Source organism: Balaenoptera physalus (assembly GCF_965194825.1).
Source record: "Balaenoptera physalus genome assembly, chromosome: 17".
Classification (NCBI taxonomy): domain Eukaryota; kingdom Metazoa; phylum Chordata; class Mammalia; order Artiodactyla; family Balaenopteridae; genus Balaenoptera; species Balaenoptera physalus.
Genome location: NC_138895.1, coordinates 81227020 through 81803735, shown reverse-complemented (window position 1 = coordinate 81803735; position 576716 = coordinate 81227020). Strand labels below are relative to the sequence as shown.

At 48.0% G+C, this 576716-nt stretch overlaps 1 protein-coding gene and 1 pseudogene across 2 annotated transcripts; one reads left to right on the top strand and one right to left on the bottom strand.

Moving 5' to 3' along the window:
- Positions 1-12591: 12591 nt before the first annotated feature.
- On the bottom strand, positions 12592-13035 carry LOC309646979 (large ribosomal subunit protein P1 pseudogene; annotated as a pseudogene). Its single transcript has one exon. The product of its transcript is annotated as a large ribosomal subunit protein P1 pseudogene (transcript).
- A 223368-nt stretch (positions 13036-236403) lies between these two features.
- Positions 236404-479661, top strand: COL22A1 (collagen type XXII alpha 1 chain). Its single transcript, XM_082433767.1, has 62 exons — positions 236404-236549; positions 240930-241496; positions 270169-270243; positions 277484-277595; positions 281711-281834; positions 288408-288683; positions 297793-297873; positions 299089-299205; positions 301665-301709; positions 303668-303730; positions 307994-308032; positions 324969-325022; positions 325851-325904; positions 326973-327026; positions 328942-328986; positions 338095-338148; positions 338819-338863; positions 343828-343872; positions 344147-344176; positions 344454-344507; positions 348261-348314; positions 362613-362666; positions 373188-373241; positions 373892-373945; positions 375203-375256; positions 376197-376250; positions 380383-380424; positions 380983-381027; positions 381485-381538; positions 384663-384704; positions 390451-390504; positions 390785-390838; positions 391616-391669; positions 393438-393491; positions 395095-395148; positions 397766-397870; positions 398632-398676; positions 406305-406382; positions 413579-413614; positions 414519-414572; positions 415825-415869; positions 420232-420279; positions 425913-426026; positions 426410-426463; positions 434193-434246; positions 435848-435901; positions 438693-438746; positions 443140-443193; positions 447533-447586; positions 451840-451893; positions 456654-456698; positions 457514-457567; positions 459334-459387; positions 464617-464670; positions 466158-466229; positions 466390-466425; positions 467136-467180; positions 469609-469788; positions 471430-471496; positions 474009-474191; positions 476219-476296; positions 478460-479661. Exons 1-62 carry the CDS (start codon positions 236459-236461, stop codon positions 478648-478650), a joined length of 4764 nt encoding a protein of 1587 aa, XP_082289893.1. The 5' UTR covers positions 236404-236458; the 3' UTR covers positions 478651-479661.
- Positions 479662-576716: the final 97055 nt, after the last annotated feature.

Below are 576716 nucleotides of genomic sequence, written 5' to 3'. Positions count from 1 at the left end.
ACTGTCTGCAAAAGAAGAGAAACAGGGCCATGGACTTACTTGGGAAATGGCTGTCAAATCAATTATGCCCTGAATTTGATGAGCAGCCCCAGAATTCTCACAGGTGGTGTGTTCATCCTGTATCCCTTACCAGGACCACGTTTCAAAACCCCTGGCACAGGGAGAAGGGACAGGGAACAGGAAGCGGACAAAGGTATCCCATATCTTTGTCTGTGCCATTCCTTACTTGGTCATTCTATAGAGCTTGGAAGTCCTCACCACCAGAGTGCTTTAAAGTTCAGAGGAGAGAGAGTTTTGTGTGCCAGAGTGTTTCTGGAGATACCATGTGGACCTTGAAGGAAAAGAATTGGTGAAGATGGCGTTTTCCATGTTTATGTGTCATGCACCAGTCTCAGCACACTTGTGATTTCTGGGCTGTGGTTTCCCTATCTATTAAAAGAGGGGACTGTCTTCAAGGGCAGGTTACAAATTCAAATGATAAATAGGTTAGTTGGGTTATAGCTATGAGAGAAGCAGCCCTGGATATGGGTGTTAGATATCAAATGACACTCTGGGTTGGGAGGGGGAGGGGAGGTGGCAAATGGGAGGGTCACGTGCCCCTTTTAGAGCGGCAGCAGCTCCAGCCTACGGTGGCCAAGTAGGAAAGTACAAAGAGTGTTCCCAGAGAGTCTTGCTTCTAAAGACAAACTTGGCATCTAGATTCTCCTGAGAAATAGTTTCACCATTAAATATCAGTCACTAAATCAATATATCTTTCAATACCTGGGACAAATGAGACATAAACTGGGAGGCTAGTTTGACCTTCAGGCTGCCAGTTTTCAACTTCTGTCCTAGAGGATGAGAAATGAGGTTCTGCTAAGGTGATAATAAGGACTGCATGCTTTGTCCTCCCAAACCCATATGCTGAAACTCTAACCCCACATGTGATGGTATTTGTAGGTATGACCTTTGGGGGGGTGATTAGGGCATGTGGGTGGGACCCCCATGATGGAATTAGTGCCCTTATATAAAGAGGAAGAGAACTAGCCCTCTCTCTCGACCACACAGGGACACAGCAAGAAAGTGGCCATCTGTAAATGGGAAGAGGGCCCTCACCAGAACCAGACCATGCAAGCACACTGATCATGGGCCTGCAAGCCTCCAGAACTCCAAGAAATATGTGTTTGCTGTTTAAGCTGGCCAGTCTGTGGCATTCTTTTATAGCAGCCTGAACTAAGACAGATGAGTCTGCTTTGGGGCCAGCAGATCCCTCGATGACCCCCACTTGTCCACTCTGCCTGTGGCGAGGGGCTCATCTGTTTTCTGTCTTTGCCCTTCCAGAATGTTGTGAGCAGGGGTGCACATGTGTCTCTATGTATATATAGCCTCCTGAGAGGTCGGTGCACAGACTCAAGCTAAAGAGATTTTGGCTTTTCCCTGTGTTTACCATAAGTGCCACAATTAGTTTCCAAAGAGCTGTTTAATTACTCTTTTGGTCTCTCCAGAGAGCATCTGGGGAGTGGGGGGGTGGGGGGGGCTGACACTAGGAAGGCCTTTAAGGGGGCTACGCACAGGTACCCCCTGCTTTTTGAAAGTTCATTTTACACCATTTCGCTTTTATGAAAGACTTACAGTAGTACCTGTTTTTGCTAACAGAAGAGGATTTTCACTTTTCCGAAAAAAGACGAGAGTGAAAATCACATTCAATGACTGTTTGGCAGGAAGCTAAGCTGTTACAGAGGCAGTGAGTACACAAAGCAGCGAGAGCAGTCCCGCCAAGCTCCCTTCTTTCCCGGGAACCATACTCAGCATCTGATCATTGAGCCGCTGTAAGCTTTGAACCGTGTCTGTGCTTTACCTTGATTTATGTTGTGCATCCATTAGCAAGATGTGTCCTAAGGCAATTGCTTCTTTGCTTTACACCGTTTTGGCTTAGGAAAGATTTCATGGGAACGCTCTGCTTTCAGATAACGGGGGACACCGTGTCCTGAGAGAAGACAGATTTTAATTGTGCTGCTCCAGCTACGTGTATCATCACCCTGGACTCTGTGTGATGTAGGACTGGCACCCAGGAGGGAGTGGGTTAGTTAACAGGGAGCAGATCAGAGGTAAGGGCAGGGGGCAGGGGGAGAGGAGGGGAGGTGGGTGCAGGTAGCCTGACGTGCTTACCACCAACTCCCCTCTCTCTATGGTGATGAGGCTAATAATTCCAGCAGGAATCATACCAATATCTTCGGTGATTGACTGCCTCTGTGTGTCCGTGTTTGACAATGTTATCGGAATAAATCTTCACAACCACCCCCAGAATGACATGGTATAATTTTTTCCCATTTACTGAGGAGTCTACTATTGGCTTGTGCCCACGTGTTAAGCCAAGTGACCCACAAAACAGCTTGGCCACTTTCTTCCTCCAGCAGTGGGCTCTGGGCCGGCCACTCGAGCTCCTGGCTGTGCCTGCAGCCCTGCTCATCTCACCTGGTTCAGAGCAGGGGGTGGGGGTGGGGGAAGGAGGCATGCCATGCATAATGCTGCTTTTATTACACAGCTTACTAATATCTGCTCTTCCAGAGGGTAGGAGAGTTGATGATGTGGATTGTGTAAAGTGCCCCTACACAATAAGTGCCACGATAGGTACATTTTAGGGGACCCCCACCTCAATATTGTCTTAAACAGATGAGTGAACTGTGTGGGTCCACCCTAGGGCCAACGATACGCCTAGAATTGATCACCTGTTGGCACCAGGACTGGGCAAATTGGAGCGCAGTCCTAGAAAGAGACATGCCTCCTGGATGGACCAGGTCAAGGGATACACAAACCTTGACGTCAGAGCACAGAGCAGGGATCTTCTGGCCAGCAAAGTATGCACCTTGATTAGCTTTTTCTTTTTTTTAGGTTCACCTAAAAATAAACATCTAAAACCTCAGTGGCTTCAAGCTGCAAATATTTCTATTTCTCATTTGTAGGGTTGGGGTCAAGTTCAGCTTTGCTCCAGCGTCGTGTTCTCCTGGGACCAGTCTCCTCCCACAGCTGAGTCTGCCCCTTGTGGCGGGAGCATCAAAGGAGCAAAGGAAACAAAGAAAAGGGGCAACTCTGAACGTTTCATGTTGAAATGGGTCGACATCCACTCCTCAGCGTTCCAAAGGCCAAAGTCCGCAAGTCCATAGGAGGGCAAAACTCTTCCCAGGCCAGTGGGCAGTGTTGGCAAGTCACATGACCAAGACCAGGATGCATCACTCTGGTTCGGGGTGGCAGGTGAAAGTCAAGAGCAAGGGCACCTTCCCCAATATCCTAACATGCGAGAAGAACAGACCCACTTTTGAAAGGAGTCCGCTATCGACTCCCTCCCCAACCCCTCTGTTTCCATCCTCCATCTCGCTATCCATCTGGTGGGTCTTCCAGGCAGAAACTGGTATTGGAATATTCCTCTCCCTGGCCCCAGGGTCCAGCATTATCCCTGGGAGAGGCCAGTGTTCTGAGCATTGCAATTATGCCCGCAAACCAGCTGGTTGTACTTGTCTCTTTCTTTTTTTGTTTTTCCCTCCAAACTGTGAGACTATTCCCCTTGATGGCACATATTCTGAATTACCTACTTGAAAGGAAATTTTTCTTGCCCGTATCTATGGATCCTTATATGATACCTAAACCCAAACAAACAAAAGAGCAAAAACCTGCAAAGATGTATTTTTAATGACTTGGCACTCCTTAAAAGAAAGCCCTGGGCGTGTTGCTGCTGCCTGCTCCATGCCTTTGCTATGGACGAGCACCTACAGGAAGTAATAAGTGCGTGATGAAGGCTGTAGCACACAGAGGCAGTGACTCTCAAGGGTGTCATGGCCACTTACTTACCAACTGCTGGAAGCCTCTACCTCCTCATCTATAAAAGGGGAGCAGTGCCTATGATGCTGAATTAAAGGCGGCCCAGCAGCGCGCTGAGAGAGTGGTGCTGGAATCACACATAGAATATGAATCTGGGTGGGCACTTCTATTGCTTCTCCACGCCTCAATTTCCTCATCTAAAAATAGAGGAGAACAGCTCCTAACTCATAAAATTACCCCGAGGACACAATGGCATGAGAGATTTGGAAGGGATTTTGTAAAGCAATGAGTGTGAGGCACTTCTGATAGGGTTTGATGCCATTGGAATAACTGTCCCTACTTATTTTTTAAACCAAACAGTAAACTGTGGTTTGCTGATGTGTGGGGAGTGGTGGGGAATTTATCATTTTTATTGACTCAGCTGCTGGAGCAACCTTGCACCAGGTGGGGACTGCCAAAAAGAGTGTGCTGAAGTCTGCTGGCTTTCAGTCACCCAGCTCAGAGCCTGCTGTCACTTCCCTGTCCTGTGACGCCAGGCTCCTGGGAGCTCCTGGTGTCCCAGTGGGGTAGGTTATAAAAATGGCTGCAAATTCTTCCCTTCCCTGTATCCATGCCTAGCAACGTTCTGATGTACAGAGTCTATTTCTCTGCCCCTAGAGTCTGGGTTGGCTGTGGGACTAGCTTTGGTCGGTGGGATATTAGCAAACATGAAGCAAACAGAGACTCGAGTGCTTGCCCACTGGGGCTCTGCCTTGGAGCCATTGGAATCCTACTGCATGTGACAAGCCTGCTGGATGAAGAGAGACACACCGTCCAGTGTCTCCCACTGCCCTATCTGGCATCCAGCCAACCCCTGAAGTGGAACCACCAGCTGATTGGTATTTGACCACATGAGTGAGCCCAACTGAGAGCAGAACAACAGGCGGGCTGAGACTAACCCAAATTGAAACCTACAAAAGCATGACTACGTAAATAATTGTTGTGTGAGCCACTAAGTTTGGGGTTCTTATACAGTTAAAGCTCACGGACAAAATCCGTACCCCCGGTCCAGACCATGCTCTGTCCATCTTGATATGGCGCCCTCAACATGTGTGCAATATGTTGATAAACAGAGTAGGCTGCTGTATCTGGGTCCCCCCAAGACAACCCTCATGTTCAACGATTCACTAGGAGGACTCACAGAACTCAGAAAAGCTGTTCTACTCATGGTTACAGTTTATTACAGAAAAAGGATGCAGATTGAAATCATCAAATGAAACAAGAAACACACTTCCTGTTGTTCACTCCTGGTGGGGTTGCGTGGACCACAGCTGGTTCTCTGAAAAGCCCTGTATGACAGTGTGCAAATTGCTGCGCCCTATTTAAAGGTAAGAGACCTTTTCTGGCAGAAGAACAACTCAGACAGAAGGGTGAGAAGGTTCGTGGCTCAGATGACGTCAGACCTGTGCTGTGTGTAGAAGCTTAGTGTGGTTGGTGCACAGGTGGCTGTGAATGTCACAGAACGCTGTCATTTACGTGAGAGCTAGAAAATCAGCCTCGGGCACAGTGCTTTTTAAACCTCCCTTGGTCAAGTTTCCTCTCCCTTCGCCCTCAGCCTCCTCCAGTATAGAACGAGCTGGTCCGATGAGATCACCTCCGAGGCCTCATTTAGTTCCATGATGCTCTGACCCTCCAAACTTGAAATGTCACTTGGAGGAGTCAGTGACTTGGGGCCTGGCTTCGAACAGTGTCCTTTAAATGTCAGAGATTGTATATCCTTAGTCATTATTCTAATGATCTGCTTGTCTTGTTCATTCCAGATGGAGATGTAATCTATTTCCAATCCCCAAGATAATCGAGCTTTTAATGTAATTGTGGAAGAAGGATCCCAGAGCATCAATAACTCCACAGCTCTGCCATCCCTTGAAAGTATGAGTGACGTGAACCTTGTGTTGGTTCACTCATTCATTCATTCAGTAAACACATCTTTAGCCCCTGCTGAGCACCGAGCACAGAGCACATAGATGCAGAGATGTGACTACATGGATGGAGCTCAGAGGTCAAGGATGGAGAGTGACAATGAGTGACAGCCACAGTGCAGGGCGATCCGTGCTTTGCTGAAGGAAGCATTTGGTGCTACAAGAGCCCAGATGGGACCACCCACCCACCCAGGTTGGGCCCCCCAGAGAAGGCTCCCTAGAGAAACAAGCTGAGTGTTTAAAATGAACAAGGCTTGCCAGTGATGTGGGTTGGGGGGATGGAGGTGGATGGGAGGGTGCACCAGGCAGAGAGGGCAGCACATGGCAGGGCTAAAGACATCAGTGACATCCACCAAAGTGAATGTAAATTGGGTGCTTACAATGAGCCCTACAACACGCTAGGTTCCTTACTTGCATGAATTTAAACCAGTCAGGAGGCTGGTGCTCTTAAGATCCCCTCTTCATAGAAGCATAAACTGAGCTCAGGGGCATTACGAATAGAGCCCAAAGAAACCAACTCATGTTAGTTAAAAGCAGAACTGGATGCTAAGACTCTCTGTCTCCAAACGAGAGCAGGGGGCATATATGGGGGAGTGCTTCCATGAGGCTAGAGAGAAAGAAGACAAGTGGAACCGTGTGGGTCTAGGGAAACAGCCAAAGGCCCGGGGATTGGGAGGGACTTGTAGGGGAGGCTGAGTCTGGCTTTTATTCATGGACCCAACAATGTGGAGTGATGGGAATGGAGCCATGAGCCCAGCTGATACCTGCTGTGGTGCCCCGGGAGAAGCCAGGGGAGTGAAGTACTCCAGGGGCAGTGGGATGAAGATGTAATAGGCCAGCCGTGTGGTGTGAATTTAGAGTCATTCAGCCTTGGGCTTGATTATGGTTGAATCATGGTCCCAAAGACAAACAGGAGTCCCGAATTCTAGTCACAGCTCAAATGGCCTGGCTCTCTGACCTTGAGAAAGTTACCTGAACTCTTCATGCCTCAATTTCCTCATTGATTAATGAAGCTAAGTAGAATTGACGTTGAGTTTTTGAGGTTTCATCCGTCTAATGTATGCTGAGCAGGAAATCTGTCGGTTAATGCAGGAATAATAGAGGACAGTTGAATGAATTAATAAGTTCAAGAGTGAGTGAAAGAATCAATGAATGAAAAATCTTGAAGGGAAAAGGACCATGGATAGATCCTGTGCCACACCCAGGGACACCTCCCTCTAGGTCCTGGTACATTACTCAACATTCTACTTTTTAAAAAAAATAATAAATTTATTTATTTAATTAATTTATTTTTGGCTGTGTTGGGTCTTTGTTGCTGCGCGTGGGCTTTCTCTAATTGCAGTGAGCGGGGCCTACTCTTCGTTGCGGTGCGTGGGTTTCTCATTGCGGTCGCTTCTCTTGCTGCGGAGCACAGAATTTATGTAAGAGTTATATTCACAAATAGGTACAGGAGAATTAGCAATGTTCTAGCTCCTTTTTTGGGTGGTGGGTTCTGGCTGTTTTTATATTATTATACTCTATAAGTTGAATATATGTATATATATACATACAACCTCTCCTGTGTTTCATGTTATTTTATATTTTTAAAGTTTGGTAAAATACACAGAACATAAAATCTACCATTTTAATCATTTTTAGGTGTACAATTCAATGGCATTAAGTACATTCACATTTTTGTTCCACCATCAACGTCATCTATCCCCAGAACTCTTCTCATCTTCCCAAATTGAAAATCTATACCCATTAAACGATAACTTCCCACTCCTTCCCCCCTGCCACCATCTACTTCTGTTTCTATGAACCTGACTACTCTAGGTAACTCATATAAGTGGAATCATATGGTATTTGTCCTGCTGTGCCTGGCTTCTTTCACTGAGCATAATGTCCTCAAGGTTCATCCATGTTGCCCGTGAGTCAGAATTTCCTTCCTTTTTAAGGCTGAATAATATTCCATTGTAGTAAGTACCACATTTTGTTTATCCATCCATCCGTGGATGGACATTTGGGTTTCTTCCACCTCTTGGCTATTTTGAACAGTGCTGCTATGAAAGTGGGTGTGCAGATATTTTTTGGAGTCCCTGCTTTGAATTCCTTGGGGGTATATACTCAGAAGTGGGATTGCTGGATCATATGGTAGTTCTATTTTAAATTTTGGGGAAAGCTCCATACTGTTTTTTGTAGCTTTCACTGTTTTACATTCCCACCAGCAGTGCACAGGGGTTACAATTTCTCTTGTATATTATTTTGAAAGAAGAGGAAGCCATGGTTGACTGGTGCCATCTGCCATAGACATAGTAGGAGGAATGGCACACGTGGGGTGTGAAGCTCCTGAACTACAGGCGTGTCCCCTCCTCCACTGCAGGGAGAGACCCCACCAGCTGCCGACTCAAGAGCAAAAGCCAACTCCATTCTCAACCTCATGCAGAGTCAGGGAAACGGGAACATATTTAACTGTGAGATAGAACTTCTGACCATCCAACTGACAGAAATTAATAGGATTTATAAAATTCATGGCTGGCAAAGGATTAGAGAAAAAAGTATTTTCAAATATTGTTGATGGGATTATAAATTACTGGGGTCATTTCAGAAAGTAATCTGTTCTATTAAAATTAAAAATGTATCTAACTTTTGACCCAATAATCCACTTTGGGGAATATCTACTACAGAAATAAAATTATCAGCCTGTAAGAACGTACAATGATATCTTTGCCGAATTTTGTGTGGCAGGGTGAAAAATCCTGGAAAAATGCAAGTACAGTATACTTATTATGCTGCAACGTACTTATTTCTCTTGATAGAAAGTAGCTGCAAATATGTAAAAGAAAAAATTTGCATCTCAATATATTGATTATAGGTAGCGGTGTGATTATATGAGTGCAGAGAAAAGTCTAGAAGGTACATACACAGCTGTTAAAACTGAGCACCTGAAAGTAGGGCTCTTGGGCTTGTTGTAATGAGTTTGCTAGATAGTGAGTAAATCTAATATGGATACTGATTCCAGGAACCTCCAGGATACAGTGTGATGAGTGGGGTATAATTCTTGGAAGAAAGACTTGATTCAAATTCTAAGTCAGTTACTCATTAAGATAGGCTGCCTTCTCTGGTGGGAATATCCATCACTGCCTTGCCAACTTGAAAATTCCGTTCATCCTTGGAGCCCCAGCTTGACCGCCTCCTTCCTTGTGAACACCTTCTAATCTTTGTTCCAGGAGGAGATTACTTCCTACAGGAAAGTCTCCCACTGCCTAACGCAGGATTTAGTCATAACACTCGCGGCACTGGATTGCAATTCAGTGCATCTCTCTGAAATGCTTTATTGGACTACGGGCTCCTCAAGGGCAGGAGATGCAATTTCATTCATTCATTTATTCATTCTTTCTTGACACCTATGTCCCCTGCTCCTCCCCAGCCAGGACACAGGCCCTGCAATTAGAGATGAGGGATTGGCAACACTACCCTCCACGGTTATGTAAGTTTATATCATAACGTGGGGTTGGAGACGGGCAAATACTCTTTTATCATTGTAAAGTCAAGGCTATACTTGCAAACAGTAGGAATCTCTTATGTAAGTTTTATGAGTATTTTGGCAAGAAACTAATCCTAGTGGTGCAGGACATATTTTTTTAAAAGACGTTAAAAAAAAAAAAAAGTGAAGCCCAAAGTAGGAATTCATCACCGTCTCCTCTCCTCCATTCCCAAGACTGGGTGTCACTCTCCCCATCCAGCAGCAGAATTGGGGTGGAGGAGGGAGTGTCTTCCACTGAGTCCCAGAGGCTGAACTGTTGACATTGGACAGAGGAGACTTGTGGGGAGGGATGGAGAGGTGGTCCTTGGAGAGAATGGGAAGGGGATAAGGAGGGAACCCTAGGAAGGCTGGTATGCGGGTTTAAGCTCTTGCTTGCAGGGATGTTGAGAGGAGGCAACTGGCCCAGGGGTACAGCACCATCTCCCTCATTGTCAAGGGTTTGCTTTAGCTCTGAAGCCTCCTAGGCAAGAAATTCATACTTCAGGTGAACAGTGGGAAAGGCCATACAGTTGTCTCTTGGTATCTATGGGGGATTAGTCCCAGGATCTCTGCAGAGACCAAAATTCATGAATGCTCCAGCCCCATATATAAAATGGCATAGTATTTACATATAACCTATGCACATCCTCTGTATACTTTTAGTCATCTCTAGATTACTTATAATACCTAATACAATGTAAATTCTGTGTAAACAGTTGTAAATACAATGTTAATGCTACATGAATATTTGCTGACTTACAAGTTTTGCCTTGTGGAACTTTCTGGAATTTAAAAAACATATGTATTTTTGATCCATGTTTGGTTGAATCCACAGATTCAGAACCCATGGATTCCGAGGGTCAACTGTATTTGGAGCAAGGCAGAGGCCATCCACCTCCCCCAGGATCTCCAACGAGCTTCCAAACTCTGATGACGGACTATGGGCAGATAAGTTGCAGACACAGGGAGCTGGTCCCTCCTGGCTAGGCATTCACCTAGGCTCAGACTGAGACACGCCCTGCAGGACACAAGAGGGTAACAAGTGAGTCACATTGAAACAGACATTGTTTCAGTGTTTACTAAGTGCTGGAAAGGGATCCGGGCTGTAGGTAGAAAAGAGAGCTGCTTAGTGAACATTGATCACACCTCCTCCTTGTTTGCAGTACCTGGTGTTAATAGATGCCCCCTTTCCCCTACATTCCTGGGCGCTTAAAGAGATGCTGACCACACTCCCAGCTCCAGGGCAGACACAGGTTATTCAGGCTAAAACCATACATGTTGCTAGTGATTCATTCAGAAAGAAAGGACTCAGCCACAGGTGATGTGATTCCTCTGGTCATAGGATTTGTCTCATCGGGAACAGTCAGCTGTGAGAGAGAGCTTTGGGGGGCATTTAAAAAAGAATTTAAAAAAAAAATTTTTTTTTTTTGGCCGTGCCGCATGGCATGTGGGATCTTAATTACCTGACCAGGGATCGAACCCCGCGCCCCCCTGCATTGGAAGCACAGAGTCTTAACCACTGGACCGCCAGGGAGGTCCCTGAGGGGTACTTTTGAGAAAGGAGCATCCCAGCTCTTAAGAGAGATACCACAGGGACCAAGAGTTGTTTTTTCTTTGGATTGGAGGCCCAGGGCTGCTGCAGCCAACTTCTACCCTCAGGGATAAAGTGTCACCTGGAGGAGGCCAGGGCTGGGGAGAATGACAGAGATTCCAAGCCAGAGCCTTTCCTGACCCAAGCCTGACCACCGAGCTGTCTCTCGGTGCATTCACTTCTGTGGGCCAGTAACTCTCTCTGTGGGATCAGGAAGAGAGAAAAGCACTTAGCAATTAAGGAGGAACAGAACTGAGTTTGTGCAAAGCCAGAGGGATGTGAGTCTTGAAGTCGTTTGAGGGAGGGAGTGAAAAGGGGTGAACCTCGAGAGGCAGACAGACTGGGCACTCAGAGCTTGTGGGAGAAAGGAGCTTTCGGCTAGTGCTTGTCTCGCTGGACCTCAGTTTTCTCATCTGCAAATGGAGATCTAGTCCCTGCTTCATACCACAAGCATGTAAATACCTGGGTCGACCAGGCATGCAGGTGAGCCCTGGGTGGTGGTCATCTACACCTGTGCAAATGGGGCCAGGTGCTTCCAACACCAGTTTCTTTAATCAATATTTTTTTATTGAAGTACAGTTGATTGACAATGTTGTGTTAATTTCTGCAGTACTGCAAAGTGGTTCAGTTATACACATATATACTTTCTTTTTTTAATATTCTTTTCTATTATGGTTTATCATAGGATATTGAATATAGCTCTCTGCGCTATACTGTAGGACCTTGTTGTTTATCCATTCTCTATATAACAGCTTGCATCTGCTGACCCCAGCCTCCCACTCCATCCCTCCCCCAACCCCCTCCCCCTTGGCAACCACCAGTCTGTTCTCTGTGTCCACGGTTCTGTTTCTGTTTCATAGATAGGTTCATTTGTGTCATATGTTAGATTCCACGTATAAGTGATATCATATGTCGACTCCAGTTTCTGGTCTTGGGCAGAAACCAGTAGTTGCAAGCTAAGGCTCCTCTATGGTTTGCATCAGCGGTACGTGTTTAACGACTCTTTAGGGGAAAAAAAAGGCTCAGCTTTCTTGTATTTGCCAATTTCCATGAAGTAAATACTACCACCATGATCAAATGCAAGCTCCCAGCGGGATGCCGTCACTGAGGAACTGGGAAGAGGAGCTCACACGTAGCCCTTATGAGCCATCATAACTGGCTCCAAATCTCCACTGGTTTCTGCAGCCCAGCCCTATTACTATTCATGCTCTGAATGTTAGTCAGGAGTCTTTCCCTCTCCTGGCAAAGGTGGGCCAGTGAGAAGCCAGGCAGGAAATGTGAGCTTTTGCAATTTGTCAGAATGATTGATACTGCCCAGCCAGAGGGCCGGGGCAAAGGATGCTTGTACAGCAGACAGGGAAGGAAGAGTGATACCTATAATACAGAGAGGGGCATGCGATTTAGGAAAGTGGATTTATCTTTTTTCTTAAACAAGAGGGATGGGGAATGCCACTCCATAGCCAGGATGTTATCGCTCTGTCCTCGCTTTTCTAGCTTTTGCTCTAAGACTTGCATCCCAGGAGGGCAGCACTGCAAACAAGTCCGCACTCATCTCCCGGCACCATGCTCCTTACCTCTGACCTGTCCTGCAGGAGGACTCGGTGACCTCTGGGCGGCAATCCTATCCCTGGCAGGCTGGGTGGGACTGAACAAGGCTCTAATCCCCTCGGCTTCACCTGCAGAGTGGGGATCACAACATCTACCCCACATGCTACTCAAATATTTTTTTTTTTTTGTCAGCAAAGAGCTCCGCTCTTTATTGAACGTGTTACTAAAGAGGTTTAGTCAAAAAGACCAAAGCCCATGTCATCATCAGACTCTTCACATTCTTCTTTCTTTGCTTCTACTTTCCTCAGCTGGGGCAGCAGTGGTGGAGGGGGCAGGACCTCCTGCTGGTGCAGGTCCACCAGCCCCCACATTGCAGATGAGGCTCCCAATGTTGACACTGGCCAAAGACTTTGCAAACAAGCCTGGCCAGAAAGGTTCAACATTTACACCAGCTGCTTTAATGAGGGCATTGATTTTATCCTCCGTGACCGTCACCTCATCGTTGTGCAGGATGAGGACGGAGTAGATGCAGGCGAGCTCTAAGACGGAGGCCATGGTGCGGGCGAGTGCTAGGCAGGGGCTGCCCGGCGTGGTTCTAGTCGCCTGATGATGTGAGGGCCTCACCCCAACGCGGCCTTAGCCACCTAAGTGGCAGCTACTCAAATATTTGTTGACACCTATCATGTCGCTTCTTGGGAAACACAGTTATAGAGAGGAAAACATTTGCTGATCTATGGAACATGCCAAGTATGGCGTATGTTCTCCTTACACCGTGGTTTTCTTCCTTTTCTTCTTTGCTGAGATCCACTTTACAAACTGACTTCTCTGTTCTGAAATCCCCATCAGCTTCTTCCCCTGTACTGGAAAAAGCCCACATTCCTTTACTGTTTGGACTCTCACAGTTAAGATGTCCAGGAAAAAAGTTCTATCGAAATTGAAGCTGTTCTTACTCTCTGGCCAAGTAATGTCATTTCTAGGAATTTAGTCTAGAGACGCACAACAGAGCAGTACATACATACATGGAAATTTGTTGCAGTGTTGTTTGTGACAGGAAAAATAAAAGAAAAATATCCATCAATGGAGGAAGAGAAAAATAAACAACAGTATACTCAACTATCTGAGAAAAGCTTTCTAGAGCTTAGCATGGCACCCTGCATGTAATAGGCTCTCAATAAATGTTGAATAAATAAATAAAATGCAGTGTGACCATTTCAACAAAAAAGACAGATCTCAATCAACTAAAATTGACTGATGCTCGAGATGAAGTGAAAAAAGCAAGTTGCAGAACAGCATATACAGGTTTTTTTTTCTATTTTTTAAAACAGATTTATTCTCCTTTGCTCTCTCTGCATCTGAATTTCTTCAAATGCCCAGAAAATATCTGTAAAGCTGTAGAAGAAACACTTTGGCATTAACTTCTAGAGAATGAGACGGGCGACTGGTTGTATAATCTGCATTTTTCATTCAACGATACACATTAGGCAAATTTACATGAAAATCAGCACAGCTCCGCACCACCATTCCTCACGACTGCCTAATATTTCATTACATGGAGTTTTCATCCCTTGTTTGTGTTGCTATTTAGGTTATTGCCAATTTTTCACAATTATAAGTAGTGCCAAGACGAACATTCTTGTGCATACATCTTTGCCCATAGAGACTGTATTAGAAAATATAGAGACTATATTCCTAGGTGCCAGGGGAAAAAAAGTCTTTCATGTTTACATTGAATGCTCTGTTTCTTGATTAATTTTGAAGCCATGACATGGCTCAGCCACTCACCCGCCTCAAGGCCATGAACCAGAAAACCTCTGAATCTCAGTAAATCTCAGTTTCCTCATCTTGAGATAGGAGTTTCCAGCCCCAAGGGGTTGTTACAAGAATAAGATATGATCAATGAATGGAAATTGATCAGCTCGCGTAGGTTCACCGTAAGCTCACAATATTCAGTAAATAGCAGGTATGATTCTTACTTGAGAAGAACTAGGCGATGGGAACAAGCCATGTCTGAGGGAGCTGGGAACTCAAAGGCAGGAAAGAGCGAGGTCAAACACTGCGGCCCGGTCCCCGAGGGGGACATGGACCGGAAAAGGGCAACAGCACAGATGGTGGCCACTCGCTCCTCTCTTCTGAAGAGAACCTTTTCCAAGAGAAAGAGAGTCTCTCTCGATTCTAAAGACACAGGCCCACGAGGATCACGGGGATTCTGTCATCAGCAGCAAAGATTGAATCTCCCCCTCAGTGAAAAACAAAGCCGAGGCAGCCTGACTCGTAGAAGCCGCAGCACAGCCAGACTGGCCCTTATGCGGAAGCCACAGAAGTCTCAAGGTCAGGTCCTCGGCATTGGGTCTGGGGGCCTGTGGAGGCCTGAAGCTGCCTGCCGTGATGGCAAGAGGAGCAGGGTCGATCCATGGACGTGGGTCACCTCCCACCTTCTGAGGATGCCCAGAAATTCTAGAAGAGGGAAGCTTGTTCAAGGGCAGGAGTGGGCAGGGGGCTCAGAGGATTTGAGATTCAGTTATTGAAGCACCTGCTTCTGTCCTCGTTAAAGCCTGGGGAAAGAAACCGAAGCTATGTTTGCCCAGGTGGCTGGATGAGGCACTTTGGGCTCAATTGAATTGAAATTCAAATTGCTGAAGAACTGGCTTCAGTGTCTCCTTTGTCTCCATTGCTCAGGGGTGTGTGAGCAAGACACCCAGCACATGGGATGCGGGTGTGATGATTCTTTTTTTTTTTTCAATATCTTTATTGGAGTATAACTGCTCTACAGTGGTGCATTAGCTTCTGCTGTATAACAAAGTGAATCAGCTATACATATACATATGTCCCCATATCTCTTCCCTCCTGCGTCTCCCTCACGCCCTCCCTATCCCACCCCTCTAGGTGGTCACAAAGCACCGAGCTGATCTCCCTGTGCTATGCGGCTGCTTCCCACCAGCCATCCATTCTACATTTGGTAATGTGTATATATGTCCATGCCACTCTCTCACCTCGTCCCAGCCCACCCCTCCCCCTCCCCATGTCTTCAAGTCCACTCTCCACGTCTGTGTCTTTATTCCTGTCCTGCCCCTAGGTTCTTCAGAACCTTTTTTTTTTTTTTTTTAGATTCCATATATATGTGTTAGCATACGGTATTTGTTTTTCTCTTTCTGACTTACTTCACTCTGTAGGATAGACTCTAGATCCATCCAACCTCACTACAAATAACTCAATTATGTTTCTTTTTATGGCTAATATTCCATTGTATATATGTGCCACATCTTCTTTATCCATTCATCTGTCGATGGACACTTAGGTTGCTTCCATGTCCTGGCTATTGTAAATAGTGCTGCAATGAACACTGTGGTACATGACTCTTTTTGAATCATGGTTTTCTCAGGGTATATGCCCAGTAGTGGGATTGCTGGGTCATATGGTAATTCTATTCTTAGTTTTTTAAGGAACCTCCATACAGTTCTCCATAGTGGCTGCATCAATTTACATTCCCACCCACAGTGCAAGAGGGTTCCCTTTTCTCCACACCCTCTCCGGGCATTTATTGTTTGAAGACTTTTTGATGATGGCCATTCTGACCGTGTGAGGTGATACCTCATTGTAGTTTTGATTTGCATTTCTCTAATGCTTAGTGATGTTGAGCAGGGTGTGATGATTCTTATCGGTTTCTTCCCCCAACGAACCTTGAGACCCTCAGCAGGAGACAGACGTAGGCTGTATGGACTTCATTCATTCCACAAGTGTAATGGTTAGCGCCTTCTAAGTGTCAGGCGCTGTTCTAAGTGCTGGGTGTATGGCGCCTGCTCTCGGGGATTTCATATTTGAGTGGGAGATTTTGATGGTACAGAGCATATTGCAAAGGAGTGATGATTGCTAGTAAGAAAAGACATCCAGGGCTAGGAGATAGGGTGTGATTCCGTTGTTGGCTTAAAAGGGATGGTCAGGGAAGGACTATGGAAGGAGGTGAGTTTGGAGCAGAGACCTGAAGGAAGTGAGGGTGCAGGACGTCTGAAGAAGTGCAGCCTGTGATACCCCGAAGTGGGGGAGCTTTGGATGTTTTGGAAGAACAGCTGGCTGGAGCACATTGAGTGGAAAATGGTTGAAAATGGGCCCTTGGACAAATCGCTAGGAACTCAAAGGACATAGGAAGGACTTGAGATTTGATTTTCTGTGTGAAGAAAAGGCTTTGAAGGCTTTCCAGGAAGTGTGATGCAATTTGATTTATATTTTTAAATGATCCCTCCGGAGGTGGCTGAAGGGAGAAGAGCCTGCGATGGGGGAGGGGGCTGACCCAGAATCTCCTTCAGTAGATCATGCATTCCCAACACCCCACCCCCTCCTCCCAGAGGAAATTAAGACACATGGGCCCTTTTTATTCCATTAAGGTGAAGGCAGAAAAGATTGCCGCCTCAGCTCCATGGGGGAAATCACTTATTCAATTTGCAGTCATGACTGCTTTTGCCCAGACATCATCTGAAGAGGCCCTTGTGCGGGCCCTCCTGTGAAACACTAGCGAGGTTCCCCCAGAGCCAGGCTGGGACGACTTCACCATGGCCGACCCCTGTGTGGTGCCACCCAGGGCCCAGATACGAGCGAGGGCCAGGGCAGGTGAAGGCTGGCATCACACAAGACCAAGGACTCCAGGCAACTGATCATTTGCTTCTAACTGAAGAGTCTGGGTTCCAGGAGCAGAGAGACATTGCGAATCCTACTTTATGTTTTGCTAGACACAGATGTCGTTTCTTAAAAGAGAAGTCTGCAATTTTATGAAAAGGAATAAATGAATTCTAACCCCAAATCTCATCTTTATGTGCAATTTTCTCTACTCTTAAAATGAAAAGAAAATGGAGCAAAGAGGAAGCTGATATTATCAAGTGAAGTATTGAAATAATGGGTCTTTGAAGGCTTAAAAATCCTCCATATCACATCCATTGTTTAAAAGTGAAATTACCTTTGTGGAAGACCCCGTACAAAGATGACCAGGGAAACTGGTGGCCAGTCAAATCTCGGCTTCATATGAGCGTCCCCTCTGGACTGTCTCAGAAAGGGGGCTGTTGACTTGAGGCAAGAGTGAGTCTTACAGTGTTTGGGGCACAGATTGACCAGGATTCATAAATGAGATAAGTAGCTAATCTGTGGTCTTATCTTTAGAATTATGAGCCCAAGCAGAACAATTACTCCTGTCATCTTATTGTGAAACATATGGGAGGGGAGGAGGGGCTACTACAGCAATCTATGCTTTGATGCTTTGTGTTGTGAAAATTCATACATGGATACAGACCCTCTGTCTTGACAGTAAAGGTACAGTTCATTCACAAAGTCTGGTTTTCAGTTCATTTCGCACTATTTTAGGGAGACTTGTTCAAGTTATTTCTTGGTTTTCCTATCTGTAAAACAGGTGTGAAGGATGATTTTCTCTGATAATGAAGAAACTATGCATCCTGATATTCTATAAGTTAGCCAAAGGCAGTCAATTCCAAGCTTTTATGAAACACTTGTGTTTGTGTTTCTTACAAATCTGAACATACTCTTACCATACAATCCAGCACTTATGCTTCATCGTATCTACCCAAATGAGTTGAAAACTTACATCCACACAAAAATCTACACACAGATATTACTACAACTTTATTCATAATTGTCAAAAATTGGAAGCAACTAAGATATCCTTCAGTAGGTGGATGGATAAAAAATTGTGGTCCATCCATATAGTGGAATATTATTCAGTGCTAAAAAGAAGTGAGCTATCAAGCCATGAAAAGACTAAGTCTATGTTACTAAGTAAAAGAAGCCAAACAGAAAAGGCTACACATTCTGATTCCAACTATAGGAGACTTTGGAGAATTAAAACTAGGGAAACAGTAAAATCGTCAATGGTTGTCAGAGGAGTGGAGAGTGAAAGGGATGAAGAGGTGAATCACAGAGGATTTTGAGGGCAGTGAAACTGCTCTGGATGATACTGTAATTGTGGACACATGTCGTTATACATTTGTCCAAAACCAGAGAATGTATAGTGAGTGAACCGTAATATAAAATTTGAATTTGAGTGATAATAATGTGTCTATGTACGGTCATCAACTGTGACAAATGTACCGCTTTGGTGGGGAATGTTGATGGTAGTGCTACGGGGATGAGGTGTGTGGGATCGCTTCATACTTTCCCTTCAATTTTACTCTGAACCTAAAACTGCTCAAAAGAAAAAGTCTATTAATTTAAGAAAGAAAAAGAACTAACCCTGCTTGTTTAAGCCACCTGATATGTGTTCATACTAGGAAGTTTATTTTTTTTTTTACAAAGAATGAGAGAAAAAGAAAGGGGCAAAAAGCAAACATTTTTAAAGTATCAGCTTAACATTAAAAATTATTTAAATGATAAGTGGTTTTAGTTTTCAGAAAGTCTATCAGTAAGGAGACAAATTCTATAAGACCTAAAGTAAAGAAGAAAGCTATTAATCATTTAGGGTTTAGAGCACCAGACAGACAGCCAATCTGAACTTTAAAAGCGTAATCTGCTCAAATATCAAATGAAAAATTCATTCATAAAGCTGAGTAAATGGCTTTTGATGGGGTAGTATTGTTCCTTACATTTTGTAACTAAATCTAAGATGCAAATGTCATTGTTTCATGTTGATATCATAAGCTCAAAATCAAACTAAAAAAAAAAAAAATCAGTGTCCTAATTGAATGTGTATCCACTTCACCACTACAGCTTTTTATAAAATCTATGGCTGCACATTCAGCAACCTATTTATGAAAGGATTTATTATGACCAGAATTTGTGGCTAAATAATAATCACCTGGTGAATAGACAAATTGTGGCAATTCATAGAATAGAATACAACCTGCCAATAAAAATAGATGGAGCTACGGACATACACACTCCAGATGAATTCCAAAACCATTATGTTGAACAAAAGAAGCCAGACACAAAACGATACTGTATGATTCCAACTATAGAAAACTCTAGGAAAAACAAATCGAGCACTGAAGTAACAAAAAGCCATCAGTGGTTGCCTGGGCTGGAAAAAGTGGAGGAGAAACTATACAAGTTATAAGATTTTGTAACTATATCTTGATGGTGTACTTATTTATCAAGACTCTTCAAACTGTACACTAAAATGTACCTCGTAAAGTTTATTTTAAAATAAGTAAAAAACCTCTGAGAGTGATGAATATCATCAGTGACCCCCCACTCCCCACCCCATTCGTTGATTCTGCTGGGGGGTTGCTCTTTTTCTGGGTTTCCTAGACCCTTCTCAACTGTATTCAAAATACACCCGTCCCAACTGGCACCTTTGAAATAAGGGTGACGGGCATTTGGGACAAGGTTGTCTGATCACACTCAATCCCAAAGCATAATATCTCTTAAGGGAAATGAAATGAAAAGCCTTCATGATCACTGGCTCCCCCTCTTGAATGTTTCCCAGTATAAATCCATTTCCATGCTCTTTAGAATGACATAGGAGCTGCTGGATTGTTTCTATTTCTGGCCCAGACGGAAATGTACGAGGGAACCCTGGGAGACAGATGAGGCTATCTTTACCCCGTTCCTACGTTGTTCACTACATACACTTGGTGAATGATGACCAGGCCACAAAGAAGTCTGAGCCAGCTTAGTTCTGTTGCTAATTTGGCTGTAATTTGCAGCATAGTGACAGATTTTATGGCTCAAAAATCCCGTTTTTCTGTTGTGGCTGTTCATTTAAGCCCATCCATCCATCCATCCATCCATTCGCCCATCCAATATGGCTGTAGGCAGTGTGTGCTGAGCACGGGGGTGGAGAAGGGAGCAGAAGCCTTGCCTCACAGGACCTGTCTCGTGGTCTTTCCTCCTGGAGGGACTTTGGTGATTATATGAAGTGACGTGTAGAGTGTCGGCTCATAGCAGGCACCGATTTTTAAAAACATTTTTATTGGAGTATAGTTGTTTTACAATATCATGTTAGTTTTAGGTGTACAGTAAAGTGAATCAGTTATACATATACATATATCCACTCTTTTTTTAGATTCTTTCCCATATAGGTCATTACAGAATATTGAGTAGAATTGACCGATTTTGTCTCTCTGCCCTTCCCCCGTCCCTTCTTGGGGGGCTCAAACCTTAGCTCTGTTGCTAGATAGCTCTGTGACCTTGAACAAATTACTTGCCGTCTCTGAGCATTAGTCTTCTAAGCTATAAAGAAGGGGTGATGCTGGCTGTCTTACTGGATGCCTCCTAAGGGTATTAAACGAGCTTACCTATGTAAACCTCCTGGGGTGCTGAGGACCAGAACCAAGAATTATGAAAAGGATTCTCCACCTGCGCACACCCTGTTCTACTCAGTATTTTATGTGTGTCAAAACACACTGCACTGTACTCTCCACCATAAAAGTCAGTGAAAAATCAGGGAAGGAAAGTGAATGATGGAGAAGAAATGTAAGCTTTCCCTGGTTTGGGGTGAAAGTATAGTGAAAATAACCCAGAGATTCCTTCTGGCTTCTGTTCCTCCTCTTCTTTCCCTCACTGCTTCCAGGCATCCATTGGTATCCTTTATGATAATGTCTCCCAAATCCATCTCCAGCCTAGATTGTTTCTCCTGAAGAACACATGTATGTATTCACCTGCCCTTGGATGGCCTCCCTGGGATGTCCCACAGACACCTGAAAATCAAGGTGTCTGAACCTGAACTCGTTACTGCCCTCCACCTGCTCCAAGCCCGTGTTGCCTTCCCTCAGTAACTGGCACCCAGTCACTCAAGCCGGACTCCTCCCTACACATCTTCCGCAACCTACTTCCCACCACGCCCTGGAGTCTTCTGCTTGAACAGGTGCCTCTCCCCTTTTCTGTGCCTTTTCTAAGACCGCTGCATCAGCCCCCTTCCTGATCCCTCCTCTGTTCTAGCCCGTGCTCTCTAATATTGCTGTGGATCTCTGCCTGGAAGCAAATCAAAGGAAGCCCCCGTGCCTGGAGACTTGCCCTGGTCCCCAGAGATCTACCTGGTAAAGCACGAGCTCCTTCTCTAAGTCACAAAGGAAGGCTCAGGCTGCCTTAGTAGATGCCTTTCTTCAAATGTGAAAGCCTTCTCTCCCCATGAATCCCACCTTACCTCTCCAGCCTGAGCTCTCACCAGCCCATCACCTTCCAATTCTGAGACACTCTGCTTCCCTCTAGAATACGCCACGTGCTCTCGCTCGTCCTGTGAGGGATTTAGGAAGAGGGGAATGTTATTACTGGTGCACAGCCTTGCCCACCTGCCCACTCCCCAGCCATCCTTCTGAGCTCAGTTCAGGCATCGCCTCTTCCAGGAAACTTTTCCTCTTCTCCCTAGACTGGGTTTGATAAGCCTCATCTTGGGCTCCGTACACTGACTCCATCATATTTAATGATCTTTTTCTGCCTCCATCACTGGACTTCAAGCTCAATGCAGGCTGTGCTTTAGACAGCGTGCCCAGCACACAATGAATGCCCAGCCCATAGTTAGCCCATGAATGAATGAGTGACCACAAAAAGGACAATGAAATCCCCAGTACCACCATCTGTGTCCACGGTGTAGCTCAGACTGATATCCTTCTCCATAGTGTTCTGTTATAAATACAAGGACAGCAAACATCACATAATGAATTTCACTTTGTAAAATATCCCCACCTCCATTTATCTCACGTGATCCTTGCAAACTTGTGAGGTAGGGGTTATCGACTGCATTTAACAGGTGAAGAAACTGAGGATTGAAAAATAAGAAAAATATCAGGGAGTGCACACTTAGGGGTGCTGGGCACTGTCTAAGTTCTTGTCACGTGATACCTCATATAATTCCTCTGGCAACCCTATGAAGTCTCTATTGTTAGCTCTGTTTAACAGGTGAGGGAGCTGAGACACAGAGAGGTCCAGTGACTTGCCAAGTACTTGCTTGATTTGCACGTAGAAGGGGCAGTGTGCCCCGGAGCCCGGGACTGGAGAGAGCTTGCACATTTCTGTTCATTCTCTTAGGGGTAGGCCCAGTGGCCGTGTGAACAAACCCTGGACAGTGCTGGAGAAGAGGGACCACAGCGCAGACACCAGCTAATCCAGCTGAAGCCATCGTGGACCGGCCAGCCCCAGGCAAACTGCAACCGCTATAGAGACATGTCTCAGTAGAGCTGAAAACAGAAGGGACACTAGTGGAACCCAACCCAAATTTTAGGATAAATGAACAGTAGTTGTCTTAATCTACTAAGTTTTGAGATAGTTCATTACTGTAGCAAAAATCTACTGACTCATGAAGAGATACCGAACATCATTATTTATTAAGGGAATGAAGATTAAAACCCCAATGATATATGACTTAACACCCACTTGGGTGGCAATAATCAAAAAGACACGTAAAAACAAGTGCTGGTGAAGATATGGGGAGACCAGAATTCTCTTACTCCACGGGTAGAATGTAAAACAGTGCAGCGACTTTGGAAAACAGTTTGACAGTTTCTTAAAAAGCTAAGTGTAGATTTACCATATGACCCAGCAGTTCTGCTCCTGGGTATCTACCCAAGAGGAATTGAGACAGGTCTACACAAAGAGTTAGACAGGAATGTTCATAGCAGCATTATTCCTTGAACCCAAAAGGTGAAAATAATCCGAATGTCCACCAAGGGCTAAATGGATAAAGAAAATGTGGTACATTCATACAATGGCATACTATTCAGCAAGAAAAAGGAATAAAGTGTTGATACGTGCTGCAGGATGAACTTCAAAAACATTATGCCAAGTGAAAGAAGCGATATGCAAAGGCTTATTATATGGTGCTATTCATATGAAATGTCAAAAATCTACAGAGACAGAAAGTAGATTAATATTTGCCTAGGTCTGGGGATGGAAATGAGAAGTGATTACAATTGGTTGTGAAGGATCCTGATGGGCTGATAGAAATGATCTAAAACCGGATGATGGAGAGAGTTGTGCAACTCTGGAAATATAATAAAATCATTTAATTGTGCTTGTAAAACACATGAATTTTATGTTACATAAATTATACCTCAATAAAGCTATTAAATTAAAAAAAACACCTAATGATTCATTGATGTAACATATATGATTCGGGAAAATATTGCAGAAAGAAAACACACACACACACATCGGTAAGCTCCTTGCTTCTGCCCATGGTTTTCATCATCGCAAGGCCCTGGTCCAGGGTAACATGTGGTGTGCGAGCCCCCAGGCTGCAATGTGCTAACTCTCAGTGTGCCTTTGTCATGTATCACTTTGCCTACCTCTCCATCCCCCCAGGATGATTTTGCATGCCTGCCTAATATTCAGTACTTTATCAGAGACCTGTTAGATAGATGAAATTTGCTCTTAACTTAATCCCTTGTCAACCACTTAATATTTTTCTCTTTCTGAAAATCCTCCAAAAAGATTGTAGGTGTATTATAAGATATATTTTAAAGTAAAATAATATTCAGAGATTGTAAATTTTTTCTTTCCCCCAAATTACATTCCTGCCCTTGTGGAAATGTAGGGCTTTGAGATCACTTAAAACATCATTCTCTGAATCTTTCAAATCATTCGGAATGATTCGTGGCTCCGAGCAAGATGCCCTGATTGGAGCTGCAGGTACAGAGACACCCAGGCTGGGACTCCGTCCTCGGGGGCCACTGTGGGTGGCGTAGGTGACAAAGCTTCCCCTCAAACCTCCAGGGAATACCTGGCTCCGGGGTCTCCTCACCTGGAAAGCTTTCCCTGACCACCCGCTTCCACACAAGGGACCCTTGTATGGAAGGGGCCGATAATGCTGTAGAAGCATGTAATGTGCATCAGGCATGTATGTGCTCAGTGAGGTGGACACAGAGAGGGTGGGACACCCTCTGGCTGCTGCTCCTGGGAGGGGAAGGGGACTGTGTCACCATGTCACCATGACACGCGACTTGCTAAGTGCTGTCCTAGTGTTTAAGTGATGACCAGGTGTGGCAAGACTCCAGGGGTGGCTAGCATTTGTGGCTCTGAATTTGCTTCCAGAGAGAGAACTAGGAACCGAGAGATTAACTTCAGCTCAATTCAAAAAGAACTCTCTAACAGCTGGGAGTTGTCAACAAGGACACCCCCAACTTCCTGTCGCTGGAGGGATCCGCTTAGCCACAGGCGTGGACCTTGGGGTTGGCGTGTTTGCCGAGGACTCTCTGCCCGGGGCCGTGAGGTTAAGGGGATGCCATCTAACCCCGTCCACCTCTGGATCTTGTCAGAGATGAGGAAGTCACCACCATCCTCACCTCAGCATCTTCACTCACTCAGGAGACAAGTGGGATTCAGGGGTGTGGGGTAACTACTCAAGGTTGCACAGCCAGCAAGTGAGTGTGAGCTCTAGCTTTCTACGCCTCTCCCGACGTCGGTGGGACCTGCACTGACCATGTGACGCTCCTGGGCTCTCTTGGTGCTCGGGCTTTGGGGCTGTTTGTGATGGTGGTTTGTATCTCTGGACTCCTGGGGTAGTCGGGCCCCATCCTGCCTCCTTGTCAGGAGGTTTCCATGCAGGCGTGTCCCACTCTTACTACTATTATTGTAGCGCCAACGAAGGTCAGAGAAATTACTTGGAGCCCTGTCGCAACAGCTGAACCCTTAAAACTGAACATTCCATATTTTTCTTTTTTTTGCATTGTGGTAGCTGCTATTAAGTGAGAGCCTTCTATGCGTTAGGAACTGTATTAGGAGATTATCTATCTATCTACCTACCTATAGATATCTCTTAGTACATAGATACATACATAGATGTTACATATATACCTATAAAAATATGCAGATTACATATACATAGATTGCACACACATATATATATAACATATATTATATACACACATATTATATATACATATATGTATACATATATTATATACATATACATTATGTATACATCTTATATATACCTAGATTTTACATACCTATATATACATATACTATATATACATTTTTTTTTCTCATTTAATCTTCATACTTGTTTAAGCTAGCTATGGCTGTGTAACAAACCACTTCTACACACAGGGCTTAAAACAAATGGCAAGGGTTTTTGTTTCCCACAGTTCTGTGGGTTGGCGAGGTGTCCCCTCTGTGGTTTTGGCTGTGCTCTCTCACGTGGCTGCCTCAGCTGGGAGGCTGGCTGGCCTGGCACGTCCGGCACCTGGTGCTGGCTGTTGGCTGGGCATCTCATTTCTCCTCCGTGTCGCTGCCCATCCTCCTGTAGGCTAAACTGCCTTCCTTACGAGGTGCTGTCAGGCCGAGTTCCCAAACAGCAAAAGCAAAAAGCTGCAACACCTCTTCCAGCCTACGCTCTGGAAGTTTCATAATATCCTACCCACTGTGTTCCACTGGTCCAGAAAGACAGCCTGATTCGCCATGGGAGAAACCTGCACAAATGGGGGTACTGAGGGAGGCATGGTCATTGGGGCCATTTCCTAAGAATCTGTCACAACGTTAATACTCTGAGATTGTTTCCCCCATTCTCCTGAAGTACAGAGATGTTCAGTAATTTACACAAAGGCACACAGTAAACTGGGTAAGGAACCCAGGGTAAGCCTTCTCCAAGTTCAAACTAGTTCACTTGAACCTCAAAATAAAATACAAAGTCCTCACATTTATGTACCTTTTACAATTTATAACATTTTCTGTTGGTGGTGATGAGGACGACTTTGGCTGGAGCCTTACGGGAGTCTGGACAGTGAAATCTAAGTTATGCCATGGATTTCTCCCTTTATTAGTTTGTGAGGGCTGCCTACCACGAAATGGGTGGCTTAAAAAACAGAAATGTATTATCTCATCGTTCTGAAGGCTGGAAGTCTAAGATCAAGGTGTGGGCCGGGTTGGTTCCTTCTGAGGCTGTGAAGGAACCCTCAGCTTCTCCTGGTTTTGTGGCAATCTTTGGAGTTCCTTGACTTGTAGAAACATTATCCTCAGCTCTGCTTTTCCTTTCACACAGGGTTCTACGTGCATGCATGTCTGTGTCTAAAGTTCCCCTTTTTAATGACATTGGATTAAGGGGCCCCCGACTCCAGTATAACCTCCAGTATACCTCAGCTTAACTTTACTAATTACATCAGCAATAATCCTATTTTCAGTCAAGGTCATATTCTGAGCTACTGGAAGTTAAGCCTTCAACATATCAATTTGGTGGGGATACAATTCCATCTACAATGCCCCCTTTAACATGTGTGCAAAATGAGGTTCAGTATATAGTTTTACAAGCCAACTGAGAGAACCCCACCTTCACACTTGGATACACAGGTGCAGTTTCACACAGTTCTAAGGACTGTCGAAATGGTCGTACTCAAACTTGTACTCACACAGTAGAGGAAATGGAGTCCCAGAGGGATGTGGTGAGTCGTCCAAAGTCACAGGGGCCAGAAGCCAGGACACTTGATGGCTTCTTTTAGAAATGTTTCTGCCACATCACACTTTATTCTCACATACTCACAATTTAGTCCATTCCTGGGCCTTTAGGAGACAATTTTTAAAAGCTACAAAGGGCTCTTTGGTGAGGCCTCCTGAACTCATAAACCCTTTGCAGCCTTAAAACAAATTTGCTGTAGGATTAAAGCCCCCGAGACTGAGCCCTGCCTAGCCCTGGGCCACAATTATCCTGAAGGCGCTGGAGACGCCATTGCCCTCAAGACAAAAGGACAGCCTTCTGTGTCAAGAAGAAAAGCTCCCAAGAAAGATCTCTCGGTCTAACAATTGGGCAAACACACTCAAAATGCTTTTATTCTATTAGTGACCAATTCTGCCAAGGCAGGGATTTCGCTCAGCTCAGTAGCATACAGATTTTGACATGGATTTGAAAGAAATTTAGGAGACTTCCATTAATGACCAGGAGAGCGTAAAAGGGTCCAAATTTATTTTCTACTTTAAACAATTAGAAAACTGAATATATATTTCATTTGGATATATACATATATTATATAAAATAATATACCCCTAATGAGTATACACATGATATATATACATATAATGAGTTTTAGACATTGGAAACATGAAGCACAGGACTGAGTTCCCTGAAGATGTGAATAAAGGAAAGCAAAGTGAGCCCTGCAATTCTGAGTTTATAACCTAATGGCAGCTTCCAGGCTGCAGTGAAGAGAGGGGTGAACCAAGAGGAGCCCAGCAGTTACATTAAGTTGAGAAGATAGGAATAAGAGGTGGTGGGGTGGTCAAGGGGACAGAATTTGTGGAGCAAAATATCAAAAGAGAAGAGAGCTTCAGAGAGAGAACCCTTGAGATCTGCAGAGGAAGCCTCATTAGTCTTTGGCTGGTGACTGATCTGACTTTGTATTGCTCAGGCTTTCGGTAGAGTATACAGGATGGCATTGCTTTAGTAAGGTGGCTAAATCTGCTCTAGTCTAAAGACTGTTAGGACTTGCCCTTACAAAGCTGAAAAGCAAGCCTCAAACGGATGACCGATCTCAAAAACTTAACTGCATGCCAGAACCAAGCCTACACTATTTAAAGAAATACTACAAAATCCAGCACCAATGCAATGTCTGGAATTTGATCAAACCTATCAAGTAGGCAAAGAAGCAGGAAAATACAACTGAGAACCAGAAGAAAAATCAACCAATAGAAAATGACATAGGAATAACAGAGATGATCAGATAAGGCCATTAAAATGCTATTATAAATCTGTGCCATATATTAAGAAGATAGATAATAACAAATATGATAGAGAGAAATGGAAAATATTACAATATCTTAAAAATGCTTCTAGAGATAAAAAGTACAGTATCAGAAATGAAAAATATTGGTTGGAATTAACAACAGAATAGACTTGAAGAAACTATCAGTAAGCTGAACACATAGCAACTGTTCAAAACAAAGCACAAGGAAGAAAAAAGGAGGAAAGTAATGAGTAGAGAATCAGGAGCCGTCTTCATAATATCAATTTATTTAACATACATGCAGTTGCAGTCCTTAGAAGAGAGGCCAAAAATAAGTGTGTAAAATAATGTCTGGAAATTTTCCAAATGGTAAAAACCATAAATCCAAAAAAGAGAGTTCCCAAACAACAAGCAAGAAAAAAAATTAAACTATCAGGACATCTTATAATCAAATTGTTGGAAACCAGTGATAAAAATCTTAAAGCACCCAAAGAAAAAAGGCATATTATACCCTTCACACAAAGGTCCTTATGAAAGGACCATAAATGGTAAATATTTGAGTGAAGATAAGCTATATCTTATTTTCAGTACCTTTCACAGATAACTGAATGTTAAAAGCAAACGTAATTTCAATTTTGGGATTTAAACCAAACATAGCAGTTAAATGTATAAGAACTAGAGCATGAAGGCCAGGAAAGGATATCGGAGGCATACTGTCAGCGTTCTAAAGTTATGTGAAGTGTGAATATATGAAGAGATTTAATATTATTTGAAATCCTAGAATGCCCACTTTAAAAAAGTAAAACTAAGAGGTATAGTTGAGACATTAGTGGAAATAAAATGAAATAAAAAATTGATCCAAAAGAAGGCAGGAAAAGGAAAAAAGTGATAGAAAACAGATGGAACAAATAGAAAATGAATAGCAAGACAGTAGATTTTAACCAAACCATACTGATAAATACTGTAAATGCGTAGTGACAGAAAAGATCAGAGGGATTTCTTGGTGGTGGTGGAAATGTTCTATATCATGACTGTGATGGTAGTTTCATGACTGTGTATATATTGCCAAATCTCACCAAACTGTAGAATTACAAAATTAGTGAACTTTATTTGATGCAAATTATACCTCAATAAAGCTGTTAAGAAATAAAAGCAAAATAGAAAGATGCAGGGGGGAAAGAATGAAGAGTAAAATGGGCCCAAGATCAGATTTCAAAGTCGATACACACACATACACGCATGCATTGTGTGTTCAAAGCTTTGCTGATTTTTCCTTTTTAAAGTTAATAAATTATTCACACAATGTATTTAGAAAATGCCAGATAATACAAAAATATTCTTTATGATCTTATCTTTCTAGATTTGAGCACTATTGTTTCTCAAGCATATTCTTCCAAGCATTATCACATATATGCTTACATAGATACACAAGTATGTTTTTCTTACTAAGAAGATTATCATATTACACATAAGGCTTTCAGTCAACAATATTTTGGAAACATTTTCTCATATTGATAAATATAAATACATTTTTATAGCCACCATTTTAAGAGCTGCCTGGAATTCCACTGTATATGTATATGTGTGTGTGTGCATTTAACCATTCCCATTGCCATATGGATGGTTATTTGGGCTTTTTCATATTTTAACTTTTTGTCCTTAGCAGTATTGTAGTGAATATTCTTATGTCTGCCTTTTTCTTTTTGTTTTCTTTAGTATAAATCATAAGACTTGGAATTGTTCAAAGGGAAAACACCCTTCTCATAAGGACTTTTACAACCTCCCCAAAGATTGTGGCAGCTGACATGCCTTTCTGGTAGAGCATGTGAATACCAGTGTTCTCATATCCTCACTCATCATGAATATCCTTAGACTTTTGATCTTTGCTAATTGTGTATATTACTATATTGTTTCAGTGTGTGTGTGTGTGTGTGTGTGTGTGTGTGTGTGTGTGTGTGTGAGAGAGAGAGAGAGAGCTTTTGCAAGGTGTTTCCAGAGGCTTTCAGCTGCTGTTATGGGTATTATCATGCCCAAGAAAAGGTGAGGCTGGGGCCTCTTCATAACAAACCTTTGATGCCATATCTCTGTGATGTCTTATAACACGCTTTCCAATATTATATAATTTAAAAAATGAATGTGATTATGCCCACCTCACAAGATTGTCGTGTGAGTATTGGGAATAAAGAAGAGAATGCTTTTTAATGTAATGCTCTTTCTTACAGAAGCACTGGAAACCACTTAATTTTCAACACCTAGGAATCAGCTCAATAATGTTGAGCACATCCATGTACTAAAACACCTGTGGTCACAGTAAGGCCATAGTAGAAATGAGTTTACTGAGCTGGGAAAATGGTCATGATAGATTGTTAAGTGGAGAAAAAAGCAGGTTATAAATAGGTATGTACGCTATGATTACGTTCTTTTGGTGAGTAATCATATTCAAGTAGAAAATAATCTGAAATTACACGTATTTTTATATTCGCATTGATTGTTTCTGGATAAGTGGGTGAACTTTTTATCTTGCCTGTTTCTTCAGACTCTTCTGATGGCCAGTGTATTGGTTGTAACAAGAAAAAGCCAATTTCACAAGAACAACCAACACCAACATTATTTAAAGTGCCTAATGGGCGCCCAGTAAATGCTTATTATCCTTTGACATTTTCAGCATCTCTGCCTGCGGGGCCATTATCTTCCCCACGTGTCGTACAACGGCTGGGGAAGCCGAGGTTCCAGGAGAGCAGGTACTTGACCCGGCTAATGCGAGGCAGCGAAGGCACTTAAACTAATTCTCTGACCCCGAAGCGGGTGCCTTTCAGCTTCATTCCTCACTGCACAACACGTTTGTCCTGAATCTTCCTTCTCCTCTGCCTTCCGGTAGCAAAATTCCACTGCAACGTGGTCCTCATCTTACACCTGTCTCTGCCAGCAGGGGCCAAGAGGACCTGGAGAAGTTCCAGCAGGTGGAACTCTTCAGAAAGGACCCAGAGCACCTGCATGAACGGGGCCCTGCGGGGAAAGCCCCTCCCCTCCCCTCCCCTCCCCTCCCCTCCCCTCCCCCACAGCCTGTGAGCCAGGATGCTTCGGGCTCCAGGGAGAAGCCAGATGGTGATGTTCCAAAGAGCACCTCCCGGGCTGGAGTTGCATGGTGTCTGCTGTGACCCCTCCCAAGTGCCATCAGAATGGTGGGTGTAGTAGGGCCCCGAAGGAGCAGCCGCTGAGGGCCCTCGGAGCCCAGATCTGCCCACACCTTCCGCAAGCATCTCAGACTTTATCACCACTCACACGATGCTGTATGCTTGCTGGAAAAGCCTCCCTTTGTGTGACTGTTACTCACCAGCCAGTCACCCGAGGAGGAAATTGCGTAGATATTAGCATAGTACCCACTTCACACAGAGGTCAAATGGCTGAGACACAGCCAACAAGTAGGCCAGGTGGGCTGGAACCCACACTCTCCAGGTTCAAGTCCACGAATGCTCAGTGGAGAAACACTTAGCACAGTGCCTGCCATCAAGGTGCGTCCTCCCTCCTTTGGTCTTTCCTTCCCCGGGAGGCAGAGCCAGGGGACACAGACAGAGGGTTCTGTGTTGCAAGCCTAATTCTATGGCTGTGGTCAGGGGCTTAATCCTCTCTGAGCATCACCTTCTTCTTAAGCAAAACGGGGATGTAACTCATAGGATGGTCAAACCTGGAGACAGTGGGGTATGTGACGCACCTGTTAAAGTACCCAGTGCGTTGTAGGGGAGTAACAGACATCAGTTCATACAGACAGGCCCATGTGTGAGCAGTAGAACTTCTGTTCCCTGGGGCTCAAATGAGCTCAGGCTCCCCAGGGCTCATTGCTGCCCACCGCCCTTCCCAGGGGGGTGTCGTGACTGAGGGTAGAAACAAGCCCCCAACAGTCAGCCAGATCGGCGTTTGAATCCTGTCCCTGCCACCTCCTAGCTGTGTGTCTTGGGTGGGCTGTTAAATCTCTCAGCCTCAGTTTGCCCATCTGTAAAATGAGGGTAATTATACCCACCTGGGGAAGTTGAAAAAATTAAACTAAATCCAGCAGGTGGAAAGTGACCCTCAAGAGGGCAGGGCTTGCTGTCTTCTGTTCGCTGCTCTTTTCCTAGCAGCCAGGAGGAGGGCTGCTTATAGTGGAAGTTGGATAAATATTTTGTGAACAAAGGGATCCAGTGAGGCATGAACCAGCATGGGGTGGGTTTGGGTCTTGTTAAAGAATGGAGAGCAAATGAGCTGATATTTATTATCACCTTAACCATCGCCACATCCCAACGTGAAATGAACATGAACATGAATGTCTAGGGTCCTGATGGGCACCACCTCTGAACCCTGCTGGTCTGTGATTGATACATGGCTGCCACCACCCCTGGCTGTTATCAGAGTGCCCCAAATTCCGCTTAGCGGGATGATTCACGGTGCCCCCCAGAAGCTCGCCCTGACGGTAGCCTCTCAGAAGAGGTGGCCCCTTCCGCCCACATTGGCGTGGGGTTTCTCCTTCTGTATAAACGCTCCACGTGCTGGGAAGATGGGGCTTGGGCATCAGTCAAACACCAGCTCAAATCCTGAGCCCACCAATGCGGAGCTTTGTTACCTTTGGGTGACTCATGAAACCTCACTGAGCCTGTTTTCTCCTTGGAATAATGGAGGTACTTGCTTTGCACATTTGTTGGAGCTAACAATGTCTAATGATCCCCGGGATACACTACGAATCCTGCAAGACCCTCTCCACCATCTGCACCAATGGCGAAGACTTTGTCTCTGGTGACACCTACTGGTTGGTGCCTGGTCCGTGGGGAGGAGGAAACCCTGAGACTTCTGGAATCGCAGGGTGTTGGGAGCTGGAGCTTATGACACCCCAGCATTACAGCTAATAAGGACAGCGCCCCCCACAGCTGCATCGCTCACCCGCCGCTGGGATGGGCTTCTGCTACCACTCGTGCACCCCACGGACCACTCGGCAATTCAGCAGCTGGGAGAATCTCTGAGAAGACAAACAGGAGGTAAAAAGCCTGCTGGCTCAAAGCCTGCCCTTGGTTTCCCTTTAGCTTAGGATGAATCCAAGCTGAGCACCTCGGTGACAAGACCCCACGTGGCCTGGCCTCTGTCAGTGTCCTCTTACCTGGGCCCCTTCCTCCATGCACTCTCTGTTCTGGGACCCATGGAGGCCCTTACTGGTCCTTCTGCCTTGGACACTCTTATCCTGCAGGCTCGTTTACGTCCTAGGGTCTCTGTTCACAAGCCACCTCCCTGCAGGGCTGCCCCAGTGTGTGGCCTCTGCCCCAAGCCCGCCCCTGCATCACTCTCCTTAGTTCCCAACAGCAGCCATCAGCTCAAGAAATGAACAAAGTCATGGGCCGATGGCAGGTCCTAGTTACGTCTGTCTCTCGCACTAGAATGTGAGCCCCATGAGGGCAGGGACCCATTTTTCTGCTCTTGTGTTGACACATAGTGAATGCAGGTTTGCAAACTTAGACTTTCATCACTTAGTCACAGTGAGGGACACAGACAGGAGATGCAGAATCTCCATCCATCCAAGGCCCAGCAGCTACCCAAGTACAGTTTCCTTCTGCCTCTCACCCATTTGGGCGTGTCTGGGAAGAAAGCTGGGAGGGGGGGGTTCCCCCGGGCAGAGAAGCTCCGGCCTCATTTTCTCACCAGCCTCTTACACCCTTCTGTCTAGTCTATTGGTCAAGGATTACTGCCCAGAAGCCACTCCCCGGCCTCATGCGTTCCCTAGATCAGAGGCAAATCCAGCGCACACCCGTCCGCATTTATCAGAACTGCTTTGCGGGATTGTCGTGATGGTTCAATAGTGTAATATGGGTATCGTGTGCGGTCCTGGGTAGCTGGCATGTGTAGCTGATTGACAACTAGAAGCTGATAATCAAGTGCTGCTCGTGGGCTTTCCAAGTCTGAGCCTGCGTGCTAAGGGACCAGAGGGTGGCTTTTAAAATGCGCTCCAGGACGCTCCTTAGAGACTGCGGTGGGCAAGACCATGCCCCTCCCCCTTGTCTGTTCTACACTTTGGACTTTGGAGAAAGGTTTTGTTTAAGGAAAATCTTTCTCTCCCCTGCAATGCCCCTCCCCATCTCCCCATCCAACAAAAAAAAAAGAATGTTTAATTGTGTGCCATCACCTGTGTGGAAAGAGGTCTGCACGTGACTCAGGGGTCCTGGCTCTGATCCCAATTCTGTCTCGTCCGGGGGCTGTGACCATGGCCAACTCGCTTCCATTTTCTGGGCATCAGTTTTCCCCAAACATCAAAAAAAAAACGAATTATTTCATCTCCCTCTCTGGTACGTGGGGATTAAATTCAGTGTCTGCATCATTAGACAACCATTAATTAACCAGACACTTATCAGAAAGGAGCCAGCTCTAAAGCCAGGAGCCTGGTGCAAACACTCCTCTGCTGCTTCAGCTGTGTGATAGTGGATAAATGACTTCACCTCTCTGGGCCTCTCATTTCGTAGGTGGAAGATCACTCAACTTACAGAGCTGCTGTGAAAATCAGTTGAGCCCAGTGGGGGTGGGAGGGCTAAAGCACCTGAATTCGCAGCCGGCGAACCACACCTTGGTACTGAGAAATGTGACTTCTCTTCAGTTTCCCTGTTTCCCAGGCTCCTACCCCAGGCTGCCTGGAGCTTTCTGAGGGCAGCCTGGGATGGCCGCCCAGAGCCCTTGTCATCCAGGGGAATGCTCTGCAACTCTCTTTTCTCTTCCTTCTCTTTTGATTCACATCAAAGGGCTTTGAGAAGCCGAAGGCACATAGTGATAATTTGGGGTCTTGACATTCTCTCTCTCAGCGGGATGGAGTGCCGGGGCTTCATCCACTCACCAGAGAAACGTTTGTTCGTCACGTGTCGTGTGCCTCTGCAGCTGGACCACGCTGTGTACATGGGTGGGAGGAGGCGGAGCTGTCAGCAGGCAGCCCCCGCAGGGCCAGTCCCGGACCCGCTGCCTGGCCCTAACTTCCTCCCATCTCCAGGGTCCTGCTAACAGGTCTGCCACACATGTGGGCAGTGGGACATGTGATGGTCCAGCTGACGGGTTCTCCTCTGTTCCAACACCATGGCGGGGGTGGGACTGTCTGCAAAACGTTTCCCCAAACCCAGGGCTCTGGTATTTGCTGCTGAGAAAATTCTGAGCTAGGATGTGGTCTCTCCTTTCTTAGCAATAGAAAGAAAGGGCATCAGAAAGCGTCTGCAACAAAACCAAGCTCTGTGGCAGATCACCATGTACTTTTCCTTAATTTCCCCCAAATTTGGCAAATTGTGATCATTATGCCCATTTCTTGGGCACTTATACGTGCCAGGTTAGAAACTATGAGTAGTATACTTGTATAAGAGATTTAAGCCTGTGAGCGATGCTTTTTGAGCAAACTTGAGAATGCAGATTAGCAAAAAGAAGGTAAAAAGCACCCCAAGGGCCACCACTGTCGACATCTTCAAGTGTATTCTTCCGGACTTATTTTAGAAGTTCCCTGTAAGTGGAGTGGTGTGGTGATATGAAGGAGAGTTCTGGAACTACACTGAGTTTGAATCCTGTTCCAACCACTTACTATCTGTTGACCTTGAGTAAGCCTCGCTCACAGCCTCAATTTTCTTACCTCAAAATGACAGTGTTAGTACAGTGTATCTCGGAGATATTACGGGTCCACTTCCAGACCACTGCAATAAAGCAAGTCACACAAATTTTTTTGGTTTCCCAGTGCCTATACAAGTTTTGTTTCTATTATATTGCAGTCTATTGAGTGTGCAATAGCATTATTTAAGAAAACAATGTATATACCTCAATCAAAAAATACTTTATTGCTAAAAATGCTGACCATCACCTGAGCCTTCAGTGAGTTGCGGTAGAAGCAAAGATTGCTGATCACAGATCACCAGAACAAATATAATAATGAAAAAGGTTGAACTATTGAAAGAATTCCCAAAATGTGACACAGAAACATGAGGTGAGCAAATGCTATTGGAAAAATGGCACTGGTGGGCTTGCTCGACGCAGGGTTGCCACAGAACTTCAATTTGTAAAACAAAAATGCAACATCTGTGAAGTGCAATAAAACGAGGTGTGCCTGTCTGTCTGCAATATGGGGACCCTGTCAGCAAAGGAAATGGATGATACAGGTAAAGTGCTGGTTAGTGAGAGCTCAGTGAAAGCCCGCACAGATGTGCAGAGATGCATCCATTCAGAATATTGTTTGAGCCACTATTACATGCCAGACATAGTGCTGAAGACTAGGGTGTAGGGTGTGTGTGTGCGTGTGAATTGTTTATCAAATTTGGATTTGACCCTTCACATTACTTGTCATTCTGCAGGTCTACCTGGGTGAGGGAAGCTTGGCCTGAAGAAAAAGGGACTCTTTTAATCCCTGTCAACAACCTTTGTAAGCAAAAGGGGGCAAACTTGCCCTCCCATTCTCAGTGTGGCACCCGATGCCTGGCAAGCATCCAAGAAATGTTTGTTTGGTGAAGAAATGAATGATTGAACAAATGAACAGATTAATTCTGAGAGTAGTATTAGATGAAAAACTCTAAAGGAGTGGGAAGTCAGGTTCAAGTTCTCAAAGATCTTGGTCCACAGCAGAGCTGCCCAAGGGGGGAATGGCAGGCAGACAAACTCGTGTTCAGGGGCTGCCCATGCCCGCTGTGTGACGTCAGGAAGCCCCTGCTTCGGAGCCGTGGAGCCTCTGCTTGCCCATCTGTACTGTACTGTCAGACGGCGATCATCTCTGAGCCCCAGTCCCTGGTAGCCATCGTGTGGCTACTGTGATCATCACTTCTGACCCTCCTGCCAATCCCGGTGTTGGCTGGCTGGCCTCACAGCTGCGGAGGAACTGTGCCGTGAGTCTGCCGGGGGTCTGATTCATCTCTTTCCTCCTCCGCCTCTTCCCCTGCCCACTTGGAATGTCATCATCTCATCTGTGGTGAGCTGCACTCAGCAGCGACTGCCGGGAGGTGATGGATGGGCAGTGATTGTTTCCTGTCTGGTACCCAGCAGGGCCTTCTGGGCATCCTTCCTGAGCTTCTACTGGTCCCGTTGATCCCCTGCCTGGTCTCCAGCCTGCATGTTGAATGCGCCTGAATTTTAAAATATGACTTTCCACTTGGCAGAATTTACCTAATTCTCTACTGTTTAACCTCCAAACTTTTTTTTTTTTTTTTAATTTGTGCAATGAGAAAAGAAATCTACCCCTGTGATGGCTGTTGTCTGGAAAGTACCCATCCCAGTGCTCAGAGGACACCCTCTCAGTGCTGGCACTGCCATGTGACTGTTAGAGGAATATCCAGGCAACTCAGAAACGGGGGCAAAGGACAGACCAGAGGCTGGGTGTGTTTGTCTGCTCTGCAGAAAGACTGTCTAAGGATGACTGAAGGTAGATGGTCTTCAGAGACACCCTGTGCAATGCCGTGCATTCTCCCACCTACACAACATGCACCCTCCCATTTTGCCACCAAGGAAAATGAGTCCCAGGTAAAATGGCTTGCTACAGGTCACACGGTTGATGCCAGATGATGTAGGAGAGCCGTGCTTCACAGCTACAATAGAATTTTCCTCAGAGCAGCAGCTGTGAACAAAAGGTACCTGCCATCTGCTTGATTGCTTCTAGTAAAGGGGAGCTCACCTCTGAGTGGAGGCATCTTTTTCTCCTCTGGGATTCCAGGAGGGTTTTAGTCATACAAGATCCGAGGGAAAATAAAGTAAGTGGGTAGAGAAAACTATGGAAGCTAAAGTAAATGGGTAGAAAACTATGGCCCTAGAAAAGGATGCTTCCTAGTGGCCAAGTTCATGGTAAGCAGATGCCTCCCTTTTATCCCTCATATTCGAAGGAGAAAATTCAACCCACCAAGAACTAATTAGATACAATCCTGAATCCTGATAACTCATCCTTCTCTCGGTAAAAGGATTATTTCTCTGATTGATCCTAAATGATCGCCAGCTGGACCTGAGACTATTGGATGACAACAATATTCTAGTCAGTTCCCTTCTCCTTTACCAGAAAACAAGGCATTTATTTTTACCAGCCTCTCATTAACTGGTTCTAGAAATCTGGGAGGAAAGCCAGCACCCAGATGCAGTCAATGACCTTGGAAGTGAAGGGTCACAAGACCACAAAGCTATTCAACTGCCAGAAACAGACGTCTCAGCTTCAGTGATTTAAGCAAATAGGTACTGGTAGGAAGAAAGAAAGGGATCTATTTTAAGGTATTATAAGGTATTGGCTCACATGATTATGGAGGCTGAGATGTCTCGAGATCGGCTGTCTGCAAGCCGTAGACCCAGGAAAGCCCAGGTGGAAACAGTGTTCAGTACAGAATTAACTCAGCAGGTGTCTGCATCCTGCACTTTCCAAAGTCAGACCTTTGCCTGCCTCCTGGGAGGTCACCTCTAAGCCCTCGGAATGTCTTGCCTAATAAGAACATTTTTGCTTACCTGGGACCCTAGGGCCATACCAGAGAGTCTATGGTAACAATGTGATTTATGGTGGGGCCTTAGCCATGTGATAACATCTTAGTTTCTGGAGGGGCTGGTCAGCCATGCCTACGTCTGAATTGACTCCCCAGTAAAAACCCTGGGCATCAAAGCCAGGGCGAGCTTTGCTGGTGGGTTGTCATGCCTCGCCACTGAGAATTAAATGCTGTCCACACAACTCCACTGGGAGAAGACACCAGGAGACTAGTCCTGGAATCTCCTGGACTCTGCCCTACACGTCTTTTCCACTGCTGCTGATTTTAATCTATATTTTTTCACCGTACCAAATTGTAACTCTGAGTTACAACTGGTAACCGTATTAAATTGTAACTCTGAGTTATAGTAATGGCTTTGCTGAAGTCGGTGAGTCCTTCTAGTGAAACACTGTGACTGAGGGTGGTCTTGGGGACCCCAAAACACAGCTACTCTATGAGCTCCTGGTGGGTAGCCTATTCCCTGTTCATATTTTACCCCCAGAGACGCCACAGTCAATGTTTAGCAAATGCATGGAAAAGGAAGAGGATGGATAAACAGAGGCCCATCAGCTCCCTCTGCCTTTGCTGTAGGAATAGAATGGTCCTCACACCGCATGCTGGGGGTGCCTTTCTCAAGGTGACAGTGAGTGACTTCTGTTCATTGATCTGCCGGTTTCCTCTTACTTTTCCCAGGTACGCTTTCCTCAGCATGTGGGTGGACCTCTTTCAGCATGCTGGTGGAGAAGCCAAGGAAAGCACAGGTAAGAATCGACAATTCACATGTCATTTACCTCTGTATATATTTTTCCTGATTCTGACGTTAATTTTACCTGGATTTAGCATCAATAACCCTTTTCTCATCTTTGCCTTTGTCAGAAGTAATTATAAAACCATAAGTACTTTTCTGTGCGGGCTTTAACTCACTCCAGTGGACCATCTTAGGGTAAGCACAGGTCACATTTTCTGTTCAGAATTCTATAGAAGGTTTTTGTCTTAGGTTGGATTTTCCCAGGTGCCCCTACTCTGCAGGGAGCCTTGATGGTGCTTCAGGCCACTGGTATCGGGGTCAGCGTGGATTCTGTACCCAGAGCGGAGTATGGTCACCAAGCAATTGACCACAGTTCACTTTGGGAAAGGATGGAGAAATCATTACTGCAACTACTTGACCTGGCATTGCAGGACCTTTCTTCATGAGACCTGGCCTCTCCTGTAGTTGATGTGTTTTGGGTCTTTGAATTGTCTCGGGTGTAAAAACTGGGCAAGAGATTTTGACTTTCCATGGGGGTGGCTAACCCCGGTCTTATGATCATCCATCCTTGACCTTTTGTGATAAAATATATTAAACAATAGTTCTGCTAGTGGCCCATCTCTCTGGCCGCCAAGATCATATATCCTTAGAGCCATCTTCATAGCTGCCTGCAGGTTAGGTGGCCTTGTACATTTCCAGCCTCACGGCCCTATAAGGCAATAATGCCCAGCTGACTTCTGAAGGCTGATGCGGCCCCGGCCTCTGCTGCCCTGGGATTCTCTCATCTCTATTGCCACGGGAAGCCTGGCTCTGTACCAGCATCCCCTACTGTCACCCCAGCCCACAGTGGACGGCATCACCCAGGTCTTGAGCTGGGATCCTTCACGTCCCCACTTGCCTTGCTGACGACAGGGGCCTGACCCCCCCTCAGGAAAATTGCCAGCCTGCGGATTTCCAAGTCTCACGGGACCCATCCCTTCCATCATACCCGCTTCTCCGAGCCTTTGATCTTTTCCTCTTCATCCGTCACAGCAGTTTTGGTGTCTCTGCTTCATTTAGGTGGGCTCTTGGTGCCTCCAAGCTTCCCCGTGGCACTCCAGTAGGATATTAGAATCATGTCCCAAGTCCCCCACAAGGGGGTTACATCCTGTGTTGACAAATTCTTTCTTAACTAGCCTTATTATCTGTGCCTCTCCATCCAGCACTCCCAGGCGTGTCTTCAGGGCTCCTGCTGATACGCGAGAGCCACGCTCCGCAGCCCCTTTGGAGTAATGTAATTCTTCTCATCCATCAGCCCTGGTGGGCTGTGCCGTAGGCTCTACCCTAGAGGCGGGTCTGGTGGCTGGGAGCAGTGGTGGGACCAACCTGGAGAGCAAACATCGTCCCACAGGGGCTCTGCCTTCTTTGAGTCTCTGGCACGGTTGGGCCGTTTCTTCGGGGACAGAGTGTTTAGAGGTTCTGGGAACTCAGGGTTTTCAGTACGTCTGCCCAGATGTCCCCACGTCTCAATCTCAACCCTAACCCCTTCCCCATCAGGGCCCCCCGTGGTCATAGAATTGTCTAGGCTGATTATGATGATGACAGAGAGAAGCTTGAATTAAATCCCGTGCCTGAGTATCAGCTCCGTCTGCCCTCCCGCTACAAAGCGATGGATGGGTCTTCAGATGCTGCGAAGAATGCCTCTGACTCTCCCGCTCTGCTTTAAGCTGGTTGTTAACTGACCCAAGCCTGTTCCTTGCTCTTTGATGCCTCCGTTGCTCCCTGAACCAGCCATGCACTTTAACTGTTTCGTTCCTGATTATTTCTCCCAGCCGGTGCACACCTGTCCACCTGCATTCCATCCCATCTCACCACAGGTGAGGCTCTTAGCATCTGTGCCCCTACTGCACAGCATGCCAAGAACCATACTCCTCACTGGCCTGAGGGGTCCTCGTGCCATCTCAGTGGTGGGTGACCCCACTGCCAGAAGCCCATCTCAGTCTGCCTCTTGGGGTCTCTCCTGGTACAGCCATCCTGGGTTTCATCCTCTAGAAGCAGAGCCTGAGATAGAGATTTACGGAGGAAGAGCTCTTTAGAAAACAACTTGTAAACTCTTCGGAAAACAACACATAAGCAGAATATAGAATGGAATGCAGCTGAGCCAGGATATAAAAGTGGGGGATGTATTGATCCCCAGGGAAGAGTCTAGGCTTCTGACTTTTAGAAGACAAAGTCCATCCTGGTGCCCCTCACTGAGCTGGGGAAATACACAAGGACGATGGCATTGGCAAGGTGAAGGAGGTAACCTTAGTTCTGCAGTTTCTCGCCTGCAAAGCTGTTAGACCCTTCGAGCACAGCCCGCCTCCCTACCTTCCTTCTTGCAGACCTGCCACTAGAGTGGTTCTCCTCAAACGCTGATTTATCACAAAGCTCTCTCCTAACTGACCAGACCTCTTACCATCATGCTCATCATGCTTCCCAGCCCAGCAGAAAGGTCCTACCTCTGCTAAAACATCGTGTGTTTGGCAGCAGTGCAACGCCTACAGAGGCCAAAAGGAGTGATACCTGATTTTGTTTATCGTATTCTCTGTGATCTCTGTGTACTTCCTCGCCTTGTCCAGCCGGTGAACTCTTACTCATCCCTCAAAGCCCAGCTCAAATGCCACCCACTTAATAACCCTGATCCCACCATATCATGATTATTCACTTCCCCATCTGTCTCCCCATCCAGCATATAAGATGCTCAAGAGTAGCATCTACTCAGCTACATGCATTCATCTCTGAACTGGAGGCCTGGCCTGCCTGCCCTCCACAGTGAGCCCCGAGGGAACTCAGGATGAGAAAGCACAGGATACTGGCCCCAGATGGCTGAGAGGAATATCAAAGGAATGACTTCAGTGAGCCCAGACTCTTGCATCTTCCCATATATAGAAAAGCCCTAAATACCTTAAATTGAGATACCCGGTTTTCTTTCACAGTAATCTTTTGATGTTCCAACTACCTGGTCTTTGTTGCAGAAACTCCTGAAGATCCTGGCTCCCCGCCTTGCCTATCTAGAGCAATCCCTCAGAGCTCTCTGAGATGCTGGGTCCCGGCTTAAGTCCTCAGCTTTTTCTGCTGAATAAAACATAACTCTCAACTTTTAGGTTGTGCTTTTTTTTTTTTCAGTTGACACTGGTAAGAATGAAATACATAAGCATCTACAAGCTATGCAATATCAATTGTGTCACTTTGGTGATTCTGCCTATGAGTTAAATGCTCTGATACTGGCGTTTAAACCTAGCATCGCACGTTACAAAAAGAGTAAAATTCATGCTAATAGCTTACAGTTTTAGTTTTTATTTACCTGGAATGACATAAAAAGCAAGTAACAAACACCATAACAGGAGGAAACCCAGAGGGGAAAAAAGCTTCATTTTAGTATGTTGATTGGCACTTTTTTCCAGTTTTTTTTTTTTTTTAAAACAAGGGGCCCCATATTTTCTTTTTGTATTGGGCCCTGAAAATGACGTAGCTGGCCCTGCTCCTGGTACAAATAGGAGGTCAGGTTAAAAGATTCCACTCGAACTATTCACAGTTCTATGACTTCTAGTTAGTAAACATCTCACACAACTGGTCTGGAATGCTAATTATTTCAAGTTTAATTACAAATGTATATATGGTGCAAGTCTTAAACTTAACCACACACATCCTGGATCCTTCTTATGCTCAACCCCACATCCCATGGATTCTAATTCATTCTACCCTTTAATCTCTCTCCAAGCCAACTACTTGATACTACTGCCCTGGCCACTGCCCAGGAGAAAGTCACCGTTATTTCACAGGGGCTTCTTCGATGGTCTCCTAATGGTCTGTTTCCAGTCTTGCCTTGCTCACGCCATACCCAGCTGGCAGAATGACATCCTACAATGTGGCTCTGGTCATGCCTCCTGCCCTCCACAAGCTTAAAATCTTCCCATGGCTCCCCACTGCCTGTAGAGGGTGGGAGTCAAACACCCCCATCTGGCCCCGCCTCCACATCATCCCCAGGGGGTTCTTCCAGCCCTTCCACACCTGCCGTGAGTTCTTGCCATCCAGAAACAGCTGCTATTTCCAGAAGGAACCTGACCCACTCAGGCCCTGGGGCCTTTGTTTACACAGCTACGTAGCATTCCCCTTTACCTGATCAGCTTTGACTGATTCTTCCAAATTCAGATCAGGACTTTACTCCTCCTGGAAGCCCTCCTTGATTTCTCAGCTGGGTGAGGAAAATAACCCGTGTGCTCCTATAGCATCTTGGACATCCCCAGCTAATCATTTCCCCATTACACCGAAGTGATGGGTTTATGTATTTGTTTTTCTCTCTAGATATTGAACTCATGGAAAACAGAGATTTTTGTCTTGTTAACTATTGGAATATGAGCGAATACAGGCACACCTCATTTTACTGCACTTCGCTTTATGGTGTTTTGCAATACTGTGGTGTTTTGCGTGTTTTTGTTTTTCATTTTGTTTTTGTTTTGTTTTGTTTTTTACAACTTGAAAGCTTGTGGCAGCCCTGTGCTGAGCAAGTCTGCTGGCCTGATTCTCCCAACAGCATTTGCTCGCTTTGTACCTCTTTGTCCCATTTTGGGAATTCTCACAATATTTCAAACTTTTGCATTATTGTATTTGCGACAGTGATCCGTGAGCAGCGATGTTTGATGTTACTTTTGCAAAAAGATTATGACTCACTGAAGGAACAGAGGATGGTTAGCATTTTTTAGAAATAATGCATTTTTAAACAACACTTCTTTTAGACATAATGCTATTGCACACTTAACAGACTTCAGTATAGAGCAAACATAATTTTTATATGCACCGGGAAACCAAAACATTCATGTGACTCGCTTTTTTTTTTTTTTTTTTTTTTTGTCTGCGTTGGGTCTTCATTGCTACGCGCAGGCTTTCTCCAGTTGTGGTGAGCGGGGGCTACTCTTTGTTGCAGTGCGCAGGCTTCTCATTGCGGTGGCTTCTCTTGCTGTGGAGCACGGGGTCTAGACGACCAGGCTTCAGTAGTTGTGGCTCGTGGGCTCTAGAGCGCAGGCTCGGTAGTTGTGGCGCACAGGCTTAGTTGCTCCGCGGCATGTGGGACCTTCCCGGACCAGGGCTCGAACCCGTGTCCCCTGCATTGGCAGGCGGATTCTTAACCACTGCACCTCCGGGGAAGTCCATGTGACAAGCACTTGTGGTGCTTTGGAACTCGAGCCGAGTTGTCTGCGGTGTGCCCGGAGTAGAAGGCACTAGTGTCGAGCCGAGTTGTCTGCGGTGTGCCCGGAGTAGAAGGCACTAGTGGATGATCACCCACTGGACCCCTTCCTTCTGTCTCCACCTGCTCTCTCTTCTCAATTTTCTTTGAACAAGAGTGCCTGAACAAACGAAAATGTACACTTTTAGGAGCGAATGAAACCCCCTTCCAGCTTACCATCTAGTGAGAGGGAGAGAAATGACCAGTGATGTTTCTGTACACCCTGAGTTGTTACAGATTTGAAGCAACTACCCCTGTGGGGAGTCAGGAAAGACCATCTCCATGAGGACCTTCCAGGATGAGCGGAGAAGCACACGGTGGTGCCGGTCACAGAGGAGATGCTACCCATCAACAAGCAGTTAAACATCCCCCAGCAGGTCTCGAAGCCACGTGATTTGGTGACTTTGGGGCTTGAGTGAGACGCCTTCTCATCGTTTCTGCATTAAACAATTGCCTCTTTATCTCGCGGTGCCTCAAATCAGGAACATTTTTCATTTTCCTTCCTGGCCCTTATTTATTTCAGACAATTCATCTTTCTCTCTGTGCCCTTTGCTGCCACCTCATTAATTGCTTGCTGTTCAAAGTTTTTCATGTTTAAGTTTACTTTTTAATTCGGTATCCAGGAAGCACAGCTTAAAAAAAATTTGTGGTAAGAGATACTAGAAATACAGCTTTTTTTTTTTTAATACCTTTTCTTCTCCTCTCCATGAAAATGTTGAGGGGGAAAAAAAATCAGCCTAAGGTGGGGATTTCTAGTCCATTCACTGGGGTTGTGAAAGGAAGGGGCCCTTGTTTTGTGATTCTAGTGCCCACAGGCAGGGGCCTGGGATGTGTTTACACCCAGATCTGTAAGGAAATTAACTCAGACCCCGTTTTGTTTTGTTTGGGGTCTCTGAAGGTCCCAAAGTTATTTAATGTAATGTAATAAGTTCCATCTGAAAAACGGAAAAATCTGGAAAAAAAAGATTATTTGAAAGGATTCCATATAGTTATTTTCAGAGAATCAGATAATAGACTGGGAGGGGCCCTACAGGCTCCAGTCTGCAATTCACCAGCAGCTTCACATCCCTCTGCCCTGAACCCTCTTCTGGGGACCATCACTTGATCTGTTCCTGAGAGGTTTAGGCCTCTGTCCAAAGCTCCCTCCCCAGTCAGGTCCACCTGACCATCTGATCATTCTCACCTGATCAATCTGCAAACCCTACTCCCACTGACTGATGTGGCTCTTGTCCCTGCTTGAAATTACATATGTATTTTTGTTTGTTTGTTTTTACCATGTTCACTACTGGTCTCCCCCCAGTAAATTCTAAACATTCCATGAAAGCAGGGACTTTGTCCTGCTGCCCACTTCATCTCCACAGTGGGCACTCAGAAATATCTGGTGAATAAGAAAGCAAAAGAATGATGTCTTGGTTGGAATTTAGCATTCGCAAATACTTCCCTATGTGAAAATGACAGTGATATTGAGAATAGTAAAATAATCATTTTTAAACTATGATTTATTGGCTATTAACTAAGTCTCAGGCACTACATAAAGGGATTTGTGTGTGTCATCCGACTTCAGCTTCGTAACAATCCTATGAGTTTCATATCACTATTTCTCCCATTTTCCAGATGAGGAAACTGAGGCTTGGCAGAGCCTGGGGACTCACCTGAGTTAACACAGATATGAAGTAATGGGCACAGACCACAACCCACACCTGACTCCAGTGCCCCATCTTTTCACCCCAACGCTAGACACAGCCGCTGCCGGCCCCCCATTTCTCACACAGAGCGCAACGTGAGCCCTGCGCCTTAGAGCAACCTCCCGGAACTGTCCACCGCAAGGGTGCATTTCACTGTAAAATAATATGTCTCAAAGGTCTCATCAAGTGCCCTCTAAACTACAAATAGCATCAGAAGGGGGTTTCGTGGGGAGGAAGCACTCAGGAGACAAAGCTGAATGAACTTCAGCTTGTTCAAGGGCAGCCTGCCCACCCCCCGCCCTGGGAAGGTCAGGACTGGTCTGGCAGATTTTGCAGCACCATCAGATGTGCAGGGAGTAATGACGATGACAGGAAGGTACAATCATAAGAAAAGCAATGCAGTTTTGACTTGTTGTGTGACGTTATGTGCTTTATGTACCTTATTTCAATGGAATCTCCGGACAGCCCTGGGAGGTAGGCATCCTCAGCCCCACATCGCAATGGTCCAGCCAGCTCGGTTGTGTTGTGTAACCAGGCCACTCCCCCCAGCTAGGAGGAGACAGTGCTTGCATTCAAACTCCTTGCCACCCTCCCCAAAGACTATGCCGCTTCAATTACTCCACTCCCCCAACGCACATCATGTCCTCTGTTAAAATTATTTTTTTAATTACCTTTCATTTTATGCAGAACTGTGAGCACAGTTCTTTCTCCCGGTCCTCTGTTTAATATAAAAGAATGCCTCTTAAACTCTGCCAAATAATAAGAAAAATTCAAATGAATTTAAAAAAAATAGAAAAAGAAAAGGAAAGTGGTAGGAAGGAAAACCACAGATTGTCATTTTGCTCCTATGGCCAATTCTCGTGCGCAAATAAATGTTAACAGGAGACTCCCTGACAGAGTAGCATGGCCTTGACCCTGACCCATGACCTCCACCAGTGGCTGCCCAAAATTTGTTGGCAAGCTCAACTTCTTCATTTCCCCCTCATGGCTTCCTAGAGAGAAATGGAAGTTACGTGGCTTCTTACTGTGTCATTTATTTTTCTCACTGAATGTGCCTTTGAACATGTCTATTTTCTTTATATATTTACAGCGTAATTGATATCTGTAGAACTGCACACATTAAATATGTACAATCTGAGTCTGAGCAAGTATAAATATCCATGATACTGTCATGACAATCAAGGTAATACACATACTAGCACCTCCCCAAGTTTCCTTGCATCCTTTTCTATTGTTTGTTTGGTTGGTTTTTTGGAAGCACACGTAACAGATCTACCCCCTTAATTTTGAGATGCACAGAATTGTGTTATTAACTGCAGGCACTGCGTTGGCAAATCTCTGGAACTTATTTATCTTGCACGAATGAAACTTTATACCCATTGGACAGCAACTCCTCCTGCCCGCAGCCGCTGGTCACCACCATTGTATTCTCTGCTTCTACGACTCTACTTTAGATTCCTCTTATAAGTGGAATCATGCATTTTTGTCCTTGTGTGCCTGGCTTATTTCACACAGCGTCACGTGTTCCAGATTCACCCATGTTGTCACTAATGGCAGGATTTCCTTCTTTTTCAAGGCCGAATTCTTGTAATTGTCAAATTTCAGGTTTATTCTTTTTATTCCGTCTAATTGTCTGGTGAAATCCCCCACCTTGTCGTGTGTTTTCTTACCCATAATGATTACAGTTCCTTTGAAGACCTTGTCCCCGGGGATTCCAACAAAGTCACGAGTCTGTTCCTATTGTCCTTCTTTTCCCTTTTGATGCTGTTTGTTGACACGCCTGGTGATGTTTCACAGTAACTGTCTGCCTGTGCGTACGGAATGTCATGGAGCCTCCGAGGGTGTCACCTTTACCAGGTAGACCAAGTGAGGTCAAATCACCTGAGATTTCTCTCTAGTGCTTGTAAGGCTAGTTCAACCTTAGATTCCTCCTGACTCATGGGTTTCAGCTGATGACCTGGTGATTTTATTAGGACCGATCCTCCATCGTGGGCTGTGAACTCCAAGTTTTGTCTTCTCAGCACCTTGAGATCATGCTTAATGTTATCCCATTTCTTCAGTGGCTTATTCTGCACTTCGTAGACCCTTGCCTGTTCACTTTAAGAACATCAACACTTTTAGAGAAACCAGATGAGTGTTGGGCCCACTGCTCTCTGGATCCTAAGTCCTGGCTGCCTCGACAGCCCCAAATTCCATTTTTTCTTTTGTCTCTCCTGCCCCGTGAGATTTCCCTTTCTGCTGGCTTCTCTGCCTTCTAGCAGCAACCCTCTGCCGGTTCTTGCATATGGGATTCTCATCTGCTCACCCTGAAGTATGAATCAGCAAATACACAGATGGAGAGGCAGGTACAGAAGGTGGGCTTATTTTTCTGCAGTTCCCTGCTTGCAAAAAATCTTGCTCTTCGATCCTGAATGCTGCCGTAGCTGTCTGCCACCTTGGAGCAGATCTTTCAGCATCCTATCTGGATTTTCTATTTGCTCTTGGCTCGTTCACTGCTCTGTTTCCAGCCACTCCTTCATGGCTGGAAGCAGAAGTTCTCAGGAGAGAGTTCAGTACAGCAGGTGGCATTTCTGATGAAGTCCAGAAACAGAGCTGATACAGGCAGGTCACTGGGCAGCTCCACAAAAGGAGCTACAAGAGGTATGTGGAGTAAAAACCGTAAATCAAATAAGGAGAGGAGAAATGGTGAGAACTGAGCTGGGAACAGGATAGTTCAAAATGAATGGGGAAGCTGGTACTTCCCAATGGCACTTGTACGGAGCAGGAAATTACACCGGAGAAGTGGTCCATCTTCCACATTGAAGGACCATGAACAACAAGGCAGCGTCTGGGCTTTTCCCCCATAATCAGAAGCAACCAAAGGAGTTTGACCAAAACTGGAATTTCTGGGAATAGTTCTTTTAGCAGAGAGACCCACTGGGCACTTCACCATCAGAACTGAGATGGGAGAGGCTGGAAGAATTTGAGAAAGTCAGGAGGTTAACACAGGGTTTCGAGAGTTTGCAAAGATGTATTTCAGGGGGCGACAGCAGGACTGGGTAGGAAGGGAGAAGTGGATGGGACCTTGGGGCTCCTATAAGTTTTTCCTGAGCTTCACGCCGCACCATCCGTGAGTCATGTGGGTCTCAGGATGCACGTAACTCCTCCTGCGAGGGAAGGAACTGCCTGGATTTGTGTCCATGGAGTTTATAAAAGGCAGAGGCACACTCAGAAGGCCATTTCTCCTTTCTCATCAATCAGCAATTGCTTTCCTTTGAGACAATGGTTCGAGTCTGAAAGCGACTGCCTGATGAATGTGCATCTTCTCAGGAGAGCCTGGCAGGCAGGAAGCCTTGCGAGGGAGCAGTCACGTGATTAATTCTCCAGCCTCCAGGGACTTGCAGGTTCACAGAGACGGTTTCAACAGCCCACAGGGGCTGTGTTTTGTCTCAGAGGGGCGCTCACATTAGCTAACCGCACAGGAGTGGGTACGTGAACCAAATCCACTTTATTACATTTCAGTGAAAAACAGCCCTTCACACTGGCAGACTCATGTTAGTGTGACAAGCCCATTTTCTCCCTGTAGGCGGAGAGGGAGAAAGCTACCGAAATACCGAGAACCTTTGAACAAATCCATAGAAGTAGAATTATGAATTCAGGAAACAATCAGATACGTGCACACAAATATTTGCAGGCGCAAATGTTTCTTACGGTGTAATTTGTGAGTGAAACTGGAAACCATGAAAATGTCTTGCAGTGGGGGAAGTGGTAAAATTGTGGTCTAACCAAATAGTGGTTATAGCCTGCAATGATTTCAATTTATATTTGGTAAAATAGGTAATGATAGATAAAATGCAGACAATATTTTCATCTTACAAAGCAGACTGGAAAGTCTGTATCAGCATTGAATGTGTGAGGGCGGGCAGGGGAGACAGAGAAACTGGGGGAAAATAACTGAAATTTTTACCATTATTTATCCCAGAGCGATGGTCCTTATATTATTTTAATTTTCTACTTATTCCACAATGAACATATGTTATGTTTATACTTATAGGAAGTATATGTTTATATGTTTATACTTTTATACTTTATAAAATGCATGTTTACACATTTCATATTAAAATATGACAAAAGGATATTGAAAAAATTTGAGACAGCAGAGTATCCTAGAAAAAACACTTAAAACGAGGCAGACCTTGTTTAAATCAACACTCTGCCAATTTCTAACTCTCAGATCTTAGATTTTAAAAGGCAGTTCACCATTGTTTGCGTTCTGTTTATTCAAAAACGGGGAATCATGAGAACTCCCTTACACAATTTTCGTGAGATAAAGTGCAAAAGCCCTTAGCACATCATTAATGCTCAAATAGGGATCTGTTATTACTATTGTTAGAGAACCATGATAATATTCCAGTTTTCTTCTCTGCAGGGACTCATGCGGATGTGACTTGTGACTCATAGCGAAGGATGCTGATTGGTGGCCTGGCCCCAGGGTGTGAGGCTGCTGGGGTCCCAGGGCTTAGGACACCAAGGCCTGGGGCAGCACCCGCTGGTAGGGCCACCGTTGGCCTCTACAGCTCTGCTTTCCCTGTGTGCTCCGTGGACCAGCCTCTCCTGCTCTGAAAGTTCTTTCCTGTGCACGATGATGATGACGATGATGACCTGAGTCGAGATAGGCGGGCATCGTTTCTCCTTCAGCCGGAAGGGTGGTCTCTGTTCTCACCCATTCTCCATTCCTGGGGACAACTCCCCGAGGATCTCAGACCTTACCTTATCACCACATGCAAAACCCAGAAACGCAAACATGGCGCCACCTCTGAAACCCCCGCACAGGAGGCACATATTCTGATCCAGGTCCTGGCAGGACTGGCATTTGGACGCCCTCTGACTTCCAGTCCAGTCCTCAGCAACCCTCTCTCGCAGCTGGGCATCTATTTAAACAACGTTTAGACTCAAGCTCTGCCTAGTCTTCGCTGATGATTTGGGGTGAGTCACTTCCCTGGGCTCGGCCTCTGCCGAGTCTCAGATCTCCCCACCTGGCAGGGCCTTTATGCATCATCTTGTCTAAACTCCTCGTCTCGTCAGGTGAACAGTCACTCTGCCCCCGGCCCCATCGCTCTGCGGCCCCATTGATCAGCCTTGGCCTGCCCTCACCCCTCTGCCAGGGAAGTGGGGGCTGGAGCACCCCAGGCCGGGAGAGGCAGTGGTGACTCATGAGTATGGAGGGGGCCCCCGTTTGCTGAAGAGTCAGAAGTTCTCTCTGCCGAGGAAATTCATCAGCGTGGAGTCTGACTCCCCAAGAAATAATATTTCTGATTTTAGTCTTCTGTTATCAACCTTTGTTTTGCTAAGTCCAGCTATGAGTATCACGTATGGGATCCCCACTCTACGCTAACCAAGGGCAAGGTATGCTACTATTTTTATCTAATTCCTACGTCAATGCTTCAGGAATATTAATGTTATCCTCACTTCAAGGAAGAGGATATTTACTTTAGAGATGGGATTGAGAGATTTAGAGATGGCCAGCTGTCAATGCAGCTAGTAAGTGGGCTGTAAAGTGCAGTTGATGATTATTATTGAAACAAGCTGGAACTCTTTCTAAAGCCCATTTCTTTCCTATTACAAGTGAGGAAACCGAGGTTTCAAGATGGTAAGAGGTCTGAGGGTCTCACATTTGAGACCTGCTCTTCCAGATCCAGGAAGGGCGCTGCCTCTCCTTGGCATCTTGGCATCTTTCATCACGTGCTCCGAGGCTACTGCTTGAGGCCATGTCACTGGGCCTCTGCCCCTCGTTTTAGAAACTAGCCTCCACTATGTTCAGTGGTGTCCACAGGTCTAGGCGTGTCCATCCATCATTACAAGGTTTCGTAGGAGAAATCTGCCTCAATAGCAAGATCAGGGAGTGGTCCCCAAAGAGACCTGCAGCCTGAGCTGGGGATGTGGAAGCAGAGAAGAGGAGGGTGTGGATCCAGGAGGCCTTGGTGAGAGGGAGGAAGCAGAGGCAGGCTGCTTTCCTGAGTACCTGCAAAGCAAGCTCCAGGTGTTTGCTTTGTTTGTTTGTTTTTTCGTATCTTGTTATTACTGGTCACCTCCCTTGCCCTCATCGCCTGTCTGTGGGAGTTACTCTCTGTCTTCTTGGTTCCCGACTAGAGTACTTGGAACAAACTTGGTGTGAGATTCGCCATAGTTCAGATCAGACTCCATGTCAGATTATATTGTCTGTATATTCAGAATAAATGGGCATATAGTAGGTGCTAACAAAAGCAGTACTAAGAGGAAAGTTATAGCCATAAAGGCCTACATTAAGAAATATATCACATAAACAAGCTAACTTTATACCTCAAGGAACTAGAGAAAGAACAAACTAAGCCCAAAGTTAGCAGAAGGAAGAAATAAGATTAGAGCAGAAATAAATGAAATAAAGGCTAGAACAATAGAAGAGATCAATGAAAATAAGAGCTGGTTTTTAAAAAAATGATAAAATCAAGAAAAAACTGATTCACATAAATAAATTTAGAAATGAAAACAGGAGACATTAGAACAGATGCCACAGAAATACAAAGGACGATAAGAGAACACTATGAGAATAGAGTGGTGGGGGGAGGGGGGATTGTTTTTCAATGGGTATAAAGTTTTTGCTATGTGAGATGAATAAATCCTAGAGACCCACTGTACAGCATAGTAACTTTAGTTAACAATACCCACAGGTTAAAAGTAGGTGCACTTTAAAAATACGTCTGCTTTGAAATATGTTTAGAGGAGAGATCTCATATTAAGTGTTCTCATCAGAACAAAACCAAAACGCGCAAAAGAACACAAGGACATCTTTGGAAGTGAGGAACATGTTAGTACTTTGGTCATGGTGAGGGTATCACAGGTGTAACCATACGTCCAAACTCATCAAGATGTACACATTAGATGTACGCAGTTTTTTGTGTATCAGGCATACCTCAATAAAGCAAATAAACAATTTGTTGAATAAATGAGCAAATGAAAAAGAATCCCAACGTCCATATATCCAGATTGTGAGCTGAGGACCAAAAGGCAGCTCCATTCAGTATAAAGACCGCAGATTAGCACCAGACAGACTTGACTTCCAATGCTGGCTTTGACTCATGTTAGTGGCTCAATTCTTTTGAGTTTGTTTCCTTTTCTCTAAAAGAGGATAATAATCGTTCTTATCAATATGATTGTTGGGAAGATAAACGTTAGCTCTTGTGTATGTTATTCTGTGACTAGGATTTTCAGTATCATGACGACAGTGATTAAATCTGGTCAACAGTCCTGGCCTGAGTCAGCTGAGTCTGTCAGAGGGGCTGGGAGAGGGGCCAGGGGCTGCACTGGCCTGCACTAGACCCTCTCCAGATGTCTAGTCTTTGACCTTCAGAAATACAACTGCATAAGCAGAGGCGGACGTTGGTGGAAGCCTGCCTTCTGGGGGCAGCTGACTCATCAGGGTTACAGCGATGTGGAGGGAGGATTCCACCAGGCTATGCAATCTGTGAGTAGACAAGGACGTGGGTGGTTTTGTTGCCTTTTCTAAATTGTGCTATTTCCACTGAGTTCTATTTCAGTGAATCCTGAGAGACCCTCTGCTCTAGAGACCAGAGCCAGACTTGATGGAAGAACGCCGGAGGGGAATGCCCGTGGCTGCTGCTTCCTGGGCATGCAGCGCCCTCTGGTGGCTTAGAGCCCAAGCGTTCACTCCGCTTCCTTTGTGCAGGTGTTGCGGCTGAAGGGAGGCTCCTGAGATTTCCTCCATCCTCTGGCCTGTCTTGCTTCCCTTGGGAGCCTGGAGATCTACGAGGGAAGGAGGACAAGGGGAGCCCTCTCGTTGTACTCAAATGTGGCCTCATGTAATCGATCTGGGCTGTACCATGAACTCGTTGGATGATTGATCCACAATTATTTGCCTAGGCTCTTTGAGTCTCAGTTTCCTCGGAATTGTGTTGTGAGATTAAAGAGGACAGATAATGCGTGTGGAAGCACCCTGAGCAATTCCTAACACCCAGTAGATTCACATCAAACAATTAGTTACCTTGACTTCAACATTTTCCTTTCTCAGCTAGATGAAATTGCTAAAGTCCAGAAAAAAGTCTCAATCTTTCCATAGATGTTAGCTAAGTGCTGAAGAGTGATGGGTTCACAGATCTCTAAAACCTGCCCCCACAGGAGTTCATAAACCTGATGGAGAGAAAGAGCTGTGCAAGAAAATAACTTTGTTTTTAAGATGGTTGCGTGAAAGTTAATCTTAATGTATCGTTAAGCTAGCTAGGCTGAGTTCTCATTATAGTCCCATCCTTGCTTCAGAGATGGAAGAGGAGTCCATAGTTCTAATAACCACACCCGGTCCATAGGATACCTATGGGAGGGAGGTGGCAGCAATAGTCACACGAGCAAAATCCCTTAGGGGTTAACTTGAATCTCCTGCATCTCGAAAAGAACAATTAGGGAATTAAATTAAGTATGCCATGGGCTTTGACCCAGTATTACACTCCCAGGAAATTATTCTAAGCAAATAATTTTGATAAAAATTTTAAAAAGAAATTAAAGTCACATACAGACGATGTCGTTAACAGGACTTGGTAAAGAACACAAAAAGATGGACATAATCTAATGGTGAATAGAATTACATCAGTCAGAGGGACTATTACACAGCCATACAAAGTTAGAATTAGGAAGACACTGAAAGAAATATGTACGCAATTAAATACAAATAAGAGCAGAGTATAAAGTTGCACATATTTACACCTAAAAAGCATGTATATACAAATAAAGAAACTAATATATTAGGATAATGTGATTTGGGACATGGTCTTGTACTAACATTATAAAAAATAAGGATCGTACTTTTATATAAAGATGCATACAAATTTTATGTAAAGATCCTAATCCTAATACAAAGTGAATAATTTAAAACTACAGTTTATTCTCAATTGTGCAAGAGTGAGGACAGAATGTGATCTAACTTCAGAATGGTGACAGACCCCTTCTGGGTTGGGTGGTTTGTGCTGCCATCTCAGAGCTGGTGACACGTTCCCTGAATAATGAAAGTAGAAAAGCTGTAGTCATCCCTGGAGATGGAACAGCCCACGGATTAAGAACATAGGCTTTGGAGCCCAAATGCCTAGATTCAAGTCCACACCTGGTTTGCTGTTCAACTTTCAGCAATACTTAAACCCTTGTGACTCAGCGTCCTTCTTGGTACTGTTAGATCATAATAGGACTTGACTTAAATGGTTCTTGTGAAGCTTACAGAAGTTAATATTATATATGGAAAGAGCTTATTATGTAGAGTTAGCGTTATTTGATGTCTTAGTATCATCACCATAATTTTCTCATCACCATCATCATGTAGTTTGAGTTGAGGGCTAGGAGAGGCTTTACAGACTGAAAAGGCTTGGATATGGGACAGCGTTAGCTTTTAACCAGTCCCAATTTCCATGGAGTAGACAGTAATAGGTGATGTTACAGAGCAGGTCTGGGAGGTGTGTAAGTACCCGAGTGCCTGGATTTTATCCCATAGAGACCTTTGAGATTCACAGGGAAGTTGTGGGGACAGAAGGCAGCATGTCCCCTAGAGACATGCTTATGTAAGCCATCAGAAACTCAGATGTGGCTGGGAGCAGCATTACCAAGAAGCCACTTCTTCAGCATCTTCACTGAACTGCATGGAGCAATAAATAAAACCCCATATGGATTTTATGCTCCAATTTCACGCTTGTGAGGCTGGAAAAAGTTCAGTAAGCAAATAAAAGAAATTCAGCTGAATTTTATTGAGTTAGTTGACTCAGCAACTAACTGAGTTAGTTGGATTGCACATCCCTAAGTTCATTTTCCTTTATAGGACCATAAACATGGCAGGGGATGAGAGTGGGGAAAGGGGAGTCTCCAAGCTGAGACAATAGCCAAGGATGTTCTACGTTCAGAGGCAGCTACTTTCCTATGGCTTTTCCAAATGCTCCAAAACAGAGTCCCAGATGTCTGGTGCATCAGGAGTCAGCATATGTGTGTTCTACAAGCAAGCACCAAGGCCCAGTGCAATGGCTCGCCACACAGGTAAGGGGCTACGTATGGGCTGGCCAAAAAGTTCATTCGGGTTTTCTGTATGATGTCATGGACCAACCTGAACGAACTTTTTGGCCAACCCAATAGATGATCAGGAAAGAGAACCCAAGGCTCTAATTAGGAAGGCTGTGCAAGACATGGATTCACATCCACCAACTGAGCACATGTGGGGCCACCACCGGGGCCTCAGGCAAGTCTGGTTCTAAATCCAGGTCTACCAAGGTCCCTAAAACTGCTTTGTCCATCTCAAGTGTTGCTTCGAAATCTTCAAGTTATGAGAAGCAAAAAAGGATCCCTCCCACACTGTCACCGACTTCGAGGCAGGTGATCTTGCAGAGGTGTGGTGACCCAAGTTCAGCCACTGGTTTAAGTAGAAGCCAGTACCTGAGAGCCTGAACCAGTACCTGCCTCAGCCCGGCCCCAAATCCATGCCCCACAGCAGGGGAGAGTCCTGCAGTTTTCAGGGCACCAGATGTCTTTTTGAACATTGTTTTTCATGCCAAGTAGTTGCAACAGGAAAACAAGTGTTACAATCTTCGGAGTTACAATCTCCAGATGTATCATTGATTGCATGAATATTGTCTACTTGGTGCCAAACCTTTGTTAGATGCTGTGTAGACCAAGGACGGTAAGTTCTATTAACTAGTTGATATGATTAACTCAACACTCTGCACCTGAGGTTAAAAAAAAAAAAAAAGGAAAATGACCTGATCCTAGTTCTTTCCTGGAAGGACCTCCCCATCTATAAGAGGAAACAGTGACCAAGAGCTACAGTTTAATGGATGAAACAGGGTGAGGGCTCTGATAGCCTCAATGGAAGCCCAGAGCAAAAGCACGTACATCCCCTTGGGGAAGTAGAGGCAGGCCCAGATTCTTCCTGGAAGAGGCAACACTTTAGCTCAGTAGAAGTTAAGCTCAGGGTTTCTCAATTTTAACAGTATTGACATTTTCGACTGGATAAATCTTTGTTGCAGGGGGCTGTCCTGTGCATTGTAGGATGTTTAGAGCATCCCTGGCCTCTACCCAGTGGTGAAAACCAAAAATGTCTTTAGACATTGCCCAGTGTCTCCCCTTCCACTGAGAACCACTGATGGAGCTCCATGAAAGCAGGTGGGAAAGTGTCTAGAAAACAGAACTCAGTTTTATTTGTAGGGAGTCCTTGTGAGGTTTTAGAGGTCATCCTGCCATGAGGCTCACCTGGCAGAGGCAGTAGCTAGCGGTGATGTCCCCACTCAACTCAGCATCGAATCAGGCAGGAGGTCTCGGGCCAGTCACTGGTCTGATCCTGCCTGAGGTGGCTTTCCTCCAGAAGAGCCGTAGCGACCCCTGGGGCTTCCTGCAAGTCCCACGTGGCTACATGGCTCTATGACATCAACGTCTCTGATTTCAATGTGACATGGGCTTCCACTTACAGTGTAAACAGCATGTGAGCAAAGGGACTTTGAAAAACAGAAAAATCCAGCTTCTGGTTCAAAGTGAAGTTATGTTTGAAGTTCTGAGATTCAAAGAAGTTTGGGAGCCAGAGGTCGACCGTGGAGGCTATCTGGTCCATTATATGGGTGGGTGGTGGAGGGAAGGGAGGAGCTCAGACAACAGTCTTTTCCTCAAAGACCCTCTGCCCCTCAGCGGTGAATTTGTTTGGGCTCCAGACACCAGAAGAGGCCTTATACTTCCCTGGGTAACAGTACAGGCAAAATAAATGGTATGACAGGGACAAGTGACACATCCTGTTTCACCCATTCTTTCTGAAGGCACACAACGGAGGCATTGGCAACAGCAGGACAAAGACTTGCGGACCATCAAGAATTGGTTGGCCAACACTTTGATGTTACGTGGTAGAAAATAGTGATTTCTTACTTAAAAGGCAGCAGTGCATGGAGACAGTAACTGTCATGGAGCTATTACTACATGACATTCCGACCTGAGCATCAGCAGAGCTTCTCCTGAGCTCCCAACAACTCTAGACAAGATGTGACTTGCCCAAGGCCACACAACTAGCAGGTGACATGAGTGGGACTGTCTTGACCCCAAATCTCCCACCCCTAACCCCTGTGCTAGCCAATACTGTTTCCTCCCATTCCCCAGATATTTTAAGGTCTGGTGAAATTGCTGACATGTGAAGTCAGCATCTGAAATAAAACCGTGACTCTTAGAGCATCAGAATCTCCTGGAGGACTTGGTAAAGCAGACTGCTGGGCTTCCCCACCCCCCACCCCACAGGAAGTTCGCTCCAGGTGATGGCGCTGGTCCAGCCTATTTGATGTGTTATGTGGCATCAGCATCTGAAGATACGGGTGATGTGTTCGGATAAATATCGTAGAAGCCCCACACATACAGTTTACCCCGATCCTGGTTGCTCACGGCTGGCTTTATCGGCGCCCCCGACTCCTATCCTTAGCCTATGCATTAATGTACATTATCCATGGTTATCAAGTTGGATGACTGTGGTTGAGAGCCTTCTATTTTTATCAGAATTAAAGGGTTTAGGGGAAAATAAGTTTAGCTGCTACGTGCCCTCACGTAGCCTTTCAGGGTTGGGGCAAAATGGCTGGGAATTACAGTTTCACGGGTGCCCTAGGCCTGTCCACCGTGATGAAGGCCATGGAGTTTTCAGTTCAGGATCTCACGGCCCCAGGCAGAGGAGGAATAGGACAGTCTGCATTTTTCCTCCAGCTCTGTCTGATGCTCAGGTGCTTTTGCCAAGGGACTGGGGCCAGGCCCCCAGGGGCAGCTGGGCTCCAGGCTTCAGTTTCAAGTGCAGGGCACAGAGGGATGACCCAGAGGTGCCCAGGGCTGAGGCCAGGTCAAGGTCACTGGCCATCACACCCCAGTATGCAGGCCCCTCTGCTTCCCTCGTGGTTGTCACGGTGCTGAACCAGGAGGCACAGCAGGGCAGCCTGAGCCTGTGGACTTTGAACATATTTATCCAAACCCAGCTGTGGAGCCCACGAGACCATAACCCCGTAAGCCTTGCTTTCATCATCTGTAGGTTGGCCATTATAATTGCTCCTGCCTTGGTGTTAATGTGAGGATTAAATAAAGGACTATCCCATATGGAAACACTCAAGATGAGCTCTAGTTGTGCTGACCCTGGAGAACTACTGACATTTATGTACACCTAATGGCATCGTCTGTACCCTCCGAGTCAACGCATTTTATTCCCAGAGGCTGGCCCACAGCTGACCAAGTCCTAGCTCTTAGAGTCACCCTAAGGATTCCTTCTAGTATAATGCCCACAGCTTCTTGAGATGCAGCACAGAGCTTCTCAACGGGCATACAAACTGCACGGGTCTCTCGTTAAGATGCCCTCACTATTCAAGGTACGGGCCACGGGCCAGGAGCCTTGGCATCACCTGGGAGCTTATTAGAAGCGCAGCATCTCAGGATCCACCTCAGATCTATCGAATCAGAATCTGCCTTTTAACTAGTTCCCGCAGGTAATCTGCATGTTCACTAAAGCTTGAGAAATCCCAGTTCGGAAAATCCTGTTAGAAAATATGCTTTACTCGGGGTGTTTTAGAAGCACATCACTCCTTGGCTCATTGTACGTTATGTCTAATCCTCTTTCCTCCACAGTCATTTACTTTACAACTATACTATTAGAAATACTATTTCTATTTCTATACTATTTCTTAGCATTTACTGTCTGATTACATACATATACATATATTCATGACTTTAATCTTCGTACGACTCCAGAAGGTAGATATTGCATTCTACAGATGAGAAAGCTAGGAATTGGTAACTAGGTGACCCGAGGCAAGTAGTATTAGCTCTCCAGATAGTAAGAAAGATCTGGGGTCAGATCCTGACCTGGCTGTCAGTGCTGTGCTGTCAAAGCTTCGTTACCCAGAACTTACCAAGCGGAGGACCTTCACATCTGCACAAATTGCCACTCAAGACTGTTTGTATCTTCTTCCAAACAGATGAAACAGATTCTAGCATAATAATGTAACTGCATACCAATAACAAAGCAATTTCTTCATGAAAATTCAATAATGAAAACTGATAATAAACTGAAAGACACCAAGAAGTCTTCATCTGACTTTTCTAGGTCTTGCCCCTTTGGTGCAGGCAGTCCTTGGACCCCCAGGTGCTGAGAAGTGGGGTGGCTGGTGAATTTCTTCCTTGATGTAAGCCCTCCACAGGGGGAACAGTGGGGGGAATTTTTGGATGGCATCTCAGAACCAGAAGGTGCCTGGAAAGGCCAGGCAATCTCAATGAAGAGGCTATGTGAGCCTCCATTACCCCTGGAATTAATGGAAGTGTTTTCCTATACACTTACCCAACTCTTTAGTTTTCAGAGCATTTCACATTCATTATCTGGTTCCATCCTCTTAACCTCAGTAGTAAGCTACATTCGAAATACTGATTTCTGTTTTACAGAAGAGAAAATGCGGGCCCAGAATCCTCCCCTTAAGAGTGATGCCCAGTGTCACTTATGTCAGTATCCAAAACATTTTCACAAGCAAAATCTGGAAACATCACTAACTCCCTTGTTACAGGTATAAACCTGAGATTTGGGAGGCCGAGTGACTTATTCCACTCACCTAATCTCTTCAGATTCAGAGCAGTTAGGCACTTTTTAAATTAACCACACTGTGAGTCAGTCAGACAACACCGTTAAGTGAAAGGTTTGCGTTCAAAGTATCTGTCTAAGCCACAATCCTTGCTATCAGCCATGACTAACTTGGTCATGCAGCATCCCCCCCCCCCCACCGCCCGAGGCCCTTCCTTCTGCCCCCAGCTGAAGGGGTCTGTTCAGACCCGTTTCCAACAGGGAGGTGGAGCCATGACTCACCCTCTATGGAAACAGCTAACATTTTTACAATGTGCTTTACAGTCCCTAATAATGATCGTTTGAAAACAATGGTAAGCCAAGTTTTATTGAGTCTGAAACTCAGAGACCTTAAGCGACCTGGCCAGGGGCACGGAGGTGGAAGGTTAGAGCTCCAGATTGAACACAGTTGTCCTGAGTGCACGTGTCTCCACCAGGATTTCTCGGATGATAGTCTATAAGCTCATCATCTCCAAAGAATGATTTCAGATGCTTACGAAACTACTGATTCGCTGGTACATACAAGATACTTGAGCATCTCTGGAGTGGAGCCTGGGATCTGCTTTTTAAAAGCTCGCCAGCATCTTCCTGCACTCTCAGTTTTGAGAAGCACCATCAGTTCCATTTAGCGCTTCTGAGTAAATACAGCCCATCACGTCCGGTTTTTCTCAAACGTCCTTCCTCTCAACGCCTTCTCCCTGCAACAACTTTCAGGAAGACCGATGTCCTTTATTCTACTTGATTACTTCCTAGTACTTGCTATGCCACTCATACGCGGCTGGCCTGAGATGACGTGTCACCCTAGTCTCATTTGAGGCATCGGTGTCCCCAATGAACAGAGGTGACAACAAAGGCTTATGAAGATGAAGGAACTCCCACTAGGCGTTACAGCAAGTAAGAGGTGGGCCAAGCCTGAATTCGAATGCAGGAGGATCTGATTTCTAAGTCCAGTGTTTCAGTTAAACTGTCCCAGTGACAGTACAGAAGAGTAATTTAGCACGTGGTGTATGCTCGATGTTTACTGAATGACTGAGTCACTGCATCCCTGGTGAACTCACTTGTTCTCTGAGCGCCCTCATCCCAACGTTAGAACACGGGGAGGATAATACCTGCAGTGGGGCCGGGAGTAGAAAATGCCACATGGTGAGGAGGGTAGTGAAGGGCAGCTGCCCACTAAGTGTTCATTCCCTTTCATCTCCTGGTCAGGGGCTGCATCGGCTGTTTCAAAAGGTGTTTAAGCTGAGCCGAATCGCACTGGAGAGTGACAGAAAAACCTGAAACCTCGGGATACAAGCATCATCTCCTGGAGCCAAGAAGCAGGCCTGGGCAGGCTCTGCCTCCTTTTTTAAGACACTGCCCACCCCCCCGACACACAGGGGAAGCGGGAGGGTGAGGATGTCCGCTTCCCCCACCCCCCACGAGCTCACTGCAGCCGGTGGTGTTCACAGCTCTCCCGCAGAGTCGGCGCCTGCTGGCAGCCCGGCCTGTGGGCACCTGCCCGGGAGGAGCTGTGAGCCACGGCTGTGTCAACTGCTTGTCAGAGCACCTCCCGTGTGTGTGTCTTGCATCCTTGCGTTGCAGGCCAGGAGGGATGCGGGCTCCTGATGTCCTGTACTTAGGTCCCGGGCAGCAGGCTCCAGGCGGAGCTGCTCAAGGCCCTGTTTTGGAGAATAGAGTCAGGGGACACCAGACCAGAGACCAGCGTGAGGAAGGGGGGTGAGGGCCCAGTGGGGCTGAGGCTCCACAGTGGCTCCTGGAAAGAATGTCCGAGAATGTGGAGGAGGGTGTCCGCAGAGCCCAGGCTGGGGCCCAGGGGTGTCTCTGCGGCCGATTTCCCACTGGACGTGGACAAAGTTCTTGACTAACTGTGCCTTGGTTTCCTCAATTCTCAACACAAGCAGACACAGACAAGGCATAGACCAGAAGCTCCCTAAAAGCCTTGGGTAGTAAGAACTGCTGGAAGAATTACATTATTACAAAAGTGACTTTAAAATATATTATTTTCTTATTTCTTAAGGACTAATATTGCTATAAAAGTTTTTATATGGAATTTATGTCAAATGTTGATAAAAGTTTTCTTCAAACCTGATTCAACAATTTTGTACAGAAATAAACATCCTTTGTTTCTTCTGGTTAAAAAAAAAAAAAAAAGCCTTGGGGACCTGAGCTTCCTGGTTACTAGCTCACAGAAACAGCCGGGTGGCCACTGTCACTGCCAGCCCATCACTGAATCCACCGCTAGGCTCTCTAGTGCAGTGTGTGGCTTAGACACGTGTGTGCTGGGTGGCCCTAGTTGTTCGTCGTGTTAACTGATCCAGCCATGCCTTGCGTGAAAGGTTAACTGGAAGTCAAAACAATATTCCGGAAATAGACCTATGTTACCCTTTTGGCCAGCATCAGACAGTGAGAATTCTTCTACCCCACACCAGACACAGGGTCATTGCATTAGTTCTTGAAGGTGCCATAACAAATTGCCACAAACCGGGTGACTCAAAAAATTGAATCACGGTTCTGGAGGCTGGAAGTTGGAAATCAAGGTGTCAGCAGACTTGGCTCCTTCCGGAGGCCCCGAGGAAGGGTCTCTTCCATGCCCCTCTCCCAGCTGCTGGTAGCTGTTGCCGGTCCTTGGCTTTTACATGATTCCCTCCAATCTCTGCAGCCATCTTCACATGGTTTTCGTCCCGATGTATCTCAGGGTCTGTGTCCAAGTTCCCTTCTTCTGAAAGGAAAACGGCCATCGAACTAAAACCCTGAACCCTAGTTCACTGAATCCAACAGGCCCTCATCCTAATGCGATTGCATTTGAAGAGATCTTATTTCCAAATAGGGTTACATTCACAAGTACTAGAGATTAGGATTTGAACATGTATTTTCAGGGCCTTAAATCAACCCTTGACAGTCACTTAGGGATCAAACTTTAGTTGCCCTCCCTAAGGATTCAAGCTAGAGAGTGTTTTAAGTTCTTTAACTGGGCTTGTGCAGCGCGGATAACTATTTAGAACATCTTTGGCTATACATCACGGATCCCACCGATTTCATAAGAGGGTCTGTTTCCCATATCCAACACATTAATTAGAAAAACACTTAGTATTGATAAAAGGTAAAGCTTCCCAAGTACCCACACCTGGAGGTGTTTTCTGATTGGAATGCTTCTCGACCAACTCTGAGATGTGATTTCCTTAAAGCAATCATTTCCCTTCGAATTTCAGTGTAAACTCACCAGTGCACATATTTATGACTGTTTATGATGAAGTATAAGTGAACTAAAGATGCTGTAACATCAACTGACAGTCATATATACATCGCCTGGTTGCCAAGATAAAAATGAAGAAATACATTCTATTATCTCTGGTTAATAAACAGACAACCTGAGGAAGAGAGATGAAGCCACTAATTTAACAAACACACAGTTAATACATTGTAGAGGGGAAGTGAAAATATAGTCTACTCACCCCAATTTCTCACTGAACTTAGGCTCACTTTTCATTCCTTCTTAACTTACTCACTTGAAAGTTGAGTGACCTTGGATGGGTCACTTGCTCTCTCACAGTTGTAGTGTCCCCAGTAGTATAAAGACTGAGAAACTGTTTTCTCTGACAGAATATTTGTAGGTCATTGGAGGTAAAAGTGCTCTGTGGACTCTAAGCTGATAGACATGTACCAGGAGGGTCGTGATGGGAATTTTCTGCTCTCAGAGTGGTCTGCTGTCTTAGCTCTTTTAACAAGCACTGAAACAGGTATGCAAGATCAGGCATCTAGCTCTAAAAATAGCTTCTCGCTATTGCTCAAGGAAATGCAATGGAAGTTACTTTTTTAAACAACTTTCCGGCCGAGTCTTACCACAAGGAGGTTAGGCAGGACTTTTTCTTAGGGACAAATTTTAGCCAAGACATGGGTCTTCCTGCGTAGCTAACGCCAAATCTTCTCTAAGAAGGATGGTCACTGAAATGTCCAGATGTTTCTCCAGGGAGTAAAACCTTCCTCTTATCCCCTTAACTCAGCCATCCCTCAATACGTATTTCTAAATTTAATTACAAGGATTTTTACCATTTTAAAGTAATACAGCTGCACGTCAGATACTTGAAAACCAGAGAATAGCCTACAACATCCTTCCCCTACACCCCCGCCATCACAATGCTTATATTCTTTGCAGTGGCCTCAGGACATTCTTATATATTTCAACTTTTACATAGATAAAATCATACTGTATATTTTTTTATCCCATTTTTTCCTGCTTACATCATGGTACAAGTATCTTTCCATGTTATTTTAGAGTTTTCTTAACTCATTTAAAGGAGCTGAGTGTATATACTATAATTTATATACCTATTTCCCTGTTATTGATTATTTAAGGCTCTTTCTAGTTTCTCCCCATTAAAAATGCCTCAGGGAATATATTTATACATAGATGTTGCTTTCTTTCTCAGACAAGGAATTACATCCTTAGGCTCAGTTCCCAGAGGTGAATTATTGGGTCAAAGAATATGAATATTTCTTTGTGTCTGGAAGTCTTTGCCAAATTGCTTTCCAAAACAGTCATTACAATAAAAGAGGGACAAGGAGAGTTTTACCCTAACTCCAGCAATTTTGTGTTTTATTTTCTCCTTCAGCCACCGATACTTTAACAAGCAGAAAACCCTCCTTGTTTGGATTTGGATTTCTCTGTATGGGAGACCGGCCACCTTTATGTATACATTTGCTTCCTAGTTATCATTCCCGAAGTCCTATGTTCTTCTTTACATGTGGAGACCTCCACGTGGTATCAGGCGTCACTGGAGATTCAGGCACAAGGCAGCCTCGACTGACTGCACAGACGTGGGGTCCAAGTAGTCGGGAAGGGATTCAAGCCTCGTGTTCCGTCGTGACCCGGGTTTGGGGAACCGGTGGGTTACGGAGAGTCAAGAGGAGGGCTGAGATCCAGGGTCTACAGGTGTGGTGCTCAGGTGTGATTCACGTACCAGGTGGAAGAGAAAGGCTGGGAACGAGGAGTTAGATGGCGGCCACCGTCCGAAGGTTCAGGCTCAGCCCCTAGCCTGGTGTGTGTCACCGGGGCCGAATCACTCAGTCTGGGACGTGTCTGCTGAGCACCTGGCCCCGGTGGTCAGTACCCGGTCACGAGTAGCCCCTGTTCCTGAGGCACAAGCCCTGCCATCAGGGCCTAATGACTCAGTGGGAGCAACTGACATCCTCAAAGGAAATGTCACAAACGCTTGTAGGGGCCACGTCTGAAGTCCCCAGAGCTCAGCACAGGGCTTGCCACATGGCAACCCTTGCTAAGTGTCATCATGTTAATAAGCGGGTAACTAACAGTTGAATGGTTAGCACCTGTGCGATGTTTAACATCTTGGAACCAGACCCATATGGCAAGGAGGAGGAACCAAAGGTGTCAGGATTAGGGAAGAGGCCTGTAACGTGACAGACTATTTGGGTTTCAGCAGCTCAAGAAAATCCTGAAGGAGATGACAGCTGAAGGCTTTTGCTGGCAGGATTTCTAGGAGCTGAAGTCACCAGTTCTTCACTGAAGGAACAGCTGGGTGACACCTGCATTTGTCTAGTACATGATGACAGTTCAATATATATTCCTTCTATTTCCCCTCTTGTCCTTCAGCAGGAATTGAGTCTATGCATATATAATTAATTGGCAAAGCCAAAATTTTACCTTGAAGCCACACATCAGAGCACAATAGACCTGATAAGGATGTTAAAGACAATCCAATAAGAATCCCACATTTTAGAGATGGAGGAACTGAAGCCCAGAACGTCCTGCTCGCCTTCTATGGCCAGAGCATGAAGCGTTAGATTGGCCCCAAGGTCATCTGTCCCCTCAGACCCGTGTACCTCCTCTGCCGTCCCCAAATGCACTTGAGAAGCCCAGGATGTTTATTTTCTACATTTGGCCTCAGGCCCCACAGTGGTTCTAGGGAAGCCCAGACTCCCTCCGGGAGTGGGGAAGCCAGGAAATGGGCGCAGTAGAACACCATGCCTGTTTGTGGTCCACTGCGGAGGACCTGGTCAGTGGCCCCGACTGCACGTGGGCATCTCCAGGTTAGGACACTCCCAGCCTGCACCTTGGGCAGCAGGGTTAGGGTGAGACACATCATAGTGACACAGAGCAGGAGCTCTGGCTGCATCAGATCTGCCCACACCCTCAGCTGTGCACTTGGTGTGCCCTGTGATCCAAGGAGAGCCATTCCCCACTCTACCTCAGTTTCCCCATCTGTCAAATGAGGAGAACAGAATAGGGAGGATCTATTTCACGTGTGATTTTCTTGCTCTGAAGAAAAAGTCAGTATTTTTCTTGCATGTGCTTCCTCAAGCGCCTTTAACTCCAAACACTCAACGTGCCAGAGAGACATATTTTGGGATGGCGGGCTCTGAACTCCTACAGCATTTCCAGATGTTTGTAGCAAAGGGAACAGAGCCCAGCTCATGTGTCAGGCTCTTTAAAAAGATGCAGCCCTGGACACAGCTAGAGGGGTAGGGGGTTCTTTGGAACAGATGATCCTGATTTGAGGGACTAGAGCATGGCAGGTGGCCTAGAGGACAATAGACTGCGTCAGCTGATAGACTTGAAATACCGCAAAAGCTAACTTTGTGAATTCAAGTGTGGCTGGTATCACAACGAACAGTCTATTCATTAGTCGGGCGAGAAGTTGTATGCTCAAGTCTCTACTCTGTCTAGGAAAATACGTTCTGTCCAAAATAGTTTTGCTGGTTGGTGAGTAGTCAGTTTTACAAGAAACGAGATTTTCCAAAGTGTTCTGCATCTGACTTGGTGATAGGAAGCTCGGGTAATAGGAATCAGGTTTTGGGAAGTTCCTTCCTATACTTGACAGGAAGTTCCAGGAAAACGCTAAGAGCATTGGCTTTCAAGTCCAAACCTGGCCTCCTGCCTTGACTTTACCGCTTACTAGATCTTAGATTGTTCAAACATTCTTAATATGTCTAGTCTCCCACCTCAAAATTAGGGTGAATACTAACCTCTTAGAGATGTTCTGAGGATTACATAAATGAATGAAAATAACAGTTGGCACCTGGTAGACGCGTCATAAGAATTCAACAAGCAGCAGTCAGGTTTGAAGGGACTGTACTCATGATCTATCCGACCGGTGTGGGGTCACCTGCATCTTTCCCATTTTGATTCTAACTGTCATATCTCGTCAGAAGGGCCTTCACATCCAAACAACAATTCTGAGTCTTGGCAGGGATTTCAAATGAGTCTTAGCTCAATGAGCATTTATTAAGCAACCTTTCCTGGGTGAGGGGCTGGGTGCTGAGGAGACACATTCACTGATCCATTTATTAAATACTTGCTGACCCAGAACCCACCATCGTAAACAATGGGGAGAGTCTAGGGAGATCCCCCCTCTTCAGCTGTGGATTTCACATCTCAAGAACCAAGAGATTATTTACAACTTGAGCTCTCAAATGCCGAGTTGTGAAATTCTGGCTATATATTCATGAAAGATTACTTGTATAAAGTGGCTTGTTTACAACTTCCGCTGAGAATAACAAAGCTTTTCCTATGACACCATGCCATTATTTGGAGGGCGTTGGTCCTGGACATGGATTTTTGGTGACATTTGGAGAGCAAGACTAACCAAGGTAACTTTAGGTAACACAACTACTTCTTCCGAAAGAACCCTTTGGGTTCATCCTTAGACCACCTGGAAAGAGCACAGATTTCTTGTTCTGTAGTGTGGGATTGTAATTGGGTCTGTGTGGGCTCTGCTGATTGAGCTGTCTCTGAGTCATTATTGTAACCCCAGAGAATTCTGAGCAGAACTGTTGCTCAAGCTATGCTTGTGGAATGACAATCCCATAGTTATAATGGAATCAGCCAAAGCAATCCATTTATTTGTTCATCTCCTGAGTGTTCATTGAGCCTTTCCTGTCTGCCAAGCCCTCTGGAGAATCTAAAATTGAATCAAATGAGAATTGTGCTCACAGCCTAAGAGAGAAGGCCAGACATGCCAAGTGCAGGGTAGAGAGAACTGAGACCTGGGGGAAGAACGGATAAAGTTATTGGGTTTTAAGAGAGATTATTTTGGATGAGATGAGAGATAGAATAGGAGATCTGGACCATCTTCATAATGGCAGTTGAATTGGGTTATAATAATTATATATACACACCATGCACTGTTATCTATTACACACCTGGCAATTTTCCTATGGTAGCTTATAAATCCTGACCCCCAAACTCTCAAGTAGCTACACACATGACTCTCATTTTACGAGTAAAAATAGCTCAAGATGTTAGCAGTTTGTCCAATATCACTACGGACCTCATAGAATTTGAAACAAGGTTAATCCGTCCCCACCTCAAACTCTCCTCCCAGTACTGTGCTGCCTACCAGTTATGGCTGGCTGATACTAAAATTGAACATGGACATGGCCAGGCAGGGAGGCAGGATGTGTCTGATGGATGGAGGGCACCGACATCTGATGGAGGCATAGTGGGTGAGGAGGAGAAGGTGTGTACGGAGCCCAAGAGGACCCTCACTGCCAGCTGGAGAGTCTGGACTTTATCTTGTAGGCAGTGGGGAGCCAGTGACTGTAGAATAGGAATAGCTGAAACAGTAGATGGAGAGACCACTGGAGGTAAAGAGACATAGCAGCAATGATTTAAGCTGGATTGTGAGACCTTATAAAGAGAAGGAAGAGGACCAGACGTGCTTTCCTGTGCCATAAAGCCTCAGTTAGGATGAGGGTGAGTGCAGCTGATTTCTGGTGAAGGGGTTCAGAATATGCCACCCCAACATATGCCGCCTTAGCATATTATTTCGAGCTGCAAGCACTTGAGAAATAGCAGATGCAGGAAGGGCTACTGACCTACCCCTTTCTGCCCTAAATGCAGGTCACAAAGCTTTCCGGAGAAAGGTACCTGCACTACAGCAGCAAAAGAACATTCTTATCACCAGAGATAGGGCGACAACACCAAAATGAGCCTATATAAACCAACCTACTAAGATAACCCTCATCTTCCATTTCTTTCCCCTGTATATTTCCTGCCTGTTGCCCACATTTTGCTGCCCTAAGACCAAGCCCCTTTGTCTGCTCACATCCCCACAATCATTCTGTGTGTAAAAAGATGTGAAAGGTTTTTGGACTAACAGCTTCTTCGGGTGTTCATTTTCCTTCTGAAGACTCCCATGTATGTGTAAAGATATTAAATTTGCATGTTTTTCTCCTGTTACTCTGTCTTAGGTTCTAAGAATTAAACTGACATAAGAGGGTAGAAGAAGTTTTTCCCAACCCACAGCGGGGAAGATGTAAGGCATGTCTTCACTAACATGCTGATGGTTGTCAAATTCCCGAGTTTTATTAACACGGGCTTGTATGTGGTAGGGAAGGTGGAGAAACAGGCACACAGACCCCCTCACGCATGATGCTCACGTACAGGCATGACCCTTGCTCGTACACGCACAGGAGGCTCACACGATAGATGTTCAGATCATAGGACGCGTCCCAAATTCAGAAACATGGGAAAAAATGCAGCCATGTGCATCTTGCATGCAGGCACCAAAGCTGATTGCTCCACGTGACCTGTGAGCTCCCTCTACTGAGGGAGTCAAAGATTCAGCCAGCAGACCTACTGGACCTCTGCTGGCGGACAGCACTAGAACCATCACTCATTGGCCTCCAGTCTGAGGCTCAGAAGGGTTAAGAAGTGCGTTCAAGTCCACACAGTTGGGAAGAGGCAGAGCCAGGATCGATCGTTCCAATTCTGTCAGTTTCCTTTTTCTGTAAAAATAGGACTTATTCTTCACAAGATTGCTGTAAGAATTAAATAATGCATGCACACTGCTAGTTTAGGAGCTGGCACCTGGCAGGTGCTCAAGGCACAGGAATTCATTTTAGTTTACTGCACAAATACCGAGCTTCCTATCAATCATAAGATGTTAGAATCAGTGATACCATAGCAATCTTACAACCCAACTTCCTTGCTGTGCAAAGAGGACGCTGAGGCTCAGAGATGGGGGATTGCTCTGGCGGGGCCAGGGACTGACCCAACTAGAGCGAATACTGAGGTCTCCCAACTCTAGGCCAAGAGATCAGCATTTGAATTGATGGAGTAAAGACTTGGCCGATTGACATAAGCCACCCCCTGTCACTGGCCCCCCCATTGCTAACATGAAGAGCACCTGAACCAAATGACCATGGAGACAGGGATGGAAGTTCCGCACTGGCCAAACAGCATGGGCTCCCACTTACCAAGGTTGATTTAACTACTCTGAACCTCTGACAGGGACCAAAGCCGAGGCCCTGGAATAACGCTATTACTCTAGGAGCCCAACTTGGAGGTAAGCGGGCTACGCTGGGCTCCGTCCACCATAGAAGGGGCAGTGACTTATCCTGATAGGCCAACCTCTAATCTATGAAAAAACTAAACTCAGAAAGTAAATTGTTCAGCTAGTAGGTGAGGACCGCAATGGAAGACCAGCTCTGGCTCCATCGGAATGTATACTCCCATCCAATTATTTTTTTGCATACTGAGTGAATGGCTAACTGTTGGCTAATAAGCCTTTGACTGTGCGTAGAATTTTACAAATCATAAATCTGACTCATGGGTTACTTCCTTTGATCCATACAAAAATCCACGAGGCAAGCAAGACTCTTTCAAGCTCACGTTACAAATCAGGAAATGGCAGCGCATTCTCTCCTATTCCTCCTCCACCTCCTGCCAGACTAGGGTTTGAAAAGTGATCGCCCAGGATGTTAACTCTAAAACCCTACTCACTCCTTAGTGAACTCAAGAAAATATTCATACTGTTCATATATTTTAGCACATTTCATTTAAGAGGTAAGTTAATGAATTAGCTACCTAAAGGTTCTGAACCTCGGCTAAGATAACTGCATGTAAAAATCGTTTGCACCCTGTAAAGGACCATGCCAGTGGGTTGACAATGAACACCTGAAAATACAGGGGCATTCGTAAGCATTCTGGAATTCCTAAGTAATCTTGATTTTCAAGAGAACGGGGCAATAAGAAGGTATAATATCGTGCTCAGTATCATAACGGGAATGGGTGGTGAGATGCAGACCTGTGTCTGAGTACAAAAGAATGATTTTCACCCAGGTTCATAGGCACTTTAGGAGAGATTCAGCACCGTAGGTTAGAGGATAGTTTGGAAGATGGAAGGGAACTCGGAGCAGGAAGAATCCAGGTCAACTAAGACAGGTAAGACCAGAGGCACATCACTGTTACTCAGCATCACAATGCAGAGCTCAGGTGAAGGTCACTGCCTGACTCAGACTAATCCCAGCACATCCTGAAAGTAAAGGAAAAAGAAAAGGCTGCTTCTGACACTTTCTGGAAGGAGACAGGATATACGTTATAAATAAATATTGTCTGTACCTGCTGAAAACCACAGCTCAGGACTGAGGACTGAAGGATGTTATCCTCCTAATAAACTCCCTCCCTCCAACTCATCTCTGGGGGAGCAATGCTTCTCTCTCCTGGGTTTCCGTTGCTGTTTTATGTTACTGTTTTTAAAATAGCTCTTAAACCGGAAGACACAGGATATGCCTGCAAACTTGTATCAGGATTATGATGTACTCCACCTATTAACCGACAGGGCAAGGTGGTGGTAAATCCAGACAGGGTTTCACTTGAAGCTAGATTTCCTGTTACTGCTGTTGAGGGTGTGCGCGTGCCTGTGTATTTTGCGCATGTGTCTAAATACAATCTAACCACTTTCCCTCACTTATTTCACATCGCTCCTACTATTTAGGAAACGAATCAATGCATCATAAAAAACGGGCAAGGATGGGAGTGTGGGGTAAGTGAGGCTTATTTTCCTGGGAGAGTTATTAAAATAAGTAGTTTTAGAAATGCTCCTGTTAACTCCTTCTGAGAGAAGGGAAAAATCTTAAAGGCCACAAAATATAGAAAAATGGTAGGCACCTTACAGCCCATCTAGCCAAATCCCCTCCATTTTTACAGGTGAGAAGGCTGAGGCACAGAAGGCCCAGGTGACTGACCCCAGGCTGCCCAGTGGATGACTTCACAGACAAGGGCACAGGACTCAGGTTTCTACCTGGATGAGGTGGGAAGCACAGATCCAAATACTGGGCTGCCCACGATTTTGTGCAGCGTTAGATTACCTCCACAGATACATCTTCATAGTGATCAGTTATCTCCTACATAACGGGAATGAAAGTATTCAAGAAAAAGTATTCTGGCCTCACAACTGACTAGCGATGGGACTTTGAGTAGGTCACTTAGCTTCTCTGCACCTTGGTTTCTTTATCTCCTTATCTCTAAGTAGGAGATCCCATTGCTCCATTCCAGAATCAAGTGAGCTCATCAATGTGTATCGGACTCTTCTCTTTCCCATCCTGGGGGCAGGAAAGCCCCTTTGCAGAAAGCTGAGATGGCCACACAATGGCTAGAGCAAAACTGCCCAAGAGGACGTGACACCCTCCTGAAAGCGAGGGGCCTTTCAACCTCCAGCACAAGTTAGTCACTGGCTATGAGCACCCCAGGGAGATGTAAACTTCCAGGCACTTCTAGCTACCTGTGATATCATCAGAGCAGCCCAGGTAGCCCAGCATTCACGGTGAGGATGCCCACCATCAATATGTAGTGACCCACTTGGCTTTTGAAGAGGTCAATCTGGAGCTGTGATGGACCCAGCAACTCCTCCGTCTCTGAGTGCACCAATCACCTCTTCTATTCCACAGGAGGCTTGGCTAGGAGTGGGGACTATCTTATGCTTTCCATTGGGCCTTTCCTGCTGTGATAGCTTCTAACCCACTGGTCAAGAAACTAGTAAGCATTTGGCCAGTTGCTTTGTTCATCCTGATTATGCATTTAGTAACTGGGGACATGACTAACAGATGGGGCAGTGGACCATTCAACTCTATTACTGGTCAGAGCTGGGTCAGATCCATTCATCCCCTGACCTCCAGAAGTCCTTACTCTCATGGGGGGCTTTGGGACCCCTGGAATCATGTCAGTTCACTCTTACATCCAGAATTCCTAGAAGTAAGTAGGTCTTTCCCCACTATCCAATTATATGGAAAGATTACAGGATCCTCCGAGGAAGAACTGAAAAATCACTATAGGTGATCTCAGGTTTTATTTAACTCCAGCTGTTAACGCATTGCTAGATCCATTCTGAAGGTGAACCTATTTCTCTCTCAATAAATATGTCCTCAGAACTGGCTCGGTTCTGAAAACTGAGGGATCAAGACTTTCCATGGGCCTCAGCTCACTCTCCCGTTCTCTTGATGCACACGTGTGCATTTTCACACATACATATACAATTATTTGTTGGCTGCCTATCTTGTATTATATTTATATATATTTACACACAATTCCTTTGTCAGCTGCTTATTCGTCTTGTCCTAATGAACTCCGTGGCCCGTTGGATTCCTACAGGTAAAGGCCCCCGCTTGTCATTACGATCGTGCCGTCTACTCAATTATCTGATCCTTGATTTTGCTCACTGGTCGCGGTCCCTCCATGGCCTGTGCTCTTCTGTAATCCTATCAGCTTATTGACACTAGGGAACCCAGCATCTCCTAACATCACCCTCCTCTGAGAACGGACAGCACGGTTCAATGGCAGGGCCCTCCTCCAGCACAGTCAACTGAAACCTGTTCTCTGGGAGGGTCCAGAGAATGCTACGGGAGGAGGGGCTCTCTGGTCTCATACAGTAGATTCTCCCTAGTATGCCTTCTTGCCCGAGCCTTTCCATCGCTTCCTGAAGACAGTTTTAGCAACTCTTCATTTGAGAATTTTTTCCTCACAGCTTTCATAATCCCTCCTAGCACGCAGTAGAACTGTCTCCAAGGACCCTTGCCAAGGCATTAAATCCCAAGCCATGGGAGAATGCCCCATGTCGACACTCATTCATCTTTTCACCTTTCTCTTCTCGAGGACCCTGAAGATCTGTTCTCAGGTATACTCTCCCAGTTCCTAACAGTACGTTTGGGTCATATCTTTGTAGCTGCTTTGATAAATAATTCTGCTATTCCTTGAACACTGTCAGCATTACCCCAGTCTGGTCATAACGCAACTGACCCTAGTTAGTTGTTACCGTGTACAACTCATGGCAAACAACTTTATCAACTAGAGCACAGTGCTTACGTACATTTCCTTTTGCCTTTAGCCCTACAGACTCCACTCAGTTACTTAGTTTGGGCTTTTATTCCCCTGCCCCCTCTTAGTGAAATTCATACTTGTGTAATACATTTATATTCTTTCATCACATTCTGAACTGAATTTGATCCTGGGATCTCCCAAACTCCTAAATATTTTTTTCTAAGTCTTGAACTTTAAGGTTTAGTCTTTTATGCATTTGTCAAATGCCCAAAAGAAACGTAAAGCATAATATCTTATATTCACCAGTACATACGATACAGAATAACTGCTATTGCACCATATCCCCAGAGCTTCATCTATTCTGCCTTTCTCTGGTTTTGATATTATCTGGCCAGTAATTCTAGCCTTATAGCATGAATTAAGTGTTACCGCTGCTTCTAATTTCTGGAATAGACTGGTGAATCAATACCATTTCTCCCTGAAATGTTTACAAGAATTCAAAGCAATCTGGGTCTGGTACCCTTAGGTTTTAATTATTGGTTCTATTTAATAGATGTAGGGCTATTCAGGTTATCAATTTTTCCTTTTCTGAGTTTTAGTAGTTTGTCTTTCAAGGAATTTGGTAAACTTCATCTAAGTTACAATAACTGCGGGCCTAGCATTGTTAGTCATTTTTGTATTATTCTTTTAGCGTCTATGGGTTCAGTAGTGATGACCGCTGTTTCATCTGATACTGACAATTTTTGTCTTGTCTTCTTTATTAGTCTGGCTAGAAGTTCACTTTTCAAATAACCTGCTTTGGGTTTGAATTCCTGCTTTCCTAATTTCAATATGTTGATTTTTGCTCTATTATTTTAGTTTTAATTTGATCTTATTCCTCTAGTTTAACGTATAAGTTCAGGTTATTGACTTTAGACTCTTATTCTTTTCTAATATGTTTATTTAATGCTATAAGTTTTCCTCTAAGCATGGCTTTTGCTTCATCCCACGTTGATATGTAGAACTTAGTTCAAGATTTTAAAGCTTATCTTGATACTTCTTTGAACCATGTGTTTAGAAGTATGTTTAATTTGCAAGTGTTTGGAGATTCTCCATGTATCTTTGTTATTGATTTCTAGCTTAATTTTATCATGGTGTGAGAACATTCTTTTATGATTTGTTCTTTTAAATTTAAGGTGTATTCTATACCCAGAATGCGGTCTATTCTGGCGAATGTACCGTGCAAGCTTGAGAAAAGTGTATTCTTTTGCTGTTGGAATATTCCATAGATGTCGATTAGACAAGTTGATTCATAGTGCTGTTCAGGCCAACTTTAAACTTACTGGCTTTCTGCTGCTTTGTTTTTCCTTTCAGTTCCTTGTCTGAGGAATGTCCAGGTTCTCTTCATTAGGCAAATGTATTTAAAATTATGACTTCATGAAGAATTGACCTTTTATCATTGTGTAATGCCCGCTTTTATCCCTGCTAAATTTTTCTTGTTCTGAAATCTGCTTTGACTGAAATATAACTATTCTAGCTTTCTTTTGAGTAGTGTTAGCATGGTTTTTCTTCATCCCTTTACTTTTAGCCTTTCTGTATCTTTATATTTAAAATGTTGGCTTCGTGTAGACCACTTACTTGGACCTTTCTTTAAATCCACTGAAAATTTCTATCTTTTAATTGGTGTCTTTACGGCATTTACATTTAAGTTAATTGATATATCTCAGTGTCTCTTAGTCTGCATAGGCTGCTATATAACAAGATGGTGTACACCGGAGGATGGGAAGTCCAAGTCTAAGCCCAAGGTGCCAGCTGATTTGGTTCTTGGTGAAGGTGCTCTACCTGGCTTGCAGACACCCAAACTTTTCACTGTGTCCTCACGTAAGAGAGCAGAAGTGAGCTCTCTGGTGTCTCTTATAAGAACACAAATCATATGGGATTCGGTCGTATCTCAAGGGTCTTTGTTCTTTATACTATTGTGTTTTTATACTACCCTTATAACCATTCAGGGTGTGTTATTATCCCCCAGTTTATACATGAGAACTGAAGCTGGCTCTTCAATGTTTTAAAGTGTTTAAAAATTTTTAAGTTCCCCCAAAGTTGCCCTGTTTAAATAGAACCTACCTATATAGTATAGGGCCAATAAGAATTAAGGACCCTAACATTTGAGTGTGTCATACTCTGCAAGCTGGTTTTTGTAACATCATCTCATTGACTCCAAGGGTGCTATGAAGTGGGCATTACTGATCCAGCTCTGCTGGCGAGGAGACAGAAGCAGGGAAGTAAAGCGATCGCCCTGTTTCATCTACAATGGGTAAGCGGAGGTGCTGACGTTAAAACTTGGCTCTGCTGGACCGAAAACCTTTCTGCTACGGGCCACCAGCTCCGTTAGAGTGTGTTTCTTGCACACCCAAACTCTAGCTGGAGGGGATCGGCGGTGCTTGGATTCCCTGGAGGGATCTGGGACTGGCTGGTCACTGGCAAGGCCCTGTGGCACCCTAGGTTCATGCTGGTTTCACCTCCACCTCACGCCCCCCTGTGCACTAACAGGGAGAGCCGCCAGGGCTGGTGGCTTCCAGCAGTGGGACCCTCCACACCCAGGGAGGGTCACGGGAGTCTTGCCAGTGGCAGCCTCGGCGGAGATGGTTTCACTTCTTCAGTGTTTTTCCTGCTCCAGACGGTAACAGCGTAGCCTGGAATGTGTAGGTCTGAGGCACTTGGTGATACGGCGCTGGACTTTATGTCAGGGTGCCCCATGAGTCTGCGTGCCTGGATTCTGCTCTAACTAGCGGAACGCAGTGCTTTTTGACTTTTAAAGCATGAAGAACGGGGACCAAGCAAAAGATGAGGCAGCTCAGACCCTCTCGTGCAAGCAATTTGCTAACATGCCCCCTCTCTCGACCACGTGAACTCCCCCGGCTTAGGAGGTGCTGCTTTGAATTTCCAGGCCTCCATTTTCTGCGTGCAGACAGGCTGCTTCTGAACTATCAACTCCATTTAGCACGCCGTCAGGCTGGTATGATAAAGCGTACCCTCATAAGAAGTCACAGATTAAGCTGCTACCCCACAAAATGTTTGGTTAAACAAGAAGAAAAGGCAAGGAATATATTCCTCAGCCTCAAAACAGTTATTTTTGCAAAGCTTGCTTTAAGGAACACGTAACAGATCACCACAGCCAACTCTAGGAATCCAAGGAGACCAAAATTAACACATTCCATCATTAATGTTACGACTTCCACAAGTAGGGTTACCATCCTTACAATTTTTTGTTATGTGCCCAAACAGCTAAACACTTTGCATGCTGTCTTAGCCAGTCTGGGATGCTATAATGAAATGCCACAGCCTGCATGGCTTAAACAGGAATTTCTCACAGCTCCAAGATCAAGGTGCCAGCATGGTCAGGTTCTGGTGAGAGCCCTCTCCTGGCTGGCAGAGGGCCTCTTCCTTGCTGTATCCTCACATGGTGGCTCTTCCTCTTCTAAGGGCACTAATCCCATCATGAGGCCCCACCCTCATGACCTCATCTAAACCTAATCACCTCTCCAAAGGCCCATTCTCCTAACACTATCACATTGGAGGTTAGGGCTTCAATGTGAGTTTGGGGGATGAGGACACAGATATTCAGTCCATAACACACGCATTACCTTTTCATTGACTCTTCACGACAATCCCGTGAGATTAAACTTGTCCCTATCATTCCCATTTTACTGATGAAACTCAAACTTAGAAATTTAAAAATTCATCTCAGTTTATACAAGTAAGAGGCTGACCAGAGTTTCAGATCCAGGTAATGAGTGATACCAAGTCTGTGCTGGGTTACACTACAGGAACCCAAAGGGGCCAAAATAACACTACAATCCTTTCTTTGTCATTATGATGCTCCTTTTCATTGTTGTCTATTTGTATAATCATTTATTATCATTTACAAGTGGCTCTCAGAGCATTTTTCCCTTTATTTCTACTTTTAGAAACAAAGTAATTCCACCTGAATTATAATTCAAAGACTCAGCGAGATTAAGTGGCTTCCTCTTCCTCGTCTCACCAAAATGTCAATCTTGAACTTGCAAACTTGTATTACTCATGTTACACAGGAAAGTAGAGAAGCATGCACTGATAATTGCTTAGGTTTCCATGAAACTCTATAGCCATATAAGCATTTACTCAGAACTTTAAGATTACTGCACCCGATGACTGCACTTTCCTTTCACATCTTCTGGCAAAGAATCTTAAATGTAACTTGTATCGGGACTTGAGCAGACTGATTAACTGATTCCATCTGGCACCACGGACTGAGCATCTCCTTTGTGCCAGGTGTGGGTGGCGTCCTTGGGGAAGAGGGCAGGAAGTGCTCATCCGTCAGGAACTGAGAAGCCAGGGAGAGCACAGGTGCGTACATGTCCACAGAGCAAAGCAGAACGGGGCAGGTCCTGTGGGGCCCCTGAGGACAGGCTATTTCCCCCTGGACAGGCAGGGTGAGGCTTTGGGAGGAACAGAGACCTTGGGGTCAGGCACGCCTGGGTTCAATTCGCCTTGACATCCACAGTGAGGTCTGGGGCACATCACTTAGACACTTTACTGCCTCTCCCGGTGGGTTAATCCCACCATAACCATTTACTCATGTGCCAGGTTTGACACTGGTCTCTAATTTATCTGCGATCTAAGATCACTGTTTCTGCAATCATGCCAATTATCACAGTTACCTGGGGAGATTTAAAATTCGTATCAGCGGTTCCCAACATTTTTGGCTCCAGGGACCAGTTTTGTGGCAGACAATTTTTCCACGGACCAGAGAGGGGGGTATGCTTTCGGGATGATTCAAGTGCATTACATTTATTGTGCACTTTATTTCTATTATTATTACATCAGCTCCACCTCAGATCATCAGGCATTAGATTCCGGAGGTTGGGGACCCCTGCCATAGATCTACATAGCTTCTCACGTCTCATTCCTGGCAGCTCTGACTTCGTGGCACCTGGGAATCAGCAATTTTAGCTTGTTTTGTTACTGAGGCTTCCTGGGAGAGGAACACTCCACTTGGGAAGTAGCGTCATGCAGGAAAATGAATAGGCAAAGCCTCAGCAGCAAAGTTGAAGCAGAGAGACAGAAAGCCGTCACTACAACCCAGGCAAGATAACACGGTGACTTGCGCTGGAAGAGTAGGCAAGGGTCGGAAGTGGTTTGCTTGACAGTGGAAGGGAGGATGTTCTAGAAGGGTTAGGATAGAACCAGCTTCCTAAAACAGGAGTTAGAGCAGGTTATCTGACCAATAAGCGTTTTCCTGGCTCAGTGACTCCCATGACTGAGAGATGCCCAAGGCTGTGTGTGACCACAGCCCCCCACCATCACCCAAACTTTCCTGCCTCATTTTCAGAAACTCTGAATGGGATACAGTTCCTTACATATGCAGACATCTTAGTCCTCTGAGCATCTGCACATGCTGTTCCCACTTTGTGGAACACCCAGAAATCCACATCTAACTAATGTCTTCAGTGATCTAAACATTCAGAGAATTCAGATTCAGAGCTGTAATAGCACATGTTATGGACTGGATGTTTGTGTCCCACTCAAATTCATATGTTGAGAACCAGTGTGGCTGTATTTGGAGATGGGACCTTGAAGGAAGTAATAGGGTTATATTCGGTTATAACGGTGGACCTCTGGTCTGATAAAGTGAGAGTCCCTATAAGAAGGGACACCAGAGAGCTCACTCTGTCATGTGAGGACAGAGTGAGCAGGCGACCATCTGTGAGCCAGGAAGAGTCTTACCAGAAACCAAATTAGCCAGAACCGTGAACTTGGCTTCTAGCCTCTAGAACTGAGAAAATACATTTGTTGTTTAAGCCACCCAATTTGTGGTATTTTGTATGTGGTATTTGGTATTTTGTATGTGGTATTTTTACTCTGAGCAGAGTAATAGAGCACATAAGTCAGGAGGGAGGTAAGGAGTTAGTGCTCTAGGACCCTTACATTCCCACTCATGAAAGAAAATGCTTATATTAGACCTTAGTATTCCAAGAATGCAGGTTATAGTCGTCCTAAGATATTCTTTCACTGTTCAGTGGTTTATCCAACAAGGTAAGAGAGGAGAGGGGAAGAAATGAGTGATATGAATTATTTAGTTAACTCAGAAGAAGAACAAAAGGAACACAAAATATGAGAGTAGAAAGAATACTCCATAAAGCACTAGGAGTAGCAGAAAGATGCCCTGAAGCCAAAGGCATTTTAGGCAGAAGTGGAAAATCCTCAGAAGGCAGCCACACAACAGCATTCTTCAGGGTTCAATATAATCAGTGTATTTCTAGAGACAACTCTTTTCACTTTGGAAACTACTTACATTGCCCCTCGAATAACTAGTTCTGACCCTGGGGTGTGGACCGTCTATTTGGACAGAGGAACCCCCAACACCCTGGTCAACGTAGGATTTGGAAAAGTAGAAGCAGGACACTTCTGTTGGCTGAGAGAGGCCCTGAAATTAATTCCATTGGTTTATGCATGTCCACTCTGGTGGTTAAGCCATAAAAGTATGGCTTAACCACTTTATTGCCATTCACATACCCTGTTTCCAATTCTACAGTTCTGATCTTTGATAGGGGTTGAGGCGGCAGTTAACACCCTTGGGCAGCTTTTATGACAGTCACAATGTAGAATCCATGACAGGGCAGACATTTAGAGATGGCGGCCCTCCAGGCCGTATCAATGAGAAGGGTCCTTTCATTATATTTTCCTGAAGGCAGGTAAGTAGCATGGCACAGTGACAGAGCTTTCAACACCCATGAGTGTCAAGTTCCTGAGCAAATCTCTACTGCACAGCCTGACACCTGGACAGACTCCCAATTTCTAGTGACAAGGCTCCTGGCTACTAAGGCAAGGCACTGAGGTCATAGATTCTCCTTGGAACAGTCAAATAGAAGCCAGAGAAATGCTATGTAGTCTTTCTGCTTGAGCGGGAGACCCTCAGCCATGCCTAGAGTCCCTATTTTTAAGAGGTGCCCTGACATTTTTCCTCTCAATCTTGGTCATGTAGAAAGTTTCACGCCTGGGTCTCCTGTGAACTATGGCTCCTCCTCTAACTATCATCAGGTTGGGATCATCATGGCTGAGGAATATCTTAAAACACCAATTTCCTAACAGCTGGCCTCTGACAGGCAGGGAGGAAAGGGTCCCGTGTTTGCTAGCTGCTCTCCTCTCTTGGGATCATTTCCTTCAGGGAAGCACCTAGCCATGCTGCCACCACCTATGAGAGCATCGTTACCAAAATGTCAAGGTCATCACGTTCAGCCAGGGCTTCCTGATAAAGTCCTGTGGGAACTCACAGGTTGGGAAGAGAGGGGAAATTTTCAAAACGAAGGAAACAGAATATTGTACAACCCCAAACAAATGGAAACAAGTGAACAGCTTTGGTACCTATGAGAGCTCCATCTTTTAGGATGGAATACAGATTTTTAAAAGTTCCTGGAAGGAAGCCCAGGAGAATGACTCTACATTTTGGGAAGAAATAATCATGAATGATCAACTAACAATTTTAAGTCTTGTGCAGAGGAAATGAGGCAAAAGTTAACTTGTCTACGATTGATTCCCTGCAGTCTGGCCTCCCAGAAAGGGAGGTCCCCTGTAAGACTTCATGGAAACCATCCACCTCTCAGCTTAAGGCAATCAATCCTCAAATATAAGTATTATATTCTAGCCCCCCAAAAAGTCACACAGGAGGAGGGGCAGTTTCTTCTCAACCATGACTACTGAGATGGCAATTCCTGCTGTGAGGTTTTACAACTGCGATGGCTAGGTTAGGACCTATCTCCTGGGCACATTTGGGGAAAGTCTAAATGTCCCCTAGCCCATGAATACTTCATAGGCGGGACAGTTTTGAAGATTCTGTGATGAGACTCTGATCACCAGATGAGGGATTCGTTTTCCCCTGATCACATGGCTTAAAATCCCCAAGTCGCAAACAAGGACCCTCCTCCAGAGTCTGTCCATCCTGCCAGACTGCTACACACTACCCCAGAATACAATGGGCACCACATATACGCCTCACAGTGGCAGAGGCCAGGGAGAGCTCTTCTCATTTTCTTACTATGGAAAAACTTCAAGTGATATTTCCAAATTCAGGCGAGTTATGCCAACCTTGTGGTCCAACTGGCAGAGGATGGAGGGTGGGGGGAGTCAAGGCAGCCCTTGGGCGCCTCCAAACCTCGGGCCCCTCTAAAGTGTTATACTCGCTAGGACAGAAGTCCTGGTTAGTCTGCCTTCTGTAGGTGCCCATGTGACTCCAGATTTGAAAGCTGGGAGTTTCCTGAAGCCACTGTGAGGAATAAGTGTGCAATTAAGCTGCAACTCAGTCACCAAAAGCCACAGCTGGGCCCGTATCCTCACTGTCATTTCTTCGGTGAACTCAGGACTTCTAGTGTTCTCCAAGGACTGGTCCAGCTAGAGACCCTTCAGGAGACCCAGTGAAAGGCTGCAGCTGTCGCAAAATCATCAGAAGGGATATAAATGCAGGACCAGACAGGAACCTGCATTCTTCCTAGCACGCTGCTACCCCTCCTGCTGCAGGAATCTGAGCCTAGATGGAGCAAAGACAGGCCAGGCTCTCCTACCCTTAGGCACCTGGAGGGAGAAAGGATGCTAAGCCAGTCCTGACCTCTGTATCTAATCAGAGGCAAGTGAAGGCTGATCACACGGCCAGGACCTCTGATACAGGAAATGCGATAACTTCCACCAGCCACCCTCCCCGTCCTGGGATGGGGATCTTACACCAGCACAACTGTGGTGAAAGGGTCAAATTGGCCACTCAAGATATAACAGGCTTTAAACTAATACTTTATGTGGCTTCGTAGGAGGATCGTAACAAAAGATGCATCTACGATGTCTTCATCTCATTGGGGACCCAAGAGTTTCCCAAGCACGCGGCTTCCTTTGGCCTCACGTGCATGGGACACAGGACTGCGGTGGCGTGCACACCGAGCTCTACACTGAGCTGAACTCTGCAGCTTGGAGAAGCACACTGAGAGCGGGTAGAGTCCAAGGTGTTTTGTGAGGAAGGTCTGGTCAACCCGGACCTGAGGAGTATCTTACCAGAACTTTATATGGAGGAAATCCCATGTTAACGGCTTAAACTTGCAGAGACCTGTCCTGGACAATGGGCGCCACCACTTTTGCGTTTCTTCACGTTACTAGGACTTAGTCCAATGTGCCTGGTTTCCACAAAGGCTGCCGGGCGTCGCCCCTCCCCACGCTCGCCCAGCGGCAGAGCAGCCGGTACACGTTCCTGCTTAGGCAGATGCGACTCCATCATCTCATCCCTTCCTGAAGTTTCTCTCCCCACATTGTCTGCAGTTCCCGCATCCTGGTCCCTGGGTAGTCAGGAAAGGGCCTCTTTGCCCTCCGACCTCATTCTGCCCATCGGGAAGAAGCACATCAGAGTGGAGGGGAGAGCTGGCCCCATATAAGCCCTGAGCCTTTAGACCTGAACATGCAAACCTGAGTGAGCCCTAAAAAGGAAGCGCTGGATTCAACACCCCACTCTTAAAGTGACCACAGAGGATAAACATCCGATTTGTCTAGAGAAAGTGATGTTGTGGGCATCCTTCCTCTGCAACTACAGTTTTAGTCTATGATGTAGTCTCTCTCAGGGAGGCTCGTTCCTCACTCCCGAGGTCTCAGTTCCAGAAAGAAAGCAGATTCTATAGACTTGTGTCGGTGGCCTGCAGTTACATGAACCCCTGCTTGTCTAAGACTGATTGAAAGCACCTTGCTTGTGTTTATGGGCAGAGATTTCCCTCCAGACTTCAATCCTGCTCCTTCTCAATCACAGTTCTGCTCTGCTCGTCTGTCCCTGATCTGTCTGCTAAGCACTGAGATCCCCAGAAACAAAGCAGCATGGAGGCCAGGCCCGGCTGCCCTCTCTGGAACACTCCGGGGGCTACAACTGGTCATGGTGACTATCAGGGAAAGGAAGTGTCTTCCGTCATCCTGGATACCCGAGACCCATCCTCAGCCATCCTGGTTGTCATGGCCTTAAGAAGTTAACAAAATTCATCCCCATTAGAGCAGACATCCAGTGGGTGACTCACCCAAATCCCTTCTGGAAAACTAGACCTTGTTAAGCTGTCCAAGATCTCCGTCCTCCTGTCCCATCACTTTTATTACGTGGCAAAATAGGACCTAGGTGAGAACAAATCATTCCCTCAATCTTGCAAAGAAACCAGGACTCACATGAATAAAACATTCTAGTCAACATTAATAGCTTTTGAAAGTGAAGCCAGGAGCAAAAGCTCACACAGGCTTCTCCACAGGGCATATTCTATAACTCAGAAGTCTTAGAGGCTATGAGAAAATTTAATCGTTTAAGGCGTCATTAATGCATCACCTGTACTTAGCCCAGAGCGTGCCTGCTGTTCTGGAATGAGTCTATGCATGTAGGAGCCGGGGCTTTAGGTAACATGGGGCATGGCTCATGTGCACTGCAGTGTACCCATAGAGCCTGTAGGACAGTTTGCACCCCACAGTGACAAGGACCTGGCTGACCCTCTAGTCACAACACTGTAACAAGAATTCCATAGATGTGCTGAATGTCCAGCACAGCGAGGAAAACCTCAGCCACATCTCAGCTAATTCACCTTCCAGTTGGTGTCATGGGTGAGACAAGGCCCCTGTGCAACAGGCCCATCCTCCAGTGATGGAGTTTGCTCTGCCAGGGAAGAGACTAAGGTGGGAGAGAGTTCTCTTGCCTTCTGGCCTCCAGAACCTCAAATGCTCTCCTACTCAAGACTCACTCCTGCTGACACAACTCAAATGGTAAATCTGCAGCAGAACCCGGTTTTTATGACCCAAAAGAAGCTAAATGTTAATAAGGAAAGGGGAGAAATTCTGGGCCAACCCTCTAGACCGCCATTTCCATAACTCCAGTTTTCGTCTTTTCAAGAAGGTGGTTTGATCAAATCACCTCAAGACCATTAGACATTGACCCCGAGCACAAGCGTTCACTCGTTGAGGACACAAGGTGGGCTCCCCACTGTGGTACCCAGCCTCCCGAGTCCATGAAGTCAGAAAGGCCAAGCTCCATATGGATATAAAACAAGGCTTCCTGTGACTCTCCCCTCCCACTTTTCTTGTCTCATACTCAGACATCCTCAAACAGTCGAGGAAGGTCAAAGGCATGCCAGTGCAGATCACAGAGAACGAGGACAAGATCTGAAGTCTGAAGGTTCTAGAAACCAGTTTACACACATTGTACATGAGAACCAGGGAAGTGGGGCCTATACAACTTGACTAAGATGAAAAACATCATTCACTGTTTCTAAGTGACCAGGAAGGATGACAAAAAAGGCATTCTCTCGAAAGGAACAAAGGCTTCTAGGAGCAGAGACTGCACACTTCTAGACTTTTATACTTTCTGGCTTCAGATCTCCTGACCTGCATGTGTACATGCAACCTCAGTGCCCTGTCCTGTCCTCAGAGCCAGTGAACTTTCTTCTTGACTTTACAATTAGTCCTAGGTGTCTCTAGCCACAGGCCACCTTGCATCTAGACCCTATTTCCAGCTCTTCCTTATTAAAAACTAACAGAGAGCCTGAAATTCTAAGTTAATAGAAAAAGGTATTTGTTTTTCTCTGACTTACTTCATTCTTTATGACAGACTCTAACTCCATCCACCTCACTACAAATAGTTCAATTTCGTTTCTCTTTATGGCTGAGTAATATTCCACTGTGCATGTGCCACATCTTCTTTATCCATTCATCTGTCGATAGACAACTAGGTTGCTTCTATGTCTTGGCTATTGTAAATAGTGCTGCAATGAACATTGTGGTACATGACTCTTTTTGAATTATGGTTTTCTCTGGGTATATGCCCAGTAGTGGGATTGCTGGGTCATATGGTAGTTCTATTTTTAGTTTTATAAGGAACCTCCATATTGTTCTCCATAGTGGCTGTATCAATTTACGTTCCCACCAACAGTGCAAGAGGGTTCCCTTTTCTCCACACCCTCTCCAGCATTTATTGTTTGTAGACTTTTTGATGATGGCCATTCTGACCGGTGTGAGATGATACCTCGTTGTAGTTTTGATTTGCATTTCTCTAATGATTAGTGATGTTGAGCATCCTTTCATGTGTTTGTTGGCAATCTGTACATCTTCTTTGCAGAAATGTCTATTTAGGTCTTCTGCTCATTTTTGGATTGGGTTGTTTGTTTTGATACTGAGCTGCATGAGCTGCTTCTATATTTTGGAGATTAATCCTTTGTCAGTTGCTTCTCTTGCAAATATTTTCTCCCATTCTGAGGGTTGTCTTTTCGCCTTGTTTATGTTTTCCTTTGCTGTGCAAAAGCTTTGAAGTTTCATTAGGTCCCATTTGTTTATTTTTGTTTTTATTTCCATTTCTCTAGGAGGTGGGTCAAAAAGGATCTTGCTGTGATTTATGTCATAGAGTGTTCTGCCTATGTTTTCCTCTAAGAGTTTTATAGTGTCTGACCTTAAATTTAGGTCTCTAATCCATTTTGAGTTTATTTTTGTGTATGGTGTTAGGGAATGTTCTAATTTCATTCTTTTACATGTAGCTGTCCAGCTTTCCCAGCACCACTTATTGAAGAGGCTGTCTTTCCTCCATTTTATATTCTTGCCTCCTTTATCAAAGATAAGGTGACCATATGTGCGTGGGTTTATCTCTGGGCTTTCTATCCTGTTCCATTGATCTATATTTCTATTTTTGTGCCAGGACAATACTGTCTTGATTACTGGAGCTTTGTACTATATAGTCTGAAGTCAGGGAGCCTGATTCCTCCAGCTCCGTTTTTCTTTCTCAAGATTGCTTTGGCTATTCAGGTCTTTTGTGTTTCCATACAAATTGTGAAATTTTTTGTTCTAGTTCTTTGAAAAATGCCATTGGTAGTTTGATAGGGATTGCACTGAATCTGTAGATTGCTTTGGGTAGTATAGTCATTTTCACAATGTTGATTCTTCCAATCCAAGAACATGGTATATCTCTCCATCTGTTTGTATCATCTTTAATTTCTTTCATCAGTGTCTTAGTCTTCTGCATACAGGTCTTTTGTCTCCTTAGGTAGGTTTACTCCTAGGTATTTTATTCTTTTTGTTGCAATGGTAAATTGGAGTGTTTCCTTAATTTCCCTTTCAGTTTTTTCATCACTAGTGTATAGGAATGCAAGAGATTTCTGTGCATTAATTTTGTATCCTGCAACTTTACCAAATTCATTGATTAGCTCTAGTAGATTTCTGGTAGAGTTTTTAGGATTCTCTATGTATAGTATCATTACATCTACAAATAGTGACAGTTTTCTTTTCCGATTTGGATTCCTTTTATTTCTTTTTCTTTGATTGCTGTGGCTAAAACTTCCAAAACTATGTTGAATAGTGCTGAGGGTGGGCATCCTTGTCTTGTTCCTGATTTTAAAGGAAGTGGTTTCAGTTTTTCACCATTGAGAATGATGTTGGCTGTGGGTTTGTCATATATGGCTTTTATTATGTTGAGGTAAGTTCCCTCTATGTCTACTTTCTGGAGAGTTTTTATCATAAATGGGTGTTGACTTTCGTCAAAAGCTTTTTCTGTATTTTCTGCATCTATTGAGATGATCATATGGTTTTTATCCTTCAGTTTGTTAATATGGTGTATCACATTGATCGATTTGTGTATGTTGAAAAATCTTTGCATTCCTGGGATAAACCCCACTTGATCATGGTGTATGATCCTTTTACTGTGCTGTTGGATTCTGTTTGTTAGTATTTTGTTGAGGATTTTTGCATCTATATTCAGTGATATTGGTCTGTAATTTTCTTTTTTTGTGACATCTTTGCCTGGTTTTGGTATCAGGGTGATGGCGGCCTCGTAGAATGAGTTTGGGAGTGTTCCTCCCTCTGCTATCTTTTGGAAGAGTTTGAGAAGAATAGGTGTTAGCTCTTCTCTAAATGTTTAATAGAATATGCCTGTGAAGCCATCTGGTCCTGGGCTTTTGTTTGTTGGAAGATTTTTAATCACAGTTTCAACTTCAGTGCTTGTGATTGGTCTGTTTATATTTTCTATTTCTTCCTGGTTCAGTCTCGGAAGGTTCTGCTTTTCTAAGAATGTGTCCATTTCTTCCAGGTTGTCCATTTTATTGGCACAGAGTTGCTTGTACTAATCTCTCATGATCCTCTGTATTTCTGCAGTGTCAGTTGTTATTTCTCCTTTTTCATTTCTAATTCTGTTGATTTGAGTCTTCTCCCTTTTTTTCTTGATGAGTCTGGCTAGTGGTTTATCAATTTTGTTTATCTTCTCAAAGGACCATCTTTTAGTTTCATTGATCTTTGCTATTGTTTCCTTCATTTCTTTTTCATTTATCTCTGATCTGATCTTTATGATTTCTTTCCTTCTGCTAACTTTGGGGTTTTTTTGTTCATCTTTCTCTAATTGCTTTAGGTGTAAGGTTAGGTTGTCTGAGATTTTTCTTGTTTCTTGAGGTAGGATTGTATTGCTATAAACTTCCCTCTTAGAATTGCTTTTGCTGCATCCCATAGGTTTTGGGTCATCGTGCTCTCATTGTCATTTGTTTCTAGGTATTTTTTGATTACCTCTTTGATTTCTTCAGTGATCTCTTGGTTATTTAGTAGCATATTGTTTAGCCTCCATGTGTTTGCATTTTTTACAGGTTTTTTTTCTGTAATTGATATGTAGTCTCATAGCATTGTGGTCAGAAAAGATACTTGATATGATTTCAATTTTCTTAAATTTACCAAGGCTTGATTTGTGACCCAAGATATGATCTATCCTAGAGAATGTTCCATGAGCAATTGAGAAGTGTATTCTCTTTTGTTTTTGGATGGAATGTCCTATAAATATCAAGTCCATCTTGTTTAATGTGTCATTTAAAGCTTGTGTTTCCTTATTTATTTTCATTTTGGATGATCTGTCCATTGGTGAAAGTGGGGTGTTAAAGTCCCCTACTATGATTGTGTTGCTGTCGATTTCCCCTTTTATGGCTGTTAGCATTTGCCTTATGTATTGAGGTGCTGCTCCTATGTTGGGTGCATAAATATTTACAATTGTTATACCTTCCTCTTGGATTGATCCCTTGATCGTTACATAGTGTCCTTCTTTGTCTCTTGTAATAGTCTTTATTTTAAAGTCTATTTTGTCTGATAAAAGAATTGCTACTCCAGCTTTCTTTTGATTTCCATGTGCATGGAATATCTTTTTCCATCCCCTCACTTTCAGTCTGTATGTATCCCTAGGTCTGAAGTGGGTCTCTTGTAGACAGCATATATACGGGTCTTGTTTTTGTATCCATTCAGCCAGTCTTTGTCTTTTGGATGGAGTCTGTGTCTTTTTAATCCGTTTACATTTAAGGTAACTAAATATTGACATGTATGTTCCTATTTTCTTAATTGTTTTGGGTTTGTTTTTGTAGGTCTTTTTCTTCTCTTGTGTTTCCTGCCTAGGGAAGTTCCTTTAGCATTTGTTGTAAAGCTGGTTTGGTGGTGCTGAATTCTCTTAACTTTTGCTTGTCTGTAAAGGTTTTAATTTCTCGGTCAAATCTGAATGAGATCCTTGCTGGGTAGAGTCATCTTGGTTGGTTTTTCCCTTTCATCACTTTATATATGTCCTGCCACTCCCTTCTGGCTTGCAGAGTTTCTGCTGAAAGATCAGCTGTTAACCTTATGGGAATTCCCTTGTATGTTATTTGTTGCTTTTCCCTTGTTGCTTTTAATATTTTCTTTGTATTTAATTTGATAGTTTGATTAATATGTGTCTTGGCATGTTTCTCCTTGGATTTATCCTGTATGGGAGTCTGTGCTTCCTGGACTTGATTGTCTATTTCCTTTCCCATGTTTGGTAAGTTTTCAACTATAATCTCTTCAAATATTTTCTCAGACCCTTTTTTTCTCTTCTTCTTCTGGGACCCCTATAATTCAAATGTTGGTGCATTTAGTGTTGTTCCAGAGGTCTCTGAGACTGTCCTCAATTCTTTTCATTCTTTTTTCTTTATTCTGGTCTGCGGTAGTTATTTCCCCTATTTTATCTTCCAGGTCACTTATCCATTCTTCTGCCTCAGTTATTCTGCTATTGATTCCTTCTAGAGAATTTTAAATTTCATTTATTGTGTTGTTCATCACTGTTTGTTTGCTCTTTAGTCCTTCTAGGTCCTTGTTAAACGTTTTATTTTCTCCATTCTATTTCCACGATTTTGGATCATCTTTATTATCATTACTCTGAATTCTTTTTCAGGTAGACTGCCTATTTCCTCTTCATTTGTTTGGTCTGGTGGGTTTTTACCTTGCTCCTTTATCTGCTGTATATTTCTCTGTTTTCTCATTTTGCTTAACTTACTGTGTTTGGGGTCTCCTTTGTGCAGCTGCAGGTTCATAGTTTCGATTGTTTTTGGTGTCTTCCCCCAGTGGGTCAAGTTGGTTCAGTGGCTTGTGTAGGCTTCCTGGTGGAGGGGTACCTGTGTTCTGGTTGGTGGGGCTGGATCTTGTCTTTCTGGTGGGCAGAAACTTCATTATCTTTACAGGTTCCCAAGAACTGTGGCCAACGAGATGCTTTCCATGCATCTGTCCTCTAAGATAGAGCCTCCTAAGTAGTTTCTGGCAGCAATAAGTTCACGTCAGGGCTCCAGAGTCCCTAGTTACTTTGCAGATCTTGTGCCATACCTTTATCGGCGGAAGCCCAGTTTCTTGCTCCCTACTTGGTTTGTGGGAAACATCTTGACCACCAATTAGACCTGCAGGGTTTTAGGCAGAACTACTTTCCTGCTTTGCACTCCCAAGACGACTCATGAGCTCCCCTCTGCTGACTCTCCCCTGCTCTATACATGCTGCGGATGTACTGCCCCTGAGGGCTGTTGGTCCTGCAACTTTGTAGCTTTAAGTGTTTAATGGTACTTGGACTTACACCTGCCCCAGTGGCACTCACGAGCTGTTGGGGTGTTATTTCCTCCTAGGGTGTGTGTGTGGATCTGGTCTAGTTTCTGGGGTTCTGCAAGCTTCCAACATCTCCCATCCCTTTGACCTGGCACCACCTTTGTCCTGGAGGTGGGCTGTACCATGTTGCTAGTCAGGATCCAAGAAACTTCCCGCCAACTTACTAACTCAGTGAATTGAATTAAAGCAGGAGATGCAATCAGTGAGGTAAGTGTCAAGAGAAAAACAGAAGATCCAGAAGTAGCATAGGCAATGTGGGATGCAGGTGTGTCTAACCTGCATGCAATTGTGGTTTCAGAAGGAAGAGGTTAGGATAGACGCAATATTCAATGTAACAGCAGCAGTTTCTTGAAGCTAAGATGCATATTAACTTTTGCCTTCAGCAAGAACTATTTGCATTTTACTTTAAATGAAGTCTACTACAAATAAGCCTCATGCCCTGGTCCAGATTCATCATATTCAACCCCAATCAACCAATTCCTAAAAGTATACCTGGTGTTACCAGAAGCCAGGACTTGATATTAAAAGTTTGGCTTCTTCTAAGGTACTGTGATGTAGCCAGGGGAGTTCTGGGGCTCTACTGTGCTCTCGTCTGGCACCAGGTCCAACACAACCCACAGGACTGGAGGACACCCAGTCTTTGTCCATGTCTAGAGAATCTACACCTTTGGGTAGAACAAACTCCTGGGCAGCCAGGCCTCTTGGCATTGAATTGGGACAATATTGCCTGAGGAGATTCGAGTCAGTCCATCTTTTAGAAAGACTGCAGGAGATGACCATTACATTTAAATGCATGCATAAAAAAGTGCACAAGTATAGGTCACCCCAAATCATGCCCTAGAATAATCTGAAGACAGATTTGCAAAACTGAAGATCAATTGTGAGGTTCAATTCCAGACACACGATTCTCAGGAATTTTCTTGGAGGAACCTCATGGTACTGCTGGGAGAAGCAAGTAACTGGAGTTTCAGGAAGAATTCTTAGAACTTGGGATTAAGACAATAGGATAGATGCTTCCAGGAAAGATTATCCCTCAAGATGATACGCCCTGCCACTACCCAGGATGTGTTGTTCCCTTCTCCATCTCTCTTCATCAGAAGCAATTATCTCCTAACCCAACACAGCACGTGGTCGAAAACTTTTTACAGGACTTTACACTCGTAACCATCCTGGTAAACCCCATCACCAACCTCATCCGTCTATCCCTCATTCTCCGCCTGCTAACACATCCCTGTGTGGTGTAGCAGAGAGGGGAGAGCAAGGTTGGACCACTGACCTCAATTCCCTCACTTATTTTTAATGCAAACATGAGCCTTTTCTAACCCTCTGCGATCACGAGATGAGTGAAGACAGTTTCCAGAGTTGGGATACCTCAGATCGTTTGAGTAGACTTAATGCAAGTCAACCTGAGGGCACATTATGGGGTAGGCAGGGTCCGCCTGTTAAAATAAGGCAAGGTGACCTTTTCTAGGACTAATGGAAAGGGCTTATCTCATCCTTAAGGCTTGGATTCATAGTTTGATGACCTGGCTCATCTTTTAAGTCTAGAAAATGAAGACATTTAACATCACATTTCTTCTAACATTTCTTCTAATTGCCATTATCACAAAGACTGGGAAAAGAGGAATGCAGCAAGTTTAGACACCTACCAGGTACTCCCAATGTCTATCTCACTGGGTCTTGGAATTCAGGCTGTCTAGACTTGAGTTCAAATATATGGCCCAGATATCAGAAGGGTCCCACTAGAGATGTAGGTCAGAGGGCAATATGCGATTGCAAGGGGCAGTTGATGCCATGGCAATGGGTACCATGAAGGGCACGAGTTATCCCTGAAAGGGACCGAGGAGACCAGTGAAAGCAGGGCTTATAAAAGATTGTTGATGCAGCCACCTTCTGTTCCCTGCATTTTGCTGCATTTTTATAGGCAAATTACCTTGAGAACATTTTCACATAAGGCAGTCAATGGAAAGTCTGGGAGATAGTATTCAAACTCTACTTTTATACAGAATGTAGGGTAGCTACAAGACAAAATATGTAGAAAGCCTGAAGTCACAATAACCGAGCCCTCCAGTTACAGGACAGGAGAAGCAGCCATATATCTGTAGGTCAGAGTGTGACTCATTGGGATGATTTCTAGGTGAGAACATCTGAGGACTGGACATAGATGACCATCCTCCCAGGGCAAATTCATCCCAAGATTGCAGAGAAAGCCAAATTCTGAGGCCAGAAAGACACACCCTAGGATCTGTGGGGTGAGGGAGATGGGAGACCTTGAAGCTATCCTTTCAATGATTTTAGTACTTCAGGCTGTATACCAGGGGCCTCAGTGATGCTCACCTGGAAGGCCGCCCTTCAGGGGAGCATTAAATAGGATATTCCAGTTACCCTGACCTGCAGGGTCATAAATCCTTCCAGAAAAATCTAGGGAGATGTTTCATAGATGCCAGAGAAGGGGAGAAAATTCCATGTAAGGATATTATGGTGAGTAGAGGGTGCATCTTAGGTGTAGACCGCCCAGCAAGGGGGATGAACCCAGGGAACCCTGAGGAGAGTATTTAGGTCATTCAGGTCCAAAAGGTACAGGGACCACCTTTACTTAAAGCCTAAAGTCAGAAAAGGTGGATTAGGCCTCCAGGAACTACAGGACACTAGCCACCAGAATGGCAGAAAGGATGTCAGGGGAAGCCCCTAAATAAAGGAGTGTAAGAGGTCAAGAAAATTCTATTAGGTCTTTGGAACAAAAAATGTTGGTGGCTTTAGCTACTGAGGCCCCATACCTAGGCTTTTTACATTAAGATGGTGAGAGTCAGCACCCAGAAGGGCACAGGCGAGAAGCCCGCACCGTTGTCCAGCAGGGGAAATACTAGAAGAGCTGGCCCCCGGCGCCCCCCACAGTGGGGCAGCTCGCCTCTGCTGGGCCCACAGAAAGCACAGGCTGAGTCTTTGTCATTGCTCCCTCTGTCCTTTTCCACTCCTTGGCTTTTTTTTCTGGGGTTCCTGTGATTCTGGAGCCCACCCAGATAATCCTGGGTCACCTTCCTAACCTGAAGCCCATAGCTCCCTGCAATAATCATGGTTGTTAGACAGAAAAGGGGGGGTGGGAATCAAGGAGATTTCAAGCTGACCCAGGACAGCCCCATAGGCCCTCTGGACCCCATGACTCAGGGTTGTCACAGGTGCCAAACCAAGTATGTTCACCCCATCCTCAAGTCCAAGTTGTCACAACATTAATTTATCAGCTCAGGTCTAGAGGGGAGCCTTGTCTCCCCTGCCCGGAAGCTCCTGGGCCCTAATCGTCCCTCCGTCAGCAGCCGGACCTCACAGCTTCCCCAGGACCTTGGGGACAGCTGCTCCCCCCTGCAGAGGGAAGCAGGGCGTCAGGGAGAAGCAATGTCCCTCACCCACACAGAGGCCACGGTCCTCACGCAACATGTGCCCCAAATGTAGCGTACTCCACAGTCTCATAGGAGGAAGAAGTGTTACTAAAATTACAGGATGAAATGCTGGCCAACTCTAACATTAAAATGAATTTGGCAGTGGGACTGTGGGAATTTGGGTCCCAGGCTGAGCTGGAGTGACAGTGAATTTACCATTCTTCTTAATGCTTTGTGGAAGACTTTCGTTGCGAGAGTCTGAGGGAACAGCAAACTCTAGACACCACCCACACACCCACAGGTGGCCCTCGGAACTTGCCCCCATTGGTAGTTTGTGTGCTCTCATTTGTAAGGAGATACTTAAGGCACCTGTTTTGAATTAAGGACCACCATCCTCAAAGAACCCTGCAGCTGCCACATTAAAGGCCTGTTCAGTGCTCACAGCGGATTGGCTGCCCCTTTGATGGCTGACCCTCATCTCCCCGGGCCTTATTAATACAAGACTTTGTTAAGGGGTTAGAGAAAGTTCCAGTGCCCAAGCTTTTAATCCTCAACTTCAAACAGGTGTCACTTCAAGACAGACCACACCTGGGTGCTGGGATGGCAACTACCACCTGACCATTTGGAAAAGGAGAACGTGAAGTAAGAGTCTGGTTAAGGAGGTCAGCGTTACTGGTTTCCTTCTAGGTCTAGTTTTTAGGGACAGCCCAGCCCTGCTTGCTTCTTCGCTAAAGAAAAGGAGAGAAGAGCTCCGCCGGAGCGCCCTTCCCTGGAACTCCCCGCACACTTGTTTCACAAGCTCTGGGGCAGCCTTTTGTGCCCCCTCTGCATCCACTATCCCCCCTCCTTTGTTTCCACAGCAAACTGAGGCTTCTGAAGACCTTAGCCTGTTGCCCTAGAAGGTTAGGAGGGATCGGGTCCTCTCTGCCTTGTTCTTTTCTGTAAAGCAACGTAAGCCTCACCCTGGCCCTCTGAGGACGTGCGCTTCTCAAGGTCCTTTTGCTTAAGATAGAGGGGGGCTTCAGAAGAAAGGAGGCTTTCTGTGAGGAGGCCAGCAGCAGACCCTCCAGAACCAGAACCAGGCACCTCGGAGAGGCCAGCGAGAAGCCTCTGCATCACCTCCCCCTTCCCCCCCTTCCCCCCCCCACTACCCAGAGTGAGATGGGAGAGCAAGAGAGTCTTGTAGTGAGAACGGGCTTAGGGAGGAGAGAGGCAGAGAAAGAAGAAAAAGCAAGGACTTTGCCCTAAAGAAAAAGTCCTACCCCCCCCCCCCACCAGCCCCATCTCCCTGGAAACCCATTCAAAGCAAACGCAACCCCAGCAGCAGAGCCCAGCCCAGCCCACATCAGCAACGCAGCCACCCTCACAGCCCTGGACCAGCCAAATGAGTAGGGAGGCGCCTCCCGCTTCCCCTTATGTACCCTCTGCTCCTCCCCCACAATTAACAGTAACAATACCTGCCTGGGCCGGGGCGTGGTCCTCGCCCTCCCTCTGCTGCGGGCAGCGGGGGGCCTTCCAGAAGCTCAGAGGATCTTGCTTCCAGCACCTGGGTCCAGGTGGAGAGGGAGGCGGGGGAACAGGTCTCAATAGTTGAGCAGTTTATCTCAGTATGAAAACCTTGCCATTGGTGGCTCATGTACAGAACCGATGAAGAGAGGGTCATCCTTTGCATAGCACCTGGGGACTAAAAGGGCAAAGAATATCACCTCAATTTCACAGGAAAAACCTTAATTTGTGGAGTTGTGTATGAACTTGACCTCACTGAGCTGACAGCATTTGATGGTGTTATACGGTCACACTCTACAGTGATTAAATTCTCTGAGTGGTCCTAAAACGTCTATCGCCGTTGGAGAATTACCTTTAAAATATGCTCTAACTCTTCAAAACTATTAACAAAATCCTACGCTTTTCAATTCACATCACGTGCACCTTGTTAGTAAAAGAAATATACCCATGAAACTTAAATTTAACAATTTCTTGTGAGAAATTGGCTTGATATGTTTGTGGTTTTGTATAACACCACTGATGATGAATTTTATTTTTAATTTGCTTTTATTAAGGTGTTGAGATTATGCTACTTCTTCATCTTTTACCATAATATTCACTATGTGACAGTTGACATTGAAAGCTGTTTTCTTTGGCTGTATGATTTCACTGATCCAAAGGATTCACTACCCAAGAGCATAGGTCCATCCAGGAAATCGTACGATCACAGGTTACCTACCCTAGAATTCGTTCCTCTACCTGGACACCTAGGATATGCTCCCACTGATACTTCTCACCCCCTGTTGGATGCGTATGTTTGTTCTGTTGAAAGGAGGTGAATGGTCACACCTCATTGGCCATGCCAGTTCTGCTAGTATTTGGCCCCTGAAACACTGCAACCTTACTTCACCCAGATATTACATCTCACATGATCTGTCCTGCTGTCTAGGCTATGAGGAGGGTGTTTTAAGTCTCCACGAGACTTGGAAGACAGAACTGAGGACCCAGAGGACATAACTGCTGGGAGAGGGCTCTGCAGCACCTTCCCTGGGCTGCCATGATGGCCCTGGCATCATCGCAAGACAGGCCACATGTATGTTTAAGGACATAAGACACAACGGAAGAAGCTGCTACCAAAACTCCAGGAAATGTTGCTTCCTGCTCTTGAAAGCCATCACCAAACAGAGTTGATGTGCGTTTAACGTATTCTAGCCTCTATTCCTCCTAACACGTAGGGATGTCTTAAAATTATGAGGGCTTGTCCTCACAATTTAGCCTGAATCCGGTCAGAATAGGATGTGGGCATATGAATCCATTGCTCTCTCAGGAGATTTAGGAATGGATTGAGGGCATCTGTGGAGCACAAGGGACAAACATATATTCCCACAGGAGAGAAGGGTACGCATGTAATTAACGTTTCGGTTGAGAAGGCATCCATAAAGTATCGATCTCAACATGGTTCATAAGCACAGCACCCACTCACGAGCACACTGAGTCCTTGGCTCCAACCTCCAGGTACAGCATGACTCACCTTGGAAACCACAAGCCCAAATAATGGCGTCCACCAGATGCTTTTATTACTGGATGCTCTAGGGCGAATTCCACACTGGACCATTCATCTGAGCCTCACCTCCCAGTGACTGCCCCTTGGACCCCTCTGGCCTTCTTGGTACTTAAGCTAGACAGTCATGTGACCTTCACTATGTTGGTCAGAACCTGCGAGAGAGCAAGAGCGAGAAGTGAGATACAATGGCTCGAGGTTACTTGCATAGTTCAAGTTTCTTCTTTGTTAATTACCATCGTCCATTCTCCTCGTCCTTTTGGATGTACTGTATTTGTCCCAGCTCAAAAATGTATTCTTGTAAAGATGAGTAATTATAGAAGATTACTTTGAGGGCTGTAAGTACATGTCTGTGGAGGGTGATATATAGTACATTTGAAATAATAACAGCTTTGTGGATCTTAATATTCCATACTTTTGTTTAAGCTCATCTGCCTAGTGTCCCCAGAATTTAAAAATGACTCATTCAGAATTTTAAGGGTCACTCTACACTTGGCAAAATGATTTTGTAAAGAAACCTTCAGGGTAATTTAGGTTGAATGTTATGTGGTACATTTTGACCAAAATCATTCATTCAGGAACATTTTGATCTTATTACCCTTCCTTCTGCCCTACACTCCAGTCATACTAAAGTAGCTGAATTTTCATAAGCTGTTTTCCTTTGGGGCATTTGATTCAAGCAGTTTATTCTGGATGGGATATCCTTTCTCTCTAACCTCATACTTATTGACACACATATTTCAAGCCTTTGCTTAACTTGACTTCCTTTACGAAGTTTTCCATGCTTACCAAATCCAGGCTGGAATCTCTGGATTAGCCCATGAGGGTCCTGGATTAAGAAGTGACTTGGAGTGTCAGTTGGAGAAGCTAAAATGTCACAGGGTCTCTGGCTGACAGTGTGAATCCAGTGCAATATAAGAGGAGGTGACTACAGTCCTGGATTGAGAATCAGGAATCACCGATTCTAGTCTTGGCTCCTAGAGTGAGTAGCATTGCATTTTCATAAGTTACTCAGACTCACTGACCTCAGATTCCTCATGCGTAGAATGAAAATCTGGGCTATATGATTTCGAAGGTTCCCTAATTCCTGCTGTTAAATCCTATGAGTATTTGAAATTTCATAATCACAGATGATTAATGTCAATTTCACTATCCTTCATAAATATAAATAAAAAATGAGAGTAATGAGGAATGTTTCTTGCTCATTGTTTGGAAAATGAGGAATTAGTAGGACAGAGGGATTGCCCAGATGAACGATAACCCTAGGTACTAGGACTGTAGACCATATGCTTTATAAAATTGTACATTTTTTGTTTGTTTTAAAGAGCTTTACTGAGATATAATTTACTTACCATAAAGCTCATCTATTTAAAGTGTACAATTTGATGGTTTTTAGTATATTTACAGAATTGTGCAATCATCATCATAATCTAATTTTAGAATATTTTCATCATTCCAAATAGAAACATTGAACTCCCTGGCGGTCCAGTAGTTAAGACTCCCCACTTCCACTACAGGGGGCACAGGTTTGATCCCTGATCAGGGAACTAAGATCCTGCAAGCCGTGCGGCGTGGCCAATAAAAAAATTTTTTTAAAGGGCCAAATAGAAACATTTATTTTTTAAAGAAGGTGAGAAACCCTTACAGATGGGCTACTTGCTTGAAGCATGGGCATTATTTATAGCCCTGCCCAGGCTAGAGACCCAAACATGACTGAGAGGCACATGACCTTGGATGGGGCCCATTCTAACCCCGCCCCTTCCCCAGCTCCTGCTGGGCCAGCTCCTTGTCTTTCTCCCTGCCATCTGGGTCACCCTGCGCTCTGCTCTCCTGATTTCCCACCCCCACGGTTACACCCTTTGTCTTATTGGCTTGCAACTTCCCCAGTGGAGAGGGAAATGCTCTCTTTTGCTAGGAACCCCAGAAGGAACGGCACAGGGAGTAGGTAAGGTTCCAACTGAACCACAGGCACCTCGAAACCAACTGAGAGTGGCCCACTATTTACCTAGTGCCAGCCCGTAGATGGAGCCTTAACTGTGTGGTCTCCGACACCCCTGGGGTATGTAGAGTCATGCGTTGCAGACTGGTAATTGAGAATAATCTTTGAGGCAGTTAGAGCCAGTAGTTTCCTAACTTAAATATTTTTTTCAATAGAACTTTGTTTTTCCCAAATGAAACCTGATGTGGATACACCTACACACTACCTCACTAACTCACATACTTGCATGTGAATTGTAGGTAAACTGCCCATCAATGACTCAGCCTGAGCTAATGGCAAAGTTCCTTGGTGGGAGGTTAATCCCATGCTGTCTTCAGGGAGTTGACTAGTTCACATAGGGAGGGTGGATGGAGGCTTCTGGGGAAAGTTTCTTTTTTTTTTTTTTTTTTTTAATTTATTTATTTTATTTTTGGCTGTGTTGGGTCTTCCTTGCTGCGCACGGGCTTCCTCTAGTTGGGGCGAGCAAGGGCTACTCTTCGTTGCGGTGCGCAGGCTTCTCATTGCGGTGGCTTCTCTTTGCTGTGGAGCACAGGCTGTACACACGCGGGCTTCAGTAGTTGTGGCATGCGGGCTCAGTAGTTGTGGCCCGTGGGCTCTAGAGCGCAGGCAGTAGTTGTGGCACACGGGCTTAGTTGCTCCGCGGCATGTGGGATCTTCCTGGTCCAGGGCTCGAACCCGTGTCCCCTGCACTGACAGGCGGATTCTTAACCACTGTGCCACCAGGGAAGCCCCTGGGGAAAGTTTCTTTCCTTCTAGGAGAGAAACCTAATATGAGGCGCTATCCCTTCTTCCGCTGGACCTAGTGCTCGTATGTGACCCATGGAACTGTTGCAGCAGATTTTCTCTGAGGCTAAGAGTGAAGCCATGGAGCTCATGGCAACGTGAAGAGAGAAAAAAAAAAAAATACACTAGTTTTCTATGATCTCACTGAGTCACAGAATCAAGCAACCATCAAGTCCCACATTACCTTTGGACTTAAAATTATAGTATATACAGTAGTACATTTCTTTGATGTTAAATTTAGGAGTTAGGAGTCTACTTACATGAAATCCAGATCATCCTCACTGAGGAGGAACTCTCTGGGGCACCAGCCTGCTGCTGTCCCTCCTGTGGGCCCCCAAGGCACCTTTGAAGAACATCAGGGCTCCAAGAAATAAAGTTTGAAAGCTTCTGAGATGTTCCAAATCTTCTTATAAATGTAATAAGCTGAAAAAATGTTATTTACAATAATTCATAAATTAGGTGAATTGACCATACACCATCTTCAGTAAGTTATTCTAAAAAAAGAAGCACTGATTAACTTCCGGTTTCTTTATCCTATGATTAGCATAGGTGTGAATATTGCTTAAACTTCTAAGTCATTTAGTTGTGAGTAGTTTTGCCTTGTTTTATCTCTACAGGTTATTTTGTTCCTTTATATTTTATTACTGGTGTTTGATTTAATTCATTGTGAACAGAACCTATAAGCTGTATCTTGGATATTTCAAACTTGTTGAGATTTATTTGTGATCTAGTACCTGGTCAAAATTCCAAACGTTTCATATGCATATAAAAAATAATTTTTAGATTAGGTATACTAATGCACTATCCTTTCTGTATATTTTATTAAGTTATGTCAGTCTGAGAGAAGAATTTAAAACCCTGAATGAGAGGACCTTCAAGATGGCAGAGGAATAAGACGTGGAGATCACCTTCCTCCCCACAAATACATCAAAAATACATCTACATGTGGACAACTCCTACAGAACACCTACTGAACGCTGGCAGAAGACCTCAGACTTCCCAAAAGGCAAGAAAGTCCCCATGTACCTGGCAATGGGGCTGGCAGGGTCTTGGTGCTCTGGCCTGGTGTCAGGCCTGAGCCTCTGAGGTGGGAGAGCCGAGTTCAGGATATTAGACCACCAGAGACCTCCCAGCTCCATGTAATATCAATCAACGAGAGCTCTCCCAGAGATTTCCATCTCAACGCCAAGACCCAGGTCCACCCAATGGCCAGCAAGCTCCAGTGCTGGATGCCCCAGGCCAGTCAACTAGCAAGATAGGAACACAACCCCCCCCATTAGCAGAGAGGCCGCCTAAAATCATACTAAGTTCACAGACACCCCAAAAACACACCACCGGACGTGGATCTGCCCACCAGAAAGACAAGATACAGCCCCACCAACCAGAACACAGGCACCAGTCCCCTCCACCAGGAAGCCTACACAAGCCACTGAACCAACCTCACCCACTGGGGGCAGACACCAAAAACAACAGGAACTACGAACCTGCAGCCTGGAAAAAAGAGACCCCAAACACAGTAAGTTAAACAAAATGAGAAGACAGAGAAATACACAGCAGATGAAGGAGCAAGGTTAAAACCCACCAGACCAAACAAATGAAGAGGAAATAGGCAGCCTACCTGAAAAAGAATTCAGAGTAATGATAGTAAAGATGATGCAAAATTTTGGAAACAGAATGGAGGAAATAACAGAAACATTTAACAAGGACCTAGAAGAACTAAAGAGCAAACAGTGATGAACAACACAATAAATGAAATTTAAAATTCTCTAGAAGGAATCAATAGCAGGATAACTGAGGCAGAAGAACAGATAAGTGACCTGGAAGATAAAATAGGGGAAGTAACTACTGCAGACCAGAATAAAGAAAAAAGAATGAAAAGAATTGAGGACAGTCTCAGAGACCTCTGGAACAACACTAAATGCACCAAAATTCAAATTATAGGGGTCCCAGAAGAAGAAGAGAAAAAGAAAGGGTCTGAGAAAATATTTGAAGAGATTATAGTTGAAAACTTCTCTAACATGTGAAATGAAATAGTCATTCAAGTCCCAGAAGTGCAGAGAGTCCCATACAGGATAAATCCAAGGAGAAACATGCCAAGACATATTAATCAAACTATCAAAAATTAAATACAAAGAAAAAATATTAAAACCAGCAAGGGAAAAGCAACAAATAACATACAAGGGAATCCCCATAAGGTTAACAGCTGATCTTTTTAGCAGAAACTCTGCAAGCCAGAAGGGAGTGGCAAGACATATATAAAGTAATGAAAGGGAAAAACCTACAACCAAGATGACTCTACCCAGCAAGGATCTCATTCAGATTTGACAGAGAAATTAAAACCTTTACAGACAAGCAAAAGTTAAGAGAATTCAGCACCACCAAACCAGCTTTACAACAAATGCTAAAGGAACTTCTCTAGGCAGGAAACACAAGAGAAGGAAAAGACCTACAAAAACAAACCCAAAACAATTAAGAAAATAGTAATAGGAACATACATATCGATATTTAGTTACCTTAAATGTAAACGGATTAAATGCTCCATCCAAAAGACAAAGACTGGCTGAATGGATACAAAATCAAGACCCATATATATGCTGTCTACAAGAGACCCACTTCAGACCTAGGGACACATACAGACTGAAAGTGAGGGGATGGAAAAAGATATTCCATGTAAATGGAAATCAAAAGAAAGCTGCAGTAGCAATTGTCATATCAGACAAAATAGACTTTAAAATAAAGACTATTACAAGAGACAAAGAAGGACACTATGTAACGATCAAGGGATCAATCCAAGAGGAAGGTATAACAATTGTAAATATTTATGCACCCAACATAGGAGCAGCACCTCAATACATAAGGCAAATGCTAACAGCCATAAAAGGGGAAATCGACAGTAACACAATAATAGTTGGGGACTTTAACACCCCACTTTCACCAATGGACAGATCATCCAAAATGAAAATAAATAAGGAAATACAAGCTTTAAATGACACATTAAACAAGATGGACTTGATATTTATAGGACATTCCATCCAAAAACAACAGAATACTCTTCTCAAGTGTTCATGGAACATTCTCTAGGATAGATCATATCTTGGGTCACAAATCAAGCCTCAGTAAATTTAAGAAAATTGAAATCGTATCAAGTATCTTTTCTGACTACAATGCTATGAGACTACATATCAATTACAGGAAAAAAACATGTAAAAAATACAAACACATGGAGGCTAAACAATATGCTACTAAATAACCAAGAGATAACTGAAGAAATCAAGGGGGAAATCAGAAAATACCTAGAAACAAATGATAACGAAAACACAACGACCCAAAACCTATGGGATGCAGCAAGATCAGTTCTAAGAGGGAAGTTTATAGCTAGAAACAAGAAAAATCTCAAATAAACAACCTAACCTTACACCTAAAGCAATTAGAGAAAGAAGAAGAAAAAAACCCCAAAGTTAGCAGAAGGAAAGAAATCACAAAGATCAGATCAGAAATAAATGAAGGAAACAATAGCAAAGATCAATAAAACTAAAAGATGTTTCTTTGAGAAGATAAACAAAATTGATAAACCATTAGCCAGACTCATCAAGAAAAAAAGGGAGAAGACTCAAATCAACAGAATTAGAAATGAAAAAGGAGAAATAACAACTGACACTGCAGAAATACAGAGGATCATGAGAGATTACTACAAGCAACTCTATGCCAATAAAATGGACAACCTGGAAGAAATGGACACATTCTTAGAAAAGCAGAACCTTCCGAGACTGAACCAGGAAGAAATAGAAAATATAAACAGACCAATCACAAGCACTGAAATTGAAACTGTGATTAAAAATCTTCCAACAAACAAAAGCCCAGGACCAGATGGCTTCACAGGCGAATTCTATCAAACATTTAGAGAAGAGTTAACACGTATTCTTCTCAAACTCTTCCAAAATATAGCAGAGGGAAGAACACTCCCAAACTCATTCTACGAGGCCACCATCACCCTGATACCAAAACCAGACAGAGATGTCACAAAAAAAGAAAACTACAGGCCAATATCACTGATGAACATAGATGCAAAATCCTCAACAAAATACTAGCAAACAGAATCCAACAGCACATTAAAAGGATCATACACCATGACCAAGTGGGGTTTATTTCAGGAATGCAAGGATTCCTCAATATACGCAAATCAATCAATGTGATATACCATATTACAAATTAAAGAATAAAAACCATATGATCATCTCAATAGATGCAGAAAAAGTTTTTGACAAAATTCAACACCCATTTTTGATAAAAACTCTCCAGAAAGTAGGCATAGAGGGAACTCACCTCAACATAATAAAGGCCATATATGACAAACCCACAGCCAACATCATTCTCACTGGTGAAAAACTGAAACCATTTCCAGCAAGATCAGGAACAAGACAAGGCTGCCCACTCTCACCACTATTATTCAACATAGTTTTGGAAGTTTTAGCCACAGCAATCAAAGAAAAAGAAATAAAAGGAATCCAAATCAGAAAAGAAGAAGTAAAACAGTCACTGTTTGCAGATGACATGATACTATACATAGAGAATTCTAAAGACTCTACCAGAAAACTACTAGAGCTAATCAATGAATTTGGTAAAGTTGCAGGATACAAAATTAATGCACAGAAATCTCTTGCATTCCTATACACTAAAGATGAAAAATCTGAAAGAGAAATTAAGGAAACACTCCCATTTACCACTGCAACAAAAAGAATAAAGTACCTAGGAATAAACCTACCTAAGGAGACAAAAGACCTATTTACCACTGCAACAAAAAGAATAAAATATCTAGGAATAAACCTACCTAAGAGGACAAAAGACAAAAAAAAGAAAATTATAAGACACTGATGAAAGAAATTAAAGATGATACAAACAGATGGAGAGATATACCATGTTCTTGGATTGGAAGAATCAACATTGTGAAAATGACTCTAGTACCCAAAGCAATCTACAGATTCAATGCAATCCCTATCAAACCACCACTGGCATTTTTCAGAGAACTAGAATAAAAAATTTCACAATTTGTATGGAAACACAAAAGACCCCGAATAGCCAAAGCAATCTTGAGAAAGAAAAACAGAGCTGGAGGAATCAGGCTCCCTGACTTCAGACTCTACTACAAAGCTACAGTAATCAAGACAGAATGGTACTGGTACAGAAACAGAAATATAGATCAATGGAACAGGATAGAAAGTCCAGAGATAAACCCATGCACATAAGGTCACCTTATCTTTGATAAAGGAGGCAAGAATATACAGTGGAGAAAAGACAGCCTCTTCAATAAGTGGTGCTGGGAAAACTGGACAGCTACATGTAAAAGAATGAAATTAGAACACTCCCTAACACCATACACAAAAATAAACTCAAAATGGATTAAAGACCTAAGTGTAAGGTCAGACACTATAAAACTCTTAGAGGGAAACATAGGCAGAACACTATGACATAAATCACAGCAAGATCCTTTTTGACCCAGCTCCTAGAGAAATGGAAATAAAAACAAAAATAAACAAATGGGACCTAATGAAACTTAAAAGCTTTTGCACAGCAAAGGAAACCATAAACAAGACCAAAAGACAACCCTCAGAATGGGAGAAAATATTCGTAAATGAAGCAACTGACAAAGGATTAATCTCCAAAATATACAAGCAGCTCATGCAGCTCAGTGTCAAAAAAACAAATAACCCAATCCAAAAATGGGCAGAAGACCTAAATAAGACATTTCTCCAAAGAAGATATACATATTGCCAACAAACACATGAAAGGATGCTCAACATCACTAATCATTAGGGAAATGCAAATCAAAACTACGATGAGGTATCACCTCACACCAGTCAGAATGGCCATGATCAAAAAATCCACAAACAATAAATGCTGGAGTGGGTGTGGAGAAAAGGGAACCCTCTTGCACTGTTGGTGGGAATGTAAATTGATACAGCCACTCTGGAGAACAGTACGGAGATTCCTTAAAAAACTAAAAATAGAACTACCATATGACCCAGCAATCCCACTACTGGGCATATACCCTGAGAAAACCAATATTCAAAAAGAGACATGTACCACAATGTTTATTGCGGCACTATTTACAATAGCCAGGATATGGAAGCAACCTAGGTGTCCATCGACAGATGAATGGATAAAGAAGACGTAGCATATATATACAGTGGAATATTACTCAGCCATAAAGAGGAACGAAACTGAACTATTTGTAGTGAGATGAATGGATCTAGAGTCTGTCATACAGAGTGAAGTAAGTCAGAAAGAGAAAAACAAATACCATATGCTAACACGTATATATGGAATCTAAAAAAAAAAAAAGGTTCTGATGAACATAGGGGAAGGACAGGAATAAAGATGCAGACGTAGAGAGTGGACTTGAGGACACGGGGAGGGGGAAGGGTAAGCTGGGACGAAGTGAGAGAGTGGCATGGACATATATACACTACCAAATGTAAAACAGCTAGCTAGTGGGAAGCAGCTGCATAGCACAGGGAGATCAGCTCAGTGCTTTGTGACTACCTAGAGGGGTGGGATGGGGAGGGTGGGAGGGAGACACAAGAGGGAGGGGATATGGGGATATATGTATACATATAGCTGATTCACTTTGTTATAAAGCAGAAACTAACACAACATTGTAAAGCAATTATACTCCAGTAAAGATGTTCAAAAAAATTAAAAAGAAAAAAATCCCTGAATGTGTCCTAAAAATGGTCTGCAGTAGCAGAATGCCTAGTCTTTTATTCTGAGTATATATCAAGGGCTTATTTAATGTATTCACTAGTTTAAACAAATTTATGTATTCAACAATATTGCCCAAACCTTTTTATTGTGTGCTCACCCTGTATCAGGTGGTGATGGTCAAAATTGAACAAGAAAAATAACCTGCCAAGAGGGATCTTCCACTGTAGGAGGAAAAACTGAGTCATGAAGAGAAAACCATCACACAACTGATGATCTCAGAGACAGGGAGGAAGTGGGGGCCGTGGGACGGCAGGATGATTCACAAGGTGTTAGAGGAACGTAGAGGAGCAAAGGCAGGGGGATCCATTACTGTCTTATGCCTTGGAGGCGAAAGAGGTCATTGTGGTAGCTTCTGGGAGGAGGTGGCACTGATTTGAATTTAAAGCAGGAGTGGGAGACAGATTCAGAGGAATAGCCAGTTTGAGGAATGAGGGAGAGCAATTAAACTGCAGAGGAGAGCATGGCACTTCAGCCTTACTTCCTTTAGAAAAGTATTTTAATTTCATATATGAAAATTATCAAAGTTCAAAAAAGGAAGATTCATGAAGAAAATTAAAAACCAAGCCACAGTTTGGGAGAAGATAAGCAAACACCCAAGTTAAAAAATAATTGGCAAAGATCTGAACAGACACCTTACCAAAGATGATATACAGATGGCAAATAAGCATATAAAAAAAGATGCTAAATATCATATGTCATTAGGAAATTGCAAAGGAAAACAACGAGATACGACTACAAACGTATCTGAATGGCTAAAATGGAAAAAACTGACAATACCAAATGCTGACAGGGATGCAAAGCAAAAGGAACTCTCATTCACTGTTGGTGGAAATGCAAAACGGTACAGCCATTTTGGAAGACAGTTTGGCAGTTTTTTACAAAGCTAAACAGAGTCTTATGATTCAGCACTTGTTCTCCTAGTTATTTTTCCAAGTGACTTGGATACTTAGGTCCGCACAAAAACCTAAACACAGAGGTTTCAAATCAAATAATAATTAATATTTATTGAGTGCTTTCTACATGCCAGACACTTGGCTCTAATTTCCCTCATTTTTATAGTTAAAGATGACTTCTCAGAGAACTGAACTCACATAACTTGCCCAATATCAACCACGCAGGAAGCAAAGCAAGATGAGAACCACAGGAATCTAACTTCAGATGCCATGTTTTCAGTCACAGTGCATTTCTGTCCCCAACTCTAAAAGAAGGAAAAATATCCTACAATAAAATGCAGCATCGAAATTCATTAATTCCAGGAACATTTTAACTTTTCAGAAGTGGAGTACTGTGAGAATATCTTTGGAGACAGACAGAAGTGGGTCCAAGTTCTGGTTCTAGCATATACCAGCTCTGGAAAAGGTACTGAAACTCCATAAGCTTCTGGTATTTTAGCTCATAGACACTTTATTAGAAATGAAATGTGGTAAGATACATAAAATGTCCAGCACCCCGTGCTAGACATCAAATTTCGCCATTTAATTTTTCATGATGTGGTCTCCCAAGTGGATTTTCCCAGCGTGAGAGAATGAACTGATTATTTTGGCAGCTCCGTCTCCCCATGGAAATGAATAAACTGCTGCTGAATTTCATGTCACGAGCGTGGTCAATATGAGTCATTGTGCAGAGTGAGATAAACTCTTGGAGAACCTGTAAGTTCTGTTCTTTGAATATATACCTCTGTGGACCAGAGTTTGAGTTCACTGAGTCCATTGTCTGAGCCAGCAGTCTACTTCCCCTCTCGTATTAGTAAAGGACATGCAAAATTCCTCTTTGATGACTTTGTTTTTATAGCTTCTATCGATGACAGTGTAATGATCCTAGACTGCTTACCCTGGATGGCACATCAACGATAATTCACGGAGAGAACAAAAACAAGATGTCTCGGTTGGGGAGCTCAGAAGTGCATATCCTGTTGATCTCCGGCTCCTGGACGGCACCTCCTGGGCGCTGTGCCAGACCGGCCTTAGCTCTCCTACCGCTCCCCATGCCATCAGGGCTGAAGTTGCTGTGCCCACTGGATGAGACAGTGTGTGGAGAGCTGTTACTCTGTGCGTGGGACAGGGTGAGAACCCAAGAGTTCTAGAAAGCAAGAGTTATGATTTTACACGCAATGTCCAAAGCTCCTCTTGCTGCTATTAAGGGTGAGATATTCATTTCTCTGTCTTAGCACTTAGGATGCTTGGGACCAGTGTTAGACTGCTTGGTGCAAGTTCTCAGGAAGGAAGATGACAGATACAGGTATCTACTTGAAGAAGGCAGGTTTTCTCTGTCTGTTTATTTCTTAGGGTATCACAAGGGTCTAGAATAGTGCTTGGCAAGAACAGAGCCTCTGCCCTATAAGATATATTCCCGATGCCTGATGTGTCACGGATACTCTGTTACCACGTATTCCAGTACCATCCCCTTCACCATCACTGGAACCATCACTAAAAAGCAACCACAGAACAATGATGCTTAGGGCTGAACCGCTAGCCACACTCACTCCTAATTGGTTCTCCAACCCTGGAATTTTCATTTACGCACACTGTTAAAATATTCTTATTAACTTGCATCATCAATATATCCTTCATCTATTATTCATATTCTTTACTTCTGCAGCCTGGTCTGGAAGAAACAGATACCAAGGGGGTTTATATTACCCAATTGTTGAAAATTGCTTTTTCTGATTCTTTCCCCAACTATCTACCTTCCCTTCGCTTTCTCTCCGTCACTGCGGTGCTAGTTCAGTTTCTCTTTGTCATTGTCATGTACCAGTTCCAAAGCTTCCTCATCGCTTCCACTACTTCTGATTCATTTTCCCCCTAATGAAGGAGAACTTCCTGGTTGCCTTCTAAACACTGTGCCGATCGCACCACTTTTCCTTCCTGGGCTTAGCATCACCTTCCGAATCCAAACTGACCTTCCCATGGGCTCTGAAGGTCCTTCATCATTTGGTTCCCTACCTCGTCTTCCTCTCTCTTCCCTGCCACGACGGCACAACAGCCAATGATTCATCCTTTTTGAGCACCCACGTGCCCCTTTTCACCTTCTTCCCTCGACTGGAGTATCAAATATATTATCCTTAATACAATCATCCTTCAAGACAAAGTTCAGAAATGACCACATACATCAAGAGCGTCTCCATGGCTCCCCCTGGTTATTGAAATGTACCCCACTCTCATAGCTTCTTATACTTTTTAATGCTGCATTTTGTTTATGCATTTTAATATAGGTATTTATGTTCATGGGTGTCTCAGCCTGCTTTCCATTACATTTTGGAAGGTGTAGCATATTGCAGAAACAGCCACAATACTTTTTATCTTTTCCCATCAAAAGCTGAAGCCCAGAACTGTTATGAATACCCAAAGAATGGACGGTGAGCATGGAGGTGTTTAAGTACTTTCTTCTAGCTGTGGAGGAAATAAGCTGGCTACAGTGATTAGCCCAAACTCACTTATGAAGAATAGGATGGGAATTGATATTTGGGTGGATGCTCTGCATCCAATAGTTAGTCAAGGTGCAGGTTACCTGGGGCTGCGGTCTTAGCCTCTTTGAATAGTGACAGATCTTTCTGCACATCAGGCGTATGGTGCTGACCAGAAACTAAGATTCTCAGTTTTATATAGTAAAAAAGAAATATAAGCCCGCTAATTAATACATGGAACGTGCACCATGGTACTGTAAGTGCTGATTACCCAATTTTTAAAAAACTGATGACACAGTGCCTTCACTTCCTGACTGCCACCGCCTGGATCGGAGAAGCGTGTGCCCCCTCCCTAGAGACAGTCCCATACCTGTGCACGTGCTGCCATGTGCTTCCTGTTCTCAGACTCACTGGGTGACGAAGGCATGCATCCCATCAGTCAGCTGTGGCAGAGGCCTGGCTAACAGAAAAGTCCGGGCAAGCACACCGAGCTCGTCCACAAAGCTGAGAGGATTGTTCCTGCAAGTGTGCCCCATGGACAGGCTGCTCTAGGCTTCAGCAGTTCCCGGGAGGTCCAAGGCTGGAGCTGGGGGTCTGGGGTGAGGCCTGGGAATCAGGACGCTCATCAAACACCCCCATTTACTGCAGGCACATCAAATGGGGCCTATGGAACTACTACAGCTACAAAGTTGTAGAGGGAGGCCCTTCCGACCAGCATGTAATGGCTCACTCTTGCCATGGTAGGAAACCCCTTTCTCCATCCTTGCCCCGCACTAACGCAGCTCCCAGCACAGGAAGGGTTGGTTTTTTTTTGGGGGGGGGGGCGGGTGTTGTGTTGAGAATGTGAGTGTAAACTAAATAGCTCAAGGATGCAGGGCTGTGCCCCAGGTAATGTTGGAGAGAGTGGGATCATCTCCAGGAAAAAATACAAAACCAAACCCCAAAACACCTCAATCTCAGTTTGTGCTGAATCAGAACAGTAAAGTATCTGGATCATTTTTCCAGGGCTCCTGTAACAAAGTGCCACAGCTGGTGGGCTTAAAGCAACAGAAAGGCCTTCTCTCACATTCTGGAGGCTAGAAGTCTCAAATCAGAGAGTCAGCAGGGCCACGCTCACTCTGAAAGCTCTCCGGGAGGATCGAATCCTTGTTTTTCCCGTAGTTTCTGGCGTTGTCGCCATCTTTAGTGTCCCTTGCTTGTAGATGCATCACTTCAATCTGCCTTTGTCATCACATCGTATTCTTCTCTTTGTGTCTCTGAGTCTTTTCTCCTGTTCTTATAGGAACACCCATCGATTTGGATTAGGACCCACTCTAACTCAGTGTGAACTCATCTTAACCTGATTATATCTAGAAAGACCACCCCCCTTCCCAAAGAAGTTCATATCCACAGGTACCAAGTGTTGGGAATTCAACATATCTTTTGGGGGGACACAATGCAACCCATAAGAGCATCCCAGAAGCTATGGACAAGAACACACTGTGCAGCCCACCCCACAGTCTGCAACAAAACCTATAGAGCCAGAAAATGAAACTTCCTTGGGGAGTAATTGGGCTACTCTGAGATATCTTCATCTGGTATTTGGAAGTAGATCTGGTATCTTTAGACTGAGGATGTCCTTGAAGTTTTTGGATAAGAATGGAATATGGGATTTTCTGGGATCTGGGTGTGAAAAGGAGAAAAAAGGAGTGACTTTTTATTCCTCAAGCTGTTGGAAGGGGGCCTACAGTTTACCCCATCTGCTTAAGTCCATTTCACAACAATCTTTGAAACATTGTATGTTTCGAATACTTCTCTAAATCCTGGACTCTTCCCAGAGCACCATACACTTATGTATCTTGTACTGATACACAAGGTTAAAATTTATTTCTGAAGCACGTGGTGAGAGGAATAAAACATATGTTAAACAATAAGCATATTTTTTGGTAAGCCTGACTATCCCTGGAACGCAAATGAGCACAAGAAAAACTCTGCCATTTGGTCAGTTCTGCAAAATGTTGGAAAAAGTCTTCTAGCTTATCTTTGAAGATGATTTCTTGACTTCCAGGGCAGAATTTATCCAGCAAATCAGCCAACTGCAAATTAGCCAATTGCCTGGGGCCCTTGCTAAGGAGACTTCGGGTACTTGCACTTGACCTTTGCCACTGGCAGTGACAGCTGGCTTTGCATACTAATGATCCTTCTGCCGAACTCTTAGTGCTTTTCAAATAATTTATCCATCAATAATCCCACCTGTTATAGGGTAGGTCATTATGTCTTCCTTGTATCTTGACTGGACAAATTAGACATTTCAGTCTTGGTCTCTGTATAAGAATTCCTGGGATAAAATCTATGTCTCTATTTACCAGCTACATGACCTTGGGCATGTTAATTAATCTTTCTTTGAATCAAGTTCCTCTGATGTAAAATGGGACTGATAAATCTGATAAGAGAATTACATAAGATAATTCACGAAAAGCACTGACACAGGTCTGCCCCACAGCAAGTTCTTAATAAATGGAAGCTTTTGTTAATACAGGAGACCTCATGATTACACAAATCAGGATGTAACAAAATTAGTCATGGGCTTCCACCTTCCATTGTAGGCTCACTCTTGTCCTTTCACTAACCTTGAAATACAGGTATTTAACTTTTAAAATATATGTGCACTGTTTTGCACTGTTCTCACTTACAGTGATTTAACTATAATGTAGTACTTGTGTAATATTTGAGTGGAATAATATGATTGGAAATAGACATAAACATTGATGTGGTATACACATGAAATTTAACTTTATGATTGGCTACATTTTCTTCACATTAACACTCTGAGATTATATATTCAGTTACTATTCCGACACTGGCATATTTTATTCTTTCTGATTTTTTTAATTGAAGTAGAGTTACTTTACAATGTTGTGTTAGTTTCAAGTATACAGAAAAATGATTCAGTTATATACACATATATATGTGTATACTTTTTCAGATTCTTTTCCATTATAGTTTATTACAAGATATTGAGCATAGTTCCCTATGCTATACATAGCATACCTTGTTGTTTACCTATGTTATATATAGTACTGTGCATATGTTAACCCCAAACTCCTAATTTATCTCTCCCCCACCATCCCCGCTATTCCCTTTGGTAACCACAAGTCTGTTCTCTATATCTGTGACTCTGTTTCTGTTTCATAGATATGTTCATTTGTGTCATATTTTAGATTCCAAGTATAAGTTATATCATATGATATTTGTCTTTCTCTGTCTGACTTACTTCACTTAGTATGATAATCTCTGGGTCCATCCATGTTGCTGCTAATGGCATTATTTCATTCTTTTTTTATGACTGAGTAATATTCCATTTTATACACACACACACACACACACACACACACACACACACACACACACACACACAACATCTTCTTTATCCATTCATCCACTGATGGACACTTAGGTTACTTCCATGTCTTGGCTATTGTAAATAGTGCTGCGATGAACACTGGGGTGCATGTATCTTTTTGAATTAGAGTTTTCTCTGGATACATGCCCAGGAGTGGGATTGCAAAATCATATGGTAACTCTATTTTTAGTTTTTTAAGGAACCTCCACACTGTTCAACATCATTATATTTTAATGATATTATCTAACAATGCAATTCCCCATCATCCTACTTATAGTGGATAGAGCGGTACTCTGCCCTGAATTTTCCTTCAAGCCCGATGTTACCATCCCATAGCTATTGGTTGCTGAAGAGTCAAAGAAGTGTCCCCCACTGGAATTGTCCTCAGCAATAGAGAACTGCCCCAGTTAAAGTGATGCCCTCTGCAATGGTTAATTTTAGGTGTGAATTTGACCAGGCTAAGTGATGCCCAGATAGCTGGTAAAGCATTAATTCTGGGCATTCCGTGAGGGTGTTTGCAGAAGAGACTAGCATTTGATTCAGTAGACTGAGTAAAGATCACCCACCCTTCCCAAGGTGGGTGGGCATCATCCCATCCACTGAGGGCCCGAAATAGAACGAAAACACAGAGGAAGAGTGAATTCTGTCTCTCTCTTCTTGAGTTGGGACTTGCATCTTCTCTGCCCTGAGACACTGGGGCTCCTGGTTCTCAGGCCTTAGGACTCCCGGACTTACACCAGTAGCCCCTAGCTCTCAGGCCGTCAGACTGGGACTGAATTATATCACAGCTTTCCTGGTTCTCCAGCTTGACGGCAGAAGATCGGGGGACTCCTCAGCCTTCATGATCAGATGAGCCAATGCCCCTAATAAGCTTCTCTTGTGTATCTATATGTATCCTATTAGTTCTGTTTCCCTGGAGAACCCTGACTAATATACCTTCCAGGAAGCGGCTAAGACTGATGACTGACTGAGAAATGCAAACACCCAGCTGAGGGGCCGTCCCAGATCCAGAGCTCCCATAGGACTGGCTGAGGCCCATGTCCCGCCTCACTGCCAGTCAGCTTCTTCCTCTGCCCGTCTTGCCTTCTCCTTTCTTCAGTTTACATACTGATTTTCTATCTTAGCTTTGTTTCTACACACTCTGCTTTCAGACACCCACTTTGATATCCCACAGTGGATCCACTGGTCATGTCAACTGATGACATTATTCTACATGTCCCTGCTGAGCAGGTTATAGTGGACACGCTAAGCAATTTAGCAAGGCATATGTGTGTCCAAGGATGGGTGTGAAAACCAGCAGAAGACCAGTGGTCTGCCACATGGGTAAGGTTCCTATGGCCCCATGTTCTGGGGTGTATAAGGATATTCCTTTAAAAAGAGATAGATGCAGTTTGCTATGTTTGCACTTTGCAACCAAGAAAAATATGCAATGCGGTAACTCTCTTTGATTTTTGGTGGTAAGATACACTACCTTTGGGCATGATGTTCTGATACATTTATTGAGTGACCCATATATTGGGAGCCTGTAGCCAGAAAGGGCTCTGCAGCAGATCCAGGTGTTCTGCTGCTTCAGCCTTATGTTCCTGTAGATCTAATGATACTAGAAGCATCTAAGGCAGACAGGGATACTCATGGGTCCTCTGGGAAGTCCTCCACTGATGAATCTCAGCAGAGACATTGAGGACTTTGGAGTAAAACCGTCACCTCTTCTGAGACAGTGATTCTTCTTTTGAAAAGCACCTCTGGTTTCCTGGGCCCTGATAGCTATTGAATGCCTCAGGACACCATGTGAGTCAGCAACTTCAGTTTACTTTTATTGGCTGAATGGTACTTGAGCTGGCAAATCATAAAAAATGGTTGTTTGATTAAATGGAAGTTATTTTCTTAGAGGAAAACATAGGCAGAACACTCTATGACATAAATCACAGCAAGATCCTTTTTGACCCAGCTCCTAGAGAAATGGAAATAAAAACAAAAATAAACAAATGGGACCTAATGAAACTTAAAACCTTTTGCACAGCAAAGGAAACCATAAACAAGACCAAAAGACAACCCTCAGAATGGGAGAAAATATTTGCAAATGAAGCAACTGACAAAGGATTAATCTCCAAAATTTATAAGCAGCTCATGCAGCTCACTAACAAAAAAACAAACAACCCAATCCAAAAATGGGCAGAAGATCTAAATAGACATTTCTCCAAAGAAGATATACAGATTGCCAACAGACACATGAAAGAATGCTCAACATCATTAATCATTAGAGAAATGCAAATCAAAACTACAATGAGATATCATCTCACACCAGTCAGAATGGCCATCATCAAAAAATCTAGAAACAATAAATGCTGGAGAGGGTGTGGAGAAAAGGGAACCCTCTTGCACTGTTGGTGGGAATGCAAATTGATGCAGCCACTATGAAGGACAGTATGGAGGTTCCTTAAAAAACTAAAAACAGAACTACCATACGACCCAGCAATCCCACTACTGGGCATATACCCTGAGAAAACCATAATTCAAAAAGAGTCATGTACCAAAATGTTCATTGCAGCTCTATTTACAATAGCCAGGACATGGAAGCAACCTAAGTGTCCATCATTGGTGAATGGATAAAGAAGATGTGGCACATATGTACAATGGAATATTACTCAGCCATAAAAAGAAACGAAATTGAGTTATTCGTAGTGAGGTGGATGGAGTTAGAGTCTGTCATACAGAGCGAAGTAAGTCAGAAAGAGAAAAACAAATACAGTATGCTAACACATATATATGGAATCTAAGGGAAAAAAAAAAAAAAGGTCATGAAGAACCTAGTGGTAAGACGGGAATAAAGACACAGACCTACTAGAGAATGGACTTGAGGATATGGGGAGGGGTAAGGGTAAGCTGTGACAAAGTGAGAGAGTGGCATGGACATATATACACTACCAAATGTAAAATAGATAGCTAGTGGGAAGCAGCTGCATAGCACAGGGAGATCAGCTCTGTGCTTTGTGACCACCTAGAGGGGTAGGATAGGGAGGGTGGGAGGGAGGGAGACTCAAGAGGGAAGAGATATGGGAACATATGTATATGTATAATTGATTCACTTTGTTATAAAGCAGAAACTAACACACCATTGTAAAGCAATTATAATCCAATAAAGATGTTAAAGAAAAAAAAGGAAGTTATTTAAATGAGACCAAAGCCAATTCAGAGGCACAGGTAACCTGCAGGAGAATGCGGTGCACATTCCAAAGTTACCCTCTCTGACTGTGCTGTACAATGAATTGTGTCTCTCTGAAATTCCCATGTTGAAGCCCTAACCTCCACTGTGACTGTATCTAGAGATAAGGTCTTTGGGAGTTAACGTTAGATAAAGTCATAAGAGTAGAGCCATGATGTGATAGGACTACGGCCTGTGGGCTTATAAGAAGAGGAAACTCTCTCTCTCTCTTGCTCTCACTCTCCTGACCCGCATGCCTTGTGAGGACACAGCAAGAAGGTGACCATCTGCAAGACAGGAAGAGAACTCCCTCTAGGACCTACCCACACCTTCACCCTGACCTTGGACTTCCGGCCTCCAGAACTGTGAGAAAATAAATTTCTGTTGTTTCAGCCACACAATCTATGATATTTTGTTACATCAGCACAAGCTGACTAATACATACTACTATACTACTTCTCCATCAACTCTCACCTACAGAATCATGTGCAGCTCTCTGATGGCAGCCAACACAACGGGAAAGAAGCAAGGGTCTCTTTCAAAATCTGCACAGTGTGCTGTCATCACTGGAAGTGAATGGCAGCTGCAAGAGAGCCCCCCAAGGGTGCCCCGGTGGACGGTTACAAAATAAAGTTATGCAATGAAGAATTTGGGTAGTATTTCTATACGTTCATTATACAATGGAAAACACAGAACCTGTATAGTGATTGCAAATGGATTGGTTGGCAGCTCATATTTTTTTTCCAAAAAATAACTATTGGAAATTAGGTGTCATATAGAGGAGTGATGTGTGGATGGACCTCTTAGAAAGGGCATGGTGAATGAAAACATTTATGATAAAACTAAATAAACACCAGGAGACATAACCCATTTGGAAAACACTCAATAACCAGGTGGACAAGGTGAACATATGTGGACGTCCATCAGCCTCTTTCTCCAGGAAGCCTGGCATTTTCTCTGTGGGCACAAGATTCTGTGGCATCAGGAATGAAGACTATGCATGGGCTCTACAAGCTGGACATCCTTCACCAAGCTGAGCTGGACACTGCTATTGCCAAGTACTGATGGTGTCTTTAGCAGTGACTAATGCTAAGTACCCAGCATGCACAGTAATTGTGCGTTCACTTTTGCCCCTAGAGTCTTGGTTTATCCCTTTTGTCCTGATGTCCCATTAGCTCCTCTTTTCATTCTCAAAAGTGTCCTACTTGAGAAAGTCAATTTTATGGCCACTCATGCTGATACAGCACCACCCCCAAATGCAATCATCCTGCTACCGGGTGGTAGGCGTAGTACTTTTTTTCCTTTCTATAGTGGAGTGGGCAGCAATTTATTCTAACAGAAACACATACATATTCTAGGTGCAGATTTGTCTTCCCTGCAGGAAATACTTCTAACAGAACCATCATCACTCAGTGACTTGTGGAATTCATCACCATAGTATTCCACTTTGCATCGACACTAACTGAGGAAATCATTTTACTGTGAAGGAGAATTTGTAATGAGCTAAAACCTACAAATTAATTTTTCACCCTGTGCCTTATAAAACAAAGTCACTGGCTTGACAAACAGATGGAATGGGCTTCTGAGACTCAGGGCAGATTTGAGGTAACTCCGTGCAAGGCTGGGGTGCTGTCCCACGAAATGAGGTGAGTCCCTTACTCCAACAGCTACTTGTTTCCGTTAGGATCCAAACAGGAGACAGAAACCACGAAGTCCTTTGAAAATGAAACGTTTACTATAAAGAATTCTTCAGGAATTACTAGAATAGGAGATGACCCATCAAGGGACAAAGAGAACTCTAAAGAATACAATGATGGACCTACTGTACAGCACAGGGAACTATCCTCAGTATTTTGTAATGACCTATACGGGAAAAGAATCTGAAAAAGAATATATATATAAAACTCAATAACTGTGCTTTACACCTGAAGTTAACAGCACTGTAAATTATAAAGTTGTAAATTGTAAATTAACAACATTGTAAACTATACTTAAATAAAAACTTTTAAAATAAATAAAATGTAGCTAAAACAATAAAAGTTTAAAAAAAAGAATACAATGATGACAGATCTGTAAGAGCAGGCAGAATCACTAAAACTAAGACAGATCACCCACGGGGGATACAAATCTGTAAGCGCCTTACCCCCTGGCCGGAGCTTAGGACCCCGACCTCACTATGTCCTTTTGTTTCCCACACATGCAGCCTTGCACTCAGAGGGTTCAGATGTCTAGTGCCCAAAGGATGCCTACTGACCAGGCTATACGTAAAATTTTTGTCAAATCAGAATCGGAAACTCCCCCTTAAGCATTTGATCTCCTTATGTCGCGACATCACCACACCAAGAAGAGCTTCTTGTATTTGCTGAGGTGGTTGATTCTGATTACCAAGGGCAAATTCTGTTACTAAAACACCACTGTAAAGAAACACGTTGTCAAGAAAGACAGTGTGTGAAATCCAAGAAAGGCACTGACTATTTCTTAGACATCTTAAGCCCACAAATATCAGTCAATAGGAAATTTTGGCAATCCAATAAGGAAAGATCCAGTAAGGATATGAATCCTGTGGGAATAAAGGCATCCCATGACACCATCAGGAAGAAAATTTCAATTAACTGAGAGGCTGTCAGAGGGAATGGGAAACATGAGATGGGGGTGGTAGAAAAAGGCTTCAATTTATTAAATTATTCCCTCAATTATCTAAAGAAAAGGTAACCAGAACACACGTTTGGTTAATTAATTTAACCCCCTTTTTCTTCCCCCTACTACTTTATATAAAAAAGCACTGGTGGTGCCAACATCTCAAGTTTCAGGTGGGAATTTAATTATATTGACGTTCTTTGGATCACTCACCTTCAAAAACTTTGTAACAACCTACACACTAAGCAGAGTTTGAAAGTACTGTGATGTGTTAGCATGAGTAGCAGCACGATAACCTGAATTATCTGTGGAAGGTTCTTCTAGATAATGCCTAGTCTGTGTGTCATACGGATTTCCCCAAGGACATTGGGTGACCCAGCTACCTCCTACCTCTGTGCCTGGGACAAATCAGTTCACTGAACCTTAGTTTGCCCACCCGTGAAATAAATAAAGATGATAACACACTGCATAGGGTTATTGTGAGGCACACATGATACAATGTCTATAAAGCAATTGGAAAATATTAAAATAGTATAAAATTGTAAATGGTTATTTATTTTTTGTTGACTCTACAAAATTCTTCTATCATGTCAAGGTAGTTAACCAAAAGGTTCTTACAGACCTCTCATCTTGGTATCTATATAAAACAGAATCCTACAAAAAAATAAAACAAAACAAAAAATAAAAAATATATACAGGGCTTCCCTGGTGGCGCAGTGGTTGAGAATCTGCCTGCCAATGCAGGGGACACGGGTTCGAGCCCTGGTCTGGGAAGATCCCACATGCCACGGAGCGACTAGGCCCGTGAGCCACAATTACTGAGCCTGCGCATCTGGAGTCTGTGCTCCACAGCAAGAGAGGCCGCGATAATAAGAGGCCCGCACACCGCGATGAAGACTGGCCCCCACTTGCCGCAACTAGAGAAAGCCCTCGCACAGAAACGAAGATCCAACACAGCCATAAATAAATAAATAAATAAATAAAATTTAAAAAAATTATCTAAAAAAAAAATATATATATATATATATACAACAAAAAACCTAGATAAGAAATAGTAGTCAAAAGAAGAGAGCATGACCTTACTTCAAATACCTGGAAACATGCACTGATATCTTCCATCTGGGTCTACCAGAAGGTTCTTCCTGCACTGTGGCCTGACACACACCCTTCCTTTACCATTATCTGGTTTGAAAGATCCAGGTAGCAGTTTAAACTAGAGTCTAGACCTAAAACAGAGCCTTCTTTTTGTGCAGAGCCCATTTGAAAACTTGCAGCCTATGGGTTACCCTATGGGTAAATGGATTTGAACAATATTCCCAAATGTGGTATATGGTTACCTCCAAAATCCAGAGAGATCCACAAAGTATCCTATCCTGTTCTTCAGAGTGATGTAAGGTGAAGCAAATTCTCTCTACTTTTAAAAGGATTATTTCAACTTGCCCTGCACTCTGGCACCCAGAAAGTTCACTAATGTGGTAGAGCACTTACTCAACTATTAGACAGAGGTAAATCAAAATCTGTCATCTCACTGTCCTAATCCCAAACCGACTAATAGTATTCAGTGATGTTTTGGGTGCCCAGGACTAGAGATAGAGCCTGTATCTAATAGAAGGTCTGGGAATTTCCCTTTTTCTGGTGCATGGTTACCCTGATGAATAGCCATAGGTTTTTTTGTGGCCATTTATGTTTTTAATAATATATAATGATTGTTTTTAGCAATTTTAAATTTCATTAACAAATCGGAAAACACATTTCTCCATAATTTTAAAATTTGTACATTTTAATCTCTGAATCATTATTATAGGCCCCTCCCTTGAAATTACTAATGGTTTTAATCTCAGTTATTTTCTTCTGGAGCCTGGAGGTATTTTTGCATATTTGTTGTCTATATTGCTTATTTGAGTCTATGGAATTTTACCATCTCCATGTTTTTTAGTCCCCAGTGTGACTTTTCCCTTTTTGTCTAACTTCCTTTTCTACTTCATCCTGTTGGCTTTTTGTCTTAGATTTTGCTTACCTTGTGGTTTTCTGCTCCATTTCACAGAGGCTCTGGCTTCTTGAATTTTCGAAAAGCCAAACAGTTTAATCCCACTGAAATGCAATTATACTTCATAGATGAAATAATGTTCTCTTTAGTCATCACTGAGTGATGTGATTTTTTTCTGGATGCACTTTTAGCAGCAGGTAGTGTGGGTACGAAGTGCTTCTCTTGGCGTGCTGAAGCTACCTGCTCTGTGGACCTGACTCAGACCTGCAGCTGGATGTCACATTGATGTGTTGGAAGGAAGTATGCTCTGAGAGAGCTGCCCAGGGAGCTGTATGGGGTACTGAAATGTTTCTCTTTTGACAATCCCTGGGCTCCTTGGATAGTGCACTCCACCTCCACGGTATTTAGAGACCAAGATCTAAATGTAATGTGCGCTAATTGCTACCCTAGTGTTCTTGTCCCCAGTCCCTCTCAGCGGAAACATATGCCTGAACACACACACCTTAAATCTAATTATTTTATACCTATAACTACCTACTCATCTATTTATGGAATAATACATGAGGTGTTACCATAAGTTGTCTTTCCATATTTCTACCTCCCTTCTTGTCACTGAAAAGCTGGCTCCCATTCCCAACATACTTACTTATGTGCTCAAATTCCTGTATGCCAATCTATGCCTCTTTTACCTTGTTCTGATACTGAATTTCAGACTACCATTTCAGTCACCACTGGAATGGCTCTGTGGTCTGTTTCTGATGCCATCCTATAAGATACTGTTACTGATCCACTTTCGTCTTCCCAGTGACTTTTGGACTAAATTAACTGAGGAACGAAGGAAGGAAGGAAGGCAGGCAGGGAGGGAGGGAGGGAGGAAGCAAGGGAAAAAAAAAGAAAGGAAATTTGGTCTATTCAGATCTTACCCAAACTTCAAGGCTCAGCTCAGAGAAATATTCCCTAGTTTTGCAGAATAGTAGCCTTCCAAAGATGCCCGTGCCCTAACCCATAGAACCTATGACTATGTTACCTTGCATGTAGAAAGGATCTTGAAGATAAGATTAAATAGAGGATCTTAGATGGGAAGTTGTTACAGTGGGTCAAAACTAACCACGGGGGTCCTTATAAGTGAAACTGGGAGGCAGGAAAGTCAGAGAGAGACTTGACAATGATACACTACTGGCTGTGAGAATGGAGAAAAGGACCACGGGCCTAGGAATGCAGGTGGTCTCTGGAAGCAGGAAAAGGCAAGGAAATGCGTTCTCCCTTAGAGCCCCCCAGAAGGAACACAGCCCTGCTGACACATCAGCTGCAGTCCAGCGAAAGCCAGGTCTGACTTCTGACCTCCAGAACCGTAGGAAATGAGATGTGTTATAAGCCGCGAAGCTTGTGGTAATTTGTTAGAGCAGCAGTAGGAAGCTCATGCACTGATCTTGGGTGATATTTACTTGAGGATTCTTCTTAGGATATTCACCAGGGTGCAAACTCCACAAAGACAGGGGCCATGTCTTTCGTGCCCATCTTTAGAGCCAGCACATGGTTGTATCCCAGTGAAACGGACCCCTCCAATGGTTTAACTTTCGAGGTTTGACTCTTATTTATTTTAGTGGAGACCTTTAGGCCTTTGTGTGAATTGCAGATAAAGAGAAGTGACCTTGAGAGATTTTCTGAGTTCTCCTTCATTCTGTATTAATCTATGAAACAATCAACATACCAAGGTAAAACAATTCAGTCAAGGTATTATCTTCTAAACATGCCCTGTTTGTGCATTTATTCCTCCATACATTTCCTGTGCTGGTTCCTCTGCCTAGAATGCCTGTCTCTTCTTGCCTTTGGCTCTTACTATTGCCACCCAGAACAAAGATTAGGAATGCATTACTCTCTCTTCTCATGCATTAGAACACATCAGAGACAGTTTCCAGGAAATTGCAAGGCTATAGTCAAGGCTGCATTTAAAGCATTTATTGATGGCTTCAGGAAGCGAGCTCATCAAAGACACGTGCGACTATCAGATATTGGTGTATCTTCAGAGATTGCATAATTCACTCAAATTCCCTGTCATGAATGACTGTCTCCTAATAGGGTAGTAAAAATTATAATGGAAACCTAAAATGCTTATAAGTCTGAGCTAAGGAAAAATATCTGGGCTCATTTAGGGTGAAGAGGAATGCATTTTACATCCCTGCTTTCCTAGTCATTACATTATGTCTTATAAGTTCAACAATCTGAAAGTCAGCTTTTTCTGTCACACTAAGGACCCATCCATGACTTATGGCTTTGCATTATTCAAGGGTTTGTTTAATCAGGATTTGCTTATTAAAAAAAGAAATGATGAAGCAGCTTTGACCTTTAAACTCTTCATGTCTGGTTCCAAATTTGGGTCTGCACTCATCTAGAAGGAAGATTTTGGCACTGAAATCAACTGAAATTTGAAGCTTCTCTTGCATAACAGTTTATATGTTGTCTTCCTCTGAAATGTCTGCGTATCTTCCTCCTGAAGTAAGAAGTCCCTCAACAATGGAGACCTGGGTGAAGTGTCACATCCTCAAAGGGAAGCTAGGTGGGGATGTGAAAGAAGCAAAAACATTCAACAGGCTGACTTCTGCTGTAATCCTGGAACTCCGCAGGTTTGGATTTGCTCAGGGACAATATTATCCTTTATGCTTTTATAAATGTTATAAATAACACTTCACTTATTTTCGTGAAACGTTATGAAATGTTTTATGAAAGGTTATCTTCATGAATGATAGTTATCCAACAATCCTGCAAAGAAATCACTGTTCTTTCCATCCTTTTGAAACATGAGAACTTGAGGCTTATAAAGATGACTCACCAAGGTAACTGCTGGCCATGGCAGTGGGAGGTTCAAGCTGGAAACCACTGATGAAATTCAAGCTCCTCATTTTCCCAACAGCAAGAAGAAGACGAGATTCAGAAAAGAGAAATTTCCAAAAATTACTCCATGACTTAGGATCAAAGAAGTATTAGAATGTAAACTTTTGGCCTCCATCACCAGTATATTTCCCAACACTGAGGTCAAAGAATATAGGTATGCAGAATGAGAAAGAAGCTTAGATGCCATCTCATTCCTATCCTTCACTGTGTCTTTGAGAACACTGAGGCCCCTAAAAGACAGATAGGGACACCATACAGTTAGACAAATTTCCCATAACTGAGCTGCAGTACCAATCATCAACTCCAAACTTCCATTAAACTGAGCAAGCATGAATTCTATTTACTGTTATCAACTTACTAAGGAATCACATCCCCTCCATGTTATACATCCCCTTTTATTTTTCTAATATTTTTCATATTAAAAATTTTCTATATATAATAAAAATGGAAATTATCTTTTTATTTCATACACCCAACCCCAGTTCTCTGAATAAAATTCTTATGAATAATTCATTGTGCATTCTTCCAGATACTGTTTGTATTTTTTTTTTGTATTTATGAACACACACACAGTGTTGGTGCTTTAAAACACAAATGATATCATAATATACAGACATTCTATTAGTTGCTTCTTCCCCATATAATATCATGGTCATCTATGTCAATATCTGCATATTTACTTCATTTTTTTTCAATATTAGGGCATGAACAAAATGCATCAAATACTTACATGTTACAAGACATATTACTTACATATTACTTATAAGGATTTAAGGCCCATATGAAAGGAAATATCCAGTAATTTGCTCATCTTTCCCATACATTAAAATTATGCTTAAAAAAATCTATCCCCTTGTTGTCACCGATTCCTCTCTGCCCTTCTCTAAACTCAATTTAATAAGATTTCAACCTTACTCCACCAAACTGTTCCTGTAAAGTCACCCAGGGCTGCCATGTTGTGAAACCTGATGGACATGTTCCAATCCATACCTAATTTTATCTTTCAGAAGTATTTGAGCAATGGGTCCTCTCTTCTTAACATCTTCTGTGCTTAGCTTCCAGGTTGCCACATGCCTGTTGTCTTTCTCCTAACTACGTCTCAGCCTCCTTTTCTGTATAATCCTCATTCCCCAACTTACAAACACCAGAGTACAACAGAGATCAGTTTCGAGTCTCTCTCCTTCTCTCCATTCACTCCTTGTGTGATCTTACGGAGTCACAGGCTTCAAATATCACATAACACTGGAAGCTCCCCACTTTTTTATCCAGATCATTTTATTTCCAGACCAGACATCCCTCCTGAATAACAGACTTCTATATACAGTGACCTACTCAAAATTTCCAATTCTATATTTACTAGTTAACTCATACATCACAACTCTAAATCTGAACTCCTGATTTCCACCCTAAATACTGGCTTTCCATGTTTTCCCCATCTCAGTTAATGCAAATTCCAATTTTCTGGTTGCTCAGACCAGTAACCTTGGAGTCATTTTAAATTATTTCCTTTCTCTTACACCCCGTGTCTCGTATGGCAGCAAATTCTCTTGGCACCATCTTTAAAATATATCCAGAATCTGACCATTTCTACCACCTCTACTGCTACTCACCAAGCACAGACTCTGTCTCTCCACCTCATTGCAATAGCGTACTATCTACTCTTTATCCTTTTGTCCTTGATCCTTGTTGTCTACTCTCAAAAAGTTGCATGAGTATTGCTAATAAAATATGAAAGACTGTTATTCATCTGTTCAAACTTGCAAATGTTCTGAATAAAAACCCAGGTTCCTTCAATGGTTTAAGATTGCCATAAGAAAGAATGAGATTTTTAAATTGCAATGAAAAAACTTTTTTTCCAACAGAGAGTTAGAGAAGGCTTTATGTAAAAAAGGGAGTACTTAGGGACTTCCCCGAGGTCCAGTGGTTAGGACTCCACGCTTCCAATGCAGAGGGTGCAGGCCCGATCCCTTGTTGGGGAACTAGGATTCCACGTGCTGTGTGGCACGGCCAAAAAAAAAAAAAAAAAAACTTAAAAAAAAGGGAGCCCTTGGCTTTTCTCTTAGCATGGCACATTCTGAGAAAGGCATAAATATTGGAAAGTATGAGCATTCAGGGTAAAAAGTACATACAGAGGCACAAAAAAGAACTATAGTGCTCATGAATTTTTAAGAAAATGACTATTGACTGACGAGTGATTTACCAGGAGATTAAAAACAAAAGGGTAAATTTAAGCTAGATTGTAATAGGACATTAACATATTCTGGACTAATTTTGGTGTGCAATAGGAACCACAGAGACTTTTTTCCCACAGAGGAATTACGTGACCAGAACTGTAAAAAGTAATCTGAGAGCAGAATGTTAGTTGAAATAGCGCGGAGATTCCAGTGAGGGTTCTTCCCCAGCAGTACAGGTAAGGGAGAATGTCCAGTGGTGATGAACATGCAATTGAAAATCCTGTACAAAATGTGAGGAGGAGTCATTGATGACACCAGGAATTTGAGCCTTGGTTATCTACTACGTGGTTGAGAAGCTATTACAATATCTCTGGGAATAGACACTGGTATTCTAAACTAAAGCAGTGGCAGTTGGGGTGCAGAGAAGTAGGTGATTAGATGCGATATCCGGGAATTCTCCCCTCTCTGTTTCTCTGCAAATGAAAATCATTACAACATCTTTAAAATATTTCCTTCTGGCTCACAGACTTAGAGAATGAACTTATGGTTACCGGGGGGGGGGGAGGTGGGCAAGGGTGGGGGGGAGGGAGAGCTAGGGAGTGTGGGATTGACATGTGCACACTGCTATATTTAAAATGGATAACCAACAGGGACCGACTGTATAGCACAGGGAACTCTGCTCAATATTGTGTAACAACCTAATTGGCAAAAGAATTTGAAAAAGAATAGATACATGTAGATGTATAATTGAGTCACTTTCTTGTACGGCTGAGGCTAGCACAGCATTGTTGATCAACTGTACTCCAGTATAAAAGAAAAAGTTTAAAAAAATTTTTTTCCTTCTGGTACCATATTTAGAGATATATTTATAGGGTATTCAGATTCAGGTCAGAAGTTTGTTTTTCTGATTCTGTTGCCATGAAGACACCGTGTCTACACAGTATGAAGTTCCGCTGGAGTCCCTGGTGGTAGAATTGGCAGGATATGAGGGCCGGATGAGTGAGATGGGTCAGAGTGATGGAGGAGTTGAAGATGACTTTTGAGTTTTACAATTCCAACATTTCAGTCCATCTTTTTAGAAAATCCTTCTTTATACTTGGTATAGACAAGCTCTCATCCACAAAATATTATCCAAGAAAACATGACTGGGTACGTACCTAGTGGTTGTCATTAAGAATATCTTGTTAACATGAAACAGATGTGTCATGCAATGAAGAATCCATAACTTTGCTCCAGTCAAGATATATTACACCTGTCATCATCTTCCCATCTCTAAGCCCCATCACCCTGTCACGGAATATTAGACTCATCAGGCAGAAAATTGTTCCTTCAGAAAATCTCTCAGGCTACTGCCTAATTCTCTGTTCTCTTCGGTGGTACCACAGTTTGTTTTCAGTGAGCATTTTGTGACTATGTAAGAGACGAGATATCTGGCTTACAACGAACATAGCTTCTAATTATAGTTGAAAATTTCATTTGGAAAAAATATAGATCAAAACAGTTTCCTGAATTTCAATTAACTACTTGACAAAATAATTTTCAACATGCTAACATTCACTTGCTCTTGACTGCAAAGGGAAGATGCAAAATTCATTGTATGCAATTATTTACAAAGTATTTATCTGTCTTCTAGTGATATTATCAGCTAGGAGCCCCAAAATTCTAAACCTCTGGGAATATCGGATTTCCAGTCTTCATTCCTTCTGCTTAGCTCTGTTAAGGAACACTGTCTTGGGGGCTTCCCTGGTGGCGCAGTGGTTGAGAATCTGCCTGCCAATGCAGGGCACACGGGTTTGAGCCCTGGTCTGGGAAGATCCCACATGCCGCGGAGCAACTGGGCCCGTGAGCCACAATTACTGAGCCTGCGCGTCTGGAGCCTGTGCCCCGCAACAAGAGAGGCCGCGATAGTGAGAGGCCCGCGCACCGCGATGAAGAGTGGCCCCCGCTCGCCGCAACTAGAGAAAGCCCTCGCACAGAAACGAAGACCCAACACAGCCAAAAATAAATTAATTAATTTTAAAAAAAATTGTACAAATGAATACATCAATACCTATGATACAGAAAGCACTGTGCTATGTTCATGACAGGAAAGAGATGGCACTCTCAAATTGGATAATTTGAAACAGGGGACAATTTACAAAAATGTAGGCAGGGTACAGGGAAACCACAAAAACGAGTGCTATACCTTCGAGCTAGTGACTATGGGAGTCCTTTATCGTACCTGTGTCTGCAGGGTTCCAAGGAGAGAGGTAACAAGAACCCGTAAGGAGGAGGTCATGTGTATAGGACCACCTAAAGAGAAAGTGGCGTCACAGGTGGAGGACTGAGCCAGATCACACGATGCCACCCCTACAGGGAGGGAGCCAGGGTACTTCTTAAACATTCTCTTCACAAAATCTTCCCAAGTGAGTTCAGGTTATCTACAGTGTGTGGATCCTGAGTTGATCTCTCCTTATGGCTTCATAATCTTAGATTTTCATTGTTTTGTTTTGTTTTGCATTATCACCAGTTTTTTTTTAACAAGTATTATTTACTGCTCATCTTTGATGGTGCTGGGTGATGGCTGATTTCTTTCCATAGGGATGCTCACAGTCTATCAGGAACACAGACATGTAGAAGATCCAGTAAGAGCTTTAGCAGAGCCATGGATAAATGTAATGACAATGCAAAATGCAAATCAGTTAATTTCTTGGGCAAGAAATAGAAGGCATTGGCCTGATTCTTAAGAGTAAGAAGTTTTCCAAGAGAAGGAGTCATGACAACAACGGAGGAAGCACATGTGCAAAGAATAATTCTCAAAGAGTGTTTCATTTCAAAAACCATAGAGAATTTCAGGCCCATGATGACCTGGTGTGTGTGTGGCAGAGTGGTGAGTTTGACATCAGGTAATCTGAGAACAGATTACACATGACATTGTGCATTGTTAGCTAAGGCACTCAGACTTTGTCCTTCAGACAGGCAGACAGGAATCCATATTCTGAGGGGGTCCATCAGTGTCCCTCTCTGGCATGCCTTCCCGACTCCAACAGCCCTTGATCAGAGGGTCCGCTTGTGCGCCTGTGCCCGAGAGTCTGCGTGGATCCACACCCCGGACCACCTTTCCTTCCACCCCAGTTCTCCACACCTGGCAGACTTCAGGGCCAGCAGAGTAGTGTTCAAGGGCCCTGTCTACTTCAAGCTGGTGGAAACATCCCCTAGAAGGCCATATGCACACTAGCCCCACCCTACTGTGCACGTCCAATTCTATGGCTCTTTGGATCAGATTATACTCATTTGATTATGAGTGTAATTATTTCCTTGGGATTCTCACTAGTCCCCTTCCACATTTAAATCAGTTGAAATATCCACATGTACCATCTCGTCGTGAAGCCTTCATCAGAACCCAGAGGCAAACCAGGAGCTTCTCCTCAAATAAAGAAAAAAGGTTAAGGAAGAAGAGTAAGACTTGATTACCAAACCCACAGGGCTTTTCAGAGGTTAAAGATAGCTTCCGGGCCACAATACTTTCCCAGTAATACTGGGTCTGCTGGGTCATAGGGCCTAAGAGGCAGGGCCTTGTTCACAACAGCCTGGATATGCTACAGTCCATTTCCATAAAATGGGTAATCCCTACTTCTCCTTCAAGACGAAGCTCAAGTATGCTTTTCTCCATGAAGACTTCCTGGTCATCCTGATGCCTGACTTATACAGGCTCTTCTTCATACAATCTTCTACTCCCTTATAGCAGCTTCTACACAGTGTTGTAATCATGCATTCGTTTGTCCGAGAGCTCTTTGAGAGGACAGACTCTGTGTGTGTGTGTGTGTGTGTGTGTGTGTATATCCCCAGTACCTAGCACAGTCTTGGTGCATAAAAGACGTCAATAAATTCTTAGCATATAAATGAAAGAATGATCAAATCTTGTAACTGGGATATTATCTAGTCAAACTCAGGTTGGTTTACTTGTTCATTCGCTGTTTCAGATCAGATGCTTGGACTCAAATTATGTTTTTTGGGCATTTCTTACATTTTCCACGGGTTGTGCCTCACGTCTTAGCTTGGGAAGTATGGTGCATACGTCATCTTATTTACCCCCTACGTGCATCCTGTAGAGTTCACATTAGTGTCCTCATTTTTACAGGTAAAGAAACTGGAACACAAGTTTAAATAACTAACTCTTATTCACCAAGTTAGTAATTGTGGATCCAGGATTCAGACCCGTGCCGTGACTTTATCAAATGCTCCTCTGTCATCCAGGATGTGCAGTGCAGTGGCCTCCCTGTCTCAGAGCCGTTATTTCAACAAACAGGTACTGGATGGCAGCTCCGGGTGCACGCTGTATTAGGCACTAGGGATGGGAGCACAGTCTCTGCTCTCGGGGGCTTACCTTCTAGTGGGATGCACAGACAATTTAACAGTTAGGTGCCATAAATTGGATGACAGTTCTGGGAAAGGAGGTCTGGGGGCTAGGAGAGGACAAAGCAGGAAGACAACCTTAGTTTGGCATCTCCAGGAAGGCGTCCCACAGGAAAGGCAGAGACCTGGAAAACAAGGAGGAGGAAGCCAGGTGCACATAGATAATGGCTAGTATGGAAAATCCAGGTCAGCAAAGAAAGAAAAGCAGTGAGAAGGAGGAGAAAGAGGAGGAAGGAAAGGAGGAGGAAGAGGAAGAAGAGGGGGACAGTTGTGTTGACTGAAATCCCAGCACATAGAGATAACCACTATATTTTTACCCTACTCTCCCCACCATTCTACATGCAAATACAGGACAAATGTATACAAGGCTATTGTGTAAACATAGATTTTAGTAATTCTCCCCCACCCAGCTGTATATAATCATATTATACATCCTGAAACCCAAGCAGAAGTGTCTGCAGGTCCTTGAACAATCCTTAAGGAGCTCAGGTGACCCTGCCTGCCAGCTACCCAACAGTGGCCCGTGGCAGGTTCTCAGCGACGTGACTAAGACGCACCATTAGCAGTCAGGGTGATGCCTGATGGAGTAACTCCTTTCCAGCACAGCTAAAACACACACACACAAAACTCTCTCTCACGTGCCCACACAGACACACAGGCGAATTAGAGCACATGCAGGGCAGCTGTCTCTCCCTTCCTGGGTTCTAACATGTGGCTTGAGTGGGAGCCACATTTCCCGTGTCTAACTGGGAAATTGCCAGAATCCTGGATCCTCTATACACTTCCTCCGATTTTCAGTGACCTGCATGCTGGTGAACAGTTTTCTAAACATCACATCAAAAGAGAAAGCCTGGGGTACTATCTGCTTTCCTTCTCTTTAAAAGTTCTTGGAGTTTTTGTAAAAGGGGAGTAGGTCTATGGAAGTACGTTAACTACGACATCCCTTGTTGGTTTGGGTACAGGTGTGTGTCTCACAAGGGAACAGAATGTGGAATCTTCCCTGGAGCTACCCCAAACCCACGGAGATTGAGCATTAAAGCAGGGCTTGTATGGCCACTGAAAGGACTATGATTCTACAAAAATACAAAATATCTTTTGTCGGTAAGCTGATCTCGTTTTATTTTTTTTTAAAGCAGTTTACTGTTTTTATTTATTTCAATTTTTTTATTTTTTTATTTTTTTATTTTTGGCTGCATTGGGTCTTCGTTAATGCGCGAGGGCTTTCTCTAGTTGCGGCGAGCGGGGGCTACTCTTCGTTGCAGTGAGCGGGCTTCTCATTGCGGTGGCTTCTCCTGTTGCGGAGCACGGGCTCTAGACACGTGGGGTTCAGTAGTTGTGGCACGTGGGCTCAGTAGTTGTGGCTGGCGGGCTCTAGAGCGCAGGCTCAGGAGTTGTGGTCCACGAGCTTAGTTGCTCCGCGGCATGTGGGATCTTCCTGGACCAGGGATTGAACCCATGTTCCCTGAACTGGCAGGCAGATTCTTAACCACTGCGCCACCAGGGAAGTCCTGATCTTGTTTTATAGTTAGTTTGTGTTTTATTTTTTTCTATCCCAGAGTCATTAGGGGAAACTACTAGAACATCATTTACCCTCCAGGCATATGGACAAAGTGGGCCACAAAGAGTGAGGGAACCTCCCCCCTAATTTCTGATTTCCAGTGCAATGTGATAGGTGGGCTTTGGGGTGGAACAGACATGAGCTCAAATCCTGGTTCTGCCACTTGTTGTCTGTGAGATCTGGAATAAGTCATGTCACTTCTATGAGAATGTTTCCCTCCTCTGTTCTATGGGATAAGAAAATAACACTAACTCCTAGGATTGACTGAGATGACGTGAATATGGTAAAGGAATCAATTTCCCTTCCATCTTGCATCTATTCCCACCTTTCCCATGTTCTTCCTTGTTCTGTTACATGGGATCTGGTACCACCACCACTTACCCCTCTCTCCTGGCTTACTTTATAACCCTGTTGTGTAAGCACCTGACAGCTGGATTTTTTGATAGTGGTGCATTAAGTTTTTGATTGCCAAGACATCCACTTCAAAGACACCCATCTCGAAGAAACATACTGCAGCTACACAACTAGATAAAGGGCCAGGTTGCCCCACCCATCAAGTCCCTTTTCTTAGAGAGCTCTGGTTGACTCACATAACTGACCATTTGACCACTTGTTTCTTCCTTCCCGCACTTTAATTCTTGCTCAGATGTTGTTCGCCAATAAAGAGTGAACCTGCAAAACCCTAGGCACCGCACCCTTGATCACAATAAAGACAGAGCCCAGGTCCATGCTCTCTCTACTTGCAACCTCCCTGCCTCAGCCCATCTGGGCACTGTACCCTCCAGGACCTGTGAGTAATAAACCTTGTTCTTTGTTTTTGGTTTTTTCAAAGTTCCCTGATGGTTGATGCTGAGGTGCATCTTGAAATCATAATAACCAGAAGTGCTGGACCAGCCACAGCACTGGCTCTGGTCAGGGAAACGTCTGTGGGGACCACTGCCTTAGTGCTGCTGCTTAGTGGGGCCCAGGTGAGCGCCCACAGGCATTTCTGTACGACAGCATCAGCGTCCATAAGCTGACCCAGAGCTACCGGCTCACGTAACGGGTTCACACTCTAAAGGATCCAAATCATCTCTTGAGCGCGGTGGTTTTCAATCCTGACTACACCCAGAGTCACCAAGGGAGCTTCTTAACCAAAACCTGTACATGGGCAAGTCTACACTGGTCTAGCTTTAGCCAGAGACATCCGTATGATTTCAGAGCTCCTGGGTGATTCTGCCGTGCCTCCAGCATAAGAGCCACTGCCTAAGGATGGCACTTCTGAATGTGTGCCCAGAACACACCTACATCAGGATGGTCCAGAATGTGTGTTCAAAGGCACGGTCTCCAGGGCCGCCAAACCGCTAAGTCGGATTCTCTGAAGCTGGAAACCTTGAACGTGCGCGTTCGTCAAGCTCCTCCAGGGATTCTTATGCTCCAAAAATCTGAGGACCACAGTTCATGTTCAAACCTCTCATTTTTTATACGGGAAACTGAGGCCCTCAAGGTGGAAGGAACTGGCCTATGACACCAGCCAGGACATGGGGTCTCATCTCAGGTATGCTGAGATATAATCCAGCATTCATTCCAATGGGTGATATTCAAAGGGGCAGGAAATTCGAAAGCTCTATTATCCTTTGTGCAGAAAATTAAGCACAAGCTTCTTGAATCAACTATAAAACCAAATAAAATTTATAATAGCAACATAAATAAGACCATGAAGCAAATAAAATTTAAATAAACAACATTAATGAGAAACATAAAACTTGTTTTGCTAGAATAAAAGAAAAGCTTGCTTGAAACATTATATGAACATAGTAACCAGGCCTCTCCATGGCCTCTAACCCGGACAGTTATTTCGATTTTGACATGTTCTACTGCTTTGCACCATATGATTTTATTTCCTCACCACTTTTCTCATTCCTAATATGGAAAAAATAAACACTCATTGATGGTAACTCACCATAACAGTTTTGCTCTACTTGACCAGACACAACACATTGCTTACATATTAAGATTTCCTTTTTAATTTTCTCATTAATCTGAAAAAACTAAGTCAATATAACTGGACATTTCGCCAGTAGTGTCATAAACATACACCTATATCTGGGGCTTATAATGCATGATTGTAATGAATATAAGGTGATCCAGAATGCTCATATATATTTTTTAATTATGGCAATAAATCAGTGTAAACACATTTTCATGTGAAATGTCAAAATCAAATTGGGCAAACCATAGATACAGAAATGCCAATTTTGACCATGTAAACTAAACATATTCTGACTTAGATTTCCAAGGGATAAAAACGATTTTAAAAAAATCAACGGTGCTTTTGTTTTGCCTCTGGATTTATGGGGTAGATATTTCTTTGTGTTTACTAGCTGATTGTCTTTTGATTTCTGGTTTAACTAAATGAAGATTTTTTTTAAAAAGATCAGCTCCTCATAATGAAACAAAATAGGGAATTCAAACATGTAATTAAAATGCACATTTAATCTACCAAGTGTCTATTTTCTGGTCTATCATTTAATAGACCAGAGGATCATTTTTCTTTTTTTTATTATTTATTTATTTGTTTGTTTGTTTATTTGGCTGCGTTGGGTCTTTGTTGCTGCACGCGGGCTTTCTCTAGTTGCGGCGAGCAGGGGCTACTCTTCATTGTGGTGGCTTTTCTTGCTGCAAAGCACAGGCTCTAGGCGCGTGGGCTTCAGTAGTTGTGGCTCGCGGGCTCTAGAGTTTAGGCTCAGTACTTGTGGCGCATGGGCTTAGTTGCTCCGGGGCATGTGGGATCTTCCCGGACCAGGGCTCGAACCCATGTCCCCTGCATTGGCAGGCGGATTCTTAACCACTGTGCCACCAGGGAAGCCCAAGTATCATTTTTCAATCAGTCCTGCAATACCATTAAAGATCTTGATGTGTCATCCTCCAGTCACACTAACTATGCTTATTGGACATGAAGTAAAGACATTTCTTGTTCATAACTTTTCCAATTACTTATTCTACCTCTATAATTATTCATTAGGGAATTTTCTTCATATCATACAAGTAGCTCTGTGTTATTCTGTTAATCACTTACATTGTCATACACATACATATGCATATGCATATATGTGTATATGAAAAACATTTCATTAAGTAAATCCATCCATCTTTTTATTTGCAATTTTCAAATATCTATTCTATTCTTATAAATTTTACTCAAACCTGTTTTTATATGTTTATACTTTCTCGTTATTACCACACTTTTTATAGTCAAGCTTTATTGTCTCTGCAAGTAGTTTTACATGTCAGAGGAGTATATACCTGATTTTTCCCTCAGCCAAATTTCAAAATACTATTTAACAAGTAACCAAATAATCATTTTAACTTCAAATTTGAACCACTACCCTTTCATACATTAGAGTTTAAATAATAGATTATGTCTCTTTCTATTACATCTTCTCTCTCCTATACCAGCACCAGGAGTTAAATTATTTTATGTTTACAGTAAATGTGCCATATAACAGGTGACGGCCCCCTCCACTGGCCTTCTTTTTTTAAATCCTTTTGGATATTATCCTATGTTTATGTTTAGAATTCCTTTAGAATCACTTTGCCAACTAGTATAACATCACATTAAGATTTAGGTAGAACTATGTTTAAGTTATACAACAATTTGGGACAAATTTTAATTTTCAGAAGATTGAGTGAAGCTCTCCAGGAACATGGTATGGCTCTCCATTTATTTTTAAACTTTTATTTGTTTCCAAACAGTGTCTTTGAGTTTATCACTGGGTAGTTCATATGTTTGTTGTTGCTCACATGACACATGTTTTAACGGTGTCAAAGAGAAGAAGTGGAGATACAGTCAAAGTAGACATTCATCAATATATCTGATTTCATTCAAAGCCCTTCTTGAGAATCAGTCTACAGCACACCCACCTTCATCAGTGTAGTTTGTTTTCTTTGTACACATCTGAAAGTAAAAAACATGAACATTTCTAAGGATATCTTGAAAATTTAGAACTTTTACTTGATTCCATAATCAAATCTCCACAACTAGCATCACCGTCCTCAAATGCCAACATCTCACCGACCCAATGTCTCTTCTTCTGGTGTGGAAACTTAAACTATTTGCAGTGGGTCTTGGAGTCCTGCGTTGCACCTTCTGGCTCTTTTGCTGAATTGTCTAGAAATCTGCCAGGGGCCATTCCACAGCCACAGCTGTCACTCGTCCATCTTCTGTGTCCTGCTTGGTCCTTGGCCACAGCCTCTCCTTATGCTCCTTGGCAGGGGACCTGACAGCCCTTTGACAATGATTCAGTATGACGTGGGCCTTGGCAGTGAAGGGACCACAGCCAGGAAATGAAAGAGATGGTGATGGTGCCTCCATTCATTCCTCCCTGGCTCATGCCAGCCAATGTCCATGACCCTGGGAATCCCAGCGCTGCCTGGGGCGCTGCCATTTCCCACGGGGTGCCTGGTTCCTTCCTAGGGACAGACTTTCCTACGTGATTTGTCTCCTCTCTTGATTGTGTGAGAAGCAGACCCAGCTTTCTCCAGCTACTTCTCAGGTCCTCTCTTCCACTTAGCAGATGGCGGTTTGTATTCCACTGCTCCATCAGCTGGCAACCCACAGCCCTCCCCAGGTCTCTCCCAACATGTCTCTGGCTCAGTAGAAGGCAAGCTGTTGGTGACTAATATCCTGTGCATATATTAATAAAAATTTTTTTAAGTTGTACTCATTTCAAATAATGCTTATATATTCTTGAAGGCTGAGCATTCACGGGCCTAGGCGACCTTCGGAGAAGGAACTTGGAATTGTTGTCATAGAAACAATTCATTTGCAACATTGTGGCTCCTCAGCCTTGGGGAGAAAAGGATCAACTGCGACTTCCCCTCTAAGAGCTGGAAAGACTTTCTGATAATTTGGAGGGAATACTTCTTTGATGCTACCTCAAAATTTTGAATGAGGGCTAAGAGATTCAAAGTGAGATCTTCACTTTCATATTGAAAGTGAATTTTTTTATTTTATAGAGTAAGTTTCACCCCCAAGGAATTAAAAAAAAAAAAATCTAACCGGCTCCTTGGGAGGCAATGAGCTTTCTGCCACCTTTGATTTTTCAAGTAGAAATGGGATGGGCACAATATAACTCTTTAAGGAAAGCATTTGTTCATGATTCACCTACGGTGCCACCTTATTGCAATTATCACAATGTTGATCGCTGTAGAAACAGTACAGAAGAGTGTAAATAATTCAGCCATCGAAAGCAGACAAATCTAAATTCTACTTGAATAAGCTCTATCACTTACAAGTAATATAGCTTTAGACAAGGTACTTGCCAAACCTCAAGGTGCTTGTCCATAAAATAGAGGCTACACAGGTGCCCCTCTGCTCTCTTGCTGACATGTGCTGAAGCAGTTTTCACTCCCTGCTAACCTGGAACAGAACTCACCCTCTTAGACGTCCCTGAAATAACCCATCTGCACTGAAGCCTCGGTGAGCAGAGCAGACTTTCCTGAAGTGTCCAAGTGGAGGAGGGTTTACACTGCATCCCCCATACATAAACACCTCACAAAAACGGGCAAACAACCCTCAAACTCCCTTCTCACCCGTGCCTCTAACTGGCTGGTTGGTTGCCTTTATTTTTCCCTTGTTCCTCTTTCCACCTGTCTCCTCATGGATACTGATTCCAGCTCTCCTTTCTTTCCAGATTCCAGCCCCAAACCCATCTTCAAATCCCTCCACGTTAATGAAATTCTACTTCCATTACTGACTCAGCCCATGAGATACTCTTCAAATAAGGGATGTACAGAGGAAACTCCCTCCTTGGAAGGCTTTATCCCAGGACATTTTTGTGATTTCACTTCTACCCCAGGAAACTCATAAAAATATTTCTCCTGAATAAACATAATGCCCTCTTCACAAGAAAAATTTTCTCAGTCTTGATTCAATGAGTTAGTAGTAAAATGCCTCAGATGCCTCATTCATAAAGTGATTCATTATTATGATTGAATGATGTAAAATGTGCGGCACCCAATGTTCAGTGCTGCTTAGAAGAAAGAGATAGAAAAGGAGGATGAGGATAATTAAAATGCCAAAAACAATTTCTAAATGAATGAGTGAGTTCATGAGTGTCATGAGGGAATTTCAAGTCAACCAAGGTGTTAATGGACTGAATTGTACCCACCCCCATTCATTGCTGAAGCCCTAACTCCCAATGTGATGGTATTTGGAGGTGGGGACCTTTGGGAAGGAATTAGGTTTAGATGAGGGTGGGGTCCTCATGATGGGATTAGTGTCCTTATAAGAAGAGGAAGAGACACCAAAGCTCTCTCTCCACCACGTGAGGACATCTCCACCATCTGGTGGCCATCTGCAAGCCAGGAAGAGAACTCAGCCGTGTTTGCTCCCTGATCTTGGACTTTCAACCTCCGGAACTGTGAGAAAAAAAAATGTCTGTTGTTCATTGTAAAACAACTATACTTCAATAATTGTCTTTTAAATGTCTGTTGTTTAAGCCACCCAGTCTATGGTTTTTTGTTACAGCAGCCCAAGCTGACTAATCCATGAGGCATCCTGGGTCCAGAGCTCACACACCTGACCACACACAACACCATCCTACAACAGGACCTGCTCTGGATAGTCTCTGCCCAAAGGTCCGCTGTCCACACTTCACTGCCACCTGCTGGGCTGTGTGAGGCCGAACCCTCATCAATTACATCTGCTGCGCTCCTTGCCCTCTCACTCTTATTTGGGTTTGGCCGTCGGGCAGCACGAGTAGACAACCGGAGGGCAGGATAAAAGACTGACTGGGCCACGGTCCAGCAGTGACCGCCTCTCCCCCCACGTGGCCCTCGCCGAGTGGTTCTCCTCCAAACTGCAACTCCATCTGGGGTCTGATCTCTCTTCATTTCCCCCCTTGCCCCTTCATAGCTAGGGGTGGAAACTGCATCCCAGGGTGGCTTGTCTTGGGCACCCTACATCCTGTCGCAGTTCTCTTAATGCTTCCCTCACTTTTGTAAATATTTCCTTCCTTGCAGGGTATTCAGTTGAACCCTGTAAATGTAATTCAGTTTCCTAAATACAGTGCTGACCCTGACAGGTAGGTGCCTTACCCAAAGCATATTAGAAAAACTTAATGATTGTTTGCTCCTGGATTCCAAATTAGGTGATAAGTTTGTTACATAAAAGTTAAGATGAAGCATAGCTGCCCTGGAGACACAGACTATAAGTAAGAGGTGCTTTAGCCTGAGATCCACAGAAATCAGAGGTAGAAAGAACATGCAGGGGTCACTTTGTCTAATTTTCAGATCACTTTTAACATGCATAATCTAGTGGAAACAGAATGGTCTATGGTGTCCGACAGCTCTTGGTTCAAGTCGCAGCCTGCTTACTTACCAACTGATTTGGGGAAAGTACTTAAACCCTTCTGAGTCTCAGTTTGATCAACTTTAAAATGAGTATAAAGTAGGCAAGCCCAAATCCCTTATCCAAAATCTTTGGGCCCAGAAATGTTTCAGAATTCAGGATATTTTCAAAGTTTAGAAGTTTTATATAATACCATGCCTGTTTCTAACTTTGTGAAAGGGCCAGAAAGGGTCAAGGGCATGACTCTAATAAAACTCATTACTGTTTCTGCGGGGAGACGTGAACATTCATAAGAACAAAATAAATGAAAACTATAAATAATATCACGCCATTTCTAGCCAGGCTTTTCTACCAAATTAGTTTCAAAATCCTTGGACTTTTTACCTACCTTAAGAGTCATTTTGAGATCACATTAATTAATGCATTTCAAGCCAGTAGTACAATAGCTGGAATACAGTCAGTACTCAACAAATGCCATCCTCATCAACATTGGTACAGCGGCCAACAGCGAACAATTACACAGAGCCTTCCTGTAAACTGATCGGACTCAAGGCAAGAAGCTCTCTGGCATCTCCTCCAATTCCCACAGGTGGTCGGCAGGGCACTGGATCTCAAAGAGTAATATTTCCGAGTTTAGATAGTTGGTAGGTAGAGCTGGAATATGAGTTCAGATCTTCCATCTCCAATTCTGGGCTCTTTTTCCTATATTTATCCATCCATTCAAAGACTGAGGAACAATATCTACAGTATAATCCCATGTGTCTAGAAAGAAAAGCATTACCTGAAAAGGTCTAGAAGGAAACACAGTAAGCTGTGCTCAGTGAGTGACCGGCATGGCTGGCTCATGTCAGCCACTAGACGAGGCACCAAGGGACTGACGTGGCCCACAGCTCTGGAAGGGGGTAGATCATTTTGCGAATATGCATTTAATTTCCTGGGGAAAGGCACCTTTATATTCATCACATTTTCAAAAACGTGCACAGAGAGAGATACAGACACTAGAAGTGCTTGTAGGGAGAAGGTGTGCTATTCCAGGGGGCTGACCCCCGTGACATGCTCTCTCCACGTGGGTTTGACTGTGACAGTCCGCAGCTGCTCCTGGGCCCAATAATCGGATTATTGTGGCAGAAGGACATTTCATTGCTAATTAGCACAAAGAGATCTTCCAGGCTTCTTGGGTCAGGGCCTGGCGAAGGATAAAACGCTGGGTCCTGAACGGTGCCCTTTGAGATGTTTAAATGGGTTTGGGAGGGAGCCTGTCACATCTGGTTTCTAGGATAATTAGATTATGAAACAGGGAGGGAGAGAAGGCATCCATCATAATCTGCAAAGTCTCCGGCAGAGCCTGGAGTAGGAAACTGGCCGCGGAGTTGACCTCCAGAGGGTCACATTCAACGTGGGCCCCAGAGCCGGAGTTGGGGGCACCGACTCAAGGAATGTTTGGTGTCTAAGGGCCTGCTGAGGACATCTTGTCAAGTGGCTTCCAAATGCCAGGCACTTGGTGTGTTTGTTTGAAAGTATAGGTTCCCAGGCACTGTCCCTGCAAATTCTAGGTCAGTGGACTTGGGTTTGAACCAGGGGGGAGGGCGGTGTTTTTAGTTCCTGGGTAGCATTTAATGCATACAGTTTAGTAGTCACTGGCCTAGTTCAGTGCTGACCTTTGGCAGACGGAAATGAGGAGACATACTGGAGATGGTGGTGACAACAGCACCCATGTATGTTGTACCGCATTTAGTCTTCCTGGCAGCCCTACAACGGTGGCTGTGTTTGCCCAATTTGACAGATGAGGATACCAAGGCTCTGAGAGGACCAGGGACTTTTCCAGTCACACAGCCAGTAAATGATGAAATGAGACTGCATCAGTGCCTCCCAGGGCATCACTGAAAGCACTTGTCAGAGCCCACAGGCTCAGCATGGTCTGGCCCCTGCATAATCCCGAACATCTCGAAACTCTCCACCTCATTCCTGATGCTCCAACCAATTGGTCTTCTTTCTATTCCTCAAAGAAGTGTGCAAAGCTCTTCTGATCTCAGGGCCTTTGCACATGATGTTCTGACTGGCCAGTGTTCCCCCCACCGCCCCGGTTCCTCACATAATTATCTTCTTTTCACTCATGTTAAAGGCAGAGTAATCATTGTGTCTGAGTGCATGCCCACATACACACAAATACACATGCATACACATAAATACGCACACACACCCCTAAGGAGGTTTAGTACCTCCCAGTGCTCTAAGGTTAACAGCAAAATTCTTTAACAGGACCTGGAAAACCCTGTGTTGCTGGCTCCCCACCTCTCTCCAGCCTCACCTTGCCCCAGGCTTTCCTTTACTCCCCGAGCTTGTAACCCCTGGACCTTTTGGTCCTTGAAGCCTCCACGTGCCTCCCGTGGGACCTTGGCACACCCACGTGCTTTTGCTTTGGTTTTGCTTTGGGTCCCAGAATGCTATTTCTTCCCCTATTCTTTCACTTGATTGCTACCCAGCCGTGAGCCAGACTTTCTCGGGGATCCTGCCCTGACCTCCCAAGTACACTGAACACCCCTTTGTGGATGTTCAGTGTGTCCTGTCGGTGGCCATCGTAACCCTTGTCATTTCAGAGCCTCAGTCTTTAAAATGGATCGTCTCCTTCTTCTACTAAGATACAATGCCTGGTGGTTCTACGTCCCAGCACACAGCACAGAGCCTGGTACACAGCAGGCGCTCCATAAGAACATGCAGGAGGCGACCTCACTGAGCCGTTTGGGTATGTGCTTAAATATCACCTTTGCAGCAAAAAGGGCTTCCCCAACTGCTTCCTAAAGGAGGTGTCTCTGCTGTTGCTTATTTATCTCACTCACAGTCGTAATGACAAATTATAATGATCTGGGTATCTTTTAACTTTCCGCCTTCCCCGTAAGGATGGAAGTTGCCTGACGGCAGGAATGATGTGTGCCTTGCTCACTTCTAGAACGAGGCACTTGTATTTGCTGCTTGATGTTCACTTGAGTGAATTGGTAGAAACCAAACTCCAGATTCTCAGTCCACGAATGTCTCTTCTCAACATGCAGCCTTCCTGCTGGTAGCATTTAGACCCACTCACACCGTGATACTGGGAAAGGGATGCCCGCTTTCTGAACCTTAGTTTTCCTACATAAAGAAAGGAGTGAGGTCAGATGAGCTCTGAGTCTCTTTCCAGAGTGGACATTCAGAAATTCTAGGACCCACTATTTATTACAATAGACAGATGCCATTGTTATAATTTGTTACTTCTGAAGGGCTGCACGGGACTCAATTCAGAGGTTGAACTTTGTTTTTCAGACCAGTGTTTGGCTCATGATGGATGAAGTCAAGTTCAGACACCAATCCCGCAAGTTAACCCAGATTTGTAAGTAAACTATGCTGAGAAATAAATCATCTTAACTTTCCTTAACACCCTGGCAGAAAAGAGATAGCATACATATATTTAAGGAGAATATACATGGGAACGATTTGTAAAAGGAACCATTTCATCCTGTGGGCAGGATTTAGGGGGTCAGGAAGGAAGATCCCATCCGGAATCTGGTGACAACGGTGAGACACGGCACCCCTAAGCCTGCAGGGTTAGTGGAGGTACAGTTACCAGATCCCAGAGGGAGGGGACGCTGTGTGGGGAACAGCATCTAAGATGCACTGTGGTTGTCAAGGACACAGTCAACCTGCAGAGATCTTGCAGAGAGAGTCAAAAGAATCAAGACCCTGACTTTACCACCTCCCTTCCCTCAGATCTCTTGCCAATGCTCCCCTGTGAGCTTGGAGCAAAGTGGAAAGAGTAGAGAGAATGGTGGGTGGGGGGAGGGTGGTGGATAGAAAATGTACAGCACATAATTTGAAGGAGACATCAAAATGCAATCAAGTAGAATTTTACAGAGATAACCTTGAATTGCTCTAAGTTATTTATGAAGTCTATAATTTGCAAACCTCAGCATGTTAACGGTTATTAGTCTCAGATTGCTTGTGGCACGCGTCTAAATCATTTGAGGTACATCAAAGAATCCTCAACTGTGTTTACCAGGGGAAGGGGAGAAAAGATCATTTAACTGGAACATATATGACCTGCTACGTTCCTGACAAACATTTCTAAAATGTAAATATGCCAATTCTAAGAGTATAATTACCTAAAAAATATAATTCACTTGTAGGATCATCTGCATATATTCTCTTAGGTTCTCCTCCCATTATATAACGGGAATGAGAAACATGACATACAACATATATTTACACAATCTGCAACTCAGTGACTCCAAGGGCTTGTTATTCACCAACCATATAAGTGCCTGAGAACAATCGCAACCCTTGTACTATCAGCAAAAGTACCATCGCAGTAACGCATTGTATACGGTCTAGCCTGCCCTGTCTTTACTGAATGGATTGGATCAATGGGGCATAGTGTCCAATTATTCACAGTGCTTCAATCCTATTTCTGTTCTATGCCATTCACTATAGAAAACTGTTCTTCAATTATATTTGCACCTCTGACTGTGAAAAAGTGTTAGGCCAACACTCCTTCCAAGAATAACTAGAAGAGTTTATATATAATTTCACTGCACATCACAATTCTATAAATGTGTAATAAATCACCCAAAATTTGCACACACACACACAGACACATACATATATTCCATGAGTGTATAAAGAACTACCCCCAAATTTAGAGGCCTAATCTAACCAAAATCATTCATTTTCTCGAGCTCCTTCAACTGGGGATGTGGCTGCAGCGGGGGAAGCTCGAAGAGGGCTGGAGGTCCTACTTCCAGGAAGGCTCCCTCCCGCGGCGGGCAAGTTAGCGCGGGCTGTTGGCTGGGACCTTAGCCAAGTCTTCAGTTCCCAGCATGGCCTCTCCAGGTGGCTAGGTTGCACAGCATTGCACCTAGGTTCGAAAAGGAAGCATCCCAAAAGCAAGTTTTCCCGGAGATCAAGCCTCAGTGTCCATGATTTTGCTGTTTCAGGAGCTAAAAGTTAGCCTTGTGGCCAAGCCAGGGCAGCAGTCAATGTGACCGGAGACTACAAAAGTGCGTGTGTTCCAGGAAGCACAGTGCATTGGATATGTGTGTGTATTTGTTTACTTATTGGCATAGATAATCTGTCAAGGAAATTAGAATTTGGGGACAAAAATCTTGGAGAAATTAAAAACAAAATGCGGTGAATCCAAAATCAAATTGGATAGTGCTTTCTTTATCTGAGTCATTTTTATGTAAATACAAATAGCCAAAAACAGCCAAGACAATCTTGAAGAAGTAGAACAAACATGGAGAATTTTCACTACCAAATATTAAGATTTATATAAAGTTAAATAATTAAGACAGTACACTAATAGGTGCAGAAATAGGCAAATAGAGGAATGGAATGGAATAAAAATTTCCGCTAAACACACACCCACATAAATGCAATAAAATAAATGAATTATTCTGGATAAATTGGATATCCATATTTTAAAACTATGAATATTGATTCCTTCTTCATTGGATACATAAAATTCATTCCAGATAGATTATAGATCTAAATTTAAAAGGAAAATTGTTATAAATTCTAAAAGGTAACTTGAAGAATGGCTTAATGCTATGATATAGACACAGATTTTTTTGATATAGGCAGCAGAGATAAATCTCAGAAAGATAATGTTGAATGAGCAAACCCAGACACAGTGAGGTACACACTGTATTGTATATGTGTGTGAGCGTATATGTGTATTGTGTGTGTGTGCATGTGTATTGTGTATGTGCGTGTATGTGCACATTGGGCATGTATGTACGTGTGTGCACGTGTATTTTAAATACAGGAAAAATTCACCTTTGATGGCAGAGACCAGGGTGTGGTTATCTTTGGGGGTAAGTGTTGTGCCTGGAAGGGAATCAGAGGAGCGGTGAGGGGCAATGTTACTGGTTTTATTTTTTTCCTTAACGGGTGGTGGAGACTTGGTCAATTCTTACTTTGTGAAAACTCATCCGGCTGTACATTTTTTATTTGGACACTTTGAGGCCTGAATTTTTGGCTCAAATAAAAGAAAGTTTATTTTTAGAATGCTTTTTAGTTATTAAATGTATGATCATAGAGTGTGGCCGAATGGCAGAGTAGGAAGACCCTGAGTTCCCCTCCTCCCCAGGCACACCAAAATTGCAACGGTTTACAGTCGTAACTACAGAGCAACTATCTATAAGAACAACCCGAAGACTAGCAGAGAAGATTTTCCACAACTGAAGATACACAGAAGGATCCACGAGACAGGCAGGAGACGCAGTATACTCAAGACCCACGTCTTGGGTAGGCGACCCACAAGCAGGAGGACAGTCAAAATTGCAGAGGTTCTCCCCGAGGAGTGAGGGGTCTCAAGCCGCCACACTGGGCTCCCAACCCAGGGGTCCTGAACAAGGAAGATGAGCCCCCAGATAGCCGGCTGTGAAGGCCGGCGGGGTTTGCGTACGAAGACCTGGAGGGCTGCAGCAAACGGAATCTGCTCTTCAAGGGCCTGCACAAAAGCTCACATGCTCTGAGTCCCAGCACAAAAGCAGCAGTTTGAAAGGAGCCTGAGTCAGACCCATCTGCTCATCTTGAGAGCCTCCTGAAGAGGCAGGGGGCTACGGGGGCCGCCCACTGGGGAGCTCACTCTACCACAAGGGCACTGGTGCTGGTAGGTGCCATTTTGGAGTCCCCTCTCTAGCCTATCGGTGCCAGGGGCTCACCTGTCCACCAATGGGCTGCCACCAGCCTCCGGCTCCAAGGGCCCCATGGCCAGCTGCCCTGGGACCTGGCCTTGCCCACCAGTGGGCTGGCAGCCACCGAAAGAGGCAAAGACAGACAGCCAGCTGGCCAGGGGCCAGCCCCACCTACCTGCGCACCCACGGCAGTTGTCCCCGCCGTAACAGAAGGGTCCACATAGCCCACGTCCGGAGGCACCACCAGAGCACACACATGGCTCTGGTGGCCAGAAGGGAGTGTGCTGCTGGGCCCCCTATTTAACACGTGAGCATATAATCTCTCACCAAGGGCAAATGGGACACTGATAAGTGCTGTGTGTAGGGGATTTCCTCTGCAGCCGGCTTGGTGGGTGCACGTAGAGGGCAAGTTGTTGCTTCAGTAATTAATTACTGTATGCCACTTAGGAGCTGAGTTGACAATGCGGATTAGAAATACTGAAACATGGGCTGGCAGCTTCAAAGCCTTGAATTCTCAACTCAGGCTGCAGGTAGAAAATCAAAAGGTGTCTAGGGCAGTTCGAAAGCAGCCCTTATCTCCTGCGGCTGCAGGTGAATGTGGGTCAAACAGAGAGTCTGTAAGGACCACTGAATTATAGTGACCGTTAGATGATAATTCTCTTTGGTCTCTTGTGCCAAGTTAAGGGAACCGGAACTGATGGGGAGAGAGGGGACCCCAAGGGACGGCACATCGGGGCAGGCACATACAAGCTGAGGACCTTGAACTCTCAAATCCCTCTCGTCATTCCTTGCAGTGAAAGCAACCCTCTCTCAAGTGTACAGAAACCCGCCTCTCCCTGCATTTAAAGATATATTTATAAAGAACTCTGTTGGCGTCACACAGGGTGGTTGATTCACAGGGGGCTGTCGACTCTCCTCCAGACTCCGCCCACCCATGGGCACCCTGTGCTTCGGACTGATAACAAGAGTTTTATTCCAGCAAAGCCAAGGTGTGGAAATAGAGGCCTTGCCGCAGGAGGAGGTGTAACACACCAACTGTTGCCGAATCTTTCCAGTGTTTGTTGACACAGCCGAAGCCACATGAATGGCAAAGTGCTCTGAGGGCATTAGATGGTGGAAGGTGAATACAACACTGGATTGTGCCAGCTTGATTGCTATGACCTGAATGTTTGTGTCTCCCCCGCCCCCAAAGTCAGGTGTTGGAACCTAACCCCCAATGCGACGCTGTCAGGAGATGGAGCCTCTGGGAGGTGACTGGGTTATGAGGACACTGCCCTCCTGAACGGGAGGCATGATTTCCACAGTAAGCCAGGGGAAGCAAGATGAGGCCTGATTTTACAGGTGGGACAATGCAATGACGGCGACCTGGTCACAGACATACTTGGACTTAACTACATGTTCAGCCTCTTACACTGCAATATATACAGGAACATTTCAGACCTGGCAGACATATGCTTGATTTGAGATACCAGAGTGGCAGTGGGGGCGTGGGGAGAGGGATGTGTGGCCTTTTGCCAGATTCCCAGGTAGGAGTCAGTTCACAGACCCAGATCCCCTTCACGGAGAGGGAAGTGAGCTCCCTTTGAGAACAGGCTTCACAATGCAGCCATAGGTGTGCACTGCAAATTGTCACCCAGACGGTCTTCCCGGGGAAATGTGTCCCACGGACAGGAACCTGGTCATGGCTGTGCTGTACTGACGAGTTTGCTCTTATCTTGTGGGGGGAAGGAGACCCACTTTAGGATTTTGAACAATTAAGAGATAGACTCCCGTCTCTGTCTTACAACAATGATTCTTGAACCCATTTAGAATGGTGCTGAGATAAAGGCTTTGAGGCTTGAACTGAAGCAAGGATTCTAAACATGGAAAATAGGGATTGGATTAAAGAAACATTTAAAGATGACAATTATCAAGCTATAGTGATTGGCTGCATATGAGAGGCTTAGAAGAGAAGACAGATGAGGGATGAGATCATAAAGTGTGAAGGGCCCTGGATATACTCAGAAGAGCTTGAAATTCAGAGAACAAAAGAGAGGCACCGAAGAATTATAAAGAGGAGAATTAGATAATTAGGAATGTGGTTTTATCCTAAAGATACGTGACAGCTCCTACAAAACACTTCTCCTGGCAGACTCTAACCTAAAGCTCTGTTAGAGCGTTAAGGTCACTGGCATTTATGAGTGATCTATTTGAAATGGTAACATATTTCTGCAAAAAAGAAAAGATGGCTCAATTTCAAAAAATCTAGTAATGAGATTCAACACATTTACATCCTAAAGAAGAGGAAAGCAGTGAGTAACTTAACAGGATTAAGGAACTTAAACATGTATTCCTGCCCAACAACTGTCTCTAAAATACCAGTATATAAGGGGAGGAAAACTCATTTCCCTCCACCCTTCTAGGTTTTCGGCTGAGAATCCCATAAAAGACACACTAACAGGAGAAAAGCAAACAGAAGCTTAGTAACATGTATCCCTCCTACATATTCAATACATGGGAGAGAGGCAGGAAAACTTAGCAACTTGTTAAAATGGCCCATCCACACCTTAACCACCACCTCCAGTGAAATACAAAAGAAGATGTTGCTTAGGGGTGAGGGTTTTGGGGTGTAATTATGGGAGGCTTTCAGGTAAAGCACAGTAAAAGAAGCTACTGTTGTTACGTCTCTGCCTTCTTCATTGATCAGAGTTTCTGGAGATTTGGTCTCTAAGTTCCCCTGCAGCAGGCCCTCACCACCATGCCCGCCCCTCCTACTGGTCTCTCCCCTCCTCCAGCCCGCCCTACGGGCTAACCTGTCAGTGATGCACGATGAAAAAGTTCTAGAGACCTGCTGTGCAACACAGGGCCTGTAGTTAACAACAATGTATGGAGCACTTAAAATAGCTGTCAAGAGTGTGGATCTTGTGTTACACGGTCTTAACATAAAAACAAACAAAAATACCCAAGGGGCACAAAGACACTTTTGGAGGTAATGGATATGCTTATAACCGTGATTGTGGCGATGGTTTCTCGGGTGTATACATACGGGCAAGCTCATCAGACTGTAACATTAAATATGCGCAGTTTATGAATACCAGGTGTACCTCAATAAGGCTGTTTTTAACATTCAAATTCCTAAAGCAGAGCCCTGCCCAGATATCTGTGAAGGTGGGAATTGGACTCAGATCAGCTGGGTTTGAGCCCTTATTAGCTGTGACACCTTAAAGAAGCTGCTTCAACAACCTGCGCTCCATGTTCCTTGTTGCAAAGTGGGGATGATACCCATTTGTAGGGTGATTGCAGGGGAAGAGGAGATGATGCAGATAGAGTGCCTGGAGCAGTGACTGATGGCTTACCATCAATGAACATTAGCTGCTATTACTTTTAGTATGTGTAAGTTTCCTATGTCTACTTATAAACAAATCACAGTGCGATGGGAAGTCCCCCTCACACCTGCCTAGGCTCACCTGCCCTCCCCATACCTGCCGAGTAGCCTTAAACCCTTGAATGGCAGTTCCGATCTCACTTTCCTTCTCTTTTTCAAGTTTATTCTAACCTGACATTCAATCGTTTGTTTGGTCATCTCTCTGGGAGACTCTGATGCCCCCTGGACACAGTCTCCTCTTGTCACTGTCAACTCTCAGACCCCCAGTAACTCCATCCTCACGGGGACGGGGCCCCAGCTGGGTCTGACTGCCCCCCTGGGAGAGCAGGTCCCCCCCCTGAAAACCTGCTCCACGTCTGGCCTCCACCCCACTCCCACCTCACAGCCAGCCTCTTGCCACGTCCTGTGAATGAGACCACAAAAGTCTCTGTAATTACAATAAAGATATTACTAACCGTTAACATTTAATCAGTAGTTAAGCACTTGGCAGACATCACACTAAGCAGTTTAAGTGGATTAATTCATTTAGTAAAAACCGTATGAAGTGAATCCTATCATTCCTCCCATTTTGCACATTAAACAGCAGGCTGGAGCTTAAGCTGCCTGCCCGGCGCTGCACGCGCAATAGGAGGTGAAGACCCTTCCTAATACGCCCCTCCCGGCACCCCCGCCATCGTATTGCCAGAACCTGCCCTGCAGCCGCCACACTGAGCTTCCGAAAACACAGGAGACCTATTGCTTCCCCAGTTGAAACTGTTTAGGAACCCCACATCTTCCGTAGGTGCAAGGCCCACCTGTGCCCTGCCTACCGACCAACCTCGGGCCGAGCTGCCGATGCTGCAGCGCCACCCCGGCAAACTCCCCCGGTGACGCCTTCACAGGCTCTCATCGCGGCCACAGCACGCGGACGGATTTCAACACGGGGAAGCTCTTTGCTGCCCCCTGCCGGCCGTCGGCAGCTATAAGGGAGCCTACAAACCAGCTGTGTACCACCCCGGCCGCGGGATTTCAGCCCAGGGATTCCCAGGATATTGTCTAGCACAGGGTTCTCCTGATGCAGTTTAGTTTACTGTAACGTTTTCCAAACTTGAATCTCAGAATGCCCAGTTGAGGGACCCTAGCATCTGTAACTTTAATAAGTGCCTCTGTTGATTTTTATTATCAGGCCAGTTTAGAGAAATCACGTTCCATACACAATTGGGACCCAGACAAAGGCGCTTCACCTGTCAGCTCTGTCCCTCCTGCAACTGCCATCCTGCCCCATCGTCAATCTGAGCATCTCTCTTAGCGATTAATTACTACTTAATTGAGGAGGGTTTTGTGGAGCTTGATTAAGACAATGTTGGTCAATTAATACAGTCCGTCATCACTCACCATGGTCCTCACTGCAGCTGTTCTAAGGGCCACTGACCTGCCGAGCATCAGGCAACAGCCTCTCAGAGCTCCCCCCCTTCGCACCACACCGACCTGGGTGGTCCCAAATGGCCCAGATTAAATGCTGAAAAAGTGACTTCACCTCGGGTGACACCATCATCGCCTTGAAATGAGAGTGGAATTGGCGAGGGGATGACCTGCGGCTTCCATCTCCAGAACCTCCAAAGCCACGACTGGGTCTCCGCACCTCTCATCACAGGTCCTTGCCCTCAGCCTGGCAGAGGAGGGGCCCCGTCGCAGACTCTACGGCTGCCGGCCCCCAGCACCCACTCTTCTCCCTCCCCTCCCCCTCCTCCACTCTCCCTCCCCGGCTCGCAGTAGGAAAGGGTTGCCCAGTGGGACTAGCTTCTTCCTCAGAGAGGCTGGTGCTGCGTCTTGCTAGGCCCAGGTCCCTGGACCGTCACCTCCACGGGATGTTGGGGATATGTCTGAGCCGGGTTCCAGCCCCAAGCCCTTCCCTCTCCCTCCCCTGTCCTGCAGCACTGGGTAGGTCAGTGGCTTAGGAACCTCACGCCCAGCCCTCACGTGTCGCCTCTGTGCCCTAAGCCTTCCCCCCACGCGGTGCCCAGCTCTGTCCCTCTCCTCACACCCGCGCCCCAGCCAAGGTCTCTCAGCAATGCAGGACCCAGGGCGCCTCCTGTACGGCAGGCTCCCTGCTGCTGGTCCCTGAGTGCCGCCGGCCTCCCCTTCCACCCGGACAGCAGGCTGCCTGCCTCACAGGGGGAAGCGGGCATTACGATTCCAGTCTTGTTTTCATTAGGATTTATTGCCCAGTGTCCCTAACTGGGTTCTTATCCAAGGATGCCAGTTAATGTTGTTGTTATTATTATTTTCTGAAAAGGTTACATAATTTTCATCTGCAAAATGAATGCAATTATAACTCCCTCAAAAGGTTTTAGATCAGGATTTAATAAGTAAATTATATATATATATGTCATATATGAATGATGACACATGACTTGTAAGTTCTTATTATTACAGTTAGAATATGAAACAACTCTGTGTTGTAGAAACCATTTTACATGTGATAAAGGGAAAATTATTCACTAAACACACACACATATACATACATACACACACACAAGGCAGAAACCTCCACTGGCTTGTGATCTGTGACAATCTGAGGCAGTCCCTGCATTTGGGCTTCATCTTCCTACACCGAGGGGTAGAGATCTGGAAACATGAGGACCATAGGGGCCTTCCTGGCCAGCAGCCCTTTGGAGCCAGGTCAGTGGCACAGCCCGGAGATGGAGGAGGAGATAATTTACAATCACTGAGCAGATTTTTCACGAATGTTCCAGAGAGACTTACAAATACACTTGAGCTTTGTTGCCTTGTGCCGTCAGGCAACAAGCCACGGGATGACCAGAGCCAGCACTTTGACCCCTCCAGGCCTCAGTTTCCTCACCTATAGGATGAGAGGGTGGGGAAAGACTCAGGGGTTACAGACCAGGGGCGGAGCCACTGTGACATTCTGCTTGTTTTCTTTTTGATATTAGGCCCCCTGAGACAAGTTGTCTGGCTCAGGAAACTCCAGTAAAGTAAGGCAGGTCTTGTTTCACGCAGTTTCAATATGCATAAATCCATTACCAGCGTTTAGTTAAATAATGCTAGTCTCTGACACGTGGTTCAAATTTCAGTTCACAGTACTTTAACTGTACTGAGTGAAGCCCAGGACACCTGATTCAGGCAGGCTGACCTGATGGGGGGATGTGAGGGGAGGCCTCCTGCAGGACCCCTGCAGGTTGACTCTCAGGGTTTGTAACGAGGGGAACATGCTCTAAGGTCTCAGCTCTGTGACTCTAAGCAAATTACCTAAGCTCTCTGATCTTCAGTTTGCTTAAACGAAAAATTTCAAGGAGGTAATGATGATACTTGTATTTGGAGGTTGCTGTGAACATTGATATTTAGAAAGAACATTAGTGGGAAGTTGAAGTAGCCCATGATTCAATGGGAAAAAGAGGTGCCCATTCTTTGAAAAGTGTAGTGTTGCACACATAGGGCTTCCCATGCAATACTGGATGTTAGTTATTATTATTATTCTCTGGCACTCTTGGGTCCATAGGACAGTGCAGCTTAGATGATGGTGGGGTTTTGACTTAACATTATAGAAAGGAATGCAATTGGCTAAGGGGCCTGGTCCCCTTTGGATGGACGGTGCCAGGTTTCCAAGGCGCCTGCTGGAGGGCCCAGATCATGCCTCCCTGGGCCCACCACTTCCTCTTCCTTCTCCCACTTATTTCCATCCACTCTTTTTTCTTCTCCTCTCACCTTTGTCCCCCTTCTTCCCTTTCTTTTCTATCTCTTTCTATGGAATACCAACCACAGGGCCAGATGTAGGACGAGGCCACATGAGGGAAGGAGACCAGTTTCCTCCCATCTAGAACCTTCCCATTACCTCACGGGGAAGAGACACGAGGAGAAATGACCATCAGAGGAATCAGTGTGTGGCCATCCACAGAGGTCACCCAGCTTCCTCCACCCACCTCGCCCCAGTGAACAACAAACAGCTCCTGGGGTGAAAGGACTCCCACCGTGCCCTAAATCAGACCCAGACATCCGGAATATACACTCATGCATGTAAATACAAAACTTTACTTTTAAAAAAAAAAAAAAAACTTTACTTTTTTTCCCCAAACTATGTTTAAGGTTGTTAATGCAACAGGGTGCCCTTGCTTAGATTGGATTATAAAATTTTGAAGATAGGAGACTGTTCTTTAAAAAATGTAAGTCATTTCTACATCCTAAGAGCAGACCAAATTGATCATTTTTAAGGCAAACTAAACTTTGTTCTAGAAAATCTAGTACATGGTATTGCACTTGTAGAGAATTTCTTATCCTCATGCCTTGGGAAAAAAATTTTAATTCAGCAAAGTAACCCAAATGAGTTCTCTGAGACAAAATGAAAAAGGACATGTTCTGCTTAGTTATAGGAACTAACTGGAAGTGGTAATTGGATGTGGAAGAATTCCTGCAGACTTTGCTGCTTCAGTTGGAGCAAAGGCACTTTTGTCTGCATGGGTTGGACAGCCGTAGGCCTGAACTTACTTCGTGTTCTTACAGGGTTGCATGGCTTCTCACAAAACGAGTTGTGAGGTGAGATCTTGAGGCCCCAGGAAAAAAATCAATATGCTTAAGATTTACCACATCGTGCTGGAGGAGGAATTTAGACAAAGTAACACAAAAGCTCTGTGTGGTGCTTTTTCTGGCCAAGCACCAGAGCAGTGTGCCGGGTGGTGTCTAAGGTCTTAAATCAAGGCATTTAAAATTTTTAATCATGAACTGGCCCTAACCTTAAACCGGACCCCACAAATTAGAGGCACCATAGACTCTAAGTCTCTTAACAGGAACTCAGTGCTCATAACCACCTGGCCCAAAACAATCTTCAAAGCTTTATTTCTGGGACTTCCCTGGTGGCGCAGTGCTTAAGAATCCGCCTGCCAATGCAGGGGACACGGGTTCGAGCCCTGGTCCGGGAAGATCCCACATGCCATGGAGCAACTAAGCCCGTGTACCACAACTACTGAGCTTACGCCCTAGAGCCCCCGAGCCACAACTACTGAGCCTGCGAGCCACAACCACTGAAGCCCGCGTGCCTAAAGCCCGTGCTCCGCAACAAGAGAAGCCACCGCAGTGAGAAGCCCATGCACCACAATGAAGAGTAGCCCCCGCTCGCCGCAATTAGAGAAAGCCTGCGCTCAGCAACAAAGACCCAATGCAGCCAAAAATAAATAAATTTATTAAAAAAAAAAAAAAAGCTTGATTTCCCATCTCAGCCATAATTGTTTCAAATTGTCCCAGTTAGGACCATGGCCCCTCACCGTAGTATATTTCCAGTTGGCTCTGCTGGGAATGACCATCCCCCCACTTCTATTTCTCTTGGATGTCTGAAGTTTAGGTTAAATGCACATGTCCATGATGCTTTTTCAGACTCATCCTGCTCTGTAGAATCGCCTGCCTCCTTGTGTTCCCCCCATCACATACTTCTGTAAGAGCACATCACGTTTTAGAAAACAGCACAGAATGAGGCAGGTGAGCAAAGTGGTTATTAGGTCCCACTCTGGAACAAAAGCGCTAACATTAAAATCCAGATTTCACAACCAGCTAGGAATGTGATTTTGAGCAATTTCCATAATCTCTCTAAATCTCAGCTCCCTCTTCATAAACATGCAGATAGTTATGGTAGCTGTTCTAAGACGTTTGAAGAAAATGCAGCAAGACATGTAAATATCTCAGCACAGTGCCTGGCACAGAAGCTATGCTCAATGCCCAGCCACTGTCATCATCAACATCACCACCATCATTACCAAGACGTCATCATCTCTATCAATAGCAGCAGCACCATGATCACCACCAACAGTATCATTACCATCATCCCCATCATCAGCATGATTAACACCATCAGCAGCAGCAGCAGCAACATCATCGTCATTCTCATGATGGTCATCATCGTATCACCATCACCCTCATTACCGCCATCATCATCCTCATCACCCTCATTACCACCATCATCCTCCTCATCACCCTCATTACCACCATCATCATCCTCATCACCCTCATTTTCAACCCCCTTGTCCTCATAATCATCAACACCATCATCATCATCATCGCCATTACTGTCATTCCCATGATGGTCCTCATCCTCATTGTACCCACCAATCATCCTCATCCTCATCCGCACTATCATCTTCACCAGCACTATCATAACTCCCATGACGGTCCTCATCCCCATTATCATCATCACCGTCGTCAAGATCAACATGACTGCTGTCATCATCTGTGCTCTCAGGTCTAGTTCAGTCCTTAGATTTAGGAACTCCTTGAAAGCAGGCCTATGTTTCATTCACCTTTATGTCTGTAGCAATAACAAAAAATGTCCAGCCATTTAGACTAAAAGTTATCTCATTTGGGGGGATGCAGGGCTACTATAATTTTGTACCATTTTACAGATGAGGGAATTGAGGCCCAGAGGGTGAACAGACTTCCCCAAAGTCCATAGATTATATATCGCAGAGCTGGGCCCAGCATGCACGCCCCTCTCATTACACCATGGTGCCCCTTCAGGCGGTGGTTTAGAAAACAACAGGACGTGATGAAGCCTGGAGCCCCCGCACTTCCAGGAAGACAACTCTTGACAACTGGGTGGCAACACTTCAGTGATGATCAGCTACAATAAAATCGAGGTTCTGGCTTACAGCAGAGACGAAACATACCTATGGACAATGGCCAACCTTACATGACGATGGAGCTCTGTCCCACGACCTTGGCAACATCCGGCTAGGAGGCCACCTCTGCAGAACCCTTCCAAAACAGCCAGGACTTGGTCGATCACCACCAGCTTCTCCATTTTTTGCCCCTACTTCTAACCCAGGACCAACCAGAAAAAGCCAAATACGCACCTAAACCAACCACAAGACACCCATTTCTAGTCGACCTACTAGCTTCCCAGTCCCAGCCACCACCGATCAAGGCTTATAAAGCTTCCCCACTCCTCTGCTCGCCTTTGAGTCTCTGCCACATAGAAGTGAGAGTAGCTGAATCTTTTGCCATCGCAAGTTATGAGTAGATAGCCTCTAATTGTTCTCATTTGGGTGGTCTTTGTTTATTTTTGCATATTTAAGACCAAGAACACTTTTAACAGGGTCAGCTAACGAGGGGACTGATATGAGAGATAATGTAACAGAAACGGCAGGAGTTCATGTAACAAAACCAGTTATCTTCTGCTCGCCCAAAGCTGTGACTCCCAGGGCTTCAGGCCCTCTTACCAAAACCACTGCAAACGGTCTTCTGGACCCCCACCCCGTAGTCCTTGGGGTGGCAGTGTTGTGGGAGGGACCTTAAGCTGGGGGGTCAAGGAAAACCTCTATATAAATTCATGCACTACATACCTAGTGTTTAATACTGTAGCCACTAGCTACATGTGACTACAGAGCACTTGAAATGTTGCTAGTAGAAACTGTAGGAACTGAAACACGTTAGAAAAGACACATGGATTTTAAAGACTTAATTTAAAAAATGTAAAGTATCTCATTAATAATTTTATATTAATTGCATTCTAAATAGGTTCGATAAAATATTAAAATTAATTTCACATTTTCTTATTTTTTAAATATGTCTACAAGAAAATTTAAAATTACCCTGTGGCTCACATTATACTTCTATTGGACAAGGTGATCTAGACCACAGTGAGTGTAAATTCTAAACTTCTCCACTGGCCATCGGACTCGCCGTTCTGTGGGGTGCACGGAACGTGGACGGATCCCACACGTTCAGCCCCTAATTAATCCATATTCTCCACATTTGAAACAGCAATTTCCGGGCTGCAAGCTTGGCCTACAACCAGTGGTTCTCAAAGGCTTCTTCCCAGATCAGCACATCAGCACTTCCTGGGAACATTCCAGAACTGCACATGCTGGGACCCCATCTCAGAGCCACTGAGCCGGCAGCCCCGAGCGGGGCCGGCAGCCTGTGTGTCAGTGCTTCTCCAGGTGTTCTGAACCACGCAGAAGGGCCTCTGTCTGAAGTGCCCTGGGGCAGACGCTGAGTTTGCTTGGCCATTCATGACCACCCTTCACCCTTCCATTCCTGCTAACAAAACTCTTTGTTCCCTCAGGTGACAGTGACCCTGATTTGGGGGGGGGCAGCCGGAGGAGGGGGTCTCACGATTTAGGGAAGTCCCGGCCATGCCATCTCCCTTATCTGACGCTCACAGCCCTCACCTTCCTGGATGCTCACGCCAAGGGGGTCAGGGGATGGCAAGGAAGCCTGTGATGTCTCTTCTGTGACAGCCTTTTCTCTTTGACAAAAGCAAAGCCCCTTTTTTGTCTGACCTACTTCTCTCCTTCTTGAGAAACTTCTGCATGAGGGCAGGTGCTCAGAGCAGCAATGACCTTACAATGTTGAAGAAAAGGTCAAGAGGATGGCAGAGACCCACCCAGAATCCAGGTATGGCCCAGCCTCTGGAGCGAGGCTGGCAATGCCCACCTGCACACTTCTTGTTAAGTGTGGTGATTACACGTCCTCTTCCTTAAGCGCCCGTGAAGTAGATGCTGTTATACCAGCAGCTGAGCACACCCAAAGCTACTTAAACCTGGGGTCTCTAAATCTACTGAAATTCTAACCATCTCTCAAGACCCATGACAGTGTCAGTTAGCTTTCCGTGAGACCAAACTATGTCTCTGTCACTGACAACGGTGAATTTTACCGAGTCTGTGATCCTGGAAAACAGAGACACTTAAAGAATTCACCCTCCCCACCAGCTCCAGGGACCAGCTCACTGCAAGAAACCCCCTCCCCATAAGACTTAGATGAGACCCCTGGCTGCCTGATGCTACCCTCCCAAGGCCAAACACACACCCTCCACGTCCCCATTATTCGCCCCACGATGATTCGCCGAGCTGCTTGTCCGCACAGATCAATGAGAACAAGTCCTCTTTAACCAAAGTTCAGTGCAATTTCTCTCCTTCCCCAGTTCCTGAACTTTGACCCACCCTCAGCTGGAGCCTCCCTTTAGGACCCTCCTGAGGATAAGCTGGCCCTAGGGAAAACCTTCCCAAACACCGGTTCTTCTAGACTCCTTTGCTTTTCCCTATAAAACAAAAACCAAAAACCCTTTTTGTCTGATTTTTGAGATGCTTGCAGCTTTCGTGGTTCACCTCTGTACTGCAACAGTTCTTTCCCTTCTTGCAATAATCCTTAGGGAGAGTCTCTCCCTACCTAAGCTTGGGTTTGTGGTTTTATTCGACACCAGCACTACACACACACACACACACACACACACACACACACACACACACACACACACACACACACACACACACACACACACACACACACACACACACACACACACACACACACACGGCGATAGGCAACCTCTAAGATTCCCTCTCCCTCTCCCCTGCCCCGTGATCTCCTCCTGGTACACACACCCTGTGTAATCCCTCCATGCTGAGTATGGTTGGCTCTAGTGACTCACTTCCAATAAACAGATTACAGCAGAAATGATGGTGCATCTGAGACTAGCTCATACACAGACCGCGGCTTCCATTCGGGCTATTCTCACCCACTCTCCCTCATTCTCCCAGATTACCCACGTGCGGCCAGCCAGCTGCCGTGTCTTGAGGACACTGCATAGTCCACGTGGCCAGTACCTGAGGTCTCAGTCCAACAGCCACGTGAACTTGGAATTTGAGCTGATGGCAGCCGTGGGCTTGAGGGCTACCTCCTGGGGGACCCAGAGCCAGAAGCATGCAGCGAAGCCACGCTGGCCCGAGGAAACCTTGAGATAATTCTTCTTTCTCTCTTTTCCTCAGAGACAAAGGAGCCTGTAATTCCCTTATTCTCTGATGTTTGGAACCTATTGTGCATCTCTTCGTGTAGTAAATACCCTTATTTTAAAATAAATATGTAAATGTATTTTAATTAAATCTCAGTTACTATTAAATATTTCTATGTTCATTCCTATCCTCCTAAGGACATTTGAACATTTCAACTTCTCACTGAACACCCTTCCCCCATCATTGGAGTCACTGTTTTTATTTTTAAACCTAAATTGTAGCGTACAGCATCCTAAATATTCTCATTTAAAATTATTTTTGCACTGTCCCATATAAATAACTAGAATGGGCAATTTTTGTTAATATTATTGATTTTGCTGGCCCTCTCTCTCCGCTTTGGTGAACTTCATTTATTTCTTGTTTGTTGTTTGTGAGATGTTTTGCTAAAGAGATGATTTTGATCCAGTCTAGCTCATTCTACATAAGTCTACAGTGCCTCTGTTTAGTCTTACTAAAAAGTCAACGGAAATATCCTTATCCTCCTATTTGCGGTGGTATATTCCTCTTAGTTATTTAGGATCCTGATCTCGTGGCCCAGCTCCTGCCCTTCTGCTGTGCTTTTCTCTCTCTCTTCCTTATTAGTCCCCCATATTCTTAAGGAAGATTTAAACTCAGAAAATACATTGGCAGCAGTTTCATTCAGCTTAATTCTGTGAGCGCCACAGGAGTGTATATGGGAGTTGAACTTGTCTATCAAAGATGCTTTTGGTGCCCCAGGTGGCTTTTTGCTCAGGCTCTGATTTCAACCACACCTGTAAGACTTGTGAATAGCAACCACCTTGGAGTCTTTTTGTTGTCTGCCTTAGGGCCTTCTCTGAAGCCACGGGAGTTCACTCAGCACTTTTGTTCTGTACAAAAGAGCTGTCAGGAAGTGTCTGTGGTCTGCCTTTTCATCATTGATTTTTTAAATGTTCTTTTATAGTGTGGATTTAAGTCTTTTGTCACACAGGCATTGCAAGACTTTTTTCCCAGTCTGCAGCTTACCTATTAATTTACTTACAGATGTCATTTGATGATCACATTGAAACAACAATCTGTTGAAGCCCAATTTTTCTCTTAACTTTTTTTTTAGGGTTGGTGCTTTTGTGTTCTCAGATATCTATGCCTACATGAAGGTTGCATACATATGATATGTGTTCTTTTACAAGTTTTATGGCTCTAGCTTTTAAAATTTAGTCTATGATTCATTTCAAATTTACACTAAATAGTGTGTCTGTATGACTGAAGCAGAGATTTAGGGGGTTTTTTTTCTTCATATGGATACTCAATCGTTTAGCAAGTTGACCTTGTGAAATTCACTTATCTGTTCTACTTTTCTTTTTTAGAGTCCCTAGAGTTTTAAGTATATACAATCATGTCCTTGAGAATGAAGAGTTTGAATTCCTCCTTTGTAATGTTTGTCTTCTCCCCATCTCTTGCCTATTGCTCTAAGACTTCCAGTTCAAAGTTGCATATAAAAGGTGAGAATGGGTGTCCTTGCCTGATACTCAGTGATGGAAGGAAAGCATTCAATATTTTACTTTTAGGTATAATTGTTGTGATTTTTGCAGATGTCCATTATCAGATTGAACATGTTACCTTCTATTTCTGATTGATGTTGATTGTCATCATGAATAGTTATTAAATTATATAAAATAATTTCCATTCTTGCATTAAAATGGTCATATGATTTTTCTCGTTGATACTCCTCTTTTTTTTTTGGTCACACCATGCGGTTTGCAGTATCTTAGTTCCCCATCCAGGGATAGAACCCGGGCCTGCGTCAGTGAAAGCGCCAAGTCCTAACCTCTGGACCACCAGGGATATCCAGATACTCTTCTTTTAATTGAAGTATAATTGATTGATACTCAATTTGGTGAATTACATTGATTGATTCCCAAATGCTGAACACACCTTACAGTTCTGAGATAAACTTCACTTGGTCATTAGATTCATTTTACTAATATTTTGTTATGAATTTTTGCATATATATTCCATTCCTTCTTTCCTGATTTTGTGCTCTATACTTCACTTACAGATTTTACAAACCACACAATACTTTGTTATTTTTGCTTTCTACAATCATTGTTTTAATGAAAAATGTACAGAATAAGATTTTTCATATATTTATGTACATATTTATAGCGTCTGATATTCTCTTATTTTTCCTGTAGATCTGAATTTCCATTAGGTGTCTTTTCTCTACCTTGTCCGCTAGATTCTTTTCACGTATTTTTCATAGCTACGTTAAAGCCCTGTCTGCTAATTCCAACCTCTGGGCTATCTACAGGTCTGCTTCTATTCAACATTGTGTTACCTGATTTGGGTTGGTTTGACTCCTTATATGTCATAATATTAATTTTTTATTATATGCACACAAACAGTAGGTTAAAAAATAATAATTATCCTCAGAATATATTCAGTTTTTAGGATGCAACTACTGGTAGAACTCCAAAGACCTCTTTATGCTTTTCTACCTATCTGCCAATTTTTTGAGTCAAAGCAGCTTTCTCTCTGATCAAAAAGCTTGGCCACAGACTTTCGAGCCCCTTTTTTCTACCATCCTGCTTCCAGCCTTTTGCTTCTGGGGAGATCCATCTCCATTCTGCTTCTTTGCCCCCAACCTTCAGCCACCTGCTACCTTACACTCAGTGAAAGCCTTACATGCCTGGCGGTAATCTCTCACTCTGCTGCCCCGCCTCCAACCAAAGCAAGCATTTGTATGCGGGAAAGCTTTCGTCTTACCTAGAAGATGTCTCTTGGCTCTCTTACCCGTCTCCAGACTTCCGCATACCGCTATGTGCCCTTGGTGAGAGTTGTGTGGGAAAACAGTGGCAGGGGGCTACCACAAGCTTAGTGATGGGGGCACCTAGGAATTCCAGCCCATCATATCAGCTGACACGTGGCCGTTAAGTGTCCGTTAAAGTTTGTGCTGATTTCTTTTTACCACCTTCCATGTCAGGTCCACTCTTCCTTCTTCCCTACCCGCCGAGGTGAAAACAGGCGGAGACTCTCCTGGGAAGCATTCATCCCTCTCTAGCGTTTATTTCATTCTGCACGGGTAGCTCTCTGATCTTTAAACAACTAAAACCGCTTCGTTTATGCAGCTTGTTCTTGGTTTTTACGCAGTGAGAACTGTCTCTTGAGATTTCCTACCTCCTACCTGGGAGGTGGCCTCAGAGTGGTCACATCCTTGTCTTCCTCTCTTTACCTCCCTTAAATTCAGAAGGAGTGTGTCCTGTCTCCAACCAATAACTTAGGAAGTTAATCTTGGTTACATTTTCAGATATTTAGAAGTGGATGGTCTGAATTTGTCATGTAGGACTTGTTTTATTAAGTCATCAGTAGGAGCATGGGTTGGTAGAACAGAACAGATCCTTCGAGGTCAGCAAGACAACCCCTCCCCCTCAGGTTTTCTTTTTAATTACAAAAAAATTTCTTTTAGGCCGTGTCCTACAGCATGTGGGATCTTAGTTCGACCAGGGATCAAACCAGTGCCCCCTGCACTGGGAGCACGGAGTCTTAACCACTGGGCTACCACTGGAAGTCCCCCCCCCCCCACCCCGCTCATATATTAAAAGTATAGAAAACTGGCTCAGAGGAGACAGAGGACCAGTCCAAGGTTACCCAGTAATTAGTTACAGAGTCAGAACTCCAATTTACCATACATTTATCTTTCTACTTTTGAAGTACCTGCATTTTAGAGATTCAGTTCCCTCATTAGTAAAGTAAGGGAGCTGGATTAGGTTACCAGCGGGTCCCTTCCAGCATCATGATTCTATTTTTTCCTTTCATGTGCCTGTGAAAGCTTTCAAGGATGTCAAGGACATGATCCACATTACATCATCAGAGGACCTTTTCTATTTATGCTTAAAGGTTTATCGGACCATGTCTAGATTACAATTCTGGGGAAAAATAATAGCTTAATGTAAAAAAGAAGTAAAAACCAAAATGAAACATTTAAAAAAAAAATTTATTCTCACCAAATCCAAATGTGTTCATGTGAAATATTTGTTAGGCATTGTCAGGTATAATAAAAACACTATAATTTCCTTCTCCTTCCATTCCCAGAGATAACCACTATAAAGAGTTTAATATATAATTCTCACAATTTTTATGGACTTACATTATATCTGTGCTTTATTCCTTCTGCATATGCTCACTGATGTCCTACTGTGTGCTGGAATACTCTGCTAGATACCAGGATAAGACAACAAGACAGGCAAGGTCTCTCCTTCCATGGACTTTATATCCCAGTGATGAAGGCAGACAAGAAGTAAATGAATGAATCAACAGCAGCATCCAACCCACAGGTAGAGATGGAGGACAGTGCCTGGGAAGAGGGCTGTCCTGGAAAGGGTGATCAGAGCCTGTCTGTCTCAGAAATTGAGATCCAAATAATACAAAAGAATCAGACATTTTAAAGCATGAGGTAAGAGTGAGCTGGGGAGAAAAAGCAAAGGCCCTGAAAAAGATCAAGCTTAGTGCATTCAGCCCCCAAGCAGAGTGGCTGGAGTGTGGAGAGTGGGGACGGGTGGAGTGAGGTATGGGGAACTGGGGTCCAAGTCACACAGAGCCTCAGCCAGTGAATTAGATAACAGTCGAAGTGCAGAAGAAAGTCACTGCAAAGTTTTAAGCAAAAACTTCAGACTCTGATTCATAATTTAAAATATGGTTAAATATAGACTCACACATAACACATGCTTATACTAAAATAGATATATATTCATCCACACATACATTTTATTGCTGATATAATTCCTTCTTGTTTGAGAACAGTAGGATCTTTCTACATATACTGACACATCATTCAGTTAATGGTTTGGACATCTTCACTTCTCAGTGTCTAGAGATCACACACGGTTCTTTTTTTAAAAAAATAAATTTATTTATTTATTTTTTGGCTGCATTGGGTCTTCGTTGCTGTGTGTAGGCTTTCCCTAGTTGTGGCGAGCGGGGGCTACTCTTCGTTGCGGTGCACAGGCTTCTCACTGCGGTGGCTTCTCTTGTTGCAGAACACGGGCTCTAGACGCGCGGGCTTCAGTAGTTGTGGCACACGAGCTCAGTGGTTGTGGCTCGCGGGCTCTAGAGCTCTGGCTCAGTAGTTGCAGTGCACGGGCTTAGTTGCTCCACGGCATGTGGGATCTTCCCGGACCAGGGCTCGAACCCGTGTCCCCTGCGTTGGCTGGCAGATTCTTAACCACTGAGCCACCAGGGAAGTCCCTCACACACACGGTTCTTTTCAACAGCACTGCTTTGTTCTCATTCATCTTTGCAGAGGGATGTTCACTGAAATGACGGTGTGTGTATGAGTTCAATTTGATTATTTCAGTTTTTAATCATTCACTTATTCAGCCATCCAGCAAGCACTGTTTGAGCCACTACAATGCCTAAAACTCTAGGCATTCATAGAAATATGAATCAGTGAAGGGTCCTTGTCCTTAAGAAGCAGCATTCCAGAGAAAGGGTGCGCTGTGCATGACCACGTCCTATCAAGTTTCACGAGGTCGGGAGGGAAGACTGCACAGAGTAACAGAGGAGAACATGTGGGGAGGCGTCCAGTCTCAGATGCTAGGGGTCAGGGACGCCGTGCAGAGTGGCCGACTCCCGGAAGGAGTTCTGAGAGGTTGGTGGGGACGTGCATCAGGCAAAGGGCCGGGCGTGGCCAGAGAGGGCCAACAAGTGGGAAGCACGGGGCAGGATGTAGCCTCACGTGTGACAGGCATTGAGGGGACTCATGGTGAGGAGGAAAAGAACTCACCCTGGTGGTCACGACACCTGGGCTCCCGACTTGCTTTTTCCCCTAATCCCTGTGTCTCCATCGCTAAATCCCTTCCCTTCTCTGTGTCTCAGCCTCCACATCTCAAAGGAGCACTTCGACTTTTACATCCTGTGACTTTAAGTAAAAATCTGACATAAGCAAGACAATTGCGGGAAAAAAGAAAATTCTGTTTTGATTGCTCCTGAGTTCTGAAATGCTGCCAAGTCTTTTTCCCAGAAGACAATATCGAAACAATTAATGGAATGAGAAATACTGATCTCACAGAAGGCATCTTCAACAAAATAAGGGGAATCATTAAATAATACTGTAGTTACAGATTCAGAGTAACAAGGAGGTAATCTGGTCCCACGCCGGCTGACAATTTGATGATCCTCAACAGCGCCACCTAGTGGTCATCCAGCTTTGCCTTGAAGCCCTTTAATGAAGGAAGCTCGCCCTGTGCACGAAACGAAACTTCTCTCCTGAGGGGGTCAAGATTGGCCCCCACTATATTAAAGACCCGTTTGTTCTGGGTGCCTGCCACACCCATAACTTCTGCTGAAGACATCTCAGACTGCAGCTCCGAGCTGGGGTGTTCATAATCTTTACAATGTGACTCCCTACAATGAGTCAAAGCAGCCTCAACCCGGGAAGGGCCCTTCCTCAGGGACATTCAAGCATCAGGCTGGTCGTAGGCAACGGTGCATCTTGGTGGAAGAGCTGCAAACAAGGTGGTGGCGTGTAGCTGAAATAGTCAGAGTCCTTCTTTCATTAGCTGATAGTGAGAGCAGAAGTATAGACATTCACCGTTCAGGACATTGTGTTTGCCATTCCAATTCCCAACCCACTTTGCCATTGGGATCGCAGTGGGGTCGCAAACTCACCCTAAGCTCCAGGGGCATTTAACCAGAAAGATTAATTCTATCCTCTTTGCTGTGTTGATTAGCATAGGCCAGTAGATGCCTGATTTTTCTGCCAGCCACAGAGAGTGGTTTATGAACTCAGGATTTTGCAGGGAATTCTGAGAAACAGGATCCTATTTAGGGTCTAAAAATGCAAAATTTGGAACTTGAACAACTGCCATTGTCTCCCCACTATGAGAAAAGGCAACACAAGAAGAAAGCAGACATGCAGAGATGGGCAGAATAAAGGGAATTGCAGAGACACAGAGGTAGTGCTATTCAACTGGTCCTAAATCCCATTCTCTATTATTGTCTAGGCCAGTTTGATTTGGAATTTGTTACTTATAAAAAATGTATCCTCAAAAAAAAAAGAAAAGAAAAGAAAAAGAATGTGTCCTCTCAAAGATACCAAGGAAGGGTGCATGTGCTATATCACTGTTGGAACCCAGCATCCCGAGTTCTCCCTGCTTGGGGCGTGATGATGTGGATGAGACCTTAGCACTAACTCAGATCCTGGTCATTCTGGACCCAGATATCTGCACGTACCCCAGCTTCCAAGCTGTGTTTGTTCCACAAACTTTTCTGGGTACCTTATTTCACAACATACATCTGATCATATCTCCCATCCTTACTCCTGCTTAAAACCTTTTGTTTGGGTTTTCAGTGATTTTAGGACTCAGAACAACATTTTTCCTGGCCCAGAAGCTCACTCTCAGGTCTTCGTGACCTATGTTACCTCCTTCTCAAAGATAAATGCTCTAGTCCACCTGCATCAGACCCCCCTGTCCCTAATACAACCCCTCACCTGTCACCAGCTCCTGGTGTGTCACATGATTTTGCCAGTGAGCTTGTTGGGGGAGCCCCGTTGGGTACAGACACCAAGTCTGCCTCTGCTCACCATTGCCTTCGGTCTCTGGCACGGAAGAGGTGGGAGGGAATTTAATAGACAGGTGAATAATTTCCTACCATTAACTGAAGGGGTGAGTTCTTGCTAAGCCGAATCTCTGCAATTAACCCTTTCCAGCAAGCCGGACCATGATACAGAACCTCTAGAACTGCCAAATCAGGCTCCATGGTGCTCCCAGATGTTGCGTGCCATCAGAGAATGGCAGGAAGGTGCACCTCTGCAGTGGGCACGAGCAGGGTCAGCTGCTCGGTGATGCCGTGGGAACTGGCAAGCCATGGAGTTATTACTATCAGTTCCACCGGATTTAGGAAAAGATCACAGCTGACACACTCCTCTAGAGTCTAAGAAAAACGTCGAACTGATTTCAGGGGTGGGGTGGGGTAGCTTTTACAAAATTCATTGCCAAACCCTTGAAATATATATATGTATATTTGAAGTGACAAAGTGTGCTGCGCTTCCCGGGGCAGCTCCTACCACCTGCCTGGATGGAGGGAGGTCATGCTGAGGTGCAGGCTGCGTCGGTGGTGCCATCACTGCACCATGCAGTCAAAATCCTGAGTTCTAAACCCAGCCCCACCACTTGGGAGCACAGATTGTCGAAATTTAAACACGCATTAGAAGCTCGCTCGTCTTCCCCTCTCATCTTCTGTAGATGCTGATTCGGGAAATCGGATGACTGGCCGGCTTGGTATTTGGTGAGCATCCTTCCCAGATCACAGTGGAAGGTGTCCTTTCATGCGGCAGATCAGAGCTCGGGCTCTGGTGTCAGACTAGTTTGGAGCCCTGCCTCCACCCCGTGCCTGGGTGTGGCCTTAGGTATCATGCTTCAACTTCCAGCTCTTTCCTGATCTATAACATGGGGCTATGGTGCTGTTGCAGGCATTAAACAAAATGAGTAAAAAGCAGTTAACAAGGCACCACACAGTACGGAGCAAGTGTTGAATGGATCTGCCCTAATGTTTTTCCCAATGAAGTCAAAATCCAGCTCCCTGTCTTGTTACACAGCTCGGAATTCCGCATCCTACACCACGGAGAAGGGGGAGCCCGGAAGACCCACAGCAGGAAACAGCCAAAGGCCGAAGGAGCCGCACACACTGTCATCAGAAGGGAGGAGGGTCCGTCTTGCCCGAGGAAAGGGTTCTGCGGTTTGCTGCCTGTGCTTCTCCACAGACTGAAGGGAGCCCCACGTGTGGAGCCAGGCCCCGCCCCACTTCATGGACCCCATGCACCTCCAAGGCAAGCACTCCAAACCCATTTCCTCTCCCCGAAGTTCAAGCTCGGTGGACACCCCACTGGCTTCTCAATGGAAATGAGAAGGGGCGACAGTACCGCTTAGCTCCCATGAATTGACGTCAGAGAGCTAAAAGCAGAACATTTTGTGAGCTTGGAGAATAGGTTCTTTGTGCTACCTCAATTGCTGAATACTAGAGATGGGAGGGATCTTAAAGAGATTCTTGTGTTTTCCTGAGGCCAGAGAGGGAGAGTAACTTCCTCACACAGTGAGTCGCAGGAATGACGGAACTGGAAAATGCTTATTTTGGCCCTGAGTTCAGATATTTTCCATTATCCCACACTGTCTTTGCTTTTGCCCTCAGATAATGTATATGGCCGCTCTTTCTGAGAACTAAATGTTGGGGAGAACTGCACAAGATTTGCAATGAGAAGACCCCCGCCGTTCTGTGTGACTTGCAGGGGGCCATCAGGGATGCTCAGAGAATCAGGAGGGCTGGCCCCCGCCCCGCCTCTGCCCCTCCCTCACTCTGAGACGCTGGGGGCGTCACTGTGCTTCTCTTGCCCTCTGCATCCTCATCTGTAGATTGACAGAGGTGAACCAGACATTCTGAGGAACCCATTGATTCTGAAATATCTGTGGTCCAATTCCCCAAGTGGTCAGAGACTAAGACGATCAGCTGTCTTCAAAACATCCCAACCCGGACATAGTAAACACTTGAGAGATATTTGAGGATAAATTAACAAAGGAATGAAAGGAACTTGAAAAAAAACTGCACCAAGTGAAAGAAGCCAGTCACAAAGGAACACATAGTGTTTGCTTCCATTTATATAAAACGTCCAGAAAAGAAAAATCCAAAGACAGAAAGTAGAGCAGTAGTTGTCAGAGTTATGCTCAGAGCAACATGAAGTATAAAAGGACTTCCATATATGCCATCTAATGGAAGCCATAGAAGGATGGTGCACAAAGCAAGAATCACCTATGCTTCGCCTCCACAAAACTGAGACCCAGAGATGAGAAATGACTTGAAGGATGACTCACACACCTTGTCAGTGGCAGAAGAGGGAGAGGGACCCCTCCTTGCTCCTCTGTACCTCTCCTTTGCACCACAGCCCCTAATCCCATCCACTCAAACCCATGTACCACCTGCCTAGTGATAAGAGCAATAGGTCCTGCACCAGTGCAGACGACGGTTTCAGCCCGTATCTCACGGGGCCTGCACGCTGCCTCCAGTGCTGCTCCCTCAGCCCCCCGGAAATGCTTGTCCCACCAGCCACTCTTCCCTCCCCATAGTGTCCTCACCCCGCGGCCTCCTGGTCTCCTGGGCAGCCCCCCATCCGCGTCCTGCCCATTGATGACAGGTGCCCTCAGCTCCTGGACTCGCCAGCTTACCCTATGACCCCTCCCAGGGGTATCTCACTCTTCCTCGTGGATTCTTCTTGGACCGTGTCCAGCTTTCTCCCCAGATTCTTCGCCTCTCGTGAGCTCCAGCTGTACCTCTCCACGTGCTTCCTGAATTTCAACAGCCGCGGGTCCCATAGTCACGTCAAACTCAACGTCATCAATAGCTTCTCTGCTAGACCTTCTCTTGGCTCTGATCTTCGAGGCTGCAGAAACCTCACGTGATTGTATCCCTAAGTTCATGACATGCCAACATCGGCACAAAAGTCACTTCAGGCTTGCCCTCGCCTCTCTTCTCTCTTCTCCCTCCCTCTCTCTCTGTGTTCTGATTCTTCCCCCACTCCTTCCTCAATTACACCCCCTTGCCTCCCCAGCAGGTAACTGCTATGTGTGGTGTCATTCCCTGAATATGGGGGTATCCTTGGAAAATGTGTAACGTTGTTTTCTGGGTACGTAGTCTGAATGTGTATCAATGACATCATGCTGAGAGTTCACTCAGCGTTTTTAAGATGGAGCCGTGGGGCGGCATGTTCCTCTGGTTTGCTGCTTCTGACTGCTTCATGTCCCTAGTGCGTTCACACAGCCTGTCTGTCTCTTTCTCCACCGAAGGGCAGCTGGGCTTCTTCTAACGCCTGCTCTCACAGACAAAGCTGAGATGCGCCTCCGTATATCTGTTCCCTGCAGAGCAGCTCCTTGCTGCATCACTGGCTACGCGCCTTTTTATTTCCACTGATTCCGCCTGTATTCCCTCCGGCACGGCTGGACCCGTCCAGCCTGCCCATCCCGGCAGGTCATCAGTACCCCTTGAATTGTACCCCCTGAATTGTACCTCCTTGCCATTGTTGTCAGGATAAAAAGTTGTACCTTTGTTTAAATTAGCATTTTTAAATTACTGAGTCTGAACGTTTTTAATAAACATGTTAGTAATTTTGACTTCCCCATCTGTCAGTGGCCTATTTATAGCCTCAGCTCATATTTCTACTCCATTTAGTGTCTTTTATATTTTATTTTCAGGAATTTTATTCTTTATTACTGATATAAATCATGTGTTCATTTTGGAAGCTGGAAAAAAACTTTTCCTGGCCTGTCATTAATTTAACTTTTTTTAAAAACTAGGAATCATTATTCTTCATGTTATAAGAACAATTCTTGTTCCCTGGAGGTCGGGGCTTCCTGTGGCACCTGTTCTGTCACCCTTCATCCTAGCTGACAGCCCCAGTGCGTCCCGTCTCACCTAAGCCCAGACTGCACGTCCTCCTTGACGGCCTGACCTCCCTCCGCCAGCTGCCCACCACCAGCCCCGCCAGCTGCGTGGTCTGACCGTGACTGACGCCATCTCCTCTCCCCCCAGCATCGCTGCCCTGGTTTGCTGCTCACCGTCTCTCACCTGGACTGTCAACTTGACTGCTCTCCTGCCCCCAGACCCCACCTCTTCCCACTCTGTGCTCCAAACTGCTCAATGAACCGTCATTTCCAACACACGACTCTGTCCTCCTCCTAAAATCCCTCAGTGGATCCCACTGACTCAAGCAGTTTCAAACTGAATGAAAAAAGCTTCACTGGGTGCAGCTTTTTTTTTTCCCCTCTTTAATCAGAATTCTTAGATCCCGACCCAGAATTACAGAATGAGAACACTGGAGGACAGGGCTTGGGGAACTGTATTTTAGTAGATGATTCACGTGCAGGACAAACTGTCTTTTCGCTGCACTCCCTACCCCTTATGCAGTACTTCTGAAAACCCAGTCCTGAGGAAGGCACTGTAGAAAGTAGCACCGGACCGCCAGACTGCCAGGCCAGCTCTCCTGCCACACCTGGCCTCCAAGGCCATTAAAGTAATGCTGAGATATTTGTTCTTTCGTGCACTAAACTAGTTTTTGCTTCTCTGTCTCTGCAAGATTTGTGTCATCCTTTTGGGAATTCTTTCCCTTGCCTTCAACTTATTTTATTTCTTCAAGGTTTTGCTTAGCTGACCTCTTCTTCAGGAAGCTTTCTTTCTGGTCAACTGCCCTCATCCTGATGTTGCCCCTCCTTGGTGTCCCTCCCTATAGCTTGTCCCACCACCATCTGCCATGACCCTGCCATGCCCATGTTGCTTTCTAATGATCCATCTATGTGTGAGTCTGTTTCGTCAGACTCTGAGTTCCCTGAGATAGAATGGTGTTAATTATCATTCAACCTGGGTCAACAGGTCCTAGCATTTCAGACATGAAAAGAAGATGAAATCTGATGAACAAAAATCTTAGGAATATCAGTGGAATTGTAAGGAATTGCAAGCAAGAACATGGCCATTTTCTAGAGGTACCAATGGCATCTTTTATAATATGAATGAGTGTAAGCTTCTGAGCATGGGGCTTAATGCCCACAGTTCCACTGGGCGACAAACCACCCCAAACTCAGTGCAATTTAAAAAACCCAATTTTATTACAACTACTACTACTACCACTTCTTCTTGTGGTCTGGGGGTCGACTGGACTCGGTTAAGGGCTCTCACTCGCGGTCTCTCACCCGGCTGCAGTCAGATGTGGCTGAGACGGAGCCTTGCTGAAGGCTTTCTCACTCCTGTGTCCGTCGGTTGGTGCTGGTTATTGGCTACGATCTTAGCTGGGATTGTCACCAGGGCTCTCCATGTAGCATGGGCTTCCTCAAGGCAAGGTGGCTGGGTTCTAAGAGCAAGTGTCTCAAGAAAGAGTCAGGAAGAAACTTTATTTCCTTTCATGACCCTAAGTCACACGGGGTCACTTCTGCTACACTGCATTGGTCCCAGCAGTCACTGAGATCCACCAGGTTTCAAGGAGAGGGGATATACGCTCCTCCTGATGGGGCAGCGGTGGGTCACATGGTCAGAAGAGCATGTGGACTTTGTTATGACCCACATTTGGAAACTACTGAATACAAGCTGCCCCACCACGAAGCTACTTCACATCTCTGAGCCTCAGTTTTCCCGTCTGTAAAATATGGACACTAGCACAGACTTCACAGACTTTAAATCCAATGACACCTGACTTCTGTTCAGTAAATATTGAGCATCTGCTGAGTGAAAGCAGAAATGGATTGAAAAAGCCTGTGGTTCATGGTTATAACGAGTCTACAATAACTATTAGCTTCAAGTTCTCTGTAGAAAATGACAACACCCAGTGTTCAAAGTTGGAGTCTCCATTTGGGAATGGGCCTTTGTGAAAAATATCAGAGCAGGAAATTGCCTGCCTGTGTAAATCTCCCCTCAGCCACCACTGCTCCCTCTCTTCCCTGTTTTCACCCTTTTTCTGGGCTGCTTTCAACCAGATCTGGGCACATTTCCAGCATCCAACACCCTTAAATATTTTGTCTTCAAATATTTCATTTTGGAAGAAATCCATGTTTAATTAAATAACCAGCCCAGTTTGTGTTAAGGAAAAGACAGAATATTCCCATTTTTACTACAAGAAGGCTTATGTATCTCTCTTCTTTTTATCTTATTATGCCTCTCATATTCACAGATTTCCTCCCATAAATATCACTGTACACATGCACGAATTTTAAGAAATATAGGGCTTAATTTTTTTATCCCTCTCCCCTTTCCCCTTTAGTAACCATAAGTTTGTTTTCTATGCCTGTGGGTCTATTTCTGTTTTGCATATAAGTTCATTTGTATCATTCTTTTTAGATTCCACATATAAGCAATATCCTATGATATTTGTCTTTCTCTGTCTAGCTTACTTCACTTAATATAATAATCTCTAGGCCCATCCATGTTGCTACAAATGGCATTATTCCATTCTATTTTATGGCTGAGTAATATTCCATTGTATAGATGTACCACATCTTCTTTATCCATTCATCTGTCAATGGACATTTATTTTGCTTCACGTCTTGGCTGTGGTAAATATTGCTGCAGTGAACACTGGGGTACATACCTCTTTTCAAATTATGGTTTTCTCCTGGGCTTAATTTTTTATCACGTAATAATTTATACCTAAGACCACTGTCTGATACAATGATTGAATTAATAAATGCATATACAGGTACAAAAATAAGTACAAACAGTGTATGTAATATATGTAAGTGACAAAGCAAAAAGAGAAAATTACCCATGAACCTACTACGCAAGTTACTATAGCACTCAGCCTGGGCGCTACCATCTGTCCCATCCTCCGCCTCCCTGCAAAGGTTAAGTTTCATTCTGAAGTTTAAATTTATTATCCCCTTGCTCTTTTAAAAATATGTTTACTTTATATGTTATATTTTTTCCCCAACAATACTGTGCTTAATTTTGCTTATTTGGGGACTTTTAAAATAACTGCTTTCAGGAGTAAAGTGAATAATTCTGGGATGGAAAGCGGTGAGAAATTACAGAAGAGTAACTATCTTAGAACACTGGAGAGTGAATTATGCCCTTTCTAAAGTGATCCAAAGTCAGTTAAAAGCAACAGCAGCCTCGGCAACACCACAGGTTTTGCATGGAAAACCTCCAGCTTAAAACCCCTGGCTTTGAGGGAAAAGTGTGAACCCTAAGGCCTGGATGCAGGGCTCCCTAAAGTCCATCCACAGCTTGCTTACCAGCCCATTTCACTTGTAATGATAAGGATGTGGAGCAACTACAGTATTCATATTTTGCCAATATACACACAGATTTGCCCAAACACTATGGAAAATTTTTAGTTCTAATTGCTAAAGATGGTATGCCAGTACTCTATGACTGAGCAATTCCATTCAATATACTCAACAGAAATAAATGCATATGTGTATCAAAATATATATACAAAGATGTTTTCTGTAGATTTAGTTATAATACCTAATCTAGAAACAACTCAAATGTACATCAGCAATCATCAATATATATTCCATCCCACATGTTTTTCTTACAGCAAGATGTTAACCCTCTTCCACTGAGAAGTGAGGGGGGTTTCCCCCCCTTTTTTTGATCCTGGGCAAAACTTTGTAGTTGCCTTGACCAACATAATACAGTAAAGGTGATGTTATGTGACTTCAAACTTAGAAGCTAGGTAGTAAAGTTAGGTACAACTTCTGCTTTGCTCTCTTACCCTCTCAGAACCCTCAGTTTTGAAACTCAGACACTGTATTATGAGAAGCCCAACTCACATGGAGACCCCATGTGTAGGAGCTAAGGTCTCAGCTGGCAACTAGAATCCACCCCCAGACAAAAGAATGTAGAAGACTGACTGTCAGCTGAGGCCTCAGGTATAGTGGGGTGTAGACAAGCCCACCATACTGTGCTCTGTCCAAAGTTCTGAACCTAAAAGTACAATAGATGGTTGTTTTATGTTACTGAATTTTGGGATGACTTATTATGCAGCCATAGTAACTGGAATAATTACACAAAAAACATGAATAACTCTCACAAACATAAAAAGTTAAGGTCGGGGGCTTCCCTGGTGGCGCAGTGGTTGACAATCTGCCTGCCAATGCAGGGGACACGGGTTCGAGCCCTGGTCTGGGAAGATCCCACATGCCACGGAGCAACTAGGCCCGTGAGCCACAACTACTGAGCCTGCGCGTCTGGAGCCTGTGCCCCGCAACAAGAGAGGCCACTATAGTGAGATGCCCGCGCACCGCGATGAAGAGTGGCCCCTGCTCGCTGCAACTGGAGAAAGCCCTCACACAGAAACAAAGACCCAACACAGCCATAAGTAAATAAATAAATAAATAAAATAATTTTAAAAAAAAAAAAAAAAGTTAAGGTCGGGCTTCCCTGGTGGTGCAGTGGTTAAGAATCTGCCTGCCAATGCAGGGGACATGGGTTCGAGCCCTGGTCTGGGAAGATCCCACATGCCGCGGAGCAACTAAGCCCGTGCACCACAACTACTGAGCCTGCGCGTCTGGAGCCTGTGCCCCGCAACAAGAGAGGCCGCGACAGTGAGAGGCCCGCGCACCGCGATGAAGAGTGGCCCCCGCTCGCCGCAACTGGAGAAAGCCCTCGCACAGAAACGAAGACCCAACACAGCCATAAATAAATAAATAAATACTTTAAAAAAAAAGAACTAGTGTTGTATGAACACACTTGGAGAAATGACGATGTAGGACAGAATACACATTCCAAAATGCTACCTACTATTATTATTATTACTATTATTATTGCTAACGTAAATATTATTAGGTTATTAATTATTACTTTGCAGCAACAATAATAATGCAAGAGGCCCAAATCTGAAGAAATCCAAGTTACAGTTCAAAATTCATAAAGTATCATTTTCCAAACAAAATTTTGCATGTTGGATTTTGCTCGGTGCATCTCCTCTGAATTATACCAGTTTTAGAATAGACAATGTGGAAACAGACAAATCCCTCTTCCCTTTGCTAATCAGCACGATGGATTGCTGCGATGGGACTGCTCCATCACAGCAGAGATGATGCCGTTGTTTTTAATTAACCGTACAGGGACCTGAATTGAATCAAAAAGAAAGAAAAGTTCGGAACATGCCTGCTCACCTGGGTTAAGGATCAAAGAAGTCAAAGAAATAACAGCTGTGGGCCTACATTTCCTATCGGGTTCCTTATATGAAAACAGATTTATACATACCACTTTGAATATTTATAACTGTGTTTTCATAACAGGGGGCTAATGAGAACGCAGACAGAGAAAAGCAGTGCACTCACATACTTCTGCAGTGCCAGCCTTTTGTCCAGTGCCTTCCTGGATTATGCTATTAATTCCTTGGAAAGTGTGAATCATAGTAGTTGCTAGATGATGAGTGATTTTCCCTTATTCATGAGTGCACTCTTGTATGTAAACAACAGCCTCTATGTGCCAGCATCTGTTTTACTCACTGAGAGGCTCCTGACCCCTGCACTCTGGCTCTAGCCCTCCAGCATCCATAGGTCTCTAGGATGCATGGAAAACCAGACAGAACCTAGGCTTTGGACTCTTCCCCCTGTGGGAATTTGGGCAAGAATCTCTGTCACTCCTCTTCTCTTTCCTGGCAGTAGGCTAAGATGAGCTGGATACCTTCCGATTTCAAGACTGCATGACTCCATGGCTTCAGGTTAACAGGGAAATGAAACCATTGGATTGGATGGAGAATACAGGAGTATTTGCTTTGTCACTGGCCCTATTTTTATAACTATTTAACAGGCCTTTACTGAGCACCTAGGTACTAGGCCATGGGCTGGACACTGGAGAAATAGAGCTCATAATCAAGCTGGGGAGAAAAACATATGCCAATAAAATAATGCGGTGTGGAACACTTGATGCTGATGTGGACATACTACAGAGAGATGACGGAAGGCAGAGTGATCGCAGCAGGCCTCCCGGAAGTCGTTACACTGAAGCAGAGTTCTGACAGTTGCATGTGGGTTTGGCAGCTGGGTAGGGATGGGCGCTCTGGGTAGAGAGAACCGTACATGAAAAAGTGCTGTGAGACTCAATATACAAATGGACAAACGTGTGTGTGTGTGTGTGCACGCGTGCGTGCGGGGGTGTGTGTGTGTTTATGCGCGCATGTGTGTGCGTGTGCATGTGTGTGCGCATGTGGGGGTGCACGTGTGTGCGTGTGTGTGTATATGAAAGGTAACTCCAATCCGCAATTTGCAGCAACCAACCCTGGAAGCCAACCAATAACCCTTATAACAATCAGCTCCAGATGGCCAGGTCTTGGTTAATAACTGACAGCCCCCCTAATTTCTGCCCCCATTTCTAGCTTAGGACCAACTGGAATAAAGATAATATTCACCTCTAAACAGTCACGTGTCCCACTGCAGGTGGTTAGTCCACCTCCAGCTTCTCCAGGCCAACAGCCTCCAATCAGGGCACCCTGGAGGCCTTTGTTTTTTCGACACTATAAAGCTTTCCCACTCCTCTGCCAGCTTTGGATTCTCTGCCAAACGCCCGTGATGGTGGGTGACTCCCTTGCTAGAGCAAGTTCAAAGTAAATAGCCTTTGCTTACTTTCATTTGGGAAATCTTCATTTAATTTCACAGCACAGAGGCGTGAAACCCTGTGTTTTGTGTAAAGAACTAAAAGTGTATAGTTATCGTAGGTGGTTGTGTGTGTGTGTGTTTCTGCGAATGTAAACATGTATAAATTGAGGGGAGGGCAATGGTAGATGGGTTTGGAGAAACAGGCAATAGGTTTTTGTATAATGTATTAGCCAACTACTGCTGTAGAATAATACTATCACAATCTTTGGTGCTTCAAATGACACACACGTATTATCTCCATCCATGTGGGTCAGGGGTCCAGGCATTCTTAGTTCAGATAAGGTCTCAACTGGGGCTGGGCTCATCTGAGGATGGTCTGGGGAAGGGTCTGTTCCTGGTCCATGTGGCTGCTGGCAGCCTTCAGCTTCTTCTGGACTTTGGTCTGAGGGCCTCAGTTCCTTCCTGGCTGGAGGTACTGGAGGAGGCAAAATAATGGCCCCCCAAAGATGTCCATGACGTCATACCTAGAACCTGTGAATATATGCCCTTACATGGAAAAAGAAACTTTGCACATGTGATTACAGCTAAGGACCTTGAGACGGGGGGGTGTGGGGGGCAGGTACCTGGATTAACCAGGCGGGCCCAGTCTAATCATGTGGATCTTTAAAAGCGGGAAACTTCTCCTGGTTATCGTTACAAAGGAATGTGAGAACACACGAGGGGTCAGACTGTGGCTGGGTGTGAAGATGGAGGATAAGGGTCACGAGCAAAGGAGTGCAGGCAGCCTCCAGGAACTGGAAAGGGCAAGACCACATTCTCCCCGAGGGCTTCTGGAAGGAACCCAGCTCCTGATCTGTGCACTGCGCAAAGGTCCCCAACCGGACCAAGCATGTGGCGACTGAAACCCTGCCTATGCTCTGCTCACCAAGCAACACCCTGTCCCAGTGGTGTCCACCCATCGGGGGTCACTTGTCTAATTTGTCCACCTGAAGACGGTGCCATTTCCTGAATCTCTCTAGAAGGAATGTCGTTGTATACTTTGCCCAAAGGTACCAGACAGCAAGTCCTCTGTCTGTTTTCACAAACGCCTCCACAAAGTTTCTGTTACCTGCTCCCTGGAAACGACGCTTAGAAATAAGTGACATTTTGCTCTTAACTCAAAGAGATCTAGGCTCTAATTTTAGTGGAATGTTCTTCCCCCACTGCCGAGCAGTCTTCCTCATTTGTATAATCCCCAGAGCCTATACTGTGAGCCAAGCAGACAGGGCTTGGCGAAAGTCTGTTGCACTGAAATGACTAACTGATTTGCAAAGGGACTTGGATGCTGAGGTTTCCAAATCAAGGCTGCAGTAGGGAACGGTCCACCACAACGGCTCCCATTTATGGAGGCCACCCTAAATGCCAGGGACCGTGCCAGGCAACCTGCCTTCCTACGACCCCAGGCCTCACAACAACCCTACCACATACGACTCGTACTTCCCAATTTCCAAATAAGAAAAAAAATACAAGAGGAGGGTTAATTAACTAGCCCAGGGTCATAGAATCAGTAAGGACAAAGCTGAGATCAAATCCTGGCCTCTGGACACCAACCGATGTGAGTTCCTCTGAGAAGCGCTTCCCATCATAAACTGCCCAAAGGAAAAAGAGAATCAGGATTCACAGAAGGCAGCTTCTGCAAATCTGCTCTTCGAGATTACTTTTCATCTCGGTTGGGGAAGGGGACGGTGTCTAATAATATATATTATTCTTGTAACTAGGCTAAGTTATTCACTGTCCTACAATGCAAATCTTTATTCACACAACGTATCATTATTCACACAAATGACACCCATAACTCAGACAAGAAAACTTGTACAGGAATGTACGTTATGAACACTGTCAAAACTACCTCACAACCCCAAACGCCCATGTTGTTAGGTGACACACTCTTCCCTGTGCACAGAAATTTTAAGAGGATGCACTTCCGAGCTAGACGCTGCTTCAAACAAAGCCCAGTGGGGAAGGGCCACGTGGAAGCACTTTATCTTCAAGGAGGAGGGAGGGTGAGAGATTTACCTGCGGGCTCATCCCGGTCTCCTTTCTCCACCGGATGGAGTACACTCGACAGTTCATTAGGTCCCTCAGTCTCCTGGGATTGTCCTCTAGACCCTGCAGGAAACCCCTGGGAAGCAGGAGCCCCTGGCGGCCCAGTCCCACCCATGCGTACGTGTACGATTTCTCCCTCATCAGGTGACGGTGCACGTCAGGGCTCCCAGGCCTGTGGGAACTTGTACTGTGGCAGCTTTGACGAGACCTTTCCAACAGCACGAAGTACACAAGACATCGCCAGGGCACATTTGCAAGGAAACAAGATGTGTGGCTAAGAGCTGGAAGGAGGGGGGCAGAAGGGGCCAAGCTGATCTAGGGTGAGGTACAGTCCAGGTCCAGTTCAGTCTGAACATCTAAACTGACCAAACGCATAGAGAAACAACGTGTCATTGGTAATATATAGGCACAATACAATGCTCGATACATATGAATATTGCATAAACAAGAAGTTAGAGTAGATAGGTACACAATTACTAAGACTTCTAAGAACTTCAGATAAATAATACTTAGAGTTTATGGAAGCCTGGGCGCCACAGCTACTGAAGCCCGCGGGCCTAGAGCCCGTGCTCCGCAACAAGAGAAGCCACGGCAGTGAGAAGCCCGTGCCCCACAACTAAGACTAGTCCCTGTTCGCCGCAACTAGAGAAAGCCTGCGCACAGCAACGAAGACCCAACGCAGCCAAAAAATAATAAATTAATAAATAAATAAATAAATAAATAAATTTTTTAAGTACATTTAAAATAAATAAAGAAATGAGAGATGGACTTAAAACTGTGAGAAAACAGTAATATACTAGGAACAGAACAGCAGGCAAATAGAACACCCAGAAAGAAAAATGCAGTCATTGAAATTTTAAATAAAGTTAATGAATGGGCAAAAGTGACATTTGAAAAAGATGATGATATAATAAGGTGTTCTAGATATTAGCTGTGATAACACTTCGATATTACTCTAAACATAATCCAGAGAGATAGAGACAGAAAAATATGAAATGTAAATTCACAGGGATCATGGGAAAAGGAGGCATGACATACATCTAATAGGAACAAGATAACAATGGGGTCAATATGTAATGAGGTAATGACCAGAAAAATTGAGAATTTCCCAGAACTGCCGAAGGACATAAACACTCAGACTCAGGAGGCATGCAAGTCCCAACACAGATAAATACACAGAAAATCACATCTGGACCCAATGTCGTGATATTGAGTAATGTCAACAGCAAAGAGAAGATCTAAACAGACAACTCGAGAGAAGAGAGAGTACCTACACTGGAATGACATTTGGACTAAATTACTGAATTTTAGGAAAGGTATTTTAGTCATTATGATATTTGAAGAATATCTTAAGAAGAAAGAAAGAAGGAAAGAAAGGAAAGGAAAGGAAAGGAAGGAAAGAAGGAAGGGAGGGAGGGAGGGAGGAAGACAGGCTGTTATACCCACAGGATAAATGCCATCTCTACCAGACAAGAAGTCCTGTCTGGAGGCAGTTTTGACAAAGACCCTTCTGTGAACTGAAGGAGGTCAGACTACACTGGGCTTTGGTTATCAGCTTAAATTCTTCTTCTCAAGAGCCTCTTTGGCTGCTTATTTCAAAGGTAGTGGGGAGACCATCTACCTGGGCAGGTGGGGCCTCTGTGTGCTCTCAAGTATGACATGGTCGAGTGGAGCAGATCAAGGTCTCTGACCCCGTTTCCTCAGCACCTTTTGCCCCTCAACTTGAACATTCAGATTTCCCTGCATCCACCTCCAGTGTAGCAAGTGACTTGTATAAAAGGCAAATCAGACCATGTGACTCTTCTTCCTAGCTCCCAGCTTCGTTTGCAGCCCCAAGTCCAAATGCCTAAGCCAGACCCTCGTGACGTGCTCCTTCCAACCTGCCCAGCACCTACCACCCTCTCACCCTAAGCTCACTCCTGCTTCAAGCCACTGAGCCCCTGTGCTTCCCGGGATGGTCATGCTCTCTCACTGCCGAGTCTATGCACATGCCATCTCTCTACTCAAGCCACCAAACTAACAACTCCCAAAGTCTAGGTGTGACCTCAGAGCTAAGAACTAGAAGGCAACCCCTGGCATCTGGCCGATGGCCTGGTGTCCTGCTGAATCCAAACATTTCACAGAATATCAACACCAGACAAGGCCACTCTGCCCGTGACGGATCAAGACAAACAAGACCACTGCATAATCATGAACAAGAACTTTATCCAAACCACAAAAATGTTCAAACATCCCCCATCGTGGTTGACGGAGTGACTGCTGCTTCTTTGGAATCACAGCTGTAGCTCTCACCCCTACCTTCCCCTGAGAGCTGAAGGATCCTTGCCTTGATTTATCTCTACGTTTGTTTCAAAAGCACCTGGGGTTGAGACTTCCCTGGTGGTGCAGTGGTAAAGAATCCGCCTTACAATGCAGGAGATGTGGGTTTGATCTCTGGTCAGGGAACCAAGCAAGATCCCACATGCCACAGGGCAACTAAGCCCGCACGCCACAACAACTGAGCTCGCACGCCTCAACTAGAGAGCCTGCGTGCCGCAAACTACAGAGCCCACGTGCCCTGGAGCCTGGGCGCCACAACTAGAGAGAGAAAACCCGCACGCCACAACTAGAGGGAAGCCTGTGTGCCGCAACAAAGAGCCCGCATGCTGCAACTAAGACCCGACACAGCCAAAAATAAATTAAATAAATAAGTAAATAATAAAATAAATCTTTGTTTTTAAAAAAAGCACCTGGGGTTTGACAGAGATGTTTTGCAGCTGTGCTTTAAGAGACATGTGCCTGAACCTACTCCGACCTGACCACAGGAGCCAGCCTACGCAGAAGAGACCTCGAGCTGTCCGGAAGCTACCTTTGCTTCATCATTAGGCTAAGATCTCTGCCCAATGGGGGGATCTGTACTCTGCTAGGCACAATTCGTGCCTTGTGCAGAGAAGCAGGGAAGACTTCGCATGCCCTGGCTGTCCCTGGAAATCTCTGCCCCCTTCCTAGTTCCCTGATGACATGCCTGCCTCCTACCCCTTAAAATTCCCTCACTCCCCTTCCCTCGGGGAGAAGGTGTTTTTAGAGCACGCGCTCTCCCTCCTCCATTCCTTGATCGATGAATAAAGTTTCTGCTCTGCTACACCCAACCCTGTTTAGTTCGACTGACATTTGCAACTCTGGGCAAAGGACCCACTGAGATAACATAGCCTCACTCCAATCTCCCTTCCATAGGGGAGATCTCCCTACAGGTAAGATATAGGTAGGATACCCAAAACTAGGATTACCTGCTTTTTCACTGCATCCAATCCAGAGCAAAGCCCACTTCCTTAACTCCTTCCCATACCACCTAACACAGACCCCAACCCTACGTGAGTCTCTTCCAGCACACTCTGACAGTGACTCCCCCACCGGAAGGTAACCAAGCCCCCTCGTTCAATGCAGGTGCATTCCTGGCGGCGACTGGCTGGCGGGCATGGACCGAGGTCTCATCAGAGACCTTTCCTTCCCCCTCATCCCAGGTGAGCTGTGACTGGCAGGTCAGAGAAGAGTTCTCAGGCTTTTCTCTCTGCGTTCACGGCACCCAGAACAAAGCTCTCCCCACCTCTTCCCACCCTGTGCCACCGGCAAAACCCAGAAGCAATTCAGGGAATAAAAATAGCGTCTGAGTAGTAAAATAAAGTCTAACCTTTTCTTTTCCTTTGCGCTTAGTCTAGTTTCACTCACTCTCAGAAGGGCCGCAGGCAGAGGCCGCGCACTGGACGCTTCAGACTAGAGACCCTGGTGCAACATGGCTGAGGCCACACTTCAGCTCTCCCGCCGTGTGCAGAGACGCTGCACCCGGCCCTCATTCCAAGATGGCAGCGGCGGCAGCGGGCCGTGCGCAGAGGCACCGCACGTGGCACTGCCAGCTGGAGCGGGGAGCCGTGCAGCTGCGCCTGCGCCAGCGCCTGCGCCTGCGCCCGCCCGCGAGAACCCCGCCCCTCCCTTGCCAGATCCCCAGAAGCAGCCCCGCCCACGGCCTGCTGGCGGTGGGAGAGCATGCGCACTAGAGCCCCACCAGTGCCTCTCCCTTTTCTGATCAAAGAACGGAGCTTTCCTTTGCTTCTGAGCCCAACTTGGTCTCGTTCTACTGGCTCCAATGACACCAGGAAGAAGGACCCTTGCTGGGGTTGGTAACACCTGTGTTCCATTTCTTCCTGTATCCACCTTGCTGTGTCCCACTGAACACTAAGAACTTTCGGGGGCACAGGCTTTCCTGGAGGAGAGCCGCCCCCATGCAACCAGCCTCCACGTGGAGGCCCCTCCGTGTTTAAGTTATAAGGGACTTCCCCGGAGGTCCAGTGGTTTAGACTTCACGCTTCCACTGCAGGGGGCATGGATTCGATCCCTGGTCAGGGAACTAAGATCCCACAGTCAGCGCGGCAAGGACAAAAAAAAAAAATGACAGATGTGGTGATAGTTAAGGTCATGGTGAAACAATGTCAGAGGAAGCAAGTGGCAAGCAGGACCATGAGACAGTGAGAGGAACGATTCCTCTTTTATTTTACTTATTTATTCTGCTAACGTGATTATCCGTTATGAGCCAAGGTAGAGGCCTGGTGGTCCTGCACACTGTGTGCCCCTCGCCACTGTCCTCCCCCAGGCTCCGTCCTCTGAACGTAGAAGCTGCTTCTGGTTCTAACTCATTGCATCATGTCTACCTAGAGCAGCGCCTGGCGGATACCGGTGCCCGCACACATGTTTCAGATGATTGATTGGTGGGTGAATTGACCCATGGCTCTCCCAGCTTAACCAGAAAATGTTCTCTTCTCCTTCTTTGCCTTTCTGTCCCCAACTCAATGCATCAGAATTCTCATCCTCCAGGGCCCAATTCAGATGTCATCTCCTCCACAGAGCCTTCTCTGGAATTCACCTTAAGAAGGAATCACTTCTTCCTCTGTATTTCCTGAAGAAGTCAGCAAATCCTTACGGAGAAATGAAGGCGTGGAAATGAGTGAAGACCAAACCCCTGGTATGGAGACACTTCTAAAAGCTCACCTTGATTTTGCCCTTCTATTCCATCTCATGCCACAGATAAAATAATAAATACATGAAAATACCATTTTGTCTTTGGAGTTTGCCCTTTCATGAAGCAGCTCATAAATAGTAAACCTCATTACACAACGCACATTCCAATTAGAAGCTCACAGCCCAGAAGCAGAAGGATGGGTCTGCCCCCTGCCATTGTGAGCAAACGAACCAGTAATAAATCCCCAGTTAGCCAAGAGGAACAGGGCTTGAATATCTCTCCTTACTTTTTTTAGCCCTGCAAACAGGGCTGTGGGGTTGGCATTCAAGAGGAAAAAAATAAAGTCATTTTAAATTTGCCATGATTTATGTCTTGCCAGGTAAGTTATTTAAAGTTGCTCAAGAATAACACTAGGGAAAGTCATTATAAAATCAGAAAGGTTATAGCTATATATCTATATTGACACATATCTGTGACATCATCTTCTTATAGATAATAAATATCGATACAACGAAAAGTTCAAGAATTTTTGATGTTACCAGATCTGGTGTTTTATAATTAATTAATTACAATTACTTTGGCCGATTGCTAGTTGGGTGATATCAATTAGGCTTTTTGAACCTAAATTTTCTCATTCTGTACAGTGGTGACGTTGTATATAAAGCTCTATTTAAAAGTTTTTAGGGCAATTTCGGGACAGTTTCATGCAAGCAATGAAAGTTCCCTTCCTCTCTCCCCCTCTGACAAATAGGCTCTGTTCGACCTCTTGGCCAGGCATCTCAAGCATTTGCTGGTCTGCCCGCTGGTCTGCCCCTAGGATTCTCTCCAACCCTCCAACTCTAAAGAGTTAAACTCTACGAAGGCCTTTCCCGAATATTCCTTTGTTCGTTTATCCATGTCAGTGCTCCCTCCTGGAATACCTCTTCCATTCAGCAGCTGTACAAATTGTCCCCATGCTCCCAGGCCTGGATTAGAGCTCATCCCTGCTGTGGAGCTTTCCTTGACATCTGCAGCCCTTAGCTCTCCCTGCTCTGGGCCCAGAGAGCCCAGTTAGCTGTCATAGAGAATTGACATCAGATCATCTTCTGCCCTCTGGGTTGGCAAAGGCAGAAAAGTAAACAAATGATTACAGTGAACTGTGAAAATGTTCTGAATGGAGATGAAAGGGAGTCATTCTGTCTGTGGTTAATGAAGGGACCACTGAGCCTTGGATCCATTGAGGGGGTGCTGTTTATAAGGAAAATGGAATCTGAGACTCTTGCGTGTTGGATGGTGCTGACCGGGAGAAGACAGACCACCTGGAGGGCATGGGGAGGAACAGAGTGTCAGGTTGGTTCAAAACCCAAGCAAATGTCACCAGTGCTGCAGTGTGACCCTGGCAGCCTGCCCAGGGACGCAAGCAGTGCCTGGCACCCCTGAGCTTTGTGCTGGGAAAGATGACAACAGAGTTTGGTCTGAATACCGCATCATCTAAATGCAGACTGCTGGGAGGGTACAGTCACTGTGGCTGGGCTTTCCACGCCCCCCCCTCCCCCAGGCCTTCTTGCCCTGAGTGGCTTGAGGCAGTGCAGGAGGCCGGTGAGAGCCAGCGGAACAGGCAGCCAAGGTGGCCACCGGGAGCAGGCAGATGTGACCGGCTCTGGGCTCCCACGAGGCCGGACCTTAGCCCCTCTCTAGAACTGACTTCAAAACTTGGCTGGAAGAGCATCACCTGGACTTACGCAATGGCCTGCACGTGGCTTGGACGTCCGGGATGGGGGAGGCAGCGCTGTATCTAGAGCTTTAGAGAAAAACGATTCTAATGAGGACAGTAACAAGAGCAGCGGCACAGGGCCAGCTCCGTGCCAGCCTGTCGGAACTGCCTCTGCTCCCAGCTCCAGATACAGCCGCGAGCTGAATTTCACTCACCCCATTTTACAGATGACAGCACCACCAAAAGTTGTGGGTCATTCAACATCCAAGGGTATCGCACTAAGCGCTAGACAGGTACTACCTCATTTAATACTCACAAGAGCCCCATGAGGAAGGTGCTATCAGGATCTTCATTTCACAGATGAACAAACCGAGGCTCCGGGCTCTCGGTATTTGCACACAATCAACGCATTGTGAGCTGGTTTCAAACCTGCAACTAAGTCACTCCAAACTACCATCAGGAAGTCTCTGGGGAAGGCACCCTGGAGGGCAAGGTGGCAGGAGGGGGAGGGAAAATGCTTCCATAGAGCAGCTTCATTCTGGATCGGTCTGACTGCAGGCCAAGAGTCAGAAGAGCTGCTGCACTTTTCCAGGTGGCCTGGAGCGAAACAGCTCATGTCTTAGGCCTCCCATTTCCAAGGTGGGAACAGTACTCTGGTTATGACGGTGAATTCCCTTCCAAAATCCAGCGCTACGACCTGGATGAACCTTGGAAACATTATGTTAAGTGGAAGAAATCAGCCACAAAAGGTGACACACTCAAGGATGCCACTTATATGAAACACCCAGAGTAGGCAAATCTGTGGGGACAGAAAGGAGATTAGTGGTTGTAGGGGCTAGACGGGGTAGGGGAGGGGAGTGACTGCTGCCGGGGATGGGTTTCTTTTGGGGGTGATGAAACTATTCTGGAATTAGAGAGGGGTGATGTCATACAACTCTGTTCATATCTCAAAACCCTGAAATACACACTTTAAAATGGTGAATTTTATGGTATATGGATTATACGCCAATAAAATAGATCAATTATTTTGATGTTCAGGCTGTGTATTAGGCTTGCTTTATTTATTTTTTGGTCTACCCTGGAGTAGGCACTTATATCTAAGAAGGAAGGAGGAAGGACGTCAAGGTGCTTTGAATCTAGAGTCATGTCAGCACTTTCCCACACATTAAATCATTAAACCTTGGCCTCAGATCTTTGAGCACGTATAGTGGTTCTAATTTTATCTCCAGGAGAGTGAAGCTCAGAGAGGGGCGATTTCAGTGGACGGTGATGTGAAGAGTCGGCACTTTGCAGCCTTAATAAAACAAGCAGCTGTCAGGGGAATGGGGCTGCCCGTGACTATTATTAATAGCAGAAGTCCCGACAGCAGGGTAGTAACGCTGACCCACAGGTGTGCAGAGTGCCGTGTTCCCGGGGCCTTCCAGCCACTCGACATGTGTACCTCCCTTGAGTATCTGAATCGAGGCAAGAGCTATTCTTATCCTTACCTTCTGAGCGAGGCTCAGAGAGGTTACATCACTCACCCAAGGTCACAGGCCCATCGGAAACCTGGAGGCATGGGTAGTGACAGCGTGCTGGGAGGGTCCTGACTTCAAACGGCGATGGGCATCGTGGAGAGCACACACGGCTGGGAAGGAGAAGACTCCGTGGGTGAAACCGCAGAGGATCCGCCCTCTCCAATAGGATGCATCATCTTCTGGCAGCTCAAGTTGTCCCAGCAAGTGAAAGGCTGTCAAGGAAAGTACTGAGTTCTCCGCTACTGGAGGCATCCAAGCCGAAGCCGCCCAGAAAAGGAGGCTGAGGAGCAGGTCCCCAAGGAACAGGTGCAGGTTGAAGCGGATGAACCCCAAGGCCCCTCATCATTCCTGCATCCTGGGATCCTAAGACAATACGCAGACGTCCCTGGGTTTGTCCGAGCCTCCTGGTTCTTACATATCTCAGCAGGCCCTGTCTTCTGCCCGAGTTAAGATTGGAATTCGTCCGCTGTTTATGGTAGTAAAGCCAGCTGTTTTCATAATTTCCTTTTGGAAAACACAAGCATTGCAAAGTCCAGTATGACAAAAAGACACTTTTTCTTAAGGAAACCAGAAACTGTGCTTCACAATGGAACACAAAGCAGAGAACTGGACGGTGAATTTATGGACTGTTCTTTGCAGCTGTGAACATAGGGCCCCCTTTGGTGGCGAGCTTGTTGTGTGCATACATTCTCTGAGTTTTCCCCAGAGGCCGGATAGAAAATTAAACTGTGAGGGTATTTCTACAAACCAAAGGTATGCCGGCAGATCCTGGGAACCAGGGTTTTCTGGCAGCAGCTAAAGCCGTGGTAGATGCCCTGGGACAGTAGAGGAGACAGCATGGCCAGACTGTGCTCAAAGCAAGAGGAAGGGGAGAAATACCCGGCCGCACCTCTTCCAGCTGCCCTCCAGTCTCGCTCTTGGCATCCTGCTGGCCTTCCCCACTGGGAAGTCAGGAACCAGGACGCCTGGGGAATGCAGGTCCCCGCCATGCACGGGAGAGTATGCAGGCGTGGACGGATGCGAGAGCAAACATCACAGTTGTGCCCTGCAGCCACACGCGTGCTCTCACAACCCCGAGGGGAAGGAATCACAGCCCTCACTTCACGCAAGAGGAAACTGAGGCTCAGAGCTGTTGAATGACTCGCTCATTCAACCCCCCAAAGCTGCGCAGAATCATAGCAGAATTGAAATCCTGGGCTCGCTCTTCTACACCGGTCAGCCCCTGAATGGCAGGGTTATGCGTGATTCGTATTGTTATCCCTCCTGGGACCTAGCATAGCATCCAGCATATATGGGGCAATAGTAAATACTCGCAGAATGTAAATGGTAGTGGAGGAGTCATGACTGAGAGGGTAGCAAAGACAGCACGGGGTCTGGGCTTTAGAGACAACAGGGCTATGATGGCCCGAGTGGCTTCTGGACGTGGGATGTAGAATTGGAGCTGGCTCTCCAGGGACACAGTACCACAGAGTCAGAGGTCTCTGGCGTGGGCGGCTGCTCCAGATCCAGCTCAGATGACGACTTGGCAAGACCCTTCCTCACCCTCCCCACCAGGGGCTCATCTTCCTCATCTGACTCAGCAGGGGATGTTTCAAAGCAGATGTTGTAAACGCAATCATACAGGTAGGCCAGATGCTGCCTGAGGACGGAGAGACGGGGGCGGGGGCGCTAACTGTGACAAACCATGACACGCCCCTCCTTCTGAGGGTGGGGGGCCCTCGGCTCCAGGCCGTCCTGCCCTGCGGGCACAGTGTGGCCTCACCGAGAAGCTGCCTACTGGAGCTTGAATGTGAAATTTCGAGATGCGATAATGAATTCAGATTGTTTTTCAGTACCACACAGGTAATAATAATAATAACAACAATGAGAATGAAAATCTTAAAGGTCAAGTCTGACCTGAAGGCCACGAGTTCTGTCCTTCTTCCCTGGAGAAACTGACATGGGCTCCCCGCAAGTGGGCCTGTCCTGACTCTGTACCATTGCATCAGCAGGAGGCACGTACTCAGGTATTTGGTTTTTGCTCATCTATGTCCCTTCCAGGGCACCTTTATCGGGCGCATTTGTAAAGGGCCTTCTCCAGCTCGGCCTTCCCTTTCTGAGAAGGCAGTCATCTCTGGTCCCATCCCCTGGGCAACAGCAAGCCTTGGTCTGAGCTGCTGTCACACACATCTGCTGATCCGGGTGTGGGTCTGTGTGCCGGAGGGTCTGGGGAGCAGGAGATGGAGGGCCAGGTCTGGGGGTGGGAGTGGGGCAGGGCCCCAGCTGGCTGGCGAGGTGCACGGGGAGGGGAGCGGGCCCCGGGGGCAGGCCAGCCCCAGTGCCCAGTGCAGCTGAAGCCCAGGGCTGGGGTGGTAGAATCAGAGCTGCTGAGACCAGCCCCCTCAGGCCAAGGCAGTGTGGGGAGCAGGCCAGGGCGGGGGCCAGGGGGAGAGTGCAGAGGGGCCAGCAGGGTGTGTGTGTGTGTGTTTGTGTGTGTGTGTGTGTGTGTGTGTGTAGCCCAGGGTCACAGACACAAGGTGCAGGGGATTTTGGTGGGTGTGTGGCTGTGCTGCCCTCCTTTTGGGGATCTGAATTCTGAGCCCCCGGCCTCCTGAAACTGAGGGAGCTCACCGGGGGGAGGGAGGGGGAGGAAACGCAACCTGGAGTGGTTTAGCCGATGCTGTCATTTAGCTTTCCACTGGAGAGGAACAGAGACGCAGAGAGAGAGACAGAAGTATAGAGACAGAAAGACAAAGAGACACAGAGAGACAGAAAGAGAGAGACATACACACGGAGATGGAGAGAGACAGAAACACAGAGCGAGACAGAGAGATGGACAGAGACAGAGATAGAGATATAGAGACAGAAAGACAGAGACACAGAGAGAGAGAGACAGACAGACAGACAGAGAGGGAGCGCTCCCTGGGAATTGAGACGGTGTCGCCTGGAGCTCATAAGGTCCTGGCCGTCCCTGTGTTCAACTGGCCTTCACTCTGCGGCTTAGCTGTCACTTGGGTTGGCCCCAGAGAGCGCCTGGCTCTTGGCTCGCTGCCAGTTACAGGTTTTGCACGTGTTCCCTTTGCGCTGCTCAAGCTCAGAAAGGCGGCCTCGGGCTCAGCATGCGGGTGGCCCTGGCGTCCAAGAGGGACTGGGTCTGGAGGAGGAGGCACAGGAGAGCCAGGAGAGGCGGGCTGGAGGAAGGACGTACGGGTGGCGCGGCCTCAGCTGCCAGCTCTCCCCCTTCAGACGACAGTCCCCCGGCTGGCGTGCCCGCCCCATGTCGGGTCCGTAACCACGTTCCCCTCGTCAGTCCTCAGGGCAGCCAGGCAGACCGGGCACTGCCATCTCCGCGCCCGCCCCTATCTTACAGGGGGTGAAATTAAGTGCGGAGAGGCTAATGCTTTGCCCAAGGAAACACAATTTTTAACTAGCAGAGCTGCCAGAACGAGTTACTTCCTTGATGGCTGAGAGAATTGAGAGTCTTGGATAATCTAAGGACACGATGCTGGCCTCTGCATGGCCCTTCCTTCCTGCATCCCCATCCCTGAGGCCTGCCCCCCTCCCACTTGCAGCTCTGCCTCCTTCCAGGCTGCCGAGAGAATCGTGGAGGCAGGAGTGACCCCCATTCCAGCCCCGGGGGGTGTGTGGTCAGCCCTGGCCCTGCCCCTCACTCACTGAGACTTTGTGTGGCCCCTTCTCTCTCTCTTCACCCTTTCTGTAGCTTGTTGATTGTTGCTCTTATTTTTATTTCATTTTTAAAATTGACTTAATATTCAGTTTGCTCTGAGTTTTTGAGTTTCTTAACATGGAAGCCTGGGTTATTGATTTTACAATTTTCCCCTAATATTTGCATTAAAGACGAACGCTTTCCTCTAAGCACCCCTTTAGCTACATACTACAATTTTTTCCTATCTCTGATTTTTAAAAAAAGTTTCCAGTGGTCTTATAAAATAATTTTTAATTTTTTAATGAAAACATTTTTATAGAGGTATAATTGACCTATATCACTGTATTAGTTTCAGGTGTACAACACAGCGGTTTGATATAGGTCTGTATATTGAGAAATGATCACCACCTAAGTCAGTGATGTTTTTCATGTTGTATTTTCCTTAAAACTCTGTGAGAACTCTTTTCTAATTTCCATTGTGATTTCTTTTCACTTCTTTTTTTCACGATGGGCTACTTAGAAAAGCATTGCTTCCTTTCTATACTATGGGTCACAGTTTCTTACCTCTTTTTAAATTTTGTAACTCTTGATTTTACGTCAAACATTGTGTATAGATGAGTAGCAGGGATTTAACTAAAAAATATTCACCCCCAGGAAACAGCGTACTCTTCCCGATAGGCTGCTAAGCTGAGAGGAGGGGTGGGAGGTGGTACCCAGTGAAGTTAATCCATATTTACACCGCGATTTCTGCACTGCCGTTTAGATTTGCTGAACAATTGGCTTCAATTATTTTTAAAAAGGTAAGAAGGCATTTCCTTGAGGTGTGCACTACAAAAACTCTAGTGATCTCTTTATGTTTATAGTATAGCTGCCAGCTTTTTGACTGTGGTAGGTCTCTCTCTGTCTCTCTCTCTTAATCTCTTCCTCACCTCAGATATGAGCTTTTGGGGTCCCTGGGATTTATTTTCTTCCTCCAGTCCCATCCCTGGATTTCTATACCTCAGGGGATCTCCCTCTGCCTTGTGATCCTGACCTCAGCCTTCAGGGAACCCTGCAGTTACCTCACTCAGCAAACGCTTGGGCTACTTCAGAGGGATTTCTATCTGCTCTCTTTCCCTGTATTCTATCTTTGGAGGACCACTGTCCCACTGTCAGCCTTCAGGGGGAGGGGGTCTCTGCAGTGCACTCTGTGAAGGATTCGTATGACTCAAAGGGATTTATCTCTGCTTTCCTGTCCTGCCACTGTGTGGCAGAGAAATCACTAAATTATCACGAGTTTCTAGTGACGTGATGGACTTCTGCAGACGCTGGCACTTGTTCCTTGATGCATCTTTGTACCTATCTCCCTACCCCAACCTCACCATTTAAAGATTCAACTTAGTCTCGAGTAAGCTTTATGGGTACTCGCAGCCTGGATAAAAAGCACCTGCAGGATATTTTCAAATCATCTGATGCTTCTTTTAGCCAATATCTCGACCTTCTACATCTTAATGATCACCGTTCTTCTCTGTCTCTTCTGTATGCTGAGCTTTTTGACGACAGGGACCATGTCTCTTCCTCTGTGTGCCCACAGAGCCTAGAGTAGCGCCCAGCACATAGTAGGTGTTGAGGACGTACCAAAGCCACATCTCCAGGGGGTTGGTGCAAGATGAGCTTATCAAGGGGAGTCAGAGCCTCAGATTTATGGGCACTGCTGAATCACCCTCCCACACTGGCTTAACAAATTGGTTATCTTGAGGGTTTGAAGTCAGATTTAATGCCCATTTCTTACAGCGCAAGAAAGGAAGGGAAATATTATAATAATGACAAAGGAAATCTCAATGAAGTGACATTTAAAGGCCACTGTCAGACATCCAGACCACAAGTCAGAGCCTCCTCGTGTGACATTATCAAGTTTGTAGTTGCCTGGCCTTAGAGGACTAACTAGGGCCTTGACACTGGTTTTATCCAATCTCAGCGCTGAGAGGTAGGCGGAGAAAGCAGCCGAGGGAACCTAGGCCATGAAGCTGGACCACTTACCTCCATGCTCTGAGGGGAAAAGAGCCTTGTCCTTTGGTTTAAGCCTTAGCTGAAGGAAAAGCAGTCAGATGAGGCAATGAGTTTGCAATATTTTCCATAATACTGGAAATCAACCAAAATGCTCAGTAAGTGGAAAATGATTTACTAAGATGATTATATTGTTTACAACCTAAATAATATTTATATTATTCATGTTATGGGACTTGGTACAGGAATTTGAAATAATATTTAGGATGTGTTTGTAATGATGTTGGCCAATACTTATAAAATTAAGTGATCAAACCATGATATAGTTGGACACTTCCTATATATTCTCAATAATGTTCAAAACAACTTTTTCTTAATTTAAGAAAAGTCTCAGAAAATACAACAAATTGTTCATAGTGAATATTTGTGAGGTTAAAGTTTGGGAAGATTTTAATTGTAAACATTTTAGTTGACTACACATTTTCTATGGCATCTGTTTTGTAGGAAGAGAAAAATTAGAAGTGTACACATATGAGAAAACTGAAAGCAAACGTCTTCCTTGAGTCTCCGCAAATTCCTGGATTTCTTCTGGAACTTATATATAAATATACATTTATTTATAAATTATAAATTTATAAATGTATTCATAAATATAAATTCAATAATACACTCCTGAAAAAGACTTAAAAGTAAATATAAGTATGAAATACTTAAATTTCCTAACCACAAAATGGGACTGGTGCCCGAGAGAACTGAGGTAGATTTTGGGACCTGTGTCTCACACTGTGTTGGTCACACAAAATACCTTCTACATTCGGCTTGCTGACTTCCTTTCATTGTCTCTAAGTGACACCTGGTGAATTATCATCAGATTTGACATGTGCAGGAAGCAAGCTATTTTCCTGCAGAAAAACACTCTATAAAGCCACGTGACTGCAGGCACCCAGGGACCTGTGCTAACACTACTCCCCAGGACAGGTGTCCTGACTTACCCTAGGTCACCACTCTACTTCTAACTGGCGCAACTGTGAGAAATTACCCTGGTCATTTATTTACCCATCATTGACTTCTATCATCTTAAGGGAAAGTCCCGTTAGAACACCGCCTAGCAGATAATAGGTGCTCAATGCATACTCGTTGAATGAATTATTCCCCATGGCCCCCTGTGTGCCCAGTCCCCATGTTAGGAGCTGGGGATGAAAAGATAAACACAATCCAAATCCTACCTAGCATGAGGTTGCTCGAGACTCCCAAACTGAGGCATTCAGGTGGCCAGTAGTCAGCAGATCAGTGGGTTCACAGGCAAGTTTGGAACTCAGGTTTTAATTTTATCCCTGGACAAATGACTACACCAACATGACATATGTGTTTGCACACATGCACACATCCACACGCGTGTGAACAGCCCAACTGTCATCCTGGCAGTTGGAAGAGCACAAGAAAACACCATTAATCACAATACTCTGCAAATACATTGCTGAAAACTCAGACTGTGATGGATAAGGAGGAAGGACCAAAGCTTCCCATGCCATATGTAGAGAAAACGCCTCCCCCTGTCTGCCTGAGCCTCCAAATACCACTCTCATACCCATCTTACACAATGATCTTGACAGAGACATTACAAGAAACAATAACAATACAGAGACGTTATGAGAAACAATAACAATGTCCCAAATAACACAACCTATTAAATGTTATCATCATTGGCTTAATAATCCTGTAAAAACCTGAAACTTATATTATAATCATAAAAATTATTTGTTAAATGAAGTTGATTACTAGCAGATTTTATGGAGGAAGAAAAAGGAGAAGAAGGAATATTGTTTTCTCAAAGTTTAGTGACAAAGAAATAGAAGAGACATGTCAGCCGGTGTATTGGTCATGGTTCTCCAAAGAAACAGAGCCGATAGGAAATATATATGTATCATGAGATATATATATTATTTGCATACACACACACACACACACACACACACACACACATATATATATATATAGAGAGAGAGAGAGAGAGAGAGAATATAAAGGAATTGGTTCATGTAAGTGTGGAGGCTGGCAAGTCCAAAGTCTGCAATGTGGTCTTGCAGGCTGGCGAGCCAGGAAGAGCTGATGTTGCAGCTCAAGTCCAAAGACCGTCTGCAGCAGAATTCCCTCTTGCTTGGAGGAGATCAGTCTTTTGTTCTATTCAGGCCTTCGACTGATTATACAAGGCCCACCCATGGGATGGAGGACAATCTGCTTCCCTCAAATTTCCACCAACTTAAATGTAGGTCTCATCCCCAAACACCCTCACAGAAACATTCAGAATGTTTGACCACATATCCGGGCACCGTGATCTAGCCAAGCTGATGCAAAGCTAACCATCACAAGCCAGAAATATAACCAAGTCCATCTCCCCACCCTCTGGCCTCATGCATAGCCCCCTCTCTGTACATGGCTCTTCAGTACTGGTACCAGGAGCCCGTTGCTTAGTCCCTGCTGGGTTCCCGAGAGAGAGAAGCTAATTGGCTGGGTATCTGTGGACCATAGGTCACGGGCATCCTAGGAGTGGCCACAGTCAGTCGAAGTGTCCGTCCTAGGCAGTGAGTGTGGTGTGGGTGGTGCTTATGGTGGGTACTTCCCTCTCAGCATGGCCCATGAGCAGCAACTGTCCCTGAAGGGGGCAGGTGCCAGTAAGAGCACAGAGTCCTGAGTGCCATGGAAACCAGCTGGTGTTGGGAATGCTCAGAAAGAAAGTGACTGCCAGCTCCTAAGGGCACTAATTCACCACTGGCCTCATCCTGTTAAGACAATGTGTCCATCATCAGGAATTATGCTACAAACCCATGTCAAAGGGAATGAGCCATTCACCAGATCTGCTGTTTTGGGGCTGTAGGAGCCCTGAGTCTGAGCATGGCTCAGTCTTTAGCATAAGAACCAGAGCCCAGAGTGGGAGAGGGCAGGACGTCCTCGTGAGCAATGGAGGGGGTGAGGTGGCCTGGGAGTGGAGGGTGGATTTCTGGGAAGCGTTCACTCCAAAGTTCTTGGGATGGGAGTACGTTTGGGTCTTCCAAATATAGCAAATTAACCGCCTCCCCTCCACAGTTCATTCCAGCTTTCCCGCCATTCCTAATAAGGCCTGTGCTTTGGTGTTTAAGACCACACCAGGCAGCCCCAACCAGATGGGACCGGGCCGACTCAGAAAGGGGCCTTAGCCCTAGGTGGGGTCATTACCCCCATAAGCCACCAGGGGGCACACTCCTGTCGGGAATCAGCCCTGGCGGAAGCATTGCTTCCCCCTCGTCCTGCACACGTTCCCTTTAGCTGCCTCTTGGACGGATCTTTCCCCTGCTGCCCCCTCTCTTAGCCCATCCGTCCCCTCTTGCACTGACTTGGCTTCTCTTGTGAGCCCACAGGAAGAGCTCCACTCCAGGGTCCAGACCGGGGTCACAGTCCTAGACTGGCCTGAGTCCCTGAGTGACCAAGTGGGGCCCAGAGGACCCAGCAGGACCCTTTCCCCTGCACTTCCCTTCTCAGTGCTCACCCGCTTTCTTCGGGCAGCTCACTGCATCCAGAAGCAGCTCCATCACATGAATAAACTCTGACCTCAACTGCTTTACCCCTCACAGGTGCTGCGGTCCTGCTTCGGTGCTGTCTGGTTAGTGATGATGGATGAATGGCCGATGATTAGCACAGTAATTGATTGTATCTACATTCTACAGACAAGAACCTGAGGTTTACCTTGTTGAGGAAGTTGCCCTTGGTCACAGGGTTAGGGAAGTGAGAACGCTGCAATTCAGATAGAGATTTGCCAGGATTTGTGCCTTGGCCTGTGTGATACTTTGTTCAGACGCTTCCCTGAGTGTCGGGATTGAACGTGCTTCCCTCTGAGCGGATGCCCTTCTCCCTGCACTTCCAGTCACAGGTTCAAGTTCTCCCCTTGGGAACCAAACCAAAGGGCCCAGGCCAACGTTCTCAATTAGCTCCTTATTTATGTGATGAACCTGCTGGAAGCTGGCTTCCAGCACTTTTGTTTTCTGAGAATCTGAGGCTCACCGAGGGGCAGCAATCTTACTAAATCTCCCCAAGTCCTGGACTTGAATATAGAGCACTGAATTCTCATCCACTGAGCAATTCCCTGGGCTCCAAGGGAGGAAAAGGCAGAGTTTCTTAGAGTCAGTGGGCAAATAACAGTGCTGCCGAGTGACCCGTCACTTTCCTCAGAAGCAACCCTTGTTGGGTTCCTCTTGTCGATAACAGCACCTTCCCAGAGAAATTTGGGGTGGGACAGGTGAGTCATGTGCCCATCCCTAGGAACAAGGAGAGGTTTGGGGAGGCCAGCTGTGGGATGCTGTGGGACTTTGCCCTGGGAGGAGAAGGCATCGGGCTTCTGGAGAAGCAGAGCCAGCCAGGTCTCAGGGGAGGAGCCCGGAGACCTGAGGGGGAGATGTGTCTGGGCTTGGGCGGTGGCGTGTCTGTCAGGCTGGCATGGGAATTAGACGTGGCCCTCCCAGAAATGCTCTACTGCCTCTCGTGTTTGATGTCCTCGCCAGGCTGGCTTCTGTGGAAGGGTAATGACCACCTGCAACCCTGCAGCAATCAGATGCGGCGCCCACACCAGCATCCTGCCCGGAACAGCGGCGTGCACGTCTCTTACCATCCTGCCTTTTTTTTTTCTCATGGTTTCAAAACTCTGGGTCCCTCCAAGGGATGTTCAGAAGGGGCCCCCGCCCCACCCCTGCTCCTCCGCCTGGCGGGCCCAGACGTTCCCCACCAGTGGCTCCAGCCTCACCAGATCTCCGGGGTATTGGAATCGCCTAGCTGTGCTCTGCAAAGCGCTTTCTGGAAAATAGTGCCTGTGCAAATGGGTCTGGGACACGCTGCCGGAGATTCACAAAGCTTGGGGTCTATTAATGATGCTGTGGGTTCTCATATAAAGAATTGGTTGAGGGCTTCCCTGGTGGCGCAGTGGTTGGGAGTCCGCCTGCTAGTGCAGGGGACACGGGTTCGAGCCCTGGTCTGGGAAGATCCCACATGCCGCGGAGCAGCTGGGCCCGTGAGCCACAATTGCTGAGCCTGCGTGTCTGGGGCCTGTGCTCCGCAACGGGAGAGGCCACGATAGTGAGAGGCCCGCGCACCGCAATGAAGAGCGGCCCCCGCTTGCCGCAACTAGAGGAAGCCCTCGCACAGAAACGAAGACCCAACACAGCCAAAATTTAATTAATTAATTAATTTTTTTAAAAAAACCTCAAAAAGAAACAACTAGTAATTAAAAACTTATGTAAATTATTAAAAAAAAAAAAGAATTGGTTGAAATTTGTTTAACTTGGTATTTCCGAAATCATCATGTTGTTTTTGTTGTTACTATTCTTTCTCCTCCCCGCCCCTCCCCCTCCTTTCCCCTTCTCCTTCTTCTCCTTCTCCATCCCCTTCTCCTTCTCCTTCTCCTTCTCCTTCTCCTTCTTCTTCTTCTCCTTCTTCTCCTTCTCCTTCTCCTTCTCCTTCTTATTCTTCTCCTTCTCCTCCTCCACTTCCTCCTCCTCCTCCTTCTTTTTCCTGAAATGTGTATTTGCATCTCAAAGAAGACAGAGAAATATTCCTCTAAGCCAGTCCTGACAGGGACCAGGGCTGGAGAGAGAAACACACTCTCGTCCATAAGGAGTCTCAAAACCAATTACCCCCTCGTGCTTAGTATCCAATGCTCCCTGCGGTGGGGCTGGGGGAGCCTTGGGCATCTGCATCCCAAATCCATGGCCTACAACCTCCATCGGGTCAAGAAACTGCATTTCTGCCTCAGTTTCCTGTCCAGGACCTTAGCTCCTGTCCAGGGCTGGAGGCCAGTCCTGGGATCCAGAGAGCTCGGCTGCGGTCCTGCGAGCCGGTGGTCCCCTTGAACTCCAACAACTCTCTGATCCTGCCCCAGACCAAGTATTTGGGACCACACCTCTGTCCTGCCTGACTCTGCCTGACTCTGAGAACCCCTACAGACCATGGGCCCTTGCTGTTGCTCCCCACACACCTGGGGAGATGCTCTTATTTACAATAATTATTAAAATAGGGCTGCAGTATGTGCCAGATATTTTACATGTGTCGTCTAATTTAATTTAACCCTAATAACAAAAAAGAATGTTTTCCAGATGAGGAAACTGAAGCTTAGAGAGGTTCAGCCACTTGGGAGATTGGGATTGACATATACACGCTACTATATATAGAAATAGATACCTAATAAGAACCTACTGTAGAGCATGGGGAACTCTACTCAATACTCTGTAATGACCTATAGGGGAAGAGAATCTAAAAAAGAGTGGATATATGTATATGCATAATAGATTCACTTTGCTGTACAACACTGGAAATCAACTACACTTCAATAAAAATTAATTTAGAAAAAAGAGAGGTCCAGCCACTTGTGCATGTTCTTCTCACAACTGATGCAATAGTATCAGTATCCCCATCGTACAGATGAGAAGGAAGATGAGGCTCAGAGTGTGAAAGACATTTGCCTAAGGTCTCCCAGCACAAGGTGGATATGTGTGTCTCTGTTTTATCAGCCTGTGTGGAAGGTTCTAATACAAGCAGAGCCAGATAAATCCTCCAGAGGAGTGGCAGTGACTGGCAGCAGTGGCCAGGCCAGCTTCATGCAGGGGACCCGTGTAGACACGTAGGACCCCACACTCAGAAGGACCTCGCAATGGTTAATTTTCTGTATCACCCTAATTGGACTTTGAGACGCCCTGCTGTCTGGTTAAAGGTTATTCTGGGTGTGTCTGGGAGGGTGTTTCTAGAAGACATTAACATCTGAATCGGTGGAGGAAGAGCGCCCTCTCAGAGGAGGGTGAGCATCATTCAATCCACTGAGGGCCTGATTGGAACGAAAAGGTAGAAGATGGGAGAATCCTCTCGTTGCCTGACTCCTGGAGCTGGAGCGTGGGCCTCCTCCTGCCCTTGGACTGGAATTGCACCACTGGGTTTCCTGGGGCGGCATCCAACTTCAGAGAGTAGGTCGTGAGACTTCTCAGCCTCCATAATTGTAAGCCAGTTCCTTGATTGATAGATAGTTTGATGAATAGATATAATTTTTTTGGTTCTGTTTCTCTAGAGAACCCTAAGATGGCCTCATACTTGGTTCGGCCCTGCTGTTGCCATCTTGAAACTTTTTGCAATTTTATCTTTGAACTTGGTTTTGTAAGTGAAGAAGTCTGGTGGGACGATGGAGCACGTGTGTGAACACAGAAGACAAGCACAATGTGCACCCCCAGTCCCACATGCATATCACTCTTCAATGCCCCAGGAGCACAGAATTGCAGAGGACACACAAGCTACTAGAGCTCAATGGACTCCCAGGGAGCATACGGTCCATGTGTTCCATCTATACTGGGTAAGGGGAGACACAGACCCCCACTTCAACGCAGAGGGATGCAGTGGCCATTCTAAGAAACATGAATGAACAGGAGACTATCTCAGCCTTCCTACTCCTGTTACTTCCCTGTTCAAGTCAACCACTAGGCTGAAAGTGAAGGACTAGAAGACACAGAAGAGAGAGGGCAAACCAGAGTTCCTTTTCCTTTAGTCCTTCTTCCTCATCAGTAAGCAGAAGCCAGAGCGTGTTGTAAAACGTGCACATGCCAAGGCGTGAAATAAAAATGGTTAAGTAACTTTTTTTTTATAGTGATTCTTTTTTTTTAAACTTATTTATTTATTTACTTATTTATTTTTGGTGGTGTTGGGTCCTCATTGCTGCACCTGGGCTTTCTCTAGTTGCAGCGAGCGGGGGCTACTCTTCGTTGCGGTGCGCAGGCTTCTCATTGTGGTGGCTTCTCTTGTTGTGGAGCACCAGCTCTAGGCGTGCAGGCTTCAGTAGTTGTGGCATGCGGGCTCAGTAGTTGTGGCTCACAGGCTCTAGAGCACAGGCTCAGTAGTTGTGGCGCACGGGCTTAGTTGTTCTGCGGCATGTGGGATCTTCCGGGACCAGGGCTCAAACCCATGTCTCCTGCATTGGCAGGCAGATTCTTAACCACTGCGCCACCAGGGAAGTCGCCGGTTAAGTTACTTTTGTGCAGCATTTCCATCATCTGGTAAGATCAAAATACATATGCATGTCACAAGCTACGAAATATGAATTGTAATTTCGTTAATTCTGTACATGATTTAAACGCTCTTACATTTGCATTTAAAACTGGCATTGCACAGTATAAAGATGGCTGGTAAAATTCACACTAGCAATATACAATTTTATTTTTCTTTATTTAGGGTGACATTAAATAGCAAATAAAACCCACAAATATAACTCAAGAGAGAGATCATAAAAGAAAGAAAAAAACTTGATAGTCGTACCTTTGACAGCATTTTTTTCCTGCTGTTTGAAAAAGGCACCCTACATTTTCATTTTGAGCTAGATCCTGCATAAAATGTAGCCAATCCTGAACAGCATGTTTTTTGTTTGTTTTTGTTTGTTTGTTTGTTTTTTTAAAGACACAAAGAGCTTTTTAATTTTATTTATTTATTTATTTATTTATTTATTTTTGGCCGTGTTGGGTCTTCGTTTCTGTGCGAGGGCTTTCTCCAGTTGTGGCAAGCGGGGGCCACTCTTCATCGTGGTGCGCGGGCCTCTCACTATCGCGACCTCTCTTGTTGTGGAGCACAGGCTCCCGACGCGCAGGCTCAGTAGTTGTGGCTCACGTGCCTAGCTGCTCCGTGGCATGTGGGATCTTCCCAGACCAGGGCTCGAACCCGTGTCCCCTGCATCGGCAGGCAGATTCTCAACCACTGTGCCACCAGGGAAGCCCTGAACAGCATGTTTTAAAGTTGAAAGGGAATTGGGAGGATTTTCTTCTAACTCTCCTTTTACAGGTGTGGAGACAGAGGCCAGAGCAGTGAGTTGGTGTGAAAGCGAGGATGCAGCTCAGTTCTCCTGCCCCATCCAGCCCCGGCCCCTGGCCCACACAGGCCCTGCTCAGCTTCAGCAGGGCTCACCAACCACCTGGGATACGGGCTCTTCTGGGAAGCTGCCAGGGGCCCCAGCCAGGCTGGCCTTCTCTAAGGGCACAGCCTCCCTGTTGAACTGTTTTCTGAGAAAGTCCCAGAAACCTCTGCCCCCTCCCCAACAGTGTCTTTAGCCACGTGAACCCTGTGCTGTGAGGCCCGTGGCCCACTGAAAACCCCTCATTATGGCCGACACAAAGCATGAGTGCCCTGCCTGGCCTGGAATCCCGGGCTTATTCACTGTATTGTACCCAGAGGAAGAAGGGCGCCTTCAAGTATGGAGAAAAGAGGGGGCACTTCTTGCCTGGAGCATGGAGTCAGTGCCCACCCTCTGGTTCATGGGGCCTCCACTTTCCCACGGCAACTCCCGCCCGGCTTTGGCCTCATCCTACTGGCTTTGAATCTGAAGGTCATTTACCAGGTTGACCTGATCAGGTCATCTTGCATCAGTGGAGAGGAAAGGTGCTTATGTCACGGAGGGGACAGGGCTGTGGGTGTAGAAAGCTGGGCTGGGCTGGGCTTTGGTGGTGGAGCAAGTTGGGGTTGGGAGGGCAGCAGGCCTCGGAAGTGCTCTGAGGGGCCTGGGTTTTGGAGCAGAGCAGCTGACCTGTCATTAGAAAAGTCTTTCCTAACAGCACTTTTCCTCCCAGGTTGGAAGCGTTTCATTGGTTCTACCCCTAAACAAATCTGGTCGTGCCTTAAAATTACACCCCCTGATTCCATGTCCCCATCTCACCAGCCTCCCACTCTTGGCTGTCAGGACAGCAAGGAAGGTCTCCACTGTCACGTCCAGCCACCTGGCTCCAGCCCCTTCAGCTCTCCCTTCCCTGGTCTCTGACCTCCACCTGCAACCTCAACTGAGACCAGGCCCTGAGTCTGCTCCTAACTGGAAACAGGAGGGGTCTTAACACCAGCTGACCCTTCATGCTAACCTTCGTGCCAGAACTCAGTCTTCCTGGCTATTCTGGTGCTGACCTTGGGCCTCACTTACAATATGTGTTTTGTAGCCACTTCTTTTTAAAAGTGAGACTCCTTGCTCAGGAGGCTGGCTGTGTGTGCTGGTCTCCTGATGTGTAAAAGAACTCAGACTCAGGCTCGATTCTGGGCCTGCTATTCTCCAGCTGTGAGAACTGGGGTAAGTGACTCAACCTCTCTGAGCCTCCAGTTTCTCCTAACTCTCAAGGAGGGTGTGAGGATTAAGTGAAGCAGACCTTCTAAATTGGAATTGTGGGAGCTGGGGGCTTTGAATCTCATTTCAATTTTCCCAGGTGATTCTGAAGACCAGATGCCACTGTTAAAAGAAATCCACAGACAAATAGCACAGAAGCTCAAGGGAGGGTCGGGGTGGGGACATAATTCCTTATAATGAGATCTTTGATTCTCAGAAGGCTTCTCTTACAAAAACAGTAGTTATCCAGGAGGAAAAGCCATTTGATCCTTTGTGATCCACTAATGCTGTAAGCAAAGAAGAGATTCCACAGGGGCAAAGAGCAGTGAGGACGGTTGGGTAGGCAGCCTGAAGGATGTGCCAGGGCCACAGAGCTAAGAGAAGGGATGAGGTACTTGGACCGTATCTTTGTTAACTCAGGCTCCGAGCCCTGGGTCCCAGTGTCACCTGCTACCTCCTAGCCCTGTGACCTCAGACAGGGCACTCCCCCTTCCAACATCTGCTTCTGCCTCTATAAAGGCAAGGGATAAACTGGTGCATGGGTCCTCCAAGTGTGGTGGAAGAAATCACCCATGAGATTCATGCAAGGATTTGTCGAAAAGCAGGTGACGGGTTTTACCCCAAATCTTGGAGCCAGAACCTCTGGGGTATGTCAGCCAAATCTGAAGCTCATTAAAATTGGAAAGTGAGTTGCCTAAATTTGCTATGGCCTTTCCTAGGTCTGATATTCCAGAACGGTGTTCTCCAAAAGGCACCCCATTCATGAAGAATGGAGCATATATCTCATTAGTGTATTTTATTTTATAAACTATGTATGGGTGTGTCTCTGATTACTCATGTATTTTAAATATTATAAGACATACCCCCAAATAAAACTTTTAAGGCTGTTATAAAAATAAACTGACCTAAAGTTTATATAGAGAGGCAAAAGACCCAGAAGAGACAACACAATATTGAAGAATAATAAAACTGGAGGATTGACACTACCTAACTTTAAGACTTACTATAAAGCTACAGTAATCAAAACACTGTGGTACTGGTGAAAGAATAGATAAATAGATCACTGGAACAGAATAGAGAGCCCAGAAATAGACCCATAAATATAGTCAACTGATCTTTGACAGAAGACAAGAGAATGGGTCAATCATAGTCTTTTCAATGATTGGTGCTGGAACAACTGGACATTCACATGCAAAAAAAATGAATCTCACACCCCTCATACAAATTAACTCAAAATGGATCATGCACATAAATGTAAACTGCAAAACTATAAAACTCCTAAAAGATAATATAGGGGCAAACCAAGATGATCTTGGGTAGGGTGATGCATTTTTAGATACAACACCAAAGACACGATCCATGAAAGAGATAATTGATAAGCTGGACTTTGTTAAAATTAAAAACTTCTGCTCTGCAAAAGACAATGACAAGAGAATGAGAAGAAAAGCCATAGAGTGGGAGGAAATACTTGCAAAAGATACATCTGATAAAGGACCGTTATCTAAAATATACAAAGAACTCGTAAAACCCAACAGCAAGAAAACAAACAACCTGATTAAAAAATGGGCCAAAGATCTTAACAGACACCTCACCAAAGAAGATATATAGAGGGAAAATAAGCATACGAAAAGATGCTTCACATCATCTGTCATCAGGGAAATGCAAATTAAAACAACAATGAGATACCACTATATACCTATCATACCAGAACCCTGACAACGCTGAATGCTGGTGAGGGTGTGGAGCAACAGGAACTCTCATTCACTGCTGGTGGGAATGCAGAATGGTAAAGCCACTTTGGAAGATAGTTTGGTGGTTTCTTACTAAACTAAATATACTCTTACCGTATGGTCCAACAACTGCACACCTTGGTATTTACCCAAAGGAGCCGAAAGCTTTTGTCCACACAAAAAACTACGCATTAATGTTTATAGTACCTTTATTCATAATTACCAATACTTAGAAGCAACCAAGCTGTCCTTTAGTAGGTGAATGCATAAATAAACTGTGGTCCATCCAGACAATGGAATATTATTCATCACTAAAAAGAAATGAGCTATCAAGCCATGAAAAGGCACGGAGGAAGCTTAAAGGCATATTACTAAGTGAAAGAAGCCAATCTGAAAAGGTTACATACTGTATGATTCCAACTACATGACACTCTGGAAAAGGCATAACCGTGGAGCCAGATAAAAAGATCAGTGGTTGGCAGTAGTGTGGCGGGAGATGAATAGGTGGGACACAGAAGATTCTTAGGGCAGAGAAAACACTGTATGATGTTATAATTACGGATAGACACCATTATACACATATCCAAACTCATAGCACATGCAATACCAAGAGTAAACCCTAATATAAACTGTGGACTTCGGGTGATCTTATATGTCCAAGCAGGTCCATTACTTATAACAAAACACCACTCTGGTGGGGATGTTGGTAATGGGAAGGCTGTGCATGTGTGGGGCAGGAGGTATGTGGGAAATCTCTGTACCTTCCTCTCAATTTTGCTGGGAACCTAAAACTGCTCTTTAAAAAAAAAAAAAAGTCATTAAGAAATAAACAGAAAGTGAAACACAATTAAAAATCTACAGTAAGGAGATAAGTAGGGGCCCCCCCAAATTTGACCACATAAAATATGGGGTCCTGTAAAAGCAAAGTTAAAGAAAAGCAGTGTTTTAAGTGGTCTGAAATGTCACAATAAAGCAAAAATAGATAGTGAAATGTACGTCTTATGCAATTGAATGAGAACAAACAGAGAAATTCTGAAACGCCAAGAGGCAGGCAGTTTCCCAGCGCTCACCTAACTAACCCTGACCCCGCAGAGGGTGAAAATTGCAGGTGCCTCACCTGAGAGCAGGGCCGAGAGTGGGCACCAATCACTGAGTCATGCGTGTTAGCCTGGGGCTGCCTGCATTTCTGCTGTACCCACACGCCTCTCCTCGTTCACTCTCAGCGCTGCCTGAGCCCCACGTGCAGACCACTCTCCTAAGACCACGTGGCTCAACAGAGGACAATGGCTAGCTTCTCTGAGCACCTACTAAGTGCTGGCATTTGTGGCTAATTTCGCAGAAGGGATCTCATTTATGTTAGGAAACTACATTTTAGTCACCCTTGAACTACATCCTTGAACCCACGGTACAGGTACCACAATACAGGACCTAGGGGATGATGGGTGTGTCATCCAGGGTCATGCAGCCAAGTACGTAGCAGAACAGGGGTTCAAAGTGAAGTCTCCCGACTCTGCCCTGTGTCCTTGCCGGGCATGATGCTCGGACTTCAAGGCCTCCCTCCAAGACCATGTGTGGGGCCCCCTCCCCAACCCTTGCAGACAAAAGGGGGCCCCTTCCAACACTTTCCTCATCCAGATAGCCTGAGGGCCGAGCTAATCCATTGTCCAAGCTCCCGCCCAGTTTACTTTCACTCTGTAATCCCGCCCAGTTTACTTTCACTCTGTAAATATTTGTCGGCACCCTTCTCACTCCCAGCGAAGGTGGGTGAGCGCGAAGCCAGGCTGGGCATGTGAACACAGGCAGTTTGTCAGCATAATTGATGCTGCAAAGCCGCAGCCCCAGCACAGTGGACGCTTGCCCAGCAGATGGGGGAGGATGTGTAATCCCTATAATACAAACAGCCGTGTAATTTAGGAAAGTGGATTTGTTTTTCTTGAACAACTGGGACAGATAATGCCATTCCATGCAGCCAGGACTGTCTCTGGAAAGTTCAGACGGGCATTACTCCTCTGTCCTGTGTTTCGAGCTCTCGCTCCACAGGCATCCATCACCAGATGGCAACCCTGTGAGCGGTCCATCCTCACTGGGCTCCTGGCCCTGGTGCCCTCCCCCTCCCAGCTGCCCACGTGTGGATGCAGACTGACCTCTGAGCAGCAGCAAGCACTCCCCGGCAGCGGGGTGTGGAGGAAGTTGTAAACCTGTTTGTTTTCTCATCTTTACAATGGGGATGACAGGACACTCCATATCGTCATTCCTTCATTCACATCAAGCATATTCATGGAGCACCGTGGGCTGGGCACAACCAGCTCTGGAAGTGCTGAGCAGATACTAGACACTCCACACATGCGACTCCCTGACTTTTCCCTCTTTCCTAAAACTCCAGTTTATAAATCAGCCTCCCATCTCCAAAGCCCCCCTGTGGCTCTTGCCCTGTCCAGGGTAAAGTCCATATTTCTTTATTGGGCTCTAACATTTAAGGTATCCAAGAAAAATATATCTATCAGAAAATAAGTTGTACACATCTCTAACCACCTGGGGCCACTTCTAGGACCCCTCCTGCCTAATTCACAAACAGGTAGAGAACAGAATGAGATATACATACAAAGATGTTTATCGCAGCACGCTAAAAGTGAATAAAAAAGTGGGAATAGCCATCTGTCCGTTGCGGTATCATGATGGAAATTACTATCCTTCCATTCATCAAGCTTAGTGAAGCTCTTCCTGGCATAGGATGGGCATCTAATGTGTGTGGAATTAGAGAACAGATGGAAAGCAAGGGGGCCATGAACAGAATAAGGTCGATCTAAAGGAACGGACATTGACAGGTGCCCAAGACACAGTGTTAGGTGCCAAACATCAAGCTACAGAATGGTATGTGTAAGGAGTATGTTCTCATTTTACAGAATAGGATGTGTCTGGGTCTGTACCCGACAGAACATACTCGAATGAACAGAAGATATTGTGAAAGCTACAAAATCATCTCTTCAATACAGATTTTTGGAACGAGAAGCGGGGAGCCCTGCTTTGCTAATCTGCTTTATTTTTTTCCCCATGGAACAGTACAGCGTGGGTGTCTCTACAAGGTAATGAGCATAACTTTATATCACCACTTGGGTGACTTTCCATCATTTGTTTCATCCGATCCCCTAGTGTTGGACATCTTGACTACTGCCAATTCTTTTGTAAACAGCGCTGATCTGAACATTCTTGGGAATATATCTTTGCTGATGAGGAATACATTCCTGGAAGTATAATTGCTGCCATGTTTAATGATATTACTTCTGGTTGTCTTTGATCCACTGCACATCATTTAATTGACTTCACAATCAGGGAATGGTTCAACCTTTACGCGCTCTGAGACAGAACAAGTTAACCTCTGAACCTAGCTTCCCTCACCTGGAAAATAGAAGTATATGGCTTGAGATGCTGCCAACCAAGAAGATGAGGGCCGACGGGGAAGGTCCCTGGACGTGGGCTATCACATCACCCTGGGGTGCTCAGGAATCTTAGGAGGGGACTCCACAGAGGGAAGGAATTATTGATGTTGGTGTAACTGACCCAACTTCTAAAACAGGGAAGCCTGGGGCCTGGGTTCACACCCAGGGCAAGAAACTGACTCAGGAATTGGTTAAGTGGCTTTGGCAGGATCACACCATTAGCTAGTGACACAGTCTTTTTGGCTGAATTACCCTGAATGGAACACAGGGCAAGACCCAGGAGGAAGGAGATTCTGAGTTGCCAGGAAACCAGCATTTGATTTCTCAGCAGACCATTGCAACCCACTTTTCAGAAATTGGAGCATTTTCACACTAAAAAAGAAACTTTTAAAGTCATGTTTCAGGCTGGGATATGTAGAAGAAAACACAAGTTTCTAGAAGAAGACAGACCTAGATTTGAAGTCAGGTGAACAACTCTGGCAAGTTTCTCAACAACCAAGCCTCTGTTTCTGTATTCGCGAGAGGAGACTGAGCCCGTCACCCTGCCAGCTGGGCTCAGAAGTGACACACAAGCGTCTGGAAGTGTATGTAGCCCACGGGTACCTAATCCATGGCCATGGTGACTGACGTCGTTGTTGTTTAGTTATTATTATTATTATTTGCTCTCTCTCCTGGAGAAGTTAGGGTGTCTCAGGAGGAAGCATCGGGCTCATGACTGAGTCCACTCACTGATCAGCTCCTCCCTGCTCTAGGCCCGACGCTGTCCTGAGCACGAAGGATGCAACAGAACTTCCCAGCCTCTTGGATCTTGTTTCTGGTTGAGGAGGCAAAGAGGAAACACACAAACATAAAATACGCTGTCAGAAAGCACTAGGGGCCTTGGAGAATCACAAAACCAAGTGGGGAGCAGAGAGAGATGCGGGGCTGGTTTGGATTTTTTTTTAAGTTTATTATGGTCAGGACACTTAACATGAGATCTACCCTCTTAAACACATGTTTAAGTGTGTAATATTGATACCATATTGTGCACATTGTTATACAGACTCTAAAACTGATTCATCTTGCTTCAGTGAAACTTTATACCCACTGAACAGCACTGCCCATTTCGTCCTCCCCCAGATCATGGCAACCACCATTCTGTGCCCACCTTCTATGTATCTGACTATTCTAGGTACCTCAGATCAGTGGCATCATACAGTGGTTTGTCCTTCTGCAACTTGCCTGTTTCACTGAGCAGAATGTCCTGAAGACCCATCCGTGCTGTCACGTGTGGCGGGATTTCCTTCCTTTTCGAGGCTGAATAATATTCCATCGTATGTAAGTACCACACTGTCTTTATCCATCCATCCATCCATCCATCAGTGGACATTTAGGTTTTTTCTGTGCCTTGGATATCATGCTCAATACTGCAGTAAACATAGATGAGGTGGTGTGATGGTCTCGCTGAGGAGGGGGCCTCTGATCTGAGCCCTCCGTGGACGAGAATGTGACCATTGAGGAGGGCTCTCGTGGGAGGGACAGCCACGAGAAAGTCTTGAATGTGAAGTGGGGCTCCGGCTTGGAGGAAAGGCAGGGAGGCCATTGTGGCTGGAGCTCCGTGGTAAGGGTCCAGAGGTAGAAGGCGGGGAGAACAGGGATCTGGGCAGTGTGTGAAGGACCATGGTGGCCTAGGGTTTCAGAATTGATTCTAAGCATAAGGGGAAGCCCCACAGAAGGGTTTGCAGCAGAGATAAAGACATTGGATTTAATTTTCGAAGGATCCCTCTGGAGGCTGGTGGGTGGAGGGAGGGTTCTGCCCATGAATCCATCCCAAACATGCCCCACTGCCCCCCGGCACCCTCCCAACTACACCAATCTGGCCCCATCACTTTTCCGTGACTTTCATCTTTTTTAACCTTTCAGTCTTGTGCCTCCTAACATGTCAACCGTATCTGATTTAAAACTTACCACCTGGCCCTGTGCGAGTCATTTAGACCATCATTCATTCATTCCTTCACTCATTCATGCATTTCACAAATATCGTTCATACCTGTTATATGCCAAGCACCGTCCTAGACTTGGGGACATGGCAGTGAACAAGAAGATACATTTACTGTCCTCACAGAGATTGGAGTCAAATAAAAATGCAGGAAACAAACAAGTTTTTTTTAAGAGGAAGAAAAAGAATAATTACAAATTTCAGTAAGTGCAGAATTTTGAAAAAAGGGCGTGGTAGGTCAGAACAATGACTCCCAGGAAAATGTCCCTCCCTGACCCCTGGAATGTCAGCATGTGATGAGATATCACTCTAGTGATTGTGTTATGTTATGGGGCCCAATTGACATGAATAAAGGGAGGTTATCTGAGATTATCTGGGGGAGCCTCATCTAATCCCATGAGCTCCTGAAATCATAAGACTTTCTCTGGCTGGTGGCAAAAGAAGGTAGAAAAAGACACGAGAGGGCCGTACTCCATCTGGGCTGGACCAGGAAGAAGCAAACAGCTACCTTGTGAGCTACTGATGGAGAGCGCCAGCCTCCCAGAAGGATGCTGGGGGCCACCCTTGGTGCTGACAGGGAGCGAGAAAACAGGGATCTCCGTGCTACAAGGCAAGGAAGGAACAAAGGCCAACAACCCAAATGAGCTCGGCAGCTGACTCCTACCCAGAAACTTCAGGAGGAAATGTGGCCTTCAGCACCTGGATTGCAGCTTTGGGAAACCCTGAGCAGACGATCCCATGATATTTCCACACAGAAATATGAACTGTGGCTGGCAATGGCCTTAAAGTTATTGTGTATGTTTACCTGTGGCATTAATTATCACCGTGATAAAATGGGTGGTAGAAATGAGAAGAAGTTAAGTCACAGGGGGACATTTTCTAACTCTTTGTCTAATGCATAGCCATATATTTTTGTGTGCATAATGATGTACATATTTTCTATTTCTGTTTAATACATCTCAGAAATGTGAACAATTTCTCATGCTGGCAGAGAAAGAGTCCAGAAGGGGAAGGAGGTGAGACAGAGCACTTTCTGGAATTGTCTTTCCAGAGCCCTCTCCTCACCCCTGCAGCCTCATGGCCTCTCTTTGCAGAGGTGGAGGAACAAAGCGAATCCTAGTGTCCACTTCTTGGAGGCAGAGCATGACCTTGTGAAAACACGGATCCGTTTTCGTGAACAGATTTGGTCTGGAGGAGGGGCTGGAAGGTGGGCCGCTGAGGTGGGCCAGGCTCTGGCCTCTTCTCTGGTCTTTTGGGCGCTCAGGCGAGAAGGGAGAGCTGCAGGGGGAGGCCTCTGGTCTCCAGGGGCTTCTCCAACCCAAGGAGGGTTTTATCACAGTTTCACAGTGACAGCAGCAGAAGGGAAGGTGGGAGGTTGAGGGTTAGGGTGTGGCAGGGAGGACACTGTTCACTGTTGATGCTGAGGACAAATTCAGTCACGGCGAGGCCTGGGGCCTGGAGCAGGGGGAGAGCGCTGGCTGGCAGGACAGCTGCAGGGCAGGGACCCAGAGACATTCCCAGTGGTGCAGGGGGCATTCTGTTCCCGTGGGCCAGACCTCCCTCACTAGGTCTCAAGGGTCGTCAGAGGGGAGAGGCTATTCCAGGGACCCCACTGGGCTGCCCCTCCAGTGTGCAAGCTCGTTTCACTGCGGGGCTTGGCACTTGCTGTTCTAGTGAGCCTACTGTGCTCTCTCTCTCTGAGACCGAATGGTTTCCCAGCTCATCTCCCTGCCACTGCCCATGGGCTCTGTGATGCCCCTCCCACTGGCCATGCCCCTGCCCCCCTAAGCACTTCAGAGACTCCTGGTCATCTGGCTCGAGTCCACGCTCTCCTGCAGGCCACCCCAGTGCCCGTCAATCACCTGTGCCCTGCTCCCCTCTCCAGCCTGGCCCCCGGCCACAAGGGTCCTCAACTCCACGCTTGAGTCCTTCACTCTGCCTGGACGGTCCCCATGTCCCGTGAGCTCTGGGCACCCTGCTAGCCCTGGCCCCCTCCTTCGCACAGGGTGGGGCAGGGGACGCGCCCATCTCTAGTCTCGGCCTCCTCGTGCTGAATCTAGAGTCTGCCCCCCCCCCCATTCATTCTCTGACTCGTCCCTCTTCTCTGTCTCCTTTGCACTTAGAATAACATGGTCAGTCAACGTGATGGTCTGCTTCCCTGTTTTCTGTCTGTCTCCCTGTGAGGATGCGCCTAGGCAACCCCTCCTGGGCTCACCCCGCTACCTGCGCCTGGGCACTCACTGGGCCCGTGATGCCCATGTGTTAAGTGACTGTGCCCTGCAGCCTTCTCACGCAGGTGCGATCACTCTCTTCCCCGCCACCCCACCCTACCTGTGACTCTGATAGCCAGGGCACCTGTCTCAGTGCATTGCCATCCCACAGCAGGGCCTGCCCTCCCCAGCACGCCTCCTGCATTCCATTTAGCTGGCACCTGACACTCTGCCTGGTACCAATTGCGCCCTCAGCAACCATGCGTGGAATGAACTGTCGTGGGGTACTGGGAAATTAGGAGGAGAGGAAGGAAGGGGCCAATGGCTGAGGATTCCCTGGGTCACAGTTGAGCCCCATACTGCCTGTTTATTAAATCCCTGCTACCCAGCAGGCGGCCAAATAAAGACGCCCCAGAGTTTAGGAGCCTGATTGGGAGTGGAAGAGGGGTGAGGGAGGTCATACAAATTAAGCCATGTTCTCATCTAGTTCAAAATACCCATGCCTGGCCCATTTTTAGGAACAGAAGTCAGCAAGAAAAAGTAGAAGAGCCCCCAGGGCCAGCACCTGTTCCTTCTCTGCTTTTGGAGTCTGGGAAGCCCTTTAGGAAGGAAAGTGTTCTCATCAGACCCACCTGGGCCCCCATCCCTGCTCTGCCGAGGGGCCCTGGCAGGTGACAGAGGCTCCCTCTGAACTTTCACAGTCCTCATCTCCGAGTAAGGACATCAATCCACCCCTCCCCCAGGATGTCCTGACAGCCAGTAAAGGGGGCCACCTGCAGGAAGAGACAGGTAGGTGCTGGGACAGGAGTGGGACTCCCTGTGCGGGACAAAAGCAAAGCCCCAAACCTCCGTCCCCCTGCCCCTCCAAACTTTCCAAACTTGCAGGCAGCTGCCCAGGGAGGGGGCTATTTCAGACCCGGCTGTAAGAGGGACCAAAATATCCACTGAAGTCTATAACTGGACGGAGCGTTGTCGGGCTCTGTCCTGGGCTTCCTCTTTACCGCCTGGCGCCCGACGCCGTTCCGGCTCCCCTGACCCCTCCCCAGGGCCCTGCCCCCTGCCCCCTGCCCCCGTCCCCCGCAGGCACGCAGCCTCGCTGCCTCTTCTTTCTTCCGGGAGGCCTCCCGCCCCTCCGGCCCCTCCCGCTCCGGGGGACCAAGCTTCTCCTTCTCCGCTCCCCCCGCCCCCTCGCCCCGCCCATCGCCCCGCCCATCGCCGGGCTCCGCCCTCCGCGCTCCCGGCTGGGGATCCCACCGCTCCGGCCCCTTCGCCCCCGGGGGGGACCGAGCAGCTTTGTTCCTGCGCAGCAGCTGGGCTGGCTGCGGCTGCTGCATTTCTCCCCAAAGAAGTGTCTCCCCTTTCCCTATTTTTCTGTTTCTCACACACTTTCTATTTTATTCTCTGAGTGCCAAGCCTTACCTTTTTACTGTATTTATTTAGTTATCTGTTTGAAAACTAGCTCTCTCTCCGGACCCCTGGCCTGCGGGGGGCCCCCAGACCTATTACAAGTCTTATCTGGAGAGTCAGTTTGCTAGATTTGGGGGAAGGGTCGGGGGGGTCGCTGGCAGGTGACCCTCAGGAGGGGGCTGCCTGGGGCTGGCGTCTTCTCCAGACACTGCTTCCTGTGGATCCGCCGGGACTCGGACCCTAGCTGACATCCCTCTGAGCTTCTCCCCCCGCCAGGTAAGGCCGGCTTCTCGTCTCCGCTGGGGGCTGCAGGAGGTCACGGGGCTTCAGGCTTCCCCCCCGCCATCTCCCCATGACCAGGAGGGGAGAGTCCTGGGGGCGTGCGCCCTGGGGACAGTGCCCTCTCCTAGCTAGGATCTGTTTCCTTCTGGAGCCAGAACACGCTGAGCTCGTCAGGGAGTGAACTCGGTCCTGCGAGGTGGGTCTGTGCTTTGCCTGAGCTTTCTAGTAGAAAGGAGCAAAGTCGGTGAGAAGGCACCTGTTGGATTATAGTTGAGCAGCCCCAGGAGGCAGGAGCCCAGGACTGAGGGCAGCGTGTCAGATGCCGGGCTTGTTTCCAATTGCTGCTTTTAGAGTTGTTGAGATATCCCAGCTTCTTTCAACCTTCCAGTAAGAAATTTGGAGTAAGAGCCAGAAAGATTGAAAAAAACAAAAAACAGGACAAACAAAAAAAGTCACAAAGAGAGTGAAGTGGGGGAAGAATAGCTACCCTTTGGTTTTGTGTTTACTGTCCAGGAACTTTGCATGTTGGTCTAAATTTAAATCTCTTTCCTGTCTGAGCAGTGGATTTCGCCTCTCCCAACATCCTCTGGCCCAGGAAGGTGTTTTTGTTCTTTTTCTGCAAATCCATCCTCTGTAGCAGACCCGGGTTTCTTGTACCAGGTTATAGAGTGTAACTGGAATTAGTCACCTTATTGGAAAATGTGCCCTTCCCTCTCCCCACTCAAGTCCAGACTCAGAGATGACAGACAGGGGACACGCTTATCAGGCATGTCCTGAAGGAGGCAGCCCAACTGGCCTCGTCCTGACGCTCTGTGCCCCGTCTCCCTCCCCAGAACTTCATTACTTGTCATCTTCCAGAACCATGTATGGCACCCCTGTCTCTGTACAGGTCATTCAGGCCCCAGTCTGTCTGTGTCTCATTGAGGATGTACACCCGGCAAAATCCTAGGAGGCCAGATTTGAGCTGTGAGAGCCCCACCCCCACCCCGCCCCGTGATGGGCTGCATCTTCAGGCCCTTTCTAGTTTCGTTCATGAGTTGTTCCGGGAAAGTTCTAAGCTCCAGGGCTTGTGCATTGCTAGAGGCAGGCCGAGTGGGGTGTGCTGGCCAGCTGGCGTAGATGCAGGTGAAGGGCAGGAGCTTTGCTGCTCATCTGGCCTTCTGGTCCTAACTCAGTCGCTTTCTCTGGCTGCCCCGAGCTGGGGGGACTGTACCCAGTGAGCTTCAGTTTCCTCACCTGCCAAGTGGAGGTGACGAAATGACGCAGGAAGAGCTCTGTGAGTGCCTAGGACCTCGCTGGCATGAGGTGCATCTTAGTTTGCTCTGCTTCCCAGATCTGGGGAGGGGATGGCATCAGTGGTTGTGGGGAGGAAACACCCTCACCCCACCCTAGATCTCCTTGTCACGCTGCTACTCGGGGGCCACCTGCGTGACTTTGGGAAATTGTCACCTTGTGTTTGTTGGGCCTCCCAGGTCTGGCAAGAGGCTGGAAGAGATGAGGGTTTCCTTTCCTGGGGATCCAGGAGTGCCTCCGGGGGATCCATGGGGCCTTTCAAATGGGAGCAGAAATTTGTTTGTAACTGTTTTTTTATGGGGCTTCTTCAAAGTTTCATCAGATTCTCAAAAGTTTTTTCATATTAACAAAACGGTTACGGAAGTGGCCCACAGGCTGGTCCAGCCCACAGACAGTTTTAATGCTTCTTAGGTTATTTTACATTTGTTTTAATTACTCGCCAACATAAACTGTTCAGGAGATGTCATGTACGCATCTTAATCTCTGGCTTCTCTTGAAAAATGAGAAGATGGGACAGCTTTTGGCTTGTGTCCCCGGGAGGCCTTCCGAGGAGCCGCCCACTGCAGCCAGGCACGTGCCCTCTGGTCACGCCCGGTTGTCTGTGTGACCTGCAGGGGGTTTGCTGGCTCTGGACTGGATGAGTCAGTTTCTCTCTCTCTCGGTCTGATTCCATTCTAAGAGGGTTACAGATAAGTGAAGGCACTTTCAGAGGAGAGAAAGCAGGATGTCCTGGGAACAGAGGCGTGGCTCACAGGGAAAGGTCAGTGCGACCGTAGGAAAGATGCTGTGGTGTGGAGGAAAGAAAACGCGTGGCCACGGGAATCTGGAGGGACGCTGGGGAGAGGTGGCTGATCGGTTCTCTTGGTCCCCAGAGGGTGGAAGGAGGGCCAGGGGGCGAAGTTTCATTGGACACTGGATTCCAGTCCAGTAGGAAGATTGGGGCAGATCCACCCCCCTGGATCCGCTCACTGGGGGGTGGGCCCCAAGTGCCGGAGGGGTTTAAACTGAGGTTGGATGGCCATTTCGCAGTGCTGATGAGGGGCTAATCTGAACTTTGATGGCCAGGTGAACATTTAAGGTCTTTTCCCAGCTTGAGATCCTACCCTTCCTAAGTGCTTCCTTTCCAGCCCTAGAATTCTGCTGATTCCCTTCTGCCCGCTTCGCTTCTTCAGTGCTGCTGCTGATAGAGGCCAACACAGGTTGTGTGGTCACTTGGGTCAGGATGGTGAACGCTATGTGGATCATTCATATCTCGGTTTTGTGAACAAGGAAACGGAAGGAGAGAGTTCGAATGACTTGCCTGAGGGCAGGTAGAGAGAATACAAGAGTCAGGATTCAAAGCTACGTCTGGGAGATCAAAACCCTTGCCACATCAACAGAAGGAGCCATCATTACTAATGCAGGCCGGCCGGGGAGAACCAGAATGAGAAAGGCCCATGGGGATTTTTTTAGGGTGGGAATTGTCCCTGAGGATATCTAGCCAAACCTCCTGCTCAAGAATTGAAGACATGGCAGGTGGCCTGACAAAAATAACTTTAATTTTTAATAATTTTTATTAAATAAAATAACAAGAATATTTTTGTGAATAAAAAGAAAATAACAAAAAAAATCAAGGAAGAGGGATACGGCAAGATGGGAAAAGTATAATTCCCCCATTTTACAGATGAGGGAATAGAGTCCAGGAGAATGTGAGTGACTCGCCTGCTTTGTAGTTAGAGACAGAGGTGGGTCTCAAACACAGGTCTACCGAGAGGTACCTGGGCATAGAGAGGTTGGCCCTTTGGTCTTCCCGCCCAGGACTCGGCATTGTGGGTGCGTGCATGCATGCCTCTGTGTGTGTGTGTGTGTGTGTGTGTGTGTTGGAGGTGGGGTTGGTGTCTGAGAAGACCAGACCGAGGCCAGGCAGCCACACTGACCTCTCCACCTTGCGCTTTGCAATGAGTAAATGACCACATGAATGCAGAGTTGAATGAATGAATGTTGTGACATGTACCATTCCTCAGCTTTACTATTTAGCAAAATCGGTCACTTTCTCTGTGGTTTTAGTAAGCACCATTTTTTATTGCTTCTTAGAATCTCTTCAAGTGGATGAGCCCTGACGTGCTCACCGTTCTCGCTGGCCACCGCAGCTAGCATCTTTCTGCACGTGACTTCGGCCCCTTTTCGATGCGGTCCGGCAGATTATTCCCAAGGAATAGGATTTCTGGGTCAAAGGGCATGGCCATTTTAATGGCTCTCAGGAGGTTTGGGACTGAGCATTCATGAGAGGCTGAAAGCCGAGTAACATCGTGGCCCAGACAAAGGGAAGTCTTGGCCGAGACCCAGGGAATGCGCGGAGCCACCAGCCCACCGTGGTCGTGGACATTGTCAGAACCCTCGGGGACAAACCCCATCTGATGGTTAAGTTCCCTCCTGCTGCCCACTTGCCTTTGCTTGTACCCTCCCAGTTACTGTATGCTCACTACTTCTAACTAATTCTGTCTACATTCTGGTAGAGATGAGAATATCATTTTCATTTTTTAAAGTTTGGTTCATAATACAATTTTGAGAAAAATATAGCAATTTACACCGTCCTTTGGTTGGAACTCTCTCGAAGGAGAAACCTTTCCTTTAACTGCATCCTGGCAGATCTGAGCCAGTTGGAGCTGGCCTTGACTGCCCAGCAGCCGAGTGGCTGGGGGATTCCCTTTATAGGCTCTTGCATCTGAAGGCTGTAAGATGACCATCACGGCCACCTTGCCCAATCTCCTTATCCAGTGACTGAATCTTGTCCCCCAGCATTTGCCCACCTTCTTCTGTCCAGGGACAGAGGAATCACCACCTCCCAAGGGAGTCCGGTACATCATTAGATACCTCGTTAAGACGAAAGCTCTCTCCCTGCCACCTCCACCTGCCAGCCCTTAATTCATGTTTTTGGAGGTACTTAGAATAATTGAAATCCCCTTTCCCATGACATTTTTTGACATCTGTAGAAACAAAAATAATGTGACCCTGAGCCTGAGATTGGATGCCAGAGGATGCCAGGCTGTGTACTATGCAGTCTCACATCACTTACTCCTGTGACTCGGCTATGCCGCTACCCCCTGTACAGATGGATAGACTGAGGCTTATGGACATTCAGTCCCACAATTAGTAAGCCGCAGAACTGGGATTCAAACCCACGTCTTAGTGCAAAACTCATACCCTGAACCAAAATTCCACATGGCCTTAGTGTATAAGGTAAAGGTATAGAATTTATCCAAAGAGGCAAATACACCATTTAGACCATCTTTGTTCTTTTTAAAAAATATTTCTCATTAGAATGTTTTAGATTATGAAAGTAATGAAAGTGTATTTTTACAAGGGCAACAATGTTGACAACAGCCCTGTGTTCTCATCCCCCCAGCTTACCCAATAGTAACATTCTGGCAAATACCCTTGCAGAATTTTATATCCAAACATACACATCAATCAAAATCCAGCATTTGAACAGTTGGGGGACAATCACAGTGAATACTAAAACATGTTTACCTAGTGCAGTGTCTGGCTCATAGGAAGTACTCTGTTTATAATTGAAAGGTTGAATTTAGGTATGTTTTGCCTGATCTAATGCTTGCTGTGAGGCCACTGGGCAGTGGTGCCATGGTCCCCATTTGCCTTCAGCAAAGCTGATGGGCGGGATGAGACCCTGGATGGGATGTTTCCAGGCCTCTGAAGAAACACCTAATGGCATCCCAACTTTTTCCCTTGCTCCTGAGTTGCTGTGGGCAAGTCAGCGTGGGCTCTCCTTGCATCTTGGGTTGCCTGGCGTGCTTCGCCCCCAGCACCCCATGCTGCGACAGCTCTACATCATCAACTGCTGTAATCCACCGTGGGCTGGTCTGTTTCTGCCACTAGGCAATGAGTTCCTGGAGTTCTTGGGTTTTATATTTCTTATCTCTGAACTACCAGTGTCTGTACAATGCTGGACACAGTAGGAACTCAAGAAATCTTTGTGGAAGGAAGTAATTTCAAAATGGTGATAATCAAGTGCCTGGCATGTAGTATTGGATTAACGAAATTACAACTTGGTTTAAATCACAATAAAATAATGAAATATCAAAATTGGAAAAGCGGTACTGATATTTGCGAGGTCTGGCACAGCATTCCACCTACAGACACGCATGATGGAAGCTTCTCCTTCCCCATCAATAGGGGGGTCTGAGTGATGACCAGGCAGCTCTGGACCTTGGGCATTGTTGGGGGCCCCACTGAGCTCAGGGGGCCTGGATTCACGGACGGGGCCGTGTTGGTGTGTATAAGTCTGGCTTGGGTCTGAATTTGGCCCTTCTTTGGCTAGCTGTGTGGTTCAGTGCCTTTTAGAGCATCTCTGTGCTCGAGTCCAGGAATCACAGGAGAAAACATGATACGGGTCAGTTCAGGGCCTGGGAACCTCTGGTCAGTGAGTTGGTCTGACATCCTTAATGCCTGGTAGGTCAATCTTCTAGGACCTTTCAAAGGTCGTACAGGCCCCAGGATTCCCTGTCAGCCACACCAGACTGTTCCTGCGCTGGAAAAGAAGGTGCCTCGACCCACCTGGTCACCCTCTCCCTCAAGTGATGCACTGGCTGTACACAAATACCTATAATCCCTTGTCTCTCTGGTTGGTCAGTTCCCCCAGGGGTGTATCCGGTCGTCCGTTTAACACGCTCCGAATGCCTGCTGCGGGTCAGGTGTGCTTAGGGAATCGAGGGGCAGACACCCCGCAGCCCAGAGGCCAAGCTGCTCACGGTGCTCAGGTGAGGGCTCAGGTGCTCTGTGCTGCGGAGGACTCCCCAGCCAGCCGCTCGCCGTGCAGCAACACTTAGCAGGATGCAGACCTTGGCCCTGCGTGCTTACACACTCCCCCCAGGTAGCTTTTGCAGCAATCCTACAGGTAGTTAGTAATCACTTCATGTATGAGGAGAGACCTAGAGAGTTAAGTGGCCGGCTAAGGACAGATGGCCAGATAAGCGCAGAAGCCTCTTTCCTCTATGCTTCCTTCCCTTCCCTGTGTCACAGTGCTGTGTGCTAAGGCTGGGCTTTCCCGTAAGGCTTCCTGGAGGGGTAATGCTGAGTCTTGCAGGAAAGCAGAGAATTCCCCACACTATGTTTAAATGCCTTGTTCCTCCTGGGGCCTGTCCAGCTACCGTGTACCGTTCTGAAGGCAGAAACTCTGCCTTGTTTATCTCCATCCCCGCAGCCCCGGCGTAGACCTGGGTGGGAGTGGGGAGGGGTGCCGTGCCTGCGCGTGAGTGTGCATCTGTGTGGGATGAGTGGGTGGGTGCTGAGTCAGGGAGGGAGGGCGTGGGTGCAGAAATGCGCGGCTGCCTGGAGGGACAGGCAGAGAGCAAGTCCCTGGCTGGATAAAGGCATGAGGGCGTTAGCAAGTGTCGATCAGCCGTGTCTGGGTGGTTCTTCAGGTGAAAAGGAAGGAGGATGGGGGTTGCAGTGGCTCTTTCCTCAGACAGAACCTTTCAAGAGGCTTTTCTTCTGTTCCTCCTGTGGAATTCTCCCACCAATAAATGCTCAGATGGGGTTTAGATAACCCGACTTTACTCGATACAGCAAACCACAGAGGGCATGAGCAGAGGTCCCTCCCACAGGGGGCCCCCCTTGATGGGAGAAATTCCTGGAGCTTCCTCTCCCCCTTGGAGAGGGACAGTGACGCCAGAGGCGTAAGCTCCCTGGGGCAGGGAGCTGGGGCCCCGGGTCGAGATGGCTCGTGAATCTCTCTTGTCCCACTGTGCCGGGCACATTTGTGAATCGATTCCTGGGAAGAAAACTCATCCTGCAGGGCCCCCGTTCCTGGTCCCTCCCCACACATCCCTGACCTTCCCGCCTGCTCCTGCCTGCAGAGCGACGGGGTCCTGGTAGGATCTGAGGAGATTTCTTAGAAGAAAAGAAACACCCTTCGTGACTAGGCAGAGGCAGTAACTCCTGTGCTCATCATAACCCACATGCTTCCTCTGTTCTCAGGAAGTAGAAGTTGCAAGATTATTTTTTAAAAATGTTTTTTTAGAAAAAGTAAAAGGGAACGCCCTTTTATTACCTAAGTTAAATATAGAGTTAAGTTAGTTGAGACACTCACCTATTGTTATGCTGATATGAGGAGCGCCTGCTCTGTGCCTATCACTGTTCCAGGCGCTGAGGAAGAGAGACCAGAGACATAACCCCTAAGTCTGAGGAGCTCCGTGGAGAAGACAGACGGATAAGTAGGTCGGTTTTAATATCACTTGTGTGGTGAGAAAAACCGAGGGTCTGTGGGAGCCTGAAGAAGACAGTGGGGAATCAGAGAAGCCTTCACAGGGGAGAAGGCACATACGCTGGGTTTTGAAGAATGAGTAGGAGACTGCCTGGCAAGGAAAAGACATCATCTCAGAGGTAACAACAGAGGCAATGGCTAGGATTTAGGAAAAGAAAATGCTGGGGTGTTGCAGAAAGAGAGGGAAGTCGCTGAGGTTGGAGAATTAGGTTCGTGAGGAGTAGGTGGAGACCATGAACGTGGAAAAGGAGATTGGTACCAGACTGAAAAAGCCCTAAGGAGAAGGCTTTCAGCTGGGAAATGATGTGAACAGACCTGTCTCCTCTGATGACATCTGTGCTCAGGGTGAGCAAGGCCCTTTGCAGACTCACAGAGTATAACACACGGGGTTGACAATCTGGTACAGATGTCAGAGTCTCACCCTCAAAAGGGAAAGTGTCTTCAGGGGTTCTGGGAGGTGCGTGCCCTCAGGGCTGAGCGGGGAGCTTGGATTTGAAACTACAGGGTCTCTTAAGGTAGGGGGTCCAAATGGTCCAGTCGCCGAGGGGGCTGCCTGTGTGAAACTGCTCCGACTGGGAAGGGGAATCCAGGGCCTGAGCCTTCCTTCAGCTTCCTTATCTGAAGACGGTTAACATCTCTCAAGCTCCCTCCTGCTCCAACAGTGTAGAATTCTGAGATACACTTGGCACTTTGCAAAGTTGCCAGCACCTGGTTACTGGGGACACCGAGACCTAAATGAAGGCAGGAGAGGGGCCGAGAGGGGATTCAGGCATGGGGTGATGGAGGAGTTTCGGGGTGGACCACTCTCTCAGATAGAGAGGTCTCTGAACTGGGTTATGTGGTGGTACAGAAAGTACTGCCAGTATGAAATAAATGCCGAAAAGGATTCTCTGGTAGCGATAACTTCCTTTAATTGAGTGCTTGTACCTTTTTAAAGTTTTAAGTCTTTTTACGGCTGCCATTGACTAGGCAGCCAGCCTCTGTGGTAGGGACCCTAATCCTTGCAACCAGCTGGTGAGGCTGGGTTAATCCCCTTGTTACAGACGAGGCGCTGAAGCTCAGAGACAGTAGCTGAGATCCCACAGTGCTGAAGACAGGAGCCAGACTACAGCCCGTCTGGCCCACGGCGCTCCGTCTACTGTCCTGTCTCAGATCTCACGGGGGAGGCGCTGCTTATGGCTCCTTATTATCCTCCCCCAGGAAAAGGGGAGCCTTTCTGGGTCGGCACCTCCCAAATCAGTGTGGGTGCTCTGGCACTATTTATATGCATTGCTTCACCGGAGCAGACGCTACTCAAAATATGTTAAACAGAAATATCTTTCTGTGTCCTCAGGACCCTGTAATCTGAGACTGTCTCTTGTGAAATGAACTGAGACAGTCTGTTTGGGGTCGGGGAGGGGGGAGAAAAGAAAGAAGAACAAAATCAGGAAGAATTCAATACTGGAAATGAAAGAAGTATGAATGGGGTTATGACAGCTCTCAGATGTCTGCATAGACTCATAGAACAATGCAGGGCAATGAGCGTTTTCTGGTGCAGGTGGTGGAGCTGTCTAAAGGGAGGGGGCCCCCCTGTCTGTGCCACCGCCCCCTTGGCCCAGGAAGGGTGCAGGCTTGGGGTATCTGGGTGGATTTTGGAAGTCAGCCCTTGGAAGGGGAGTGGGGGCAGGGTGATTCTGGGAAAGCCAGTCTAAGCTGAGTTGTCAATCAAAGAAGAAAGGAGAGGAAGAGGAGACAAGATACAGAACAAGGAAGGAGAGTAAGGAACCAGGGACCACGTGGGAGAGGCTGGGTGAGCTCCAGAGATGGAGCTGTATCCGCTGAGCCTTGTAAAGTACAAGGCCTACCTGTGGTTTGCAAATGAAAGAATCCCAGCTCAGATTGGCTTAGGTTTAGAAAATGGGGCTGGGGAAATATTTATCCCCAACACAAAAGCTCTGGGTGCTTTCTGGACTTTGGGCAACATGGGGCTAAGGTGCTTGAGTGACAGAGCTTGTCTCGTTCGCCTCAATGGGTGGCCTTCTTCTCCATCAGGATCCCCCCATGTCATGACAAACAGCCTTCCGCATCTCCAAACTTAGCAACTCCCCAGAAATGTACCTCTCTTCCCCGAAACTCCAGCAGAGTTCCCAGGGATGGCCCTAATAGGCCCAGCTTGGATTATATGCTTGTCCCTTGTCAAATTCCAGTATCTAGTAGGGATGTGGAGTCCAAGTTGGCCTGGTCTGGTCTCCTACCACCCACCACCCCACTCGCTGGGCCATGGGGTCCCCTCACGTGAACCACATTGGCCAAGGGTAGGAGAGACCTTCTCACCAAAATAAGATACGGATTCTTCTGCCTGGAGGAGGGAGTCTTGGAAGGCGTAGGCAACAGTGGGACCAGGCAGGAGACTCTTACTGGTGTGCGGGGACTCAGAGGGGACCACACGGACAGGGTCTCCATTTCTGGGATCCACACGGGCCCAAGTCATACGGCCCTTCGCTCCCAACTCCACATGAAGCTCATTAGTCTCCACCTTTGTGGAACTCACATGTGATTCAAAATTGAGGAGTGTTTTGCTACGTGTTACTTGAAGCACAGAACTCAGACCACTGACATTCAAGGGCCCACAGTCTGTCCTAGACTCCTGTTTGCACTTACACCCTGCTTCCCTTTAGGAGGCAGCCAGCAACCCCAGGAGTTGGGTGGCCCAGAAAGTGAATCCAGCCTCTGCCATTTTATTTATTTATTTATTTGGATTTTTTAATTTGAAGTATAGTTGATTTATAGTGTTGTGTTAGTTTCAGGTGTACAGCAAAGTGATTCAGTTATGTATATAACTTGTTGATTATTTTATATGTGGTAGGATGTGTATATGTTAATCCCAACCTCCCAATCTATCCCTCCCCCCCACCCTTCCCCTTTGGGAACCATCAGTTTGTTTTCTATGTCTGTGAGTCCGTTTCTGTTTTGTAATTAGGTTCATTTGTATCATTTTTTAGATTCCACATGTAAGCGATATTATACGGTATTTGTCTTTCTCTGTCCTGCTTACTTCACTTAGCATGATCATCTCTAGGCCCATCCATGTCACTGCAAATCAGCCTCCGTCACTTTATAACCGCGTGGCCTTGCGCGACGCCCTGGCCTCGGGTTTCCAGTCCGTGAAAGGGAGCAGTAACTCTGAGCACATCAGGCCACCGTGGGGATTCCTTGTGGCTGAGAAGATAAATACCCTGACTCCGCACCTGCTGTGTGATTGATGTCTGGTGACTCTGCATTGGATTCACGCACACATCCGTTCTGACTGGGAGGGCCACCAGCCTTGGGTGGATTAGCGGTAGGGAACATGTTTCTTATCCCCCGTCAGGCCTGACGGTCACACGCAGGGGGTGATTAATAGCAGTAATGCTCAGGTAGCCACCCGGACATCTGACGCTCGACAGCTCAGGAGCGTGGAACGGTTTTATGTTTCCCCATCCACGCTTCCAGCCCCGTTAGGTCAACACCCCTTGTCTTGTCCCGTAACCAATCTTGACCAAATCGCACAACTATTTGTTCACTTTCAGGGGCTGCAAGGGCTAGTCCAGTCTGTTCCAGTGTCAGAGTTTCATCCTGTATTCACATTCACAGAGTTTCATCCTGTATTCACGTTCACATTCACATTATGAAATTCACAGAGTTTCACCCTGTATTCACAGTTTCATCCTGTATTCACATCCTGTATTCACATTCACAGAGTTTCATCCTGTATTCACATTAAAGCTCTTTGCCCTCCCGTCACCGCTGAGGCTAAGCATTGTCCTGAGGGACCTGAGTGGGGAAGGGGGCAGTGGGCTCTTTCGCTCCTTCTTCCTCTGTCTCTGGAGGGTCGGGGTGAAGATGAAGGGGGAGGTTGGGGGGCAGCAGGCCCTACTTCAGTGGCTGCAGGGGAGCCCTTTCCTGGCTGTCCTTGCCACCCACGCTTCACTGTGTTTCAGGTACCCAAGCGGTGGTTCTCTAATGGCGCCTCCTCAGCTTGGAGCCCCCCACCCTGGGAGATCTCTCCTCTGCCCCTTCCACGTCTGCCCCGGCAGTGCCCTCTGTGGCTGCGTACCCGCTGGAGTCTCCTTGTGCAAACAGCTCTCTTGGTTGGTTGCCAGCCCAATAACCCAAACCCAGCTTCCTTATGTGATGTTCGTTTGACTCATGGGAAACTCCCTCATCCTCGCCACGTGGCGTCCTGGGAGTGCCCCTCCCCTGCCCCGGCACTCGCAGCTCTCCCACTGTCTTCTCCCCTGTTCACAGAGGGCCAAGCAGACATGCAAGCAGGTGACAGAGGGGAGGCCGGAGAGGTGGGTACCAGCCGGTGCCGGAAGGTCTGTGACGAGGACCCTGCGCTCTGTCACAGGCAGTGAGGGGCCACTGCACCCACGAGGCTAAAGATCACATTTGTGCGTCGGGACCTCATTTGGTTCTTAGGAGGACGTGCAGATGCTGAGGTCAGGGGCCGGCCTGAGGTCTGGAGGCCACTCCCAAGGCTGTTGGTGGCAGAAATCCGAGACTTGATAGAGGCCTTTTCCTCCTCCCCCCACCCGTCTTTCTGAGTGGCCAGCTCCATCTCATTCGTCAGATCTCGGTTCAGATGTCCCCAACTCAGCAGAGACTTTCCTCGTACAAAGTGTAGAAACTGTCCTGCCCACCACGTCCCCTTCTATCCCATAACCCTGTTGTGTTCAAATCAATTATTACTCTCGGAAACCATGTGGGTATTTGTTCGTTTCTTGGTTTAGTTTCTCTCTTCCCTCCCTAGAAAGTCAGCTCCAAGGAGGCAGAGATGTCGCCGCACCCAGTGATTAAAACAACGCCTGCTGTCTAGTCTGGGACTCGATGGATAAATGTTGGATTAGTTAATCAGGCTGTGGGGAAGGGTGAAGGAGCGGGCAATGGCTTCAGGAGGACGATGGGCCTTTCAAGTCCTTTTGGGGACCAGTTTAAGAAATCTCCTTTGTTTCAAGAGGAGATAGGGCTTGAGTTTCATTCACAGATTTTAGCAAGTGGCAGAGAAACACGACTGGCATCTGGCCTCTTCTAAGGGAAAAAGAAGAACTGATAGGAAATATTTCTGAATTCCATAGCATGCAGAAGGAGGTTAGGAAAACACATTTCTCACTCTATTTCCATCTCCTTCAATCAAGTTAATCCTGCGTTTTGGCAGCGCGGGGCTTAAGTTGATTCCATTTGAATCTGTGACGTCTGAATGGAGAGGACGCGAGGGCTGGATGGGTGTTTTTCCTGGTTATTAGGCCCAAAGGCTCCTAAAGGCCTGAGCTCTCTTCTTCCCTCCTCTCCTGTGAGACACCCAAGCAAGTTCTTCCATTCTATACAGGACAGAGACCAGTCCTCTGTGGTTCAGTTGAAAGGACACAGGATTCAGGATGATAGTGGCGTAGGACTAAATTCCAGTTCTATAACTTCCTGGGTGTATGATTTGGGACATGTTTCTTAACCTTCCTGAACTTGAGATTCCTCAGTTGTAATAACCATTTTGTCAGCTTGCTCTGAAGAGAGAAAACCATTCAGATGAAACCACAGCATGGCTCCGGCTCCCATTTATATCATTTGTGCCTTTGTACGTTCACCATATCTGTTACCACACAGCCTGCTGGATCAGCTGCCATTCTGTGGGTTTGGACATGTATTTTCACTGCCCTAAAAACCCTCTGTGCTTTTCCTGTTCATCCCTCCCTCCCCCCAACTCTCCTGGAAGCCACGGATCTTTTTCTTGTCTCCATAGTTTTGCCTTTTCCAGAATGTCATATAGTTGGAATCATACTGTATGTAGCCTTTTCAGATTGGCTTCTTTCGCTTAATAATGTGCATTGAAGGCTCCTCCATGTCTTTTCATGGTTTGATAGCTCATTTCTTTTTAGCACTGAATAATATTCCATTGTATGGAATACATACGTACATACAATGGAATGTGCATTCCATTCCACAGTTTCTTGATTCACCTCCTGAAGAATATCTTGGTTGCTTCTAAGTTTTGGCAATTATGCATAAAGACACTATAAACATCCACGTGCAGGTTTTTTGTGTGGACATAAGTTTTCAACTCCTTTAGATAAATACCAAGGAGCGTGATTGCTGGATCCTATGGTAAGAATATGTTTAGTTTTGTAAGAAAGCACCAAACTATCTTCCAAAGTGGCTGCACCATCCTGCGTTCCCACCAGCAATGAATGAGAGTTCCTGTTGCTCCACACCCTCGCCTGCATTTGGTGTTGTCAGTGTTCTGGATTTTGGCCATTCTCATAGGGGTGTCACGGTATCTCGTTGCTGTTTTAATTTGCGTTTCCCTGATGACAGGTGATGTGGAGCATCTTTTCATATGCTTATTTTCCATCTGTGTATCTTCTTTGGTGAGATGTCTGTTGAGATGATAGGCCCGTTTTAAAAATCAGGTTATTTGTTTTCTTATTGTTGAGTTTTAAGAGTTTATGGTGTATTTTAGATGACAGTTCTTTATCAGCTGTATCTTTTGCAAATGTTTTCTCCTGCTCTGTGGCTTACCGTTTTAATCTTTTGAAGGTTTTGTTTGTTCACTTTTAGCTAAAAGTATACCTCAGAGAATTCTCCACTGTAAAAGTCACAGGAAAACATTGGATCAGGGGAAGAAACCAAAGGTACAGAAGTACTACAGCATGCGCACTTCTATGACTAAGGGGTAGTAATTGAAAGTGAGGCCGACCCCAATATGTCAAGGGGGACCCTTGACTTCTCTCCTTGCCCCGACTCTGGCTACACATTGCTTCCCCTCAGGGCTCTGTCCTCCACTCCCTCTTCACTTTTCCAGGGGGACCTCCAGCCCCAATTTCTCTTAGGAGCTCTAAACCCAGATGTCTGTCCATCTTTGACTTCTCCACCTGGCTCTCTTCCAGGTGTCTCAGACTCACTCACTATGACCTGCCCGAGCTCACCATCCCCACTCCACTCAGTGACTGGCTCCCAGATGCTCAAACTGGAAATCTGGGCTTCCTGCCAGACTCTCTCCTCCCTCTGTCCCTCCGCTTCCTGCCAGTCCCCTGGTGTCACGGAGTCTGCAGCTGGACCACTTGACCTGCTACTGTCTTAGGAAACGTTGTCAGCATCTCTTTCTGGATGTTGCACTAACCTTCTCATTGGTCCCTCTACTCCATCCATCCTTCTCAACAGGGTTTTCTAAATCGCATCAGTATAGGCCACTCCCATGCATGAGGACATCCACTGGTCCCAGGGGCAAAATCTGACCCCTTTTCCTGGGTCACTGTACAAGTCCCTCAACTGCCTTTATTAACATGAATTCCTGCCTTCTGCTCCAGCCTGAATTTTCACCATTCCTTTCACCTCCTTCTCTAAATAATTTATTTTTTGCTCATCCCACAGTGATACTGGAAGGGAGGCAGGCTGCTCCTGGTGAAGGCAACTCTTGTCCCCCAGCCTCCTCTCCACCCATCTTTCCTGGCTCGGATCAGGCGTTCCCTCCTCCAGGAAGCCTTCCCTGATTGTCAGGCCTGAGTCAAGTCCTTCCCTCTATCAGAACACTGACCACATGGAAATGTAAGCATCTACTTGCTTGTCTGTCTCCACCATTAGGTCTCAAGCTCCTTGGACAAAGTGTCCTAGTCCATGTGCCTGGCACTTAGTAAGTACTTGACATGCATTCAGGGCATGATTGAATTAGGGAATAAAACAATGAAGGCCGTGGTACCCCTATGCAGTCAACATCAGCTGAGTTCTCTGAGTAGCTCAAACTGACAATTCTCCCCTTGATGTTGATAATGGCAATAATGGTCAACGTTTTACTTTGTAAAGGATTATCACTCCCATTGCCTCACGTAATCTCTCCCACAGATCTATGAAGTAGGGACTATTGTTCCCATTTTATAGGTGAGGAAACAGAGGATTGGAAAATCACAAAAATAGTATGCCTTAAGACCCGCTGTGATCAGACAGTGTTCTAAGCTTTTTTACATGTAGTGATGTGTTTAATTCTCCCAATAGCCAGTGACATAGATGTTATCCCCACTCGTACATGAAAGGGCTGAGGTCCAGAGAGGTTAAGTGACTTCCCCTGGTTTACACAGCGAGTCACAGGCAGAACTGGACTTTGAACACAGGGGTTCTGATATAGAAGCTTCATCGTTGAGCCAGCCACCCCGGGAGCAGTCAACGTCTGCGCGGGACCTGGGTACAGAAGGTGCTCGGTCTGTTTGGTGACCGAAGAGGGCTTGTTCCAGGTCACACGGGGCAGGGCTTTGAATCCAGGAGGTGGGCTCTGCAGCACTTCCCAGGCAGCTGGGCTCTAGAGCTTCCGTAGAGACAGGAGCTGCCCAGCTCCCTCTGCCCCTCTTGACCAGCAAGTGCAGTTTGCCTTACAGACAGCACAGCAGAGGCTCAGAAGGACCCAGCTCAGTGGCCTGGACACAGCACACCAGGCTTTTATGTCTCCCCCAGATTCCTGCCCAGAGCATCGCCCGTCGCCGCAGCAACACATCAGTGGTGCCTCATTCCACGCAGTCCCCACCCCCAGTGGGCAGCGGCCAGACCCTCTGAAGCAGACAGAGCTCGCACTCTGCCCAGGCTGCCCTCGCAATGTGCCAAATCTCATTTCCTCCCTCTAAATTGCTTTCTGCTCGGTGTCTTTTCTCCCCTACCTCGGAGTCCCTGAATAGGGAAGGCTGGTTACTATGGCGATGGGCCGGCTTGTGGAAGGAGCTCAGCTCAGTAAATTAATTGCTGGACTTTTGGAGACTAATGGCAGAGCCGTGCCTCCAGGGACAGGGTGTGGCCTGCTTCGTGCCAGCTTGGCAGCCAGACCGTGGAAAGAGCTGGTGAGAGAGAAATGGAATCATGGTACCCATGCTTGTTGGGACTGCAGCCTGAGGTGGTTTGGAGTGGGCAGGGAAGCTGACTGACACAGATCTCACACTTGTTGTGCACCTGCTCTGGGCCAGCATCTGCGCTGCATGCTTTGTAGAAGTTATTTCGTGTAACCCTCACGGCATCCCCTATGGGGTAGTGACCCTCCCATCTTATGGGGATGGGATGCTCATTTATGTGGCTAACGAACAGAATTCCATACCAGGCCTGCCTCCTCAGTGGGCATTTTGTTATGAACACTCCAGTTATTCTCTTCTCTACAGTATCTTCCAGAAGGTAGAAACACAGGGAACATTTCCTATCTCATGCTGTGATGCCAGCATCACCCTAATCCCAAATCAAACAAAGGCATTCCGAGAAAAGAAAATGACTGACCAATATCTCTCATGAACAAAAATGCAAAAACCCTCAACAAAATATTAGCGAATCAAATAAGACAATGTGTAAAAAGAATTCTAGGCCACGGCCAAGTAGGAGGGATCCAGGTACGCAAGGCTGGTTCAAAGTTTGAAAATCACTTAATGGAATCCATCACACCAACGGGTGAAGAAGGCCATTCTCTTTCCTCTGGGGGATGCATGGCTTGGGTTTTGACTATATCCTTTGCTTGTTTCCCACGTTGTTTCTGTGCTTAAGAAATAAGTGTTGCTCCAACCAGATTCCCAAGAAGCCATGTTGTTGTTTGATTACAAGTGTGGGCCTGTGATTACCTGGGGCTGAATCCCAGCTACTAGGTGTGAGGTCACAAGCAGTTTCCTAAGCTCTTTGTGCCTCAGTTTCTTACCCTGTAAAATGGGTCTCATGATACCTGTCTTTCAGATTAAATGAGTTATTATGTATAAAGCCCTGGGAATAGCTCCTGGAGCTTCGTTAGCATGCGATATGTGTTAAAGGTTAGTGCTGGAAAGAGCGTGAACTTTGGCGTCATTCAGGCCTGATGGCAGGTCCAGCTCCATCTTTGCTGGCCTGGGTGCCTAGCGGAGATGTCTGTGCTCCCTGATCCCAGGTTCATTTTCAGGAGGGTGGCGCCAGCGGTACTGACTTGCAGAGATGTTGCTAAAAGTTGCCTGGCTCACGGCACACATGTGTTTCCCCAGCCTTTTCTCTGGAGAACCTGACATCAGGACTGTGGATTTTCAACTCCGCAAATATTCACTGGGACAGTGGTGGGCACAGACTGGCCCTAGGGGAGCTTCCAGTTAAGCAGGAGCCCACACCTGCTTTTTCTGGGGGGCAGAAGCTTCCAGTTAAGAATGTTTCTGAGTCCCGTGGATCTACTTTCACACGCAGCTCTGCCCTTCACCAGCAGGGTGTGCTGCGGGCACCTCCCCCCTTCTCGGCCCCAGCTTGCTGGCGGGGTTTTTATAGAGATGGGATGTGTGGCGTCTGCAGCGTGGAGGCCCTCCAATGACGCCGGGTTTTACCCCAGGTACCAGGCACCTTGGGTGGCGGGTGGGCTGAGGAAGCAGGTAGGGGTTGGAGCGCCAGCTCTGGCTCACGTCAGTGATGTGGCCTTAAGGTTGGGCTAAGGCTTTACCTGCAGTTTTATTGATATTATTTAATCTCTACAATGACCCCCTCGCGACAACCCGCTACGGTAGGTTTTGTTATTCTCTCTGCTCCTCAAGTGAGGACGTTAAGGCACAGAGAGATTAGGTGTCTCTCTGAGGTCGCAGAATGAATGAATGAGCTGAATGAATGAGCTGGTGAATGACCGGGATTTGTACCACCAGGCACTCTGGTTTGAGGCTCCACCCTCCTGACCACCCGGCGAGCTCTGCCCCCATCTACACTGGAGACGGAAGCTGCTTCTGTCTTTTTGGCGCTGGTGGGTGATGGAGATGCGAGAGGGCTGAGCGTGCTGTGCTGCCGCCCGGGATGTGGGGTTGGGCCGGCCTCAGCCCAGGTGTGGGGATGCTCCTGGGCTATTACAGAATCCGCTGCCTGTTTCTGCGGTCAGGCCAACCGGTCCGCCTTCAGTAGAGGGAGGAGCTCCTGACATCTCTTCTTCTTCTTTTTTTTGAAAATATTTATTTATTTATTTGGCTGCACCGGCTCTTTAGTTGTGGTATGCGGGCTCTTTTGTGTGACACGCATGTGGGATCTAGTTCCCTGACCAGGGATCGAACCCGGACCCCCTGCATTGGGAGCGTAGAGTCTTAACCACTGGACCACCAGGGAAGTCCCTCTTCTTCTTATAAGGGCACTAATCCCATTACGGGGCCACACTCTCATGACCTCTTCTAAACCTGATCACCTCCCAAAGGCCCCACCACCAAATGCCATCACACTGAGGGATAGGGTTTCAACATATGAATTTGGGGGACATAATTTAGTCCAGAGAAAAGGGCCTGAACGTACATTTGTAGGAGGCAGGCGAAGAGAAGGGGGGGGTGGGTGGGAGATTGCCAGGAGGGACCACTCACCATGCCCCTAGCATCCACTGGGTCCTCCATTCCCCTCAACTCTCATCACCATTCAGTATTCTGTGGATGCTATGACAAATCACCCCAAACTTAGTGGCTTAGAACAACACAGATTCATTATCGTAAAGTTCTCAATTGAATTGAATTCCAAAATGGGTCTCACTGGGCTATAATCAAGGGGTTGGCAGGGTTGTTCCCTTAGAAGTCCATAGGGGAGAATCCCTTTCCTTGCCTTGTCCAGCTTCTAGAAGTCACCTGCATTCCTTAGCTTGTGGTCCCTTCCTCCATCTTCAAAGCCAACAATGGCCAATCCAGTCTTTCTTAGGTTGCTATCACTCTGGTTCTGACCCAGACTCTTCCATTTGTAAGGACCCTTGTGATTACACTGAGCCTGCCCAGATACTCCAAGTTAACCTCCATATTTTAAGGTCAAGTGATTAGTAATGTTAATTCCACCTGTAACTTTAATTCTTCCTTGCCATGTAACATAACATATTCACAGAGATTAGGATATGGACATCTTTTATTGGGTTTATTGTGGTAAAAAGTAAATAACATAAAATTTACCATTTTAAGTGTGTGATTCAGTAGCATTAATTCCATTCAGATGTTGTGTAACCATCAGCACTATTTCCAGAACATTTTCATCACCCCAGACAGAAACTCTGTAATCATTAAGCAATAACAGAAGATGTCTTTCCATGTATTTAGGTCTTCTTTAATTTCTTTCGGCAGTGATTTGCAGTTTTCAGTGTACAAGTCTTACACCTCCTTGGTTCAATTTATTCCTAAGTATTTTATGCTATTTTTTGATGCTATCGTAAGTAGAATTATTCTTCTTAATTCCTCTATGGATTGTTCACTGCTAGTGGACAGAAATGCAATGGATTTTTAAATGTTGATTTTTCATTCTGCAACCTTGCTGAATTCGTTTATTGGTTCTAACAGCTTTTGTAATTTTTAGGGTTTTCTATATATAGGAACATGTCATCTGACCTTCTCCTGAAATGGTCACATGGCAATCCCCCTACTGTCCCCATGCTCCCATAACCCTCCCCATTTCCCTCTACCAGTGTCATTTTATCCTACTTTGCCCTGACCTGTGTCTTACCTGTCTCCCAGGTGTCAGTGAGGGAGGGTTTGGTGTCATTCATCTGCCTGCCCTCAGAACCTGGCACATGAGGGCCACTGGTAAATCTTTGTGAATGAATCAATCAATGGTCAAATCTATAAGCTGTTTCCTTTTCCTGCATCTTGGAGTGAGCAATGACAAACACTTTTTGAAATGGCCATCCACATGAAAATAAAATATACAGGAGGGGAAATAATTTAGCTAATAAACCTCACGGATCAAAGAAGTGCATAGAAAGCAAGAAGCGGTGTCTGTCCAACTGGGTTAGCAAAGATCAAAGGAACGATGCTACTTCTGTGCTGCCAGGTACGTGGTGAGAGGGGCCCCCACACACACTCCCACACTGCTTGAGGCAGCGGAAATGGTACAGCCTTTTTGAAAAGCAGGTTGACAATTCATATCAGGGTCCTTTCAAAACCCATAGGACACCCTAAGTATTTTCCCACAAACCAACTGTAAGAAAATAATTAAATAGGGGCAAAGACTTAGGTACAAAGATGTCCTCTTGTGACATGTTAAACAAATAAAACAGCCTATTAATGTCTAAAAGTAGAAAATATGATCAGAATAATGATGTTACTGTAACAGGCCATAGCCTTAGGGAGCCGATAACGTGGGGCCTGGCAGGTCCTTAACACGAATTTGCTAATGGATGGATGTGGGGGGAGGGATGGATGAATCAGTGACCGGGAGGTAACACTGGGCTTTGCTCTTAGAAAGTCACACCTTTGGCTGTGTGAAGAGTGGAGTCTGAGCAGTGAAGAGGCGGGGGAGGCTGGGTCTGGGGAATTCCTCCCACGTGAGGCCCAGAGGTTACTTCCTGCAGCTTCTCAGCTCAAGGGCCCTCCTCTAAAGGCGTGTCTTTCTCCACACAGGACATGTTCCAGTAGACCCTAACGGCGTCTCTTCCTGGCCCAGAAACGCTTGTTCCCAAGCACGAGAGAGCCATGGGCAGCCTGCAAGGGAGCGTCGTGGCCCATCTCCTCTGGACGCTGCTGCTCTGGAGTGGGGACAGCAGCTGTCAGGCCCAGAGGGCAGGTGGGGCTGGAGGCGGTGCCAGGCTGAAGACAGAGCCGTCTGTGTGCGCGTCCGTGCGTGTGTGGGTGTGGGCCTCGGGGTGGGCTAGCGCCTGTGTGTGAGAGAGTGCGGGTCATCACAGGGGAGGTGTCAGCTGTCCCCCAGCTGGTGTGTGTCATAATCAGTCGTGCAGCTGGGGCGTGTGCATGTGTGCGTGAGTATGTGTGTGACAGTGAACACACGCCTTTTTCTTTTTTTTTTTGAATTTTTATTGGAGTATAGTTGCTTTGCAATGTTGTGCTAGTTTCTGCTGTGCGGCGAAGTGAATCAGCTATACGTATACAAATATCCCCTCTTTTTTAGATTTCCTTCCCATTTAGGTCACCACAGAGCATTGAGTAGAGTTCCCTGTGCTATAAAGTAGCTTCTCATTAGTTATCTATTTTATACACAGTAGTGTGTGTATGTCAATCCCAATCTCCCAATTCATCGCATCCCCCCTCCTTCCCCTCTTGGTATCCTTAAGTCTGTTCTTTATACCTGTGTCTCCATTTCTGCTTTGCAAATTAGTTCATCTGTACCATTTTTCTAGTTTCCACATATAAGTGATATTATATGATGGTTGTTTTTCTCTTTCTGACTTCACTCTGTATGACAGTCTCTAGGTCTATCCACATCTCTGCAAATGGCACTATTTCGTTCCTTTTTATGGCTGAGTAATACTCCACTGTATATATGTACCCCATCTTCTTTATCCATTCCTCTGTTGATGGACATTTAGGTTGCTTCAACACACATCTTGTGTCGATCATAGAATGTGTTGGGGGTATGTCTCTGTTGAGCGCATACAGGGTTTGGGGACGGTGGGCAGGTTAGTGCCCTGCTGCGTTGTCTGGCTCTGTGAGGATGTAGGACCACATCCTGGGGGGCATTGGATGCCCTGGAGTCCAGCCGGAAGAGGCGGCTGGGACAGTGAGTGGACGGGAAGTGGGGAAGTTACTGTAGCAGAGAAGGCCCGGGCGGGAGGGGGTGAGAAGTGACAGGAGGGTTTGCCCACCTGTCTGAGGGCCTCCTGGGAGGAGTCACTGTCAGTGGGGGACACGGGGAAGGAGTCAGGGACCTGAGCTGGTCTGGTCTGTATCACAGCACCCAGCCCAGAGCCCGCGCACTGCGTCCACGGCACACAGCTGGACCAGGTCTCAGGGAGAGCGCCTGTCACTATAGGGCTGGGTGTAAAATGCTGCCCCCGTTTTACAGATGAGGAACTGAGGTAACAGATGCCCACTGCTGTATATAGAATAGATAAACAACAAGGACCTACTTATAGCACAGGGAACTGTATTCGATATCTTGTAATAATCTATAATGGAAAAGAATTTTAAAAAAGGATATAGATATATACATCTATATGCATAACCGGATCACTTTGCTATACACCTGAAACTAACACAATATTGTAAGTGGACTATACTTCAATTTAAAAAAGTGTTGGAAAAAAAAGAGAGAGGCTCCTATCCCCTTACCCCCATCCCCGTGAGGCTGGGGGACACAAGAAGTGCTGGGCCAGAGCCAAGCCCTTTATCCGGGGCCTCCAAAGAAGACGAAAAACAAACAACAGACCCCAGAGGCTTGCGTTTCTCCATCGTTTTACAACGTTCTGCTTTGCCTGAGCCTCACAAAGCCCGGCTGTCTAGAAGGACAGTGATGAGTGTGGGCGTCCTGGTTTTCATGGGAGGAATGTGGGGCTTCCTAGGAGCTTTCTGTGTCCCCTGGGATGACCCCACGTGCCCAGGCGATACCCAGGATTATCAAATTCAGAAGTGGAAAGGCCCAAGGACCTTCTGTCCGTGCCCTCATTTCACAGAGTGGCGGCCCAGGGGAAGCAGTCGCCTGCCGGGTCACAGGGCCCTTGCCTGTGGCAGAGCCGAGGCCAGAAGCCAGGACCGTTCCCACCACATCTCTCTTCATTCTCACCTACCCAGGACCCAGCCTGTTCCCTGGCCTCCAGGAGAAAGTGGCCCCTTGGCGAGGCCTCTTGCACATATGAACCTTCTGCAGCCTAGAGGATTACAGCCGCAGGGCGGGCGCTCCCTGGCCCGTAGCAACAATTATTCTGATCAGGCTGGGACATCATTGTCCCAAAGACAAAAGGATGACCTTTTGTGTCAAGGAGAAACACTCCCCAGGAATTATCTCTGAGTCCACACATCTGGGCGGACACACTTCTAAAGCTCTAATCCTGTTAGGGGATCAATCCTGCGAAGGCAGGGATTCATCTCAGCTCCTCTGCGGATCGGACTTGGATTTTAAAAACTAGAGGGGAAGGTAGATGTGGAAAATTCAAGGGAGGCACTGGCTCAGGGCAGGATAAGAAGTATTTGTGTGTGTGTGTATAAATATACCTAGCTGTATTGTTTTTCTGTTTTTTGAACATAACGCATTGCTTGTAAACACAAAATCAGAAGTACAAAAGAATACAATTCACTCACGGTTCTACTTGCCAGAAATAAGCCATGTTTCTTTTTGTAGCTTCTCTCCTGAATACACAGTGGTACACAGAGACACACATGCTTTTCATGCCCAACAACAGAGTGGAAAATGTATCCACATTGGTAAATAAGGGCTCCTGTAGGGCCCGGCCATGGCTGTGGTGGCTTCCTGGCATCCCACTGAATGAGCGCAGGAGGAGTATTATTTAAGTAGTTCCCTGTGGATGATCATGGAGGTGGTCTCCAGAATTTTGCTTGGCAGTGCTGCCATGAACTTCCTTATACATCTTTATTTTTTTCCCCTTCCATTTATCTGCTAGTTTGCTTCAGTTAAATCACTGAATCTGGAATTGGTGGATCCAAAGATACCCTCTTCTGCAAAAGGCTTTCAGGACCCTGACAATGGGGTGACAAACCCCATAGCCACTTCTTGAGCCCACAAAGGCACTCTCCTTATGCTCTAACTGGCTACCACGGTCTTTCTGACTTTTGCCAGTTGGACAGTTTAACAAAGTGGGACTCTTTTTCTTCTTTTGGTTTGTTTTTATTTTATTTTCACTAATCAGATGCTTGTGCCAGGTGTTCCCAAAGCCTGATCAGCTGCTGCTGTTGGCATGGCCAAGACTCAGATTCCAGAAAACTCGAGACAAGGGCATTTTGATGGTTCTCCTGTATATTTGTGCAGCACTTTGGAGTTTAGAAGACACTTTTCCTCATATTATCTAACTGTGAAATGGGGACGAGCAAGCTCTCTGCATAGGGCTGCCCTGAGGATCAGAAATAAATTATATAGTGCTGCATTTTGTTTAATCAGAAGCATCACATAGCTTATATAAAATTTATATTTGTAAAAATATAAGCATATTTTTTATAGAGCACTATAGAGCTTCTAAAATATATGAATGCAGTCTATCTTATATGATTTCTAATAGTGAAATACTTGGAACTGTTTAACTATCTGACAAGAGAGGACTGGCTATAAGTAAATTATGCTCATCCCTGCAGTGGAATCTCTGCAGCCATAGAAACCGGCATTATCACACTGGAAATGGGCTCCCAGAGCATCGCTGGATGCGGTAAAACCAGCTTATATATCAGTGCGTGTGGTACAGGCCCACTTCCATTGATAACTATATGGAAACAGAACATAAATAAATACACCATGGACTAGCAGTAGTTATCTCTGAGCAGATGGAAATACGAGCGTTTAAAGATTTTTTGATTGCCTTTTCTGCTCTTTCTGAAATGGGCGTGCATTATTTATAGTAGGTTTGAAAGATAACGAAGTCACTTTCGAACGAAAATAATGGGAATAAAGAAACGGGTACGGTAGTGTTCCATGATTGTTACTCACTTATATAAATATATAAACTATATATAGTTATATATATTTATATAACGTCTATATAATATGTAATATATAATTATATATGTATTATTCACTTATATACATATAATTATATATAATTATGTATATGATATATTTTATATATCATTACATAGTATATGATATATAATTGTATATGTTATTCACTTTTAGAAATATATATAAACTATATAATTATATAGTTCTATATTAGTATATTTTATATTATATACAATTATATATGGTATCCACTTGTATAAATATATGTATTAGCTATATATATATAAATATATATGTTAACTATATCTATAGGCAGCTGAACCTCACAGCCGCCTCGGGGAGACTTCTGGTCACGTGACCTTTAGGGACCAGAGGTTGGGGCTTTAAGGCAGCAGTCGAGGCCCCGCCCCCGACCCCGCGCGAGGCCGAGTGGGCGGGTCCTGGAGGCAGGTCTGCGAGACCCGGATGACCACGCCTCCCGCCCCCAAGGACCGTGCCCTTCCCGCGACCCAGCGGCCCTCGTCGCCCTTCTTGTCGCCCCTGCAGGTTGCAAAAGCGTCCACTACGACCTGGTCTTCCTCCTGGACGCCTCCTCGAGCGTGGGCAAGGAGAACTTCGAGAAGGTCCGGCAGTGGGTGGCCAACCTGGTGGACACGTTCGAGGTGGGCCCGGACCGCACCCGCGTGGGCGTCGTGCACTACAGCGACCGGCCGACCACTGCCTTCGAGCTGGGCCGCTTCGGCTCACGGGCCGAGGTCAAGGCGGCGGCGCGGCAGCTGGCCTACCACGGCGGCCACACGCACACGGGCGACGCGCTGCGCTACGTCACGCGGCACAGCTTTGCGCCGTGGGCCGGCGGCCGCCCCGGGGACCGCGCCTTCAAGCAGGTGGCCATCCTGCTGACCGACGGCCGCAGCCAGGACCTGGTGCTGCCCGCCGCCGCTGCCGCGCACCGCGCGGGCATCCGCATCTTCGCCGTGGGCGTGGGCGAGGCGCTGCGGGAGGAGCTGGAGGAGATCGCTTCCGAGCCCAGGGCCGCGCACGTCTTCCACGTGTCGGACTTCGATGCCATCGACAAGATCTGGGGCAAGCTGCGGCGCCGCCTGTGCGAGAGTGAGTAGGGACCCGCGCGCGGGGCGGGGCGGGGCGGGGCGGGACCCGGCTGCACCGCAGAGGGGGGCCCGAGGCCACCCGGCCAGCTCAGTAACTGAGAATTCCCCACCCCCAGTCCGGGCCCATCACCCAGGGCCCTGCCCCGTGGGCCCCGCGTCCAGGGAGGCAGAGGTGGAAAGAAAATTAAAGAGAGCTGGGTTCTGAACCCCGCCCAGTCTGAGATACTCGGAGACTGGTTATGTCTCTTGAGTTGCAGCTTCATGTCTGCAATGGGGACCATCCACTGGCCTCCCAGGGCTGTTAAGTCAGAGCAGGTGCCTGCAGAGGCCTCGCCAGAATATCTGCACGCAGAGCTGAGAGATGTCGGGTCCTGCTTCTCTCCTGAGGGGTCGCAGTGAGAGGTCATGGAAGAACGGGGTCACAGACCGCCTTTGGGAACTGCCCGAGTCAGTCTGGGCAGGGCGTGACATGGTCAGATCTTTGTGCAGAATGGAATGCCGGCAGGACAGCGGAGTCCGAGGAGCCCACTGCTGGTCCCAGAGGCCAAGGGCTCTTGACCTGGTGCCCCCTGAGATCACCCGAGGCCTCCGAGTTATTTGCCTGGAATCCTGACTGTGGCTGGGGATGGAGGATGGGAGAGGAAGGAGTATGTGGGCGGAGGGGGCAGACAACGGGCAGAGATCCAGTGGCCCCTGGGGCTCTGACCTGGACGGCTGACCTCCAGGACCCTAGTGGGGTCATTCTGAGGCCAGCCCCCTCTCCAGGACAGGAGGGGTGAAGTGAGTTTCTCTTGTGCCAGCCTTTCTGCAGGTTCAGCCTCTGCCTGCTTCACTGGGGTGATATTTCCTCCTTGCCGGGTAACTTCTGCCTCCAGGGCCCAGGCTGGGGCAGGGAGCAGAGTGTCAGCCTCTGTCTTGCTGACTTCTCTGGGGGACTGCGCCCTGGGTGGGGCAGCCCAGAGGGTCGCACCTGGGCAGGGGCAGGGGCCTGGGGCAGTGGAGGAAGGACGGGCAGTGAGAGCAGCTGGCCAGAGAGGCAGGGGCCTTGTCCCAGGGCTGGGCCGGGCTTGCAGCTGACTCAAATCTGAGACTGGATGCCCTCGGTTTCTTTACCGCTCTGCGGCTTTTTCTCTGCTTACTTATTCATAGATACTTACTGGGGGTCTAATGTTTGTGTGGCCTCGTGCTGACTTCTGAGCCTATAGAAAAAGATATGACACAGCACCTGCCCTAAAGCTTTCCTAGTCTAGATGGTGGAAAAGACAGCAAAAAAGGAATGTGATGGGTGGGGTCCTGCTGTGGTTTTGGTGGATGGTGACCCTGAGAAGAGGGAGAGCTTCCTGGAGGAGGTGACACTTAGACGGTCTAGAAGACAGAGCGCGACCTTCAGGATGAGGTGGCTGCACTTAGTCAATGAACTGGAAATGGCCAGAGGAAAGGAGCAGAGTGGAGGATGGTGGCTTTGTGTGATTGTCAAGGCCTAGATAAAGGAGGACCTTGTGTGCAAGGCGAGGCATTGGAGGGTTCTTTGCAGGGCGTGACATGGTGAGATCATTATGCAGAATGGAATGCTGGCAGGACAGCAAGCAAAAGGGAGCCCCTTCACAAGACTGCTGGGGAAATTCAGAGAATGGTGGTGGGGTGGATGGCACATTGATGCCGAGGCCCATTTTACAGATGAGGAAATTGATGCCCAGAGGACTGAGAGACAGTCACCTACTCCACAGTGTGCAATTCATTGGCCATAGACTTCCTTAGTGACTTCATTTGACCCTCATTACAACCTCCTAAGATACAGATGCCCTTCTTTTTGCTGCTGAGGGCATTTAGAATGCTGAGATCATGGGCTTCTGGGCCCTCAGCGGTAGGCTGGAGAGGGATGGGGCCACACTGGGCAAGAGGAGGAAGGCAGAAGGAACAGCCCAGGCAGGGCCAGGCGAAGGCTGGATCTAGGTGCATATGCTCAAGAAATCCGGGCTGACAAGGGCGTGACTAGGTCACGGGCCTAGCCAAGGGGCAGACATCCAACGTGGTGGCTCAGGGTCCATGAGCGCCCAGCTGCCATCCCAGAGCCTTGATCCAGGGACCTAGGAAGCAAGGCTGCTTCTAGACCCTACCCTCTGGCATTTCGTCATCCTGCCAGCCTGGGTTCAAACTGGTTCTGCATCTTGGCAGAGCAGAATCTAGATTTTGAAGAACTTCTGTGCCCAGGGGATGGTTTTGGGACTGGTTCCGACAACCCTGGAGAGGTCAGGTCACTGGGTCACGTTGCCCGGTTAATACAACGGCGGGGCTGGGCACAGGGTCCGGGCCTTCAGCCTCCGCATGCTGGCCTCATCCCCCTGTGCCCCCAGAACACAGATTTCAGCACCACTGACCTTGGGTCTGAGTCAGGGACGATGATCACAGGTAACAGAAAACCCCACTCTAACTTGCTTAAAGCGTAAAGCAAACTGATGTCACACAGGATGAAGAGGCCAGAGGTCAGGCAGCCTCGCACGGTGAGACCGGGCCCTCTCACTCTCCCTGTTGCTCGGCTCTTCTTTCTTGGTGTTAATTCTCATCTTAGCTGATGTGTGTGTCGGGGTCCCGGCAGTGACCAGTGTTGACTGAAGAGATGCTGATGGGGGTTCTGTTTAGGGAAGACTGAGGTCACCGAGGGATGCCGAGGCACCGGGAACCAGCAGCAGGAGAAGCCAGCTGGTAGCAGGGGTGGAAATGATGCTGGGGCCCGTGGGTGGGGAGGGGCTGCCTGTCACGAGCGGTAGTCTCCTCACCTCAGGGAGGAGCACGGCTGCCCACTCAACCATGACCCAGAGGGAGCGGGAAAGGAGCCCCTGCCTCACTCCCTGCCCGCTTGGCTGGCACTTCCCGTTTGCCTGACCTCATCCGACACCGGTCAGCAAAGGGGCCAGGTGATACGGTGACAGGGGCCAGCCTCCTGGGCTCAGAGCAAGACAGAGAAGGAGAGCAGGGGTGTGGGAGGGAAAAGGAGCTGCCAGCACAAGACAGCTCTGAGTGACCTCGGAGTCGCGAGAGTCCTTGGACCCAGGAGAGGAGAGGGTGACCCACAGGCCCGGGTTCAGTCTGACTGGAACGCCTGTAGGCCCTGCGACTGTTCCCAGCCCATCGCTGTGGCCTCCGAGTGGAAACAGGCTGACTATCTGGGGCCTAAACCACAGGACCCAGTTTGACGCTGGGGAGTGGAGTTAATTACCACCTCTCCTCCCGCAAGGAAAGGGGTCTGACCCAGGCAGAAACACCGGGGGCTGTACCCACGGGGAAAGGGCTGCAAGCCCACCCAGCCCGCCACACATCCACCGTGATAACATTAGGAGAAACCCACGATTCTCTCTAGACAGGCTTCTCCGAATGCCTGAATAGATGGAAGATTCAAGTTATTCTTAGTCATCTAAAGGGAATCCGTTTTGTAAATACAGCTGTAGGCTGAGAGGGTCTGCTCTGTTCTGGGGACAGACGAAGCAAAATCTCTGCACAACTGCTTCAATTAGAAACAAAGCAAAACAAATAAAAGAGCTAACAGTAACGTAGTGGAAAGCACGTAGCAGATTAAATCAAGGAGCGTCACAGCATCCAAACAGCTAGAAATCTCTTGGCACAGGGAGGGTACCTATGGGTGACCTCACGGCCTGAATCAGAGCTGTTCTGACAGGGGCTTCACGCTGATGATCTGGGAAATCGTAGACTAACAATGTGGGGTTTTGGTGTCATGATCAGTCCACCCAACCCCCTCATTCGTTCATTCAACAGCCATAGTGGATTCACGCTAATCCGTTCATTCAACTTCAACCCAACCACGTGTTGTAAGCATTGGTTCAGTTCAGTCCATCCATCCATTCGTTCGTTCGCTCATTCATTCAGCAATCACACATGAGTGAGTCCTCTGCTGGGCACACGCCAGGTGCCCAGGATGCAGTGATGGATCTGATCTTCTTTTGTCCTTGAGAAGCCTTTATCTACTGGAGGCAGTAGGAAAGTGACAGATTATTACACCATGGACTGTGCATGCTGGTTACCACCTGCCACTGGAAGTTTCTGTTAGTTTATCTGCCTAGGAGCTGCCTTCACATATAAGAATATAAGCTTCACGAGGGAAAGTCTGTTTTTTGCGGTGCCAGTGCCTGAAACAGAGCCTGGTATGTAGGAGGAGCTGCCTAAATATTGTTTAAAAGAAATCAAGAGCAGCGGCCTGGCAGTTAGTTCTGTGCTTGCTATTGTACTTGTTGTGCTGTGCACATCAGAAGCACTCACGCAATGATCTACTGCCTCCCAAATGCAAAGAATAAGAGTATTCAGCAAATCTGAACTCATAGCCAGCAATAACTGAGTGTTTCACTTTTGCGTATTTTGGTAAGCAGAGACAAACGGTTGGATTTTTTTTTTCCCCTTTAAAAACAAAACCTTTATTTTATTTTTTTAAACATCTTTATTGGAATATAATTGTTTTACAATGGTGTGTTAGTTTCTGCTTTATAAGAAAGTGAATCAGCTATACATATACATATATCCCCATATCTCCTCTCTCTTGCGTCTCCCTCCCACCCTCCCTATCCCACCCCTCTAGGTGGTCACAAAGCACCAAGCTGATCTCCCTGTGCTTTGTGGCTGCTTCCCACTAGCTATCTGTTTTACATTTGGTAGTGTATATATGTCCATGCCACTCTCTCACTTCGTCCCAGCTTACCCTTCCCCCTCCCCATGTCCTCAAGTCCATTCTCTGCGTCTGCGTCTTTATTCCTGTCCTGCAATGGTTCTTCAGAACCTTTTTTTTTTTTTTTTTTTAGATTCCGTATATATGTGTTAGCATACATATTTCTTTTTCTCTTTCTGACTTACTTCACTCTGTATGACAGACTCTAGGTCCGTCCACCTCACTACAAATAACTCGATTTCATTTCTTTTTATGGCTGAGTAATATTCCACTGTATATATGTGCCACATCTTCTTTATCCATTCATCTGTCGATGGACACTTAGGTTGCTTCCATGTCCTGGCTATTGTAAATAGTGCTGCAATGAACACTGTGGTACATGACTCTTTTTGAATTATGGTTTTCTCAGGATATATGCCTAGTAGTGGGATTGCTGGGTTTTATGGTAGTTCTATTTTTAGTTTTTTAAGGAACCTCCATACTGTTCTCCATAGTGGCTGTATCAATTTACATTCCCACTAACAGGGCAAGAGGGTTCCCTTTTCTCCACACCCTCTTCAGCATTTATTGTTTGTAGCTTTTTTGATGATGACCATTCTGACTGGTGTGAGGTGATGCCTCGTTGTAGTTTTTTTTTTTTTTTTTTTAAACTGTAGGACTGTATTTGTGATCAATTGTTTTGTTTGTTTGTTTGTTTGTTTTTGGGTTTTTAAAATTTATTTATTTATTTATTTATTTTTGGCTGTGTTGGGTCTTCGTTTCTGTGTGAGGGCTTTCTCTAGTTGCGGCGAGCGGGGGCCACTCTTCATCGCGGTGCACGGACCTCTCACTATCACGGCCTCTCTTGTTGGGGAGCACAGGCTCCAGACGCACAGGCTCAGTAATGTGGCTCACGGGCCCAGTTGCTCCGCGGCATGTGGGATCTTCCCAGACCAGGGCTCGAACCTGTGTCCCCTGAATTGGCAGGCGGATTCTCAACCACTGCACCACCAGGGAAGCCCCTCGTTGTAGTTTTGACTTGCATTTCTCTAATGATTAGTGATGTTGAGCATCCTTTCATGTGTGTGTTGGCAATCTGTACATCTTCTTTGGAGAAATGTCTGTTTGGATTTTGAAGGCTGGTGAGGGTCTGGAGGAGGCAGGCCGGGATGAGCTGAATCTTCCCATGACAGGACAAATGCGGAGGAAGAGGGCCCTGACCCGGCTCCCTGGGCGGTAAACAGCACTGAGAGAGTCTGCTGTTCTCTGGGCACCAAAGGCTCTGAAGGCTGATGAGGGTCTTTGCGTTACACTCTCGCTCTGTCCCCACCCAGCCCGGTTGGCGGGGCCAGGGGGCGGGTGTCCCTGCTGGCGTTTTGCACGTGGGGAAGCCACCAGTGCTCTAGACCCGTGCCGGCCATCGCATGTGGGCACTGACCAATCTGGGGCTGGTCTGAACTGAGAAGTGCTGTGAGTGACATACACGCCAGATTTTGTGGGCGTGGCATGAAAAAGAGAGTAAAGCATCTCATGCATATTTTTTATATATATTGATTACATATTTAAATGATAATATTTTGGAAATTTAGGGTTTATACAATATATTCCTAAAATCAATCTCACCTGGTTCTTTCTACTTTTTAAAAATTGCGGCTCCTAGAAGATCTAACTTTACGTATGACGCTTACCTGTGAGGCTCTTCTCCTCTTCTGCTTCCTCCTCCTTTTCCCTTTTTCTTCTTCTGTGATGCTGGTGCTGCAGACGGAAAACTGAGGTTTGATTGCTTCTAGAGCCCATGCTTTCCAGCCAGCCTGGCTACAGAAGGGGGGAAGGGCAGTTCTGGGGGACAGAGGGGAAGCTGAGTCCCAGGTCAGTGCACAGGAAGCGAGGGGCCAGTGCGGCGGCCCCGCTCCTGAGGCAGCACAGGCTGGGGTCTGGAGGCAGTGGCTGGTCTGGCCTGGAAGCCCAGCTGGGAGTGACAGTGTGAGCAGCGGAGGGGTGACGTGGGGACAGGACCAGGCCTGGGATTGGGCAGCGCTTCTTCAGGGTGGCCATTGCGGAAGCTTCTCTTTGTCCACATTGCTCCTGGACCACCCGCGGACCTGAGCTGTCCTTTTTCTCAGGCCTCAGGGTGCCGTCGTTCACCACTGCTTAGAGCAGAATTCCTGGGCATAGCCTGCTTCCTAAGTCGTAGCTGCAAATAGGATAGCTTAGTGCTACCAGTCGATTTTTCTCTAACACATTTATGGCTTTCCCTGTGTGTCCATCCGTTCTCAGAAGTAATGTGCACAACACTTACGTTGGCGTTGATACCTTAGCCTCTCCTGATTGGTCGGTGAGGTGGCTGCTTAGGATCCCTCCCCGAGGAGGCCCCGCCGGCCGGGAGCAGAGCTGGGAGTTTAACCCCGTTCTGTTTGAGCGCAGGGCCTGAGTTCTTTCTGGTCACCGTGGGTGTTTAGGAAGCACGTTTAAATCCACCACGGCATTGAAGCCTCACCCCAGCCCCGTACACCAGTTTTCTGCTTTTTCCTCTTCTGTTGCTGATGGCACTGAGGGGCTGAGTGGCTTCTCCGGGATCACAGGGAACCAGGCTTCCAGCTCTTCACATAGCTCAGAATCTGCTGCCTGCGAGTCTGAGTTTTTTCAAGCTATCCTTCCGTAATCCTATTGGATGTCTAATTATTGAGCCCTCCCAGTGCCTGGCCCAGGCCTGGCTCACGCACGGTGACCAGTGTCTGTTTGTTGAAATGACAAATGAAGCTCACCGTACTTGAAGAAATCATCATCCCTGTTCCATAAACGAAAGATCACGTGCACACCTAGGAGTGGAATAGTGACAGCAGCAGCAGCGGTCACGCAAGGCAGTGTCATCAGAGATGCGTTTTCTAGCGTCGCGACTCCCGTGGCCTCACCCAGTGACCTCCCCTGAGATCTGCTCCGGCCCGTGGCTCGCTGTCCCCCTGGCCTTGGGCTCATCCAGGGAAGCACCTCCGTGTCACGGCATCAGTTCCTGCCCCTCTGTGACCTGATGAGGTTCCCAGGGGACTGGACCTCAGCCTGGCTTCCCGCAGAGCGTGGGGCGGAGGCCCAGCCCCAGAGCCTCATCTGTAATTAAGAGCTTTCTCTCCCCCAGGCTCAGTCGCGGCCACGAAACAACCTTTATATAGCCGGTGGTGTGGCTGTCAGTGAGCTTGTGGCATGCCAGTGGCCGCAGCTGGGGGAGCCTCTGCCTACTTCTATTTTGGGGACACTGTTTGTGGCCCTGACTCCCCTCTGCCTGCCCTTTAGCCCTGGGGTGTTAGTGTGGATGAGGGCACAGAAGCGGCCCCTTGTGCCTCTGGTTCATGACACAAAGCCTCCCTCTCTCTCTGTGTTGTGTGTCCATGTGCTGTTCCAGTGAGTTTTGTCTACTGGATGCAATACTTTCCACGACGACACGAGAGAGAGAGAGAGAGAGGGAGAGAGAGAGAGGGAGAGAGAGAGAGGGAGAGAGAGAGGCTTGTTCGGTGTGAGGTGGGGATGGATTTTATTGTTCTCCTGCAGTTCACACTGGAAAAACGTCGGCATCTCTACCCCAGCCGCGCATATTGAGAGTGCGTGACTCTGCGTGTGTCCCCCGCCACTCCGAGGAGAGTCTCAGCTTCCTGTACTGGTTAGACCCGCTCACAGATTCAGCCACTGTGATCGTAAGTGAGGTCCGTCTGCGGGCGGGTGCCGAGATTCCTTGAGAGGCTCTTTCTTGCTTTTGACCGTGGCTGTCACAGACCACTGCACCTTCAGATGAGGGAATCGTTAGGTTCGCTTGAAAATTTGTTCTATGCTTTTTTCTTCTTGTAGCAGAAAACAGTTTGAGTAAATAACCCAACTTATTTGTGTCACTGGGACCAGGCTAGATAGACCTTGCAGGACACCAGCTCACAGCGGTTCAGGTCTCAGGGGTCTTTACTGCACTGTTGGCTTTTTCTTCAGCACAGATTGTTTGTTCCCCTCTTATCTCCCAGACATTGTTGTGAGGCGAGGGGATCACGATGGTGAATGATTCACCTGCGATCCTGCTTTTAGGGCAATACTTTCCAGAAAGGAAGGGAGATGGAGAAAAAAAAAAATCAAGTAAGCGGGAAGGTGATTTCATAGCGTGGTAAGTGCTTTGAAGGGAGTAGAGCAGGGCCATGTGACAAAGGGTCTCAGGTGGGAGGTTTAGGAAGGCCTGAGTTGATCCAGGAAAAGATCCATGGGCCCAGAGTTCCAGGGAGAGGCAAGTGCCAGAGCCAAGGGCCTGCAGGAGGCCTGGTCCTGATGCTGGAGGAGCAGGTGCCGGGGGCCAGGCTGGCGGCAGGGGCAGTCACAGTGCCCACGAGGGCAGCGTTGTTACCACCCCCACTGTCGGGGGCACATGTCGAGGGCTTAGCTCTGCAGCTCAACTCTCCCAAGTCCACATGCCAGGAGGAGGCCAGGAACCAGCCAGAAGCAGAGCGCACCTCAACCCCCTGGGATAGGCTGTCCCCTCGACGGCCCAGAGGTAACACCCACGGGGAGCCTGGGGCTGGCTGTTGCCATGTCTGGGTGGCGTGTCCAGCCTGGGAGTTTCTTTGGGTCCGTCTCCCTCAGGACCTGAGTCTCGTAGTCATCAGAGAGGGGACAGCCCTGCTGGTGGCCTTGTCCCCAGTGACCAAGTCCTCCTGTCCCCACCCCTGTCTCCATCCCCACGTCCCTCTGCGTGGCCTGGAGACTCAGAGGTGAACTCAGCACACACGTACGTGCGTACGTGCCTATGCACATACACCACACATACACCCCCCCCCATAAATCGTACATACCCTCTCACACACACACATGTATCTGGGAGCACGTGTTCCCACGAGGCGACCCACCCAGCTCGTCCTCTGGGTGGGCCTGAAGGCCGGGCAGAATCAGCGGCCGCCTCAGCTGTGGGTTAGGAGCTGCCACGCGGATGCCTGTGGCCTGGCTCTCGGGGCCACACCAGCCTCAGGAAGCAGGAATGGGGCCCCGCCCTCGGCCCAGAGGTCACTGGGAGCGCCTCCCGGGTAAACTTGTCATGACTGAGGTCACCCCCTGGAAATAGTCATCGGGTTACTTAATTCTGATTATGTGCTGGGGAATTTTATTAGAAAATTACTGAAAGTGATGGAAAACTAAACCCCATCCATCGTTAATTTTTCATTTGTGTGCATCAAGGAAGAAGAAATAGTCTCCCAGCTCTGCCCGGCCAGGCCCAAGCCTGACGAGGCCCCTGCCTGACTCCTTTCTCGGCTGCATCTGTGTGACCCCCTGTAAAAACCCCAGCTCTTCTGCCTCCAGCCTCCGCTGGTCCAGGGGACGCGGCTCATCTCGTCCACACTTTCTAACCCGTGTGTCCCGCTCCACGTGAGGGGCAGGCACCCTCGTGTCCTGAGTTCTCCCCAGCCTGCCCGCCGCTCTCTCTGCTTCTGGGTTCTGGTTTCTCATGGCGGCAGCACTTTTAGTACTGAGCTGCGTGTGGATTTGTCCCGGCAGGTGCATTCCCAGAGGAGGTTTGCACGTGCACCGTGATTCCCACAGTGCAGCCCGTGGGCTGGCGGCGGAGGCCGTGGCGCATGCTGGTTCAGCCCCAGCGCCTGCAGCGGCCCAGCCCCGCCTCCTCTCCCTGGGTGAAGCTTCAGGCCAGTTCCCTAACCTCTTTCTGCCTTGCATGTTCATTGGTACAAAGAGGATGATGGTGACATTTCCACCTTGTAGAGTGTTGTGAAGATCGAAGGGTTGGGACGTGGAAAATGCTTAGCACAGTGGTGGCCCTGAGCACACGCTCTACAACTGTCTGCTCTTACCATGTACCTTTGTGGTGTGTATGATTTTTATGTATGTCTATATTTTCATCTGTCTCTATCTGTATGTGTACATGTGTATGTATATATTACTTTTCAGAAAGGTGACTGAGCTTATACGCTTCACTTAAGGCAGTATTTCTCGACCTCCTTTTGAGGGAACCTATACAGTAAGTCTCCTGCACACAAACAGGTTCCGTTCCGAGAGCGCGTTCGTAAGTCCAGTTTGTTCGTTAAGTCCAACGAAGTTGGGCTAGGTACCCAACTAACACAATCGGCTATTCAGTACTGTACTGTAATAGGTTTATAATACTTTTCACACAAATAATACATAAAAACAAACAAACACAAAAGATAAAACATTGTTAATCTTACAGTACAGTACCTGGAAAAGTACAGTAGTCCAGTACAGCAGCTGGCATACGGGGGCTGGCATCGAGTGAACAGGCCAGAAGAGTTACTGACTGGAGGAGGGAGAGGAGGTAGGAGATGGTAGAGCTGAAGGATCGTCAGCGATAGGAGGTGGAGGGCAAGCTACCATTTCACTCACGCATGACGCTCATGGCACAGGTTCTGGCTCCTTGCTGGAACCAGATGCGCATTTGCATCTTTGGAAGTTCGCAACTTGAAGGTTTACTGTAGGGGACTTGCTGTATAAGTGTTTTTTTTCCTCTAATTGCCTCCTTTTCTGGAATTGTAATACCACACCTAACTGTCAATCTGTTTATGCTGTTGGGTAAGGTTGAACTTTGGAGAGCTGCAGACCGTTGAAATCGCTGAGGTTTTTTTTTACCCGCTCCCTCAAAGCCAGTTTTACCTCCTTGGAGGCAATATTACCCCCTTTGAGAATGCATAATTTCGGGCATGTGAGAGGATTACAGGATGAGAGTTCAGGGAAGGCCTGAGTTCATATCCTGCCCTCTGTCCCTCGGGAGCTGTGATGATGGAGCCTCAGGGTTCAGCGGATGGGCTGAGGTCTAAAAGCCCCAGTTAAATACAGGTTTCCCTGTTTGACAGATTACTTTTTTAAGCTTTAGTTTTCCCTGTAAATGAAGACAGTAATATGACTGCCTGCTTTCTAGAGCCAAGAGAACACGCACATAAAAGGCTCCCTTTGTAGCCTGGCACAGAGTTAGTGCCCATCATAATTCAGGCGCAGCACTGCCAGGACCTCTCATCTGTGGCACGGGGGCTGGATGGAATCCCAGCTCTGCCATCTGCCAGCTGGGGGTCCCTGGGCTGGAGTGTGCACCTGCCTGAGCCTTGGTCTCCTTATCTGTAAAATTTTGGTATTTACCAATCTGGTGAATAATTTACTGTGGTTCTTACTCTTTTTATTGTGCTGTTATTATCATACTTAATATTTTTATGGCAAATCTGTATAAAAAATGTCAAAAACCAAAGTTCCCAGACATGACATGACTGGATCTGAGCTCCCCGTCACAGGAGGGAATCAAGCAGAGTCTAGAAGTTCATCTGCTGTGAGTTCTGTAAAGGAAACTGGCCTGTCCAGGAAGGCGAGACTGTCCTTGATCTAGCGCACGGGGTGCCAAACCCCTCCCCACAGGCCACATCCCACCAGGCAGAACGTTTTACACACTGAGTTTTATTGGAAGATGTACTTCACGTCAGCTTCTTTACACGTTGTCTGTGGCTCTGTCGGCACAACCGCCAGCTGAGTAGTTGTGACAGAGACCACGTGGCCCACGAGATCTGAAGTATCTACCGTCTGGCTCTTGAGAGAAGATTGCCGACCCCTGATAGTGGGTTCTGACGTGATGGCTGGGAATCTGAAGTCACTGCCACTAACTCCTGGGGTGACCCTGGAGAGAGTGTCCCATGGAGTGCCGAGTGGGGTGGGTGGGGACCCTCCTGGAGGCCCCTTCCCTTCTGTGTCTCCATCACCGTCCTGCGTAATCCCCTCCGCTGTCCGTGTGCCATTGCATTGCGGGTGCCTTCTCATCTTGTCAGTTTTAGGGGCGACCCATGTATCCTAGAAAGTCCTCCTACCATCCCAGGTCTTGGACGAGGATTCATGCGCCGAGTGGGACTAGAAAGGACTTTGAAGGTCAGCTGTGAACATGTGTCTTCCCTTTGCCACTGCCCGGCTGTGGGGCCGGTGCCAGCCACGGCGCTCTTTGTGCCTGGTAGCATCCCAGGCAGAGAATGCATCCACGTAGGCGTGACCGTCTCGTTTACTGGTATCATCATGCCAGGAATTCCAGCTCAGGGAGGTTCGACTGTGCATTTCCCACAGTGGCTTTCGTTTTGAGTTGATAAAGGGATAAAATATAGTGGCCACAGTGAAATTGGCACTTGCAAAATGTATACACGCGTATACACAGTCTGTATATAAATATACATCTGTATAGTTAAATACATGGAGAAATTCTGCATTTCTGAGTGTCTCTCACATCCTGCGGTGAACCTTGTCATGGCCGAACTGGTTCACACTTGCGAGAGGGCGAGTGGGGCACGGGGCTTACACGATGTCTGGGGCTTTCCAAGAAGTGTGGCTGATTAATTGCAATGCTTCTGATAACAGCCTCACGCTGCGTGGAAGCCTGAAGGAAAACAGTTGTCAAAGCAGTGTGTTCTCCGTGACTTGTTCTGCTGTAAAATGTGTCTGTCTTTGTCCTTTTAATTACACAGACTCTGGTTTCTTTGCGTTTATCCATATACAGACACAAGCAGAAACACACACAAAGTCACGCACACACAGGCACACAGACACAGTCACCCATGCCCACTCATACATACACATGGGTGTACACATGTGCCCCCTCCCCCCCATACACACACACACACACACACACGTGAACCTAGGCGGGGCAGTCAGCACAGCAAAAACCCCTCCCTCCTGCCCCTCACCTTGGAACAGGCTACATGCAGCTGCTTAGAAAAATACAGCTGTATTAAAAATCAGTGCCTTTTGAGTGTCTGTCTGCACTTGTGAAATACCTACTCTTATTTTCTGGAAGTAGCCAATTTTGCTTGATCTAGTAATGGACACATAGTGCGTTTTTGTTTGCTTGTTTTCAGTAAAGACTCCTGTTCCTTGCATCAGGTGTAAGGATAAGTGACCAAAGAGGGGACAGTGATAACTGGTGCTCTTGGAGGGTCCCTGAGGGGGCCAGGCCGGTGGGGACGCCAGCTCCCCTGCAGGGCGGGCCCGGCGTCCCTCAGCGCGTGCTCGGCCTGGGTGTTTCCTGCTGCACCTGCGTCTGCCTTGGGCCCCAGATTCTGCCCTGTGCTCGGGCTGGGCTGCCCACGAGGCACCCATGGGCCAGAGCAGCCTGTGCTGGCGGAGGGAGTGGAACCCTCAGTTACAGGAGGTCGGGATGCAGGGCTGATCACCTCCAGTGACCTCTGCTCGCCTTGACGGAACCCTGCGCGGCACGGGCGCGGCGCTGACCCGTGAGCCTGGGGCAGGAGAGCAAAAGGAAGCCTGCCTGCTGTGCAGTCTGTGTTTATAAGTCACCCATCAAGTGTAAAAACTGTCCTGGGAAACACGTCCCATCCCCCTAGCGTGGGCCTGGGAGACGGGTGGTACCTCCCCTTCCAGTGGCATCCAGGACACGGCGGCCTGGGAGGGTCACACCCTGGCCCCAGTCCACCCAGCCCCCTTCTCTTCACACGTCCTGTTCACTTGGGCCTGACTCATGGGGGCCTCATGGGGGCAAGGACACCCCAGGATACGAGGTCAAGCTCTGTCCACATACCCCACATGCGGTTGCCCCTCACAGCCCCTGGGCCCGGGGATTGCGTGACCCACTCGGGAGAGCAGGTGGGCAACCGCTGTACCTCTGGAAGTGGAAGTGGGCTGCTTGGGCGAGAAAGTCCAGAGTGGCTTAGAAGAGGAGCATGGGGTCTGAGTGGGTGTGGTCCCTTGGCCTGTCCTCCCCCTCTGTTTTCTCTTTGTCTCCTTTTTGTCAGGGAGGCAACAAAATGGGGTTGAAAGAATATGCTTTCTGAGATACAGCAGGCCTGGGTTGTAAACCCAGCTCTGCTGTCCACCGGCTGTGTGGATGTGGGCAGGACACATCTCCCCCATGGGCACGTGGCAAAGAGTCCGCAACTGTCTGTGGATCCTGAGACCCGAGTTAAGTCTAGGCCCGGTCCCCACGTGCCCCACTTCAGAGAGGCCTCGGCCAGAGCCCAGAGAAAGCAAAGCCGCCTTTTGGAGTCCAGCCCAGCGAGCCCCGGTGCCCACTCCCACGGTCTCACACCTCCTCCCTGTCCCGGATGCAAAAATCTTGGCCTAGAAAGTGAAAATAACCAGTTCAGCACTGTTTCTTTGCACACTGGAACTTAGAGGTAAGATGGACTGCAGTGACCTTGATCCGTTGAGACCAGGCCCCAGACACCAGCGCTGAAGAGGTGCTGGGGTCACAGGGAGAGCGGCCCAGGCCGGCTGGGGTCTGGATCGACGCCCGGAGTCCGCTTCTCCCCCTCCTCCTTGCTCTGCATGAACTTGACGCCGTAGCCCACCTTCAGGGAGGGATGACCAGAAACGTCTGATTAGGATCCCTGGCTCAGCAACTGAGGATTCCAGTGTCAAACAGTCAGCCTCTGCAGCATTTTCCGTTGTCACCGGGCGGATGAGCAGGGCCTGGCCAGTGGTGTCCAGCATGATGTCCATGAGACTGTTGTTGGTTGGAGGCCCCAAAGGGCCTTGAGCATAAAAAAAAAAAAAAAGGAGCCAGTAAATCTGTAGTGAACGTGCAGATCTTTTAAAATTCTGAGCTATAGAGAATTTTCTTCCTCCTTCCCTCCCTTCCTCCCTCCCTCCCTCTCCCTCTCTTTTTTTTTTTCTCTTTTTTCATCTCGACTTCTGAGGCCCAGCAGTTTGTATCATAGGTCAATGCTCGGATGTTTAGGCTGAGGGACCTTGGCTTGAAGTCCTGCGTTTGCCATTTTCATCTCTTTACCTGCTACTTCTGTGCTTGGCTTCCTCATCTGTAGAATGGGTGCACCAGTCCCACCTTCTCCCATGAAAATTAAATATGTTAAAGTACGAAAGTGCTTCCAGCAGCGCCTGGTACAGAGCAGGTGCCGGGCACTTGTCCTTGAGGAAGCACCTGGGTGCTCTGACTCTGTGTCCTTGTCTGAAACACGGGGATGAGAAAACCCACTTGGTGGCCTTGTTACAGCACTTTACTCGTGGGTCCAGGAAATTTTTTTTTTTTTTTTTTTGGTCCAGGAAATCTTGATGAAATGCTGTCTGTGAGCTGGAAACTGTGACTGCGGGTCAGGGGCGTCTGGGAGTTCGTGGGATAAACATACCCTCTATCTCAGGGGAGAACAAAACCATAGAAGAAACACTGAAACATAAGTGAAAATTCTAGCAGGAAATTTTAGTAAGTGCCCTGTCAGACATAACCAGGGAGGCTAAGAACAAACAAGAAAGAGGGGAATTTGCTGTAGGTCTGGTGGTTTGGGGGCCCTCTGAGGACACACCAGGAAAAAGGCCCGGAAAGAGAATTCCAGGCAGAGGAAACTTTCTATAAAGGAACGGGATCGGGGTTACATAAAGGAACCGAGAAACCAGGGAGCCTGCGCCCTGGAGCAGGTCGGGGAGGGACAGGATGAGACTGGGGGCAGAGGCCAGCTCCTGGATGGAGTCGTGTGTCTGTGGGAGGTGTTGGGAGTTTTATTCTGAGTTGAATGCCAAGCCGTTGAAGACTTTGTTTCATTTTACATTTAATAGTGAGACATAGGCAACCTTTCGAAAGGCGTATCTGAAGTGTCCAGCTTGGTGAATGTTGACACACGGCATGCGCCCTTCTGTCCAGAGCACGGTGCTATCTGTTCATGAGTTCCATTCACGGGAGCTGTTGGGGGGAGGACGGATGCAACGAGGGGACAGAGAAAGCAGGGGCAGTGGGAGGAGTCTAGGGTGACCTGGGGCAGAATTTAGATTCTCGTCCTGGGCGCTGCATCCCAGGGCTGCAGGAGTGTGGGGAAGGGGAGGAGGGAGGCTCGGGAGGGGAGGGGCTGGTGCATTACTGAGGTGCCAGCGGCTGCACCCGACCCAGAGCTTGGGGTGAGTCAGGGAGGATGTTGGCAGAAAGGCCCTTGTGGAATCTGCACCCTCAGAATAGTTGACGGGGCGGGGAGGGGTGGAGAATTCATTTGCTGGCTCTTGCCTGTCTCTGCTGGTGAAATTTCATCCCCAGGGCGTTCACTCCTCTGAGTTCTGTGTGGTGGGGAAGCCAGATCCCAGGTCCCGAGAGCCTCGTCTGAGGCGGAAGTGGGAAGCGGAGGCCTCACCTCCCAGGTCAGGCTGCTGTCCCAGCAGGGGTGATGGACACCCTGAGGAGGAGCAGGAGGGACTGGGGGTCTCCGCCGAACAGGCAGTGCCGGGGGTGGGCCGGCAGCTGAGCTGGGGGAGCCCGAGGGTGCTTCAGGTGTGTCTGGCCCAGGAGGCGTCCTGCAGGGGGGCCACCAGCGGTGACGGGCGGGGCCCAGGGGCAGGCAGTGGGGATGGAGGGAAGTTCCCAGAAGGGGCTACCTTTAGAGAAAGAGCACAGGGCTGTGGGCCGAAGGGAGGAGATTCAGAGCTATTTCCCGGGCATGTGGCCGGGCAGGCACTTAGGGAGTCGGGGACACTGATGGAGCAGTGGGACGGCGGGAGCAAGTGTGTCCTTGTTTTGAGCTCGTCGTATTTTCAGTGGCTTCGAGGTCATAAATGTAGAAAATCCAGAGAAAGAGCTGGAGACCCAGAGAAACAGGGTGGGATGCGGATGAGGCCGGTGAGGCTCCGGGTTTAAGGAGACTCGCTCTCGAGGTCCTGGCCCTCCAGCCGGGCAGCTGGGGTGCGGCTCGATAGGCGTGGGCCCCGGGCCCTTGCTGGCCTTGTCCTCTTCCCAGCCCTGCCGCAGAGCGGAGGTTGAGGTGACGCCGCCTTACGCCCCAGAACGGATGACCGCCACCAGGATCAAGGTGGAGAGGGAACGTGAGCTGGAGCCGCAGCCCAGGGCCCGGGCAGGTGGGGCGGGCGTCCCCGAGAAAGGGGTCTGAGGGCCGGCGTGGGGTGGGTGGGAGGGAGGCTGGAAGTTAGGGGCAAGTGAGTGGAGTTGAACGGAGGGCCCGGCGCGCAGTGCTGCTCTTGTGAGGAGCGGGGCCTGGTGGGCTGGGCAGCCGCGGAGGCCAGCTGGGAGGGGAGGGAGCACAGCAGCTTCACTCTCCAGGCGTGGCGTCGGCAGGGGAAGCAGAGCCCGGGCCGCGGGTGGGGATCCACAGCCGGGGACCCCCAGAGGAGGCGGCCGTGTGCCGTGGGCGCCGGGGGTGGGGATGGGAGAGCGCGTGGGCGGTGCCCCGTCTGGAGTGTGTGCGCTGGACGTCCCCACCCTTGCCCCAGGCCTCAGCCCCGTCTCCAGTTACAGCTCTGCCTTCACCGCTGGACTTGCGGGGGGGGGGGGGGGGGGGGCGGGGGGAGCCAGGCCACACCGCTGCCCCGTGTTGCCGTCTGGCCGTGATGTCCCAGCAGCCTCCCCCGGGTCCCCGCAGGAACGCAGCCAGTGGCCGTCCCAGGAGCCCACCTTCACCAGCCCTCGGGCAGAGGGACCAGGAGCAAAGGAGCATCAGGACTGGCTAGTTCCATCCCTGTCCAGTGGCCTGGGACCTGGTGAAGAGGGTCCCCGCCTTGCTGTCTGCTCCCACAGGCGTTCAGGGGCCTGACGGAGGACGGCTGAGCTCGGCCCCGCTGCCTCTGGGGGCTCCTGTCCCTGTGGCCTGCCTCGGTCACCGGAGCTCTGATTCTGAGGACACGACCCTGAGTCCGGGCACGGTCTGACCCAGGCCACATGCTGATGGAGAGGACGTGGCCGCAAGTACACAGAGTAAATAGCGCCACATGTTGTTTGCCCGTCTCCCGTGAGAAGCACAGACACCACAGGGGCCGGGGATGTGCCTGTGCGGAGACGTGGGGCTCCCTTGGCCAGTCCTGTGCTTTCCTGAGACGGAGGGGAGAGGTGGTCAGTCCTGGTCACACGCAGGTCAGCGCTGCCCCCGGAGCCGGGGCTCCTGAGGCCTCTTCCCGCCGTGGGCTCCCCTTCTCCCCGCGCCTTCCCTACCGAAGGCCTCAGCTCCTCTCCACGGGCCACAGGGAAGTCTCGTCAACCCTTCCGTGCGTTCATGTGATAAATTCCCATTTTGCCACTTATTTGGTTTTATATTTCTCCACCTACTCCGAACCCACGTAGGAGGAGGGAGGGCGTTGCTTTGCCTTGTTTCTCTTCCCTGCTCAGCAGCCCGCTCCCTCGGGACCCTGCGCCATGGGAGAAAGCCTTGGGGATGCCCCTCCCGCCTCTGGTCCAGCGGGAGGTCCGGGTTCCTGGGAAGGATGGCAGGCTGGGTTCAGGTGATGCTTCACTCAGCACCCGGGTCCTGGGGTGAGTGGTCAGGAGGAGGAGGACATGAGTGGGTGAGATCACGGCGGCCTTGGCACCGAGTCTGGCGCTTCGTGTGCTTTCTCTTGTCCAGTGCCTGTCAGGACCCTGAAGGGTTGATACTGAGAGTGCGGATTCAGTTCTAGAATGGAGCAAACAAGCCTCAGAGGGTTGGAAAAGACGGTGCCACGCACAGAAAGCACAGGTTCACCCCCACGAGGCCTTTCCTCCTTGGCCGTCCACACGGCAGCTGCTGTAGTGCAAAGCGGGGTGATGCTGGAGTGAGATGCGCCTGGGCTTGAGCTCTGGGTCCCTGGTTATGAACTCTGTTACTCGGCGGGCCGGTCTCTTAATCCTGTAACCTGAAAGGCTCCCTCCTCTGGACCTCCGGGCCTCCTCTTTTCCCCTCCTGCCCCACCAGCGTCCCCTTCTCAGCCTCCTTTGCTGGTCAGTTCTCATGTCCCAACGTGTAAAGCTGGAGGCCGGGACCTACCCTGGGACCTCTTCTCTCCTCTGTCTCCATCTCTGAACCATCTCTTCCACTCCCAGCGCTTTAAAGCCTGTCTACAAAGGAGCAACTCCCAAATCAAAAGCCAGGAGCTTTGTTTTGGAGGCTGAAGGCCAGGCTCACAGATCCGGTTGCTTGCTAGGTGTCTAAGAGACATCTCAGACTTGAAGCGTCGGAAACTGGACTTGTGTTTTCTGGTTCCAAATGGGTTCTTCCTGCAGGGTTCCAGGTGCTCAGGACAGAACATTCTTTCTTTCTGGGACACTCCTCACCCATTCGGCCACCAGCCTGCCCGCTCTGCTTTCCAGAGAGACGGGGGTCTAAGCACCCCTCCCTGCTTCGCCCCCGCCGCACGGCTCGAAGCCGCCAGTGTCCACTGCGCTAGCCTCCTCACCCGTCCGTCCACCTCCACCCCTGCCCGCCAGCGTCAGGCCCCCAGGCAGAGGGGCACCTCCTGCCAGGACCCATCACCCCCCGCCCCTCCCGGCCCCGCCCCCTGCTCCACCTCGTCTCCCTGCGTGCCATTCTGGCCATGGTGTCCATGCTCCGCGACCCTCGGGCCCGGGCCTGCACCCCCGATGGGTCACCCTCCTCCCGCTCTCACCTACTCGCCTCTGACTCATCCCTCAAATCTCAGTGGAGACACCCTTTGATCCCACTGTTCTCATCCCCCCACTGGCCTCAGTACCTTTCAGGGGTTATAATCACAGAGGTCTTGGAGACATCAGGGCCTTACTTGACCAGTTTCCATCTTGTCTTCTGGATGGCAGCTCCCTGAGCTCCGTGGGCCCCTTAGCGTGTGCCCTGGCTCGGCTCAGCGCCAGGTGCGTGGCGGGCACTCGTCGGACGTGGTGCGAAGGGAAGGAGGTTTGCATTTAGGTGCTTCTCAGACACCAGGCGCTAAAGGTCACTGCTAGGCTGAGCTGGGCCCTGGCACCTGTTCAGGCTGGCCGAGGGCTCTGCCTACCTCCTGCCGTCCCACTGCCCCAGGCTCCTCTTGCCAGTCCTACAGGAGGTCCTCGCAGTCTCTGGTGACACCTACTGGTGCTCTGCCCACGGGACAGTCCCCAGGAGGGAAAGAGGTCCAAGTAGCCGGGGACAGTCGAAACCACGCCCTCTTCGCAGGAGTCTCACTGCCCCTGGCCTGGATCACGGCCCCCTTGTATCTGGGCAGAGCCATCTCTTCCCTGCCTGGGGTTGTGAGGCTTCCCCTGACCCACCTCTCCTGTCTCCACGCCCTGGGCTGTGCTGCAGGGCTCGGTCCCCTCCCACCTCTGGGCCCGAGAGCCCCTTCCTCCTCAGGGCTCTGCCCTCGCTGGGACGTTCTTCCCTTTGCTCGTCCGTGGCTGCTCACGCCCTTCTTAGCTCTCAGCCCGGAGCTCACCCAGCCAGGAGGTCTTCCCAGGCTGGCGCACCCCACGTGCATCCTGGCCCCCACGTCACCGACGTGTCCCCAGTGGCACTGATCACTCGTGGCAGCTGGCTCGCTTCCCTGTGTCTGTCTCTGCGTTTCCTCTCTGCCCTCTCCTCTGTCTGGCTCGTCCCTCCAACAGGGCGGGGCCCCCTCGTCTGCGTGTGTACACGTTTGCTCCTTATGGCAGGACGTGTGGGTCGGGCGCTGTGCAGATACGTGTTGGCTGAATGAGTGAAGGAACGAACAAGCTCGTATTGGGTGCCAGGCATCAGGCCGTGAACTCCGCATCCACTGGTCCATTTAGTCTTCAGGATGACCTTGGATGGGGAAAAATCCCACAAACTTTTACGCCTGTTTCTGGGTCTGGAAACAGACACAGGAGGAGAAACTGACGTGGATGGTGGGTGTCTGCAGGCTCCAGACCTTGCCCCTCCCCAGCCTTGGGGAGCACTTCCCCCTCTGGCCCCATCCCCGCTTCACTGTACCCCAGCAAGCAGGCGTGTGCTCGAGAGGGCGCCTGGTAGCCTCTCCTCACCATTCTCTCGCTGTACGTGCTCTTCCTGAGACAGAGGATGGGTGGCCCTGGTCTCCCGGACCTGGTGATCCTGCTGTCAGCAGGCCGGGGGTGGGCGTTTCTTTCTAGCAGTACTTTGTCTCTTACCACCAGGCTGCCTCTAAAACACTTAGCCTTCATTCCCCCATAGACTGGGCACCCTGACCACACCCTCCCTCCAGCCTAAGGGACCTGGGAGGTGGGCATCAATGAGCGAGGGGATCTGGGGCCTCTGGGGACCAATTCACTTTGACCTAGAAGGGAAATGCAGGCCGGGAATCTCCAGAAAGTTCTAGAATAGGAGGTGGAGGTGGAACCTGGACCCTGGGTTGTCCTCTTTGCTCCTCACACGGTCCACACCATGGCCCTGGGATGCAGCTAATAACAATCTTTAGGTGTTTTTTTTTGTTTTTTGTTGGTTTTTTGTGTGTTTTTTTTTAAAAATGGGGAAAGCTCCTTGTTCACCTGTAAAGAACGGATGCTAATATCTGCCCTGTGAGAGCATTGGATGAGACCCTGTGTGTGACCTCGAGGCAGTGGAGCTATCCGATGACTGGCTGGTTGTTATTATACTCATACCCAGGGTGCTTTCTAAGGCTCAGATGTGTGTGTAGAATAGTGGTCCAGCGCTCGATGTCCAAGCCTCACTACCTGGCTTGATTCCTGCCTCTGCCACTTGCTGGCTGTGTGATGTTGGATAAGTTACTTAACATCTCTGAGCTTTGGCTTCCCCATGCATCAGCATGCCCATATTGCAGGGTTGCTGTGAAATCAGAGCACATAACTGTCTAAAGTAACTGGTAGGTGGTGCACAGGGCAGGTCCAGCACTTCCCTTTTCTTCCTCACCATTTCGCAAATGGGTGGAGGGAGGCCCCGGCCTGCCCTTGCTGAGAGCTGCAGGGAGCTCATGACATGCGCCAGGATTTTAGTGACTCCAAAGAACGTGCTCGTTGCTGGTTAGGGTGTCCCTGTGTCCTCAGCCCCCACCAGTGAACCCTCCCAGCATCTGCAGGTATTTGCTGGCCGTGGCACAGAGCTCTCTCTCATCTGTCCTGCTGTCTGTCTGTCTGTCTCCACGGTGGCTCCCTTGACCGGCGGCTCTTGCATCCAGAAGTGCATATTGAGCCTCACAAGGCCCCTGCCATCCCCCAGACCTCCTGGGGATGTCTGCACCAGCTGTCCTCCGGGGCTCCAGTTCACCTCTGGAAACAGCCCTCATGGCTGCCTGCCCGTCCCTGGCCATCCCGCTGCCCCCTCCCCTAGAGCCTCCTGCTGCCTCAGCAATGAGGGCCCCAGGGCAAGGCTTAGGCCTACTATTAAAAAAAAAGAATGACACTGATAACCTACAAACACTGTACTAGTGAATCATGTTCAGACCTTTAAAACAAATTTGAAAATGCAGAAAGGGAAAAAGGAAATAAAAACCACTTCAAGTTCTGCCCCCCAGAGGGGTAAGCACAGTTAGTTTAAGTGTCATATATGTTCTTCCAGACCCCTGTGTATATACGTCAGTTTGTCGTAGCAAGTACGAGAGTGCTGGAGTCCTACTGAGTTTTAATTCTGTTTCCACCACTAACTAGGGGTGTGCTTTGAGCAGGTCATCTAAGCTCTCTTAGACTCAGTATTCTCATCTGAAAAATGGGCATGATAACTACACGGACGTGTGTCAGGATGCTGAACAGTGGCATCTGTCAGCGGGAACACGCCTTGGCCGTGCCCTCGGGAGCTGTGGGTCTACAGTGCGTGTGCGCTTAGATTCCTAACTGCCCCCGTTGGGATCTTATTCTTTCCGCTCTTTCTCCTCCGGGTGAGGGAGCTGCCAGGGAGCCAGGGATGCTCAGCGGGAGAAGATTGGAGAGAGGAGGACGCTGACTGTCTTGAAACATCTAACCGGCTTTTGTGAGAGACACGGGACCTGTTCTGGATTTGGTGCCAGCAGAGGACACACTCAAGGGCAGGGTCTTGCCGTCTGCCCACCCCAGGTTCCCCAGTGCCCTGCCCAGAGCCAGGTGTAAGTGGGCACAAGCAGACGGACCCGATGGGCAGAACTCGGAGAGCACGTGAAACCTCTGGGTGCAGAAGCCCCTTGTACGTGTCAGGGGTGTCCCGAGGCAGAAGGGCTGCCTCAGGAAGTAGCATGCTGGCTGGCTGTCCCTGCGGGCTTTGGAGACAGACTTGGGCGCCTTTGTGCTGGGTGGCCTTGGGCAGGTGACCTTGGAGAGCCTGCATGCTGTAGTGGTCCAGAGCCAGAGGCTGGGGCCAGCATGCTGACTTTGCCATTTGCTAGCTCTGTGACCTTGGACGTCTTGCTGACTTCTGTGTGCCTTTCTTTCCACATCTGCAAACGGCAGCACCTGTCCCGTAAAGCTGTAGGGGGAGCTCAGTCAACGTGCTGATGGATTCGACATGCCTAGCACAAGGTCTGTGCAGAGCAAGCCCTCTACATCTGTCTCCTGACCACGGGGATAACTCCATCCCCCGGCAGAGGAGAAACTGTCCACATCGTGCACCCAGCACAGTACCTGGACGTGTGGGCACGCAGTCTTGGAAGCCCTTACGATTCTAATTATTCGTATCGACCCTGGGACCTTGGGGCCTGGCTCCCCACAGTGGGGGTGTGTGGACGATTTCCTGGCTGGCCTCAGAGCCGCTGAGGAACTGTGCCGTGAGTCTGCCGGGGGTCTGATTCATCTCTCTCCTCCTCTGCCTCTCCCCCTGCCCACTTGGAATGTCATCATCCCATCTGTGGTGAGCTGCACTCAGCAGCGACTGCCGGGAGGTGATGGATGGGCCGTGATTGCTTCCTCCCGCGGCGCTCTGCTCCTTGCTTCTCCTGGTGCTGCTCAGCTAGGCCGGGGAACCGTCTCCCCTCCGACATTCTAGACACAGGTAGACCTTCATTCAAACCCAGATACTCCTCCTATCTGGTGAGTTTCTTAGCCTCAGTTCTTAACATCCGTGTAACGGAAACAAAGTCTACCTCCTCGAATGGTTGTTGTGGGTAAAATTTCCAGGTGGGTGAATGGCACACAGTAGGCACTCAATAATTGCCAGCACCCTTTTTTTCCCAACTGGAGAAACTCTTGGCTGAGAGCCAGGGGACAGGGAGCCAGGGGACAGCATGGCACATCTTCTCTAGACAGAACCATGGGTGTTCAGCACGAAGCAGAAGGACGGCAGAGACCACCTTGTGCAAACCCTCCTCCCCTGATGCTCAGACACACTCTCCCCTTTTGCCATTTGGTAGACTGAGGGCAACTTGAAGCGTTTTTCCCGGGAAACTGCAGTGAATTCATGGTGTGTCCCCCTGGGAGCAGCAGCCCTGATCAACCAAGACTTGGCCTCTGTTGAAGGCTTCTGGTGAAAAAGATCTCATACTGTGGAAAGAGATCTTGTTGCTCTCCAGAAGTCTAGAATGTTCTGCCTTCCTGAAAGCTGAGGGAATACGAATGGCAGTGGGTGACAGTAAATGAACTCCAGGGGAACAGGGGCTTTGTAATCAGCCATGTCTATTCTGTGTTTTCACACTTTCAAGAAGGAAAATCAACCAACTAACCAAGAGCTAATTAAACACACGTTTTGATTCCTGAGAACTTACCCTTATCCTTAATTCCAGAACTACTTTTTATGTTGATCCTGAATGATTACCTATAAATCTGTATTGATTGGTTAAGTGAAGGTAATCCAGTTTGTCAGTAGCTTCTTTACTGGGAAAATGAGTTTCTTTTTCTTACGCTTTTCACCTAGGCTTGGGGGTAGCTGGAGTTCCTCTCTCCTCAATTCTAGACAGTCCTGCAGATGTTATGTCCCACGTTTGAAGGAGGAAGAAGGGAAAGTACACCTGCCAATCCCTTCTACCTATCTGTCCCCTTACATTGGGAAAACCAAAGCTTTTTAAGACACCACCCCTCCTCAACCAAGCACGCTTCTGGTATTTATGTCCTTGGCCAGAACTGGGTCACAGGTCCATCCCTCGCTGGAAGGGCGGCTGGAAAGGTGGGGAACAGAATCACCATAATTGGCTTAGACCGACCAGCCACAGCTTTTCTCCATAGGCTGAAAATGCTGCCATTCTGCATAAAAGTGACACTCTTTCAGCAAGGAAGGAGTGGGGAACGGGTATTCGGGTGGCAGCTGACAGTGTGTGCGACACCTCAGTGGCAGGAGCCCTGGAGCCTGTGCGATCTTCTCACCGGATTGTCAACATCATGATGCAGCCCATGCCCGAGAGGCGTCCAGGCCGCCACTCAGCCTTTACTTCTTGGCTCAGGCGTCACTGGTCGTTCTGTTCAGCACAGACTCGAGGCCTGTTCTGTGCCTGGAGCCGTGAAGGCAGTGGACCTACAGCTGGACTGAGACTCAGCCGGGTGTCCAGACTCCCCGGGGAGACAGCCATGCCAGTCAGTGCCTTCAGCATGGTGCCATCAGCTCTAGGACACGGGGCCCTGCCGAGGGCTCCTTACCCAGGCTAGGGCGAGTGGAAGCAAGGGTTGAGGAGGAGGAGCCCGTGAAGCAGGGGGACACAGGACGCCACGGCAGCGCTGACGCTTCCTTGAGCTTACCTGTCCCCAGTCCTCGTCACAGCCCACGAGCGCCCTGAAGATAGGGGCGGTGTCTTATCTATTATCCCACTTATGTGTCCCTGGAGCTAGCTCAGTGCCTGGAATGTGTCTGGAGCTCTGTAAGTATTTCAGTTCGAATAAATGAGTTAACGTGGAAATAAATAGATCATTATCCAAGATGTGGGCGTATCTTGGCCAAAGGGATGTAGTTACGGGCTGAGAGGGACTTTAGATGCTAACTCCCCTCCCTGCCAAGAGGTGAACCTCTGGGGCCCCCCCTTCCCTGGGGAGCCTGGCTGCAGGGGGTATTTTGGGGGCCATTTGTCCTGACTTACTAAGTCAGCTATAAATTCCCCCTCGAGGCTTTGGAGTGTATGAGGCTTAGTGATGGCCCCAAAAGGGGATTGGCAGGTGGTTTGGGGACTGATTTCTTGAAGCAGTTTGGGCAAGCTCTAATGTCTTTGAAACGTTTCAATCTTTTCTGTGGTCATGGCTTTCGGACTATCTTTCACCATCCCGGTTTGGGAATCAGGGCGTCCCCTTGGGATATTTGCAAAGACAAGGCTCAGTAGCTTTGCCTGCCCTGAGCTCCAGCCGTCAGCCTCCAGAGGTTTGCTCATAATCAAGGCTACAACCTTCTGAGTCAATTCATTTTAAATGACGCACGGTCCCAGCCAGCCCCTCTGGCGGCCTGCCAACCTTAAAGCAATTGGCCGTCACCCGCAGCTGCCGCTGTCCGGGGCGGCACCATCTAAATACTGTGCACTGCTGACATCCTTTTGCATATCTGGTTCTAGACAGACAACTCCGTGCTGTTTCCAAAATAACTCCTTCCTTGGGGCTTGTCAGACCTCTGGTGCCTTTGGGATAAACACTAAAAATACCTCCTCCCAAATCAGGGAGGATCTCATTCTTTCCCCTCACTGCTGATTGGAAAAGGGGCCTCAAACTGGTCCCGCAGTGAAACATTTGTGAAAACGTATGAAAAGAGATTATTGCACATGGAATTGATGGGATGACAGGACTGCCTAATAACGTGTGATTATTATAGTAATGTATATAGTAACCAGATTGCTTCAAGGGCAGTATTTGTACTAAGTTGCCTCCGGTGCCGCATTGAAGTCCTGTTACGACTTGATCTTGCTCCGCCCTCCAAGCAGCCCTGCAACAAGTGTGTATTTTGTAAGGTGTCCCATGTCACACATACTGACACCGACAGAGAGATGAGGAGACTTGCAGTGGAGCCAACACTTGGGCCTGGAACCTTAACGCTGGCAGTTGGTGCTCTTTCTGGGATTCTTAAAAATTGAAGTATAATTGATTTACAATGTTGTGTTAGTTTCAGGTGTACAGCAAAGTGATTAAGCTACACACACACGCACACACACACACACATATTCTTTTTTTTTTTTAAGTTTAATTAATTAATTATTTATTTATTTATTTTTGGCTGTGTTGGGTCTTCGTTTCTGTGCGAGGGCTTTCTCTAGTTGCGGCAAGCGGGGGCCACTCTTCATCGCGGTGCGCGGGCCTCTCACTATCGCGGCCTCTCTTGTTGCGGAGCACAGGCTCCAGACGCGCAGGCTCAGCAATTGTGGCCCACGGGCCCAGTTGCTCCGTGGCATGTGGGATCCTCCCAGACCAGGGCCCGAGCCCGTGTCCCCTGCACCGGCAGGCAGACTCTCAACCACTGCGCCACCAGGGGAGCCCCCACACATATTCTTTTTCAGATTCTTTTCCGTGATAGGTTATTATAAGATATTGAATATAGTTCCCTGTGCTATACAGTAGGTCCTTGTTGTTTATCTATTTTATATATAGTAGTTTGTATCTGCTAATCCCAAACTCCTAATTTATCCCTCCCCTACCCGTTCCCCTTTGAAAGAAACCGTAAGTTTCTTTCTGGGAATTTTAGGGCAACTTAAAGAATCCCTTTTCCTTCCAACTTTTTTTTTAAAGTGAGAAATCATGAAGACATTCAGATTAAACTTTTATGTAATATCATATAGTAAGACATTTATGTAATATCATATAATAAGACATTTATGTAATATCGTATAATGAAGTATTTTTCACTGTGTGACTGACTCCATTGCCTTTGTGTAACTGAGCAGTCTTGCTCCTTCTGGGATTATGCCTGCTTCTGGAATTGCACCTAAAGCTCCCTGGGGCGGCATAACAGACACCTTGCAAGTGGGCCCCCAGCACGTTTCCTGTTTCATTGACACCCTGCTGGCTTGGGATTTTCATCTATAAGTTCCTGCCTTTATGTATGAAGTTCCCTCTGCCTGTATCGCCTTTTGGTCTTTTGTCCATCTGGCTGAGTCTTACTGTTCCTTTAAGGGAAACCTCAAACATCACCTTTCCAGGAAAGCTTCCCCGACCTCCCCAGGCTGGGCTAGGTGTTGGATCTGTGTCCTGAGTGCCTTAGCAACCCAGACCCATTTCTGTCACTTACGACCCCATTGATCATGTGGATTTCCGTGTCTGACTCCCTCTGATGGACGACTGTGAGCTCCTTGTGGGTGGGGACCATGCCTGTTCTTATCTCATCCCTGTATGAGCACAGTATTGGCAGAGCCGATGCTTAACAAGTACATTTGGGAGTAAATGAAACACTCCGTCAGTGTGGCGCTGCCTCTGCATCTGCCCCATGCTGGACGTCCTGCATGCAGGGGGTTGGCGCGGGGTCCCGATGACGTCACGTGCCATGGAGGAACCGTGGGCTGCGTTTGCTCATCAGTCTCTGTTTCCTCTTGCTTTTCTCAGACGTGCTCTGCCCCAGCGTTCGTGTAGAAGGAGATCGCTTTAAGCACGCCAATGGCGAAAGCAAGGAAATCACAGGTAAGAGAGTAACAGCCACCCTGCACGGCTTGCTTTGCTGTGCGTTTTGCTGGACTTGACCATGACCCTCCTTGATTCAAGGGTAGCCTTGCTGGTGCTGTCCTCATTCCTGTCCTTCACCACAGTCCTAGTAGGATGGTCTGAACTGTGCAGGTCGCAGCTCCCGTCAACGAACCGTCCAACAGGGAAGACGGTTCACGTGTTCCCTCCGGGCGCGGGTGGTGATGTTGTAGGGTCGGTAGAGAATGCAGTGGAGTGAGCGACATGGTGAGTGAGTGATTGGCAGCCGGGCAAAGGGTGAATAAATAAATGCATTTGGGAGTGAATCAGAGTCCTAAATACATGAGTGAATCAATGGATGAGGGAACACAGAGACACACGACTGCGGAGCCAGCAGCAGAAGTGAACTCCGCAGAGGCTGTCTCTGTACACGACCACGACGGGGTAGCTGGGGTGAGTGGGGGATGGCTGAGCCGGCTTCCTCCTCGCCCTGATGGCGATGAGCATCCGCTGACTACTCCCTGTGGCCAGGCGTCCAGCTGAACACTTCAAGTGCAGTATCTCAGGGAAGTTTTCCTCCCCCTCCAGGACAGCAGCCCTGCTCTCCTCACCAACGCCGGCCGGGTCAGGAGCCCCGTGTCTCCACCCCAAAGCATCTCGGGTCCATGTCTAAGCAGTGCAGTCTGTCTCCCATCCAAGGCAGTGAGCCCCGGGCCATCAGAACCCCGTGTCTTATAGGTGCTGCAGTGCCCTGCCCTTCCCCAGGCACCTTGCCCGGGTTTGCCTGCCCATGCGAACACGCCAGCATCTGCACCCTGGCGCCTGAGGGATGTTTCTAGAACAGCAGAAGGCTATGCTCCCTGTGTGCACGGCAGGTGAAATGTGCCAGGGGGTTAACACTCCTCGGGAGTGACCCAGCCCTCAACCAGTGAGCGTCGGTAAAGAAACACCCGGCTGCTTGACCCACTTCCCAGCACGTCCCGCGGGGGCAGCCGGCTTGGTGCCGCTCTCCTCGTCAGCTGCCGTGCCTCCCTCCCTGCTGTCCCTTCTCCTCGATCGAGCGTCTCCCAGATGAGCCAGCACCTCGGGGGGCGCCTGGGCTGCAGTCAGTGCTCAGTGAGGTGCTCGCTCTATCAGGATGTCTTTGTCCAACTCGGGAGCGCAAGACGACTTCCTTCCTAGTCACTGCATTAATGCAGCTACCTTGAGGTGAAAATATTTATAGCTGAGTCACCGTCCAAAGGGCAAAACTGCTGGGAACACAAATGTCCCCACTGATTGCCTCGGTAATACCCAGCGGAGCTCTGGCTCTGGCTCTGGATAATCTATTCTCCATCCCTCGAGCCTGGCTGGGCCTGCCGGTTCTGCCCCGGGGTAACTTCCTCTGAAGTCACTGGAAAGCAGATCTTTGCCTTGCTGCATTATCCATATCGGGCTTCCTGAGCGATGAATCCTTTGTAACGGTATCTCCCCTAAATAATTCATTATCCAGCGTGTCTGTTCATAGAAGGGAAGTTATGACAGTAATACCGTTAATAACAGAAATAGTAATGATTGATGCTTACCAGCACTTACGTGCTTACGTGCTTACCACGTCCTTGCACGCCAAGGGATTTGCACTTATTTTCTCAGTTAACCCTTACAGTGTAGGAGACCAGCACCATTGTGTCTTTTGTAGCTGGGGAAACAGGTACAGACACATTAAGTAATTTGCCTGAGTTTGTGGCGGAGTCAGGGCTCACATCCAGCCCATGGGAAGGAAGAGAGGGAGGGAGGGAGGAGGCACAAATGAACACCATTTCATCTGCCTTATCGTCTGTAAATCAGGATGAGCTTTCCTCTCGTTCTACGGACTGAAGAGCCCCCAGTATTTTTTTCCACTGAAGAATAACTGATTCTGGCTGGGAAGATTCAGAATGTGTGTGTGTGCGCGTGCGTGTGCGTGCGTGCATGTCTGTGTGCGCACATGTGTGCTTATGCAAGCTGGGAACAAATCCCTTGGCTGGGGCGTGTGAGGACCTCGCTGAGGAGTCCTGTGGCGACTGGATAGAAACGGGACCCTCTGTGCGGAATCCGCCGTGTGGACCTGCTGCCAGTGGAGCCGGGAACCTCGCCTCCCCTTGGTGGGCTCCGAGGCCCCCGGCAGTAAATCACAGTGCCCGGTGGGCATCCACCAGCACGCGGTGCAGGTGCCCTGCTTGTGCAGCTCTGAGAGCAGAGAGCCTGCGGGATCTATCGTCTCCTCTAATTATAACCAGACCAGAAAAAAGGCTCCTGCCAGCTGGAGCTGAGACCGGAGTTAGGGAGAGATGGCACCGCATACTTGCCAACTTAAACGCAGTCGGGTAATCGGAGCAGCTTTTGTAAAAAATGCAGTTCCCCAAAGCCTCACCTCCAGGCGGTTCCTTAAATGACTCCGGCTATTTTTAGGGCTTATCTGGGCTGGAACAGTGAGGACGGGGAACAGAACAGACAAAGCAGTTTGGAGGCGTGGGTCTGGCCCTGCTGCTCCCCAGCCAGGCGGCCTGGGTCCACCACCCAACTCTCTGAGATTCAGTTTCCCCACTTACGCAACAATACATCCAACATGATCTCTCTGAGGACCCCTCCCGGCTCTAAAAACGGAATGTTCTGCAAATTCTAGTGACTAAAGGTGTTATACGGCATTCCTGGGGGGTCAGCTATTTCAGGCTGCAAGAGAGTGCTGGCCACGGTCCAGCTCTGAGATTTGGCCACAGACATCCTAACGTCTCTCTCCTCCTACCTGGCTTCCGACCTCCAGAGAACCGTCGCCACGTCGCGAGCATCTCAGATGGTCTCAGCTCTGTGCTCCTTCCCTCCCTCCCCCCCCGGCCTGTGTTTCCGAGTCTGGTCCTCACCAGTCTCCCGGATCCTCCATCCCCACTGCCAGAATGGTCTTTGAGCGTAGAAACAGGATTGTGTTTCTCCCTTGCTTTACAGCCCTTCCGAGGCTCCCCACTGCCTGTAGAAAGAAACTCAAACCGCCTCGCGTGGCCGACAGAGCCCAGCCTGATCTGCCCCTGCCTAGCTCACTCCCCTAACCATGGCTCCTGACATCCCGAAATAGTGGGATTCTCAGAAAGAACCTCGGTGACTCAGGTCCGGGGACCTTTGCACATCCAGTTACCTTGGATGCCCTTCCCCCCATCTGTGTCTGCCCAGATTTTATTTGTTCTTTAAATTCAGGCCAGGCCTTGCCTCCTCTGGGAAGCCTTCCCTGATTGCTCCTGAGCTGGGCAGGGAAAATATTCCATGTGCTGTTATACAAGCCCAGCCATTCCCCCTCCTTCTCATTTACCCATGATACCAACACGGCTTCTCTCTGTGCCTGTTTCCCTGTAGACACTAAACTTTTGGGGGTTAGGGCTGGGATTTTGTCCTGTTGATCATTGGAGCAGCCAACAGGGCATCTAAGGTGGAGGAGGCCCTTAATGGTTTAGTGAATTCCTTTCTTCTCTCCTTCCCTCTTTCCACTGACGGTGCCTCAGTTAAGAACGACAACCAGAGCTCTTACTTTTTTAGGGATGGAAACATGAATCAGATCAGGTCCCATCCTTCAAATTGCTCACCTTCTCCTGGGGACACATAAACCGTGTGCACCTCGGCCAGACCCACGAAAGACCCGGGAGTAACTTCCGTGCCTGGGGGTCCGGCAAAGCTTTGTCTATCACGGACCTTTGAAGGACTCTGGGCGATCGTCACGGTGTCCCCGATACCACCTGGTTCAGCTGAGTCCGTGACTTCGGGGAGGTGCATCCTTGCAGCTTCTACATTAAACAATCGCCGCTTTATCTCGCGGTGCCTCGCTCGCATCAGGGTCCATTTACCTCGGGAACATTTTTCATTTTCCTTCCCGGCCTTTATTTATTGCAGGCAATTCATCTTTCTCTCAATGCCCTTTGCTGCTTCCTAGTTAATTGCTTGTTGTTCAGAGTTTTGTGGTGTTTAAGTCTTTGTTTTTATCCATGGAAGCCAATGAAAGTGGAACTAGAAAGTAGAGCATATGTTTGCTTTTTTAAAACTATTTTTTATTCTCCCACATATAACTGCTACAAGGAAGCCCAGCTTAAGGTGGCGGTTTCCAGTGACAGGGATGGAGCTGTGAAGTGGGGGAGCAGGCCTCTTTGCCGTTCTGCCTGACACCTTACTGGGCGGCATCGGGCCCGTGCCCGCCGGATCTTGAGCCCGCTCTCTGAGTCAGAGCCAGCACTCAGTGGGAGCCCCCGGGGCCCGCGCACCCCTGTGGACCTTGGGCAGCCCCGTGAAGTGGGAGTTTGCAGGGGCTGAGTAGTTGCACCAGAGTCGTGGAGCTGCAGAGTCTAAGAGCAGGGAGGGCCCAGGTGTGTCTCACTGAGACGCTCTCCGGTCCCCATTTTCCCTCCTTAAATGGAAGTGGCTGCTTCCCTGGAGCGACAGCCCACCCCATGTCCAGGCAGTTACCGCTCCAGGGGTTTTGCTCCCAGGCCGCTGAGAGCCTCTGAGTGCTGACAAACGGGAGAGCCTGCCGGGACCCAGTTGCTCCCGCAGGGGGAGATGTCAGGGACACCTGGAGGCCCGGAGGCGGCGAGCCTGCAAGTCGGGCCCTTACCCTTGCGTCGTTGCTGAAGGAGACGCGAGGATGGGGGCTGTGCCCCAGCTGGCGCTGGCCGGCTTTCACACCCAGGGTAGAGTGGCTCCAATACCTGCGCCCACCTCTTCTGCCTTTCCTGGGAACAGAATCTGAGCCTAAACGAGCCTTTTACCTCTTGGTGTCCCTTCCATGGAACCCTTGTGGGCCAGTCACCCCATTCCCAGGCACCAGCCCCTCCCACTGTCCTCTGCTTCCCAGCCCCGCGGGTCACTTCCAGGTCCAGGGCCCCATGCACGGGCGGCCCTTTGGATCTTCACGAGATCCCTCCTTGTGTGGCCCAGTGCGGTCCACCAGCTGATCCCGCTGGACCTGCCGGGCTCTGTGAGGCCTTAAACCCAGAGCTGCCAGTGATGACATTGGGGGTGCCTGCCCCTTGGGGGGGCCCCACCATCTCTGGGGAGGCTAGATCGTTTGCCTCAGTGTGCACACTGTTCCAAGGTATGCCGTCTTCATCCATGAGGGAGCTTCTGGGCACATGTTTTCTACCTTAAGGACCAAGTCTCATTTAATGTTGTGCCGAGAATTCTGTTAATTCGCTGGTGTGTGAGATGCTGTTTAGAAATGGCCTGATGGCAACTCTTAGTCGTTTTCTGAGAACTAGGCAACCTCAGAATGGCAGGGGCTGGGGAGGGGGGCCGGTGCCTAAAGTCCCCCAGGGCCTCAATCTCAGCACAGCCTCGCTCTGCGTGCAATCCCTTCCCAGACCATCTCAGGCCCTGCCCCAGGCCTGGAACAGCCCCTGCTCAGGTGGCCCGCCCCCTGAGGCCTGCCCGGTCACCCCTGCGCACCTCCCATCAAATCCTGTTTAATTATTCCTCACTGCCTGAAATTGTCCTTTACATTTGTGCTGGACATGTGCTTATTATTGGTCTCCCACTAGGGCACCAGTTCTCCCAGCTGCGTCTCCAGTGCTCATACATGCTTGGCACAGAGCAGGATCTCAAAAAATATGTATTGAATGTGTAAATGATATCCATGGATAGAATCTAGTGGGAGAAGAGGCTGTAATCATTGTAAAGGGAAATAATTAATACGAAAATTATTTTGTGGGTCTTCCGCTCTATGTCAGGCTCTGTACAAAGAGCTTTGTATCATATTCAAGCTTCACCACAATCCTATGAGGTGCAAAGACAATACCCTTTTTACAGATGAAGAAATTGGTGCTCAGAGACGTCAGGCAACCTGCCTAAGGTCACACAGCTAGGACCTGGTGGTCAGGAACACAGCCCAGGCCTGTCTGACTCTGCTGCTGAAACTCTCAGTTGATGCTAATTCCTTTCTGTCCTTGCAGCATCTTACACTGGGCTTGGAACAGAGAGGCTCTCAAAATACAAGTTGAATGACTAAATCATCTCTTAGGACAGAATCTAGCTAGAAGATGTTTGAATCATCCTAATGTGAGCCCTGCAAGTTCGTTTCCCGTTTTCCATGGCAGCATCTCAGAATGTTGGAGACAGCAAGAACCTTCCTGAAGTCTCGTGGCTTAGGTGCCACTGACGCCGAGTGGTGTGTTAGCCCGGGGATGCGGAGACAAGTGAGGCCTGGTGCCCCCCCGCAGGCGGCTTCCTCTCACCTGCCGCGAGGTTCCCCTTCCCCAGGGACGCAGTGTCAGGCCGGTACCTCCCACCGTTGCCTCCGCGTGGGCGTCGTGGTCGGGCTCCTCTGAGGACCCCAGCTGCAGGACTCAAGGCAGCGCCCCCAGACCGGTCCAGGTGGTTTTGTAGGGGGTCATGGATAAGTATGTGCTGTTGATGGTGGGGAATCCTGAGTGAATAACTGACCTGCTGAGTCGGTTTCCTACCACGGCTGAGCGACCGCCCTGGGATTCTCTTGACAGCCAAGGTGGCGGGTGTCAAGCCTTCTGTCACAACCGAGTACTGAGGCTCTTGCGGGTTCAGTAACCCGCTCAGCATCACACAAATGTGTGACTGAGCTGGATGACGCCCTGTCCCGCCAGCTGTCCTGAGCCCGAAGTTCGTGTCTTTTCCATTACTTCGTGTGGCCAGTGAGCAAGGTCCTCTCTCAGAGCCAAAACAAAACGAAATACGCCTTTCCGTTAATGCAGTATCACGAACGGTCTTCTTCTCTCTGATGTTTCGCGCTTTAAAATCATGCAATTTAAATGCTGCTAAATTATAACTCAAGCAAAGTCCAAATGAATTGCGGAAATGTGGCTGCAAGAAGGAAAGCCGAAGTTGCCACTTGGCCTGCAGAGCCAGCCTGTGTGAGCCGGGGGTCCCCACATGGGCTCCCTGAATGCCAGTCACACGGCCAGAATGGTGGCCGACTGCTTACTTCAAGCTTGCCTGTGATCCAGGACTTTCACGAAGGCTCATGTTTCATCGGAAACCCCAGCGTCTCTGCCTGTTTCCTGCAATTGGCCATGGACACAGAAGCTGTCCATCTCCTCCCTCTGTTGTTTCTGTTTTCACCTGGGAGATGTATTTGCACAGTTCCCTCCGCTTAAACCCCACACCCGCTCCCCCAGGGCAGGCCGGGCTGGCCACCTTCCCAGAGAGCAGATGTGCTTTTCCTCTGTCTCCCGGGCTCCTCTGGCCAAACTCACTCCTGGCTCTTCTCTCTGGACAGGTTTTGACCTGATGGATTTGTTCAGTGTGAAGGCGACCTTGGGAGAGAGAGAGAACGGGGCGCAGAGTTCCTACGTCCGGATGGGATCCTTCCCTGTGGTGCAAAGGACTGAGTGAGTGGTTGCTTCTCCTTCTAGACCTGCCCGGGACGCCTCTGCAAGGGTGGGAAGGCGCTGCTCAGCACGGTTGCTCACTGAGCCCTGGGCAGGGATTTCGCCCACAGAGTGCCTGGTGAGGTCGCCCTGAAAGGAAGCAGCCGAATCGCTGACCCGGGAATTCAGCCTGTTTCTTAGCCATGTATCACCGTTGACGCTATTGGTCCCCTGGCCCTTCTACACTCACCTGTCCGTACAGGTGTGCTGTTCATCCTCCATCCATTCATGCCTGCATTTTTCTATTAGTTCAGTAAACAACAGACGTTTATCATTTATGGCTTAGATCCACGGCACCTACTGTGGACCAGCCACTGCATGACACGCAGGCAGAGCACCACCCAGAGTCGTGTAGTCGTTTCGGCCAGTGGAGACCCAGTTCAGTGTTTGCTGGGTGCCTGGCCTTACACAAGTCATTGGAGGTCCCTGTGCCCCAGTCATGGCATCTGTTTCACCTGAGATGAATGTGTCCGCCTTGCAACATCGTTTGAGAGGCTCATGATGCAAAGATTAGTCCAGGGTCTGACACCTGTGGGGTCTCCGGTCAAGGGCTAACGATGACACCACAATAAATGTTCCATTCTGCTCCTCTCAGGCAGAATGATCTTTTGAAAATGAAAAGTGGTATTTTATCTTGACATTATCCTTCATCTTAAAACTCTTTAATTACTTCTGAGCGTTCTTAAGCCAAGGGCCTGGGAAGACCCTGTGTGTGATCTAGCCCCGTGCTGCCTTTCTGGTGTCAGGTTCGCCCTGGCCTGTCACTGTCCGCACTGCCCTCTACCTGGGACCCTGCTTGTCCTTCAGAGTACAGCTCGTCTGTCCTGCTTTCGAGGATGCCTCCCCCTAACTCTGAGGTTAAGCCAGGCCTCCCCTTATTCTCTCTCCTCACAACCTGTCCTCCTGCATAAAATGCAGCAACATTGAAGCCAGCGACTCGATTGTGCAATGAGTCATTTGCAGACTGTCTCCCCAGCTCTGGGAGAAGCTCCTGGAAGGGCCTGAGTCTGGTCTGCCTGCCTAAAGGAGGGGATGAATCAGTCCACGATCAGTGAGAAGCCTCCGTTAGATACTAGCCTGGCAAAGGTGGGCTTGGCACATCGGGCCTCAGAGCTTGCATTTTGCAGGCATGCAATTGTTTCTCCAGCTCGGTGGGTGTTCTCTGAGTGCCAGCCTTGCACCAGGACTGTATCGGGCCCTAACGTCCTCCACGGCTCACAGTGCCAGCATCCCGGGAGAGTGCTGGTTCAGAAGAGGAAATGCCGGGTCAGTTTCTCTCTCTGGGTCCCGTTTCCTCACCCTGCGATGGAGACCATTATCACAGTGAGCAGACCCTTAAGGGAGGCGTGCCTTCCTGACTGTGGGTGTTGTTCTGTCCACACAGGGGCTGAGATACAGATGCTGGGTGATCTTAATCACCTGGTCCCATGCTCATTTGGGGGCCACACAGGGATGAACCGAATCCAGGTTCCATTTCCCACTTAACTCCCCTTACTTCTTTGGCCTAACTTGTGCAATTCATCCATACCACTTAGAAACAGAAAAAAAAAAAATCACAGGCAACTTCACTTTAAAGCAAACGTACAAGGGGTTTCCTTGGCAGTTCGGACTCCACACTCCCACCACAGGGGGCCCAGGTTCGATTCCTGGTGGGGGAACTAAGATTCTGCAAGCTGCACGGTGTGGCCAAAAATGATAATAATAATAATAATAATAATAAAGCAAACGTGTAATAGAGAAAGGGCAAAACAGAGAGAGGAAAGCACACGTTATGCAAACATGGTGGGGAGCCCAGCAGAGGCCTCCCACTTGCTGAGGATGCCATCTTTCCATCAGGACATTTGGAGCAAACAGCACAATGGCTTTGGACTCTGCTCTCTGGACGTGGGGCTGAAGTGTTTCTGGGAAATGGATTTGGGCTCATGTTATGCTGAGTCGTCCTGAGAAGGAATTTCTACATGGTTTCAAGTTTGTTTTAATGGCAAAACACCAGAAACAGAAACCGACAGAGCTCTGATGTGTTGAGTGAGAATAGCATCCCTTTCATTTCTAATGCAATTTACTCAGATACATACATACACGTATAATTTTTAATGTACGGGTTAATTTTGTTCATAATGAAAAGGGGTGTCACTTTCAATTTTGTATTTTTCTTACTTGCTAAACGTTTAAAGGGCACTTTACACACCTTATCTAACTTATTTCTCACCACAGTAAAATGGGGGGAGCAAGGCTTGTATTATTCTCAGCATTTATCTGGTGCGACATTTGAGGCTCAAAATGGGACAGTGACCTGTTCAAAATCTCATAGTTCCTGGGAAGCAGAGGTTGGCCTCAAACTCAGGTTCTTCAGCTCCAATCCCTTTACCCTCTCCTGTATATCTGTATATATACACAGCCTAAGAAAAAGTATTCGTCTCTCGATAGAGAGAGAGAGAGATAGAGGCACACCCCGGAGATGTTGCGGGTTTGGTTCCAGACTACTGCAGTAAAGCGAATATCAAAACGAAGAGAGTCACATTTTTTGGTTTCCCAGTGTGTATAAAAGTTATGTTTACACCATACTGTGGTCTTTTAAGTTTGCAACAGCATTACGTCTTAAAAAACAGTGTACATATCATTGGCACTGATAGACTTGCTTGGTGCAGGGTTGCCACAAACCTTCAATTTTTTTAAAAAACACAGTATCTGTGAAGCACAGTAAAGCTAAAGCACAACAAAACAAGGTGTGCCTGTAGATAGAGATAGAAATATAAATATAGTTATCAGTATATAGATATGGTGTGTTTAGATACATAGCATATTTGTATATTATACATACATGTGCGTTGAGAAGTGTGTCTAGAAAAGAACAATGGTATAGTTGGCCTCATTAAAACAATAATAAGGAAAAAAAAGTTGAAGGGCAATGTCCATCTGAGGCTTCACAGCCTGTGTCCGTGCAGAGGGGTGGGGAAGCCCCGTGTCCCTCCCGTGTGGCAGTGACCTAGGACGTCCCTGAATCCTGGAAAGGCCCGAGGGAGTAAAGGGCACTGCTCCCAGTGCCTGGATGTGATCCTGGGTGAAATCCCAGCTCAGAGAACGACTCTGAACGGCTGGGCCAACTCCCGGCTCGGATCTGTGCACCGAGATCACAGAGGGAGGACCAGTCTTGGCTCACAGGTTCTACAGCCAAACGTAGTGTCCCTGAGGGTCCATGAGTCTGAGAACCAGAAACCCACACGCCTCCTCATTTCCCTTCCTGGCTCTCTGGCCAGACAGTTTCCGCCTCCTCCAGTGCAGAAGGCAGCGCCTTGCATTCTTTGCCCCCAGAGCAGGGTTTGGCCCGCCGTGAGCAGTGTGCCGGGCAACAGCTGGCGGTTAAGAGGAGAGCTCTGGAGACCCGCCGCTGTCTGCAGGGGAGCCTCTGCTTGACCGCTGAGCAGTGGGGTGCAGGAGTCACCCCGTGAGAGCCTGGCCGCCCTCAGCTAGGGCGGGGGCATCACAACACGGTACACCCGTAGCTTCTGTCGCGGAACAACGTGCATGCTGAATTTGTAGGGGGAAGGGCAGTGCAGGGCTGTCTGGGCTGGAGCTGCAGGGGTCGAGGGATTTCCCCCATTTGAGGGGCTGGTCCCCCGAGCTCAGGAAAGCAGTGCTCTGTGGAGACGGAGGATGTCCTGGCACGTGGGGCAGGGACCAAGCGGGCTAAGATGTGACAGTGTGGCCTTGCTGAGGGGCAGCAGGCAGGGAGAGGTGAGGGCTGCAGCACTCAGCCGCATTTGACCCCGCGGCGGGGTGGCAGTTTAGCATTTATCATTGATCTTGGAGAGATGGAAGCAGACGAGCACTGCAGGGGTGGATTTGACGGGGCTGAGGGTGGGTGCAGCGGGACAGTGAAGGGGCCACAGCGAGGGTCAGCAGAGGGTTGAATGTGGAGGCCCTGATTGAAGGAAGAGGCAGTAAAGGCAGGTGAGCAGGTGGACTTTAGAACCCTAGGAGGTCAGAGTGGCAGGACTTCGTGACCCCGGGGTGCGTGGGCTTCCTTTGCAGCCTCTTCTCTCAGCCCGGCGCCATCTGTCTCTGTCTCCCTCCAGGGATGTGTTCCCGCAAGGCTTGCCTGATGAGTACGCCTTTGTCACCACCTTCCGGCTCCGGAAGATGTCTCGGAAAGAAGACTGGTATATCTGGCAGGTCATCGACCAGTACGGCATCCCGCAGGTGTGAGCAGCACGCCTTGTCTCAGTGCAGATTTCTTTCTCCTTCTCGTGGGCTTGGCATCAACCACCGTGTTTTCTCCTGGGGTCTCTGTCCTGGGCCTGGGAGATGGAGGGTCTGGTGTGCATAGAGGCGCAGGGCAGCTGCAGGGGCTGGCAGACCGCCAGAGGGCTGCACTTGTCCCTGGACGGTCAAGCGCCCATCACCTGGTGGGGCAGAACGCCCAGTTCCTGTCTCAGGGACCCTCAGCCCAGCCAGGGAGGTGGCAGCCAGTGCTGCTGTCCTATGGCACATGCTCTTTTAGCAGCACGTTCATGATGTAGTGGAGGAAACTGGCTCAGAGTCAGCACGACCTGGGTTCAGACCTCGTGTCTAGTCCTTTCTTGGTGTGGGCTCTGAGACACATTCACTTTGTTCTTTTTTTTTTTTTTAATTTTATTTATTTACTTTTTATACAGCAGGTTCTTATTAGTTATCTATTTTATACCCATCAGTGTATACATGTCAATCCCAATCCCCCAATTCATCACACCACCACCGCCCACCCCCCTACTTTCCCCCCTTGGTGTCCATACATTTGTTCTCTACATCTGTGTCTCTATTTCTGCCCTGCAAACCGGTCCATCTGTACCATTTTTCTAGATTCCACATATATGCATTAATATACAATATTTGTTTTTCTCTTTCTGACTTACTTCGCTCTGTATGACAGTCTCTAGGTCCATCCATGTCTCTAAAAATGACCCAATTTCATTAATTTTTATGGCTGAGTAATATTCCATTGTATATATGTACCATATCTTCTTTATCCATTCGTCTGTTGATGGGCATTTAGGTTGCCTCCATGACCTGGCTATTGTAAATAGTGCTGCAGTGAATATTGGGGTGCGTGTGTCTTTTTGAATTATGGTTTTCTCTGGGTGTATACCCAGTAGTGGGATTGCTGGGTCATATGGTAGTTCTATTTTTAGTTTTTTAAGGAACTTCCATAATGTTCTCCATAGCAGCTGTATCAATTTACATTCCCACCAACAGTGCAGGAGGGTTCCCTTTTCTCCACACCCTCTCCAGCATTTGTAGTTTGTAGATTTTCTGATGATGCCCATTCTGACCAGTGTGAGGTGATACCTCATTGTAGTTTTGAGTTGCATTTCTCTAATAATTAGTGAGGTTGAGCAGCTTTTCATGTGCCTCTTGGTCATCTGTATGTCTTCTTTGGAGAAATGTCTAATTAGGTCTTCTGCCCATTTTTTAATTGGGTTTGTTTTTTTAATATTGAGCTGCATGAGCTGTTTATATATTTTGGAGATTAATCCTTTGTCCATTGATTCGTTTACAAATATTTTCTCCCATTCTGAGGGTTGTGTTTTCATCTTGTTTATAGTTTCCTTTGCTGTGCAAAAGCTTTTAAGTTTCATTAGGTCCCATTTGTTTATTTTTGTTTTTATTTCCATTACTCTAGGAGGTGGGTCAAAAAAGATCTTGCTGTGATTTATGTCGAAGAGTGTTCTTCCTATGTTTTCCTCTAAGCGTTTTATAGTGTCCAGTCTTACATTTAGGTCTTTAATCCATTTTGAGTTTATTTTTGTGTATGGTGTTAGGGAATGTTCTAATTTCATTCTTTTACATGTAGCTGTCCAGTTTTCCCAGCACCACTTATTGAAGAGACTGTCTTTTCTCCATTGTATATCCTTGCCTCTTTTGTCATAGATTTGTTGACCATACGTGCGTGGGTTTATCTCTGGACTTTCTATCCTGTTCCATTGATCTATATTTCTGTTTTTGTGTCCGTACCATATTGTCTTGATTACTGTAGCTTTGTAGTATAGTCCGAAGTCAGGGAGTCTGATTCCTCCAGCTCCGTTTTTTTCCCTCAAGATTGCTTTGGCTATTCAGGGTCTTTTGTGTCTCCATACAAATTTTAAGACTTTTTGTTCTAGTTCTGTAAAAACTGCCATTGGTGATTTGATAGGGATTGCATTGAATCTGTGGATTGCTTTGGGTATTACAGTCATTTTCACAATATTGATTCTTCCAATCCGAGAACATGGTATATCTCTCCGTCTGTTTGTGTCATCTTTGATTTCTTTCATCAGTGTCATATAGTTTTCTGAGTACAGGTCTCTGACCTCCTTAGGTAGGTTTATTCCTAGGTATTTTATTCTTCTTGTTGCAATGGTGAATGGGATTGTTTCCTTAATTTCTCTTTCTGATCTTTCGTTGTTAGTGTATAGGAATGCAAGAGATTTCTGTGCATTAATTTTGTATCCTGCAACTTTACCAAATTCATTGATTAGCTCTAGTAGTTTTCTGGTGACATCTTTAGGATTATCTATGTATAGTATGTCATCTGTAAACAGTGACAGTTTTACTTCTCTTCTGATTTGGATTCCTTTTATTTCTTTTTCTTCTCTGGTTGTTGTGGCTAGGACTTCCAAAACTATGTTGAATAATAGTGGTGAGAGTGGACATCCTTGTCTTTTTCCTGATCTTAGAGGAAATGCTTTCAGTTTTTCACCATTGAGAATGATGTTTGCTGTCGGTTTGTCATATATGGCCTTTATTATGTGGAGGTAGGTTCCCTCTGTGCCCACTTTCTGGAGAGTTTTTATCATAAATAGGTGTTGAATTTTGTCAAAAGCTTTTTTTGCATCTATTGAAATGATCATATGGTTTTTATTCTTCAGTTTGTTAATATGGTGTATCACATTGATTTATTTGCGTATATTGAAGAATCCTTGCATCCCTGGCATAAATCCCACTTGATCATGGTGTATGATCCTTTTAATGTGTTGTTGGGTCCTGTTTGCTAGTATTTTGTTGAGGATTTTTGCATCTCAATATTCATCAGTGATATTGGTCGGTAATTTTCTTTTTTTGTAGTATCTTTGGTTTTGGTATCAGGGTGATGGTGACCTCATAGAATGAGTTTGGGACTGTTCCTTCCTCTGCAGTTTTTTGGAAGAGTTTGAGAAGGATGGGTGTTAGCTCTTCTCTAAATGTTTGATAGAATTCACCTGTGAAGCCATCTGGTCCTGGACTTCTGTTTGCTGGAAGATTTTTAATCACAGTTTCAATTTCATTACTTGTGATTGGTCTGTTCATATTTTCTATTTCTTCCAGGTTCAGTCTTGGAAGATTATACCTTTCTAAGAATTTGTCCATTTCTTCCAGGTTGTCCATTTTATTGTCATAGAGTTGCTTGTAGTAGTCTGTTATGATGCTTTGTATTTCTGCGGTGTCTGTTGTAACTTCTCCTTTTTCATTTCTGATTTTATTGATTTGAGTCCTCTCCCTCTTTTTCTTGATGAGTCTGGCTAACAGTTTATCAGTTTTGTTTATCTTCTGAAAGAACCAGCTTTTAGTTTTATTTATCTTTGCTACTGTTTTCTTTGTTTCTATTTCATTTATTTCTGCTCTCGTCTTTATGATTTTTTTGCTTCTACTAACTTTGGGTTTTGTTTGTTCTTTCTCTAGTTCCTTTAGGTGTAAGGTTAGATTGTTTATTTGAGGTTTTTCTTGTTTCTTGAGGTAGGATTGTATTGCTATAAACTTCCCTCTTAGAACTGCTTTTGCTGCATCCCATAGGTTTTGGATCATCATGTTTTCATTGTCATTTGTCTCTAGGTATTTCTTATTTCCTCTATGATTTCTTCAGTGATCTCTTGTTTATTTAGTATTGTTTAGCCTCTGTGTGTTTGTGTTTTTTACGTTTTTTTCCCTGTAATTGATTTCTGATCTCATAGCGTTGTGGTTGGAAAAGATGCTTGATATGATTTCAGTTTTCTTAAATTAACCGAGGCTTGCTTTTTGACCCAAGATGATACTGAGACCAAGTAGTCGTAGGGAACTGGGGAGAAGTGATGGGATTCTGGATATGTAGTTTGAAAATAGAACCAACAGGGTTTGCTGATGGATCTGAGCCGTGGAGTGCCCCCCTGAGGCCCCCCCAGCTTGGACTCGGGCCTTCCTCTGCTCTGTACGGTGCTGGGAGAAATAGAAACATCAGAGAAAAACCCATGTCCTCATGAAGCTCCCCAGGTGGCTCAGGGGTACGGGGCTCAAACAGGTGAAACTAATTTCAAGAAAGAGACCAGGTTTAATCATGATTATTAGATTATGCTTACGAGAAGTTTCAGGTTATTATTCAGGGGTTCATAGTTTTGTTTTTCACCCTAACCGTAACATACCAGCAGACAATGCAGTTAAAAATAAATTTTAGGTTCCCCTTGGCTGTGCTGAAGCCATGTGGGGGACCCGAGACAGAGAAACCAGAACACCTGGGTGGTGTCATAAACACTGTGGCTGGTTCCCTGCAGGGCAGTGGGCTCCTTCCTTTAACCTCGGGGCTCTCATTCATTCATTCATTCGTTCATTCCCTTTCTGGTGAGTCCTGCTATATGGCGTGTGTTGTCCTAGCCACTGGGGTTAAAGAGATGAGCAGTAGAGACAGGGTGCCTGCTTAAAAGGACGGGGCGGGGCAGGCAAGAAACGGGTGGATGAAATAAATGACCCAAAATGCTTTCATACACTGACCCGAAATGCTATGAAAAAGTAAATAAATCCACATGCCTGAGGATGTGAGAGCAAATGACCAGGTTAGAATCCAGTTATATGTGTGTGTCAGAGAAGGCTTCACTGCGGTGATGTCTTTGAACTTGCTTCATTTATTATAGATAACATTTAGAACAGTACCTGATGTATAAGGACTATGTAAGTGTTTTACATATCTATAAATTCATTTAATTCTCATAACAACTCTATCGAGTAGGTACTATCATCAGTGCCATTTTACAAATGAGGAAACAGCACAGAGAGGTTAAAAAACCTGCCTGAGGTCACACAGCTTAAAAGTGACTTGCCAATTTGGGTGTGGGCAAGCACTAGACAGCCCAAAGTTTTGAAGAGTGTTTTAGTAAAGTGTCTCGGGGTAAGGGAGCTGATGAGGTTAAGGGTCAGGGTTAAGGAAACCAGTGAAAGATATTGTGGTGTCCTGGGATTAGCAACAGCAGGAAGCTCCTGCCCGGGGCCTGGATGGCCTGGGCAGGGAGAGGTTGGTGGTTAGCGGATACGTTGTGTTCTGGAGTCGTGGAGGAGGGAGAGCTCCCAAAGGGCCCTGGCGCGTGGAGGAACATGGCCGTCTGGAGCCGCAGGGAAGCTGGGAGGGCGGGAGAGTCAATACCAGACCCCTCTCTCTTCCTGCTCTTGGATTTCCACTCCCGTGGGCCAGACTAACCGGAAGCCAAAGGGCATCGGAGCCCAGGTCAGGAAGTCAAAGGTCAGAGTCTGGGAGTCCAGATGCAGGTAGAGAGAGGTGGAGCGTGGATATCAGGGCAGGTGGAGACTAACCCCATGGAGACTGGACGAGAATATACCCATCCATCCGTTCGCTCAGTGAATACCTGTTTTCTGTGCCACGTTATGTCCCCCACCTCCGTGCGCTGAGGCAGTGTTGATCTTGCCCACTCCTGCACTCCTGACACCTAGCGGGTTGCTTGCCTGTCACAGAGGATGTTCAGCGAGTATCGTGCAAGGGATGAAAAAATAAGCACGTGGATGAGCATGCATTCATTCATTACTTCATTCATTCATTCATTTTTTAAAAAATTTATTTATTTAATTTATTTTACTTTTTGGCTGCGTTGGGTCTTCACTGCTGCGTGCAGGCTTTCTCTAGTTGCGGCAAGCGGGGGCTACTCTTCGTTGCGGTGTGCGGGCTTCTCATTGCGGTGGCTTCTCTTGTTGCGAAGCACAGGCTCTAGGCGCGCGGGCTCAGTAGTTGTGGCTCACAGGCACTAGAGCGCAGGCTCAGTAGTTGTGGCTCGTGGGCTTAGTTGCTCCGCGGCATGTGGGATCTTCCCGGACCAGGGCTCAAACCCGTGTCCCCTGCATTGGCAGGCGGATTCTTAACCACTGCACCACCAGGGAAGCCCCTCATTCATTCTTAAAACGCAGAGGAGAGTAAAACTTTCTTCCAGAGTTTTCAAGGCATTTTGCAGAGGGCTGGAGGGTAACCCAGTGACCAAGACAGCCAAGGTCCCTGCCACCGAATTGCTTTATTCTACCAGGGCTTCAATTTTATCTTCCAGGTGAGAGAGAGTTTGGGTTAGTGGATGGGGTCTCAGACTGGCACCTGGTATCTAGACACAGACGGATTCTGTTTTGCCGCCTGCAGTTTTAAAAGAAGCTGAAACCAGTCAGGGTTTCTGGTTGGTCTCACAGATCAAGACCCTCCTCACCAGTCCCCTTGTAGTTTCACAAAGGTGCTCTTACCTGCATGGCCCCTCAGGTACTTGAGATTTTGACCCCTGGATTAACGTGTGAGCTCAGATCTTCCATTTAATACAGGGTTTAGAACAGCCTGTAAGGTAGATGTCGGTAACACCATTGTAGTGAGGAGGACACCAGGGCTTAGGGATGGGAAGTGCTTTGCCCAAGGCTGACCAGCTGGTGAGGGTCACGGCCAGGATCCGACTCAGGTTTGTCGGGTCTGACTCTGCGATCTCCCCTCCCCAGTTGCCCTCTCCTCCCTTGGTCCCATGCAGCTCAAGGGGCCTCTGGTCCTCTCCTCCCCAGGTGTCCATCCGGCTGGACGGCGAGAACAAGGCCGTGGAGTACAACGCTGTGGGTGCCATGACGGATGCCGTCAGGGTGGTCTTCCGAGGTCCGCGGGTCCATGACCTTTTCAACCGCGACTGGCACAAGTTGGCCCTGAGCGTCCAGGCCCAGAACGTCTCCCTGTACATAGACTGTGCGCTGGTGCAGACACTGCCCATCGAGGAGAGGGAGAACATCGACATCCAGGGGAAGACCGTGATTGGCAAGCGCCTCTATGACAGCGTGCCCATCGACGTGAGTACTGGCGGGCCTTCCGCAGCCAGGTCCTGGGGTCACCAGGGAGAAGCCTCGGGAGCCAGGTGCTCCTGACGTCCCCTACACCTGCCTGTATCATTTGTCAACTCATCACCTCGCACTGTCTTAGGAGGGAGGACCCTGACTCAGAAAACTGCCGTATCACCATCACTCATTCATTCACTCATTCATCTAATTATTTAGACACTTAATCATTTACCATATATATATTGAGCACCTGCTGTGTGCCAGGCACTGTGCTCTGCACTGGGGGCACGGGACGTATATCTACATGTATATGTAGACAAACTGATGGGCAGAGAAATAGAGTTACACAGTTCCCTGTAAATTTAGACTCTTTTCCCTTCTTCTCTGATTGTAAAAAAATTGGAAAATATAGGACAGTGTATGGAAAGTAAGTACAAATCATCCTCATCTCACCAACCAGGGGAATTAACTGGGGGAGACTCAGTGGTTGGTAATAGCTGTCCTTCCATCACCGTTCCATCCATCAGTGTTCCTTCCTTCTTTGTGCTTTCTTTCCCTCCTGAATTCTTTTTTCTTTTCTTTCACTCTCCTGTAATGTATCTTTCTTTCCTCTACAAATGCATTCCCACATCTATACACACAGACACACACACCATGAATGTGTACACACAGACACACACACCATGAATGTGCACACACGTAGCACATGTACACTCACGTGCTGTCTTCAGGCTGAAGTCAGCTTGATCCTTCCGACTGGGAGCGTCCCCTGCTTCTCGAGAAGTAACCAAATCATGATCTGGGACAGCTCTTTCCAAAACCATTTCTTTTATTATTTACACATATATGTATTTCTGTTATCAAATACAGGATTGTTGGATGTGTGCTGGGTATTTTGAAATTTATGTAAATAATGTGCAGCATGTATAGTCACGTCTTGCTTCTTTTCTCTCAAAATTATGTGTCTAAGCTTTTATTTCTTTTAGCTGCTGCATAATACTTCATTTTATTGTACATTTTGCTTATTTGTTCTCCTGTTAGTGAATATTTAGATTGTTTTGATGTTTCACCATCATAACCAGCAAGTCTTGGGTCTTGAACGTGCTGGCACATCTCCAGATGTGCTTTCCTCATGAAGAAAATAGGGTAACACGTGCCTTTGAGGCTGGAGATATATACCAGTTGGGAGAGTTTCTCTGGGGCATTCAATGATTAGATTGTAGGGTAAACAATTTTTGACTTTCCAGCATATTTTAACTTCTCAACAAAGTGACAGAACATTTATGTGTCTACCAGCAACGTATGAAAGACCCATTTTCTTAGATCCTCACCAACACATTGATAGACTTTTTTTTTTAACGTTTTTGTTGTTGTTTTGCTAATCTGACGGGCATATGATGGCATTTTATCGTGGTTCTATCTGCAGTTCCCTGATTACCACTGAGCTCAGAAATACTTCTGTGTGTTTCTTGATCGCCTACTTGATTTCCACTTTGGTGAATGCCAGTTCATAGCATCTGCCTGTTTTTACAATGATGCTGTTTTTCTTTCTTTCTTTTTTTTAGATTTTTTTTTTTTAATGTGGACCATTTTTTTTTAAGTCTTTACTGAATTTGTTACAATATTGCTTCTGTTTTATGTTTTGGTTTTTTGGCTGTGAGGCATGTGGGATCTTAGCTCCCCGACCAGGGATCAAACTCGCGCCCCCTGCATTGGAAGGTGAAGTCTTAACCACTGGACCACCAGGGAAGTCCCAATGCTGTCTTTCTTTTCTTAATTATTTCTAGATAATCCTTATATACTCTGGATACTAATTGCATATTTATTATATGTTTTGCAAATATTGTTTCCTGATCTGTTAAGGACAAGCCGTAAACTAAAAAAAATGAGTAAGTTTGACTACATCAAGATTCAAGAAATGGTATTATGATATTGCAAGTTTTCAGTAAGAGTTAGTCATCATCAGGAACATGGTCACCACCGTCACCATTACGCTATCTTGGTGGTACTGGGATCTTTTCTAAGCAGGAAAGTGATGAGATTGCACACCCTCTAAGGCACCCATCTGTATTATATAGCTGAGTGCTAAACAGGGGATCAGGGATCAGACTTGGGTTCCTTGTAAACACCGTCTCTCACCACACACTTAGCCCTGGTAGGAGAAGTGGTCATCGCCCCACCTACACCCCCCAGGCCAGACACAGCGCTGCCCACACCAAGCAGCTATCCACACCCCAGGAGCAGCCCTCAGCCAAGGGCTGGTGGCAGTTGGGGTATCAATACCCCAGCTCCCACACCTCTCAGCACCCTAAGTTGCATTTTCTCCATTGGCTCCCTCAGAGCTCCCCGGCAGGTCTAAATTGCACTTGCCCACAGTGGTAGTGTCCTTGATAACAACCCTTTGCTGGCTAACTCACTTCCCAACTCTGCTACGCTACTAGTACTTCCCAAATAAATAAACAAAACAAACATACTACTTTCACTTGAATAAAGGTCTCTGGGTCTGCTAAACCAAACGAAACTAAAACATCTGGGCCAGTGACTGCAGCTGTCTGTGCCTCTGTTTTCTCTTCTGTAGGATGGAGACCGTGACTCACCCCTGTCGATGTGTTTGTGAGGACTGTGTACGATAACTAATGCATAGAGAGCAGCTAATGGTGCCTGGCACGTGGGAAGTTCTCAGGCCTGTTAAAGGCAATAGAGCCCAGGGATGAGGAAGGTGGGCTCTGGAGCCAGCCTGCCTGGGCTCAGATCCTTGTTCTGTGTCTGTGTATCCCTGGAGATGTTATTTACATGTCAAACCCTCAGGTTTTGTGGTGGTGGTGGTTTTGTAACCAGGATTGCATTGCAGCTTGTGTGCATGAGTGTAGTTATGCTGGTTGCTAAAATACTGAAATAGTCTCATGCTGGTTGGTAAATAGCAGCTGCCCAAGCCCCCCACACACACCCGGTACCCCATCTCCATCTCAGCTGCTGGCGCTTATCCTTCCCTGGGGCGCCCCAGGTGGCCCATTCTCTAGCAAGTGAAGGGTAAGGAAGGGCCTGAAGCAGGCAGCGTCAGGGCCCTTCTGATTGCAGGGCCTGTGCTTTCTGGTTGTTAAAGATGCTGAGTATCTCCCTGACTCTTACGGGATGATGGCCATCCTGCAAGCAGTGATGGCACCCGGTGACGTGGAGGCTGTGAGGATGGGACGGAGTGATCCTCGGCAGGAGCTCAGCCCGGTGTCGGCACATGTTAAGCCTGTGAAGAGTACCAGCTATTCGGAAAGTGAGGGTGAAGAGGTGGCCTGTGCTTCAGAGATCATACGGTCTAGGGGTGGGCGAGAGAGGGTGGCCGAGGGCACAGGTGCCCACGCAGGCAGCACTGGGGCTGCTGTGCTCTGGGTTCCTCTGCAGAGCCCCGTGACCCGGCCCTTTCCCCCCAACTCCGCCTCCTGCTGGTCCCCCTGATGCGGAGCTCGGCCCCTCTCACCTGCTCTCTGCAGCTTCTGTGCCGAGTCTTCTTCTGACCTTGGTCTGGACCCGCCACGGGTCATTTTGTTCTGGTTTGCTCGGCATCCGGTGGATTGCGTGCTCTGTGCCTTGGAGTCTCAGTTATTGTGTGGAAGCGATGTTCCCCTGAAACTTTTTCCAGGAAGACAACGTGGGCTTAGACAGTCAAGTGCCTGCACCTGGGGGCATGCAGAACGGAGGAGAGTTGAGTGCAGGGGCTTCACAGTTCGGGATAGAGGGTTTTCCTGGGAGGGCGACTCACTAGACCTGGCCTTGTTTTGGGTGAATTAATGCACAGAGATCAGCTCATCCTGAGCTGGGGGTGACCTCTGAGAAACTGGCTGGGGGGAGGGAGGGGATGAATGAGTGCAGGGCAGGGGATCTGAGTGTCTGTTCTGTGGTCAGCCAGGCTCATGGGCTGGGTGACCTTGGCAAGGGCGGAGCCTGGGAGTTTCAGTCTCCTGTCTGTGAAATGTTACTGCTTAGAGGAAATTTATTATTAAGAGGATTAAGAGATATAGGAAGAGTAAAACATTTCAAATAGCCCATATGCACAATAAGTACTTAATAAATGTTAGTAAGTAGTATTACTATTGTATTTTAGTTATGCATATTTAATTATAGAATAACACTGTTCATTATATTAATTATATGCACACCTACTGTGGTCCAGGTACTAAAAATAGAACCTAATTTGATTCTCATAACACCCGTGAAATTTGTAGACTGTTCCTATTTTTAAATAAGCTTTGGTTCAGTGAGGCTAAATTAATTCACTCAATAAACACATATTTTATTTTATTCTTTATTGAGGCCTAATCATATATAGTGAAATGCACAGATCTTAAGTACGTATTTTGATGAGTTCTGTCACATGTATATGCCAGGGATGGAAAGCGGTAAATGCGCACCTGCTGCCCCAAACCTGCGGCCTGGCCCTTCCGGTCCGTGTGGGCAGCGTCAGTGGGACTCATGCTAGTGCCTCGTGTTGTGCTGTGGGGTTCATGTGATCAAGCAGGTGCTGTCTGAGTGTCCCGGGTGGATAGGGGCGCCCCAGTGGGTGCTGACTGCTCTTTCCATCTTGTGTCTCAACACTATGTTTAATGAATAGAGAAAGACTTTAAGACTCTGACTTTAAGCCACTTATGGTCTCATATAAAAGGAAAGGATCACATTGAGATCTTTCCGGTCTCTTTGAATTACTTTTTTGATAACAGTAAGCATCAGATATTGTGGGACCCAGAGGAAAGGCATCCGACCTAGACGGACAGGGTAGGCGGATGGGGGAAGACAGGAGGGGGTGGGCAGGGGTGGCTTCCTGGAGGCAAGTGACTTCTGGCATGAGCCTGGAAGGATGAACTGGATTTGTCTGTGCGCACGCAGGATGGGAGGTGGCGGGAGATGAAGCATGGTGGGGGGGCGGGCGGGGCAGGGCAGGAGGCAGGGCCAGGCCTTTCTAGTGCACAGGGCCTGGGATCCACCTGTAGGTGAAGGGGCAGCAAAGGTTGAGGAGGGTGGGGAGAGCTCAGGGCTGTACTGGAGGACGTTCCCTGGGGCTGCAGAGAGCAGGGTGGATGGAGGGAGAAGGCGGGTGAGCCCTGTTAGGGAAGGAGGTGAGAGGCCAGGGCCTGGGCTGGGAAAGGGGGCAGGGCTGGGGGCTGGCCTGGGGATCCTGGCTCCCGGGTGGCTCTCTGCTGAGGAATGTGCAAGAGAAATGGCCAGGCAAGTCAATGGGCATCTAGGCTGGTGGGCAGGGAGCCCGTCTCCGAGCTGCGGGGAGAGGAGACTCAAACCCTTGGGACCCGGGGCCGGGAAGGGGTGCTCCTGGGCTCTGGGGGTCAAGCTGGTCTGGGACCTGCCGTGCTGGGACCCCTCCCGCGTGACTCCCCGGAGGCCCTGCCAACCTTCCCTCCGTTTCCCGCTCCTGTGTCCCAGGCCTGCCCAGCTCCAAATCCCAGGGGACGGAGCTGGTCGCTGAGAAGCCGTAACCCCTCTCAGGAACCAGAGGGGTTAATTTCTGATGCCCTCCAGCTCTCTGGGTTCATTGCGTGGCTGGTTCTCGCGCTCGGGACCAGCCCCCGCTCTCTCGCTTTGAGCAGCACAAACCCAGAGCGGCGCCCCTTCCACTGCTCAGTGCCCTGGAGCTGGTGGGCTGCCTGCTTCGCTGCTCTGCACCAGCCCCAAAGCCGCGATTCAGTTTTGGGTAAAGAAGAGTCCTCCGGAGACAAGAGCATTCAGGCTCGACTGGGCAGAAGGGGGCTGGGGCCGCGTTTGCCCTCCTTCCGCCCCGGTAGTGGCGGGGGGCAGGCGCAGAGCCCACCCAGAGTCTGAGCAGGGGCGCCGGTGGGTGTCAGAGCCGCAGGCGCCAACCAGCCCCTTGCTCTGTGCCACCCACCGTGTTCCCAGAAGTTCTCACGGGCTGACTAGTTCCTCCACGTTGCAGGCTGTGACCTCACTCACCGCATTGTCCCCATTCTGTAAGGACGTTCAGCACAGAGATTGAATCACTCCCTCAAAGTGGCAGAATTAGCAGGCGGGGTTGCAGACCTCACCGTCTGCTTGGAAGTTCTGCCTTTACTGTGAGTCTGGGCCTCCAGGTCCTGTCCCGCGCTGCCTCTCAGATTCGATGGTCACATTGGGCCCTTCACTGGGCCCTTTTAACTCACAGTGTGGAGTCTGGGGTCTGGGCTGGCTCCCACTATCTCCTCCTCTGGTCCGTTGCCATTAGCTGAGTGTCCACGTTGTACCCAGTGCCAGGGAATCGCAGAACCTGACGTTTGTCAGAGGAATACTGTGGCCCCTTCCTGTTTCGTGCTGGGTTTCTAGGTTAAAAATGAATCCTGATGAACTACATGGAGGGAGGATCAATGAACCCCGCACTCCTTCGTAAACCTTCCAGAAGCGTAGGCTGGGGCACTTGTGACCACGTAGCTCAGGCTTGAACACGGTGGGGAGAGACCACGGCACCCTGCAGCTCCACCTGCCGTGGACGCCTGTGTCTGGCCTCACCTGGTCTTCACGGTGCCCTAGGAGTCATGTCAGCATCTCCGTCTGACAGAAGAGGAAACCGAGGCTCAGGGGATTGGGTGCCTTGACCAGCCGCTCTGAGAGAAGAGCAGGGCTGAGGCTCAGACCCGGGCCCAGCTGATCTCAGATCCTAAGCTCTCTGCACCCTGATTGGTTTCCACACTGTAGCCAGGAAAGGGTCACCAAGCTGCACATGGTGGACACGGAGGGAAACTGGGGCTGGAGAGAGGACCCTGCAGTAGTTCAGCCTGGAATTGCTGAGGTTGTAAACGGGAGCAGAGATCCCAGGGGGTGGGGGCAGAGGGGCATCAGGAGGTGGGCTCCCTGACATGGTGGAGGGAGGGGAGAGGGAGGAAGGTGGGACAGGGAATGGTGGGATTCCAGGCAGTTGGAAGGGACCCCTCCTGGCTCCCAGGCCCTGCCGCCCACCGAGTGCACTTGTGCAGGCCCCAGGCCACCTGTGCTCCTCCCTGACCCTGACCTTGCCTTCCTTCTCCACCTCTGTCCCTGCGGCCTTGCCAGACAGACCCAGCCGCTGAGCATGTACGCTTGCTAATGTAGAAAGCAGGACCCTCTCTTTAAAATAGGCCTTGTTCCAAAGCATGATTTTGTGTTTTGTCATTTTCTCCTGTCTGTGGGCTGGTGTCTCTACAGGAAATACAACAGACAGACAACTGGAATTGTTACTGTTTCTGCTGAGTTGAGTCTGTGGGGTGAGGGCTTACACCTGCCGGGGCCTGTCCCAAAGCCAGGAGGGTGAGGTCGAGCTGCCTGGCCAGCTTGCTCAGGGCCTTCGAATGCAGCACAGACCGCAGAAGGGCACAGGGGAGGTGCAAGGCTGGGAGTATTCAACGTTGGTGTTAATAAAATAAGCATCCGTTGATTTAGCTCAATTTCCATTCGATAAATGTTTGTCCATGCATGGTGCATGCATGTATCCACTGAACCATTCATTCTATGCCTCGGGACATCTGCTATGTCAGGAAGTGCTCTGGGGCTGGGGGTACAGAGAAACACAAGAGATAGGAGAGGCCTGCCTCACAGAACTGCTGTTCTAATTGGAGAAACACAGTTTAAAAAGTAAACTGAGAAATGCACACGAAGGAGGCATTGTAGTCATTGCTTTTATGAGGATGTACAGGATGACAAGTGACAGGGAGGGCCTGGGCTCTGATGGGTGGTTACAGAGGTGAAAGGTGGGAGGAGCCAGCCTTGTGAGGAGCTGGAGGGAAAAGCAGCTGGGAAAAGAGAGCTCAGTGTGTTTGAGGGCTGTGGGTCAGGATGGTGAGCCCAGGGGGAAGATGGACACACAAATGTATAATTACCATGCAGTCTGGTATATTCAGTATTAGCTGTATGTACAAGGAGCCAAGTGGTGGAGAAGAGACCCCGTGAACTCTTCTTGACAGTAGAGGATGTGTATCAGTTATCAGTTGCTGCATAACAAATATCCCCCCACCCCCACCCAGAAAAGAGGGATGAAAACAACAGACACTTATTGTCTCATAGTTTCTGTGGTTCAGGAATCTGGGAGGGGCTGAGCTGGGGGGGTCTTGCTCAGGGTTTCTCATAACGTTGCTGTCAAGCTGTTGGCTATTGCTGTGATCTTGAAGTTGGAACAGGGCTGAAAGACCACCTCCAAGCTCATGCAGGTGGTTGCTGGCAGCCTCCCGTGGGCTGTTGGACTGAGGGCCTCAGTTCCTTGCTGTTGGGTTGCTGACAGTGGCCCTGGTTCCTTCCTGTGAGGGCAGCTCCCTGCGTGCCAGCTGGTGACCCCCAGGCTGGGTGATGTGAGAGAGAGAGAGAGACTGTGCGCGCACACACAAAGAAGCCAGTCTTTCTATAACTGATCTCAAAGTGACACGCCATCACTTCTGCCATGTTCTGTTCCTTAGAAGCCAGCGACCAGGTCCCTGCTACACTCGGGGGTGGGGAGGGGAATGAAGCTCCACCTCTTGGAGGAGCATCAAAAGATCTGTGGGTGTATTTTTACGACAACTCCTGAGGTGATGCCTCAGCGCGGTTGCTAGTTTTCAGGGGTTTTCCTAGAAGAGAGACCACGTGCAGAGGCATGGACGTGGCAATCCGTGGTTTCATTTGCTGTGCAAAAGCATATAAGTTTAATTAGGTCCCATTTGTTTATTTTTGCTTTTATTTGATAGAAGCAACTTTTTAATATAAAAAAGTTCACTTAAGCCACCACGTGGACATGAGAGAGTTGAAAACAGGGATACTCTGAACCTTTGGAGACTGTTGGTGGCAGCACCATGGCAGGGGCTTTAGTGAACGCAGTGGCCACAGATTGTGGACGGGAGGAGGCGTGTGAGGGGCCTGAGCTGTAGCACATTCAGAGCAGGAGAAAACGCCGCCCCCAGTCTGTGCTGACTCACCTTGCGCTTGGGGCTCGCACTTGTAGAGGGAGAGGGACGGGCTGTCTGTAGATGAGACTTAGGCTCCCTCTGAAGTTCAGCTCAGGGTCAGACCACACAGGACCCTGAGGAGGAAGTGGGCCTGATCCCTGAGCAGGGCCTACCTGAAACCTGGGAGGATCTGGGTTCCAAAGCCCCCAAAACTCACTCTCTGTCCTCGCTTTCCCTCCCAGTTTGACCTACAGCGGATCGTGATTTACTGTGACTCCCGACACTCGGAACTGGAGACGTGCTGTGACATCCCCTCGGGCCCGGTGAGCAGAGACTCTGCATGGAGGGATTGGTTAGGGGGGAATGGGTCCTTGGCTTCCCGAGGGAGGGGACGTCCTGGGTCCCGGGGTGGGATCAGGGGACACCCGCCATCACAGTGCGCCCTGGGAGGGAGCCCGGTGGTCATCACTAGGGTTCCATTTCCTGGTCTGGCGGGTGTGGGTTGGGGGAGCGGGTCATGCAGGTCTGTCCCAGCCTCGGTCTGCAGCCCCCGGGGCTGCAGCTGAGCGATGAGGCCCAGCTCGGGGGAGCACGGGGCAGAGGCTGGCAGGAGGGAATGGCATCCCTGCTGCCGGCGCTCAGAGCGGGGAGGCCGCCGTGCTCTGCGCTGCTCAGCAAGACAGGAGGAGGCAGCACGGGGTCAGGAACGGCGGGCAGAGGCTCCTGGGCCCCCGGCGCAGTTCTGCCTCTCCCAGGGCCTCCCCAGCTCCGCCTCGGTCCAGGTCCCTCTCTCTCCGTTTACCAAATACCAGTTCCAAGGGTGCTTCCATAGTCCTGCCGCCCAGAGTTGAAGGCTGAAATCCATGGACTCGGCGGGCGCGGGCCCCGGACGCAGTGAGCACTCGGTCAGCGTGTCCTGTGTCAGGACGAGGCGGGGGCACAGGCACCCAGGGTGGTCGTTACCAGGGCTGGGGCTGCGGAGTCAGCTGAGCCTGACTGTTGAGAGAGAGGAGAGAAAGGAAAGGGAGGGAGACGGGTAAGAGCAGGAGAGAATAAAGGGAAAGAAGGGCGGGGCGGGGGGGGGGGGAGAGGAAGGGAAGAAAGAAGGGAGGGAGGGAGGGAGGGAGGGAGGGGGCTGGCGAAGGTAAGGAAATAAGTCATTACGGGCACACCTGCTGGGTTCCTGCGTGCCAGACTCTGAACTGGATGCTTTCTTCCCGTCCCACTAACTCCTCCTCACTGCATTTTGATGGAAATGCCCTTGTCCCCATTCTGCAGAGGTTGGCACCGAGGCTCAGGGGGGTTAAGTGGTTCCCACAGGCTGCTGAGAGGCCAGTGAATTGGCTGAGACTGTTGGCCCACGCCAGTCTGACTCCAGGGCCTCAGGGTGCCAGGACCCGTGGTCAGACGCTACTTGCCCTCCCTGCTCAGGCTCCAGTGTCCTCAGGGTTCCTGGCTCCCCTTTGCCTGCGCAGGGAAGCTCCAGGGAGCGGTGCTGGGCAAGAAGCCAGGTTCTGACCACTGTGCTTTCCTTCCAGTGCCAGGTGACCGTGCTGACGGAGCCCTCACCCCCGCCCCAGCCGCCTCCCACCTCCGGCAGTGAACAGATCGGGTTTTTGAAGACTATCAACTGCTCCTGCCCAGCTGGAGAAAAGGTACCATCCACAGTCCACCTCAGCCGCCAGCCCAGGGCCCCAGGGCTGAGTGGGGCAGCGTGGTCGGCAGAACCAGCAGTGGAGGTGGGAATTTCCCATCATGCACATGGGCTGCCAGGGCAGGGTGGCCCCAGGCTCCAGGTGACTCTCTGGTCAGGGGACTGTCCTTGCTCCTTGGGCTTCTCCCTTCTTGACTTCTGTGCACGTTGGGAGGGGAGCTGCTCAGACCCAGCTGTGATGAACATCTTCCTGAAGTTCATAATGTCTTCCCAAGGCGCTTCTGGCTCCTCCCGGTCTCCTCTTCACTCGTGTGCGACTAAAGCAGCCAGATTTGCTTCGAGAATAAGACTCTGCGTAGGCAGCGGCTGAGGGTTTAGGTGTGCTCTGCAGGACACACCCTCATCCCTTTCTTCTCAATGTTCCCTGTAATCAGCTGGACTGTATAATCTAAATGCGTATATGAGTACACTTTAATGCCTCTTGTTTCTAATGTTAAAACCCAGTATGTTTCTGACTGCCACCACCGCCCTTTAGCCTAGATGAAATGTCTCCTCGAGTGCCTGAGGCCTTCATCTGTTTTTCTGTGGACGAACAGCCCTCTTAACAAGAAACAAGTTTCCACTGTTTGAGCAGAATAAACAGATATGTGAGGATGACGAAATCGAGATGGTCTCCGTGAAGATCTGCTCGAGTGGTAGCCCCAGGGCCCTCGGTCTACAGCATTCAGTGTATCCATCGCTCTGCCTGCCCCTCCCAGCTCAGGGCCGGCACGCAGGAGGTGCTCCCCAGCTTTGCAAGGGCCTTGGGAGAGACAGACAAAGATACGAAATCGTGGTTCACGTTCATTGGGGTGGACACACTTTAAGAATTTCCTAACAGTTTTGTGTCAATAAGCCGCCTGTCCTGGCAGCCTCTCCTCCCTCCCTTCTTCCCTCTCCTCTGTTCTCCTTCACACGCTCCTTTCTTCTTTCCACCCAGAGACCCCCTCCCAAGGAGCTCTCAGTCAAGTGGGGTTGTCCAACCATGGCCCAGCTGGCTGGGAGGCCACGAGGAGCCAGCTCGGTCATGCCGCGAGCTGAGGCTTTGTCTGGGGCGTCGGTGAAGTTAGGGGCTTCCGGCCTGGTGCTGGGTTAGGACTGGGAGAAGCCAGAGAGGGAGCCAGGGTGGGTGCCCCCAGGGCGCTGGGCAGGGATCCTCGTCCGCGCCCCTGGCAGGCTCAGGCGGTCCACAGACAACGTGTAGATCCGGTCTCACCCATCAATGTCATAACGAAAGCAACTGTCCAAACCCAAATCCTTTTGAATTCTTGTTTTCCATTGAAAACCCCAAACGGAAAGGGTAACTGCAGCAGCGTGGGGCTTGGCCCACTAGCCTGCAGACTGTGCCAGGGAGGGCGGCCGACGCTAGCTCTGCCCAGTTCATGGTTTCCCCGGAGCCCTGCCCTGGCGGGGCCCCTCAGGAGGAAGTCTGGGGTCAAGCAGGCCTCCTTCCTCTCTTCCCGCCCACCTTCTCACTCTCCAGCTCACAAACACCTGCTGGGTCGCCACCGACCCTCCTGAGCTTGGCTCACAGATCCCCTCCCCCACCTGTCCCCACTCTGTGTGGCCCCCGGTGGGTCCTAGTTGCCCTTCTACCCTCATCTCACTCCCCTTTCCCCTCCCAGTTTCTAGGCGGGCAGGAAGGTCCGGAAGGTCGTGTTCCTCTGCGAGGTCATGATCTTTCTTGCCTTCTGGAATTTGCATATGTAGCATCTTCTGCCTAGAACATCTTTTCCCTCCCGCCACCCCTTTTAATCTGCTAATGCCTGTTCTTCTTTCAAGACACCCCCAAAGAATCCTTTTCTGATCCCATTATCATTGTCTGTATGATCTCCCTCCTCCCTTCCTCCCTGCCTGCCTTCCTTCCTTTCCATTCTTCACATCCATCCATTCAGTATCTACTCATTTAGCCCGTGCTATTTGGGACATTATGACCCTTTCTTTCCCTCTTCTTCCATCGACCATAACAATTATCACATTGGATTAAAACTGCCTACTTGTCTTTACTTCCATAAGCTCATAAATTCCAGATGGCAAAGACTGAATCTTTCCATGTCTGTATTTTCAGCCACTATATGAAATAGTGGTTGAATTGATGGATAAGTGGACCCAGGGTATGAAGGATGGATGGGATGGCTTATTGGGTGATGCCACCCAGAGTTTGAGGCTGGCATTTGTAAATTGACGGATGATCTTTCCGCCAATGGCTGTATTTGGAGGCCACGTTCGAGTTCCCCATGTAGGTTGGCAGTTTGAGAACGGGTGTTCAGCTCCAGTGAACTTTGTTCAACTTATTGATCGGCACGTGGCTTACTAAGGGACTGGCTTATGAGCAGGTGGAGGGGATAACCAACTAGTAAAGAGAGAAAGGGGGAAATTAAAACAGAACCTTACTTGTTTCTTTTGTTTTTCTTCCTTTAGGGTGAAAAGGGCTTTGATGGCCCAGTGGGACTCCCCGGCCCAAAGGTCAGTACCGGAGCCGGCAGAGAAGCCCTTTAGAGCGTGAGGTCCTTTGATTTGCTCTCTTTGTAAGAAGGAGGAAAAAAACTCCCAAACAATGGTGTGTTAGATTACTGTCCTGCGGGGTTTTGCTTCTGAGCTTGTTGAGATGGAAGGCTAGAGCAAGTGGCATAAAGTCCGTAACCTCTGAGTCCCTTCACGGTTCAGAGCGTCCATTTCTCAGCCTGAGCGGGTGATCAAGAAGGAGAACACGCATGCCCGGGCTCAGGTGCTGTTCGCTCCAACAGGCTCGGCCCTCCGTGGTCAGCTAACTGCATCAATCCTTTCAGGCCTCTATATTCCAGAAACTTTGGGGGTTGAGCTTTAAAGAGTCTGTTTGTTCAGGACGCACGATCTGTTTGCTTGACGCGCGTGAAATTCGTTTTGTACACGTTTTCCAAACTCACGAATTGCTCAAGGCCAGGTGCCTCCTTGTGGGCCCCTCCCTCCTCAGCCGTGGACCAGCCTCTTCTCTGTCCACCATTGCCCAGGTTTATGGCATTTACGGAGCTGGACAGGGCTGTCGTCTCGCATCATTGTTTCGGTCTCGGGAGGCTGAGACCCAGAGAGGTGTGCATTGCCCGGGGTCACACAGAGGCTCAGGGAAGAGGTCAGCGTTGCCCAGTGGCCATGACCTGGTCTGGTGTTCGAAAGGGGCTGAGTGTGATGGTGCAGACACCTAGCGATGACTGCATCCCCTTCCCTTCCCTCCCCCCCTCCTCCCCCTCCCCCTGCCTCTGTCCCGCCCTCTCTCCCTCTTTCTCCCCCTCCCTCTCACCTGTATTACTTATGTTCACATTCATTCAGTGCATCACCATTGAACATCTCCTAAGGTCCCTTTTGTCTTCTCCCTTTTTCCTTCCTCTGTGTGTACCTTCTTCATCTTCCCCTTCTCTTGCCCTTCTCCTCTCTGTCCCCAGTGTGCTAGGATGGGGAGAATAGACATACAGACACACGCACACACACACAGGAGGTCCAGGGTGCCAGGTGTTCGCTGCGAGAAAGAGAGCAGGGGCTTCTGCCTTGCTGAGCAGCCCCTGGGCTGTAACCTCAGCTCCTGGGCTGTCAGATGTAAGAAGAGAGCAAAGCTGTTTTAGGGGTTTGTGAACCTCCTAAGTAGAAAACGTTTGTCTGAAGCAGTGGCCGTTCACGGAGCGACCGAGCTGTGCTGTGGTCGGACAGATCTGGGGTTGTGCGGACGGCAGAGCCCAACCCCTGACCCTGGGAGAGAAGATGAGGTGGGAGGGAGGGGATTCTAGGGAGGGAAACAAGTCCCACCACCTGCAGATAAGCCTGGCTGCCCCGTGGCTGATTGGCAGTCCTGGCCCTTTAGCCAGTGTCCCAGCCCGTCCGTGGTTAAGATGCTGTGTAAACACCTTGATTCCAGCGGCTCCGTTTACCTAGAGGTAGCTCAGGTCATATCCATAGCCATGGCCTGGTGGATCCTGGGTGCCCAGGCCTGTTCTGGATGCAGGGACATACCAGGGAGCCATGTCCCCAGACTCAGAGCCAGCAGGAAGAGGCATGACAGGGGGTGGGACGCTGGGTTGGGGGGAGCGGGGCTGGGAGGGGGGGCCTCCGGGAAGCTTTCTAGGGAGGCTCCAGGATGCCTGAGGGCCCCGCCCTGGCTGGGTCCAGTAGGATGCATAGGGGCTGCCGTTCCCGTTCCCAGGGTCAAGCGTGCGATGCTGTCACCCACTTGCTTTCTCCAGGTGTCCTTCGTTCCGGGATTTAGGAGTTTGAGAAAATTATTCAGATGCTCCTTCCCTCTCCGGGGGTGGGAGGCTTGGCCTCATGGTGCAGTTGGCAATGACAAAATCGGCTGCTGCCAGAAAACTGGGGCAAGGTGGGCCACGGGAAGCTGGTGTGGGAGAGGTTGGTCGGAGGACCCGACCCAACGCTTGTCTCTGGTTTCCACCCCTCAGGGGGACATGGGAGCCCCTGGGCCGGCTGGAGCTCCTGGACCCAAGGGAGAGAAAGGAGATACGGTGAGTGAAGGCCCCTCCGCGTGGCCAGCGTGGGGGACCCGTCTGCACGGGCACAGGAGGCCTGCCGGCCGCTCCAGCCTCGCCCTGCACCACCCCGCCCTCACCCCCCGAATTCTGTGCTCCAGGTTGGCAGTGGTGACTCCCCCAGCTGGTCATATCTCACCCTGGCCGTTGCACATGGTTTTTCCTCTGCCGGGAATCGTTTTGCCCTCTGTCCACCCCCGTCTGCCCCTCACCTCCCCTTCCTGCCTGGCTCGCGTTTTCGCACCTTTCAGACTCAACCGGGCATAGTTCTCCAGGGTGTCTTTGCGACCCCAGGTCTGGCTCACACACCCTCTCGGTGCTCCCACATCCCTGGTGCCTGTCAGTCCCCGCATCAGCTGACTCCCTGATACCTCGGTTTGCGGTTTGTCGGTCCAGCATCCCCGGCATCTGGCCCAGCACAAACTGTGTTCATGGATCCTTCGGTTGATGAGCGAGTACAGTGGATGGTGGGTCAGGGAAGAATTACAGAGATAAAGGATTCATGGTGCAGAGCAGGGCTTAGGAGCCACATGGCTGGGAAGCAAAGGCTGGCTCCACCAAGATACTTAACCTTTCTGTCCTCAGTTTCCTAATCTGTAAAGTGGGGAGGATAAAATTAACTGTCGAGTTGCATGATGAGGATTAAACGAGTTAACGCATGTAAACAGTTTGTAACAGTGCGGAAGCAAAGTAAGTGCTATTGTTCCTCTATTGTTACCTGGCCTGGTGGAAGCACTAAACCCATCCTTCAAACTGCATCTTGTAGCACCAATAGCACAAGTTCGGAGTCAGGTGGACCTCAGTAATCGTCCCTGGCTCCAATCTTCATTAGCTGTGTGACTGTGAGCAGGTTTCTTAACCTCTCTGAAAACCTCATTTGCTCCATTAGCAGAAAAAAGAAAAGAACAACTTTGTCTATAAAATGCGTGGCCCGTGGTAGGAGGTCAGTGAATGAGAGTGAGTATAATCAGTTCCTTTTAGGTTCTCAGTGCTTGGGGGAAACCCGACGACAAGACGGAGCCGCTCCCCTAGAAGAGTTAGCCTGGCAGATACCCCCGTGCCATCATCTGAGAGCTCATGATTGTAGCTACACCGCCTGCCCTTCTTCACACGGGCTTCATGTGGGTCCCTCCTTACTCCTTAGAACAGCTTCTTAAACTTAGGCTCATCACTCACAGATAGGAAGGATACAGAATTTTCAGACTTGCGTGGTGCACTCGTGATCACATCAGATGCTCTGCCTGTGTGTGGCAGAGGCAGGATTTGAATCTATTTTCATCTGAGTCTTGTGCTCACTTGCTGAGCTACACCTTTCACCCACACCATACACACCTGCCTCCTGTGCAGAGGTAGGAAGCACCTGCTCTGTGCAAAATAACATGGAAATAGGAAGAGAGGCTGATATTTAACAGCATTCATGGTGTGCCGGGATCTGTGCTATATGTTTTACAGATTTCTGGCTCATTTAACCCTCAGATCAATGTTGTGAGGTGAGGGCTAGTGAAACACCCATTTTACTGATACACAGGAAAAAACCAGGCTACAGAAACTGCCTGTGAGAGGGCACAGATGTCGGATCTCACAGACAAAGCCTGCAAAGTAGCCATTGTAATTATATCCAGAGGACTAAAGGAAGCGATTCGGAAGGAAATAGAGGGGAGTATCGTGACATTATCTCATCAAGTATAGAACATAAAGAGGTAGAAATTGTTAAAAAGAACCAAATGGAAATTCTAGAACTAAATGGAAATTTTAAAGTACAGTCACTGACATGAAAAGGAAAATCACTCGAGAGGCATGACGGTAGGTTTGAACTGGCTGAAGAAAGAGCCAGCATTCTTGAAAACAGATCAGTAGCGATCATGTAATCTGAAGATCAGAGAGAAACCATAATGAAGTAATATGAGCAGAGCCTCAGAGAAGTGTGAGGGCCCGTGAAGTGCATCAGTGTGCACATAACGGGGGTACCAGGAGCGGAGAGAAAGGAGCAGAAAAAGTATTCAGAGAGATCATGGCTGAAGACATCCTGACTTTGATGAAGAGCAGTAATCTACACGTTCAAGAAGCCTCAGGAAGTCCAATCAAGAAAAACAAAAGGAGGTCCATCCTTAGAAAAATCATAGTAAAAAATGCTAACAGACAAAGCAAAAAAATCGAAAGCAGAAAAAGAAAAATGATTCCTGATGTACAAGGAAAACCCAATAAGATTATCAGCTGACTCATCACCAAAAATAATTGAGGCCAGAATGCAGTGGAGTGACAAGTTCAAAGTAATAATTATGACAGTGTATCATTGGGTATTTAAGAAATATTTGTAACAACAATAGCACAAAAATGGGGAAGAAGGAATAGATCACGTAGGAGTATGTTTCTAAATCTCACTGGAAGCAAGTTAGGGTAAATCTTAAGTAGATCCTGATAAGATGTATATGGTAAACCTCAAGCAACCTCCAAGAAAATAATTCAAAACTATATGGTGAAAATATCCTTAAAGAGGTTAAAATGTTGCACGAAAAAGAACTCATGTGATGCAAAAAAGAGCAGTAAAGGAGGAATAAAGGAACAGAAAAAGTCAGGAGAGATAGAAAACAAAAAGTTAAATGGCATATGTAAATCTACCTACATCAAAAATAGCATTGCCTGTAAATGTATTAAACAAACCAGTTGAACAGTAGAGATTTTCAGCCTGGACATAAAAACAAGATCCAACTGTATTGTGTCTACAGGAGACACACTTTAGATTCAAATATATAAATAGGTTGAAAGTAAAAGACAGACAATACACTTTCTACAAATAGAAAACATTAGAAATTGGAGTGACTGTAACAATATCACACAAAACAGGCTTTAAAAAAAGTTAATAGAAATAAAGAGGAACATTTTATAATGATAAAGTGTCAATCCTCTAAAAATACGTAACAATTATAAACATATGTGCACCTAACAACAGAGCCCCCAGATATATGAAGCAAACACTGAGAATTGAAATGAGAGACTTAACACCCCACTTTAATAATGTGTAGAACAACTAGGAATGTGGAGCAATCGTAACTCATACATTGCTGGTGTAAAATGCTGCAGCTGCTTTGAAAAACAGTCTGGTGGTCCTTAGAGGGTTAAACACAGAATTATATGACCCAGCAATTCCACTCCTAGGTGTATAACCAAAAGAAATGAAAACACATGTTCATACAAAAACTTGTCCATGGATGTTCATAGCAGCATTATTCTTAATAATGGAAAAGTAGAAGCAACCTAAATGTTCATCACGTGATGAATGGATAAATAAAATGTGTGTCATAGCCATGCGATGGCATAGTATTCTGTAATAAAATGAGGTATTGATACATGCTGCAAGGTGGGTGAACCTTGAAAACACTTTGCTAAGAAAACACGGGCTATGAAGCCAGTCATAAAAGCCCACATATATGATTTCATATATATAAAATGTCTAGAATAGGTGAATTTATAGAAACAGAAAACCGATTAATGTTTGCCCAGAGCAGGGGGTGGGGGGAAAAGGGGAGTGACCACAATGGGTTTGGGGTTCTTTTGGGGTGATGAAAACATTCTAAAGTTGATTGTGGTGGTGTTGCACCACCACATTTAGTACATTTAGTAACTGTACTAAAAAGCCATTGAATTGTACACTTTATTTTTAGTTATTTAATTAATTAATTTATCTTTGGCTGCGTTGGGTCTTCTTTGCTGCGCGGGCTTTCTCTAGTTGCGGCGAGCAGGGGCTACTCTTCGTTGCTGTGTGCAGGCTTATCATTGCAGCGGCTTCTCTTGTTGTGGAGCGCAGACCCTAGGTGCACGGGCTTCAGTAGTTGTGGCTCACGGGCTTAGTTGCTCCGCGGCATGTGGGATCTTCCCAGACCAGGGCTCGAACCCGCGTCCCCTGCATTGGCAGGCGGATTGTTAACCACTGCACGACCAGGGAAGTCCTACACTTTAAATTATGAATTAGGTGAATTATGTGCTCTATAGATTATATCTCGATAAAGCTGATGTGGAAGAAAGAATAGTACCATAATACTGAGTTGCTGGGAAAATTAAATGAGATAAAACTGACGAGAATCTACCCTCAGTAAATGATAGTGTCTTTTAGAGGCTCCTTGGCAGGGCTTATGAGAAAGCAGCCCACCATTTTGAATCCCAGGGCACATCTGCCATGTGTGAGGTCATGCCGTGGAGATACTTCGTAGAAAACCTTTGCCTTCTGCTTTGCTTTTCCAGGGCGGAGGACCTTTTGTCCAAGGAGAAAAGGGTGAAAAGGTAAGCACCTCCCTGCTGTCTCACTCCTCCAAGGGCCGTGGATGTGGCCCGGGAACAGGATGGGGGACCTGGGTTCGGGAGAGTTGTGTGCTGCCGTGGTGCTGCCTGGTAAGAATTTGGGTGGGAGGGGAAGAGGTTTCCTGGGCTGAGTGCCTCAGTGTGTGAAGTGGGAGGGAAGGAAGGGCTTGTTTAGGACGTGGATGGTTCACAGTGCTTAGAGCAGAGGGTACTTAATGGCGCTCATGGAAATTGGGATGCAGAGCTGCAGACGTGGTTTGAGGACCAACATGCGGGGCATTCAATATCAAAATGTGTTCAGGCCTTGTTTGCAGTGATGGGAAGGCCTTGGACGGTCTGTACGTGATCAGACATGCTGAGAAGGTTCGGATAGCAGGTGCCGATAGACGTGAGAGCGGGGCAGACCAGAGGAACTTGGGGAATAGTCGGGAGATTGCTGCAGAAGTACGAAGGCAAGATGATGAGGGACAGAGTCATGGGTGGCCGCAGGACTAGACAGGCAGAGGAATGGAGGCCTATTCACATTCTCCCTGGATATGAATGTTGCACCTTCTTTAGCCTTCATCAATCGTGATGATGATGTACAAGCTCGACAGATCCTGGGAAAGAGGGGATTCCTTCTAAAGAGGAAAGCTTTCTTAAGGTGTCAGCCTAGAAGGAGAAATAAAAAGCAGTCACTAAAAATGCCATTTTCCACTCACACCAGCGATTAAAACTACATCTCCCATTTCCCAGGAGAGACAGCCACAGTACTTTGTAACGTACATTTATGTTGGTTATTTTGCCGGAGTCTAGGCACTTGTAGACTCAGAATGCAGGGCATCGGACCTCAGAAGTATATCGTTACTCAGAGGGGGGCTCACGTCAACCCCTTGCGTAGGGCTGATGGTATAAAGCAGGTGCCACTCTGTCAAGTTACTATGGAAACAGAGCTTTCATGTGCCCCGCTTGTTCTCTCCGTGTAGCACCTTTTATTTAGTCCGTTCATGTCTAGAGATTTACTCTAAGGAGATAAATCAAGGCTGTGCACAAGTACATACCCACACGTTTCGTAATTACAGCGTGATTTATAAGCCAGCCTGGAAACAACTGTAATGCTCTGCAGTGGGCAAAAGGTAACATGAGTTATTGTACAGCTAAGTAATACAGTGGCATTTAGGGACACAAAATCACGTTTAGAAGGATGATTAATGACCCAGAAAATGAAGATAGCATTTTGTTAATTTTGAATTAAAACACATTGCAAAATATCTATACAGTATGACCCCGGTTGTGTTTATGGTGTGTGTGTGAGACTCAGAGAGGGAGGCTGATTCTGGGGGCAGACCCCCATTGTTAACCACTGGTTGTCTGTGGGTGGCAAAACTATGAGAGTATTTATTTTTTCCCTTACTTTTCTTTGTGTCTTCCTTTATTCCACAATGAACTTTTCTTTTTTAACCTCTGTTAAAAGCACAGGCACACACACAGACACGTAATAACTACTGCACAGGAATACAAAGCCGTTTGAGAGACAGTGTGACACACAGCGTAACACGAGCTTTGCACCAGGCAGACCTGGGTCAGTCGAGGCTGTTCCCAAGCTCTGCCATCAGAGTCTGGGTCTCCCGCTGCCTCCAGCAGGACTGGCGCCACCATCTTCCACGATTCCTGTGTGGTCTCAAAGCACAGCACCTGGAACCTAGGCGCTCAGCTTTGATAGTTGCCATCATGTTCGGTTCCTAAGAGCCCAGAACCCGGGCACAGGGTATTAACAGGACACCCACATGTTCCTTGGGTTCAGGACTGGGGCTGCCAGAGCCCTTGAAGTCAGGGCGCTCAGCCTGGGTCGTGCTTCCCAGGCAAGACCAACGTGCAGCTCCTGGGCCGGCTCGTCCTCTGAGTGACGTGCTGTCCTTCTCACGTGCTGGCGCCACCAGGAGAAACTGACAGGCCCCCTTTCTCCCATGAGCAGCAGCTGCATCTCTGCCCCGTCTGTTCTGGTTGAGCTCAGGACAGGCAGCCTTCTGCTTCTGGAGGCACCTCCCCGGTGCCCCAAAGCCCAGGCTGCAGCGCTACGCTCAGGACCTGAAGCTGCTGGGCCACAGTCCCAGCCGGGAGACCCCCTCACACATCCGGTGCTGGCAGGAGAGATGCGTAGCTGAATAGACTCTGGCACTCCTGTCTCTGTCTTTGGTTGACATTCTCCTGCGGTTGAGCATTTTTAGCAAAGTCTGAGTCTAGATTGTGCCACATCTGAGCTATGTGATTCGGGATGAGTCACCTCCGTCTCTGGGTCTCTGCTCCCTCATCTGTAGAAACGCAGGGGTGGGATGTGATGACGCATAAGGGACCTTGCAGGTGGCAGTTCTGAGACTTGGTCATCAGCCTGAGTCCCTGGGGCTGTCTTCCGTAACTTGGAGTCTCTGCTTCCCCTCCACGATGCAGCGAGGCCAGGGAGAGTCAAGGGGACAACAGGATCTACAGAAGGGAGAAGGCCACTGGTGACTCACGCACTTGGACAGAGCTTAACAAACCGGCTTTTTTGCTTGAACGTTCTCTCGAAAGCAGTCGCAGAGTACCAAGGGGACTGGACGGACTGGAGCCCGATGTGTCCAGAAATCGTGTGACGCTGAATCTTGCTGTGGTTTGTTTTGGTTTTTTTTTAAATTTTTGGTGATGTAATCAGCCACTGTGACAATGTGCATTGGCCTATCTGAGGACCAGGCACCGTGTAAGCTGTGTTCCATGCTTTATGTCTCATTATTAAGACAGTGCTTCAGGGAAGGCACGGCTATGCCCTTTTCACAGATGAGAGAACATAGCTTAGAGGTCAAGTGACCTGCCCAAGGTCACAGTTAGTACGATGGCTAGAAAACACAATCACCTGTGAAGGGAAGCTGGAAGGCCGATTGAATTACTCCTTTTTCTGCAGCTGAGGAAACTGAGGCTCAGAGAAGGTGAGTGACTGGCCCAGTGTCACACAGCTGAAACACTGCCAGAGCTCTTGGCCTCCTGACTTTGCCAGCGCCCCCCACCAAGTGCCCAAGACCATTGTGTGGTGCTTTGTTCCTGGGCTGCCTCTGCCCCTCGTTTTGGAAGCCAGCCTTCTCTCTGGTTCCTGTTCCACCCCACATGCACCACGGGCTCTTGGGACAAAGCTCCCTCGGTGTTTTAATATGTATGAAATCGGGCTCAGGGAAAGGGGGAAGCAGGCTTTTAGGGGCCGCCTGAAAAGATCTGCGCATAGCCCAGGTGTTGGGGGCACGGAAGGAGAGAGAGATAGGCATGGACCCTCCTTCACAGCGTCTGGAAGACGGCTGGCACTAAATAAATGCTTGCCTAAGGAGTGAATGGATGGATGGAGTGTGGACCTCCGTCATCCAGGACCAAGAGCGAGTAGAATGGTCACAGACTCTGCAGTCAGAAAGGTTCAGCTTCAAATTCTGGCCCCACTTCATGTGGAGCCTCAGGTTCCTTTTCTGTAAGAGTGAGAAAGGGAATGATAGTAGTTCCTACCATGTGAGGTTGCTGGGAAGGTTAACCCAGTGCCCCACACAGCAAGCCCTCATGACGGGTGGTGCTGCTGTTCTTGTCGCCCCATCGTCGTTGGCAGTGCTGTCTTGGTGATGAGGATGATGATGGAGGGGGAGGGGGAGGAGTGGGAGGAGGAGAGGGTATCATCATCAGCATCATCATGGTTTGGGCCAATGCTGATGGGCTGGTTTGGACCAATGCTGATGGGCTGGTTTGGACCAGTTTTGGGGGGAGTCAGGGGGAGCAGGGAGGGGTGATGACTTCTGTGTCCTTCCCACCCTTGGTCCTTCCATGTTGACAAAGTAAATTAATAAGCACAGTGAAGATGTTGGTATAAGGTTTCCTATGGCTGGACACTGAGTCTTTTCCATGGAGATGTGGTCCATGAGCCCCGCGGTAGAAAAAAATTCAGAAACGACAAAAGCAAGGCCAAAGTGCGTGGTGTCCAGTGAGCTTCCTTTCGCATCCCGAGGGTCCTTCTCTGGGGGACCAGAGCCTTCAGGGCAGGAACCCCACAGAGAGGCTGCGTTGTCGTCCCTTCCTGGACCCACAGCGCCCTCTGGTGTCTGGAAGCCAGAGCATCGCTCCAGTTTTCCTCTGCAGGGGTCCGCGTGATACTGGGGAGATCTCTGCCCTTTGGGGGTGTTCCTCTTTCCCTTAGGAATCTAGCACCTGGGGGAACGAGGGCAAAGAGAGCTTTCGTTTTGTGCTCAAATGTGGGCTCAGGTGATGGAAAGAAAGCAGGTTCGGGGAGTTGGGCAGACCTGGTTTGGATCCCAGCTCTGCAGTGGCTGGGTGAGCGTTGGGTGGTGTCTCTCTGAGCCTCAGCTTCCTCATCTGTAAAGTGGGGCCATTGATGCCCACCCCTTAGGGCTGTTGTGGGGCTTATAGGAGGTGGGCAGTGCCTGTGACAGCACCTGGCTTAGTCCCTGGGACGTGGTAGCGCATGTAAAACTCTGTCCCTTATCTTTATTCCGTTCTTTTGTCTGCTAGAAGCTATTGCTAAAATCCATAAAAGAGTGACAGATATGCTTCTTCAGTAAACAGCATTCAAGTACCTAGTACGTGGGAGAGTGGTGGGTTCACAGAGCTCTAAAACATGGCTTGGGCCTCCCCCAAAGGCTCACTCACCAATTCAGCAGAGGAGACATGCACACACATTCTGGCACGTGGTTATCTAATCATGAGTGTTTCTTCTTTTTCCTGGTCCTTAATCGAGTCTGTTGTGCCACCTCCATCCTCCACCCTGTTACACACTCAGAGGGTGACGACACTGTCAGGAGACCCTGCCTAGGACACCGGTCACATCAGCACTGCACCTTGAGGGTTTCCCAGGATACTCGGTGTTGTACTGCTGGGGGTGCTTAGAGAATGAAACTAAAAAATATCTAGGAAATTATCGTAAGCATAGTTCCAATGAAGGGAAAAACAGAAACAAAACGATCTCAAGCTGACTCTGTTCTTTATAAGTACTCTTAACAATGACCAACCGCAGCAAAAAATGGAAACAACCTGATGGAAAATTGCATTTCTTCAACCAGAAGGACATAAGTGAAAATTAGGAAGCCCTTATATATGTAGATGTGCATGCAACATGGCGTAAATGAAATAGTAGAATAGGAAGCCATATGCGCTCACACACAAAATGCGTGTGCAGCGAGAATAGCCAGTGCACTGGGGTAGTGGGATTTGGGATATTTCATGCCTTGTTAGTTGCTTTTTATGTTGCTATAACATTAGTACTTTTGCTAAACAAACATTTAACTAACAACTAGAGCTTAAACTTAATATGATGAAACATTTTAAAATAATAGTATATTTACAGTTGTTCATGCATGAAATCCAAAAGCAGTATTATTTTGGAGGGACGAGCCCTCTCTCCCAGCATGGGGCATTTGCTGAATCCTGGACACTGTGACAGCTGGTCCCAGATGACAGAACATAGCAGCGGGTGAGGGTCAGGCTTTGGGAACCTGGCACTGCCCGTGTCCTGCTGTGTGACCTTGGAAAGGTCATTACAGTTCTCGGTGCCTGTTTTCTCATATGTACACTGAGGAGAATAGTAACAATAATAGGCTCTTGTAAGACTGAAGTGAGGGTTAAGTGATTGCATCCACGGCAAGAACTTAGCAGAGCACCTGGCAGATGAGAAAGCATTAGCGGGAATCAGGTCTAAGCCACCCGGGCACTGGATTTACTCGGAGCGTGATGGTCAATTCGGACACATTATCTACATTAGTCCAAACAGAACGACAGACTCAGTACTTTCACTGAGAAGCCCGGGGACGGTGTTCTTTCCCCCAGGGCCTGGGGCTGTGCGGTGAGAGCCCGGATATCCCTGCAGCCGTGCAGTGAGCCAGGTGGGTAGGGCAGAGGTGACACACACAGGCTGGGCCCAGCGTGGACCCTTGTAGGTGACGTTGCAGGGCGGAGTCGAGGCTCCCCGAAGCCAGCGTCGCCCACTGCTGGACACACAGGGCAATGCATTTCCTACCGGGGCTCTTTGCTTTCTTTACGAGCAGCTGCTGGTATTAACATTTGAATTAGAGTTGGGATAGGATGTAGAAGGCGGCCCTCAGATAGAGACCAGCCTACACCTGGTGCTGAGGAGACTGCCCCGCCCCCCGTTTCCCTCGAGTGGAGAGTAACAGAGGACAGGGCAGGGAGAGGGCTTGCAGCCCCTCATCAAGTCTGGCTCACACCTTGTAGATGGTGGGGGCCCTTGGGAGCCACAGGGGATGGGATTGTGGCAAAGTGTCCCGTAAAGCCATGCTTGGGTCAGCAGCTGTGTACTCAGCACTTGGTAGAGGGTGGGGGGGAAGAAACCAGAACAACAACCACCAAAAAGTCCTTTCTTCAGCATTTTCACAGAAATCCGTATGGCAGTATATAAAACTCTGTATGGATTTTGTGCTCGGATTTCACAGTGCGGTGCCCCAGAAAAACTATGCGAGCAAATAGAAGGAACTCAGCTGAATTTTATTGGGCTGGTTGACTCAGTAGCAGACAGAATTTTAGGTCACGCAAATATCGGTTCCTTGTCTTTTATGGCTTTCTTCCATTTTTATGGGGACCATAAACCTGACGGGGAAAGAGGAATCTGAGCCAGACAAATAGCAGAGGCTGTTCTGACTTCCTGGGATGCTGTCTCTAGAAACTTCAGCCAAATGCCCTGCAGCGGATGCCGGAGCCGAGTGCAGGTCATCATGGGGGAAGTCCTTATGGGTTGGTTCACCATGAAGTTAAACAAATAAGGTGCCGATTGGAAAACCGAGGAAAGAGGCCATGGCCATCTTGATGGAACTAAGGAGGGTTGTTAGAAGGCCAGGTTCGGAGCTGTCTGCTGAGGTGGGCTGGTCCCCGGGTCTGAGAAAAGTAGGTTCCCCACATGCGTATTCCAAACCAGGCCCCCGAGAAGCCCGGTGCCTCGTGTTCTCTGGTGATTTGAAATTGGACAAAGCAGTCTCCCCGGCATTGCTGTGGACCTGAAGGTCCAGCCTCTCAGGCAAGGCAGTGGCTTGAGGAGCGCTGGGGGCTCACGTGCCCCGTGGTGGGGCGGGGCGCCTGGGGTCCCTCAGCTCCGGATGGCTTCCTTGGCTCATTCTTGCTGTCCTATTTGAAACATGCAAATGCACGTGAATTTGCGTTTGATTTTCAAACGCTGCTGTGGTCACAACATTCCCTACAGACCCCCGCTCAGCGGCTCTGTGGTACTTGGAGGATCAAGTCCCCTGCGTGTTGGCCCCGAGCGACCCTGCCCCGTCTCCGTCTCCTGCCAGTTCTGGGTCCATCTCTGGGTCCGTGTTTCCACCTCCCCGGCCTTGATTCCTCCTCCTCGCACGTCCACCGCTCCCTTCTCCTGTGGAATCCTGGAGAGGCTTCTGATGCAGTAACCTTCGGGGCGTCAAGCCCGGAGCCAGGTGGTTCCACAGTCACTGTCTTAACTCAGTCCTCCCAGTGAGAGCAGGTGGAGGGTATCACCATCATCATGTCATGGAAAAGGGCGCTGAGACTTAGGAAAATGCTCCTACACATCGATGTTTTCACTGTAGAAGCTATAGGAAGAGGACGAAGTAGTTTATAGGGAGCTCTGGTTTGTTCAAAAGTGTAACACCTACCCAGTTTAGATCTAGTCCTGTGCTGGAGGGCTGGAGAAGGACAGCAGAACGACGGACATGAACTTTGGAGTGGGATTAATCCAGCCATCTGCACTGAGAGTCAAGGCGGGTGGAGGGGTGGAGGGTGAAGAGTGTCTAGAAAAATACCTGCATCACTGCAGAGCTCACAGGGCAGAGAGGTGGGTGGCGGGGACGCTCCCGCTCCCGTGGTCCTGATTAGCCCGCCGCCTGAGGTCTGAGCTGGCTGAGAGCCCTTCCTGTGAAGCACCACCGCAGTGCACGTCCCACTTCATGGGACAGTCAGACCTGCTCTCACAGTGACACTTCTCTGATCTCAACGTGACAGACGCACCTTGTGCCATCCACAGTGTGAAAGACTGAGTCCTTCCCACCTGAGTGAGTTCTTTCTTTGGTGTCTTTCAACGGCAGGCTGTACTTGAAATTGCGAGATGAGAGGATTTCGTGGAGGTGGAGATGGACCGTACAGGTGGGTGGGGAGTGAAGCGCGGGGTCTGCTACGTACAGATTTTCTTCCCAGTGCCTCCCTTCCAGAGCAGTGACCAAGAAACGCCCTCAGAAAGCGTAAGGTGCTTCTACATAGCACGGGGTTCTGGTGTAGGTGAGACGTGTGCCGTTGCAGGGGATGATGGAGACACTTACTTCTCAGATTCTGTCTGAAGGGATGGGTGAGGGCGTTAGCAGTGGCAGCCATGGAGAACTCAGTGGCCAGCACTTGGTGATTTTGTCTGCAACAGTCGAGCGACTTTGTCTCAAAGAAGGTGCCTTGTAGTGGAAAGAATCATGACATCAGCCTTTTACTGACCACTTGATATCTGCCAGCTGTTGACTTTATGAGTATCAGCCTCCTGCAGCTCCTTGAAGGAGTCTGGAGCATGCCCAAGGGCACAGAGTGGGGGGTGAGGGGCTGAGGTTGTGTCTGTCCGACCCTACACCCCCCATTCCTAACCACTGCACTGGACAATGCCGGTTCCCTGCCCTCCCCCAAAAGGGATGCTTTTATCTGAGAATTCTTGACCCTCAAAACCCATGTACCTTGTAGGAATCGACTTATTTTATGCAGTGACTACATTATAGAGCCTCTTAGCCATAAAGTATAAATTATATGTGTGAAACCTCTAAGATGAATTTATGCCATTTGCCTCTGGCTCTGGGTCTCATTCTCTTTTTTCACAGCTGGCTTAATCAGCGCCCCCGACTCCTATTCTTAGCCTGTGCCTTAATGTGCATTATTCATGGTTATCGACTTGGATAACTGTGGTCGAGTGCCTTCTATTTTTATCATAATTAAAGGGTTTAGGGGAAAATAGGTTCAGCTGCTTATGTGCCCTCAAATAGCCTTGTAGGTTGGGGCAAAATGCTGGGAGTTAGAATAAAGATGCCGCAGACCCTGTCCGTGGTGCTGCAGGACACGTTGGGGAAGTTTTGAGTTCACGGGTTCTCACGGCCCCAGGCAGAGCTGGAATAGGAAAGTCTGCACTTTTTCCAGCCCCGCCTGACACTCAGGCTCTTGCCAAGTTTCATGGCCCAGCCACAGGGCCAAGGGCTTCATACAGCAGGGGAGAGCATTTATGGGAGGGTAAATGCTGGACTGCTAGGCAGCTGGGCTGGGAGGGCAGGGGAGGCCACGGGCATGCACCCTAGACACCGACCGGCTGGACTCAGATCCCAGCTCGGCCACTTAGCAGCTGTGGACACTGGGCAAGTCAGTTACTCAACCCCTGCAACCCGTGCTTTCCTCACCTATAAATTGGCGACTATAATTCTACTGGCCTCAGAGGGTTACAACGAGGATGAAATGAACTAATGAAAATAAATGACTTACATTTGTAAGAAGTGCTCATAAATGTTAAGTATAATTACCGTGATACCAGCATAGTTTTCCACCTTTTACACCAAGTGACATCTTCTGCGTCCTCTGCATCCATGAGGTCTTATCCCCAGGGCCGGCTGACAGCTGGGAAATGCCAGTGTTCCCTGCCTCCCCCAAGGAGGACTTCTGTAACTCCCAAAGCCTCAGGGAGCCTGGGGAGTGTTATTAGAAAGCGTGTTCCAGGTGGGCTGCCGTAGAGGTGTAAGGTGTCTTTTCCTTTCTTCAGTTCATCCAAAATAATTTGCAGAGCATCTAAGAATAATAATGGTCCCCCATATTTACAACTGCTACTGTCTGCCGGGACTGACTCACACACAAGCTACTCAGTTTTGGGGTAGAGATGGTTGTCCTCGTTTTACAGGCCTATTAACCGTGTGACCAGGTGCAAGTGACTTTCTCTCTCTGTGTGGCCAAGCCAGGAAGTGAGCTCATGTATTCTGACATCACAGAGAAGTGGTTCTCAAACTTGACCAGGCGCCCAAACCCCCTTGAGGGCTTGTTAAACCACTGTGCCAGGCCCCGCTCCCGGTCGGTCTGACTCAGTGGGGCTGTGGTGAGGCCAGAGAATCTGCCCTTCTGACAAGGCACAGGTGATGCTGATGTTTCTGGCCCGGGAACCACACCCAGAGGACCACTGCCCGGAGGACTCCTCAGCCCCACCCTAGGGCCTGCTCCGGCTCTACCAGTGGAAGGAGAGGGGTACTAACATGGCACCTCTCGCAGCGAAGCAACGTCTTCGTCAGTATTTCGGGGGAAAGCTCTGATATTTAATTAATCGAAAGAACAGGGGAAATATCTGTTCTCTCTTGTCTATTTTGCCCAGTGAAGTAACCAGGTAATTCCTAGAGCTCTGGTTCTGACACGTGGGCATATGGGTGGATAATTTCCTGCCACGTGGTACCCACCGGGGGCTCCCAGTGAGATTACTGAGGCAGTGTGTGTGTGCATGAGGGGGTGGCCAGAAGAGAGGTCAGAGCCTTGGCTTGGAATCAGGGCCCCGATTTTGAGTCACAGCTGCCAGTGTGAACTGGGGGAAAGCCTCTCTTCCCCGAGCCCTGGTTTTCATCTGTAATGGGTTTCACATGCACTATCTATGGTCATTTTCTTTTTTTTAAGTTTTTCATCCAGATTTTATTAATTCAATTCCATAATGACTGTGACATATCATAAAGATGAAACAAAATGTATTTTGTTTATTTAAAAAAATTTTTTATTGAAGTGTAGTTGATTTACAACCTTGTGTTAATTTCTACTGTACAGCAAAGGGACTTAGTTATACACATATATACATTCTTTTTTATGTTCTTTTCCATTATGGTTTATCCCAGGATATTGAACATAGTTCCCTGTGCTGTGCAGTAGGACCTTGTTGTTTGTCCATTCTATATGTAATAGTTTGCGTCTGCTAACCTCAAACTCCCACTCCATCCCTCCCCCACCACCCCCTCCTTTGGTAACTACCAGTCTGTTCTCTAGGTCTGTGAGTCTGTTTCTGTTTCGTAGATAGGCTCATTGGTGTCATATTTTAGATTCCACATATAAGTGATATCATATGGTATTTGTCTTTCTCTTTCTTACTTCATTTAGTATGATAATCTCTAGTTGCATCCACATTGCTGCAAATGGCATTATTTTGTTATTTTTTATGGCTGAGTAGTGTTCCATCGTATATGTGTATATGGTCATCTTCTTAAGCTGAGTGATTTCCTTTTTACAGGTGAAGAAAAGAGGTTCCAGATAGTTTACTCCAACTAACAGAACTTGATGCTTCTTTCAAATTTCCCTGTGTACAAAGCATTTTCCAAAGCATTGTCTCAAGGCATCTTACAAACCACCTTGGGCCAGAGGTACTATTACTCCTTGCATCACCCTGTTTACAGACGATGAAGCTGAGACCCAGGAGGGGAAGTCACTTGTTCTGCTCAGCTAACGGGCAGCAGAGGCTTCATGCGAATCCAGACCCTCCTCTCCAGTCTGCTCCTTCCCTCTCCTCTCCTCTCCTCCCCCTCTCTCTCATCTTTCTCTTTCTCTCTTCCCTCCCTCCCTCCCTCCTTTCTTTCCTCCCTTCCTTCCTTTTTTTCCTTCCTACCTACCTACCTTGCTCCCTCCCTCCCTCCACTTTTCCTGTTTTTTTGTACTTTACTGTGGATCCTGAGCTACACATATTCCCTTTAAAGATCTCCCTGTGACGGACCTTTCCAGTTCCAGGGCAACCTCCAGTCTGTTCCCCACTTCTTTCTTTGACCCACCTTATGGACTTGCGAAAGTGTTCTTAGTTCTCAACAGAATATAAACAACGGGCATTTTAATAATATTTTATAGTCTACCACGTTATATCCACATTCATTTTCCCGTCTGGAAGCAGCATGAACCTCTATCTTAGGAAAGATGAAACTGAGGTTCAGAGTGGCAGCATGACTTTCCTGCTGGGATGTCAGCGGACGGCTTAGGGCTGTAACTCTCTCTCTTCAGAACATCTGCAGGCAGCTGAGTCCAGGTAGAGGACTCTGGAAAGTGTGTCATGGGGGCATGGTGGTATTCTGTGATGTTAAGAGGAGGTGACACTGAAACATGAAATATGCGGGTCATGTTCACTTTTCCTTGGGGACACAGTTTTCAATGGCAGGAACCCATCTAAAGAAATGCCTGGACTGCATCATGACTTGAAAGTGGAAATTTCTCAGAATGTGTCTGTTTGCAGTGCCAGCTTGGTTATCCTAACCATGATTCAAATAAGATTAAAAAAAAAAAAAAAGATGTTACCTTCTCAGACAAAGAAAATATTCATCTCTAAAGAGTCTCAGTTTCGGGCTTCCCTGTTGGCGCAGTGGTTGAGAATCTGCCTGCCAATGCAGGGGACACGGGTTCGAGCCCTGGTCTGGGAAGATCCCACATGCCGCGGAGCAGCTGGGCCCGTGAGCCACAACTACTGAGCCTGCACGTCTGGAGCCTGTGCTCCGCAACAGGAGAGGCCGCGATAGTGAGAGGCCCGTGCACCGCGATGAAGAGTGGCCCCCGCTTGCCACAACTAGAGAAAGCCCTCGCACAGAAACGAAGACCCAACACAGCCATAAATTAATTAATTAATTAATTAATTTAAAAAAAAAAAAAAAAAAAGAAAGAAAAGAAACACCTGGGAATCTTTCGTAAAATGCAAAAAAAAAAAAAAAAAAAAAAAAAAAAAGAGTCTCAGTTTCTTTGACTACCAGTGCTCTAAAGCCAACTTGCCAAGCTGTCCCTGTCCTTGGGAAGCACAAATCCTGCAGGAAGTTTATGACGCCTACTTACAGATGTAAACTGAGACTCACGGTGTTTCGCTAACTTGACCCAGGCCATTAGTACTGAGTGACGGAACAGGATTTGAAGCTGCAACTTACTGGCTCTTGAGACTGTTGTTTTCCTGTAACAGTTTGCTGTTCCCTTTGTCCCTGGGGGTTTCATACCCCCAGGGCTCATTCCCACAGGGCTCTGGGGAAGGAGTTAGAGCACAGGGAACACTTGTGGGGCCTGGGGCCACGTGGGCGCGGCTCACACGGAGGTGACGGAGCCCTGATTCCCATCTCGTGGAGCTCCCGTCTTGTGATGACACAGACTCACACAGATACTTGTTGGGCCTCTACTGGAAAGTGCCAACAGAGCTGGACATGTGACAACTGTGGGCACAGGGGAGGTTCCAGAACTCTCTGGAGTTCCCTCTGGCATTGTCTCTGGTCTTCTCCCTGGCTTCCTTTATAAGATGGTCCTGGAAACTCCGTGCCCTGCTGCTCTCCCCGCTGTATTCCTGAGGCAGGAGCCCACCTAGACCCCCCTTCCCTGCCTGCAGCCGCGGGACCCCCCACCTGCAGCAGCCAGAAGACGGGCTGGCCTTTCAAGGACTGGGTAACCCACCCCTGGGGCCAGCTCCGCACCGTGTCACCCCAGGAGGGCTGATCCTAGAGGGGGGCACTATGGGAAGCGTCTCCTTTTGGGAAGTTGTGAATTTATCCCTAGTGTTGTAAGGAAGCAGAGTTAAGTAGGCTGGTCCCTGCCATCTGGAAGCACACAGCCTTTTGCGAAGATCAGAGCAGGATGGGGCAGGAGATAAAACGTGGCCTTGGAGACAGGGCGTCTGGGGAGCTGAGCCCACCCTGTCGTTGACCCCCAGCATCCTGGCTTGGGGCAGAGCTCCTGCCTCCTGCGAGGCCTTTGGGGACGCTCTGATGCTTTCCCAGGGAAGGACGGCTGGCTGAAGCTGAGTGGGGCTGACCTTGATCCCTGGGGAGGGAGAGCAAGGCTGGGCGCCCCGGCCTCAGCCGCCCCAAGCTGCTCACCAGGCCATGGAACTGCTGGGTAGCCACTAGAGAGTCAGGGTCCCTCTGTGCTCACGGGCTGCATGTGAAGACAGCATGGAACGCTTAGCCCACAGGGTGGCCGAGCATCCGAGCGGGGCCGTGCGTGCAAGTGCCAAGTGCTGTGCAGACGACGAGGCAGACTCGGGGCCCTCAAGTCTGATCTCCCACTACACGCGCTGTAACTTTGCAGAGTACTGAATCCCTGTGTCTCCATGTCGTAAACTCTGAAATGTAGGTAGCAGTTGCATCTCCCTGTGGAATTGTTGTGAGGACGGGTCGAGCACACCGATGAGGGTAAAGAGCTCAGAACCTGGCAGGTCGTGAACGTGCAGCGAAGACTGGCTGCCAGCAGCACGTCTGTAATATTTCCTTAACGTTATCTTTAGTATCCCGTTAATATTACTGCTGGTTCTGCCATTAGCGCTAACGATAGCGATGCTGGTTGGTGTCTGGTTGTCACTCTGCATTGCAGAAATCACTTGCATCTGTACTGGTTGCCTCTTTCATCCTCGGTTGAGTTTCACAATAGTCAGATAGAGGCACAGGCAGGCAGGGCATTCATGCCTGCTGTGTGGGTGTGGAAACAGAGGCTGAGAAATCTCCGGCCACAGCTGCCCCGCCCTTACAGGGACAGTGGAGACAGTTGGACCCCAGAAAGCACCTCATCAGCTCCCACCTGTCCTGAGGAAACAGCCACTGCAGAGAACCCTGGGCCCTCGATATCGAACAATCCTTCCTCTGTGAAAATACCCAGACTGTTCGCCTGCCTTTGTGTCCAGCCAGGGAGAGTCAGACGTTCCCTAAGACCAACGAGAAAGTCTCTCCGCTTCGGAAATCCCACCTGAGTACAAGGCTTGCCAATCAGAGACTGTCTCCGTCTTTCTTCTTCTTACTCAATAACTAACTCCCTTTTAACGCTTTTGAACCCCTGCTGATGGCAGCCTGGTCCCCTGGACGCACGTGGGTGAAGGACTCGGTTTTGCCCCCGAGGAGGTGCAGGGTCCCCGCACGCGCCCCAGGGGCAGGTCAGGCGGGCAAGGACACTGCAGAACCGCCATCCACAGAGCAAGTTTAAGGCTTCGAGACAACCTGCCGTGAAGGAGCCTGTTCAACTTTATTTAACTGCACTTCACAAGCTTATTTGACCCAAGAACCCGGCAGTCTTCCCCCCACCCCGTCACACACTAACTACAAATCAAACAGGTATCGTCCAGACCAGCTTTGGAAATGTTATACGAACCCCCGCGGAGACACTTCATACTGACGCAAGCTCCACGGTGTCTGTAGTTGTTTCCGTTTTTACAGAAAGCGAGACCGAGACTCTGAGACCAAGTAATTTGTCCAAACTGGCCCACCCTCCTCTAAGGGATGGTTGCAGGAGCACCAAGGTTACACTCAGCCTGCCAAGTCCCTGAAGTCCCGCCCCCCAGGCTACCTTGCCTGCGACATCCCCTCTGGAAGGTTCCACTCAGATTAACTGATCTCCTTAGTGTCCAGGACTAGACCCTCCCGGCCCCAAGCTGAAGAACCAGAAACCACTTCCCAGCAAATCAGTGTTTCGTGGGAGCACAGGGGCCCTGTGGGCACCGTTAAATTGCTGGGTGACGGCAGGAGAGGGCACCTCGTGTGGCCATGATGACAGCGTGCTGGGGGTAGAGGTGTCCCTCCAGCAGGGGGTGTGCTTTACTGCCCCAGCCCCCTCATCCTCCCAGCGACCCTGCTGGTGTCACCCTCCACGCTTGGACGAGGGGCGAGCGCCACACAACCTTTCAGAGTGGCTGCCTTTGGGGTCACGCAGCTAGAAAGGTGCAGAGCTGGGCCAGAGATGTCTGTCTGTCTGTTTTTCTCTCCAATATCACAACAACTTAGAATGTTGAGACCATGGAAGGCACTTTGTAGAAGTTTTAAAAGTGTGTGTGTTTGTGTGTGTGTGTGTGTGTGTGTGTGTGTGTGTGTGTACATAGATACATACATGGTTGCATCTTAATTTATAGATAAAAACTAGAAATGTATAATGTGTGTTGTGTCTTTCAGAAAATAAGACCTGTCTCAAGGGCTTATTATGAGTACTAAATAGCGCAATATATGAAGACATCCTACAGGGTCCAGCCCTTGGTGTTTTCTAAATATAGATTTATCAGTTCAGTCATTCATTGAATGTCCAGCATCGTCATTTCACAGATGGAAAAGCCCAGAAAGAGGCACTGACTTGCTCTGTGTCCCCCGGAAAATTGATGGGGAGGGGGCAGCTGGGATGAAGGTCTTGGTGGAATCCTTCGATTTGAATCAGGTGGTGCGGGAGCTGGACAGGCGCGGAGGGCTCCTGGATTTCCCTGTTGTTGAGTTGCCCCCAGTCCATCTCCAGGAGGCATGGTTGGGGGGGACGAGCGGGTCCCCACAACTGTTCCATGAGCGTGCCTGTCACATGCTTCTGCACAGTTCATTAGAATGGAGTTTGCCCCAGCTTAAGAAACATTTTTAATACCTGGTCTAGCCCAGTGGTTCTCAACTGGTGTGATTTTTTACCTCCCGGGGACGTTTGGCAATATCTGGAGGCATTTTGGGCTGTCACACCTGGGGAGTGCTACTGGCACCTCAGGATGCTGCAGGACATCCTGCAACGCCCAAGGCAGCCTCCCCACCCCCGAACGAAGAATCATCAGCCCAGTGCTGATGGGGCCCAGCTCAAGAACCCTGCTCCGGCCTGCTGCTGTGCTGACATGTGTGACCCTGGTCCTGGAGGGGGTCAGCCACACGGCGAGTTAGGGGAGGGCGGGGCAGGGCGTCTCACTCCCACTGTCAGGTGCGTACGTACCCCCTGGGGGGTCTTGTTAAAACATGGACCCTGATACAACAGGCCTCCTGTGAAGCCTGAGAATCTGCATTTCTCACCCTCTCCCAGGAGGCGCCCAGGCTGCAGGTCTGTGAATTGCCCTCTGAGTAGTGGTGTCTTGGCCACAGGTCGTGTCTGGCGCTTTCTCCGCTGCACCAGCATCCTGAGAACCTGTCTCCAGTGCTGTCCTCACCGTGTCCTAATTGCTGTTCTCTTTCTCTCGTCCTAGGGTTCCCTGGGCCTGCCGGGTCCCCCTGGGAGAGACGGCAGCAAAGGCATGCGGGTACGTCTGTTCCCACGGGGCAGCACCGGGCTGGGGACCTCCTGATCAGAGGCCCCTGTCCTCGAGTGGGGTGGCCTTTGCCAGGGCCAGGCCCGAGCTGGGGCTTGTTTGTACCAGGATCTTCCCAGGTCCCTGGAGGCCAGCCTGAAAATTATAACATCACCAGCAGCAGCCGTTGCCACCAGGCATCACCCGTGTGTCCCTGGGAGCTGTTTTCTCACTTAGTTGACAAGCAGTCCTGCATGGGAGGTCTTGTCCAGTGCCTAGACCTGGAACCAAGTCGAGGTCCAAGCTGAGGGACTCGGTTCCCAAGTCCCCAGTTCACAGCTCAAGGAGTCGGTGAGACCCCAGCAGCAGCCTGAATGGCCAGCCGGCCTCCCTCTGGGGGGCACCCCGACTCCACCTCTGCACCCGCAGCCTCTGAGTTGGAACACACTCTAGGACCCCAGGCAAAAAGTGATCTCAACTCAGGCGGGTCAGTCTGATCCAGGATAAAGGGGTCCTCTTCTCCAGCAAGAACCCAAATGGAAGTCGGCTCGGGTTCTTGGCGGCGCCTGATGGGCACGCGAGCCGCTATGCTTGCTCCACTGTTCTGTCTCAGCTGAGTTTTGTTGGACCAGCAGCAGGAGTGGATGGGGGTTGAGGTGATGAACACCCGCAGTGAAGATCAGCTCCTTTGCTTGTAGAAAGAGTCTCTGGGGGAGCCGGGTCTCCGCTCACCGGTGGTTACATCGTTTCCGTGCCGAGTTTTAGTTCCAGGAAGAGATGCCCCGGGTGCCTGGGCCTGTGTCCCCCGGGTTGTGACCACATGTTATTCTGTGTGTGCAGGGGGAGCCGGGAGAGCCAGGAGAGCCGGGGCTGCCCGGGGAGGTGGGCATGCGGGTAAGTGTTGCTTCGAGTTATTCCTCTCATGTTCCTGGTGCACTGATCTCGATGCAAAACGAACTTTGTGGGTAACATCTCCTTAGGTGTAGAGGTGATGCCCAAATGGGTTCCCTACCTACGCTCCTCATGCACCACACCCGGGCTCATGCGTGTATGTCCACACATCCATGATGTTTCCTAAAGTCTTACAGAAAATGAATCGTACCGTACTCTGCCATTTATCTTTTTAACAAGAGACATATCCTTCCACACCAGTACGGATCGATACCACCTATTCTCTTAATCAGTGCATATTATTCCATGATATGGATGTGTCGTAATTTACATAACTTTTCCTCTGTGTGTGGCCCTCAGGGTTATTTCTAATTTCATCTGTTTTTCACTAAAATCAGTAAATGTACACACATGTGTGTGCACGTGCACGCACTTCTCTTACGTATACTGTATTTTTATTTCAGTAGGCTAGATGACAAAAATTGGGATACCTTTGGTTGAGGAAAAGAACATTTTAATTTTAATAGATTTTAACACGTATTGCCCATTTAGTAGCCTAGAAACCATAGCAGCCCATGGTCCAGGCAGCAGAGGGGCCTCCAGGCCCTGCAGGCTCCTGTCGGGCTTTGTCAGGACTCGTCCAGGCTGTGCCGGCCCCACGGCGAAGTGTGAGTGATGCGCTGAGGGAGTCAGTCATGTGACCGGGAGCCGTGCACACGTCCTGGCCGGATCGTGGCATGGCCGCGGGCCGCGGGGCACGTGGAAGCGAGACGGCCGCACTGGCCTTACGATGGCTCAGAGGCAGCACACTGTTTCCTGTTCCTCGAAGTCGAGCAGAGTTGCGTGTGAATCCTGGCTCCACCAGGCAGGGGATGGCACGAGCTCTGCGTGGGGCGGGCAGCAGCGGAGGTGGAGGGGTCTCTCGGGGAGGCCTTGTGTGGGCGGCACGGTGGCGCGTGGTGGGTGAGAAGCAGCCCTCTCAGCCCTGAGCATGGTTGCTGACCGTTGTGGCCTCTGCTCCTGCCTCCTCTTGCCATTCCCAACCTTTTCTGTGTGAACGCTCTTCTGCAGGGATCCCAAGGACCTCCTGGACTTCCCGGACCTCCCGGCCCCGTCGGAGCTCCTGTAAGTAGAGGCAGCTGTGCGGAAGCGGCTCTGTCGCCTCTTCCAGGGACTGGGACCCAGACTCTGACAGGTCCCCATCCCACATCTGTACACGGAGGATGCGGCAGTGAAGCATGGGTGACTCTTCTTAGACCAGAAATGCTTACACGTCATGGTACTTAAAGGATCTCTTGGAGATCACGTTTAAATGCACGTTCCCAGGGCCCCATTCCCAGCTAAAGCAACAGGTTTGTGTGGAGCCCAGGACTCTGCATTTTTACCCAGCAGTCCAGGTATTTCTGACACTTGACCTAAAGAAGCCATTTTTACCAACCTGTCTAGTCAGCCGCTCCAGAAGGGGGTGGAGTCTTTATTATAAATTCCCAGCCCCTAGAACAGTGCCAGACACATGGGATGTTTAGTGACCAAGTGCCCCATGAATAAAGCGATGAAGAAGTAGATATGGTATATTGGAACAAGTGTCTGCTTGGGCCTCTAACCTTGTTCTTGGTTCTTGTTAAGAAAGATTTGAGATGATCTCCAAATGAAAGAAGCAGTGTTAAAGGTCGTTTTCAAACAAGACAGCCTGCATTGCCTCAGGGGCATTCAGAACCTCTGATCTCTGTGTATCTGGCCAAAATATTTGGATGGAGTTAGAATGGCCTGTATATCCAGCTGCCCCCGAAGGCCTAAGTGGTCCGCAGACCGTCTGCCTTCTGGGAGAGCGTCCTGCGCTCTGGCCCTGTGCCTCTTCTCCAGGCACCAAAGATGTAGGTATCATTCCTGGAATCCACAGGCAGGCCTGGGCAGTCTCTTCCCCCTTTAACATCTTTTTCATAGAGCGTCCAAGGGTCCCTTCTCCAGGAAGGGAGTGGAGAGAGAGGGGACGCAGGACATTCACCTAGTAACGCAGGACATACTCAGGCCTCTCCAGCAGGGCCATGCACCAAGCTGCATTCCTGCCCGGGAGAAGCCGTGCTTCCACCAGCTGGGGTCCTGGTGACCCTGCAGCTCACTGCACACCCTGCACGTCTCAGAGCAGCAGACACACGTGCATTCTGATCTCTGCCCTGTAATGTGGGGCGGTAGCCTTCAGGTAGAACTTCTGCAAGAGTCTTGTGCAAACCAAGGGATTGATGTAGCCATTTATTGGCTCACTTATTCGACAAGTGTTTACGGACATCAAGCGGCAGCTGCCCTTCCGGAGCGTGGGGCACGGTATTGAAGGAAAGGAGGCACCGCCCTCGTGGGGCTGGCATTCTGCTTGGGGGAGACCAAAGATGTGTCCTGTGGGGCTGAGTGCTTGAGGAAAGTGAAGCCTGGTGAAGAGGATGGACGGTAGGTGGGCGGGGCAGGGACTGTAATTTGAATCCTGTGGTCAGAGAAGCCAACCCCTTGGCTGGCGTTTCCATCACGTCTGCTCACAGAGGGGAGGGAGTCCTTAGTGCAGGTTCCAGGTGTTGCTCCTGAGGATGGTGGGGTGGATGCAGGGAGGGGCAGCGGCCCTGTCCCTGGGGGAGGTGGAGGAATGTGGCTCAAAGGGGCCCAGAGTCTCAGGTTCAGTGTTGGGCTGCTCCGCCATTCCATGATCAGACGGAATCACAGGCCCTGGGTGGCAGTGGGGACTGACTCCAAGGCCACCTTCCTGCGCTTGACCAGACGAGCTCAGGGACCAGGGTGGGTTCGAGTCTCAGCAGGGAGGGCCTGGATGATCCAGGCGGGGGGACCAGCCCCGGGAGCTCACGTCTCACGCGGGGGGGCACCCGGCTCGCCGCCCAGGCCTGAGGGGGGAGTGCAGGCCGCGGTGCGCACTGAGGCTGCACGGGAGACAGACCGTCTCCGCCTTCCCAGGCAGGCAGGCTGCCCACGGGCCTCAGACTCAGCCCAGAGAAGCTGGACGGGGCTGTCCTGTTACTCGTCTTCCCCTCTTCCCCAGGGTCTCCATGGAGAACGAGGTGAAAAGGGAGCCCGAGGAGAAAAGGTATGTCCAATCTGCTTCAGTCAGTCAGTGCAGCTTTCCATAGACAACGTGTGTGTGCACGTGTGTGTGCGTGCGTGCGTGTGCGCGTGTGTGTGCGTGCGTGCGCGCGCTGGCAGGTGAAGGCCGGTGCAGAGGAGGCATTAGTTTCCAGCCTTCTGAATGTAAGCTCTGGGCCCAGAAGGCTGTGGGCTCGGTACCTGCGGGGGCTGCAGTCCCCTCGCAGAGACAGGGTTTCGGGTTTCCTGGCCAGAGAGATTTAGAAAGAGCCTTTGGATCCGGACTCAGTTCCGGTTGCTGCCGTGGACTCACATCCCTCGGCAAGTTGCACGAGTTCTCCACACCTCGATTACCTGACTCTCCCACGGAGGGAGGGAGCGTGGCGACAGTCGTGGCCTTGGGGACCCACGTTTAGCCTCATGCATCAAGTGGTGTGACCTGACCTCAGCTGAGACTCATAAATGCATGTTGCCACCAAGGTGACGTGGTCAGGGCGGGCTGAGGCTGGCTGTGCCTTCGTAGCGAGGCTGCCGGGTCACAAGTAATCCTCAGACCAGATCCTTCTATGGGTGCTAAGGCCGTAGAGGCTCGGGGTTCTGCTGGGTGGGGGTAAGGACCGCATATCCCCCCTGACCTCGCCAGACAGCAGCTGGCGTCGAATTCTCAGGAACCCCAGGCCCATCTGTTCATGGGGCTCCTTCAGATCAAGAGCTAGAAATTGGCCATGTTCCATTTTCAGCAGCTACCCTGTTCCATCTTCCTAGAGTACATGTTACTCTAGTTTTATAGGGAATGTCTGAATTATTAAGGAACTTAATTTTATTTCAGTATATTTGGAAAATAGGGAAAAACCAGCCTCTATTTCCACCATCCTGCTACGACTGCGGTGGCCACTTTGGCACGTTCCCTGTAGGACTTGTTCTTGTGTGTCCCGTGTCTTCCTGTGTAGTCACACGTGACATGTTCTGCTTTGCATCCCGTCTTGTCTCTTGTTCCCGCATGGAGCCTCTCCCCCCTTGCTGCTGTAGACTTTTATGATTTATCTTAAATGGCTGCACAGCGTTCCATTGTGTGACTAGACCGTGATTTATGTGCCTGTTCCCCTATTATTGATCACTTAGGGTTCTTTCCAGTTTTTCGTGATTAAAAACACTGCTTTGGTGACCATTTTTGCACCGATAGCTTTATTTATTTATTTTTCAAATTTAGAATGGTTTCCTTAGGCTGCTCCCCCAGAAGGGAGGCTCCAGTCAAAGGAAACGAATGTGTTGTGTGGCTCTGGAAACGTGTGGCCTCGTGGCTTCCCAGAAGGCTCCAGAAGGAAGGAGGGGGCAGAGGCCAGCACAACGCCCCACCTCAGCTCCAAAGCATGGTTTCTGTTTGTTTGGATATTAAATTTTAATCACTGTAGCTTAAAAAGTGAAATACCTTACTTACCCCGTGGTCATTATGAGTTGCGTCTCTTGGTTCTTTCGAGAGATTTCATGTGGCTCCGTGTATTTGGTTACAGGTAGAGCGCCTCTCTGTGGCCTCTGCTCCTTCCCTTTATAAGGTAGAGTCTTGAAAGTGACACTTGGGGTAACTGAGGATCCAGGCACAGGGCTTGATGGGCAGCTCTGGTGCACGAGGGAACAGGGGTCTCGTTTGAAAGCCCCCGTGGGAGCAGGCAGGGTTTGGGGAACGGACCCGGCGGTAGGGCTGAGCTCCAGACCAGCAAGAGGGACCCTGAGACTCTGTGGCCAAAGGCCCAGGTGTGCGGACATCCCCCTGGCTGTCACCTGTGGGCACGATCAGAGACCCAGGCCCGTGCCCTGGCCTCCAGGCCTTCAGTGTCCCGCCAGCCGCTACTGAGTGCCCAGTGCCTCACGTCCTGTGCTGACAGTGGCAGTGCCAGCGAAGACTAAGGACAGGCCCTGCTTTCGAGGCCCCAGGAGTTCAGTGGGCCACACGGATTCACAGGGTCAACTCGCTTTGTGGTCGTGTGAGGTGCGCAGTGCCCAATGTACAGCCTGGAGCGTGGATAGCCCTCTGTAGGCCTTGGCCAGACCAGTCAGTGAATAACAGGTGAGTCCTGTGTCCTCAGACCAGACCGCCCCATAAGAAGGATGACTGGTGAATCGAAGGTGTGGGAACCGAAGCAAAGGACAGTAGCGTGGACACGGCTGGTCGTGTAAGGACAGGAAGTGGGTGCAGCCCCCCGGTAGCTCCGGGACCTTGGCCATCAGATCCAGGTGCAGTACTGACACAGCACTGCAGGGCGCGGACACCCAACGCTTGATCCCCTGGGGAGGGCTCCCCACACGGAGGGGTCAAAGCTGTGGCTTTGCCACTTGCCTGAGGCCTGGGGCTGGGCCAGGCCTGCAGTCACGGCATCTGAGGGCCCACGGGCAGGAGCTCGTGAGGGTCCCCCGCCCACAGAGGACTCTGCTTTGCTTCACGTGGGGACCACGTGCCACCAAACGCCCTGGGGTCCGGGAGATGTGGGCTCAAGCCGCACAGCACTGATCCGGAGTGTGCAAAAGGAAATTAGGAAAGGAAAGACGCCTCCTTACTGGGCCTCAGTCCCCTGCATTGTAAAATCGCGGTGGGATCTGGATTGAGGCAGAAGCCGGTGAGGCGCCTGGCCCCAGCCCTTGCCCATCATCTGGTTCACACGCAGCGCCTGGGGTTTCCGGACGCACCTCCCACAAGTGTCTTCTGCCTCATGAAAGAATATGGAAGGAATCCTCCCAGTTGAATCTATGTTTTAAGTGCTTTTTTTTTTTTTTTAATGTGCTGGAAAGAACCCCAAAAAGTAAAAGCATAACTTCAGTCCTTAAGAAGCCTGCAGTCGGACTGGGAGCTTGTGAAAAGTTAAGTTGATTCATCCATTTGTTTATTCATCCATTCATTCCCCAGTCATGTACCCACCCCCCAGCACCCAGCTACAAATATTTTAAATATTTGTGTGACCTTCTTCCACTCTCTGCTCAAGCGCCACTTCCTCAGAAGTCTTCCTCGGTCCCCAGCCCTGTCCCAGAGCTTGCACGTCGGTGCCCCTGGAGCCCCTGTGGTTTTCACCCTCATGGGTCACGTGCATCACATTTGTTTGCCTTTCACCCCCAGCCCCGCACACACACCTGTAGCCCCCTGGCAACTTGAGCACGCCGCTCACACCCTGTTCACCATACACACCTCTGGGGCCTCACGCCCTGGGGTAGTACCTGACACGGAGCACCTGGCCAGGCCTCATCTACTGATGCACTGGGCACCAGGTGAGGAGTGATGCAGGAGCCAAGATCGGACTCAGATTACAGGGGACCTTCAGTAACAGGTGTGTGAACTTGGACTTTTTTAGAGATGCGTAGGATGGATTTAGAAGATGCATCTTAGCACTTAGGCTTAGGTGAAGCCTCCGGAGTGGATGAAATGGTGAACAGGAAGCTGCATGGACCACGTCGTGGAAGCCAGGAAATGTCACCGACAGAAAGCAGAGCAGGAGCACGGCACCGCCGAAAGACGGTCTCCTAAGCTCCCTGGTTGCGGCGGTCTAAGCTGAGCTGCTGAGGAGTTTGCATTTCCCAGGGTTTCAGCCGAGACTGAAGTACAGAGCGGAGGACCCTTCGCGGGCCCAGGGGGAGCCAGCTCTGCCCCAGAGGAGCTGGGCCGGCCCCTTGCTGTACCAGAGCCTCAGGTTCTCGTCTGCGGAGTGGAAACATGCACAGCCTCCCTGAATCTTGTTGGAGCCTTGGATAAGACCACAGAATCAAAGTGTCCAGCACATAACTGACACATCCACAGACATCCGTGTCCTTTCCCACCTGTGTTTCTGGGGGGAAACTCAGTCTGCACACTCAGTGCTTAGTTCTTCCCAAAGTCCTGTTTTGAAGTAACAGCCTTTTCCCGTATAATGCTGGGTGGCTCGTCCATTAAGCTTTTGGAGTCTTAACACTTTTTTTCCAGCCAAGAAACGCTGCATTCCTGTCAAAATTCTAAATTATCAGATCTAGAAAGGACCATAGGTAACCCTGGAGATCTCCCGTTATTGTCCAGAGGGGGAAACTGAGCCCAGAGGCGATGCGTTTCCTGATGCGGCCCGTTGTAAGGAGAGCAGGTGCTGGAAACGTCTCGCTCCCCATCTGGGCTTTCCCCGCAGGACACACGGGCTGAACAGTCAACATTCCCCCGGGACTGTTTCTTCAGACGGGCCACAGCCCTGCCCCCTGCAGGCGCCACCTTGCAGGGAAGCTCAGGGAGTGGGGGGCCACCTGCAGGGGAGCCCCAGGAGAGGAAGTCCAGCCGGTGACCCATCAGCCTCAGTCTCCCCAGGCTGCACCAGGCAGCAGCATCGTGGCATAGAGGGAGCCCCGCACAGAGATTCTGGAGCCAGCCTGCCTGCGTTTTCAGTCCTAGTTCTGGGATCTGCAAGCAGTGTGACCTTTGGAGAGTTTAGTTAACCTCTGAGTCTCAGGTTTCCTCAGTGCTGAGAGTAACTATCTATTACGTAAGGTTACCGTGAGGATTAAATGAGTATCTGTAAAATGCTTAGAGCAGTGCCGGGCAACATATGCCATATTTATGGAGGGTGGGGAGTAAGAGAGAGAGATGGAGAGAGAGTATAGAAACAGCAGGACAGAGAAAGATGGGGGCATGCATAACCTGAGCCCTGTGAGCTCAGCTTTGGGTCTGAGCTCCGGCTCCCTTGCCGACTTTTCTCGGTGACTCTGGGGAGAGCTGTTTCCTTCTCTGCACCTCTGTTTTCCCATCTGTCAAACAAGAAGCCTGGGCTGCATGATCTCTTAGGCTCCTTTCCAGTTCTTATATCTGATGAGTACTTAAAACAGCTTATTTTCTCGTGAACCTCTCAGATTTCTGAAATCAGCAAGAAGGAAGTTTCCATTTCCCCTTGAGACAGGCGCATCCCGCTGCCTGGCTTGGCCAGACGTGGAGCTGGGCCAGAGAGAGCCAGTGGCCGTGCATCACTGAGGCCACCTCCGCCAGCCACCTGGCAGGGCCTTCTCTGGGAGGCGGGGGCCGGGAGTTAGCCCTTGCCTCAAGCATCTTCCGGAAGGTGCCTTGCAGGTGCAGCGACGTGTGGAGGCTCTGTAGGCACAAGGACCTCCTAGTGATTGAGGGGCAGTGAGGCCCGAATGGGTTGTCCGGGGGCTTTTGGGCTCGGGACAGTCGGCGAATGGTACAGTGTATCTAGTTAGTCACAAAGAGAGGAGTCCACTCCCTAGGGGCCAGAAGTTGGACGCGGCGGCCCCGGCTCTTCTATCTGGAAAACCGTGCTCCCGACACAACTTCGGGTGGGTGTGGCTGTCGAGCTCCGGAGGCCCCAGGGAGGACGCTCCAGGGGTCCTGGCCGCCCTGGTTTGGGACTAGGGAAGCCCAGGCCTTGGGGCTGGAGTGAAACGGTCAGAGCACCAGCTTTGGAATCAGCAGGACCAGAGTCTTACCCTGGCCCTGCCTCTGTCAGCCCTGGGACCTCACACCAGCTTCTAGTCTCTCTGACCTGTGTCCTTATCTAACATCTAGAGGTAACACCATCTGTCTCAGGAAGTGGCCCTGAGGATCCGATGAAATTAGTTGTGAAAGCGGCTACAGGACTTCGCACCCGGTAGGCACCCCCTGGACGTTTAACGAAAGGAAGTGGGAGTTTTGAAGGGGCTGTGGCCATGGTGCATCCCGCCCACACCAGCCCCCAACTCTGTCTTACGCTGAGTCGTCAGTAAGACCATGGCCTTCAATCCACGTGGCTCTGGAAGGGCTGGCAGCGTTGCCCACCAGGTGTTACTGGGATGAGTATTTGTTGACTTTCTCCTGTGTGCTGGGTGCGTGTGGTTAAATCTTTATGAAGCAAGTGCCCAGTGGAAGAAGCACACCACACACCCCTCCCGCATTAAATGTGCACAGGGACACGGAGATTTCAGGGTCCTCAAGACTAGGCAGCCTAGGTGGCAGGGGCTGTGGGCGGGTTTTGTGCTTTAAGTGGGTTGCGTGTGCCCTCTGCTGTCGGAGACCTAGAACAGCAAGTGGACCTGGCCTGGGAGAGCCCCCCCCTGCCCCCTGGCCTTCACCGCAAGCCCCCAGGATTGAGACAGTGAATACCAGATCTTCTTTCTTGGAGCTGTGTGAGCCAGGATGGCACACTTAATCTCTGAGACTCAGTTTCCTTTGCTGAAAGCAGGGACAGTGTGTCATAGGATTGATGTGAATTTTAAATGGGATAGTGTGTGTTCAGCTCCTGGTACCCAGAAGATGCTGCAGATGCGGATTGAGTCTGCTTTGATTTGCATATTCCAGGCTTCTGGTGGGCCGTGCTCGCACTAGTTTGGACGCTGACCCCATTCTTCCCTGTGACTTCCACCCCGCCTCCTGTCCCAGCAGGGCTCGGAAGGTGTTGCAGTTAAAGGCCCGCTCTCAGAACCCTGTCTTCTGTCTTCCGGCTCTGTCCCTGTCCACATCTCTCTGCCTCCTTGTCCCTGTCTCTGCTGTCCCTCGGCTCATCTCTGTCCCTCATCCGTCCTCTCCTGCTCATTCCCTCCCTCTCTCATCCCCTGCTCATGGAGACACACACCTATCAGCACCCCAGTCACGTCCCTCCTGCCCCACTCTCTGTGTGCTGACCAGGGAGAGAGACCGCTGGTGCCACGTCCAGCTGAGCCCGAGCCCTGCACCCTGCAGCTGTCCTGAGTGGCAGCTGGGAGAAGTCTTCCTTCTGGGCTCCACTGACCTTGATGAGTAAGTGCAAGGCTGTTAAGAAATAGGGACTTGGGCTGCGAGGTAGGACTTGTGGTCAACACTCCTTTCTTTGCTGAGCCCTGTGGAAGTGCCCCGGGGGACGTTCAGTAGGCTGGCCTGCCACGAGGAGAGCTCTGGAATGGAAGTCAGGAGACCTTGACTTCAGTCCTGGCTCCATCGCTAAGTTCCTGTGTGACCTTGGACAAGCTATACCTCCTAAGGTTGTCAGTTTCCTCACCTGTAAAATGAGGGGGTTGGCGTTCTTGCCAGATCACCTGCTCTGGGAACCAATGGAAGAGATGCTTGTGGTCCTCCAGGGGCCTCTGCTCAGACCCCCCGGGGTGGTAGACGTAGAAGACTGAGGGTCAGGAGAATCCGGGTGCTGGTGCCAATGCAGTCACACCTCGCTGGGGTGAGTGGCTTACATCAGGGCCTCCGTCTCCTCACCAGGGTCATCCTCAAACCTGCCAGCCCCATAGCGTTCGGAGGAAAAGAAGATGCAGTAGCACACGTGGAATCACTTGGCAGAGAGAGAAGCTGCAGGCAGCTCTCCTCTCTGTTCAGCCCGAACTTCATGTGACGGAAAGACTTTCAAAGAGTTAATATATGAGTGCTTGGAAATAGAAACGCGTACATCATTGTTCCAGGGTTTTAAAATCATCTCTGAAGGATAGGAAATATACATGGTTCAGTTTACGTAGATGCAAAGTGGAAACTGCAGTGCAGCCTGCGGAGCGGGGAGAGGCGCTGGGACGATCCGAAGTCTAAGCCAGTGGACGTGGGGAGCCAAGGGATCCGGGGACGGTTGCCAGTGATTCACTGAGGCCCCGCCCTTAGAGCAGCAGAGCTGGGCATCTCCTCCCCTGACCTCTGCTTGAACTGTCCAGTGGGGAGCACCAGTTTTTGCCCCCAGATTGAGAGAAAGAAGCCCCCCCCCTTACCCTGCAGTCACCAGGGGTGGGCCGGGTACACCGAGTCAGCATCCGCAGGCAGGCACCCCGGACTGGCAGAGCTAAGATGCGCAGAAAACCAAGAATCCTCAGTTATGCAAAGGAAGACACCATCCTGGAAGACACACCAACCGTAAAACGACAAAGAAGGAAAGAAAGAACTTAAGAAAGAAAGTTACAGGGAAGTAGAAGGAGAGCTCAGAATCCTTCTCTTGTGCCGTGCTGCAGCCATTCAGTAGTGTCAGCTGGGGCCACACTGTGCATCTCCAGGCGGGGCTCCGGGGACACAACAACGAAAAGAGTGAACCCAGCCCGGTCCTCCAGGGGGAGGGGAGAGAAGGGTGGTCACGTGGAGAATAAATGCAAGTTGGATTCAGAGCTGTGAGGGGGACACATATGAGACCATGCTGGGGAAGAACAGGACATCGAATCCGGACTAAAAGGCCAAAGAGGTGACATTTACATGAGCCCTGAGGGCACCGAGGAGCCAGCAGAGAGAACAGCAAGCATAGCCCTTGGAAACGAGAGAAGTTGCTGTAATTGAGGCACTCAAAGAAGGAGCCTGGGCTGCTGGAAGCTGTGTCACAGGCTGTTGATAGCAGCATGAGCCCACCTTTTGGAGTGATCTCTCGCCATCAGCCGAGCTCTTAGGGCCCAGCTGGGAGAAGGACACCGGCAGGGAGCGCTGGACCCGAGGAGTCAGCCACGCGGGCATCACGCCAGCATCACGGGCGTGGCTTGGGGGAGAACACTGGTGTTTATCCACTGGCTGTCATAAGCAGGTGTTTTAGATAAGCCATCTCATTCCTTAGCCATCCGTATCTTTCAAAGAAGGGATAATGTTCATCCCCAGGAAACACAGTCAACAGAAGCATCTCAGAGAGGTGAAGCAACTTGCCCAAGATTCCAGAGCTAATAAGAGAGTCGCACCTGTGTGAACATAAGCTGATGGGTGGAGGTTGTGTGGATGGTAGCCCACTGTGATCCAGCAGTTAACTCTTAGGTCTGTACCGTGCGCTGAGAACAGTGGACGTTTATACGTACTTCCTGGGTGGATGAATGATGTGTAAAATGTGTCCACAGTTTTATGAGCTACATTACGAGCCCCATGCATTTATTATTGTTTTTGACCCCCATGTAGACCCATGAGATAAGGAGTCTGTGTGGCTCCAAGAGGCTGTGTGGTCTTCACTTGGTCACAGATTTAGATGAGAAGCAGAGATGGGAATGTGGTTTCCCTGACCTTTAACTTATGCTCCTTGACCCCCAATACACATAAACTCTAGGCTGCTGTGTGTGTGTTTGGCTCTCCTGGTGCCTCGTGGAGAACAGAGCATGCTCGGGAACTAAGGGCCTTTGCTGGCCTTTCCTTTTCTATGACATTGACCCCGGGGATGCCCCTCTGTTCTTCATTTCTTCTCTTTCCTTCTTTTGCCAGGGGGAGAGAGGCCTGGATGGACTCCCCGGGAAGCATGGGGACACTGGAAAGCAGGTAGGCAGGCATTGGCTCCGGGGGCCGGACGGGGCTGGGGCCTGTGCGGAGCTTGTAGGGCCTGGGGGCTGTGGCCTTTGTCCTGCTCGGCTGGGGGTTCCAGGAGGGTTAGCGACCAGCCCCCAGCTTACGGCCACACGTGGGCTCCTCCACGCCAGAGTGGAGGGATTCCAGAGAACACACCACGTTAAATCCATTCTCACCTCAGCAGTACGACACGTGATCATTAACGTAAAGGCCATGGGCGACGCGCACGTGTTCAAAGTGCTGTATTCATTGCAGTCCTGTCCCCGAGAGTAAAAGATTACTAACAGCCCTAATGCTCATCGATAGATACAGGAGAATAATATAAAATTAATGTGGAAATTAACAGAGCTTCTAATGTCCTGATATGATATTCTCTGAGATACGCTGTTAAGTGGAAAATAAAGGCAAGTGTAGGATGGTGTGGGAAGATGCATCTATGAGTCCAAAGGGGACCACATGGAGATGTGGCATTGGGTTAGTTGAGGAAGAACTTTCTAGCAATAAGTGCAGTCTGGGAAGCCTTGTCGAAGGGGACCGGTGCCTTCTGGGGAAAAGGCCAGGTACAGATTTGGAGGCGCATTGCCTCGGCCTCTTCCTTCTCCTCTGCTGCCCCTGACGGCCTTCCTTTCCTTCTTTCCTCCAGGGAAGACCCGGCCCTCCTGGCGTGCCAGGGCCCCAGGGAGAAAAGGTAAGCCAGGCCCTGGGGTGACAGATGGCTCTTGACAAGCGGGTGTGAGCTGAACAAATCAGAGCCTGGGGTGTGTGTGTTGGAGGGCCCAGGCTGGAGTTCTGGGAACAAAGTGCAGACAAAGGTGGTGAGTCAGGCATTAGAACTCAGCCTACAAGAAATTTCTGGTTATTGTACTTCAACCTTTTTTTCTACTTTTAGGAATAAAAATCTATTTAAAAAACAAACAAAAATCCCTATTATATAACATCCGGACATATTAAAATATTGTGCTGCCCTTAAATGGCTTTTTGGACTAACGCAGAATATGAACAAATGCAAAAAAAAATCCTCACAGACGCCTTTTCCTCTTTCTCCTTTTCTCCTTCTCTCTCCTCTGCAACATTTAGTTGTTTTTTCTTTTTTAACCAGAATTATACTCCTGAAAATGTGCTAGATATTTCATAAATAAAATAAGGTTTTATCTCATCCTGCTGGTCATCTATTCTAGAACATTTTCACAACAAGGCTTAACTCAGTGAATTTGCTGCTTAGGATTTATTTATCTCAACAGAAAGAACTGCATGTGAAATTTCTTTGTAAACTGTGAAGTGCTATGAAACTGTATGAAGATAATAACCTTCCCAGGCATTCAGGGTCACAGAGGGAAACTAAGAAGGTGTGCTGCGTTCTGGATTATAGTGGGAGGAGTGATGAAATACAGCCCTGCATTTGAGTACAAGAGAAAGATTTTCTTCCAGATCTTAGGCCCTTAGGAAATACATCAGACTTTGGGTCTGAGAACAGCTAGGAGAGAGATGGGCAGCGGGAGGAATCCAGCTAAACCAAGGAGGGTGAGACCAGGGATGCAGCATTTCTCAGTGTCACACTGCAGAGTTCAGGTGAATGTCACTGCCCGATCCAGACGAGTTCTCAGCACATGCTGAAAATAAAGGAAAAGAAAAAGGCTGCTCTGACTCTTTACCGAAGCAGACAGCGTATAGTTATAAATAAATAAAAAGATATACAAGCTAAACAAGCCTCTGTTTAGGAAAGGTGGCTGGAGAATATTGATCTCTTCCAAACTTGCTCACTTGGGCTTCAATTCTAGCTGAGTTAATTATTCTCTCTCGAAGTATTTTTAGAGTTGAGATTTACATTGTTATGTTATCCTAGTGTCAGGGTTTTAATGTATTCTTGCAGTTCCTTGAGAAGGGATGCTAAATCCTAAAATAAATAGTTTATTTCAAGTCCTGAAGAGAGAATGTGTCTTAAAGTTTGGATCTAGGTGACAACTCTTTCCCAATACTGTGTGTGTGTGTGTGTGTGTCTGTGTGTGTTATAAATTCCAACCTTCCACTTCATTTATAGAGGTGTTTGGCCCCTCCTGATTGGTAAGCAGCTGAGTTGTACATTGCTTATTATGATGAATGCAGCAGAAATGGGAAGACACGGTCAAGGGTCATGGTATGATATGGGGCATTCATTGGAAGAGTCGAGAAACCAGTGGTTCTCAGGTGATAGAATGTGTCTCAGCTCATTCTGAGAGAACATCACTGGGACAAAGCTTAGCTGCTTTACAATTTGAGAAAGTCATTGGAACCATAGAGCTGATCTTCTAAACCCCCTAACTTTACAGATGAGAAAACAGAGGCCCAGAGAAGTAGGGTGTCTTGTTCAAGACGCCACAGTGGCTACAGACCAAGGTGTATAGATCTACCTGCCCATACGATGATGCACCACAGACCTCAGTATCAGGGGATGCTCTACCTTTTCTGTATTAAGAGTTTTAATGGATTGACTCCATGGTTATATTAGTTATCTTCTGCTGCATAACAAATCATCCTGAACCTGAGAAGTGTGGTCTCGCCCAGTTTCTGAGGGCCAGGAATCTAGGAGCGGCACGGCTGGGCTACTCTGGCTCGGGGTCTCCCAGGAGGCCGAGCTGTCGCCAGGGTGTAGTTATGTCATCTGAAGAATCCACTTCCAAGCTCACTCACAGGGTGGTTGGAAGCCTCGGTTCCTTGGTGGCCATTGGCCTCATTACACGGGCCTCTCCCTGGGGCTGCTCACAGAAGTGGAAATCACTTCCCTAGAGTGCGTTGTGAGCGCTCTGAGATTGGGGTCTGGCAGAGGGAACCCACAGTCATGTCTTATAACCTCATCCTGCAGCAGTACCTCTGACTTCTGCTGTGTGTTACTGGCCACATAGATGAGCAGTGGTGCAGTGTGGTCCTGCGCAGGATGTGAATCAGGAGGCGGGGGCCGTCTTGGAGGCTGACTCCCCCAAGGGATGAAATAGATCTTTGAAAAACATGGCACCCACGTGGTGGAAAGAAAGTGATTCAAGGACAGATGAGCTTTTCTGACCTTGAACATCTCTGTGCTTCAGCGTCCTCATCTCTAAGGTAGGGTAGTATCTGAGAGGACAAGATTTACTTCATGTCAAGTCCTTGGAACAAGGCCAGGCGTTTAAAAAGGATCCGATATCTATTAGCTATACATACACAATTCTTATGGATGGACTGTAGGATCTTAGTTTTCCTTAATAATGGTTTAATACATTTGATCTCATAGTCTGTAACATTACCTATGCAAGTGAGAAAACATGTGTTGATTAATTGATTTCATAACTATCATTGAAATTCACTTTTCTGGTGTAATGATGAGAAATGCAACAATGAAGACAATAAAAATAAATGTAATAATGAGGCAGCGTGTAAATAAAAGAAGAAAGATACAGTATGAACCTCAAAAGATTCATTATTCAGCCACATAAAGCTCTCTCTCTCTCTCATTTATATATAATATATATTTATGTATATATTTTATATATATCAATATTTATATATATTATATTTTTGTACATTTAAGACAGCCACACAAAAGTATTACAGTATAGTTCAGAATGTCTTCTAACAATCATATTGGCAAAATATTAATAAGGTTTGGGGGCGTGTAGGGAAAAAAGACTTCTGCTTGGGAGAGTTGAAGAAGGCTCATGGGGGAATGGAGAAGACACACCCGAGCTGGGTTCTGATTGCTTGCAGCTGGGCTTGCGTCCAGGTCGTGGAAGTGTGTGGAGAGGATATAGGGTGATAAAGAGTGCCGTGTGTGAGCATGTGTGTGCACCTGTGTGTATGTGGGTGGTGGTGTCATGGAAAGGAAAAGTGAGAATGGAAACACGTTTCTGAGGCAGGACTCGGTTATTGCACGTGAGAGACAGAAAGGCAGGTACAGCAAGGCAAATCGACACTCCTCATTAACTCTGTACTTGCCACGCAACTTTGCTGTGTGGCTAAAAACTGCTCTAAAAATAGTCTGTTTTAAAAAGACATTCTTAATTGAGATTTTAGAAAAACACCTGATGCTACGTAAAGAGATGTGATTTTTTCCAAGTCTTAGAAAGCAGTGGGACCATCAGAATTGTAACTGCACCAGTCAGAGAAAACAGGTCCTGTCCATAAGATAGAACCTCAAATGCAATGAAGGGTGACAGACGTGCCCTGAGTCCTTCATTCTTACTCCTCGGCCTTAGGATTTAATAGATGCTTTCCTATTTATCCAGCAACTCATTTACTCTTTGCCAACTTATTCAACAGTAGTTTTTCAAGGCTTCCTGTGCTCCCTGAGTGAGCCTCTAGGGAAAATGCAGTCATATCTCCAAGCTACATGTGGGAACATTGGCTACAAGCAGTGTCCTCGTTTTAGCTATAGGGCACTAGGGTAGTAACAGTGAAGATTTTTCTGTCGACAGATATGCCCCATGTAGAACCAAGATGTAGCCCACGCTCTGGAAAACCTGACCTAGCCACAGCCATCAGAGCCTGGCGGTAAGGCAGAAGGAGGCAGAAAATAAAACTTCTGTACATCATGATCTGGTGACAATGGACAGGCCTCATCACAGCATCTGTGGTAGCTGTCACTTGCTAAGTATTTACTGCGCGCTGACCACGTGCTGAACCCGTGACTGGGCGCAGAGGACGCGCCATAGGGTGTGATCACTCTCTTGATGTGCGTAGTGCGGAGCCTGCTGCGAGCAGGTGCTCACTGAACAGTGGAGCAAGGGGTGCTCTTGAGCGGGAAAGTGGCGGGAAGAGCGCCAGCCAGGTGTAGGCACTGGGTACCTAAGCGAGAGCAAGGCTCCTGCAACCTTGATGCAGAGGTACGAATGAGGCAGGACACTTGAGATTGTTAAGTCAGTCAGCCCACATGATGGCGTGTGTGCTGGAGCGCAGAGAAGGAGGTGGTCCTGAGGACGTGCGTGGGTGAGCGGGGCCTTGGGGGTGTGGGGACCAGCAGGAGCAGGTGGCAGAAAGTACCCTCTGTTAATGTGATCCTCTCTGGGTCCATCCGTGTTCTGCCGACGGCATTATTTCATTCTCTTTATGGCTGAGTCACGTTCCACTGTATGTATGTGCCACATCTTCCTTATCCATTCATCTGTCGATGGGCACTTAGGTTGCTTCCACGTCTTGGCTGTTATAAATAGTGCTGCTGTGAACATTGGGGTGCGTGTATCTTTTTGGATTAGAGTTTTGTCTGGATACATGCCCAGGAGTGGGATTGCTGGAGATTATCATATTAAGTGAAGTAAGTCAGCGAGAGAAAGACAGATATCATATGATACCACACATTTGTGGAATCTAAAGAAAATGATACAAATGAACTTATTTACAAAACAGAAATTGACTCACGGATACAGGAAACAAACTTAAGGTTACCAAAGGGGAAAAGGGGGAGAGATAAATTAGGAGTTTGGGCTTAACAGGTACACACTACTATCTATAAAATAGGTAAACAACAGGGCCTACTGTATAGTACAGGGAACTATACTCAATATCTTGTAATAACCCATAATGGAAAAGAATCTGAAAAAGAAAGTGTATATATATATATACGTACACACACACGTGTGTGTGTGTATGTATATGCACAAAGGGAACAAAGTACCCTCTGTTGGAACGTTTGTCATTTCTCCGCAGGGTGCCGTGGGGCCGGCAGGACCTCCCGGGGTACCGGGCTCGGTGGTAAGTGATGCAGTCACCCGTGGTTGGAATCACGGACTCAGACACTGATAGGATTGTGTAGCTGGGAGAGTCGTTGCCTCTGAGAATGAGGCGGAACTGTTCTGATGACACGAGCTGGATACAAGGCTTTGCCCACTGAAAATGGGGTAAAATCAGAGACAAGTCAGAAACTGCTGCCTTCCGGCAGGCTGTGTGCCTATGCGCCATGAAGTGGAGTGAGGGTGACTATTAAGAAAGTGCCACCAGCTTTGTTGACATCTGGTTTGTCCCTCAGGTGCAGAGAGAGGGCCTGAAGGGCGAGCAGGTAAGAGGGATGTGGGTCCTCTCATCGTGGGGCTTTAGGTGGTGGCAGAAATAGGAAGGCCACTGGCGTGGGGTGGCACTGCTTGCTGAGCTCAGGTGGAGCCCTTCAGAGACAGGTCAAGTTGACTCTGCCAAGAATGCAGATTCCCACCCTGTGTCGCTGGGTCCCCTTTGGGAACTTGGGAAGAAGACTCTGAGTCAGCAAAGGGTCATGGGTGGTGGCCCGGGGCATAAGGACGGGGAGTCATGGCTAATTTTAGTTTGACTTGTGTTACCAGGGAACCCCGGGACCACGAGGTCACCAGGGCCCTCCTGGGCCACCAGGCGCTCCGGTAAGTCATCCCTCCCCAGCCCGGGGTCCACACCCCTAGGTCTGGAAAATCATAGCCATTCTCGCTTCCGAGCTCTGCGTTATTTCAGAAGCTCATCCCGTCACCCTGAGTGACAGGGGTTGTTGTCAGCATCTAGCACAGGAGGAAACTGGGCGTTGAAGACTGAAGTCACTGGGCACGGATCATGCAGTTAGCAAGTGTGGAACTGGACTTGAAGCCCAGGCAGCCTGCCTTCAGAGCCCCCAGTCCCAAACATGCCAGGATTGGGGTTTCTGGTGTTCAGTCTGCTGTTTTAGTTTCCTTTCAGATAAACTGGAATAAAAACATTGGACACTTCAACGCCAGTTGAATCATTTCCAGTGCACATTTGCTTTTCGCATGTTTCTGATTAATACCGACTTTGCAGTGGTTTGGAACACTTCAGCCTTCGGTTTCTCCCTCTGTTAAGAATTTAATGATGTGTAAATAACCATTTGGGAAGAGGCCATTCAAAGGGACTCTGTGATCATTTTTGATGTGAGTTCAGATACTAAGGATAATTAATAAGAATACAGTAAATTCCACAGGTCAGTGATTGAACCTTGCTCCTCCTGGTAACATGCTGTTGCTTCTTTCAAGTGACTGTTTTACTGAAGGAAATAAAACAACTCTTATCCTGAAATGTCCATAAATCAGATTTATAATTGGATTTATAATAAGGCCCATTCCTCATTAGGATAAATGTGTATGTTTTTGCTGGGACAAAACTAGAAGAAACTTAGAAGATGTTTTTAATGCCAGTATAATTAGAACAATTTCATATCGAAAAGTTCAGGTCAGAAAAGCTCCCTTCTGTCTCTATAACCTTAGATACCTTGCTTAACCTTTCCAAGGCTTGGTTTCCAGAGCTCTCCACCATTGTTATAACTGTTGAGAGATTTAAAGTAGATAATGCAGGTAATGCAGTATGCTCTCAGTATTTAGCTCTCTGTGCATATATGCACATATATTTCAGGTCATAATTGGCAAGTACTGACCATCTGTACTGTAGTATATTTTACATGCAAACATATGCATATTAAGTTTGCAAGGGTGAAGTTGTTATTTTTCTACTTTTACCAATGAGGACATTGGTACAGAGATACTAAGTAGCTTGCACAAAGTTATACAGCTAAGAAGCAGAACTGAGCTTTGAACCCAGACCTGTCTGACAGACTGGTCCATGCTCTTTTCATTCCTGAGTGCACAATGCAACAGTATATCCTCTGAGATGCACAGAGGAGAATTACTTTACTTCGTGGCTCCCACGAAGGGCTAAGAAGCTAGGAGTGCTCAGCCCTGCTTACTTCATGAGGCAGCCTTCTTGATCTCTCACTCTGGGATCTGGGATGTAATAATGGGCAGTCCTTCCCCCTCATGTAAACTTTGTTATGGTAAATGAGGGAGGGAGAGAAGGAAGAAAGAAACCTCAAACACTTGTGGTCTCGTACTTTATTTTATATCAATCGAAATATTAAGGCTGGAGATACAGGGAGGAAAGCACATGGACTGATCCATGTGAAAGGAGTGTGAAAAAGAAATAATTGTGAGTAAACACTTGCAATCTCTAGATGATTAATGAGAATTCTCTGCATGTGTCATTCCTGTGACCCATTGTATAGGACAAGGAGAGGCTCCTGAACCCTCAGTACTTGCAAACACCAGACTACCTCAACCCTGCAGCCCCGTGGAGCTGTCCAGGGTTCTGAAGAGGTCCTCTGGGGTAGATACTCTTGATAGAATGGGATTGAGTACAATGCATGATGTTGGTGATGAAATTCCCTTGGAAGGAGTTCAGAAACCCAACAGCCTACCTAAAGACCTTGTGAAAAGTGGGGAACAGTGATGAGAGACCAGGAGTGGGAGGTTCTTAAGGCCACAGCCAATATCTCTCCTGTCTCTAAATCCACATGTTTATCACATGGTGGGAACTTAATACATGCTTATGATGGAGTGACCCCCCTGACAGATATTCAAGAGGGACATCAGACTGGGGCCTGATTGCAGTCTGAGCTCATAAGGAGCAATGTGGCCATGGAAGGCACTTGGGGTTAGGAGCCAGAGCATCTGGTTCCATGTCCCAATTCATCCACCAAGTAGCTTTGGGTTTTTGAACTCTACCCCTCTTATCCTCTTCTGCTTTCCTAAGTTGGAAATCATCGTCATCGACATCATTTCCTACATAAATGTGCTGTGAGGGTTAAATGAGTTAATGTAAGAAGCACTGTTCTGTGAAGCCTTATTAAGCCCAATACTGATATCAATTGTTATTTCTGTCTTTTTTGAATCCCCAGCAGCACCTAGCCCAGGGCCTTCCTCACAGCAGTTGCTCCCTAAATATTCTTTGGATTGAATCAAATCGAGAACCTGGCTTCAGTGACTTCTGCTGAGAATGGAAAATTTTGAGTTTGTGTTTAGCAATCCCAGAAACAGGAAAATGTACCCCATTCTCTAAATGGAAACAGTGTGTGGCATTCTCCATCCTTGTTGAGGAGGCTTGCATCTTTGATTCTTTCCCCAAGATGAAACAGTTCTGGTAGTTTTAGCAATGTTTGGTTAAGTGTAATAAAGAAGGGCCAGCTGGGCAGACCAAATGTGAGACATCTCTTCTGCAGGGTCTTCCTTCCCTTGATGTGTGCCCTGAGCTCACTGCAGTAATCCTTGTGAGGAAGGGAGATTTAAACCTTTAATTACTACGGTTTGTCCATTCATGTATTCATTTTTATGGTGTTATTAAGGGAAAAGACCTTAGACCTAAATACAATTCCATCACTTAATAGTTATGCAAAATGTGGCAATAGTAGCTGTTTGCATGATAATCATATTATTGAAGATGAGGAAATTGAAGCACAGAGAGGGAATTTCTGGCCCAAATTCACCCGTAAAGTTGGTGATAAGAGTCACAGTTAGAGCTGAAGTTTTCATTTTCCCATTCACATTTCATGCCGTATTCTACGTGACCTCATTATACATTTGGGTATAAATCAGGGTGCTGTCAGGAGGTGCTTTGTCAGGGCTTTTGTACCCATCCTTCATGTGGTCCTAACAACCACTCGGTAGGAAAGTTTATTATCCTCACGTTGGAGATGCGCTAACTGAGGTCCACAGATGCCCAGTGACTTGTCTGAGGTCAGGCAGCAGGTACCTAGTGAGGTGTTAGGGGGCAGGATTTTACTTAGGTCAGTATGACCTCTTCCTGCACCAGTTTGTTTTTTGTTTTTTGTTTGTTTGTGTTTTTTTGCTTTGTGGAAATTGATCTTTCTCAGGTGATTTCATTTATTTATCCAGACTGTCATTTTGCATATCGCAGTTGATGGAGAGTCAGATAACTCAAGCCAGTTATTGCTGAACTAGCAAGATACAGGGGCAAAGGCACCAGGCTTAGAGCTAAAGACACTTGGATTCCAGGCACCTCTTTTGTGCGCACTTTTTACAAAGCACTGATGCAAGGCCTTTGGTCCTTATTGTACTCATCTTTAAAGTGTGAATGATGGTGCCTACATCTTGGTTGTTAATCACACTTAATTACATCAGATAGGTGCACATATTTTAAGTGTTATAGATTTGAGGGAATAGGATGTTTTCTTCCCTTCTGACCTCCCAGTTTCCCCACTGGAATGGGATGGTATTTTCCTATCCAATGAGAGTGACAGGGCGAAGTATATCCTGTGGTCTTTTCTCTGTATTTACCATGGTCTGTCTCTCTTGTTTTTTCCCCTTTCTCCTCCTTTAAAGGGTCTGATGGGTCCAGAAGGCAAGGATGGACCTCCTGGTTTGCCAGGTCTCCGAGTAAGTAAACTGTCTTTCCTTTCTGGTGCCCCAACTCAGCCGCACTGCCCCCACCCCTCATTTTTGCTGCTCAGACAGAGGAGATGGCCCCAGTCTTGGGAGCTTGGAATGAATACTGGAAGCAGATTGAAGGGTTAGATTGAGTTCATCAACAGTAGTTGAGGATGGGCTACATGTTCAGCCTTGAGTTGGGTCCTGGGTCATCTCATGCAGATGAGTCTGTGGTCTGCCATGAGTCATGTGTATAGAAACTCACATCCCTGTGTGGTCAGAGCCCCAGTAGAAGGACGCCCAGTACTGAGAGAACACAGGGAAGGGGCAACTGACCCAACCTGGGGGCCAGCCAGGGCTTCCTGAAAGTGGTAATGTTCGAGCTAAGTCTTAAGGAAAGAATAAGAAAAAATAGCAGTGAAAGAATAGAGGTCTGCCAGTAGGCTGTTAGCTACTCCAATCTAAACATCTACATTATTTTTGAATACCATATCATAATTTCTTGTGGTATTTCATTTCATTTCATTTCATTTAGCCCTTGTCTTTTTATCCAGACGGTGCACACCTTATGGGTTTGAATCCACCAGTAAGCACAGCTCCTGACACTGTGTTTTAAGGTAGAGGGCGTGGCATCTCTCTGCTCAGTGCCCTCACGGCAAACTGGGACTGACCTCAGCTCTGTCCTCAGTTCCCAGCAGGTGCCTGGCACAGAGTAAGGACTCAACTCACATTTCCTGACCTCGAGCCCTTAAGCTTGTAACATATTTTTTTAGTTTGTTTTATTCACGTATAGTTGATATACAACGTTAATTTTTGCAGTACAACAAAGTGATTCAGTTATCCATATATATACATTCTTTTTCATTTTCTTGTCCATTATGGTTTATCACAGAATACTGAATATAATTCCCTGTGCTCTACAGTAGGACCTTGTTGTTATCCACTCTATATATACTAGTTTGCATGTGCTAACCCCAAACTCCCACTCCATCCCCTCCCCGCCCTCCTCCCCCTTGGCAACCGCAGTCTGTTCTCTGTGTCTGTGGGTCTGTTTCGTAGATAAGTTCATTTGTGTCATATTTTATTTTATTTATTTTTTTAATAAATTTATTTTATTTATTTATTTTTGGCTGCATTGGGTCTCGGTTGCTGTGCGGGGGCTTTCTCTAGTCGCAGCGAGCGGGGGCTACTCCTCATTGCAGTGCGCGGGCTTCTCACTGCAGTGACTTCTCTTGTGCAGAGCACGGGCTCTACGCGCATGGGCTTCAGTAGTTGTGGCACATGGGCTCAGTAGTTGTGGCTCACGGGCTCTAGAGCACAGGCTCAGTAGTTGTGGTGCACAGGCTTAGTTGCTCTGGGGCATGTGGGATCTTCCTAGACCAGGGCTCAAACCCGTGTCCCCTGCATTGGCAGGTGGATTCCTAACCACTGTGCCACCAGGGAAGCCCCTTGTGTCATATTTTAGATTCCACATATAAGTGCTATCATATGATATTTGTACTTCTCTTTCTGACTCACTTCACTTAGTATGATAATCTCTAGGTCCATCCATGTTGCTGCAAATGGCATTATTTCATTCTTTTTTATGGCTGAGTAATATTCCATTGTATGTATACACCACATCTTTATCCGTTTGTCCGTCGATGGAGATTTAGGTTGTTTCCATGTCTTAGCTATTATGAATAGTGAAGCTTGTAGCATCTTTTACTGGTTCACTTAAGAAAACAGCCCCAGGGCACAAGCATCCAGAGACCGTGAAGGCAGCCCCTGGTGGTAGTGAGCTCATTGCCCTTGGAGGTTTTAGTTCAGAGGCCGGGTGACCTGACAGATGGGTGGAAATGAGGGTCCTGGCACCTGGCAGAGGCTGCCGCAGTCCCGTGTATGGCTTCACATATGGCCTGGAGATGCCGTAGCTCAGTGAAGCGGATGGTGTCACAGATGTGCTGGGATTCACTCTGTCTAAGGCAGTTGGGCCCACTGACCACACTGTGCCTCCTCAGTTCTGAAGTGGGCTGACCTGTTCCTGTGACTCAGCACAGACTCCAGCCGGTCCTTACCCACCCGTGAACTTCCTCTTTTGGTTTCCAAGCACCTCTGCATCCTATAACAATCTTGAAATCTCAAGATTCTAAGGGAAGCTTATTGTGAAGGCTAGCTCTGAAGCATGGCAGGGTGTCATGAAGGTAGGGCGGGTGGGAGAATTCACTTATCCTACTAGAAGACCTTGGATATGTCACCTCCCACTCAACATCACCAGCCCTGGCCTCCGTTTCACTGTCAGTCAGATGGGTCAAAGCTGGGTTGCCTTTGCCTCTGTATGGAGTGAGGATCTTGGACTTTGCAGCAAGACGCGCCTGGGTTTGAAGCTCAGCTCTACTTCTCAGCAGCTGTGTGACCCTTTAAGACACCCAACCTCTCTGAGCCTGTTTACTTTGTTATGGTGGGAAGGCAACCCAGCCGGCTGAGTTGTTGTGAGAAATAGTGCCCAGCCTGGGGCCCTTTGTGGGCAGCAGGATGTGGCAGCAGTCACGGCGCTCGTTCTCCTGACACACTCGTGCACAGTCTTAGGAGAAAACAGCAATCCTGTGCCTTCTGTGACTGACGTTTAGATGACCCTTATCTCATCTTACCTTCAACTGCTCCAGGTGTTACTTTTCCTAATACAGTGTTAGACGGTGAGTGGAACTCTTGATGCAAGCATGACTGCAAAGGTTGTTTGTTTTTTTTTTTAATCTATATCTTTATTTAATTGGCTCTTATTAAGGGGAGGGGGGACAAATCTTGCCTGGGCTTGCTTGTCTAGGCCGCGCTTCCTTGGCCATGACTTCCTGGCACCCCAGAAAGTGTTCGTGTGCTGCCCAGGGACGGTTGCTGTCCTTCCCAGAAACACCTCTAACCCCTGAGAGTAATAGTACCAGCTGCCCGTGCAGCGGGGGCAGGGCCTGGTCCAAATCTAACACCGGCCAGGGGCCTTGGGGATTGGACGTGTGCCCCAAGAGTGGGGATCTGAGGAGTAAAAGAGGGGGACCCAGAAAAACAGTCAGGGTAGGACGGGGGTAGGGGCGCACATGCTGAGTCGCTGAGCTCCGTCTAAGAGAAGCAGTCAGGGTAGGACGGGGGTAGGGGCGCACGTGCTGAGTCGCTGAGCTCCGTCTAAGAGAAACAGTCAGGGTAGGACGGGGTAGGGGCGCACATACTGAGTCGCTGAGCTCCGTCTAAGAGAAGCAGTCAGGGTAGGACGGGGGTAGGGGCGCACGTGCTGAGTCGCTGAGCTCCGTCTAAGAGAAGCAGTCAGGGTAGGACGGGGGTAGGGGCGCACGTGCTGAGTCGCTGAGCTCCGTCTAAGAGAAGCAGTCAGGGTAGGACGGGGGTAGGGGCGCACGTGCTGAGTCGCTGAGCTCCGTCTAAGAGAAGCAGTCAGGGTAGGACGGGGGTAGGGGCGCACGTGCTGAGTCGCTGAGCTCCGTCTAAGCACCAGGCCTCCTGACACTGCTGGGGAAGGGCTGCCGTCCCTCTGTCCACGGACGAACAGCAGGCCCAGCCACCAGTGCCTCTCAGGGACGCACACACGGGACCGTGTGTCTCTAGGGCCTTCTTCTCCTTTCCTCCCTTCTTCCCTTCCATGCATCAGTCAGCCAGCAAAGCCCACGAGTGCCCTGACCAAGCACAGGTGCTGTGCTAAATGCTCTGGGGTCCCTGAAGAGATTATGGTCTCCTCCCCCGGGAGCTCACCGCCTGTGGGACTTGAGACCCATGAACAGGGAAGCCAGATGCCTCCGTGGGGACCAATAAGGACTATTAAGTGTAGAGAGGACAGAGGGAGCTCAGTGGAGAGAGGCCATGGGGCTGGGAACAGGGAGCGTGGTATTTGAGGCAGCCTCGCAGGAGTGAGCGGATTTCAGCAGGAACAGATGGGGATACTGAAGAGAGTGATTCAGACACGGAGTCCCCCCCCCCCCCCGCCCGAGAGGACGTCCTGCCTCTGGACACTGGCTCGTGTCCATCTGCTTTTACTCGGGCTCCCTGGTCTCCAGCTCCTAAGCGCATCTGTAAGTAAAAGGGCCACGGACGTGGCTTTTACTTCAACCTCTGCCAGCATCCTTCGAGGACCCTGGACTGATTTCTCTTCTCTTTCTGTTTCTCTTGTCCTTTCCCATCTCTGCCATTTTTCTTCTACTAGCCCTTCTCCCATCCCTGCATCTTCTTTGCTCCCTTTTCCTTCCTTCCACAAATTCATTCATTCAGCAAATATGTCTTCATCATTTACTGGGTGATGGGCATTGTTCTAGGCAAGTGGGATCCTTCAGTGAAGAATAAAGATCCCTGCCTTCAAGATGCTTACATTCTGGTAGGCAAGGAAAAGAATCATACTAATTAGCATTTAAATAAACAGTGCTGGAAGACCCGCGGAGAAAGTCCTGTTTTGGCGGGTTCCCAGGAGGTGAGGGAGTTGGCTGTACGGGTAGCTGGGGGGAGAGCAGAGCAGGCAGAGGAAACAGCTAGAGCTAAGGCCCTGGGGCAGGCGGCTGCGTGTGTGTCAGCACAGAGACCTATGTGGCCGGAGCGAGCAAGGGCCCAGCATGGAGGAGGCGAAGTCCTAAAACTGGGAGCAGGTCCATTTCAGGCCTCGTGGGCCATCGTGAGGATCTTAGCTTTTACCGTGAGCGACGTGGGGCTATTGAGTGTGTTCAAAAATGTTTTATTATGAAAAAAATTAAACATATACAAAAATAGAAAGAAAAGTGAAGTAAACCCCCTTATCCCCCAAGCCCATTTCAGCACTTACCAAGTCACTGGCCAGTGGGTGACTCACCCACCTCACCCACCTCCACCCACTGCTGGGTTAGTCTGAAGCAATTTCAAACAGCATCACATTGTGTCTCTAAATATTTCAGCACGTACGTAAAAGAAACAAAACCTTAATACCGTCATCCCACCTAAATCTATGAAAAAGCTTCTTCGTGTATTCATTTTGGGTTCACCGTTTCCTGGACTGTCTCATACATTTCTGGTTGCAATTTGTTCATTCAGGATTTGGGGTGCAGGCGTGCCGTGGCGCAGGTTACATTCTAAACGCATCCATCTGGCCGCTGTGTTGAGAACAGACTGCAGCCGGAGGAGACCGATTGGGGGGAGATGATGGCAGTGACCAAAAGAGCAAGGGGAAAGGGCATGGCCCAGACGGGGTGGGGGGCTGTGGGCGTGGCTGGGAGGAGCACCTGTCCTGGGCCAGGTGGTCTGCCAGGCAGGGGGGACGCTGGAACAGAGGCAGAGCCCGTGGCCTGAGAGACCCAGTGTCTAGCAGGGGAGGGTGAGCCGAGAGTCGCAAGGCGGGGTGGGGGGGGTGAGGGTGTTAACAGAGGGTGTGCCGGGGCAGAGGAGGGCTCCTCCCGCGTCCTGCATCCTCCAGCGAATGGGGTACGATGGCCAGGCGTGTCCTTGGGGACCCCGTCCCTCCCGTGTCCTTGGTGATCCCCTGACGTGAGCTGCGCCATGCCCGGGGTGTTTCTCCTCCGTGGCTTTACCTGTGGACAGACGACGACAAATGGTGATGGTGGCGTGGGCTGGGGGCAGCTTCCTGTTCAGTCAGCCTGCGGCTGAGTCAGGAAGGCCTGAGACAGGGTGACTGACTCAAAACAGGATCCCCCTCCTTCCCACACGGTGACCTGCCGCTTCCTGCTTCAATTGAAACGTCACTCTGAGAGCTGCTAATGGCAGCGCTCAGGCTGTGACAAGAGAAGAGACAGTGACAAGCCACAGGGACCTGGGAATTGAGATACTGAGACTAAAGCACGGGGTGGGGAAAGGGGTCCGGGCCCTTTATTTTAGAGATTAGCAACCGGCAGACAGTATAATCTCTGGCGAGGTGAACGCATTCATTCTGGACAAAGCTGGTATTTGTCGACAATGACGTAGTGAAAGGGGAGAGTCAGGAGCCAGGCACTCTCTTCCCCATCCCCACCCCCTCCCCCACCCCCTTCCCCATCCCCACCCCCTTCCCCATCCCCACCCCCATCCCCATCCCCACCCCCTCCCCCACCCCCATCCCCACCCCCTTCCCCATCCCCACCCCCATCCCCACCCCCTCCCCCACCCCCACCCCATCCCCACCCCCATCCCCATCCCCACCCCCTTCCCCATCCCCACCCCCTCCCCCACCCCCATCCCCATCCCCTCCCCCACCCCCATCCCCATCCCCATCCTCATCCCCATCCTGCAGAGCCCATAGCCCTGGGAGATGGTTGCTTCCCCCTGAGGGGGATGTTATAGGCACTCATTGCCCGGCTGCTTCCTGCTTTTGACAGAGGTAGAGAAGGTACTCAAGCCTTTCTGAGGTTCAGATTTCCTCCTGCTTGTCTGAGCGGGGCGTTGGGGTCCGGGAGTGCTGTCTCTTGGCTGGGGCGGGCACTGCTACAAGTGCATCTGAACCCTGAATGGTCCAAAGCAGAACCAGCCTGGCTCCAGGCCACTGAGGCGCTTGGACACTCAAAAGCTTGCACGAGGTTGATTTTTCAAAAAAAAAAAAACTCTTGTGCCCTAATCATCCACCCCAAAATAGACATCCTGTCAGTCTCACACCAGCCTATTTTAATTTTCTGTAGAGGACATATTTTTCTTATTTGAGAATTTGTTTATTTTTGTTATCACCACTAAAATGTTAAGTCTGTGAGAACATTATTTTTGTATTTGCAGCACTTAGAGGAGTGCCTTACATTTATAAAAACATATGTTTTTATACATGATTAAAATAAATATGAAAATATGTGTAAGCATATAAAATATGCATAAAGGTGTAGTGTCGTTCATGAGCATCAGATACAATGAGGGTGCAAGAATGAATGGATCACACCTGAGTCTGCTCTCTGGGGGCTGACACACTGGGGTGGTGTGGGGAGAACAGGACCCAGGACTGGACATCTGGCCACCTGGGTTCTGACCTGCGACAGAGAATGTCCAACTTGTTTTTTTAACGTTTTCACCACCTTTACCCATTTCATCCACCTCCTACCCCTGTCTCCTCTGTCAACCACCAATCTCTTCTCTCTACCTATGAGTTCAGTTTTTTTTAGATCCCATATCATAAATGAGATTATACGGTATGTGTCTTTCTCTGTCTGACGTATTGCACTTAGCATGATGCCCTCGAGGTTCATCCTTGTGGCATATGGCACAGTTTCCTTCTTTTTATAGCTGTCTACTATTCTCTTGTATGTGTACCATTATTTCTTTATCCATTGTTGCATCCCGGGGCACTTAGGGGCCTTCCATGGCTTGGCTATTGTAAATAATGCTGCAGTGAACATGGGGGTGCATGTGTCTTTTCAAGGTAGTGTTTTCATTTCCCTTGGGTAAATACCCAGCATTGGGGTTGCTGGATCATGTGGTAGTTCCTTTTTTTTTTTTTTTGACCAACCTCCATACTGTTCTGCATCGTGGCTGCACTAATTTACATTCCCCCCAGCGGTGCACAGGGCTTCCCTCTTCTCCACACCCTTTCCAGCGCTTGTTATTCCTTGTCTTTTGGTAATAGCCACTCTAACACGTGTGAGGTTACATCTAATTGTGGTTTTGATTTGCATCTCCCTGATGATTGGGGATGTTGAGCATCTCTTCATGTACCTGTTGGTCATCTGGACATCTAGAATGCTCAGTTCTAAAGAAGAAAACTTGGTTTCTTCTGTACCTTTCCTTTTACTTGGCCTTTATCTTGCTCTGTGGTCCTAGGCACACCTAAAATAGCCTAGATATCTTCTTTCCTCTCTGGACAAAAAGGAGGGGGGAAAAAAAGTTTTGCTTAAGAGAATTCCGTGTTGTCAGACATTTAAACAGTGTAAAATTTGGAACGTTTAAGCTAGAGAATCGTCATGGTGGAAGGAATCTCTGAGATCGACAGTGAGAAATTTAATGTCCAGAAATATTAAATGACCTAACTGCTCAAGGTTGCTCCGGGCTTTGTCACCGCCCCTCCCAAAAGCTGGGGAAAGTCTCATTGGTTCCTGTGATCATTTTCTTAGTATCTTCTGCCTTCTCTTCTCTCTTATCAAGAGGTGAGAACCGAAGAAGTGACACTATCAAATATGCTGCTCCTCTTCTTCCTAGAGAGAGAGTGATCCCCAAATGTCTCTTGGTGAACCCGATGGTGTCAGTTGCTTTAAAAACATACGTTAAAAACAGAACCTCTACACGTGTAGAACTAATATAAGGTAGGAAGGAAATACTATTGGTTGAATTGTCATTGCATAGCAGGCACTTAGGTGTTTTCTTTTGTTTTTTTGGGGTTTTTTTGCACACATGTTTCTCACGTAATTCTCGCAAGGATCCTATGAAGTCTGGCGGTTTTAATCCCATTCTGCAAATGAGGAAACCAAGACTTGAAGGTATAAATCAGATTATCCAGCGTCACACAGATTATAAATGGTGAGGCAGGGATTAGAACTCAGGTTGTCCTGGCTCCAAACCTTTCCTGTTTTTGCTTTAGAATGGTGTGTGTGTGTCCACTTACACACCAGAATTCTAAACTGGACACTAGCAGTCCTTTCGGCAGGAGCCTTGGAGAGGTCTCGGACCCCTTGTAACTGCCAGTGCCTGTTCTGAAGGATGCCCTGAACGCCTGTCGCTTTAATCTCTGGCTTCTGCCTTTGGAGCCGAGGGTCTCACATGGCTGAAAGCGATCAGGCCCATCAGCCCTGATTTCTAGTAGATTTGAGAGAGGGAAACACTAGCGGTCTTTTGTAAGTGGCAGCCTGGGTTGAATTTGTTTTACTTTTCAACGTGTAAAGCCTTTTTTCTCGCCTTCCTCTGCTCTGCCAGATGGTGATGGCATCATCTGGATCGCAGGCCACTGTTGGATGCCTTCCGTGGCGTGCAGCCAGGCTTATTTCAGGACCCTCTAGGTTTTCTCTGAGCACCTGGTTTCAGCTCTAACCGGTAGAAGATAATCACGTTTGACATTTGGAGGCACGGAGAACAGGGACTGAGCAAAAGGACCATACGGCTCATATTAGAACCACTTGCACAAGCAGTCCTTTCATCGGACGATGGCCCCTCACATGGCTGTGTTAACTCGTCCTGGCTGGGAGGGAATTGCTCCTCTGAATTTATAGGTTCCCCTCTTCTCCACAGACAGACAGGCAGCCTCAGAAATACTGGTCTTGCTCAGCATCCTGGCATCCAGAATGGCTTGAAAAAGCTGCCCTCGTGATAAATTACAAACGTTTATCCAGACATTGTGTTGGGTAGCAATTTAAAAGAGAAGAAAAGGAAAATGACAAGGAACAGACTTATTGTTAATAAACAGTTCTTTTTTTTTTTTTAATTATTTATTTATTTACTTATTTTTGGCTGTGTTGGGTCTTCGTTTCTGTGCGAGGGCTTCCTCCAGTTGCGGCAAGCAGGGGCCACTCTTCATCGCGGTGCGCGGGCCTCTCACTATTGCGGCCTCTCGTTGCGGAGCACAGGCTCCAGACGCGCAGGCTCAGCTGTTGTGGCTCACGGGCCTAGTTGCTCCGCGGCATGCGGGATCCTCCCAGACCAGGGACCGAACCCGTGTCCCCCGCACTAGCAGGCAGACTCTCAACCACTGCGCCACCAGGGAAGCCCAACAGTTCTTTATTGCTGCAGAACTTGGCGCTGGCCAGCACATCTCAAATCCCCACACCCAAGTATAGGTGCAAATGCAGAGGGTACATAGCTGCTGCTACATCCACCAGTAACTTTACCATCACCACCAGTAACGCTATCATCATCACCACCATCACCATTACCATCAGCACCACCAGCACCTGCACCATCACCACCACCAGCACCTGCACCATCACCACCATAATCACCACCATCAACACATCAACACCTCCACCATCACTACCACCATCACTATCACCTCCACTGCCACCATCACCTCTACCTCCGTCACCATCACCACCATCAACTCCACCATCACCTGCACCATCACCACTGTAATCACCACCATCAACACATCAACACCTCCACCATCACTACCACCATCACTATCACCTCCACTGCCACCATCACCTCTACCTCCATCACCATCAGCACCATCAACAACTCCACCATCACCACCACCAGCACCTGCACCATCACCACCATAATCACCACCATCAACACATCAACACCTCCACCATCACTACCACCATCACTATCACCTCCACCGCCACCATTACCTCTACCACCACCATCAGCACCATCACCACTACGTGTTTCTTAATGTCACATCCTGTGCTAAGCACTTTGTGGACATTATCTTATTTAATCTCCATGGCACTGCTGGGAGGTAGTGGTTTTGAAACCAACTCTGCTTGACATGCGGTCTCTCACCCACGCCAGGAACTCAGAAGAGCCAGAATTCTGCTATTACCATTTCTTCTTCATCAGAGTCTCCATCATCTTCCTTCTCATTCTCATAACTATCTATTACATTTGCATGATGCTTTGTTATGCTTTTTAAATCACTTCCTCAAATATTGAATTATTTCTTCTGCTACTGTCTTTTCAGATAATTACAATGATTATAATTTTCCACATGAGGAAACTAAGATTCAGCAAGTTTTAAATGGCTTGCCTGTCCTCCTCCACCTCAGATTTAGAACTCTTTTTCTTATAATATTGTAGAGGAAAGGGGTTGGGAAAAGAACATAGAGAATCCCTTTGATCACAATGAGTGGCCAAGTCCTTGCAACTACTGACTTAGAGCTTTATGCCCCATCCCTGGCGATTCTAACTCATGAGCTCTTGGGTGACACCAGGGAATGCGTCTCAAATATGCTTTTGCCCTATTTTGCCATTAGTTCTCATCCTTGCTGGGACTTCATGGAGGAGGTGGCACTGGGCTGGGCTAGGACTTTGACAAGGTGAGATGGAGCATGCGTCCTGCAGACAGGTGGCTTGGTGGGCCAAGCTCCAGAGGCCAGCAGTCCTTGGGGTCCTTGGGGCCACAGGCTAAGCAGCCCACGTGAGCTGCTGCTTAGGGCTGGGAGCATGGCCACTGGATGCTAGACTGAAAAGGCATGTCAGAATCACGTGGTCTGTCAATTTCCAAATAAAACGCAGACGTTACGTCTTTTAGACAAGGAGGTGGCAAGTAACTTGGACAGAGCTTCTTTCCTCCTTGTGGAAGAGTAACCTGCCAGCACAGGTTGGCCCAGAAAAGTCTGGAGGGAAGGGGCAGGGCACGTGGATGGGGTCAGCTCTCGTGGCTGTGGCTGCAGGAGGGGAGGGAGGAGAGCTTTGAGAGGCACCGGGGCGGCTCCGGAGACTGTGGGTAGAGGAGACGTGAACGCAGGTGCTGGAGCCGGACGGAGCCGTTACCATGGTACTTCTCTGGGTGATGCCCCTTTATGGATGGTCCACGAGCCATATGCCTTTCTTGGGGGAGAGGCTGCCTTGTGACACTGCTGCGATCACAAATCTCTGATGCTTTTTTCTTCCCCTGGCCTCTTGCCATCATCTTGCTTTTTTCCTTCTTGCTGAAAATCTAACACTCGGGATGTCTGCTCCTCTGGATGCACTGCTTTGCATTTCTGTGTCTCCTACCACACTTCTCCAACCCACCCGTAATTCTCCTTTTTCAGGTCAGTTTTACTGACTTCCCTGGCATTGGAGAACCTCCTGACTCCATGCCCTCTGCACATTTCCTTATCGTCTTCGGTGTTCATCTTCTGAGCATTAGTGTGTCACTGCATACAATCCCCACGCTCCAGCAGAGCGAGGAGCTGCTGAGAACTCACATACCCCTCGAACAGCGGTGGAGGCTCTGGAAGAGGGAAACTGAGGCTGCATCCCCAAGCAAACTGGCATCGTAGTTAGTAATCCTGCTCAGTCACAGCCCAGACCTTCTCATCCCTTCCTCTTCCATCTGATCCTTGCTTATCAACCTTTAAATGTTCTAGCCCTTCATTTCTTTCAGCCTTTCCTCCAAACGTCTCTGGCCTGGGTTCTGAATTCTGATGACTATTCACCAGGCCGTTCTGCTGACCTCGAAGGGATGTGGTTTATCCATCTTGTAAATAACGCTGTGGCATAACTTGGAAGCAAGTGGAGGGGGTGTCTGTCTAGATAGAAAATTGAAGATGCCTGGTTTCCATTCCCTGAGGAAGGGGAGCCAGCCATTCTCAGCTCTCTCATGGTCAGCTCCGTGATGTTTTCAGTAATCAGAGCAGGACGGATGCACAGACTGGACTCCTGCCAGGCTCAGCTCCCCTCTGAAGGTATCTGTGACCACATTTTGAATTTTACCTGACAAGTGTCGAGGAACTCATTCTGACCTAGACCTGATCGCACCTTCCAGGCTGATGTGCTCCAGCTCAAGGCGTGCAGATCCAGGGGCCTCTAAATCAGACCACCTCTCTCTCTCTGCAAGTCTGCCAACGGCTTTCCTCCCTAACAGCCCGTCTCTCTACCCTCTCATTGCTGTTCCCACTGCCACTGTCCTGGCTCAGGACCACATCAGTCCCGAAGGGACAAGTTAGGTATCCAGCCCGCGAATGTTTATTGAGTGTCCGCCATGCGGCAGGCCTCGTTCTGGGCCCGTGGATATAGCACTGAAGACAAGCAGAGCCAGTCCTCGTTTTCAGATGAGCGTCCCAGTGGGTGGACGGGCAGTTGGTAGATACGAATCTCAACAGTGTATGTGGTGGTGATAGAAACAAAGGGAAATACAGCGGGGCGAGGAGAGAGGGTGGGATGGGGACCGCGGTCAGAGAAGGCATTCGGGTGAGGGGGACGTCTGGCAGAGACCAGATGGAATTGAGGGATGGAGCCATGTGGGGCACCTGGGAACCAGCATTCCAGGCAGAAGCACCTGGAAGGGGCCTCTTGGGGCAGGTTGTGGGTGGAGGTGCCCCCGGACCGCTCCCTGGGCTCAGCACCGACTACGTGCTCCCGAAACGTGGTGGCGGGGAGGGGAGGGAGAAAGATGGGATCCACGGGACCCCAGAGGGCTGGGCTGGCACAGTCCAAGGTCGTAAAGACACCTTTCCTCTGAAGGTGGGGGAGCACACGGGGACAAACCAGAGTGTCCAGTGGCAGAGACAGGAGAGGGCCAGGGTTTCAGAAAGAGAGAAGAAGCTGACGTCGTCCAGCTCCTATAATCTAGCAGTCTAGACTATTAGAGATATTCTGTAGAACTTATATCCTTTAGTCATCTTCAGAGCCCTGGGAAACAAGAGTCCCATGTGCAGGCTCCAGCACACACAGATCTGGGGCTGAATCTTAACCCCGTCACATTCTAGCTGTGTCACGTGAGAGACTTGACGCTGAACCTCAGTTTCCACACCTCCCAGTGGGACTGAGAACACCTGCATCACAGGGGCGTCCTGCAGAGTAAAGACGTAAGGAAAATGTGGGAAACCCCAAAAGAGGGTTTGACACAAAACAGGTACTCAAGGAATGCGATTCTTATTCAGAGTCTTGTTTTACTTTTCCTTTCTGATTGCAATGCTTTGACCTCATGAGAACAGCTGTGAGCAAGAAAGCAAACAGACGGGCCTTGCATCATTCACACACCCCTGTAATATAACGTACGCCGCGTGCTGTGTAGCTGACCAGCACACACCTCACCCCTGTTCGAAGGGGTAGACTCTGAGGCTTAGTGGGACAGGTCACTCCCACAGGATGACCCGCTGGGGTCCTGCACAGCAGTGTGGAGTCTAGCAGCAGAAGAGCAGAAATGGTCCAAATGACCTACCTGCCCAGAGTTGAAATGTGTCACGTTTCATCCTTACGGTGAAAACTGTGTAGCTGTGGAAAAGAATGGAGTGGCTCTCCACATGCTGATACAGGATGCGTCCAGGTTAAATTGTTAAGTGAAAAAAAGCCAAGTTTATCAGTAGATTGAATGATATGCTACAGTTTGTAAAGACAAAAAGGAGGAGAGGGAGAGAATGTGTGTGTGTGTGTGTGTGTGTGTGTGTGTGTGTGTGTGTGTGTGTGTGTGCAAAGCTTACCTAAACATAAAATGCCTCTGGAAAGATTAGCCAACATCTGGTAGGATTAGTTGCTTTCAAGGAAAGGGACTGAGTGGCAGGGGACAGGGTAAGGACATTTTTCTCAGGTAAACCTTGCTGTACTTTTTGAATTTTGGGCCATGTGTTACCAAAATCATCCAAGTTACAGAGCCGGCATCCAAAGGGGAACCTCCGTGACTCCAGACTTCTTCCCAAGCCCACTCTGCTTCCCCGTGGGGCATCCCGAGGGGGACGGGCTGTTATCGGGGAGTCTGCCCTAGACGTGCTATTAGACGGGCTCGGGCGCCGCCTGCCTGTTAATTTTGGCTGCTGCTTTTGTCCTCAGGGAAAGAAAGGTGAGACCGGCCCTCCTGGAATCCCTGGGTTGCTGGGACAGCAGGTAACTACTACCCTTAAATCCTCTTCCATAGCAACACTGCTTGCTCTGTTTAAATGAATGATGGGGTAACGATGCTCAGGTTGTAACCAGAATCTTGCATGGTCACCACATCAGAGCATTAAAAAGAATGTTCGGTGGGACACTCGCCCTCCCTCTGTCCCTTGCTCCCCCTGCCTCCCATCTCAGGTGCTGGGAGAATGGCCATTTGGTCTCCTGGAGGGGTTTAGGCCTGGAGGAGGACAGACCCTCATCTCCTCCCCCTCCCCCTCCTCGCCTTCCTCCCCCTCCGCTTTCAGACTCAGCTCTGGTGTAACGTCCTCTGGCCCCAGGCTTGGTCCAGCTCCCCACTCCCACACAGCCTCACGTGTGCTGTGCCTGTGGCCCCCTGTGGACCTCCACAGCCGCCCCGCCAGGTGGGCAGGCTCGGGGTCACCATCCTCATCTCACAGACGAGGGGTGAGCCTCCCAGATGCCCAGAGACTCGCTCAGGGCCACGCGCCGCTCAGCAGACACCTCCCTCCCTCCCTCCCTCCCAGGCCCCCTTATCTGTGAGTGTGTGTCACTGTGAGCCCCTTCTGCCCCCAACACACACCTTAGTGTGGACAGAGCAAGGCGCCCGGCACTGGAGGGTGTCCAGAGCTCCCTTCATTCTCCCTTTGCCCCCTGCACCAAAGCTCGCCACCCGGTCCCCAGCCCCAGCCTCCCCTGGAGCAGGGTCGGTAAATTCCTGGGGAGGCAGTGTGCTGGGGGGGAGCAGTGTGCTGGGGGGAGCAGTGTGCTGGGGGGAGCGGTGTGCTGGGGGGGGAGCCCAGTTGGGGGGAGGTTAGGAGGTTAGAGTTCCGGCCCTCGGCCCCTTTCCGTCTGTGGCATCTCGGACAAGTCACTTTACCTTCTCAACTCAGCCTCATCATTTGTCACAAATACCAAGAAAAGTAAAAGGGGAGGGCGATTCGGAGAGAAGATGAGGGGATGTGACCGGCTGATGGGGGGTCCCGGAGGCACAGAGAGCACCGGGCGGGGTGCTGTCCTGTCCTCCTGGGTGTGGCGGCCGCAGGCAGGCAGGCAGGTGGGATCACTCAGGGCTCGTCCACGGGCGCCCCCTGCGCCGCGGTAAATGGTCGGCTCTGGCGCCCGCCTGTCCCGGGCCGTCTCCACCTCCACGCCCGAGTCCCGTGGTGTTGACCGCACTGTCCTTTGGCATTGTCGGGGAGGCACCCCCCAGAGGGCACTGCTCACTGCACTTGCAAAACTCGCTTTTCCCACGCTGCCATAGGCGGTGTGATGGGCGCCCCGCACGCGATCTCGGGCTTCATTTCAGTCCCTCGCGTTGGGGTCAGGCTACAGCCCGGGGTGAGGGGCTGTAAGATCAGCCGTTGTTCACGGTCTTCTGAAGAGTCCACATTCGCTGTGGCATTTTGATGTTCATAGTGAAAGAGTGTTTTTGCATTTGTTCTATGACCTTGCTTTCCAGTGAGCAAAGCTTGTGTGTTTCAAAAATTCACGATAAACCCAGCTCCATCAAATCGCTTTAAGTTACAGATTTTTTCCCTATAACTTTTTGTTGACTACTTTGGAAAATATATTCCTTTCTTTCTTTTTTAATTTTGAGACCATTTTCCTTCAGCAAATCTTTGTTGAATGCCAGGCATTGAGCTGGGTGCTGTGGATGAAAACGCGATCAGCTTTCCCACAGCAGGGGTTTTGCCAGAAATAGGGCGCCCAGTGTATTCGGGGATCTCAGTGGTTCAGAACCAACGTAGAGTATATAGTATGTCCTACCTGGCACCCCGCATTGGATCACCACCCAAGGGACACAGAGCTGCACTTAAGCCCACCACGCCCGCACTGAGAGCAGTGTCTCCCTGGTGGGTCACTGCCCATCGCTGTGATTCACCCTTCCTGACACATCTGAACACTCACCTTCCCTGGGCCTGGCCACGGTTTTCTCGTGCTTGCCATCCGTGCATTTGTCCATTTGTTCATCGGTTCACTCATTCAGCAGGTATGTACTGAATACCCACTGTGCGCAGATGCAGCTCTGGCGATGGGAAACCTGGCAGCCGCTGTCCGTGCCCAGAGGAGCCAGATGTAATGGGGCAGAAAGAGATGCACACAGAGTCTGACAGTCCTCTGAGCTGAGTCCTGGGAGAGGGGTATTCAGAGCTCTGGTTCTGGGGGAGAGGTCGTCAGCCTCTCTCGGGCCCAGAGGAGGGTCCCTACGCTGATCTGGAAAATCAAGGTTGGCTCTGTTGCAGCAGAAACTTAAGCCACATGGTTTCCTGCTCTGATGAGAAGAGGGCAGAGGGCATATATGTTTAGTTTCTGCTCCTGTCAAACACTCTCCTTGGTGTTCGTCTATAATCGTGTATATAACCACCTGTAATAACCACCTGTGAGAAAGCAATGCTTAGCCCATTTACAATCTAAAGAAATTGAGCTCAGAGTTTAATTAGCTTTGCTTGTAAGGGGAAGAGCCAGCACTGCAGCCTCAGAGTGAGCCAAGCCCCAGGACGGCTGGCATTCTAGAAGATGCTTTTTGTGCCTCTTTTTCAAGATGGAAATTCTCACCCGCTGGAAAGTTTTAGACTCAGTATACACGTTCCACGTGGTGGCTTCTGTATCCTGGCAGCCTCTTAGGAAAAGTGGAAATCTGTGTCTGGTCTGGGCAACTGTTTATGCAAAGACAGTGCTGCAGTCAGGATGGCAGGAAGCCTCTTGAGTTGGTGGGAACACAGCCAGGGAAGGGGCCAACCCCAGAAGGCGGAGTGGGTTCGAGGTCCTGGGCCTCTACACAGGAACCCTCCTGAGGGGGGCAGTCATTGTGCCCCTGGAGTTACATACTGAGAGGAGGACTCACAATTAGGAACAACTTCCGAAAAAAGCCGACATTACCATGTCACGCAGGGAGTGCGATTGCCGTGCTAATTTATGCAAGTAATTTTCATTCATCTTCAAATTCCATCCAGTTTTATAAGTCTGCTCCAGTTGGAACTTGGTGGTTATTAGGAATAGTTATTTGCCATTCCATTATTAATAATGATAATTGGGTTAATTGGTTATTTATACATCATCACTGTAATCACTGAGCACATTAAGTAGCTGTTTAGTCACCATCGTATTAAGAAGGATCAAACATTCTATTAATAATAGTTAGACTTATTGGTTAATTGATAGAGTCATTACTTAGTTTTTTTATTAGTAATAATTAAAGCAGTTATTTTGTTGTTAACATTTAGATCTATTGGCTCATTTGTCACTCTCTTTCATAATTAGATGAATGGGTTATTTAGGTATTTTTATTGATGATAAAAAGAGAAGAGGGTGAAAACCTCCCATGAGCTGAGCTGGTGTCACACACACCTTCGTTAATCCAGCCACACGAGGCCACCCCTCCTTTTTTATCACTCTCTCCCGTCTGCGTTTAATTCTGCAGCAGCCCTTCCCCGAGCTCCAGCCCCTGGGCAGCTCCACCTGGTGCCTCAGACACTCGCATCGAGCACTCAGCCTTCTTCAGCAGGACGGCTGGTGCCCACCCTGTCCAGGTGCACTACCCCCAGCAGTGTCCCCGCCTCGGCAAGGGGCCCAATCACCTATCGAATCCTTCAGGGTCGTCCTCGCCCCTTCGCTCCACACACCCGACCTGCCGTGAAGTCTTGTGCACTTCTCCTACAAGTCAGACTGGCTCTCGCTGTCCCGATTCTGAAGCCGAGGTCCCAGCCATCCTGGCCCCCAGCCCTGAAGCAGCGCACCCACCTCCCAGCTGCCCCCTCCCACCGCAGCACCCCACCACCTTCCCCGGGGCCCTGTCCCCGGCCCCTGCTCACTTCACTCCTTCACACTGACCCCGTCACTCCTGCCAACGCACGGCGGTCCGTCCAGTCTCAGGCCCCTGAACCCACTGTTCTCCCTTCCCTGGACTCCCTGGCCACTCAGTTCTCAGCTTCAGCGTGGCCCCTTCTGCGGGGCTTGCCTTGACTAGCCCCAGCTAGGACGGCCCCTCAGTTACAGTCACGGTGACCTCATCCCTAGGACTTCCGGTCCCCAAAGTTGTGCCTTCGCTTGCTTCCACACTTGTTCTCTCTGTCATCCCAGCCCCCTCACCAGCTTCGAACGCCTCCAGGGCCCGACAAGCCACACCCTGCATCCTGGCTTGTGGGAGCGCCCTGCCCAGAGCGGGCAGTGGCCCAGGACTTGAGGATCCCCCCTGCCCCCCGCCATCTCCCTCCTCCTCGTTTCTGCCTCCGCTCCTAATACTCTTCCCTCAGTAAACGGTGATTGAACATCGTCCCTGTGCCCTGGGAATAAAACGGTGAACGAAACCAGACACGGTCTTTGCCCTCCTGGGCCTTAAAATCCAGTGGGAAAATGCTAGACGCTCCCTGTTTCTGTTTTTTGAAGTTATTTCCCACTCTTTGTACTTTATGAAGTATCCCTAAAGCTTGGAAGAAAATTTAGCAGTCAGGTTGTCCAATTTTTACAGCTGCTCTTTAAAAATAAAAACCACACGTATGAACGAGACAAATGCAAAGCTCCCCTGGTTGACATAAAGGTGGGAGCTCGGGAGAGTCTCCCTCAAAACACGCACACAGGACGTGCCTCCGAACGCCAGTCCCTGGAACCCTGGTTTCCGCCTGGTCCGCGCACAACATCCGCGTCAGTGACGAGGGGAGGGTGACTTGCCTCTGGCTCCTCGGAGAGTCCCTGGCCACACGGAGACTTGCCTTTCAGTCTTGACTTTCCTTTAGCCACGTTTCTTTCCTGAAACCCTAGTATCCTCGCCAATGAAAGAGTCATAATGGTGCAGAGAGTCTTTGGCTTTCAAGCAGCTTTTTAAAAAATTTTATTTGATTGAAGTAGAGTTGATTTACAATGTTGTGTTAATTTCTGCTGTACAGCAAAGGGACTCAGTTATGTGTATACACATTCTTTTTCATATTCTTTTCCATTATGGTTTATCCCAGGCTACTGACTATAGCTCCCTGTGCTCTGCAGTAGGACCTTATTGTTTATCCATCCTATACGTAATAGTTTGCATCTGCTCACCCCAAACTCCCACTGCATCCTCCCCCCACCTTGGCAACTACACGTCTGTTTTCCACGTCTGTGAGTCTGTTTCTGTTTTGTAAATAAGTTCATTCGTATCATTTTTTTTTAGATTCCACACGTAAGTGATATCATATATTTGTCTTTGTCTGACTTACTTCATTTAGTATGATAATTTCTAGGTCCATCCATGTTGCTGCAAATGGTATTATTTCATTCTTTTTCATGGCTGAGTAGTATTCCACTGTATGTATGTACCACATCTTCATTATCCATTCATCTGTTGACGGACATTTAGGTTGTTTCCATGTCATGGCTGTTGTGAATAGTGAAGCTTGTAGCAAGCAGGGTTTTTTGTTTTTGTTTTTGTTTTGTTTTGTTTTGTTTTGGTGGGAGGAAGGCAGCTTCTTTGTGCCTAAAAATCCCAATGCCAGTATGTGCAGAACAAAATAGAAAATTCATAAATTGATTTAGTAATGAGCCAGCTAGTTTCATTTGGAAACTTACCAACTAAGTGACTCAAATGGCCTTTGTGTTTGGGGTTTTGTTTAACTTATTTTCAGGAGAAAGAGAAGATAAAGTGAGGGTACTAATTAAAGTCAACCAGAAGTCTGGGCGGGGGGATTAGTCCAATCTCAACAGTAGTTGTTGCCCGTCACTGGTAAGGTCCCCAAGGCCACTGGAAGATTCTGAAGTGCCATATGCACCATCCAGGACAGCTGATGTTACGCTCAGCTCTGTGTGGAGTGCGCTAGGATCCAGGAGATGTAAACGCCTCACCAGAGCCTTCCACCAGTGGCGTCACTGGGTTCCGGCACTCTCTTCACGCCCCCAGCTACCCCATGGGAATCTCTCTCTAGTTGAGGCTCTGAAGGGCCTGTAACTCACATCCCAGACTAACCCGTCCCCCCCACCCCAACCCCACATCTCTTCCTTCCCCTGCAGAGTCGATTTCCTGGAAAAGCCTCTCCTCCTTTTAGTGTCTCAGGTAGCATCCAACCCCCGCCAGATGCTCACCTGTCACCGCTGAACTGCCGTGCAGACCATCCCCTGGTCTGCATCCCTCCCGGCCACCCACTTACACGGGGCCCAGCCTCACTGGCGTCTTGCCTGCGCCCTGGTTTCACTGTCTCCTGGTCTGTCTCTTCCAGGATTCCTTCTCCCTAGTGATCCTAAGGACAGCAGAATAGCTTCCTAAGCACAGACCTGACTGTGTCTGTCTTCTAGAACACCTCTGTTATTTTGAGCTGCCTCAAAGACAAAGCCGGACTTTTCAGACCCCAGACTTGCTGCCTCGTTTTAGGGGCCTCTGCTTCCTGTTCTTACTGGGCACCCCAGTCATGCCAAGCTGCCTGCTCCCGTTTATCCTGCTCCGTCCACATGTGGTGCCCGCCCTCTTCGACCCCACTTCGTTTGCCAAGGCCCCACTTGGCCCTTCAAGACCAAACTCACCCTACCCTCTGAGATGCATCCGCGATTTCCCCACTATGCCTTCACTTGATTTCTGTGCATTTAGAGCATCTTTCTTCTTTGTTGTCATTTTCTATATTTTTAATTAGATTCAACAAATATCTCATGAGTTCTTCCATGTGCCAGGACCCAGGGGTTTGCTACAAAAACTATGAAAAGAAAGTATTATTGTACCTACTACTCTGTATGTTTAGAAACCAGGCTTTGGATAAACCAGATACTTTGCCTCGAGTCAAACAGCTGCTCGGAATTTAACCATCTGCCTTTGATGCCAAGCCCACGGCTTTCCCAGGAGGTCACGGGCTTGCATTTTATTTACTCTGCAAGACTGCAGTCTTCTGGAAGGGAGGGCTGGGTCACCTGGAGATCCGGAGGGAACACGGAAGGTGCCCGGTACGTGTAGACTGGAGGGAGGACCTTCACCCCTGCCATCCTGGTCTCCAGGAGCCGCTTCTCCAGAGGCCCCAGAACTTTGCAGAGGCCTCTGATGTAAGGACCGAAGCTTCTGCCTGCTCGCTCCCCGCTCCCCTCCATGGCATCAGCGGGCGCTGCCAGCATCCCGTCACCCACCCACACCTCATCTTCCACCCGGGGCTCCTGTGCCCCCAGACTCCATGATGCTTCTCACTCATGAACACGCTGCACTTTGGCTGGTGGTGACAGATGCGAGGTTTCCTTGCCTCTGAAGCCTCCTGGGGGAGGGGGAACGTTCTCTAGAACATTCTCACATGCAGGCCGTGAGAGGACGGAGGCTGCCACGTGGCCTGGGACAATTGGGGTGCACCTCATGGGGCATGCACCCCACCGCTCTGTTCCCTCAGCGACCAGGCCCGGACCTCTTGTCCTGCTGCATCGTCATGTTCAATCTTGGGGCTGTAGGATTCCTACCCCCGTTGCAGAGCCCGGGGAAGTGGACCTCCGCAAGGCCAGGAGCTCGCCACGTGGATAGGAGGCAGCAGACCTGGGGTTCCACTCGCGTCCTTGACCATCAGCTGCGGCAGGACCCTGAGCGCCGGGGCTCACAGCCAAGGAGTCGGGGACCACCGAGGTCATGGCGCCCCGTGTGTGGAGACCTCGGAGAAGGCCGAGCGTGTGGCAGGCGCCCTAAAAGTCACATTTGCTCCCTCCCGGCTGAGGGCGCCAGGTGCAGATGGCTGATGGGCCTGTGCACCCACGTCCTCCCAGCGCTCCCTGCCCCCGGCTGGCAGAGGCGGTGGTATCAGAAGCACACGGAGTTTCGCTGGAGCTGAGTCCCCTCTGACCTGGCGGGGCTGGACGCAGCCTTCCTGGGAGGCGGCCGCTCCGTGTCCCTGTGTGGCCGTCACACGGCACAGTGTGGCCCCGGGGCAGCGTCCACAGGGCAGGCTGGCTGGAATTGAGTCCTGACTGCTGTCCACCCCTCACCCCAACACTTCCCGCTGGGACTTGCAGGGCGCCCCCGGCCGGCTGGAAAGGAAGCCGCAGGCCACTGGCCGGCCCCTCGTGCGGCCGCGTCTGGAGCGGCTGTCTCGCCCCCCCAGCTCCTCCTCTTTGTAAGGCCCTTGCGGTGGTTATTTAATGAGCGTGTGGGATTCTGCTCTCGGTCCTGAGCTGGTAGCATCAAACAGGCAGATCGTTATTAACCCGCACCGCATGCAGAGAAACGACCCAGGTGCTGTGGTCCTGCGAAGGTGGTGGACTCGGAGATCACAGAGCTGGGCTTGAAAGCCCCAGGTTCATTTAATGCGCAGACAGTCTTTCAGGAGGTCAGGCTGCTTAAGGGTGGATTGGCTGTGACGGGCGGGGAGCTTGGCAGACACTTCACAAGGGAGGGGCTGAAGGACCAGGGACATTGTGCTGGATGCCACCGTGTCTAATGCCGGTTCACTTTCCTCCAGGTTCCAGTTCCTCATCTTCAAAACGGGATGAACAGGGCCCGCCTGAAAGGATTAGCGTGAGGATTAAGATGAGGTGAAATGCACGTAGCTCAGGGCAGAGTGAACCCTAAGTGGAGGGTGCCGCCCCCTCGGCCTTCTCCTACATCTGTGTTTCCTGCTCCCTCCTTTCAGGGGTCCCTGCTGGAACCCTGGGCTTGTAGTATTGCCAGCAGAGAGGATGGTAGTTAGGGTGCTGCATGGGGTTGGTCCAGGCAGGTAATTCCCGGACCTGGCTGCTCTCCACAGGTACCTGGGGAGTGTTCCGAAGTCACAGGCCCCTCAAATTTGTCCCAGACCTGTGCCTTCGAGTCCAGTCAAGGGGCCTGTTTACCTGTATTTATGACGAGCTTTCCAGGTGGTTCTGCAGCAGCTGGACTGCTCAGGATCCACTAGAGACAATGGCTGTGTGACCTCAGATGGGGCCCTTACCCTCTCTGAGCCTCAGTTTTCTTTATTGTTAAACAAGGAGGTTTAATTTCCAGTAGAGGATCCCTGAAGATCTGTCTACCCTAACGTGCTATGAGAGTGAAACAAGCAAACAGCAGCAGCCCGCAGGGACGTTTGCAGGAGACGGAGGAGGAAGGGGAAACAAGGTCAGAGTAATGAGCAGGTCAGGAGGCCAGCTTCCTGGAATGATCACTTTAAAAGTGGCCAGCGCATTCCAGGGGCCATGAGCATCACGGGGAACGTAAGGAGGGACAAAAGCTAAGTGTGTCCCATTTGCTGTCAGAGAGAGAGAGCTGCATGAGGTGAGAAGGGGCCTTGGATGAGTTCCGTGGGGTTGAGGTTGCTGTGAGAGCCTCAGAGGTCAGGGTGATGTAAAAAGGTCACCTGGAACATGCCTTATAGAGGGGTGGGTCCTGGGAGTGCCACCTGCAGGGCTCCTGCTTTGCCGGGAGGTGAGCGGAGCTGAGCCGGAGCAGATGCGGGTGGAGTGGGACTGAGCCACGATAGGGGTGAGGTCACCAGCCTTCTTTGGTGCCCTCCCCCACCTCCATCCTCATCCATTAGGGGGACCCTGCATCGGTACCCACCCAGGCCACTGTCCAGCTCTGCCTGGCCATTCAGTTGCTCCAGCTCCAAGCAGATGTCTCCTAATAAAAGTAGACGTTATCCCTAAAGGCTCTCCAGCACTGAGTGAGCTACGTAGAAAACTAGGTCCAGGTGCCACCGAAAAGTTCTCTTTTGTAAACGTCGCCTTTCTCTGCCCTTTGTTGACTCACCAGCGCCCCCAGAGGGAGAAAAGGGAACTGTCCACAAAGGTGGCAACCTTGGCCATTTTTTAGCATTTATCGCCCTCCAGTGGCAATGTGATGTTCTCTCGGAATGCACAGCGCTCTCCTCAGCTGTGTTCAACGCAGTTGACTTCTTCAAACACTTAATGAGCACCTGCTCTTTTCCAAGCCCTGGGCTTGTTGCTGTGCGAGATGAGATGCGGGGGGGTGCCAGAGGGGGGCTCTGCCTTCGGGGGCTCGGGGGTCAGATGAGAACTGTTAACACTGGCCTTCGGCTTGGGGGAGGGAGCAATTAATTCTGCCTGGGGAATTGCCAAAAATTTCACAAAGGTGGAGACATCCATCCGAGCAGGGAGACAGGGGAGGGAGGGCATATTTGGAGAGACACCTGGACAGGCAAAGGCCAGAGGTGCATCTCCTAGAACGTGTGTAGTGGAGAGAGGGTTTGAACAGATCTCTTGATTGACCCCAGGTGATTCGATGCTGAATAATGCTTGGGAACCACTGTTCTAGATGATTTTTGTTAACGGGTTAACCCATCGTGTGTATGTGTGTTCATGCGTGTACGTATTTATTTTAAATGCTCAAATATTTTAAATATATATTGGAATAGATAATATAACAGACAGTTGTATTATCCCACCACCCAGATAGTACACATGTTACCATTTTGCAAATTTTACTTCAGACCTTTTCTTTTTGCTCTTGTTCCTTTTTGTTGAAAAAATACAGTATTTCAAGTAAAGCGGCAGCGCCCCCCTTCACTGGTCCCCATCCCTCTCCGCTCTCAGAGGACAGTGTCACCAGGAGGCTGTTCCACGCGTGTTTGTAACCCAGGCTGTGCTCTTTCTCTGCAGGGCCCCCCAGGACCACCTGGCGTCCCAGGCCCCCCTGGACCCGGAGGCCCCCCGGTGAGATTGGTTTTGATTTTCCCTCCCCAGGGCACTTAGATGGAGGGTTCGAGGCCCTGGGAGCCAGGGACATCGTGGTGCAGAGCCACGTGTTCGCTCTTTGTCCGAGAGCAGAGCAGAGGCGTGAGCAAGGAGGGCCCCACCGGCAGCCGGCCCTGGAGCCCCTTCGATTGGAAGTAGCATCTGAGCTCACACAGCGCATCGTTGGCTGCTCCTAGAGATGCAGGGGGAGAGGCACACTGGGCTGGGGTCGTCCTTTTGAGGTCTTTCAGGAGCCTGTGGTTTGTCTCCCCTCCCGCATTTCAGGAGCCCTCTGGGAAAGTTCCCTGTAGGCCGAGCAGAGGGGTGGGGTCCCGCTGGGTGGGGCAGAGGGAGGCGTTTCCACCCATCCCGCCAGACGGGAATGAAGGTGCCGGGGGCCCCGACTGCAGACCAGACGAGCCCTGCGCCGGCCAGCCTTGGAGGTGTGACGATTCCACGTCTCACCGTGGCCCACACCAAGGACAGCCAGATGCCCCCGAGGGGTATCCACCCCTGGGTGCCCTTGTCAGAGCTGGAGACCCGGGCTCCTGCCAGGAAAGGTGCTGGGAGAAGGGAGCTGATGCTTGGAAGAGGTCAGACTGAAGGTTCCCCTCTGGTTCCCTTTTCAGGGTTTGCCTGGAGAGATCGGCTTCCCAGGAAAACCCGGGCACCCTGGGCAGGCGGTGAGTGACCAGAGCGTCCCTCCCTGCACTGTCCCGTCTCTCCCATCCTCTGTGGCCGGGCCCTTTCAGCTGCCACCTGGGCCGCTTTCCAGCGGGTGACACTCCATGCCCTTTCCTCCCTGTCGGCGGGGACCAAGGCCCTGGTACCCAGCCTGCCTTCTTCCTTCCGTGGTGCCTGTCACGTGTGTGCTCTGTCTCCTGGGGCCGCTCCCCCGTGGCCCCAGCCGGAATGCAGACTGGCGCACCCTCTCCCTAGGCCACCGCCTGTGCTCTTGTAACTCAAAGGGACATTCGAAAGTCCTTTGCTGTTTAAAGTGTGGCTTCTCGTCCGTAGGGACACTGACAGAGGGTCACAGAAGTGATGGAGAAGGAGACGTGAGACGTGGTCCAGGATGTGGCAGAGCTCTTCCCGTCACTATGCTGATTGTGTTTCTTCTTTCCCAACCAAAAAGATCCTAGGGATCTGGGCCTTCTCATTCCTTCTAAGTCCTGAGGGTAGAGCTCATTGAACCTTAACGTCTCCACACAAGGAAGCGGGTGCAGATTGAAGCTGGGTGTCTCCTGCCGTTTTGGCCTGTAGCTCTTCAGGGCAGGATGGTAGGGGTGGCCTTGAGCTTCCAATACCATGTGACCATGATGGGCCGTCACAGCCCTGGTGACGGCCCTCAGGAAGCTTCTGCTCGTCCGGAAGGGATTTCCTTACTGCTGGTTCTCTGATGGGGCCAGCAGAGGAGGGGAAGGCTGTGGATACAGAAAGCCTGTGCGACCCACAGAGCTGACGGGGGTCAGGACGCTGGAGAAAGGGTGACAGAGGGAAATCCGACGGTGCAGCACACAGTGGTTGTCCCCTTGTCACTGGACCACAGATCCATTGGTGGCTGTCGATGAGGGGACGTGATTGCTGGATGCCAGCACGCTCGGCCCTGTTGAGCTCCAGGTACCAGGCCTAAGGCTCTCGACATAAATTCAGGGCCATGACGTCCACTCTCAGGCGAACGGGTCCAAACCTGGAACGCGTGGTTAACTGTCACCCACAGACGTTGCTGAACACGTGGTCCACACAGTTTCACCCAGAAACACTTTACAGCAGCGAGAGCGCCGCCGGAGAGCTGGAACACAGGACCAGCCCTGCGTGTCTCGCCCACCGTGCCGACCAGCTTCTGGCTGCAGAAGCCGCTCCTGGCTGGCAGCAACTCAGTGCAGCGCTTTCCTAACCGTGCCTTTCATGTTGGTCTCTTTTTTTCCCTCTTGGCCCAGGGACCTCCTGGAAAGGATGGGCTGAACGGACCCCCAGGCCTGCCAGGACCCAAGGTTGGTGTGAGTTTGGGAACCCAAAACACAGAAGCCAAAGAGATTTTTGATTGTTGGTTGCCTGGGCCTTGGATCACGTTTGGATTCCGAGTCATGCCAGGCTCAGAAATGTTTGAATTTCCAAGGTCAGATATGGGCGAGCCCCTTATTCCTACTTAGGTAACTGGGGAAGGATTTGGAGGCCTAGGACTTTAAAATTATTCTGTTAGAAATATGTATGTATTTTATTTGCAAAGAGAAGAACCTTTCAGATACTCTTACATATTAAGAGACTTCAGTTTAAAAAATACTCTGGTGGGGCTCATTACAGTAAGATCATTAAGAAAAGAGTCAGAGGTTAACTATCATAAAATTGGGAAGCAAGTTCACAGTTTACCCACTTAAGATGGACAATTAAAAAACCATACAGTCAAACTTTTAACAAGTGAACTTCACCTTTTCATAACAGACATTGAGCTCAAGGGTGAATGTCAACAGCCCTCGAAAGGCAACTTTTGGATATTATAGGAAAATTCATCATCCTTTTCCATAAGCAGACTTAGAAGCTTAACTTTTTCATGACAAGATATAGAATAAGTATGGATTCAACTTAATTTTATGGGTATTTTATGTAAATATTCTCCATCCTCCTCTCTCATCTTTCAAGACAAAAGATAAGGGCTAACCAAGTATTTTGTAGTCTCAAAAACACTTAGGCAATATCTTCCCTACTCTACATCCCTCATTTCCATTCACTCACGTCTTTATAAATCAAAAGCAGAGCCGTTGAATATGGCATCTAGGAGGTGGTTTGAGCTGCTGTTTCTGGTCACACAGAATTGAAGAGGTTCAGTAACACTTAAGTCCCAGCAGTTCTCTTCCTTCCAGCCTGGACCTAGTCCTGAGGCTGCTTCCTCCAAGCCCAGCCCCTCCTGTTTACTCCTGTTTGTGTTCCTTACAGGGAGACCGGGGAGACAGAGGGGCGGACGGTTTGCCCGGACAGCCTGGCCCGCAGGTAGGGACTCCTTCCCCATCACGTCTGTCATTCTAAACGGTGTGTTTGGGGCTGTGTGTGAACCTCAGCTGTCAGGGCCCAGCGTCTGTATGAGCTGGGGTGTGGCAGGAAACAGCCGGGGTCATTGCAGAGGGGCTGTTTGAAAGGCTGAGGGCGGGGTCAGGGGGTCCGTGGTGGCACACCCTGGACTGGCGACAACGGATGCCACCCCTGGGGCAGAGGAGCAAAGGGGACAGTGCGTTCCTGGAGCCCGGGAGCCGTGCAGCTGGAGGAGAGAGCCCCCGAGAGAGCGGGAGCCTTGGGAAGAAGGCCAGCATCGCTGTCTGGCTCGTCCTGGGAGGGAAGGGGCGAGGGGGTCAGTACCCCCTCCTCTCTCTCTCCTGTCCCCTAAGCTTTTCCCTCCCTCCGATGCTCCCTGACCCCTGACCCCTACAGAAGCAAGGAAGCCCGGCTGGGCTCATCTGTAGAGTTCAGCATCTCAGATGTGGCCTGGGCTCAGAGTGCAGCGGGTACAGAAGAGAGAGGGCTGGACTCTGCGCGCGTGTGTATGTATGTGCGTGTGCGTGTATCTGTATGTATATGTGTGGTGTGGCGTGTGTGTATCTGTATGTATATGTGTGGTGTGGCGTGTGTGTATCTGTATGTATATGTGTGGTGTGGCGTGTGTGTATCTGTATGTATATGTGGTGTGGCGTGTGTGTATCTGTATGTATGTGGTGTGGCGTGTGTGTATCTGTATGTATATGTGGTGTGGCGTGTGTGTATCTGTATGTATATGTGTGGTGTGGCGTGTGTGTATCTGTATGTATATGTGTGGTGTGGCGTGTGTGTATCTGTATGTATATGTGTGGTGTGGCGTGTGTGTATCTGTATGTATATGTGTGGTGTGGCGTGTGTGTATCTGTATGTATATGTGTGGTGTGGCGTGTGTGTATCTGTATGTATATGTGTGGTGTGGCGTGTGTATCTGTATGTATATGTGTGGTGTGGCGTGTGTGTATCTGTATGTATATGTGTGGTGTGGCGTGTGTGTATCTGTATGTATATGTGTGGTGTGGCGTGTGTGTATCTGTATGTATATGTGTGGTGTGGCGTGTGTGTATCTGTATGTATATGTGTGGTGTGGCGTGTGTGTATCTGTATGTATATGTGTGGTGTGGCGTGTGTGTATCTGTATGTATATGTGTGGTGTGGCGTGTGTGTATCTGTATGTATATGTGTGGTGTGGCTTGTGTGTATCTGTATGTATATGTGGTGTGGCGTGTGTGCATATCTGTATGTATATGGGGTGTGTGTGCGTGTGTGGTGTGGGTGTGTACACGGTGTGTGCGTGTGCACAGCACCTTGCTTCCGGAGAGGCGTGTGTCCACACAGGAGAGCGCATGGGGAGCCCTCTCCCTCCCGTCACAGGGCCTGCGAGTCTACTGGGTTAAGCACTAGCTAAGGCGGTGACCCGCTCGCGGCCACCAGCTCCCACCCCCGGCCCACGGGCAGGCACCTGGTGGGCTCTCGGCGAGGGCTCACTGGACGGAGGGTGGGTCACAAACCGCCCAGCGAGGGCACAGCTGTGGCCTGGACTCACCTCGCTGGCCAGTGAAGGGCCGATTGACAAATCCTGGGACCCTGGGTTCCCTGCTGCCTCGCTTTTTCAAGGAGCGAGCGTTCCTCAGACCAGATGGAAACCACAGGTTATAATGCACCGCAGCTGTCTCAAGGACGCCCGCCGGCAGGACTCAGTGTGCAAAGAGTGCCCACCAGGAGCCTCCCGCCCGCCCTGGACCCCAGATTCTGATTATTGGCCCCTGCCCCCATCGGCACACAGCGAGCCGCCCCTGCCACCTGCGAGCACAGCGGCCCTTCGTGTTTTAAGACTCAACGTTCGTGCTTTAAAAAAACATGTATAATGATCCCCAGTGATTGAAATGTAATGATGTGTGACTTGCTGTGTTTTGTCACAGCATGGACCAAACATGCATGCCCTGCCCTGAGGTGCCGGTTAGGGGTGAATCACGTGGTCTTATAAGCAGCAAGGCCACCTTCTAGGGTCTGAGTGATTGGCTGAAATTCAGACATTTCCCAGAATAACTTGCAGCTTTTGCATCGCTCCCTGTTACTCTCCTTTTCGGACTCCGTGGGTTTTATGGAGTCACCCGTACCTTAGAGCTGTGTTTCCTCAAACCTCTGAGTTGCCACACCCTTCTGGGCTTACACCGTGTGAATTTCCACGTTCTGTTCAATAGTCTTCAGAAGAATCTGTTCCCGTCGAGTTCCCTGTGCACGATTCTGTGGATGAAGGTGATCAGTCAGAAGTATTGGGGTGAAACTGAGGTGCCCTCGGGGGTTTCTTTCGTCTTTCCTTCTCCATGTTTTGTATTTATGTTCACCCCTCATGGCTGAAAGGTTCAGAGAGGTCTGTTACTACAGCTCACGTGTCATTTTTGTACGATTTCTAGTGCGATACTTTAAAAAAATTTCTCTAGAAAGTTCAAAATTGTGAATTTCTGCGGTTATGATGCTTGTAGAGCATACTTTGTAGCTTCAAAGAAGACCTGGCCGGAGTCCTAGTTACTTTATCTTGACAACATGCCAGCTAAAGATAAATATCTTCGAAGAAGATTATGGCTACGTCCTGGACGGCGGATCTTGAGTCTGCCCAGAGAAAGGACTGGTTGTGGGTTGAGCGGATGCATCACCTCTTTGGCTCGTGTCAAGAATTCCGGACGCTGCCCGGCTCTCCATGGGCTGTGCTTTGGCTTAGGATTCAGGAAGCACTTCAGATGGCCTTCAAAACGCTTTCTACCCAAACTCAGCCCCCCAGCGCCTTTCCCACTGCAAAGGTGTGACCGTCCTAGCAGATTTAAAGTGACAATTTCTATAGCAAGTATTTGCACAATTCCGGTTAGAGCAATTCTTACTAATTGTGCTTGTAAACACTGGGAATTGATGGGAAAACTGGAGTGCGTCTAGAATTTCTATTTGCACTGACTCCAGACACCAGTTACCCCGGTGGCACCAGAGCTACAGGATAGAATGTGTGCTTAATGCTAAACAGTGCTTTTAGTTTCTTTGCTTTCTTTTCTTTTTTTTTTCCTCTCTGATATGTGGTACAGCCTTCACTACCAGTGGAATCTGGCATAGCTGCAGGGATAATCTTTATGTGTGTACATACCCGTTCATTCATTCATTCATTCGTTCATGTGTCCATTTACTTACCAGAAAACCACATTTCCTTATGGAAACCCACATAAAGGTTTCGCTGAGTACCATAATAATGTTAGGAAGACACTGTCATTCAAGAAGATAGTGTTTCTTAAGACACATGGCTGGTTAGAAGTTGCAGGCCCTCCACCCACCCACCCAACAGCCGCCTCTTCACACCAGTGACTTACAGGACCTGGTAAGCACAGCAGCCTGGTGCCGTGGAGTCAGGGAACAGGCCTCTCTGGTCCTGCACCCTCCTCCTTTAACGTGACCACAAAATGCTCGTCGGGAACGAAACTTCATCCAAGCTACTGGAACCAGTGTATCCCTGCTGGGGGCTTGCTTTCGATATAAGTTTGCATGTTTAACAGCATTTCACCCAAGACTGGCCTTCACTGTAACACACCATGCGTGAGGGAAATAGACCTCGCACCTGCCCACGGGCTCCTCCTCGGGCGCCTCTGTTTACCAGTGAGTCTGCACGACAGCCTCGGAACGGCCCGTCAGCTCGGACAGGTTCATCAACGGCTTCTCCATCACTGGACCCGGCCTGGGGTCTGGGTTTCCCTGAAGGGCCACAGAATTCAGAGTTGGGGGGGGCTCTGGGACTCACAGATTTCGGCTCCTCGTTGTTTTGAACTGTGAGTGTTTAGATTCAGGACGAGTGGATTCAACCTGTTGAAATGCTGTCAGGGCAACTCCACAAGCTGTTTCTTTTGAGGGAAGCAAAAGACAATGTGCGGGAGTGTGGACGCCCTCTCTGCAGAAATGCTAACCACTCGGGTCTTCAGAGCCTGTGACGCTTGTGCTGCTCGTGTGAGAGTCAAGGGTTGTGGCTGACGGGGCTCTGGGGGTGTGGGACCAGCTGGGACGACAGCCACCTCTGTAATGCGAGTGGAAAATGATGGGGTGTCTGTTATTTTATCTCCAGGGAGCTGGGGAGCAGGGCCTGGCCGGCCGACCTGGAGACAAGGTCTGTTCTACCTCCATTCATGCAGTGCGTTCGTTTGTTAGTATGCGCTACGCCTTGTGTCAGTCAGTTGTCTCCCTGGAGCTCACGACATTCCCGTCGTGCACTCATGTACTTACCCCGTGACGGTCGGCATGTCCTACGCATCTGTCGCTGTGGTGGGTACTGGGGTCACCACCACTGGCCAAGAGCAGTTGAACAGGTGCAGCGAGTGGTGCCGTGCAGGTGAGGGGGGCAGAGGAGTCCTCTCGCTCAGACTTGGGGAATGTCGGGAGAGGTGGCCAGGAGGTGACATCGTGGCTGATCCAGAGGAATGAGGAGTCAGACAGCAAGAGAGGCGAAACAAGGGCCCCCGGGAGAGAGAGTAGCAAAGTGCGGACCACGTGGGGACTCCCCATGAGCAGACTCTCTAGAACCTGCTTTCCACGTTACCCCCACTAAGCCGAGGTGTCTGGGGGGCCGGACGGCAGGCAGTAGAGAGCACAATTCCCTCACCCTGGACCACGGGAGAGCCCCCTTGCTGAGACCCCGCTGAACAGGGACGCTGTGTTCTTTCCACAGGGAGAGGCAGGGCTCCCAGGCGTGAGGGGAGAGAAAGGAGAACAGGTGAGTGGCGGCAGTGTCTTCCCACAGGGCCACGTGCCTGTGCCCGAGGAGGGAAGCCCCCTTTGCAGTCTTCGACCCTTGGGGGATGGGTGGTGATTCAGGCTGGGATTAGAGCGTATTTCCTCAGTGTTTATGGAAGAGAAAAGGAAGGGGATCGGGCCGCTCTAGTCCGTGGGCTGGAACAAAGGGACAGTGGCTGCGGGATCTCTCTGAAAAGGGTGGAGCAGCTTCAGATGAAATTTATGGGAACGGTTGGGGCTGTTATCTGTCAGGTGCAGAATTCGGTGCTTCACACGCAACTGACAGGCTGTCCCTTGAACTTGGTCTTCACCATGGCAGGGCAGGTTGGAAAGAAAGAAACAATACTTTTCCCAAGGTCCCCTTGCTCTCACCTGGAAGAGGTGGCCATTACCCTCAGGTGAGTGCTAATGTTTCCTAATTTTATCTTTCTCTGTAGGGAGAGAAAGGGGAACTGGGACTCCCGGGACCGAAAGGTGACCGAGGTGCACAGGTAGGAGCTTCTGCTGTTGTCCTGGTCATCCGGTCCCTGAGTCGCAGAACCTCCCTCTGTCGTTGATGTGCGTCGCCTGCAGTTCAGTGGAGAGGGCAACTCCTTGGAGTCAGAGTGGTGGCCTGGCTTCAGTCCTGGTTCTACCCGGTGTGTGGTTCTGAGCATCTTATCCGACCTCCTTGTGCCTCCCTTGCCGCCTCCCTTGTGTGATGCTGACACAAGCCGAATCCGCGGGCAGGTGGTACCAGGAGCCCTCACGGATACCGAAATCGGTGGATGCTCGAGTCTGTTCTGTGAAATGGTGGAGAGTAATGAATACAGTCAGCCTTCAGGACCCGCGGGGGTCGGGGCCCGCTGTGCACCAGGATCGTGGGAAGCACTGCACGTGTAGTGACTTAGGTGACACTCGTGACAACCGGAGAGGGGTCATGTTATCAGCAACACCCCCAGTTTATAAAGGAGGAAACTGAGGCACAGAAAGGCCAAGCCGCTTTCCCAGGGCTGCGTGAATGGAGGGCGGTGGAGTCAAGACCTGACCTCAGTCTGGGCCCTGCGTCCTGGCTCTGACCAGGTCCACACCTCACACCAGCCTGGCCCGAGGGGAACCTGAGGAGTGGCCACGACCCCCCCAGGGGGCCCTGGTGCCCCTCTCCGGCACGGTGCTGTCACCTTGTTCTCCCAAGTTTGCACGCTCTTCCCCTCCAAGGTCCTGCTATCGACCTTTCTCAACTCCCATCCCCCTCTCTCGGGCTGAAGGCTGAGGGCTTTGTTCTGGACAGACCTGCGATCTATAAATAGAGATCCTGGAATGGAAAGAGCTTTGGTGGGTAAGCCATTCAGGCCTGCTGCTCTCCTGGATTTTTCAGAAGTGCAGTTTTTATTTGAGAAACTCATTTCCAGGATGCGGAGGACTCAGCGAGACTATTAAGCCCGTTTTATTGATTTGGCAGAATTGTCAGAGCCACAGCAGAATCACGTTCAAGCTTCCGAACAATCTGGCCTGCTTTTCTTTTCCCCTAGAGAAATATGTAATAATAGACAATTCTGGTCAAAAAAAAATCTAAAATAAGACATTCAGGCAACATTGCCCCCTTCTGACTGTGCCTTGAGCATCCCTGCCTCAGTTCTCTGGTCCACTTTCTCCCCACCAGCCACTGTGAGAGTTTTGACCCCAGGGCATCTCGGAAAGTAGGGTGATAATTCCTCTGTGTCAGCTAGGGCTCAGCTGGGGTGGGAACCCAGGCCGGTCACATCAACTACAGAACTCAAAGACCCTTCTCCAGCCAAGCATCTTCCTCTAAGTCAGAGAGCTGCCTGGGCTCTACCCCACTGGTCCACTGGCCCTTCCTTCACCCTGCAACCCTGGGGGTGGGGGAGGCTTTTCCAGAAAGGTGGCCTTGAGGCTCTCGGGGTTAGAGACGCCCTCCAACCCTCTTCTTGTTTATGTCTATTCATACGTTCCACTGGGACACGCTCAGCTTTGGTCATTTGGACTTTTTAATGGAGGGTAAATTGGTTTGGATGAGATTGGTTTTGGAGCACGAGGTCGACAGTGTCAAGAAGAGAATCGGGTAAACTCGGATAATGCAAATAGCGCTGAGAAAGGGTTTTTCTCTCTGAAGCTTCTGGAACTTTAGTCAGGGAAATGCTGCACAGTGAGTAGTTCAGGGCTTGGATTCTGAGTTTAAAACCAGCCTGAGCCGTCTGCTGGCTGCGTGACTTTGGGCAGGTGAACGAGTGTGGTTGCTTCCGTGGAATGGGAATACGGAAGCATCTCTGTCACAGGCATTTGGGCGGAGATTAGAGGCGTTAATGCCTGTAGAAAAGTAAGTCGTACCTGCAGTTAAATCCTATATAACCATAGAAATAATCATAGAAGACAGTATAACTACGTTTTATTATCATATTATTGTTGTTATTAAGAGCAGCCTTGCCTCTCTCTAAGCCAACTTTATTCATTCATTTGTCCGCTAATAACCGTGAGTGGACCCAGGCCTGCCACAGGCCTGACCCTGGGCTGCTCGGAACACACCTGGGCCTCGACATCCATGTCCTGACACCATCGTGGCTCACGTGGAATGATGGGCTTTGGGGACCACACCTCCTGGTGGAGTAGCCAGTGACCTCTTTTCCTCGGGGCAAGTGTAATAACAATTTCCTCCTCAGTGGGCGCTCGCTGACGATCTCAGTCAGCCCCCAGATGATACTGTGAGCTGGATGTACTATTGTCATTATTTTGCACAGAGGAAGACGAGCCGACAGAAGTAAAATAACATACATGAAATGGTAGAGTTAGGTTTCAAGCTCAGGTGATCCAACTCCCAAGCCTGTGCTGTTTACAGGAATGTTATAGTCACCCGTCAGGCCCCTGAAAAGAGCCTGTCCCCTTCGAAGAGGGTGGGGCAGGGCCCAGGGGAGTTTCTAAGGGCGCTCAAGCCCTTGGGCTCCAGCGCACAGTGTGGAGAGGTTTGCTGCAGCACGGTTATGGCTGCAGCAGGTGGGAGATCACGTAAATGTCGTCAACAGGAAGATGGATCGTGTCCATTCTATTACCTTCACTGGTTTATTGGTTCTGTCTCTCCTTTGTTTTATTTTAGTGATTGCTTTAAAGTTTATAGTAGACATCTTAAACTTACCACAATTAAATCTTTAAGTGCTATTATACCACTTCATATATAAATATATGAACCATATAACAGTATATCTTCATTTCTCCCTTTTAGCTTTTGTGCCATTGTTGTCATACATTTTACTTCTACCTGTGTTTTAACACCTATAGTACATTGTTATTGTTTTTGCTTTAAACAATCGGTTATCTGTTAAAGGTTTAAATAAAAAAGAAGTATTTTATACTTTAAAAAAAAGACGGATCATGGATCACTTTACTTCCATGTGCACCATGGAATAGTATATAGTGATATAAACGATCTACAGCTACACATACCAGCATAGATACTCCTCAAAATAAAGTTCTGATATGTCTGAAGTATTTTATAATTTGGCATCTATCTATCTATCGAGGTAGATGTGGGGTGGGTGATTCTGTTGTCTTGGGAAAGGTATCCCAGGATAGGCAGAGTTGGCAGCGGGCTAATGGTAATTTATTTTCCGTTTCTTCACCTAGGGTGAAACGGGTCCAGCAGGCCCCCCGGGATTACCTGGAACTGTAAGTTACTCTGCTTCTAACCCTTTCTCCTTCTGCACACATACCACTTAGTTATAAATATCTTTTTAAGGGAGTTTGTCAATAACCAGACCTATCCCTAGGTCCTGTAATCCAAAAATGCATAAGCTTCACTAGGAACCACCTTGTGCTTATTGATTTATTTTACTCAGCAAGCACAGTCACTGTTTATTAGAACACCGGCTAGACACTGAGCATCCGTGCCCACCTCTTGCCTGTGGGGAAACAGAGGTCCAGAGACAAGAAGCAGTGTGTCCAGGGTAAGACTACAGCACAGATATACAGCCGTGACTCATGCCTCCACCCTTCGCATGTCTGAGGGTGGGCGTTGTGAGTTCGGGATGAGTAGTGAGTAACAGCGTGGGCTTTGGAGCCAGAAAAAAAGTGGGTTTGAATGCTGGCTGTGCCATTCACCAGCACTGCAGTCTTAGACACGTTATTTAATGTCAAAAAGACTTGATCTTCTCAGCTGTTAAGAAAAAATGTTATACCTAGCTATCTTGTACGTTTGTAGTGAAAATTAACTGAAATAATACAAGGTACATTGCACAGTTTCTGGTACATAATAAATACTAAATAAAAAAAAAGAAGGCTATATAAATATGCAAATATAGTTTGCATTTTTTTTTTCATGTGAATGTTTCTTCCCAGCCTTGATATTCTGTGCTTTGATCGGATGCTTTCGGGGGAGGTGAACATGGCTCCAGATGCTGGCCATGGCAGGGCGCGTAGGGATTGGCCAGTTAGTAGCTACAGCAGGGGACTGCCTCATATGGAGGGCAGGAGATGAGAGAGCCTGAACTCCCAGAAATCCCATTTGCAGTGTGACAAAGATGCGTCCTCCGTGGTCTTCTGTATGTTACATCATGATGCTACCACCGTTTTCTCCCCACACACACACATGCCCCTCAAAATGAGACGCAGCAAGTATTTCAGAATCAAATTTAGAGTCAGAACTGGCCGTGTAAAATTGTTGTTTAACACTGGTAATATTTAATGTAGGCAGGTTTGCAGGGAATGAGCACTGCCTTTTGGTGGGAGGCATATCGGTAACACTTATTTGAGAGGTTACTTGGTATTAACATATCATAAAGTGTCCGTCTAACCATTAGATTAGAGATTCCATTCCTAGGCATCTAGCCTGAAGAATTATTTGCATTGTGTGTATTTAAAAAATCACGTACAAGGATTTACATTGTGGTGTTGCTTATAATGAAAAATTACAGGCAACCTACATGACCAGAAGCAGAGAATTAACTAAACCACGGAATATGTGTATCATGGAATCCTACTTCATAAAAATTAAACACACACACATGCACTACGCATATGGCTTTAAAAAGATGCCCATATTCAAGAAAAGTTAGGTAGAAAAACTAATTTATGAATTACAGCGTGTGTGAAGGCTAACACGGACTCCGCAGCCCACCTACGTGATGTCCGGCATTCACTGGCTGTGTGAACTTCATTAAGATGTTTCTTTCTCTGTCCTTCAATCTTCTTACGTATAAAAGCAGGGCAAAAACAGATAAAACTGCTTCTTTTACTGTGAGGAATATATGAGTTAATACATATCAACAACCATAAATAACAATGCTTGCTGTTCTTATTTGTATAACTCTCATGCAAAGTTATGCATTCCTATACGTTCATAATTGCAATTGGAAATAGATACAAATGGGTCTAAAATATGCTAAACTGAAAAACAGTGGTTTTTTTGGGGGACGAGACTGGGATTTGGAGACATGGAGGGCACGGTGTAGGAAATCTCCTTTTTTTCCTTCCTTGTTGAATTCATTGCATTTTTGGACTAGCGTCCACGATGTCCTTTTGTCCACTCACTTATATTTGAGCACCTGCTGTGAGCCAGACGTTGGCAGAGTTTGGCTGCTGTGGAGCGTAAACTGCCTCGTCAGGGAGATAAACTCTAGTCACATGGTGGCCCAGACACACAGATCCTGCAGATCGTAGTAAATGCTGTCAAGGCAAAGAGCAGGGTGCATAGCAAGGGGGCCTCATTTATATTTGAGTGGTGGAGGGGGAGGGAGATCTTTGAAGACAGGACGTTCAAACACGAGCTCTGAAGGGTGGGCTTGGTCAGTCAGGTAAAGGAGGAGGGAAGCGCCTTCCAGGCCGGGGCAGCAGCGGGTGCGGCGGCTTTGAGATGGGAGAAAGCAGGCCGCCTGGGAAGTATTCATGCAACGCAGAGGGACGGCCATGCGGGGGCCAGTCCGTGGGGTCCTCAGCTTCTGGGACAGAGAGTTTGCATCAGCTGGGCTCCCTGGGCCCAGAGCCGCGTCCCGCAGCCTGGCTTCCTTGTCGCCTGCGTCACTGCCAGTAGCCGCTGGTGGTGAGGAGCGGAGTCTGCCGGAGGGACCCAGCGGTCCAGGCACGGCTCTGATTACTCGCATGGATTCTTCCGTTTCGGCCCCGCCGTACCCTGAGAGGAGAACGTGTCAGCCCATTTCACCGATGAGAGCAGAGAGGCTGGCGGGTGTCCGAGGTCACACAGTTTAAGGTGGAGGTGACAGGCTTTGAGCTCAGGCTGCGGGACTCCAGCGCGCCCACAGCTAACCACTGTGCTTTCCGGACTTAATACCCGCTCGGGGACTTGAAAGGAGCGTGGGATCCTAACTGTCAAAACTAGTCATCGTCATGGTTAAAGGAGCCCTCGGGGCTGTATTCTCTTGCTCGGTGAATCTGTCAGAGGCAGGTTGTTAACGTCGATGCACGTCCTTGTCATTTCTGTGGTTTCCTTGTCAGACGTCCCTGTTCACACCGCACCCAGGGATGCCAGTAAGTGGCAGCGACCCCTCGGTGCTGCACGGTGTCCCCCAGCCTGGCTCGCGATGTCCCGGGGGCTCTGGGAGCTGGGCCCGGGCTGTGTCCTAACTCTCAGCCCCTGCGTCCCGGTTGCTGCCAGGCATCTGGGCTTCCCGACCTTGTCCTGGCAGCCAGTGGGGACAGACCCTGCGAGGAACCAGCTCCAGGGTCGGACAGGAGGTTCCAGGGGCCTGGAGGCTGCCTGCCAGTAGCCAAGGGCGAAGGCCAGCCCCCTCTTTGGGTAAAGTTACCTCCTCACTACACAGGGAGTGGCCGGTGGTTCTGAGCAGGACAGAGTCATGTGGGCTGGCAGAAGACCAAAGGGCAGAGCAGGCAGTTCAGTGGGTGTCCGCAGTGAGGGGCCCCGGGCCTGGAGGGCCTCGAAGGGACAGGTTGAGAGGGGGCAGTTCGGAGGGCAGAGGGGACCCGGCCTGCGTGGAGGTGTGGCTGGGGGAGGGACAGCTTGTGGCTTCTTGTGAAGATGGAAACACTTGACCGAAAAGGATGCTCGCCGTGGCCGCAGCCTCCAGGAACCTTTCCCTCCTCTTTCCACGAGCAGCCCCCGTGGAAATAAGCGTGTTCAGGGTCTCTTCCTGCCCTGAGGTCAGCAAACGGCCTCCTCTGGTTGCTTTGCTCTCAGGGACGTGGTTCTCCCGCTGTTAGGACTTGAGCCGCTGCACCGCGCGCGGCGGCGGAGGGGTTTGTGTGGAGGACCCACCTCCCTGTTTCCGCTCTGAAGTAGCTGTGACTTAAGAAGCTCAAAAGGACCCTGTATCTGATGGAAAAGAACAGAGGAGAGAGAGAGAGGCTGAGTCGGCGCCGGAATCATTGCGGAAGGAGGAGGAGGATTTTGAGCTGCTTTGGAGGAGGAACGGGGAGGAAGCGAGGGCGGGAGGGCTGTCACAGGGCAGTGCGGGCTGCAGAAGTGCTGGGAGACGCGGGGGAAGAGCAGGCTGGGCCTCCGCCTGGGTCCTCTCCTCTCTCAAAGGAAGGGCTCGAGCCTCAAACGCGGCAGGTGCAATGCAGGCATCGCTGTGACCATCCCTGTGCCCAGGGATGGCCGGTGGCTCAGAGGAGTGAAGCACCTTGCAAAGGGCCTTCCTGGACTTAGCAATTGAGACTTGGTGGTCAGCCATGAGGCCCTGGCCGAGCCCCACCGTCTTCCTCTTCCAGGACCACATCCACCTACCCGATACCTCTGGGTCTCCCTCCCTCACGCCCACCCTGAGTCCCCAAATCTTGAGGCAGAACTGCACATCCAGCCTCTGCTTAAAGGAACTGCTCCATAAAAGATGATTTCCAAGGTGCTCCCATGGGAAGGGACTGAGAGAGAGCCAGAGGTCTGCCCAGCCTCCTCTTTGAATCCCAGTGGTGCCACCTTCCTGCAGGGTCTGAGCTGTGCAGAAACCAGGAAGTCACTTTCAGATGCAAAGCAAGGAATCTGTGTCCATGAAAAAAAAAAAAAAAAGATTCATTGTGTATTGTTGCATGAATCCCTCTGGGGCTGCCTCATTGCCATGGTAACCGTGTTGTATTGATGGTTTTGAAAGATGTTCTTCTGTTTGATTTCTCCTTGCTCTCAGCTGTGTGCACATGGGGAGGGGCCGCGAAATTCGGAGGGGCGGCAGAGTTTGCAGCGTGATTAAGAAGGGGAATAAAGAGGGGGAGGAGGGCTGGAAGGAAAGCCCCTCTTCCTTCTGCTCCAGGATTGAGAAACCTTCTGGGGATGTCAGGGACCCCAGCTGGGGAGGCCTCGAGGTAACGTGGTGATGGCAGTTTGTGGAGAACAGAGCAGGGGCTGTTAGATGGTGAGCAGGTCTGGAGATGTCAGAGAGGAGAAGGGAACCCATTCCTTAGCTGGAGGAGGGAGGGCCAGGCAGCCTCAGGCTTGGAGACATTGCCGTTAAGAACTTAAGTGAGGCTTTGTAACTGGTTTAGAAGCAGCCGCCTCCGGAAGGCAGCCTGACTCCACCCCCTCAGCCTGCAAAGGATTCCCAGACGCCCAGCCAGTGCCCTGCGTTTGCTGAGCCCAGAGAGGGGATTTGGTTTGGCTGACATCACCAAGGGGGCATTTGGGGGAAAACGACGCTCCTACATTCAGCATTCAGCAGCTATTGATGGGCACCTGGTGTGCACCCCTGCAGTGAAGACTCTGCCTCCTGGCTCTCAGGCCCGGGGTAGAAATGCCTTGAGCATCTTGCCTGTGAGTCCCCAGGGTCTCTCTGTCCTGGCCTGACCACTCCCGGTTCCTGAGCCCGCTTCCTGCCACCCACTGTTCCTTCCCCCAGCTGGCAGAAAGCGTGTGCAGACTCCTTCCCTGTGCGTCACCCGAATCCATCCCGTAAGCCCTTTCATCTTTGCAGATTGTATCTCCAGTGACCTGTGGACCAGACAAAAGAATTTTGCAAATCCCCCAGCCCCCCACGGGAAATTTTCTAGGAGGAAACCATGCTAGAAATAAGGGTACTGTTGTCCAGTGACTGGAGCCAGAGTGCATTTTTCTGAGCTGGTGGGAAATGGAGATTCTGGAAGGAATGAGCTTGCATCTGTTGAAAACCTCGTTGCAAGAGCAACCTCATTTAATCCAGGCTCTCCGAGGTGTACTGTGCCGATTCCACTCAACAGCTGATGCAGAGGGAGTGGCGCCCCCAGCCCAGGGCCGTGCAGACACTAACTCGGGGATCAGTGATGAGCCTGGGGGAGGGCAGGCAGGAGCCTCGGGGGCACGGTCTCCAAAATCTGCCCACGCGTGAGTAGAAAGCAGCGTGGCACCTGCAAAGGGCAGTTGCTGGCTGTGCTGACTTCTCCTCCAACGAAAGGGGCGTGTGCAGGACAGGCAGGTCAGTGCGGTCTGACCTGAGGGTGGGCTGAGCGTGTCTGCTGTACTCTGCTTCTCCACCGACAGGGAGGACAAGGGCCCAAAGGAGAGAAGGGCAATCCCGGCGCGCCTGGGGAAGCGGTGAGTGCCCTGGGCTCTGCGCCCTGCGCCCTTGCCCCTCGCCCCTCGCCCCTCACTCTGGGCGGCTGGTTAGACGGGACGTCTGAGGGCTGAGCGGCTGCAGCTCTGGACTGCGCACAGGAGCCCCCTGAACTGAATGTGGCCCCTTCCTCCTCCCTTAGGGGTCCAAGGACACCCCCTCCGTGGATCTCAAATTATGCCCATTGCACATGCCCACACCTCCCCCATCTGCCCGGAGCAGGGGTGTGACCTAGTCCCTTGATAGGTTGTTTCATTTCAGGGATCACAGGGTCATCCTGGAGAACTGGGGCCTCGGGGACCCATCGGACCACCGGTAAGAAAGCTGTCTGTCCACCTGTTGGCTCCTAGACCCGAAAGCCCCGCCAGCGCCTCCGTCCCTCGCTGGCCCCTCTCACCTGGCATTCCGGCAGTGTCCACCAGGGGGCACTGCCACAGTGCCCTGGGGCAGAGAGGACCTCACAAAGCGCCCCAAAATGCAGCCTCCGGGGGTGGGCCCCGCCTCTGGGGCCCAGGATGTCGCTGCTCTGTGGCTGAAGTGTCGGTGTCAGTGAGCTGGGCTCCCGCCACGCTCTCCCTCCCCGACTCTGTGCAGCCGGCAGCCCTGCTCGGGACCAGGGGTCCCCGAGGCTTTTCAGCTGCGGAGGTCCCCTCCTCCCTCCCAGCCCCGATTGGCGGCTCCAGTTTACATGACACCTGTTGTGTTGTAGCATTTTGATCGCATTTCCCTCAGTTTCGGCTTCTTAACTGGCTCTCTGTTGGGCAGTTGTCTGTGTTCTCTGAGAGTTCCGTGGGAGCGGCCTGTCTGGGCTCAGATGCCACGGGCCGCGGCTGGCTGTGTGCCCTGGGCTGGCCTGTCCCTCTGAACGTTGTTCGCGTCAAGATAAAGGGTGGGTGCTGCTGTCCCGGGGTGGTGAGGACGGGGTACGATGGCGGAGGCCAGGAGCTGCGATCTCTGCACCTTTAGACCCGCTCCCGGTCCTTCAGTTCAGATCACCTAATTCTGAGGACAAAGGTGCCCTGACATCCCCGCATGGGGCCGAGGACGGCGTTGCCTGTGGCTTCTCACCTCCCCGTTTTGTTTCCCATGCAGGGTGCCAAGGGGCAGGAAGGCGCGCAGGGGCCGCCCGGAGCAGCTGGGAGCCCTGTGAGTCCTCCCGGGCCCCATAGGAGGGGGTCTGGGCGGGCTCCCAGCTCTCGGCAGAGTGTGGGGAGGGGGCCGGGAAAGCGCCGTCCACGCTGCGGGGCTGGCCGGGGCTGGAGCCGCTTGAGCAGCCAGGACTGGAGACGTGCCGGCCTCTGCCACGTCCCCAGCATCCCAGGGCTTCGTCCACGTGCCAGCCCCGACAGGACTCTCCTTCTGCACACACATGGGTGGCGCACACATGGACACACGCAGACGAGTTTGTCACTCTGAGAAGCACACCCACGTGCACATCCACATCCACACGTTTGGAAAGCGAGATGCACACGCACCGCGATGCGCACACACGTATGCACACCCATATAAGGCCGTGCACACGTGTAAATGCAGCTCCAGCAGCTCCAGGAAGACAAGCACACGTGTACCCTCACGCGCTCGCTGCTCCTGACTCGCCTCCCTCAGGCCCAGAATCTCCGTGGGTCGGCACTCGTGGCCCTGAGCTCTGACCAGCGTTGTGTCTACCGGAGCGGAGCCCCGAGCCCAGGCTTCTCCGGGGAGCTGGCGGGACGCAGGACGAGGCTGAGTCCCGCGGGGACTCCCAGGAGAGGCGGTGGCCTCAGAGCAGCAGCAGTGCCAGGCAGGCAGGACCGCAGGCCCCACGTGCCCGGCTGTAGTCTGCTCGCCCAGCCCGCCGCGCGTGTGACTTAGCGGGAACGGGGTCGGCCCCGTACTGGCGGCGTGGATGTCGCAGAGACGGGGCTCGCGGTCAGTCCTCCTTGCTCCTGGAGGGAGACCCGGCCCGAGCGCAGCCTGGGGGGAGGGAGGCCGAGTGTCGGGGCGCGGGCGGCAGAAGGAGCGTGGGGAGGCTCCAGTACTGGGAGTCCCCGGGTCCCCGTCTCCCGGGTGGTGCCCCGGCTGGAGTGTCCTCACCCACCTCTCCCGCCATGCACTCGTCCAGCCTTCGGTGTTCAAATCCACTTCCTCCGGGAAACATGCCTGATTGGCCAGTCAGATCCAACACCGGCACACACACGCACGCACACACACACGCAGGCTTCCCCCCTCGGTGCCCCTGTTCCGTGAACAGCACCGGCCCCTTCAGAGGGAGCCAGACCGAGAGCAGCGTGGCCGAGGCCCGCTCAGGCTTCTGCCACCGTCCGCACCGCGAACTCCCCCTCGGCCCTCCACCAGCGGCCGGTCGCCAAGCCCAGGTCGTCCCTCCTGGCACCTTCTCCAGGGATGCCTCTTCCTGTCCAACCCACGGCTGCCTCACGTGTCCTCTGTCTGGTCCCCGAGGCTTGCTCACGCCCTTACGGTCGGCCTGCGTTACACCAGAGCATGTTTCTCGGCAACGCAGGTCTGAAGAGTTTGTCCCATTTTCGGGGTTCCCTTTCCCCCAGGCTCTGAGGATAGAGGCCAAACCCCACCCGAGACACGTGCATGTTTGGACCTGGCCTTCCTTTCTGCCCGCCCCGCCCCGCCCAGCACACTCCACCTCTGCCGCCTCCGTGCCGTGGTCTCAAGGAAGGTCCTAGGCTGCTTCTGTCCTCCTGTCTCCCACCTCTGTGCCGCAGTCCCACTCATTGGAGGCTTGGCGAGTTGGGGTGCACCCGGACGGGAGGTTCATCTTATCTGTGCAGGGAGTTTCAGGTTACAAACATTTCCAGCAAATCAGGGAGAATTGAGTAGAAGGCAGGTTTGGAGGGAAACTGGGAGAGCTGCTTATAATCAATACCTTGGGCCTTTCTAACCTTCTTCCATCTCTGAATAGGGCACTCCTGGACCTGTAGGTCCCCCTGGTTCCCGTGGCCCCCCAGGAAGTGCGGTGAGTAATTGGGGTGGGGGGAGAGGGCAGGGACACCAACACTGGTTGTGGCTCCACAGTGCCCACCTCCCGAGTTAACTCACTTACCCTCGACGAAACTCGGGCGTAGGCATCCTTACTCCCATTCACAGATGGAAGAACTTGATGTCCTGACAAAGTCACCTAGAAAGTTACCAACCTGAGGTTCTCGGTAACTCGTGAGGTCTCCGGGGTGTGAATGACGCTGTTGTAACTGCAGAAAGCCGTGAGCATCACTGATGTTGGAGTCAGCCTCAGAGTTTGCCTTAGAAGAAACAAAATGAACCTACAGAAGTGGAGGAGGCCCTGACTTTTGGGCTGCCCGGGGTCTGGCCACAGCTTTGCCACTAACCGGCTGTCAGGCCTCTGTGAGGGGCTCCTGGAGGCCTCCGCTTTTTCATCTTCAAGATGGAGAGCGCGGGCTGTGCAGGTTCACCCTTAACCTCCTGCTGCACTTGACTTAGGGAGACAGCCTCCCCCGTGGGGGCCCCATGGGTCTGCTTTAAGGACCCCAGCTTTAAGGTCCAGCTGAACGTTGCTTTCAGCTGCAATGTGTGCAGTGAAACACCCAATGGCATCTAGTCAAGGGTAACAGAGAACTGTTACAGTTACTTGACTAACTGTTACTGTTATAGCTTGAGGCCAGTCCCATTCAGTCACCAACCTTTCTGTTAATAATCATAGCGGTTCAGAGGACAAATGCGGGCATATATGTGTGCCAGGCACTGTTGTAAGTGCTTTACACGAGTTCGCTCATTGACTCCTCGGGACCCTGGGAGGTGGATAGTAGTATTGCCCCCATTTTATGCAGGAGGAGACTGAGGCACAGGGAGACTGAGTCATGTGGTCAGTGGTTGCCATGGATACCGCTGGACCCTTGCCTGTATCATGTCACCCTCTCCACTGCAGTGCCAGCCACAGACTTCCAGGAGCCAACCTTGCATTCCTTTGCCTGAGGGTTTTCTGTGGCTTTTAGAGACCTCGCTGTGCAGCCACATGACACATGGCCAGCAGCACCACCACCAGCAGAAGCGTCCCTGGCTGATGGGTGTATAAATGGCCCAGCTTCTCCACTCCTGGTGGAGTCACTCCGAATGTGTGTCCTGCGTTGGCCCCCAGAGCCCCCAGCAGGACCGAGCTCCTGTTACACGAACGTGTCACTACCTGCCTATCCTCCTCTTTCTCACGTCCCTACTGGTGCCTCCGTGGAGCACCTGCGCCTGAGCCTTGTCTCAAAAAGTCAACCTCTGGGGGACTCTGAAGACACAGCTGGAGCAGGTCAATGATGCCAAGGCTGTGTTCTTAGGTCACCCTCGTCCTCCCCGAGGTCCCCTCTGAGAGCTGCAGCCCAAGGCGGGCAGGGCATCAGGAGACACATGCCTCTCGTGTTCAGGGCTGAGTGACAGACCAGGGGAGGAGCAGCTAAGGCAGGCGGCGGGGGGAGATGGCGGCAAGGAATTTAAGTCAGGGGGGGAATGAGTGGGGACAGAGCGGTAATCATTAACTGAAAGGGGGCTGATCGCCCTTCTCTGGGGGCGGCGGGCCCTCTTGAACTTCACCTTGTCAATAACCCCTCTTTCTTCAGGGCCCCCCGGGCACCAGAGGCCCCCCTGGGAAACATGGGGAGCGCGGTGAGAAGGTAAGATGCAGTGTGATCTCTCTGCACACAGCAGCTGTTCTCAGCTTCTTAAGAAGCAGGGAAGCAGGAACCCGCTCTGCTCAGACCTGGTTTAGGACCCAGGGTCAGAAAGGCTTCTGAACAGAGGGGCGGGAGGAGCCCTGAAGTTGTCTCATTGAACCCTCACGGCGGACCCGTAGAGGAGGTGGATCCCCATTTGACAGAGGTGGGGACCGAGGCTCTGAGAGATTAATTCAGCTCTCCTACATCCCGTAGCTGGTGAGCCACAGAGCTGGTCGGTCTGACTCTAGGTCCATTTTCTCTCAGTTCAGCGCACCAACTTAGCCCTCCCACACCTTTGTGTGCACAGTTAAACCTTCCTGAGTTAGGAGAAAGAGCTTTGTTTATTAGGAAGAAGAGAGACACGGTGTCCCCCCAAAACGCCAACACCCCGGGGGCAGAGAAGGAGGTCCCATGGACGTTCGAGATCCCACGCCACGTTTCCTGACCTCGCGTTTTAGGAAGCATCTCCGAGGTGTACTCCTGGCTTCTGCCGTACTGGGGAGACCAGGGATTCTGCTAAACTGTCGCAGGACAGCACCCCCTTCTCAACACAGATCACCCGCCCCGAATGTCAGCAGCGCCGGAGCTGAGAAGCCCGGACTGCAGGCACCGTCTGGCACCTGCGTGTTCTCGTCTGTAAAATGGAGACGAGCCTACGCTGACCGCAGGCGGTGAGGAGAAGCCGAAGCACTGATGCGGCAGAGCCGGCGAGGAGGGCTGACGGCGCTTCGCTGCGCCGAGCCGACACGTGAGGCTTCTCGTGTCTCAGCGTCTCCCCGGCTCCCGATGCCACCTCCGCAGAGGCCCCGTCCCGGCCCTCCAGTGTCTGAACTTGATGCAAGTCCCTTCACGTCCACTCCGCCTGGGACCTTTGAAAGGAGTGATCGTATTATCTTTTCTATTTTGGCAAAATGTAACAAGGATAAGTAACAAACTTTTACACTTTGGTGGGAAGGCTCGGTTTTAAAATACGTACTTCAGAGAGGAAAATGATTTATTGCAGAGAAAGATGATCCACCCACCTGTGGAAAATATCCTTAAGCGAGGGAAAACAGCCTGGCCCGTCGGGTTTTCCTTGATTACAACACGTCTGAAGGATTAGGCTCTATTCGGGGACATAAGTGGGGCACTGACAACGTAGAAGGAGCTTAGAAGGGGGTTAGAAGAGGTTTCTGAGGACCATTTGAGCAAAGATGAGAAAAGCTGTGAGCTGTTGGCTCATTCAGCCTCAAGGGGGAGCCAAACACTTCTGCTTGTCTGAGCAGAAGCCCGGGCTGAGGTCCAAGACCCAGGGCTGCATTTGGAAGGGGACTTCCCTCCGGTGCTCTGCAAAGTGGTAAAAATCCCGGACAGCAGGATGTGCTTTCTCTCTCTCACTGTCCAGTGGCTGGCCTGAGGCTTGCGGAAGCTGATCCCGCCCTGGGCCTGGAGACAGGTCCTCTCCATCCCTTGCTTTGCCCCTCCTTGGGACATCGTACGTCACCTCACCTCTGCATCAAATGTCGGAGGCAGTCAGATTGCAGCCTAGGCCCGAGAGAGCCTTGCCTGGGAAAGGGAATTCATGCCGCTCATGTGGTTCCCCCTCAGCGTTCCACAGCCGGGGCTGCTTCGGGGCTCCTGGCTTTGTGGTCAGAGAGGGTGAGCAAACTCCAAGCGCAGCTCCCTCATTAGATCCTGGCTGTCTGTCTCTCTCTCTTCCCACTTTGGAGCCCCGGGCTGTGTTCACATCGCTGAAAGTCTGTCATGTGAAGAGGGATTCGATTTCGTCTGTAGAGCTCCAAGGTTGAATGCCAAACATCTGGAAGATTTCAGAGAGGGTTGGCTGAATATAAAGGCACACTATGTAATGGAACTGCCCAATAAAGGGATGAACAGCCTGAGAAGGTGGTGAGCTCCCTGCTCTCAAAGGAGTGCAAACAGAAATGGGAGGACTGCCTGGAAGAGGCACACGTGATGGTTTCCTGCAGTGGGAGAAAAGTTGGACTAGAAGACTACTATCCTACCTATTCCCATGTTCCACGTTGTACAGTTTGATAAGGCCGCTGGAACAGCGTATCACGAACTGGGTGCCTTAAACAGCAGAAACTTAACCGTCTCGCCATTCTCACCATGGCAGGAAGTCCTAAATCAAGGTGTCAGCAGGGTTGGCTCCTGCTGGGGGCTGTGAGGGAAGGATCTCTTCCAGGCCCCTCTCCTTGGATTACTGATGGCTCTTTTCTCCCCGCATCTTCACGTTGACTTCCCTCTCCACATGTCTGTGTCCAAATGTCCCCTTCTCGTGAGGACACCAGTTCGTACTGGATCAGGGTCCGTGCTACCCTAGTATGACTGCATCTTAACTAACTACATCTGCAAAGACTCTATTTCTAAATTGAGGTACTGGGGTTAGGGCTTCAGCATATGAATTTTGGGGGACACATTATACAGCCCGTCTTTCTATGCCCTCAGAAGGGGTGGGCTTTCTGAAGCAGGGCATCACCAGGAAGCCCACCAACCCCCTTCAGGTTGGCTCACCACTGAAAAGCTTACTCTCCGCATGTCACTGATCCTGGACACTGTCCACTTTTCCTTCCAGGGAGCAGTGGGAGAAGAAGGAAGGCCAGGGCCAGGTGGCCCCAGGGGCGATCCTGGTGCCCCTGGGCTCCCGGGGCCGCCCGCAAGAGGGAAAGATGGAGAACCGGTAAGTGTCGGGTCCAGGGTTTCTGTGCCCATGACGATCAGGCTGGAATTAGAAGAGAAAAAAAAAAAGAAAAGGCTCACTGGTCAAGCTTTGCAGCAGCGGAGTCATAGCCAGTGAAAGCAGGTGGGCTGGGGAAGAGGTCTTGGGCGGGGGAAGCGCCTTGCTCCTGCCCACTTCAGGCCAGTGCAGCAGAGTCCCCCGGGGACTGCTGGCCGCGTACCAGGCTCCAGGCCGGACGCTGGGGACACGGAGGTGGGTTCACGCCTGTGCTGTTGAGGTGCTCATGAGACAGCCGGGCAAACATAACCATAGCTCAGGCAATCCTGGAGTGCACATCCTGGAGAAGGGCTTCTTGGTCTGTGTAAGTCTGGGGAAACCTTGCACAGGAAGTGGCATTTGTGCGAAATGTGAAAGTTGAAAGAAATTATTTTTTAGGCAGAACAGCACAGAGAGGGTATTCCAGACAGGTAAACTGTATGTGGAAACGCATGAGGGCGTTGTGTGCATGGGGACTTGCAAACATGTTAGTGTCACGGACATGAAGTGAGATGTATTAGTAAATTTTGCTGCAGTAATGAAGAACCCCGAAATCTCAGTGGCTTTCAGCCCTTAGCACTACACGAGGACGCAGGGACCTTTCCTTTGTACAAGACAGGTCACAATGAGAGTCCCGTCCACCTGTGGCCCCCCACAGCACAGGGTAGATGGGTAAATGCTCACTCATGGTCCCATGGTTATCTTTGTGCCATTCATTTTCCCAGGGACTTCCTGGACCACCTGGGCCACCTGGACCTCCAGGAACTAAGGTAGGTTTATCTAGCGAACTGTGGATGCCATGGGTTGCACTTAGGGGCCAAACAGAATTTAATTGTCAGCATCTCTGGTCACCTCAGTTTACTTGCATGTTCATCACTTTCCACTTAACTAAAGGCTCTGTGACTCTGAACTGTGACATTAACGTAGTTGCCACATAATTGTTGCTTAGTAAATGTTTGCAGTGAAATCAAGTTGCAAAAGATGCTTTCAACCGGCAGAGCAACAGATCTGTCTTGTATTATTAGTTTAGTTGGGGACACAAACGATCCCCAAATTTCAGATGATGAACACAGTAAAAGTGTATTCCTCACTCACAGCGAGCGTGCTGGGGGCCGTGGGGGGTGAGGAGTCCTTGTCCACACAGCCGTCCAGGGACCCACGTTCCTCCAGGCCAGCGCCATCCCTTCCTCTGGGACTTCAGTGTCTTCTCCCAGAGCCTCCGTATGCGGTGGCAAATGAGGGAAGAGACGGTAGAGGATCTTGTGGAAGGATTCTGTGGGCCAGGCCTGGAGGTGATCACTCATTTCCACCAAACTCCTGACAGTACAGGGGAGGGGCGGTTGTCCTCTAGCTGGGCCCTGGGAGGGAAGGCAGACACTTTGGCAAACAGCAGGCGTCTCTTGTTCAGTGCACTTGCAGCCACAGCTCAGAAAAGATGACTTTGCCCATCAGGGAGTGTTCTTAAGAGAACTTTCCTGAGTGATTAGGGAAGTTTTCCTGGAGTTATTTTCACACTGAAGCAGTCGTTCATTGAGTCAAATGCATCAATTAACAATACACTTCTTATTTCATCCATTGCATATCCACTGAGCCTCTGCCGTGTGTCAGACCTGGAGGTGGGCTGTGGGGTGACAGGGATGGTGTCACGTGTTCCCAGCCCTCTAACAGCTCAGGAGCCGGGGGAGAAGCAGACTCACAAGTGCTGGGACAGAGGGAGGCTGAGGCACAAGTGAGCTCAGAGGAGGCTCCCGACCCAGCCTCGTTTGACTGTGGAAGGCTTCTTGGAGGAGGTGATGTTTCTCCTGACTTTAAAGTGCGTGTAGCCACTGGAAGGGAGAGATGAGGAGGGAGTTCTCTGCAGGGTACTAACGTGGGAGAAGGCCATGGGAGCGTGAAATAGAATGTGTTCAGAGTAGAGCGTGTGCTGTAAATGCACCCGCAGCCAATGAGCAGTCATTTGACCAGCTCAAATGCATAAACTTAAGAATGCGTGTGACAGGGCTCGCTTCGGCAGCACATATACTAAAACTGGGATGATACAGAGAAGATTAGTGTGGCCCCTGCGCAAGGATGACACACAAATTCGTGAAGCGTTCCATGTTTTTTGGCTAAGTGATTCTGTAAATAGTTAAATAAAATTTAATAAGTAAGAAATTAAATAAAATACAGTAAAGTTTAGAATTTATGTACAAAAAGAATGTGTGTGACATAGTCAACAATAGACATTAGAATGCTTATTTTTTGCTTTAGTTTAACATATATTCAAAATCACATAAATTAAAGAATTACTGTATAATTATGATATTTTTATCCACTTACCTATGTTTATGAAAACAAAGTTTTAAAAATTCTTTTCATGCGCCTTTGGTGTCATGGCCTAGCATCCCTAGACCCGCCTTCTGAGTCAGCTAGCACTTTCCTAAATGACGTCCCCATCCATCCCAGTCAACTTATTGAAGATATAACACATTGGGAACCCATATATGCTGCTCTTACTGGAAGTTTTATCTCAAGGCCCAGATACCCATTCTTTTTTTTTTTTTCCTTTTATTCTATAGTTGTGTCTTTGGGATCTGAGGAACATAACCACAGAGTATGTTGTATTTATTATATGTAAGAGGCTTGTTTACAGTAATAACCAGGACATGGAATTTGAGGCCTCAGGAATAATTGCGGTGTCTACGTTAAACTTTCTTGCTTCGTGATTTTTCTGCTATTCAGGCAGGTGACCTCTGTAATTGTACTAAGCTTGCACTGATTGAGGTCATAGTAGGCTAATGTGCATTCCCCTAATAGTGAGTTTGTAGTTCATGATCAAAGGGGAAAAAACGAGAGAGTTCTTTGAGTGATCTGAGCAAATATTTGGCAACTCCCCAGTTTCTGAAGAAAAATAAAAGTTGGAAACAACTTTGCCTGAATTTGAGGGCATATAAGGCAGTTCCTTGTGCCTGGAGCAATGGGAGTGTGCGGAAAGGAGCAGGAAGCAGGACCAGACTCTGGACGCCCCGTGAATTAACAGCCAACCGGAGGCGTGTGTCTGAGGTTCCGCCGTGATGCTGTGAGCCCAGCGTCTGACTGGCAGCGCTCCTGTGCTCTCAATTCCCCCCCTAGAGGAGGACCTTCAGGACCTGGAAGAAATTGATTGCCTCTTGGAAGGAAGGCAAGGGCACCGGAAAGGGCACCAGAAATGGGAGATGGGGAAAATGGCTTAAAATGTCCTTTTCTCTGTGGTATTTATGAGGTTGATAAAATCTGTGATATTTATGAGGTTGATAAAATCTGTGATATTTCTGAGGTTGATAAAATCTATCTCCCAGGCAGTTTGGGGAAAAATGATATAATGCAAATAAAAATAGTTGTCTACCTCTGCTTGTCACAGGTACATGCTCTATAGATGTTAGTGACTCTTATCATTAGATTGCCCTGTGGAGTCTGCTTCAGGGTTGCAGCACGAAGGCGGGGGACCTGTAGGCAGGTTGCTGCAGAGAGAGCCCGAGTGGAAGTGGGAGAGGCAGCAGTGAGGAGTAGAGAGGAGGGCTGAGACCCCGGGGCGTGAGGAATGCAGGGCGCCTTGCCCTGGGGCCCGGTTGACCAGCCAGTTTCAACTCCATGGGACCCATGGTAAGTCGCGCTGTCCCTTTGGCCAAACACATCCTTCTGATTCAAATGTGAGATGCGTAAACAGATGACCCTTTCAGTGTTAATATTGTATAATATATGTTTGTAAGTTAGAATGTAGTTTAGAATGAAGGTTTCCCTAGACAGCTGGGAAGGTAAGTTGGAATTCAGAGAGGTCTTTAGTTGTAGAATGGGGGGCCCATGGGGAAGACGAGGAGGGAGGAAGGGGACACAGAGAGAGAGAGAGAGGGAGCAGGGAGTGTTCAGCCCTGTGCCTTGCCCAGGCGCTGTCCCTGGTTCCTGGTGCTGACTGAAAACCCCTGGGGATTTAAGGGTGGGTGCTGTAGTGTATAAGGGTTTTCCTGGGCACCTCCTCCGCCCTTTCTCATTACTTAACAACTGCAGGAAGACTCTTAAAGATGCCTTTCCCTCTCTTGGGTGGACTTATTTCTAGCAAAATGAACAGACTTTGCCTTCATACAGAACTGGGTTAGGATCCCAGCTTAGCTACTTGCAAGATAGATGACTTAAGGGCAAGTGGCTTATTCTTTCAGAGACTCTCTTCCTTTTCTGTATAAAGGAGTAAAGCATCGTTAACCCCCAAAGGGCTCCTGTGCATAAGTGATCTCACAGCACATAGATGTTCAGTAAATGTCATTCTCCTTCCATGACCTCACACATTTCTTCCCTGAACACTGTTGAACTGGCCCAGAATGTTTTGCAGCCAAAAAAGATACTCCAGTCAGTATTACAGATTATAGCTCACATGCCCCTTTTTTCTCAATCAGGAGCCTTCTTGCTTTTGCTGACCGAGCTTTAAGGTCTTCTGCCCTTTCCTTGAAGCTACTTTCTCAAAGTTTCAGTCCATTAAGCTGTGATGTGTAGTTGCTTGGGGTAAATGTTAGCATCACAAAGGGCCATAAACATACCAGGGCCAGGCCTGGCTACCCTGCAGCAGAGGTCAATCAGTGACTCAGATTCTGGGCTGGGCTGGGAGAGGTCTTTCATCATGTTCCCTCCTGGGTAAAAAGTTGATTTTGGTCAAAAGCAAAATTTAGTACCTGACAAAATGTGAGTGATGAGAGATTCATTCATTCGGGCATTCAGGAATTTGCTGTTAAAGGGCTATTCCAGGCCTGGGCATTGTGGATGCGAAAGTGTGTAGATATTGTACCCAACATAGGGTCTGACTCATTTTTTGCACTTTACAAATATTTGTTGGATTAATGGTTAAAGGAATGAATGGATAGTTTTCTTCTTCCTTTAAGACACACAGAGGTCAGAGGGTCAGACAGACAAAATGGGAGAGCAGTGTGTTAAGATTAATGAAGATATATTCAAATATCTTCCAGAAGGCAGAGAGGAGGGCAGGCAGAGGTGGGTTTATGGAAATGGAATGATTGGGCTGAGTCTTAATTGGTGGGTGTTTGGAAGCTTAGAACCTGGATCAAACAACATCCCCACGAGGGGAACAGCTGGTGCAAGAAGCAGGGGTGTGAACAGACAGCATGGAAAAATACAAATTCCACCGTTGGTGTGATTTAGCTTTCAGTGGTTAGGGTTTTGTGCTGCACATGACATAGAGCCTTGGGAAGAAGAGGGAAGCCACGATAAAACAAAGTAATAGGAAGAAGATCTACATTAACCACTTTAAAGAGAAACTGGGGTGCAAAACAACATGGATTTTTCTGACATTTATGTGTGCTTAGTTTATTTTCTGTCTTCTGATTCGGCTGATAAAATATACTTATATATATATATAATACTCGATGTTATATAGTTTCTTACCTTGTAAACGAGTCTACGGAAGATACATGGGAATTTGGTAGAATGTTCTTTTTTTTCCTAATTGATGAGGGTCTTAAGGTGCCAGAGAGGTTATGGGATTTATGCAAAGTCACAGGACCAGATTGACATTGTTCTGTTACGAACGGAGCTTGGGTGCACTTGCCTGATTCGCGGCAAAGCCTATCTACAGACACCGGGTTGCGGTGAAGGAAAGTAGTGTTTGTTGCCGGGCCAAGCAAAGAGGATGGGCGGCTAGTGAGACCTGAACCCCTGATGGCTTTCAGACAAGGGTTTAAAAGCAAAGGTAAGGTGAGGGTCATAGGGTGTGTGATCAGCTTGCGGACATGTTTCTGATTGGCTGGTGGTGAGGTGACAGGGTGATGTTTGGGAATCTCAGGCATCGCCCTTCTGGTTCCAACCAGTCTGGGGTCTACATGCCTGTGGTCAGCACCCTCTAGTGGGTGGGGGTCTTCATTTCTGCAGAACAGCTCGAAGGTACGTGTCAGATTGTTACATATATCCCTTGAGGAGGAACTAGGAGTCCTGAGACTCTGTTTTATTGCTCAGCTATGGTATAGGTTACCATAACTTTTCTTGCTTAACTGCTCTTCCTTTGTGTCTGCTTTCCCTCTCTTGCCTAATTGGTAACTGCTTGAGTCTGCTCTTTGGAACTCGGTGAAGGCCAAAGAAACGAGGACACGACCTGGAGGGGGTTGTACCGGGGAAGGTACGGGGTCCTGTTCAGTTTCAGTCCCGCCTTTTCTTTGATACTCTTCAGTCCTGAGAGGAACAGGGGCAGGGCAAGAACGGGAATAAAGTTTTGGATAGAGAGGTTAGCCATCAACTCACAGGGGAACTAGATTTTAGGGGAGCTCGGTTTCAGTCCTAAGACTGGACTTGTCATCACCTGACGGCCAGTTTGGCCTCTTCTGCCTCATCCTCTCACTGTTACAATGTGCTGGTGAGGGACACGGCACTGATCATATTCATTCTTAGTTCATTACACTTTTCCCATATTTGCCTTATTTCTTGACGTCCTCCCTTCCCCGCCTTCCCCATGCATACAAATCAGATCTCCTGGCAGTCCCAAGCACCTTGTACTTCCCAGAATTAGCCATATCATATTATTCTAAAGAAACAGAATGCACCGTCTGGGGCGCTGAAGAGGATTTCTTGGGGACCGTTTACAGAAGTGAGGGCGGGACAGGAGGATGCCGCGGCTCTCAGGACACGTCGCCACCGTCCACCTGGAGGGAGGAGGGAAAGAGACAGTGTTAGCAGAGTTTAGTGAGAGGTTTGGATTGTGGTTCATCTCTTTTGTGAGAACTTCACAAGCCCTGTTTAGATTTCTCTTCTGAATTTAACACAGAGTATTGAAAATGGGCTCATGATTGAGTCATCTTTGGTCTTGGAGTCTGGACTGCGGTTTGCAATGAATAAACAACCAACATTAGTTGAACGAGTATATAACTTATATACTCATCCAAGGAACAGTCATACTGCAAGAAAAACAAATCATCTTGAAGCGTGACTTTTCTTAAAGGTCCGAAATGTAAAGTTTTCAAATTGAGATGGTGGTTACAGGATAAGCTGATGATTAATAGGATTTTCCTTTAATGCTTAAAAACATAAACCTTAATAAAGCAGTGTTGCCTAGCAACGCCAGGTTCTACCTGAAATAAATGTGCTGCACATTATCTCATCGGCTCTTCGTAATGACCTCCTAAGGCTGTTTCCATTTGTCATACAAGTTAACTCATCCTGGAGATGTTAAGTGGTTTCAACGGGGTCACCCCCCATTTCAGTATCAGGCTTGGCTGCCGTCTGCTGACCTAACAGAGGTGCACAGTCTCTTACACAAAATCCTGGGGGCACTGTGTGCTTTGGATTGAATTTATTTTGGAATTTAGAAAGGTAATAATTTGCAAGCAACATATGTTGCATTTACTGTGGTGTGTGGGGCAGCTTTCCTCATCAGACTCATTAATATTGATGTAACAGAAGTGTGTGAGCATCCATGCAAAACGAGATGTCTAAAGCCTGTAAATAGCCTGTGTCAGTACAAGTCAGCTTTGGCTGCCATCTGAGTTAGGATAAGCGCTTGTCTTCAGAGGTGGAGCATTTTGAAATTATGCAGAAGAAGGCATGACTGTCTTAGCGTCCTTCTACGGAAAGTGGCCAGCAGAACTTCTTCCCTCTTCTTCTTTCCTTCCCCTTCGACTCTTCCGATCCGCGTCCAGAATGACAGGCACCTGAGAACAGCAGCGACCACGGCAGCTAACGTGCACTGACTGCTGTACCAGGCACCCTGCAGGCACGATCTCCTGATAGGCACGGCATCTGCAGGCCTGGCAGCTCCCGCTATTACCTGCCCTTCGTAAATGAAGGACTAAAGCTCAGGAAACGTGTCGCCCTCTTAAGCAAGCAGTGACTAAGTGCTGAAGGCAGAACTTAAACATACACTATATTAACCACCGTGCATGAAGGCAAAGGTTATATCTCAGTCATTCTCCCCGCTCCCACCCCCTGGAAAAGTGACCCACAAAATGTAGGTAGTTGGCAAATTATTGGTGAAATGATGGATTAATGTATTGGTGATGTGGGGATTAAGCTGAAATGTGGGTACATGGTCATGTGTCCAGGATGGGGGCAAGGTGAAGTCTGGAGAAAGCACCGTAAAACTTGGAATTGTGGTCACGTTGTGGTGGGGGGGTGTCATATTGTTACAATCACATCTGGAGCCATGGTCAGGGTTGGGGCATGGTCAGCCCTGAAAGGGGCATGGTCACGGTCAGTGGCTGTGGTCCACGTGTGTTGGACTGGGTGGGATGATGGCAGCTTGGATGAACTTCGGGGGGCACTCGGAATCCGGGTTGGGGCACAAGTGCTGGCTGGAGAGTGTGATCGGACAGTGGGAGGAGCATAATTCCCCTGCACCCTGGCTCTCTCTGGCCCAGAGCTGACCTCTTGACCTTGTGTTTTCTCTTTCCAGGGGGACCGTGGTGCACCTGGGATCCCCGGCCCTCCTGGCAACCACGGAGACCCGGGCGTTGGGGTCACTGGCCCTCCTGTGAGTCCTCATCCACCCAGCACACCCCTGCTCCCTGGCACGCAGCCGGCCCCTGCTGGCTCCCAGGGGACTGTGCGGCTCAGGCCCTGCAGCAGGGACACGCCTTTCCCGGCTAACCTGGTAGTGGCTCGTGGACGCCTGGGCCAGCCAGGCTGTAGGTCTGTCCGCCGTGACTGACACTGTTTCTAACACTTGGTGTATTTCTTATAGGAATAAGGCTTTTCTGGGGAGACCAAGACTTGTCTCATTCAAAGAGGAGTGAGAGAACAAAACTCACTAAAAAATAAAAAGGAAAAAAAAGTGCTCACTGGCCAAACTTTGCAAAAACTGAGGTATAGCCAGTGAACGTGAATCGGTTGGGAAAAGGGTGTGATGTGGGAGAAACAGCATGCTTTCATGTATTTCAGGAAAAATGGGTTCATTACCCCTCTTCCTCCAATTAACATACAGGTGAGAACGTAAGTGGAATCAAGAAGGTTTTTATCTCCAAAATAAAATCTAGGAAGTGGTCTTTGGATTGGTGGTTTTGGTGAATCATTCGCATCAGTCTCCGGGTGTGAGCTGGCAGGCTCCCTGGAGGTGGTAACTGTAAGAGCTGTGAAACCTTAGAGCTGTGAGAGCTCATGAGGATCCGTGACCCCCAGGCCCCATCCAAGTTGGGGATTGCTGTGAGCGTCTTCAGCCGGCACACCCTGGAGACCTCCAGAAGTAGAAGACGCTTCTTTCAAAGCTAGTACATGTGGATTTGATACTTGGACAGTTATTTCTGTAGAGAATAGACATTTTTTAGGAATTTCTTTCCAGAGAGTATAAGATTATGGTTGTCTGTATCTTCTACCGTTGCTTCTAATTCTTCCCTTTGTACCACAAAGAGCCCACCTCCTCCCTCCATCCGCACCCCTTTTACTGAATGATGACTTTCAGAACTTAAGACCAGTTTTCAATCCTGGGGTTTTATCTTCTGTTTAGTCCCTTCTTTGCTAAAGACACAGTACCTTATTCATGCGCCTTAAAATTGCATTTACTGGTGTTCTTTTGGGGTTTTTTTGTTTTTTTTTAATTAATTAATTAATTTATTTTTATTTTTGGCTGTGTTGGGTCTTCGTTTCTGTGCGAGGGCTTTCTCTAGTTGCAGCAAGCGGGGGCCACTTTTCATTGCGGTGCGCGGGCCTCTTCACTATCGCGGCCTCTTTTGTTGCGGAGCACAAGCTCCAGACGCGCAGGCTCAGTAGTTGTGGCTCACGGGCCCAGTTGCTCCGTGGCCTGTGGGATCTTCCCAGACCAGGGCTCGAACCCGTGTCCCCGGCATTGGCAGGCAGATTCTCAACCACTGCGCCACCAGGGAAGCCCCCATTTACTGGTTTTTTGGCAGCCATGTTGTCTTCGTCTGTTTGGGCTGCTGTAACAAAAATTCCTTAGACTGGGTGGCTTAAAAACAACAGAAATTTACTTTTCACAGTACTAGAGGCTAAGAAGTCCAAGATCAAGGTGCTGGCAGATTCAGTGTCTGGTGAGGGCCTGCTTTCTGGTTCATAGATGGCTATTTTTGGTATGTCCTCATGTGGTGGGTGGAAGGGGTCAGGGGGCTTTCTGAGGTTTCTTTAGAAAGACTAATTCCATTCATAAGGGCTTCACCCTCATGACCTAATCACCCCAAACGCCTATTTCCAAATACCATCGCATTGGGGGTTAAGGTTTCTATGTATGAATTTTGGGGAGACACAAACATGCAGTCTGTAGCACTTGTCTTACTGTTACTTAAAGGAAGCTCCAATACCCAGCGGTTTTCAGACACTGTTGCTAAGCCTCTTAATATCCAAACTGCCCATGTATCATTGTGGATATTATTGTTATCATTATTATCTTAACCCAGAAGCACAGTCTAACTTCACCCCCATTAAATGTAATCTGAATATAAACTGGAGCAGTACATGACCCAGTCTCTGCTTGGTTTTGCATTCAAGAAATAAAGTAATCCCATTCATTCCTCATTTGTCTCTCAAAGAATTTGAGAGGAAATCCAGTGTATTACCCACAATACCACTTTTAAATTAAAACCCCCTTTTCTCCCCCCGGTGGTGCTCTTACACCCCAGGGCTGGTCTTGGGCCTCTCACTTTGTCCCTGAAATTCCCCGGGGCACTCTCTGCTCTGACCACCCCCCTCCCAAGTGTGCCTCGTACCAGAAATGACCACCTCACTTCCACTCCACCCCCCAGCAACAGGGCTACCTTCAAGGTGGTAGGAAGACCAATGGCCTTGTGTCTTCCTAAAGGTCCCCGGAAACCAGGGAGAAGGCAGGTGGTATCCTCTTGGAAATGTCCAGTTTTAGTCTGTTTTTCTTAGAAGAGATTCTCCGCTAAAATTTCTGATGAACAAAACCCTCTATTACATCAGTTTTATCTTTTGTCTTTGGCTATTTTTTTTCATCTGCTGGTGACCAGAAGGAACAACATGGCAAAAGATGTATTGAAGAAACATAGCAGTTCAGGCTTTCTTATTTCTGCAATCCTGCTTTTCACAGGGCCTGCTGTGTTAAGAGTTAGGATTCTGAATCATGCAGGAATTAGCCCCTTCGGAGAGAAACGGACTGAAAGAGGAACTGCAGGGCTGTAACCTGGGTGGTTCCTCCGTCATTTCACGGGTCTCTCCATGCCCCGTCCACTCCCCAGGGTTCATCATATCAAGCCCTTAATCAGAAAGCCAGGCAGCAGAGGCGGGCACTCTTCGCCCCACCTCCCGCTTCAGAGCCATGAAATCACCCAGGAACTCGTTACTACCCAAGTGATTCCACCTGAAAAGTAATTGGCTGCTTCCAGCCAAGAGGCCGAAAATCAACTATTCAGTGCCCTCCCTCCACTTGACTTATTAAAAGCTTCCGTGGTGGGTGAAACGTTACTGAATTTTCATAAATGCTGTCTTCGGCTGACGCTCCTTCCTGATGGCCTGGCTGTCTGTGATGAGGGTTCAGGGCTGTGTTGAGAGCGGGTGAGCGGAGAGGGTGGAGAAGGGGTGCTGACAGGCTGCGAGTTCACCCCTCACACGCCTGTGCTTTACAGGAGCCCTGCCGCTGGCCGAGTGGTCCATGTCTGGTCCTGGGCTGAGTCCAGAAGCGGCCACATCCTCAGCCCTTGAGTCCCGTGAAAGCTGGTTTATCCCTTGGTGAAGGCTGGGATCCTGCAGAAGCATCTCCTGAGAGCAGGATTCAAGGGCAAGGAGTTTATTTGGGAAACTGTCTCGGAAATCACCCCTTAGGGAGTGGCAGCCTCCACTGACAAGCCCTCGGAGGCCATGGGGTACGGGGTGTTTGCAGACCGACTCCTGTTGGGCCCTGGTGGAAGGCTGCTCCCGGGGGGGCTGCCCTGCCCTCGGGCCGAGCATCCCCGTATGGCTACAGACGCACCCGGGGCAGGCACCTGCAGCGAGGAGCGGCCAGGTGGGTGCGTGCCCAGGGGGCTTGGAGAGGGGCCCTGAAGGTGCCTGCTTCGTCAGTGCTTTCCAGGTAATCCGTCTGAGGCTCAGGAGGTGAGGTGACTTGGCCAATATCACGCAGCTAGGCCGGGGCCAGGGCCAGGGTGCAGATCACTGCCACATCCTCCAAAGCCATTTCTCTTCCTCGGCTTCAGCTCTCCTGTGGCTTTGGCAGGGTGGGCAAGGTTGTTCGCTTCCATTACGTGCTCACGTGAAGGCTGGATTCCTCTCGTCCTTCCTTCCGTGGCACTGAGCTCCAAGGCCTTTGGCGTCCAGGAGCAGCACCAGGCTCCGGTGGGAGGCCCTTTACGTGCACTACCCTCCTCAGTCTTTGTAGTGGTTCTGGGAGCCTGAACTATGATTGTTCCCAGCTTACAGATGAGGAAACTGAGGCTTAGAGAGCTTCAGACAGTGTGCCTGGCTCACCGGGCTGATGAAAGGCAAGCCCAGCACCTAGCCTGGTACCCATGAGCCCTTCAGATAAAAGATGATGGAGAATAAAATGTGCTGTGTTTTCAAATAGATATCTGTGGGAGGAGGGAGGGAGAGGGGATCAAATTTCAAATTTATATAAATATAAATGGCAGTATTTTAATTGATGAGACAAGGTTTATTGTTTGGTCTCAGAACTTCCCACCGTCTGGACTTTGCTCATAGAACAGTTTAGCACTGCTCCATCCCTGTGTTTCCTATACACCCGTACTTGGGCGTCAAGGCTGGAGCAGATTCAGGTTTGATCTTTCTGGCAAGACTTCACAGGTGGTGTGTGCTGCCATCAGGAGGCATGTGATGCCCAGTGGTGTCTTGCTGTGACATTCACACCCTTTGATAGCCAAGGTGTAGATCAGTTAGCACATCAGGGCTTGCAAATTGGTGCTATTCTGGTTCAGTCAGTCCTTTTTTATGTGTTAGCTAGAATACTTCTGTATGGAGAGATGTTCCCTCATTTACAATTCGGATACCCGGTGGAAGAGCTCACATGGAAGGCAGGATATAAATGCTTTCCCTTTAATCATTTTCAAATACAACTTGGTTCCCTAGCACCTTGCAGAGATGATCAATGAGGTGTTTTTGTTTTTTATCAATAATTTTGAACCCATGGATTTAAACACATTTGACTTGTTTTAATGTATTGCAGTTATTCCTTTCGCTGTTCAAATGGTCTTATTTTATGCAAATAGGAGACTATTCAAGTTGACCCTGCAGTCTTTGGTAGTTTCCTTGCTCTTTGGAATGACAGGATGTTCCAGATTTGTACATACTCCTTACCCAGATCTGGGGTCAGTCATTTCTCCAAGGAGCTGGAGTTTCTTTTAGTGGAAAAATGGTGTCAAAGGCCAAAATATGTATTTTGGGTAAAGTGACTCTTAAACAAACCCATCAGAGGGCATAATCTCGGAAAAGAGGGTCATTGTTGAACACGTTTAGGCTTCAGATTTAGGAATGACATTGGGAAGTCATGATACAATCCCTCCTCCACAACACGCTTTTCTGTTTCTTAAAAGTATACTAGCGGGCTTCCCTGGTGGCGCAGTGGTTGAGAATCTGCCTGCCAATGCAGGGGACACGGGTTCGAGCCCTGGTCTGGGAAGATCCCACATGCCGTGGAGCAATTAGGCCCGTGAGCCACAATTACTGAGCCTGCGTGTCTGGAGCTTGTGCTCCGCAACAGGAGAGGCCGCAATAATGAGAGGCCCGCGCACCGTGATGAAGAGTAGCCCCCACTTGCTGCAACTAGAGAAAGCCCTCACACAGAAACGAAGACCCAACACAGCCATAAATAAATAAATAAATAAATAAATAACATACAGCAGTGTTAAATAAAAAAAAAAAAGTATACTAGCAAGATAGCATGGGAATGCCTGTTCTGGGCCAGGCACCGGTCTGGTTCTCTACTTAGAGGATCTTCTTCTGTTTCTGATCACACAAGGCAAGGTGATCACCTAGCTTTGTATTTGTGTTGAGTCTGAAGCTCAGAGAAACTAAGTAACATGCTCAAGGTCAAACGACTAATAATTGATAAAGCTGAGATTTGAAATGAAGACCTTTTTGAGGACAAAAATCCATGCTTCACATGTAGATTTCATATTAAATGATGGAAGAGAGGAATTCGGAGCTTAGTCTAGTGGACAAGTCAAATGCTTGAGGTGGATCATGGAGTTTAATTTGGAAACAAAAGGTGCCTCTAAAATCTGACAGCATTCCCCAGGCCAGTAATAAACTGTCCCTAAGCCCTTTCCTTGAAGAATAAGTGTGCAGTCTCAGTAAGGAACTACTTTGAAAGGAACGAAACTTGGATGTGTATATATTGGTCCACGTGTGTACCATTGACCTACAGCTTGACAGAGCAGTGAGAGCTAATGAAGGGAGAATGACCTGTGAGTCAGGTAGACCCCAGGTAGGATTTTGAGTCCATTGTCTTACCTGCTCCACTTGCCTGCTCGGCTTAGGCCTCTGGAGATTTCCCCTACTTCCTTTAGTGCTCAATTCTGCACTTAAAAGGATGCTTACTTTATTTTATCAGGCAGTTCTGGGACATATTTGGTGGGCAGGCTTTTAGGTCCCCTGGTCTGTCATACTGCCAGAAACCTATGCCTCTGAGTGAAGTCTCTTCTCCCTCTTGGGATGTCTCAGAAGTTCTCATGGGCACTGCTGCAGGGGTGCACAGGTGCACGGGACCGAGAACAGGCGGTAGGACTCAACCCACCTGGCGAGTGACTCCTGATGTGGCTTGGGCTGGTTCTTTGTCTCTCCTGGGCCTTAGTTTGATCGTCAGTGAAAAGGATGATAACACAGGATTTTCCAGTTCTCCTCATACCGCAAAACGTTCATTTTAGCAGAGTGCCGTGTGCTGTGTTCTGCTGTGTCCTGACCACGCCCGGGGCCGTGCTGAGCGCTGGCGAGAGCGTGCCAAGCGCCCCCAAGACAGCACGCGGTCCTTTCAGTAGAGGACAGACGGGCCCCGAAGCGATGACGGCACTAGGCCACACGTCTGAGACGGGATGCACCCAGGGGCTGGGGACCACTTCTAACAAGCCTCCTGGGAGAAGCCAGGGAAGGTTTCCAAGGGTGCTGACATCTAAACTGAGAACCAGCGTATGGCAAGAATATGTCCAGGCAGAAAAGCAGGGCAGAGTCTTCTCAGGGCTGAGGGACAGTTCTGCTCACTGCAGGACCTGAAAGTTGACACTAATGCCTCAAGCAAGGGACGCATCTTCAGTGCAACATGGGAAGGCAGATTCTAGGCTGGTCAGACTTGCAGGATGGCAGACCCGTGTGTGTGTGTGTGCACGCACACCCACCTGTAGGCGTGAGGAGGGACACCACTGCAACATCAGCCAAGCAGGCCACTCCGGGGATTCTGGCTGTGGATGTACCCGCCCCCGCAAGGCCTGTGCTGCCCGAGCAGGAAGGGGGCGCAGCACGAGAACGCTGGGTTGCTGGCTCCACTCCACACCGGAGCTAGAGATGGGCTCAAGTGTCAGACATGCAGTGGGTGCCAGGATGGGGTGGCACTAGTTCAGGGGCAAATGGAGAAGGTTCCAGGAAGATTCCCACGTGCAACGAGAGTGGTGGTGTGAGAGGGTGAGACACTATGTCTTAAAGATGGGGGAAGTCAGCTTCTCCTTTCAGGACAGTTAAAGACCTAGCTTAGAAATAAACACCACAGCATGTTTAAATAAACATTTCACTTCTCATTAGCTTATTTGTTTGTTTGTTTCTTAGGGCCCCTCTGGACCACCAGGAGAAAAAGGGCCTCAGGTACAGTATGATTTAAATAAAGGTCTGGGTTTTGATGGGAGAAATTATGCAATCAAAGCAATTTCAAATTGCAGGGACGAGAAAATAAAATAGTTTCAAAAAATCTTTAATGTTAAACAGTGCAGACTCTCCAAGATATAAGCACTGACCTATGGAATGGTGGAGTAGGAGGGGGTGGGGCGTTGTCCGGTGCAGTGAGCACGGGTGATTGTTGGGCAGACTGACGCCGCCTTTGCTTTCTGCTATCTCTGCTTCCCAGAAGGACAGCCGTGGTTTAACAAATTTAATCAAATTGCCAGAGGAACTAATTTTGAATCCTGGCTTCACACCCCCGGCCACATAGCCCTGAGCGAGTGAGGGCTCTCTCTTAATCTGTAAGATGGGTGGAAGACACAGGAAAATTCCTACAGGAAGTGAGATCCATCTTGAGAGATGATTTGTGCTGATTCCTGATACTGTCTAGGAATTTTCAGCAGAATGGGAATGACTTTCCAATAACAAATAGTAACGGTCACCTGAGTGCTGGGCTCTGAGCTGGGCCTGTCATAGGGCGATCTACCCAGCCGGCCGGCACCCGGGACTGGCTATCCACACGGCACCCGGGGTGAGCTTAGGCCCGTCTCACTGCAGGAGCTGCCTTGTCCGCTCAAGAAAGGGGCCTGCGAGGGGGGCCTGGGCAGTCAGGCTCACGGGGAAGATTTTCCGAGCATCCTTTCTGTATTTAATGCATCCACCTCCACGAGCGCAGTGAAACGCGTAAGCTCTGAGCAGGCGGTTCTCGGGCACCCACGTTCCATCAGCGTCCTCAGAGCACCGGGCCTTTTATACAAGGAGAACCGACCCCAGGAAAGGGGGGCCTTATTTTGCTTAAACTGTGGGCGGGATGTCTTTTCTTTTTTTTCAGGGGTCTCAAGGCCCACCTGGATTCCCCGGTCCCCAGGGACCAGCTGGCCAAGACGTAAGTAAAGGCAAAGGGTGCCGGCTCTGTCTCCCGACCCCTTCTCCAGCCTCTCCCGGCCTCCCTTGACCAGGATGCCCCCATGGGAGCTGGTCATCTTCACTAGCCCCCCCCTCCCCCATGAACATTTTTAACGTTTTTTGCTCCTCTATTCCCTGTGCCCTGTAAGCTTGCATTGTCTAGTTTCACTTCTTTTGCTTTTGTGTGATGCTTTCAGAAACTTGTAAGCTCCTGGTTATCCCACACAATGCCTCCTGTTGTTCTGTCAGTTTTCTTCTGTACCCAGCTGGTCAGTTCTGCTCCAATCAGGCATCATCTTGTCCATGGACTTGTTCCTCACTCATCCGTGTAATGGCTTGCTCCCTTCAAGGGAATTCTACAGACTTACCTAATACTCTTTGAGGCTGTATCTCTTCCCACTTTGTGACAGTGATAATCGTCTCTTATCTCTGTGATCTGACTTTCGTTCAGATAGATCTGAGCTCCAAGAAGGTAGGAACCATGTGTCTTATGCACCTCTAGGTCCTTGATGCCTAACAGGGTGACAGGCACATAGATGTTACTCGATACAGACTTACTGACCAAATGGATAAAAGACAACCATGAGTTCTTGGAGCAGAGGTCTAGCACCATTAACCAGTAGTGCTAGATTTATTGCTTAGACCTGCATCTTTCCATGTCTATAGTTTTGGTTCACTATAAGCAGGAACAATAAATCACCCTCCCCTTCCCTTCCTTGGGTTCTGTTTCAGAGAAGAAAATTACCCTCTAATTCCTGTCTCCAAATACTTGAATTTATTGTATCTGCTCCAGTCTCAATATTACATCCTTAAAGTCAGTTCAGTAGAAGAGCCTTCCTCTTTTTCAAAGCTGGTCCTTCCGCCTCTGTTTGGAAAAGGATGGCAGAAATTTAAGATAGGGGTGTGGGTGTGTGTGTGTACACGTGCACACACACGTACACACTTTGCATGCATGAGTGGTTTTCGGTTTTGTGTTTTGGAAAGGAGTTATAGGAGAGGTAGTTTACTGTTTTGAACATTTGTCACAGTTGAATATTTCCTGAGACGCTTCGGGTATTCAGCTGAGATTGGAAACCATGAATTTTCATTGGTGCCAGTCTTACGGTTGGGTGATTTTTTTTTTTCTACTGAGTTACACTTGGCAGATTGTAGAGGCTGGGGGAGAGGGTGTGCAGGGCAGATCGGGATTGTGTGCTTAGCAGAACTAATGTTTTCCTTCTCTCTGCTCTTAGGGTGTACCTGGAAACCCAGGAGAAAGGGGGCCTCCTGGCAAACCAGTATGTCATCTAACTGTTCTGGATGAATCTTGATCATCAGTCAGGGGTTCGGGCAGAATAAAATGCAACTCATATGGTTCGAGAGACTTTAAGAAGGGGCTTTTTACCAAGCTGTGGGCAGAGGGAACTAAGCAGAGATGCTGTGCCACCCAGAGATAAAGCACAGAGGGAAGCCAGTACCACCTTGTGCTTCTCCTCAGAGCCAAGAGAAAGCGAGGCTGGTGGGGAAGATGGGGGCTGTCATTGTGGGTTCAAAGCCACTGCCAGGAAGCCTGGCCAGAGGCAAGGAGGGAGCAGTGCCTCCGCCCCCCACTCCAGTTTCCTAATGTGCCTCCTGTTGGTCCAGCTCACCCGAGAGCCGGCAGGCAGGTGAGTCCCCCCGACACATCCCCAGGGTGCAGCCTCCTGGGCCTGGAGCAGGACAGAGAAGGATGAATGGTGATGTGGGGGTGAGCAAACGCACAAGAGCCGCATTCACGGCAAGTTCCTCACTGGCCCGTGTCCTGCCCTTGTGTTCAGTAACGTCAGTACCTCCTGGCTTCCCCCTTTTAGGAGTAGAAGAAACTTTATTTCCTCTCGCACAGCGAGAGCAGGTTGAGCAGAAATGGACAGTCCTGAGCGTCTGGTCCTGGGCTGTGTATCCGCACTCTAGCCCAAGGCTCCTGCAGGCTTCCTTCATGGGCTGTATATTCACCTTCTGGCGAACCCCCTCCCAATTAAGTTACCAATGCCAGAGAAGCCCCAAAGCCTTAGCCAATTAACCAGGCCACGAGTGGGCCCTCCAGGGAAGGAGCAGTGAAGATGAGCAGGTCTGGGTGAGTGGGGCAACAGCTGTGAAGATGCAGGAGAAATTAGTCCATCGAAAGATACTACCCAAGATGGAAGAACCAGTGGCAGCTGCAATCTCAGGCCTCAGGGCTGGTGTCAGACACCAGTAAGCTCCCCTGGGCAGGAGCTGCCCCTCAGGATGGGTCGGAGAGGCCATCTTTCTCCTCTGTGAGCCTGACCTGCTACAAGTGTCAGGCAGGGACCCGAGGCCTGGAGGCCCCTGAGGGCGTGGACCTCTGTCCCTGACGAATCCGGGCTGCTGGGCACAGCAGAGATCTGGAGGGGCACCTGGTCTGCCTAGAGGGTCCAGGAACTTTCACGGAAGCCCTGCCAGTGGGATGAGTGAAGAGTCTTGCTGGAGGTTAGAGGGGGGGCTTATTCACTAGCTCCTCCTCCTCCATGGAGTCACATTTTCAGCAGCCAAATAAACCTCACAGAAGCCACCCCGGTACCCAGGTGCAAGTCCCAGGTGAAGTGGGTGAAAGAGTACGGTTCCGGCCAGAGGCTGAAGGGGGTTCAGATGACCTCTCCCAAATCCAGACCTTGACACGTCTGCAGAGAAAATTACGTCAGCAGAGTCCAGCTGACAAGGTGGACTGACTGTGATGTCCACGGCTGGTCAGCGGCAGAGCAGAGGGACTGAGAGAGGATGGGTCTCTTTTTGACTGCCTTTAAATTCACCGAACACCCCCGCCCCAGGTGGTCCCAGGTACCGCTGGGTAGCTGTCGGTCTCTGTGATCTCGCTCATCAGATGAGTCATGTTTTCAGGGGTCCCCAAGACTCCCCTCTGGTTCAGTGACTCACCAGAAGGACTCCCAGAACTCGGGAAAGCTGTTAGGCTCACGGTGATTGATGGTTTATTACAGGGAAGGATACAGATTAAGAGCAGCGCAGGGAGGAGACGCACAGGGCAGGGTCCCTGAGAGACGAGGCTCGGGATTCCAGATGTCCCCTCCCAGCACTCGGTGTTCCCAGCAGTCGTGTGTGATCAGAGGGCACGTGGGTGACCACGCGGTGTTGCCACTGAGGGACGCTCAGGCAAACCTTGGTGTCCAGGCCTTGTAGGTGTGGTGCGCCTCCCAGGCTGGTCTTGGTTACTCCACCATCTCCAGCCCTCCCACGTGGCCCAAGGACCCCACCATAGATCACATGGTTAGCATAAGTTATCTGCATGGCCCAAGACCCTAGGTCAACAAAGGCACTCTTACCAGGCAGGGCATTGCAAGGACTTAGAAGTTATCTCCCAGGAGCCAGCCGGGGCCGGCCCTTTGGAATGTGCAGGCTTTGGACAACCCAGGCCTGCTGAGCTAAGCCTTTCCTACAGCCATCATCCCTCGGCGGGTGGAGAGCGGGGCCTGCAGTGTTTCTCCAGCGCTGCACCCCCAGAATCCCTGTCCTGGGAATCCCTCTGTCTAGCCTTGGGTTCTCTGGAAGCAGAGCCTCTGGTGAGGATTCTTGTGCCAACTGATTGAGGCGAAACCTGCCAGGATTGAAGAAAGCAGGGCGTGGTGGGGAAAAGGCAGTCAAAGTTGTGGGCTCAGCTGGAATCTAGGCTCATTCTGATCCTACGGGGAGCAAGCAACGCCGCAGAGCTGGCCCGTCTTGAGTCAGGAGGCCGCACTTACTCACCTCCATGTCAGCTCATCATTGACTGTGTAACGTCTCTGTGCGACCTTCCAGCCAGCGTCCCGGCGGCTGGTGGTTGGGCACACCAGGAGGGAAGGAGGGTCTAAGCAGGGCACAGACTATGTCTCCTATATCCCAGCACTTCCCACTCCTGTTCTCTTATCCCATCAACAACCAATTCCTCCAGAGCGAACATGGCAATCTCTGATGCGTCCTGTGTCCACCTTCAGAAGGCCACCACCCCACAACGGCCTTGCTCCTGTGTATTCAGACCTATCTTGTGAGACCCACAGAAATGGGCCACAACAGGACATTAACTGAATTATCCCCAAGGCCACGCTGTACCTAGACAGAAAACTCACTCCTTGTTCTCTCTCCTTTTCTAACTGATGCCCAGCCATGCTGTCTAATAGAGCTCATTCTAACTCTACAAGGGGCTCAAATGACAGCAGAAAAATATTCCAAAGAGTACAAGGCCAGCAGTGTGAAAATGTCCCAATTTGAACAATAGGAATCTTAGGTTATTAACTTCCCAGGGGAAAATACAAGGCATCAAAATAAAACCCCTCTCCCCCTTTTAAAGCTTTAATTAACGTGGCACAAGTTGGCCTTCCTCCTGAGGGTCGGTCTCAGGAAACTAAGGACGTTCTTGGCTTTGTTCAGCAGATGCAACCCACGTGAGCTCTCCCTGCGGGCTAGTAGTTCCTTCAAAACCTCCAAATCTGAGTCATTCCAACCCCAATCTCTCTCGGGTGTCCTCTTGAAATAGACCAGAGCATTGATAGAATACTTGAGCATTTCAACTCAGAAAACACAGGCATACGCCCAGCCACTGCCAAGATTATCCTATGCAAACGTATATGATGCTACTGTCACATGGCTTTCTGTAGCCACAGGATGTGGCAGAAACCCCATGGGGCCAGGGAGAGGGTGTGGTAACCAGGGAAATTGTCTCATTGAGAGGCTAGACTGGATTCGTAATTCATAAACCCAAAGTCAAACTTAATCAGAAGGAATCAGCCACCACAAGTCCGATTGTGGCCACAGAGGAAAATCTGTAGAAAATCTAGAGGAAAATCTGCCACCTTCCCTCTGGAGAGTGGATTCTCTGGTACTCCTTTTCCACTGCAAAATTTAGAAGTTTGCAAAGTAGCACACCAGTCTCCCAATTCTTTCCTAAGAATCCCTTCCTCACTTTGGTGTCTGCCTTTGAGCTTCCGTTTCCTTCCCAGCTTCATGTCCCTTGAACCCCAGTGTGAACCCCGCCTCTGCTCCACTTGGGCTCCGGGCTGACCACGATCATCACATGCCATGTTCCAACTCACCATGGGTTTGAATGTGAAGTCAGTGACCCACAGACTCCTACACACCTTCAGAGGCTTCATAATTACTCCCGATTTCTGAAATCTCCTTCCTGAAGTTAGACTTCCAACTCATAATGACGAATGAGGTTTAAAATGCTATTTCACCTACGAAAGCTGAGGAAATTGCTTTAAAATCATGCTAGATTGTGAATGACTGATAGCGACTGCTACTACCCATCTGGGGAGTAAAGGGCCGTCCGCCCCTTTGTCTTCCACAGTACCCATAGGACCTATTGGTTTTGATGGAAGTGGGGAGGAGAGGCCACCAGGAGAAGAGAAAAGGCCAGAAGAAGGAGACCGGGGACCAGAAAGGCTGATGTCAGTCAGACTCAGGACTGACAGCCCGTGCACTTGGGCTGCCAAGTCTTTCTATGGCTCCGGAGTGTGGGGCGTAGGCAGGGCGCCTGGCATCCTGTGCCTGGCGCAGCTTCGTCCTGTGTTACAGCTTACATTTTGAAGGCTGCGTGCTGCCTAAAGAAGCATGGAGTATGCAGTGTGCATGCATGTGTGTATGTCTGTATTTATTGATTTTTATTTTGACAGGGCCTCTCTCCACTACTGTCTCCAGGGGACATAAATCTCTTGGTTAAGGTAAGAGCATAAAATAAATGTGCATGCGTTTTGAAAATGGTGATGGGGGGATTAGAGATCTCAATAATACGTGCTTTTCTTTTTGTCTGAACAACTATGTTATAGTATTAACAATGATAGCAACATTTGCTGAGAACTCGCTGTGTGCCAGCAGTGTGCTGAAATCCGCTGTCCAGTATGGCAGCCACTGGCCACGTGTGTCAATTTAAATGTAAGTTAATTAAAATTAAATGCAATTAGCAATTGCGGTCCTTGGTCACACTAGCCACATTCCAGGTACTTACTCGCCACCCGTGGCTGGTGGCTATCTTATTGGACAGTGAGATCCATCACCACAGGAAATCCTCCCAGGCAGTGCTATGCGAAATGCTTCCCGCGTGTCTCTTGTTTTATATCCACGATCGCTCTCTGATGTTGGTACTATTTATGTTCTTGTTTTGCTTGCTAGAAACCTGAGTCACTGTGAGGGTCAGTGACTTTATGGGACTAGAGTCCACGCCTCACTGATTCCAGAGGCTGACCTCTGACCCCACACAGGAGTGCATCCTGGAGTTCTGAGAGGACGCATGGGCAGAGTCAGGCCGGGTGGGGTTTCTCCTGGTGCGAGGTCCAGAGTGCAGGTGCAGGGAGGTGGAGACGGCTGCCGGGCCCTCAGCCAGGCTGAGCAGATTGGAGCGCTGGCTGCGCTCCTGGTCCGAACCGCGCGCGCCTTCTCCACGCGCGGCAGAAGACGCGAGTTCAGCACAGCTGTGCCGAGATAGGGCACGGAAAGCTGGATGCCCAGGAGCCTGGCCAGGGACCTCGGCTCCTACAAAGAAGAACTGGGGAAGGCTGTGAGCAAGACAGAGGCAGGATAAGATTTGTGTTTCAGGAAGAGCAGTCCTGCGGCCGTGCGTGTGGAGGACCCTTTGCTGCCTCTGTTCCAAGCTTTTGTCTTAACTTCGGGTGAAGCTTGGCCTTGGATTTTGTGTGTGACCACCCTCTCCCTCACTTCCTGTATTCTAAAAACCACTTGGGAGGTGTCGGAAAATACCTGGTTTTTGCATGAGAGCGAGGGAGGAGAACAAAAGGGAAAAGAAATCCTTCTCAGAAGCCTGGGCCTTTTCATCTCTTTATACATTGAGATGCCTTGATGGAAAATTATACATTTTATTGGAAAATGAGTAGTAATAGAGCAATCTTTCCTGATTTTCATTGACAAGAGGGAATTTTGTTTTGTTTTTTTTTTTTACAACAAGGACGTGGCAAGAATTCATTATCTATTGATTCCAGCCTTGTTTGTTACAGGCATTTACGTTCTCGATCATTTTTTCCTAACTGCGTCCCGCTGGAAGGCCCGGGGTTTGCATCGACCCCTGTCTTCCCCACCCCACAGCCCCACCAAGGATTTCAACCTCAAGGTGTCCCAGTCCTGATGGCAGTGATAATAGGGGTGAATGCCGCATGGGTTAATGCTTTACGGCTACAGCATTAAGACAGGTATTTAGTCAAATCGATACTTCTTACCTGCTAAAGGATGCAGCTGTGTTCCTCAGAGCAGCCAGGAGCCGCAGAGAGAATGTGAGCACCTACATTCAGGGCAGCACCTGAGACTCCCAGGCCCTACAGAGCTGTTCTTTGCCTGGAAACCCTGTGGACAAGAGCCTGGGCTCTGTGGGCTTGCCCAGGTCTGTGAAGTCAGCTATCCTAGCTCCCTGTTTTATAATCACCTGCTGCCATCTTGATGATGATCTGGTCCAGGTGGGCCGGTGGCAGGACCCTCTCTTGCTAAGAAGGTATCTTTTATTATAGAAAATTTGCCTCATTCTGCTAGTTGGAAAACTGCCTGGTTAGAAAGTTTGTCTTCTAAGAGTTCCTGTTTAATGAACTTCCATAGTTGGATCTGTGCCCGGGGAGGTCATCCTCAGGGCCTCTCCATTAGATGATTCCCTGGGATAAATATTATTTCATCCTATCCTCACCAGCAACCCAGCGAGTGGGTACTATTATGTGCTGCATTTTACGGAGCAGGAGGTTGGGCACAGAGGGGTCAGTCACTTGTTCAAGGCAACAGAGCTGGATGGCGGCAGAGCGAAGACTCAAACCCAGTGTGACCAATTCCACGTCCTTGTACTCTTAACCCCTCTGCTCTCCGACTTCCTCTTTGCATGCGTCCGAGCCTCCTGACAGCTACCTGACGAAGGACAGGCTGGTAGTGAGTTTCTTGCCTGTCACCTAGAGGTTTGAAATGTAGGCTCCACAACCCTGTGGCAGGAATATGCAGTGAAGATTCAGGAATCCAGCAAGGACTCGCATGAGATGATCTGGAGGTGATTCCTATGCCTGGCAGAGACTACAGCATTCCTCCAGTTGTACACATTTGATTGAGCACTTGCTTGATATGCTGTCCCACACCAAATACAGTGACACAGCCCGCCGGGTTTGCTGAAAATGTCTCAGGAAAAAGGAAGGGGATGGAGGTGAGAGGGAGTCTGTATTTACAGATTGGAACCCTGCAACGTGCTAGATGCTTCACATGTGTTATTTCAGTTTCACATCCCTCTCCTAAGGTAGGAGAGCGATCCTTGTTAACAGATAATGGAAATAGACTCAAAGGGACTAAGTGACTTGCCTGAGATGACTCAGTTAAGTGGAAAAGTTGGGAGTCAGTATTGATGATCAGGGGCATCTGATCTGCCAGTGGGACAAAGCAACAGATTTCGGGAGGAAAATAACAGCTGAAACCCCAGTGACACAGGTAGCAGCTGGAATCCCTGTGCCGTCACTGTGTGCCAGGCATGGCATCGGGCATTTTCCATTCATTATCTCATGTATTTCTCCCCAGACTCTGAGGTTCTCATCTCACAGATAAGAGACTGAGGCTCGGAGAGGTGAAGCCGTGATCCCAAGTGGGCAGAGGCTTTGGTGTGGTCTGGGCAAGCCCGTCTAGCCGGAAGCAGAACCCTGGCTAGTGAAGGGGAGGGAGAAATTTCCCCCTATAATCCCTCTCGAGTTCTTGTGGCCAGACTAATAATAAAATTGACACACGACATTAACAGAAGAAAAATAAATACATTTTAATTTGTGCACATGGAGGTCTCATAGAAATGGGACCTAAGATGTGGCCAAAACAGGCAGCTTTTATACTTTTTGGGTAAAGAAGCAATACATTTGTGAGGAATTGACAGGGCAAAGAAACTTAGGCTTTGGGTCCTAAATTAGTGAAGAATCTAAACAGAGCTTGGACTTAGGGTAGTAAATTTAAAAAGGTTTGTTTATACAGGCTTCTCTGCCTTGAAATCCCTGTTTCTGGGGATAAAGTTTCTTCTGCCTCCAAATGCAGGGAAGGTACTTTTCACATTAGAGGTTTATTTCTTGCTTTCAGGGAGACAGACAGAAGGGCCAGTGTCCCTCTTGCACTGACCATTTCTTACATATCTTTAGTTCAAAATTATATGCTATTGAGACATTTTGGGGCAGCCCACCCTGGGCCCCAGCACTAGTGTCAAGGCATTTCCAGTAGCCCAGGTCAGCAGGGGCTGGGAGCCCCAGGAGCACAGGAGCCAAAGTGAGCATTGTTAGGACCGCAGGTGGGGGGCTGGTCTTGCCCTGTGCTCACTAGATTCCAGGACCTGGAATTCCTTGTACAGTGGAAGGGGCTGCTGGGGGCTGCTCTGGTCATCAGGGAACAATCCTACACAGAATGTGCGACTAAGACACACCCAGGCTGAGTTACCCATGCCACAAATGGAAAAGAAATTGGAAAGTAGTGACATTTTGTATTGCTCAGATACAATTTCTTTATGCTGTGGATCCCACTGCGAAGAATGGTTCCGAATCACTCTTGCACCCACCAAGTCCAAAAAATCTCATCCTTTGTTGCCATGTTTGATGGCTGTATCTCATTTTAACGAACTATAGAGAAGGTCTAGGAATAGATGAGATAGATGAGTTCCTCCCAAGTCTGCCACTCTTCCAAACAACAGCAACTGGAAACAGTATCCTTCAGCTTCTCTCATCTGCCATCTCTTCATGTAGCCCAACATTTGGTACTCCTCATCCTCCAAAAACATTCAACCAGCATCTGAAACCACCACTAAAGGAAGATGACACTGGGTGCCAGAAGGTCAGTGGCCAGTTGGTTGGTGGTTGGTCAGGTCGGCTGGTTCCCTCATTTATGGAACTCATGCTCTGCGGAAGGTTATTTGCTACAAAGTGGACATCCAAAGATAAAGCAACTCTACCTCTGTTCTCGGAGAGCTAACGCTTTTTTGCTTGGTGGGGAGGGCTTGGAGCTATAAACAGATCTCCTCAATAGTGAGACAGGTGCTTCCATAGCAGGGATTCCTGGGTCCGTGGGAGCAGGAACATATCCCCAGTGTGAAGCCATCAGGAAGGCTTCCTGGAGTAGGACACTTGTAAAGAATCTTCAAATGTTGGGTAGGAGTAAGTACCTAAAAGGAAGGTGGACTGCTCAGAGTTGCTTTTTTGATGACGAAAGCCCTTCCATCCTGAATTAGAGACCGATTTGAATGCCAAGCCACCTGAAGCATCACCTCATTGAATATGAACAAGTCTTTGCCGATCTCTCCAGTGGAGCATCCCAGAAGCCCTAGTTAATGCGTGCGTTTGTGTCAGTTGGTACATGGAACCATGAGCCCTTCAAGACGTGTGCTTGCTGTGGTCTCAAAGCAGAAAAGCACAGTGCCTGACAGCAAGGGAGCTGCTGGGTAGATATATGAATTCATAACAGCCAAAAGCACTGGGGATGATCTGCCACTCTTCTGAGAGACCTCTTTGTTTTATCTCATTTAACCCTTAGAGCAGGAGAGAATAGGGGAGGAAGAGAGTGAGGGTTAGGGAGAAGGGCGTGGAAGGAGCAACTCAAGACCCTGGGGTGTGACGTGGACGAGAGTGTGGTCAAGCCTGTGAGTTTTATTCGGTGTTCACTGTGCTCCAAAATGTAAGCTCTGGGGAGGACGCAGACAAGCTAGAGAACCTGTTCTCTGGGCCGAGAACTTTACATTCACGCCAGGGACAGCACTTACCTGCCTCAAAGGAGTGGAGCAAAGCTCCATGCTGGGGAACCGTTATTAAATGCCTACTTTGAACAAAGAATAATGCCAGGCATGGTGAGATTTGGTGTGTGTCACAGCAAGAGAGTCCCAAGGGTGGGTGCCTGTTGCTTTCTTTTTTTTTTTTTGCTGCTTTGTTCAGAAACCTCTTGGGCAAACCCACCAGACAGAGAATGCAGTTCCCAGCTCTGTCTTGTCTCTGGTCTTAGGGACAGAGCATGCTATCTTTAACAGTACTAAATGTTTGCCTTAAATCTGTACTGTGAATGTTTTTAGACGCTCACAGACATTGGTACATCTTCGCTTTCGACATCTTCATCTTGGGCTACATTTCAGCAGTCTGGTCAGAAGTAGGGAGAAATGCGGTAATAATCCAGATATATCAGATGTATCAGTGCTGAAATCTAATTTAAGACCAAGAGAGAAAAATGCAAAGTTTGACACAAGCTATGTGGGTAGTGACTCAATCCACCTGTTTCCTTTTCATCATTTGCTGGCTTCTTCCTGTCTGGAAAGGTAGGAGCCATGGGCCACCTTTTGTTTTATAAGTAACTGTACTGTTTTTGCTCTTTTTCTCAGGATGTGTGCAGTGACTGTCCCCCAGGTCCCCCAGGCCTCCCTGGTCTGCCAGGTTTTAAAGGGGACAAAGGTCTCCCGGGAAAGCCAGGGAGAGAAGGCACAGAAGGCAAAAAGGTAAGGAGAAAAGGGGAAACTTAGTTTTTGTCACTGTAATGGAATACATCACCTGGGAGACCTCAGCACCGCGTCTCGGGGACACAAGGGGGGATTCTACGCAAGGGCAAAGAAGCGGGAGGTAGGGCCATGGGGGCCCTTGGGGACTGGCTCTCATACCAGCTGCCACACTGGTGGTGGGTGACGGCCATGAATGCACAGCTGCCCACCTACACCCTTTGCTCAGACACGCAGTAGGGTGGGCAGGGGACAGGGAAGCCGGTGGGAAGTCAGTGAGTGCATGTGTAAGAGGATGGCTTGCCCATGGCTCTGGGCATGGGCTCCAGACACTCATTCTTGCTGTTTTGTTTTGTTTTGTTTTTTCCCTGTTATTCCTGCTGCAGGGAGATGCTGGGCCCAGAGGCCTCCCAGGGCCCCCAGGAAAAGATGGACCACAGGTCAGTGAGCTTTCATAAAAATCATGTGCGTTTATTCTCATCTCACTGGTGAACCGATGTTTGAGGAAGGGTGACGTCCAGTGGAAAGGAGCAATGATTTTAAAATCAGAAAATCCAAGTTCAGGTTTTCTCCTTAGCACTGACTGTCTCAGTGACCATGGGAAGGGGCCCTTGAACTTGTTGAGTCTCAGATTGCTCATAGACAACTACTTGAGTGGCTGAAAGTATAGATGAGCTACCAGATACGAATGTGTAGTGCTGGTTAAGACATGAGCTTTCGGGTCAGACAGCTCCCACCCCTGAGTTGAGTCTCACCCCTGAGTTGAGTCTTTGGAGCTGTGTGACCTTAGGCAAAATTCTTGACCTCTCTGGGCCTCAATTTCTCCACCCACTAACGATGTGAATAAAAACAACTTCAGAGAGAGGGAAGAGTTGCACAATATCATACATAAAAAGAACTTGGCACTCAATAAAAATATTAGGAAGGAGCTCTACAAACGCAAGTGAGTATCATTAACTCTCACATGAATGACAAGACAGCCATCTAAAACGGGCAGGACAGCTTGTAGTTTCACAAAGCCAGGGAGACTGGCCTGGGAGGAAGGAGCTGGGATCACAGCTGTAGAACAGGCTGCAAAGCTCTAGCTGCCAGAACAAGTGTCTGGGCTGTGGCTGTTTGGGCTCTGGGTGGTGACAGTATTTACCTCTAAGGGGAAGAGAGTGTGTGAGTGCAGCGTACAGGCAGGGAGCGGGTGAGCTCTGACCTTTCCAGCCTTATTCCACTTCCCCTGACATCGATGCTGCCCTGGGGGCTCTCTCCGACCCCCTTGTCACCTCTGTGCTGCTGGAAACTCTACGCCCTGCTCTGCCCCAGCATTCAGGGACACGTGTCACTGTGTCTCTTCTTGTGGCCTGGCTGGGACACGGTGTGGCTCATCTGATGGGGGATGCAGCAGGAAATTGTCAGTAGGAGAGAGACCACAGGAGCAAGCCCTTTGGGGTTGGAATCCAGTCTCAGCAGTGACCTTGGGCTAGCTTCTTACCTCTCTGCCCTTCCCTTTCCTCCTGGTACCCTAGGGAGTGTGAGAGCAGAGACCTTACAGGCTCTGGCCCTGACGGCCGCTCATGAGATGACCCCACCAGAGCCTGTCCCATTGTAAGCCCTCTGTCACTCTTAGCCCTCATGCTCTGTCAGCCCCTGGGCCAGGATTGGGGTGAGGACCTGGGTGGAAAACGTAAGGGGAGGCCAAAATCCTCCGTAACCAAGATAAATGAGACTCTAATGCGGTATTATGAAATGTTTAAAATGAGTGCAGTAGATACATAAGGAACAAAATATCAAAATGTTAAATAAAGACGAGACCCAGGGCTTCCCTGGTGGCACAGTGGTTAAGAATCCACCTGCCAGTGCAGAGGACACGGGTTCAAGCCTTGGGCCGGGAAGATCCCACATGCTGCAGAGCAACTAAGCCTGTGCGCCACAACTACTGAAGCCCATGTGCCACAACTACTGAAGCCTGGGTGTCTAGAGCCCGTGCTCCATAACAAGAGAAGCCACCGCAATGAGAAGCCCGCGCACTGCAACAAAGAGTAGCCCCTGCTCGCCGCAACTAGAGAAAGCCTGCGCACAGCAACGAAGACCCAATGTAGCCAAAAATAAATAAATAAATTTATATATTAAAAGAAAGATGAGACCCAACCTACACATGAATCCCTCACTTTCCTTGCCTTCCCCTAATCCTTGCCCCTTTGGAGCCCTGTATTTATTTACATGTTCATATTTTGTTCATCTTGGATTATTTTGCATTAATTTTGACTTATAAAAATATAGCCCTAAAATATTCTTTATCTTGGATCCTGAGGTTTCCCGGGGCCCCTTACATTTTGCCCCCCAGGTGAGTGCTCACTTTCCTCACCCTAGGCACAGCCCTGGAAAATGGGGTTGGAGGTATTATTATTACCATTAAAAGGCAAGGAAGCAAACAGAAATATGGTGGTGTGACAACAAAGCCAGGGGCCTGTGGGGTATCAGGATGGAAAACAGCCAGATCTCCCAGGCCCTGGCTGGCAGGTTAGACATCTAGTTGTTATCCAGAGACACTGAAGTTTTAGAGGGTTTTGACAAACCTAAGACTCCTGCTTCAGGGACTATAGATGTCAGGTCTCAGTCTGCCCGGGGGCAGCGTTAGGTTAAGAGACACCAGCACAACCTAGCATCCTCTGCGCTATTTGCTGAGGATTACCCTTCTTTTCTGGGGTCATAAACAGTGGCTAACCTCGTCGCCTGGAGGATTCTGTGGTGGGTAGTTTCAGCTGGTCCTCACTATGCAGCCCTTGTTGTCATCTTGCCACTGCTGGGTGCTGCCTCTGCCATGGAATGACCAGAGAAACAAAAGCCAATCAATTAAACAGACAGGAGTTCCCTCCACCGAGTAGGAACTGTTTTCTCTATCAGCCCAGCTGCTCCTGAAGTGTTGGTGTCTTGGGACAAGTGCTCTGCCTTTGTTCTTTTATAATTCCCTTCACGGGAGGGTTGGTTCCTTTACAGAGTCAGAGAAAGCCAAAGAAAGCTTCCACCCAGAAAAAGGACAGAAATTAGTGCTGCCTCTGAAAGACGGGGTGTTTTTTTTCCCCCCTTGGAAGTCCATGGTGACTGTGAGAAATTCTCAGGGTCCACACTACAGAATGAGCTACTCCCAGGAACTGCAGGAGACAGTGTACCTGGTGTGTTAAGGGCCAAGAGCCAGTTTACCCGCTTTACAATATTGTCTCCTGCGATGGTGAGCGTCGTCCTAGGAAGTAGAGATGTTGTTCCACTTCACAGAGTAGGAAACTAAGATTGAGCAAGATTAAATGCCAGTATTACAAAACTAGTAGGTGGTATAACCAAGGTGAATCCCTGCTCGTCCAGCTCCAGGACCCGCACTAGTTAGTATGCCATTATACCCCCAGTAATGCTACCACCACCGGCAGCACCAAGGACAGCTCCCCACGGGGGAGCCTAGCTTCTACCTACACTGTCTCCGGTACAGCCCCTGTCATAGCTTCCCCCTGCCACCACCTACTGCTGGGAAGCTGAGTTGCAGAGGATTTACATACCTCATCTGAGGACTCACAGGCTTGCCCTGGTTCTTGGCTTCAAATTCAAGCCTGTCTCTGTGCTCTTCATCCCACGCCACTCTCCAGAAAACAGAACAGAGAGGATTGCTTCATTTCCTTTCTGTTGAGCCTCAGTTATCAAACAGGATCTCTGCCAGACCTGCGGACACCAGGATGAATTTGTAAATTGAAAATGCTGCCCACAGTGGAGCATTTCTGGTCATTGTTAGCGTCCTTCTGTAACCGCAGGCCCTGGGTGTTCACTGGTCACGTGCGTCGTCAAGAAGCTTTGATTTGCTTCATTGCGTGCGATGGTGATCCAGCGTCTGGGAAATCAGCCTCCCCAGGATCTTTCTCGCAGATTTGCAGCTGCTCTCTTCGGCTGCTGGGTCCGGGGGGTTTAATGACACCGTCAAATCCAGAGCTTCACTGTAGAGCTTTCGAACTGCCTAAGACACTGACTCTAAGGGGTAGGGTCTGGAGATACAGTGGCTGTTGTTACGATTACAGCCCATGTAGAGGAAGAAGGAGCAAGACGGTAATCAGAACATGATTTTCTGGAAACGCGGTTTTCTGCAGAGTCAGATGCAATAGCGCCTTCCAGTTTGGAAGTGCCGCTTATTCTATCCTTTGTGAAAAACGTGGCTTTCTTCTCGTCCGCGTGTCCACCAATCATGTAATGGGAACTGCAGGGATTGGAGATGCTAAGTGAGCAGAAGCCGCCCACCCCCATCCCCCCACTGCCTTGGAGGTTCTGGACGATTCTGGGAGCAGGGATAATACCTCCTCTGCTGTTACTAGAGCTGCCAGAAAAGGCCCTGGAATCCCATGCTTCCCAGAAGGCGACCCAGAGCCATTTAGTCCCTGCTGTCTTCAGGAGAGGTCTCTTTTCACCCACAGCTGCCTCAATCCTGAAAGATTCTCACCACGCACGCCCTTAAACAGCTCCCTTCCGAGTCAGGAGGAAGAGGTAGGTCAGAAATGGGCCATGCCTTCTAAGGCCTGATGTGTTGGAGAAGAAAGATCTACAAGGTCATGACTCTTAGAAAAATCAGACTGGGGCCGAGGCCACCGAGAGCAGTGAGAGGTCAGGGGTTCTCCAACCCAGTTCTGCCTCTTAGTAGCTGAGTGAATTGCGCTTACTAATGGTAAGACTTGGGCAACTTGGACTCTTCTGAACCTGGGGTCCCTCATCTGTAAAAGAACTACGTGGCTCATCTCACAGAGAGGGTGTGACCATTAAAACAAGGAAACATCTACAAAGCACCAACCAGGCATGGTGCCCAGCATGTAGGAAATGTGAGATGGTGTAACTGTGTGAGGTCCTCATAATTGTTCCTCCATCTGAGTTAATAACAACTATAACAAATTTCCAGGAGAAGAGTTAAATGATTTTAAGGAAAATAATGCCGTGGGGCAGAGGTCACCTGTGAAGGCCACCTGCAGCGGGAGGTGGAATTTTAGTTGCATTGGAAAGTTAGGCAGTGCTTTGCCAGGCATTCTTGGGGAAGAGTTTTCTAGGCAGAGAAACAGCAGGCAAAATTTCAGGGACAGGGCTTATTCTGAGAGTAGCAGAGACTTACTAATTTGAGAAAGTTTAGGCCCTGCTCTCAACAGTTTGTAAACTCCTGGAGAGAATTACCTGTTTGAGGGATTCACAAAAGCCAGCATCCTTAGAGCAGCCTCTGCTAGGAACATAACCTCTAAATAATTGTTACATTACGCACTTAACAAATGATGGTGTTGAGGAACTATAATTAAAAACTAAACAGAATCTTCTCCCAAACCAGAAAACCTGTCCACAAAGAAAAGAAGGGAAATAATTTTATTTTTGTACAAGCATTAAGCCAGAGTACTATAAGGCATCACTGGCAATTTTGCTAAGAGATTGTAAAGACAAAGAAATCTCACCCTTTTCTATGGCCAAGCAGCTATGACCCATGATGTGTGCGTCCTCAGGATGAGCAATAGCTAGTTCTAGTGTAAGAGGACCAAGTAGCACCATTTGTCATGTTCATCCTAACTCACCCGGTGATCGGAGTGATCTTCTGCTTTAGTGAATTAGTTTTGTACAAAAGAAAATCAAACTTCTCTTTGCAGCTTGGAACAAGGGACCGCGAAGTTAGACTCCTACTTTCCTTTAGAACCTGGGAGATGGGGCTTTATTTTCCTTGTTGATTACATTTCAAAGAGATGTTCCCAGGTCCTTGAGAAAGACTTTCCTGGGTCCTAGAGCTGGCAAAAGGCTTATTCAGCTTTGAAAAGGACTTACATACATTTCAGAGAGACAGAGAAAGAACTCACAGTGTCAAGTTTTCTGAAGTAAATGCTCTAATAAAAGGGGTTGTGGTGGGAGTTTCTTCTCTTCTTTTCAACAGAAAATGAAGCCCTTCCATTGGACCCTCAATAAACACGTACTGAAGAGAGCTGAGCTAGCAAAGTAGTAAACTCGCAATGTCCCTGGAATGTAAACTCCAGGTGGGCAGGTGGTTTTTTTGGTTTTGTTTTGTTTCTAATCTGTTTTTTTGATTGCTGTATTCTCGGTGCATAGAAAGGTTCCCAGAACATGGTCAGCAAGGTCAGTCGGGCTTCTAGACTATAAATCTAGTGTTCTTGACATTATAAAACCAATGGGACAAGGCAACACGACCTAGGAAAATAACCAGGAAAGTAACTTGGTCAGGAGGAGGCAGTTTGGATACAGACAGATCTGGATTAGATGCCAAATCTTGTTTCTTATTACCTGTGTGACCTCAGGCAAATCACTTCACCTCTCTGGTCTCCAGATTTCTTATCTCTACGCTCTGGTAATAACCCCTACCTCACTGAGTAGTTTTCCTGGCTAAATTAGATAATGTAGACATATTAAATACTGTTTTGCATCAGCTCAGGATATACGCAAAGAAATGCATGAAGTGGGATCTCATGTGGACGCCCTGGAAGAGCACCGGCAGAGTAGAGGCTCTGTAAATGTCAGTCCTCTTTCCTGGAAGAAAGTGAGTCAGGCTTGGGGGTGGCTGTGTTTGCTTTGATCCCCAGCTGCGGCGGAGAAGGAGACAAGGACAACTGTGGAGATCCTTGAGCTGCTGCCATTTAGTTGCTGTGAGATGAGGGTTGAAACCATTCTAAGCCCAGACTGAGGACTGGAAATTGAAAGGAAACCATTTACTTTTAAGGCAGTCGTCCTAAATGTCGGAGAAGCGGTGTGCTATTCTGTCACTTCTTTTCACTGAGGTTATAAAGTGGCCTGCAGACAGTGCTGGCTTTATAGATTTTAAAACAGTAGATAGACATAATTACATGCAAAAATGTTGGAACAAATGCTCTTCCCCTCTGAACCTATTTTGTTTTTCCTCTACACAAAAGCATTTGGCACTTTACAGGCATTAGATCACCTAACCCTCCCAATATACCCAAGGGAGGCAGCCAGGGTGTTATTAGGTAGTTATTGTCATCAATGAACTGCTGCTGTGGTACAACAGTCTGGATAGGAAGATGACTGGGCGTGATGTTCCAGTGAGAGAGTTGTAGGGTTCTGGACCTGGACCCTCGTAGATTGACCTGCCCCCTCGCATCCTTCATTTACTGAATGAATAAACAGAGCAAAGAAGGGACATGATCTTCTGAAAGATGCAAAGATAAGAGAGGACAGGCCTGGAAACACAGCCAAGATTGACTAATTGCCAACGACTTCTTTTACTGCATAATACATTCTTCTAAAGGAACTGAAATGTTTTTGTTTAATAATATTGTACTGGAATATACTTGTTAACATACTAAACACAGGGCCAAAGAGGTGACAGTTAAGAGAGATTGGAACCTTTGAATGTTACTTTCAGGATTAGTTTGTAAAACTATATTTTTGGTAGGTCGCAGGCTATGTCTTGATGAGCATGATAATGAAGATGATGGTGATGTGAGGGAGGAGGAGGAGGAGAATGTTAGAGGTGCCAGGAGTGAATGTTGCAGTGACGGTGGTGATGATGATGATTGATATGAGGAGAGGATAGTGGTTGTGATGGTGATGATGTCATAATGACAGCAACAGTGATGGTGACAGTGGTGATGATGGTGATAACAATCATAGTGATAATTGCGATGAGAATGACGATAGCTGATGTTTATTGAGAGCTAACACTGAACCCATCGCTAGTCTACTTGGTAGATTTCAGTTCATGTAATCCTCACAACAACCCCATGAGTCTGCTGTTATCATTCTCGTTTTAGAAGTAGGAAACAGAGAGTTGAAACAACTTGCCCAACGACACACAATTAGTAAATGACAAAGCCAGGATTCAAATACAAAATAGTAAAAAATAATAATTATATTTATTGCACTCTTACTATATCCTGAGCTCTATGCTAAGTGTTTTCCATGTATTATTTGATTTTATCCTCCCAACATTTCATGAGGGGGCAATCATTACTCTATTTTGTAGATTAAAAAAACTACAACTCGGAGTTTAAATGACCTGCTCAAGGTCCCACAGCTAGTTTGGGCCTACAGCACAAACTTGATAAGAAATTGATGAAGAATGAGAGAATGAATGCATTGCAAAATTTTTCTTTTGCAACGTAACGCTAGCAAAATTTCCAGTAATTTTCTTTTTTTTTTTTTTTTTCTCCTAAGGGAAATAAAGGAGAACGTGGTGCAGATGGTGAGACTGGACAGAAAGGTGATCAGGTAAAAACTTATTTTGCAGTGAAACATTCGCCCTGAAGAAACATCACTATTTTTCCTAGGTAACTGTCATTCCACTGTTTCTGCAGTCATTTCTTGTCTCTTCTTTGCCTTCGGTAGGATTTTCTTCTACATCATGTTTCCATGGTTTCCACATGGGTTCATTGCCACACTCCCCTTCCCCAATTATCCAAGGAGCCTACCTTTTCTTCTCTTTAAAAACACATATTTTAAAATTTTGTACTCGTTTACTTTTAGTACTTCTTGCTCACTGAACTGGTAGTCATTCATTACAAAATGCAAAACGCCCCCTCCTTTCTTCCTGCCCACCCACCACTTCTGTTGTATGACTCTCACTGTGTGAGCTAAAATGCTTCATAGACACCCCTTCTCTGCTCAGGGCCCATCCAGCCCTGCTGGGCCACTGCTCCGAGTGCACTGTAAGAGTGTTCCCGTGTGGATCTGAACGCTGTCTCCCATTCGTCTCCTATCCAGGGCTACCAGCTCGCCCTGCACTCTCAAGTCCTCAGCCTCGAACAGCCTTTAAGCCATTTAAACTGGCTATTCTGCTTGTGCCTTGCTGCTGTCACTCTTCTCCCTCTTTTCCTGTTTTCTCTCCCTCCTGCCCTTCCCCTTTCCTTCTAAGTCTTCTGTCCGTCTCTCGGTCGGTACTCATCATAAACCAGCTCCGTGCCAGGCCCCGCACCAGACTCTGCGATACAGGATGAGTGATGGGCAGATCCCTAACCTCGCAGGGCTTTTCATTCAGCGACAGGGTGAGGCATGTGAGCAACGAATCCAGAGGCGGTGAGATAAGAGCTATACTGAAGGTCTGAATGACATACTCAGCGAAAATTCCACTTGTATCTTGAAAGACAAGATTTTTTTGGATTATTCTTATGAGTTGTGAACGGCAGTGATCTCTGCACCGAATGTTACAGTTTGTGTTTTCCTGTGGAAGGAGGTGAAGGAGGAGGGCAGGGAGATCATTTCTTTCGTGGTAGTTTGTTTGGTTTGATAACATTGCTGTACTAAATAAATGCTGATGCAATACACTTCGCAGCATAACCGGTTTAGCTCATTCTATAATACACATGGACTCCTTGCCACATGGGGACATGAATCTCTTTCTTAAAATAACTGTAATACTGTCATAGATGCCATAATTCAGCTAATCTAGCTATTTCCACTGTGGGTCTAAATTGTGTGTATATGTATTTATTTGTTTTTAAATTTTTATTATGGGATACTTCAAACATACATGAAAATAAGAGCATATAATAAAAATTACCCCATTGTATTTATCACCTGGTCATAATATCTTCCAGCTATTTGGCCACTCTTGTTTTCATCTATATCCTTCTTCCTTCACATTATTTTGAAGCAAATCCAGTTACAGGATAGATTTGTTTTTGTAAATATTATTAGATACTCCCTCAACCACCTATTTATATATATATACATATGTTCATATATGTATATCTATAGCCAGAATTTTTATCTGAGTTAGAAGATGGATTCTAGCTTGTTGTCTGAAATTCGGTAGTTGCACGAAGTGCAACTTTTTGGGAATCCTTTAAAATAATTGCCTTGTGTTTTCCTAGGGTCATCCAGGAGTTCCAGGTTTCATGGGGCCCCCAGGGAACCCTGGGCCACCGGTAAGTAATTACTTTGAATCTCCTCCTCTTCTGGCCTTGTCATTTGTGCATACTTCCCTACTCCCTGGAGGTGGTATCACATGGACAGACCTCTTATTTTAAAGAGTGGGCTGACACCTGAAAGGTGTCTGGGGTGAAGTGAAAGTGCAGGTCGCGGCGGCGTCTGGGGTGAGCTCAGAGGGGCTTGGCTACGTTGAGGGACAGTGTAGTCAGAATGCTCTTGGGACAGGGGCCATTGGCAGGGATGCACAGGCTCCACGTAGCATTTTTCATCCAGCTCGGGTTGGGGGAAGCCTGGGATAATTCCAAGGTTAGGCTCTTAAGTAAGAAATGCATTATAGAAGCAACTTTCCCTCTTCCGTAGGAAACTGTCCCATGGTGAGAGGCTCAGGGAATCACAGAGTGTCGTGCAAACCCAGACTTTCTTGGATTTACTGTAATCGATAACAATAATAATAACTGCAAGTTATTACTATGTATTATTACTGTTTTCGACAGTTCATTCGTTCTCATTCTAAGGCACTTGTTATCGGTCTAGCTATAGCAACAGCCTTTACTATCATCCCATTTATTCCCATTGACCCTCCTCCCCCTCCAAACAGATGTTCTCCTTGCTCTTCCGGTAGCTGTGGTGCTAACATTGACTGATGCTCTTCTTGGCAAACTTACCTCCCTTTGGTCTAGGTTGCTTGTCTGTCTCCAGCTGATCCGTGAGTTTATTCAGCATCATGCAGGTGTTTGTTGAGCCTCCACTTTGTGCCGTGGCTTGGACTGTTACTTTCCTTTGGGAATGGATGCTGAGTCAGCTGCCCATTCAGGTTTAGGGGCCGGTCATGCAGAAGAAACTCAAGAGCAGGCAGCCGACCCTCCTGGTCCATCATGCATTGTTTCTTGAGTGTTCATGATGTTACATACAGACACCAAGAAGACAGAGCTCTTTACTTTCACAGTTTATTTTCTGGTGCTCTGTTAGCATTCTTCTTCCCGTAAAACCCTTACCCTGTTCCCAACCTGCTAGCTTAGCTAGATTCCAGAGTCTAGGATGCCAAAAGCTTTCGGCAAAGTTATGTAGAAGAATCCAAATTTGGAGTAGAAACGCAGTCATTCTGTTAGGTGTGTAGTTTTCCCCTGCAGCAGCCCAGATGCAGGGGAGCATGAACCTTAGGCTGTTCATCTAAATATTATCAACATCTTTTTATTTCGTGAACATTTACGGGGCCCTCACCTGGTGAAAGACGTGGAGACAAATCAGACTGCAGCTTGTCTCCAGGATTTGTCTTACACGGAAAATAAGACACACCTTCTACAACTGTGTCAGGTTTCCTTGAGGTCCAAGACCGTGGTGTGGCCATTTCTGTATCCCTAAAACTTTGCCAGCACCTGGTACAACATAGGCACCCAATAAATGTATGCAAAAGGACTAAATAAAGACTGCTGGAAAGGTGTCAGTAAAGTACTGCGAGACCTTGCTTATCTGTTATCCCATGCTTAGTTATTACCTGCAGTGCTCCTGGCCTTGGGTTGGCCAACAGACACGCACAGAAGAAGACCACTGTCATCAGACTTCTGATAACAGAGAGCCCTTTATGGAGATCTCTTAGTGTGTACCTGGTGCTGGCTGGCTAACTCTTTATGTGTATCACCTTACTCAGTTCTCTCAACAACTCAAGTTAAGTCAGTGCTGTCTTCTTTTTTTTCCTTTTTCTCCATTTTACAAGGGAACTGACAAGCAGAGAGGTAAAGTAACTTCCCATACAGCTAGTCAGTGGGGACCCAGGACATGGACCCAGGAACTCTGGCTCTGAGAGGGTGCACTCCTAACTGGTACCCTCAGTTCTGTGCTGAGCACATTGTAAACATTGCCTCGTTTACTCCCCACCTCCCTATGGCATGGGCAGGATCACCTTCTGCCTTCTGTGGATAAGGAAACTGAAGCATCAAAGCCAGTAAGAAGCAGTGCATCGATTAGTCTAAAGAACCTCTACCTTTATCACCCAGCCAGCCCAGCTCCTAATTCATTCATTTATTCAAGAACTATTGCGTGTCTACTATCTCCAAGGCACTGTTTTAGTTCCCAGTAAACAAGGTGATAAACACTAAGATGTCAGATGGACGCAAAGGCTGGAGAAAAATAAAAACAGAAAAGGGGTGGTGAGGAGCAGGGACTTGCAATTTTGGATCTGGTAGGCTGAAAATGTCTCACTGAGAAGCTGATACCTGAGCCAAGGTGTGGAGGAGGGCAGGTTATGAGCTCTGACACATGGGGGTTTAGACTGCAGGCGGAAGGAACAGCACGTGCAGTAACCCTAGGGCAGAAGCCTGTCTGGGGCTCACTCTGCACCACTTACCTGTGTACAACTCCCCTTCCCTTTATCCATCTATGCATCTCTTCATCCTTGGATTGTCGATACAGGCAATTGCATTCCTTAGCTCTCTGGAAGATAAATCCAATTGTTTATTTCTTGTCTTCTGTCCTGAAATGTTCCCTGATGTTAGCTGAAAATGTCCACTCTGAAGTGAGACCATTTACTCTCATCTTATGGATAATTAGCTGGTGAATGCTTTGGCCTCTCCTGAAATGCGGCTGCTGTCCTCCCGACATCTTTGTATTCCCAGAGGCTATCCCAGCCTGATGGGGAAGGCAGAAACACCTCTGAAACACTTACAGTTCAGACAGCTGGGAAGGGGCACAGGATCTAAGGTCTGTGCATTGCCTCATGCACGAAGAGGAGGTGCTGATGACCTCTGTTCAGATACACAGCAAACTGGCTTTCTGCTTTACCACCCTTAGGGGGCAGGTGGAATTGCCGGAGCTGCGGGACCGCCAGGAATCCAAGGATCCCCGGTAAGTTCCTCGTTGGAGAGGATGTGCCTTCAGTTTGTGTTTGGACTTTCCCAGAACCCCAAGTGTTTGCCAGCCCTGCCCTGGTCCTCCTTAACTCCTGTGGCTCACATTCCAAAGGTCTGTTCACTACTGGTCGACCACAGGAGGAATTGCTTTATGTTAGAACTCTGGTTACCTCGCCTCTAAATTAAAGGTTTGGATGAAATGACCTGGCAATCTGTGATTCCAGAATTCAGCTTACAACCAATTCAAACTAGTTCAAGGTTTAGCCCCATCTCTCTATTCCTTTTCGGCTTGGTTTCTATTTGGAAGAGGCACAGGGGAGGAGAAAGCCTTGGAGCTACCCCGTCCTGAGCCTGTGGTATGAGCCAGGTGGTATGTCAGGCAGGAGGTAGCTACTGTTATCCAGTTGTTCAAAAAGCAGAGTGAAATTAAGAAAGTGGAAGTCACAGGTCAAGGTCCTAAAACTACACAGGTGGAGGTAGTTGGAATCCAAGACTTTTGTCTCAAACACCAGCATTATATTCATTGCATGAAGCTGCCGGGACCATTCTTGGTTTCAACGCCATAAAGCAAAGGTGAACCTCAGTTTAGCAGACACTGTGCTCGTAGTCATTACATGTATATTCACTTAAAGGAAATTACGGTCCCTTGATATCCCTTATCTCATCTGACTGCCCTATCAATAGGAATCATTGTCTCCATTTTATAAGTAAGGAAAGTGGGCATAAGAGAGGTAAAACTACCAGTTCAGGGTCACATGGTGAGGAAATGTCAGGGCTGGGTGCAAACCCCACTCTACAGAAATCTCAGTGTCATGTTCCAGGTAGGGCTATTGCTAGCAAGCAGGTCAACCCTGCCCTGGTACCTCTGGACGCTGGTGCCAGGAGCACTTCCTCCTCAGATGAGGAAGACAAAGCCCAGTGGGGTGATGTCACTCATCCAAGGTCATACAGGAAATTAATGTCCAAGTTGGGAGTTAAGTCAGTTTGAAAATCCCATTTCAGCACTCTTTCTATTACTCCACGCTGACCCACTGTGCGGGGTGGTCGGGGTAGGGGCAGGAGGGGTGTCGAGATTGAAAAATAACAGCCACATGGTTCTTTTTATGATCATCATCTAGCTAATCCTTTTGAAGCAGCCCACCGAGAAGTCCCAGGATGAATAAAATATGAACCATACTGCAGGCAGCTTTTTATTGATTCTCAGACAGAAAAAGATTTCCCCCATAAAAACTAATGGACTGTTTGCCTGAGGAGAATAAGATGTGGGTCCCAGATGTAAATCCTAGGAATTAAACTACATTAAATGAGATATTGATTCTGTCCTGGCAAGTTATACCTGTGCTTGAAGTTGCCCGTGGTCTTGGTATTTCCACATAAACGTCAAACCAGAAAACAGCTGAAGTTTTCTTAGCACAAATAATGAGTATTGGTAGTTAAAAAACAGAAATAAAGAAAGTTAAATAGGGAATAGTTAAAAATATATATATACACACAGAGAAATCTAAAACATTTCTATTGCATTTTGAGTTAAAACATATAAACCATTTGCCAATCTTTTTGACATGGGATGAAGGCCCTCGTTTTTATTTCTGTTCCCCTGAATAGAGTCTCTTGTCATTATATTATAGGAAGAACATCCACCCATTTACTATTTGTTGCCTTTTTAAAAAGTGGTTTGAGGGACTTCCCTGTTAAGAATCCACCTGCCAATGCAGGGGATACGGGTTTGAGCCCTGGTCTGGGAAGATCCCACACGCCGCAGAGCAACTAAGCCCGTGCGCCACAACTACTGAGCCTGTGCTCTAGAGCCCACGAGCCACAACTACTGAGCCCACGTGCTGCAACTACTGAAGCCCGTGCGCCTAGAGCCCGTGCACTTCAGCAAGAGAAGCCACCGCAATGAGAAGCCCGTGCACCGCAACGAAGAGTAGCCCCCGCTTGCCGCAACTAGAGAAAGCCTGCACACAGCAACGAAGACCCAATGCCGCCAAAAATAAATAAATAAAAAATAAATAAATTTATTTTTTAAAAAGTGGTTTGGGTGTATAACAACACCTGTGAAGCAATTTGAATGTAGGATCCTAGTTTGTTAGGATTTTTTGCAAATCTTTTATAGCTATCTTGTGGTACAGCTATCAGCTATATATTTAGACAGTGAATGTCTCATCTTTATCAAATATTTTCAACATTTTAATTTGCGAAAAAGATCATTCTTTTTCTTTTTCCACCTAAATTTCATTGGGTAACCTAATGAACAATTAAATTGTGTAATTTCCATAGCAAACAACAAGTGGTGAAAACAGGCTTGGGAACAACCATACTGACTCCTTACTGAGTCTTCGACTCACCTGATTGGAGCAGAAAGACCCTAAATAGTAGATATTTTAGTCTTGAGGGCCATACGGTCTCTGTTGCAAATCCTCAACTCTGCCGCGTTCAGGTCAGGTGAGATCAGCCACAGACATTATGTACACTAGCGGTGAGACTGCGTTCGGATGAGACTTTATTTGCAGCAACAAGCAGAGGGCGGGAGCTTGCTGACTCCTGTCCTAGATCACTAGTGCTTTCATAGCAGGGTCTTGGGAATAATAAGCGTCCAAGAAGGGATCCAGGAAGCTCTGTTATCAATATGTAAAAATACCTAACTAGGGTGAATATTTGGCCCAAGTTGACCAAAAAACCCACTTTATTTGTTAATGTTTGTAGGTGTTGTGATATGGGGAGGGGGTGAATGTTTTTTTTGTTTTATTGTTATTATTTTGCATTGGTGTAAGTGGTGATATGTCCAAACAGTCTAAAATATCACGCAACGTAAGTTTACAGAGATGCAGGTCATGCCAAATTGTTATCAATGCAAATGTGTAAACATAGCATTTCATTTTTTAAGAGCTAAGAGTAACCTCCCATCATGAATAGGTAGAGTGTAGATACTTTTTTTTTTTTGGAGTGTAGATACTTTCGAGAATAGGTTTTAACAAACCAGTAGTGAACCTAAAACATTGTTCATTCTTCACTAGTTCCCAAAGGTCTAGGAAAAAATATTCTCAATATCTTTTTTTTTTAATAAATTTATTTATTTATTTTATTTTTGGCTGTGTTGGGGCTTCGTTGCTGCACGCAGCCTTTCTCTAGTTGCGGCGAGTAGGGGGCTACTCTTCGTTGTGGTGTGCAGGCTCAGTAGCTGTGGCTCGTGGGCTCTAGAGCACAGGCTCAGTAGTTGTGGCGCACGGGCTTAGTTGCTCCGCGGCAAGTGGGATCTTCCCAGACCAGGGCTCGAACCTGTGTCCCCTGCATTGGCAGGCAGATTCTTAACCACTGCATCACCAGGGAAGTCCCTCAGTATCTTAATGATGTGACACTGGTATCTTTCATTTTCTTCAGATTTGGAAATGAAAGTCAGTTATTGAGTTTTTATTCAGTTTAACTAGTACTTACTAAAGAAAGTGTGCTTTGGTCCCCTCATTGAACACTTTACATGACAGTATATTAAATCTCTATGAATCTGAAATAAATATCAAAATATTTTTGCTTTTGCTTTTCTTCCAAGGGGATAACATCACAACCTTTAAGAATATTTCATTTTGTGTGGAATGTGGATCAGAGTGTAAAGCCAGACATCAGTGTTTTATTGCAAAGGAAACACTAGCAGGAAATTATAAAGTTATCAGGACTTTCAAAGTACTCATGGTAGAGATGCAGGATGATATAAATATGCACATTAGAATAAAAATGATAACACCGATTACCTCATCTGATTTAGAAACTCTAGTTGACAGTCATGTGTATTTTTGCTGAGTAAAATGAGAAAGGAAGTATTAATGCACCTTGGTAAACACAATCTTTCAAGGTCTGTTTCATGGGGGAAAGGGATACTAAAAGCAAGCACTGATGGTAAAGAGTTGAGGGACCTCTGGATAAGACGGTGGCAGTAACAAAACCATCTGTTACCTGTGCCCCTGGTCAGCTGGTCAGTTCTTTACTTGTCTTGAGTGCTGTATGCAGAAGCCCTGCTGGTGCTATGGTCTGTGCTTTGAGGCGGTCTGGGGACAAAGTGCAGAGTTGGATCTGGACCCAGGTCTTGTGGACCCCTAAACTTCTTCCCAGTACGCCTTCCAAGCACTAATTCCCCGAGTCTATGTAATAAGGCCAAAATGAGTTCCGGTCTGCACACCAACCTGCATGACTGTGCTCTGTCCAGGGCCCCTCCGTGCGCTGCAGGGAAGCAGCGCCTGGAAAGGAACCAGGGGGATGAGGCAGGTGCAGAGGCATCCATTGCTCCTCGCTGAAGACTCCTTCCAACCCACGAAGGCAATTCTGGGTGAGATCATTTACCTCCAGAAAAGCCAATCCGAGAAATTTAATGGTGTTTCGTGTCTTGGATCTTTTAGGGGAAAGAAGGTCCTCCTGGCCCCCAAGGCCCATCTGGATTACCCGGAATCCCAGTAAGTGACATTTTTTTAAAAATCTAGTTTCTCTATGACAAAAATAAGCAAAGAAAACTATATTCCACCATTGTTGACACAAAGCATGTTTACTAGGGAAATTTTTGGCATTATAGAAAATTAGAAGAAAAAGAACACTAACCAAAGCCAATTTTAGTCTCATTCTTCCTTTATGTATTTGTTGTTGTTTACTTATGTAAATAAAATTTTCATCTCTCTCTCTCTCCACACACACATCAATCAACAGACACATACATACATAACTGTGATAATTGTGATAATATAAACATTTTCTATTTTCCACACTGGTATTAAATGCTCATAAATTTTACATACATTCTACCCACTAAATGTACCATAATATATATGATTATTCTTCTATTGCCTCATAACTCTTATAGCTATTTTAAAAATCTACAATAGATTATTTTACATTAGGTTATTATTTTACATTAGATTACTGTTTTACATTAGATTATCATTTTATTTCTATAGGATGGTGCCCAAAAGTGGAGTCTACTGGTCAGAGCACAATAATATCTAAAGTTCTTGATACATACTGCAAAATTACTTTCCACAAATGTTGTTCCGGACTTTTCAATTTAATACACTTCTCAATAGGGTCAGACTCTCCGGTATGTCAGTAATAAGGCTGGTCCAGAGAGGCCACATGCTGCCTTCTTCATTGAGAATAAATCCTTGTGTGGCTCCCCGTCTGGTGTGTGCCTGCAGCTGGGACCTCTCCTGGACACAGCCCCACCCCTGCCCTCCACGGGGCATCCTTTTGTTCCAGCCATACTGGCTTCCTTTTGGTTTCTAGAACACTCTGCACCCTCTCCTCTCTAGGCCACAGGGCCTTTGCACATGCCTTTCTGTCCACCCAGAATGCCCTCTTGTCACTCTTTCACTATTTGATGCCTTTGATCTTTTCCAGCTCATCCCAGGCATCACTTCCTAGAAGTTTCCTCTGCCCCCCAGGCTAGGATAGGCTCTCTTAATCTCTTTTTCTTTTCTTCCTAAGTGCCTGTCTCAGCTGGTAGTCACATGTTTATTTGCATAATGTTTTGATTAGTGACCACCTCCACCATTGTTCACTAATTGATTTGCTCATTCAGCGCACACTGATGAGGCACCTACTGGGTGCTGGATCTGGGGACCTAACAGAAGAGTGCCTGGTAATCATGGGCTTATGTTCTGGGTTGTGGGTTCTATGGGACGAGGCTTTTGTTCCCCACACGTGGTGGGCACACGGCAAATATTACTTAAATAAATATGTGGATGCGTGAATTGTTTTCCCAGAGCCCTTCCTCCTTGAGTGTCTGATAAGTGCTACTGTGGGTCAAGCAGGCATTTCTGGGGCATCACCAGTAGCCGTCACTGCAACCACACAACCCCGGAGGTTAAGTTACCTGTCCAGGGTGCACAGATCTTAAAAGACAGGCTGGGATGTGAAACCCCGGTTGGTATAAACTGCAGCGCTGTAGCCTAGTGTGTCATAGCAGCTAGGAAATACTTGATTTAATTCCAGGAATAATAAAGCTAAGGAGAGAAAATTCCAGTTTGAATTTTCTGCCAAACCCTTATGATCAAAGTCCTAGGGTACTGGAGAAGAGAGAAATGACCTGAGATACGAGTGTGTGATTTTCTTAGTAGTATCCCTCCTCTGTCCCACCTTCCCTCTTTCCTTCCTTCTTTCCCTCCAGTGCAAACCCCTGCTCCCTCTTATCCTCAGAGGAAAGCCGAGACATCGACCTCCCTGGCACCTCGTGGACTCACCCTGTTTTCCTCTCTGTCTCTGTCTCAGCCCTGTCCCTGTACACTCCAGCCTTGCTGCACACCCCTTCCTCCCAGCCACTCTAAACAGCTTTGCCTTCCTCCAAGTCATCCCTATGTAGAAAACTCTTCCTCTCCCTCTGCCGGGGCAATAGGAGTCACCATAGCTTTCATGCGCATTGCGCTAACCGCAGGGCGGGCTCAGTGCAGAGAGCTTTCCACGTGTTCATATGCATAATCCTCGCCACACCCCGCTCCTCTGTTCACCCCGAGGTCTCGGCTAGACATCATCTTCTCCAGGGAGACGTCCTTGAACCTGCCCAGTGGGGTTAGGCGGGAATCAGAGCTGTGCTCTAAGAGCACTTCCTTCATAACCTCTTGCAGCACTTGGGATTTACAGTCATAAATACCTGTTGGTTTTCTGTCCACCTCCACCCAGCCCCTCCCCCATCACAGAGGCAAGTCGGTGTTTCCTAAACCTGGGCTGAGCGCAGGGCAGGAGGAGGGAGGGATCCGTGAATGAACAGCACGCTCCTGACCTGTGTGTGCCGGCGTTCGAGGAACCGGATGTACCCAACCAGTGCGGAGTGGTTTTTTTTTTTGGCAGGGGAAGGGTCTCACGGAGAAGCCAAACAAAAAAGGAAGAAACCATTGACACAGAGCGTGATGCATAGTGCGATAGATAAATGGGAAAGCCAGGCCTGGAAGGGTGCCTGGGGTAGGTGACACTCAGATGAGTATTCAAGGTCAAGTTATCCAGGCAGAGGAAGTTGAGTGGGGTCACAAAGAAGGTATTTCAGGTAGAAGGAGCAACCTGCAAAAAGACATGCGTCTGTTTACTTACACTGACCGACTGTAAGACACGTTAAAATGGGAAGTGGCTTCCATGTCCGGTAGGGGCTGTGAGGGATACAGTGTAACCTTTCACTAACACTCTTTGAGCACCGACATTGGACTTCCATGAAATAAAATTATAAAACTTCCCGTGATTAAGGGCCAGCTCTGTGCCGTGCACTGCAAGAAAGACCCTTCATATATGCCTTACAGCTCCTCCGCCTGCAGTGTAGGTGTCAACATCCCTTTAATTTATTAAAGGTGAAGAAATGAGGCTCTGAGAAGTGCACGGATTGCTCAGCAATGCAGTCAGCAAGAGCAGTCTTTCTCTCTTGGAAGCCACATTTCCTTCTCAGATGATTCAATAGGTCCCACTCAGCCCTCTTGGGCGTTGTCTGAAGTGGCGCTCCTGCTGCTTCCCGGAACCAGGTGTCTGCCCCAGGGGTCCCCTGAGGTCTCCTGCCAGCCTCCGGCCTCTCCTTCCTGTGTATGTCTCACCTGGGTACGTTGGCTTTCTCTTCTGTGCGTGGGTCTCTTGGCCCTCCCCCCGCTGCTCCGTGCATGGGAGAAACGGTTTCTGGAGTTAAACTCTTAATTGAAAAGAGGATCAGTACTGCGGGGCCTCCGAGTCAGCCAAGCCGGCGTACCTGGCGTTACCATGGTTATGCCAGGAGCAGGGTCTTAACGAGTTACGGGCGCACGTGGAGCATCGGCTAGCGGCCCGGATGGTCAGTAAACTTAGACGACTGTCCTCAGTGCTTCCTGCCAGCGCCCGGGCGCTGACGTTGAAGGCACTGGTGAGGAACGACGCACCATCTCGTGCGCGCCGGCCGCAGCGGGAGCAGCCACGCTGCTGGCGCCGGTTACCGACGCCTGGTTTGCTAAACGTTGCAGGGGGTGGCGTTGCTTCTGAGCCCCCTCGTGACTCTGCCAGACAGGTGTGTCATCCTTGTTTAGGAGAGGGGCCGCTGCGAGCTGAGAATGTCAATAACTCACCCAGGATCATAGGCGTAGTTGGTGCAAGTGGGATTCAAACCTTGCCCGGTGTGACTCAGGTTCCCCTCTGCCTTGCTGCCTGGTGCTTGCTTTCCCCGGAACCCGCCCAGCCCAGGTGACCCAGGATTGGAACCTGAGTCTGTGTGATGCTGTAATCATTGTCCTGATCTGCAGAGATTCCTGAAGAAGAATGGTCTCTTAGATGAAACATGAGGCTTATAGTGTCTCACTGAGAGCAGGAGGTGGGGAGCAGGTGGGGGATTGTAGCTTGATTTCATGGAAAGAAACGTGACGTGTTCGTGGCCTTCCTGTAGCCCGGACATGGCCCTGGCTGTCGTTCACCTCGCCCGCTTGTGTTGCAGGAGCTAGGTGCTCCGCTGCAGGCCCCTCGGGGTCCTTGTCACCTTCCTCAGATGCTGTCTCCTCGCCTCCTCCTCGCCAGGAGGCCCAGAGATGAGCCCATATTGTCCGAAGTTTGACTTGATGAAAATGTCCAGTAGGGACTTCTTTCAATCTATAGCAATGATAATGCAATTTATTGCTTTTGCACTGTGTGCCAGGCACTGCCAACCAGAGATCCAAGCCAGAAGCGTGGTGTTGGGGGAGAAACCATGAAAAATGAAGCCAGTTCTGCCTGGTGTGTGTGAACGTAGCTGTACACCGGGAGGAAAGGCGTCTGTCCTTCCCTCCCTCTTAGCATCTTCACCCAGATAACCAATTTGAGTTTATCTTGCAGGGAGAAGAAGGCAAAGAAGGCAGAGATGGAAAACCAGGGCCCCCTGGAGAGCCGGTAAGGGACTCTAAGGTTCTTATCATTTACACGCCAGATCAGCCATTTCTCAGAAGCAACTACTCTGTGTCCAGAGCTCCTGTGAACCGGGCACAGTGAGAGTTATTTGTTGTGCATTTCTTCATTTACTTCTCCTGAGACCCCTGCAAGGTAAACACCACTGTCCCCATTTTACAGCTGAGGAAACTGAGTCTCGAGGAGTGAACTCTATCCTGGGGCTCCTGTCCCTCCCTTTCTGCTTTTTTTTTTTTTTTTTTTTTAACTGCCTCTGCAGCCTCCATCCTATTGATGTGGAAGGAAGGGAACTGGGCAGGTGAGCATTGGCTGGAGTAGAAACCTGACGTCCGAAAAGCCTGTTAAACCCCTGAAAGCCTGAGCTTCACCTGCCATCTCTAGGGGATGTGAGTTTGCCCTTTCTTCGACATTGGCATAGAGGTTTTTTTTTTTTTCCTTTATCTTTAATGTCAGCTGCCGGGCCACACAGTGAGATGGGCTGTGTGCTGCTGAGGACGTCCGTCTCTGTGGCCCCAGCAGCTATTGGCTGGAAGTGTGCAGTGATTTCTTCAGACCCGCCTCCCTGACCTCGGAGTTGTCCTTCCTTAGGACGGTCAGCCCCTCTTGAGTGTGGCTCTGGGCTCAGTGATGATGCTGAAGCTTCATTTCCTAGCAGCAGTTTTGTCTTCACAAAGCCCTTCCCCAGCCTCAACACCGAGGGGAAGACGGCAGGTGGCCCCTGGGGCCTAGAGACCTGGTTCTCCCGACGCCCACCAGCAGGAGACAGTTAATGATGGGGATGGGGTGCACCCAGTAAATACCAAGCAGCTGTGCAGAAGACTGCGGATGTTTTCTAGATACTGACATGGGACTTCTCCAAGATACATTGTTGAGTAAAAACGCAAGGGTGCAGAACAGTGTGTTTAGCCTGCCCTATTTTGTATGAAAATGGGTCTGTGTATATTTATCTAGCATTTACATAAAGGGACTCTGGGAGACTCCAGAAACACCAAGAGAAGTAGTTTCCATCCATGGAGGGAAGTGAGGACGGGTGATTCTGAGCAGAAGGGACAGAGGGATGGGACGTCAATTTTTGGTCCGTAGTATGTTATTTTATTATCTTTTTAATTTTTGGAGCCGTGTGTGCGGTACTTATTGATAAAATTAAATTAAAATATTTTATGCCAAAATTACAACCACAACCAGAAGAAGAAACTGGCTTCGGATGCTGGCTTCACTCCCTACAGGCTTTGCGACCTGGCTTGAGTCAAAGAGCATCTCCCGGCTTCAGTTTCATTTCAAATAGAATGAGAATAATAGTAGCAACTTGCTGGAGTTGCTGGAGAATCAGATGCGGTGAGAAATTGGTTAAATGCATCAGGCTTCTCTAACTGTTAATTAATTCAGTAAGTTACTTTTCCAACTGCTCTAGTTTTAACTCCTGGTGAGGTTAGAACCTCAGAGCCTTTAGAACCAGTAAGTGGAATTACGTAACAGTCTCCAGAGCAAGGCTTGTGCTCCATTTAATTTGTGCGGCCGTAACTGTTATGACTCATTCTGCGTCTTATGCAACCTGCCAGAAGTACCTTCTTTATCACTTTTCACTGCTTGCCAGATGCTGAGACCAGGACTCACTGCTGAGGGGAAAGTAAGAGCTTAGGGCAGCGAGCAAAGTAAACAACTCATCTGAGCTGCTGAAGGCTGACGTCCGGCAGCGCAGCCCTGGTGGGCAAGCGGCGGTTAGCCAGGCTGAGGACGTGGCAAGGGAGCGAGAAGGACAGGTATCGCCACCGTGGCTGACAGCTGCCGTGTGCACACCGAGGGGGTACTGAGCGCCTCATTACATTTTCCGGTGTAAGCCCCAGGAAACCCCTGTGGGGTGTGGGTATCATTATTGGCCCAGATGAGGAAACTAAGGCACAGAGAGGTTAGATAGGCTGGCCGAGGTCACACCGCTGGTAAATGAAGCATCCGGGACCCGCACCCTGAAGGCTGACCCCAGAGCTCAGTCAACGCAGAGCAGGCAATCAGCTTTTTTGCAGGAAGTGTATTTTCCTGAGAGGCTGTCACTGGCAGTACAGGATAACTGAGGCCCTTGGTCTTCACTCAGTCTGTTTGTGGAATGCCTTTTCCAGATAGGCCTGTGCCAGGAGCTGGGTGTGGACGGATGGAAGGCCAGGTCTGCCCCGGGTAAGCAGTGGCTAAGTCAGTGCATGGAAGGAAAGGCCGGTTCTGCTGGAAGCACAGGGGGCTCGGCAGCTCTCCCCAGCACGTGGTCCAGAGCTCACCTGTCAGTTCGTTCTGGGGTCTCAGCGTGTGGCCATCCTGACCTTTATCACTCTGAGCTGCTTGGGAGGAGATTGGCGGAGGAATGGGGGCACCAGAGGTCCCCTGAGAGCAGACCTGGAGACCAGGATGGGGGGCGGGTGGGGTATTTGGAGGAGATCCCAGGAGCACGGACAGAGTGAGGAAATGGAACGAGGAAGGAAGGAAAGCTGCTGGCAGGCCAGTGGGCAGACGTTCCAGTGGGCACCTCGGGTCCGCTCCCCCGGAGACCAGCTGAGAGTGTGTGAGGAGCTCACGTGGCTTCCCTGGTCCCACCCGTGCCGGGGAGCAGGGGGCTGGGGTATTCTTATTCTGCATCAACTTCAGCCTTTCTGCCTGGGGGTTGCTTGTTGGGGCGTGAACTCCCACACACTCGGGCCTTCAACACCTCGGAGTCAAGTGCCCCAAAGGCTGTTCTGGGCACGGCCTTCTGCCTGAGCGGGGGCTGATCAACAGAGTGGCAGGAGCCCTCCCGGGGAGCCAGGGGGCGTGGCTGGGAAACAGCAGCACTGGCTACTGGCAGTGGGTGGTTAATTTCCACTTTGACTTATTCCTTCAAGTCCCTATACATTGGGGACATGGATGGACAGACAGACAGTAGACAGACAGATGCCGGATGCGTGGATAGATACACAGATAGATGGGTAGATACGCCGCTTTTAGAGTTGCCCGTTTCGTCATTTTTAATAGGAGGCATTGGAGTATTAGTTACAGTGTAGGGTGAAGTACAGAGGCTCTGGAGCCAAAACGCCTGCACTAGAACCCCAGCTGTGTGACCTTGAGCAGGTCGCTTAACCTCTCTGTGCCTTGGAGTTTTGCCTGGGGCAGAACCAAAGTGCCTCCCTCATGGGTTAGAGTGAGGACTCGACACCGTTGTGTGAAGCGCTGGCGTTGTGCCTGGCGCACGGAAAACCCTCAGCAGTGGCTGGTGGTTACCCTTTGCCTGCTGGCAGCTTGGGCCAGTGACGGCTGCCCCACTTGACTGTGGGGCAGGAGCCAGGCTCGTTCACAGAGACCTACGTCAGGGAGGCTGTCCTGAATTTACAGCTGAGAAACAGATCCAGGGAAGGGTAATGACCCCCAAGGTCACACGGCTAGACTTAGACGAGCTGGGACAGAAGAAGAAACAAACTCGGAAGTCAGAGCTTGGTGCCCCATCCTCCTTCCCCTGTAAGTTTCACTCTGAATCCACGGATGCCCTTCTCCCTCTCCCATGCCCCACCATGGACCCCTTCTGGCCCTCCAGGTTTATAAGCTGTGAAAATGAAGGGAGACTTGGGGGAGTAGGCCCTCCTGTTACCATGGAGGCAGGGCCAGCATGCTGCCCATCTCCCCATCAAGCACACGTGCCCCTTCACCCACTTTCCCGGCTCACCCTAACCCTCCCTCACCTCTCACCACTTTATCTGGACTTCAGCAGTAAACTGCAGGCCCCCTGTCAGCAGGCACTGCTGCCAGGCTCAGGAGAGCCTCCTTTCGGGTGTTGCTGGGGTCCAGTCTGGCTTGGCTGTTTGTTAACTCAATGAAACCATAACTTCTTTCAGCCTCAGGTCCCCATTTGTACCATGCAATCGTTACTAGCTGCCTCGGGGTGGTTTTGTGAGTAGGTATAAAGCGGTTTCTAACTTGGGCGTCTACATAATTTCTCATCCAGACCAGAACACTTCCAAGGATAAGAAGGAGCACTGTGAATGGGTGTTTCAAAGGTGAAACCTGTGTAACCAGCACCGTCCCAGGAAAGCCAAGAACATAATAGGCAGGGCTACACAGTGCAGATTTCTATGGACTAAAATGGACCACAGTACCAGAGGGTAGGGTTGGCAGGGGGCAGAGACTGGCTGGTGGAAATACGATGCTATGAAGCTCCGGCAGCTGAGAATAGGAAGATCCTGCAAATGTTGTCCTCAAGTTCTTCTTTTCTTCTTTATCCTCAGGGCAAAGCAGGAGAGCCAGGTCTGCCAGGACCGGAGGGTGCCCGCGGTCCCCCTGTAAGTGCTGAGTGTGTGTGTGTGTGTGTGTGTGTGTGTGTGTGTGTGTGTGTGTGTGTGTGTGTGTGTTGTCCACAGAAGAATAAAACCATCAGTCACTTGGCTGTGACACCGTGGGTAGGGTTCTCTGAGACTGCCTGGCCGTGGATTCCAGAAGTACTTCTCTTCCAAGACCTTGGTACTTCTGTGCAGTAAATCCAGGCCTTTCACATGCCATTGCTGTAAAATTTATTTTCAAATTGCACCCATTGTTACTTGTTGTTCTAAGTTTTCTTTGTTCTTATCCTATTTATTATAATTTTAATGGACTTCCTCTGGATGATAGAACCTAAAAATGAGTCTCAATTTTAATTCTGAACCCTTTTCACAGCTAAAGCGTTTTTCCCCAGTTATAACAGTAACTCATTCTCATTGCATAACAATAACAAATGATGATGGTAATAAAAGAGAAAGAATAAGAAAAGTAATGTTATAGAGAAGAAAATAGAGTTACTTATAATTCTACAACACAGAAGTAAAGCTCTTTTAATGTTCTAGTATGTTTTTTTAGTCTTTTTTTCTATGTATGAAATCCAACATTTATATATCTAAATCTACATCTATCATTTATATATCTAAATCTGTATCTAGCTGTCGAGCTATTTATTATACATATATACAGACACCTTTTGTTTTTTAAGATCCACCATTTCATCTTTTTATTATATAAAATTTCAAACATACACCAAGTAAACGAATAGTGAAATGAACTCCCATGTGCCAGTCACTCAGCTCCAATCATCATTATTCTGCTTCATATCTACCTCTACTCATTTCCTATACCCTACTCAATACTTTTCAAGTTTTTTGATATAAAATTTACATACATCAAAAAATCTTAACTATATCATTTGGACAAATAGATATACACATGTAACCCACATCATCATTTCATTTTAAGCCCCATGGTTTTCTACAGGGTTCTAAAACAAGACTCAACAACTTGGATCCCATTTTAATGTCAGGATGGCCAGCCCAATGCCAATGGCTTAGATTGCATGATCAGTTAGCAGTGGATATGTTGAAGGGATGTCGAGGTAGGGCGGGGTATACTGTTATGTATATATATGCATAAAAGATCCACAACAGAGCAGAATAGGAAAGAAACGTACCTTGCAAGTAAAGGAGTTCGACTTTGATCTATGATAGAAGATAAGCAAGCCCACAAGAGAGAGAAGAGACTTCATAACTTTATAAACTCCATGAGAAAAAGAAGAGACTTCCTACTTTTTAGCTTTTAGATGGCAATTAGAGGAATCCCAAAACAGGGCCTAAGAGGTTGCCTTGATCGTCAGTGTTTTAAAGCTTCTCCACAGCCTGTTGAAAAGGCTCGTGCTTGACAGAACCTTCAGTGCATGTCTTCACTCTCTCCTACCTATAAAAATGAACTCTATGTATTTTGGGGTTGTTGGTTTTTTTTCGCTAAATGCTTTACTCCTTTATAATTTCAAAATTGTTTACAAAATTCCTTAAATTTTCTTTGGAAACTAATATGATGTTCAATGAAAATCTTATAATCCAATTATCTGGCAAGAAGTAGGAGATCAAAATGCTAGTTCTATTTCCTTAATGTGTTTTCCTGTTAAAAAAAAAAATCAATAACTCACCTGGCTAGTATTCAATAAGGAGGAAATAAAACACAAAAAATACTTTCCTTTTTCCCAACTATCCTTGCTTTTCACCTGCTTGCATCAGGAGAAGAAACCTAAGGATGGGGACTACCACCTCTTACGGGGATTAAAACACAGAATTAGTGATTTTTTTTTTAAGGTCGTTTCTGGTTTATTGGAGGGAGGGTTTTTTTTTTTTTCTTTTTTCAGCCGCGGAGATCCATTTGCTGGTAAGTGTGCTGGGGCAAGAGCCACCTCTCAACAGAGAGTTGTAAGGAATCTTCCTTCAGTGCAGGGACAGAGGTTAGAGACCCAGGCAGTTGAAAGAACACCACCTCCTCTGGCTGGCACGGCGTGAGCTTAGAAATAAGACAGACCTGGGCTCAGCTTTCACTTTGTCATTTATTAACTTTGTGACCTGGGTCAGGGGACCGTTCTGAACCTCTGTTTCTTCTTTTATGAAATGGGCATCAGAATAGCTCCCACTTCTATAGGGTGGTTGTGAGTACTGAAGGAGAAGATAAAACATGGAAAATTCCCAGCCAAGTGTCTGGGACGTTGTGTGTGGCTCCCTTAGCTGGTGCTTTTGTCCATGATTATTTGGGAGGAGAGCAACCAGGGTCCCTGCCTCTGCGCTGGCTGGATTTGGGGAAGATGCTGGGCCCCAGGAGGCCCTGTCCTTCCCCAGGGAAAGGGAACTGGCCTATTCTGAACAGTGGAGAGCACTGTTTATCTCTTCTTCAATCCTTACGGCAACTCTGCAGAAGCGGGTTCTACCCTCACTTTACAGATGTGGAAACTGACTCCCAGTGAGGAGAAGTAAAGCACCCAAGACCCACAGCTAGAAAGTGGGGAGCCATGGTTCAGTTCCAGGCCTGACCCCAAAGTCAGCCCTGCTCCATCATACTTAATAGCATGGAAAGCCCCTTTCCATAGATTAATCCTGCAAAGCTCTGCCAGGTGGGTATTTTTATTATCCTCATTTCATAGATGGTGATGTTAGGACTCCAAGGGGTAGGTTGACTTTTCCGAGGTCACAGTGGTTCAATCTGGAGTCACATCTAGGCGACTTCATCTCCTCCTCCCAGGCTCTGAGAGCTTCCCTTTGTGTTGCACCGCCCTGTGGCCTGGGAAGTGACCTTCAGAGCCTCCCTCCTAAGGCCACTGATTCTTATCCCCCAAGTGGTGAGGAACAGGAAAGAGAAAGCGTTGCCAGGGTAACAAGCACACCCACACAGCAGGGGGGCTGCTAGGCCGTAGCTCTCATCAGATGGCCAGGCCAGAGGGCTGTCTTCTCCCCAGTAGCGTCTTCACTTGCTTTTTGAAACCAGGAGATAAACTCAGGAGATAAGGTCTGAGAAGGGCCCCGGTGGCGTCAGCTGGAGGCATTTGGCCTTGGCTCCAGAGGGCCCTATTTGGCCACACACTGCTGCCTCCCAGAGTTGAGTGTGGCACTGGAGAGGCTTTGAATCATGCAGTTTGAATCATGGCTCTACCGCTTACTCTCTGTGTGATAGATCGGCCTGAGCTTCTTTTCTATAAAGTGGGGACAATAAATCCCATCTTACAGGACTTCATTGCACTGAAATGGGAGCGTGTCCCAGGGCTGCAGCACGTACGCAGTAGGGGCTCTGCAGATGGGGTTCTCCTCTCTTTCCCCTGCTGCATTCCTGCTCCTCTCGCCCCGCCTCGTTCCTTCCTTACGGCGAGTGAGAGGCTAGGACAGGACCTCACCGCTCACTGCTCAGAGAAGGGCACGATTTCCTGTGCTGTGCAGCCCCTGTCTGTGGGGCTTGTGTTGACAAGTGAAATTAAATTCAAGACCCCGTCCCAGGTGCTCCCCAGACCCTCTGACCTTGACCTCTGTGCACAGGCATCAGCCCTCGTACAAGGGCATCGCTCTGAGTCAGCCACTGGCTGGGGACTCAGTCGAGCAGGACACTCAGAGCAGTGCTCTGGCAGCGATGACGTGAGGAGGTGACGCACAGAGAGAAAGGCGCCAGGAAGACGGTAGATGGTGACAGCGGGAGGGGCGGGTGAGATGCTGGAGTTGGGATGGGAGGCTGGCCGAGAGCAAGGCCTGTAACCGGGGGGGATTTATCCGACGGGCAAGTGCGCACCAGCAGGAGGGAACGGCAGTGAACACGTGAGGCCGACCGCAGGAGCCACGGGTGGGGCGGGACGTGCAGCAGGACAGGGCCCCGGGACCTGGACGTGGTCCGCCGGTGCGGGGAGGGTGGGCAGGGGCTGCTCAGGTGCGGGATCAGTGTCCCGTGAATGCCTGGGTCTCAGCAGGTGGGCAAGCACCCTGATGCCCGGGCTGCGGAGATGCTGTTCCAGGTGGTCAGAAGCAGAGCCTGGGGCAGGACAGTGGGAAGTGGGAGGGCTTTGGGGCTGCGCAGGCCTGCCTGGATCCAAATCCGATTCCTTTCTAGCTGTGGGGCTTTGGGCAGGTGTTCTACCTCTCTGAGACTCAGCTTCCTCATCTGTGAAGTGGGGATTATTACACAATCAGGGTGGCCTGACTGTTAACAGATGATAGCGTCAGCTCCGCTAACGGCTTCCTCTTTGCTCAGAGGGCTTGTGCTTCAGGGAGAATATCTCAAGCTGCTCTTCTGCGCAGGGAGGGCCCAGACCCATGGCCCAGTATGAGGCTTCCGGGCTGGCTCTACTCACAGGTGCTGGGGGGGGACCAGCGATGGCTACAGGAACGAGGAAGGTGCCCAGGCCCTAACTTGGGGTGAAGGCAGTGTTGTCGCAAAGGGAACCGCCTACCCCAGTATCCCGGCGGAGGGGGTCCAAACCACGTGGTATCAGATGAGGAAGAAGCGGGAGTTCAGGAGCCACGTGGGGAGACCCCACCACCCTCCAGGACATTTGTGGGACGGGGCCCTGCAGCCCTGCCCTCGCTGCAGAGTGACCAGGAGGAAGGGCCTGGCCACCCAGTCAGGCATCAGGGACCTGGCCCATGCCTGGCAACTGGTCAGGAACGAGGGGCATCGGGTGAGACAGAGAGGGGTCAGGGTGCGCTGGACCGTCTCCCTGGAGTCCGCCCTGCCTCGCGTTGCCAGCCTGCTCCTTGGTGGGATAACTTCATTCTCTTTCTTCTAGGGCTTCAAGGGACACACAGGCGACTCTGGCCACCCTGGCCCCCGGGTAAGTGGACATGTCGCCATCAGGTCGTCCCAGCGCACCTGAGCCGGCACTTCTAGGCGGAGGGCTCCCGGGCCCTGCGGGCGGGGCAGTGCCGTGCCACCTGAGAGGGGACAGTGGCAGCATTGGAAGCATCATCCCTCCTCGGTCAGGTGTTTCTAGACATTTCTTCGGGGGGCCAGACGCTGATGTACAACCAGTTTGACCAAGACAGCCTGAAGTCAGGTGTGGTCACTGCCGGCTGTGCCACCCACAGACTGTGCTGTCCTGGGTCCGGGGAGGCGAGTGCTGTCGTTAGGTCTACTTTCCAGGGGAGGGAACTGAGGCCCAGAGGGTGTGGGTGGCTCTTCCGAGGTCCCAGAGCTAATGTGTGGAAAGCTTCGGCTTAGCCCAGATGGAAGACCCTGGGCCCTGTCTTCCTATCCTTTACCTTCCCCCATCTCTTCCAAGTGCCCCAAACAGAAGGACCCTCAGGGGGCCACCAGTTAACCCCACTGCTCTGTACAGCAAGGAGAAAGCTGAGGTGCAGAGAGGGTCCGCTGGGTCCGCAGGTGAGGAGACAGGATCCCCAGCGGTTTGCCCGATCTGTCAGGAGGTGCTTCCCTGCAGCTCAGAGTGGCAGAGCAGGCCCAGGACTCAAAGCTGGCCTTGAGGACACTGCAGACCCCACTTGGGGCCAGGACTCAGTAGGGTGCTTGCGGGTGGGCCGTCCTCCTCTCCCCCCTCCCAGATGCTCCGAGACCACTGCAGCTGGGACAGCAGGCATTCTGCATCTCTCTCCCTAACGGCAGCTATTTTGTTTCTGCTTCCCCTTCTAGGGAGAGCCTGGGGCCATGGGGCCCGCTGGCCGGGAAGGGTCACCGGGAAAAGATGTGAGTGTGGGTGTCCTCCTGTGGGGCCTGGGCCTGTGGGAGGAGGAGGTGTAGAGGACGTGCATCACTGAAGGACCAAGAGATGCTCAGGAACTGGACTGGGGGGCTGGTGCCACTGTGGAGAGAGTCACGGGCGAATTCCAGGAATCTGCTGGTGATGCCTCACCTTCCAGCACCACGGGCTGCATGAGTTCTCCTTGGGGTCCCGAGGAGGCCCCGGGTCTGGGCTTCCGGCTAAAAGGGTTGGTGCCCATGCCATATGACAGATAAGGAGACTCTGCTGAATCCGTCACGATTTGTCTGTTGACCTCAGTGATGCGCGAGTTGGATCTGGCCTTACGTGGACTCACGTGGCGTTTCAGAGTCTCCCCAGATTATTTCTCCATCTCCAGTGTTCTGTAGCTTCATGGATCCATCACGGCACCGCTGTGTACCCCTCACCTGCTCTCACCGACTCGGGGTCAAGTCAGGGTGGGACGAACCATCTTTTACCCCAGTCATACGAATAAAAAAACTAAGACCCAGAGAGGTCAGGAGACTTCCTCATGGTCACGCAGAGTCAGAGGCAGGAGGAAGCAGTGTGGAGTCCAGATCTGCCAGCTCCGCATCCCCACAGGGCACTGGCCTTGGGACGTGACAGCCTGCAGGGCCATCTGACACGTGCGGGCACAGCTTGGCCTCCCGGGAGTGGGTGCTGGGCCAGGAGCACGGGCACACGGTCCTCAGGTCCAAGGCGGCCCCATGCCCGCCCCCTGGCATCCTTCAGGACCTGCCTTTAACCCCTGGCGAAGTGCCCTCTGCCCCCTGGTTCTTGTCCTGTGTTGTCTCCTTGGCTGATCTGTTGCATGAGACGATGGAGCAGGAAAGGGTCTTAGCAGAAATCCGATCTCGTTCTTGTGCTTTTCCTGAGCAGGGGGACCCATGTCACCAACCCCAGCCTAGTGTGAGCAGGCCCTGCACTGAGTTCAAAGCAGAAGCGCTGCACTGAGCCCAAGCGAGGCCTCGCCCCAGCCTGTCCCCCAAAGGTGCCTCTCAGGTGCTGAAGGGCAGCTTGAACATCCTGGTCTTGCCAACCCCGCTCACTTCAGTTTACAGTACAGGGCACGAGGGGAGCTCCCCAGGCAGGGGGGTGGTTGGGATTCAGCTCGCCCAGCAGGTCAGGCTGCAGCTGGGACAGGAGCCCAGGATGCCAGCCCGTGGTGCACATGCCTTCTTCCCCCCTTCTCAGCTCTCTGACTTGTAATTTAAAAACTCCATCTTCTGGGGTGTTCTACAGTCTAATTTGCGTAGGAGCATGGCCAAGCTTCTGTTTTTTTCATTCATTACACGGGGAGAATTACAGCCCTGTCAGGAGTGTGCCTGGAAGACCACGTAGGTGGTGGCGGCGAATCCCCACTGCTCGGCGCCCTGGAAGGTTCTCTACACCTTCCAGGTGGAGTTTTTCTTACTGTGAGGACTGAGGCAGGAGTGGCCCCAGGTGACTGTCCAGTGACTCAGGGAGAGGACACCAAGAGAAGTTCTCTTCCCTGTTACCTGCCTTAGTTCCAGATGGAGCCCCCCGAAATCCCCGTGGGGACAGGGATTTATTCAGCTGCAGGAAGTGAGTTTGTCCGTATTCAGAATAACTGGTGACTGATGATGAGACGGCTTGGGCACCATTTGTTGGTCCTCTTGGGTAACTGGGAGAAGTTTGGTCCACATTTGAAACTGTGTCTCTGTCGTCTTCACGCGGCGACTCTGGATAATGTGATCTCTCTCTGTTCCAGGGTGACATTGGACCCACAGGGCCACAGGGTCCCCGAGGACTGAGGGGCTTACCGGTGAGTTCTGCTTTGAGACTAACCTGCTCCATGCTTTGGCAGGGCCTGCTACCATGGTAATACTTGGTTGGTTCATCCTGGTACAGCCCTATGTGTTGTTAAAAAAAATGACAGAATGTCTTAGCAGTTGGTAAATAGCCACTGCCCTAAGCCCCCCGAGTGGCCTAGGACACACTCTCCAGGCTCTTTTCTGGGACCGCCTACCCACAACCCGGAAACTTAAAAGGTGCCACTCGGCACGGCAGGAGCGCTGTAGGACTTCCCCTCCAATCATGCTCTAGCTTTAGGGCATTCTGACGTTCAGGGCATGCTCTGTATGAGTTCACTAGAGCTGTCATTGCAAAGAACCACAAGCGCAGTGGCTTAAACAACGGAAATTTATCGTCTCTCAGATATGGAGGCTAGAAATCCAAGACACTTATTGTCTCACTGTTCTGTAAGCTAGGAGTCCAAGATCAAGGTGCCAGCAGAATCGGTTCCTTCTGAGGGCTGTGAGGGAGAATCGTCCCTCAGAAGGCCTCTCTTAGCCTCTGGTGGTTTGCAAGCATTCTCTGGCATCCTTGGCTCGTGGAAGCATCACCCCAGCCTCTGCCCTCATCTTCACATGGTATTCTCCCTGAGGACGTGTCTCTGGTCCAAATGTCCCCTTTTTATAAAGACACCAGTCATATTGCATAAGGGGCCCATCCTACTCCAGTATGACCTCATCTTAATTAATTACGCATGCAAGGAGCCTATTTCCAAATTAGTTGAGGTTCTGACATACTGAGGATTAGGACTTCAACACATGGATTGGCGGTGGGAGGACACAATTTAACTCATAACACGCCATGTGGTTAATAAATATTTTGAATATTATCTCTGCGCATACATGTACTTAAGTGAATCTTTCTCTTATCCAAGAGCAGCCTGAGCGAATATGGGAGAGGGATGTAGAAGATAGATACTTACATTCCCGGTTCTGTGCCAAAAGAAGCACCTGCCTTACCCCATTTAACCCAGGGCCCTTATCATAGGGGCTGCTCTAGTGTATAATATGTGCCCGTATATACGAGCATAAATGTGACCCATGATAATGGTGCGAGGATTCATACACGATGGAATGTTACAAAGTAAGGAGAAAACTCCCTCTTTATCCCCTCATCCCACATCCAGAGGGGCCACTGTTAACAGCATTTTGTGTATCTTTGAAAATATTTTCAATACACCTACTAGCATAGACAGAATGCACACTTGTTACACACTTCATCTTTGCAACTTGCTTATTTTGCGTAGCTTGTGCGCACATGCGTATATTTTGAATGAGTAATGGAATCAATGAATGAGTGAGTAAACCTGTAAGGCAGATAGATATATGGGCTTCCTGGGTCTAGGTTACGCAGCTGGCAAGAGCTTCCGGGGGGGATTTAAACCCAGGACTTTCTGACATCATATCCGATGTTCTCCACCTCTCGTGGCCGTGGCCATGAGCTTTGTCTTCAGGCTCCTACGGAAGGAACGTGGGGGGCAGGTCACATGTGTTTGACTCACCAGGTGGAGCCCCACTCTTCCCTGATGGGGCCACAATGACTCACATCCAGCCCCCCATCCTGAGTCGGCGGCCTGTGAGGGTTCAGGGTGCCCTCCGTGCCCGCGGTCTGTGATCCCCAGGGGCCAGAGGACGGGCACGGACAGCCTTCTGATCAGGGCGCGGGGCCTGTGCTGCCCGGTGGCCCTGTGCTGTCCTGGGCCTCCCGTCCTCTGGGCAGGCGACCCGCCTGTGGTCTGCATAGTGATGGAAGCCGAGTGCACTGGGGGCCTGGCCGCTTCTCCGTCGTCTCAGGGTAGCGTCCCTGCTCAGGGGTGCCCACCCGCTTGGCTTCATACTTTCTACTCTCCAGCAGCAGCTCCCTGTCTGACATGCCCTGTGCTCTTCCTAGGAAGTGGTGTTTGTGCATTCAGCGAGCAGGCAGTGGGTTCAGCGCAGAGCGAGGAGCTGGCCGGTGCCCTGTATGCATTCTCCCGCTGAGTGAGGTCAACCCGGGGACCCCCTGGGGGCATCACGCCATCCCCGTAGGCACACGCAGGACACCGGCCCCCAGCTGGGCCCCTCGGCCGTGACAAAGACCCCAAAGCCCAGGCCCTCTGGGGTGTGCGTCCCCAGTGTGGGTGCTTTTGCCCCAAGGGGGAAAATGTTGGTTTTTGGGGTGCCAAAAGCTCCTACTTTTTAGTATCAAGCACAGATATGCATATGGAACAAAAGTAGATACACGGTATAGCGGTGGCATTAAATTCAAATGGAGCAGGTAGGGAAGAGCTGTGAGTGGGCACCTGGGCGGGAGCGCTGACGACAGAAAGGTGGAGAAGCCCCGCTCCGGAGCCCCACCAGGGAGCAGCGTCCACATCTGGGCTCTGGCTGGAGTGAAGCCCCCTGGGCTCGGTTCCTGGCTGTCCTCCTGCTTGTCACGTGCACTGGGTGTTTCTTCACCTCTCCAGGCCTCAGTTTCCTCATCTGTGAAGTGGGGGAAGTTGTGAGCACCGGCAAGTTAATCCAGTGAAGCGACAGGACCGTGTCCAGCACTCAAGAGTGTGCCCGGGAGGTGACCATCACCGGGCCTCGCGCGGCCCTCTTCCTGGAGGGGGCGTCTGGCTCTTGGCTCTGGCCTCCCTCCGAGAGGGCGCAGAGTAAACCCCGATGAATGCAGATGCGTGCGAGGGCACAGGGAGGGGGAGGGGAGCGGCGTTTGGGAACAGTGAGCGCGGCAGGACAGGAGGCCGGTCGCAGCCCAGGTGAGGCCGCGGACAGCCTCGGGCACAGCCTGCAGGAGGCGGGCTTGGCCCTGAAGGCCTGAGGCCCCCAAAGGCAGGTTTGTGGTTTTCTAACTTGCTCCCCTCAATCCTGAGGAACCTCCCAAGGCATCCGTAACCAGCAGTCAGCTGCTGAAGTTTCCCAAATGCGTGTGTTCTTGGACACGTACGACCAGGTTCCAGGTTATTTCCCTGACAGTCACTCTCACTCACCTGGAGCCGACATGCTTCCCTGAGGGAAGAGAAGGTTCCCGGCCACCTCGGCCAGCTCACACGGCCTTGAACCAGACCCTGAGTGCGTGTGGAGGGCCTCCAGGAGGTGTGGGCGGAGCCCAGTCCATTGACATAACTCACTGCCTGAGCTCCCCAGACCCTGGGCCAGGCACTCTGACCGTCCTGCCCACAGAGGAGAGAAGGAGGCGCAGGGAGGTCGAGTGCCTTCCCAAGGCCACACAGCAGGTGAGCGACAGAGCCAGCATTTGGACTCAGCAGTCTGGTCCAAGAGCCTGCAGCTTGAGCCCGCCTGGCCCGTGTGTGCTAGAGTCCCTTGGCAGGAAGGTCACCTGGTGGGAAGGAGTGGGCGGGAGTTTGGAGCTCAGGGCCGTTGGGGAGGGAAAGCTGTGGCCTCCATTTCTGAGTGGCACAGACACCGAAGGGGCTTCATGAGGACAAATGGGACGTGAGGAGGCCTGTGGCCCAGGAGGGAGCAGGTCTCAGCCCCAGTCGGCCTCTAGCAAACTGACAGGTGACAGTTGGCTGCCCAGAGCCGCCCCTCCCTCTGTGCACGGCCGCCTGTGTTGGCACCGTGTGTTGATGTGTCTTGGCCCTTATTCTCTAGGCGAACGGAGGACCAGAGGGAGGAGGAGGAGAGAGATAATTGCCATCGGGATGAGCCAGAGCGCATATTTTTAGCGGGACGCAGATGGGCTGCTGGGTGGGTGCGGGGAGGTGCAGGGCAGCGCCACTGTGCCTGGACGGACGTCACAGGCGGTCACAGACACCGACTGGCCTCTCCGATTTCAGCACTCCCTAGCCCTGCGATCCCAGGCAGGTCCTGTGCTTTCTCCGACCCTCGGTTTCCTCACCTGTGATATAAAGGCATCCGTGCACGCTGCACGGTTCCTGCAGGGTCTGGTGAGATGAGGCACGCGAATCACCCACGATCACACGTGCACGTTTTAGGCACAAGGCGGAAGCCCTGTTTATGGTCACTGTTTATGATCCCCAGCAAGCCATACCTTTAATGAACATGGGGTGGGGGCGGTGCCGCCAGGGTTCAAACCTCAGCCCCTTCCTTTCTATCTCAGGACGGTTGTTCAGCATTTCTGTGCCTCAGTTTCCCCATTTGTAAAATGGCGACGTCTGCTCTGTCGTGAGCAGTGAGTGAGTTAATGCGTGTGGAGCCTGGCACGTAGGAAGCGCCCGGCAGTGTTAGCGACTTTTTACTGTCACGTGTTTCCAGGAAGCCAGCTCATCTGTAAACATGTGCTTCACAGATTATAGGACGTTGGCGCCTGGTGGTTCAGGGATCAATGCAGCGTGGTCTCCTGTGACGCTCTTGGTTCATTCATCTAGCAGAGCTCCCGCCTCCTGTGTGTGGGTGACACGTGCCAGATGCTGGGCGTGGACACAGACAAGGCAGGGAAGAGAACCAGCGAAAGACACAGCCGTCTGGTGGGGAAGGTCCTGAGCGGGAGGAAAGTGAGGGTGGGGGCGTGACCAGCTCGGCTGAAGCTGCCCTGTGGGTTTTGGGCTTACTGGGAATTTGTCTGTAGCTTAGGAGCATTCTCGAACTTTCTGATTTTTATGCTACCAAGGATCTTACTGGTTAAATGTATTTATTCAAATTACAAATGGGCGCAAAATACCCATCAAGTTAGAGAGTGTTATGGATGTGAGTCTGTCCTGCAATCTGGAGTGAGTGGACCTTCCACCCGGTAGCCGTGTGATTCTGCACCAGCCACTTTTCTGTGTCTCGATATCTTCATCTGTTCAACCCAGTGGTGACCATCATGGAGGAGGAGGATGGGATAAGGGTAGGGGCGTGCATCCCAAGCTGAGAACAGCCCACGGTGATGTAAGCACTTTTGTTTGTTCCTTAAGTCAGCATCTGAGTGGGGAGGATGAACGGGTAAGTGAACTATGTGGTCATGATTCTTTACTGTGCCTGGGCTCTGGACATCAATCACCCGCCCAGGATTTTTCATGCACACGAACTCATTTAATTACTTATTATTTATTACGAGTTAAATATCCCAAGCTCCTTTTACAAGCCGAGAAACATCCTCTAAGTAATGGCTTGGAGCCACGCTGCTCTGAGTAACAGCTCTATGTGTGAAAGCAGGCCCTCCGCACCCAGCAGTCTCGCTGTTCCACTGTCCTGCTCTGTGAGGTCCTGGCAGAGCATCCTGGCAGAATCCTGTCTTCTGTTTCTTCCACCAGGGTAAGAACGGATCGCCTGGATCTCCAGGAGACCACGGCACTCCAGGCCAGCCCGTGAGTACTGTCCCACTGCTGTGATGGAATCAGGGCAGGCTTTGAAGGGGTATGTGGTGTACATCACAGACTGTCTGGTCCCTGTTTCCAGAAGCCTCGGTGGGAAAATACGGTGTTTGGCTGGCAGGAATAGGCTGGAGGCAAGAGGAACCGTGAAGGATGTCTCTCAGAGTTTAAAATACACATGATTATGCACTTGGCTCTCTGTTGTCTACAACCATAGACATCCAACAGGGCAAAACTATTGGAAGACTAAAAAACAAATGTGTAATAAGGTTGCATGGTAGTTGATTGATGTTTTTAGATGATGGAAGGACAAGGTCAGGCTGACCGACCCTTAGCATCTCAGACAGGGTAAGGGTGCATCGTGGGGACGCGTGTAACACAGGTTTGGCGGAAGAGGGTCCTCCTGCTGGTGAGGAGGTGATAGCGAGAGCTAACGACGGGTAGGTAGTAGAAAGAGGGAGGCATGAGTAATCAGCAGAGTCCTGATCACTGGGTAGCAGGTTCGGGATTTGGGGTTCAGGTCTGGTAGATGGGGAGACGTGGTGGGGAAGATTGGTCCTTGATGGGGTCTAGGGGTGGATAAGAGAAAGCCTGTCCGCTAGTCTCCTCCCAGCCCGGCCTCACCGTATATTTATTTGGTAAAATTGGCAGCCCTGTTGAGAAGGCCACCTTTATGGTGTGTTGTTCAAGCGACAGATGCGTGGGGTAATGGGCAGAACAGTCTGGCCAGCTGACTGTTGTCACTGTGGAAATGAGGGTGACCAGTCAGTCTTGATTTCCCAGGAAGCTTCCTGGTTGTAGCACTGAAAATCCTGCATCCTGGGAAACCCATCATTCCCAGGCAAACAGGGCCTGGTGGTCCTGATAGAACCCCATCTTCCTGTTGGACCAGGGATAGCTGTGTTAAGGCATCTAACTCCTCAGCACACGTAGTGACGTTCCTTAGGAACCACTGTGGGAGTCTTGTCACCTCTGCTGAGACGTCACAGGCAGGACGGGATTGGGTCCTGAGGCTGATCCGTCCCCAGTGCAGAGCTGACCCCAGAAGAGCTGACCCGCATATGGTGGCTGCCGAGAAAGGTTAAAACTAAAATTCCTGAGAACGCCTTTCCCCAGAAGCGAGCCTGCCGGACCGTAGGACTTGCCGGCCGATGGGGAAGAGGGACACTGCCTCTTCAGGAGGTTACTTGGAGGGGCCGCATACACAGCAAGGTGTTTTGTTTAATGTTTGTCCCATTTTGTTTCTGTCGCTTTGAATGGGAGAGCCGTTGACTGTTTACAGGAGATTCTCCCGCACCCCATGGGGTATTCACAGTACCCCCTGTCTCTCCCTAACCCAGCCCCTCCATTACAGGAAAGGGGTCGTCTTCTGTTTTGTTCACGTGCCAGGCCTTCAGAGTACAGAGGGGTTACGAGGTTTCTGAATCTTCTTGAGTTGGCACTTGACCTTGAAGAATTAATGACCTGCTTTCCCTCTGCAGGGCCAGAAGGGAACCAGAGGAGAAGCCGGCAGCCCAGGGCTCCCTGGCTTCCTGGGTCCCAGTGGGCCGCAGGTGAGCATAGAACCCTGTTGGGGCATATCCCTGGCTGGCCCATTGATCGCTGTCTCTGCTGGAGCGTGACTTGGGTGAAAATGTCTGTTTTAAAGACAGTCGTGTTATCTGCAACGTGCCGATGCAGCAGAGCTCACTGATATTTTGTTCTGTGTCGTAGGGTGAGCCGGGAGAGAAGGGAGTCCCAGGCAAGGAGGCAAGTACCATGCATCCCTCTTCTCCTCTTGGTGACCTTTCCTGTGGGAGACACAGGCTCACTTCATGGGCGGGCGACACGTGCTGTCTCACGGGGCCCTGGGCCTAGCAGGGCTTCCACACTTGCTTCTGTGTTCTACTGTTGCCGTCTGGAAATCCTAATGCTTTCTGAACTAGGGTCCACGTTTTCACTTTGCGTAGGGCCCACCAGTTAGGGAGCTGGTCCAGGGGTGCCATCGTGTTACGACCCAGACCGTCATCATCTCTCACCTGGACGTTTGCAGTGACCTCCTAACTGGCTTCCTTGTGTCCGGCCTGCCCCCCGCCCCACTCCTTCCCCACTCACCAGCCACAGTGGCCTTCGTAGGACAAACGTGAGATCATGTCAGTTTCTAGTTCAAGCCTCGGCTCTGTCCTCCCCTGGCTCTGTCAACAGAGATGCTCCGGCCCTGGTCACTTCCAGCCCTCAGGATGAGCGGGAGCAGGCGTGGGAAGGCACGTTTCAGGAGCCACAAGGCCAGGGTGACCGGCGTGTGGTCAGCGGGAGGGCGTGACCAGGGCCGGAGCAGGACTCTTGGAGGACCTGCCTTCTCCAGGACACCTTGCCCTCAGCACACAGGATCCGAGAAGAACCGAGAAGGGCGGAGAGAGATGCCCGCGCAGATGGGATGGCCCTGGTTGAGTAACCACCCTCCTTTGGTTTCATTGCAGGGGGCCCCTGGGAAGCCGGGAGAGCCGGGACCCAGAGGAGAAAGGGTAAGTGGGGCAGGGGGACTGTGTCCAAGGCTTTAGGAAGCAGCCTGGCCTGGGGAGCAGCTCCTGTGGTGGCTTCTCTGTTCTCTCTCCCCCCCCCCGGAAATTTGTGAACCCCCAGCGGGAGGCTTTTCCCCGAGGTTGTAGTCAGTGATGTTGGCTTTTGTCATGGTTTTTTGGTTGTTATTTTAAGGAGTAAAGTCATCGCAATTACGAATTCAAAGGCAAGCATGCCCAGACTTTGACAGATTTCCGTCTCTCCTCTCCGTGTGCGAACGCCTGTGTGTGACACGCTTGGAGCCCAAAGTGCCAATTTGCCAGGAGCCAGATTTGTTCCTGGAGGTGACAAGGGAACAGATTTTCCCATAATGAATCGCCTTGGCGCTGCGCTCAGAAAGCCTTTCTTTACATTGCATTCCTCCAAAAAACAACAGGAAAAAAAAAAAAAAATCCCTTTTTTTTTGGAAAAAACGCCGGTGAGGGGGCGTTCTCTCACCGCTGACAACTGCTGTTCCCTCCAGGGAAATTAGACATCTCGTCTGCCCGGAGTCCTGCACTTGGTCAGCCGTCACTCCGTCCCACTGTTGCCCGACACAGACGGCACCGCCACCCCACTCCGACCCTCCGTTTGTTTCTCGTGGTCCTGCAAAGAATTTCTCTCTGCTTTCCTTGCACGTTGGATGGGTTAGGAGCTGGCTTTGCCTGCAGACCGGAGCAAAATGGAAGCAGAGAGTGTCAGGGATTCTCACCCCCCCAGATCTCTCTCCCTCCTCCCTTCCCAGTGACTTTCCTTCCCATGGCTGCTGGTTCCTGAGCGTGGAGCCAGGGGAGGGGCTGTAGCTGGGAAGGCACTGAGGGTCTTGCCACCCAGCAGCTGGCCAGCTCTCCCCTGGGAGCTGCTGCGTGCGGGGCGTGGCTGGGGTTTTGGTTGGGAGCCGGGGAATTCAGACGGCAAGTATGAATCTTCTGGAATACGGAATCAGTACATAGAATCTTCTCGAATACTGAGTCAATAATGGCGAGTTGCCTTCCCCAGTTAAGTTGCCTTCCCCTGTTTCGTGGAACGTTGCCAGATAGCGGTCAGGTTCCCCATGCCTTGGACTCCAGAGAACATTTGAAATGTGGGACAAGTCCTCCCACGGCAAAGGGATGTTGAGACATTTAAAGGATAGGAAATGCCGTACCACAGGCCTTGGCATTGAGGTGCACGAAGCACCAGGACTCTCCTAGACCCCTAAACTTGAGATCACCCACGGATGGCAGTGTCCCCATGAAATGCATCACCTTCGAGAAATTTAGGTGACCTCCTCAAATCTGGCTAAATGCCTTTTTTAATTCACTGCCCTTTCTGTTATTGTTGAAAAAGCAATACAGACACGTAGTTAAACAATACAAATTGCAGAAAAGTGGCTGCAGTGAAGACTAGGTGCCCTTCCACCAGGCCCTCTGGTCCCCGTCCCCTCCCCAGGTCGGTCGCTGTACACGTCCTCTGTATCTTGCCCTAGTCCGTGCGTGCAGAACCACGTGGGGTGTGCGTGTCAACATGCGTATTACTAGATCCCCGGCAACGTATCAGACTTTTTCCACTGTTTTGCTCTGTTCGTTTTTCATTTTTCGTGCGTGTATGCGGCAGATGGTCTCATAACTGCACCGTCTTCCTTTTCCGTGGCTCTAGGTCACGCCCATAGCCGTGTCCCATGTCTGGTTACCATCTGTGGCTCGTCTTTTTCTTGCTGTTTCCCCCCATCTGCTGCCTCCAAGCGGTGGAGTTTTTACACCCTGAGGCCGTTAGCGTGGCCGCCGTATTTTCAGACTCTCCGACCACTGAGGCTTGCTGGTCAGACACCCAGTAGCAGATAGGGCAGAGGACTGGACCATCCCGTGGTTGCCATGGCTCCCAGATCATTGATCCAGGACTTCAGTCCTCAGGCCAGCGATGGGGAGAAAGCGGTCCCAGGCAGTGTCATCCTCTGCGGGCCCCCTAGGGCTGAGAGGAGGGGGCAGATTCCCTGCGGGTGAGACACCTCTGGCTGACGAGTGCCACCATCCCTCCAGCTGACGGAGAACAAAACTGGGCCTGAAGTGGGCCAGCAGCTCCGGCAGTCGGGCTCAGCGGCTGGCCTTCCCTAGCCAGGCAGGTGGAGCTGCGCTACGGGGACGGAGCACGGGATTGGGATTTGGAAATCAGAGCTCGTGTCTTGTCCTCTGCAGACCACCAGTGTGATGTGGGCAGGTAGCTTTGTCTCTCTGGGCCCTCGTGTCCTGGTCTGTGCCATCAGACTTGAGTCATGGGCCTGCCAGGGCCGAGGTCTCCTTTCCACCGCTGAGGAGGCAAAGGGCCGGGAGAGTCCCTCCTGCAGCCGCATGTCTTGTCTGGCCTGGGGGCACCTCCTAGGCCTTTGCTCACTGAAGCGCTTCTTTCCTCCCCTAGGGAGATCCTGGCATCAAAGGTGACAAAGGACCCCCCGGTGGGAAGGGCCAGCCTGGAGACCCTGGGATCCCAGGCCACAAAGGTCACACAGGCCTAATGGGCCCCCAGGGACTACCTGGGGAGAACGGGCCGGCCGGGCCGCCGGGGCCCCCGGGCCAGCCAGGATTTCCAGGACTGAGGGTAAGGATATTGGCGATGCCTCAGACTTGGGGCTCCTTGGGGCTGAAGGGGAAGCCCGCGAGGTGTGTGGGCTTCAGAGGGACCAGGTTACAGATCCCAGGAACCTGCGTGACCCGGGGCAGGTTACTTCTCCTCCCTGAGCCTGCCCTTCCACATCTGCCGAAAGGGGAGAGGAGAACCTCCCTCCCGACGGTCCGCTGTGTTGGTTGAAGGAGATAACGCGCATGGCTTACGAAGGGCTCCAGAGTAGTCCCTCTCTCTCTGTGTGCTGCATCCCCGAGGCTCCACTCCTCGGGCTGTCGCGCCCTTCTGCCCCAGGACCCGGTGCCGCAGGCCACTGAGAAGATGCAGCCAGATCTCAGTGACCAGAGCTTCCCGCGGGGACGGCTGGCAGTCCATCCCGTGCCCGGCTCTGCCTCTCTCCTGTCTGCCTGTCTGGGGTACTCGTTCTTCCCTTTGGGTCTAGCTTTTCCCAAATGTAAAAGGAAAGGCTTGTTTAGAGCAGTTTTTTTTTTCTTTGAACATACTGTATTCTCGTGGCAGACCTCTGATTTTTCACAGACTTGTAGCATCGGCACACGCTGGCTGTAGAGAGATAACGGCAGAGCTTGGTGGACGTGTCAGTGGGGGCTGGTTGCCGGGTCCCCGTGACCTCCCCAACCCGCCTCTGCAGCCCGTGTGGCCCTCGGGGGACCCTCCGGTTCCTCAGAGCACAGGCTTACATGGTCTTCAGTGCCCCCGCCTGCTCTGAGGTTCTGTGTCACACTGTCCCTGCCAGGGCGCCTGTGGCCAGCCTGAGCTTCCACCACCGTGAAAGAGGCCAGGCAGCCAGATCCTGTCCCTCGGGCAAGTGTGGGTGCTGGCGGACTCTGTGGGCTTCCAGAAGCCCCCCCACCCCTCCTCCGAGTCTTTGCCAAGTTCTCCTGCTGCTGTGGGTAGTGGTGGACATTCTGGGACTAACCTAAAAGATTATTGTCCAGAAAGGCAAACAAGAGAATAAGGGCACGGAGCCCATCTCACGCTGTGCCAGACGCTGGGGCTGCGGAGATGAGCACAGTAAAGCCCCCAGCCTTGGGGGTGGATACCGCCCCGAAGGGCTCTGATGACGAGGAGGGAGCCCACTGCGGCAGCAGGTCTGCTCGTGGATCCGTCTAAGAATCGCACGTCGCCGTGGGCGCCTGGAGGTGGCGCCCGCCTTCTCTGACCCCTGACCCATCGGTTTCTGTGACCAGAGCAGGGCAAGCCAGACCCTGGGGACCAGAGCAGCCAAGTGACCAGTGGGAGGAAATCAAACACGATTTCACGCAGGAGGCAGCCTGTGAGCGGGTCCTGCAGGAAGATGGCGCTTTGGCAGGGAGAGATTCAGAGCAGACCTCCCGGGTCCAGAGCTGGGGAAGGGGTTTGTGCAGGAAGGAGGGGGAGCGGGGGCCTCAGAGAGAAAGGGGTCCAGGTCGCCGTACATGACGGGATAATGCCGCCTGCACGGCGGGGAGCGGGGAGGTGGTTCTGGGTGTAAAAGGGATTGAACTAGGGAGCTGTGGTGGAGGGAGCTGTGACCGTCGTGGCTTCCCGAGCCATCGGAGGTCTCAGGAGGCGAGGGTTCCTGGGAAGATGAACAACTCCGCCTTCCCTCCCTCCTAGGGGGAGTCTCCATCCATGGACATCCTGCGGCGGCTCATCCGAGAAGAAGTGGAGAAGCAGCTGGAAAGTGAGTACCTGGGCTTTATCATAGCCCTGTAGGTCGGGTCCTGGGTGCTTTTAAGAGCCCCAGGAAGCAGTCCTTCAGGACTTCTGCAGCCTGGTTGGAAAAGGCAGCCCAAGAGCGGCTCCAGTAGCAATCAGGGTCGAGGCGCACCTTGCAGGCTCCAGCCAGCCTCATCTGGCACAGATCCTGCTCCAAGCTTCTCTTCAGGGAAGCTTGAATTGCCGCTGCTTGATTACCTCTAGGAAGCTCACCATCTACAAAACAAGCTTCTCATGATCATTTCTTCTGTGCACTCAGTTGTTTATCTAATGAGGAAGCAGCTTCGACAGGCCTGCAATGGGCCTCTTAGAACTCACAGCCTGGGGAAGAGACAGAGACATAAACAGACAAGGCGGCTTCAGTACAGTGAGAAATTCCTGTGGTTCAATTTGGCACAGGGGGTGTTGAAGAGGACGAATGAAAGTACCTAGGATAGCTCAGGGGGCGGATAGGTGAGGAAGGGCTTCCTGGAGGAGGGGCCATGTGAGCTGAAAGCGGGGACAAGATCCCAGGCCTTTGGAACAGCATGTGCAGAGACCCTGAGGGGGGCCTGAACACACAGTGCTTTCGAGGAACTAGAATCCTCTTAATCCTACCGCACTGGATTTACTGCGAAATCCCAGTCTTGCCTGAGCCCCACACACAGCAGGTGCTCAGGAAGGGAGAGAGATGGGAAGGTAAGAGTACCAACCCCAGCGTGCAGGGCCGGCTCTGTGTCGGGTGGAGTCCTCAGCACTCACACGTGTCAACTCGTGGAAGCCTCGGTGAGCCTGCGAGGCGTGTATGACCGTTAGGATCGGAGAGGCTAAGGAACTTAACCGAGGCCCAAGAGCTGGGAAGTGCCTGACCAGGGTTTGCATGCAGGCAGCCGAGCTGCAGAATCCAGGCTCTTAGCCGTCACGTTCTCTCGACCAGTGACCATCCCCGCTGCCCTCTGTGTGGGAAACCGTTAGGGGAAGAAAGTCACAGACAGCTCTGTAGTAAGGAAGATCGGAAACCCACTGCTATTCCCAGGCACGGATGGACAAACGGGAAGGACGTGTTTATTCATGGGGTGGTGTCTCAGACAGTTATTCTGCACCTGGCACATGCCAGACTCTAAGTGGGGTAGGGGACGCAGCACCGAACAAGATGACCCTCTTCCCTGCCCTCTTGGCGTGTCCAGGTGAGCATGGCCTGTCTCCCTACGCAGGAGAACCAAAGACGATGCCCCGCAGTGGACAGCACAGAGCTGGGGTTGGTGGAAAGGAAACCGAAGGCTGGCACGGTGACTCCCACCCGGCGGGGTGGGTCCTGAGGGCTCCCGCGTGGCGGTCCCCACGTTCTGCCTTCCGAGGGTTGGATTAATCGGTGACAGGAAGGGCCTCCGCCCGTGAGGAGTTTCCAGCCCTTGGGCAGAGACAAGCCCTGTTTTGAACTAGTTTAACTGGAGCGTCTACTGGGCTGAGTCCTTTCTTCCAAATAATCTTTTGAGGAGGAAACATCAGCTCCACTCTGAAGATGAGAGAATCAAGGCTCCGAGAAGTGAAGCGTGAGGCCAGCTCTCAGCGCTAGAGCACAACCCTCCCGCGCCCGTGCGTGAGACGCCGGGGAGGGGCTGCCGTGGGAAGCCAGCCCAGCGGGCTGTCAGAAGCCCCCCAACCCTGCCTTGGTTCTGCCACCAAGGTACCGGGAGGGTGTCAGCATGCCTCTCTGGGCTGGGTCACACGCCCTGCAAGATGAAGGGCTTGGCCTGACTGTCTGGACCGTATGGCCAACAAAGCAGAAGCCCTTGGTGGCCCTCGGGTGGGCTCTGTATGCCCAGTGCAGAAGAAGGGTGTGGCGGCCGGCAGTTGGACCTCTGGGGGTTTTGAATCAATTCTGTAATCTTCACGTTTCAGACGCCTAAAGATCATTAGTGATGTCATACCCAGCCCCTCATTTATAGATGAGGAACTCAACGCTTAGAGAGGAGTAGTCCCTAAGCTGCTCTGTGTAAGCCACTTACATCCCACCCACCCCCACCGGCCTCAGTTTCCCCAAACTGACAATTTCAACAACAGCTGCTGCTATTACTGCCGTCAGTGGCACCTCGATCACAGCCGCAATGTCCACGCAGCACTTAGCTTGTTCCAGGAGCAGTTTCAACGCCTTCTCTCATCTGCTCCATCCTCACACCAGCCCAGTGGGGTAGCGGTTATTTCATTGCATCCATTTTGCAGAAGAGACAACGAAGGCTAAGAGAGGTCAAGTAGCTCGCCCAGGGCCACGCAGCCAGCAGTGGCTGCCTTGGGACCCCGGCCCAGGCTGCCTGGCTCCAGAGGCCGTGGCTGTATGTACAGGTGCCGTGCAGTGCGCTCTTGATGTAGTTTCTCTTGCTCTTGCTTTGCAGCTGTTACTGTCTCCCCGGGGCTGAGCTTGGCAGTGAGCTGCCATCCTGTCTTTGGTCCTTTATCCCTCCTTCATGAAATGTCTCTCTGTTTTTCCTACTCCACAGCCAAACTCGCCTACCTCCTGGCCCAGATGCCCTCAGCGCACACCAAGGCCTCTCAAGGCAGACCTGGGCCCCCAGGGCCCCCTGGAAAAGATGGGCTTCCAGGTCGGGCAGGCCCCATGGGGGAGCCAGGACGGCCTGGGCAGGGGGGTCTGGAGGGACCCTCTGGGCCCATAGGTCCCAAAGGTGAGTGAGGACCCAGGAAGGTGTGCTTTGTACACGACACGAGGGCTGAGAAGGAACCAGGGTGCGTGGCATGCGTGCCACTGAATATGCATGAATCAGCCTGTTCTTCTCCCCTGCAGCCTGCCGACACCCTGCATTGTGGCATCACGTAATTTCTTCATATGCAGAAGAGGGTCTCATACTTGACATTTTTGCAAAATGATGCTTCTGCCGGGAGGATTGAGTCTGTTTCCTCCTACTGTCTTTTCTCTCTCCATCTCCACTGCTCAAGTGCCAGGGAGTAGCACAAAATGCCCTCTTTTTCCCCTTTCGAGCTGGGAAGTCAGTGAGGAATGAGATATTTAATCTACAGGCAAATGGGCGTTAAACACCAGCTCTACATGTGAATCAAGTGGTTTGAGCTGAAGCTGGACATGGCTGCCAGCTCTCCTGCCCTCAGAGAGGTGCCTCACCTGGACGCAGCTGCTGCCGGCAGCAGGGAGTCTCGCCTTCAAGGGGCAGCGCCTGCCCCACTTAACACAGCGCACTGTGGAAGCAGGTCGGAAGGCACTCTCTTTGCAGGCAGACAGATGTGAAAGGGCAGGAAAGGGCATGAGCCCAAAGTCACCAACCTGATCATTCAGCCTTTCTCTCTGGCAAGGAATAAGCATGGGGTGGGGAAGAAGCGGTGCTGTGATCTCAGCTGCCACTTGGTGACTGAGGTGCTGTGATCTCAGCTGCCACTTGGTGACTGAGGTGGGGGGAATGCATGCCCCTAACATCTTCCTCTTTCAATCTTCCATTCCTCAATTCTTTTTTTTTTTTTTTTTGGTTGCTGCAAGGTTTGCAGGATCTTAGTTCCCCGACCAGGGATTGAACCCACGCCCTAGGCAGTGAAAGCTCAGAGTCCTAACCACTGGACCACCAGGGAATTCCCTCTTAATTCTTTATTCATTGATTTATTCCTTGTAATGTTTCTCCTACTGAACTTTTTGTTAAGTGTGTGTCCAAGTCCTACTTCTTTTGGTTCGTAAAACAAAATACATGAAATCAATGTCAACAAGAAAACATAAAGCATAGAAAACATCAGACTATGACAAAAGACTGACCAAATGTAGTAATCATAACAATAAATAAGAGTGGCCTAAAATCTCCATGAACTAGCAAAATTTCAATTTGGATTACAAAAGAAAATAATCGTATGTTGCATACAGGAAATATTCTGGAAGCAACATAGCAAAAAAGGAATGATGAAAAAAAGTTGAGAGAGACAGTTTAATCAAGTTTGTGTAGTATTAACCCAAATATAATCTCAAATATCCTCCCGGGGGAATGGACCCTCTTTCTTCTGAACATCTATTAGGATTTTAAATTCCTGTGATTATTAGGACTTATCTGACTCTGCTTCACATTAGAATGTTCTTTGTGCCCTGCTTCATCTGTCTTATTAGAATTCAAGCTTCTTGAGAGTAGAGCTGTGTCTTATGTACATGCAGGTTTGTTTATCACCCAGCTCCTCCTTGATAAAGATTCGAGTAAAATGCTTTTAGAACATGGTGAAGAGTAGGCATATGTGAGTGGATGTGTATGGAAATATGTGTTTGTATACAAGAGAGTGTGGGTGTGAACATTTGGGTGCCTGTGTTTGATGTGTTTATCAGTGTATGCATATTTTTGCTAAAATATGTGCGAATGTACGTACGCGTATGTGTAATTGGGTAGTTACGCACTTGAGTGAAGGTTCACGTGTATATATGCGTATTTGAGCAAATGTTTAGAGGGAGTGTCCAATTATTTTGTTCACATGGGTGTCTTTCTGAATGCAAGTGTGTGCTTGAGTGTGCGTGTGAGTGTGTGAACGGGAGCTAGGGGTGTGAGAGTGTGCTTGAGTGTGTGTGTGAACGGGAGCTAGGGGTCCGAGCGTGAGGGGCGTGCGAGCCGTGGAAAGCACACCAGCAGTGCTGGCCCTGCCCCCCGCATGGCGGGGCTCCCTCTCTCTGCCACCGTCCTGGGTCTCTACCATCAAAGATGCATGTTTCTCTCACCAGGTGAGCGAGGAGCCAAAGGTGACCCAGGTGAACCTGGAGTTGGCCTCCGAGGCCAGGTGGGACCTGCCGGGATCCCAGGTAGGAGCGGGCGCTGGGCTCTCAGGTTGGGGAGGGCCCTCCAGCAGGGAGTGAGCCGCACGGGGCAGCCCTCCCCCCTGCATCGCCAGGGGCCTTGGGAGCGGCTGGGAGAAAGGGCTGGCTTAACTACTGACGAGGCGGAACCCAGATTTGTTTTATTACATCTTTCTAAAACGTCAGCTTCTTGGCTCACTGTGCAAACTGTAGTATATCCCATGAGTTCTTGAGGTGTATCCCGTGAATTAAAAGTCCTGTGAAATGGTCCTGAAGAAAACTGATTTGGCCTTAAATAAGTCAGGACAGTGCTGGGAACCGTGCTTCTCTTTCACACGTTCCTAGTACAAATTAACTTCTTTGGTGCAGTGCTAAGGGACCTTGCATAAAAAAATAATGTTTATTTCAGTTAAACCAACATTTTGCAAGCTCACTTGAATGTAGAATGCTTTTTCTTTCACTATGTAATTTAATACCCTGTTACTGTTCTCAGAACACATTTTGGAGAATGCTGGCCACGTGGCAGGGTGGCCAGCCGTCCTGGCCTTTCTGGAGCTATGGGGTTCCTGGGACATGGCCCTTTGAGCTTTAAAACCTGAACAAGCTGGCCACCCTATCTAATGGCTGTATGGGACTAACTCTAGAACACAGCAGTATCGCATGCCAAGATGAGGTGTGGAAGAACTCAGACTGAATTGTTATCAAACTCCACCTCATTGAGCCTTCTATTTTTATTTAATTTTACTTTATATGATTCCCCGTGGTCATTTCTGAATATTAGGTCTGCAGGTCATTTTATTTTTAGTACTTATATTTTCTTGATTTTCCAAATTTCCTATGGTGGAAATGTATTGTTATTCTCATGAGAGAAGATAACAAGACATACATTATACATATCTGTGATAGCTTGCCTACTTTTCAATAGCTTAAAATATTAAGAATATTTTAAAAATAAGGCAATTCCAAATAAAGATTACAAGGCCGAACAGAGAGCATTGTGATGGGGGAGATAATTGTACCAGCGTGAGGCTGAGATGATGACTAGATTTCAGTGGTTCCCACCTGAAGGAATGAGCAACACTGCTGGCTAAAAACTCAGTCGAGGCAGGAATACAATAGATTAAATAACTGCTACTAAAGCATGAACAGAATTCATGCAATGTCCAAAGATCATTTAAAGGGAAAAGTTTACTTTTTGTTTATTTTATGGAGGGACTCAGATTTTCTAACAAGGTGATTACTAAGACTTAAGGAAGAATATCACTGTTAAGGTTAACTACGACACTTAGCACTGAGCTTCCCAGTTGCCAAAGCAAAAAGGGAGATTGATTACCTATGACATTATGATGCTTAATAAATGGAGGCATGGAAGTTTGTTTCAAGTAAACAACCTAAATGGGAAAAGAATTTTAAAAAGGATACATGTATATGTATAACTGAATCACTTTGCTGTATACCTGAAACTAACACAACATTGTTAATCAACTGTACTCCAATATAAAATTAAAAGTTAAAGAAAAAAAAAGATTTAACCAACAAAAAAAAGAAAGTTTGTCTTAGGTAGTATTTTCTGGATCTAAATTTTGGGCTGTCAGTTACTTACTTCCTACTTACATTGTCTTTGACTCTGATTTGCAGAGTAGTTTAATGTAGTCCATGTATGTGGTTCAAATTTAACATATAGATAAAGCCTAGAAACTACAGAATAAATGGGACCATTGAGATACTGGCTAATGGAATGTGGCTAGGATCTCCAAGGATACATGAACTGCGGCTGATGGTTAATGGGGAGGACTTGGTGTCCCAACTCAGATGCGTCTCCTAGAACCAGACACAGACGGTCTGGTTTCTCTTTTCCTTGTAACGGAGGATGCGTTCCCTACCTGGCCTCGCTCTCCCCTTGTTTATTTCTCTCCTCTGGCACCCTGATTACTGTCCTAATCCAAACCGTTAAGGCAACCCTTTTCCTGCAAAGCAAGGTGTCCACATTTCCTGCTACCTGGTGTCCGTGTGGACTATTCTGATCTCTCCAGGCAGGGCGCCCAGACCATGGGGTGTTCTGAGGTTGTTGAGTCTTCAGTTCATACTGAATGGAAGTAGCGAGATCAGGGCTCGTTTGCTGCAGAACGAACTTGAACCATCTTCTGTCTCTTTTGCTCCTTGGGCCAGGTCAACCTGGGGAACCTGGCTATGCTAAAGATGGGCTGCCCGGGGGTCCCGGTCCTCAAGGGGAGACAGGACCAGCTGGACACCCTGGCCCCCCAGGACCCCCCGGCCCCCCTGGCCAGTGTGACCCCTCCCAGTGTGCCTACTTCGCCAGCCTCGCTGCTGCTCGACCTGGTAATGTGAAGGGCCCCTAGAAGAGTCCCGAATGCCAGGAGACGGCGGTGGATTTCTGAAACTTGAACGCAGAGCCCGATGGGAAGCAGAGGTCTTGAGACATTTCAGCCTTGTGTTTTTTTTCTTTCTTTCTTTTGTCATTTGTTTTTGTCTTATTTTCTTGAGAGACCTCAACATTATTAAAACCAACAGATGCTGCCGGTCGGTCAGATTATTATTATTATTGTTGTTGTTGTTAATTATTATTATTATTTCATATGGTAATGCTTTTCGAGTTTTTCCCCTCTCCTCTCAAGTTGGGAAAACTTGATTCGTGGGGCAGGGGATTGTTTGTTTCTCGTTCTTCTGACAGCCCCCATTTGAAGCGTAGCTGCCAGTTTTAAGGAAACTCTCGGTGCTATAAACCCCGACCAGACGCTTGCCAAACTTACCTCTTTCCTCAAAAGGAAACTTTAAGAAAATGAGGCAATGGGCTTCTATTCTTGATTGTGCCCAGAGGTCGCCCAGGGAGAAATTATCCACCAGTCGCCACTTCCCAGGAGAGATAAGTAAAGCAGGAAGAGGAGTTTGCAGACACGACGAACATTCTCTCCTCCTGATGGAAAGTGCACACAGAAGAGCACAGAATCCCTCCTCTGGGAGCCAACTCAGCGCCTCAGTGTTTCAAACCTGCGGAAGTGAAACACTGTCGCGTGGCTGGCAGCAGCTTCCTGGAATCCCACGTCTGCACCAAAAATGCGGGAGCCGGTGTGGAAAGAGTAGGCCCTGTGTGTTAAGTTGGCTTCTGAGCCGTGGACAGAACTCCTCCCTGCCCCTCACTGTTGGTTTCACTCTAATTTTGAAATAAGGGGGTCCAGAGACCACTCCCGTGTGTTTTCCTGATGGTGGGCAATTGGCCAGGGTGCTGGCCAGAGCTGGGAAATGTGTGCCTCCAGCTTCTGGCTCTGAAATAAATGGCATCGAGTGTGTGTGTGTAAATGACATGCCCAGCTTGAACAGGTGCTCAATAAATCCAAGTTTCCTTCTCTTCAGTTGCCCGTGACGATTCCTTTCTTATCGCCAGCATCTGCCCCCGCGTAAAGCCCTCGAGGCCGGGGTTGCATCGTTTTCCCCGGGGGGCCCAGCCCAGAGCCACGGTCCAGTCCCCGTGCTGAATGCACACGTGGGTGAGCTAGTGCGCGAGACCGCGCCGGTTCCTGGGCAGCGTACTTATCCAGCACCTCCTTTTTATCACCTGTGTGCTAGATGCCTCTAATCAATTTAGGAACCCGGAGTACAGACATCCAAAGATGTTGGAAGGTTCCATACATAGAGAAATATTATTGCCACAATTTAAAAATAGGATCCAAGACCTACTTCTCTCATCCAGTTGGTTGGAGCTGAATCTGGGGGTCAGTGGGTGTCAGGGTCCACGGGAAGCAATGCCTGTCGGTGCAGGATGAGACGACCTCCTTCCTGTCTTTGCACGTCTACCGTCTCAGTTTATTCACACGACCGTAAAAGACACAAGGGCGTTATTATAATATCCTTTTCTGTTTGAAGAAACAATCCCAAAGACCTTAGATATCCTCTGATCCAGTGAGTTAAAAAAAATTTGACCATGACCCACAGCGAGAATACGATTTCTTTGTGCGTCAGTGTATGCATACCTAAATATAAAACTAGGAGAGCTTAGTGATAGCGATATTTATGCTGACCACAAGGCCCTCCAACGTTTACTATTCTATTTCATTACAAAGACGCTCATCACAACCTACTGAGTTGATGCCATGAGCCACCAGTGCGTTGCAACCTACAGTCAGAAGAACAGTGCTCTGGTCTAGAGGGAAACTGAGGCACAGAGAGAGCCTGTCTTGGGCGCAAAGCCTTGTGTAGAACCCAGTTCTCTGATGCCCTGAGCATCTTTTTTCTCTTCACAGTTCATTTTGCTTCTGTATTTTAAGCCGTCCATCATCTGGACCAAGAAGAAGGGTTTTATACAACAGAAGGAATGATCTGGGTGAGTCCACAGACTTCTTTGATTATGGGGTTCTCAGACGCTCGGGTGGGGTATTGAGAGGGGCCGGGGCGCTCCTTCCCTGAGGATCCTGGAGTCATCCAGCTCCCCGTGTGGCTTGGGAGTGGCCGCGTTTGTGGGCAGCTGGGGGAATTCGTGGACTGTACTGAGTCCTTTCCAGGCACAGAGCTTGATGGGTTTCTGGAAATAAAGACAACTACCTCAGGAGCACTGAGTATTTTGGTAATTTCCAGCTTAAAATACATGAAAATAATAGGCAGGGAGGTGCAGGGGTGTGGGGTGGGAGTGGACCAAGAGGACAGCGTGCTGTGGTTTCCATCTGCCTTGACAGGGCAGCTCCTTCTCCAGGGCAGCGCCTCCAAGACCGCGGCCTGGTTCCGGCGGGGCTCTGAGGGTGGATGTGTTGGTCACGCGGATGATGCTGATAGCGTCTGGCCCGAGAACTAGAGAAAGTCAGTCACAGGTTGAAAGAAACATCACAGCAGTGTTTTTAAACCACCGAGAGCCCTAGGGGGGTTCTGGAGGGGCCCTGCCTGTAACCAGGAGGAGATGGGGTGCAAACGGGTGGGCTCCAGTGCCCCCCAGCCAGAGAAGTTCAGACTGCTCCTGTTGTGCGGTGGTCACTTAGCATATGCTTTCCATGCCCGCCCTGCATTTCTTCGGCACTTCCCTGGAGTGGGCAGTCCTGTGTGTGGGGGTAGGGGTGCACCTTGAGCATCCCTCGAGGAGTTTCTCTGCTCTTTGGCCTCGTGGCTCTCTCCAACGCCCTAGAGGGCTTTTTGCCCAGAGGTGCAGGGGACTTAACGCCCCCTCGGGGTGGCGCTCAGCCAGTGGGGTATGGGAACCGCAGGAGAAAGGCTCTGTCCTCCCTTGCTTTGGCGAGAACATTCTGAAGTGCAACCTGCATGGCTGCTCAGACCGTGCGCAGGGGGACGGGCTCGGTGATGCGACGGTATGGCCGTCCCCGCTCCCGGCTCAGACGCCCAAACAGCCTGTGCCCGCGGCCCAGGATCAGGCTCCGCTTCAGGGAAACCCCACCGCGACGGGTCTCCGCAGACGGGCCCTCGCGAACACGGGATTCAGAGCCAGTGCAGGTGTTCTGGGGACAAGGACCCTGGGGCCTCAAGGGGGACAGGCCTGCCCCACGTGCTCGCAGCAAACGTGGGAGGGGCATGAAGGATCCCTGTCTACAGCTCTGGCTGGGGGCTCCTCAGCGGGCCATTTCCAGGTACCTGAGGACCACCAGGGTAGGGGCGCCCTCACCTGCCCTCAGCTGTTACCAGGTTGGGGCTGGTTCACGTGAAAGCTGCTTGCCCAGCCTGCAGGGTAGGGAGCCGCCCCCGGAGCCGGTTCTTACCTCACACCTGCACCTGACCACCTTGCGGAGCATCACGTAAGGTCACGGCGCTGGGATCCGGGCATCCCACACAGGCAGCTGTCATCCTGGGCAGCTCAGGTGAGAAAGTGGGGGGGGGGGGGTGGTCTACACAGCAGGGCATCCCTTTCTCCCCACCCCACCATCCTCCAGGACACTCTGCCAGGTCTCTGCTTTGGAGATCGGAACTCCCTTTTCAAGTCGAGAATGTTTGTTTCTTCCTCTTTCTCGCGGCCTGTTGAGAATTTGTCAGCAGGTGGCAGCGGGCACCCGTCTGGTCTCCTCCCCCAGCCTCTTCAGGGGCGGTTACTGCTGCATTTTGGTTGTACTGTTTCCCGAAATATAAAACCCAGAAGCCACAGTAGGGGGGGGGGCATCCCTCAGCAGGGTGACTGCGTGGGGCTCTGGTGTCCGTGCCGCCCACGGGAGTGGCCGAGGTCAGGTTGGGTTCAGGGTCTCTGAGTTGACGGTCCACGCCCAGCCCGCCTCCTGGGTCCTCGGATGCTGAAGGCGTCGTTGGGGCCAGGCCGCATGCGGCGAGTGTGACGTATTAGGTGTCGGGGTGCAGAGCTCCGTGATAGGGCCCGACAGCACCACTGGGCTTTTCTCCCTTCGGCGCGGCCCTGAGAGCCCCTTGGCTTCGGTTTCACCTAACGTGTGGAAGAAGCCCCAGCGCGTGAGTGAAGGGGAAGACCGAAGTCACTCCCGTTAACGTTAAACTGAGACGGTCGAATAGAAACCCCAGCGTGGGTGGAGAGTGGGACGGAGGGTTCCAGATCATAGAAACACCAGCAGATTCAGGGAACTTCCAGTGCATCTCTGTTGCAGTTCCTGCCCCCAGGAACTATCATCTGGCCACAGAGGCGGACACCGCAGCACAAGGGGCCACGGACAAGCTCCTCAGTAGGCTTCTGGATGGGATCAGTAGCTCTGGTCTCCCAGATGGGAGCTGCCTGGGGCCACGGGGTGTGGCAGGGAGGGCTCTGGTCCCGGAGAGAGTGGACTTTAAGCCTGTCTGGGGCATTTTGAAACACAGAGGGCAGTGGTGTTCCAGTGTGAGGGAGCATTGCAAACAAGGACCTGGAGCATCCTCAGAAAGTCAAGCCCGGGGGTTCCCACTGCTGGTCCAGGACAAGGTATTCTCTGGTCCAGGCTCTGTGGGTCCGAGGCTTAGGGGTGAACGGGGCAGAAGGGCAAACCCAAAACGTCACATTTGAAGGATGATCCTTCATTCTGAGACTGAGGTCTGGCTAATTTTTTTAGGGTTTAAAATGTCTCATGCTGTGAGAGAAGGAGTGTGTGTGTGTGTCAGGGGGAGTAATACTTATTTGTGTATTTGTTTCTTTATAATCCGACTTGTCAAAATTAAGATCTGGTCTAATATCTTCATATTGGTTCCCAAGATTTGTTTTTTCAACTACCAGTTCATAATTCCCACATGTGGGAACCCCTGGTGTAGCCCAAACCTTGATTTATTTTTCACAAACAGGAAAATGAGACTCAGAAAGATACAGTGATATCCCCAAGATCATAAACTATGGGGCCCAGTGTTTGGGTGCAAAGGCTCACCTCACTTCTTCAGTGAGTTCCCTTTAGGCTCCGTGATCAAATTTTACAGGGAAACTTTGCTTTTAACCTGATAGATTCTTGGGTCTGGTCCGGAATTACTGAATCAGGATCTCTGGGGGATGGTATTAACATGTTTTGAAAAGCTGTCCCGCAGGAATCTCTGCCCTACCCTCATACCATCCTTGGCTTCCTCGTTCAGGCTGAGCAGCCCGGTTGCCTTATGCTTCCCTTTTTCCCGAGAATAATATCTATTTCAACCCAAGCCCAGGAGCTCAGAGTTGAGGCAAACCCAGAATTTGGCCAGACTCCGACGCCTCTGCAGATTTTAAGACCTGCAAAGATGAGATGCGTCCTCCTTAGAGTCTGAGGATGCTGCAGCGTGTTTGAAAGGGACAGATAGTGTGCATAAGTGGCCCAGAGAATTGGGCTTCAACCTGCTGTCTCTGGCATTTTCCAGCCAACTCTTGTTTTCTGCCTGCCAACGGCTACAGCCCGAGGACCCATCTCTGTAAGCTTCTGTTCTTTTCCTGGATGCCCCGAGGGCGGTGCAGGAGAGTTGGTTCTGGGCCCCAGAAGGAGAAGGCCTGGTCCTGGCACAGATGCTCTGGACACTCACAGTAGATGCTCGCTAAACAATGACTGAGACCACGGGCTTCCCAGAGACTCCGGGCTGTGTCGGAGAACCTGGGCTTCTCCTGTGTGGGACCAGTAATAAAAACTCACCTCTCTTCCAGCCAGCGGCCGGGGAAGGAGTGACTTATGCTGTACTGGTCTTGGCTTAGAATCATTCTGTCCTCCACTCGGGGCACAACTCTGGTTTATACTGAAGGCAGGTTGGAGGCTCCTTGATCAGCAGCCCTCAACCCCTGGCTTCTGTGAGCCAGGATTTGCAAGAACTTCCCCGGATTGAGTTCGGCGCAGCTGCAGGGCTGAGCTGCCCCTGGTCAGCTGTTAATTAGCCTCCTTCACTTCTGGTCCCTAATGAGCTATCCAGGTGAGAAGGGCCCCTGCTGCCCTCTGCACTGCAGCTGTGCCAGCCTGAGGATGTCAGCTGAATAACTGAATAACCTACGTTTCCGTTTCCTCCTTTGTGAAGTGGAATTAACATGTACTTCACAGGATTTGTATGAGGATCATTTTTTTCTTCCAGCTTTATTGAGATATAATTGACATATAAAACGGTATGATTTTACGTGTACAACAGAATGGTTTTTTTTTTAAAGGAATTCCTTTATTTTTATTTATTTATTTATTTATTTATTTATTTTTGGCTGTGTTGGGTCTTCGTTTCTGTGCGAGGGCTTTCTCTAGTTGCAGCAAGCGGGGGCCACTCTTCATTGCGGTGCGCGGGCCTCTCACTATCGCGGCCTCTCTTGTTGCGGAGCACAGGCTCCAGACGCGCAGGCTCAGTAGTTGTGGCTCACGGGCCCAGTTGCTCCGCGGCATGTGGGATCTTCCCAGACCAGGGCTCAAACCCGTGTCCCCTGCATTGGCAGGCAGATTCTCAACCACTGTGCCACCAGGGAAGCCCCAACAGAATGGTTTGATGCATGTATATGTTGTGAAATGATGACCTGAAAAAGGTGAGTTAATACCTAAATGCAGGGCACACGGATTCATCCTTTCCAACATCTCTGTCATCCTTTAAGTGCGATTGAGTCCACTTTGCTTATTTGTTTACTCTAATCCAAGTAGAGAAACCCTTCCTTTCAAACCAAATATTTGCTTTACATGTTTTTCAAAGCATGTTCCCTTAGGTTTTGTCATTTATTCCTTGTTACACACCTGTGAGGGGCGGGGCACAGTTCTTTGTCCCCATGGTAATTCGGAAACTGTGGCAGAGGGTTGAGCCCACCTGCCCCACGTCACACACACAGCTCACGTCCCCAGCTCACTGCGGGATCCCACCAAGGCGTCCAGGGAGCTGGCAAACAGCAGCCTCGGTCTGGGTCGCCTTGTCTGCTTCCCATGGTGCTTTCTCATGAGTAACTGCTTTCTCCTGGCTCTAGGCAGAGGTGAGCTCCAAATGTGCATTTAAAAAACACTTCCGTGAGGGAAAGGAGATGCCACTTGTTCAATTATTAGGAGACGGGTGACATTTCTGGCTCATCTTGTTGTGGTTGGGGAGGTGCTATTTCAGGGCAATCACTTTGTTTCTCTACTTTTCTTTTCCACTGGGAACATCTATCTTCAGTTTCCTTTTGTGGTGCTCTTTTATGAAGCCAGAGTGTGTGCCTATATATAGTAAGTTATTAAAGCCACTGAAAACCATGGATCTGGCTGGGAGGTTCACCTGGGAAGGGAAAGAGAGCGTGAAGCGAGGGGTGTTTCTGTCGTCAAGACATTGGAGACCTGGAAAGTGCATAAAACAAGGCAATTCCAGACACAGATGGCTGCCAGGCCGATTTCGCGTTTCGACAACCTTTCCTCCTGAGGCATCATTGGCTCCTGTCCTCACCTCTTATGACCTTGAGGTTCGGGAGAGGGAGTGAACGAGGAGGCCAGCCCAGTTCTGAAAGGCACAGTGGCAAGGAGGCCTTGACCTTTGACCACATAATGAACCAAGATCCTTTGTGTGTAACAGGAATGTTGCTGTTGCCATGGAGACATCGGTAAGGTGGTCTGTCCCAGTCTCACCTTGGTTCCCTTCTGGCATGTTCCCTGTAGTCGGGGAAGAATGGAGAACTTGGCAGGAATTACTGAGCCAGCTGCCACTCAGCACAGGCCTCCAATGGTCTGAGCGGGTGGGAACCCAACAGACAAAGGACGTGGCAGAGACGGGGCTGGAGGACCAGTGTCCAGTCTCAGAGGGATGCTGGCTTGTTTAAGCGAGCAGACGTGTTGCCAGGCGCTGGGGACGGCAAGCCGAACAGGACACGGGCCCATCTCACGGATGGAGGTCACAGTCTAGAGAGATTTAATATAATTATATGTAATCATATGTATATAAATAACTCCACGACACTATTTCTGGGCAACACATAGGGAGACAGACACACATGAAACAGAGCCTTACAATTTAATCTGATCCGTGCTATGGAAGAGAAATCTGTAGATGTTGTGGAAGGCTCCACAATAAAAATAAAACTAGTATCATCTGCCAATAATCCTGCCCACCATGCGCCTGGAGCCTTGCACACCTTATCTCACAACCATTTCGGGGCAGGTGTTCCTAGCCTCGTTTTACAGGTGAGAACACAGTGACAAGGGAGGTGTGGTGACTGTCTCCAGGTCACACGGCAGCAGGCAGGCAGGTCCTGATACGAAGATGGGCTCTGTGGCGTCCCTGTCCCTTCACCGGCCACCCCAAGGGACGAGACGTGCAGCGAGCCTGGGCCCCTGGAGATTCCTCTTCATCCTCACTCTTTCTCTCAGCCAGCGGGCACTTCTTCCTGAGCCACACTGGGGACCCTTGGGTTCTACTTTTCATCACATTTCAGGAAACAAGCGTCTGGTTTTCCCACTTCCCCCTGCCTCTCTCCCCTCTGAGCCCCAGCCCCCGCCCCTCCCTTCACCCCTGCTCTCATTCTGAAGCTCCTCCAGGGCTGCCCCTCTTGGAAGCGTCCAGCTTCCGGGCCCTGTTTCCACTCCTGGATGCTTGGCGTGCAAGCCAAACAGCCTCAGCTCTCTGGGCAGCGGTGGCGATGGCCCCGGGGGCTTATTCAGCGGTGGGGGAAGGGCTTTCCCAGCCCGAGGCAGAGGCTCTCCTCTGGGGAGGAGTGTGGAGTCCCCTGAGCCCTCCACACCTGGCCTGCCCCACGGCCTCTTGTTCATCGCCCGAGGATGTGAGATTCATAATACATCCCTTTCCAGCCTGCGGCTGCACAATTGGCTTTTCCCCCTGAAGTCTGAGCTAGTTCTGCTGCGGAGTTAGGCGAGTGCTTCTTTGCCCTCTAGTCAAAAAGCGGGGCTCTTGCCTTTGATTGAGTGCATGCTTGTCACGGGCTTTTCTCTGTTTAGAATCCATTTGTTAGCGCTTCTGCTCAGGGAGGCTCGCAAAGCTGGTCATTAACAGACACATTTTCTGCGTCTGGAATTTTAACGGACTTGATTTTCTTCTCCAAGCACTTTAGGACTGAGGGACGCAGATGGGGCTTCCTCCCCATCTTGAGTGGGTCCAGCCTCCTCCCCTCTGAGGCCACCCTGTCCCCCAGTGAGGAGGTCTGTCCTCCTGAGGTCTGTCTTGCAGCAACTCCCAGCCTCCTTGTCCGGAATTTTCTGAGCACACTCCCAGATTCTGAAGCTGCAGGGCTTCTTCCACTCGTGCGGCCATCTGGTCTCCTCTGGATGGCGTGGCAGGCGGTCGAGGTCTGGCCTCCGCTGCCTCCCTGACCCCAACTCCGAGGATTACAGACTTCCACGCCTTCCCCAGTAGCCACACCCAAGACCTTCGAGACCCAAGTGCCCTGCTGCTGCCGGCAAAGGGTGCCCCTCTGCCAGGACACCCTGGCATCGCCCACTCCATTCTCCCCCCCACCCCGAGGTCCCCCCAGCCTGTCCTCAGGGTCCACACAGGCTTCATTGGTGCCTGGAGCCTCCACTGGAGTGCCATGGAGTCGGCCACACCCTCAGGGGCGCTGGGAGAGGCTGGAAGCTCAGGCCGGCAGGGGTTGCTGACCCCACGGCGAGGCGGGCTCTCCCACCGCGGATGCACACGGACTCCAGTCCCTCCCCGCTTCCCACGTGTGCAGCTGCCGCAAGTCTCAGAAACATCCTCCGCTTTGGTTTCCTCCTCCCTATGATGGGATCGAGCACAGCGCCTCCCTGATAAGACCCTGAAGGGATTTAATTACATTATTCTATGAAAAGTACTTGTAATAATATCTGGCCTATATTAAGGATGCAAAAACCACGAGCTGGTGTCATCATCAGTAGCATTATTAATATCACGAGAGCTTTTCTGTGTCCCCTGCCCTCCCTGCTTCCTCCTGAGGCCAGCTAGCTGTCAGCATGTAACAGGAGGCTGCAAGGAGCCGGCCGCCTACCTTCCCCGCCCCCCCGTCATGACAGGTGCTGGCGATGCGCTGTGGGGCGTGGGTCAGAGGGTGTGTGCTTGGCTGCTCTGTGGACCCCAGTCCTCAGGCCAGAGCACCTTTCCCTGGAGGCTCCCCTTGGTCCCTCCACCAGGACCCACAGGGCCTCCCTTCCCTCCACCCAGCAGCGAGGCTGGGAGGAGTGACAGCTGGCGGACAACTGACTCCAGGAGCCCAGCAAGGAGGAGAGGGGACCAGAGGAGGGGCAGGGGTGAGGTGGGTGTGGATGGAGCTGAGGGGAGCCGCAGGGGGAGAGGTGGGCGAGCGAGAGTCTGGGAGTGGCCTCTGCCCACCAGGGCCCTGGCCCCATGTCCCCTTCTAAGTCAGGGGAGATTCGGGCCAAGTCAGGCTCAGGTTAAATACATCGGGGAGGCGACCCTAAATCCCCACTGCACCGTGGGACCCCTGGGCATTGAGCGGTATCGTTTACCATGGCGGAGAGTGATTCGTCATGCCGTGCTGCATCTGTACTGATTTGTTATACATCTGCAGATCGAAGGCGACTTCCAACCCGTCCGCCAGCTCCAATCCAGCACCACCCAGTTCTTTCTAGTTTTCTCTTTCCACACCTGTAACTCTCTCCTCCAGCACTGAGGAGTGGGACCCTCGTCCCTAATGTATCTATTTACTCATTTGATCAGCCCCCTGTGTGTTCTCAATCCCACTGCTGTCAAGTCCCCGACCTCGCCGGGGCGCTGACGCTCCGTCCCTCGGAGCCCCCTACTGAGGGTCCCCACGCACCTCGGCTTTGACCTCCCGAGCCAGCTGCCCTCTCCCTCACCCCCTACGTGGTTGCCCTCCTCACCCGCTGGGGCTCTGACCGCCCTGGGCATTCCCCCTCACCCTGCCTGCCATCTCTGCTTGCCTATTTTCAAGACCCTTTCTCATTTACCCCAGCAGGGTGCTTATTCCTTGAGGATCCCAATAGACCCATCGTAAAGCACCACCAGTGAGTGCACTCAGACAGTGGCCTTTCTGTGCCCACGAAGCCGCCTGACCGCCCAGATTCTGATGGAGACCCACCCTGGGAGGGCTGGTGAAAATCTATCTCTACTCTGTCTCCCTGAAGCTCTGCCCTCCCCGCAGGGTCTCCTGCTTGAATTCCACTCCCCTCCCCAAGCCTGGGAGCTGGGAGCGTGCCATTCCCAACCTCTGCCCACAGTGAAGTGCGTTCCTCTTCAGGACTTCCTGAAACTCCTGGGAGAAGAGAACATTTCCAGGCACCACTTGACCAAACACCAAGGGACCAAGAGGAACCAGAAACAGAAGATGCAAGTGGATCAAAGATGGGATCTTCCCACTGAGGTCCTTTCTCTTCAGATCAGTTACACCGCAGACCCTGACGGCTTGTCTGGCTTTTTCTGCCCCTTCCTCTCACCACCAGTTGGGGTCTGCCTGTGATGGTCATCTCCTGGACACATTGTCCTCCTTGGAAATGTGGAAACATCTGAGGTACTAGAATAAAGACACCTCTCCCATCCTCCTCCTCCATCCATCCCAAACCTCTGCTCTGCACAGTGTTGGTTATCTCCTGCCAACATGGGCACCGGCGTCATCTCTCTGGTCTCCCCGCCCCAGCCGTCCTCCCCTCCCTCCTCCAGAGTGCTCATCCTGAAGACATGATGCTGGAGAATCCACTCCCGGGAACAGTACTTCCTAACAACCCTCTGTGACCTGCACCCTCCAGGCACCAACCTTCTCCCAGCCCCTGCATTTGCCCAACTCTGCTGGAGTCTTTCACGAACACTCTTCATTTAATTCTTCCAGCCACACTGTGAGCTGCTTTTACAATAAACTCGTACAGGATGGAGATGCTGAAAAGGTGAGATGACTTGCCGAGGATGCAGCAAACACTGCATAGAAGGAGCTGGAACAGATCCAAGCGTCTGGCTCTGGTCCAGAGCTTTCTGTTAGGACCCAGTGGAGGGAGGGCGGCCCCTACTCCTGGGAAGGTGCCTACCCGCCCGGTGTGTCACATCACCAGCTCTGCCTCTGCCTTGTAGAAACAGGCCGTTTCCCTAAGGTGATGCGGACTGATTTTAAGACAGATGAAAATAAGGAGATAAGCCAGGGGGAAATTTCTCTCTCCACTTTTCCCTCTGTGGATCAATGAGCTCCATCTCCCCGCCCAGCTCTGAGCCATGCCCCAGAGAATCTCAGACTGTGTCTCTGCTGTAGAGGATCTAGCAGTCCAGGCGAGGACAGACGATGAAGCCACCCCAAGTGGCCTCTCTAGGTTGGGCTGTGTGATTCCACCTCCACGGGAAGGTCTGAGCGGCACGTCCCTCTGCAGCCACGTGTGTGCTTGGCCACTAGCAGCACAGTTGTTTGCTAAAGGGCTGCACCGCCCACCCTTCCCACGGTCACACTAGGGACACTGTTACACTGTCCCTTCCACGAGGGCCACACGTAGACTGTGCAGAAGAGGAAGCCGGAACGCGGTGGAGCTGGGGTTTAATGCACACGTGCCTGGCTCCTCCGGGCCGGCCACCTCCCTGGCTGGGGTAGTCCTTTACTTTCAGTCCTTCGGATCTCTGAGGGCCATGATCAGGTGGGGCCCCCCGAAGCCTTCTCTTCTCCAGACCACACATCCACCTCCCCAAGGTGTAGGCCAGAGAAGGGCTTTCTTCCGTGGTGGGTTTTGGGAGTTGTTAGGAGCAGAGAGTGGAGCAGTAGAGGGTGAAACTTCCTTTGAAACAAGCTCTGAGCTGTGTTCTGCTGCCTGACCGTCTCCTGGAAGCGCCCTCTGGGGAAAAGGACACAAAGGGGGTGGCAGAGGGGCGGGGCTTTCTTACAGGGTCAGTGTCCTGGGTCCTCCTAGTTCAAGACCAAAGAGAGGAACCTCACGTCTTTCAGAGGACAAGTGAAGGCAAGAGACAATCACGCCTGCGACTGAACCACATACATGCATATAATTTTCATAGGCAAGCCCCAGGGTAGATGTGCTTGCTACCCCGTTTTACAGATGGCAACACTGGGGCTCAGAGATGTTAGATGTTCAAGAAGAAAGGACTTGACCCATTTTCACAGGGCCAGTCAGCAGAGGATTCAAATGGAGGCGGAATGACTTTTCTCTGCAGGCAATGTGTTGCTCTTAAATTTAGTTTTCATTTATTTCCCAACCTTTGATGGTGACTGAAAATCATTTAACCACTCACACTTGACGGTAGCACAGAAAGAGGATACATTACTTTATGGATCTGTGGTTACTGCTGAACATATATTTGGGCTGTGAGTTTTTCCAGCTGGCTTTGTGGGTTACAGCCAGGCGTGATGTCCTGGGGCTGCAGCTCCGTCTATATATTTACGGTCTATAACTTACCAAAGAGCAGTTGGTAACTTCACAAGGCACCATTTTAGGCACAAGAGATACAGGAGTTAAAGGGTAATTATTCCTGCCTTTCAGAAAGATTTATTCTAGTGGGGATAGAGAGAGACAACGTCACTCTGAAGGACACACACAGCCACACACATACACGCTATACAAAGATATTGAAAAGAACCACAGATAAGATAGAAGGAGTGATATGGTAGAGTACCTGTCTCAGGGAGATTGGAGGGGAAATCTCCAAAAAGACTACATTTGAGCTGAAAGGAGGCAACTGAGCATAGGTCTGGGATGGAGGAGAGGGAATCCCAAGCTGAAGGTATGTGCAAATGTCCTGTGGCAGGAAGCAGGATGTCACGTTTGAGAGATTCTGAATGGAGGGTCTGTGGAGGAGAATGAAGAGCTGGGATCAGAGAGAGAGGAAGGAACCTGCTCAGTAAGACCTGCAGGGACGGGATAGAGGGCTTGGCTTTTACTCTAAGAGTGATGAAAAACCAAGGGTCCTCGGAAATGTCACTTTGGCAAATTTAGGGGAGGAACATGGGGGTTGGGAGGGATCAGGTAGGAGGTGTTGCAATAGTCCAGGTGAGGAGGATGGGCTGGGAGCATGGTGGCAGCTGTAGAGGTGGTGGAACCGGAGCTATTTGGGGAATGTTTTGGAGGCACTGCTGAAGGACATCACTGATGCAAGGTGTGAGTGAGGGAGGGGATACACATACCTTGGTTCAAGTGTTGGCTGGTGAAAGAGACATTGGCTGAAACGAAGCTATCATGAGTGTGGGAGAATTTGGGAAGCGATCCAGTGGGGGGACCAATGGTTCTGTTTTACAAAGGTTAACTTGGGATGCCTGAAGACTCCTGAAAGAGACAGCAGTGGTCCTGGATTATGAACCTGGATTTCAGAGAGGAGATGCAGCTAAAGACACAACTTTGAGAGTCGTTAGTGTAGAGACGGTATCTCCAACTATAGCAATGAACACGCCCTCTTCTCCATGTGCATTTCCCTCCAGGAAAAGACAGCTGAGTCCAGCGTATTGAGACTCCTAGAGTTTCTAGAGAAGAAGGGGTCCAAGGAAAGCTTGAGGAAGAGGCAGTAAAGTAGGCAAAAGCCAGCCTGGTTCGTGTCAAGAAAGCCCAGAGCATAGAAGTTTTCATAAAGAAGTGGGGGTCAGCCATGCCCACTGCTGCTGAAAGGCCAGGTAAAGTGGGGACAGAGGATGGGCTCTTGGCTGGAGTCAGGTGGAAGTGACTCGTAGAGTTGTTCAGGTCAATTTCAGAGTAGTGATGGGTCTGAGTGCCTAACCCAGTCGGTTGGGGACACATCAGCAGTGAGGGTGTAGAGACGTCAGTACAGAGAGCTCCTTGAGCAATTTTGCCGGGAAGAAGAGCAGAGAGGGATGTGGCCTGGATGAATCTGTATCTGTATCTATACCTGTACCTATAAGTATACATCCAAATATACCTGTCTAAATTATATACATTTAAATTATATTTATCTGTATCTAAATTATATCTATCTAAATTATATTTGTAAATTTATATGTATAAATTTAAATATATTGGGTTGGCCAAAAAGTTCATTCCGGTTTTTGTAAAATCCTGCGAAAAACCCGAACAAACTTTTTGGCCAGTGCAGTATTTATATCTAAGATCTAGGAGCCCAATTTCACTTCCTTCAGTGCTTCCAGCCTTACTTTTTCCCCAAGGTGTGGTGCCTCTCCCTCCGTTTGTTTTTGTTGTTTTTTTTAATTTTTATTTATTTTTATTTTTTTTTTAATTTATGGCTGTGTTGGGTCTTCGTTTCTGTGTGAGGGCTTTCTCTAGTTGCGGCAAGTGGGGACCACTCTTCATCGCGGTGCGCGGGCCTCTCATTATCGCGGCCTCTCTTGTTGCGGAGCACAGGCTCCAGATGCGCAGGCTCAGTAATTGTGGCTCATGGGCCCAGTTGCTCGGCGGCATGTGGGGTCTTCCCAGAACAGGGCTCGAACCCGTGTCCCCTGCATTGGCAGGCAGATTCTCAACCACTGCGCCACCAGAGAAGCCCTGTCCCTCCGTTTTGCTCTTACCAGTGAGGGTGAATGAGGGCTTCCTATATTTGCAGGACCTGTCACACGCCCATGCCCTGGTCCGTGCGCCACGGCAAAATGAAGAAGGGGGTGAGTGGACGATGCACAGAGTTTAGGTCTCTTGAAAAGCGAGGCCACGAGGGGCTCCTCACAGGTAAATGGGGGCTGATCACGGAGCATCTTGATACAGGTCGGTATGAGGTTTTTATTCTGCAGGTAAAAAGGAACCAGTAAACATTTTTTAGTTTTAAAAAATGATGAGTGATATGATTTGGCCTGGGTTTTAGAAAATTGGTTGCTCATTATATGTTAGGTCCACGTACCACTGCTTAAATGAGAGGGAGAGATTGAGTTTTTTTGTTTTTTTTTTTTTAGTAAGGAAATAAAACCCCGAGAGATGGGAAAGGGGAAAAAAGGCGGGGTGAGCAGGCCATTCTGACAGCAGCCTGGGGGCGGGATGGAGGGGAGAGGACTGTTGGGAGGCTCCTGAGAGCAGGAAGAGGGGCCTGAGTTGGAGATGTGGGAGCTGGGGAGGCGGGCGCGTGCTGGGGGGACCCAGGGGAAAGAGCCGCCTTTGCCACTGGGAAGACGCCTCTCTGGCTTCACCATCCCCGATCACCCAGGACTTCTTGCTGTCCCTCGCTTGCTGGAGTGACTTTTGTCCCCAACCTTCTCAAGCATTGAATTATCATAGTTCCCCAGTTGAGAGAATTTTGTAAGAAGATAAATAGCATAATTACCTACGTGTCAATCCACATGACGTGATTGCACTGAGCAAACATTAACTTGAGCTGCTGCTGCTAAAACAAGATGAAAATCTAATCAGGATGTTCAAGAACTACTTGTCCTACCTTCAGGCTGAGGCATGAATCATGGTTAATGTTTCCTTTTTTTCCCACCCAGCGCTCATTATAACCTATGGCGTTCGCTTCAGAAATGCAATCATCCGCTACACCAGCCCCGGTTGTAAAGACCAAGTGATATTTCACATCCATGTGAGTGGAGGGGTTACATGGCTTTTTCTAGTCCCTGCTGAGAAACCGGGCCGGGAACTGTCCTTGGTCCAGCCGAGGGGATGTTCTCTAGCAGGGTGAGCAAGGAGAGGACAGCCAATGGAAATTCCTGAGCGCCCTATCATCCAGAGCTCTTGGTTCAAAACCAATAAAAGAACATCTGCACCAGGACCAAGGCGGGGGAAGAGATTTGAAGCAGGAGACAGATAGAATGCCAGACCCCTGCAGGGCAGCCTATCAGAGAAGCCCAGAGTTTAGAGTCAAGAGCCATACATCAGCCCAGAGCTCAGAGCTTTATTATCTAGACTCAGAAAAGACGCCAAACCCTAAGAAATCCTTTAAAGGTCAGGTACTGCAATAACTCCATCCCAGTCACCGCTGTCTTGCCTTCTCATTCAGATTAAAAATCTGATTCGTTAAATGAATTGTAGAACCCTACATCATCCACACTAGCCCTCCCCAACTCCATCCTTGCTCCCTGCTCCTCCCCACCTCCCCAGCTACTTCCCCCAACTCTGGCTCACTCTGCTTCCACATTAGTTCCTTAATGGGCCTCAGATATACAAGGCAGGCTGCTGCCCCAGGACCTTTGCACATGCAGTCTCCTTTGTAAACCTCTTGCCATGGGTAGCTCAATGACCCTGTATCATTTTCTCTGGTCTTTACATAAATGTCAACTTGTCTTGTGCCTTTCCATGAGAATCTTATGCAAATGACCCTCTTTCCTGATTTCAGATTCCTATTTACCTTATTATTATTATTATTATTTTTGGTCTCCGTAGCAGTTAATAACACAAGTGTTGTCTGTCTCCCTTCTCTAGAATGTAAACTCCATGGGGCAGAACTTTGTCTATTGAGATCACTGCGTAATCTTCAGGGCCTCTAACATTTTCTGGAGCACATGTGGGCTCAGCAAATATTCATAGGATGAACATATAACTTAGTGATTGCCTATATGCTGGTTAACAAGTCCTCAATCAGTCGGGAAATACTGCAGCAGAGTCAGGAATTCTTCATTATCTAACACGACTAATGAGTAACGAGAACAGGTATTGTTCCAAACATCTAAAACTTGACACGCATTCATTAACTTAATCTTCATGAAAAACCTCTGAGTTAGGTTTCACTAAGTTAATGTCTTTTTTGCTTTTGTTTTTTTTTTACTAATAAAAGAGTAAACAAAGGCAGAGAAAAATTAAGCAACTTGCCTCAAATTCCACAACTCATGAACGGAAGAGCCTGATTTCAGAGTCTATATCCTTAACCATGGTGGGCGGTCATAACTGCTGTCACTAAAGACTTCAGATTTTTCTTCATTTTGAACACAGGTTATAATTTTTTGAAATTCCTTGAAGTTAAGGATTCTCTTTGGCCAAAGGAATATAAACAGGATCACCTCGTGTTACTCCTGGGGTGGTATTTTCAGTGTTTTAATGGCCTCTTGGTACCCCGTTGGTAACAAGGGGTCCCCACCCTAGAGGTCTGGGGATGACCATACGCACAGCACGCGACACCAGACAGATGAGATCAACGGCAGTTCATCAGTTACAGCTGTCCGCCCCCCGGGGGGCTGAGGACACCGCACGCCATGCAGGAACATGGGGGGCTGTAACCAAAAGTGGGGTCCGGCTGCCCGCTGCTCGAAAGCCAATAAAGAGGCAAGGCTGGTGGAAAGGAAAGTTTGCTCTATTTTGGATGCCGGCAACCGAGGGGGAGGGTGGACTCCTGTCGAAAGGGAGCCCCCGACCATCAGTGGAGAAGAGCTTTTATAGGTGAAGGGAGGGGGCTACAGGCAGAAAGAGCACAGGCACCTCTGACAGTCATCTTGAAATTGTTCACACAATGGTCTGATCAGCACCACCTTGATTGTTTTAGGTACAGTTAGTCTTCAGTTCCAGGGTCAGTTTGTTCCCATTTCTTTGAGGCCTATTCTTGGAATCGCAGCAGCGTATGTCATGGCTACAGTCTGGTCATCATGAGTTAACTTCTTTCACCTGGTGGCGGTTTCAGTATCTACAAGACAGGTTACAGGATAGTGTTCAGGATATGATCTATAGCCCTTGAGGAGGAACTAAAGGTCCTTCGCTATGCTTAAGGACTAAATTATTAGTATTATTTAGTCTTGTTGGACTGTCTTCCTTTGTTTCTGCATTTTCTCACTTCTCTGATTAAATTTATTCTTTGGCTAGTTTTTCCACAGACAGAAGGCAGGTGGAGGACATGGGGGTCGGGGGAGGACCACAGGGCCCTGCTCCATTTCAGGGTTGCACTTGGGAACAGAGTGAACAAGGAGATACTCTAGGAGGCCAACTTTGTCGTGTCAAGAAGGCGGGGTGTCTCCTTGGTTCCTGTGGGAAGATGCGGTTGCCTTATTTGAATACTTCCGCAAACTGCCAGGGGACCAAACCCTGCTACTCGGGGATAAGCAGGAACTGCACGTGGACCCCCTGATAAGGAGACCTTACCCACAGCTGGGGGCACTCGCGGTGAGCTTGCTCAAGGCCTGCCCAGCTTCACCAGGTGTCGAGGCCACATGCGATGCTGAGCTTTAATTTTAGTCCTGATGCCACAGAGGGGATGTGAGGTGAGCCTTGCTGACGCCCCCTTCTTGGGGTGATCGCAGAGGGACGTATGGAGGCGGAGCATCTGCAGCCTGGGTCCCTGGCTGACTATGACGTGCAGAGCAGCCTCACTGACCCACAACCAGCCCGTAAAGCGAGAGAGAACTCTACCTGCCATCATATACTTACCCCAAGATTCCTGCCCCCGGTGTACACACCTCCTCCCACTTACTCAATCAAACAATGGTGTAAAGCCTGCTGTGAAGGGATTTTGCAGATGTGACTGAAGTCCCAGGTCAGTTTGAGTTAATAAAAGGAGAGATTATCCTTGTTGGGCCTGACCTAATCAGGTGAGCCCTCAAATGGGACTGGACCCTTCCTGAAGGGAATGATTCGAAGCATGAGAGGGTGTATGGGGGGAAGCCACATGACAAGGACCAGAGAGTGGCCTCTGGAAGCTGAGAGTAGGCTTGGCTGACAGCCAGCAAGAAAGTGTGGACCCCAGTCCTACAACCACAGGACATCAATTCTGCCAACAACCTGACAGATCTTCCCAGTCAAGCCTCCAGATGAGGACATGACTCCAGATGACACCTCAGTTACAGCCTGTGAGACCTTGAACAGAGGTGTCAGCTAAAGCATGCTGACTCCTGGCCCACAGACTCAGTGTGGTGATACATTAGTATTGCTTTAAACTGTTAGTCTGTGGTATTTCACAGCACAGCAATACACAACTATTATAGTTACGTTACTTGTGTTATGTTGAAATAGGGTTGTTGTTATTGGTGGTGGTACTACAATGTCATCTACCCCTTTTGACTGGTCAAACCATCATGGACAGCCGCCTACTTTGTGGCACTTTACAGACTCATAATTATCGAATTATTCATTTCCTCAACCAAATTATGTGCTCCAGGACTTGGGGAAGATCGTGTCCATTTTATTCACTTTTGTACCCTCGGTCCTTCTCTGTGAATCTGCCACATGGTGGACACTGGATGAATGTTTGAAGTGAACACACAAAAGAAGATGAGAAAGTCATGTTCAGTGATGGTGCCAAGGAGAGAGATCAGATCGGCCTGGGTAAAGGAAACCTTCAGGAAGGTGATGAGGTAAGAGAAGGTAGGCGAGGTAGGGAGGTATTCTAGGCATAAGTGACAATATTTAAGGATATTTAAAGAGGAGGCTGGTGACAGCATGGCCCAAGGGAGCCTCCGCCAGGAGCTAGTGGGGCTGCAGGACGTGGAACTGGTGAGGTGGGAAATTAAAGCGCAAGGCTATGTAAATCCATCTGTGGTCCCTGAGAACGTCGGCATCTTTAAAATGTCTCACCTCGTCTTTCCATGACAAACTCAGAATTCCAATCCAAGCAGTGAAAGCTGTCAGAAGGTAGCAAACAGTAATAAGCAAGTGTGAAATGACAGGGCTTTTTTTTTTCTCAATAAAAATATAAAACTAGAGCTTGACAAATCATGTGGAGCCAAGATTTTTAAAAAACACATATTTTAAAGCTGAAATCCTGGTGAAGATTATTTTGGTCTGACAATTGTCTGTGATGTGAGGCTCAAATCATTCTGGCTGCCAGGACACAAATATATATTCTTTTGCAGTAGGGTTGCTGCTTCTCTTTATCTAAGACTCCATACTAAAAACTTGACCCCAGTCATGTGTTTCAGGCTGCGCCCCGGGACTTGAAGCTTAAAGAAAACAGTGGCTTCTAATTCTCTAGCTCCTACTATGTGCCAAGGGTTTTGCATGCGTTGCCTCATGACATTTACTGGATCCTGGTTTACGGTGGGGGAAATGAAGGAGCAGGAAGCTGATTTTCCCAGGGTCACAGAGGTGCATGCCATACACAGAGGTTTGGACCCAGGACTGAGAGATTTGAGAGTCCATGTCCTTCCCACAATGGCAAACTCCTCTAGAATTGCTTCTATTTAAAAAGTAAGTTTGGATGTATGAAGCCTATCTATTTTCTCTTGTGTTTCCTATAAACATTTTGGGATAGCTAGAACCTTTTAAAGATGAAGAAATGAATAATTACTGAAACTAAACTCTATTCCCAGTTTTCTTTCCTCCCTCCCTCCTCTCTTCTCTTCCTCTCTCCCTCCCTCCTTTCCTCCCTCCCTTCCTTCCTTCCGTCCATCCTTCCTTCCCATGTTTAACGATCATCTAAAATGGATTAATCATTGTAGATGACAACGAAACAAATGAAGAAATACAAAATAGTATCTCTGCACTCAAGGGGCTCAAAATCAGTGGTAAAGTCTGATTTAGAAATTCAGATAGTGACAAACACTGTGATAAAAGAATGTGAAATATTAAATGAGAGCACTGGAGTGGGAATAGATAACTGAGTCGTGATATTGGTGAAGGTTTCATAGGCTGGTGGGTGAGTTATGATGGATGAGTGGCTAAGACCCACAGGGGCGTGTTCCAAGGAGAGAAAAAGGTGTGCTCAGAAGCAAAGATTCTTCATTTACTTAGTGGTAATTTGTTGGCAACTTTTTGTATGTCAGACACTGTGTGAGGTCCTGGGGCCAGTGGTGTCCTAAAGGGATGTGACCTCTCTACCCTCGTGAAGTTTAACATATAGTCAGGAAAAAAGACTGTATTAGTCCAGGTCCTCTCAAAGGCAAACATCAGTGTTAGACTAAGCATATAAGGTAATTAGGGCATTGCTTGTTTGAATAAAAGCAAGAGAGGGAGCCAGAAGGGGTTGGAAAGTAGTCAGAATGTGATGCAAGAATGAACTTGAGCGAAAGGGAAAGGGAGAGATGGCTGTAGAAGCTTCCCAGAAGGCCATGTAGTCTAAGGCACGTTTCTCAAAACCAACTGGGGATGTATGTATACATATAGCTGATTCACTTTGTTATACAGCAGAAACTAACACAACATTGTAAAGCAATTATACTCCAATAAAGATGTTAAAAAAAAAACAAACCGACTAGGAATCCTGCAGCCAAACTTGGCTGTCCAAGGAGAACCCGGTCTCTGGGAAACAAGTCTGCTTTGGTGTCCCTGCTGCGCTCGTTCACTGGCTGGTAGTGGCCCATGGGAGGAGCGGCCTTATTGCAAACACAAGGATGGAGGTCAAAGCCCAGGACCTGGGACCCCCTGTCAGTTCCGTTCCCTGTCGTTAGAGGATGGTGATGTGCATGGCCGTGGCCACCACAGGGACATTCACTAAGGAACCACATAAAAAACGTGCAACCTGCATCAAGTGCTGAGAAGACACGGGCTTCTACAGGAGCAGTGGATGGTGAGAGTTGAATGAGTCAGGAGGACAGAAAGGGCTCCCCGGGAGGTGATGGACGGGTATAAAGGATTAGGGCAGGCGTTAAAGGAGAGGAGAAGAATTACAGTCAGAGAACACAGATGCACAATGGACCTATAGAGGATGGAGCACATTGGAGGAGCTTAACCTATGCCTGGAGGGAGCAGAGAAGGCAGAGGTGAGATCCGTGCTGAGACTGACAAGCTAAGCAAAGTCCAGCCATGGGAGGCGCTGCTTAGATTTTTAGATTTCATTCTAAAACAGTGAGAAACCATTAGAAAGTTTTACAGGGGATCAAATTTGCATTCCACAGAGTTGGCTCTGGCTGCTGCTAGAAGAATGGATTGGGCAGAGACTAAGACTGAAGCTGGGAGAACAGAGAAGGGAGAACAGTGTGTTTCAGTAACACAGGCTTCAAGGGGAAGGAAATTAGACCAGCGTGGTGGAGGTCGGTGGCAGTTCATGGAAAGTGGACACGAGAGAGATTTAGGAGGCAAAATCCCCTGAACTTGTGGTGGATTGGAACCCCACGTCCTGGGGCGCTGCCCAGAGGGGATGGACACAAAGATAGTGGGAGAGGGCGTGGACAAGACTTGGTGACCTATCATCTTATTTCCCAAGAGCCAGCATCCTTCCTGGACCTCCAAGTTTCAGCTCTGGACTAACCCTCACCATGCAGTCCACATCCAGGGGATCGGGGCATCTGCCCCAGACCTGCCTTCCCATCATCTATGCCGAGTTGTAACCTCAGCAAATAATATTATGAAAGCACGATCTTGCTGGGAGACAAACCCTCAAACATCGCTCCATCGCAACTGGGCCTGCTGTTGGAAAGCCTGAAAAATCGCTGCTCTACCTCATCAGAGGTGTAGACGTCCCTGACACATGATGTGAAATAGAGATGCCCTTCCACTTATGGGCTTACCGTGACCTGAGCCAAAGCTTGGGCATTTCTATTAACAGAGAAATGAAGAGCAAACACTGGAGATGGTTTAGTGGTCTTAATCTCGAAGACTTGTTTTACAATGACATCCAAAGTTGCAGCTTTTGACGCACATTGGCTCCGCATGCCAACTTACAGAAATAAACTTCTCTTTCACAAAGAGATATGGTCGAGCTCGTTTTTCTCAAAATCCAAGGACCTGGAGGTCCATCTTTCGATTTCTCCCTTGGTTTGGTTTGAATCAGATGGAGAAAAACATATCTGTATTATAAGGAAAGCATCCCTTCAAAGACAATGACAAATACGAAGAGACAGCCCCTGGTCAGGGATGTAGTGGGGGGAGAGGGTGGTGGCCTGTGGAGGCCATCGTCAACCAGAAGCAGATGAGTAGCAAGTAGAAGGGTCAGATTGCCCACCATCTTTTTGTTTGTGTGTTTGTTTTTAGAAAATCAAGGCCTTCATGTGTATGTTTCTGATTTCTGATCAAAAGCTTTGCAAAATGCTTGTGGGTCAAACAAAGATATGGCCTATGAGCACCTGTTTTTGACCTCGGGTTTTAACTTAACAACTCCTCTGCCGTCTTTCATGCAGACAGAGGCCAAGAAGAGAGAGGCTTGGCTCAGGTCTACTGGTGGTGAGACAGCACATAGTTTCTCTAAACGTGTTCCCCAGGAGATGAAAGCTGTGCTCACTGCCAAGGGAGAACACGTAACTGGTGCAGAAGGAGACACCTCGGGTCATAGAACCTGTTTTATGTCTTCATTTATCCTGAATCCAGGTGCATCAAGCTCAGATTTGCCTTCAACTTCTCAGAGACCAATTTTCACATAATTAGACCTTGCTATTTATCCCAGAGGGAACTGGCTAAATAATAGAAATAATAACTTTAATGAGGATGATGGTGACGACAGTTGTGAGAACATCCAGGAAAGAGCTCACATTCTCCTGACACTTTGGGCATCCCACACCCTTCTAAATACCTCCTAATATCTTATTGACTCCTCACGACAGGATAATTACTGTTATTTGCCCCACTTCATATGGGATGAATCTGAGTCTCGGAGAATTTAAAGGCATTTGCCCAACGTCAAAAGCAAACGGTAGAAGCAGTTCTGGTTCTCAAGCCAATTTTTGACCACTGCATGTAGAGTTTCTCAAATTAGGATTATAGATTCTGGGTTCGAGAAGTTCTCTACAAGATGTTTAAAGTGTTTTATTTCAAATTTAATTTAAAAATAACAGGAACATATTCTGAGCCACCTGGGTTTAGGAAATAACACCCATCATTTTCTGAGATTGCATTTGTGTTTGTATTCATGTTTATATGGATTTGCCTAAATCTTAGCATTTAGCTTCTAAGGCAGTATTTTCCCATTAGGGTCTGGGAATCTCTGGACATAAGCAGATGTCTTCTGATGGGTCTGAGAGATCTCAAATTTGAGCAAGACTGCACCAACTTTTTCTCTCTTAAAAGCCAAACCTCTTCACCATTGGAAGGAGGAAGTGGAACTGCAGCTGTTTGCATGCTCTGAAGGGCGGCAGGGGCACCAGTCTCCTGGGCAGCTTGTTCACATCCAAAGATTTCTAGAGGCAGAACCTAGGCCCATAACTTCCTCAGATCCCCCCAGAGCTCCCCTTCAGCTCCTCTGCATCTTCGGCCAGGTGTGCGTGCACCTCTTTGGCAAAGCTCTCCTGCAGGTCATTAGATCATCAAACTTGGACAGGATGTCCTCATAGATTCAGTCTGTCCCTATTCTGTCCTACTTCAGGCCTAGTCTTCATCTCCAACTATTGGCCCGAGTGAGCTATAGTGACGGTCATTGAGACAACAGCCCTGCATGAACTTGTCCACCAGCACCACTCAGTCTAAGGTCTAATCTCTGCAACGAATCCCTATTATCTATTACTTACTGGCGTTCTGCTTCTCTGGCCAAATCTTGAATGACACAAAGTCCCTGATTCAGAAGTGTTAAAAAACAAAACCAAATAAATTACTACATTCTAGCTGTAAGACTGTCATTTACACCATGCCTAGATCCATGAACTTATAAAAAGGTAAAGTTGACTAAATAATTAATATACTTTATACATACGTGCATAGTTAGTTCTGCTAGAATGCACTATAAAAATCACTGAGCTATTTACAACCATGGAACAAAACCCAACAGGCTTATGGGAAAATGGAGCTGGGGCACAGCACTCAAAAAAGTCATCAGTGACACATTAAAAAAACAAAACAAAACAGTAGCATTCTTTTATACCTGCAAAATTGTTAAGAAACACATAACTTATTTTTTTAGTGAAGTATAGTTGATTTACAATGTTGTGTTAGTTTCTGGTGTACAGCAAAGTGATTCAGTTATATATATATATATATATATATATATACACACACATATATACATATACATATATATATGTACATATATATTCTTTTTCATATTCTTTTCCATTATGGCTTATTATAATATTTTTGAATATAGTTCCCTGTGATATACAGTAGGACCTTGCTGTTTGTCTATTTTACACATAGTAGTGTGTAATATTAATCCCAAACTCCTAATTTATCTCTTTCATCTTTGGTGGCCAAAAGTTTGTTTTCTGTGTCTCAGAGTCTGCTTCTGTTTTCTAAATAAGTTCATTTGTATCATATTTTAGATTCCACATATAAGTGATATCATACGATATTTGTCTTTCTCTGTCTGACTTACTGCACTTAGTATGATTATCTATAGGTATACAATGGAATACTACTCAGCCATAAAAAAGAATGAAATAATACCTAACTACTAAAATAAATATGGTGCTTTACATTGAAAAAATCGTGGGGTTTGTTTGTGAACACAGGCATCAGAAGGGTTGCAGCTTGTGAATTATTGGGGAGGGGTCGAGGGAAGGTTATCTAATAGGAGATGAAGGGCTGTAATACCACCTGTGGATGCCTGTGGCCCCTAATGCATCCAGTGACAGAAGGCAGCTGCTGGAGGTTTGAGGTTTGAGGTGTATGTATTTTGTGCACTCCTACATGGCCGGCTTCCGCTGGGAGCAGTTTTCTACACTCACCTCGTGTCTCTCCCAAACAAAATCACACATGAGCAAATGCAAAATCCACATTATGCTCAATAGTTCCCTACTATAGCAATCATGCCAAATATATATGTATATGTTGTGATTCATATCAAATATATAGATGAGTTAGAGATGATTACAGAATTGATTCATTCAACAAATATCGAATTAATTAGTTACTTTGATACATGACTATTCACTATTAATTCTCTGCCAGGCACAGGTTTAAGCCCATAGGAAACTTGGTCTCTTATGCAGCTTCTCAATCAGTGGATTCCGGAGCTTAACAGTACTTGATTTTGAAAAGAGGTCCTCAGACTTGAAAAAATTAGGAAGCATTTGTTTAGGAAGCAGAGTGATTGAAGAGCTGGGAATACTAATTAACCATCTAAATGATGCTTCAAAGGACATTGGGAAGAATGTGATGGACTTCTTGTTGACCATGAGGATTGAATTTGTGAGTTTATTTCTGTTCCTTCCAGAAGCCCCACTAATATGATAACAAAGAAATAAAAGAGAAAGAAACCCACAAAGACACACACACACACACACACACACACACACACACAATAATTCCTTTAGTGTGAACTATTTCTATCGTATTGGCAGCATGTACTTTGATTAATGAATTTTAAAGTTGGTCAGCTGAACGTTTCTTGTGCTCCTAGAAGCATAACATCTTGGTTTTGTTGTTGGTAGATAGCTATTATCCACATAGACAGTTTAGATCTGCTTTCCTCATATTCCACTAATTTCAATCAATTTTCTTTGAGACTTGTACAACTGGGGGCACGAAGAACAGGGTCCATGCTCCTGAAAAACTTGTAATCTAGTGAAGAAAGGACAAATTCTCTAGAATTGCTCTGAGTAAAAGGGAAAGGAATCTCATGATTTTGTTCATACATTCAAAAAATTTATTGAGCAACTACTATGTGCTAGGGTACATAGTAGGCAATGGGGAAGGGAGTATGTTGGTGAGAAAAATAAAGATCCCTGCCCTTATAGAGTTTATAATAGGAGAGAAAGAAAGGAAACTGTTTAATGTCAAGGGGTGAAACATTCTATAAAGCAGAACAAAGTATCTCAGGGGATGGAATCAAGGGTTGGCTTCTGAGCAGAAACCTGAATGAATGGGGTGAGGAGGGAAGCACCGTGCAGGGGAGGAGCATTCCAGGAACGGAAAACTAGCAGTGCCAAGACTCTGATGGGGCTGGTGCACCCCCTGTTTTCCAGCAACAGTGAAGGGACCTTTGTGGCTGGAGACGGGGAGGACACTAGCCAGAGGGGCAGCTGGAGGCCACTTCCACGGGGCCCTGAAGGCCATGGGAAGGAGTCTGGATTTCGTTGTAATGAGATGCAAGGCTACTGCAGGCCTGAGACACGGCAGTGATGTGTTCTGGTTTGCATTTTACAGGAATCCCCCCTCTGTTTGTGTATATAAAATAGACTCCAGGGAGGTCAAGGACATGAGTGGGGAGACCAGAAAGGAGGTCATTGTCATAACCCAGCTAGGAGATGGGGGCATGTGTTCATTCCAGGGTGGTGACCTGGAGACAGAGAGAAGTGAGGGCTTGTGGACGCATTTGATAGTGGAACCAACAGCATTTGTTGATGGAACGGATAAGGGCGTAGGATAAAAGTCAGAGTTGTAGGGGCTTCCCTGGTGGCGCAGTGGTTGAGAATCTGCCTGCTAATGCAGGGGACACGGGTTCGAGCCCTGGTCTGGGAGGATCCCGCATGCCTCGGAGCAACTAGGCCCGTGAGCCACAACTACTGAGCCTGCGCGTCTGGAGCCTGTGCTCCGCAACAAGAGAGGCCGCGATAGTGAGAGGCCCGCGCACCGCCATGAAGAGTGGCTCCCGCTTGCCGCAACTAGAGAAAGCCCTCGCACAGAAACGAAGACCCAACACAGCCAAATAAATAAATAATAATTAAAGATGCTAATAATTAAAAAAAAAAAAAACTTAAAAAAAAAAAAGTCAGAGTTGTAGATAATGTGAATAACAGGAAGGAGTTAAGGATTTTAAGGGAGCTTGGCATTAGCTTAAAATCTAGCACAGGACTTCCCTGGTGGTGCAGTAGTTAAGAATCCTCCTGCCAACGCAGGGGACACGGGTTCAAGCCCTGGTCCAGGAAGATCCCACATGCTGCAGAGCAACTAAGCCCGTGCACCACAACTACTGAGCCCACGTGCCACAACTACTGAAGCCTGGGTGCCTAGAGCCTGTGCTCTGCAACAAGAGAAGCCACCGCAATAAGAAGCCCGTGCACCACAACGAAGAGTAGCTAGCTCCTGCTCGCCGCAACTAGAGAAAGCCCGCACACAGCAACAAAGACCCAACACAGCCATAAATAAATAAATAAATTTTTAAAATTTAAAAAATAAAATAAATAAATAAAATCTAGCACAGCTCACTATGTTCAGAAGGGTAGACGGACTTGGGGTATAAACTCTGCTCTAGGGGGTGTCATGCCCCAAAGGTGACAGACAGGCCCTGGAGGCAGATGGATCTGGTCTTGCATTATCCTGGCTCTGCCACCCTCTGGCTCGGTGATCTCGGACCACTTATTTTATCTCCGTGAGAGTCTCAGCTGTAAAATAGTTTACGATAATCTCTATCACAAATGCTTTTGACAATGATCAAATGAAATACTGCAACAAAGCACAAAGTACAATGTCTCACACATAGAAAAAAAAAAAACACATTGTGATGATTAAGACTAAAAAAAATTTCACATTTTGTTCAGATTATATCTTGGGACACAAAGTTTGACTGGGGGCATCAGACCAGGAATCAGGAAAATGGGATTCCAGCCCCCATTCTGTCCTTGAACAACTCAATTTGTTTCTGTGGACCTCGGCTGCATTTATCTACAGATGGCCTGCTCATTTCTATCTCAAGGGTTTGGGTGAGCATGAAATAAAGACAACCCACGTTCAAGTGTCCAGCTCCATGCCTGGCATAGAGCGCTCAGCGGGTATTAACTGACTCTCAAATTGAGTGACTACCTTTTGTGTGGTTTAATGAGGGGAACATCTTGAAACAGGATTTAAAAATCTGTTCGTTGTGAACCTTTTCCAAATGACCAGAGTTCATAATTGCTAATAACTCTGCCCTGGCATCCTCCAGCGTCACAGCCCTGCCAGGGTGGAAAGAAATAATATTAAGAAAGATTGACCTTTAGACGTTAATATATTTATTTTGCGAAGTCTTCAGGGTGCCTAGCAACCATTGACGTTTCTATCCTATTTTTTTATCCCCTCAAATACTACCCAGTCACTAAAACACACATTCCATCCTGCTTGAGGAAAAGGGAGGGTTTAGTGGTTCAGGACCTTGATCTCACTGTCCCTCTTTCCAGCTTTCATTAGGGAAGCAAATCCTGCCGCAGCCACTGTTACTGATCAGCAAGTCTCTCTCTGGTTGAGTTTATTTCATCTCTGCAATGTGTGCTCTTCCTGCGTTGATGATTCTGCTTCCTAAAGTGTTCAGTGAATGGCCCTGAGGGAAGAATGAATAATACGTCCGGTGGAAGAGTAAAGGAAAGCACAACTCCATAAGGTCACACCCCATCCAAGTCAACTTACGGAGAGTAGGTATTCCCAGTGTATTTCCTTGACTCACACAAACTGAGCCTCAGAGAGGGGAGGGCTCATGCCTGGCACACTCAGGGACCCAGTGCCAGAGTCGAGGTCAGCATTCAGGCCCTTTGGCTTCTCATTCAATGACGTCCCTGTGACCCATGCTCTCCCTTGCCATGTGCACAGCATTTGGAGGAGCTGAGTCTTGGAGATTCTTGACCATGAAAACTCAATGTGCACATAAGGGTCAGATATGACCAGATCATAAACTGTTCAAGGTCAGGAACCATATCGCATTCACCTTTATTCATCCAGATATTAGACGGAGCATCTCTGCAGTTTTCCTGGTGAAACTGACTTGGTGTTTCAAATTCCACAGCCCATGGAAATCCAAAAATCTCCCCCAAATTTATGAAAGACATTCATTTCTTTTATCTCATGTTTCCCTGGGTTCTGCTTCCTTGCATTCGGTCTTGATTCTTCACCACGTTGATTCAGATGTGACTCTAATCCCTTCATCTGTCTCCTCAAGGAAACAAAAATACACAAAATTCAAACACACAATAAACTTTATCAGAGGAATTGACTTTACTGACTATATGAGGTGGGGAGGTTTATAGTGATGACAGGAAAGGCCTACATTGTTTGATACATCATAAAAAGTCAAAGTAGGTATTTAAGTTCTAAAATATTATCTTTGAGCATCTTTCATCCAGAAATTCTTCTTTGGTTCATCCTTCCCCCAGTACAAATATTTCTGGGTGCCATTGAAGGCCAGACACTGGACTGGGAGATGAGTATTCAGTAAAGAACGAAATAGGCAAGTTTCCTGTTCTCTCGAAATTGACAATGCATTTTAGGGGATGGATAAAATTTTACATAAATAATAATATAATTGCAAACTGTTACTTAAGTGCTGGGGAGAATTCCAAGAGTAAACAAGAGTGCAAGCAGTCTCTTAAGGTCAAGGCTCAGAAGTAGCACATCATTTCCACCTCATTCTGTTGGTCGAAGCAAGTTGCCAGATCTGCCCTCATTGAAGGGGTGGGGCAGTAACCACCATCTCCAGATGGGGGGCGTCCACTGCAAAGTCTTATTGTAAAGGGTATGGCTGTAGCATGGAGGACCTAGAGAAGTTTCTTCTTCACCTAAACCAAAGGATGGAGGTCGCCAAAGAGCCGCTCATAAAACTACGGATAAATCGGGAAGTTCTGTAAGAGGAGGAGCCTATATTATTCCCTAGTCGGGTGTCCTTTATTCATTGGGCTTGCTGACCTGGCTCATCTTCTTGGAGCAGGCAACAGAGCTTTGGAGAAGGTGAGTCTGGTAACACGTTCATGCAGAAAAAGGAGACCATATTCCTCATGTTTCCATTCCCAAGAGTTATAAAAATAGACCCTCTCCATGCACAGGTCCCAGAGTTTGTGTTCACAGTGGTGTGAGATTGGGAGACTCTGGCTGGCCGAGGACCCGCACACATGGAGCTAAGACGTTCTTGCAGCAGAAGAATGAAGTACAGTACATCATGAGGGTCAGCCTTGAGAGGTCAGCAGGAAGGCATGGCCCAACGGAGGGGGAGTGCCTCGCAAAGGGGGCATGGTGATCCCATCCATCGTCATCAACCTTATCAAAGGCAGTCACTTCCGGAGCTCCCTTCTCTGTGTTATTTTCCCCCCAAATCAGGGGGTAGGGCTGGGAAGAAGGAGGTGAGAGGAGAACACCACATCCTCTGCTCACTTCGTCAGGTCTCTAGGGCCACTGATTAAGCACCAATTAGCTCGCACAAGTATTGGGATGGTAGAGTCAGGATGAAGGGAACCTTGAGTTGGGTATGGAACAGAAGTATGAAAATGACCGCATGAGCCTTAGTAACTTAAGCAAGATAGCTTCAAAAATGGAAGATAACTAAACATACCATTGGGTCAGACTTAGATGTTAAAGAAAACCGCTCTCCAACGGGGAGGGAGATTTTCACAGATCACAGCTGGTGATCATTATTGGAAAAGTAAAACAGTTTTCTGTTTCTGTCTCCACCCTCCACCATATTTAGGCCTAAAATAAAGACGTAATGATTATGATATTGATTATGATAAAAATGATCAAGGGGCTCTGCTTGGTAATATCGATCTCTTACCTTTTCCTTTTTTTTTTTTTTTTTTTTTTGGTGCAGGGTCATAACCACTTGATAGCCAGGGAATTCCCTTTACTTTTTCCTTTTGAAAGCATCCCTAAGTTTATTCTCTTCAAATGTCTATGGTTGTAGACTATGGGGAATGGCTGTGGGCTTTTGAGACGGAGTTTTATTCTTTTTCTTATAGATTTTCTGCTGGTTTTAGGCTATCACACAGCATGAGTCTTAAAATGTCTTTTCTTCTATTTACTCTAATATTAAACGTGAGATCCCTGATTTTTTTTTTTTTCTGGAGAGAAGAGGAGGAAAGGTATTATTTTACCAGCAGAAGAAGAAATGAATGGAAAAAGTTGATGAATGTCAAGGGGAAGATTAGTTCTCCTGGAAACAGAAAAAATATTAGAACACAGACACAGATGAAAAGCAATGCAGGCTCTTGGAAACTTTCATCTGGTTCTCACAAAGGAATAAAACCAAAATAGAGTGAAGAGCGAGGGCATTCTTAATGAATTCTTTGCTTTCTGTACCTTAAAAATTTAAAGTTGATAAATACCAGATAAAGTAATAAGTGAAACTCATTATGTATGATAAACTGCTACTTGATGCGTAGTGAATCTGGCTTGTGCTGATTTTCTATAAATACCAAAATTTAGTGGTTGTCCCTGAGCTATTCATTAAACTTCAAAGTCAATGAATAATGAATAGGAAATCCATTTGTTCATTAACTTGAGAAATGAAAAATACCTCCCTCCCCTGTTATGTTTCTGATTAATTTGGCTCTGAAACAAGTTAGCAGGTCTATAAACATCCCCCAGGGCTATATCTGGCTCAGGAACCAGCACTTTTCTCAAAAGGGATGCAAGCCTGTCTGCACTCAATCTGTTAGAACCTGCCCCCGGTGAAGGCGGGCTGGCTGGGGCTTCCTTCAGGTGAGTTTTGCTCCAGTGAGGAGGTGGGGATCATTTTATAGCACAAAACTCAGAATGTGCCCCTTGGATAGTGTACTGGAGGCTGACCACTTTTCCAGAAGGCATTCGCTGTCTTTAAAGCACTTCAGTAGGAGAAATACCCACAGAGGCAAGTAGCAGGAGTGTATGCCAGCTACAGCTACCAGAATTCCAATCGGGGTCATCTCTGTGGGCTCCTTTTATATTTACTGCTCCAATACATGTTCCCAGGACTCTGACCTGATTTCGTTTTATTAAAAATCCCTCCATTTATCCATCTAGTTATTGGCCCATCCATTCATCTATTCATCCGCTTAATAAACTCAAATAATTGTGGAGCACCTCTCCTGCCAAGACCCCACTCGAGGGCTGTGAGTGGAACCTTGAAGCAGGGAGGCAAGATCTTTGCCCCAGGGAACTTGCATTCTGATGGGGACCAGTCACCAAAGAAATAAGCCAGACGATTCACATGGCGGTAAGTGCAATGGAGAACACACGCAGTGAGCTGGGGTAGAAGGAGTAGACTGTCTTCAGACTTCAGTGTATCCTCTGAAAGAGCCAGGACACCAGAAATGAAAACATTTTCAGCCAGGAATAAGTCCTTCCCCCAGCCCCCACCGCCCTGCAAACTGAAGGGAGGTAGGAAAAGGGAGCGGGGAGAGAATAGAAGAGTAAAAGAGTGAGAAGTCACTGGGAGAGTGTAACGAAAGGAAGGGAGATCAGGGAAGAGAAGCAGACAGTCATGGAAAGTTTTTTATGATTAAGCATTAGCGCATTCTTTCCTTCAATTATTACAAATGGGGGAAGAGGAAATCGAATCTCAGAGAAAGAAGGTGGTTGCTCCAGGCCAGATGTTGGAAGGAACTTAAGTGGGATGTGCCTTTCACAGGGAGGGAAAGAGGTCGGGGGAAGGGAGAGAGAAGTGAGACGAGAAGGGGGTGAGGAGCCGGACAAGGATTAGGAGAGGGTCAGGAGAAGTGAGGCGAGAGCTGGGAGGAGAGCGAAGGGGAGATTGTCGGTTGTACTGCGTGACATCATTCTATGGGCGATCCAAAAATAATACAGATGAATGCATGTGCCAAACAGAACAGGCTCAGACACAGACGTCGAAATCAGACTGGTGGTTTCCAAAAGAGAAAGGAAAGGGAGGAGGGACAAACTGGGGTATGGGATTAAGAGATGCAGACTGCTATGTATAAAAGAGATAAGCAACAAGGATGTATTCTACAGCACAGGGAATTATAGCCATTATCTTGTAGTAATTTTTAATGGGGTGTAATCTGTAAAAAAAAAAAACAACTGAATCACTATGCTGTACACCTGAGACTAATATGATATTGTAAATCGACTACACTTCAGTTAAAAAATAGAGGTAGCAAAGGAGGCATGAGGAATGAGGTGATGAAGTAAGAAAGTAAGGGAGAGTGGGGCGTAGAGGAAGAGGGCAACGAGAACCAGAGATACTGAGAGCCAGGGAGAGCAAAGCCAGGGAGGACACAGGGGGTGATGGTCTTCGTTAGACTTTCCTGGGGAAGTTGGGGCCACTTTCCTGCCTCTGCCTCTGCTTCTTTTCTCTCCTCTCCCGAGGTTCTTCATGGGCACCCTCTCTCAGCCTGCCCTTTGCCCCCAAGCACCACCCCGCTTGCCTCCTTGGCATCTGGGTTAGGCTGCGTCTCCAGGCAACCTCTTGCCCAACAAACTCCACACAGCTGCCGTGAGGTGGAAATGGGCAAAGCACCCGGAAACTTAGAGCTCCGGTAAGATAGGAGCCTCTCCCATGGGGGGAAACCTTTCCTCCCCCGGGAATGATTCACCATCTACACCCGTGGGTCCCTTCTCCAGCCCCAAGGCTCACCCAGCCTTTTTTCTTACTGTTTCAGTGATTGTCTTTCCCCATCTCCCAGGATTTGATTTTGTCTGCTGTTTGTTCACTGCTGCATCTTTAGCATGAAGAGCAGCTCCAGGATCAGGAGGCCTTAGTAACCATGTGTGGAATGAACCAGAAGCCATTCCTTCTACCTCTTTGGACTACAGTTTCCTCACTTATAAAGGAAGTGAGTTGGATGAGACGGTCACTAGAGTGACTTTCTGCTTGAATATCCCATCCCATCCGTACCACTCCATTTGTGGTAGGCAGAATTCCCATCCCCAAGGCCACCCTAAGACCCATGGCCTTGTGCAATCCCCTCCCCTTGAATGCAGAGGGGGTCTACAACTTGATTCTAACCCATAGAATATGGCAAAGGTGATGAGATAACATGGCCATGACTGTGTCACATTCTTGGTAAAAGGAAAGGGGTTTCACAGATGAGATTACAGTCCCTAATCAGTTAGCTTTAAGTGAATCGAAAAGGAGATAATCCTGAGTGCACATGACCCAATCGAGTAAGACCTTTAGAGGAAGGTCTAGATGTTAGAGACTTGCTCTCTTGTTAGTCTCGAAGAAGCAAGCCTCCGTGACTTCTGCAGCTGCAAAGAAATGGATTCTCCCGACAACCTGAGGGATGTGGAAGTGGATGATTCCAGATGAGAAGGCAGCCCAGCTGACACCTTGACTTCAGTCTTATGGGATATGAGCTCTGCCCATTCTACTCACCCATGAGCTAGGAGGTGATTAATGAGTGTGATTTTAAGCCTCGAAGTTTTTGGTAGTTTTCTATGCATCAGTAGAAAAGTAATACGCCATCCCGTTGCAGTCCTTCCATTGTGGAGGAGAAAAGGAGGAGCTTATTTCCCAGAGCAGGTTAGAAGGAGGGGGCCATAATAACTAGACCTTTCAAAGAAAGATATTGGCCTTTGGTGACAGCAGCTGCACTACACATCTAGAAATGTACAGGTTCCTAAAAATGTGATTTAAGCCAGTACCAGGAAGCAAGTTTGTGCCCAATAATCATTTTGTGCCCTTAGAGACTGATTTAAAAATCACAGTCTTTGCTTGGTTATAGTTGATAGATCATGAATAAAACATTCATTTTCCTGATTTTCAGTTTCCTCCTTTGTTATAAACAGAAAGAAAAGGAAAAATAATAGTGTATTTTTTTCCATGGCTGCCATGCCCAATGACCTCAGATTTAGGAGCTTAAAACAACACATGTCTATCATCTCACATTTCTGTAGGTTAGAAGTCCGACACAGGTCTTGCTGGGCTTAACTCTAGGTGTGGGCAGGCTGTGTTTTTTCTATTTTTTTTCTGGAGGCTCTAAAAGAAAATCCATTTTCTTGCCTTTTCCAGCTTTTAGAGGCTGCCAACATTCCTTGGCTCAGGGCCCCTTCCGACAACTTCAAAGCCAGCAACTGCAGGTGGAGTCTTTCTTACATCAGATCACTCTGACCTTGGGTCCATGGTGATGTCTCTTTCTCTGACTCCTTCACTTTTAAGAACTCTCGTGCTTACTTTGGGCCTACCTGGAAAATCTTCCTATTTTAAGGTCAGCTGATTAACAACCATAATTCCATGTGCAACTTTATTTCCCCATCGGCTGTGTAATCTTAACATATTCACAGGTTCAAGGGGTTAGGATGTGACCATCTTTGGGGGGAACCATTATTTTATCTACCACATCTTCCAGGATTGCTATGAGAACCAAACGAGATGTTGAGGGTAACATGTCTTGCACAGTGTCTGGTGCAAATGAAGGGATTAACACATTGTTGTAGTCATTGCTGTTTGTTGTTTCAAAATCTGATCTTCACAATGAACCTGGGAAGCAGGCTAGACAGGTGTTATCACCCCCATTTTACAGAAGAGGAAAATGAAGCTCAGCGAGGTGGGGAATCCTTGCCGGCAGGCACGTGGGGAAGAGGGCTCTTTTGCAAATCTGCCTCCATAAATTTTGCCTTAGAATTCTGGGGCGGACCAAAGGAATGTTTTGAATGACAAAGCAGTTTCTGGCTTTTAAGAAATGACAGCAAAGCCCCCAATCGCGCTTCTCTGCTGGGCTGAGCCAAAGCTCTAATGGAAGACATTAGTCAAATTGGAAACAGGCTGTTCTCATTAACCACAGAAAAAAACTCCATTTCACGCCCAGATGGAAAGCATCCCACTGTTCTCATCAAACCCCGCTCCCCTTGTCTGCAGCCTCGCTTGAATTGGTCCCCACCCTCACCTCCTGGGGCGTTCACTGCTGACCCCACGAGGGCACACAGCTTGAGTCTGGGAAGCACTCTGGAACTCGCGGCGGGGCTAAGTGCCATCCCCCCAGTGTACTACCCAGTGGTGAGAGCAAAGTCAAAGTCTTGGAAAGGTGACATGCTCACAGCTAGGCTTAGGAAATGGGGTTTGCTGACAGATGAATGGGGCACCCTCATTATAATAGATACATGGGAAGGTGAAAAGAAGACAAAATCATTAAGTTTTCCATTAGACATCTCTTGAATGCCGTCTTGGGAGCTGAGCACCGGGGACCTAGAGAGGTGAGGACCACACGCTGGCGTTTATTGAGCTCTCAGAGTCCAGGGGGCTGACAGCTATGCATATGGGAACCCAAGGCTACGCTGCTGGCCCCGCAGTAAAGGCAAAGGACCAGCCATCACTTCTCCTTGTATAGGTTAAGGGTGGAGGGGTGGGAAGGCAGGAAAGCACTCTGGACCTACCTCCAGAACAATCCATTTTAGTATCATTCTGCCACAGACAAGTTATGCCAGCTGAACCTCCAAGTTCCTCATACCCTAAAACGGCAATAGTGGTTAGTGCCTGCGACACTGGGTTCACGTAGTGGCTGGTGGGCTGCTGTCCACAGTCTCTCTAGAATCTGCCACCATCTTGCTCTACGCTGAATCTCCTTGTCCTTAGAACAGTGCCAAGCAAGTGGTAGAGGCTCAATAAATATTTCTCAAATGATGGGTAAAATGAACCACCTTTGCAACCAATAAAATGTTGATCAAATGCAAAGGATTTTCTAAAGTTTAAAAAGAAAACTTTACATGCGAAGATGTTCACCCCATCATTACTGAGGGCAATAAAGAGTGGAAACCATTTAACTGGGAAGATTGAGAAGAATGGGCATATACGTTTGAGATCTTTTGCTGGCAGTAACGATTGTATTCACAAACCTAAGCAAAGATGGAGAGAAGGTTTATCTTATAAAGAAAAGTGAAGAAAATATAAAATGCTAAATCTTGTATCCTCTGTTTTCGCTGCTGGGTTAAAAAATAAATTCTCTGAAGTTTCTTGTTAAAATCTGTAAAGAGGAAAAATCCAAGGTAAAAGGAAACATATTACAATGTTAATAGAGTGTGTCTCTAGCTGGTAGGTGAGTAATTTTATTTTCTTCTTCCTGCTTTAATATAATTTCCAAATCCTTTTAAATGAGTATATATTGCTTTTGGAATGGAACAAATAATAAGCCCATTGAAATCCCTGCAAGATTTCTTATTATGATGTATACAGCAAATATTTTCTGCACGATCCTCTAGCTTGGTGTTCTTAGGCTGACTCATTGAAGATTGTACCTCCTTTACCAAGAAAATAAATCCCCTTCCTGCCACAGATTCATCATCACTCAGAGCTAGAATTCTAATCACTAGCATTTGTCACTGAATAATAGATGTTCTTCATCTTATCTCGTTTGAGTCACACTGTCCCTGTGGAGTTAACCTTCTTTTAATACCATAGTAACTACCTTATTTGGAGTCTTTCTCATGTCCCAGGGTCTATGCCAAGCGTTATCTTTAAAGACTTCCTCCGATTCTACAACAAACACGTGTATAGAGAACAGACCTGCGTTCACGGGAGTCAAGTGACAGAGTCACGTAGCTAATTGGAAGTTGCGGGATGAGAATTTGAATCCAGACGTTTGTCTTATTTCATTCATGTATTCATTCTTTCATTCATTTATCCATCCATCATTCTTTCATGTATAATGATGCATTTTCCCCTGTTGTAAAGGGTTGAATGCTTAGCACGTTGGCAGCTGTGTGAATGGCATGACACAGTCGAGGGAAGTGCTCTGTGAAGCGTGAGCCAGTCTTGGTGGCTTGGCTCAGACACCTGTCTTGACACAGGCTGGGAGTGTCTACCTTCCACAGGCAGTAGACCAGGGCACTGCTGACTAGCACTGTGGTCCCTGTCCTTGGAGACTTTCACTGTTCAAAGGTACCTTTAGTAAATATCAAGGTCACACATGGGAATGACCTTGAGCCTCACAAGGAAGTGCATCACTGCAAGCTCAGCATAACCCACGCTTAGGGGTCCGTGGTGTGGGTCCCCTGGGACTCCTGGAGCTCCCTTAAAGCTGAGAACTAGGTTCACTTAGCAGGATGTTCACATGCTCTACAAGAAGGTCCTCCCATGCCTGCGGTGGGCGAGGTATGAAGCCAACGCTTTACACCCACTCTTTTACTGTGTCAACAGCCCTGCAAAATAGGCATCATCCCCATTTTATAGATGAAGCAATCAAGGCTGAGAGAGGCAAAGTGACCTGTTCAGTGTCACGTGGCCCTTAAGGGGGAGAGTTGTTACCAGAGCCCAAATCTGCCAGTTGCAAAGCCGCTGCACTTTCCTCCGTGCCAGGTGGCTCAGCCACACTCACTCGCCAGGGTCCTGTGACCACCGACCCACAGGCCAAGACTGATGTGAGCCTCTCTGGAGGCAGCCTAGGGCAGCCTTCACTTTGATTCCACATTTCTGATCTGCCTGAGATTCAACCCTGCTATAATAAGAGCTACCGCTCTCCAGGCTTGTTCTCGTCAGTGTGGTTTTAATTGTCGTTTGTTTGTTTGCTTCCTGAGGGAATGTGACCGCTGGTCTTACATGTGAAGCTTTTAAATGCGATCTTGGTTGTTTTTGATGGGGTCCTTGCCTACATCTGCCAAGAACTGACTCGGTTACACAGCACGTCGCCACCGAATCCTCCACATTGATATCCATCCCGCTACAGCCCCGGACAAAGACCTGGGAAGGGTCTAGGCACTGAAAATGTGACACTGCTTCACATGGCATTAAAATAGAAACAGTAATACGCCATCAAATTAATGGAAAGAAGTCCCATGTGTTCTCATTCTGCTGCTATTTTAGAGCGTTCACATAGAAAATCTTTCCAAAAGAGCTTTTAAAAAAATTATTTTTAATGTCTCGCCTGGTATCCCAAGCACGAGGCTAGTGCTATTATAATATTGAGTAATTCAACCCAGGTGAATCCCAAACTTTTCAGTATAATTCCTCAATTTATTGTTTTCCTTGTTGACTAAAAAAGTAGCTCAGTCCATACACACACTCTCTCTCTCTCTCTCTCTCACTCACACATACAACCCATTCACACATACAACCTACATACTCTCACACACACAACTTACACACACACACACACACGCACATTGGCCAGAGCTTGTCTCCAAGGCCTCATTAAGACCCAGAATGTTAGGTCGCCTGCCCACTGTGCACCCTCTAGAGATCCTATAGAGGAAGGAAGGAAGTGAGGTCAGTCTGTGAAGACTTACTCTGGGGAATCCTAACACTGTCTGTTCTTTGAACATATGCTATGTGCCAGTCCGGGTGCTAGAAACTTCAGACTCCTCAGCTCATGTAATCCTCATAACTTGCATTAAAAGCTGTTTTTCTGGGACTTTCCTGGTGGCGCAGTGGTTAAGAATCTGCCTGCCAATGCAGGGGACACAGGTTTGAGCCCTAGTCCGGGAAGATCCCACATGCTGTGAAGCAACTAAGCCCATGCACCACAACTACTGAGCCTGCGTTCTAGAGCCCATGACCACAACAACTGAAGCCCCTGTGCACCACAACTACTGAAGCCCGTGAGCCTAGAGCCCGTGCTCCGCTACAAGAGAAGCCACCGCAATGAGAAGCCCATGCACCGCAACGAAGGGTAGCCCCCGCTCACCACAACTAGAGAAAGACCTTGTGCAACAACGAAGACCCAAAGCAGCCAAAAATAAATAAATAAAATAAATTAAAGAAAAAGAAAAAAAGATGTTTTTCTGATGCCTTCTTATAAGTGAGAAAGTTGTGACTTGGAGAGGCACAGGAAACTGCCACCTACAAAGCAAATGTACTGGCAAACAGGGCACTTTGTAGGGCTTTCCTGACCCCAGGACCACCCTCTTCCCCTTCAGTGAACTCCTTCTGGCTCCCCAGATTATAGTCCTCCTCTAGGTCCTTAACCTGCATCTCTTTGGTGATTTGTTCTATAGCACCAACCAGGGATATCCCCGGGTGGCCTTCTTCTCTGTCTTCTACTGTATAAGAGGTTGGTGAACTGTTTCTTCAGAGTCAGAGGGTAAATCCGTAAGGCTCTGTGGGCCACACAGCCTCTGTTGTAACTACTCAACACTGTCACTGTAGCCAAAGCAGCCATAGGCAATCCATGAAGGAATGAGGGTTGCCAGGTTCGAATAAAACTTTATTTCTAAGAACAAGCCGCCAGCCTACCTATGTTTGACAGCTCCTCTCTGGATGTGATCGTGCAGTAAAACTCCAGCTGACGAGATTGTGGAAATCATGGTGTCAGGTTCCATTCCAAAGGCCACCCTCTTGACCACGTGGACAACACCACACCTTAGCCAAGGTGGAACGTGAGCTGGGAGGAGGCTGGATCCCTGAGGTCTTTGTGGAGCAGAGCAGGACTGCAGCCCTGGAATGCTTCCCTCACAACCGCGTGAAGTCAAGAAGGAAATAATCTTGGCGGTCATAACCCACTGCCGTTTTGGATTTTCCTTCACTCACAGCTGAAACTAATCCTAACACACAAGTGAGGCCAGGCTCACAGCATATGTTTTGTAGAATCTGCCTCTTCAGACGTTTTACAAATCAAAATGATATTTCATCTACCTCTGCCCTTTAGACATTCCTCTTTTTCATGATTTTCCAGATATCAGCTCAGCAACTGCATTTGCATTTTTTCTTAATACTTTATAATATCCCTTCTTTCCTTACTTCCACTCTTGAACAAGTATTTATAGAATATCACTGCGTAGGCTTTGGGGACATAATTATGAACAAGAAAGGCAAGATCTACAGTCTTGTGGAGCTGTATCCCAGCAAGGTTAAGAGCGGACTCACTTCATCTCTACCCCTCTTGGACTTGTCTTTATTTATTTTATTCATTCATTCATATATTTATTTAATTTTATTTTCTCTTCTCTCCTTTTCAGTTTTTTCTTTTTATTTATTTATTTTTTCTGTTTCCCCTTTTGAAATTGCTTTGCCCTCTGACCTGGGTTTGGCTCTAACTCCCTGTGCTGCCCAAGGATAGTCTCTTTATCCCACTCGGACTCACTTTTCATACCTGTGCTCCTTATAAAAAATAAACCAGACCATGTCACTCACCTGCTCAAAATCTTCCAAGGACTTCCTGTGACACTAAGAATAAAATTCTCAAATCTCACACCACAGCCCATAAATACTGTGGAGGGTTGGGAGAGCACAGTGTCTGATACATAAGAGATGCTCATTAAACATCTACCAAATGTTGGGGGGGGAATAATGAGCTTAAACAAGATTACTTCCAGATCTGATATTGGAGATTCTACAGTTTTCTCTTTTTACTTCCCCATTCCCAGCTTGTGTTCCTGTGCGTGAAGAGGAGGACATAACTGAATGGAAAGATATCTTTTGGCCGAGACACTCATTCCTCAGGCAGTTCAGATGTAGGGCAGTAATAGTAGCAAGATTCAGAACCTTGGGGCCACAGAGACAGATTCTACCCTTAGTGTCTGGGTGCCTTGGGCAGGCACTCACATTCCCTGAGACTAGTTTCCTCATCTGTTAATGGGTATGGTGAGATCTACTTCCACTGGATGCTGGAGGAGTTAAGGAGGTCTTGTGTGTGTGTCACTTAGCACGTTGTAGCAAGAGTAGGTCTTCAACACATGTCCCTTTGTGCCTCTCTTGGTTCCATTCCTGTCCTTTCCTAGCCCTTTGACGCCAAGACACAGCTACCCAATCTTTCTCCAAAATACAGCTGCAGAGAGAACTCCTTTCCAGCTCACCAGGTCCTGAGGGCTTGCAAAGGCCCACCTCACTCACTGTAGAGTCTGCCGTGAGTCAGGTCAGCCCGAGAGAGAATTGGGTGCAGGAAGTATCAAGTGAAGCACAGGGCTGCAGGAGTCTGCAAAGGCTAATCACCCCTTCTGGGTGTGAGGTTTCGCCTCCAGGTTTCCTGGAAGCTCATTAAGCAACGTAGCCAACAGCCGATCAGGAGCTCTGACTGTCCTATGAATACAGGCACATGGAGCAAATCAGGCCACTTGTCTTCAAGATAGGTCTGGGGTGCAGTTTACTTTTAGGGCAAGAAGGATTCTAACCACTTCCTGAAGAAGTTAAGGCTGTTGCTCCGGGGGTGCCGAGAGTCTAACGGGGAGAAATATCACCTTGTATTCGCTGTTTCCTTTCTTCATGATGAGCTCACTGCACCAACCTCCAGGCTGAATTGTTTACATGCTTTGTAGTATCTTCTCTCAACCTCTATGTGAGCTGGAAACAGTTTTCACTTTAGAGATGAGAAGAGCTAAATGATAACTTGGTGGTGAATAACGCACCTGTGTGCCTCTCAAGGCGCTCAAGGTCTCCACAATGGTGGAGAGGGTCCACTGGCCTTCCGCTTACTCTAGGCTGCATATCCCATCTCTAAGACCAGGCTGGGCATGCATAAGATCTAGAAGCTCAAGAATTAGTTGGTGTGACACACACATAGACAACTAGCTCTTTGAGTCCCTGGGACAGGAACTGTTTGTTACCCATCTTTGCATCCCTAGTTCCTAGCACAGCATTGATGTTGGTGCCAAGATTTCCATGAAGGGTCATGGAAGTTGAAGGCCACTCAGCTCCAACAGTTGCCACTCATTATTACAGGCCGAGTAAAATGTGTCCCCCAGAGCTGGGCAAGTCATGACCTCTGTGGCCATAGGCAGCATCCCTGAGTAGATGAGAGCTCTTGTCGGTGCTGTCTTGCTGTTAACAATTGCTGACACTGCCTCGGGTATTGGGGGTGGTGGAGTGGACCTAGAACTTGGGGTTCCTAGGTTTGGCTGGGGTGTCAATGTTGATGCCATGACCTATTGTGACCCTGGTCAGTTTTGTCCTCCACTTAATTGAATCTGGTCTCAGCGGACCTTTTCCTAAGAGAACGTCTACTGTCCATCTTAATGGCTTTTAGCTGGGGTCAGAGGAGTGTGTGAGCTTATGTATTAGTTTCCTATTGCTGTTGTAACAAATTATCACAAACTCAGTGGCTGAAGGCAACACCAATCCATTCTCCGGAAGTCATTCCATAGTTCTGGAAGCCGGAGTCCAAAATGAGTCAGCAGAGCTGTGTTCCTTTTGGAGGCTCCAGGGAAGAATCTATTTCCTTGCTTTTTCTAGCCAATAAAGATCAGCTGCATTTTTTAGCTCATGATCCCACGTCAATCTGACCTCTCCTTCCATCACAACATCTTCTCTGGCTCTGATCATCCTGCTACCTCCTTCTAGGGACCCTTAGATTACATGGGTACCACGTGGATTATTTGGAATAATCCCCCCATCCTTAATTTAATCATGTTTGCGATGTCCCTTTTGCCATCAGTGGTAACCTATCCACAGGTTCTGGGTTTTAGGGTGTGGACATCTGTGTGAGGGGCATTATTCTATCCACCACAGCACATATATTCCAAAGGAAACTCTCATTCATTCTCTGACTCAAACCAGAGAGCTCCACTTCATCTGTTTCCCATATTCTACTTCCAGTTTAGATTTGTTTGAAGAAAGAGTCCTGCAATGGAAACAAATAAGGTTGTTTGAAATGTCAATTGTCCAGGTTACCTACAGCTCTGAGATTATAAAAGTCTCTTTAATTCAGAGACTGAATAGTATCTCTTCCACGAAGTATTCTGTAGACTGGGCATCCCCTCAGCTCCAGCCTCTCCTCTGGAGAATCTAATTCAGTGGGTCTGGGGTGGAGCTCGTTCACATTTTTGACAAGTACTCATAGGGTTTCTTAGCGCCAGGAGAGTTTGGACACTTCTGACCATACTCTGCACCCATATCCTACCCTCTCTGACCCCATCTTCCTGCAACACAACCTCCTAGAAGAGGAAGAGACAGGGATGTGGGGATGCATTTACTGGGGACCTTCTGGATGTTGGACAACATGCCACACATAGACAGTTTTATCTACTCCTCATGGTAACCTGGAATGTCAACTTTGTTACCTCCATTGGACGGAGCAGGGAGAGGAGGTACAGACATCTGCCCTCGTGACATCTCTAGTAAAGAATGAAGCTGGAGATTTCCCTGCTGGTCCAGTGGTAAAGAATCTGCCTTCCAATGCAGGGTATGCGGGTTTGATCCCTGGTCAGGGAACTAAGATCCCACATGCTACGGGGCATTTAAGCCTGCAAGCCTCAACGAGAGAGCCCACACACCCTGGAGCCCACGCACCACAGCTAGAGAGAAGCCCACGCGCTGCAACGAACACCCGCGTGCCACAACGAAAGATCCTCAACAAAGATCCCGTATGCCGCAACTAAGACCTGATGCAGCCAAAAAAAAAAAAAAGGAAAATAAATAAATAAAATAAATAAATATTTTAAAAGAGTGGAACTGGGGTTACAACTGGGTCTGTCCAAATTGAGTCACATTCTCTTTCACTCCACAGATAATATGGCAAAGATTTCACCAGAATCTATTCATGAGCAAATAGATATCACACTGACTCACATGTCATGTACAATAAACTCTCTATGAAACCCACTAGAGAGAATCCATAAAATAAATCATTAGGAGGTTGAATTTGACTAATAAGTCTAGCCCATTTGTATCATGTCTGCTGCAAGATGCCTTGCTTCCCACTCAATTATTGTTTTCCTTTTAGCTCAAATGATTGGGATAACTGGGTCAATTTTCCACTTTCTTCATTGTGTTTAAACATAGCCACGGCTTGCTGTTGTTCTCAAAAGAAATTTGGGCAACAGACAACCAAGCAAAGATTGGACCAGCCATTATTCAGAGAAATAGAGGGGCTGGTGAGTGATGTAATTTCATCCAAACCAGGGGCTTCTATTTTCATTCACACAGTGAAGCAGCTTAATTGAAAAGCATTCTCTGCAAATGGACAAAAAGGGAGTATGAGGTAGGAGTCTGATTAGAAATAATGGCAGGGAGTTGAGTTTCCTAGCCATGCATTCTAAATTTACTTGTAGTTTCTTAGAAAATTAAGGGAACACATGGCAGCATAATGTACCTTTAAAGTTAGCAGTTACAACCTTCTGGATAGACTTCAAAGGAAGTCCTGGCATAATAAAATGCTATTAATTCAAGCTCATCCAAACCAGAGTAATATTAAGAAAACAATTTTCCAATACTTAGAAATAAGCAAAGAATGATGGCACATCTTTTTTTTTTTTAATTTATTTTTTATTTATTTATTTTTGGCTGCGTTGGGTCTTCCTTGCTGCATGCAGGCTTTCTCTAGTTGCATCGAGCGGGGGCTGTGCGGGCTTCTCATTGCAGTGGCTTCTCTTGTTGCCGACCACGGGCTCTAGGCACGCGGGCTTCAGTAGTTGTGGCTTGCGGGCTTCAGTAGTTGTGGCTCGCAGGCTCTAGAGCGCAGGCTCAGTAGTTGTGGCACATGGGCTTAGTTGCTCTGCAGAATGTGGGAATCTTCCTGGACCAGGGCTTGAACCAGTGTCCCCTGCATTGGCAGGCGGATTCTTAACCACTGCGCTACCAGGGAAGTCCCACGTCTTTTCAATATCACACTGGAAAGTTGCCTATCAGGCACCACCAAGGATGTTTTCTTTGACTTACTATTCACTACCAATTAAAGTCTAGACTCTAAAGTTGAATATTAATTTGTAGGTTTTTGTCCAGAAGAAATGTAAATTATTTCTTCCTAGAAAGGAAAATAACCACAAAGCTTAAGATTTGATTGACCTGTACGACATTGAACAATATTTGAAAGCATTATTTCTAGTATTGGAATAAGCTAGGAAAAAGTAAATAAAGGTTATTGACACAATAGTACAAAATCTTATTTTTCTACATTGAATAATTTCTTCTATCATTACATTTTATTGTTTTTGACTTCTCTGTTGGAACATTATATTTGATTAGACAAACATACCCAAAACTTGAAAATAAGACCAAGAGAGCAGGGAATCTGTATGATGTCACAGTGGGGCTTTGTTTAACACGTACATTCAAGAATTATTTAATTATCTAGGGGAATTTCCCTCTGTTTCATTTTGAAACTTGACATTTCTGTGCGACGTTTCCCGTTCACTTCTCAGCTTTCTCTAGTGATGACGCAAATTCTTTCTGCCCAGTAGAGAAGATAACCTCAAGGGCTGTGGGTTTAGTACCCTGTAGAACACTAACCAGTTTCATTTCTATTGCAGACAATTTATTTCAGGCTGGACTTCCTGGGGATCATTTTGCCCAGCACATGGGGAAAGTTTCTCTGATGAATGTGGTGAAGTAGCGACAAACAGAACAAAACCAGAATTAAGTTTTATCTGGGATTGGCTGTATATGGGACTTCCCAGTTACATGGGCCAATACCTCCCAGTTGATTTATTTGCAGTGTTATTTTAAAAAATTTTTTTTCAATTATTTTAAGTTGGGCACTTGGAATAATGACTTTTGACTCTTACAGAAGATGTCAAGTATGCTAAGTATGGCAGGTTCTTTTAGTGTTTTGCTTTTTTTTTTTGAGGTTGGGGCATTGTTTATTGGCAAGTCTGAATTTTCCTGGATACTCTGAGGGAGGGGACTTATGAGGAGCCTATTGTGTTTTTTAAGGTAAGTCATCAGTGACTTCCCAACAAGAGTCAGACATCTTGTTGATGAATCAGATCTTCATCATGCTGCAAAAAATCTCTGGAATGTTCTCTTCTAGTCACAGAAATACGAAGAGAGTAGTTGGCTTCTGCTGCAAGAGAAAGAGAAGGGGTATTATTACCTGTGGAAGGAGTACAGGTAATTTGTGTCCCATCAGTGACAATGCGTGGAGCGCACAGGAGATTCCTGAAGTAAAGCAACACTTAAAGTGCCCACCATGGACTTCCCTGGTGGCACGGTGGTTGAGAGTCTGCCTGCTAATGCAGGGGACACGGGTTCGTGCCCTGGTCTGGGAAGATCCCACATGCCGCGGAGCAACTGGGCCCGTGAGCCACAGCTACTGAGCCTGCGCATCTGGAGCCTGTGCTCCGCAACAAGAGAGGCCGCGATAGTGAGAGGCCCGCCCACCGCGATGAAGAGTGGCCCCCGCTTGCCACAACTAGAGAAAGCGCTTGCACAGAAACGAAGACCCAACACAGCCAAAAATAAATAAATTAATTAATTAAACCCATGAAGAAAAAAAAACAAAAAGCAAAAAAACAAAGAAAACTTTAAAAAAAAAAGAATTCTGTGCCCATTGGAAAGGAGACCTGCTCTTGATTTCTGGATCTTTGAGCTTTGCGTTTCGGTGTCTCTTGGTTTGTGGCTAATACTGGAATTCAAAGCTCTCAGTCCCTGTATGTCTTTATTCAAAAAGGCCTTTAACTATTATTATGCGAGTGGCTGATATTTTCTGACGTGCAGATGGTATTAAAAAACTAGGTAATAAAGTCTCAAATTAAAGGTACTCTGTTCTGATTGATTTATTAAGGTATAAAAATGCTTACATAAATGCAAGTATTGACTATTCCTAAAATTCCCAGAAAATGAGAAAGTTGAACTTCTAATACATTAAGTGCCTGATGGGGTTCAGAGCAGGACACCCCACAATGTGCCACTCTGCATATTAATTATTTTGAATTAAAGTTACTTGAGAAACAGCTTGTACAAGAAGAACACTCTGACTCTCCTCTGTCACCCTGAAAGCAGGGACTAAATCTCCCACGTGGAAGGTACCCTCCCTGAATCAAGACTAGAGAGATGTCCTTATCACCGAAAACAGGGAATTCATGGCCCAAAAGACTGTGTAAACACACTCTGCTTAGTTTCCTCCTTAATTATTACCCAAACCTAAGTTTCTCTGTCTTGTCAGTTTTTCGCAAATTTATTGTTTCTTTGTCTACAAGGTATACAAACAGTTTGCTTTGGTCACATCTTGGCTCTCATATCTATGGGACCTCTGTATGTATGAAATTATTTTTTTTCTCTTGTTAATCTGCCTTGTGCCAATTTAATGATTAGACCAGTCCAAAGAACCCAGAAGTGCAAGGGAAATCTTTTCCCTCCCCAACATACCCTAGGATTAAAAAAAAATCGTACTGAAGCTAACTCAGGAATGTTTTAAGACTGCAAAGAGAAGATACAGTTTAGCATGAATTGCAATCTGCATTAAAAGCTCAGTTTGCGTCTACAAATATTCCTCCAGCCAACAGTGTTTTCTTATCATTTTGCCACAATCTAGAACTTATCCTTTATCAGTAGGAATATTAATACTTTCTTAAAGTACATAAATGGAATTAATTTGTATTTTAAGTAACCATGGTGTTTGCTTTTTTATTATTTTCCAATATCTGAAGCCGTTTCCGCCTTCAAAATCAAACTCAAATTGTAACAAGAAAGAGCCAAATCTGACTACATGTTGCATCTGTTTCTTTTACTTTAACCTTTGCTTCTCGTTGCTTTTGTTCACTAAAAGGATACTGTGTATACATAATGGCCTGCCTCGGGGAACCCTGCCCCTCTGCCAGAATGTTAAACCAAAGTGCCTTTGTTCAGGGAAACATCCGGACCCTGTTCACCTGTGGATGGCTGCAGGAAAGAAGAAATTAACACATCCCCTCCCCGAGGCTGGCCATTCCAGGGGATATTTGCAAAACTTATGGCCTTTTTACTTTACTTCCTCATCTCCTACCCCTCTCTGTGCTGTAAAAGAAACTGGCATCCAAACCCCGGGAAGATGCTTTTTCGGAGACACTAGTCTGCGGTCTTCTCGGTCTGCTGGCTTTCCCAATAAAGTCATATTCCCTGCTTCAACACCTCGTCTCCGCCTCATTGGCCTGTCGTGTGGCTAGCAGAGCGATCTTGGACTCGGTAACAAAATGGAGACGTCCCACCTTATAAACATCGGTGATACAGATCCTAATAGTGAGCTAACAACTTCTCTATAAAAGGATCACACGTTTTAATAGGGTTTGGTTACTGGTTTTCTCTAAACTATAGCTTTTAGCTGGTTTATTAAGTAGCAAAGGCAACACTGAGCATTTGAGAAATTAGTGTAAGATGTCACCCAGCATGGGAGCTGTTTAATTACTAGTGATGAAGCCGCTAACCAAACTGGTTTAAGCAAAAAGCAGCCTCCGTTGGTGAATGAGATGGGTGAGTCCAGGGGCAGATCTGGCTTCACACGTAGAGCAGATGTTTGAACTATGTCACCAGACCTGCCTTTGCTCTCAGGTGTGATTCTCTGGATGACTGCAGAACGCTCCGGGGGCTTTAGGCTTTTGCAATTCTGGGGGTTCCAGATCTCAGAGAAGGGGTAAGAGCCTGGGCTGATTGCTCTTGCAAGAGACACAAGGGGACTCTGATGGCCCAGCCCTGGGAACAAGAGGAGCCCCAAGCAAACCTCATGGACCAAGTGGGATTAAGGATGGGGGAGGGGTGGTTTCCTCTAAGAAGGAACCCTGGGCAGATTTAAATTTCGAAAGCTTCTGTCTAGCACATCTCATTCCTTCTTCAGGACGCAGCCAAATGCCTTCCTCTGTGAAGAACTTGCTCCTTCCTCTGGGCTCTGAAAATATGGTATCACTTGCTCACTACTTCGTGATTATGAGATCATGTCTCTTTCTCTGTGATGAGAAAATGAGGATGAGGTCAGGGAGAGGAAGCTGGCTTTTCGCGAGTATTACTTTGTGCTTACATCATTTAAATGAATCCTTACGCCAACCTTCCTGGATGCACTGTTAACACCCATTTTCCAGATGAGGAAACTGAGGATCAATGGAACATCGATCGGCTTGTAAGTGGCAAAGCCAGCGTTTGAAACCCAGTGTCTGAAACCCAGTGTGCCAGCCTACTATAACTCACTCATCTTATAACTGCAGTTCACAGTGCCCGGCACATCCGAGGAAGTCGATACATACTTGTTGAATGGGAGGAAGAGAAGGCAACACCAGGATAAAAGGAAATTGACTTCTCCTTTCCAGAGTTTTGGTGTCTGTGTCCTTCTTTGAAGACAACTCAAGTGATTACACGGTGTTTTTGTCCCTTTCTTGACTCCCGCTCTCCTCCACGCCTGCCCTCTCTTTGGTATTTCTCACGGGTCCGTGGCAGACACTCAGATTCTGGAAAGAGCCCTTAGTGATTGTGCAAACTGGCTGCAAGGTACTCTATTGAGGGTCTGCGCAGCACCCCCGGAGCCCCCGCTGCAGACCAGCCAGCTGCAGCTGGCGTGGGCCTCGATTCCGCAGGGCTGGGGGCCTGTTCTGTAGGGAGACCGACTAGGACCCTTAGGGTGTGTGTTCTTCTGGGCGGGATGAACTGATAAAAGGCAGGATGCCCAGTTACGTGTGAATTTCAGACACCTTTTTAGTAGAAGTGTTTCCCATGCCCTACTTGAGACATCCTTTTACTCAAAAATTATTTGTTGTTTACCTGAAATTCACATTTAACTGGACATCCTTCTTTTCATTTGCTGGATCTGGCAACCTTACACTGGGGAGAAGGCTGGATCCTGGGGTTTCTTCGGAGTCCCTTTGATGTTCTCTTCTCCTTTAACTGCCATCGGCTACATCCTCCTCGGGACTTCAGAGCTCCCTGCCCCAAAGGTGCATGCTATCCAAGGCTTGCTCTATAACCTGCTTCCCAGCCACCTTTGAGGCATCTCTATATGTACTAACCCATGCGGGGATCTCACCTCATGCTCACGGCCTCCACGGGGACTACCCTTTACCCCTATCCCATTGCCCTTGTCCCTTTTCAGTCCCCTTGGAATGCCTCTTGCTCGGGGGAGCCTTTAACAATGCCCTGGCACTCTGAGGTTGCTCCTACTTGGAATCTTTTTTTTTTTCTTGTAAATTTATTTATTTTATTTATTTATTTTTGGCTGCGTTCGGTCTTTGTTGCTGCGCACGGGCTTTCTCTAGTTGTGGCGAGCGGGGGCTACTCTTCATTGTGGTGTGCAGGCTTTAGGCACGCAGGCTCAGTAGTTGTGGTGCACGGGCTTAGTTGTTCCGTGGCACGTGGGATCTTCCCGGACCAGGGATAGAACCCACATCCCCTGCGTTGGCAGGTGGATTCTTAACCACTGTGCCACCAGGGAAGCCCTATATATATGTATGTTCTTTTTCATATTCTTTTCCATTATGGTTTATCATGGGATATTGAATATAGTTCCTTGCACTATACAGTAGGACCTTGTTGCTTATCCACTCTATATATAATAGAGCTTGCTTCTGCTAATCCCAGTAATCTCATTTTTGAGTTTCACAATGGGGGGGGCGTGATACCTTCCTGAAAAATGTAAACTTTGCAACAGTCCCTCTTTGCACACAGCAGGTGCTTAATAAGTGACGGCAGATTTGAGTCTGCTATTTCCTTATACCCTGGGCTGAATAGCAGGCCTCTTGTTTTCTAAATGAAGAATTGGAACAATCGGTCACGTGGTTTCAAATCTGTTCCACACACTCCACAGGGGCTGCAATGATGTGTCAGTTAAACGGTTGATTATGCAACGAATATATAATTTTCATATTCATAAAGCAATCATCTATTATTAAGATTGCTTCTCCATTTAAATGAAAAGAATCCTTTGTGTAGGAAGTAAGTCAATTACTTTTGCATCAGAAGGGATGGTATGCGTTTTCTTTTAGACATCAAAATCTTATTTGGAGTCTTTAGAGCTTCCAAAGATGCATTTATGTGAAAACTGTTATTTGTGGAATGGTTTGGGTTTCTGCAAACTGAAGTGGGCAAGCATGAAACCTGCTTGAATACTGAAAATCTCAGGTCACACATGTAGGGAGTGGAAGCTTTGAATGGGCTTCCACATCTGTGAGTCCTTTTGTTGCTAAAAATAACCCAGAAATGCAGGCCATGCTGAGGCCACTGCCCCACTTACAGTTGCTGTAACTGAAGACAGGTTTTGAGCAATTCCCTGGAGGTCACAGAGCCAGTGAGTAAGAACTAACATGTATCAAGCCCTTTCCAAGTCTGTCCCTTTTTTTCCTAGGGTGGATGGATGGAAGGAAAGATGAATGGATGGATGGATGGATGGATGGATGGATGGGCAACTATTAAAAATACGCAAAAGTCTAAAATTCAAAATTTTGTGTTGTTTGAATCCAAGTGATTAAAACAACTAAACCATGGGACTTCCCTGCAGGGGGCGCAGGTTTGATCCCTGGTTGGGGAACTAAGATCCCGCATGCCATGCAGGGTGGCCAAAAAAAAAACCCCAAACCAAAAAGACAATTAAACCACACTTATTTTTGCCTGATGACATAAACAATTATTTCTTATAGGATATTTAGAAAATGTAGCAAAACACAGTGGAGAGAATTACGATCACCTGCACTCCCAACTCCCAGAGCCCATCTTGGTTTTACACACTTTCAGGGTGTTATTTTTTCTTATTAGTTTTGTACAAAAAATGGAATCACAACATAAAACATATAAAATTGATTTTTCCAAGTAATAGGACATTTTCCTTTATTTTAAAATAAGGCATCACTTTAATGATTGATTAATAGCTTATTATCTTTTATTTTATTCCACCAGTCCCCACCATTGTTAGCCATTCAAATGTTTTCCCCAGTTTGTGTTAATGCAAACAACGCAGGGATGGACATCCTTGTATTGCAGGAGAAAGGTTATCTACGAGTTCACTACATTTTGCTTCACTCTGATTGAGAATTCACAGGTCGGCTCAGGAAAAGAAGACCTCAGCTAGAGCTCTTTCACACCCGCTGGGTTATCAGAATCTGGGGACATCTTGAGAAGGGGACTGAAGGTTGTTTAATGAATTTGGTCTTTCCTGACTTATCTTGAGATCAAACAATTTGCCCAGGAGAGAATAGCTAATGGTACTTAGTTTGTGTCTATGTGCATGTGTGTATGCATGTGTGTGTGGGGGGGGATGATGTGAGATTTTAATTCTGATAAATAAGCAATTGTCTGTCAAACAGCAAGCAGGAAGGGAGCAAAGGCATGAACGCATGACAAGATGCAGATGATTTGAGAAATGTCAAGTTGCACCATGTATCTGGAGCATTGACTACATTGCAGGGGCGGCATAACATGAGTCAGAGTTTTAGCCACCTTGGCTGTCATACTAAGTAATTTGAACTTGATCATGTCCCAGGGCAATCACCTTCCTAATATAATTAGCATTTGTAAAGCAATCCGCAGCTCATAGAGCTCTTCCTTAACTCTCATGATTCTCCCAGCCGTGCTGTGTGAAGGACTTGTTGAGGGTTACAACCTAATAAATGACCAAAGCCCCCTCATTCTGAAACACAGGCCCGGTGAGTTGCCCTCAGGTGGGTTTCCTGTAGTGTTCGATTGATGATCTGTACACGGGTTGGTGGTGTCTCTGAGATGCTGAGGTCTCCTGTGTTCTCAGAGTCGACCACAGTGCAGAGGCCAGAGCATAGCTGTTTGATACAGGGATAAACAAATGCATGGATGTGGTATTTCCTCCTGCGTTCTTTAAGCTGAAATGCACACTCCCACGCACACTCACTGAAATCAACCCGTCAAATCCCTCTCCATCCATCATCCCCAGTCTCTCTCCCTGCAGAGGCAGAGACCAGAGTTGCCTTCTGAGGCTTTGATTCTGCTATAGTGTGAGGGAAGAAGGGACCGCCAGAGGTGCACGTACCCCAGAAGATGACGGGATCATATATTGCATCACAGGTCATAAGAGCTGGGAAAGACCTTAACACAGAGTTTATGCAATCCCCTCGTTCATAGGAACACCCAGTGTTACAAAGTCCCTGGTCCTAGAAAGGGGACCACAGATGCTTCTGGTATTGAAGAGGAACTCCAGCTCCTCACACCTAGCCCATTTTCTCAGGATTGAATGAAATATCTGTAATTCTATTTTCGCTATGAGTAAGAAGGGCACTTCATGGAAAGAGCATGGTTGGCTTGGGAAAAAGAGGGTGAAGAAAGATCTTGAAAATGACAGAGGGGATAAAAAGACTCTGTATCTAAGGAAAGGATTGTGAATTATAAACTCAAGAGAAGACAAATAAAGCAAAGTTTCAGAGGAGCTCTCTCTCTCTATTTCTCTTTTTACATGCAGTGGGTACAGATGAGATCAAACTCAATTCTGGTTTGTTTGTCTAGTTGTCCCCAAGGAGAAGTTTCCTAGCCACCAAACTGTATAATATTTACCGTTGGCTGGAGTACCAGCCCATACCACAGACACTGAGGGTCAGTGTTCACAGGCCCATCCGTGGTTGCATTGAACTTGCACTGATGTCTGACCGAGGTCCGGTGAGCAGGAAGGTAGGGCTTAATCCACTCAGGGCTCACGGGCTCCAGCCAAAGCAACTCTATGCAGAGAAAGTTGCATGAGTTCTTCCTCAGAAGGGTCCTGTGGGCACACAGCAGCCTCCTGGAACGGTGTGAACTCCTCTGGGGGGCAAATACAAAGGGCTGTTTGAGGGGCCTTTCTATGGACATCACACATTTTCAACGTGGGAATTTCATCAAACTCTGGAGATAAGGCACAGTAGTAACCATGCCGTGAAAATAACACTTAATATTTCCTGCGCAACTTTTCTCTGTCCGAATCTGTAATCGGCATCTATTATGGGTTGAATGTCGCCTTTCCAAAATCCATGTGTTGAAGTCCTAATCCCCCCTCCCCCCCGAGCCTCAGAATGTGACTATACTTGGAGAAAAGGTCTTTAAAGAAGCAACGGAGTTAAAATGAGATCACTGGAATGGGTCCATATCCCATATTCCTTATAAGAAGAGGAGATTAGGACACAGACACACAAAGAGGGAAGACCCTATGAAGACACAGGGAGAAAACAGCCATCTACAAGCCAAAGAGAAGCTTTATAAGAAGTCAACCCCATGAACACCTTGATCTAGGACTTCTGGCTTCCAGAATGGAGAGAAAATAAATTTCTGTTGTTTAAACCACCAAGTCTGAGGCACTTTGTTATGGCAGCCCTAGCTGACGGAAATGGTACTTTGCCCATATTAGCCCAATTCATCCTCGTAAGGGAAGAAGGATGCTGAGGTTAAAAAAACAAAACAAAACAGAATTGTGGCTTCTGGCTCAGTGTGGGAACTTGGAAGTTCTCTTGCATTCTCTGGGCCTCAGTTTTCATATGTGTTTAAATAACAATAATAATCATCATCATTAATATTATAGGAAACCGTTATAGAATGCTTATATTTGAGGATCGTTTGTCACCATCCTCTATCGTAGGACTATTGCTGTGAGCTTTGAAAAATGGAGATACTGAGGTACAGAGATGTTCAGACCCTACTCAAGAGCGCACGGCTAGTAAGTGGCTAAACTAGAAATTAACGCAGATAATTCAACCCTGGAGCTGGGCCAACTGATCAGCATCTAGGATGAGGGGCCTCGGCACTCACTCCCCTGACCTGTGCTCTGACTTCTGCAGAATGCTTTGGTGGTCCCTCAGTTGTCCCTTAAAGACCAGATGATTGGACAAGGGAGCTTTAATGAGTGCCAGGCTCAGCAAGGTCTTCAGGGAGCCCTGAGCCAAACTGAAGAAATTCACCAGGCATTTGAGTCTGGAGCATTGGCCCTTTGTCTCTGATTCTGGAAGAAGTACCATGATCCTCTTGCAAAGATCACGGGAGAGGAAGACAAAAGAGGCTAGGGCTTAGTCCCGGCAGCAGCGTTCATGGGTTACGAGACTTGGACGGAGAAGCACTCCTTCTCTGCCAGTGGGGAGCACAGGACTTGTCTCCTCCAGGAGATCTTGGCAAGAACAAAAATCAAGAGGAGAACATGGGTACAAAATCATACAGTAAATGATTTGTTTTTTCAAAAAGCTCTGCAATTGCAAGGGACGTTTGTACCAAGCCAAATTGCAATCTCTGTGCTTCAATTTTGTTGTTTGTTAATCGGGGATGATAACGTGTAACTCCCAGGGTGGCACTAGGGGTCAAGAAAGATGCTAAGTGTGAAATGCCTCACTCGGTTCTCTTGCCAATTTTGGGAAGTAGGTGGCACCAAGGGTCAGAGCAGGAGGCTTGTTTGTTTTGGAGAAAGGAAGAATAGGGAAGGGGAGGGGAGACTCTTAAATTGTATTTGTGTAACTGTGCAAATCAAGATTGTCTTCATAGACCACAAATGCCACTATGCCTTGCACGGTGTCCATAAACATTGCAAAGCCCCAGGAACCCCCAGTTTTGATGGATGAGAAGGCGTAGGACCCGGGGTTCCTCATTTTCCCACCCTTCACCTCTCCTCACTCTGGCGTTTGTTGACTCAAAAGCTCTCTCCACCAAAAGTCCTGCTATTACTGTGAGATTTTATTTCCCAGGAATAACTCATCCCACTTCTTGGCCTCTTTAACAGTGTTGGATATCCGCTAAATGTAAAGATTTTTGGATTAGAAAGACCTTCATTTAAATGCCATCTGAGGAATGTCCTAATTGAGCATCAGCTTTTCATCTGCAAATTGGAGATAGTATCAGGACTCCCCTTATTAGCTGTGTGAGGATTAAATTACATGAAGTTATGTAAATTCCTTAACACTCTGCAGCGAATGGTAAGGGCAGAATAAAGGAAGACTATCACTGCAGTTGGTCTTTCAGCCCTGGCTCCGTTGTCTCTTACCTGGAAGTCCCCTTCCATTTCCCTCCCATCGTGTCATGAGGATTGTCTTTGGGTTGATCCTTAACCCAACCCCAAACCCGGAAACGCCAACTTGACCAGCATAAATTCTGACCTGTCCTTTTGTTTTTGGCCGTGCCACGTGGCACGCGGGATCTTAGTTCCCCGACCAGGGATCGAACCTGGGCCTCCTGCAATGGGAGCGCAGAGTCTTAACCACTGGACCACCAGGGAAGTCCTCTGACCCATCCTTTCTGATCACAGCATCTGTCTTTCTGCTTCCTCTTTCTCTCCCATTCTTCTACTACACTTCTTTTTTCTTTTTTAACTTCACAGACATCCACTCCCCAGTTCTCTTGTTCTCTTTCAGTCTATCATGACCCATCTCTTCAACCAACTTCATGTAATTGCTCTTAATTCACAGCCCCTGAGCTCCCTTTGTTCCTGCTATAGACCCAGGAATTCAAGCTCCAGCCCAGTGACTTGCCCTTCTCACATCACATGAAGCCAACACCTGTCCCTCCTCACCTGTTCTTCTCCTCCACTGATCCATGTCTCTATTTTCCTCAAGCCCTAATTCCAACTCTTCCTCTCTAGGCAGGAAAGCCTACTTTCTACTTCCCAAAGAAAATAAAGCCCACCAGACCAGTATTCCTTCTGCTTCAGCCCTTTCTCACCTTCAGATGTATCCCACTGTCTTTTATTTCCATCCTGTCTCTTAAGAGCAGAGCTGGCTCCACTGGCCTGCCCAAGCCCCCAGTTAGATTGGAATTACCTACTCTTGTCTCTCATGGGTCTCCCTCTACTTCCATCCCTTCCTAACAGTTGCAGATTGTTATCTGCAATCTCCCCCATGATGGTTCTTTCCTCTCAGTTTATAAACAGGCTCAATCCCGAACAAACATTCCTCCTCCATCCCTAGTAACTCTATTTTCCATCTAGTAACTGAATCAATAATTGAAACTCTTCCCACAAAGAGAACGTTAGACCCACGATGATTTTACAGTTGAGTTAAATGCTCAAGAAACTGATTATTGCTAATATTACATAAATTTTTTCAAAGAAGTGAAAAACAGAGGCTACCATACAACTTATTTTAAGAGGGTGGAGTCACCTTGATTCTACCACCAAACAAGGTTTGATAGAGTAAAGGAAAGGAAAATTATATGCAAATCTCATTAATGAGCATAATGAAACAATTCTAAATAAAATATTGGCAGTCTGAAGAGGAGCGTATATACAGAAAGATGGTACATTGTGAGCAACTGGGGTTTATTCCAGGAATGCAAATTCACATCAACATGATAGAACACATTAATGTAATCTACTCTATTCACAGAAGTGAAGAGAAACATCACCTTATCTTAATAGACATAGAAAAGAATAGTTGATAAAATTTTAATAACTGTTTATTATAGTAAAAGTTTAGTATATACGAGTAAAAAGAACTTATTTAAACTGGTGACTAATGAGTATCTACAGATAAAAGAATGGAACGATGTATACAATATTGAATTGTTATAAAGCACTCTCTTAAAAAAAAGATCAAGGCAAGATCGCTCACTATTGCTTCTTCTAGTCTATCTTCTTCAGGAGAGCTCAGCCAGGGAACTATGACATGAAAGAGAAATAATTTGTATAAAATATGAAAAGTAAAAGTTACAACTCTCATTATCCATAGATAACACAAGTTCTTCTACATAAGAAACCAAAAGAATCTATAGACACATTATTAGAATTAGCAAGCAATTAGAGGGATCTCTCCAGCAAACAATGCTGTAGTCAATTGCATTTCTAGCTACCCATGGTTAGAAAAGCAACTTTCAAAGGGATACATTTAAACTAGTAACACTTACATAAATGGTACCTAGGTCTAAATCTAACAAAATATATGTAAGCAGTTCAAGTAGGAAATTATAACATTTTATTGCACTAGAAGACTGAAATACATGTATACTCCTTTTCATAAATGTCAGTTTGCTCTATGGATTCAGAGAAAAACCTAAATGTCATGAAACTTAACAAAACCTTCTCTAAAATGTAAATAAAGAAACTTTAGTCCCATTCCTTCCAAACTCCTACAGTCTCGTGTTGCAAAGAATAGCTGAGATGTACCTGAAGAAGTACCAGGTGTGTGGCATTAACCTACTGGAGAGAAAAATTCATTGTAAAACTAGAACATGATACACAGTGGCATATTGTTGATAAAAGAGGAAAAAAAACCCTCTATTAATGGAGCAAAATAGAGAATCCAGAGCCAGTCCCCTCCATGGATGACAGCCTCATCTGTGTGACAGAGTTGGTGCTGAAGATTACTGGGGGAAGGGTGCTCTGGACAATGAAGAGTGGGAGGGAATTGGTCGAAAGACTTAAAGGTAAAAAGCGAAGACTTACAATTTAAGAAATAATAGTATAGCAGAGGATCTTAATGTCCTCAAGATAAAGAAGTGGTCCTAAATATGTCGCATCAGCAGAGAGCGAAGATAAAGAGAAAAGTGGGGGGGCTTCCCTGGTGGCGCAGTGGTTGAGAATCCGCCTGCCAATGCAGGGGACACGGGTTCGAGCCCTGGTCCGGGAAGATCCCACATGCCGCGGAGCAACTAAGCCCGTGCGCCACAACTGCTGAGCCTGCGCTCTAGAGCCGGTGAGCCACGACTACTGAGCCCGCATGCCACGACTACTGAGCCCGCATGCCACAACTACTGAAGCCCGTGCACCTAGAGCCTGTGCTCAGCAACAAGAGAGGCCACGGCAGTGAGAAGCCCCCGCACCGCAACGAAGAGTAGCCCCCGCTCACTGCAACTAGAGAAAAACCCGCAGGCAGCAACGAAGACCCAATGCAGCCAAAAATAAATAAATAAATAAATTTATTTTTTAAAAAAAGAGAAAAGTGGGTAAAATTGACATTAATACAAAGAAGTTTACTCCTCAAAAGACACCACAGACATGGATAAACAACACCTGCAAGCTGTGAGATAATATCTGAACACACAAACCTAAGAAATGGTATAAACATATGAAAGATTCATACAAACCCGTAGGAAACAGATAAATTATCCAATAATAAAAATCAGCCAAACAACAAGCATTTTCAGGGAACAGGAAACGTGAATGTCAGTAAACATATAGAGAGATTTGAGCGTTATTAGTCATCAGAAATGTGCAAATTAAAACCTGTTCTGAATGAGATGCCATTTCCAATCCATCACATGGGCAAAATCAAAGTCTGATCTTCCAGGTGTTGGAAAGATATACAGCTATGGAAACACATGTTCCCTGTTGGTACAAGTTTGAAGTGATGTGCTGGTTTTGGAAAATAATGTGGTGCTACCCAGTAAATTGGAACACATGTACTGTATAACTCAGCAATTGTCCTTCTAAATAGAAAGAAAAACTGGCACAGGTGTACCAGAAGGTGCATACCTGAATATTCATGGCTATTCATGGGTAGATGAATATTCATAGCATCCTTATTAGCAACAGTGAACACATACACACAGAAGAAATGGTCCAAATATCCCTTAATAGTAGAATTCCTTTCATGAGTTCCACTGTATTCTTAAATGGAATATTATGCAGGAATAGAAATGAATGAATTTACACCTACCTGAGTTAACATGACTAACTCTCAAAAACATGTGAGGGAAAAAAAAGAGGTCTCAGAAGAATACATGCAATTTAATTCCTTTTACCCAAATAACTAAACAATGCATCTTTCTATTAATATAAAAAGAAAGCATGGGGCTTAATAACACAAAATTCACAATAATGCCAACCAGTGGGAAAACGCCAAGAGAATGGAATCAGATTTAGAGAAGGACACACATATATGATAATTTCAATAGATGCAGAAAAACTTTCGACAAATTTCAACACCCATCCAGAAAGTAGGCATAGCGGGAACCTACCTCAACATAATAAAGGCCATATATGACAAACCCACAGCCAACATCGTTCTCAATGGTGAAAAACTGAAACCATTTCCTCTAAGATGCTGGAGAGGGTGTGGAGAAAAGGGAACCCTCTTGCCCTGTTGGTGGGAATGTAAATTGATACAGCCACTATGGAGAACAATATGGAGGTTCCTTATAAAACTAAAAATAGAACTACCATATGACCCAGCAATCCCACTACTGGGCATATACCCTGAGAAAACCATAATTCAAAAAGAGTCATGTACCACAATGTTCATTGCAGCTCTATTTACAATAGCCAGGACATGGAAGCAACCTAACTGTCCATCGACAGATGAATGGATAAAGATGTGGCACATATATACAATGGAATATTACTCAGCCATAAAAAGAAACGAAATTGAGTTATTTGTAGTGAGGTGGATGGACCTAGAGTCTGTCATACAGAGTGAAGTAAGTCGGAAAGAGAAAAACAAATACCGTATGCTAACACATATATATGGAATCTAAAAAAAAAACAGTTGGTTCTGACGAACCTAGGGGCAGAACAGGAATAAAGATGCAGACATAGAGAATGGACTTGAGGAGATGGGGAGGGGGAAGGGTATGCTGGGACGAAGTAAGAGAGTAGCATGGACATATATACACTACCAAATGTAAAATAGATAGCTAGTGGGAAGCAGCCGTATAGCACACGGAGATCAGCTCGGTGCTTTGTGACCACCTAGAGGGGTGGGATAGGGAGGGTCAGAGGGAGACGCAAGAGGGAGGGGATTTGGGGATATATGTATACATATAGCTGATGAACTTTGTTATACAGCAGAAACTAACACACCATTGTAAAGCAATTGTACTCCAATAAAGATGTTAAAAAAAAAAGGACACACGTGACAAATCAGAGGTGTGGATATGGTCTTCTCCTTAAACTGAATTGATTGCACCTAGTTTTAAAAAAAATATTTTTAACGAACATGTACGAGTATGTTCACTCTCTATGTGTGTATAATAAATATGTATAAACATATTACTTTATCTGTTTCATCTATTTCATAATGAAAAAACCTTAAGACAATAGGAAATACATTCAGTTAAGGGAGAAAACACTGATATCAAATAAAGTAATGCATTGAGATGAGCTTCATGTTGAACTGGTACTTTGTCACACGAGCCATTAGAGGCATAGAGGGAATGGAGGGCAGGTCTGGAGACCCACAACTGTCAAATTAGGAGGGACCTTAGTGCTCTTCTTGTAAATCCTGTCCATTATAAAGATGAGGAAACTGAGGCTCAAAGTGTCAAAGTAACTTTCCCAAGGTCACTGAGCTGGTTACTAGCAGATTCTAGTACTAGAAGCAAGGCTCATGGCTCCCTGGCTATATTATTCTTAGGAGGTTATCATGTGGTCACTGAGTCTTTTCCATCCCTTACAGGGCATCTGAGAATGAAGGTGAGCTGCAAGTCCTAGCGTCTGGGAAGGCAACACAAGAGTGCAAAGGGGTCAGGGAGGAATGGGCCTAAGACGTACTGGGGGCCCCTTAGGTGTCAGATCCATGCTGGGGTCCTTCAATCCCCAGGACCATCCCACAAGGGGTAGCGTTCATATCCGACTTCATAGAGACAGGCTCATGTTAAATTCTTCCCCTTTATAACTCACCAAGGGAAGGCCTTGGAACAGGGCCTGGGGTTTCTGCAGACAGGAACGATACTGACGTCCCAGACACTTCGATTATGAGAAGTGAGAAGGTCCTGGCCACCTCTCAAGGCTGTGTCCTTTCTAAAAGGAAGAATTTGTCCCCAGAGTACTACTGTAGTCATTTAATTTAATGATTCACCAACTTAAAAAAAAAAAAAAATATATATATATATATAAAACACAAATATCCTTTATTTGTCACGGAAGGCAAGTTCGTGTGCCCGATGCACAATGCGGGCAGACAAACCAAAATGTCAGAGTTGGGAGCAGAGAAAGGTTTATTGCAGGTGAGGGGGAGGGGTGTCCCAGGATTTGTGATCAGCTCGTGCACAATTCTCTGATTGGTTGGTGGTGATCAATCCTTACGCGCCAGAAGGTCTCAGGGCTACATGCTCAAGATCATCAAGTAGTTAATTTCTTCCATTTGGTGGTGGTTTTAGCATCTGAAAAACACAGGAAATATGCATGAGATACTATTATCTAGGTACTTTAGAGAGGCGCTAAAGCAGAGGATATGGGGGAGGGGGGTTCTGCTCGGTTACATATTGAGTTGAAAAACGGGGTCCTTACAATTTAGTAGGAGTGTTTATTTGTTAATGTCATCATCCTAACTATCAACTCAGTAGTCTCCCCCTCCTTTCTTTCAAAGTTGCTGATTTCTGAAAGATACTAATGATTTGTTACCAACTAACTTTTTTTTTTGGTAGTGAATCTAGCTTTCCACAGCAGTAAAGTAATGAACGTCATTAAAATGTGATAAGTAAACATCAATCGTGCCTGGCAGTCCATCAGTCATTCATCGCACAAACCTTTCTTGAGATGTCCCAGAGTTTGTTGCAGGAGGTCACGGAGAAGACATGATTGCCAGTTGATCCCAGAGCTGACCAGGGCAATCGGAGGCTCCTCAACCCCTCCCTGTCCTTGGAATATAAGCTCCACCCACTTTTCCTACAGTGGGAGCCCTTTCCAAGGACTCAGCCTTCAGAACGCAACAGTAGTTGGGACCATCTGGATGGTTATATGTGACTGAACCCCATTAAGGCCTCTCTATAAACTTTGGAGATCCGGGCTGGCGTGTTCGGAGAATTACTTGTCTCCTGGCTGCTCAAGTCAAGCCTCCGAGGTAAGTCCCCTGCTTATTTAAACCTGCCACCTACCCATCTGGAGTGGCCTTTTTCTTTGGTCTCTCCTTATCTTCCGGGAGCCAATTTCAGATTTCACCCCAGGAAGCTCCCCAGGTTTCGAACCAACAGAGTAGAAGCCCTGTGTGTAGACCCTAGAACCGTTTCATCAGGGTCAAACCTTGGCTCTGCTGCTTTCTAGCTCGGAGAAGTCCTGTTAGCTCTGAGGATGGAAAAATGTTGCCTGTCTTATCAGCAAACAAAGGATGCTTCTGCCATCAAACCATCACCCTAACGATGAGCCCTGAGGGATCTCAGGATGGAGACAGACAAGCTCTCAGTCACTGCGGTGCACCCCGAGGGGACTCAGGGTGGGAAAGAACAGGATACTGGCCTTAGATGGTTAAGGAATGATTTCAGTGAGCCCAGACTCTTGCATCTTCCCATTTCTAGAAATGCGCTAAATTCATTAACTCGAGATACTTGGTTTTCTTTAATAAACGGTAATTTTCTAATGTACCTACTACCTGGTTTTGTTTTGTTTTGGCCACACCGCATGGCTTGCGGGATCTTAGTTCCACCACCAGGGGTTGAATCCCGGCCTCGGCAGTGAAAGCGCGGAGTCCTAACCACTGGCCAGCAGGGAACTCCACCATCTGATTTTTATATATCCTGGCTCCTCTCTTACCTCTTCGGAGTGGTCCCTCAGAGCGACCTGAAAGACTGTCTTCCATCCTCAGAAAATCCAAGTAAAACATAATTTTCAACTTTGAGGTTGTGCGTTTTTTTTTCAGTTGACAGCTACCTGTGCCTAGTTTCCTAATCTGGGAAAAAATTGGGCAGTAATAGCACTCATCTCCTGGTGTGGCCATGTGAACTGTTGGTGTGGTTTTTGAGGTGATTATCTAGTGGTCTGGAAATCCGTGTTTCTCTACTCGTGTTAGCCAACGTTGGCTACTCAATGCTACATAAGCAGATTAACTCTGAAATCTCAGTGATGTACATAAGTTAATTTTTGCCCCATCACAGTCTGATGCAGGTCAGGCCACCACCATCAGGAGCTTCAGAGGCAACCTTTGATCTGTCTCCATTTTGAAATTGGCCATTTTCTTGTTTGGGCTTATTCATTTTTTTGTTTTTTGTTTTTTTTTTCAGTTGCACAGATAGAAGAAAGGTTATGTGAATGTGTGTGTGTGTGTAACTCATACCCACTCTTTTTCCTCCCGCAGGAAGTCATATCACTTCTGCTCATCTGACTTGGTGAGGTCCCCATCAGCTACGAGGAGGGCTGACAAATGCAGCTTGGTGGTTGCAAAGAATCAGAATGAACTAGAATGGCTACCATAACTGGCCAGAGGTTAGAGCCTGTTCCTATATGTATTAGATACATGCAAACCTGCAGAAGAGGGAACTGATGATCGGGCAGATTCTGTCCTATGCACCAAGTCACACAGGTGGGAAGTGGCGGAAGTTGGGGTCACACTGGATCTCTTTGATTCTAATGGGTCCCTAATTGATACTTTAAAAAACTGCAGATCTCCAGGTCGGGAGAGGGCAGGTGCAAGATGATCCACTTTTTAGAATGTACAGCCAGAATATATCGAAGTGTTCATCTACATTGAACTCTGTCTTTAAAAAATGATTGTTTCATTAATGTTAAATATGAGGATGGATGAGGATGCCCTCAGTCCACGTGTTGCTGGGCACCTGCCTTGCACTATTCTGAAGGAGGGTTCCGAGGACCACATGGCAAGTAGTACTTGACAGTGGTCCCTTCCATTCAGTGTAATGGGAAACGCTACTGCCTATTGGTGCTTAGTTAATTGAATTATGATCATATAAGTGTTTTAACTAAGCTGGTCCTCACAAACTGCTCAAGTGACTTGAAAAGACCCCTTTGAAATACATGCACATGGATTAAAGATAGAGGTGCTTATAATGGAAATATGAGAGAACAAGAAGAAAAGGTCAAGCAAGCACCTTGACCAGAAGAAAGCTTTGGCCAGCCCAATCTTTGAGTAAAAACAAAGCTGATCTGATCATACCTAACAAATAATGGCCTAGTTTTTAAAAATATCAGTAATTTTATTTGAAATTGGGTTTACATTCATTATCATTTGTTATAAAATTTACCCTAAGTCTATTTTTGGATCAGTGGTTCTCAATATAGGATAATTTTGTCTCCACTCTCCCCCCAGCCCAGGGACATTTGTCAATGTCTGGAGATCATTTGGTTTGTCAAAATTGAGGGTGTTGGTAGGGGGCAGGGCGCTACTGGCATCTAATGGGCAGGGGTCAGGGAAGGTACTGAACATCCTATAATGCACAGAACAGCCCTCATGACAAACACCTGGCCCCAAATATCAATAATGCCAAGTTGAGAACCTTGCATTAGATGATGATGCAGGATCCCTATATAATTTACAGATATAAATGACAGATAATGTAAACCATGGTCATAGCAGAGCATATAGTCAGTGTTGCCTAGTCATAAGGAGCTGGAATTGACCATTCAAACCCAGGCTTAGCCCCCTTTAGTTGTGTGATTTCAGTGAAGTTCTGCAACTTTGCCTCCGTTTCCTCCTAAGAGGGTTATCATGGGGTTGTTGTGAAAATAAAATGAGTTTAGAATAGTGCCTGGTGCCTAGTAAGAACACAACTGCGTATGGGTTTGCTGCAATCACAGTTACATGTGCTCCAAAAACGCAATGCGAGGAGAATGAGAAGATAAAAACGTGAAGCTCTGTGGGTTGAACTGCTGTGCTGCTGAGAAGTCGTTCCCTTGAAGACCCATCCCAAGGCATAACAAGGTTGGCCTTCTCCTGAGGACCCTCCCACCCCAGTGCCAATCGATCTGGCTCTTAGGTGAACATTACTTCCCCTGTGAGTCAAACTGGACATAGTAATTGAGCACCTATCATAAGTGCAAAGATGTTTAAAGCAAACTTTCGATTTTTGGTTGGCAGGACAAGATAAGACAAATACATGAGAAGAAAATCAACCCCAAATCTATTCAAATAAATTTTAAAGATGTATCAAACATCTCTATGTTCCAGATGTTGTGCTATGGGTTGGGTAGAGAAAGATAGATGTAGACCCTTTCTTAAGAATTTTCTTCAAAGACTTCTCCTTTGTCATAGATAAATTGTCCATGTAGGTTTGAGTTCATTTCTGGGCTCTCTATTCTGTTCTATTTATCTATATGCCTGTTTGCTTTTGTTTTTTGTGGCAGCACCATAATGTTTTGATTACTGTTGCTTTGTAGTACAGTTTGATATGAGGGAGCATGATTCCTCCAGTTTTGCTCTTCTTTCTCAAGATTGTTTTTGCTATTCAGGGGAAAAAAGGAGAACTTTCTTCAAAGACTCCTCAGTCTAGTGTGGGAAATGCATTGTGATGTAAATAATTATACCACAAAACTTTGAGTGTTTTTTCCCAAGTATGTGTGGGGTTCAGAGGCAGCTCAGAGGAGGAGGTGATGAACTCTAAGTTAGATCTTAGCAGGCTTCATATGGCAGCAATATGTAGACACAGGTTTGAAGGATGAGGACACATTCATGGATGTACTTGACATTCTGGAGCTTTCTGGGAAGTACAGGTGGTTGGTATTGCTTGGGCCAAATGGAGCCAGGATTCATGATGAACAGGAATCAGACGTTAGCTGGCCTGAATGCCAGGCCATGGAGCTTGAAACTCATTCTGAGAGTCTAGAACCACTCCTGAAGGATCTTAAGAGGCAGGGTTATAGGCTCAAGTTACATTTTTAGAAGATCGATATGCCACGTACAGCAGATGGGGTAAGGAGGACGGAACTGGAATTGGGGAGATCAGTTAAGAAATTACTCTGGTATTTAAGAAATTACTCTGGTATTTTAGATAAGAAACAGGATGATCTGGGCACAGGTGGTGGATAGAAAAGAGAGTATGCCTGATAAACACGGCATCCCAAGCACCTTTCCTATTTCCCCAACTCACTCCAACATTTAAAAAATAATAATAGCAGGGACTTCCCTGGTGGCGCAGTGGTTAAGAATCCGCCTGCCAATACAGGGGACACGGGTTCGATCCCTGGTCTGGGAAGATCCCACGGTAGCAACTAAGCCTGTGCACCACAGCTACTGAGCCTGTGTGCCACAACTACTGAGGGTGTGTGCCTAGAGCCCGTGCTCCGCAACAAGAAGCCCACGCACTGCAACAAATAGTAGCTTCTGCTCTCTGCAACTAGAGAAAGCCTGCGCGCAGCAACCAAGACCCAACACAGCCAAAAATAAATAGATAAATAAATAAATTTTAAAAAAAATTAGCTCACAGGTACATAGCCCTGACTCTGCACGAGGTCCAAGCTTTAATCCATTTAAAGCCATCTAAATTTTAATCCACTTAATCCTCGCCAAAAAAACCCATATGAGATACATTTATTATCATTTCTGTTTTACAGAAAAGAACTGGAGATACAATTAGGTCAAGTTACATCTTAAAGGACACACATTAAAGAGAGCAGCAAAGCCAGATTTCAAGGCCAGGCAAGCTGCCCCAGTCTGTGTTCTTCTATTAGCAAAGGTCTCCCCCGCCCCAAACTGTCCTAAAACAATGGGGTTGATACAGTCAAAAGGGAAGGCTATTCCAGCTCCCCAACTTCCTCCCCATCCCGTGGAGTGCATGGAGTCCGATAAGCATTTCATGACTGTTGCTTCTTCTGTTTTTTTTTTTAAATTATAGTTGATATATAATATTATATTAGTTTTACGTGTACCACATAGCGATCCAACATTTTTACAGGTTATACTCCATTTAAAGTTATTACTAGATAATGGCTATATTTCCCGTGCTGTACAATACATCCTTGTTGCTTATCTATTTTATACATAATAGTTTGTTTCTCTTAACCCCATACTCCTATCTTGCCCCTCCCACTTCCCTCTCCCCACTGGTAACCACTAGCTTGTTCTCTGTATCTGTGAGTCTGTTTCTGTTTTGTTACATTCATTCGTTTTATTTTTTAGATTCCACATACAAGTGATGTCATACAGTATTTGTCTTTCTCTATCTGCCTGATTTCACTTAGCATAATACTCTCTAGGTCCATCCATGGTGTTGCAAATAGCAGAATTTCATTCTTTGTTATGGCTGAGTAGTATTCATTGTGTGTGTGTGTGTGTGTGTGTGTACACCACATTTAATTTATCCATCCATCTGTTGATGGACGCTGGTTGTTTCCATGTCTTGGCTATTGTAAATAAGGCTGCTATGAACATTGCGGTGCATGTATCTTTTCAAATTAGTGTTTTCGTTTTTTTCTGGATATATACCCAGGAGTGGAACTGCTGGATCATATGGTAGTTCTATTTTTAGTTTTTTGAGGAACCTCCATACTGTTTTCTATAGTGGCTGCACCAATCTACATTCCCACCAACAGTGCACAAGGGTTCCCTTTTCTCCACACCCTCTCCAGCATTTATTGTTTGTAGATTTTTTGATGATGGCCATTCTGACCCGTGTGAGGTGATACCTCACTGTAGTTTTTATTTGCATTTCTCAAAGGAAACTGTTGTCCAAATGAAGACAACCTACTGAATGGGAGAAAATATTTGCAAACGATATGACCGATAAGGGGTTAATATTCAGAATATATAAACAGCTCATACAACTCAATAATAATAATAAAAAACACTGGATTAAAAAATGCGCAGAGGATCTGAACACACAGAAGATCTTCCTTTTCCAAGGAAGACACAGAGATGACCAACAGGCACATGGAAAGACAGTTGCTTCTTCATGCCACAGGATGTCACCATTGAAAACCTGCTTTCTGCAGCCAAGTGAGAAAATGCCAGTCCACTCGGCTGTGATTCTTTGCTCCTTCTGAAGGGGCTCGAGCCCCTGTGGCCCTGTGAGGAAGGGCGACCTCCTTCCCCCAGAGCCAGACTCAGCCAGGAGCACCCCATGCTGAGCTGTATCTCTCAGCTCTTCCGCGTAGGGTGTCACCTTCCCGCTGGGGCTGGATCAGGCTCTGCCTCTGTCCCAGAACCAATGTCCTCCTGTCCTCTCTGGAGCGGATCACCTCAAAACATAAAGCTAAGATTACACCCATTTCTCTAGACACCATCACTCACAGCCTCTTGCTGAAGGACTTTAAAAAAAAAATCTCCTGGGGAGCCCCTGCTATTGACAACTTGGAGAGCTGTTTACCTGGTGGAATTGACCAACATTAGTATTTAAGTAGATGTGTGTGGGATGAGGGGGGTAGAGAGAAGGAGGCAGGGAGCCCAGGAGCCCAGGATGATGTTAGGTCTGTGTGATTTGATGGATGGTGGGTCATTCTCTGGCTGGGGGGATAACAGTGGAGGATTATTTCTGCTTTTCAGTCGGTTCCACCTAAGCCCACCCTGGGCAGTGGTCAGGGCTTTCCTTGCAGATCTCCTGCAGTCCCCTGGCTGTTCAGAGCTTCACCCAGTGGGGCACCCAATGCCTGTCCACAGGAGGGCATTGGGTGAGGGAACCTCTGGGCCCAGAGAGCATCACTCCAGCTGCCTGATTTTGGGGTGCCATGTTGGCCACCAGGGACCAGTGATTGTTGTCTAGGGGGAGACCCCTGGGTCCTGACACATGGGTCATGTCCAGCTGCCTACTCCTGGCCTCCCGGGGGCCTCAGTTTCTATGTCTGTGCTTCCTATTCTCTCCTTATCTCCAATCCATGAGCAGAGCAGGGATTGACAAGGAAGACTTCACAGTAATAAGTCATAATGCTATTTTGCCACATAGGGAATTGGGGGTGGGTGGGAAGAGTAGGTCTTGGGGCACATTCATTTGGGACTTGTTGTATCTTGCATGAAAGGTTATCTCAAGGTTCATGAAGATTCTAGTCACAGATGGTAATACATTATATAGATCATGTGCATATATATTATATATATGTTTCATATATATACACATACAGGTGTATGTAATTTATTTTTGATTCAAAAATCAAAAAGTTTTATAAAAGTGCATTGAAAGTCTCACTGCCACTCAGCCTTTGTCCCCCAGTTCTCCACCCAACCCCACCCCATAGCTAATATCCACTTCTACAAGTTTCTTACATAGCTTTCCAGTATATTTTATACCAATATAAGCAAATACAAATATACCCTTGTGTCTCCTCTCTTTTTCACGGGAGTTATTATGAACACTATTCTGCACTTTGCTCTTTCACTTCACAGTATATCCCGGGGATCTTCTATCAGGGCAATGGAAACACATCCCAGTACAAGAAAACCCTGTGCTAGTGGGACGTCTTCACTGCTGGGGACTCAAGAGGAAATAGTGGAGACTCGCACTGCCTTTCACAATTAAGACTGCATAAAAATGGAATGTTCGTAGCAAAAGGATGTCACGTGATTTTAACCACATTTTAAGAACCAAAATTGTGAAAGACAGGTACCCCTTTTCTCAATGGAGAACTAAGCATTCATGTATTTGCCATTCAGCAGACGTTGAGAACATGCACTGTCCGGGGCTTGGCTGGGTGCTGTGGGGAGAACAAACGGCAGGAGAATGCGTCCTTCCTCTGCCCTGGCCAGGCTGCAGCAACACGCAACTCGCGACACTCCTTCTTGTAGCCTCAGTACCCACCTTACCCCGCCACGTACCCTTTAACAACAGAGAATGTCCCAACACGATGACCCAGCCTTTCCCCCTGCTTAATTTCCTGCAATGGCTCCTTACTGTCCTTAGGGTCAAATTCCAACCCCCTCTCTTGGGTTCCAAGGCCCTGGATGTGCAGCTCCTGCCCTTGCAACCTCATTACTTGCTTCCGCTGTCCTGGCACACTCTGTTTCAGCTCTACTGGATCCCTAGTGGGGATCAAAACCCAGTCCTGGCTGTCTTGCCTCCAGGCCTTTGCATACTTGGTCTTCTCATTCTGCAAGGAACATTCTACCCCCTTCTCCTCCCCTCCCTTTGCCTCTTCTTTCAGATGCCTTTCCCTGATTGCCTCCCCTCCCACCCTCCCTAACTAGTTAGATGCTAGTCACCCCGGTTGTAATTGCTGGGTTACAATCCACATCTCTTCTTGGACCGTGAGTCAGTGCAGCCCAGTGTAGCGGAGGAAGCACTGGTCTCCTAAGTCTCAATTTTGGCTTTTGTCTCTGAGGCTCTCAACTTCATCGTGAGTGCCAGGGGCCCTCCCTAACATAGTGGTGGCGAGAATTAGACCTCTCCGTGTGTAGTGCCTGGTGAAGGATGCTCAGTAGATGGGGGTCGGTTTAACCCGCCACAATCTTCTCCCCTCGTCCACGGACCGAATCTTAGACATCTCTGAACCCTCAGTGTCCAGCATGAAGTAGGTGACTAGCAAATGATGCGTTAGTCCGTTCGCTGACAGCCACGGCTGACCATACTGAAGATATTGATTGCTTAGGGCATTAACCCTTTCTCAGGCATCTACTGTGTTGCCTCTGGATCCCTCTTCAAAGTTTACCGCCACCGACCCCCCTCATCCCCGGTCATCTGTCCCCCCTCCTTGGGGGTAAGGTCTGGAGAGGACCTTTTTATTTCTCCTGCATCCCCGTCTTCCAATTCGGGAGGGCCCCTCCGACGCGGAGACTGAGCATGCTCGCGGCCAGGACTGGCTGGCGAGGGCCGGTGGGCGTCGGGTCGGGCTGCTGGCGCCCCCGCAGGCCGGGCGGGCGAGCGGGCGGGGCTTGGCCCCCGGGCTCCCGCCGCCGCCGCCGACTCGCCGCGGGGAGGGCTGAGGCTGGGGGAGCGGGCGCCGCGCCTCCCAGCCGGACGCGCAGCCTCGGGGCGCTGCGCAGGGCTGCGGGGAGCCGGGCCAGCCGGCGGCGGCAGGAAGCGCTCTGCAGGCCGCGAGGGCGCGCTGCGCGCCGTGCGCCGTGCGCCGGGCTCCGGCCGCGTCCCGGCGAGGGAAGGAGACGAGCAAGGGCGCGGAGGTGAGCGGAGCCAGCGGGCGCGAGCTGAGAGGCGCGGGCGCAGGCACTCGGTCTTCTCCCTTTCTCAGGGGTGGCGGTGAGTCCCTCTCACCGTGTTGACAGCCTTGCCACCCGGCCCGCTTCGCTGGGGCTGCCCAGAGGAGGCCGCGGCCGGGCAGCTGTTGCGCCGAGAGGGGGCAGCTGCGGAGTTCCATAACCATAGCAACCTCGTCGGCACCACCGCGGCGGCGGCGGCGGCGGCGCGGGCAGCATCCTCTCGCTCCTCCTCCAGGCAGCCTTGCTGCGGGGACCCGAGACCCAGCTCGCAGGTGCCCGGACTCCGCGGTCCGCCCGCTGCCGCTGCAAGTGTTGGCGGCTGGAGAAGGCAGAAAAGAGCAGAGTGAGGGACCCAGGAGCAGTGGCCCAGGAGGAGAGAGGGGAGCTCTGCAGTGGGAGACAGGTAGGTGAGAGCACTCCGGGGTCGGCAGCTGCAAAACTCTCTCCTCTGTGGCAGTGACGTTTCTGGAAGCGTGGTTGCTAGTTGGATGGCTTTCTATTACTTAACAGGGATTCTGCCGCGAAATGTGGTTTATTTCCTTCTGTCTCCCCCAGTCTCTCTGTCCTCTAGTCTCAAGGCACATCTGGGCACGTCTTGAGAGGACGAGAAGGGAAATCTGATGTGATTGGTGGGGAGACGCTGGGTTAATGAGGTGGTCCCTGCAGAAGTCCCAGATGGAGGCTGAGAGGGCACATCCAGACCCTTCTGCAAGCAGGTTCTCTGAGCCCTTGACCCAGAGCAGGCTGGGGAGAAGACCATGTTGGGGTGAAATGGGGCAGTGGTAGCGATTCTCTGTGGTCCAGGCTGACCCTGTGGCTTGGCTGGGGACAAGGGAGGGGGTTATTTGACATGGAAAGGGACCAGAGCACACAGCGTGTTTTGCTTTGTAAAGTCAGCTTTAAACCCAGCAACTGGAAGGGATATTTAGACCAGGGGAGTAGTAACTATCACCATTTTTGGACCCAGGGGTATCCCTCAAGTTTATCACATTACTGCCTTTGGCTATAGGGGGTGGAGTGAGAATAGACATAAAATTATAAACTAAGAATCAAAAATCCCCCGTCTTTATTTCCTTAACTCACTTCTAGCCACCCCCCAACTATTGTCAGCAAAACAAAACTTTCATGCATTATAACAACACTCTTTGTCCCTTTGGCCAAAGGGGATGCCAGCCATTGGCAGACTATCCCACTTTCAAACAGCCAGAAAATTCAGCTTCAGTTCCCTTTTTGAACTAGGGAGGCATTGTTTTTCCATCAGGTTCTGAGGTTCCTGATATTAAGGGATGTGTCAGAGCTGAGAGGCACCAGTGCTGTTCCCACAGAGTGATGGACTGTTAACCTCGTCTACAGGCCAGAAAGAGGGGCAAAGGTTTGGGCATGACTCCAAACCCAGCTCGGCAGGGGCCAGGGCTCCAGAAGACCGTACAGGAGGGAGATAAGTTAGGTGAATAATTTGGGTCTAAAGTGTCTTGCATATGGGTAAGTGGGTCTCTGGGTAATATCCGAGCTGGGCAGCCATTGACTTTTATAGGCCCTCTCTTTATACTATGGCCTCAGGGAACAGTGATAACCTCTAGTTAAGAGGCCATGTTCTTTAATTGAGTTTTTAATTTATGCTGTAGTTGTGTTGCCTGAGGGGATGTGATTTGACCAGCATTTCATTAGGGATTTGTGTCATAATGAGGATGATATTATTGTATTCCAGGCAGATGGTAAGGGGTAGAGAAAGGAGAACATGATTTGGGAGTCAAACATGGATGTGAGCTCTGATTCCTTCATACACTTGCTGTGTGACCTTGAGTTCCCCCACCTCACTGAGACACCCTTCTCTCATCTGTAGAATGGGATGGTAACAATTCTTGCAGCTTGCCAGGGCATGATGGGGAGGATGGATGGGAAGGGACTTTTCAAAATCTAACGTCTAGTGCAAATAAAAGGAATTATCGTCATTTTTTAAAGAAAACCCCTTCCTCAGATCAGCAGGTCATTCAATGGGCATCAGCTATGAAAAGGGAGTAGAAATATTGGTCAGTGACTCATAGCTGAAATGCTGTAGTCTGGTCCAAGATACACTCAGGGAAATATAAAGAGGGCTTTATTGGAGGAAACACAGCATGTCATCCTTGCTTACAGATGTTGAAGGTCAGGGGCTTTGATATCAAATGCGGTACTGATCTAGTTTGGGGACACTGAGGTCTGCTTACCATGGAGCTGGACTAAGCGTTTTAAGGTGTAAAAAGGAATTTGCACATGGAGGGGACTCATTTAAATGTTGGTTAAATGGATACATGAGACACATTGTGAGCTCCTTGGGGCAAAATTCACCTTCATCCAACTGTGCTCTGTAATTCCAAGTGTTTACCAAATTTTTGCCCGATGTGACCGAAGGCTTACAGCTTGATGGGATGGCTGCACTGTCTTATACTCTTCCCTGCTCTTTTCTACCCCTGATACTGCTCACGCTGGCCTCTGCCTAGAATGACCATTTCTCACTTCCTTTTTCCCTTCCTGACCCAATTCAAATGCCCCTTCCTACGGGAAGCCTTCCTGGGCTCTCCCCTGTGCTCCCACAGCACTTTGGACCTGCTCCGTGACACTTTGTGCTGGGTCATGTTGTCGTCGCTCGCATACATGCTGCCCCCTCTGTAGATTTCATGCTTCCTGAGGACAGGAACTTGGTTTTATTCTACTGCGATTGTGGCCCCTGCACCTGGCCTAGTGATTGCCATGATGGGTGGTTGTCGAATGTGTGCCCAAGCCTTACCTGCAGCATAACCACCGGCACTGGAAGAGGCCCGCACAAAGGCTGGCTGAGCTGCCTTCCCCCATCTCAGCCTGCGCAGGAAGCCTGAAGGACGCTTGCTGGGTGGTTGTGTGTTATTTAGGGTCAAGCCACTGAAGCAGAGAGAAGGAGAACAAAAACACCTATTTTGCCTTAAAAATGCTCATCTTGTTTCAAGTGGGTACTTTAGAATGATGGTAATCTGGTGTTGAATGGCCTTCATATAACATTTGCTGGAAACATCTGATGGAGTATTTTAAACTGAAAATGTATTTCTCTCCCTTCCATTTTTTCCCTGGTTTTCAGCTCCGATGTAGTGGAAAAACACGTAGACTGGACTGAGAAATCCTGGCTCTAAGAGGACCTAGGACTAGGCCCCTTGGTCTTCCTGTGCCGCAGTTTTCTCATTTCTTAAACGTGGATGGTGGTCCCCATCTCCCAGAGGTGCCAAGTGCTTGGAGTGAATGGAAAACTGTGCAGTAAAAGCAATTCATAAACTGTGAATTACCCTACCCAGGACATTATTGCTTTCAATTTTTTTTTTTGTCCTGGAAAATGAGCAAAATCTCTACGTCTAATTACACAGCATCAGACAAGATGAGCTGGTAGTACTGGCCCCTCCACTTACTAGCTCTGTGGGACCTTCAGTGCATCCTTTTGCCCCCTCAGCCATTTGCCGTCTTTGCGTACCATTATCATGACAGCTAATTTTCAAGATGACTTGGGAAGACATATGTTAAGAAAAGTGTCATGCCCGGCACATAATACATTATATCTGTAATTTCCAAATGACAGATATAATTGCCCATAATAGAAATTTCCAACTTTTTTGGGAAATGTCCCAAAATGCATTGTCTCTCTTTATCTCTCTATTTCACTTACCTTTTTGAGGAAGGGAGGGAGAGGGAGGGAAGGAGGGAAGAAGAGAAAGAGAGAGAGAAATTACTAATAAGAAGATAGTGGTAGTTTCCGAGAGCCCTCTTTCCACGTGCGATACCAGGAAAAAGTAGAAGAAGCTCAAGGTTTAGATTCTGGGGCTGAGTCCTCACTCCAGCTCTGAACCTAACCGCTCACAGGACTGTTGACCTGGCCTCCTCACCTTTATGGGTCTCAGTTTCTTCATCAGTAAACTGTCTGGGTGATTCCAGTGGCCCCATCTCACTCTGTTCTCAGTGCTTCCATCTGCTAATTAATGTTTCTCCTCGCCAGGGTTACCTCTGTGGCCTTACACGTTGTCCTTTTGGTCAAAACTCATCACTTGTCTAAACGTTACATTTCAATGCACTATATACCCATATCCTCCCCACCGTATTTCTCCTCTTTTAGAATTGTCCCCAGTCTAGAAGGCTAGAGTCCCCAAGATGACCCTGGGACTTCGGCAGGTGTTGAATACACCCTGCTGTCTCTCCTTGTCTCACCCCACTTCTTTTTTTAAACCAAATGATTTATTATTTTTTAACACATATTTATTATTATTATTATTTTTTTAATTAATTTATTTATTTTTATTTTATGGCTGTGTTGCGTCTTCGTTTCTGTGCGAGGGCTTTCTCTAGTTGCGGCAAGCGGGGGCCACTCTTCATCGCGGTGCGCGGGCCTCTCACTGTCGCGGCCTCTCTTGTTGCGGAGCACAGGCTCCAGACGCGCAGGCTCAGTAATCGTGGCTCATGGGCCCAGTTACTCCGCGGCATGTGGGATCTTCCCAGACCAGGGCTCAAACCCGTGTGCCCTGCATTGGCAGGCAGATTCTCAACCACTGCGCCACCAGGGAAGCCCTTAAATTTTTTAATAAGTTTATTTATTTATTTATTTGGCTGTGTTGGGTCTTTGTTGCTGCGCGCAGGCTTTTCTCTGGTTGCAGCAAGCGGGGCTTCTCTTGTTACGGAGCACGGGCTCTAGGCGCGTGGGCTCAGTAGTTGTGGCGCACAGGCTTAGTTGCTCCGCGGCATGTGGGATCTTCCCAGACCAGGGCTCGAACCCGCGTCCCCTGCATAGGCAGGCAGATTCTCAACCACTGCGCCACCAGGGAAGCCCTCACCCCACTTCTTAACTGACCTCAGGCGAGAGGTTGTGCTGCTCTGTCCATCCTGGAAGATCTCTTTCATTCAAAATAGAAGAAACTGTACGGCAGAAACCCTGTCTTACCTGCGAGAGCTGGAGGGGGTCCACGGATATCTCTCATATCCCCTGAGCTGCCCAGACGCTGGGTGTTCAGCAGCGTCCAGTGTTTCTGTTCAAACACGAATCATTTCTAGATGGCTGCACACTGACCTCAGGAGCGATTCCTGAGGGAGGTTTTAGCATCACAGAGGAAATGAGAGCTCTGTGGACCAGGGCTCTTTCCCGTGGCCGTCCACCTCTGGTGTGGATGGAGAAGCACTGTGTGTGCCCAGGACTGGAAATCTGAATCGGTGGCCTGCCGTGTGTCACTCATGGCACCAGGGCAGGGAATTCAGCTGTGAACAAGGCAAAGCCCTGCCCCCTGTAGTAGAGGGATCAGGCATGGAAACAGAAGAGTGAATCAGGCAAGGCAGGGTTCTGGAGAGCAAAGCGAAGAGACGTTTGATACATTTCCTAGGAGGGGCTGTCAAGGAAGGCTTCACAGAAAAGAGAGAGGGCCTAAAAGAAATCTGCAGGAATTTCCAAGTGGAGGGAAGGGCACTGAGCAGGAGGAAGTAACATGCAAAAGCCCTGGACTCAGGAGGTAACAAAGAAGGGACGTGAATGGGCAGGGCTGGAACACAAAAAGTGAAGTGACGTCTCTTGAGGCTGGGGAGGTTAATAGGGGCCGCATCTTTGAGAGTCTTTTGAGGCAGACTAAGTAGCTTGTCCTCTAACCTGAAGGTCTTGGGAACCATGGAAAGATTTAGAGTTGGACAGAACACTGTCCCTCGCTTCAGAATAGACGTTGGATTTGAGAAGATAGGTCAAGCACTAAATATGATGGCCTCTCAGGAGACTTTTCAAATAAGAGTCTTGAATTCAAGAAGGAGAGTTGAGATGAAGAGAAATGATGCACAGGAAGTAGTAACAGAAGGAATGCTAAGGTGGGAGAGATGGAGAAGTGTCAGATAAATGATCAAACTGCATCCTTTATCAGAAGAATATCAGTGGAACACTCTAGGGACTTTTGACTGTGGATGTAGGTTAAGAGGAGGGAGGAGTCATGGGTGACACTCAGGGGTTTCTTTCCAGCTTGACCACACTCACTCTGGTTTCAGCGCCTTCATCTACCTGAACTAGCACACTAGGCTCTGAATGGACATCCCTGCCTCATCTGTGCTTCTTTACGCAGGGCAGCTAGAGAGATCTTGGTAAAACTAAAATCACACATGATGAGAACACTTAGGATCTACCCTCTTAGCAAATTTCAAGTATGCAATACAGTACTGTTACCTATAGTCACCATTCTATGCATTAGCTCTCCAGAACTTTCTCATCTTGCAGAACTGAAACTTTGTACCCTTTGCCCCCTTGTGTCCCTCTTTGCCCCTCCCCCAGCCTCTGGTAACCACTATTCTACTCTTTGCTTCTATGAGTTTGGCTCTCTTTGATTTCACATTTAAGTGAGATCATACAATATTTGAATTTCTGTGTCTGGCCTATATTGCTTAGCATTATATTCTCCAGGTCCTTTCATATTGTCACAAATGACAGGATTTCCTTACTTTTTTTTTTTTAAGACTGAGTAATAGTCCATTGGATGTATATACCACATTTTCTTTAGTCATTCATCCATAGCTGGGCATTTAGGTTATTTCTGTATCTTGGCTATTGTGAATAATGCTGCAGTGAACATGGGATTGCAGGTATCTCTTTGAGATCCTGATTTCAATTCTTTTGGACCTATACCCAGAAATGGGATTGCTGAGTCATATGGTAGTTCTACTTTAAATTTTTTTTAGAAACTTTCATGCTGTTTTCCATAATGACTGTACTGATTTACCTTCCCACCAACAGTGCACCAGAGTTCCCTTTGCTCCACGTCCTTGCCAACACTTATTTTTATTTTATTTTATTTTTTTGCTATTGAGTTGTATGAGTTCCTTATATATTTTGGATATTAACCCCTTATAAGATGTATGGCTTCCAAATATTTTCTTCTATTTCGTATGTTGCCTTTTTACCCTTGTTGATTGTTTCCTTTGCTGTGCAGAGCCTTTTAGTTCGATGTAGTCTCATTTATTTAATTTTTGCTTTTGTTGCCTGTGCTTTTGGTGTCATATCTAAAAAGTCATTGCCAAGACTAATGTCAAAGAGCTTTTCCCCCTGTGTATTCTTCCAGGAGGTTTTTGGTTTCAGATCTTATGTTTAAGTCATTTTTCCATTTTGAGTTATTTTTGTGCATGGTGTAAGATAAGGGTTCAGTTTTACTTATTTGCATGTGGGTATCCAGTTTTCCCAGCACCATTTATTGAAGAGACTATCCTTTTCTCATTGTGTATTCTTGACACCCTTGTCAAAGATTAGTTGACTATATATGTGTGAGTTTATTTCTATTCCGTTATTCTGTGTGTCTGTTTTTATGTCAGTACCATGCTGTTTTAATTACTATAGCTTTGTAATATAATTCGAAATCAGCAAATGTGATGCCTCCAGCTTTGTTCAGCAGTGGGAGGATATTAAAGTGGGAAATGACAGATACAGATAGGCATTTTGGATTCTGGCTGCACTAGAGAGGATGCATGGGAGGGGAGCAAGCCCAAAAGCATGGAGACATGATAGGAGGCTACTGCAGGAAACCCAGGCTGTATGGAGGTAGTGATAGTCCCAACCAAGGTTAAGGTAACAGGGATGAAGAAAGGAGAACAAACTTGAGACATTAAGGCAATTGAGCAGTGGGAAGTGTGGATGACTTAACATGCAGTATCTAAAAGTGCAGAAACATCAAGGATGACTCTTAGTTTTCTGACCTGGTCTGATGGATTGGCCTTGTTGCCGTTCATTGGCCTGGGGAGACAAGGAAAAGAACAGATTTTGAGGGGGAAATGATGACTTCTATTTTGAATAAGTAGATTTTTAGGTCTCTGAGGAAATCCATGTACATTTTAGGCAATTAGAGATATCAGTCAAGCTCGGAAAGGAATTCTTGACTGAATCTGAACTTAGAAAATCATCAGCACATAGATGCTAATTGAGAGCATGGGAGTAGATGTGATCACCCCCAGGGGAATATATAGAATGAGGAAATAAAAATGTTCTTTTAGACTCACAAGGTCGATAGCACTGCCCATTCAACCCATTCAAAAAATACAACAAACAATACAAAAACACACACTCTATAGCTTCCTCTTTCCATAAGGGCTTTTTGCTTTGTTTTCACACTGCTGGCTAGGAAAGTCACCCCTTGATATTTCCATGGCTCCCTCCCTCCCCTCATGCAAGTCTTTTCTTTGTAGAGGTCTCCCTGGGCTACCCTAGTCAAATAGCCCCTTCTGGTCTCCAGCCTCAGAGCTTGCTTTCTTTTTCTCCATAGCATTCATCACTATATAACTGTTTGAATATTATTACGGATGTATCGGTTTACTTTTTAAAAAAAAAAAATAATTCTCTCCTTTCCAAGATGGTAAGCTCCATGGTGCAGGGACTTTGTCATGTTGATAGCTGCACAAGTACTTAGAAGATTTCCTGGCACTCAATGAGCATGCAACCAATATTTATCAAAGCACATACAGAAGAGTTAATGCCAGGAATCTTCAATAATAGAATAACATTTTTCAGTTAAAACAAATAACCACAATCCTGTTTAAGCACCATTTAGAGCTCCTGGTCAGCAGGTTGGTGTCCCGTTTAGGGACGTGCTGGGGCGTGCTTCTTTGTCCCTGCTATAGCCGCTCCCTGAGACCACCTCCCCTTCCTGTCTCCTCAGCCAACCCTGACAAATATCTTTCAAGTTTCAGTTTAGATAAAAAAAAGAAAATTTCCTCCCAGGACTAGGATGAGAACAGCCTGAGGATTGAGGTAGATGTCTTCTACCCACTACGCTCTGGTGAATGCAGAGGTGGGTGTTCGGCCATTGAACTGGGAAACAGCTCTGCTTGAGAACGGTTAAGCATGAGACAGAAGTACAGCACCCCACTGTTCAACTTCATCCGGAAATAAAAGCTATGTGTTCTTGGACGATGGTTCTTAACCTTAATTATGTCGAGGATCACATTGAGCATCTGATGAAATCTACAGTCATTTTCAAGAAAAAAAAAAAGGAAAAGAAAGAACAACCCTATGAGAGGGGTTATAGATGACCTGAAGCCCTCCCATGGACCCCAACTAAGAATACAATTTCTAGGAGAGGGATGGGGCTGCCTCAGAGCCTACAGACATCCCTTTGTGGGCACCGTGTGGTGATGTATTTTCTGGTGGTGCCTGAGCTAGCAGGTGCCCAGGTTATACATGAGGCAACACTCATGTAAATGAAAGAGCACTGTCTAGAGAAAGATGCCATTCAGAATGTGACAGACTTGGGTTTGTTTTTATTGTTGTTGTTTTGTTTTTGTTTTTGTTTTTTTGGCCACACCGTGTGGCTTGTGGGATTTTAGTTCCCTGATTAGGGATTGAACCCAGGCTCTCAGCAGTGAAAGCGTGGAGTCCTAACCACGGGACCACCAGGTAATTCCGCAGACTTGGGTTTGAATCCCAGTTCTGAGTAGAGTGAGCAACTTCTCTCTTTTTTTCCTGGGACTGTTCCAGTTTGAAAACGAAGAGTCTTCTCAGACTGAACCCCCTCAGTCCCAGACAAACCAGGTTGGTTGGTTATCCTAGTTCTGATATTTATTAGTCAAGTGACCCTGGACAGTTAATTGGCCCCGTGGAGTGGTCCTACCTGCTTCCTGTCTCAGGTTCTGCGATGTAGACCTACCTCTTACATCCTGAGATGGCTCTTGTACAGGTGATTGACTGAGAGGGCGCTTTCAATTGAAACCTCAGAGGGAGTGAGGAGAGCAGAAATAGACAGGGAAGAAGACAGGCATAGGTACAGGTGTGGGTGCAGCCTCATCTAATCTCAGCCTGATCACACAGGGAGCTCTAGGGAACACGTGTTTTTTCCACCTTGAAGCAAGGCCGTTTCTGTGGCTCCAACTCTGAGAGGTATATCCACGCAAGTATTTCTGGGCAAAGCAGCTCCTGTCAGCTGAGAACAGAGAAATGATGGGTTCTTATCAGCCAACACAGCAGCTCAGCGATGGGCACACCAGCCTGATAGAGGGGAGCAGGGTGAAGCGCCAGTAGCATCCACTACGTTCTAATTGATATTTCCACTTATTTTGATTAGAGCCCCCTCCAAGTCTTCCTTTAAGACAAACAAATTTCTCCACAGCTGCTTCTTGGGGGCTTATGACATTCAGCCGTACAACCCTTTGATCCTCTGAGAATGTCTGTTCCCATAAGGGAGTCATGAAAACATACTATAGAAGGATCTTCCCAAACTTTGTAATGCTTAGAACCCAAGGAGCCCTGCTGTGGATCCACTTCCCCATTTAGCCACACCTTCTCCTGCTTATCTCTTAAAAGCATCACTGGTCAGGGAAAATTGCAATGGGGTGCCAGCTACACTGGTACCTACCGGCCTGACCGGTCATGTACTGGTCTTTTGCCCACACACTGCTCTCCAGGCACTGGTCATTCTGGTACCTGGGTCTTGTTTTCCTCCGCACCCCAAGTCCTGCCATTATCTTGGATGCCTTCCAAGCCCAGCTAAATGACCCCTACAGCACCTTGGCTTTCACCTTCTCAGCTGGGATAGCTTTTCCTCTTCTCTGCTCAGCCATACATTCATTCACGCAACACACTTGTTATATATGCACCAAATAATCTATTGAACCCAGCTTCCTCTCTTAAGCTTGCTTGCTAGATTTTCCTATTAATGCCATTCTTTGACTTCACAGAAATCTCTGGCCAATGATCTCTCCTTTTTTAATCCATTTGCCCTCTTTTTTAAATTGGAGTATAGTTGATTTACAATGTTGTGTTAGTTTCTGGTGTACAGCAAAGTGATTCAGATATACATATTCTTTTTAATATTCTTTTCCATTACAGTTTATCACAGGATATTGAATATATTTCCCTGTGCTCTGCAGTAGGACTTTGTTGTTTATCCATCCTATACATCGTAGTTTGCATCTGCTAATCCCAACCTCCCGCTCTATCCCTACCCTGCCCCCCTCCCTCTTGGCGACCACAAGTCTGTTCTCTATGTCTGTGAGTCTGTTTCGTAGACAAGTTCATTTGTGTCATATTTTAGATTCCTCATATAAATGATATCATGTGGTATTTGTCTTCCTTTTTCTGACTTACTTCCCTTAGTATGATCATCTCTAGGTCCATCAATTAGCCCTCTTTTTCTGTAACTCCCCTCCTAACTCCACGTGGGGTCTGTGGTATACAATTTCAGCAACACTTTTCTGATAACCCTGTCATAATCTCAACTTCTCTCTAGGATATAGTATGTTACTTTACCTGTATTGATCTTAGTTTAACTCTGAAACAACGATCATAGGCAACCCATAAGAAAATTGTAATGAAAATTAAATGAAAAAATAAAAAGAAAGAAAATTCAACACAATCTATTATAATACTTGCCACATACTAGGTGATTAGTTTATTCTGATTAAAGACTCATCTGTGTACTTTAATGTCAACTAAGAGGATGGTGAGATTGACATTCTACTATGAAAACTGAAGAACCTGAATGAGACTCTCCTTTGAATGGAACCTCTCTATGGGGTGGACCAAGGGATATCCATTAGGTGGAGCCTTTGGATCCTGAGTGAAGGAACTTGGAGTTGTTCAGGCTTCAGGGGTCTTTGAGAGCATCAAGGCAGAATAGCACTAAGCAATAACTTATGTTCAGAAGTGTGACAGTGAGTCATCAAGGAAGAACTAAATTACAGTCTGTAAACTCTGCTGAAAGAAGGCATGGGAGTATAATTTCTAAAATGAGTTACATCAAAATTGCTAAAATTAAATATAACAGTATTTGGTATTTAAAGGTTTTGGTATAAGTTATCTCAAAAATTAATTTCTGAGCACACACCATCATAACTGAGGTATTACTACAGGGAAAGAGGGGATGACTGAACGGTGGTTTTTGTGAAACCTTATTGACTTTAAATCAGAATATAAAATGCCGTGAAGAATAAATGGCCTTTTTTAGTTTGCTTAGAGGAAATGTTTAAAGATAAGATTATCTTTGGAATCTCGTGCCCAAGGTAGAATTCATCAAGCGCTATATTTTAACATGCTGGCTGGTGTGAGCCATTTGGGAGAATAAAATGAATATTAATGTAATTGCTTCTGAATATCAGAATGAGATTTCCTTGCTTTCCTCTTTTCCTCCTTCTTTCCAAAAGCATGCATTTATTGTAAACAAAAAATGATCATAAGTCCTTTTGAAGTGACAGGCAGGGATTGAATTATGTGTAGTACAGATGAGAGGGAAAGGAAACACTTTCTAAGTACCTACTATGTGCTGGTGACTGCAGTAAGTACTTTCCCTGGTGATACTTTGATTTAACCTTCGCGCAGGAGGTGTTACCAGTGGTCTTTAAAGCTGAGGAGACCCAGGCACAGAGAGGGGAAATAATTTGCTCACAGTTCCACAGACAGCAAGAGAGGAAGACTGAACTTGACCCTCACATTGGTCTGATCCCAAAGCTTATTCCTTCTCAGCCACCCTGTAGGGGTCCCTTTTGGAGGGCATTTAAAATTCAGCTAGAGATGATAAAAACAAAACAAAATATAAGACTAAAAATAAAGTCAAAAACTCTACTCAGTCAAAATATTTGGCTTTTAACCACTCAGCTGTTTAAACTTGGGAAATGGGATTGAGCTTCTGTTTGACTTGGGAGTATGAAGGGAGTGAGGAGAGGGTTTGTTTGATGACCCTTAATATCAGGTCTGCTTCCAACATCTTTTGATTCTGGATTAAGCGTGAAAGACTGCAGCGTGTTTACTTCGAAAGACACTTTATGGAATTAGGAGGCCTAAAAAAAAAAGAAAGTAAGAAAGAAAGAAAAAAAAAAAAGAAATCCAGGGCAATCTATGTCTTCCCTAGTTGTTCAGGTAAGCAGTCCAAATTTCAAGTGTTTGCCTTTCCACTTTGTACTTTATTGCCTATCTCCAACCAAAGTGAAAGAAAAAACACTTACTGAAATAGCAGATCTGTCTTTTCTTCTTTGCTTGTGTGGTTTAATCGCATGCCCCCTGGATATTCTCATTCGAAATTCAGTGATTAACGTACGTGTCAAAACTTCTGGGATGTTAATATAATGTATACATCTAAACTTAAAATCAATATGTTGCTTTAAGATGCTTCTCATTTCAAGTTAAAGCTGAGGCTGAGTTGGCTCCCAGTGGCATATAATGTGAGTCATGGCAGGAATGAAGTGTGCATTGTGCTTGAGGTTTCCTTTGCAGGAAATCTTGGGGTCCTGATTGTGGTTGCCAGAGAGATGGAGAGTGAGGTGTCCCCAAAGAGGGGGCTGGCTGGTTGCTCCACTGCCCCTTCCAAACACACACACACACACACACACACACACACACCCACACCCACCCACCCACACACACACCACCCCCCCCCCCTCCCCCCACCGACACAACCTCATCTGGGCGGCAGCTTCCTTGATTCAGATTCACCTCAGTCATCATCTCTTTGGAAAAGCCTTGCGCCACTCCTCTGAATGTTGAATCCATCATCTTCTCTGGCCTCCCACATCAGCCTGACTTATTTTGACCATAGCATCAAACCCTACAAGGCTGTTCAGTATGACAGTGACGCTCTGTTCAAAGCCTGGCTCTGCTACTGCTGAGCTGTGTGCCCATGGGCATATTACTCATCCTCTCTGCAGTTCGATTTATGCATTTATAAAATCAGGATTAAAAAATAGTACATCTGGGCTTCCCTGGTGGTCCAGAGGTTTACTCCACGCTTCCACTGCAGGGGGCTTGGGTTCGATCCCTGGTCCAGAAACTAAGGTCCCACGTGCTGAGCGGCGTGGCCAAAGAAAAATAATAAAATAGTACTTCTTTCAGGTTTTTGTGAGGATTAAAGAACAAATAAAAGTAAAGTGTTTAGAATGGTATCTGGCATATTGCAAGACTCAATAACGTTACTGTCTGCATTTCAAACATTAAGTCCTTCTCTGTCTCTTTCTTGGGACAGAATATGTTTCTTCATCTGTCAAATAGGGGTAGTAAGGCCACTTTTCTTATAGGTGGCCTGGACTATTAAATGATATACCCACTACAGGCATAGGACTTAGAAAAATGCCTGACGCAGAGCAAAAGAATTGAGAAAGAAGAGCTATTTTATTAGTAAAAGAAGTTTAATCAAGTACATATTATGTGCCAAGCATCATGCTGGGATCCTGTTCAGAGCATGACACACTTGGTCTTTCTCTCCTGGGACTTATATTTTTCCAGTGGGTAGAGTAGGAGACGCCAGACCCACCAGGCAGTAGTTTCTTTTTTTATTCTCCTCCTTCTTCCAGACCGTTCACTTAAACACTCATTCATTCATTTATTCATGCATGCATGCCTTCAACAAGTATGTGAACGCTTTCCCTGAACCAGTCACTGCACGTGGATTTTCTCGTGGAATCTTCACAACAGTTTTATGATCTAAAAGGATTCTTTCTAGGCCATTTTCACAAATGAAGTTTCTGAAGCTCAGAGAGATGGGGTAGCTTGCCCAAAATTACACAGATGATCAGACTCAGAACGCAAAGTCCAACTTAGGGGGCTTTGACTCCAGGTTCTTTCCTGAGGCTGAGTTACAAAATAGAAATGCAGGTAGAGTACTCACAGAGCTATGTGAACAAGAACAAATTGACTTGCTTCTCTTAGACTCAACTTCCCCATTTTTTATTGGGGAAATTTTATTTTATTCAAACAAACAATTTTTTATTGAAGTATAGCTGATTTACAATGTTGTATTAGTTTCAGGTGTACAGCAAAGTGATTCAGTTATATATATATATATATATATATTCTTTTTCAGGTTCTTTTCCATTATGGGTTATTGCAAGATATTGAGTAGAGTTCCCTGTGCTATACAGTAGGTCCTTGTTTATCTACTTTATATACAGTAGTGTGTATCTGTTAATCCCAAGCTCCTGATTTATTCCTTCCCCCCCCCCTTCCCCTTTGGTAACCATAAGTTTGTTTTCTATGTCTGTGGGTCTATTTCTGTTGTGTAAATAAGTTCATTTGTATCATTTTTTTGGATTCCACATATAAGTGATATCACAGGATATTTGTCTTTCTCTGTCTGACTTCACTCAGTATGATAATCTCTAGGTCCCTCCATGTTGCTGCAAATGGCAATATTTCATTCTTTTTTATGGCTGAGTAAGTAATATTCCATTGTATGTATATACCACATCTTCTTTGTTCATCTATCCATGGACATTTAGGTTGCTTCCATGTCTTGGCTATTGTAAATAGTGCTGCTATGAATATTGGGGTGCATGTATCTTTTTGAGTTCTCATCTTTTCTGGATATGTGCCCAGGAGGGGGATCACTGGATCATATGGTAACTATTTTTAGCTTTGTAAGGAACTTCCATACTGTTCTCCATAGTGGCTGCAGTTTCCCTATTTTTAAAGTAAGAAGGGATGAAGAGATTATTCCCAGTGTTATTTCTGTCGGACTTTCTTCCACTCAGATAATTTCAAGTTTCCTTTAAATTTGTTCCTTCTCGGACCCTCTCTTGTTTTTTCCCCTTATTTCTTTCATATATGCTTTATTTTTCTTTTAGTAGAGGCATTTGCATACATGATTTTCTTTCCCATTAGACTGTGCGCAGCGTGAAGACTGAATCTATTTCATAGTCCATCTCTCTCCTCAATGCTTTCATACCATAGGTATATACTAAATGCTTATATCATTTAATCATTCAATTAGGATTTTATTGTACAACCTAGTGCAATAACCCACAGAAATAGCATGATCTTATGATGTCAAGGTGCAAATGTTTTGGAACAAGTTGGATCAGAATTACGGAAGCTCTGAGGTTCCCTCTGAGCCACCAGCACAGGCTGAGAGCTTCTCACCCAGCCAGTCTCCCCTGAGCTCGGCACTGACTGTGAATGGCCATTCACTTCTCTCCAGCCCTCACTTGTCTGGAGAGCCCCCATGGAAGTTGCACAGGAAGATTAAATTCTCAAGAACGGTAGATCCAGAGCCAAACTCCCAGAGGCCCAAGGACGTCCAGTTCCAACGACCAGCCACATTGTTTAGCCTTGTTTATTGTTATCGCGGTCCTTCCAGCACAATTGATTCCACCGAGAGCCTCCTCAGAAAGTTCCTGCCCCACGGTCTCGCTGTGCTTGGGAACAGACTGTCTCAGGCAGGCACTGAGTCTGCCTAATGGGGTAAGCTCCAGAGGATAAATATCAGGATATATTTTGGTGGGAAATATTAGATACCAAGGGATACCATTATGATTTTTGTATTATTTTAGGCTGGGACTTCAGAGTGCTTTGTAATTTAGAACCAAGAATAAACCTGGATTTCATTTTATTTCTACAACCAGGAAATATTACTGAGCACTTACCTTGGGCCAAGTCCAGTGCTGAGGCTACAAAGATACAATCATTATCATCCCAAATAGTTAATATTTTCTTTGAATTTTTGAAGTTTTATTTTTGTTGCATTGGGTCTTTGTTGCTGTGCGCGGGCTTTCTCTAGTTGCGGCGAGCGGGGGCTACTCTTCATTGCGGTGCGTGGGCCTCTCATTGCGGTGGCTTCTCTTATTGCGGAGCATGGGCTCTAGGTGCGCGGGCTTCAGTAGTTGTGGCTCGCGGGCTCAGTAGTTGTGGCTCATGGGCTCTAGAGCGCAGGCTCAGTAGTTGTGGCTCACAGGCTTAGCTGCTCTGCAGCATGTGGGATCTTCCCGGACCAGGGATAGAACCTGTGTCCCCTGCATTGGCAGGTGGGTTCTTAACCACTGCGCCACCAGGGAAGCCCCCCCAATAGCTAATATTTATTGAACTTATTTAGCAGCACTTTTCATACATTATTGCTTTTAATCTGTAAAGTGCTCAAATCCAGGGATGCCATTAGCATTTTATTCCGCACACACCCGAGGATGGGACGCTTGTTGGAATACAGAATCCTTTGGAGTTGGGTTATATGATGGCCCTAGGGCTATCTTTACTTTATTTATCTTTCTACATTATTTTAATAAATAACTTAGAGAAGCTGAAGGTCACAGCTTCAGTAGGTGGAGGCCGTGGATTTAGAGGCACCCTTAAACGTGTTGAATGGCTGATAAGGCGAGATCACTGCTCTCCAGGTTTCATGTTTTGGAGGAGGAGGCAGATGATTACACTAATAATTTGAAAGTAATTCACTAATTGCTGTAGCATAAATCAGCCATGGGGTGCTCTCTGGAAGTTCAGGGAACGGAGGAACTATGGAATCAAGGAAGACTTTATAGAGGAGGTGATGTGTACCCCGGGCTTGGTAGACCAGTTGTACGTCTCTGGGTGAAGCTGGTGGGGAACAGCCATTCTAAGTCAGAAGGACTTGTGAAAAGACAAGGACCTGTAGAAAGATGGGTTTTTCAGGGGACTTGCTAATGGACCAGTTAGAATGATTGGGACTCAGAGAGCATGTGGTGATGACGAGGTAGTGGGAGGTGAGAGTGATAAGGTATGCAGGCTCTGGGATGGAAAGAGGTGTCATGGCAATGGGCTGAGATTTTATCCTGTTGGAGAATGAATTACATATAGTTGCGTGTCAGCTCAAACTGGGCTTAGCTATAATAATAGAAACCTAATGACAGTAGGTTATCCAAATGGAGTTTTATTTTTCTCTTGTAATGACAGGTCTGGCTTCTACCATTGGTTGCAGAAAGTCATCAAGAACACAGCTTGATGCTCTGCCCAAGCTTCCTGCTCAGCCATCTTTAGCATGTGGCTCTCTTTTTCAGATTCATGGCGTGAAATCTTTCCTCTACCTTTAGGCATGGTTTCCGTATTTCAGATGTATAGGAAGCAGGAAGGGTGAAGAGTGAAAGACTTATGGCAACCAAGTTTATCTCTTTTTGTTAAGGAAAAGGTGGCTTTCTCATAATCCCATCCAACAGGCTTTCACTAACATCTTCTTGGTCTCAACTAGCTCTTGTGACCACTACTGACCGAAAGGGTATCTGGAGAGGTGCCTAGTTTGCTATGCGGCTGAGCCAGATTAAGTCAAGGTTCCATTTAGAGAGAAAGGGAAGATGTTTTTTGGGTAAGAAACCAGAAATACCTGCCACTGGGAGTGATGCGATCAGCTTATGTTTACAGAAATGGCTTTGCAGCTATCAAGTGGCAGATCTTGCAACCATGACCTTCAAGGAGGGCTCAAAGTGAAAAAAAAAGGTAGGCAAACAGATGATAATAAGATAGAGTGAGGAAGGTTAGGAGTGATGTGGGAGCCACAGGACGGAGCACTTACCCACTGTGGGACATGGTCTGGGTGGGCTTTCCTAGAGGAGGTGACTATGGGGAGGGACTGAAGGAAGAACATGGTAGATGACAAAGAAGAAGTAGGACATGTGAGATGGCTTGGAGGAGAGAGATCACATGATACTTACTAACAAATGTAAATAATTTCTTCTGTTAAAGGAGGGTAGAAGTGGGGAGTAGGATGTGATGCTTGAAAGAGAGGCAAGGAGCGACCAGGGTGTCTTCTTAGTCCCAACTAGACATTCAGATTCATGGGCCAGCCGTACACCACACTTGGTACCTGCCTCGTCGGAAACCACAGGTGTTCCTCTGCAGCAGGAATACTTGCAGTAGCCAGCCTATGTGCAAAGAGGAACAACCCACACTGGATGATGGAGGTTTCACCCTGGCTTAAGAGCCTCATGCCTTTCAGGAACCATTTCTGTCTTGTAGAAACTCCATAGGCGTAGGACCCCTGAAAACACATGCTCAGCACTGGAGTCTCTAAGTTCAGGGAAGTCCAAAACAAGGCACCCCCGTCCAATACCTATAGCTCCCCCAGTCCAGAGACAGTCTCCCCAGCAGAAGTCAGTTTACAGTAAGCAATATTGTTTAGCAATACAGTTCGCACACACACCGTCATTATCTGTTTCCAGGGAAACAGACTTAGAAAGTTTATCTGGTGGTCAGATTCTTAACGCAGGAAGGGAAAGACATTTTCTAACACTCTGCCCAGAGCCCTTTAATTTGTGAGCTATTGAAAAGCCTGGAAGGGTTTTTTGGTAGTGGATACCTTGATCAGATTTTCTATTTAGAAATAACTTCTAGGCTGTGGTGGATTGATGAGATAGGGCCACGATGGGCCCACATAACTAGATGGGAGGCTGTTTGTTTGTTGTTTATTTTTAGTAGACTGTATTTTTAGAGCAGTTTTAAGTTCACAGAAAAATTGAGTGGAGCATATAGAGTTCCCATATATTCCCTGCCCCACACCTGCACGACCTCCCCTAGTATCAACATGCTGTACTACAGTGGTACATTGGCTACAACTGATAAACCTACATTGACACATCATTAACACCGAAAGTCCATATTTTACATCAGGGTTCACTCTTGGTATTGTGCATTCTGTGGGTTTGGACAAATTTATAATGACATGTATCAAATTTATTATGACATGACAAAATACCATTTTACAGTCATACAGAATAATTCCACTGCCCTAAAAATTCTCCACGTTCTGTCTATTCATCCCTCTCTCCCACTAACCCCTGGCAACCACTGACCTTTTTTACTGTCTCCATAATTTTGACTTTTCCAGAATGTCATATAGTTGAAATCACACAATATGTGGCCTTCTCAGATTGGCTTCTTTCACTTAATAATGTACATTTAAGGTTCCTCCATGTCTTTTGATGACTTGATAGCTTTTTTTTTTAGTGCTGAATAATATTCCATTGTCTGGATATACCATACTTTCTGAATTTATTCACCTACTGAAGGACATCTTGGTTGATTACAAGTTTTGGTAATTATGAATAAAGATGCTATAAATGTAAACAACAGTGTGTAGGTTTTTGTGTGGGCATAAGTTTTCAGCTCATTGAGTAAATACCAAGGAGCGGGATTGCTGGATTGTATGGTAAGAGTATGCTTAGTTTCATAAAATACTACCGAATAGTCTTCCAAAGTGACTGTACCATTTTGCATTCCCGCCAGCAATGAGTGAGAGTTCCTGTTGCTTCATTTCCTCCTCATCATTTTGTGTTGTCAGTATTTTGTTTTCCAGGTAAGAAATGGTGGGATCTGAACTAAGACTGGGACAGTAGAGAAGAGAGCAGGCGAATTCTAGAACTATTGTGGGTTTCAGATCGACAGATCTTGGTGACGGATTGGCTTTGGGTGTTCAGGAAGCGTGTGGAATCTTGGATGACTCTGGGATTCTAGTTTGGGTGACAGGATGAATAGTGATGCTACTTGCAAACATAGAAAAATGAAGGACCAAGACAAGTTTTTAGAGCTGCAATATGGTGTCTCGTTATGAGATACCCATGGAGTCTGTGGACGTTGGGAGAGATCTGGGTTGGAGATAGAAATACAAGTGCTATTGGTGTGAAGACTGTAGTTGAATTCATGAGATTTGATGTGACTCACCAGTTAGAGCATTTTGGATTCTTTCCTGTAGAAAGAATAAAGAAGAAGGCAGGAGAAAGAATTATGGACGGTGTAGAAACCAGCTTCAGAGGAGTCAGGAGAGAAAGGAGAGCTTACAGCAGACAACATAGCATCTTGCAGAAAGTTTGGAGCCTGACAGAGCAGATATTGAACTGAATTACCCAGTTATTTCTGGCTGCCTGTTATCCTTAGGAAACATAAGTTATGGCTTTCAAAAGATACTCTTTTTTTCTGTTAATCTGGAAGCAAAAAAGAGCAAATGTTACACAGTTTGGTAACAGCACAGGATGGTACCAGGTCTTGTCCCAAAGAGAGTATGTAATTATTTTACTCATTTATTGTTGACAGATATTTCTTATCAGTCACTATGGGATGGATACTATGGGATGGATACTATGGGACGGATACTATGGGATGGATACTATGGGATGGATACTGTGGGAAGAGAGAGCAAACAAGCAAGACCAAATCCTCAGTCTCCCAAGCCTCAGATCTAGTGGAGGGAGTCAAACAATACAAAAATCAAATAAATAAATAAATAGATGTAATAGGAAGTAATGCAGCAAAATAAAAGACGGTAAGGGGTGGTAGAGGAGCGCACTGTTAGATCAAGTGGTCAGGGCTACTCTGGCATGAGGTCATCTGAATAAAGACCTAAATGAAGCCAGGGATGCTTAGGATGACATCTTCAGAGCTTCACCCAGGCCGTCAATGATCTTGCATCGCTTAGAGCAGGAATAACACAGAAATGAAACGTGCGTGAGCAGAGGGAGCTGTGATGGAGTCCCCGTTAGGTGCTGGTCTCTGTACTCACCACATGACCTTTTCTCATTTGTCCCTATGGCCATGTAGGAGGCAGTATTATTATTCTCATTCTGTAGGAGAGAAATTGAGTCTCAGAGAAGGAATAATTGGCCCAAGTTTGCACAGTTAGTGAATGAGAGAACTGAAATGTTGCTTGGAGTCTGTCTGCCCTCAAAGTCCTCACTCTTTGTTCAGCCATCTGTACCGTCCTCCACAAATGGCCCTGGCAACACCATCCACGGCGTATTCCACAGGGAAATTTTCAACTCTCTCTGCACTGGAAAGAAGGAATCAGGGCTATATTTGTTTTCTGTTGTCTGGCTGACTCATTTTTTAAAATTAATTAATTAATTAATTTATGGCTGTGTTGGGTCTTCGTTGCTGCACGTGGGCTTTTCTCTAGTTGCAGTGAGCAGGGGCTACTCTTCCTTGTGGTGCGCAGGCTTCTCATTGCGGTAGCTTCTCTTGTTGCGAAGCATGGGCTCTAGGCGCACATGCTTCAGTAGTTGCGGCACGTGGGCTCAGTAGTTGTGGCTCACGGGCTCTAGAGCGCAGGCTCAGTAGTTGTGGCGCACGGGCTTAGTTGCTCTGCGGCACGTGGGATCTTCCTGGACCAGGGCTCGAACCCGTGTCCCCTGCATTGGCAGGTGGATTCTGAACCACTGTGCCACCAGGGAAGCCCCCTGGCTCTTTAAAATGGTTTTTCAGTCCTCAGATAGGATCTATTTAAAGTTTTGGCCAAGATAAGTTGATAAAGTCAAATAAAACGGGAAATACTGATCTTTCTGTAACGTGCATAACAAATCCATCCCAAGGCACTCTTTGCAGCCTTGTGATCCCCAGGGCTAGCTTGTGTTTGAGGGCGCTCATTCTGATTATAATTTTATGCACATTTACACAATGCTCAGACTGAATTAAAAGAATAAAATTACAGTTGAATAGAAAAGTTCTCAATCTCTCCCTCTCTCTCTTTCTCTCTCTCTCTTTTTCACAGCGGTACGTAAAAAAGGAATAATCCCAAAATACTATCGATTGGTCAACAATAATTCAGTTCTTGTTTGTTTTCACTATTGTTTCTTAATTGCTCCGATGATGGCTGATCTCCTGGTTGTGTGCTAGTGAATTACCAGGGCATCCTTCCCACTGGCAGCAAATAGCTGCCTTCAGTATCCAGAGAGTCTTTAGGAAATTGCTTTAAAAGACTTTAGGCTGAATCTGGTTGGAGCAATGACTTTGCCATCTTAGAGTGTTATTCCCATTTCAAGAATGACTGCCTCTTAGCAGTTAGAAAGGAAATGGTTATCAGAGTTCAGAACTCTCCAAGGTACACATTTCCGTGTGGAGTATAGGATCTGTGGTGGGAAGGAGCAGGACAAGAGCCTGGAGAATGTGCAGGGACTTTATCCTAGAGGGTGGTGTAAGCATCACCGAGGATGCGATGCCTTATTCTGTGGGCACCATGGATCCTTAAAAGATTTATGAGCAAAGAATGACATGAAAAGAGTTTAGAATTTTTCGCAGATTGTTCAGTGGCAATGAGGGTGTGGCTGTAGGTTGGGTCAGGCTGGATATAAGTTCAGTACTTTTAATACTTTTTTTTTTTTTGGCCATACCGCGCAGCAAGCGGAACTTCCCTGACCAGGGATCGAACCCGTGGCCCCTGCAGTGGAAGCGCAAAGTCTTAACCACTGGACCGCCAGGGAAGTCCAGTACTTCTTATTCTTAACGCTTAGTTTCAGATTCTCCTACTGGAGGCTTCTGTCTCTCATGATTAATACAAAGCTGTAAGTAGGCATGAGAAAAGCTGATCACATGATCACAGTCTTACGTGGAACAAAAGGTGAACACATTTCGAGCTGAGAAGAATTTAATTACTTTCAGTTTATTCTTATTTTTCCAAAATGTAATAATTCACATTAACAGCTATGCCTCTGATTAGAATTCCTGATGGCCGCGTGCTCTATAATGTACTCACAGGATTTAAGGCTCTCTGGATAAAATGTGCTCCATCCCTTTGTCTTTAAGGAAGATACCAGGTGGCGTGAGTTAGTACGTCTGCTTTAACAAACCAATTGGCAGAGACAGACCATGACACCTATACCCAGGAGGACCCCGGCCTGAATCTTTCTAAGTGTGCAGCTCCCTCAGACTACTTGGGAGCTGTCCAGGGTGCTGGAAGACATCTCACACACTCACACGCCACTTTAAATCATCATCTCTAAAGCTAAGCTTGGTTCCTAACATTGCGGGGGGAAATTTTTCAATACTTTCTTAATCTGCTTCTCCCTTCCCTTTTCCTACTGGAATTTGTGCCATTCAGAATCTTCCAAATTACCACCCTCCTTGAGTTAGCCACCATTTTTCCTCACCTCTGGGGGAAGACCTACCTCTCCTCCTCACTAGGAACACAGAATAAAACATAAACAAGGTGGGTACTTTCCCTACTGAATCCCCCTGTGCTCAATGTCACTCCATTTGTGCACATCCTTTCCTGGAAAGAATGGACCTTCTTTTTAAGGCCAAACATCCCCATTTCCTCCTGCTCTGGACCTCAGCTCTCTTTCTCCCCAGAGAGAAACTGCTAGGAATGTTATTTGTAGTCGTTTTTATAATTATAAAGTAAGAAATCAGGCTTCTGAATGGTGAATATTCTGCGTGATATCAGTGGCCTCGCCCGTCCACATGTTAGGTGGTCACCTGCAGGAGGACAAGTGTCCTGAGGGAAGAGGTGACCCCTAGCAAGGCAGGTTGGAGTGGTGTCCTTACTTGTCCTTTCAAATTCGTTTATTGTGACAATCTCATCTACGGGGTCCAGATAGGTACATTTGTGGGTTATCATATTTAGTTTTAATTAAACCGCCCTCACAAAATGCATGAGTGACTTTAAAACATCCCTACAAGGAAATTACAGATTTAAGACAATGCTGATAATTAAAATATGAATGAAAATCAAATAGATGCTTTTCCCAGTCACATTACAAGTTAAAAAGTAGTTGATATAATTAAATAATACAAGAAATTAAAGAAATACATTATCAAGAAGACCCTTGGAAGTAGAGAGGTATGCTTACCCACATGCACAATGAGCTCTGACCTCTAAATACACTGAGACCTGAAATTAGTGAATGAAATAATATAAAATGTACATAGATTATGATATGCGTGCTCATGTGTATATATGGCCTTTGTTATCTGCTTGTGGTGTGTATTCTGGGACATTTAGAAAGCATTCCATGAAAGCTGCATGTGTTCTCCTGTTGTAGAGAGATACACTGGCCTCTGCCTGAGATATACTGGCCTCTTCCCATGTATGTCTTTCAGATTTCAGCTCAAATATTATATCACTCATAGCACTTACCCCAATGTTCCATGTATTTCTGTGGTTATTTCCTTAGCTTGCATGCTCCATGTGGAAGAGGACATGTCTGCTTTTGCTAACCTCTGGGACTGCAGCCCCTGCTGTGCACCCCATCACATCCTAGGGGTTCAATTAATAACTAAAGGTGTCAATGAATACATGTCAGGGATCATGCCAGTTGCATGGCAGCTATTATTATATTTTTCCAATGAATGCTGCCACTTGTAGGGT

Excerpts from the sequence above, each read along its gene's own strand:
- COL22A1 (XM_082433767.1), top strand. The coding sequence starts at position 236,459 with ATGGGCAGCCTGCAAGGGAGCGTCGTGGCCCATCTCCTCTGGACGCTG. Across the intron at positions 338,149-338,818 it reads ATGGGGACACTGGAAAGCAG|GGAAGACCCGGCCCTCCTGG; the intron begins GTAGGCAGGCAT and ends TCTTTCCTCCAG. Across the intron at positions 338,864-343,827 it reads CAGGGCCCCAGGGAGAAAAG|GGTGCCGTGGGGCCGGCAGG; the intron begins GTAAGCCAGGCC and ends ATTTCTCCGCAG.